Source organism: Delphinus delphis, chromosome 14 (genome assembly GCF_949987515.2).
Source record: "Delphinus delphis chromosome 14, mDelDel1.2, whole genome shotgun sequence".
Lineage (NCBI taxonomy): Eukaryota > Metazoa > Chordata > Mammalia > Artiodactyla > Delphinidae > Delphinus > Delphinus delphis.
In genome coordinates, this window is record NC_082696.1 from 40,103,003 (window position 1) to 40,679,718 (window position 576,716).

At 35.7% G+C, this 576,716-nt stretch overlaps 1 long non-coding RNA gene across 2 annotated transcripts; it reads right to left on the bottom strand.

Annotated features, from left to right (window-relative positions):
* Positions 1–17,481: 17,481 nt before the first annotated feature.
* On the bottom strand, positions 17,482–481,866 carry LOC132437291 (uncharacterized). 2 transcript variants are annotated; one of them, XR_009521997.1, is made up of 4 exons: positions 481,765–481,866; positions 355,778–355,875; positions 81,416–81,507; positions 17,482–17,867 (listed from the first exon to the last, which is right to left on the bottom strand). It is a non-coding gene; the product is annotated as an uncharacterized lncRNA (long non-coding RNA). The 2 variants fall into 2 exon arrangements; XR_009521996.1 differs by lacking the exon at positions 17,482–17,867 and having other exon boundaries at positions 81,016–81,507.
* Positions 481,867–576,716: the final 94,850 nt, after the last annotated feature.

The window sequence follows — 576,716 nt, forward strand, 5'->3', positions numbered from 1 at the left end:
TTTCACATAGGCAGACACATATGAGATCATTGTTGAAATTATTGCAGATAAATCTCAAACTGATATTTGAAGAGTAATACCAATATTTAATCAATCCTAGAAAAAGAGGAATCTATATTGTTGTCTTTCTTAGTCTTTCTTCCTCATATCCTGATGTATAAGCCTGAAGCTGAGTTACAGATGCATTATCAGTAGCTTTCACAATTTGATTCTACCTCTTACTACTACTTACCAAGCCCATGGAGCATATTCATATGATCCTTTCTCAAAGGGATGCATGAATAAGCATCATTTAAAGAGTTGGTTGGGACATATAAGAATGGCAAAATGTGAGGTTTATTCCTATGATAGAGTTTATTTTATATTATATTAATTACTCAGTTGTATCAATGTGAAGCTTTTCATTTGTCTAAGTCTTGATCCTGATCTTAATTTTAATTATTTTTAGAACAGGAATTATGTACACATTTCTGTTCTAACAACACAATTATATGCCCTGTAGACACTCATAAACTTATTGAAAGTAAATAAAGGTAAGATGCCCTTTCTGAACTATCAGAGGGGAATTCAATGTGTTTCTTATGCTGAGATCAATATAATGTGGGAATTTCCAGCACAGGGATCTGTGCAGTTGTTTCCTGTTTTCATTGCTGTTTAACACTTAAGGATAAAAGATAAATAAAATAACAGTTGAATTGCTCATTTTTATGACCATCATAGTAAGGAATTACGAAGTGAATAAAAGTTCCAGTCTGATTCTTTGATATGAAGCCAACTTGTGTTACTCCAAGATCTCTAAGAAGTAAGACTATATAATTAATGTGCCAGGGGGCTAAAATCAAGACGGCAGTCTCTGTTCATAATTATCAGAGGACATCTTAGTATCAGTAATGTGAAAAGGAAATAAAATAATGTGATTATTAACATAATAATTTCATTTAAATAGCAAGAATAGCTTAAATGTTTAATACCTTTTTCCATAAAACTATTTTTTTTCTTCAACCTATTCTCATCTTGGCAGACCTCTGTTTCCAGACTTCTATTCCTAAAGTGTCAAGGGTTCTGATAAAAAGTATGTGTGTTGAAATACAGGGTTCAGTTTCAAAGAAGACCAAAATATATGGGTACTGGTTTTGCTTCATTTTCCCACAGATAATCTTCTATTCTTTTCTGCCCTCTTTTGAGGTCAGAAATTCTAATTTTTAATGCTATCTTTCACTCTTGCTTCCCATTTGGTCTAGGCAATGGGAGGTACCATTAGGAGATCATAGGGAGAAAGGGAAGAATATTTGGTCCTTACTTCCCCCCCTTTCCCACCTGTTCACAGGCCACGGTTTGGCAGAGGTTGTGTTCTTTACTTGTAGCCAGAGCTCCTATGGCTATAGCTTTTGCCTAGTTCTAGTTATATTATTTTGTGTCCTTATCCATATAAAGTTACAGATGATCATGGTTTCCCACTCTTCTTTGTCACTGTTCTTCACAGTATCTTATTGATTCTTCTATTCTTAGCCACACCATGGTAAATAGTTCTTTCTTTGTATACACTTCAATTAACACTTCAAGAGTGCTTTTTTTAATGCCTGAATCTAGACTGGAACAGAGTGTCATCTCTACCTTGTTTAATGATTTCTTCTTTCATACTTCAAAACTACATTACTGTAAATGAAATGTATTTTACTTTGAATTACATATATAGGTATATACCACATACCTATGCTATTATTTGGTGTTTTGAATCTATTTGATGGGTAAATTATTGCAACAAAACTTGAGGATATTTCTAAGCAGCAGTAAGTGGCTTTATGTGAATTGCCAGCATTTTCTTTTACACTGGGATAAATCTGACCTTTCCTCAAACTTTTCTCTAATCGATGACATTATGAAGAAAGGCATCTTCAACCTCAAAAGGGCACTGTTTGGTCTGGTCCTCATTCAAAGAACAGAGTCCAGGATGAAAGTAAACCTGGCACTTTTACCTGAGTCAGTTGGGGGGGAAGATGTCATTTAACCTATTGGATAATAATGGGAAGAAGTCCCGGAGTCATTTCCTAGAATTAATGAGAAAAAGGCATGCGGGCACAAGAAGTTCCTCTCTATTTTATATTGCTTAATTGGCATACATGTTTATCTGGGGGACTTTAAAAAGAAACTTGGCAATAGATATATGACCACATCAAAAGACTGGAGTCGAGATTGCTTACTCTTTTATGAGCGTTAAAGCTGGCAAAAGTACTAGGTTTATTTTAATGCAATTAGTTGGAGCCCAACAAAGAAAATAAACCTTCCTTTATATCTTTCTAGTTTTGTGTGTTCTCCTGCTAATGAGCCTCAAAGATTACCACTACCCTCAGGGAAATAACAAAAATGTTTAATTCTGCATGAAGCACACACTAATATTTTTGAGAGTGTGACCTTAATGTGATTTTTTTCAATGTGTTTTCTTATGTAAGTGGCATCCATTTACTAAGGAAAATATATAACATATCACTGATGCTCAGCTGGTCAGTAAAAATCAGGTGTAAAGTTGCAGAGAAATACACAATATATAATATAAATTTATATTCTTATACATGTACAAATATTCAAGGTGGGTGGTTAAAATTATTCTCTTAGCATAAGTATAATTATTTAATTATAAGCATATTCCGGTATAGTCTTAAGAATAAGGCAAGAAGTTAAACAGTTATCAACAAAGTCTCTTTATTGGCCGGAGTTTCTCTGCTATTTATCTAACCAAGCTAATTAAACTCATAAATACGAGACTGGAATAGTAATACTACTGGTTGAGTTCTGTGCTGGTGTGATTAAAAGGTTCTGTCAGAGACTAACCTTCACATATTAAGCTGAGGACAGCCTTTCAAAGAAATGATAGCAATAAGGCTTTGAGAGAGAGAGACAACACTAGAATAAAAGTTCAACATGCCCCAGAGGGTTTTGCAGTGCATGATGACTGGAAGCCTAAAAGCTAATAAAAGATAAACTTTCTACAAAAGTGCTGTCAAAAAGAAAAAGGCGACTAGGAAATAGCCCCAAGAATTAAACTTGGGCAAGCTCTTTTTACAGCAATACAGAAAAAAAAGATTAGAATGAAGATACATTCGACTATCATACAATTTTCTGCCTTTTTAAATGTATTTCCTAGAACTGACCTTTATAAAGTTTATTTCTAGTTTCTGGCAAATGTGGAAGTATGAAAGATCACTGATAGAGCTATCTTAATCCTTCAATCTTTTGTGAAGGAGGGAATAATGAGGAAAGTTTTCTATATCATATTTGGAAAACAAGCTTTTATGAAACCATAGAGAACAGTCAGAGGGTTGATTTTTCTCTCTTTCAGTACCTCTGGGACCAGTCAGGCCTGAGACTAGGAAGGAATGGGCTGCTGGCCTGTCTCCTTTATGTACACCTGATAGAAAATCAACTTCTAGCTCGGTGTGCAGGAGACTTGAATGGGCTGGAGAACATCTCCCTGATTGCGAGTCTTGGACATATGAGTTCCATGGAGAAGGATGTGTACTGTGCTGTTAGAATGGAGGAACAGACAGGACCTCAGGAAAAGTTGTATTTGAGTTAAGTGAGGAAGGCTGGCCTGCCACTCTCAGATTAGTGAGAACGCACATTGAGAAATGGTGGGGAGTCAGGACAGCTTCACGGGTGTGTGTCCTGTGCAGTCACACGAAGTCCCATGCTTAGAGGATCCCATGCTTGGTTTCATGTTCTGCTCTCACTGTCTTGAAATTCTTAAAACTTTTTAAACAAAAGGCTCTGTGTTTTTACTCTATACTTGGCTCTGCAAATTGTGAGGCTGTCCTGTGAGGGAGGGGTTATAAGCTTTTGGTAGTTTATCATATCCTAAGCATCTCTAACAGTTTAAGAGGCCGTTCCTTCCTGCTCTCAGATACAAGCTGCTCTGAACCCCAGAAAACTGGGAGAATGTGGCCCCAAACACCTACTTATGTCTCTTCTTCCATACTTCACTCAAAGCTCCAGCTTCTACTTAGTTCTGCATTGGTCAGGGATACATCAGAAATTATAATCTTTAGGCACTTCCAACTACACTGTAGGACCTATGCCATTTGCCTTTATCACATTGCAGTGGGCAGCTGATGAGAATCTGATAAATTGCAACATCTTCAGTAGAAAGTCATTCCTTTTAAAGCTAAATGAGAGAAGAGGCAGTCAGTAAGAAATTATTGATCCCCATGGGCTGTTCAGTAGTGTAGTAAGTGCTATCTCTCCATGTTTATTCTCCCTTTTACTATGGCCCTTTTCCCATAAAGTTTTTATAGTTCCATAAAGATCCCAATAGGCAATGAGGCCATATAGCACATTGGGTAAGAGGATGAACTCTAAGCTAGATGACTTGAGTACAATTCCTCAAGCCAGCACTTCCTGTGTAACTTTGAGGAAATACTCAGTCTCTATGCCTCAGTTTCTGCAGATATCAAAGATAATGAATGCATTAATAAATTAACTGCATTAAAAAATGGGGTTTTTACCTGCTCTTATTATTCTCCCTATTATGGCAATTCTCCCTGCTCTTATTACTCTACCTAGGAGCTTTGCATGCTCTTGACGCCCAAGAACATGTGAAAATATGCCTACCCATAAAAAAAAATCAACCTCTGATGATGAGAATTAAAATTAGGAAGCATCACAATTCTTAGAAGCTTATTACAATATTAAGGACAACCATATATCTTGAACTTATTAGTAGCTTCAGGCCCAGAAACTGAAGAGTTATAGCTTGACTGTAAAGTTAATTCATAGGCCTCTGTAAGAGAAAAAAAAAAAAAGTGTCTCTTTCACCACTCTGTGGCCTATAATTAATTGTAATTACCAGTTTGCATAGGACTGTATTGGTAGGAGGGTCAAAGATTACAAAGAACTTTCCCATTGCTCAGTGGCTACTGGGACACAGCTGCAAGGGAAATAAAACAGTATAATTAAACTTTAGTCTTTTTTGTTCCTTTCTTTAAGCAACATAGTTACAATTTTCATGTCATCAAAGAACTAAAGAAGAAATCTTCATATGCTATAGGGAGCAAGGGTCTTCTGTATGATGAAATCTTATTGATCTTGGATGCTGACTAGTTTCTACCATCGCTTTATCGATTAAAATCTGACCTAAGCTAACAGTTGCTTGATTGGGAGATGTTCTTTAAATACATTCATATTAAAGAGACTACGAAAAAGGTAAAGAAGGAAAGGAAAATCTTAATATTTTAGCATATCCTCCCTTTTCTTCACTGTTCATTATGCAAATTGCATCTAGCTTACACATTCTTATGATTTACAGAATGAAGGGCAAAGCCCTTATTCAGTTTCTAAGTGTTACTCTGTTATTCAGTTTCTAAGTGTTATTTTAAAATTGCATTCTAAGTGTTATTCAGTGTTATTCAGCTTCTAAGCATTGTCTTATTCTTATTTTTCTTAGCTCCTCTCACATCACGAAAACATTTTTTTCAGAAAATAATGTATTTCCTCACATTCATTGTTAGTTAAAACACCTATAATCAAACAAGCAAATTATACAACTCACCAGTGATCTTTTCAGGTATATCTTATCCTCATAATCAAACATGAGATTACAGAAAAAAATCAGTTAATATCTAAACTGTGTTATGTCCTACAGAGTTGGCTAGTTGAGAACAAATATTCTCTGTAATAAATTACAGGTTTTATTGAATGTTCATTTTATAACTCTTTTTTCTGATTTTAACAGTAAAATATATCCATTGTAGTAAATCAGTTCTCTGCCTCAAAAAAAGAAAAGGGTTAGAAAAATCATTTATAATGTGTTTACCCAGAGAAAACCATTTTTATTGTTGAATATATTTCCTTACATACACACATATATTGGGAAAGAATTAATAATACTAATTATGCATCACATGAAAATGTATAGAAAAGAAATATCTAATATTTGTCTATGAAGCTATGCAAACAAGAATAGAGGTTACAGAATTTTTCATTCTTGGAGTAGAACATCATGAATTGTTAACTCAGTCTCAATAGAGCCTCAATAGGTATAAATATCTTCACTTTACACTTCTAGCTGTTACAGGCAGGCTGATCCTCTGAAGAACAAGACAACACTTTGGTGAAATTTAAGTGGCTTTTGTGACATTTTTATCTGCTGTTGTAGCCTATTCTCTTTCTTTTTGATTCAGCCTTAATCTCCATTCCTTAGGAACACATGGGTTTTATTCTTGCTTTCTTAAAGTCCCGATAAGGTCATCTCTGGTTTTCCATCAACTTGCATTTTTTTTTAACATCTTTATTGGGGTATAATTGCTTTACAATGGTGTGTTAGTTTCTGCTTTATAACAAAGTGAATCAGTCATACATAAACATATGTTCCCATATGTCTTCCCTCTTGCGTCTCCCTCCCTCCCACCCTCCCTATCCCACCCCTCCAGGCTGTCACAAAGCACCGAGCCAATATCCCTGTGCCATGCGGCTGCTTCCCACTAGCTAACTACCTTACTACGTTTGTTAGTGTGTATATGCCCATGACTCTCTCTCGCCCTGTCACAGCTCACCCTTCCCCCTCCTCATAACCTCAAGTCCGTTCTCTAGGAGGTCTGCGTCTTTATTCCTGCCTTACCCCTAGGTTCTTCATGACATTTTTTTTTCTTAAATTCCATATATATGTGTTAGCATACTGTATTTGTCTTTTTCTTTCTGACTTCACTCTGTATGACAGACTCTAGGTCTACCCACCTCATTACAAATAGCTCAATTTCGTTTCTTTTTATGGCTGAGTAATATTCCATTGTATATATGTGCCACGTCTTCTTTAGCCATTCATCTGTCGATGGACACTTAAGTTGCTTCCATGTCCTGGCTATTGTAAATAGAGCTGCAATGAACATTGTGGTACATGACTCTTTTAGAATTATGGTTTTCTCAGGGTATATGCCCAGTAGTGGGATTCCTGGGTGGTACGATAGTTCTATTTTTAGTTTTTTGAGGAACCTCCATACTGTTCTCCATAGTGGCTGTATCAATTTACATTCCCACAAACATTACAAGAGGGTTCCTTTTTCTCCACATCTTCTCCAGCATTTATTGTTTGTAGATTTTTTGATGATGGCCATTCTGACTGGTGTGAGGTGATACCTCATTGTAGTTTTGATTTGCCTTTCTCTAATGACTAATGATGTTGAGCATTCTTTCATGTGTTTGTTGGCAATCTGTATATCTTCTTTGGAGAAATGTCTGTTTAGGTCTTCTGCCCATTTTTGGATTGGGTTGCTTGTTTTTTGTTATTGAGCTGCATGAGCTGCTTGTAAATTTTGGAGATTAATCCTTTGTCGGTTGCTTCATTTGCAAATATTTTCTCCCATTCTGAGGGTTGTCTTTTGGTCTTGTTTATGGTTTCCTTTTCTGTGCAAAAGCTTTGAAGTTTCATTAGGTCCCATTTGTTTATTTTTGTTTTTATTTCCATTACTCTAGGAGGTGGGTCAGAAAGGATCTTGCTGTGATTTATGTCATAGAGTGTTCTGCCTATGTTTTCCTCTAAGAGTTTGATAGTTTCTGGCCTTACATTTAGGTCTTTAATCCATTTTGAGCTTATTTTTGTGTATGGTGTTAGGGAGTGATCTAATCTCATACTTTTATATGTATCTGTCCAGTTTTCCCAGCACCACTTATTGAAGAGGCTGTCCTTTCTCCACTGTATATTCTTGCCTCCTTTATCAAAGATAAGGTGACCATATGTGTGTGGGTTTATCTCTGGGCTTTCTATCCTGTTCCATTGATCTATCTTTCTGTTTTTGTGCCAGTACCATACCGTCTTGATAACTGTAGCTTTGTAGTATAGTCTGAAGTCAGGGAGCCTGATTCCTCCAGTTCCTTCTTTCGTTCTCAAGATTGCTTTGGCTATTCAGGGTCTTCTGTGTTTCCATACAAATTGCAAAATTTTTTGTTCTAGTTCTGTGAAAAATGCCAGTGGTAGTTTGATAGGGATTGCATTGAATCTGTAGATTGCTTTGGGTCGTAGAGTCATTTTCACAATGTTGATTCTTCCAATCCAAGCACATGGTATATCTCTCCATCTATTTGTATCATCTTTAATTTCTTTCATCAGTGTCTTATAATTTTCTGCATACAGGTCTTTTGTCTCCTTAGGTAGGTTTATTCCTAGATATTTTATTCTTTTTGTTGCAATGGTAAATGGGAGTGTTTTCTTGATTTCACTTTCAGATTTTTCATTATTAGTATATAGGAATGCGAGAGATTTCTGTGCATTAATTTTGTATCCTGCCACTTTACCAAATTCATTGATTAGCTCTAGTAGTTTTCTGGTAGCATCTTTAGGATTCTCTATGTATAGGATCATGTCATCTGCAAACAGTGACAGCTTTACTTCTTCTTTTCCAATTTGGATTCCTTTTATTTCCTTTTCTTCTCTGATTGCTGTGGCTAAAAATTCCAAACTATGTTGAATAAGAGTGGTGAGAGTGGGCAACCTTGTCTTGTTCCTGATCTTAGTGGAAATGCTTTCAGTTTTTCACCATTGAGGATGATGTTGGCTGTGGGTTTGTCATATATGGCCTTTATTATGTTGAGGAAAGTTCCCTCTATGCCTACTTTCTGCAGGGTTTTTATCATAAATGGGTGTTGAATTTTGTCAAAAGCTTTCTCTGCATCTATTGAGATGATCATGTGGTTTTTCTTCTTCAATTTGTTAATATGGTTTATCACATTGATAGATTTGCGTATATTGAAGAATCCTTGCATTCCTGGAATAAACCCCACTTGATCATGGTGTATGATCCTTTTAATGTGCTGTTGGATTCTGTTTGCTAGTATTTTGTTGAGGATTTTTGCATCTATGTTCATCAGTGATATTGGCCTGTAGTTTTCTTTCTTTGTGACATCCTTGTCTGGTTTTGGTATCAAGGTGATGGTGGCCTCGTAGAAGGAGTTTGGGAGTGTTCCTCCCTCTGCTATATTTTGGAAGAGTTTGAGAAGGATAGGTGTTAGCTCTTCTCTAAATGTTTGATAGAATTCGCCTGTGAAGCCATCTGGTCCTGGGCTTTTGTTTGTTGGGAGATTTTTAATCACAGTTTCAATTTCAGTGCTTGTGATTTGTCTGTTCATATTTTCTATTTCTTCCTGATTCAGTCTTGGCAGGTTGTGCATTTCTAAGAATTTGTCCATTTCTTCCAGATTGTCCATTTTATTGGCATAGAGTTGCTTGTAGTAATCTCTCATGATCTTTTGTATTTCTGCAGTGTCATTTGTTACCTCTCCTTTTTCATTTCTAATTCTATTGATTTGAGTCTTCTCCCTTTTTTTCTTGATGAGTCTGGCTAGTGGTTTATCAATTTTGTTTATCTTCTCAAAGAACCAGCTTTTAGTTTTATTGATCTTTGCTATTGTTTCCTTCATTTCTTTTTCATTTATTTCTGATCTGATTTTTATGATTTCTTTCCTTCTGCTAGCTTTGGGGTTTTTTTGTTCTTCTTTCTCTAATTGCTTGAGGTGCAAGGTTAGGTTGTTTATTCGAGATGTTTCCTGCTTCTTAAGGTGGGCTTGTATTGCTATAAACTTCCCCCTTAGAACTGCTTTTGCTGCATCCCACAGGTTTTGGGTCGTTTTGTCTCCATTGTCATTTGTTTCTAGGTATTTTTTGATTTCCTTTTTGATTTCTTCAGTGATCACTTCATTATTAAGTAGTGTATTGTTTAGCCTCCATGTGTTTGTATTTTTTACAGATCTTTTCCTGTAATTGATATCTAGTCTCATGGCGTTGTGGTCAGAAAAGATACTTGATACAATTTCAATTTTCTTAAATTTACCAAGGCTTGGTTTGTGACCTAAGATATGATCTATCCTGGAGAATGTTCCATGAGCACTTGAGAAAAATGTGTATTCTGTTGTTTTTGGATGGAGTGTCCTATAAATATCAATTAAGTCCATCTTGTTTAATGTATCATTTAAAGCTTGTGTTTCCTTATTTATTTTCATTTTGGATGATCTGTCCATGGGTGAAAGTGGGGTGTTTAAGTCCCCTACTATGAATGTGTTACTGTCGATTTCCCCTTTTATGGCTGTTAGTATTTGTTTTATGTATTGAGGTGCTCCTATGTTGGGTGCATAAATATTTACAATTGTTATATCTTCTTCATGGATCGATCCCTTGATCATTATGTAGTGTCCTTCTTTGTCTCTTTCAATAGTCCTTATTTTAAAGTCTATTTTGTCTGATATGAGAATTGCTACTCCAGCTTTCTTTTGGTTTCCATTTGCATGGAATATCTTTTTTCATCCCCTTACTTTCAGTCTGTATGTGTCCCTAGGTCTGAAGTGGGTCTCTTGTAGACAGCATTTATAAGGGTCTTGTTTTTGTATCCATTCAGCTAATCTGTGTCTTTTGGTGGGAGCATTTAGTCCATTTACATTTAAGGTAATTATCGATATGTATGTTCCTATTACCATTTTCTAAATTGTTTTGGGTTCGTTATTATAGGTCTTTTCCTTCTCTTGTGTTTCTTCCCTAGAGAAGATCCTTTAGCATTTGTTGTAAAGCTGGTTTGGTGGTGCTGAACTCTCTCAGCTTTTGCTTGTCTGTAAAGGTTTTAATTTCTCCATCAAATCTGAATGAGATCCTTGCTGGGTAGAGTAGTCTTGGCTGCAGGTTTTTCTCCTTCATCACTTTCAGTATGTTCTGCCACTCCCTTCTGACTTGCAGAGTTTCTGCTGAAAGATCAGCTGTTAACCTTATGGGGATTCCCTTATGTGTTATTTGTTGTTTTTCCCTTGCTGCTCTTAATATGCTTTCTTTGTATTTAATTTTTGACAGTTTGATTAATATGTGTCTTGGCGTATTTCTCCTTGGATTTATCCTGTATGGAACTCTCTGTGCTTCCTGGACTTGATTAACTATTTCCTTTCGCATATTAGGGAAGTTTTCAACTATAATCTCTTCAAATATTTTCTCAGTCCCTTTCTTTTTCTCTTCTTCTTCTGGAACCCCTATAATTCGAATGTTGGTGCGTTTAATGTTGTCCCAGAGGTCTCTGAGACTGTCCTCAGTTCTTTTCATTCATAACTACTGCTCTGCAGTAGTTATTTCCACTATTTTATCTTCCAGGTCACTTATCCGTTCTTCTGCCTCAGTTATTCTGCTATTGATCCCATCTAGAGTACTTTTAATTTCATTTATTGTGTTGTTCATTGTTGCTTGTTTCATCTTTATTTCTTCTAGGTCCTTGTTAACTGTTTCTTGCATTTTGTCTATTCTGTTTCCAAGATTTCGGATCATCCTTACTATCATTATTCTGAATTCTTTTTCAGGTAGACTGGCTATTTCCTCTTGATTTGTTAGGTCTGGTGCATTTTTATCTTGCTCCTTTATCTGCTGTGTGTTTTTCTGTCTTCTCATTTTGCTTATCTTATGTGTTTGGGGTCTCCTTTTTGCAGACTGCAGGTTCGTAGTTCACGCTGTTTTTGATGTCTGCCTCCAGTGGCTAAGGTTGGTTCAGTGGGTTGTGTAGGCTTCCTGGTGGAGGGGACTAGTGCCTGTGTTGTGGTGGATGAGGCTGGATCTTGTCTCTCTAGTGGGCAGGTTCACTTCTGGTGGTGTGTTTTGGGGTGTCTGTGGCCTTATTATGATTTTAGGCAGCCTCTCTGCTAATGGGTGGGGTTGTGTTCCTGTCTTGCTAGTTGTTTGGCATAGGTTGTCCAGCACTGTGGCTTGCTGGTCGTTGAGTGAAGCTGGGTGCTGGTGTTAAGATGGAGGTCTCTGGGAGATTTTCACCGTTTGATATTATGTGGAGCTGGGAGTTCTCTTGTGGACCAGTGTCCTGAAGTTGGCTCTCCTACCTCAGAGACCGAGGCCTGACTTCTGGCTGGAGCACCAAGAGCCTTTCATCCACACGGCTCAGAATAAAAGGGAGAAAAAGTAGAGGGAATTAGTAGAAGTATGGGGAAAGAAAGAAGGAAAGGAGGGAAGGAAGGGAGGAAGGAAGAAAGAAAGAAGCAAAGAAGGAAAGAAGGCAAGAAGGAAAGAAAGGAGGGCGGGAGGGAGGGAGGAAGGAAGGAAGGAGGGAAAGAAGGAAAAAGACAGAAAGAAAGAAGATAGAGTAAAAATAAAATAAAGTATAATGAAGTTATTGAATTAAAAAATTCTTATTTGGAAAAAAAAAAGGACGGATAGAACCTTAGGACAAATGTTGGAAGCAAAGCTATACAGACAAAATCTTACACAGAAGCATACACATACACCCTCACTAAAAGAGGTAAAGAGGGAAAAATCATAAATCTTGCTGTCAAAGACCACCTCCTCAATTTGGGATGATTCGTTGTCTAAAGGAGGGAAGGAAGGAAGGAAAAAAAGAAAGAAAGAACGAAGGTAAAGTATAATAACGTTATTATAATTAAAATTGATTATTAAGAAAAAAATTGTAAGAAAAAACCATGGACGGATAGAACCCTAGGACAAATGGTGGAAGCAAGACTATACAGACAAGATCTCACACAGAAGCATACACATACACACTCACAAAAAGAGGAATAGGGAAAAAAATCATAGCTCTTGCTCCTAAAGTCCACTTCCTTAATTTGGGATGATTGGTTGTCTATTCAGGTATTCCACAGATGCAGGGTACATCAAGTTGATTGTGGAGCTTTAATCCGCTGCTTCTGAGGCTGCTGGGAGAGATTTACCTTTCTCTTCTTTGTTCTCACAGCTCACAGGGGCTCAGCTTTGGATTTGGCCCTGCCTCTGCGTGTAGGTCGCTGGAGGGCGTCTGTTTTTTGCTCAGACAGGACGGGGTTAAAGGAGCCGCTGATTCGGGGGCTCTGGCGCACTCAGGCCGGGGGGAGGGAGGGGCACGGTGTGCAAGGCGGGCCTGCGGCGGCAAAGTCCGGCGTGACTTTGCACCAGCCTGAGGCCCGCCGTGCGTTCTCCCAGGGAAGTTGTCCCTGGATCCCGGGAACCTGGCAGTGGCGGGCTGCACAGGCTCCGCGGAAGAGGGGTGTGGAGAGTGACCTGTGCTGGCACACAGGCCCCTTGGTGGCGGCAGCAGCAGCCTTAACGTCTCCTGCCCGCCTCTGGGGTCCGCGCTTTTAGCCGCGGCTTGCGCCCGTCTCTGGGGTCCGCGCTTTTAGCCGCGGCTCGCGCCCGTCTCTGGAGTTCCTTTAAGCAGCATTCTTAAACCCCTCTCCTGGCGCACCAGGAAACAAAGAGGGAAGAAAAAGTCTCCTGCCTCTTCGGCAGGTGCAGACTTTTCCCGGGACTCCCTCCCGGCTAGCCGTGGTGCACTAACCCCTTCAGGCTATGTTCAAGCTGCCAACCCCAGTTCTCTCCCTGCGCTCCGTCCGAAACCGAAACCCGAGCCTCAGAGCCTCAACTCGCAGCCCCGCCCGCCCCGGCGGGTGAGCAGACAAGCCTCTCGGGCTGGTGAGTGCTGGTCGGCACCGATCCTCTGTGCGGGAATCTCCCCGCTTTGCCCTCCGCACCCGTTGCTGTGCACTCCTCCGCGGCTTCGAAGCTCCCCCCTCCGCCTCCCGCAGTCTCCGCCCGCGAAGGGGCTTCCTAGTGTGTGGAAACTTTTCCTCCTTCACAGCTCCCTCCCACTGGTGCAGGTGCCGTCCCTATTCTTTTGTCTCTGTTTTTTCTTTTTTTCTTTTGCCCTACCCAGGTACGTAGGGAGTTTCTTGCCTTTTGGGAGGTCTGAGGTCTTCTGACAGCCTTCAGTAGGTGTTCTGTAGGAGTTGTTCCACGTGTAGCTGTATTTCTGGTGTATCTGTGGGGAGGAAGGTGATCTCCGCGTCTTACTCTTCCGCCATCTTCAAGGTCCCCTATCAACTTGCTTTTTTAATACTGTGCAAATTTTCCTCTACCTTTTCTAAATCAAAATTTATGTGATCATTTTCTCAGTCAGTTGTCCATTGGTACATAATCACATTAGCAAATATGCATCTCTTAAGAGAATTAACAAGGTGCTTGGTCAAATGACATGGGGGTTTCAGAAGTGCAATAGGCACAGTCCTCTCTCAATAAGCATAGATAACCACTATAGAAGAAAGATGCGATCAGAATACTAAAGAGGGACAAATACACTTCTGTGAGAGTTCATGCCAGAGGTTAACTTTGGTTTGGTGAATAATGATGGGAGGAAGTTTCCATGAAAGATGTACCATTTCAGTGAGCTGCATTTGGAAGAAGTCAAACAAGGTACTGCATCTCTCTCTGGGCTTCAGATTATTTTTTAAAAAAATAAAGGAGTTAGACTAAGGGAAACTCTACTTTTAATATCTAATAACTCTCAGTACCAATTAGTGCAAAATATCAAGACATTCTATGGTGACTATAAGGATGAACAAATCAAGTAACAGATCTTCTCAGTCACTTCATTGGCTCTGGGGATTCTAATGCCCATTTGACTCTGTGTGTCACCTTGATAACACTTTCCTCTATGTCTCCACGGGTCCTGAAGCCCTACTCTATGCTTTCTGAATTCACTGTCAGTCATCAATAATCTACCCACTCCCCCATATGTGCCACTGTATCTCTGAAAGTTCCCCTCAGCTTCTTCCAGTTATTCTTCCCTGTGGACACTGCTTTCCCTGGAGCCTTCTCAAAAAGAGGTAGTTTGCTTCTCATACTCTGCATCCTTTGGCCAGGAGGCAGGTGAAGGTTCTTCCTGATTTTCATTGTTGCTCCCTCCCAGTCATTCTTCTCTTTTCCATAAAACTCCCAGCTGCTAATCTCATGTCATCCGACTGTGCTGGCACTACTCTGCCTTGTTGCATTGATCTCCCAAGTCCCTCACTCCTTTGGCTCCTGGTCACTGCCATTCTCTTCATTCATCTTGCTATCTTAATTCTTAGTGATTAATACCCATGGGGCAATAGCTCCAGTACTCCAGGCCTGCACTCCCTCAACCTCCTCTCTTCAATGAGCATGTTCTCCACCCTCATGCAACTACTTATTCCATGGTCATCCCTTAAATGTTGTCATTTCCTGTAGTGGCAAACCCTTCATAATTTCAGTTTTCCAGCTTCCAACTCTTCTACCACTTCCAAACTTTATCTCTCATGCTCTCTTATACTCCCATGCCAGCAATCCTTCTTACTAGGCCCTACCTGTCATTGTTCCTATCACTATCTTCATCTCCCTCCTGTCTTTAATTCCTCCTTACTCTGCTATGCCAGCTTAAATTCCATGGTCAATCACTGTAATCACACCCTTCTGTCTTGTTTCCTTGTACTTGCTTGCCAAAACAAAAATGGCATTGAAATAAAACTCTCCTCCTATTCCATACCTAAATTTAGCAGCTCATTTTGGGGGGAAGAATACACAGCCACATTGCCTGATCTCACTCTAAATCTGTGACTATTCATCTCAAGTGGACCTTTAATACGACTTAGCATTAGACTACATTTCCCTGGTTAGCTCATTATACGTCTCCCTTGACTGCATATACCCTACTCACTCTTCAAATGTCAAATTCTTCCCCTGTATATAAATATGGTTGCCCTTAAATTGAGAAAATACAGAAGAGAATTTCCTCATGCTGTAGGGACTACCAAAACTACCTCTCTACCTAAATCTTATGTTGTAAACTTTGCTTTCTCTCATTAATATGAATTAAATGAATTAATTTATTAATATGAATTAAATGTTTGTGGTCCTAGCTGTAGCGAAGTACTTCACTTATTTACAAGATCCCATTTCTTCTCTCAAGACATAGCTCCTTTAATTCTACCCTCTCTTTTCCATATCATAAATTTTTACCTCTGATGAATCATCCTTATTTAGTATGCAAATATATTTCTCCCATCTTAAAAACAAACAAACAAAATAACCCCAAATACCTCTCCTCATTCCAAAGCTCCTCATATTTCACTTCTTTCTTTCACAGCAAAACTCCTAAAAAATTTGCCTGGACTTGCCCTCTTTAGATTCAGTCCTCAAATTGTGTTTTCCACCTACTAAAATCAGGACTTAGACTCCACTACTCCATCAAAACTGTTTAATAAGGATACTTATGTCCATGTTGCTAAATCCTGCAGTTGTTAATCATTCCTCATCTTGTTGGTCTTTAAGCGGCTTTTGCCTTAAATCAATGCTTTTTTCTTCTTCATCTACATACTCATTCTCTTGGTGATCTCATCCAGTCTAAGGCTTTAAATATAATTTATGTAGTCACATCTCCCAAATTCACATATCTAGCCTGGATTTCTATGCTGAATTACAGATTAGCGTTTTAACTTCTTATTCTACTTTCATCTGAAGGTCTATTAGAAATCTCGCATGTAACACATTCAAAACTAACTTTCAGATATCTCCCTTCATGCCGGTTCTATTTACTATCTTCTCATGTTAATGGAAATTCTGTCCTTCCCATTGTAAGCCCCAAATTCTTCTCTTTCATGCTTCTCTTTATTCACAAATCATATCTGATATGACTAAAAACTTACTGGTTTTAGATTCAACATCTATGCAGAATCTGATCAGCTTTCAACAACTCTGTCATCCATGTCACTATTCTCTCTCACTTGGATCACTGCAATAGACAAGTTCTCTGACATCTGCCCTTGCTCTTGTAGATCAACGGCCAGGGCAGTGGCCAGAATGACCTTGTTGGAACTTGAAACAGATTACGTCATTCTGTTCAAAACCCTGCAAGGCCTTCTATCTCATTTGAAGTGAAAGCAAATTCTTTACAGTGTCCTCCAAGTTCTACATTACCTGTCCATCATCTCTCTGATCTCATCTCCTAGCAGTGTCCCCTATGCTCATTCCATCTCAAATCATAAACACAGAAGGCTGGTGCTTGCCTCAGAGTCTTTCCAATTTGTACTAATTCCTCCTGGCATGTTCTTCTCCCATGTAAACATATGGCCCACTCTCTCACAATCTCAAATTTTTACTCAAATGCCATTTACTCCAACATGTTTCCCTTATCACTATAATTAAAATTGCAATCTTTCACTTTCTTTTCGCCTTCCTGGAATTATTTTCCCTGATAGTAATTCATATCACTTAACATGCTACAGTAAGTGGAAATTATTTGAAAAATTTTCATATATACAAAAGAAAATGTATACTTTAGAATGTAAATTATAATCTCAGAACTATGTCTGACTTGAATCTAGAACTAATACATATAGAAAGATGGTTGGACATGGAAGGTGGTTGAATATAAACTGGCACAAAGGAGTTAAACTTGGATCAAGGGAAGCTAAAAGGATTTGAATTCATTTAGTAGTCACCGAGGCACAATTATATTTTGGAGGACAGAGATAAAGAAGAAAACCTTCACTAACATGCTACTTTAGGAATATGAACACTTATCTTCACTAATATATCAATAGCTACAAAGTGATGTAGTATGTCATCCTTCCAGAAGTGATTTACAGAAAATATTGGAAATGGACTAGTGGTGATATTTGAGCTATTTTTATTAGCTAGTGTGAAAGAGACAGTTTGAGGAAGAGCCTTTTTGACATCCTTCAAGTCATACCCCAGTTGAAGAAAATGACAGAATAATTTAATTCTGATGGTGGCAGAGACAGGGAACAGGGTATTCACTTCAGAGTGTAGAACAGCCCCACAGAATCATCTACAGTTCATCTTTGCACTTTGTTCCTTACACATGAGTTACTTCACATGTTGGGCTGATCAGGCTCTACTGCTCAGAGGAAGGGAAAGCACATCACAGATTTTGTAAGTATAGTGCCGTGTTTAGTACCACCCATTTTTGATGTGGTTTGTTCTGTAGATGTTAGCAGAACTAGTTTGCATAACTTACCTGTACATTTCTTCATGTTCATACAGAATGGAAACTTGTTCTTTCTTACCAACCTTCCTGTGTTATTCTGACGAATTGCAGCCATGACTTCTGCAAAGGGTAAACATCTCTGAGTAGTTGATATATATGTATTCACCTATGTTTCACTAAAGTGAAATTGAGGGAATGGAATAGGTGGTGAGGGGACTGTGTCTCCCACAGTTAGCATCATGCCCTGGGACTTGGACTCCATGTTATTCATATAGCAGGTCTTAACAAAAATCATAATGCAATTAATCATAGAATATTGAAACTGAAGGAATTTTACAGGTCATCTTCTCCAGCATTTCGTTTTGAGTTCCAGAGATGTGGAATGATGTTCAAGGTCAATGATGACCTTTTTGTTTTATTCAGGTTCTTCTTAAACCTGAATAACACAAAAACAATGATTTATTTTCATTTAGACCTCATTTTTTCTGACCCTAACAGATCTGCCCTTGAGATCCATAAAGCTTTTTCTGGAAATATTTGATATAATTTTGTAGTATCAGAATATATAGTGGGTATAAAAAAGGCAGAATATTCATATGTAAGGGACTGGTTTATTGTATTAGTCTGCTATTGGAATAGCAAACCATCCCAAATCTTAGTGGCTTGCCACAGCAACCATTTATTTTTATTATCTGTGCATCTATGGGTCAATTGGGGCAAATCTACTTCAGCTCGGGGCCCAGCTAGGCTTTTTGGGAGATAGATATACTCATCTGTTCCATATATTTCCTCATTTTTTTTAGACCAGAAAGTATGAGGTGAAACCGAGTAGGGCCCTATGGGGCCTACCAGGACAAAAAGGCTTTCCATGTCCCCCATTTCTTATTTGTAGGAAAAAGATTTCAGCCACCTAGACCTTCCCTGAGCTCCAAAGGGCAGATTAGAACAGTTACTAATTAGAGGAGTGAGGGAATGCAGAAACAAAGGAAAGGCTGCCAAGAAACAATAGTGCAGGGATGGGGCAGGGTCCTTGTTCCTCCTCAGGATGTGCATAGCAATCTGATATGCATCTGAGTCTGAGTTCTTCTACAGGAACTAAGGCCCCACCCAGGTGGAGGATTGTAACTTCAGGCTGAGCACAAGCATGTGGACCCCAGACTAGCTGGAACCAGAAGGGTGATGACTGAGATTCCTGGAACACCACCCTGTTACCTTACCACCAGCCAATCAGAGGAAGGTCACACACCCTGCAGACCTTCCCTCAAATTTTGCCTATAAAAACTCTTCCTCCCAAAACATTGGGGAGTTCAGGCTTTTGAGCACAAGCCACTCATTCTCATTCTCCTTGCTTGGTCCTTACAATAAACCTTTCTCTTCTTCAAATTTCGATGTTTCAGTTTGTTTGGCCTCACTGTGCATCAGGCACATGAATTTGGTTCAGACAACAGAAGTACACAGTCTTCCCGTGGCCATTCTTACTTCATTCCTATTTTTTCTCTTTCCCCTATTATACAAGTTAAGTTAATCTGATAGCTAAAATAAATGGATCTATAATGTAATTTTCGAAAATGCATGCCTATCATGTGGTCTACTGGAGACTAGTGATTGGGTGTAAATTTTTGGAAATCTACAAAAGTTTTCACATCATGTTGAAAGGATAGTTTAATTTTCTACTAAATGTGTCTTTTGTTTAGTATTTAACAAGGAATGGTGCCTATTCTCTAAGCCTCATAGCTTCCAATTTGATTACTTCATTCATCTTTTTTTTTTTCTGAAGAAATTTACCCGTGGCTTTGTCTATCCTCACTCCTCATCTAGTCTTCTCAGAAACCCTTTTACTAAATAGGTTAGTGCATAGAATTAATGAGGCCATAATTGTTTTAAACCTTCACATTGAAGAACAAAAAAATCTATTCCACAGCTGCAGTTTGCATACCAAGACCCAATTTTTTGTGCTAATCACCCACACTTTTGCTTGTAAATCATGAATGGCTTAATTTTAACACAAACTCATCAAAACAATTGCAAAAGCACACATTTCACTGAAAATAGATTAAAACTGTCACCTATAGAACCAGTTGACAGTGTACTTATTATTCCTTTGATCATCCCTTGCAACTTGTAATGGAAATTTACCTCACTCTAAATGAAGGAGTAATTTTCTATATGAACCATGTAGCATAATAAAAAGGGTTTTCTGGCTGATACTGTCAATGTTCTGCGCATATACACTTGAATCCATAGAAAATTTTTTATGCACAATGCAAAATAGAGCTTCTATTTTAAAAGCCAACATCAGTATTTTTTGGTCAGGCTGCTAGAAATCACTTTACCTTTGCCCACAGAGAGCCAGATTTGCCTGGAGATTTACATATTCCTTTTGATTAAAAGGGACAGCTTTTAACCAATACCTAAGGCACATAGGGATATAAATAATCCATACATTTCCCCTCTGAACAGACAATTTGGAGGTGAAATCCTCAGTGTTTCCACAGCTCTTCTCTCAAATTGAGCCAGAGTTAACTTGAGCATGACTTTGTTTGATAATGCAACTTTACTTGCCCCCCTCCCTCCCTGGTCCTACTTCCCTATTTCTCTATGAGAAATACACCCTCAAAATCCATTCTCAGGCATGCTCCGCCATTCTTTCTGTCACATATTAGTCAGGTCCTGTAGCTCTTTCATCGGTAATTCCTTTATTCCTTTATAGCAAGGCTATCTTTCCCAACTGGCCTTGCTGCAGCTTGACCTACTTATTGAGTTTAGTAGCCAGAAGAGGTGGATGTCAGATCTTAAGAAAATTATCAGTTTGCAAGGCATCCACCACAGTTGAATCTTTTGTATGGTCCTCAGACCTACCCTATCCTTGACATCCTATAGCAATTTATTTTAGCAGACCAAGAGGGTTCTGGAGTTCAATGTTCTTTAGGGAATCTTCTCAGATGTCCCTAGCCCAAGTCTCAGAGTCCTACTCTTTCCCTATCATCTGTGACTTTAGCATTGGAGACTTTGCTGAGGCTCCAAATTTGGCCTTTTTTGTAGTTCTGTCACTCTTACCACCCACCAAGCCTTGACATTACTGATCCAGTTATAATAGTTGACTATAATTAGAATGACTCTTCAAGGCTTAGAAAAAGTAATGGTTCATATTAAGAGTGAAACACTGTTAGGTGAGGGAAATTAAGTGGTACAAACTTCAGGTTACAAAATAAATGAGACACAGGTATTAAATGTACAGGGTGGGGAATAGTTAATAATAATTTAATACCTTTGTATGGTGACAGATGGTAAATAGACTTATCATGATCATTTTGTAATGTACAGAAATATCAAATTGCTATGTTATGCACCAGGAATTAATATAGTGTTGTAGGTATATTATACTTAACAAACAAACAAACTCATAGAAAAATAGATCAATTTGTTGTTATCAGAAGGGGGGTGGGGGAGGGGGAATTGGATGAAGGCAGTCAAAAAGTACAAATTTCCAGTTATGATGAATAAGTACTAGGGATATAATGTACAACATAATTAATATAATTAACACTGCTACATGTTATATATGAAGTTGTTAAGAGAGGAAATCCTAAGAGTTCTCATCACAATGAAAAATATTTTTTCTTTTTTTAAAAATTTTGTATCTATAGGAGATGATGGATATTCACTAAACTTACTGTGGTATCATTTTGTGATGTATGCAAGTCAAATCATCATGCTGTACACCTTAAACTTATACAATGCTGTATGTCAATTATATCTCAGTAAAAGTGGAAGAAAAAATAATAATAATTAAGCAGAATTGCCAGAAATGCCCTAGCAGAATGTTATGGAAGAGATATACAGGTAGCCTAAGAAAGGCAGCTATTCTAATGCGTCAACTATGAAAAACCCAATAACCTCAACCTCTTCCCCCAGTTGTCTTCTTTCTCTAACAGAGCTCAGAAGACACTACCTTCACTAAGGCTATAAGGATCACTTTGATAGGGGAGGGGAACACTGACATTGTAAAGAAGCTCAGTGTGAGCTATCCTATACACAGGGGTTAATGACAGAGGTTACATTTATGAAAATGGGCTCTCCAGTGATAACGAGTATAACAAGATTTGAGACTAAGCATTAAACTTTTAGGATAAAAGGGGCTCTGAATGACTGTAATACAAACATAGGACACTAACTTCTAGGAAGTTCCAAGAAACAGAGCCCATACATTAAGAGAGAATGTGAATGTGGATTAGGAAGGACCCTATAATACAATGTTGAGTGTGTATGGTAGTGATTCCTCCAATCTTTCCCCCAAAGGACTCTATGGCCATTTACTCACACTGCTGTTTTAGATGTAGTGTCTTTACCAGAACATATCAACAGGCCCTCTGGCACTTGGTATGCACATTGATCTACAAATGTATGTTCTCTTTAATACTCATTAGGAAAGAGAATCAGAAGTAGTTTGAATTCATATGGAATGGAGAACTACACATATTTATAGATTTTATTTGGCCTCGTTCTTTTCCAAGTCCCAATTTCCCTCTTTCCTACTGTTTTTTTTCTTGAGAACACTTTCTAATATTTCACTTTAATATGAATATTCATCTCAAAATCTGTTTCTGAGGAACCCAACTTAAGACATGTGCCGCTCCATTTGGGTCATTTTACAAATTGACCTGAATCATTTTTGAAAGAAGTTGGGGCAATGACGAATAAGTGAAAAATGAGAGAGAATAAACATTTCCCTGTACGTCATGGGATATTTCTGCTCACACAAAATGTATTTGTTGTCTTTTTTAATGGAACACTCATGCCTTGGCTCTTCTCCCATATAAAATGTCGCTAAATTCAGTCCCAGGGAACCAAGGAAATATCTCCTAGTATACTGTACCTTAGAATTGAAGGAGGCTTTCTTTTCCTGAATGTATGCAAACAAACAAACAAACAAAAATTTTAATTGTCTGTGAGTTATTTTCAGAAGAACAAAGTTCCCTAATTTAAAAGCAAGGCCACCATTGCTTAATGAGTGAACTGATAGTGCACCCTTGGGCACTGCAGAGACCTTCCAGCTTCAATTGTCAGTGCAGATACTAGCTCTCTGAGGATTGTTCATTCTAAGGTCAAAGACAAAGGCAAAAACACAGAGGGGGGAAATGGCAATGGCACCCCTGTGGACCACAGTCATCATTACTTTATTTGAGTAGGACTTCAACTGTCCATTAGGAGTCAGATGAGTGCTTAGAAACAGCCTGAATGCCTCCAGCAGAATCTTAAGCAATGGCTACTGGCTAAGAGCCCAGGAAGTGTAAATGAGGCCACTTTTCCTTCTTCTTCATTTCCTTCCTTTGCATTCCCTTCATAGATACCCTAATTCCTTTCATCTGCCCTAGCAAAAGAGATTGCAAAGGAAGATGAAGGACTGTGTGAATGGGCTTGCTGAGGAAAGTTGTTTGTTGTCTTATTTAGAGGCCTTTATAAAAAGATAATTATACTGAGCTTTCTATATAAAGATATTTAGTTCTCTTCCTACATCCCTCAAAATACTAATATTCTCTATATTTTAACTGCTATTTACTGAAATCATTTAGCTGGGTGGCTGGTATTAAAATAAGGGAGAAGTTTTACTGTTTTCTGGAAGTTCCAGGAACAAAATGGGGTTGCAGTCATTTTTATAAACTAAAGCAAGTTGTGAAGATTGGGCATTATACTGTGCCTGAATGTACTCCGGGTGTTTTGTAATGACTTTGCTAGAATCCAAAGAATGTTGTTCAAAGAGGAGGCATACTTCTTTCTTTCTTTGCCTTTTGCTTTACTAGTTTCTTATGAACCTGCAGATCCGGTGTACTCAGACCTTCATGTTTCTGTTCATAGAATTTGTGGATATATTTCTACTGAATCAATCAGACCTCAAGCTTGTACGAAAGGGCTCACTCGCTACTTCTGTGACTTGATGGTTTCTTTTTGGTTCAAAAGTAAAATGTTAAGCTTTAGCTAGACAGCAATGGCAGTAGTAAATCCACATTAAAGCCATTTCATCCTTTTTCTTATAAAGAATCATTTTTTCACAGAAGAGAAAATCCCAGTGTATTTCCAGCCTTGATGCACAAATGAATTTGGATCATACCTCATATTTACTTGTGTCCAGAAATATGAAATACTGGTAATTGGGCATGCGGTTTTCTTTTGACAGTAGTAATTCTGACTTCCTGGGAACTATTTGTGACTATTTTATTCCACTGTAAAACTTAGAAAGGAGAGATTTCATGATTTTCTCTATTAGTTTTGAGGATAATGGCCAGCAGAGGAAAAGTAAAAAACAAACAGGAAACCCTTTACTGGTTGCTGATACAACTTCAGCTACTGCCTTTGTCTGACTAAGTGTTCATTGTGTTGGAACACAAGAAAGAAAGCACCTTCTAATATTTAATCAAGATATATTAAAATATTTTGGTTTTGTATCATGAAGTGTTTACATTCATAGTTCAGTTTTTGCTTATGGTAAAGAATAGCCTTTGCATGCATTACCTCATTCTTATAACCTTGTATGGAAAGTAGTTACATCCATATATCAGAAGTGTTTGGGGAAGGCATGCTAATCAGTCATGAAGCACAAACAAGGAAGAAGAAAAGCATGTGACTGGCTCAGCATCCCTCTCCCCAGAGCAATGCCCTGATTCTCTATGGAGTAGAGCATCTGCCTCCAACACCAAATGAGTAAAAATATCCAAGCAAAAACTCATCTTTGTTTTCCTTGCAGATTGCACAATTTATCTCCAATAACATACACATTCATCATCACCAAAGCTCAGTGGAATAATTATGAATATTTACTGAATCGACCATGCAAAGCCATATGCTATGGTAGAAAGAATGTGGAAGAGATACTGAAAACTGGCACAAATAATAAGACTGCAAAATCAGCCACTTACAGTTAAGCAGCATTTGGAAATCATATATGCAATGAGAGTGGCCTACAGCTGTAAATAGAGTCCTGGATTTTCATGTGGCAGAATTAGTTTGATAGAGGATAGGAACTCAAAATTTCTGTTACAAGTCATAGGATTTTTAAAAAAGAAGTTATCATAGGGAAGTGTTTTTTGTTTGGTTTTTTTATTAGGGTGTATTTGCTTTACAATGTTGTGTTAGTTTCTTCTGTACAACGAAGTGAATCAGCTGTATGTATACATACATCCCCTCCCTCTTGGACTTCTCTCCCATCCCCCCAACCCCCATCCCACCCATCTAGGTCACCACAGAGCACCAAGCTGAGCTCCCTGAGCTATACAGCAAGTTCCCACTAGCTATCTGTTTTACACATGGGAAGTGTTAATATAAGCTCTGGAACTTTTTATATTACTCTAACTCCTTTAATCTGTGATGCTGAAGAATTTCTAAAAATCAGGAGTCTGAGGGTACAGTGGAGAAAAGCGAAATGAATCGCAATTGCATTAGTGTTAAGAAGTGCTGTCAAGCCACTGCAGGGTAACATCGTAAAAAAAAATAATAATAATCAATTATATGTGCTTTGAATTTTGCAGTTACAAAACACTTTTCTGCATACATTCTCATTTGATTTTTTCATAGTTGTTGTTAGATGCTATTATACACTTTTTACACATTATAAAATAGATTCACAATGTTTACATGATTTGTTCAAGGTTGCAAATATGTAAGTGGCAAAAATTGGGCCAGACTCGTATCTCCCGACTTTTATGCAGATTTAGCAAATGCACAGTGGATGAAATATAAAAAGAAATGAAGACTGTCAGAATCACAGACCTGTATTCAGTACAAATCAAAACTCTTTGAGGAACCAAGCTAAAAGGAGATTATTGAGGGTGCTACCTAACAAGCTAGAGAGAAAACACAAATTTCCAAGGTATAATGTTGGGATTAGTGGCCCAGAGAATCTGATATAATGGAAGGGAACGTCCAAAGCCTGAAGCAATAAACATTGTTAAGAGGCTCATTTTCCAGGTTAATTCATTTAAAAATTACAGTTCTTAATTGCCATTGATATTTCTTAATTTTAAACAATTCCGAAGGAGACCTTCAAGATGGCGGAGGAGTAAGACGTGGAGATCACCTTCCTCCCCACAAGTACATCAGAAATACATCTACATGTGGAACAACGCCTACAGAACACCTACTGAACGCTGGCAGAGCCTCAGACTTCCCAAAAGGCAAGAAACTCCCCATGTACCTGGGTAGGGCAAAAGAAAAAAGAAAAAACAGAGACAAAAGAATATGGATGGGACCTGTCCCTCTGGGAGGGAGCTGTGAAGGAGGAAAAGTTTCCACACACTAGGAAGCCCCTTCACTGGCAGAGACGGAGGGTGGCGGAGGGGAAGATTTGGAGCCATGGAGGAGAGCGCAGCAATAGGGGTACAGAGGGCAAAGCCCAAAGATTCCTGCACAGAGGATCCGTGCCAACCAGCACTCACCAGCCCAAGAGGCTTGTCTGTTCACCCATGGTGGGGGGGTGGGGGCTGGGAGCTGAGGCTTGGGCATTGGAGGTCAGATCCCAGGGAGAGGACTGGGGTGGGCTGTGTGAACACAGCCTGAAGGGGGCTAGTGCGCCACAGCTACCCGGGAGCGAGTCCAGGAAAAAGTCTGGAACTGCCTAAGAGGCAAGAGACCATTGTTTTGGGGTGCTTGAGCAGAGGGGATTCAGAGTACCGCTTAAATGAGCTCCGGAGATGGGCGCGAGCTGCGGCTATCAGTGTGGACACCAGAGATGGGCATGCAATGCCAGGGCTGCTTTTTCAGCCACCAAGAAGCCTGTGTGAAAGCACAGGTCACTATCCACACCTCCCCTACCAGGAGCCTGTGCAGCCCGCCACTGCCAGGGTCTCATGATCCAGGGACAGTTTCCCCTGGAGAACACATGGCATACCTCAGGCTGTTGCAATGTCATGCTGGCCTCTGCCGCCGCAGGCTCACCCGCATTCCGTAACCCTCCGTCCCCTAGGCCTGAGCGAGCCACAGCCTCCTAATCAGCTGCTACTTTAACCCCGTCCTGTCTGGGTGGGAACAGACGCCCTCAGGCCACCTACACGTAGAGGCGGGGCCAAATCCAAAGCTGAGCCCCTGGGAGCTGTGAGAACAAAGAATAGAAAGGGAAATCTCTCCCAGCAGCCTCAGGAGCAGTGGATTAAATCTCCACAATCAACTTGATGTACCCTGAATCTGTGGAATACCTGAATAGACAATAAATCATCCCAAAATTGAGGCGGTGGACTTTGGGAGCAACTGTAGACTTGGGGTTCGCTTTCTGCATCTAATTTGTTTCTGGTTTTATGTTTATCTTAGTTTAGAATTTAGAGTTTATTATCACTGGTAGATTTGTTTATTGATTTGATTGCTCTCTTTCTCCTTTTTCTTTTTTAATATATAGATATATAAATGTCTTTCCTTTTTCTCTTTTTGTGTGTATGTATATGCTTCTTTGTGTGATTTTGTCTGTATAGCTTTGCTTTTACCATTTGCCCTAGGGTTTTTTCTGGCCATTTTTTTTTTTTTTTTAGTATAGTTTTTAGCACTTTTTATCATTGGTGGATTTGTTTTTTGCTTTGGTTGCTCTCTTCTTTCTCTATTTCATTCTTTATTTTTCTTTTCTTCATTTTTTATTACTTTCTAATTTATCTTTTAATTTTAATAAATTTTATTTTATTTATTTTTTCTTTCTTTTTTTGCTCCATTTTCTTCTGAGCCATGTGGCTGACAGGGTCTTGGTGTTCCAGCTTGGTGTCAGGCCTTTGCCTCTCAGGTGGGAGAGCCAAGTTCAGGACATTGGTACACCAGAGACCTCCCAGCTCCACATAATATCAAATGGTGAAAGCTCTCCCAGATATCTCCATCTCAACGCTAAGACCCAGCTCCACTCAATGACCGCCTAGCTACAGGGCTGGACACCCTATGCCAAACAACTAGCAAGGCAGGAACACAACCCCACCCATTAGCAGAGAGGCTGCCTAAAATCATAAGGTCGCAGACACTGCAAAACGCACCACATGACATGGCCCTGCCCACTAGAAAGACAAGACCCAGCCTCATTCACCAGAACACAGGGACTAGTCCCCTTAACCAAGAAGCCTACACAACCCACTGAACCATCCTTAGCCACTGGGGGAAGACACCAAAAACAATGGGAACTACAAACTTGTAGCCTGTGATAAGGAGACACCAAACACAGTAAGTTAAGCAAAATGAGTAGATAGATAGATAGGGAAACACACAGCAGATGAAGGAACAAGGTAAAAACCCACCAGACCAAACAAATGAAGAGGAAATAGGCAGCCTACCTGGAAAAGAATTCAAAGTAATGATTGATAGTAAAGATGATCTGAACTCTTGGAAAAAGAATGGAGAAACAAAAGAAACGTTTAACAAGCACCTAGAAGAACTAAACAGCAAATAAACAATGATGAACAACACAATAAATGAAACTAAAAATTCTGTAGAAGGACTCAGTAGCAGAATAACTGAGGCAGGAAAACAGATAAGTGACCTGGAAGATAAAACAGTGGAAATAACTACTGCAGAGAAGAATAAAGAAAAAAGAATGAAAAGAATTCAGGACAGTCTCAGAGGCCTCTGGGACAACATCAAACTCACCAACATTCGAATTACAGGGGTCCCAGAGAAGAAGAGAAAAAGAAAGGGACTGAGAAAATATTTGAAGAGTTTATAGTTGAAACTGGGAAAAGAAATTGTCAATCAAGTCCAGGAAGCGCAGAGAGTCCCATACAGGAAAAATCCAAGAAGAAACACACCAAGATACATATTAATCAAACTATCAAAAGTTAAATACGAAGAAAAAATATTAAAAGCAGCAAGGGAAAAACAACAAATAACATACAAGGGAATCCCCATAAGGTTAACAGCTGATCTTTCAGCAGAAACTCTGCAAGCCAGAAAGGAGTGGCAGGACATATTTAAAGTGATGAAAGGGAAAATCCTACAACGAAGATTACTCTACCCAGGAAGGATCTCATTCAGGTTCGATGGAGAAATTAAAACCTTTACAGACAAGCAAAAGCTAAGAGAATTCAGCACCACCAAACCAGCTTTACAACAAATGCTAAAGGAACTTCTCTAGGCAGGAAACACAAGAGAAGGAAAAGACCTACAATAATAAACCCAAAACAATTAAGAAAAGGGTAACAGGAACCAACATATTGATAATTACCTTAAATGTAAATGGATTAAATGCTCTAACCAAAAGACATAGACTGGCTGAATGGATACAAAAACAAGACCCGTATATCTGCTGTCTAGAAGAGACCCACTTCAGACCTAGGGACACATACAGACTGAAAGTGAGGGGATGGAAAAAGATATTCCATGCAAATGGAAATCAAAAGAAAGCTGGAGTAGCAATTCTCATATCAGACAAAATAGATTTTAAAATAAAGACTACTACAGGAGACAAAGAAGGACTCTACATAATGATCAAGGGATCAAACTTAGAAGAAGATTTCACAATTGTAAATATTTATGCACCCAACATAGGAGAACCTCAATACATAAGGCAAATGCTAACAACCATAAAATGGGAAATCGACAGTAACACAATCATAGTAGGGGACTTTAACACCCCACTTTCACCAATAGACAGATCATCCATAATGAAAATAAATAAGGAAACACAAGCTTTAAATGATACATTAAACAAGATAGACTTAATTGATATTTATAGGACACTCCATCCAAAAACAACAAAATACACTTTCTTCTCAAGAGCTCATGGAACATTCTCCAGGATAATCACACCTTGGGTCACAAAACAAGCCTTGGTAAATTTAAGAAAATTGAAATCACATCAAGTACCTTTTCCGACCACAACGCTCTGAGGCTACATATCAATTACAGGAAAAATTCTGTAAAAAATACAAACACATGGAGGCTAAGTAATACACTACTAAATAACCAAGACATCACTGAAGAAATCAAAGAGGAATTGAAAAAATAGCTAGATACAAATGACAATGAAAACACGATGTCCCAAAACCTATGCGATGCAGCAAAAGTAGTTTTATGAGGGAAGTTTATAGCAATACAATCCTATCTCAAGAATCAAGAAACATCTCAAATAAACCACCTGACCTTACACCTAAAGCAATTAGAGAAAGAAGAACAAAAATGCCCCAAAGTTAGCAGAAGGACAGAAATCATAAAGATCAGAGCAGAAATAAATTTAAAAAATTGAAGGAAACAATAACAAACATCAATAAAAGTAAAAGCTGCTTCTTTGAGAAGATAAACAAAACTGATAAACCATTAGCCAGAGTCATTAAGACAAAAAGGGAGAAGACTCAAATCAATAGAATTAGCAATGAAAAAGGAGAAGTAAAAACTGACACTGGAGAAATACAAAGCATCATGAGAGATTACTACAAGCAACTATATGCCAATAAAATGGACAACCTGGAAGAAATGGACAAATTCTTAGAAAAGCACAACCTTCTAAGACTGGACCAGGAAGAAACAGAAAATATAAACAGACCAATCACAAGGACTGAAATTGAGATTGTGATTAAAAATCTTCCAACAAACAAAAGCCCACTAACAGATGGCTTCACATGCGAATTCTATCAAACATTTAGAGAAGAGCTAACACCTATCCTTCTCAAACTCTTCAAAAATATAGCAGAGGGAGGAACACTCCCAAACTCAGTCTATGAGGTCACCATCACCCTGATACCAAAACCAGACAAAGATGTCACAAAGAAAGAAAATTACACGCCAATATCACTGATGAACTTAGATGCAAAAATCCTGAACAAAATACTAGCAAACAGAATCCAACAGCACATTAAAAGGATCATACACCATGATCAACTGGGGTTTATCCCAGGAATGCAAGGATTCCTCAATATACACAAATCAATCAATGTGATACACCATATTAAAAATAGATGGACCATGTGATCATCTCAATAGATGCAGAAAAAGCATTCAACAAAATTCCACACTTATTTATGATAAAAATCCTCCAGAGAGTAGGCATAGAGAGAACCTACCTCAACATAATAAAGGCCATATATGACAAATCCACAGCCAACATCATTCTCAATGGTGAAAAACTGAAACCATTTCCTCTAAGATCAGTAACAAGACAAAGTTGTCCACTCTCACCACTCTTATTCAACATAATTTTGGAAGTTTTAGCCACAGCAATCAGAGAATAAAAAGACATAAAAGGAATCTAAATTGGAAAAGAAGTGAAGTTTTCACTGTTTGCTGATGACATGATACTATACATAGAGAATCCTAAAGACTCTACCAGAAAACTACTAGAGCTAATCAATGACTTTAGTAAAGTAGCAAGATACAAAATTAATGCACAGAAATCTCTCGCATTCCTATACACTAATGATGAAAAATCTGAAAGAAAAATTAAGAAAACACTCCCATGTACCATTGCAACAGAAAAGAATAAAACACCTAGGAATAAAATGAACTAAGGAGACGAAAGACCTGTATGCAGAAAACTGCAAGTCACTGATGAAAGAAATTAAAGATGATACAAATAGATGGAGAGATATACCATGTTCTTGGATTGGAAGACTCAACATTGTGAAAATGACTCTACTACCCAAAGCAATCTACAGATTCAATGCAATCCCTATCAAACTACCAATGGACTTTTTCACAGAACTCGAGCAAAAATTTTCACAATTTGTATGAAAACGCAAAAGACCCCAAACAGCCAAAGCAATCTTGAGAAATAAAAACAGAGCTGGAGGAATTGGACTCCTGGACTTCAGACTGTACTACAAAACTACATTAATCAAGACAGTATTGTACTGGTACAAAAACAGAAATACAGATCAATGGAACAGGATAGAAAGCCCAGAGATAAACCCACACACATATGGTCACCTTATTTTTTATAAAAGAGGTAAGAATATACAATGGAGAAAAGACAGCCTCTTCAATAAGTGGTGCTGGGAAAACTGGACTGCTACATGTAAAAGAATGAAATTAGAACACTCCCTAACACCATACACAAAAATAAGCTCAAAATGGATTAAGACCTAAATGTAAGGCCAGACACTATAAAGCTCTTAGAGGAAATATAGGCAGAACACTCTATGACATGAACCACAGCAAGATCCTTTTTGACCCACCTCCTAGAGAAATGGAAATAAAACCAAAAATAAACAAATGGTACCTAAGGAAACTTAAAAGCTTTTGCACAGCAAAGGAAACCATAAAAGAGACGAAAATACAACCCTCAGAATGGGAGAAAATATTTACCAATGAAGCAACTGACAATGGATTAATCTACTAGCAGCTAATGCAGCTCAATATCAAAAAAAAACCAAACAACCCAATCCAAAAATGAGCAGAAGATCTAAATAGACATTTCTCCAAAGAAGATATACAGATTGCCAACAAACACATGAAAGAATGCTCAACATCACTAATCATTAGAGAAATGCAAATCAAAACTACAGTGAGGTTATCACCTCATACCAGTCAGAATTGCCATCATCAAAAAATCTACAAACATTAAATGCTGGAGAGGGTGTGGAGAAAAGGGAACCCTCTTGCACTCTTGGTGGGAATGTAAATTGATACAGCCACTATGGAGAACAGTATGGAGGTTCCTCAAAAAACTAAAAATAGAACTACATTTTTTCTTCACCAGCAATCCCACTACTGGGCATGTACCACAATGTTCATTGCAGCTCTATTTACAATAGCCAGGACGTGGAAGCTACCTAAGTGTCCACTGACAGATGTATGGATAAAGAAGATGTGGCACATATATACAACGGAATATTACTCAGTCATAAAAAGAAACAAAATTGAGTTATTTGTAGTGAGGTGGATGGACCTAGAGTCTGTCATACAGAGTGAAGTAAGTCAGAAACAGGAGAACAAATACCATATGCTAACACATATATATGGAATCTAAAAAAAAAAAAAAGTTTCTGAAGAACTTAGGGGCCGGAGAGGAATAAAGACGCAGATACAGAGAATGGACTTGAGGACACGGGGAGGGGGAAGGGTATGCTCGGACAAAGTGAGAGAGTGGTATGGAATTATATATACTACCAAATGTATAATAACTAGAGGGAAGCAGCTGCATAATACAGGAGGATCAGCTCGGTGCTTTGTGACCACCCAGAGGGGTGGGATAGGGAGGGTGGGAAGGAGACGCAAGAGGAAACTGATATGGGGATATATGTATACATATAGCTGATTCACTTTGTTATAAAGCAGATAACACACCATTGTAAAGCAATTATACTCCAATAAAGATGTTAAAAAAACAAAAAAATAACATATATCCAAGCAGGAAATGTGCTAGACTTGGGAAATACCCAGCAAGGAGTTGTCTGCAGGCAGGTAGGGCCCTATTCTCCAATCAGGCTAAACAGTGGCTTTCAGCAATCCATTTGCCAATTCTGATTGAGATGAGTCTGCAAGGGGTCAAGACAACTTAAAGCCTAGCTACCATGATTACAAAAAGGCTAAAAGGCAGGGACAAAGTGCAGGAAATTTGTATAGAATAAGAAAACTTGATAGCCAAGGATGGTAAAAGGTAAAATGTGGTTGAGAACAAATTATTAGCTGTCGGGCTTAGATTCTTGGTTTGAATTGGAAACAACTGCAAAGAAGACTGCCCTATACAAATACAAGGCATCAGAGGCACTCCACACAGGCTGTTGTTGTGTTTTGTTCTGTAATTCCAAGTGGAAGCTCTGTTTAAGCATATTTGCTATAGGATAGGATCAGAGTGTTTGAGCTGGGAGGACACGGGAGATCACCTTGGACTCCTCCTGCCCCTCTCACCCCCAACAGGGCCACTCACATTTTACATTCAAAGAGTGATGGGCTTGCCCTCTGGCTGAGTAATTTTGCAGTTGAGATAAAGTATGTCGAAACCTGTAAGCTCAGTTCCTCTAGAGCTAGGCTACTATGGTTATTAAATGATCCAACTATGGAGCCAAAAAGGGCTGCCTGGTAATTCTGACACTGCCACTCATTATCTGTGTGAACTTGAATAAGTCATTTAGCCTCAGTTACCTCACATGTAAGACGGAATTAATAATATTTGCCTCACAGATAGCTTTGGGTATTAAGTAAAATGTTATTCTAAAATTATTATTGTAAAATGTTTAGGACATTGCTTAGCACATAATATATTATTACTGTTAATCTTCTAACAACATAACAAATGTATGATGACCCAACTCACTGGTTCATCTGGGTTCCCAACACTCAGCCGGGTTCATTTGTCCTTAGTCAACTCCCTTTCTCGTTCCCCACAGAGGCACTTCCAAACCCTCATTATTCATCTTTTGAATCCCCCTATGTTCCTTCCACCTTATTCAAAGTTAAACTGACTTGAGATAAGACTGAATAAAATGATGCAAAATAATAAAACAAAACAAACAAAAAAAGGTCATGAAGAACCTAGGAGTAAGACAGAAATAAAGACACAGACCTACTAGAGAATGGACTTGAGGATATGGGGAGGGAGAAGGGTAAGCTGTGACAAAGCGAGAGAGAGGCAAGGACATATATACACTACCAAACCTAAGGTAGATAGCTAGTGGGAAGCAGCCACATAGCACAGGGAGATCAGCTCGGTGCTTTGTGACCGCCTGGAGGGGTGGGATAGGGAGGGTGGGAGGGAGGGAGATGCAAGAGGGAAGAGATATGGGAACATATGTATATGTATAACTGATTCACTTTGTTATAAAGCAGAAACTAACACACCACTGTAAAGCAATTATACTCCAATAAAGATGTAAAAAAAAACCACCCAAAATTTTAAAAAGTATATACTCACATTTTTAACTTTCTTAATGAACACTAACATGCCTATGTGGCAGGAAAGTAAGGGAAATCCTTAGAGACCAAAAACGGACAAGAAGGTACAAATGCAAAGCACTAAATGAAGTTCAAAGTGCACTGTAGCCTTTTGTCTCTATGATCCTGGGGGCTCAGAGCAGAGGTCTTCAAACCTCAGTGTATGCTTCCAGATTACACTAGGACTTTCTAGGTGATGTGGGCACAGACGGCAGCTTTAAACAAATCATTTTCACATTAACGTCCATCTGTACTTTTTCCTAAAATTCATCTGTCTGAGAATATGTCTGTGGTCAAAGTTTGCAGCAGCGTTGCTATTTCTAGTTTCCACTCCTATCCTTCCTAATATAATTTTCCCACTCCCCCATCCCCCAAAAACGTTAAAAATCAAAATTTTAACCTAAATTTTATTGAATTACATTGTCTATGTATAAAAAAATCTGAAGTGGTTAAAAAAAAGGAAGATAAAAGAAATAGAAGAAAGAAAAAGAAAATAAAAGATTCAAAAAACAAACATTTTAAAAGAACAATTAAAAATAATCTTCTCTGCATAGTCTCTGTAATCAAAGAACTGCCTCAGCTACTTTTTTCACATGATTTTAAATAGAAGTCATTTTTTGACATATCAAAGTTATATCTTTGATTCCAAAAACAGATATCAGAGATAAGTTAGGTTAAACAATTATTGAAGCTTATACAAGGGTCATTTTCATTAAATTTTGGCAGTAGGTTAGTGGACACTGAAATATACACGTTATTTATACTTGGATGCTTATCCGCTCACTATCACTAGGCAACTAATTATATGCCTAATTATTTGTGCATTTCATGTACTTATTTGTTTTATATTAATCTACTTGGAATATGTTGAGAATTCTACTGTTAATAATGTACTCACCAACAATCATTAATGGCTGTTTTGTAAGCCCCAAATTTATTGGTAGACCATCTACTCGCTCTTCTTTGCTGTTAATTTCCATTGAAGCTTGCTTTATTCTAGCAAAACGTGTCATTCATCTATGGGTACATGAATTAATTTTTAAGAGACCTATCCATCTCATTAAGTAATACATTTCCAGTAAAATTTATTTTTCATGTTTTAATCAATTATGTACTATTAATAATTATATAGTAATTTAATACAAAGAAACCTTGTTAACATTTAGAGCTTTATAGGAATTGAAAAATCCACTTCCATTTATAAATATAATTTACTTGAGAAATATGATAGAGCCACAAAAAAGTTCATGCATAAAATATAGCATAATAGAATAAATTTCTTGTGTAGGAGATGCCATGCAAATATGAGTTGATGAAGGCACCTGGTTGACTGAAAATAATCCAAGGTACTTCATGCAGGATTGCTTGGTTCATGAGCTAAACTGGATTCTTTCCTTCTTTTCTCAGAAGGAGAGGCTATATTAAAAATGAGCTTCCAATGGGACCAGTGGCTTTTCCACCACTAGAGGGGTCTACAATTTCCCACTGACCTCAAGGCTTCCCGGTGATGAGCACCTGGTATTCCAAATAGTTTCTGTAAAATGCTGTCATTCAAATCCAGACTTGTAGGTGTGCAGGATATTCATGTGACTCTTCACTTATAAGATTGCTCTCACATTTTCCATAGCTTTAAGGAGAAAAATGGAGGAGAACGACCATCCACTGGAGTACAATCCATACTGCATGTCCAGCAGGGCACCCTGCCCTCTCATGGGACAATGGGAGCATAGGGGTTCATGCCTTCTCTTTGGCTGGCTTTAGCCTTGCTGGCTTCCCCCCAATAAAGTCTGTTGCTAACTTACACCATGGCTTGTAGAATCTTTGTACAACATGTGGGGCTACACATGGGACCATGTTAGCATAGAAAACAATGTAAGATTTATGAATGTTGAAATACAACATTACAATATATTTTATGTTGATAATAGTGGGTATTAACTTACTTAGGTTCTATTGAAAACATTTAAAAGAGTGAAGTAGGGCTTCCGCCTGCCGATGCTGGGCACGCGGGTTTGTGCCCCAGTCCAGGAAGATCCCACATGCCACAGAGCAGCTGGGCCCGTGAGCCATGGCCGCTGAGCCTGCACGTCCGGAGCCTGTGCTCCGTAACGGGAAAGGCCACAACAGTGAGAGGCCCACATACCGAAAAAAAAAAAAAGAGTGAAGTAACAGTTTTATTCTGAAATTTCAATATTAATACACAAGAGGTTGTGTATTTCAAAACAATTTAAAATTTAGGTTGAAAAATTTTAGACATAATAGATCTACAACTTATCAAAATTCTTTTAGGTGCTATGAAAACAAAAATAACTCCTGATGACCAATAATCCAAATATTTAATTTTAACTGATCATGCAAGGCAGGAGGTATGGATATGAGAAGTTTATAAACAGAAACCTGCAGAAAGACAGAAAAGATTAAGGACCACACCTTCATTGAAAAGATGAATCAGAACAAACATGTGCCAAAAAGAAGACTCTAAGGTAACTTGCCTGACTTAGTTTTAATGGTGTGTGTAAAGAGTGTATCTTCTCTTGAATTTGTAACCACAGGCTACCTCTCATGTAATTTTGGGACTGAAATAATGCTACCAATGAAATCCCCAAATCCCCAAGCTGAGTACATTGCTGACAGTGGTTCCAGGTTGGCAGTACTCTAGACACCCAGCAGAAGCAAACAGAAATACTCTCTAGAGGAGCATACTTTAAAACCAGTCTCAAAGAATTTTCTCTTATAAATCTCTAAGGAATGTGAGCTTCAATATGAAAACAGTGTGAGATTTACATCATTATAATTGGAGTTTCAGAAAGAGATAAGAAGCATGAAAAAGTGGTAATATCCAAAGAGATAACTCTAAGAATGTTCCAGAATTGACAAGAGGCATCTATTGTCAAATTCAGGAAGCCCAAGATGCAAACTTTCAGTTACAAAATAAATGAGTCGCGGGTATGAAATGTACAGTGTAGGGAATATAGTCAATAATAATGTAATATCTTTGTATGGTGACAGATAGTAACTAGACATCATGGTGATCATTTTGTAATGTATAGAAATATCGAATCACTATGTTGTGCCCCATGAACTAACATAGTATTATAGGTCAATTATACTTCAAAAACAAACAAACTCACAGATAAAGATATCAGAGTTTTGGTTATCAGAGGCATGCATGTTATATATGAATGTTAAAGAGAGTAAATCCTAAGAGTTCTTACCACAAGGAAAAAATATTTTTTCTATTTCTTTTATTTTGTATTGATATGAGGTGAGGGATGCTCACTAAACTTATTTATCATTGTATTAATCACATTATGATGTATGTAAGTGAAATCATCATGCTGTACACCTTAAACTTATACAGTGCTGTATGTCAATTATATCTCAGTAAAAGTGGAAGACAAAAACACATATCTCAGGAATATACTGTATGGGAAAGTGGGAAAAGAAAGAGATCCTAATAGAAAGCCTTAGATATGAAAAGGAATGGTGAGCAAATAAAATAACAGGGCTGTGACAAATTTAAACACACAATGGTTGAGTAAAACAATGATCATTTCTGATAACATAACAATAACCTAACCTAACCTAACCTAACCTAACATAACAATCTTAGGTTAGATTCTCTCATAAAAAGACGCTGGACACAATTTGAGTGCAAATTGGGAGGCAATCTCAGGAATCACTGGTAGTTTAACGGGGAACTGAGAAAGGGAAGAATATAAAGCTAATATACAGTTTGAGCAAGTAACTCGTGTGGTAACTGTGGTTCAATCCCTCTGGGGACCTTTGGGAGACTCCACAAAGCATGACTCAAAATCTATGCACCTGAGGTATAATTTAGATGAAGCATTTATCCAGTACTTGAGAGTCACCCTCAACTATTCAGCTGAGTACTGAGGTACATATATATGTGAGGAGAACTCTGAGGCTGGAGAAAGTACTACCTAAAGGTGATCACAAAGTGGTGGAACTAATTCCTTTTACCACCAGCCTGACAGGAAAAATCCGTGATTCACAGGGCATTTAGTAGACTACTAAGAATTGTCTTGACTCAGTACTAGGGAATATACAGTCCTAGACTGAGCACTGCCCTGGTCCCACCCAACAAATCATAAAAGCAAGACCCAGAAGTATCAAGCTTTTTCTAAGAAACTTAACAGCAACTCAAGAACAAATCCCAAGAATATTCACAGGAATACCCCATCAGAAAAGGTCAATTTCACATAGTCTGCCATGAAAACTTAATTATCTATTACTGCCTAAACAGTGTGACAAATTCAGTGGCTAAAAATGGTTTCTGTGCATCAGGAATCTGAGCGTGGATTGGCTAGGGACTCTATTTCAGGATCTTTCATAGGCTAAGAAGTTATCTGCCAGGTTCTGGTTATATTAAGGCTCAACTAAGAAACAACAGATTTCCAACCTCACATAGTTATTGGCATGATTCAATACAGTGCCCTGCAGGCAAATGTTGAACTGGTCGCCTTAGTTCCTCACTGTCTGTTGACCAGACGCTGCCCTCAATTTCTTGTCATATGGGCCTCTACAACATTGCAGTTTGCTTCTTCAAAGCATGCAAGCTAGCAAGGCAATATAGTCGGCTCGCAAGGTGGATGCTGCAACCTCTCATAACTTAAGTGACATTCTATCGCTTTTTCCATATTCTGTTTGTCAGAAGCTAGTCACATGGCCAGCACACACTCAGTGGGAGGGAAATATGAAAGAATGTGAGTTATGGAGGCAGAGATCTTTGGGAGTCATTTTAAGATCTGCCTACCACACAACCTAGACTTACCAAACATATAAAGGAGGAGGGAAGCATGATCAAATAAGAGGAAAGAAATCAGTCCATCAAAACCAACCCAGAACAGATGCAGTAGCAGAGAATGATGTTAAAACAGTTATTATAAAGGTACTACATATGTTCAGACATTTAGGTAGAGTGAAGAAAGATATTTGAAAAGACCAAATCTAAACTTCAAGAGAAGAAAACTGCAAGGTCTAAGATGAAAAATACATTGAGTGTATCAATGACAGACTAGGCAATGCAAAAGAAAAGTTTAGTTACTTTTAAGACATGACAGTAAGCAGTATCCAGAATGAAGCATAGACACAAAAAAATTTGAAAAAAGTGAATAGAGTACCAGTGAGCTGTGAGACAGAAAAAAAATGGATGGAATTTTTTGAAATGTGACAAAAACTCTATATCCACAGATCTGAGAATCTCAGCAAACTTCAACCAAGCAAATGACAAATTGTCAAAAAACAGTAAAGATACTGTATGTACAGACTAACAAAGATAAATATGACAACAGATGTCTTGTCAAAATCAAGAAATGCGAGGAAAAGACAGTAAAGCAGCATCTTTAAATTACTGAGAGATAAAACCTATCAATCTTGAATTTTATAACAGAAATTTTTCATAAATTATGCTGGTATAAATATTTTTACAGATATACAAAATCTGGACTTTCTAATATATATATCTAATAGTAAAATGTATGGCAAAATTGATGGGAGAAGAGAAAGGAAAGTATACTTTTTGAGATTCTCATACTACATATGAAGTGATATATGATCACTTAAAGGTAGACTGTGGTTAAGATCAAGATGTATGGTATAATCCAGATGTTGGCATATCCAGTCCATCACCTGATTTTACAAATAAAGTTTTATCAAATTACAGTTATGCCCATTCTTTACTATCTACGACTTCATTCGTGCTATAGCAGCAGAGCTAAGTAGTTACGACAGAGTCTATAGGAGTGGAAAATGAGCATTTATGTACTATTTGGTCCTTTACAGAAAAAGTCTGCAATCACAGATATAAACACCAAATCAACCACTATAATAAAAAAGCCAAAGAGTTAAAACTGATAAATCAACAGAGGAGATAAACGGAATTATTTAAAATGCACTTATTTAAAGTCAGAAAAATACTAAAAAGGAAACAAAGAATAAATTGTGCAAACAGAAAACAAGAACAAGATGAGAGACTTAAATATTAAATCAATAATTCTATTAAATGTAAATGTTGTAGACTCATGATTCCAACCAAGGTGGAGCTCCAGAGATCATGTTTAGTTTCCTGCCTGAAACAAACAAAAAATGATCAAAATTCATGAAACAATGGATTGTTAGACACTGGATATTAAACAAAGGGCAAGAAACAAAGGAGGTGAGCCCTATGATTGCTACAGCTTATTGCTTAGAGAGACTTTCCACGTGCTGGCCCAAGGAAGGAAAACTAAAACAGAGCCTGGCAGATTCCAGAGCTAAGCATCCCAAGAGACCAAAATGAAAAGAGTTAGGCAGAACAAGAGTATTAGCTCCTAGAATTAACTGAGTTTGGTAAGGCTGCAGCATCTAAGATCAATTTACAAAGTCAATCATATTTCTATCTTATACTAATGAACAATCAGAAATTAAATTAAAAAATACTTATAAGAAATTAAATTAAAAATACTCAGAAATTAAATTTAAAAATACTTAAATTAAAATAATACATATTTTCATACATACAAAATATGAAATACATGGGAATAAATTTGACAAAAGATGTGCAAGGCTTGTTTACTGAAAAGTACAGGCATCACAGAGAGAAATTAAATAAGACCTAAATAAAGGGAGAGATGCATGCTCAGAGGTCAAAAACCTCAATATTATTAAGATGTTAATTCTCCAACTATCGACCTATAGATTCAATGCAATTCTAATCAAAATTACAGAGGACATTTTTGAAAAATAAATTGACAAGCTTCTTTTAAATTTTACTTTGAAACGCAAAAGTCATAGACAACTAACCCAACTTTGAAAAAAACGAAAAATGTTGGAGCACTTAAAAAAAAGCTACCTTAGGAGGCTTCCGGGAAGATGGTGGAAGAGTAAGACGCGGAGATCACCTTCCTCCCCACAGATACACCAGAAATACATCTACACGAGGAACAACTCCTACAGAACACCTACTGAACGCTGACAGAAGACCTCAGACCTCCCAAAAGGCAAGAAACCCCCCATGTACCTGGGTAGGGCAAAAAAAAAAAAAAGAATAAACAGAGACACAAGGATAGGGACGGGGCCTGCACCAGTGGGAGGGAGCTGTGAAGGACGAAAGGTTTCCACACACTAGGAAGCGCCTTCGCGGGCAGAGACTGCGGGTGGCGGAGGGGGAAGCTTCGGAGCCGCGGAGGAGAGCGCAGCAACAGAGGTGTGGAGGGCAAAGTGGAGAGATTCCCGCACAGAGGATCAGGGCCAACCCGCACTCACCAGCCAGAGAGGCTTGTCTGCTCACCCGCCGGGGTAGGTGGGGCTGGAAGTTGCGTCTCAGGCTTCGGTGGGAGTGCCGGGAGAGGACTGCGGTTGGCAGCGTGAACACAGTCTGCAGGGGGTTAGTGCGCCATGGCTAGCCGGGAGGGAGTCCGGGGAAAAGTCTGGACCTGCCGAAGAGGCAAGAGACTTTTTCTTCCCACTTTCTTTCCTGGTGCGTGAGGAGAGGGGCATGAGATGCTAAAGCTGCTGCTGCCGCCACCAAGAAGCCTGTGTGCGAGCACAGGTCACTATCCACACCCCCCTTCCGGGGAGCCTGTGCAACCCGCCACTGCCAGGGTCCCGGGATCCAGGGACAACTCCCCCAGGAGAATGCACGGCGCACCTCAGGCTGGTGCAACGTCACGCCAGCCTCTGCCGCTGCAGGCTTGACCCGCACTCCGTGCCCCTCCCTCGCCCCGGCCTGAGTGAGCCAGAGCCCCTGAATCAGCGTCTCCCTTAACCCCGTCCTGTCTGAGTGAAGAACGGACGACCTCCGGCGACCTACACGCAGAGGCGGGGCCAAATCCAAAGCTGAGCCCTGGGAGCTGTGAGACCAGAGAAGAGAAAGGGAAATCTCTCCCAGCAGCCTCAGAAGCAGTGGATTAAAGCTCCACAATCAGCTTGATGTACCCTGCATCTGTGGAATACATGAATAGATAACGAATCATCCCAAATTAAGGAGGTGGACTTTGAGAGCAAAATTTATGATTTTTTCCCCTTTTCCTCTTTTTGTGAGTGTGTATGTGTATGCTTCTGTGTGAGATTTTGTCTGTATAGCTTTGCTTCCACCATTTGTCCTAGGGTTATATCTGTCCGTTTTTTTAAAATTATTTTTTTCTTGATTATTTTTTATTTTAATAACTTTATTATATTTTATCTTAATTTATTTTATTTTACTTTATCTTCTTTCTTTTTTTTCCTTCCTGCCCTCCTTCCTTCCTCCCTCCGTCCCTCCTCTTTCTTTCTTTCTTTCTCTTTCTTCTTTTTCTCCTTTTTATTCTGAGCCGTGTGGATGAAAGGCTCTTGGTGCTACAGCCAGGAGTCAGTGCTGTGCCTCTGAGGTGGGAGAGCCAACTTCAGGACACTGGTCCACAAGAGACCTCCCAGCTCCACATAATATCAAGCGATGAAAATCTCCCAGAGATCTCCATCTCAACACCAGCACCCAGCTTCACTCAATGATCAGCAAGCTACAGTGCTGGACATCCTATGCCAAACAAATAGCAAGACAGGAACACAACCCCACCCATTAGCAGAGAGGCTGCCTAAAATCATAATAAGGCCACAGACACCCCAAAACACACCACCAGAGGTGGACCTGCCCACCAGAAAGACAAGATCCAGCCTCATCCACCACAACACAGGCACTAGTCCCCTCCACCAGGAAGGCTACACAACCCACTTAACCAAACTTAGCCACTGGGGACAGACACCAAAAACAACGGGAACTATGAACCTGCAGCCTGCAGAAAGGAGACCCCAAACACAGTAAGATAAGCAAAATGATAAGACAGAGAAACACACAGCAGATGAAGGAGCAAGATAAAAACCCACCAGACCTAACAAATGAAGAGGAAATAGGCAGTCCACCTGAAAAAGAATGCAGAATAATGATAGTAAAGATGATCCAAAATCTTGGAAACAGAATAGACAAAATGCAACAAACATTTAACAAGGACCTAGAAGAACTAAAGATGAAACAAACAACGATGAACAACACAATAAATGAAATTAAAAATACTCTAGATGGGATCAATAGCAGAATAACTGAGGCAGAAGAACGGATAAGTGACCTGGAAGATAAAATAGTGGAAATAACTACTGCAGAGAAGAATAAAGAAAAAAGAATGAAAAGAACTGAGGACAGTCTCAGAGACCTCTGGGACAACATTAAATGCACCAACATTCAAATTATAGGGGTTCCAGAAGAAGAAGAGAAAAAGAAAGGGACTGAGAAAATATTTGAAGAGATTATAGTTGAAAACTTCCCTAATATGGGAAAGGAAATAGTTAATCAAGTCCATGAAGCACAGAGAGTCCCATACAGGATAAATCCAAGGAGAAATACATCAAGACACATACTAATCAAACTGTCAAAAATTAAATACAACGAAAACATATTAAAAGCAGCAAGGGAAAAACAAGTAACACACAAGGGAATCCCCATAAAGTTAACAGCTGATCTTTCAGCAGAAACTCTGCAAGCCAGAAGGGACTGGCAGGACATATTTAAAGTGATGAAGGAGACAAAACTACAACCAAGACTACTCTACCCAGCAAGGATCTCATTCAGATTCGATGGAGAAATTAAAACCTTTACAGAGAAGCAAAAGCTGAGAGAGGTCAGCACCACCAAACCAACTTTACAACAACTGCTAAAGGAACTTCTCTAGGCAAGAAACACAAGAGAAGGAAAAGACCTACAATAACGAACCCAAAACAATTAAGAAAATGGTAATAGGAACATACATATCGATAATTACCTTACATGTAAATGGACTAAATGCTCCCACCAAAAGACATAGATTGGCTGAATGGATACAAAAACAAGACCCATATATTGGCTGTCTACAAGAGACCCACTTCAGACCTAGAGAAACATACAGACTGAAAGTAAAGGGATGGAAAAAGATATTTTAGGCAAATGGAAACCAAAGAAAGCTGGAGTAGCAATTCTCATATCAGACATAACAGACTTTAAAATGAAGACTATTAGAAGACACAAAGAAGGACACTACATAATGTTCAAGGAATCGATCCAACAAGAAGATATAACAATTGTAAATATTTATGCACCCAACATAGGAGCACCTCAATACATAAGGCAAATACTAAAAGCCATAAAAGGGGAAACTGACAGTAACACATTCATAGTAGGGGACTTTAACACCCACTCTCACCAATGGACAGATCCAAAATGAAAATAAATAAGGAAACACAAGCTTTAAATGATACATTAAACACAATGGACTTAATTGATATTTATAGGATATTCCACCCAAAAACAACAGAATACACATTTTTCTCAAGTGCTCATGGGACATTCTCCAGGATAGATCACATCTTGGGTCACAAATCAAGCCTTGGTAAATTTAAGAAAATTGAAATTGTATCAAGTATCTTTTCTAACCACAACGCTATGAGACTAGATATCAATTACAGGAAATGATCTGTAAAAAATACAAACACATGGAGGCTAAACAATACACTACTTAATAACGAAGTGATCACTGAAGAAATCAAAGAGAAAATCTAAAAATACCTAGAAACAAATGACAATGGAGAAACGACAACCCAAAATCTATGGGATGCGGCAAAAGCAGTTCTAAGAGGGAAGTTTATAGCAATACAATCCTACCTTAAGAAACAGGAAACATCTTGAATAAACAACCTAACCTTGCACCTAAAGCAATTAGAGAAAGAAGAACAAAAAAACCCCAAAGTTAGTAGAAGGAAAGAAGTCATAAAAATCAGATCAGAAATAAATGAAAAAGAGATGAAGGAAATGATAGCAAAGATCAATAAAACTAAAAGCTGGTTCTTTTGAGAAGATAAACAAAATTGATAAACCATTAGCCTGACTCAGCAAGAAAAAAAGGGAGAAGACTCAAATCAATAGAATTAGAAATGAAAAAGGAGAAGTAACAACTGACACTGCAGAAATACAAAAGATCATGAGAGATTACTACAAGCAACTCTATGCCAATAATATGGACAATCTGGAAGAAATGGACAAATTGTTAGAAATGCACAATCTGCCAAGACTGAATCAGGAAGAAATAGAAAATATGAACAGACCAATCACAAGCACTGAAATAGAAACTGTGATTAAAACTCTTCCAACAAACAAAAGCCCAGGACCAGATGGCTTCACAGGCGAATTCTATCAAACATTTAGAGAAGAGCTAACACCTATCCTTCTTAAACTCTTCCAAAATATAGCAGAGGGAGGAACACTGCCAAACTCCTTCTACGAGGCCACCATCACCCTGATACCAAAACCGGACAAAGACGTCACAAAGAAAGAAAACTACAGGCCAATATCACTGATGAACATAGATGCAAAAATCCTCAACAAAATACTAGCAAACAGAATCCAACAGCACATTAAACGGATCATACATCATGATCAAGTGGGGTTTATTCCAGGAATGCAAGGATTCTTCAATATACGCAAATCAATCAACGTGATACACCATATTAACAAATTGAAGGAGAAAAACCATACAATCATCTCAATAGATGCAGAGAAAGCTTTCGACAAAATTCAACACCCATTTATGATAAAAACCCTGCAGAAAGTAGGCATCGAGGGAACTTTCCTCAACATAATAAAGGCCATATATGACAAACCCACAGCCAACATCATCCTCAATGGTGAAAAACTGAAAGCATTTCCACGAAGATCAGGAAAAACGACAAGGTTGCCCACTCTCACCACTCTTATTCAACATAGTTTTGCAAGTTTAGCTACAGCAATCAGAGAAGAAAAGGAAATAAAAGGAATCCAAATTGGAAAAGAAGTAAATCTGTCACTGTTTGCAGATGACATGATACTATACATAGAGAATCCTAAAGATGCTACCAGAAAACTACTAGAGCTAATCAATGAATTTGGTGAACAGAAATCTCTCGCACTTCTATACACTAATGATGAAAAATCTGAAAGTGAAATCAAGAAAACACTCCCATTTACCATTGCAACAAAAAGAATAAAATACCTAGGAATAAACATACCTAAGGAGACAAAAGACCTGTATGCAGAAAATTATAAGACACTGATGAAAGAAATTAAAGATGATACAAATAGATGGAGAGATACAATGTTTCTGGATTGGAAGAATCAACATTGTGAAAATGACTCTACTACCCAAAGCAATCTACAGATTCAATGCAATCCCTATCAAACTACCACTGGCAGTTTTCACAGAACTAGAACAAAAAATTTCACAATTTGTATGGAAACACAAAAGACCCCGAATAGCCAAAGCAATCTTGAGAACGAAAAACGGAGGTGGAGGTATCAGGCTCCCTAACTTCAGACTATACTACAAAGCTACAGTAATCAAGACAGTATGGTACTGGCACAAAAACAGAAAGATAGATCAATGGAACAGGATAGAGAGCCCAGAGATAAACGCACGCACATATGGTCACCTTATCTTTGATAAAGGAGGCAGAAATGTACAGTGGAGAAAGGACAGCCTCTTCAATAAGTGGTGCTGGGAAAACTGGACAGATACATGTAAAAGTATGAGATTAGATCACTCCCTAACACCATACACAAAAATAAGCTCAAAATGGATTAAAGACCTAAATTTAAGGCCAGAAACTATCAAACTCTTATAGGAAAACACAGGCAGAACACTCTATGACATAAATCACAGCAAGATCTTTTTTGACCCACCTCCTAGAGAAATGGAAATAAAAACAAAACAAATGGGACCTAATGATACTTCAAAGCTTTTGCACAGCAAAGGAAACCATAAACAAGACCAAAAGACAACCTTCAGAATGGGAGAAAACATTTGCAAATGAAGCAACTGACAAAGTATTAAAATCCAAAATTTATAAGCAGCTCATGCAGCTCAATAACAAAAAAACAAACAACCCAATCCAAAAATGGGCAGAAGACCTAAATAGACAGTTCTCCAAAGAAGATATACAGACTGCTAACAAACACATGAAAGAATGCTCATCATTAATCATTAGTGAAATGCAAATCAAAACTACAATGAGTATCATTTCACACCAGTCAGAATGGCCATCATCAAAAACTCTAGAAACAATAAATGCTGTAGAGGGTGTGGAGAAAAGGGAACCCTCCTGCACTGTTGGTGGGAATGTAAATTGATACAGCCACTGTAGAGAACAGTATAGAGGTTCCTTGAAAAACTACAAATAGAACTACCATAAGACCCAGCAATCCCACTACTGGGCATACACCCTGAGAAAACCATAATTCAAAAAGAGTCATGTACAAAAATGTTCATCGCAGCTCTATTTACAATAGCCCGGAGATGGAAACAACCTAAGTGTCCATCATCGGATGAATGGATAAAGAAAATATGCCACAAATATACAATGGAATATTACTCAGCCATAAAAAGAAATGACATTGAGCTATTTGTAATGAGGTGGATAGACCTAGAGTCTGTCATACAGAGTGAAGTAAGTCATAAAGAGAAAGACAAATACCATATGCTAACACATATATGGAATTTAAGAAAAAAAATGTCATGAAGAACCTAGGGGTAAGACAGGAATAAAGACACAGACCTACTAGAGAATGGACTTAAGGATATGGGGAGTGGGAAGGGTAAGCTGTGACAAAGCGAGAGAGAGGCATGGACATATATACACTACCAAACATAAGGTAGACAGCTAGTGGGAAGCAGCCGCATAGCACAGGGAGATCAGCTCGGTGCTTTGTGACCGCCTGGAGGGGTGGGGTAGGGAGGGTGGGAGGGAGGGAGATGCAAGAGGGAAGAGATATGGGAACATATGTATATGTATAACTGATTCACTTTGTTATAAAGCAGAAACTAACACACCATTGTAAAGCACATACTTTATACTCCAATAAAGATGTAAAAAATAAATAAATAAAGGCTATTCCCATCCAAAAAAAAAAAAAAAGCTACCGTATCTCAACAGTTATAAAGCTATGGTAATAAAAATTGTGTGGGTCACATATTAAAAGAAACATCAATGGAACAGAATAGAACTATATATAAAAGTCAGCTGATTGTTGAGAAAGATGTGAAATTGATTCAATGGGAAAGATAATCCAATCAAATTATTTTGACCTGTGCAAAACAAAACTTCCATAATTACCTCTTTCACACAAATACAGAAACTGACTCATAATCAATCACAGGACTCTATATAAGATTTTAAAACTACAAAATTTCTACGAGAGAATACAAGAACAAATCTTAGAAACCTTAGGTTTGGAAAAGATTTCTTAAATATATACCAAAAAGATTGGATTTATAAAAGAAAAATTCAGTAGATTGTTAATCAAAAAAAAATTTTTTTTGCTCTTCAAAAGAGACCACTAAGAAAATAAGAAGACAAGCCACAACCTCAAAGAAAATATTTGCAAAACTCATATATGACATAGGATTTGTATCAAGAATATATGAAGAGGTCTTATAATTGAGTAATTAGAAAATAAACACAATAAAAATAAATAGGCACAGAATTTGAGTAGGTATTTCACCAAGGAAATTATATGGAAGGTGCTATGGACTGAACTGTGTCCCCTACAAAATTCATATGTTGAAGCCTTAACTCCCAATGTGGCTCTATTTGGAATAAGGAAATAACTAAGGTTAAATTAGATCATAAAATGGAACCCTGATCTATTAGAATTAGTGTTCTTTTTGTAAGAGGAGAACAGAGAGCTCACTCCCTCTCTCCCTGCCATGTGAGGACACAGCAAAAGGTAATTTTCTGCACCCCAAGAAGAGAGCTCTCACTGGACACCAAATCAGCTGGCACCTTGATCTTGGACTTCCCAATTTCCAGAACTATGAAAAATAAATTCCTGTTGTTTAAGCCACCTGGTCTATGATGTCTTGTTATGACTGCCGAAGCAGACTAAGACAGAGGGAAAATAAGCACAACAAGACATATTTAACATCATTTGTCATTAAGGAAATAAAACTGCAAGAGATATGAGTACACACACCAAAATGGCTCAAATTAAAAACACTGACCTGACCAAGTGTAAAAAATGTTGTGGAGTAACTAGTAACTAGTCTCAAGCCTGCTAGGTTAACTCTTTCCTGCACATAGCCCAAACCAAAGAACTTGAAAAATCAATGACTTAGTGAATTTTACCTATAAGGGCTTGCATGTATTAATGTGTTTCTACTGTAAGTCAATGTTATTACTTCATAAAATTTTGACTTTAAGTATGTTAATTTACCTTAATTTATCACACTCAAAATTTTACTCTTTCGACCAACAGAGATAAAAGCAAATTAAAAATGACAGATATTCAAAAGTGCATTTATCTTTTTATGGGAATTTGATATTATTTTTGTATTTATAGTGGAATTTTTAGTATTCATTCTAGAATTTGCAGTTCCCAAACAAACTCAGAAATCTTCAAGGACTTCTGAGTCATACAAAGCTTTTTTTCCTTTTTTTAAAAAAAAAATGTATTTTATTGAAGTATAGTTGATTTACAATGTTGTGTTAATTTCTACTGTACAGCAAAGTGACTCTGGTATGTATGTATGTATGTATGTGTGTATATATATATATATATATATATATACACACACACACACACACATTCTTTTTTATATTCTTTTCCATTATGGGTTATCTCAGGATATTGGATATAGTTCCCTGTGCTATACAGTAGGACCTTGTTTATCCATTCTATATATAATATTGCAGTTTGCATCTGCTAATCCCAAACTCCCAGTTCATCCCTCCCCCCCTCACCCTCTGCCTTGGCAACCACGAGTCTGTTCTCTATGTCTGTGTGACTCACACAAATCTTGACAGTACTCAACATCCATATCCTGTCCTTCCCAAAACTTTTCTCTCATTTATCTTATGATACAGAACAAATATTTTTGAATATGAGGCAATTTATATCTACCTATTAGAGTGTACCATATGCTTCTTGAAATATTTCTTTGCATATGATTTTTATTTTTTCCCTAGCAGTTACTAAAATTCCAGAAATTTTAATGTATTTCCCTCCCCAATCTTAAGAATCACCCCAAGTAAGAAATGTTTCCATTTTGTTTCTCCAAAGTATGGGTTCATAGTAAAGCCTTAGGATGCTTAAATGTCTTCACATGTAATCCTGCTCACACTTCCCAATCCAGATGGTCATATCTTCACATTTAATGAGAAAAATGGTGATGTTTAAGTATTGGGTATGTCAGAGAATTACTTTGTGGAGAGAAATACAATTTCTCTTAAAGTGGCAGGTAAAAATAGAAAGCATGGCATTTATCAATCACAATAACAATCACTGAACTTTAGAAAATGAAACAAGGGGACAGACAAAGCTCTTAAAATAAATAAAAATATATAAACTATTTAGAAGTAATTGAACAAACTACGTATGCAGGTGCTTTTGGAATTCAATCAAATACTATTTTTTTAAACAGTTGTTAAGTATTTGAATAACTAGAATTAGGTGGATGTTGGGGCAACCTCATAGAAGTGTATAATGGTTAAGCATCTTCTTAAGGTAATTTATTTTTTGAGAAAATTTTGCATTGTGGAAGCATAGAAATATTTATAGTCTTTTAAATCAGGGACTGCTCACTTACTGACAGTGAGTCAACTTCAAAGATTTTTTTTCTTTGTCATTAACGACTTTGGGGATGGCTGAAGGCCATTAAAATAGTCACATTTTAAATCCCTGGTAGGCTTTCTAATTACCTCTGCTCTCTCAATTGCTGCAGTTTTAAAACATATTGTATTTCCTTCACTTTTACAGAGCTGTCATAAAACAATGTGTCCATGTCTAAAATGCAGTAATGAAGGGGTAGATCAGTGGCCATAAGCAATTTGGAATTCCACTGTATTTACAGTCATATAACTGAGCCATTTGAATTGGATCTTTCGAACTAATGCTATAGCTATCTTATTATATGGTTCCAAATAATGTGACAGGCTATCATTTGTCTCAATAAATTGTTGGCAATTATGACTGACAAGCAGATTAGAATAAAGCCAGAAGCAGAAATATCTAATAAACAAGGACTACTACTTATGAATATAATTGTGCAGTTTTCAGTTTCCAGTAACCCAAGGACTAGAATAACAGACCCAGGAGTGTGGTAAGAAGTTCATCATAAAAGCTGTCATTTTGTTATTGCATCTGGAGGTACAACCCAATTTTTTCAAAGATAATATCTCTATGCAGTATGAAATGTTGTATAATAAAAATAATAAATCGCACTGTTATCTTTGTATCACTGGGTCACTTAGCAAGAAATAAACCAGAGAAGCCTAAGTAAAGAGTAGAAACCGTATTGTTCCAAAAGTCAGAATAATTTCCTTCATTCTGTTTAAATTGCTCATATAAAAATAAAGTTGATTTGTATTATGATCATAAACTTCCCTTAAAGAAGAGATTAAAGCTATGCTGAGGCTGCTTGTTTGAGCATATGCAATGCCTTGCTTAATATACAAATATTTCATTTCTTGACTAAATTCACATTTTTTCATCATTACCTGTGATGTTTTCTCCTTCTGAAGATGACTTTGAAAAGGCTAGTAAACTCAAAAATCAATGTAGCACTTTCACTAATAACTCCTCAAAACATGCTTAGAGCTATTAATCATTTACAGAAAAACTTCTGAAGCCTAAGTATCATGTATTCCAAATTTCATAATACATTAAATAATATGAATACATGTCATGTACATATTGTGTGTAGCCTAGAAAAGATTAAAAATTCACTTTCAATGATTATTGGTAATGAAAATGAGCATAATAATAAATGTAATATGTTTGTGGCACTTTTTACAATAGTTCTCAAATAATATGTTGTTTAATATCTACTCTCCCATTAGACTGCAAGTTTTATGAGTGCGTTCGAACTGTGTGCCCTTCTTCACCGCAATACCCTCATTGCATGACACTGTATGACAGTGTCTGTTATCAATGTTCTCAATAATATTTATTGAATTACCTAAGAAAGAAATAGTTACTCTTCCATAAGGAAGCCTCATTTATGAGTAAGCTGATCACTCGGTTTCACCTCTTGGTTCTCAGACCATACTCTACACTATTTGTGAACAGAGCATAATACGGTTGTTAACTTACAATGTGCAGAAATTATACAGGGTCAGATAATTGCTGAGAATTCACAAGGTATACTCACATAGGCTTCACTAACGGTAAAAGATGTGCTACAACATAAGAAAGAAAGTGCAGGCAAACACAGAAAAGCTGAAAAACTTCCAGGCATTGTTCCCTGGGTCCTTTGCACAGAATGCACTTCAGTCTTGCGAGTTTGAACTACCTAGATACGTACAAGTGATTTTGTTCTCAGGAAACTCAAGGTATGAGTTTACCAAGGGGTATTGTACTGCACTGGTCTGTGTAACAAGTTAAATCAGGTGCAAACTACCCTTCAGTAAAATTTTATAAACAATGTAAGTAATCTAGTACAGGATGCCTCAGGGGACTTTCAGATTTTAAACAAATCATTATAAATCACTAACTGCTACATTTCATCCTTATTTTGGCCAACAAATGCCATGGCTCCAGGCATCCTTGGAGATAAGCATAGATCCAACAAGGACTAGCTTCCTTGCACCAGGTGTACACCACATCCTGAAGGATAGCTTCCCATGCTGGCAGTGTCGTCTTCAAGCTGATACTTCAAAGGCACCTTCAAAAGTCTGTTTCATTACTCAAATAGTCTGGCAGCTCCTGGACTGTGTAGTATTTAATAGGACAATTGGGTCCCATGGTCATAGATGCACACTCTACTTTATTTGCTGTAAAACAAATGTGTGCTCCCTTGGTCCACATGGTTTTATATGGTGCTCCATTTCAGTGAATAAGATACTCTGTAAGTTCTCAAATAGTGTGCCTATTTAACATCCTTTAAATTCTTCTCAGATAAATTTGACTTGAGTTTTTCTTGTTTTCAAAGTCTGTAGTCACATATGTAGAGAATTTTTTGGTTTTGTCTTACTGGCCATTAATCTTATACTATATGGATCTTATTCATTTCATGCCAAGAGAAAAACTTTATTTCTCTTATTTATATAATTTCATTACAATGTCCCTTATTGAAAGACGTTTTCAAATTCATTCGGAGAGAAAAGTTTCATTTCCAATATATGGCCTACCTTTCTCAACGGAAATCATCTAAATATATTCTTTGATTTCTTAATTAATTATCAGGAAGTAAGATACTGTAAGTTTTTCTTTGACTTGTCTGTGCCAGAACTCTCTCTCTAATCTGTATCACACATCTTTCCGCCTCACTCCTTTAGCTTTAGCCACAGTGGAAACACCAAGCTATTCCGTGGGCTTTGCACTTGCTCTTGCCTCTAGTTGGAACGTTCTTTCTCACATATTTGCCTAACTTGGTCCCTGATTTCATTCAGGCCTCTGCTGGAAGGCTCCCTCCTTAGAAAGAGACTTCCTGATAATCCTGTCTGAAATATAATATTGCTATCATTCCTCAAGCCCTTACTTTGCTACTTTTTAAAATTGACAGTGTTTTGAACAGGGTTCCCATGACCAACAATTCATTCAGTAATTTGCTGCAAGGCCTTGCAGGACTGGAAGTAGTCATTCTCAAGGTTATAGTTTATTACATTAAAAGTTTACAGAGCAGGTTCAACAAGGAAAAATGATGAATCAGGTGGTGTCTGGAGGAGATCAGGTGCAGGCTTCTGAAGTTTGCTCCCTTAGAGGTCATACAAGATACACTTATTCCTCTAGCAATGAACTGAAACAACACACATGAGACGTATCTGTCCAGGGATGCCAGCTTGAGCCTCAGAATCCAGGCTTCATATAGAGGGCTGCTCACACAGGCACATAGCACTTGTGCAAGCAGCCAGCCATAATTACTGAAATTCCAGACCCAGGAGGAAAGCAAGAGTCCACCATATATCATATTGCTTCCACAAAAAAAGCTGGTACAGTACGGTTCAGTGCCACAGGCACTGAAAACAACCTTACCAATTGGTAGCACAGACACTTTTCCAAAGGTTAAGTTCCCAGGGCCAGCCAGGGGTCACCCACACAAGCAAGCTCTCGTGAAGTTAGAAGAGGGGAGCAACATCAGGTCCACTACATTAACTCTTCTCTGGTGAGGAACTTTATCACCACTTGACCTATTATATGTGTATTAGTTTATTAGTTTAAATGTCTACCTCTCCTGCTAGACTCTAAACTCCGTGAGGACAGGGACTTTGTCTCTTTTGTTCAACACCATTATCTCTTATGTTTAGGACAGTGAGTGGTATAGAGGAGTCATTTCAAAGTACTTATTAAATGCAAAAAAGGAATGAACACTCATTGACCTCAGCTTGGTAGGATATATAATATGAAAGACGAAAAAGGGATAAAGATATTGCAGAAGAAGGGGATGTTGGGAGTGATGATTTTATACGTATTGGAAAAGAGATGTGAGTACTTGTGCCTCATTTTGCTCCAAAAAAATAAAGTGAAAATTCAATGCCAGGAAGTAACCTAAACAAAGTAGGTAACAATAATGAAATGTTAGGAAATGGGAGGTGATTATTAGAAGAAAAGGGAACAGCTGTTCACCATATTTTCTGAAATGAGAAAATGGGCTTTAATTTCAAGTTAAATTCATATATGACAAAAGAAAAATGGTTAGGGATGTCAGGGAGCTAAAGTACTTACAGTGAGAGGCTTGAAATCTTTATAGAAACCATTACAGAAAGAAAATATCACTTTTTATCCTGGGGTCTTTAGCTCTGATTTTACCACATTATGGAGTAGACTAACTGATGCTTTTCAAGACCTCTTCAGATCAGAGATTACTGAAATATTCCCATTCCGTCTTCCAACAGTGGCTGTATATATGATAAATATTATTCAGGAATGCATAAGGCATAAAGAAGCATAAAATGCATAGTTCCTCATAGTTTGAGATAAAAAGCAATTTTGAAATTTTGCACAGATATTTCTTTGCTTTTTCAAACTCTGATGTTAATTTATGCTTACTGAAACAAAATACGATGTCTTTGCTGAATCTTGAGTTTAAGGATGTGAGGTGTAAATGATGGAAGAAACTAAATGAAGTAAAATAAGGGATAAAGAAAACTGATGTGCATCTCACAAAAAGTCACATAATTAAAAAAATAAAAAATGATAAATTGCAAATATTGGAAGAAAATAACCTTTATAATTATTGTAGTTGAAAAATAGGACACATGCTATTATATGGATAATTTAGATGTGTTCCATAAATATTATTGATATTGCTATATTTTTTTTTGTAAAAGTAATCTCAGTGAATTTTACCAAGAACTGTTTGATATAACCTACATTTAAAGAAGATAACAATAAAAAGCAGTTTTTAAGGCATCTTAAGAATGTCGAGATTTTATCTACCTGTGTGGATTCTTCTAAAAGTTATTAAAAAACAAAAGAAAAACTGTAAACCTTTCACAAAAGTGCACATTAGAGGTGGGTGATAAAAAGCAAAAATCCCTGAGCTGTTTTGAAGACATCCCTCATACCTAAACACAATGAAGCAGAACAAATGAACTTTCAGCCTTTCCTTGGAAAGAATGAATGATCAGCGATAAGCAACATTTCACAGGAAATACCTTAGTAAGAGAACAGAGAATGCAAGTCTCCTATAGCCCTCAAACATTCACTCCTCAACACCTTTCATCCATTATGCCTCCTGTTTCACTCCCTTTAATTGCAAGCACAAGTTAAACTCTTTTCCTTAAAAAATAGTCCAGAGTCTAGGAACACACAAAGAGAATAAATATAGATTCCTCAAATTAACAGAATAAAAACTTCCCTTTATCCTGTCCAAAGTTGAATATTTTATAAAGACAGTGGTAATTAGGATTGGTGGTGTGTACTTTGTGGGTATGGGCTGTCTCTTAAATGTCAATCTGATTGAAAGTGCTGATTTATAAATACACGAAAAGGTATAATGCACATTTTATGCTGTCAAACTAATTAAACCTTGTGGCCACAAGGACTGGTCCTGGTCAGTCTGGGGATAAAACGTGGTCAAGAAAAATAACTTGACTAATTAGAAAAAATCATTACACGTATTTGCATGCTCCTGGAACAAAAGATGCTGTTCTAGGAAAGAAGTTGTATAGAGATGATGTGGAAAACCCACATTCCCTTCATTTTGATCATTAATAAACACTATTGGGCATCTCATGAGAATAAAGATTTGCCTACTGGCCTGATTCTGAGGATAATTAAATTCTGCATACCTAAAATTGCTCTCTGATTCCAGCTTGGAGAAGTCATTTCTTTTCTATTATGTACTGCTGTTCTAGGCTCTGTAACTCTAGTCGTTCAGCTCAGAGATAATTGCCTTTCAGTGGTGGGCAAAGTATTATTATGCTTCATATGCTACATAGTAAAACACTTTTATATGAAAATTTTTATCATTAATATAGATATTTTGTTCTATTTTCTAGAATGATATAGTTGAGAATATGTATTTACTACATCTTGAGGAAACAAAAATCAGCTAAATTTGCAACATGGTAAATATTTTATAACTCTCATATATATTTGATATAACCAAAATAAGTTATGTGAACAACCACATCAAATATAAATCATTTCCCTAAGAATTTAATATATTAATCAATTGCATTACACTTTTTGATAGGAGTGTTTAATATCAGATTCTCATCCTTCAAACATCACTGGTGTAGAATCTAGTTCACAGCAGCATCCTTGTTTTCTTCCTTAATTCAAACCAAGACTGATTTGAAGAGAGAAACCAGTTTTTCCTCCCAACAGCCCTCTTTCTCATTTCTATTTAAAGCAGAAACTATTACTCTCAGCAAAGTTAAAGCAAATGAGTAATGAGAAGAGTCTGGAAAGGCTGTTTCTTTGTGCTTGCAGTTCGTTATTAGCGCCTTGTCTGCCATTCCACCTTGTCTGGCATATGTTGCTATATGCCAGTATCTAGTTATGATGCTCCCCTGCCTGAAGTCTTTGGCATTATTGAGAGTGAAGTGTAAGTCTGAACATTCTAGCATCACGCAGTTAATTGACCAGGTGCATCTCATTAGAATGATTGGCAGATACATGATGGAGCATTGGTGGGAACAGTGGTAACTGAGAAGTCCAGCCACCTAAACAACAGAGCAAGTTCTCCTATCTTCACCACTTTTCTCTTATCATCCAAGAGCTGTGCTGAGCAGACCACTGACATGTCTGCCTCCTGATGGAAGCATATACTGAATATCCGGGTTTAAAATCCAAAAATGGTATAAAGTTTGGTTTATATAAGTATAATTAAATGGAAGCTTTGTGATTATACTTGCTATTCTCCCCAAGAGTATTACCCCCATGCTATTGAAAGTCTGATAAAGTACCACGGCATGAAATTACACTATGTTCTTAATTCCACAAATGTATGTGTTGCCTAGTTTCAATTCCATTTTGCTTTGAAATTCAGTTTCATCTAAATCATAGGTTAAAGGGGACATTGAAAAGCAGTTTTATTATATTTCTAAGTTTCCAACAAAGTTAATGAAGCTCGATACTTCAGTTTGAAAATGAAGGAAAAAAAGTATGCTATTGTAGTTTCATTTTTAAACTGCTGCATAGAGCCAGGAGAAATTATTATAATATCCACATCCTATACACAAACACATACTAATTTTATGAAATTCCTTCCTTTAAAAAATTTTTAATATACATTTTGTTAGTACCTACCATCTAGGGACAAAGCAGTCTTGAATGCAAAATGCCTTGTAGAATAAGATGCATGTTCTTAAAAAATTTATTCAGAATAGCAAATAATTTTACTCTGCTACTTTTATTCAAATTTCTAATGAGGTTTCTGGGGATATCTACTTTCTTACATTTATGGTAAAAACATATTTGCACTTAATGTAACCATGATTTTTTAAAAATCAGAAAATTCGGGCTTCCCTGGTGGCGCAGTGGTTGAGAGTCCGCCTGCCGATGCAGGGGACACGGGTTCGTGCCCCGGTCTGGGAAGATCCCACATGCCGCGGAGCGGCTGGCCCCGTGAGCCATGGCCGCTGAGCCTGCGCGTCCCGAGCCTCTGCTCTGCAACGGGAGAGGCCACGACAGTGAGAGGCCCGTGTACCACAAATAAAGGGAGAAAAAAAAAATCAGAAAATTCATGTACATAATTGTTAGTGTTTCACAATATGAATTGGAAATAAGTAAGAGCAGCTTATACTCAAATTTCACCACCTCTTTATGGACAACTTTGAAGACAGTAGGATTCAGAAGGGTATTCATTAAAACTATCCATCACATTCAAAACCCTTGATTTACACAGTGCTAGTTTCCAGAACAAAGAAATCACAAAGGGGATGAACATTTCACATGCTCTATTTATCAGCTGAGTGAGGGCCTTAAATATCATGATTTTGTCAGTAAAACACGAGAAGGTGCTCTCCTGAGTTCTGTTCCTGCTCATCTAGATGTCAACAAAATACTAGAATTATCATTATGAGTCTCTGACAACTATTATAAATGAACCAGAATTTGGAATCACAATGGTAAAGTTTTTTCACAGGATCTACTCAAGTTGATGCCCAAATCAACATATATACCTTATTTTATTCTCACTGGTATAAGACAGCAGAATGAGACAGGTATCCAAAAGGTCAACCATATTGTTTCTTGAGTTTTAGAAACTATACTGAGTTTTTGAGTAATTTTGGATGCCCAGTAGGTTTTTAAACTTAGGTGATTTAACCAATAAAACATTGGTGGTCAGGTTTGTTCATGTGAACTTGGACAGATATTATTTTTGCTGAAACATATTACCATTTTATTTCCCTAAAGAAACCTCTAACATAGTCTGAATTACAAATGATATGATGTGATGTTGGTGATCAGCCTCTAAACAATACAGGATGGGAGCAGTGGATGGCATGTAGATGGGACACAGCTAGCCAGAGACAGATATTTTATACTCTTCTGTCCCCTTTCATATGTGTCTGAAATCCTCCTGAATAAACATTTTTTAAAAACAATCTTCTACCTTAGGGGTTGCAAACTGGTGGTCGCATGCTGGCTCTGGTCAGCCAACATTTGACCCACACAGTGCTTGAAAACTGGGAAAACCCACATAATAATCAGAGTTTCCAGATTTTCTTAAAAACTAAGATGTGGCAACGAGACAGTATTCCCTCATAATAAACACTTGGATAGTGCAGATAGCAGCCACTTCCTGTAAGAAAGGACATGCATTTGCTGTAGCCCTGGAGCTCCCTAAGCCCTGGAGCTCCCTAAGTGTTATGTCTGACTGACATCACTTATGTGCATTGTCTCCCTGGCTCTTGAAACCACTTGAAAGTTTAAGTCGGGGAAAGATTTTTCACTTTCTTGTTGAAAGATGCTGCTACTGAGAACCATTCAGTTTTTTATTATGAAGAATACAGGCTCAATGTTACAATCTTTTAATTTTCAAGGAAATCTAGAAACTCAGGTTATATGATATTTCCCAGTTTACAAATAGTGTCCGGGTCAAATATCAGTCACAAAAGTGACGAGTAAATGAGAATATTTTCCAGTGTTCTTAGAGGCATACCCAAATCAATTTGATTGTCTATGAAAGGGCTAAAAATCAAATGCAATGGAGAATACCAAGAAGTTATTTTAGGTCCTGAAATACAGAAGAGAACAACCTTCCTCCTTACCATCCAAGATTTACATGGTGTGCATGAGAGCTTTTATATCAGTTATTTACTCATTGAGGATTTGTGGTAATTGAAGTGGTTTATTCCTGAGCTTAAATGTTAATCTTGCTATGCTTCAGTCAAAATTTAATCAGCTACTCTGACTGCAGTGACATAATCACATACATATACACACAACACGCACACACCTTACTGCATATTAAAATATATTTTCCATATCAAGAAACTGTAAATCAAGAATATAAAAGTGACAGGAAAAGAAAGAAATATACCAGTGTTGCAGGGAACAGAAGTAAAACAAGAAAAATGAGTTATAGATGTCATTATATATCATTTATGTTTAAAAGAACTTTTTGTAACATGAATATTCAACTACAAAGCCTTGTTATAAATCAGCCATCATCAGTGAGAGATTTATCTTGCTTGCCTGTGTAATATCATAACTCATTGCTTTATGGGAAGAAAACCATAGAGTAAATTGCTGAATTCATTAAAAACTTATATATTACTGTCTAGGAAAAGACCAATTGATTGAAAACTGCTAAACCAGCTAATAGTCAATTCTTTCACATAGAAATATTTTAATGAGCCTTTATTAAAATAGGTATTTCAGATGCAGTTACAAGAGATAAAATTATGCCATGTCAGGTTAACAATCTGTTATAGTTCACAGCATAATTTTTTGGGAGTTCAACATAAATACAGTGTTTTCTAAAATTTGGTGGTGAAGATTTTTATGCCATCCAGGCTGAGGGACTTTTCTCACTGAAGGAGTATGTATAGACAGGGAATTTCAGTACCAACACTGAACTCCATGCTTACGTTTGGATTAGGCCTACTCACTGTGTACTTTAAGTTTTATTCTCTGGCCATTGGGTCCAGGGAAACCCATTAGTATTTTTTTTTTAAGATGTTGGAGGTAGGAGTTTATTTATTAATTAATTTATTTTTGCTGTGTTGGGTCTTCGTTTCTGTGTGAGGGCTTTCTCTAGTTGTGGCAAGCGGGGGCCACTCTTCATCACGGTGCGTGGGCCTCTATCGCGGCCTCTCTTGTTGCGGAGCACAGGCTCCAGACCGCAGGCTCAGTAGTTGTGGCTCACGGGCCTAGCTGCTCCGCGGCATGTGGGATCCTCCCAGACCAGGGCTCAAACCCGTGTCCCCTGCATTAGCAGGCGGATCCTCAACCACTGCACCACCAGGGAAGCCCCCCATTAGTATTTTGATTAGAAGGAGAGTGAAAGAGCTACAGGGTAGGTTTCTATGTATCCACTCAAGGAAATGAAAGAAATGCCAACCATGAAAACTTCCCCTCCCAGTTCACATAGTTCAAATGGCATTTATAGGGAGATATGTAACTCTTTTTGAATGTCATGCAGCTCCCTGAACAGACTTTTTAAAAAATAGTCATTCACTTCATACAAGCTAGTCTCTTTTTCTAGACTACTAAAGAAAATATTAAAAATTTACTTAGACTGTAGTACAAATAATTGTTTATGTTTAGTTGGAATTAAATCACTAATACATATGTGCTATGACTACTTTTGCCTCTGCTGAAACCTAGAAATTGGGAAAAGACAACTGAAAAGGTAACTTCCAGGGTTAAATTAATAAAATACGGCTTTGATGTAGCAAAGATTTTAAGCTAAGCCGTCACTTGCTCTTTTCCATAACAAGGGAAGGTTACCTTAGTAGATGTATACAAATCTGTTAGGTACATCTTATAGGAGCAATTGGGAAGCAATTAAACTTTCAGTATGATGTACTAGTTTCAAAGCTGGATTTTTTTCTCCCAGAAGTTCCACTTTCTTTCTTCACCAATGCCAATCCTCACACTTTGAAAATGGTTTTTTAATTATCAGAATCATTAAGAAATGAGCTGCTACTTCAATCTTCTTAACAATGCTTATGAATTTTCTCATAGAGTGTACCTACAAAAGCCAAGGATAGGTACCTGAAATATCTTCAGTGGCTATCGGGATCAGATGTATTCATGGTTTTTAACTTAGCTAGAGACATAGCATGTTTAATTCTCCTGACTTTCTATCCATCCTCAGAAAAGACCAGCAGGCAATTTCCATGAGCTAAAGATAAGGATCATATTACACTGTTTATAGTCCTCATACATTTTCTGTTACTTTGTTTTACAATTTTGCCCCAAATAATGGTTATATAATTTTTTGGCCCCATCTATCATGGAAGATACTGTTTTGAAGGGATTTTGTTTTTCTAAATTCAGGGCTGATAATACTACTGACAGTAACCTCGCTGGGCTGCCCACAAGCACTGAATTGGGAAGACATTAATTCTGCCACTTACATTTAAAATGGACCAGAAAGTTCACTGTGTCACTGAGTGTCTGGAACAGGGTATGTCAGGCTGTGGGCATTTGAGTCACCTCATATTACCTCTGCTTTAAAGTATTCCATCTATTCTTATGATTCATTAATCAGAATATCTTTTGATAACTTTTGATAACAATGTGAATCAGCTATACATATACATATATCCCCATATCCCTTCACTCTTGCATGTCCCTCCCACCCTCCCTATCCCACCCCTCTAGGTGGTCACAAAGCACCGAGCTGATCTCCCTGTGCTATGCGGCTGCTTCCCACTAACTATTTTACATTAGGTAGTGTATAGTTGTCAATGCTACTCTCTCACTTCATCCCAGATTACCCACCCCCCTCCCCGCATCCTCAAGTACATTCTCTACGTCTGCGTCTTTAATCCTGTTCTGCCCCTAGGTTCTTCAGAACCTTTTTTTTTTTTTTAGATTCCATATATATGTGTTAGCATATGGTATTTGTTTTCTTCTTTCTGACTTACTTCACTCTGTATGACAGTCTCTAGGTCCATCCACCTCACTACAAATAACTAAATTTTCTTTCTTTTTATGGCTGAGTAATATTCCATTGTATATATGTGCCACTTCTTCTTTATCCATTCATCTGTCGATGGACACTTAGGTTGCCTCCATGTCCTGGCTATTGTAAACAGAGCTGCAGTGAACACTGTGGTACATGACTCTTTTTGAATTATGGTTTTCTCAGGGTATATGCCCAGTAGTGGGATTGCTGGGTGGTATGGTAGTGCTATTTTTAGTTTTTTGAGGAACCTCCATACTGTTCTCCACAGTGGCTGTATCAATTTACATTCCCACAAACAGTGCAAGAGGATTCCCTTTTCTCCACACCCTCTCCAGCATTCACCGTTTGTAGATTTTTTGATGATGGCCATTCTGACTGGTGTGGGGTGATACCACATTGTAGTTTTGATTTCAATTTCTCTAATAATTAGTGATGTTGAGCATCTTTTCATGTGTTTGTTCCCAATATGTATACCTTCTTTGGAGAAATGTCTATTTAGGTCTTCTCTCCATTGCTTGTTTCTTGACATTGAGCTTCATGAGTTCCCTCTATATTCTGGAGATTAATCCATTGTCAGTTGCTTCATTTGCAAATATTTTCTCCCATTCTGAGGGCTGTCTTTTCGTATTGTTTATGGTTTCCTTCCTTTGCTGTGCAAAAGCTTTTAAGTTTCATTAGGTCCCATTTGTTTATTTTTGTACTTTATTTCCATTTCTCTAGAAGGTGGGTCAAAAAAGATCTTGCTGTGATTTATGTCAGAGGGGGTTATGCCTCTTTTCCTGTAAGAGTTTTATACTGTCTAGCCTTACATTTAGGTCTTTAATCCATTTTGAGTTTATTTTTGTGTATGGTGTTAGGGAGTGCTCTAATTTCATTCTTTTACATGTAGCTGTCCAATTTTCCCAGCCACTTATTGAAGAGACTGTCTTTTCTCCATTGTATATTCTTGCCTCCTTTATCAAAGATAAGGTGACCATATGTGTGTGGGTTTATCTCTGAGCTTTCTATCCTGTTCCATTGATCTATATTCCTATTTTTGTGCCAGTACCATATTGTCTTGATTACTGTAGCTTTGTAGTATGGTCTGAAATCAGGGAGCCTGATTTCTCCAGCTCCGTTTTTCTTTCTCAAGATTGTCTTGGTTATTGGGGGTCGTTTGTGTTTCTGTACAAATTGTGAAATATTTTGTTTTAGTCCTGTGAAAAATGCCATTGGTAGTTTGACAGGGATTGCACTGAATCTGTAGATTGCTTTGGGTAGTATAATCATTTTCACAATGTCGATACTTCCAATCCAAGAACATGGTATATCTCTCCATCTGTTGTATCATCTTTAATTTCTTTCATCAGAGTCTTATAGTTTTCTGCATACAGGTCTTTTGTCTCCCTAGCTAGGTTTATTCCTAGGTATTTTATGCTTTTTGTTACAGTGGTAAATGGGAGTGTTTCCTTAATTTCTCTTTCAGATTTTTCATCATTAGTGTATAGGAATGCAAGAGATTTCTGTGCATTAATTTTGTATCCTGCTACTTTACCAAATTCATTGATTAGCTCTAGTAGTTTTCTGGTAGCATATTTAGGATTCTCCATGTATAGTATCATGTCATCTGCAAAGAGCGACGGCTTTACTTCTTCTTTTCCGATTTGGATTCCTTTTATATCTTTTTCTTCTCTGATTGCTTTGGCTAAAACTTCCAAAAACTATGTTGAATACAAGCGGTGAGAGTGGGCACCTTGTCTTGTTACTGATCTTAGTGGAAATGCTTTCAGTTTTTCACCATTGAGAATGATGTTGGCTGTGGGTTTGTCATATATGGCCTTTATTATGTTGAGGTAGGGTCCCTCTATGCCTATTTTCTGGAGAGTTTTGTTTCATAAATGGGTGTTGAATTTTGTCAAAATCTTTTCTGCATATATTGAGATGATCACATGTCCCTCTCCTTCTATTTGTTAATATGGTTTGGGTATAATGAAGAATCCTTGCATTCTTGGGATAAACCCCACTTGATCATGCGGTATGATCCTTTCAATGTGCTGCTGGATTCTGTTTGCTAGTATTTTGTTGAGGATTTTGGCATCTACATTCATCAGTGATATTGGCCTGTAGTTTTCTTTCTTTGTGACATCTTTGTCTGGTTTTGGTATCAGGGTGATGGAGGCCTTGTAGAATGACTTTGTTAGTGTTCCTCCCTCTGCTATATTTTGGAAGACTTTGAGAAGGATAGGTGTTAGCTCTTCTCTAAATGTTTGATAGAATTTGCCTGTGAAGCCATCTGGTCCTGGACTTTTTTCTGTTGGAAGATTTTTAATCAGTTTCAATTTCAGTGCTTGTGATCGGTCTGTTTATATTTTCTATTTCTTCCTGGTTAAGTCTCAGAAGGTTGTGCTTTTCTAAGAATTTGTCCAGTTCGTCCAGGTTGTCCATTTTATTGGCATATAGTTGCTTGTAGTAATCTCTCATAATGCTTTGTATTTCTGCAGTGCCTGTTGTTACTTCTCCTTTTTCATTTCTAATTCTATTGAGTCTTCTCCCTTTTTTCCTTGATGAGTCTGGCTAATGGTTTATCAATTTTGTTTATCTTCTCAAAGAACCAGCTTTTGTTTTATCAGATCTTTGCTATTGTTTTCTTTGTTTCTATTTCATTTATTTCTGATCTGATCTATATGATTTCTTTCCTTCTGCTAACTTTGTTTTTTTTTGTTGCTGTTGTTCTTCTTTCTCTAATTGCTTTAAGTGTAAGGTTAAGTGGTTTATTTGAGATGTTTCTTGTTTCTTGAGGTAGGATTGTATTACTATAAACTTCCCTCTTAGAACTGCTTTTGCTGCATCCCATAGGTTTTGGGTCATCTTGTTTTCATGGTCATTTGTTTCTAAGTATTTTTTGATTTTCTCTTTGATTTCTTCAGCGATCTCTTGGTTTTTTAGTAGCATATTGTTTAGCCTCTATGTGTTTGTATTTTTTACAGTTTTTTTCCTGTAATTGATATCTAGTCTCATAGCATTGTGGTCGAAAAAGGTACTTGATGTGATTTCAATTTTCTTAAATTTACCAAGGCTTGATTTGTGACCCAAGATATGATCTATCCTGGAGAACGTTCCATAAGCATTTGAGAAGAAAGTGTAGTCTGTTGTTTTTGGATGGAATGTCCTATAAATATCAAGTCCATCTTGTTTAATGTGTCATTTAAAGCTTCTGTTTCCTTATTTATTTTCATTTTGGATGATCTGTCTGTCGGTGAAAGTGGAGTTTTAACTTCCCCTACTCTGATTGTGTTACTGTCGATTTCCCCTTTACGGCTGTTAGCATTTGCCTTATGTATTGAGGTGCTCCTATGTTGGGTGCATAAATATTTACAATTGTTATATCTTCTTCTTGGATTGATCCCTTGATCATTATGTAGTGTCCTTCTTTGTGTCTTGTAATAGGCTTTATTGTAAAGTCTATTTTGTCTCATATGAGAATTGCTACTCCAGCTTTAGTTTGATTTCCATTTGCATGACATATCTTTTTCCAACCCCTCACTTTCAGTCTGTATGTGTCCCTAGGTCTGAAGTGGGTCTCTTGTAGATAGCAGATATATGTGTCTTATTTTTGTATCCATTCAGCCAGTCTACGTCTTTTGGTTGGAGCATTTAATCCATTTACATTTCAGGTAATTATCAATATGGTGGTTCCTATTACCATTTTCTTAATTGTTTTGGTTTTGTTATTGTAGGTCTTTTCCTTCTCTTGTGTTTCCTGCCTACAGAAGTTCCTTTAGCATTTGTTGTAAAGCTGGTTTGGTGGTGCTGCATTCTCTTAGCTTTTGCTTCTCTGTAAAGGTTTTAATTTCTCCATCGAATCTGAATGAGAGCCTTGCTGGGTAGAGTAGTCTTGGTTGTATGTTTTTCCCTTTCATCACTTTAAATATGCCCTGCCACTCCCTCCTGGCTTGCAGAATTTCTGCGGAAAGATAAGCTGTTAACCTTATGGGGATTCCCTTGTATGTTATTTGTTGTTTTTCCCTTGCTGTTTTTAATATTTTTTCTTTGTATTTAAATTTTGATAGTTTGATTAATATGTGTCTTGGCGTGTTTCTCCTTGCATATATCCTGTATGGGACTCTACACTTCCTGGACTTCATTGACTATTTCCTTTCCCATATTAGAGAAGTTTTCAACTATAATCTCTTCAAGTGTTTTCTCAGTCCCTTTCTTTTTCTCGTCTTCTTCTGAGACCCTTATAATTCAAATGTTGGTGTGTTTAACGTTTTCCAGAGTTCTCTGAGACTGTCCTCAATTCTTTTCATTCTTTTTTCATTATTCTGCTCTGCCATAGGTATTTCCCCTATTTTGTCTTCCAGGTCACTTATCCGTTCTTTGACTCAGTTATTGTGCTATTGATTCTAGAGAATTTAAAATTTCATTTATTGTGTTTTTCAGCATTTTTTGTTTGCTCTTTAGTAGTTTCTGGGTTCCTGTTAAACGTTTCTTGTATTTTCTCCATTGTAGTTCGAAGATTTTGGGTCACCTTTACTATCATTACTCTGAATTCTTTTTCAGGTAGACTGCCTATTTCCTCTTCAGTTGTTGGGTCTGGTGGGTTTTTACCTTGCTCCTTCATCTGCTGTGTATTTCTCTGTCTTCTCATTTTGTTTAACTTACTGTGTTTGGGATCTACTTTTTGCCACCTGCAGGATTATAGTTCCCATTGTTTTTGGTGTCTGCACCCAGTGGGTGAGCTTGGTTCAGTGGCTTGTGTAGGCTTCCTGGTGGAAGTGACTGGTGCCTGTGTTCTGGTGGGTGGGGCTGGATCTTGTTTTTCTTGTGGGCAGGACCGTGTCCTGTTGTGTTTTGACATGTCTGTGAATTTAGTATGATTTTAGGCAGCCTCTCTGCTAATGGGTGGGGTTGTGTTCCTGTCTTGCTAGTTGTTTGGCATGGGGCGTCCAGCAGTGGAGCTTGGTAGCTGTTGGGTGGAGCTGGGTCTTAGCGTTGAGATGGAGATCTCTGTGAGAGCTCCCACCAATTGATTTTACGTGGGGCCAGGAGGTCTCTGGTGGACCAATGTCCTGAACTCGGCTCTCCCATATCAGAGGCTCAAGCCTGACACCAGGCCGGAGCACCAAGACCCTGTCAGGTACACAGCTCAGAAGAAAAGGAAGAAAGAAAGAAAGAAAAATAAACTAAAAAAGTATATATATTATTTTGTTAAAAAAATAATAAAAAAAGAAAAGAGCACCCAAACCAATAAGCAAATCCACTAATGATAACAAGGGCTAAAAACTATGCTAAGAGCAATATAATAATCAGAAACAAATCAGTCACAGATAGCAAACCCCACATCTACAGTTGTTCCCAAAGTCTACCGCTCAATTTTTGGATGATTCATTGTCTATTCAGGTATTCCACAGATGCAGGGTAGATCAGGTTGATTTTAGGGATTTAATCTGTGGCTCCTAAGGCTGCTGGGAGAAAATTCCCTTTCTCTTCTTTGTTCGCACAGCTCCTGGGGTTCAGCTTTGGATTTTGCCCTGCCTCTGAGTATAGGTCACCCTCAGGCATCAGTTTCTGCCCAGACAGGACAGGGTTAAAGCAGTGGCTAATTAGGGGGCTCTGGCTCACTCCGGCTGGGTGGAGGGAGGGGTATGGAATGTGTGGCAATCCTGCGGTGGCAGAGGCCGGTGTGACATTGCAACAGCATGATGCGTGCCATGTGTTCTCCCAGAGAAATTGTCTCTGGATCACGGGACCCTGGCAGTGGCGGGCTGCACAGGCTCCTGGGTGTGTGTTGATAGTGACCTGTGCTTGCACACAGGATTCTTGGTGGCTGCAGCAGCGATGTTAGTGTTTCATGCCCATCCCTGGGGTCCAACTTGATAGTTGCAGCTCACGCCCATCTCTGGAGCTTGTTTAGGCAGTGTTCTGCCTTTTGTGGGCAGACAGGGAAGGAATCCCCTCTCCTTGTGCACCCTAAAACAATGGTCTCTTGCCTCTTAGGCAAGTCCAGACTTTTCCCCAAACTCCCTCCTGGCTAGCTGTGGTGCACTAGCCCCCTTCAGGCTGTGTTCACACAGCCAACCCTGGTCCTCTCCCTGGAATCTGACCTCCGAAGCCGGAGCCTCAGCTCCCAGCCCCCACCCGCCCTGCTGGGTTAGCAGACAAGCCTCTCGGGCTAGTGAGTGCTGGTTGGCACTGATCCTCTGTGCGGGAATCTCTCTGCTTTGCTCTCTGCACCCCTATTGCTATGCTCTCCTTTGTGGCTCTGAAGCTTCCCCCCAACCACCTCTGCCAGTGAAGGCTCTTCCTAGTGTGTGGAAACTTTTCCTCCTTCACAGCTCCCTCCCAGAGGTGCAGGTCCCATCCCTCTTCTTTTGTCTCTCTTTTTTCTTTTTTCATTTGCCCTACTGTGGTATGTGGGGATTTTCTTGCCTTTTGGGAAGTCAGAGGTCTTCTGCCAGTGTTCTGTAGGTGTTCTGTAGGAGTTGTCCCACATGTAGATGTATTTTTGATGTATTTGTGGGGAGGAAGGTGATCTCCACATCTTATTCCTCCACCATCTTGAAGGTCCCCCCCGAATTTGGTGTTTGTGATGTCTATCAAGACATGGATATATAATGGTTGTCCAAGTATTGCCATTTCAGTACTTTACTTTAAAAATATAGTTTTATGTTTTACATCAAGGATATGCTTCTAATAAACTCTTTTACTCCCATATACTCTGATTTATTATTTTTTACTTAAAAAAAATTATTTATTTGGTTGCGCCAGGTCTTAGTTGTGGCTCGCCTGCTCCTTAGTTGCAGCACGTGGGCTCCTTAGTTGTAGAATGCAGCCTCCTTCATTGTGGCATGCGAGCTCTTAGTTGTAGCATGCATGCGGGATCTAGTTCCCTGGCCAGGGATCAAACCCATGGTGCGGAGTCTTAACCACTGTGCCACCAGGGAAGTCCCCACTCTGATCTATTCTTGAGATAAATAGAAAGGGCTAGAATTCCAGCTAGTAAAGAATGTCTAGTTATGTGTCAGACATGGTCATCTGCTGTCCTGGGTATCTCACTGCAGACCTTCAGAATCCCTGCCTAGGGGATTAGCTCTTAGAATAAAACACTCACTCACCCCTAAATAAGTGATGGTATAGTGACTTAGAGAGGCTGCTGACAGCAAGAGAGGGGAGGAAAGAAGGGAGAGAATGAAGTCCCCACCAGTGGGTGCTAGACATATTCCTGAGTCTCACATTATATACCATTAGCTAAAACCCTCCCCTTCCATCCTGTAAGACTAATCAAAGCAGTTGGGGATACTATTCTAAAGAATAAACAATGATCCTGTTGATGAGCCACATTTTACCTTTTTATTTTCAGAGTGAATTTCAAGGCAGTAATGGCACACAGCTCATTTAACTGTGGAATTCTCTTACTACTGCTTTACTTTCTTTAGCTTGATTAACTTTTACTCTTTGTTATGGTTGGATTGTGTTTGTTGCAAAAAGATATGCTGAAGACCTAACCTCAAGTACTTCAGCATATGATCTAATTGGTAACTAGGGTCTTTACAGAAGTAATCAAGGAAAAATGAGACCATTAAGATGAGCCTAATTCAGTATGGCCAGTGTTTTTATAAAAAGTGGAAATTTGGACCCAGACACTCACAGAGGGAAGCCAGCATGAAGAAGCACAGGGAGAAGATGGCCGTGTGACTGAAGTGATGCATTCACAGGCCAAGAAATGCCAAGGATTGCCTGCAGACACCAGAAGCCAGAAGAGGCAAGGAAGGATTCTCATGGCCTTGTTGACACCTTGATTTCAGACTTCTAGCCTCCAGACTGTGAACAGTAAGTTCCTGTTATTGTAAGCCATCTGTTATTTTTGGTACTTTGTTACAGCAGCCCTGAGAAACTAATATTTTCCAGTCTTACCCTAAATGCCACATCTTCTGGTAAATATTCCCTGACAACATTCCCCCAAATAATGTCCTCTAGGGCACCAAACTTATATGTGGCATGTAGTAGACAATCAATAAATGTGAATCAAATGAATGAATAAATTGTTTAAAAAATGGATAGCTGTTTAATTCTTAAAGAAGCTGGGAATCCTTGTGGAAAACATTTGTGTGTTAAGGCTTATCCCTACCAATCATTTCCAAGAAGGTAAGGACTGTAGCACTTGAAGTAAAATGTACAGCTCCATTAAATTAAACTATCATTTTAATAGTTACTTCTTATCAGCTATATTTTAATTAAAACTAGAAGTAATTACATTGCTGTCATTGAGTCTGAAGCCTAATTTTAAGAGGAGGAATTTTGATGGGAATTGTTGCAAGTTTCACTCTAAAATATTTCAAAGAAATGAATCACAAAATGTGGCAAAGATGTTGCCTGAAAACCAAAAATGAAGATATTATTCATATTTTATGGTAGCATATCAAGTGGAATTTCTGGAAATTTTATTTGAGTATCAAGTCTTAAAGTTGGTTTTCTAAATCATAATCAAATAGCACTGCAGATCCACCAAGCCTTTCCAGAAAAATTAAGAAATAGTCTCATACTGTGAAACCATACCAGAACTTGGATTTCCTCAAGACTGTTCCAATTTTCCTTATGATGAATTGAGGAACAAAGAGCTTGAGAGATTTACTTAAGGGACAAGTTGATGGGAAACTCAGAGCCAGAGCATGAGCTCTCTGAATCCAAAGCATTCATGTTTTCCATTTCAAGTTATTGCCTCTTCTAAGAGTGCAATGCCCTGTACACATCCTAATAATGTTTAGGCACCTTGTGTCCTAAACCCTCTACTACATGAGGCAAACCAGTTATCCCATTCTAAAGACATTAGGAAACAAATTTATTTTTGAGGGACCAAAAAGCACTCCTTAATTCCTGATGTCTTGACAAAGTCCACTTGTCTCTGCCTCTGGCTGCCACTGTGGCCAAGCTATCATCACTACTCCACTGGATTTTTATACCAAACTTCTACTGACCTGCCTGCTCTCACTGTTGTCCCCAATTACAGCCACCCTCCACCCAAGCCCACTGAGTTTTCACACAGAAGTTGGCGTTCTTTTAAAATCTAAGTTTCATCATGTGAATGTCTTGCTTAAACCTTTAAAATCCTTCCTATTATTTTTAAAATGACGATCAAAATCCTTAACCTGGCTTCCAGACTGAATGATTCCTCACCCCTCCTCATACACACTCTAAACTTACCCTGCACAAATCTCCATTGATCCAGTCACAAGGGTTTCTGGATTTCTCAAAGTGGCAAGCTCTGTCTCACTTCCTCAGAGTGTAGAAGAATTCCCTTCTACCTGAAATGATTTTTGTCACCTAATTTCTTCCTGTGCCTTCTTTACATAATTAGCTTCCATTCATTTTTATATGGTCTTTCCTTAAATGCCATTTTTCCGAAAAGCTTTCCTTGCTCTTTGAAAACGTTGGTTAGGACTCATTTTCTTTCATAGTACTTATCACTCCCAATTATAATTATATTTGTATTGATACGATACTTGGAATCTCTTACTGCCACAAGACGGTCATCTCCCTGAGGGTAAGCACAGGGCTCTTTTGTTCACCAATTAAACCCCCTAACACCTTGCAAGTGCCAGACTCAATAAGTATATAATGAATCAACAAATGAAAGGGAAGACAGCATGAATTAATTGGTGGTTTTCATATCAGCATTCTCAACCATTGTTCCTGAAGGTCACTGCATGAGAATTTCCACATATCTGTGTTGAAATACAGATTCCTAGGCCCGTGGATAGTCTACTGACTCAGACTCTCTAGGCACAGGGCCTTATATCAAAGAAGTGATTCCAGTGTGCTGCTTAGTTTGTGGAATCACTCAGCTAAACAATGTTTCCAACAGTAACCATATGTGAAACTGTGTAAACTCCGAATTCAATCTCTTTACAGAAGAGGGAGTATGTATGTAATTATCCAAGTAACTTGTATAAATATATGAAGAATTACTAGGCTTGGTTTACATGATGTAAAAATGAATAATATAGAACTTATTTGCTTGGAGGAGATCACAAATTATTACATTAGATAGATTTATAGATTACAATAAATTAAAATATATTTTTCAGTATGTTGAGATGCAACATTAAGTCCAGATTAGAAAGTATGAAGGAAAAACTATGGGGTGTTAAGACCCCAATTTGAATTGAGTCTTAAGAGATGAGTAGGAATAGAGGAAGGAGATTTCTGGAAGATAAAGTAACTAGAAGTTATGGAATCATGAAAGAGCATGGCTGCTTCAAACACTGAGTCAGAATACATGAGAGGCTAGTGTGTAAAGGGCATTTGTAAGCCAAACCAAAGAACTTAGATGAAAATTTTAATCAATATAGTAACATTTACAAAGACAATGACACTGCCTTTCAGGACTTTGTGATGAACAAACTGATCTCTTAGCTGATTTTACAAGCTTAGGTTTTTTTTCCTGCCAACTATGAGACTAGTTGCCTTTGAATTGAAAAATATTATATTTGCCAACAAGAATATTTTTTATTACTATGTATACTAAAATGAAATCTTCAGTCTTCTAATTCTCTGTATAAAATGTCATGTTGGAATTTAAATTGGTATTTAAAGACATCTTCCATCAACAGATGAATGGATAAAGAAGATGTGGCACATATATACAATGGAATATTACTCAGCCATAAAAGAAATGAAATTGAGTTATTTGTAGTGAGGTGGATGGACCTAGAGTCTGTCATACAGAGTGAAGTAAGTCATAAAGAGAAAAACAAATACCATATGCTAATACATATATAAGGAATCTAAGAAAAAAAAAGGTCATGAAGAACCTAGGGGCAAGACGGGAATAAAGACACAGACCTACTAGAGAATGGACTAGAGGATATGGGGAGGGGGAAGGGTAAGCTGTGACAAAGTGAGAGAGTGGCATGGACATATACACACTACCAAAGGTAAGGTAGATAGCTATTGGGAAGCAGCCGCATAGCACAGGGAGATCAGCTAGGTGCTTTGTGACCACCTAGAGGGGTGGGATAGGGAGGGTGGGAGGGAGACACAAGACGGAGGAGATATGGTGATGTATGTATATGTATAGCTGATTCACTTTGTTATAAAGCAGAAACTAACACACCATTATAAAGCAATTATATTCCAATAAAGATGTTAAAAAAAATAAAGACATCTATACATTTACCAGTAATAAATTAACAAGAAGTACCTGATTAAAAAAAAAGACATCTATACAAAAGTATGCCTTGTATTCTTCAAAATTATAATATATTTAATTTTATATGGACTGCTATCTAGCTATAGAAAATGCACATTTTGTATCGTTGATGTGGAAATGTATCACAATTGTTAACTGAAAAAGGTTATGTAAACAACAGAATGGGCATTCTCTAATTCAATAGTTCTCAGCCCTAGCTGTACTTTAAACCACCTAGAAAGCTTTCTAATTGATAGTAGGCACTCAGTATATGCACCTTGTGTTGATTTAGAGTTCCCTTATTAGTTTAAAAGACTAACAATAAATATTAAAATCTGTATTAATGATAATCTGCTAACATCAGGGGAGAGAGAAAGACCAGAAAAAAATTATATTAACATTTTTTGAAACTTAAGCTCTAAAAGCACACTCCTTGCATATTCTCAACTGACTAAAAGAAATGCTTTAGTTACCTCCATGATAATGTCTGAATTTCTAGTTGTTCTCTTTTAGGGACAAATATTTGTGATTATTTTAAGGATTGTAAAGAAAATTATTTTATACATCATATTTTGCTCTTGCCAAATTACATTAATTGTTGGACTAATCTCCAACATTTTTCTTTTTCTTTATAGTTTTCTGCACAAATGTCAGCATTTAGTATTACAATGAAAAAGTAAAAAAGAGTATTGTCTGAACGAATTTTTTTCTGTGAGAACCCTGAAATTCAAGCTTGCCACACATTAGTGGCTCTGCCTTGATGTGATGTGTGAGCAAACTACTGTGTGCTGGATTAATATCCATCCCTGAAGAACAGTCTAGAGAAGCTTTCCTACTCAACTGAGCTGCATTCTAAAAATGATTATAATTTATATTTAATCCTTTGAGCTTTATCTCTTTCCAAAATGGCAAGGAGTTTTCCTGTCTCTGACAGTGCTTGGGCATATGAATTAGAGCATTTAAAAAACATAGTTGTGATGAGAAACACATATTTCTTGGTGTAGAAAGAAAGCATGGAATGAATTAGGAAGTTTATTTAAATTCTAAGTGATAAATAATAGCTGTATATTTCTATATACTTCAGCTCTTGATTTTCCTCTTCTGTCTAATGGGAATAATAAGTTTTGCCTTAATTCACAGAGTTACAGTAAGAATACAGGGTTCTACACATATACTGCTATATTAAATAATATGGTACCTTCAGTCCGAAGTCACTTGATATCTGCTCATTCAGTAAATATTTTTTGAAGACATACAATGCGGGTATATTTAATGAATAAAATCTTGACTTCAAAGTCAAACCTTGCTACCTCTTCCTACTTATATGACCTTTTGAAATTAATTTTCTCTCTCTGATTCTCAGTTTTCTCATCAGAAAAGTAGAAGGGGAATAACAATATGTGTCTCAGTAAATTATTGGGAGAATGTAATCGGACAACATGCATTAAAGACAGACTCAAATAGGAATTGAGTAATGACAGCATGTTAGGACGTTCAGGACAGAGTTAACACAGCAGGACTGGTCCTTAGAAGGGCTTGTTTGCAGAGCTGGCCCTTGGCTGGCTTCAGGAAGTTTGGCTTTGAAATGTTCTGTAAACTGATCAAGTCTCTGTACTGCTCTGTGTAGACTGTTTGTATAGGCAATGTGATTTATGGTGAACAAATGCTTTCCTTCTGGGAATATCGAATTTTGGTAGCTGTGGCTAGGCAGAGTGCCTATGTGACCAGCCCCTAATAAAACCTTGGACTCTGAGTCTCAAACAGACTTTCCTGTGCGGAAGTCGTGTACATTTCACTGGTGGAGGAAGGTGTGTGTTCTGTCGCCCCTTTGAGGAGCACATAGGAAACCTGTGGTGGGATTCATTCAGTCTCTGCGAGATGTGTCTTTTTCCCCTTGCTAATCCTGTTGTGTATTCGTTCTCTGTAGTATTTCACAGCCATAAGTATAATAGCCTTCGAGTCCCCTGAGTCCGTCTAACAAATCGCCAAATATGTGAGTGGCCTTGGGACTCCCAATCCAAGTAGTAGCAATGATGGAATTTGTTAAAACGACCTCCCTTCACAGAAACATGACTAAAGCGTTGTTTGGGGAAAAGAAAGAGGTGGGGTTGCTGAAGCCCTGATGCCTGGATGGCTTTGGAATCACCCATATGTGAAATAGAAGGTGAGCTGTCATCTGTTATGAGAGGTAAAATATACCAACAAAATTGAAAAATGACAAATCTAATCCTAGCTCAATGGATCCCTTGGTTTCTTTTTGCTGTGGTAGCTAAGGTGGCAAAAGATGAAACAAGAAAGAACAGAAAGGGCCTGAAATCCCCAAGATTACACTTTTTAAGGTGGGAAGGAGTAACTTACATTTTCTGAATGGCTACAATGCCTTTACATTTACCAGAATTAAGTTAGTACTAATCTGACCCAGAATTATGATGAATAAATGCATGTTATAATTCCCACAGCAGCCAGGAAGAAAAAAAAAAGAAGAATTAAAATGATGTATTAGACGTCTATTTACTCATATATATATTAAATTATACATACATATATATATATATATCTACCTTGCAGGAGATATCACTGAATATGATTGTTCTTCTAGGGCTTTGAAATTATGAAAATATTAATACAAAACTGAGTTATATGAATATAGACAATTCAAATTAGAATTCAAGTATAATATAAAAGAAATTATTTATTCAACAGTGTCTTCAAAGTTTACATCACATTTAAACAAGATTTAAATTTAATATCTATTTATAACATTCAATATTCTTATGAATTAAGAATATTGAAATTTCTATTTAAAAAATAAAATTGTAATTTTATGACTGGAAGAGACCTTAGCAACAAGTTCTTCATTTATAAATAAGGACTGTCAGAGACTATCAGGACATCCATAATTTGCCAAAAATCAATTTGTCCCATTCCACTGCTTTTTCCAGAAAAATATGTACCTCTTGTTTCACAATAAACAGCTCCCTTAAAAGTGTGTATATCTAATTTATTTTTGAAATATTTTAATAGTTTCATGAAGTTAATACTTCAGTATTAAAATTCTCCTTGCTTTAGGCTTTTTGCCAAATGGTTAATCATGTGCCATTGCAACCAAAAACCATAACAAACAACGTTAACAGCCATTTTGCTGCTCAAACACCTCCCCTACTGAAAATCCGTTTTCAAATAATTTAGAAAATTTTTTATATTGAAAATAATAAAACTTTAATTTACTTGGTTTATAAAGTTCCTATTTTATGAGTTAGAGTGAAATTATCTATATTTAGAACTAAGCAAATGTTAAACACTAGCTGCAATTCGTTAATAACATTAATGTACAATAGAACCCAACAAATTATCTCCAACAACTTACAGCATTTTTTCACCTTTAAGACTTTATTGAGAACATTAATTAAATAAATCGCCCTTTTGCACTATAGCTACATGAGCATTCATGACTTGAAGTTCATGAAGCAGTATAATTTGGGGTGGGTGTGAGAGGAACAGTATGTGTGAAGATGTCCTTGGGCTTGGACTCACAGTGAAACACTTCAGAATGTGACAATTTCCTTCCTTAACAAATCATGCAATTTCCAGTGTCATCCTTCCGGTGGATGACACTGCTCAGTTGGATTATCACTCATGCAGCTTTCTGCCATAAAAAGATTGGTTCCTGAGAGTTGTAAAGTTCAAGAGGCTGAACAAAATAGAAAGGAGGAAAAGAGGAGGAAAAAAAAAGTTTTAGAGTGTTCGTGAAGCCCTCTTCAGGCTGTGGGATGTACTGGGAGTGAGAAGCATACCTTTGTTGTGCGTCAAGGTGAAAGGACTTCCCGGTGATCACTAGAAAATGTGTGCATGGGTAAGCTGGAGTGCCTCTCAGCCACGCTCTGAGTACTAGTTCTTTAGCTTGTCTAGTCTTAATTTTTATTTTTAACTGTAAACAGAGATTGTTCAGTTATATTTGTATCAAACAGATTAACTAATAGAAGCCATGTTTGAAATCTTTAGAATCTGGTAACATTTCAAAATACCACATAGATAAAGCCATACATAGAGAGAAACTTGAAGCTTTTAAATACTTACATTAGAAAATAAATAATCTTAAATCAGTAACCTAAAATTCTCTATTAAAAATGAGAATAAGATATAAAAATCACCAAAATCTATGTAGTAGCCAAGTGATAGAGAAAAAAGATAAGGGTAAAATTAAACACTAAGTTTTCCCAAGGGTTCTTTAAAACTTTGTATTCAACTGCATGTGTTTCACTATGCAGTGTGTTACTGTACAATAATGTAAATTTCCTCTGTAAAGAGCACAATAATGTAAACTTCCTCTCCTACATACTGGATAAATGGAAAGGCATTGCTGAGAAATAAACAAGCCACAGCTACACTACTTGAATTTTATGCCCAGGGTCACGACTGGCTCAAAATCCAAAGTTCTTATCCGCCACCAAGAACTTACTCTCTAAATTTAAAGACATTCCTGATTTCATTATTTGAAAGTATACTTGCCACTAGCCCAAGGTTTGATGAATATTATGAGCAACTCAAAGCTCGGCTTAACATTATGTTGATTTTTGCAACTCAGCACTCATTAAATATTGCTTGACTGAAAGAATAAATGGACGAGTATATACATTAATAAATTTAAAGGAAGGATCATTTTTAGGGAGTATGATTTTATTTCCTTCTCATTTATATTCAAATGCTTTTAACAGAAGTTTGAAATTATCTTTCTCTGATTTCATCTCATTAGTTTTGAGTGATCTTAATGCCACTCTAAATACATATACATATACATATATACATATGTTTCTAATAAGCGTGCCTCATAATTATTTCTCTATACATGCATTTGTACATTTTTGATTGTACTGGATATTCATATGAAAATGAAAAATTCTTTCAAAAACTATCAACTTCAAGCATCTGCTTGGATTGTTCAATATTAAAATTTGGGTCTTAACCCATGGCCTAGAACTCTATTTAGTAGCTTTGACTCAGTCAACTGAACAAGTTCTTGCTGCACATTTTGTGGCTTCTTAGGTCAGCTTCAAATGCCTGTTTGCTTTGATATTGGTCTCTTAGAGTTGGTACCTTCTAAATATCACAAAATTGGCACGGATAAGGAAAAAATAGCCCAGTCTTTTAAAATATATGTACATGAGATCCATTATGATGCTCATTTGGGAATTTTGTCTGCACTTTAGTTAAATTTAATAGATCTGAGGCTTCCTTATTCCTGGTTCCTAAAATGAATCTGCAAGTCAGATCCACAATCATTAAATGTAATTTAATCAATCTTCAAAAGTCATAAAAGCTCTAAAACCAAATTTTAAAAGAATTTGTGGCAAATGTGACCTCAACTTATATATGAGTATTAGTGTGAGGAGTTGAATATTCATATATTAAAACTATGGACCATATAACAGCTTTTATTTTGCTCACTGATTTGCAAAGAAGGACCCATTTTGATTAATCTGGAAGCCTAACCATAGATTTGGATTTCTGGGATCATTATGATTGACTTTTTAAAAGTCAGATCTGATGTATTTCGATTATATAGACATGGCTTGAAATATATGTATCAAGACAAGCAGATGGTCATAAGAGACCCCAATATATTTACTGGACATTTGTAGTTTTTATTTCTCTAAAGGTCCAAGGGGAGAATCTGCAGCTAAGATCAACTTTCTAGGAGACTGGGTAGTGTGTAAGAGGTGGGAAAGCTCTTTTACAGGCTTGTTTCCAGCTTCACCGAAGGTCATTGTATATAAGCTCAAATTCATCTAAGCCCTGACATCTTCATGTATACTTGGCCTTCATACTCAGATACCTTGGTGTCTAAACCTTGCTCTGTTTAAACCATATGTATTAAGTATTTCTAACATATATTGTAAGAAAATAGAATAGGAGGAAGAAAGAGTCCCCCTCACTTAGGGCTCTAAGCTCTAAGCAGCTCCACGTTTGGCAGCATAGAGCTGGCCCAGTTTAATCCTGGAAACTAGGAATGAGAGCAGCTGGATCCTTTCACCTCATCTAGAGTGTTCACAGGAGTCCTGATTGAGCATCACAATGGATCAATTGATCAGATTTTTTTTACTTCCTTGTGCTGTTTTTTTCCTTATCAATACTGTCCTATTTAGAGATTTAGAGGGAAGTGACAGTAAATATTCGTATCAGTGCCAACATGTGCTCATAGCTGGCCTAGGGACCTAGTTACAAAATGAACCACAAGAACTTCTTTTCAGATGACCTAGTCAAAGATACTAAATACCTAGTAACCATGTGCTTCTCTTTCCACTATGTGATTTTTTTCCCAATAAAACCTGTATATTTACAGGATATATACTATGACTTGTTAGACCTGTGTGGGCTTAATTATACCAAACCAAGATATTTAGTCCCTTCAGTATTATTCAGTAAATCATAATTAAGTTAATAAATGTACAATTGATGAACAAATCTACATAATTATGTATGTAAATTTTATTTTAATGAAACTACCATCATATCATCATATCATCATACCCATATTTTCAAGCAATTGATAACTTTTAAAGAGATCAGGTTTGGAATTAATTCTGCTCATATATACTTAAAAAAAACTTTTTAAAAGAAATGCCTACAGTATTATTTTATGAACTACAGAACTCTAGTACCATTACTTCATAGTTATTCTTACTTTTGTAATGGTATTACCAAGTATAATTATCCATGTTGTGATTCAGTCATTAATTTTGATGAAAAATCAAATTTCCTGCTAGGCGAAGAATTTGTACACACTAAGAATATGTCTAAGAAGATTTTACAGACTTAAGGCATTTTCAAAACTAGATCACTACCGATAATTCCGTAGTAATTTTGTGAATATTCTCCTTATGAACCAACTAAATTCAGTAAGAGACAATTCCTCATTATTGCCAATCAGAGTTTCTGCTGCCACTGCTTTGGGAATTATTGCCATGGAAGACAGAACCAAGAGCCTACCCACCACCGTTGCAACAGAAAGAGGGGTCCTCACTTCTCACTCATTGCAGTCTCCTTCCAGAAACTGTGAGAGCAACATTGCAGGTAGGCCAGGCCTGAACTTACCCATCCTTGTCCTTACTTGCACTTACCTCTGTCAGTCTTAGGTTTTCCAGGCTATTTTTGCTGATATAAGACACAGTCCATGCTTCGTCCCAGTTGAGATTCTTTCCTTCAGATATTCCTGTGAATTTGTAGATACACATAAAGTCAGGGAAAAGAAGACAGTTCATTTAACTATACATCAAGTATATTTGAATCTTAGATCTAATCCAATTAATCCTAAAGCACTCACATACATTGACATGAAATACATAAATCCTATCTACAATGACAATGAGAAGTGATTTTACAGCATTATATTGAGCTCATACGCCAACATTTTAACAGTTTCTATGCCAGTCACTGTTCTAAGTGTTTTACACATATTACCATATTTAACATTTAGAATGACACTTTATGGAAGATACCAACATACCCAGATGAGAAAACTAAAGAACAAAGAATCTAAGTAATTGCTCAACTTATAGCTAATTAAAAGGCAGAGCCAGGATTTAAAATTGAGCATTCCAGGTCTAGAATATGCACTTTTAGCCACTATACTATACTCAATTACAATATATATAAAATGTCGTTGCAACCAAAAACCGTAACAAACAATGTAACAGCCATTTTGCTGCTCAAAAAGTTAATTACAGCTCTATATCTTCCATGAAACATGGTAGGATTGCTTTTTCATTCTCCTTTGTAAGTGTTTGGTATTTCCATGTAGTTCTGGTAAATAAATCTTGTATCTCATTTTCAGGCTTGATATTTATTATTTTTTTTAACATCTTTATTGGAGTAATAAGGGCTTTACAATGCTGTGTTAGTTTCTGATTTTAACAAACTGAATCAGCTATACATATATCGCCATATCTCTTCCCTTTTGCGTCTCCCTCCCATCCTCCCTATCCCACGCCTCTAGGTGGTCACAAAGCACTGAGCTGATCTCCCTGTGCTATGTGGCTGCTTCCCACTAGCTATCAGTTTTACATTTGGTAGTTTATATATGTCTGTGCAACTCTCCCACTTCTTCCCAGCTTACCATTCCCCCTCCCTGTGTCCTCAAGTTCATTCTCTACGTCTGCATCTTTATTCCTGCCCTGCCCCTAGGTTCTTCAGAACGCCCCCCTTTTTTTTTAGATTCCATATATATGTGTTAGCATAAGGTATTTCTTTTTCTCTTACTGACTTACTTCACTCTGTAGGACAGATTCTAGTCCATCCACCTGACTAAAAATAACTCAATTTCGTATCTTTTTACGGCTGAGTAATATTCCATTGTATATATGTGCCACATCTTCTTTACCATTCATCTGTCAGTGGACACTTAGGTTGCTTCCATGTCCTGGCTATTGTAAATACTGCTGCAAAAGAGTCATGTACCACAGTGTTCAGGCCTGATATTTAATTGCCTGTGTGAGACCCTTTGACACAGAGAGGGAAACATCCAAGATGGTGGATACTCCATCTGTCTGTATTTTTTTTAGTAATTAATCAGGAACTGTTCCTCTCAATTTGTGAGGAAATATAGTTGAACAAAAATCAAAATTGTATTACTTTAAGGCATACAAATTTAGGGATTGCTTGTTAGAAACAGTAAAATCTAAATACACTTCATGTTTCTGATATGAGTATAACAAAAAATGTAAACAAAACATGCTAAGCAATAAATTTAATAATTCTAAAACTTTCATCAGAATTAAAAGATGACAAATATTTTCTATCAAATATAATTTTATATTTATTAAATAATTTCATGTCTCTGTACGTTGCTAGTAAATGATTTCTTGCTTCTATTACCATCGTTGAAGTAAAATTTAAAGTGTCTAATGTCAAAAGACTAAGAACATAAAATAGGTAAATGGTTTATTATCAGAAGACTAGCTCACTTAAAGCACAATAAAATTTTTGGACTGTAATGATCTAACTTAATCCATCGACAAGTAGGTATTAGCTTCCTGATGTATGCTCATTACTGCTGATCTAGGAATTAAGACAGATAAAAAAGAAGTTTTAGAAAAGTAGCCAGATATCCATAAGATTTTTCAAGTTCTATTTTATAGATAAAGATTGGATATGATGCATCGAAGACTGGAATAACAGTTTCTGGAGCCAAGAAATTTATCACTAATAACTCAAAATGTCATTTTCTTTTGAAATATGTTATCAATTGGTTTTAAGTAATTTTAAAATGCTATATGTGTTTGTTTAATTTTAAAATGTTAGTTCTATATAAATTATAGAACAAATAATTTTTCCATAGTTAACTAAAAAAGGTGGATTTTCCCTCCCAAAAGAACTGTAATTAACAAATGTTTATATTTTATCATTAGGAATGAATTAGAAATATACCAACTTTCCTTTGGCTACTTAAACACTTATTTCATGGGGAAATATCTATGCAGAGGTTTTAAAAATACTGTTGAAAAAAGATAAATTTCCTCATAACACAGTTTATGTAAAGTTATATATCACACCTTCTGAAGGTATCTGTCAACTAATGGTTTTTATGGACAGAGATAATTCAAGTCATGTCACTGGTACAATTCTGGACAACATATTCACCCAAATAAAATAAGTTTAGTTTGTCAAGGAAAACAGTTGGGAAATAAACATGATAGCAAGATTTCCAATCTCACAGAAAAAACAATTACTGTGTTTGTTGTACAAATAATACCTCTCCAATTTTCCTACAGCTCTCTTGTCGTTTAGGAGTGAAAGCTTTATGTGTTGCTACCAAAGTCATTTCCTTAAATTCTTTTGTAACATTTGCTTTTATAGGAAGTGAAATATATTCTACTTTTTAGTTTTTTAATGGGAACCATATGGTAACAAGAGTAAAGCTGATGAAGCTAGAATTAGTGGAATTAGAGAGGACAGAAGGTAGACCTGAACTAAGTTATAGAAATGTGACTATTGAGTATCTCTTATTAGTGGAAATGTATTTATGTTTAGATAATCATACAATGAAAAAGAAATTATTTATGAACAATTTTTACACTGAAATTTGAGAGAGATGAAATATCTTCCCAAGCCCTCGTTTTTGGAAGGTTTTATTTTTATTCTCTTTGTTATTAGTTAAGTGTAAACATCATTTCCCTTTTTGTCCCTTGTCTTCCTCTGATCTAATTTCTTTTTTGTACAAAGTCACTGTAGGGAAGAAGGGGCAGAAAACTATGTTAAAAGGTAAAATGAGGCACATCAAAATATTCAACAGTTTATTGGAGCTTACATGGATTGGAATCTGGCAGCATGAAACCAAAGGTGAAGGAGTGTTCCACTAAGAGGAGATAGAGGCAAGGTTTTTATAGAGAAGTCAGTGAAGCAAAGCAAATCAATTCTTTGATTAGTTATAGCTTAAGCAGTTGCCTTATGTTGTAAAGCCTAGTTCGTTGTTTATGACTGGTTGTTCTTGAGTTTCACTTTCTTACATTCTAGTGCATGGACTCTGGCTCAAGTTTTGGTTTGCTTATGGGCTACCAAGGCATTAGAGCCCCTTCAGTCTAATGGCCTCCTTATTTAATTATTTTAACAATTCATACTTGAATTGTGAACAGAGCTTGTTTAGGAACAAAAACAGGAGGAAAAAAATAATTTCACTATCCATCCTCTTCCTCAATCTTGAAGAAATATTATTTTGAAAATTGCTGTTTGTACAGTCAGTGTTTTCATCCACTTCACTTGGATTCTCACACAGCTACATTTTTTTAAATGTTGTGGGAGTACTTATAAATCAAATATTAGAAAATAAAATTTACCAATGGAACAACCAAAACATGTTGCTCCCCAACATGTTGTGCTAGCCCTTTGGCGAGATAAAGGGAAGGACTCACACTTTTCTGCCCTAGAGGAGTTTTGTAATTTTGGAGAGATAAAACACCCAAATACAATGAATCAGGGACTACAGTGTAGCCAACAGCACAGCCTGTGATCCTAGAAGGCTTATTCTCTTCCACCTTTCTGACACAGTTTCAATCTAATATTCAAACAATATACTATATTGATTAAAAAAATTGGCTTTGGACCACCCAGACCTGCCTGATGGTCCAGTGGTTAAGATTCCGTGCTCCCAGTGCAGGGGGCCGGGTTTGATAGTTGGTCAGGGAACTAGATCCCACATGCATGCCACAAATAAGAATCCACATGCTGCAACTAAAAGATACTGCATGCCCCAACAAAGGTGCTGCACATGGCAACAAAGATCCCATGTGCTGCAACTAGACCCAGCACAGCCAAATAAATCGATATTAAAAAAATAAAAAAGGAACCACTGATACCACTTCCTGGATATATAAACTTGGATAAATTACTTATAATCCTTAAATTTTAGTTGCCTTATCTGAAAAATGGAGATAATGATAGTACTAACCACACTGGAGTTTTGAAGAATAAAATAGGATAATTACAAAAATTTTTTAGCTCATAGCCTCACACATAGTAAATGTTCAAATAATTATTAATTTGTTGTCATAATTAATAATAGGATGACTCTTTCATTTACTGCCAGAATTAAGTCCATTCTAGATAAGCCTGCACTGTGTGTGAGAGGAAATCAATATATGTATATTGGATCACCAGCAATTGCATAATGATTTAGCTATCTATGCTCAAGTCAACAATAGCTCCTCAAGGCACAATTGTCCATTTTCAGTTTTCTTGTTATCTCCAGAGATACACTTTCACTTAGCTATGGTGGTCAATCCATCAGATATACGGTAACCAGAAAGCCTAGATTTCCTGTTATTTTCATTATTTTTCCTGCTTTCTATAATATGGACTTGTTTTTAATAAGAAATAAGTGAGTTCAAGAGAATTACAGTCATGTTTATTCCTCTTCTGCTATGCATGTTAAATCCTTCGTAATGTTCTACCTGGTATTTCTGTGGGATCTAAACTGTGGGCCAGTTATTTTGTGAAGCAACATTGAGTTGGATGTATATTTGGACAGATTTTTTTTTTCAGTGAAACAACACATCAGAGATAAAAATGTTAACACGGTAGAAAAAACAGAGATTTTAGTTATTCTGATAATCTGCAAAGTATTTCATCTTCGGATAGTTCTGAAAAAAATGATGTGTGCCTAACACTTAGCTTTTGAGTTATCAGATATAAAGATTTTTAAAGTTGGCGTTACAAATGTGCTCAAGGGCCTTCCCTGTTGGTGCAGTGGATAAGACTCTGCATTCCAAATGCAGGGGGCCCAGGTTCAATCCCTGGTCAGGGAACTAGATCTCACGTGCATGCCACAACTAAGAGTTCACATGCCACAACTAAGGAAGCTGCCTGCCACAACTAAGACCAAGTGCAACCAAATAAATAAACATTAAAAAAAAAAAGAAATGTGCTCGCAATGGATATCAATGGGCAAAAATGTAGCTGATTCAAGATTCATGGATTAAATTCAAATATTTACTTATTTGCAAAATAATAGCAGTAGTTTCCTTCAATTCAAAGTACATATGTTTTTCACCTATCCTTCTCAAACTCTTCCAAAGTACAGCAGAGGGAGAAACACTCCGAAACTTATTCTACGAAGCCACCATCATGCTGATACCAAAACAAGACGAAGATGCCACAAGAAAAGAAAACTACAGGCCAATAACACTGATGAACATAGATGCAAAAATCCTCAACAAAATACTAGCAAACAGAATCCAACAGCACATTAAAAGGATCATACACCATGATCAAGTGGGGTTTATCCCAGGAATGCAAGTATTCTTCAATATACACAAATCAATCAACGTGATACACCATATTAACAAACTGAAGGAGAAAAACCATATGATCATCTCAATAGATGCAGAGAAAGCTTTCAACAAAATTCAATACCCATTTATGATAAAAACCCTCCAGAAAATAGGCATAGAGGGAACTTACCTCAATGTAATAAAGGCCATGTATGACAAACCCACAGCCAACATTGTCCTCAATGGTGAAAAACAGAAACCATTTCCACTAAGATCAGTAACAAGACAAGGTTGCCCACTCTCAACACTATTATTCAACATAGTTTTGGAAGTTTTAGCCAAAGCAATCATAGAAGAAAAAGAAATAAAAGGAATCCAAATCAGAAAAGAAGTAAAGCTGTCACTGTCACTGTTTACAGATGACATGATACTATACATGGAGAATCCTAGATATGCTACTACAGAAAACTACTAGAGCTGATCAATGAATTTGGTAAAGTAGCAGGATCCAAATTAATGCACAGAAATCTCTTGCATTCCTACACACTAATGATGAAAAATCTGAAAGAGAAATAAAGGAAACACTCCCATTTACCATTGCAACAAAAAGAATAAAATACCTAGGAATAAACCTACCTAAGGAGACAAAAGACCATTATTCAGAAAACTATAAGACACTGATGAAAGAAATTAAAGATGATACAACAGATGGAGAGATATACCGTGTTCTTGGATTGGAAGAATCAACATTGTGAAAATGACTATACTACCCAAAGCAATCTACAGATTCAATGCAATCTCTATCAAACTATCACTGGCATTTTTCACAGAACTAGAAGAAAAAATTTCACAATTTGTATGGAAACACAAAAGACCCTGAATAGCCAAAGCAATATTGAGAAAGAAAAACATAGCTGGAGGAATCAGGCTCCCTGACTTCAGACTATACTACAGAAGTTACAGTAATCAAGATAGTATGGTACTGGCACAAAAACAGAAATAGAGATCAATGGAACAGGATAGAAGGTCCAAAGATAAACCCATGCACATATGGTCACTGTATTTTTGATAAAGAAGGCAAGAATATACAAGGAAGAAAAGACAGCCTCTTCAATAAGTGGTGCTGGGAAAACTGGACAGCTACACATAAAAGAATGAAATTAGAACATCCCCTAACACCATACACAAAAATAAACTCAAAATGGATTCTTTAATATAAGGCTAGACACTATAAAACTCTTAGAGGAAAACATAGGCAGAACACTCCATGACATAAATCACAGCAAGCTCTTTTTTGACCCACCTCCTAGAGAAATGGAAATAAAAACAGAAATAAACAAATGGGACCTAATGAAACTTCAAAGCTTTTGCACAGCAAAGCAAGGAACAAGACGAAAATACAACCCTCAGAAGGGGAGAAAACATTTGCAAGTGAAGCAACTGATAAAGGATTAATTTCCAAAATATACAAGCAGCTCATGCAGCTCAATAACAAAAAACAAGCAACCCAATCCAAAAATGGGCAGAAGACCTAAATAGACATTTCTCCAGAGAAGATATACAGATTGCCAACAAACACATGAAAGAATGCTCAACATCATTAGTCATTAGAGAAAGGCAAATCAAAACTACAATGAGGTATCACCTCACACCAGTCAGAATGGCCATCATCAAAAAATCTACAAACAATAAATGCTGGAGAAGATGTGGAGAAAAAGGAACCCTCTTGTAATGTTTGTGGGAATGTAAATTGATACAGCCACTATGGAGAACAGTATGGAGGTTCCTCAAAAAACTAAAAATAGAACTATCGTACCACCCAGGAATCCCACTACTGGGCATATACCCTGAGAAAACCATAATTCTAAAAGAGTCATGTACCACAATGTTCATTGCAGCTCTATTTACAATAGCCAGGACATGGAAGCAACTTAAGTGTCCATCGATAGATGAATGGATAAAGAAGATGTGGCACATATATACAATGGAATATTACTCAGCCATAAAAATAATGAAATTGAGTTATTTGTAGTTAGGTGGATGGACCTAGAGACTGTCATACAGAGTGAAGTAAGTCAGAAAGAGAAAAACAAATACCGTATGCTAACACATATATATGGAATCTAAAAAAGAAAAAAAAAAGGTCCCAAAGAACCTAAGGGAAGGACAGGAATAAAGAGGCAGTCATAGAGAATGGACTTGAGGACACGGGGAGGGCGAAGGGTAAGCTGGGATGAAGTGAAAGAGTGGCATGGACATATATACACTACCAAATGTAAAACAGATAGCTAGTGGGAAGCAGCCGCATAGCACAGGGAGATCAGCTTGGTGCTTTCTGTCCACCTTGAGAGGCGCGATAGGGAGGGTGGGAGGGAGACGCAAGAGGGAGGAGATATGGGGATATATGTATATGTATGCTTGATTAACTTTGTTATGCAGCAGAAATTAACACACCATTTTAAAGCAATTATACTGCAATAAAGATGTTAAAAAAAAGAATGAATATATTCAAAGGAGAATTTATAAAGTAGCCATTTTACAAAGCAAAGCAATAAATGACAAGTTCCCACAGATGGATGACCTAAAGCAGGCACCTAAGTGGGCAGCGAAACTATTAACTCCCTGCTGTGTGACAAGCAGTCGTTCAAGTGAATTCTTTTTTATCTACTATGAAGAGAGGGAGTTTTCAAGACTGAAGGGATTCTCCCAGGGCAGCAGGTGGTAGAGCAGATTTTGGTCCACCTCCCCACCCTCTTCTTGGGCACAGACAAAGAAAGACATCATTTTCCTATCATAGAGGCAACATGAAAGCAGGAATTTTCTGTATACTGAGAGCTTGGATCATCTTTTATCTATTCCACTCTAAGGCCAGTTCATGATCAAAGAACCATTTCCAACCTCCCTTCTACCCGTCATCTCCAATCAGCAGTGGAAGTAGAGCGACCTGAGTGACTGAATATAGAAGCAGAAAATAGAGCCAGACAAAGATTCTCAGTGGGACAGAAAACCATTTAAGGGGGCTGAGAGTTAATAGGGCAAGAGAAGAGAAAGGAATCTAGAAAAAAAAAGTTTTGCTTGCTAAGAAGGTATAGCCAAATAGGTTCGAAGGTAGAGAATTAATGTCCTAAGTTTTATGGAGAAAAGGAGCCTGGTGGGGATGTGAGTGTGGGACTGTTTTATGGTGTAAGAAACTGTTCCCACATCTCCAACACTCTGTGGACTTTATGGATAATATTTTCTCATTTGAACCCAACATAAAGGAATTTTTTTCCTTCCCCATTCCAAAAGAAACCCAAAAAACAAAGTACATATGTTTTTTATATATTAACAGATGTTTTTAGAGTCACAGAATTGTAGAGCTGGCCTATAAGGAACTTTAACAGCAATCTAATTTAACCCCTTCATTTTGCAATAAAATAGGTAAACTCAAGAGATTTATGAGAGATGCCCAAGGTCACACAACCAGCTTGAGGCAGGGCCTGAACTGTAATCTAGATCACCTGATTTCCAATTCTGTGATACTCAAATGAGAGGACAAAGATGGATGCTCCAAATGTTTCAGAAAGGCCAGTGATTTCAAGACAGTTTTGTAGTTCTCAGTCATCAATCTCACTTACTGCCAAACTTTTCAGGGGAGCTGGTATTATAGACGCAGCATTTATACTCAAAAATGCCAACTGTAACCACAATTGCTTTATGGAAGGAATGGAAACAGAGAGCACTCCTTACATTATGCAGCCATTATCTAAGATTATTCATTATACTTGCAGTGTTACCAGAACATTTCATGGGTTACCAGTAAAGCCTGAGATTTAAGTAATTTAAGTTTTCTGTTAATCATATTATTCATCATCTTTTCCTATTGAAACATTTACCTGAAAGAGTCAAAGCTGTCAATATGCGAGGCAACAGCTAATGAGAACGTGATCACTCAAACAGCCAGAAACTATAAGTTTTCTCTGTGTTCACTAGTCGTGAACTGAAAATGGTCCACATTTTATATCCATTATTTTAGAAAGTCAAAATTCAAGTATTTGCTTTTTTTGATGCAAAATATTTATTATTATTCTTTCTGAGGATCTATTTTGGGTTTATATATGGCTTTATAAAGAATACACATTAGAAATTCTCATTTTTAATTAATTTAAATTGATAGTTAAAATATAAGTTTTCATCAGCCAAGTACAGTGCTTTTCTAATCCTCATCGTGCAACAAAATACTCCATTAATGTAAATACAATTGTCAAAATATCATTAATTTAAAAGCAAGTATTTTTCTGCCCTGTAGTGTTTGTGGAGGAAGAGTCTGATACCTAGAATACTCATCTCTCAAGATTCTTCATATCAGCCAGCCCTTCTGCACTGAATATAGACATAGACACACAGATACATACAGAGGCTTGTTTTTTTCTACAACTGTTAGCCTACTTCATTCAAATTATCTTAAAAAAACTATTCCCTGATATTAAAGCAGGAAAGGGAATAGAAGGAATAAATGAAAACTGATTTATAGTGGAGTGGTCAAACTTAATGTTAAATGGTAAGAGAGAAATGAAAAATGGCCCCAGTTGAGCAGAATGAACAAAACAGAGAGAGGCTGCAGCTCAGAAAGAAATCACAGATTATTTGTATCTCAGAAAAAGCCCACTCAAGATCTCAAGGCATCCCAGTAGCACAATTCAGGACAGGTGATCGTCAATCCTCTTCCATGTATCTATTGTTAGGAAACCTTCTTTCTTTATTATTTTTTTAAACATCTTTATTGGAGTATAATTGCTTTACAATGGTGTGTTAGTTTCTGCTTTATAACAAAGCGAATCAGTTATACATATACATATGTTCCCATATCTCTTCCCTCTTGCGTCTCCCTCCCTTCCACCCTTCCTATCCCAAAATCTTTATTTCTAATGTTTATCAACCTTTATTATAAGGAAATATGTTATTATTAACCTAACTCATGAATTTATGATATTCTCCTTTTTGGGCATTAAATGAAAATCTAATCACATTATTCATGTGGTAACAGATAACTAAAAAATCTTCCTATATTTAACTTGCTTAGAGTAAAGAAAACTTTATTAATCCGTATTTATCTCAAACTGACTAAATACAAACATCTTTGTGGAGGATGCTTTTTAGTTATTATAACTAAGCAAATTTTACTACAGCTCATGAGAGCCAATGGTGTTTTTACCTGAAAGTATTAAAATGCTAAGCCTTCCAATAAATCAAATATTTAGACAAGAGCCTAGTTTATGGCTGGGAATAATTGTAGACCTTTATCTGGGTTCATTCATTCACTGTTTTATATAAAAAATGTTTACTGAGGGTCTACTGTACACAGAACACTGGAAAAATATAGAGGTTGAAAATATAAATAAGAAATGTTTCTTTGTATAATAAACTAACAAAGTAAGAAAATAATTTAAAAATATACACAAAGAAGGGGCCAGAGGTGATTACAAAAGGGAAAGTAATCCTCCTTGAGATGACCAATGAATATTTTAAATATAGTGGAAGGTTAGAATTTCAAAAAGTGAAAGTAAAGCTTCCAGTAATATTATGAAAAAAATGCATAAATTTAAACATATAGACAGAAATGATTAAAGTTTATATAGAAAATAACAGAGGACATAGGTTATAAGAAAAAGAAAGTAGTCTGTTTGATTTCTATAAAACAGTAAAGGGTTTTCATTGACTATGATCTGTCTAAATGTGATTTTTTTTGTTCAGTTAGTTCAGTCTTGATGAATTTTTCAATACAAATACTCAGATCTTTCTTCAATTCTTGAAAAATTTCAAGCATTATATCTGAATATTTTCTTTCCTCAGTTTTCTATAATTATTCCTCCTGAAAATCCTCTTGAATAAAATTGAAGCTTCTCAATCTGTTCTTCATCTTTCAACTCTTAATACTTATCATCTCTTTATTTCTCTCTGATATGTTCTGTGGTATGTCTTCATTTCTAAATTCTAGTAATTATTTTCTCTTCATGACTGTCTACTAGTCTATTTATTTCCTACACTGATTTTTTTCAGAATTTATTTTCATTTTCAAGCTTCCAAAGAAAAGATTGTGTGTGCTTTGTCTCTACTCTCTTGACTGGAAGTTCTCCTTGACATTTAAAATAAATTGTAACTTTGCTCTAGAGTGCTACTGCTCCTAGTCGGTCATTTCAAAATTTATAAAAGTCATCTGGTTTGTCAAGTCACTATGGATTATTGCCTTGTCTTCTGATTTGTCCCCAAATATCTTCCACAGTAGTCTCCTTCATATATTGATGAGCTATGTTCTTTGTTTTAATTTATGAAAAACAAAGCAACACATAATAAGCTGATTATATTAAGTTATTCAGCATATCCTTATCATGTTGAGGCTCACGTGTTTATTTTTGGTTTCTTAAACATTTTTTTTAAACATTTTCTTAAACATTATGCCCATATGTCTTTATTCAGCTTATACAGAAAATCAAATTGGAAAAGAAAAAAATCCAGACATCTTAACAAAGATCCTTAATTTTCCAAAAATATTTAAAAATTATATAATAGACACTGAACTTACAAGCAGAGTTAAAAGAAAATGACATTCTATAAAACTTGCTTCAGTACAATCATATTCAGTGACTCATACTGTTGTGCCTTCTAACCTCTGCTCTTAAAAACAAGCCCTTAGAAGGTCATTGCAACCTTAAATGATGTTGATTTTCTTCAGATCATGCTGTAACTTGACAGGAGTCATAAAAAGGCCACACTGTAAATGATATATCTTGGTTACTAATGTCCTTTTCTGCTGGCATTCAGACAACTCTTGTCACAGCTCTTAGACCAGATAATGCTTTCTTACCCTTAAAGAATAATCTGAAAACGCTACCCAGAGTGTTGTCAAAATCCCAGAAATGTTTTTCTGTAGGTTGGTCATGTCTTGAAAGGAGAAAAAAACTATAGAAAGGCTTCTTTTATGCTCTTTTGGTAATGCAATGTATATATACACACATATAAAAGTTAAGAAATTTTAATCTCATAATATTATATTTTTGGTTGAGGAGTTTTTCTTTGTTTGCTTATTTTTACTTATGTAATTTAAACTAATGTAAGTGCACCAGGAGATGTGGTTCTGGTTATCTTCTTGAAAATTAAGATACAGCTCAAAAAACAGGCAGGGAGGGAGGAAGGTTAAGATTTCTCTCTAATCCATGTAATGCATTTAAAAACACTCACATATATATTTATGTGTTGGGTTGATCATCTGTGCTTATTCTTGGTAACTGAACTAATTATTCATAGATTTTAACATTTATACCTCCAAACTTTAACAAGCAAAATGGTTGGAAAGAACAATAATTAATTTTTAAATAAATGATTATTAAAAATTTCTTATTACAAAAAATCCTTATCTCCTAAGTTGACAGAACACATCTTTGAGAAATTTTTCATAATATCAAAGGTGAGAGTTTATGTTATTCAACACTGCAAGTTTTTATAATATCTTTAGCCTTAAGAGTAGAAAATCTTTTATGATAGTGATATTCATTTTATATACACAGAACAGAGCTAAGTAGAATTGGTGCTAAATAAATGTTGTTTCATGAATTGAATAAGGGAAATAAGCTTCCCGTTTACTCCATTATTCAAGGAGTAAATTAAAGGTGTTTCACACTAATACGATATTTTTTAAAAAGGCAGAAGAACATGTCTGTATCATTTTAAGAGGGAGTTAAGAAAACAGTAATAAAATTAATTGCCATTGAACAGATACAAGCTGAGCTTTTCAGAAGGAATAATTCATAGAAATCTTACAGACATTTTAAAAGTACATGCTACAGGGGCTTCTCTGGTGGCGCAGTGGTTGCGAGTCTGCCTGCTGAGGCAGGGGACACGGGTTCGTGCCCCAGTCCGGGAGGATCCCACATGCCGCGCAGTGGCTGGGCCCGTGAGCCATGGCCGCTGAGCCTGCGCGTCCGGAGCCTGTGCTCCGCAACAGGAGAGGCCACAACAGTGAGAGGCCCGCGTACCGCAAAAAAAAAAAAAAAATAGTACATGCTACAAAACTGCATGTCATAGGATTATAAAAAATTAACATCAACATTTTATAGACAAATGAGTCTATAAGGAACTTTAGATACCTTCTAGCCCTGTTTCAAGCACCTGGAAGATTTATCTTTAATTTGAACTGGCACATAAATTGAACATTGCTGAGAGGTCAAATTACACTTTGGTGAAGACAGAAGGAGTGATGAATAATAATAATGACTGCACTTTACATTTATATAGCAATATATGCCATTTAATCTCCTTTTATATCCATAGCTCTAGAGCAGAATGCAAAGATTTCATAATATCAAAATTATGATCCAGCTTTATCTTCCATACATTTACACCATGCAGCTTACACACTTTCCATACTGAGTATATTTTTTCCTGGAAATGCCAGGAATTCTCAATACTCAGATTAGTGTATGACTCAAAAATCAGATGTACAGTTATAGACAGTACCATCTCTGTAACTAAAGATCATTTATTAATATAAGCAGTGATCTTCAGATCGAATAGACACTTTTGTATTGATTTTTATAATGATGGAAAACCAAAGCAAAGGCCATTCAAAATTTCACATCAAATGTATTTCCTAATGTAGCCCAAGAGTATATATGATAATATAAAGATAATATTTTGAGGTCCTTCTCTGAAACTAGAAACATAACAGCAACTATGCTAATGCCTCTTTGCTTCTGCCATTGTCAATATTCAAGCAATGTCTGAATAGTTACTGCTCTGGATGCTGTGGTAAAAATTCCAGGAATAAAAAGGATGGGAGTTGGAAAAAATGACCTTTATACAGTACTCTCCAATGTTAAAAATTGTATGATTCCAGTCATTTTACTTTGCTGATAGGTAGAAAACCACTCCATATTCTTCACCATGGATAACGTTTCATAATCACAAAGCATCTACTATTTTGTTTTCACTAGACTTTTCTGAATATCTAAAGCTCTTGGATACAAGTTTATTACACAAATTCTAAGCCTTCATGAAATTATTTCCAATATTGTTATTACTAATAACTACATTAAATCTTTTAAAATTATATTTTTATAAAATATTTTCTTCATCAATTTCCAGGATATTCGATAATCTGGATCAATGTTGTTTAAGAAAATTTTGGTGAAAACAGAAAGAAGTTCTAAAATAATAAAAGCAACAGGGAGTCTTGGGGTCACAAGTAGGAGGATCTCATGAAAAACACCCAGTCAAGGAAGCCTTTTTGTCTCCACAGGCCAGAGACTCTCCTCCCCTAATAGAAGACACCAAGGTAGGCGGGTGGCACAGACACTAGCACCCTCTTCATTACTCTGCATCTAAGTCTCCATCCCCCCTCCTTTCCCCCAGGCAATACCAGCAGAGACCAGTGGGAGCCACAAGAGCACTGCATAAATAAACCAGCAGGCCAAAATAATACTTTAAGTGTCTGAAAATTAAATGGTAATTGGAACCACAATCTACAAAAGAAGTCCAGGACCACGTGCTAAATCCAACCAGGGTAACTTCTCGCTAAAATAAAAGAGGTAATGTTGACCCAGAGCCTCCTAACAAAAAAGACAAAATGTTAAGATTAAAAATCACTTATACCGAAGTCGAGACAATCACGACTTTAGTGAGGAAAGACAGTCAACTGACACCAACACCAAGATGAACCAGATGTTGGAATTATCTGCCAAAGATTTTAAAGCAGCTGCCATAAAATGTTTCAACAATAAATTTAAATTTTTTTTAAATAACTGAAAATTTTAAAACATCTTAGCAAAGAAGCAGAAATTATTTTAAAAAGGAACCAAACGAAAATTGTAGAACAGAGAAATATAATAAGTGAAATTTTAAAAACTTGTTGAATGGACTTAGTAGGTGAAGATGACAGGAGAGAATCAGTGAACTTGAGAATAGATCCAGTATGGCAGTTTTTTACAAAGTTAAACATACACCTACCAGATGACTAAGCAAGCCCACTCCTTGGTATTTATCCTAAAAACTGGAAGTTTATGTGTGACAGTAAAACATGTACACAAATGTTCACAGCAGCTTTCTTTGTGATAGAAATAACTAAAATGTCCTTCAACAGGTTAATGGACAAACAGATTATGGCACAGCCATACAATGGGATACTATTAGAAGTAAAAAGGGAAACTGTTGATAAAAGCAAATGTCTTGAATGAATTTCAAAGACGTTATGTTGAATGATTACATGTCTCAAGATTACCTACTGTGTGATTCCATTTATTCAACAGTCTTTAAAATACAAAACCATAGTCATGGAAAACAGATCAGTGGTTAATCAGCGGGTATGGGTGGGGGTGATGGGATCACTCAGAAAGGATAGCCTAAGGAGATCTTTGAGTCATGCAGCAGCTTTGCATCTTCATTGTGGTGGTGACTATCCAAATGTATACATGTATTAAAATGCCTACAACTGTGTGACAAGAGAAAAGCATCAATTTTGATGCATGGTAGTTACAAAATATAAAGTATTAATAGAATACATACAAGAATAAAAAACAAAGAAACTATTATCACAAAAGTCAGAATAGTAATTACTTCTGGGAAAGTACGGGAATGAGATCAGTATGGAGCCCAAAGGAGCTCCTGAGATCCTGATAACATTCTGCTTCTTAACCTGGGCATTTGGCATGTTTTAAATTTTTGATTTACAGTCATCCTTTGGTTTCTGCATAAGACTGCTTGCATAAGACTGCTTGCATAAGACTGCATCCTTTGGTTTCTGCATAAGACTGCATAAGACTCCCCCTGCCCCAGATACCAAAATCAGAGGAAGCTCAAGTCCCTGATATAAAATGGCATATGTAGAACAGTCGACCCTCCACAACCATGGGAAAGGAGTGCAGACTGTATGTATACAGCAACAATTTTGGATGATATCTGGAGACAACTAGTAAGATTGAAGATGCATATATCCTATGCCTCAATCATTTCATATATTCTTTTAAATAAATTTTCATGCATTTCTCCAAGGAACTATACATTGAAGCATTTTATGGTAAAGAAAATATGTAAACATGACCTGTCCATAAAGTAGAAAATTGATTAATTAAAGGGTGGTTTATTTATATGATAAAATAGTATATACATACCACTGAAAATAAATAAGCATGTCCTACGTATCAACATGAATATATCTCAAAAACCTAATACAAGCAATTAAAGTAGGTTGTGAGATGATACATACCATCTATTATTATTATTCAAAAATTAACTGAGTATATAAGACATACACAAAAATAATAAATATCAAATACATGATTGTGCTTATCTCTTGGGGAAGAAGAAAAATAAAATGCAGACAGGAATAGAGGAGATTATAACTTCATCTGTAATGTTTTGTTTAAAAGAAGAAAATAACAATCAAATACGGCAACATTTGATAAAGTTAGCTGGCGTGTGTAAAGGTACTGATTATAGTATTATTGTCTATATCTTTGAAAAATTTCATAACTTAATGGCATGTTGATTATATTTCCACGTGCAGAAACTGATTTTTCTTAAGTGTGCACTGCTTCAGTCATTTATGTTACTTTCCTGGCCTCTGTGTGCATCTGGATTTGTAATCTCTGCATTTGGCTGTGAGGCTAAAACTATCTCTTAGGCCTCTGACAACTGACAACCTTTATAAACACCTGGTGCTTGGCCCTTGACCCCTTTTGCTTCTGTTTTTAGCACACTGTGTTTACCACCACCATGGTCACCAACACTGCTCCTGTTCTATCACCCCTATGACCTACAGTTCTGGTCATCCATACGCTGGACAGAGCAACTCTTTTCTTTGGGGCTGCTTTACCTGAGATACTGCTTCTCTACTCCTTTTCAAAGTCCCTGAGAAGGAGACTAGGAATGCCATTACTAGAGCAGGTTAAGGAGGTAAATAGTCTCATCTCTTGTTGCTCTAAATGTTTTCCTACAGATTAGAAAGCTCCATCTCTAGGTGGAGGAAGCTGGAGTTGTTTCTCACATTTGTGCAAGTGAGGCTGTTCCTGCTGAACACTGGAAGCCCTACAGGCTCCCCGTCCATCAAACTATTATTTTTCTCCAGCTGTCCCTAGGAAATCTTATCATGATATGCAAAGCTTGATTTTTCTAAAATCATTTCTAAAAAAAAAAAAATCAAAGCAAATTTCTTCTCTGTGGAAAGGAGGTTGGATCTTTACCAAACAAAGTGCTAGGATTCTGTCGACATACCCACGTCTGTAACATCTCTCTTTTTAACATTTATGCAAAACACAAATATATAAAATCTCTACCACTGAAGGGCTCAAGGTAAAGTAATCGGTTGTTTAAACAAAGTGAATCATACTTCTTGGCTTATGAATCTGAAATGATCAGTTTTTTAAATTACCCTTCACATTATACAAAGTAGGTAGATTTAATGAGTTCATCAATATGACGTTCACTTAAGTTCACGGTTATTAAAACAACTAAGTAATAGGTCCTAAGATTTAGTTATTAGAGTATCAACGTATGTTGGTAAAATGGGAATCTATTTCACTTATGCCAGAAACACTTATGAAAATGTGTTTGAAAGATATTTCAGAGCTTGGATGAAGTTAATTAGCATATAAGAACCACTTAAGGAAATACTTCCTTACAAGAGGCTACTTCTGTATGAGAGCTAGAAGAGATTTATAACATGGAAAGATTGTGCCTAACTTTTACCTCATCAAGTCTAAAAGAAATAGACTTCTCTCTTTTTCCAAAAAGGGAGATGGTTTACCACTTAAAAACACTTTCTTTTTTAAACTCCTTTGATAAAAACTATTTTGTTTCTAAGGTATTTTTAAATAGAGCACGCAAATGCTAGTAGTTTCTCTAGTAAAATATAAACTGTGTACGCTGTAAAATATAAAATTCTGGGGGAAAAGGGGGGTTTGCTTTTTGCTTGTCATGTACTTATGCCTTTATGTGTTCATTATATGGTTCTTCTATGTTGTATAGATGTGTGTGTGTGTGTGTGTAAAGCCTTTGTGTTATCACATTACTGTTACTGACTGAAGAAATGTGATTTGTGCTAGATGCATAAAGAACCTTTAATAAGACTTAAGGAAAAATTTTTTCTCAATGAGTATGATTAAAAAAAATACTTTACATGTGCCTGGGGGATTTGTGGTATAGAAAGCCTTTTCCACAGGCATTAGCTCAAAGAACATTATTATACTGATGGAACAATGTCTAATAATGCAAACTGATTTGAAGCCAGGGAGACTTGCCTTCCAATCTCTTCCTCTATTATGCTAGTTCTGTGGCCTCAAAGGACTCACAAAACTTCTGTTTGTTTGTTTGTTTTGTTTTTTAATCATTACTTGAGAACAAGGAAACTTGCAAGATGGCTATAATAATTAAGGGCAATGATCCTAAGTTTCTTGTATAGTGGCTAGAGTAGTACCTAGCATATATTAATAATTAATATTTAACAGTGCACTGCTATGTAATTTATAAAACATGTTTACCCTTTTAAAGTGTACAATCAGTGGTTTTGAGTTGTGCATTCAGCACCATGATCTAATTTTAGAATGAGCCGCTAACCATTAGCAGTAACTCTCAATTCCCCCACACTACACTCAAGCTGTAGGTAACCATTAATCTACCATCTATTTATACAGATCTGCCTATTCTGGATGTTTCATATAAATAGAATTATGAAATGATTGGCATAGCATGTTTTTGAGGTTCACCCAAGTTATATACATCAGTACTTTGTTCCATTTTATTAACAACTACGTTTCATTGTATGGATACTCTACATTTTGATTTATCAGTTGAAGGACATTTGAGTTGTTTCTACTTTTTGGTTATTATGAACAATGATGATATGAACATTCATATAGAAACACTTTGTGTTGTGTGTGTACATATCTTTCATTTCTTTGAAGCTCTTTCTTTCTTTAAGAGTGGAGTTGCTGAGTAAAATGACAACTCTATATTAACATTCTGAGGAACTGCCAAATTGTTTTCCAAAGTATCTGCGCCATCATACATTCTGAGTGGCCATGTATGAGAGTTCCAATTTCGACACATCCTTACCAACTCATTATTTTCTACATTTTTTATTATAGTCTTTCTAGTTTTTTTTATTACGGTCATCTGTTTTTTAATTATTATTATAATTATTCTAGTGAGTGTGAAGTAATTTTGAGTTTTATTTCCCTAATTATGGTGAACATCCTTTCACATGCTTATTTACAGTTTGAATTTCTTTTTTGCAGAGTTGCCTATACAAAGTCTTTGACCATGTTTTAATTGGATTATTTGTCTTTCTATTATTGAGTTCTAAGAATTCTTTATGTATGATTGATAAAAGTCCCTTGTCATATATGATTAGAACCCAATGGCCATAGGTCCCAGAATGCACCAAAAAAAGTACATTGACTGAAGTCATCTTTAGGTACACAATTTGAAGTGACAAATACAAAACCCATGCTTGCAACAATTGAAATAAAACTATTTTGTTCAGAGAAGTAAAGGGGGCATGAATACACCAAGACTCACACTGACAAAGCTAAATAAAATAAGAAAACTAACTTAGCAATAGAGAAAAGAACCTCTGAGTTTTGAAAACAGCTAGTTGGGAACATTGCTAGAGCCTCTTCCTCAACATACTCACTTATACTTCCTCAACATACTCACTTACAGGAAATGTGGAGATAATTGGTTCAGGAAAACCAATTCATGCAATGATAAAAATTAATTAGTAGAGCAATTATATAAAGATACTTAGAATTACATAATAAATTTCAGTCATTTTATTTATTGAAATCTTTCACAAGAACACTTTAGTTATGTGATAGGTAATAATTTTGACAAAAGAGTAAGAGCTGAAAATAATGCAACTGACAAAGGGTTAATTTCCAAAATATACAAACAGCTCATATAACGCAATATCAAAAAACAAACAACCCAATCAAGAAATGGGCAGAAGACCTAAATAGAAATTTGTCCAAAGAAGACATACAGATGACCAACAGGCACATGAAAAGATACTCAACATCACTAATTATTAGAGAAGCGCAAATCAAAACCACAATGAGGTATCACCTCACACCAGTCAGGATGGCCATCATCAAAAAGCCTACAAGTAATAAATGCTGGAGAGGGTGTGGAGAAAAGGGAACGCTCCTACACTGTTGGTGGGAATGTAAGTTGGTATAGCTACTATGGAGAACAGTATGGAGGTTCCTTAAAAAACTGAAAATAGAGCTACCATATGATCCAGCAAACCCACTCCTGGCATATACCCAGAAAAGACAAAAACTTTAATTTGAAAAGATAGATGCACCTCAATGTTTACAATAGCCAAGACATGGAAACAACCCAAGTGCCCATGAACAGATGATTGGCTTAAGAAGATGTGGTGTATAGATACAATGGAATATTACTCAGCCATAAAAAGAATGAAATATTGCCATTTGTAGCAACACAAAAGGACCTAGAGAATATCATAGTAAGTGAAGTGAGTCAGACAAAGACAAATATTATATGATATCAATTATATGTAGAATCTAAAAAATAATACAAATGAATTTGTTTACAAAACAGAGGCAGATTCGCAGACATGGAAAACAAACTTATGGTTATCAAAGGGAAAAGGGAGTGAAGGCAGGGATAAATTAGGAATGTGGGATTAACAGATACACACTACTATATATAAAATAGATAAGCAACAAGGATTTACTGTATAGCACAGAGAACTATATTCAATATCTCATAATAACCTATAATGGAAAATAATCTGAAAAAAAAATATATATAACTGAGTCACTTTGTTGTATACCTGAAACCAAAAAAAAAAAATATTTGGCAAGAAGAAGAGGAGGAAAAAAAAGAATAATAGCTGAAGCTGAACATGCTCACATCTTATAATTCAGAAATTTTATTTGTAAGAATATACCCAACAGAATATACCCAACAGAATATACCCAACAGAAATGTGAACATACATTTACCAAAATTCATGTGTGTGTGCATATATATGTATATATATACGCACACACACATATATATACACACGTATACACACACGTATACACACACGTATACACACACATATATATCAGAATGTTTATGGCTTCACAATTTTTAATGCCTAAAACTGGAGAAAAACCACATGCCCTTCAACAGTAGAAGAGATAAGTAAATTATGGTATGTATACATATACTATACAGCAATGAGAATGAATAAATTCAGAAAGAGACACTAATATGTATAAACCTGATAAATAGAATGTTGAGTTATATAATCCTGATTTTAAAAATACATAATAAATCATTCCATTTCTTGAATTTCAAAAGCAGGCAAGATTAATCTACATTAATCTTGGGAAGGTGTGACTCAAGGACTGTATATCCATCTCACCTGCCCATGAAATATGAAGGACACGCACAAACTGAACTAGTGGCAGCATTGTTACCACCAGTACTTTTTGAGAAGATTAAAAATGTTGATTGGACTTACTATTATCCTTGTTGCACTATTGAACTGGAAATAAAACAAATCTTATTCATAACTAATAAGATTCACCTAAAAGTGATGCAGAAACGCATGGAAAATTCAGAGAATACATATTTTTATTATCTTCTCAAATGTAAAGATGTCAAAAACTGGAAGGGAACTAGAGTAATTGGCTGATTGATTTATTTGTAGTAAAACACTTGAAGCTGCCACTGACATGTTGCTTGGGATGAAGATCCCAAACAGCCAAAACAATCTTGAGAAAAAAGAACACAGCTGGTGATATGCTTCCTGATTTCAAATTATCATACAAAGCTGCAGTAATCAAAAGAGTATGATATTGGCGGAAAAACAGACACAGATTAATGGAACAGAATTGAGAGCCCAGAAATAAACCCACACATATATGGACAATTAATTTACAACAAAGGAGCAAAAAAACATGTAATGGAGGAAGAATAGTCTCTTCAATAAATAGTGTTGAGAAAACTGGGCAGCCACACACAAAAGAATGAAACTAGACCACTATCTTTTCACCATACACAAAAACTAACTTATTAAAAACTTGAACGTAAGACCTGAAACTATAACATTTCTAGAAGAAAACAGAGGCAGTAACTCATTGCTGTCAGTCTTTTAGCGATGTTTTTGTGAAGTTGACTCAAAGACAAGGGAAATAAAAGCAAAAATGAAGAAATGGGATTACACCAAACTAAAAAGCTTCTGCATACAGAAGGAAATCATCATCAAGATAGAGATTTTTAAAGATCAACTTGTGTGAAAGAAATGGGGAGGAAGAGTATTGAATAAAAGATCTGAAAATCCTCAGCCTACTTGGTAAAGATACCTGGAGTGGATATCATCCATTAGAGTTGTCTTGTATCAGGATGGTATGGTCTGGACTTTATACCTCACCTTGCTCAGTAACAGGATTCAGGCTGCCTTGGAAAGGTTGACTTCAGGCAGTGCAGTTCTCTACAGCTAAGACAGATGCTGAAGAGCTTCTGACTGCTGACTGCATTTTCTACAAGTGGGCAGCAAGACCCATGTCTGCATATCATGTACCCAAGCCCATATAAATCTGCTCTAGTGAGTCCAACATATCTGGCACAGCAGCTATGATTGGAAGTACCACTTGTTTGAGGGTTCAGTAGTCTAATGACAATTATCCTTCAGGAACTACCTGGTTTTTGCAGGGACCAGAATGGTAAGTGTAACAGAACTATAATGAGAATCACCAATCTGGCATGTTTTATATTTTTAATAATTTCACTAATCTCTGTCATCACAACCCTACCCTCCCTTAAACCCTACCCAGCACACACATGGGATGCAGTGTTATTTGATTTACTAACACTGTGGGGTACTGTGGGATAGTTTCAAAGACCTGCACTCAGCCTTCCGCTGTATGAAAGCTCTTACCTCACAGACCAAGGATTCCATGAGGAGGCTGCATCAAGTGTTAAGCACCTAGATCCAAATTATGAATACAGACCAGGAAAATGATCACCTGGTCGGTCTGCAGACCCAGTAGACCACTGTATGGACAACTTTGGCCAGGATTCCAATCATTACTTGGCCCGATATATGTTCACACTCTAACAGGAGTACCATGGTCTCTAGGTAACAACATCAACTCAGAATTTTTATTCAAAGGTCCTCAAAAGTTCTCGGTGTTCCCCTTTTCTTAGTGTGCTGTAGCCCAAGTAAATGGTCATAGACCTCTTTGGGGGAAGAACTGGGGTAATCATTACCATATATAATCATAGTTTTCCAGACCAGCTCTTCTGTTAAGTAGATTCCAGGTCTAAACTTTAGCCCACATTCAGAAATTGACAAAGGATCCATGAACTTTTTTTTGAGACATTTGCCTTCAGATTCCTTGTTATACATCCTGGATTTATCCTTCTTGTACAAGGCAAGTAACATTCTGCTTTTGTCTATCCACTTGTCTTTTTCTCATGGGAATACTATGTTCTAGGATCCTTCTGCATAACTCTATACAGTTCAGATCCCCTTGATTGAAACTATGACCTGTCCAGTTATACTAAGTGTCTCTCCTAGCTTCTGGAACTTAGATTCTGCCACTTGTCCTCTACTGTTTTAGTGTCATCATCCTTATGCAATCAATGAACTAAGTTCTGTAACAGTCTCTTCTACCATTACCTAGGACCTGCAGAGGAAAGCCATCACCAATTTTTTAGTGATGCTGGGGCTCTCTCACCATCCATTCCTTATTTGTTTGGTAAATGGTATATACTTTGGGATATACCACAGAACAGAGTCATCTGGAGACTTTCCTGACTTCAAGCTGCTCACTTCTCTGAACCATATAGTCCCTACCTTTATCATTGGCCACAATAATTCTGACTTTTCAACTTCTCTCAACATGGACACTTTTCCTGACTTCTAGGAACCATTCTAGTAGTGAGTTTGCATTAAAACATACTTTTTAAAAATAAATTTATTTTATTTATTTATTTATTTTTGGCTGCTTTGGATCTTTGTTGCGGTGAGCATGCTTCTCATTGCGGTGGCTTCTCTTGTTGTGGGGCACGGGCTCTAAGCACACAGGCTTCAGTAGTTGTGGCACGCCGGCTCAGTAGTTGTGGTTCAAGGGCTGTAGAGCACAGCCTGAGTAGTTGTGATGCACAGGCTTTGCTGCTCCGCGGCATGTGGGATCTTCCCGGACTAGGGATTGAACTGCTATCCCCTGCATTGCCAGGTGGACTCCTAACCACTGCACCACCAGGGAAGTCCTAAAACATACTCTTGAAATTACATTAACTTCTTTTGTTATATTAGAACACTAAGTTTTCTGATAGTTCTATTTTTCTTCAAACAGAGAGACTAATGACAAGCCTGGTAGATTTAAAGATGTTTCCTCCTTTAGATTTGTCTATTTTCTATGAAAAAAAGAAACCTGTTAGCGTTCTAACTTACCTTAAATTTCACTGACATATCTTTTATATGTCTTTCAGGATTCTCTGTCACTGTTTTCTCAGTATCTGAGAATAATTCCCTGACAATTTCATTTGCTTAATCATAGTTTGAGATTACCTATATTTCTTTTGAATAAAGTTGTTCAAATTGTCCATCCTTTTCTACCATTTATTCTCTCAGATATACAAAAGAGATTATGTATATATGTATATATACTTCTTGAAAAATAAGCAAAAAATAAAAACAAATCTTGAAAGAAATATGATGATTTAAATTTTCAACAGTCTTCCTTCATGTTTATATTACATTTTGTTTTCCTGATTATTTAAAAGATAATAAATATCTTAATAAGACAAAGAAAAAGTGCTGAATAGTTTCTATTAACTTTTAAAATAGATTAAGAACCACCTCGACAAACTCTAAATATGGACAATTTTAAAAAGCATGGTTAGCCTTTCATTTTCTAAGACTGATATTTTTTCAGAAGATACTCAATAACTATTTGCTGTTATTAGTACTTATTACTTATAGTATGTTGTTCTAATTTGTACTCAATAACTATTGGTTGAAGAGAAGTTACTTGAATTACGTATTTTAAAAATAAACCAAAGGGCTTCCCTGGTGGCGCAGTGGTTGAGAGTCTGCCTGCCGATGCAGGGGACACGGGTTCGTGCCCCAGTCCGGGAAGATCCCACATGCCGCGGAGCGGCTGAGCCTGTGAGCCATGGCTGCTGAGCCTGCGCGTCCGGAGCTTGTGCTCCGCAACGGGAGAGGCCACAACAGTGAGAGGCCCGCTTATCGCAATAAATAAATAGATAGATAGATAAATAAATAAATAAACAAACCAAGGACTTCCCTGGTGGTCAAGTGGTTAAGACTTAGCCTTCCAATGCAGGGTGTGTGGGTTTGATCCCTTTGGGAGCTAAGATCCCACATGCCTTGCGGCCAAAAAACCAAAACATAAAACAGAAGCAATATAGTAACAAATTCAGTAAAAATTTTAAAAATGGTCCACGTCGAAAAAAATTTTTTAAATAATTTAGAAAAGTAAACCAAACTGTTTTGCTGTTTTTCCTATCCTTTATTTCTCTCATTCTTTACATTTATATTTTTCAGAAGTCTTCTATAATTTACCTACCAGATTTTTAAAATTCTTCATACCCGTTGAAGAAAAAAAATTATGTTTCAAGTCATAAGAAGGCAATTATGTATCAGAGTTTGCTTTTCTCTATTTCTCTATCTCTTTTCTCTATTTCTCATAGTATGCTTTTCTCTATCCTAAGAATACAGTTCAATAGAGTTTTGGAAAATTCTCATTACTCTTCCTCGCAATCATTCTGGTGATTCTTTGTATTTGCTGACTTAATTTTCTCAGTCTTTTCATTGAGTTTATGGTTTTGGCTGCTATGATGAGATGCAAAAGGAACAGGCAAGGACTCAAAAACAGATTTTATAAAGGTTAAAGAAGTCCAGCATTCATTTCAACTTCCAGTAATGCACTGTACTCTATCAGGCATGCCAATTCGGAAATCCTTACCCTAGTGCCAGACAGTTAAAATGAATATGTTATCATGAATATTCATGATTGTATTGAGAATGGAAAACTGTATGATGTTTAACTTTTTCTAGTTGTTTTCCAAAATTTGTACTTGCATGGCCCTCCTTAGCTGTTCTTACTTGAAAGAAAAAATTTAATGGTCCATCATCATTTTTTTAAAGGTTTATACACGGAGTTTAGCAGAATGTAGGTGATTTAATATTTCCACTTACAAAAGATAGTTTCCTCTCATTTTAACCTTTCAGGATGAAGTCAAAACATACCTTTGTATAGACAGACAATAAGCACCTGACAATTTTGTAAGTGAAATGAATTAGCCCACTTTGCTTTATTCTCAGTATTTGCTTTAGGATAGAGCATGTAAGAAAAACTCTTGTGGTAAAGTAAAAATAAATCACTGCTCTTTGAAAGTTTTAAGGAGGTAGAAAAGATTTCATTCTTTTTCCTCCTTACTTTTTTAGGCCAATGGTTGTCAACCATGTAGATTCAAAGTGATATCATTGAATAACAGGAAGGGAAACACGAAAAGGATTTTAATTGCACCATTTACTTGCTTCCACATGACTCATCCCCATTATTTGAAGATAATTGTTTATTTGTTTTCTATGTAGCATAGAATCCATATGCTTCATATGGCAACAAATAAACAAAAAACAATTATGTCTTATGCTATATGGCCTTCTTACTGAATGCCATTTAACTTAAGAACAAATGTTACTTCTCAGTGTATGTGCAGTTAGCTTTCCAAAGGAATGTACAAAAAAGGACAAAATAATCTGTTTATCATATTCTGCTGTTAGACAGATATTCAGTAGTGATTAGGCCAACTTCGATGGGGTATTGCTAAGGCTATTTATGACAGCTTTATATATTCCAAATTTTTGCAATAATGACAGATAGAAAAAAAATTTATCTGGATAGCTTACTGTTTCCTCAATTTGGTTAAAATACACTATCTGTGAGATAAATTATTAGTAGAATGGGCAAAGACAAACTCAAGTATAGACTTATTGACTAATAGTTTTAAAAGTAAATTTTAGATATTCAGAACTATAATAACATAGAGAAAATCATACTAGATTCAGTCAATACATTTAAAATAAAATGAAGTAGCAGTTGATAATATACTCTGCACTGTTATTGGCTGTACAATTTGGAATACCCAAAATGAAAATTAAAAGGGCTTAATTAAATTTGGATATTAATCATGGATTTCTACCTTAAAACTTGTAAAACCTAATCAACAAGTCTCCTATCTTAGAACTATATTTGACTATTAAAATTTAAAATTTTTTGAAAACTGAGTTTCATATAAATATTTAGCACATCATTTCCTTCTAGATATTCCTTAATCCTTTCTTCCCAATTCAATATAAGCTACTCTGCTTAAATTGGTTTAAGTCCACTTCCACAGTCATTAATTAACTAAATATAAAGGCTATAATGTATGAGTCAGAAGCATTTTCATTTCTACTGTCTGTCTAGGAAATAGGTTTTGTATCTATTGTTTTGAGATTGATTGGATGATTAGATGACATTTGGAAGTTAACAAGAAACTATTTCTTAACAGCAACTTCTTTTTGACACTAAGCACCGCAAAATATTACATTAAAACTTGTGAGACTAGCAAAATAAGAAAGGAAATTTATGAGAGCACACTTCTGGTAACACCTAAAACTCTAAATCTGATTTACACAAACACCTTGTTTTTCTATTGGCTGAGCACCAGTACATTTTCAGAAGGGGTCTAACTATAGTTTTCTTCATTGCTATATATGTTTACATAAAATTGGGAGTCAGGTGTCTCTTCCAATAGTCAGGTACCTAAAGAGGCGATTAACTTCTTATTTTCTTGATTCTCGTTAAACTCAAACATTTCAGTCTCTTTAGCAAGGAGAGCTCCAAACATTATGTGAAGTTTGGAGATTAGAACTGTAGTACATTTTCTTATGTAATGCATCTATTTGGTAAATATTCAATAGCAGAAAATCAGAATTAGGACCTATGTAACAGAAAAATCCTTTTGACATTATTAGGGCATCTCTAGTTACATAGGTTGTATATGGTGTTAATTTTTTTGTTCTGGTTGTGGGCAGCTTCAAAAAATAAAGCAATATTTATCACACAAAGGGAAAAAGGATGAATTTTGTGCTGTTTCTCTATACTGTTTCTTAAATAAGGGCTCCAGCACACTTTGACTCCTCCTAGTTTTTCTTCCTCTATTCTCACTGTTGCCATCCTTTTTATCCACACACTCTATAGGTTTATTTTCCTATTTCTCACCAATGCTTATCATTTCCTTTCCACAAGTATGTCTTTATTCATGTGCTTTCAACTATTTTAGCTTCCCTTGGGGATCCAATGGTTGATTATAACTCCCCAGAAAAAGCTTACACTCATTGTCAATATTAATGAGAATAATATGATTTTGATTCTCTGTTTTGATCACTGATTTTTCTTAAATTCTCATCTACTCACTAGCCCACAGTTGCAAGCCAATGACTCAGTGTGGAAAGAAGAGGTTTTAAGAGTTTTTAAATGAGTAGCTGGACCTTGATTTCTCATCTATTCAGAGATTCTCCTATTGCTTCTCTGATATCTTTGATTGTGGTAGGCAGCTGCATCTCATGAGTATTGAGTTCTCTAGGAGCCCTCAGTCAGCTCTTACCAAGTGGGACTCCATTGCCAAGAGTAATCTTTTTTCCTTCAAAGTTTTGTGGTTGTTCCCAATGTAGAGCTATATGGGTGTTCTGGAGCAGGAGAAGGAAGATGCAGGAGACAGACTGAAAGATGAGTGTGTGGAGAAGTACAGGGTAGCAATAAATAGCAGAGAATGAAATCACGGGATTTATATTCTCTGACTGGTAACAACAGGCAACAAAGAATGCCAAATAAATGCTAAGTAAATATATTAATTTTTTTCTTAATTTCTTTTTTGTCAACACATTGGTCTTAAAATACAATGGAATTAGACATATCTCTACCACAGATTTATGATTATTTGCTATCTCCTAAATTTATGTCAATAATGTTTATATTGAACACTTTACATATGTATTGAATATGTCCACAGTGCAATTGGGCTGTCCATGGTATGCTTTATGATGCTTCTTTATACATTGCCACTCTCCCTATCCCCAGAACTCAACCCAGCACCAGCAAATGAGTAGATAAAAACATCATGTCTGATAAAAGACTGAATTTGTTTTGATAATTAGTGAAATATAAACACAGCTTGTAATTTTTTCTCTTATTTTGCTTATTTTATATTATGTAGTTTCAACTTAAGTCTATATAATAGCAGATTTTTTAAAACCCTGATATTATGCTCGATACTATTGAAAAATGAGTCTTTGTTTTAACTTTATCTTAAATTAGGCAGTTAGCATGTTGACCTCAGCCATTTTTGGCACACAATGTGCAAAATAGGTGGCAAAAATTTAATAATTTAGTAACTTTAATCTTGAAGACAAGATGCTAACAATAATAAAATAATGCATATAGTTTTTAAAACTATAGCTCCTTAATTGCTGCCAAGTGATTTACTATTGTCTCAAAGGTTAGTGGAGAGCACTCTCCACTTAAGCAACACTTGGCAACAAGAATGCAAGTCGCTTCAGTATATGAGATTCATGCTTATTGATATCTCTGGCATCAAAAGGGATTTTAAAATGTTTTATTGATGCTCAAAAACAGCATGATATGCAAATTAAGTTTTGATCAAATGTTTACTGTAACTGAATATTATATATCAGAGTGTATTGAAAAGTTATTTTAGAATAAATATTATCTTTATTTTAATTTAGAAATAATCTGCAATACATCAAGAAAACATTAATTCAATCAATGTAGTAGGCAAAACAGAAAGAAGAAATAGCTATTAAAGTAATATAGATGTGATTTTAAACTCCTAAATATGTATTTTAAGCATGTGTACTCCAGTAGAAAAAGAAGTGAAGAATCTTCCTAAGTATTACAATAACTCCTAAAATTTATCTCAACAAAATAAAGCATACAACCCAGTTATCTCCCTATTTAAATTACATACTAAGCTTTCAGTAAAAAAGATTGGTATGAAATGAAGCAACCAACTTTCTGATCCAAGGTAAATCATCTACAATCTGGGAAGGAATTTCTTTTATTTCTTCCTTACAAAATCACTATCTTTTGAATTATATTTAAAAATATGATGTATCCTGCAACTAGAGATTATCATACTAAGTGAAGTAAGTCAGAAAGACAAATACCATATGATATCACTTACATGTGGAATCTAAAATATGATGCAAATAAACCTATCTAAAACAGAAACAGACTCGCAGACATAGAGAACAGACTTGTGGTTGCCAAGGAAGTTAGCAGGGGGTGGGAGGGGTATGGATGGACTGGGAGTTTGGGGTTAGTAGATGAAAACTATTACATAGAGAATGGATAAACAACAAGGTCCTACTGTATTGCACAGGAAACTATATTCAGTATCCTGGAATAAACCATAATGGAAAAGAATATAAAAAGAATGTATATATATGTATAATTGTGTCACTTTGCTGTACAGCAGAAATTAACACAATTTGTAAATCAACTATACATCAATAAAAGTTAAAAAATAAAGTTTTATTAGAATACACAAAAAAAATGATGTATCTGTATAAAAAAGCCTACATGAAAAACCACATCAGCTACAGTGTTACAGGACATATTTAAGAACTTTAAAATATAATCGTGTCCTACAAATTTTTAATCTACTAGTATCTTTATAGATTTTTATTCTACCTCCAAGGTAATTTTATAGTTAGTTCTTAACTTTAGAGGCCATCCTAAGTTGAAGTTAGTGCTAACCACATCCATAACCAAATAGAGACGCCCGTGTGTAAAAATCAATGATATAGTTTATGAAGTGTCCAGATGCCTTCCCTAAGAATTCATTTCTCATACAATTTTATTTAAAATTGCATCACAGTGATTTCACCCCAATTTTTTCTCAAATGCTTGGATCATTAAAATGGATTTAGTCCATTAAAAAAAAGTCCAGCAATTTTTTTTATTCTTATGAATCTTAATTACAGTTGTGTTATTGTTAGTATAAAGAAAAGCAAGCCTAATTTATTATGATGAATAGACTACATATGGGTAATATATTTTGATTCATACAATTAAAGTGCTCTATGTAAATAGTGCAGAGACGTAAAGAAAGTTTTTACAAAGGGACAAATTCAGCCTTTTAAAAGTGAAGCAGAAAAACTTTAAATTGTTTACAATTTGGGTTTTGGAGCAATTACAGAATGTTCAGTTTGAATAACCAATCATAAGTCACTATACATCTTCACTGAATACAATAGGTGCTGACATTTTTAGATATTGTATTTTAACAATTAGTCATTCAAGTTGGAGAACATTTTTTCAAAACATTAAGAAAATTCTATATCTTTCCATTTCTAACTTTTTTTTTTTTTGCGGTACACAGGCCTCTCACTGTTGTGGCCTCTCCCCTTGCGGAGCACAGGCTCTGGACACGCAGGCTCAGCGGCCATGGCTCACGGGCCCAGCCGCTCCGCGGCATGTGGGATCTTCCCAGACCGGGACACGAACCCGTGTCCCCTGCATCGGCAGGCGGACTCTCAACCACGGCGCCACCAGGGAAGCCCCATTTCTAACTTATTTTGATGTTGTCTTTTTGTTTAGTTGATTGTGTGATCAGGTCACTCCTTTCATTTTTTACTGTTAAACATGTTTATTTTTTAATTTATTTTATATCTATTCTAATTAGATCATTCTTATTTATGTAAGATTATATAATCTTAAATAAAATTACTCTCAGACATATATATCTGCTATAAATAAATATAATAGTAAGTTTAATGATAATTTTCAGAATATACCATAGTTAAAATGAATAGGTGAGTATAGACTGGGAGAAAATATCTATGAAGTATCTTTCAAATAAAAGACTGAAACGGAGTGGGACCCTATGGTCCTTTCCCTCCCACCATGTCCTCAGCCTGCCTTTTGTCTGTAGAAAAACTTTAGCCAAAGAATAAGTTTAATCAGAGAAGCGAGAAAATGCAGAAACAAAGGAAAAGAGTCAAATGAGACCAAATGATAATAGTTTAGTCATTAAGAAAGTCAAGGACCTTTAGTTCCTATTCAAGGGCTATAGATCATATCCTGAGCCCTATGCTTTGAGTTGTCTTATAGATACTGAGATCTCCACCAGGTGGAAGAAGCTAACTACATGGTGACCAGACTGAAAAGCTTCCACAATTCTGAGAACTGGCCTTAAAGAAATGGGAACAAACCGACCCTGGAACTAAAGACTAACTGTACTTAAAACAGTAAAGATGATGCTGACCAGACCACTGTATGACCAATTTCAAGATGAAAGTCAGAGCTGAAAGTGCTGTTTCTACATGTAGCCCCCTCCCGCCATCTATAAAAGCTCTTGCCCACTGATTTTCAGTGAGAGGAGTCAGCCTTTGGACATGAGTCCACGCTCCCCTCCCCCCCAGGTTGCTGGCCTCTGAAATAAAGCAAATTTTCCTTTCCACCAACTTGCCTCTTTATTGGCTTTAAAGTGTCCAGTAGCCGGACCCCTACTTTCAGTAACAGTATCCCACATACATAAAGAACTCTTACAGCTCAATAAACGTCAAACAATCCAATTTAAAGCATGAACAGAAGACTGGAAAAACTTATAAAAGTAGATATGCAAGTGGTCAGTAAATGCATGAAAAATTGTTCATGGTTTTTAGTCATCAGGGAAATGCAAAGCTGAACTACACACTTACCAATATAACTGATATTGTAAATAAAGTCTGGTAACAGTAAATAGTCACAAGGGTATGGAACCACTGGAAGCAGGTCTACATGTTCATCTAAAGACATGTACATAAATATTCATAAAAGTGTTATTTATAATTGCCTTGAACTGAAAACAGTTCATATGTACATCAACAGTATATTGGGTGAATAAATTGGAGCATATTCATACAATGGCATTCTATATAGTACAGAGAGTGAATAAGCTATAATTACTAACGATATGGATGACTGTTATAAATGTAATAATGGAGTGAAAACAGTCAGATAAAAAAGAGTGCACACTATACAATTTCATTTATATAGAATTCAAAATCAGGAGAATAAATCTATGGTATAAAAATATCAGAATCCTGGTGACAGTGGAAGGTTAGTGACTAGAAATAATCCAAGAGGGTGAGCAAATATGTAAAAGTTTCTTATGGTGATGGCATGTATCTTTTGATGTCTTTTAAAAAATTATCTGTCAGGAGAACAAAGATGTTTTCTTTTTAGCTGTGCTACATGTTACATTGCAAACCATACAGTATACTTTAGTGAGGAAATAGATGTTGACAATTATGTCTTATGTAGGAGAAAAAGCTTTGTAACAAGAATAAACTGATTCAATGTCTAAAATCTCTAGGATTTTATAGATGTTTAAAAATAATTTTATATAGAAATAGACATTTTGCCCAATGTTGAAAAATTGGTCAACTTTCAAAATTAGTCTTTTTTCTGACAGTGCTATAAAACCCAAATTTTCACAATGACATTTATCATGATTTGTAGGAGGGTATAGTTTTCCCTAAACTAAGCTCCACTTATTTCTAAGTCAATATTTATTATAATTATTTTATTTATTTTCCTATTGTGTATAAGTAACTTCGCTAGTTGCAATATATACACCATTTCCCATTCATTTTCCTCTCATGATTGAGTGCCATGTTATTTTTGATCAGATTTCTCAAAGATAAGATTGGTAGGACGTCAGAGGAAAAATGCAAACATTTTGATTGCCTTTTTTATCACTCTTGGGATAATTCAGAATTGAGAAAACCGTAATTTTGTTTCCAGGAAAATTCAATAGACAGTCCTGAATATCATTTTAACCACTCTTTATGGATTCACTTAGGAAGAATATATATATTTGTTCCCTTTCATCATATTTTTTGTTTATTTCTTTATTGTTGCTCATGATCAAAATGGTATTTTTCCACTAAACGTCTTCTATAATGAATTAGATATTGGTCAAAAGAAGAGAGTCATGATGCTGGTAGGCAGAGAGCTCTTTTGAAGACATTATTGTCCTAAAGATGGTAATAGTTATAAAGCTGAATATGGTGGCCTTAGTTTTTACTTCAAGTAGACAGGCACATGAGAGCTTGCTGCTGCACACAGCAAGACCAACACCTGAAATAGACAAATTGGTCTGTTTCCTTTTTGAAAAGGAAAAAAATAACAAAAACATTTAAGTGTACCTTTTTGAATTAATTTAATATGCCTGTTATGTGGAAATACCTCACACTGTTCACATGGACTTTATATGACTGTAAAACTGTCAGAATTTATTTGAAGAAAATGTGTACTAGCAAATAACAGGTTTAGAATAATTACAGCCAAGTGCTAATTATACACAATATTGAAGGTTTTTAAAGTTGCTTTTAAAATCAGTACTACAGAAACCCAGCTCTCTATAGTCATAAGTATGTGCTCATAGAGGAGAATAAAATTTGCTCGGTTTTATAGAGGATAAATGTACTACATGAGAAACATCTGAGAAATTATATTCATCCTCCTAACTACAGTTGGCCCTTGAACAACACAGGTTTGAAATGCATGGGTCCACTTATATGTCACTTTTTTCAATAGTAAGTACTACAGTACTACATGATCCTGTTTGGTTGAATCCACAGACGCAAAACTGCAGATCTGGAGGAACCACACATGTGGAGGGATGACTATAAATTATACGTGGATTTTTGACTGTGCACAGGGTCAGCTCCCCTAACCCCTGCGTTGTTCAAGGGTCAAATATACTTAATTTTCAGCATTATTCAAAATATACTCCTATCATAATATATATTCTTCAGTTGTTAAAAGTTAGAAGCTTTCCTTGATATCAACTTGAATTATTTGCTAGTAAAAAGGCAGCATATAGTAGTATCTATGTTCTCCCCACAAGAAGTTATTCAAATGTCTAAAGCTAATACAGTGTGTTAGAATAAGGTATTCAAATGGTCTGTTTCCTCTATTAGTTTTCATATATTAATTTGCAAATCACTTATTCCAAGATTTTAGTTACATACATAATAGGTTATTACCATTGATTCTTTTTTCAATTATGAGAGTTTCAAAGGTAGATTCTGGTGCAGATACAGGTATAAACTCTTTCCAAGATATTCAGTGAAATGAATGAAAGAAACCAGAAATAGAGATATATAAACTTCATCCATGTTAAGGCTAGCAAATAGATACAGCATCATTTTACAAACTCTGAGAAGTAACTCCAAGATCTAGGGAAATTAAAAACAAATGGAAAAAAGAAATGGTGAATTGACAATTTCCCTACTCAAAAGAGGTGTGCTGTGATATAAGTTAAGTGTATGCATTTCTAAAGCACCCATTGTCCTCTTGTCACAAGACGTCAAGTTAGAGGACTTCTCAAAACAAAAGGATACGGAAACAGCCCCACATGTACCCCATTCCCAAATTTTGAATCAGCATTAGCATCTAGGATAAAAAAAAATTATGCAATTATATATTTTCTGCCCATGCCTTCTTGTAGAACTGAAGGGTGAAGATGAGGGAAGATGAGAGGAAACTCAAAGAATGAACTATGACCCAGTTTTATAGTTGTAGAGCAACTATCAAACATAAATAGATATGCACAGAAAAATATATTCTGACCCACAAAATAAGAACACCTGATGAGGTACTTCACCCTAATCCAATTACTCAATTAAATAGTTCACTTAAAACTAGGGAAAAAAACAAACTCAAATGGGGTATGAATTATTGGGACAGAGTAGGACACAGCAAGCAGAAAAATCCAGGGGAAGTGTTTTCAGAATACAGAGAAATCAAATAGGAACATAGTACACTGAATGCAGTGGCCTGTACACAGTAATATATCTCCTTCTTCTAGGAAGACTGAATGACAGAAAGGATGACTTAAACCTCTAATACCAGAAAAATAGGATTCATTCTAAAGAATAAGCTAATGGGCAAATGAGACCTGAACACATTCTCCCCCATCCAAATATCATGAAAAATATACAGAAAAAATTAAGCAAACATGGATTATGTAGAAATTAATAGTGAGCAGGCTTTTACATTGTACATCTGAATAAGTACTTCTACATTTCAATTTTTTACTCATTTATTTCATTCAGTTATTTTATACAAAGAATTTAGCTTTTTTGGGGATAAGAGAAAGATTCCCTATAGTTGAGTTTCAAGTTGCAGAATGAGTGAGACTTAGTTATACAAGTGGAGGAAGAAAAGAAAATTCCAGGTACAAGCAAAACCATAAAGTAGAGAGAGTATGGGAGCCATGAGTAAAAAGAACAGTATAGCTGAAGCTAATTCTGGAAGTCAGCTACAGGTAAGCACAATTAAACAGCAGCTTCAGACTCTTAAAGTACTGACAACATGAATTCTAATTTTCAGTAAATGGTGGGCTAGTTCATATAGAAGCATTTTCCTGTGGGAAAAACAAAACATATTTAATTCAAGATTCTAGATAAAACATGAAAATATGATTTTCAAAAATTAATCAAGGTCTGAAAGTCAAATTAGTAGGACAAAAAAGAGAGAGGGAAAATCCTGAGATGTAAACAAAACACTCAAAGTACGTGCTTCATTAGATTAAATTAAGCTGTGAAATTGAAGTGTGGCTTTGATGGACTTGAAAAGAAGAGAATGGGGCTCAGCATCAAATTTATGTTTATCTACATTGACTCTATCTTCAGAATAGGAATGAATCAAAAGTAAACCACCAGCAGTCCCACCTTCTTCAGGGAACTATAGGAGACTTGCCTTGAGACTAAACAGAATAGTGGGGAATAAATTTTTTAGAAGCCTAAGAGATATAACAATTTTTAAACTTGTGTCCTAAAACATAACCTCCATATATTTAACAAAAAAGTTACAGCCATACAAAAAGTAATATGTAAATTAAATCATAGAGTGAGTTTTTATCACACCTCTAGTCATTAATGAAATATTAAAAAGACAAAACAGGAGGGTGGGAGGTAGGGAGATGCAAGAGGGAGGAGATATGGGAACATATGTATATGTATAACTGATTCACTTTGTTATAAAGTAGAAACTAACACACCATTGTAAAGCAATTATACTCCAATAAAGATGTAAAAAAAAAGACAAAACATATTAGCAAAGATTAAAAAAATCTGAAGATTATCTAAATTGACGTGTCTGTCTCTCTCTCTCCCTCTCTCTCTCTCTCTCTCTCTCTCTATATATATATATATATATAAAACTCTCTTCCCAAGAATTATGGGCATATTTCTTTTTTCAAACACAAATTGTAAAATAGCTAGCTAGTGGGAAGCAGCCACATCGCACAGGGAGACCAGCTCTGTGCTTTGTGACCACTTAGAGAGGTGGAATAGGGAGGGTGGGAGTGAGAAGGCAAGAGGGAGGGAATATGGGGATATATGTATACATATAGTTGATTCATTTTGTTATAAAGCAGAAACTAACACACCACTGTAAAGCAATTATACGCCAATAAAGATGTTAAAAGAAAAACTTATACTATGCTGTCTGGTCATAAGCAAATGCTAACACATTTGAAATGACTAAAGTCATATAGAGCTTGTTCTCTGACCACAATGCAATTAAGCTAGAAGTCAACTGGACAATAAATAGCTAGAACACTTTAAAGGACTTCAGAAAATTGAGATTGGGGAACATGAGCAAGATGGTGAAATAGGAAGCCCCAGCCCTCCTATATCTCCCACAGACACAATGATTCAACCATACAGGAACGAATTCCTTTTGTGAGAAATCCAGAGACCCGTTGGGAGGCACACTGAAGCGGGGAGGAAAATTTGTGGCATACTTTCTCTGTAATTCCTCTCCCAAGCACAGTACCACACAATCACGTATCAGGAGGAAACTCGGAATGCCCAGATTCTCCCAAGGGAAGGAGAGGACTAGGTAGTACGTCCAACATTCTGACTTTTCAAGGGACTGGCTTCTGTCATGCCTGAATCTAAGCACTGTTAGGGAAGAGCCTCTTAGCTGGGAGCTGCTAAGAACAAAGGAGAAAGTTTGGACTTGGACACCCTCATTGGCTGTAGCCTGTCCCTCCAGCTCACAGCAGAAACAGCAGGCAAACGCCCATCCAACATTTTGGCTCTTCAGGGGACTGCCAAAGGGACAGGATTCGGAACCACCTGTGTTAGCACACTGAGGGGACCCTGGCAGACTTTTGCTGCCTGGGGGCCACTGAGAACAAAGGTGAAGGCTTAGAATAGTATGCAATCACCATCAGAGCTCCTGTGATAAGGTCAGGAAAACTCACAGCCTCTGGCATATCTCTGGGCATGGAAAGAGAACACTGAAACATATATCCAAACATTCAGAATTTTCAGAAGCTGCCCAAGAGACTAGTTTCTGTTTCAACTGTCTCAAAGTGCTGGTGGGAAATGAAGAAATCTAGATGCCTGGGGCCTGCTGATAACCAAAAAATGAGTGGAGTGGTATGCTGCAGCTCCAGAGAACCCACAGTACAGCAGACAGATATGAGAGGCAACAAGAAATGATGTACTCCTGAACAAGAAACCAGAAAATCCTTCTAATTATGAATTTACACAGTCTAGTGAACACATACCCACAGAAAAGTTGTGAGAAGCTGCCAGAAGCTCTAGCAGGGCTGATGGGCAAAGATCTTCCCTTATATGAAGCCAATCCAGAAAAACTGGGAAAAGTGACTGTTTTTTCAAATACACGAACAACCACACAAAGTCTCAAGGAAAATGAAGAAACAGGAAAATGTAGCCCAAACAGAGGAACAAAAAAATAATCTCCAAAAATTGACCCTAAAGTTATGGAGGTATGAATTATCTGACAGAGAATTTTTAAAACTGCCATAAAATACTCAATGAGATCAGAAAAATGATGTATGAACAAAATGAGTATTTCAACAAAGAGATAGAGAACATTTTTAAAAAGGCCAAAGAGAAATTATGGAGGTTGAGAATACAATAATAGAACTGAAAAATTCACTAGAAGGGTTAAAGAGCAGACAAGATCAAGCAAGAATTGGTAAACGCAAATACAGGTCATTTGAAACTGTCCTTCCTGCTCTCTTCAATGCATCTTTCCTCATTTCTGTGCTTCACCTGATGACTGCTGTAATCTCTCATCTGGGTTCTGGGGCACCCATAAAGGTGTTTTTGTCCGTTGAAATGTATTAAATTGATGTTTCTGTTGCGGGGGGATGAGAGCCGAAACCTCCTATTTGGCAACTCGTTGAAGTCATTCCTTACTATACTTATCTTTGTCTACATAATGAAGATGGCAGATAAAGAATCAATGCACTTGAAGGAAGATCAGTAAAAATTATCCAGTTGTTCCAAAAAAGAGAGAGGAAGTAAAGAGAAATGAACAGAGCCTCAGGGGTTTGTTGGAACAATATCAAGAGGCACAATATTTTTATAATTAGAAAATCAGAAGGAGAAATGGGCAGAATATATATTTGATGAAATAATGTCTATAAGCTTCCCACATTTGATGGAAACCTTTAAAAAATTTTATTCCTTATGATTCTATTTAAAATTCTAAAATATGCTAACTAATCAATAATATAAAAAAGCAGAATCAGGGATGCAGGGATGCACTGCAAAGGGGAATGAAAATTATTTGTGGGGAGTAATAAGATTGTTCTTCATTGTGGTGGTGGTTTCACAGGTACTTCTGTCAAAATTTATTGACATGTATATTTTAAATGTGTATAACCTGTTGTATATAAATTATAGTTCAATAAATTGCTGAAAACAAAAGTGAATAATTATCAAGAGCATGAGTAGTTTAATAAACAATAGAATTAAACATGCAAAGAAAACTAATAAGATTTCCAATTTCACAAATAAAGAATTCAGTTACATAAAATAATCACAATTTTTTTATCTGGCAGAAAGTCAAAATTTTTAAAATAATATTTCGTTATAGAGTCTGATAGGTGGTACAAAAAATTATTATTTACATTTAATAATTTCACAATACTCTTCTTTAAACTTAAGTTAAAAATATATGCAAACAACACACGGCACGCCTCAGGCTAGTGCAACGTCCCGCGGGCCTCTGCCGCTGCAGGCTCGCCCCACATTCCGAACCCCTCCCTTCCCCCGGCCTGAGTGAGCCAGAGCCCTCGAATCAGCTGTTACTTTAACCCTGTCCTGTCTGAGCAAAGAACGGACGCCCTCAGGCGACCTACACGCAGAGGCAGGGCCAAATCCAAAGCTGAACCCCAGGAGCTGTGTGAACAAAGAAGAGAAAGGGAAGTGTCTCCCACAGCCTCAGGAGCAGCGTATTAAATCTCCACAATCAACTTGATGTACCCTGCATCTGTGGAATACCTGAATAGACAAAGAATCATCCCAAATTGAGGAGGTGGACACTGGGAGCAATGATATATATATATTTTTCCCTTTTTCTCTTTTCGTGAATGTGTATGTGTATGCTTCTCTGTGTGATTTTGTCTGTATAGCTTTGCTTTCACCATTTGTCCCAAGGTTATGTCTGTCCTTTTTTTTCTTTTTTTAGTATAGTTTTTACCACTTGTTATCATTGCTGGATTTGTTTACTGGTTTGGTTGCTCTCTTCATTCTTTCCTTCTTTTTATTACTGAAAAATATTTTTAATAACTATTTTTTATTTTAATAACTTTATTTTACTTTATTCCTCCCTCCCTCCCTCCCTCCCTCCCTTCCTTCCTTCCTTTCTCTCCATTTTACTCTGAGCCATGTGGATGGCAGGCTCTTGGTACTACAGCCAGGCGTCAGGGCTATGCTTCTGAGGTGGGAGAGCCAAGTTCAGGACACTGGTCCACAAGAGACCTCCCACCTCCATGTAATATCAAGTGGCGAAAATCTCCCAGAGATTTCCATCTCAACGCCAAGACCCAGCTCCACTCAATGACTAGCAAGCTACAGTGCTAGACACCCTATGCCAATCAACTAGCAAGACAGGAACACAACCCCATCCATTAGCAGAGAGGTTGCCTAAAATCATAAGGCCACAGACACCCCAAAACACACCACCAAACGTGGACCTGCCCACCAGAAAGACAAGATCCAGCCTCATCCACCAGAACACAGGCACTAGTCCCCTCCACCAGGAAGCCTACACCACCCACTGAACAAACCTTAGCCACTGGGGAGAGACACCAAAAACAACAGGAACTATGAACCTGCAGCCTGCAAAAAGGAGACCACAAGCAAAGTAAGTTAAGCAAAATGAGAAGACAGAGAAACTAACAGCAAATGAAGGAGCAAGGCAAAAACCCACCAGACCTAACAAATGAAGAGGAAATAGGCAGTCTACCTGAAAAAGAATTCAGAATAATGATAGTAAAGATGATCCAAAATCTTGGAAGTAGAATGGAGAAAATACATGGAACATTTAACAAGGACCTAGAAGAACTAAAGAGCAAACAAACAGTGATGAACAACATAATAAATGAAATTAAAAATTCTCTAGAAGGGATCAATAGCAGATTAACTGAGGCAAGAGAACGGATAAGTGACCTGGGAGATAAAATAATGGAAATAACTACTGCAGAGCAAAGTAAAGAAAAAAGAATGAAAAGAATTGAGGACAGTCTCAGAGACCTCTGGGACAACATTAAATGCACCAACATTCAAATTATAGGGGTCCCAGAAAAAGAAGAGAAAAAGAAAGGGACTGAGAAAATATTTGAAGAGATTATACTTGAAAACTTCCCTAATATGGGAAATGAAGTAGTTAATCAAGTCCAGGAAGCACAAAGAATCCCATACATGATAAATCTAAGGAGAAAAATGTGAAGACACATATTAAGCGAACTATCAAAAATTTAATACAAAGAAAAAGCGTTAAAAGCATCGGGGAGAAACAACAAATAAAACACAAGGGAATGCCCATAAAGTTAACAGCTGATCTTTCAGCAGAAACTCTGCAAGCCAGAAGGGAGTGGCAGGACGTATTTAAAGTGATGAAGGAGACAAACCTACAACCAAGATTACTCTACCCAGCAAGGATCTCATTCAGATTTGACTGAGAAATTAAAACCTTTACAGACAGGGAAAAGCTAAGAGAATTCAGCACCACCAAAGCAGATTTACAACAAATGCTAAAGGATCTTCTCTAGGCAGGAAACACAAGAGAAGGAAAAGACCTACAAAAACAAACCCAAAACAATTAAGAAAATGGGAATAGGAACATACATATCGATAACTACCTTAAATGTAAATGGATTAAATGCTCCAACCAAAAGACATAGACTGGCTGAATGGATACAAAAAGAAGACCCATATATATGCTGTCTACAAGAGACCCACTTCAGACCTATGGACACATACAGACTGAAAGTGAGGGGATGGAAAAAGCCATGCAAATGGAAATCAAAAGAAAGCTGGAGTAACAATTCTCATATCAGACAAAATAGACTTTAAAACAAAGACGATTACAAGAGACAAAGAAGGACACTACATAATGATAAAGGGAACAATCCAAGAGGAAGATATAACAATTGTAAATATTTATGCATCCAACATAGGCACACCTCAATACATAGGGCAAAAGCTAACAGCCATAAAAGGGGAAATCGACAATAACATAATCATAGTAGGGGACTTTAACACCGCACTTTCACCAAGGGACAGATCATCCAAAATGAAAATAAATAAAGAAACACAAGCTTTAAATGATACATTAAACAAGATGGACTTAATTGATATTTATAGAACATTCCATCCAAAAGCAACAATACACTTTCTTCTCACGTGCTCATGGAACATTCTCCAGGATAGATCATATCTTGGGTCACAAATCAAGCCTGGGTGAATGTAAGAAAATTGAAATAATATTAAGTATCTTTTTCAAACACAACACTATGAGACTAGATATCAATTACAGGAAAAAAATCTGCGAAAAATGCAAACACATGGAGGATAAGGAATGAACTACTTAATAACCAAGAGATCACTGAAGAAATCAAAGAGGAAATCTAAAAATACCTAGAAACGAATGACAATGAAATCACAAAGATCCAAAACCTAGGGGATGCAGTTCTAAGAGGGAAGTTTATATCAATACAATCCTACCTTAAGAAACAAGAAGCATCTCAAGAAAACAACCTAGCCTTGCACCTAAAGCAATTAGAGAAAGAAGAACAAAAACCCCCAAAGTTAGCAGAAGGAAAGAAATCATAAAGATCAGATCAGAAATAAATGAAAAAGAAATGAAGTATACGATAGCAAAGATCAATAAAACTAAAAGCTTGTTCTTTGAGAAGATAAAACAGAATTGATAAACCATTAACCAGACTCATCAAGAAAAAAAGGGAGAAGACTCAAATGAATAGAATTAGAAATGAAAAAGGAGAAGTAACAACTGACACTGCAGAAATACAAAGGATCATGAGAGATTACTACAAGCAACTCTGTGCCAATAAAATGGACAACCTGGAAGAAATGGACAAATTCTTAGAAATGCACAACCTGCCGAAAATTAACCGGGAAGAAATAGAACATATGAACGGACCAATCACAAGCACTGAAATTGAAACTGTGATTAAAAATCTTCCAACAAACAAAAGCCCAGGACCAGATGGCTTCACAGGTGAATTCTATCAAACGTTTATAGAAGAGCTAACACCTATCCTTCTCAAACTCTTCCAAAATACAGCAGAGGGAGGAACACTCCCATACTCATTCTACTAGGCCACCATCACCCTGATACCAAAACCAGACAAAGGTGTCACAAAGAAAGAAAACTACAGGCCAATATCAAAATACTAGCAACAGAATCCAACAGCACATTAAAAGGATCATACACCATGATCAAGTGGAGTTTATCCCAGGAATGCAAGGATTCTTCAATATATGCAAATCAATGAATGTGATACACCATATTAACAAATTCAAGGAGAAAAACCTTATGATCATCTCAATAGATGCAGAAAAAGCTTTCAACAAAATTCAACACCAATTTATGACAAAAAACCTCCAGAAAGTAGGCTTAGAGGGAACTTCCTCAACATAATAAAGGCCATATATGACAAACCCACAGCCAACATGGTCCTCAATGGTGAAAAACTAAAACCATTTTCCACTAAGATCAGTAACAAGACAAGGTTGCCCACTCTCCACACTATTATTCAACATAGTTTTGGAAGTTTTAGCCACAGCAATCAGAGAAGAAAAAGATATAAAAGGAATCCAAATCGGAAAAGAAGAAGTAAAACTGTCACTGTTTGCAGATGACATGATACTATACATAGAGAATCCTAAAGATGCTACCAGAAAACTACTAGAGCTAATCAATGAATTTGGTAAAGTAGCAGGATACAAAATTAATGCTCAGAAATTTCTTGCATTCCTATACACTAATGATGACAAATCTGAAAGTGAAATTAAGGAAACGCTCCCATTTACCACTGCAACAAAAAGAATAAAATACCTAGGAATAATCGTACATAAGGAGACAAAAGACCTGTATGCAGAAAACTGTAAGACACTGATGAAAGAAACTGAAGATGATACAAATAGATGGAGAGATATACCATGTTCTTGGATTGGAAGAATCAACATTGTGAAAATGATTATACTACCCAAAGCAAACTACAGATTCAATGCAATCCCTATCAAACTACCACTGGCATTTTTCACAGAACTAGAACAAAAGATTTCACAACTTGTATGGAAACACAAAAGACCCTGAATAGCCAAAGCAATCTTGAGAAAGAAAAATGGAGCTGGAGTAATCAGCCCCCCTGACATCAGACTATACAATAAAGCTACAGTAATCAAGACATTATGGTACAGGCACAAAAACAGAAATATCTATCAATGGAACAGGATAGAAAGCCCAGAGAAAGACCCACGCACATATGGTCACCTTATCTTTGATAAAAGGGGCAAGAATAGACAGTGGAGAAAAGACACCTACTTCAATAAGTGGTGCTGGGAAAACTGGACAGCTACATGCAGAAGAATGAAATTAGAACACTCCCTAACACCATACACAAAAATAAACTTAAAATTAAAGACCTAAATGTAAGGCCAGACAGTATAAAACTCTTAGAGGAAAACATAGGCAGAACACTCTTGACATAAATCACAGCAAGATCCTTTTTGACCCACCTCCTAGAGGAATGGAAATAAAAACAAAAATAAACAAATGGGTCCTAAAGAAACTGAAAATCTTTTGCACAGCAAACAAAACCATAAACAAGACAAAAAGACAGCCCTCTGAATGGGAGAAAATATTTGTAAATGAAGCAACTGACAAGGGATTAATTGCCAAAATTTACAAGCAGTTCATGCAGCTCAATATCAAGAAAACAAACAACTAAATGCAAAAATCGGCAGAAGACCTAAATAGACATTTCTCCAAAGAATATATACGGAGTGCCAACAAGCACATGAAAGAATGCTCAACAACATTAATCATTAGAGAAATGCAAATGAAAACTACAATGAGATATCCTCTCACACCGGTCAGGATGGCCATCATCAAAAAATCTACAAATAATAAATGCTGGAGAGAGTGTGGAGAAAAGGGAACCCTCTTGCACTGTTGGTGGGAATGTAAATTGATATAGCCACTGTGGAGAACAGTACGAAGGTTCCTTAAGAAACTAAAAATAGAACTACTGTACGACCCAGCAATCCCACTGCTGGGCATATACCCTGAGAAAACCATAATTCAAAAAGAGTCATGTACCAAAATGTTCATTGCAGCTCTATTTACAATAGCCAGGACATGGAAGCAACCTAAGTGTCCATCGAAAGATGAATGGATAAAGAAGATGTGGCACATACATACAATGCAATATTACTCAGCCATTAAAAGAAACAAAATTAAGTTATTTGTAGTGAGGTGGATGGACCTAGAGTCTGTCATACAGAGTGAATAAGTCAGAAAAAGAAAAAAAAAATACCTTATGCTAACACATATATATGGAATCTAACAACAAAAAAAAAGTGGTCATGAAGAACCTTGAGTCAAGATGGGAATAAAGAGGCAGACCTACTGGAGAATGGACTTGAGGACCCAGGGAGGGGGAAGGGTAAGCTGGGACTAAGTGAGACAGTGGCATGGACATATATACACTACCAAATGTAAAACAGATAGCTAGTGGGAAGCAGCCACATAGCACAAGGAGATCAGCTCGGTGCTTTGTCACCACCTAGAGGGGTGGGATAGGGAGGGTGGGAGGGAGGGAGACTCAAGAGGGAAGAGATATGGGGACATATGTATATGTATAACTGATTCACTTTGCTATAAAGGAGAAACAAACACACCATTGTGAAGCAATTATACTCCAATAAAATGTTAAAAATATATATGCAAAGATATATATATAAAGTTATACACTGTGTTCTTTGTAACAGAAGAAGAAAAAAAGACAGACCTAAACCCACTCAAATAGGACATTGATGAAATACATTTTAGTTTATAAAACATGGAACAGTGAAAGCATGGGTATGACATTTACATTGCTTGTGTTTGGTTTCCCATTGGAAGGTATGTAACATAAGTAAATTATATAAACTTTGTTTCCTCTTCTGTAAAATATGAAGGACATTAGTACCTACTTATAGAATAGCTGTACAAATACTCAGTGTTAAGATTCTATTCTCTTCCTCTTACGCTTTCTTCTTCTTATTGTTATCACCGTCATCATCATCATCATTCTTGTTATATGGCACGACTTGACCCTACTGAGTTCAAAATATATTTAGATATGTAAATCATTTGTCAAACAATTATCGTACCATATAAGAATGTAAAAATAGAGATGTATTCACACATACAATGACATAAAGAGTTATCTCCAATAGGAATATCAAGTTAAAATATTGAGATAAATAATAAGCAATTTTTGCAAAAGTGTCTGTGTGCATGACACATAATGTATTACATACAGTGCATAATATATAATATGCACAATTTTACATCATTATTAGGAGAGAAAAAGATTGGATGTGTACGAAACTAGCAGAAATGCCTGCCTTTGAGAACTTAATTCCAGGAAATATTAAAATTTTTCTTGTTCATAATTTCTAATTATATAAATGATGATGTATTAATATCTGTAATAAGAAAAATGTTTTAAATATTATATGAATGAGGTCCTGCATAATTGGTTGGAGTTTGGAGGATAAAGAAAACAATTAATGGATAAGAAAGGAGAAAGCATTTTAAAGCAAGTTTAGTACCAAGACAGAGGTTTAATCTGCAGTAATTTGATGTTTCCCTAGTTCAGGTTGCTCTGAATTTGCACACTGCTTAAAACAAATGATTAACATTTGGAATGAAAGGGAGATAATCTAGAAAAATGACAAAATTGGGGCTGAAACCTCAGAAATCAAGCCAAAGTTAAGAAAATGCTATAGCTTCTTTTATTTGTTCCCTTTTTAAGACATGGGCTGCCCCATTCAGACCAGTGCATAAGCAATGATACACATTGATTCAATTTATGCTCTCACAGAAAATTTTCATCACTTTAACAGTGTTTATCTATAGAAATCTCAATTTCACAATTATCAGCTAGCATTTATTGAGCAGTGTTGTCCTGTTATAAGAGGACATTTGTACCGCTTACTGAGTTGTTACCAATTTGAATGCCAGGCATCAAAGACACAGTGAGGGAACATAAGACCCAATATCTGCCCTTAAAAAATGATAATCCTATTTAGAGTATTAACATTTGAAAAAATAATTTTGGTAAACAACTTAAGAGTAAAATAGAGACATGTATACACATTACTACCAGAAAACTCTGGGAGCAAACAGACCTATGCCAATAATGGTGGAAGCGAGAGATTTTAAAAATTTATAAAAATATGGCTTTTAAGTTGTCTCTTGAAAATGGTAAGGCTGAACAAGAAATTTCTTTGTGGGAGAAGAAAGCACCTATACAAAATATAGATATAGAAAAGATGATTTTTCAGGACTTGCAAATTATTGATATATGCAAATAATTTTGAAGTTGTATAAGCCAAGATTAACAATAAGTTATTTACTAAGATCTTTAGTTATGTATTTGCATCAATAATGGTCCTATAAATAACTTGTTCTAAATTTCTTTTCCCAGTGTTAGTTGGCGCCATAACATAATGGAGAATTTTTAAATGGCCATTTGAAGCCTTGCAGATGGAAGAAATTAAACTCAAAATGAGAGCATATTTAGTTTTGTTGTCTGACTTAATCTTGATTTCCAGGTGTCATCATGACTTCAATGACAAATGAAGTGACAAATAAGCTTGATTAATGGACTAATCATTGAACTTGATTTCCTTTTCTGTGATTTCTATTTAATTTCTTTTCTAAATGGTCACAGGTGCATTAAGCCCTCCCCCCATTTATAAAGAGTTGAATATAGAAGAATAGCAAAATTTTCCATTAAAATTCTGATATACATGTGTGGATTTGAGGTCCAGAACATCGTTAAACAACTTTACTGAGACTATCTATCCTGAGGGGATATTTTGCCTGATCAAGAATATTAAGTAAGTTCAGCTATAAATATATCAGTAAAGTAGGATAAAGTTCAATTATTGCTTGAATATATAATTCCTCATCAATAAAGTAACTCATTAGTAAATGACAGCTCTTGTCTGTCTCCTTGATTCCTGACACCCATTCTGACAGCATTTAGAATAACAAATGAACAGATATGTTTTACATAACTATTTCATTAAAATAGGAGGAGGGAGTGATTTAAATAAGACACTTTAAATATGGAAACTGTACTCACAACGATGAGTGAGGAGATTTAAAGGACCCCAGAGGCTATCAAGTCAAATCTCCTTATTGTAAAGATGAGGAAAGTAAAGTTCAAGACTTTAAGGGATTTCAACTAGGTAAATCACACTGGACTTCTGGTCCAGTGCTGCTTCAATTGCATCAATCTGCTTCCATATTAGGTTATAAAATATCTTTCATAATTTAAAATAGCACCAGATAAAAATTCACACTCTAATTTGATATATAATGTAAGCACACAGAAGTATTACAACAGTATTTTTGGAGTCCATGACGTTAAAGTATCTAAAGAACAACCAGTTTTTATCCATCAGTCATCATTGTCTTTGGATGAGATCAAAGGCAGTTCTACTTCATAGTATCTAACAATTCTTAAGTTTACTTTAGCATAAATTATTACATAGCACATCTTGAGTTAGACGGTTACTAGTATGATTTCTATTTTCAGATAAAGGAAGCAAGACACAGAGGTTAAATAACTTGCCCAACATTACATAACTTGGAAATGGTAGAGGCAGGATTAGAACAAAGGTAGTACTCTTAATCATTACATTTTGACAAGTCTCTGAAAAAGCCTTCCTAAGCCTAGCTACATATTGAGGATGGGTGCCTAAGCCAACCTATTTCATCCTTTTCTCTAATATCTCTTGGTTTCAGACTATACTGTAATTATATCAAGTGCTTCCTTTTTGATAAACCTAGGATAGGTATAATTAAAAAGACACATATATGTAGAATCTAGAAAAGTGGTACAGATGAACCTGTTTGCAAGGCAGAAATACAGACACAGATGTAGAGAACAAACGTATGGACACAAAGTGGGGGAAGGTGGGGGTGGTGGTGGTGGTGGGATGAATTGGGAGATTGGGATTGACATATATACACTAATATGTATAAAATAGATAACTAATAAGAACTGGCTGTATTAAAAAAATAAAATTCAAAAATAAATAAATAAAAATGAACATAACGAATATAAATATGTGAATGAACATAACAGGTATTTATATATACATATATAAATATGTATGTGTGTCTCTATATGTGTGTGTATATATGTACATAATATATAGCAAAAAGAAAAAGACCCATGTATATAGCACATGTCTTAATAAATAAAAGAAAAAAAAAGATCTAAAAAAAGAATGAGCGATTAATCAGTATCAACAACATAAAACCCTAAAACATTTGGCAAAAAATTGGAGGGCAGAAAAATGTTTAAAAGAAAAGGCTATATTCTATAGCTCTCAAAAGAAGACTTGTTAGTCAGTGAAAACAAACTTCCTGTTGATGTGTGATTATTTTGGTAAAGTAGATCCAATAGACCACCCAGATCATCATACATGTGCAAAATAATTGTTTTGCAAAATAAAGATAAATAATCCCAATAACTGAACTTGGAAGAAACAAAATAATTCCCAAAAAAGCCCCTAATTAACATACCTAGAGAAATTCAATTAATGTGACTCATAAAACATAAACAGCATAATATGAATAAGAAACATTCAGAGAGAAAAACATTGAAAATGTTGAAAAAGAGCTAATGTTGGTAATTCCTTTATGTGTAAAATGTAAAAATAAGTGAACAAACAGATAGACAGATAACCTGGAGAAATTTCCCCTAATTTTTGCTTCTTCAAAGTGCTAATGCAGAGAAAAAACTGTAAAAGACTGTTGACTAAAGGAAAAACTCAGACACTAGAACAGTGTTTCTCAAAGTGTGATGTATGGGCTACTTGTACCAGAAACAATGGGGATGTTTAATAAATGGATACGATTTCCCAGACCCAGAAAACACCCATTAAATCAGAATTTCTGTTAGTATAACTAAGACAGATGCATTTTAATAAGGCTCCCTGAGTGATCTTAAGGTTACTACAGTTACTACTATATTAAAGTCATTGAGAAGATTCAAAAAACTTTAAATAACTTTCAGGTATTTTTAACACTTCTTTTTAACCTTTTCTGTTCTGAATTTGAGAAACCTTTCAAAAACAAATATATACCTATCTCGTCACTGTAAAGGAAAGTGTCTATATGATCCCATGTCTCCAAATTACACTTAAACTCTGTGGAATTATCTGTTTTATATGGACTATTTGTTAACCTTCCTACGTCACCAAATTCTAAAATTCAGGAAACTGATTTATTTAATTAGGCGTTAGCTCAGCATATGGCTTATAGCATGCTCATTAAATGTTTGAATTAAGAGTCTAGAGGTTCATTTTCTAACATAGCGTCTACTAGTCACTTGTGGTTATTGAGCACTTGAAATGTGGCTAGTCAGAATTTCTAAGTAAAAAAAAAAAAAAGGTAAAATATCTCACTAATATTTTTAAAAATAATTACATATTGAAATGAGTTGTTTAAAGATGGCAAACCAATAAAAACAATAAAAACTATTTTTAGATGCTAATTATTCTAAATATTTTTAATGGATTTTTCCCATTCTTGGTAGACTTTTTAACGTGTATTAGAGCATACCAAAAGTCATAGATTATATGTTTTTGTTTCCTAATCAAAAAAACCATTCTCATTAAGCATTAAATCCCTTGAGTTTTAAGCAGCAGAGTTGCCAAGAAACATGTGAAATGATTAGGGAATGAGGAGCATCTAAAAGTTTACCTTGCATTCACCCTTTCTTGTCTCAAAAGTACAAACAACAAATGGGGAATCTATTAAGATTCTAATTATTTCCTATTTCTAACCAAGAAAACTGGGACAAGACTTTCTGCTTAATAGGTTTTTGTTTGTTTGTTTTTAGAACTAGGTAAAATTAGGAAGTATTGGGCCCACGTTATCACATGAAAGCATCAGTATTTTTTAAATTATTTCAGGTAAAAAGAGGAAGAGATGATTTGCTCAGGAAAATAACATACTAGGAAAAATATGTATGATGATGATTTGTTTCATCACTATACATTTACTTGTACTCTTAATACTAACATAGATATTTTTATTTTTCCAATGAAATATAGTTTCATAAATTTTAGGTGGAAAATATAGAAATACTTTTTCATTATAATGATAAAATATCAAGTAATTACTCTGTTTTTGGTCCCTTTAAGTTTACCATATCCATTTAATTAATTTTACTATAATATAAATGCAATCAGCAAACACTGTGAATACATTTTAAAATCACATATGCATGAACAAACATGATTCCTGTGTGTCCAAGATTCAGATTGGTACTGACAGATTTTCACAATGGCATTAATTGTCATCATATATCAGAATAGAAAACATGGATCTAAAGGCAGTCTTAATCTATTAATATCAGACACCAATACTGAATTTTATTCATGGTCATATCCTTAATGGACAGGAATATATCACCAGGTAACTGAATGAAATTTGCCTTTTCTGTGTAGCCATTGCAACAGTTTTCAATTTATCACTAGAAAATAATTTTATTATACATTCGATCCCTCTCTCTCTCTCTCTCTCTCTCTGTTTGGGTGTTTGTTTATTTTTAATCAATAAGTATGGTGGACAAATTAAGTTCTTCCTTATCGGTACTCTGCAAGATCTTTCATCACTGCTCTTTTCTGTACTTTCGTATTTTTGGAAGAAAGTCTATTTTAATTAAAAACAAAAGACTTAAGGAAAAACAATTTAAAGTGTCACTGTTATAATTAGAGCAGAACTTAGAGAAAATGTGGTTGAAGAAACAGAGACGATGTATGTGGTCCATATATAACCACAGTATTTTTGGAAATCTTTGTAAAAAATGGAGATATGAATCAAAGTATAATAATGCCACAGTATTTGAAAAGTTGGTTAAAAAATAAATGTGGTTATCACTGAAAATTTCCAAGAGTACAAGTGGGCCTTATTTCTATGAGAAATGTCTTGTGTGATTTGTAATTTTTCTTTTGTTTTGTTTCAATGTTTAAGGGAAAACTCCAAACTCTGTCTTTCTAACTGTCTAGATTTCATTTTTTAAGCTAATGCGTAATGTTTGATGTGATTCATTTTACAGTAAATATCAACAATTATATGGAGACACAATGGAAAGTGGATGCCCAATAGTTATTTGACTAAAGAAAAGTTGTTAAAAAGTTGAAGAAATTTAAAGAACACCTTAAGATGCCGTTATTCATATAACAGTCAAAAGAAACCAGTTTTTATTTTAAAGCCAATGTCTACCTTGTGATTATGTTTTCAGTAAAAACAAAAACAAAACTTGATTTTGCTTCTTAATAGGATATAGGAAGTCTCATGACTTTTATTCCCAACCTTAAATACAAAAACAAAGCAAACTATAATGTTATTCCCTCATGAGAGAGCTGAAGACTCTAATAAACCTAAATTCATTAAAGTATAGAGAATGCCAAGAAATTCTTAGGAAAAAGATACCTAAAGCTATATTCATACCTGACAAAGAGGCATGAGGAGGAGGGATTTGCATTAAATATGGGTAAGAAAAAGTCACATTTTAAATAAACTTTAGCATGCATGTGGGAGCTGGTTTAACACATGGAAATTACCAGGAGCTCCTGTTATAGAGAGTTTGTACCCACCATCTGCACTTTCCCAAAGAACATCTCTGAAGAGAATACTGAAAGCCAGGGTCAAAAGGGGTACTGAGAAACTAACCAATGAATCATGTAAGATGGAAGCAGGACCAGAGAGTTGAAAAACATTTCTCCCAGGGCCTCCCTGGTGGCGCAGTGGTTGAGAGTCCGCCTGCTGATGCAGGGGACGCGGGTTCGTGCCCCGGTCCAGGAGGATTCCACATGCCGCGGAGCGGCTAGGCCCGTAAGCCATGGCCACTGAGACTGTGCGTCCAGAGCCTGTGCTCCGTAGTGGGAGATGTCACAACATTAAGAGGCCCAAATATTGCAAACAAACAAACAAACAAACATTTCTCCCACAGATTCTTGGACTTTGTTGAGAGCAAGCCAATGGATGTTGGCTTCTGGCCCTTGAAGGCTGGGTGCACAAGAGGAGATCTGAAAGAAATCACTTTGAAGCTCTCTGAATCTTTGCTAAGTGTGTTGATACAACAGAGATCTTTCAAATGCTGGAGACAGAGAATTAAGGTAGAGAGATTCAGTGCCAGGATTGAAATTAGAGTCTACAAAAACTCCATTATAACACCAAAAAAACTGGCAGCCATGTGGTAAAGCAGAGTAAAATTCCCCATGATTCAGAAAGCTAGGTGCTAGGCTGGAGAGGAGCAAAATATCCTGAATACGTGTTGCTGGTATTCAGATATCAAGCCAAGCTAAACATTTAATACAAATCCCATTTTAAAACATTGAACCAAGTAAGAAACTGGGACTAACTTCAATGCAGCATACATTCTGCTCAATTCAGATTAGTGGGCTTAGAGAAGAAGAGGTATCCCTGTTCTGGGTGTAAATATTGTTTATCTTCACTTGTACTATTTACTAGCATACACTGTCTGGCAGGTGAAGAAGCAGGATAAGGTGACTCATGATTAAGAGAAGAAAAGTTCAATAAAAGCAGACTAAGAGATGGATAAAATGTAGGAATTACCAAAAACCTTCAAAATAACTATAATAAATATGATAAAAGATTAGTGTAAAGAATGGAAAATGTGCATAAATCATGAGTAATATCAATATAGAGATGAAATTATAAAAATTGAGCCAACTGAAAATGCTAGAAATTTAAAAAATGTGATATCTGAGGTGACAAATTCAACTTAATATCTTAAAAATTGATTGCATAGCCAATAATTATTAACACAAAGGTAGATCAACAGAAATTATCATTAAGTTAATCAAAGAGAAAAAATAGTCAAAAATGGAGCAGGGTACCTATGATCCATAGAAAAATGCCAAATAGTCTATAATACTATCAAGAAAGAGAATGAAAATGGAGAAGACGAAATACTTGAATAGATAATATCTGAGAATTTTACAAATAGACATCAACCCAAAGATATGGAAATATTAATGTGTCCAAGCTAGATTTAAAAAAAAAGAAAAAATAGAAATACACTTAAGCACGTCAGAGGTGAATTGCTGAAAATAAAAAATAAACTATTTAAAAAACACATTCCATATAGTGGGTAAAGGAATAAAAAAAAAACACATTTCATACAGTGGGTAAAGGTTAAGAATGACAGCTGTCTTCTCATCACAGACAATGAAGGCAGAAGATAATGGGACATTATTTTTAAAGTGCTGAAAGAATAAAACTGTCAACCAAGAATTGCTTTGACAGGAAAAATAACTGTCAAAAATGAAGCACTCCTTAGAGAGAAATTTATAGATTTAAATGCTTCTGTCATACAAAAGGATAAAATCAATCATTTTAGCTTCCACCTTAGAACAGTAGGTAACAAGGAGCACATTAAACCTAGTTAGGTAGAAGAAATGAGTGAATAAGAATAATGGTGGATATCAATGAAATGTACAAGAAATAGAGAAAAACATGGTGATAAGTAGGTTCCTGAAAAGATTAATAAAATTAATTATCTCCTAGCCAAAGTAGTCAAGAATAAAAATAACAGGAAACAGATCGATAGAAATTAAAAAGGAAGGAGAGAAAATTACTACAAATAATACAGACATTAAATAGGTAAGAATATATTATGAAAACTTTTTGGCAATAAACTTTCTGATTTTGATGAAATTTATAAATTTCTGCAGAAACACAACTTATAAAAACTGACACAAAAAAGGAGTAGAAAATTTAAATAACCTACTAGGTAATTTAAATATTACTGTTAGAGAATTATTATTAGGAAAAAAGTTATTACAAAGAAAATTCCAGCCATATGACCTCACTAGTAAATTCAATAAGAGATTCAGGAAATAAATAGAATCATTTTTTTATATAAATTGTTTTATGAGACTCATGGAAACCTGGTACTCAAACTGATATGCAAACTATAAACATAGATGGAAAAATACTTCACATAATATTAACAAATTGAGTCATGCAATATGTAAAAAGGATAACATTTTACAACTAATTGAATTAAAAGTCAGTTTAACATTCAAGAATCATTCAATATAATTCAACATGTTAACTGTATAATAAATAAATAATATGACTATCTAAATAGTTGCAGATAAAAAAGATTTGGAAAAACTCCTCATACTCTCAGTAATCTGAATGAAAAAGAAACCCCAACAATGTGATGAAAGGCATCTTGAAAAAAACTACATGTAATATCACACTTAATCATAAAACTTCTGAGTATTTTAAACCTAAGTTTGAAACAAGGCACAGACGTTCTTTTCCCAAATGCCAGCTAATTCACTTGTAATTTATCTGGATTATTTACATTTAGATATTTAATTCCTGGTAACTAAATAGATTCTCTGCTTTATATCTGATATGTGTAAGAAGATCAATTTATTCTTCATGTCAAAAGTATACTGAGCTTTATTTTCTTACATGATTTTTTTTCTGGTTAAATGCATAACTTTAACCAAGCCCTAGCAAGCCAATATTTAGAGATCTAGCAGAAAAACAGAATCAGACAATAAAGAATAAAACGTAGAAAGAGAGCCAGTAGGGTGGTTCAGTTTAGACCTTATCAAATAGATTCTGAAAGGTCCATCTAGTAAATCTTGTGTACAATAAAAGAGAAATTTAATATCAGTTATTTACATAAGTAGTAAATAACACTACAAGAACTTGCAAGATTTAATATCTATTTGAAACTGGAGAATAATTTCATTCCTAGAAAATGACATTATTATTTTGCATAAAACTGACTTTCAGTTATTAATTTTCAGATTATTTCTTTAACCAGTAAAGTTTTTCTTAATAGAATGTTCTTGTTTTTGACTTTCTTGTGACCCTAGAACTAGGGTCAGCAAACTTCGCTCATTATGACAGTCATGCATATTCAAAATACTCATGCATATTCAAGTGCCAGAGATCTTTTTGCTTACACTAAAGAATTTCCAAAATGATAAAGATTGATCTTTCTCCTGTCACCTTCTTTGAATGTCACTTGGTTTAGCTTATGTTTACATAAACCCTATCAGTTATATAATAAACTTGCAAAGCATGTTCATCACAGGTCAATTATGACAGGTTTTATGACTAAAAATATACAACTAAAACTTCCTTTTATAATGCCGAGGAATAAGTGTTAGCAGAGAAAAGACATTTGGCGGGCTTTAGTTCTGCATTTTAATTTGTGATTGGTTTAAAAGATACTTTGTTTTATTCTTTCAGAACTATCTGTTATTTTCTGCTATATTTTCAACTTCAGACCGTAGAAGTTAGTTTTGAAGATGGAAATTAATACCCCCTCATCTGTACTTTTTCCCTAAAATGTTTGAGTAAAGCTTTCCTCAATGTAAGTATACTTGCCTCCTTTCCTGATCCTACATTTATCAGATCTGGTTTTAGGGTATGATATTTGCTGAGAAGATGTTATGGACTGAATTGTGCCCACCCTCCACACAAAATTCACTTGCTGAAATCCTAATCCCCCATGTGACAGTATTTTGAGACAGGGCCTTTAAACAGATAATTACAGTTAACTGAAGTCATAAGGGTGGGGCCTTAATCCAACAGAACTGGTGTCCTTATAGGAAGAGGGAAAGACACTAGCGATCTCACTCTCTCTCTGTCTGATGTGCACACAGAGAAGAAGCCATGTAAAGACACAGCATGAAGGTAACTGTCTGCAAGCCAAAAAGAGAGGCCTCACCAGAAACAGAATCTACTGGCACCTCAATCTGGAACTTCTAGCCTCCAGAACTGTGAAAAAATAAATTTCTGTTGTTTAAGCTACCCAGTCCGTGGTATTTTGTTATGGCAGCCCAGGAAAACTAATACATGAGAACACATTGTGACCAGATGACTGGGATCAAGCATATCCAAGTTTGGGAGAGCAGGTGCTTTGTTTGTTTCAATATTTTTCCATCATATTCTTTCTCATTCTTAAATTCAAACTTTAAAACTATACTGAAAAAATATTTAATTTCAGTTTAAATTATAAAAATACACTGAAAAAATGTGATTGATATTTTGTGATTCTTTGTGTTTTTGATGCCAGCCTCTTACATGTTTATTTATTTTTGTCTTATACTTTTTAGACATCTATGTGGTATTTTCATGAATAAATTAGTGATGTTACTTTATATGAACTTTGTGTACTTGGTCAAAACTGTTTTATCCAATCTTCTAATTCACCTTACTTGGTAGATTTGATTCTAAATGATTTTTAGTAACTTCAAATACAATTAGTGTTTTAGGAGAAATATTTGCAGTTGTTGAGAATATGTAAAGCTGTTATTTCTTTGGCTCTGAAAGTAAATCTAAATGAGAATTTGCATATATGTTTGGGCAATAAGAACATGTTAGAAAAATGATAAAATTCATGACTTGGAAATAAGTCAATATTGATAAATTGAGCAACACATGGGAGTTAGAGAAAAGAAAGTATAAAGTACTTTAGCTAGAGGTCAATGAATCAGGACAGGAGAAAGATAAAGAGTTATTTACCTGATTACAAGAAACTAGCCAGGTAGTGTTGCCACATCAGTCAGGGGCCAGCATTATACTAGTGGAAGTAATGATTTGTTACTTCTTAGCTCCACGGAGTCCAATCCCATCATATGTTGGGGACTCTTCAGGTCTAAACATTCAAATGAGTGATCTTTATTCAGGAATATATCTTTTAAAGATCCAAACATTCATTCATTATTCATTAAATATTCTTTTCATATCTACAATGTTTCAGATACTTTGTTGGATACTGGAGCTGTAAACCTCAAAACATAAATAAGACTCAGTCTTACAGTCAAGTATCTCAGACTAGTGGAAAAGTAGATACTTATAATACTGTATGACAGAGGCAAGCAAAGTAATTATGGGGGCAGAGAGTAACAATTCAGAAAAAAAAGTAAGAGAAGATTCTTGAAGGGAATGGACACTTTAACTAAGTTTGGAGATAGATAAATTCAGAAGAATGAATTGAAATAGTATTCCATATTGAAGAAACAGATATCCGAAGAACCATAAACATTGCTGTATCATTAGTTACTTATAAAATGAAGGAGAATTAGCTTCATACACAGGGAGGGACCAGATCATGAAGGTTGTATGCCAATATGAGAACAGTCATAAATGACTTTTAGGTCACTGCTATCAAGATTTGTGTTTTGTACAGATCACTGAGACAGCACTCCAGAAGGAAGGACAGATCTATGGGCAAAGTGATGAGTTAGGAAGCTACTGAAGCAATGCAGTTGTAAATTGAGAAAGGCAGACATTTAGCTGTACATTAGTGAATCAGGCAAAAGGACTGATTGAGAAATATTTAGATGGTCAAATTAACAGGATATTGACACTAACTGGAAGTAGGTTAAAGTGCATAAAGTCAGTGCTAACTCAAGGATATCTGATGCTTGCAACTAAAAGAAAAGCAGTCCCTTTCACTAGGATGGAGAATGCACAGAGGAACAGATTCGAATGGTGTGATTTACGATGAATTCAAATTTAGATGTGTAGTCTTCTTTTCTTTCTCTCTTTCTTCCCCCTTCCCTCCCTCCCTCCCTCTTTTCCTCTCTCCCCTTCCTTCCTTCCTTCCTTCCTTCTCCCTCTCCCTCCCTCCCTTTCTTTCTTCCTTCCTTCTCTCCCTTTCTTTCTTTCTACCTTTCTTTCTTTCTTTCTTTCCTTCCTTCCTTCCTCCCTCCCTCCCTCCCTCCCTTCCTTCCTTCTTTCACCTTGAGTTACAGAGAAATGAATATATCCAGTTGGCCTCAGATAAGTTATCTGAACTCAACCAAAAAAAAAAAATCTCTTGAGACTCAATAGGAAATAGGGGCAGTGGTGGATTCCACTTTATGGATAGGACATGGTGAGTAGCTGTTGAGAGGCCCATAGTTCTAAACAGAGGAATGCAATAGCAAAAGTCCAGTCTTATGAACATAACCAAGAAATCTATAGAAGAGGGTGACAAAGGTGTGGAGTTACTACTCTTTGAGGCCACAGAAATTCCTGGAATTATGTCAATGGATATAGCAGTTCTCAATCTGGTAAACTAAGAGGAAAACAGTGGGAACACAATTATTATTTTAGGCCAATGACGTTTGATAGACTGGGAAGTTTATTCTGTATTTATCACTTCTGAAACACTCCCTATCCTTCTTTGCCCTTCTCTGTGCTCTATGAGGATAATTTATTTTATTGCATTAGTTGGGATTCCTTTCCTCTTGATTTCTAGTTGGGTTCAGATAATGTAAAGTATTGGCAGGAGATTGTGGGTTGGAAGGAAGTTTGGGGGCAATTATATTCTTGGTTCTCTCCCACCAGTCTGTGGCTGAATTAGTGGCATCAATTTTCTACCTGTAGCCATAGCTCCTTTTTGGCCATCCTCTGCCAAATTGAAATTTTCCTCAGGTTCAATTTACCAAAGTTCTTCTCCATTTAGACCTATGAATAGTAATTCACATGGTTGCTAGTTACTGGGTTCCTAATCTTCCTTTGTTAGTTCCCTTAATTCTACCCATACTTTTATACATGACCTCCTTATTAAATTCTCTTTAATTTTCTCTTTGAGAAGCCATCCTTCTGGGACCAGAACTGATACAGTAATTAGTACCATGAGTAGGCCCAGGAAAAGGACCCTCAAAATAGGATTCTGGAATTTGGTATGTCATATATTTAATTAATTTATAGACAGTTTCCTTGCTAGAGAAAAAAATGAAACAGTAATAATCCAAGGCAGTGGTACTATGATCGCTTTAGTTATAAACAATAGCAGCATAGAGTTAAAGAGAGATGGAGAGTTGAACATTGGTAGAAAAAGTGGACTTAGCACCAGACATACGGCATCAATGACAATTACAAAGCTTATTGGGCATTCTGAAATCTTCTGCTGCCCTAGAGAGTATATACAGTAAAGTACAAATTTAATGTCCTAAATTCATAAATTCAATAAACCTGATTAAAAAATTAGAAAGATTAGAGAGCCTCCTTGATATTTTTAAAGTAATCCCTTATCTGAAGTATGTAAAGAGCAGACATGGCTGAAGTTAATCCTAGAACATGAATGCGATGTTTGTAGATTAGAAGAACCTAATAAATACACAGCTCTACCAGGCATCTTATGTTCAAAACAGGGCAGTGATAGTGAAGCACTGGAACAATTCTCACTAAACGGAACTTTTGAATAAACACACATAAATTTGGTACTGTTGGACTCCCTAATAGATCAGGAAATTTTTTGAAAGTAGAAACAACATGTCCCTATTCCCATTCTTACAAGTACTTGAAACGTCTTTTCAGGAACAAAACGTCTTTTTCTTTTTAAATTTTTCAATACAATGCATTTTTGTTGAGAATCTATTATGTACATGGAACTGTACCATAGGTTACAAGAGTACAATTTGATCTGATTCTTTTTTCTAAAATTTTTATTGGGGTATAATTGATTTAAAACGTTGTGTTAGTTTCAGGTGTACAGCAAAGTGAATCTGTTATACAAATACATGTATCCACTCCTTTTTAGATTCTTTTCTCCTGTAGGCCATTATGGAGTATTGAGTTGAGTCCTCTGTGTTATACAGTAGATGCTTATTAGTTAGGAACAAAAAGTCTTAAGGACTTTACGTGCTTCATTGTCTAACAGAGGATGCTTATTTTCCTTGGAATGGTTCATCACCCCTCTTTGCTGCCGATTCATTTTAGCTCTCCTCAGCTAAATCCCTATATACTCCTGTATAAGAATTTATCTGGGAGCAGACAGATTACACACCAAGGATTTGCAGGGTTTGCCAGTTTCCCTGGCAGGAATCCCAAGAGCATGAAAGCAAATGGAATCTAAGGGTGAAAGACAAAGAAGAACTGAGTATAAGATGATTATTAACATGAGTATATTCCTCCAGGACTCAGAATTTATTATATTGATTAGTTGTGTGGTTATAAAAGTCTACAGGATTCTTCAAAAGATAGATGATGAACAAGTTGAAAACCAACACAACGAAGAGAGGTTCCTCATGAATTTATAATCGCCTTCAGATAAAGCATATGATCATAAAGTTAAATCTCCATGCTACTGTGTATGGAACATGTACACAGTTCATCATTCAAATAAACTTCAGAGGATCATTAAGCTTTCCAAAGTTTATTTTAATATATTAATATATGTTGACATCAATCAGATATCTAAATTAAATGTTCTGATTGAATTAATGTCTTGATGAATTGAAAGGGAAAAAAGTGATGTGCTCTTTAAATATCATGGTTCCTTAGGCACAGATGTGTCAAATTTCCTCTTTAATTGTAAATACCACATAATAGATACTTGCCAACTGTGAGGATGACTCCCTTCTAGGCTTGGTGTACTGTTTAATTAATCAAAGAGCTGGAAAACCTAGTATACTTGGAACCTATTACATAGGCGGACAACTATTATTCTGCTGCATCATATCCACTAATTTTAAACAGTTAAAGACAAAACAAAACATTCAAAACATTCCAGTATTATCATAGAGTTTTTGACCTTTGTTTGTAGGATGAATAGTCTATGTAGATATGGACTTCCTACATTTTATGGAGTTCGATACAAATTTTTTGGCTCTAAGGAAAGGAATTTTGAGTCCTTTTATAACCTTTTTTGAGGGGAAATATAATTAGTATTGATGACAGCCAGTAACAACTCCATTTACCTGATTTAAGATGAGTGCAAAGTATACATCTTTCTTCATCCATTATTAGCAATATTAATGAGCCCACTGGAAAAATTCTGGACCAAGTTTTCTCAATTGGAGCTTTGCAATCATAACATCTTCAGTTTATGACAATGAGGTGTAATATCTTTCTGGTTAAGGTAAATATGCATTTTGTTGCAACTCCCATGAACAAATTAATTTACATTAAAATCTTGTTTCCAAATTTCCCCCCATAAGTAACACTGATAATAAATGATTTAATTATACTCCAATAAAAATTTAAAAATACTTATGAAAAATCATATAACAATGATTTGGATTCCTTTAAAAATATTCTGTATAAAATGCAAATTTAAAAAGTCCTGTCGGAATCAAAGCACAAGTTTCATTAATGCAAACAAAAAAACCCCTCTGTTCATTCACATAACTTATTACTCTCTGAACTCTAGAGATTATTATATGCTATAAGATAAATAATAAAGGAAGTTGTTAAAGTTACAAATAGAATTTACATAAGTTGTTATAAATTGAGTAAAACTTATTTATATACGTCAGCAATATTTTGAATTGTAGGACTATTTTTGTTGAATATATTAAATATTTTCTTACTTGATATTTATTACTGTAAATTCCATTCACATTTCTGAATTTCGTAAGACTTATTTACATCTCCAGGTTTTTCCTTAATAATAAGTAAGATATAGACTACTTGTGTAACACAGTTTTCCCTTCTGAGCTTTGTAAGCATTATTCCATTTTCAGAAAGCCAACGCTGCCGAGTGAAAGCCATGCCAGGTTGATGTTTTCCTACATCTTTTACTAGTATTACTGTAGGATTTCTTCTCTAACCTTGAATTTGAGTATGAGTCTTGGTGTTGATTGTAATTTATCAATTTTCCTTGGGCAAAACGAGCTATTTTTAGTTTTTATGAGTCCTTGAAAAAAAATGGGTCTTTCCTTTTTATCTCCAATCCACTCTCTTAAAACACTGTTCTCCACGGCATCATTTCATCTCTTTAGTGATGAAATCATAAATTGAAAAGGAAGTGATGAGGTAGGAGTTTACAACTGAGGACAAACAAGGGGCTTCCAAGATATTGGTAGAATTCTATTTTTTGATGTGAAGTGAGATGGTTATTATTATTATTTAAATACACATCATACATACATTCTCATCTATTGTATGTATTCACAATAAAGAATGCAAATATAAAAAGAGATATGTATGTACTCTTCAGTATGTTTCCTGGAAAAATTTAAACTTTGAACTATTTCTTCCTTCCATATGTAATTGGGAGTTAAAAGAATATAATTTTTAGTATACCAGCTCTGACCTTTGCTGTGTGACTTAGACAAATCACTTTTATCTCCAAGTTTCATGTCCTTTCTATATATAATTAAAAGATTAGAGTACGTGATGTTAAAATCTCTTATAGCCTTTATATCATTGACTTCAGATGTGAGCTGTTGACAGCCAGGGTTTCTGTGTCATAACCAGCATGTAGCATTTCTCACTGACTGCCTCAGTGATGAAGTAGTTTTTATTCTTTAATAAAAATTACAGGAATAGTGGGAATTACAGGCAAAGATTATAAAGCCTCTTGATTTTCTGCAAAAAAATTACTTTAGTGTGAAATATTATTGAATGAAAGAAAGTAAGAAGTACCAAGAAGTAGTCAAAGATATCCTTGGATACAAAAACAGTGGCCATGTACAATTAAGTCTGTACAATTGGATTTAGGTAGCATCAATGGATAAATCCTTCATTTTAAAATTATAATTTACTGAAATATATACATAATAGATCTTTCTTAACATGATATATTTCTATTGTTATCATGATGAGTATTTTTGACTCTTTTAGGACTTAAGATTCTTTAGAATTATGTAATTCTAAATTTGATCTCTATATTTCATTTACTCCATTATTTTCTGTTGCTGATGTTACTAACACTGAGAGCTTATTTTATTCCAGGTGATGTATGTATTGGGAATATAAATCTGAATAATTCAAAGGTTTTGGTAATATTCTTTACTTAGGTAAAAACAAAAATTAAAGAGAAATAGGAGTAATATTCTGAGAGTGAATGTCTAAAATTGGACTAAACATTTGGGAAGAAGTCTAAATACAGTAAAAATAATATAATTTTGAATGCTATTTTGCACATACACTCCATATACCATGAAATAGGAGATAAATGACCAAATATAACAAAACAATGACTATAAAATAAAATCTTTAGGAGGGAAATACTGCTATAAGAGAACTTTAAAAGAGAAGTAATAAGCAAAATAATTAACACAGAAAGTCTATAAAAGGTACGGTAAAAGTTTGAAAGAATAACACAAATAATCCACGAAAGAGGAAAAATCGAGATGACTCAATCAGAGAGAAGTTCATTAGGAATAACAGGCATCAGCTGTCCTACATAAATCAGCTGCTGTACCAGAAACATATAACAGGAAAAAATAGAATAGAGAAATCTACCTATATAGATTGATAGGAGAGGGGTCCAACAGCATCCTCATAAACTTTTGTGATGTGATGTTTTCCAACTATAGTCTGGAAATAGTAGTAAAACACGCTTCAGAGCTATTGGGCTCCTGATTTCAATGGAAATGAGATCCCAGACAGAGGTGAATGAGACTGCTAAACCTTGGGCATAAGTTGGGAATGACTGGCATAATAAGCTATACTGATGTTGGTGTTCAGGTTGCTTTTTTCTTCAGAGATCTGTGAGGAGGGCTAACTCAGAGTCTCAAGGAATTAAACAGATGGGCAGTCTATTAAGGGCTACGTGAATCATGTAAATAGAAGAATTCTGAGTCTGCTAGACATAAAACTGATTTCAATTCTTGTAAGAGGCATTCATATTTGTATACCTAGTTCCCAGATGCAGGGCTGTTAACAAATCCAGAGCCTCTTTTTTGCAGACATTATGTCAAGGGAAAAAAGTGAAACATTTTAAAAGGGGCAAAAAGATAAATGGGTATCCTTTCAGTAAAATGCTAGGCACTGTTTACATCCAGACGCACATTCCAGATTTATCTGATATTGTAGGGATCTGAATCTTTCACTGTCTTTGATTATTTTGTAACTTTGTAGAGAAAAAAGTTACTTGTAGAGGGCTGATGGTGGTGCAAATAAGTCTGTTCAAAATAATTCAAATGTACATTTCCCAGTGAAGGTGCAGTTGACATCCACCCATGAAAGACACCAGCTTTGCATTTAGTTGCAGGTTCATTTCAGCCCTTCTGATTACCTGTACATGTATGTATTCATTGAATTCTCCCTTGAACCAATATTTACATTTTACTGCTTCCCTCTTAAAGGCAAAATTAAAGTCCTTGACACACATTTATACTTGTATGCAAGTTACCTTAAAAAAAATTGTTTCAACAGTTTTAGAGTTTATCCACTGATATCCCCAAAGAGATTCACCTGATAGACAGAGGTAAACCACACTGTCATAAAAGTGTTACTTATGATAGATTAAGCCTCGGTATATGTATATATATATCATATATATGGGTCCCAGACAGAATATCAAGCAACAGTAGAACTTCAACTTTTGTAACTGCTTCTTTAGAACTTTTTATTTACTGATTTCACATAGTGTTTCGTTTTGGTTTTGGTTCATGCATGGATCATGACTGATAACTTATTCCCCTTGCTGTCAGTGATGACTGGAATTTTGGTTTATCGTCTGAGTATCTGATGTGAGATGGATGATACAGATACATTATCTGTTGGGTGAGAGACAGTAAAGAGCTGGTTTGTTAGCCCTTTGTATTTGTTTGTCTATTTGTTTGTTTTAAAATCAAATCGATGAGGAATTTTATGTCTACTGAGAAGGAGAAAGGCTCTTTGAAGTCTGGAAGGAATGCTTGTGTTTGTTTGTACTCTTGACCTGTTGCTGAAATTGTAAAATGAAGTTATAAGTTCTCTGTGTATTTATATATCTATGTGTCTGTAATTCAGAGAGGTCTTGACCACTTGTGTGATGATAAAATATTTTCCCTTCTCCAGAGAGTATTAATAAATTGGATTATAAAGTCCCTTAAATTAAAAGAGGTCTATTCTGATTAGTTTAAAAAGTAATTAAGCACTTATTTAAATAGAATTTTCCTAAAATTTCCAGGAAAGAAGGAAACTAAATCTCTAATACTTTAAATGCTATGGACTAAAAAAAGTACATTCTTTCAGTAAATGCAAACTCTCAAAATATTTTAAATAACTTAAGTTCAAATAATTAAGGTAAATCTTTGGTGAATAAGACTAGTGTGTGTTCAAACACAGATAGTTGGCTAAAAGGCTTATGCTGTAAACAGTTCTCAATTATCCATGTCTCAGTTTTCTCTGTGAAACAGAAATCAGTTAATGTGGGTAAAGGCAGCAGTTAATATGAATAGTTGAGACTATACTAGCATCAATAGTGGCACAACAATAAAACTCTGAAAGTGTGTGTGTGTGTGTGTGTGTGTGTGTGTGTGTGTGTCTAAGGTCAAAGAGTAGTTTTGTCCTTAAAGCAGCTGATCTCAAATTGTTTGACTCAGGATCACTTTACTGAGGTCTTAAAATCACTGAGGACACAAATTTTCCTTCTTTTTTGTTTTTCAAGGATACAAATTTTCTTCATTATTTTACTATATTAGAAACAAAAACTGAAAATGTTAAAAATATTTAATGATTTATTTTAAAAACTGAATGCTTTTTAAAAATTGCTGCCTTGGGCTTCCCTGGTGGCGCAGTGGTTGAGAGTCCGCCTGCCGATGCAGGAGACACAGGTTCGTGCCCTGGTCCGGGAAGATCCCACATGCTGCGGAGCGGCTGGGCCTGTGAGCCATGGCCGCTAAGCCTGCGCATCTGGAGCCTGTGCTCCGCAGTGGAGAGACCACAGCAGTGAGAGGCTGGTGTACCGCAAAAAAAAAAAAAAAAACGAAAAAACCATATGATCATCTCAATAGATGCAGAAAAAGCTTTTGACAAAATTCAACACTGATTTATGATAAAAACTCCCAGCAAGTGGGCATAGAGGGAACCTATCTCAACATAATAAAGGCCATATATGACAAACCCACCGCCAACATCGTTCTCAATGGTGAAAACTGAAACCATTTCCACTAAGATCAGTAACAAGACAAGGTTGCCCACTCTCACCACTATCATTCAACATAGATATGGAAGTCCTACCCATGGCAATCAGAGAAGAAAGAGAAATAAAAAGAATACAAATTGGAAAAGAGAGGTAAAACTGTCACTGTTTGCAGATGACATGATACTATACATAGAGACCCCTATAGATGCCACCAGAAAACTACTAGAGCTAATCAATGGATTTGGTAAAGTTGCAGAATACAAAATTAATGCACAGAAATCTCTTGCATTCCTATACACTAATGAAAAATCTGAAAGAGAAATTAAGGAAACACTCCCATTTACCTTTGCAACAAAAAGAATAAAATATCTAGGACTACACCTAGCTAAGGAGGTGAAAGACCTGTACTCAGAAAACTATAAGACCAATGAGAGAAATCAAAGATGACACAAACAGATGGAGAGATATACCATGCTCTTGGATTGGAAGAATCAATATTGTGAAAACGACTATACTACCCAAAGCAATCTACAGATTCAATGCAATCCCTATCAAACTACCAATGGCATTTTTTACAGAACTAGAAGAAAAAATCTTAAAATTTGTATGGAGACACAAAAGACCCCAAATAGCCAAAGCAATCTTGAGAAAGAAAAATGGAGCTGGAGGAATCAGGCTCCCTGAATTTAGACTATACTACAAATCTACAGTAATCAAGACAATATGGCACAAATTGTCTATGGTGCTGGCACAAAACCAGAAATATAAATCAATGGAACAGGATAGGAAGCCCAGAGATAAACCCACGCACCTATGGTCAACTAATAAATGACAAAGGATATACAATGGAGAAAAGACAGCTTCTTCAATAAGTGGTGCTGGGAAAACTGGACAGCTACATGTACAAGAATGAAATTAGAACACTACCTACCACCATACATAAAAATAAACTCAAAATGGATTAAAGACCTAAATGTAAGACCGGACACTATAAAACTCTTAGAGGAAAACATGGGAAGAACACTCTTTGACATAAACCACAGCAAAATGTTTTTTGACCCACCTCCTAGAGTAATGGAAATTTAAAAAATAAATAGACAAATGAGACCTAATGAAACTTAAAAGCTTTTGCACAGCAAAGAAACTATAAACAAGATGAGAAGACAACCCTCAGAATGGGAGAAAATATTTGCAAACAAATCAACGGACAAAGGATTAATCTCCAAAATATATATACAGCTCATGCAGTTCAATATTCAAAAAACAAACAATCCAATCCAAAAATGGGCAGGAGACCTAAATAGACATTTCTCCAAAGAAGACATACAGATGGCCAAGAGGCACATGAAAAGCTGCTCAACATCACTAATTATTAGAGAAATGCAAATCAAAACTACAATGAGGTATCACCTCACACCAGTTAGAATGGACATCATCAGAAAATCTACAAACAACAAATGCTGGAGAGGGTGTAGAGTAAAGGGAACCCTCTTGCACTGTTGGTGGGAATGTAAATTGATACAGCCACTATGGAGAACAGTATGGAGGTTCCTTAAAAAACTAAAAATAGAATTACCATATGACCCAGCAATCCCACTACTGGGCATATGCCCAGAGAAAACCATAATTCAAAAAGAAACCTGCATCCCAATGTTCATTGCAGCACTATTTACAGTAGCCAGGTCATGGAAGCAACCTAAATGCCCATCGACAGATGAATGGATAAAGAAGATGTGGTGTATATATACAATGGAGTATTACTCAGCCATAAAAAGGAACAAAATTGGGTCATTTGTAGAGACGTGGATGGACCTAGAGACTGTCACACTGAGTGAAGTAAGTCAGAAAGAGAGAAACAAATATTGTATATTAACGCATATATGTGGAATCTAGAAAAATGGTACAGATGAACCAGTTTGCAAGGCAGAAATAGAGACACAGATGTAGAGTACAAATGTATGGACAGCAAGGGGGGAAAGTGGGGGTGGGATGAATTGGGAGATTGGGATTGACATATATACACTAATATGTATAAAATAGATAACTAATAAAAACCTATTGTATAAAAAAATAAATTAAATTAAATTAAAAAACATCTGCTGCTAAATAAAACAAAAGCTTTCCTACCTCACAATTATATTCACAGCTATAATTCTGGTTAAATTTACATTTCCATTTTTTTTCCCAATAAACACATTGCTTCTATAAATGTGTGAGCGGTCATTATAATTGCTCATCTTTCTAGATGAATTTCAAATTATAGCTGGAGATATAAATGTAAAGAACAGGAAATAGAAATAACTGGAAATTCTGATGTAAGAATGAAAATGATATATTATTTCTATATACGTAAATAGTTAATAAAATATGTAAAACATTACTTAATGACTTCATTTACCCAATAAATTGTTTATCTATTATTCCAATAAATGTAGAGAAAATTATGGTCATGATAAGTAAATGAATAGTATTGATATTCTTCCCTGGGGTTAATAAATATTGCCAGCAGCATTGCTTTCTTAAATAAACAATTTGTAACTATCACAGTGAATGTAAAAATCCAAATTTTAATGTGAGAAGGAAAAAAAAAAAAAACTTCCAGGCCTTCTACTTTGTTCTCTCATAAAACAAAATAAAGAATAAAGTTTCAGAAATTATATTCTGTACTATTTATATATGTGTATACATAAATACTTACTAGGAGTTCCCTGAAGGTCTCTCACACTCAGAAAAAAAGAATTCAAAATGGTATATGTATTAACTTGTCAAAAAGTTGATATAATAAAATTCACAAATGTAAGAAATATTCTGAAATACGTTAACATTTTTAATAACATTTAAAATCTCTGCCTGAAAAAAGTTAAACTGGTTCTAATCCCCAAGAATATACTACATATATGTATGAAAAATATTTCTACTATCTAAGATTGTTAAAGAAAAGCAGCATGCTACCCATAAGATAAATTTAGTTTATAAAAAATTCTAAAATGGTAGGGATTTGAAAAGAAATATTTATTTACTTTAGTATGAATGCAAAAATATATGACAGAATCTACTAGTTCAAGAAGAACCTTTCATTTCATCAGTATTATTTCAGATTGTAATTTTACATTTAACTGGGTAATAATTAACTTCTCTCTCTTCTACTGGATAATAAGCTAGTAAATGAATGGTGAATACATCAAAGAACTGTTTGTCTTTCCTAAGACTCTATTTTCAAGGCATTGAGTCAGCTGAATGTTTAAATTCTGCCACTGCAATATGAATGCTATTATAAATATATATCAGGACATTTTATCAGTTTTCTCCCAAAACAGCTTATTGCTACTAAGGGTGATTTTTAACTTGATTCACTCAAATTTGAGGATAATATACTTTTAATTTTAAATGAAAACTGAAGGGAAAATATGATTAATTACATCCAAATTACCTTTAAGTCTTTTTAAGATGAACTTTTCATTTTGGAAGAGGTTAAAAGAAGGGTACACTAGTATTTCAGTTTACTTATAACTTTAGGTTATATGTAATATACATGAAACTAGCTTCAGTGAAGGCAGAACAAGCAGAAAGGAGGAATAGGCTCTCCAGAGGGAAGAGTTGCTGATGTGGAGGTGGGGTTGACAGAGAGAAAAGAACAAAGACAAATCTTTCAATTTAATGTCTCATTTAAGCTCTGTAATAAAAATAATTCAGCAAAGACTACATCACGTTGATTGGATTATTACTGAACATATTTTTAATAATGAAAGTGTATTCAACCTTCCAAAGTTACAAAAATTGTTACCAGCCAAAAAGATCTTAGAGGTAACTGAAAAACACATATTATTTTAAGAAGTATTTTTTATGAATATAAATAATTACTTAAAATTTATGTTAAAATTCCCTTTTTGTGGCTTTATTTTTGGCCTGGGCCAGTTGGGTTGAATGTTTGATTAACTATGCACATATTTTTTGATCATGTTTTAAAGTGTGATTTCATTCCTTGGTTTTTGATTCTATCTTAGGATCATGTTTAATTAAAACCTGAAGAAAAAAAATACTACATTACATTATTTCTCAACAGTAAATGCATGAAATCAAAGTTATTCACATATAATAATGAAGTCCTACCTGTTCAAGAAGGCTTATTAATTTATATTCCAATCAAATACATTTGAAGTACACAAATGTAATTATTTTCTTTGGTTCCATCTCCCTTCACTTATTACCTTCTTATCTCTGACATGGTAGCTTTTCTTTGATCATACCAATTACACCTGAAGCAGCTGGCATGATCATTGGCAGATCACTATAAAGAAGTTCAAGGGCACTTTATAAACAGTGTTCAGCTGGGTTTTTTTGTTGTTGTTATAGGCATTGATGCATTGTGCCATTTTCCTGCCCACTTACCTAAATTCAAATAGCCTGGTATAGCATAAGCTAGGCAAATGCAAATCACCTAGAATATGCAAATTACAAGTTTGTTTAAAAACGTGGGTGTTTAGTTAAGGATGCTAAATCATCTTTCCATCTAAAGCTATTTTGCTTAATTACAAACTTGAAATGAACGTAGAAAACAATCCTACTCCCAAATCACTCAGAACCAACATACACTTCTTTGGCACCCTCTTAATTAAATCTGGCTTCTGAACATTAATTATGAACTCTACAGAGGTAGAAATGAAATGAATGAATTAAGAAAATTTGAAATATATGCATAATGCTGACCATATAATGAGAAAGTTGTTTTTGCAGAAAAGAAATCTCAACTCCTAAGTAACTGTTGCAAGAAAATCATATAAATTTGGTATTATATGATACAAGGACTTAAAGTGAAGACTGAGCTGACAAGATTATATAATTGTATATAGGAAATAACTAGCTTCAAGCTGAATTTATTATAAAAAATCACTCTTAAGCATTATCTAAATGTAATATATTACTAACTCAAGAAAATACTTTTATTAATTGCTATATATTTAAGTTTATGTACTTTGAGCATACTAATGCATCATGTTAAGAAAGATAACTAGATAGTATTGACATCATTGTCAAATCTGACCAAGTTTAAAGAGTCTCCATCAAGCATATCAAGTCAATATTTCATTTTATTTGAAGAAATAAAATACATTGTGACATGTTTGCCAACAGGGCCACTACTAGCCTCTATAGTGCTTTTACACAAATTATCAAGACAAGATCCTTCCGCAAAATACTTTACTTCCATATGTCAGAAATTTGTCAGAATATACTACATTATAAAAAGAAGATAGTTTATAGCTATGTTAGAAAGATAGCTATGATAGAAGATAGTTATAGCTAATGTTAGAAAATGTTCACAGTATATACGCAAATTGACTGCCTCTGATGCAGATGATGCATCACAAGGTGACTCAACCACGTTAGAGGTTTTCAGTTTGTTTCCTTGAGAAATATGCTCTAAAACACTCCATTCACAGTGTATGTGTGGGGACTGTCTTCAGATATTAACTACAGGTTGTGGAAATTATAAATAGATTTGCATTGATGGACGAAAATTGACAACACCAAGAGAAATGTCAGTGTGCAATCTAAAGGTAATTTGTAAGAAATGTAAACATCTCCATCATAATAATTTTTTTATGGATATCAGGAAACTTGTCTGCCTATCACACTTTAAAATATACTACACCTGCAAAAGAACAAACAAAATAACCAAAAGAATAGACTCTTCAAGTATACAGATTAAAATAATAAATAATCATCAATAATGGCTACAAGGGATTATGCATTATTCATTTTTTGTGCACATATTAATGCAGTCATTCATTTATTCAAAATATTCTCTGAGTATTTTCTATTGCACTACTTACTGTAATACCAGTTGAAGGTATTAACACTGCAAAAGTCTAGTGAGGAGACAGCAAATAAAGAATTCTGATACAATGTGGTAAGTTCTGTAAAGGAAATAAGGCAAGATCGACTTGAATTTGATATTATTTTCCCCAACTTATTTCCCTGTAGGAATAATATAAGTTTAAATTTTAAATAGCACTGAGAATTTTGGATACATTAACTGATGTTGAATAATAATATGCTATGAGAATTTTCTGAAGTGAAGATTCTTAATTAACACCATATCAAAAATAAAATTACAGATAAAATTGGGATTTATATGTTTAAAAACATGAAATTATGCACATAAGAACAAAATAATTTTTTGTGCACATATTAATACAGTCATTAATACTACTCTCACTGTGAAGTAAATTTCTCAATATATACATAACTAAAAGCAATAGACATGAATAAAAAATTATAAAAGAACTTCCATAAACAGGATTGTGAATTCACCTACAAAAGCAATAGAAAACGTGAAAATATTTCAAAACTTACTGAAGCCAAATAAATGCAATTTAAATTTAGAGGCCATTTTTAACTCAAAAGATACAAAATTTTTCTTTTTCTTTTTAATGGTAATCTTATAAAGGCCTGAGTTTTTCAGCAGTGAGCTCTATTTTATACTAGTGGGGCAATGGTAAATTAGTGCCAAATTCCTAGAAAGAAATTTGGCAAAATTTAACCAAAGGCAAATAGGAATTGGGAGAGGAATGCTTGAGAGAAGAGAGAAACTAATCAGAGACAACTCTTCTCTCATTTGTGCTTTCAGAGTATGTCTAACAGACCCATCATTAGGGCTAACCACTCCAAAGTGGCCCTTTTGATAAACTGTAGCCATTTTAGTCTTCTTAAATGAATTTTCATTCATATAAAAGTTTCACTCAAATATCTGGACATGACTTATTAGGCTCCAAAGTATTTAGTCCCACGTAGTCATACATGGGCACATTAGCTTTTACAGCATCATTGTCATGTTTATAACACTTCTTTCTGTTACTTGTACTTAAAAAACCTTATTTGCATACATGGGTATATTGAGATAAATATGCAAATTAAAATGTATTTTAAAAATGAGTCTTCTAAAATCTTTCTTTTTGCATGTTATTTTCCAACTGTCATGGTTTTGATGAATTTCTCAGGGAACATGTAGAATCAAACAAGAGCCAGCTAAACTATTACTGCTTTTACTTATCAAATTAAAAACAGGCCACAAGACTACTAAAAAAAATGCCTAATAATTCATCTTTTTGGAATGTACTCTAAAGAGCAGACCAAATATGCAAGAAGCTACCTGTTTTTTTCTTTTTTCTTTTTTTTTTCCCTGACAAAATGGCCGCTGTATTTCTGCTAAAGTGACACTGACACAATGCAAAGAGCTTAAGAGCAGGACACTTTAGATGGGAAAGGGGTAGACCGTGCAAAAGGTATACTATAAAAATTCATTTTGGTTACAGTATCCTTTTTTCTTCATGCCTAATACAGTATGTGATAAAAATACATGTGTAAATAGGTACAAATAAATTCTTTCTATAAGTTCTTTCTGGAAGTATGTAAAACAAAAATTTTATACTAAGATAGCATTTTGTCATAACAATTATGAGATAAACTTTTGTCCAAATGACATATAAAATACATATTTTATATATCACTGCACTTAAAATTGACAATATTTTTTGCTTTGCTGAAATTCTGTAATATGTAATAATTTTTCATTTTAAAAAGTCAAATAATTTTTACACATGGTAGCAAAATAAACATCTTCCTTAACGTTCCCCATATTTATTCTTCCTTTGTTAGGCAAAAACGTTTAACTGTTACTGTTTTAAAATCTTCTGATAGTTTTTACCATATCTATAAATAAATCTCTAAATATATACTATTGTTGATTAACTTCAGACATTATATAGCATGTAAATCTGATTAATAAGTATTAACACATTTAAAGCATTTGTGCTTGTTCTTCTATTTCTACATCTTCCTCCAAATATAGCTCTAGAGTGATTTTAATCCCTTATTTACATTTATAAATTTAAACAATACTTTAAAATAATACTTTAGGCTCTCTCTATAATTCAATCACTTTTTGGCATTTTCACTCAATGCTATTTACTCCCTGTGTAATCATGGTCAAATCCTTTGATATCTGTGTGCCTCCAGGTTTTTCATGTAAAGAAACCTGGCTCATGAATTTGAGTTTTTAAATGAATTATTGGATGTGAAGCATTTAGCACAATGTCTTTCTATGGTAAGTGCTCAAAAATTACAATACACTATTTATAATATGAAGATATAACTTCATCTAACCTCTCTTTTTCCTTTCTTCTCCATTCTCTATTAACTATGCTTTACATTGTCAAAGATTGTAACATTCACATTCTGTCTTATAACTATCCTAAGATTATAAGAGATAGTAAGTTTAAACAGATCTATAACTAGTATGGAGAAATAGTAAGTTTAAACAGATCTATAACTAGTATGGAGATGGAACCAGTAATCAAAAGCCTCCCAACAAAGGAAGTCCAGGACCAGATGACTTCACTGGTGAATTCTACAGGACATTTAAAGACAAATTATTGCAATACTTCTCAAACTCTTCCAAAAAATTTGAGTTTGGATCACTTCCAAACTTATGTTATGAAGCCAACATTGCCCTAATACCAAAGCTAGACAAAGATACCATGAAAAAGAAAAACTACAGGCCAATATCCCTGATGAATATAGATGTAAAAATTACCAACAAAATACTAGCAAACTGAATCCAACAATACATTAAAAGGAACATACACCATGGATAAATTTCAAGTATGTATCCTTGGAATTCAAGGGTGGTTCAAAATAGAAAAATCAATTTATGTGATACACCACATTAACATAATGAAAGATAAAAATCACATGATTGTCAATAGATGCGAAAAAAAAGTGTTTGGTAAAATTCCATACTCTTTCATGATAAAAATCTCAACAAACTAGGAATAGAAGGAAAGTACCTCCACACAATAAAGGCCATATATAAAAAGCCCACAGCTAACATTAGACTCACTGCTGATAAAATAAGTTTCAAAAAAAAAAATCTAAGATCAGTAACAAGGCAAAGATGCAACTTTTTCCTCTTTAACATAGTACTGGAAAGCTTAGCCTGAGCAATTAGGCAAGAAAAAGAACTAAAAAGCATCCAAATCTAATAAGAAGTCCCTCTTCCAGATGATATAATCTTATATGTAGAAAACCATAAATACTCTGCAAAAAACTGTTAGAACTAATAAACAAATTCCTCAAAGTTGCAATATACAAAATCAACATACAAAAATCATTTGCATTTCTATACACTACCAATGAACTATGTGAAGAGAAAAACCCCATTTACAATAGCACACAAAAAATATTTAGTATAAATAACTAAAAAAGTGAAAGATTTATGTACTGATAATTCCAAAAAAATTAATGAAAGAAATTAAAGAAGACACAAATGGGAAGGCATTCTGTGATAATGAATTGGAAGAAATAATATTAAAAGTTCCATGATACCCAGTAATCTACAGATTCAGTGCAATCTCTATCAAATTCCCATTGATAATTCTTACAGAAGTACAAAAAAAAATCTAAAATTCATATGGAACCACGAAAGAACATGAACAGCCAAATCATACTTGAGAGAGAACAAAACTGGAGGCATCACACTTCCTGATTTCAAAATATAGTACAAAGTTACAGCAATCAAAACAGGATGGTACTGGCATAAAAACAGACATATAGACAAACAAAACAGAATAGAGAGTACAGAAATAAATCCATGCATATAAGGTCAATTAATCTTCAATGAGAGTGGCAAGAATGCACAGTATGGAAAGGATAAGTCTTTTTCATAAATGGTGTTGGGAAAACTGGATATCCACATGCAAAAGAATGAAATCAGACACTTATACCATACACAACAATCAACTCAGAATGGATTAAACATTAAACATTAAACATTAAATACTTAAACATTACACCTGAAACTGTAAAACCCCTGGAAGAAAACACAGGGGAAATGCTTTATGACATTAGTCTTGACAATGATTTCACAACTATGATACCAAAAGCAAAGACCACAAAAGCAAAAATAGACACGTGGGACTATATCAAACCAAAAAGCTTCTGAATAGCAAAGGAAATAATCAACAGAATGAAAAGACACTCTACAGAATGGGAGAAAATATTTGCAAACCATATATCTGATAAATGGTTGAGCTCAAAATATATAAGGAACTCCACAACTCAATACCATAAAAACAAATAACCCGATTTAAAAATGGGCAGAGGAACTTAATAGACATTTCTCCAAAGAAGACATACAAATGGCCAACAGGTATATGAAAAACTGCTCAACATCACTAATCATCAGGGAAATACAAATCAAAACCACAATGAAATCACCTCACAGGATGTCAGGATGGCTGTTATAAGAAAAAAAAAGACAAAACGTTGGCAAAAATATAGAAAATTGGGACCCTTATACCCTTCCCATTGGTGGGAAGGCAAAATAGTGAAACTATGTAAAACAGTATCAAGTTTCCTTAAACATATAAAAATAGAAATACCATATGATCCAGGATTCTCACTTCTTGGTATAAATCCAAAAGAGTTGAAATCAGGATCTTGAGGATACACTAGCAGGCTCACATTCATTGCAGCATTATTGAAAATAGCCATGAAGTGGAAAAAACCTAAATGTTCATTGAAGGCTGAGTGGATGAAGACAATGTGGTATATACATACAATGGAAAACTATTCAGCCTTAAAAAAAGAAAGGAATTCTCAATATGTGAAAACACGGATGAAACTTGAAGACATAATGCTAAGTGGAATAAGCCAGTCACAGAAAGACAAATAGTGCATGACTCCACTTCTAAATGATACTAAAATAGCCAAATTTATAGAAACAAAGAATGGTGGTTGCCAGGGGGAGGAAAGAGGAGAAAATGGGGAGCTACTGATGAACAGGTTTAAAGCTTCAGTAATACAAGATGAATAAGTTCTATATAACTACTATACAACATTGTGCCTACAATTAATATTGTATCGTACACTTAAGACTCAGTTAAAAGGGTAAATGTCAGATTAAGTTTTTTTTACCACATTAAAACAATAATTTTTTAAAAAGAAATTAGGATTCACTGTAGAACAGTCATAATGACCTATTTTTCCAGAAAGATCTATTTCATTTATTCTTTTAAATGTTTAACCTAAATATTAAACTAGAAATACAAATAGCAAATGCTTCTTAAGGAAAAAACAAACAAAACCTTATAATTCTAAAATTCAGAAAAATTACTCTTGATTGAAGTTCAAATTTACCTTAAGTTTCCTGAGAATCATGACACAAAAGAAAAAAACTGTCAATTATACAGTGAAGCTTATCAGACAGGAAGTAAATCTCAGGGTAAAAAGTAACAAAAATTAAACTTTCCTTGATTTTATAATCTAAAATAAGTCTTAATGTGGATCTTACATAGTAGACTCTAACTTTTATAAAAAAAATTCTTAGTACTATATGTATAACAACTATACATATAACAAATATTCTTAGTAATATATGTATAACAAATATATGTATAACATGGTGAAAAAGACCATGTAAAAATATTTTTTAATATTTGTTTATGGTATTTATGTATGTGTTGATTATATATTCTACTCCCTGGATATTTCAAATTCTCATTCTTCTAGACAGAGATGACAGCTGCACTTCTTTGCTCACTGTGGTTGTCCAGCCATATGAATGGCTTAGTTAATGGTTCCTAAGTGTAAGTGCCATGTGTTACTTAATTGCCCATGTGGGCTCTCCACCCCACTCTTTTCCTTCTGTCATGGTACAGTGATGATGTTCATGATAGCAGCCATTCCTTAGCCTGTGTACCAGAGTGAGAATAATTCAGAGTGGGGCATCTGAGACTAGAAATGAACATAAGGCATGGACAAGAAATAAAACCTATCTGAAGTCTCTGAGATTAGGGAGTTACTATTCAGCATAACCTTGCTTCACATTGTGAGTTTCAAAACTGAATTCATTCAAAGTCGTTTTATGTTGTACTAAAATCTTTAGACCAAGTTATATTTTGTATGGTATCTTTTAACACAAAGATATTTTTGAGTAGCACAAATGACATAAACATAAAATTTTCTCCAAGCATCACTTCGCCTTAGACAGGAGCTAGATAGAAGACCATTCCAATTTGCTCTCTTACTACTCTTTACTCTCTTACTACTAGAAGTATAGGGTTACTATAAAATAACGGACAATTCAAATGTTCTAAAACCCAGAATGAGACTGTAGCTGCATTATGAAAATTAAAGTTTAACGAATCTTCTAAAAAAGAATGTACCACTTCTCCTCTTGTACACAGAAATTATTGCAAGAAAAAGTAGAAATGTTCTCAGAAAGTAACTTGGAGTTTCCCCTTCCAAATATGAATTATCAACTGACTAGTATATTAAAATTTGTTCTATAATATTCACTACCCAATTTTAAGGAGGAAAATTTAGATCTATAATTTTTAAAGGAAATTTGCTATGAAGTTTTAATTTCAGCACCCTAAAGTCAGGAACACTGCCTTCACATCTCCTGTCTATGTGCTTTTTCAATTCCTTTTTACATTTCCTTCTCTTCTCATGCTGTCCTCTGGCTTTGCAAAATCCAACTTGCCCTGACATTACAGGTGGGTCACCTTCCCTCAGAAATTCCTTGATACTTAACTCCTTCGCAAATATTTCTTCTTTTCTTTTCCTATAGTATAAGGTGTAGATCAGAACTCTCACACTTGAAAACCCAAACCCATTGTAAGTATAAATTAATAACTGAAAGACAGTGGACTTCCCATTCATGGTTGTGTGTCTCCTGGAATATAGGAGCAATCCTTAGTAATCCACAGGAACTGCATAGCATAGAAAGTATTTTTGAAATGTGGTGTTTTCAGTACACTTCAAACCATACTACATACATCAAAGTTCTCTCCATCTATTAGTTAGAAATGGACACTACCTTCTAAAAACAATATACAGGAAATTGGCTCGATTTCTTTACCATCAGGGCATTTATTTGTTACATTAATGTATATGATTGTTATTAGGAGTATTAGTAGTACTGTGTTACCTTAATAGAAGGTCAGAATCCCCCCAAACGCTAAGTACTTTGATTTATGAAGTTTACATAAAGAAAAATCTTAAAATTGCAAGTCACCTTTTCCAAAAATAAAACTCATTAAAACTGACAATAATTTCTAGAAAATCAGTAGACATATAATTAAAATGTGAGTTTAAGCTAAACAAACACATACAGACACATGCACTACATACAGACACAATCTTTTTTTGTGTGTGTTACGCGGGCCTCTCACTGCTGTGGCCTCTCCCGTTGCGGAGCACAGGCTCTGGACGCGCAGGCTCAGCGGCCATGGCTCACGGGCCCAGCCGCTCCGCGGCATGTGGGATCCTCCCAGACCGGGGCACGAACCCGTGTCCCCTGCATCGGCAGGCGGACTCCCAACCACTGCGCCACCAGGGAAGCCCCAGACACAATCTTAAAGACCGACTTTGTCAGGTCTATAGCTGACACAATATGCTCATTAAATTGGGAAAATTAATTAGATCATCCAGTTTGTGATGCTCAGAGTCTAAGCGTCATTATGGAGTAAAAAAAAGTACACATCATATTTGTCTCTGAACCAAAAGTTTTGCTAATACACATGCTGCGCATTTACATTTGTGCTACTCCAACTCCTATATTTGTGCTCAGATTAAAAATAAAAAAGTAAAGGAAATATATAAAGACACAGGAGACAAAAGAATTACAACTAGGAATTATAAGACATGGAATTCAAAAAGAAGATTTATTGATGTTTGAGTAGGTAGGGAATTGAGAGAATGAAGTGTGAAGTTGTAGTAGAGAAATGAGAATCAGAAGTTACTGGAGAAGTGGTAATGTTGGAATGGGGCAAATTCAGATAGGCGAGAAATAGGAACACTCACTTATGGAAGGAATTTATCCCAGACTATCCTGTTAGCCATTTTATTCCCAAATACTCTTCATAAACCTATATTATTTTAGAGATTGAAAGGATCTAATAGTCATTAGTTAAAACCTCTAATTCAACCTACTGAATTGCTTTGGGCCACCAAGCTGATTAAAGGTAGAGCCAAAGAGAACCCAAGTATTTTAATACCACTCCAATCTGATTTTCCTCCTGCATCAAGTAAACATGAACAAAACAAAATAAAAATATGATATAAATGATAGGATTTACTGGTGATCAAACATCTATTCAATGCATTTTTCAATAAGAAACCTATTTCAAATTGTCAACCACTGCTATTCCTAAATTGCACACTACTGTTTTAGCATAAAAATTGTGTACCTAACATACCCAAATTTGAATTAATCAATGCAACTATTCTTTTATAACCCACTCAGCTTTCTAGAAAATTTATTACCACCTTACACATCCTATTGCTGCAGATGTATTTTGAGTTATAAATAGTTATAAATAGTATTAGCATTTCCAGTCTAATACTATTTTGTTCAATTTTATGAGTGAATTGGGTTTGCTGGAGTACATAGCTAATTAGACTCAATAACCTAATTTTTAGAAATATAAAATATTATTTTATATTAAGTATGTGAATTAGTATCAATAATGCATACTTCTACTCTTAAATTAGTAATATCTCTCTTAAATTTTGGTTGAAATGCAGGAACTCCTAATTTGCTCCCTGTTTTTAGACATAAATTATTATACAGATATAAAGGTTTTCAAATAATCAGAGCTAACCCCCTTTAATCACTAATGCTTTTTTATACTTTATGCATTTTAATGGAGTTTTTTAAGAATCCTTTCCGCATGACATTGTCCCCTTAAACAAACAGTAAATCTATCTTACATGTTTCCTGAGGAATCCAGCTCATAATTATTTATATAATAGATCTTTAGTGATGAAAGAATCTAGTCTGGTTTGGCCCCTTCATTTTGTAAAAGAATAAACTGAGGCTCAGTAAGAGAATCATCTTCGCAAGGGACTGGAAAGCCTAGGGCTCTAACCCAGGTCTAGGGGCTCCTTCTACCCACCTCATTTGCCAGATTCCTTTCTTCCCTCTACAGTTGAGGTGAATGGAAACTTTTGTCCATCAGTCTACACTATAGTGTTGAATTCTTTAGTACATTTCAGCCTTTATGATTGTATTTTACCTTGGCATCATTTCCTATGTTTGATTGCATTTAAAACACTGTAGCCTAGAAGCCTCCTTTTGATGCTAATAGTAGGTTAGAAATGACAAACTAGGTAAGCAAGCATTTTATAATTGAGTATAAGCTAAATATAAGAAAATAGGACTTCAATGAGTGACTAAGAGTATCCTGTACAATAAAATACATGTTTTCTTCTCTGCTTACTTTGGGGAATACATATTAGCAGATTAAGTATATTATGTTTAATTTCTCAATTCTGACATGGTCATTTTAGAGACTTGCGGTGAAGTTTTGTCATGATGTTTTAAGTCAAATGTTAGAATAGATTTTCTGTAATTCCTAATGCCTTTCCTAAATTCAAATTTATTCTGAAAATTATTAGTGGCTGAAAAAAAAATATATATACATATAAATTTATTCAAAATGTGTAAGTCTAGAAGTTGTGTTAAAGTAAAAGAAAAAGTAGAGTTTGAATAAACACACACACACACACACATACACACGTATAATAATGTTTCTGTGTATATAAAGTCCGAGGGGCAGAGTACACCCACCAAATATCTTAAATTTTAAAGATAATCTTTAAAAGAAAACTGAAACACAAGGCATTCATCTTTGTTTCTTTCTGTTCTGAGTGGTTCCAGACTGAGTTTTGTTTGTGTTCCAGAATGTTTCCAGACTGGTTGAATTGAGTTGTACAAAAGGCTAGGGGCATATTTCAGCTCACCTGATGTCTATTTTTATGATCTTTATATAATCTACACCATTCAAACCTGTACCATTTCCAAAAGACTTTGGAACTAATTGGCTCCTAAAGGTTCAGGAAAAAAGGAAAATATTTTTACCTCCTGTGCATCACAGAAGGCTCACACTTCTAAGCATCTCTGTTCGTCATGTTTTCCTCCAGGCTTGCTTTCCAGAGGACCCTGAGATGGAGGGACCAGGGAGGTTTCCTTTCCAGAAAGCAAATGTCATTGGGTTGCTTTGTTTCAGGGTTATTTGAAAGCTGAATACCTTCCTGAGGAATTGTTTCTACAGTGATTGCCAATTTTCTGCTTGAAAGGTTTAGGATCAAATCATCTCTGGTAGGAGTTTTTAGTTGAGATTCTTTCTACTGCTGATGTTTGAGGATATTTGCTAGCACATGTTAAAATTTCTTTTTCTACTGTAGTTAACATTTATAATTTTTAGCACTCACTAAAAATGAATTATCCAAAGCATATGGCTTAGAAACTGACAGATTTAATTTCAAGGAGGAATAGATGCATATAAGATTATAAAATTGAAGGTGGGAAGACTGGGTAAAACATTAAAAAAATTTAGACAATAATCTTCAAATAAGCTTTAAGATGTAAAGATTTTGCTAAAGAATCAACAATGTTTCCTGGAACTTAACAAACACACAAGAAAAGGTCTAATATAAGTTGATATAGCAACTACAATTAAACACTTCAATAAACAAAGTAACTTAGATAAAAATACCCTTATTTTCTTTCGTTTCTGCTTTTCAAGTATCATCTAAAACAAAACTAACTTTCTTAAACTATTCTCATTGTCTGTCTATAGATCATGGCTTCAGTATTCTCAGGGAGTAAACTTTAAGTGAAATAATGAGTGACATTCTTTATGAAGACAATGTAATAATAACAATAATTCCTGCGTGGAATTAACAGATCTAATGTGTTGCCCAAGAACACATTGCCCAAGAATAACTCTATAACTCAAGTATTGCCCAAGAATAACTCTATAAATTAAAAGTGCTTCATGCACCAGAATTCTGTATAATAAAAAAAGGAACATTTACATCTTTTTCAGAAGCTATAATCACTAATTCTCTCCATTATATCTGATCTTCCAATTGTTCTAGGATTCAGTAAATTAAATATAGAATAAGTTAATTTTAAAATATCAGAGCCATGTAAAATTTTGGCTCAATATGTTCCATGTCAGAAATAAATGCTCCTACTTTGACCACCTAAAAGAGAAATATATATGGAGAAGATGTATAAATATATACATGTAAATCCCTTCCAGAGAATTAATTTCAGTCTAATGCACCTAAAATTAAAAATTGCTAAGAATATTAGTGGAATCATTGTTTAAATATTATAATTTATGGATCATTACCAAAAGTAAGAAACATTAAATAGGTGATGACAATAATGGTAGTGAATTTCACAGTAACTTGAAACATTTTTAAATACCTCTCAATTATTTATACTAAACAAGAAAACATTATGATTTCATGTTTTGTATATTTTGTGTACTGAGTAGCTTATAATGTTTTGTGTGTGCCCAGGCAATTGTTTTGTTGAGCCCACATAAAAAAGAGAGATGAGAGAAACCTCAAATTTAATGTCATAATTTTAGAAAGCCATGAATTCCCTTTCCTAAATCTAGAATCAACCTCTGACTCTCTCCATTGCATTCCTAACCTTGTATTTCATAAATCTGACCACCACGTGGTAATGAAATATTGAGATCTGAGTTTGTTAACTTTTCCATTATAGCCAAAACATCCAGTAGAAACTAAATTAAAGAGTTGTGATAGTCACCTCCAACTTTCCCAAGCCAATTAAATGAACTTCACAGAACACAATTTACTAGGCTACATATAACTTCTAGGTAGAGTAATGAATATATATGTAGGAGCATAAACATTTTCTGAGAAAAAGAGGTCATTTAATGAATGGCCACGGCATACAAAAAATAGAACATGACTCATCTGGAAAAGTTAAAAACTTTCCTCTACGTTACCTTGTATCCATAGAAAGCACATTTTAGATTTCCTTTTTTAAAATTTTTTATTGTTTGGTCACACCCTGTGGCCTGCGGGATCTCAGTTCCCCCACCAGGTATCGAACCCACCCTTCCTGCACTGGAAGCCCAGTCTTAACCACTGGACCACCAGGGAAGTTTTGAAAGCATAAAGCAAGCACCCAAATGGAAAGAAAATAGTGAATTTTAAACAGTAAGAACCACAGATGTTAGTGTACAATGTGCATACTGAGAAACCAGAATATACCTCCTAAGAAAGAAGTTTTGATGGGACACAGATTCTGGTTTGATTCACTCATTCATTCAAAATCATTAAGGAGTTGTATTCTGTCAAGAATTGGGTTGCACAAATGCTAAATCATTCTTACCTCAAGTAGTTTCAATATAATTGGGTATTGGAAAGGGCAGGTAAAAACAGAGATGATACAATATAATGTAATAATTTCTATGGTAGAACTACAACAGATGATATTGGAACATATAAAGGGTTCCCCAAAGCTGAACCCCAGAGGCAGAACAACCTTAGAGGAAGCTTCTTGGAGGAGGTGATGTTTCAGTTCTGGAGGATAAATAGAAGTCATCCAAGAGGGGAAAGGAAGCACATGCAACCACTGGAGAGGAGACTGGTATAGAGTACATTCTGGGACTGGGAATAGTTCCCATGCCTTGTGCTATAACAAAGAAGAAATTAGTGGTGAGATGGGGTGATGGAGAAACCAGTCACCAATTAGGCAAGAGTCTAAGAACTGAATCTCATTACCTTTTATTACAGATAATGAGAAATAGCTAAAGGATTTTAAACAGGCATGGCATATCTTTTTTTATTTGAAGGGAGTAAGGACTAGAGGTATGGGATTGATTAGGAGATTGTTTTTATAATCTCAGTGAGAATTGAGAATGATAGTCCTTAACATTTTGGAGGAGATAAAAAGAATTGGGCAGATTAAGGAGGTCTAAATGGATTGAATAGGATTTGGTAGCTGATTACATGAGTACAAAGGAGAACTAAATGATGCTTTCTGATTTTGTGATGTTGAAAGCTGAGTGAAAGGCTGGGACATTCACTGACAAAGGGAACATAGAATTAAAACAGATTTAAAGTAGAGAAGGAGGTTATTAATTGATAAAATGTTTGGTTTTATACATATTACACTTATCGTATTATACTTTGGATTATCTGGTTGGAGATATCTAGTGGGGAGATGGACATATAGTTTTGGAAAATTAGGTTGAAGATTACTGTCTTGAGATTCATCACCATGTCGAAGGGTATTGAAACTTTGGCATACTTTTGGTGAGACTAAATGAGAAGAGGATTGGAAGTGGAACTCTGTAGAACATGAACATGATCAGCATGTTCAGAGAAAGAGGGGAAGAAGATAAAGGATTATTGAAAAATGAGAGATAGAAAATCAAAGTATCATTATGTAAATCAAAGAAATAAAAATTTCAAGGCAGACGCCCTCAACACACTTTCAAACCATTTTAATTAAGGTAAGATAACTTAGAACCTTAAAAATGTCCCTTGGATTTAGAAAAACGACCATGGCAAGAATACTTTTAATGGTATTACGGACTAGGGAAGCACACTGCACAGAGTTACAGAGTAAATGAGAAGTAAACAAACAGAATCGATTCACTGGTTAATTAGTGAATTCCTGCTAGGCATAATGCCCTATACAAGAAGTCTGAGGTAAAATTATGAAGACAATAGGCATGGTTTCTATCCCATACATTTTCCATACACAAGGTAAGCCTCAATTACATGCACTCTGATAAATCCTGTGATTGTAATTAACACTTCCCTCATTTTTAAATGAAAATTATCTCAGACAAGAGAATTTTAGAGATTATACACATATACACACAATATTTAGAATATAAATCCTATAGTTATGTCCTTCAGGTAGGGAAGTAAAAACAGCACTAGAAATTAATACCCTGTTAGTGAATACTATAGGACAAGATGAGAAAAGCTCAGAATCTTAATTTGAAGGTGTGTGGCAGAGGCTTGAGAGGTAGAGATTAGGTAGGGAGAAGAAAAATCTTTAATTAGTAATAACTACTAGTATTAAGTGTAAATAGTACCCAAATTAGCTCTTTATTACAAGTGGAATTGTCAACAGGTAAACTCCTTAAGGGTAAGGGCTGTAATTTTAATTTTATATTAGCTATACTTAATCCTATTACTAGCACATTTAATTAGACAATTAGAAGACAATTAGAAGCTCAATGCACTCTCTATTCGTGTCATTAATTACAAATGAAGCCAAGCACCAGAACAAAATCCAAATTATTAACCATCTTTTTCAGAAATAACCTGAAGTAAGCAATTATTTATAAATAATATTTTAGTAGTGTTAAGATACTTTAAAATATTATCAATGACAATGACAAGTTCAAAAAAGGATCTCAAAATTGAATGTGACTTCAGAGATCATCTAGTCCAGGAAAGCTCAAAACGAATTAATGCCAGCTTGGCTCAAGCTGAGTCAGCCTCTAGGCCTGCTGCTCTTTAGCCTGGAGGAGGAGGCTTGTTTTGATACAATTCAGTTGCATGATGACTAGATAGCTTGGCTCCATTCTCATGGCCTTAGGACCATTCTAGTGAGAGTCAACAAGAATTGAGTGCAAATTCTTCACTACTCTTAGAACACATGAGTCCTACTTAATGAGACTTAAACTTCATCTTCACATAGAATTAAAAAAAAAAACCTAAGAATTTCTGACACCCAATCCAGGGATTTAATGGATAACTACTGAAAAATTACAGAATCTAGTAGGAAAAAATGACTTTCAGAATGAATAGAAATATTATTTCACAGCCTAAGGAAAGACTCCCCTATCCCATTACACTAATATGATAATCTAAAAGAATTCATCCATAAAGGAATGAGTGGTCAACTATGTACAGTGCTTGTATTTAAGTTTCTGGAAACAGAAAGATAAATGAGATATCATAGAGGAAAAAATGCTTCCTTAAAATTATCACAGTTTTCACTAGGAAATCAAGGAATAAAGAGAGAAAAATATAAAGAAGCAAAAAAAAAAAAAAATTAGAAAGACAATCACATCAACTATCCACTAAAAAAACATTAAAATTAGAGATCATTGGATATGTCAGTTCTTGGTAAATTAAACTTCTTTAATTTCCATGAATCATGGTAATTTTATAGACAAAAAAATCTGCAAACACAAAATTTGTCAAAGGCTTAGGGTATTTTATTTCTCAGAAGTTTATTTTTTACTTATCAAAATTAGTGTAATGTTGTAGACCACTACAAAACCAAAAATTTAAAGAAAGAAAGTATATGCTGGAAAAATCCTGATCTTCATAAAATCCTGGCAGAGAGAATATAAAATGACCATGAAAATATATTACAAACAAAGAAAATGTCAACATTTTTATTCATATTAAAGAATATCTTCTGATAACCACTGGATTAATCTTCTGATTATAATGCAGTTTTTCCCCTAAGAATCCAATTACAGAAAGTAGTAGAAAAGATTCCATTTATACCAATATTGTGAAGGTTCTGCTAATGGAAAAAATATGTAAACATATGACCAAAGTTTTCTTTAAAATATATCTGTAGCAGAAAACCTGACCCACAGAAAAGTGGGAAAGCAAAAAGGACTGAGACCTCTCTGATCACAGGATGAAAACTTCAATACTATTAACAGGTCCTCAAATTTTGAAACTGGAGAGGATATTTGAAATAATTTATTCCATCTTGCTGGTTAATTGTGTCTCTGATGGAAAGAGAGTTGGCAGGACAACAAATCAACCACTTCCTGCCAATTTATTTCCCAGGGTGTGTACTGTACATGTGTGCATTTGTTTGTACCCACGCACAGACACAAAATGCACACAAAGGGCGGTCCAGGCCAAAGAACTCTTTATTATAAGTGGAGGCTTTGGCTCCATTTTCTTAGCCAATCTCTTATCCTGCATCATTCGTTTTTACACTCAGAACAAATGTGTGGTAGATAATATATCATTTTCATCAAAACTGCTTTTTATTATAACCTAAGATCTCAAGGTAAACAAAGTTACCCTCCAAACTTTACCTTGGACATCTTAAGAACAAACATGGAAAGAAAATTTCAGGGGAATTCCCTGGCAGTCCAGTGGTTAGGACTCTGCGCTTTCACTGCCGAGGGCATGGGTTTAATCCCTGGTGGGGGAACTAAGATCCCACAAGCCACGTGAGAACCCTGAAACACAGCCAGTCTGACACACTCCTTATCTTTTCAAAAGACCTTCTCTTGTATGCTGAGATCATTAGTTCTCAAATTTTAAGATCAGCAGGATCACTTGGAGAGTTGTTTAAACACAGAAAGGTAAGTGCCCCTGCCCTCAAATCTCTGCTCCAATAGGTCTGGGGTGGAACTCAAGAAATTGCATTTCTAAGTTCCCAGGTGGTGCTGATGCTGCTGGACCACACCTTAAAACCACTGCGCTTTGATAAGATGCTCATCATCACTAATCACTAGAGAAATGCAAATCAAAACTACAATAAGGTATCACTTCACACTGGTCAGAATGACCATCATTTAAAAGTCTACAAATAACAAATGTTGGAGAGGGTGTGGAGAAAAGGAAACCCTACTACATTGTTGGTGGGAATGTAAGTTGGTGCAGCCACTATGGAAAACAGTATGGAGGTTCCTCAAAAAACTAAAAATAGAATTACCATATGACCCAGCAATCCCACTCCTGGGCATATACCTGACAAAACTGTAATTCAAAAAGATACATGCACCCCTAGGTTGATAGTAGCACTAATCACAATAGCCCAGACATGGAAACTACTTAAGATCCATCAACAGGTGAATGGATAAAGATGTGGTACGTATACACAATGGAATATTAGCCTTAAGAAAAGAACAAAATAATGCTATTTGCAGCAACATGGATGGAACTAGGGATTATCATACTAAGTGAAGTAAGTCAGAAAAAGACAAATGCTATGATATCATTTATCTTTGGAGTCTAAACTATGACATAAATGAACCTATCTACGCAACAGAAACAGACTCACAGACATAAAGAACGTACTTGTTGTTGCCAAGGGCAGGGGTTGGGGGATGGACTGGGAGTTTGGGGTTAGTAGATGAAAACAATTACATATTGAATGAATAAACAAGGTCTTACTTTATAGCACAGGGAACTATATTCAGTATCCTGAGAAAAACCATAATGGAAAAGAATATAAAAAAGATTGTATATATGTATAACTGAATCGCTTTGCTGTAGAGCAGAAATTAACAGAACATTGTAAATCAACTATACTTCAATTAAAAAAAATGCTGTTCTATGTCTTCCACTAATGGGGTTGAGGTGGGATAGGGAAAACAGCAGAAAAGACAAGGGCAGTAAAGAAAGAATCAGTCTAAATCTTCTTCCTGAAACAGAAGAATGGAAAGGAAAAGAGAAAAGAGGAGTAAAGTAAAACAATGTAAAAAGCAACCAAACATTCCCTTTCCAACAAAGTACACTTTATGAAAATGATATTATTTATCCTCTTGTGATTAGCCCAAAGAAGTGAGATGGACTCTCCACTCAAAATTTCGTTTGCAAGTTGCATACACACCCAGAGGGTATGAAAAGGTTTGTTACATAACCAGGCTTTCTTGGGAGAGCTCAGCTGACTTCCAAGTTGATCCCAAAATGGCTTGAGAAAAAAAAAAAAATCAAGGAAGGGCTACTGGCTTGGGGTTTTATAGTGGTGAGGAAGTGGGCTGGGATAAATTCACATGTGCAAACTCATATCGTATAGTTTGAACTTCCCACTGATGCCAAAAGAGAGCACACTGAGGCTTTCTTATCAGCTTGCCCAGATATGGTACAGCAGGGAAGGAGAAGTGACAGGCTTGAAACCTGTCAAGAGTTAAACATCAAAACTGGAGTCAGATTCTTTATTACAATTAACTGCTGAAGATTTACTGATAAATGAAATATGTCATGTTTAATTTAATTAAATTTGAATTTGTTTACAAAAGCATTATGGCACTCTATGACTCCTGTAGCCTGAGGCCAATAAATTATTTTTTTATGAATCTAACATTGTGCATTTTAACAAGTGAAATGAGTGCCTTGGTCACTATCAAGAAAGTCTGGGACTTCCTAAAGGAGATAATATATGAGAAATATAGATAAGTTTTATTTTGCTCATAATTAAACATAATTAAAGAGAAATACATATATACATACATATGAAATATATATGAGTCTGGAATGAAACGTTTAACCCAATGCCACTTTAAAGTGGACTCTCATCTCATATTCTTGTTTCTAAATGTTTGAAAATTTTGTCTTGGGTTGGTTAATCTGTAACAGATGCTCCGTACAACTCAGCAAATGCAGCACAAAGTAGCACAGCAAAAAGCACACGCTTTTCAGCATGCAGCATCTCAGAGTACATGCTGACCAGCAGGCAGCAAAGCCAGACCAACAAGCCAAGGCAAGAGAAGAAAGACCCATGGTGAAGTTTTATCATCACACAGACACTCTGCTCACAATGTCCATTGTTGTGGCCATCCCATGAACATGGGATGGGTCCCTCCATCCAGTTTGGTTTAGAATGTAGGGATTGATAAAGCCACATGCACAACAAGAGGGTATGAAAAGATTTATGACTCATACACTGAGGCTTTCTGGGCAAAGCAGAGTGTGTTCCCAGGCTGGTACAAAAATGGCTTGAGAGAGAAAGAGTAAGGAGGAGCAGCTGGCTTAGAGTTTTATGGTGGTTAGGGGTTGGGGCTGGAATAAGGGTTTCCCACAAGTATGGGTTGAGCTTATGTGGTATAAACGTCCTTATGGTGCCAAAGCAGGAAACAGCTAGGCTTTACTTTGTCCAGATCTGGATGGAGGAAGTGGAAGTTGAATCTTGAAAGTTATTAGCAATCAAATATCAAAAGTGGACACCTTATTTCACTCTTTTCTTGTCTCTTCAATTCTCTTACCATGTTTTATATTATTTTGTTGGGTGGAGCAGGATAAAGGAAACTTCAGCCCGCTCAAATTACTGATTGAAAAAGAAAATAGAAGAATTAGAAAGGAAGAGGAGAGAGGACTTATATTGATTTTGAGTCTTCTTTTTGGAATTTTTTTTGTGGTAAATATTATTTTGCTCATAATTAAACATAATTAAAGAGAATGAGTGACTGTAAGTGATTTTCCCATTGTCACAGTTGTAAAAGAGTAGAAATGGGTTAGAGACAGGCTTTGTGCCTGTGTCTAACCACAGATCACTTTTTCCCCCATTACTCCATGATATCTTTCAGTTCAGATTTGTTTTTTTTTTTTTTTCCCAATGTGGTTTCTCAAATATATAAAAAAACAAAAGTTACAAAAATCAAATGAAAAACTGAATACAGTTTGCATGTTAGAGCCAATTTTTGTGTGTAGTCTGTCTACGTGTCAAAGTATCCATGTACCTAGCTAGCTAGCTATCCTCCATCTGTATTTTCAAAGAATCTTAAAGGTTAGCATTTTTGGATTCAGTTTTCAAAGGTTAATGGTATTTCACTGGTGCCCTAGGAAAGGAGAAACTGGCATTTCATCAAATAAACTTTTATCACTTGAAAATTATTTGCATATATTCTCATTAGATTCTTTTTCTTGGGGACTGAATAACTTACTTCGTTAGACTGTATAGCTCTTTTAATATAATCACACTAAAATGCATCTTCTGTCACAGTGGAGGAGAAAGTTGGAGGTAAATTTTAGTACTAGTTATTCTACTTCTCTAATTTCTTTGGTAAGGACCCTGCATGTTGTGACTTTAAATATATTATAGGGTTTTTGTAATTATTTCTTATATTCTAGCTATTTAAGTTGTCAAACTAAGACAAATTTGCAAAAATTCTATTTGACTTAGCATAACAAGAGTTATCGGTTTATATTTCTTCAACATCACAATTTCTACTCTTTCTCATATAACTACAGCTTCAAAAACCAACATCAAATACTCACCTAAACAAGTACACTTATGGCTTAGTATATGTTTCAGAAATGGTGAACAGACACTGCAAGTGAAAAATCTAAGAACTAAATATGTCTGTCCTTCTCCTTAGCTTTGAATATTATCCTCTTGGTAATATTCAAGAGAATGGGACCCTAGAAGAATACAAATCATGAGCTTAAAAATGTCTCCTTCACTAGTCTCCACAGTATTCATATTCAGACAGAGAGATGGGAGATGACAGAGGCAGGAAAATATCTTTGCTAAGTGCTCAAATTATTCACGTAGTCACTGTAGAGACTGGCAGCAGTTGCATTCTATAATTTTAGTTGCTAGTTATAACATCTTTATTCATTCAACAAATATTCATGAAAATTATATCTAGAATAACTTGAAGTTTAGAAATGAAATAAAAGATAGTTCTCAGGGTCTTCCAGTTCAGATGGTAAGGTGAAAAGTATAATGTAGTATGGTAATTCTAAAATGTATCAAAAGCATTGTGAATTAAATGTGTGGAGTCGGAACAATGAAATGCTTCTTAGAAGGGGGAAGAACTTTTATTAGTTATGAAAGATGAGTAGGAGTCCGTTATTTAAGGAGGTGTTTAAGTAGAGGGAAGAACTGAATGTGTATTTGCAAAGGTGTTAGAGTGAAAGAGAATATTCCACATTTGATGAACCTCTGGTAGTTTGACTTTCATAGGCACCTTAGCTCTGGGAAGGGAATGGGTTGGAAATGAGACTGAAGAGATAGGCATGGTAAAATTATAAAGAGCTGTAAATATGATTCTAAGGAATTTGAACTGTATCTTATATTTACGGTGAACTTAATGACTGACATTTAATAGGAGAATGTGTCCAATGCCATGTATTATTCAAATTCAGTCTGAAAGCAGAGTGGAATATAAGAGAAACATTAGATCTTTATGGAAACAGAAAGGCCAATTAAAAGGCAAAAGATATCACATAGATAAAAACAATTTGAAGGGCCTGAGATATGGCAGTAGCTGAGAGAATTTGGCCAAGGGAGTAGACTTAGGAGATAATAAGGACATAGAGTTATCATAATTTGACAATGAATTAGATTTGGAAGAAGCAGAGGCAGAAGGGAAGATGGCGGAAGAGTAAGACGCGGAGATCACCTTCCTCTCCACAGATACACCAGAAATACATCTACACGTGGAACAACTCCTGCAGAACACCTACTGAAGGCTGGCAGAAGACCTCAGACCTCCCAAAAGGCAAGAAACTCCCCACGTACCTGGGTAGGGCAAAAGGAAAAAAGAATAAACAGAGACAAAAGAATAGGGACGGCACCTGCACCAGTGGGAGGGAGCTGTGAAGGAGGAAAAGTTTCCACACACTAGGAAGCCCCTTCGCGGGCGGAGACTGCGGGAGGCGGAGGGGGGAGCTTCGAAGCCGCGGAGGAGTGCACAGCAACGGGTGCGGAGGGCAAAGCGGGGAGATTCCCGCACAGAGGATCGGTGCCGACCGGCACTCACCAGCCCGAGAGGCTTGTCTGCTCACCCGCCGGGACGGGCGGGGCTGCGAGCTGAGGCTCTGAGGCTAGGGTTTCGGTTTCGGACGGAGCGCAGGGAGAGGACTGGGGTTGGCGGCTTGAACATAGCCTGAAGGGGTTAGTGCACCACAGCTAGCCGGGAGGGAGTCCGGGGAAAAGCCGGCACCTGCCGAAGAGGCAAGAGACTTTTTCTTCCCTCTTTGTTTCCTGGTGCGTGAGGAGAGGGGTTTAAGAACGCTGCCTAAAGGAACTCCAGAGACGGGCGCGAGCCGCGGCTAAAAGCGCGAACCCCAGTGACGGGCGCGAGCCGCGCTGAGACGGGCGCGAAACGCGGCTGAAAGCGCGGACTCCAGAGACGGGCGCGAGCCGCGGCTGAAAGCGCGGACCCCAGAGACGGGCGCGAGCCGCGGCTGAGGGCGCGGACCCCAGAGACGGGCGCGAGCCGCGGCTGAGGGCGCGGACCCCAGAGACGGGCGCGAGCCGCGGCTGAGGGCGCGGACCCCAGAGACGGGCGCGAGCCGCGGCTGAGGGCGCTGACTCCAGAGACGGGCGCAAGCCGCGGCTGGAGGCGCGGACCCCAAGGCGGGCGGGAGACGTTGGGGCTGCTGCTGCCGCCACCAAGGGGCCTGTGCGCGAGCGCAGGTCGCTCTCCACTCCCCTCTTCCGCGGAGCCTGTGCAGCCCGCCACTGCCGGGTTCCCGGGATCCGGAGACGACTTCCCCGGGAGAGCGCACGGCGGGCCTCGGGCTGGTGCAGAGTCACGCCGGACTTTGCCGCCGCAGGCCCGTCCCGCATTCCGTGCCCCTCCCTCCCCGCCGCCGGCCTCCGTACGCCAGAACCCCCGAATCAGCGGCTCCTTTAACCCCGTCCTGTCTGAGCAAAAAACAGACGCCCTCCAGCGACCTACACGCAGAGGCAGGGCCAAATCCAAAGCTGAGCCCCTGGGAGCTGTGAGAACAAAGAAGAGAAAGGGAAATCTCTCCCAGCAGCCTCAGAAGCAGCGGATTAAAGCTCCACAATCAACTTGATGTACCCTGCATCTGTGGAATACATGAATAGACAGCCAATCATCCCAAATTAAGGAGGTGGACTTTGGGAGCAAGATCTATGATTTTTCTCCCTATTCCTCTTTTTGTGAATGTGTATGTGTATGCTTCTGTGTGAGATCTTGTCTGTATAGTCTTGCTTCCACCATTTGTCCTAGGTTCTATCCGTCCATGGTTTTTTCTTAAAATTTTTTTTCTTAATAATCAATTTTAATTTTAAGAACGTTATTATACTTTACCTTCGTCCTTTCTTTCTTTCTTTCTTTCCTTCCTTCCTTCCCTCCTTTAGACAACGAATCATCCCAAATTGAGGAGGTGGTCTCTGACAGCAAGATTTATGATTTTTCCCCCTTTACCTCTTTTTGTGAGGGTGTATGTGTACGCTTCTGTGTAAGACTTTGTCTGTATAGCTTTGCTTCCAACATTTGTCCTAAGGTTCTATCCGTCCCTTTTTTTTTTTTTTCTAATTAAGAATTTTTTAATTCAATAACTTTATTATACTCTATTTTATTTTTACTGTATCTTCTTTCTGTTTTCCCTTCTTTCCCTCCTTCCTTCCTTCCTCCCTCCCTCCTTTCGTTCCTTCTTGCCTTCTTTCCTTCCTTGCTTCTTTCTTTCTTCCTTCCTTCCTTCCTTCCCTCCTTCCTTCCCTCCTTTAGACAACGAATTATCCCAAATTGAGGAGGTGGTCTCTGACAGCAAGATTTATGATTTTTCCCCTTTACCTCTTTTTGTGAGGGTGTATGTGTACGCTTCTGTGTAAGACTTTGTCTGTACAGCTTTGCTTCCAACATTTGTCCTAAGGTTCTATCCGTCCTTTTTTTTTTTTTCTAATTAAGAATTTTTTAATTCAATAACTTTATTATACTCTATTTTATTTTTACTGTATCTTCTTTCTGTTTTCCCTTCTTTCCCTCCTTCCTTCCTTCCTCCCTCCCTCCTTTCGTTCCTTCTTGCCTTCTTTCCTTCCTTGCTTCTTTCTTTCTTCCTTCCTTCCTTCCCTCCTTCCTTCCCTCCTTTAGACAACGAATTATCCCAAATTGAGGAGGTGGTCTCTGACAGCAAGATTTATGATTTTTCCCCCTTTACCTCTTTTTGTGAGGGTGTATGTGTACGCTTCTGTGTAAGACTTTGTCTGTACAGCTTTGCTTCCAACATTTGTCCTAAGGTTCTATCCGTCCTTTTTTTTTTTTTTTTCTAATTAAGAATTTTTTAATTCAATAACTTTATTACACTTTATTTTATTTTTACTGTATCTTCTTTCTTTTTGTTTTTACTTCTTTCCCTCCTTCCTTCCTCCCTCCCTCCCTCCTTTCGTTCCTTCTTGCCTTCTTTCCTTCTTTGCTTCTTTCTTTCTTCCTTCCTTCCTTCCTTCCTTCCCTCCTTTCCTTCTTTCTTTCCTCATACGTCTACTAATTCCCTCTACTTTTTCTCCCTTTTATTCTGAGCCGTGTGGATGAAAGGCTCTTGGTGGTCCAGCCAGGAGGCAGGGCTCTCCCTCTGAGGTAGGAGAGCCAACTTCAAGACACTGGTTCACAAGAGACCTCCCAGCTCCAGATAATATCAAACGGCGAAAATCTCCCAGAGACCTCCATCTTAACACCAGCACCCAGCTTCACTCAACGACCAGCAAGCCACAGTGCTGGACAACCTGTGCCAAACAACTAGCAAAACAGGAACACAACCCCACCCATTAGCAGAGAGGCTGCCTAAAATCATAATAAGTCCACAGACACCCCAAAACACACCACCAGAGATGGACCTGCCCACCAGAAAGACAAGATCCAGCCTCATCCACCACAACACAGGCACTAGTCCCCTCCACCAGGAAGGCTACACAACCCACTTAACCAACCTTAGCCACTGGAGACAGACATCAAAAACAGGAGGAACTACGAACCTGCAGCCTGCAAAAAGGAGACCCCAAACACAGTAAGATAAGCAAAATGAGAAAACAGAAAAACACACAGCAGATAAAGGAGCAAGATAAAAATGCACCAGACCTAACAAATGAAGAGGAAATAGGCAGTCTACCTGAAAAAGAATTCAGAATAATGATAGTAAGGTTGATCCGAAATCTTGGAGATAGAATGGACAATAGAATGGACAAAATGCAAGAATCAGTTAACAAGGACCTAGAAGAACTAAAGATGAAACAAGCAATGATGAACAACACAATAAATGAAATTAAAAATACTCTAGATGGGATCAATAGCAGAATAACTGAGGCAGAAGAACGGATAAGTGACCTGGAAGATAAAATAGTGGAAATAACTACTGCAGAGCAGAATAAAGAAAAAAGAATGAAAAGAACTGAGGACAGTCTCAGAGACCTCTGGGACAACATTAAACGCACCAACATTCGAATTATAGGGGTTCCAGAAGAAGAAGAGAAAAAGAAAGGGACTGAGAAAATATTTGAAGAGATTATAGTTGAAAACTTCCCTAATATGGGAAAGGAAATAGTTAATCAAGTCCAGGAAGCACAGAGAGTCCCATACAGGATAAATACAAGGAGAAATACGCCAAGACACATATTAATCAAACTGTCAAAAATTAAATACAAAGAAAGCATATTAAAAGCAGCAAGGGAAAAACAACAAATAACACATAAGGGAATCCCCATAAGGTTAACAGCTGATCTTTCAGCAGAAACCCTACAAGCCAGAAGGGAGTGGCAGGACATACTGAAAGTGATGAAGGAGAAAAACCTGCAACCAAGACTACTCTACCCAGCAAGGATCTCATTCAGATTTGATGGAGAAATAAAAACCTTTACAGACAAGCAAAAGCTGAGAGAGTTCAGCACCACCAAACCAGCTTTACAACAAATGCTAAAGGATCTTCTCTAGGCAAGAAACACAAGAGAAGGAAAAGACCTATAATAACGAACCCAAAACAATATAGAAAATGGGAATAGGAACATACATATCGATAATTACCTTAAATGTAAATGGACTAAATGCTCCCACCAAAAGACACAGATTAGCTGAATGGATACAAAAACAAGACCCTTACATATGCTGTCTACAAGAGACCCACTTCAGACCTAGAGACACATACAGACTAAAAGTAAGGGGATGGAAAAAGATATTCCATGCAAATGGAAACCAAAAGAAAGCTGGAGTAGCAATTCTCATATCAGACAAAATAGACTTTAAAATAAGGACTATTAAAAGAGACAAAGAAGGACACTACATAATGATCAAGGGATCGATCCAAGAAGAAGATATAACAATTGTAAATATTTATGCACCCAACATAGGAGCACCTCAATACATAAGGCAAATACTAACAGCCATAAAAGGGGAAATTGACAGTAACACATTCATAGTAGGGGACTTAAACACCCCACTTTCACCCATGGACAGATCATCCAAAATGAAAATAAATAAGGAAACACAAGCTTTAAATGATACATTAAACAAGATGGACTTAATTGATATTTATAGGACACTCCATCCAAAAACAACAGAATACACATTTTTCTCAAGTGCTCACGGAACATTCTCCAGGATAGATCATATCTTGGGTCACAAATCAAGCCTTGGCAAATTTAAGAAAATTGAAATTGTATCAAGTATCTTTTCTGACCACAACGCCATGAGACTAGATATCAATTACAGGAAAAGATCTGTAAAAAATACAAACACATGGAGGCTAAACAATACACTACTTAATAATGAAGTGATCACTGAAGAAATCAAAGAGGAAATCAAAAAATACCTAGAAACAAATGACAATGGAGACACAACGACCCAAAACCTGTGGGATGCAGCAAAAGCAGTTCTAAGGGGGAAGTTTATAGCAATACAAGCCCACCTTAAGAAGCAGGAGACATCTAGAATAAACAACCTAACCTTGCACCTCAAGCAATTAGAGAAAGAAGAACAAAAAAACCCCAAAGCTAGCAGAAGGAAAGAAATCATAAAAATCAGATCAGAAATAAATGAAAAAGAAATGAAGGAAACAATAGCAAAGATCAATGAAACTAAAAGCTGGTTCTTTGAGAAGATAAACAAAATAGATAAACCACTAGCCAGACTTATCAAGAAAAAAAGGGAGAAGACTCAAATCAATAGAATTAGAAATGAAAAAGGAGAGGTAACAACTGACACTGCAGAAATAAAAGAGATCATGAGAGATTACTACAAGCAACTCTATGCCAATAAAATGGACAATCTGGAAGAAATGGACAAATTCTTAGAAATGCACAACCTGCCAAGACTGAATCAGGAAGAAATAGAAAATATGAACAGACCAATCACAAGCACTGAAATTGAAACTGTGATTAAAAATCTTCCAACAAAGAAAAGCCCAGGACCAGATGGCTTCACAGGCGAATTCTATCAAACATTTAGAGAAGAGCTAACACCTATCCTTCTCAAACTCTTCCAAAATATAGCAGAGGGAGGAACACTCCCAAACTCATTCTACGAGGCCACCATCACCTTGATACCAAAACCAGGCAAGGATGTCACAAAGAAAGAAAACTACAGACCAATATCACTGATGAACATAGATGCAAAAATCCTCAACAAAATACTAGCAAACAGAATCCAACAGCACATTAAAAGGATCATACACCATGATCAGGTGGGGTTTGTTCCAGAAATGCAAGGATTCTTCAATATACGCAAATCTATCAATGTGATAAACCATATTAACAAACTGAAGGAGAAAAACCATATGATCATCTCAATAGATGCAGAGAAAGCTTTTGACAAAATTCAACACCCATTTATGATAAAAACCCTGCAGAAAGTAGGCATAGAGGGAACTTTCCTCAACATAATAAAGGCCATATACGACAAGCCCACAGCAAACATCATCCTCAATGGTGAAAAACTGAAAGCATTTCCACTAAGATCAGGAACAAGACAAGGGTGCCCACTCTCACCACTCTTATTCAACATAGTTATGGAAGTTTTAGCCACAGCAATCAGAGAAGAGAAGGAAATAAAAGGAATACAAATCGGAAAAGAAGAAGTAAAGCTGTCACTGTTTGCAGATGACATGATCCTATACATAGAGAAGCCTAAAGATGCTACCAGAAAACTACTAGAGCTAATCAATGAATTTGGTAAAGTAGCAGGATACAAAATTAATGCACAGAAATCTCTGGCATTCCTATATACTAATGATGAAAAATCTGAAAGTGAAATCAAGAAAACACTCCCATTTACCAATGCAACAAAAAGAATAAAATATCTAGGAATAAACCTACCTAAGGAGACAAAAGACCTGTATGCAGAAAACTATAAGACACTGATGAAAGAAATTAAAGATGATACAAATAGATGGAGACATATACCATGTTCTTGGATTGGAAGAATCAACATTGTGAAAATGACTCTACTACCCAAAGCAATCTATAGATTCAATGCAATCCCTATCAAACTACCACTGGCATTTTTCACAGAACTAGAACAAAAAATTTCGCAATTTGTATGGAAACACAAAAGACCCCGAATAGCCAAAGCAATCTTGAGAACAAAAAAAGGAACTGGAGGAATCAGGCTCCCTGACTTCAGACTATACTACAAAGCTACAGTTATCAAGACAGTATGGTACTGGCACAAAAACAGAAAGATAGATCAATGGAACAGGATAGAAAGCCCAGAGATAAACCCATGCACATATGGACACCTTATCTTTGATAAAGGTGGCAGGAATGTACAGTGGAAAAAGGACAGCCTCTTCAATAAATGGTGCTGGGAAAACTGGACAGGTACATGTAAAAGAATGAAATTAGAACACTCCCTAACACCATACACAAAAATAAGCTCAAAATGGATTAAAGACCTAAATATAAGGCCAGAAACTATCAAACTATTAGAGGAAAACATAGGCAGAACACTCTATGACATAAATCACAGCAAGATTCTTTCTGACCCACCCCCTAGAGTAATGGAAATAAAAACAAAAATAAACAAATGGGACCTAATGAAACTTCAAAGCTTTTGCACAGCAAAGGAAACCATAAACAAGACCAAAAGACAACCCTCAGAATGGGAGAAAATATTTGCAAATGAAGCAACTGACAAAGGATTAATCTCCAAAATTTACAAGCAGCTCATGCAGCTCAACAACAAAAAAACAAACAACCCAATCCAAAAATGGGCAGAAGACCTAAATAGACATTTCTCCAAAGAAGATATACAGACTGCCAACAAACACATGAAAGAATGCTCAACATCATTAATCATTAGAGAAATGCAAATCAAAACTACAATGAGATATCATCTCACACCAGTCAGAATGGCCATCATCAATAAATCTAGAAACAATAAATGCTGGAGAGGGTGTGGAGAAAAGGGAACCCTCTTGCACTGCTGGTGGGAATGTGAATTGGTTCAGCCACTATGGAGAACAGTATGGAGGTTCCTTAAAAAACTACAAATAGAACTACCATATGACCCAGCAATCCCACTACTGGGCATATACCCTGAGAAAACCGAAATTCAAAAAGAGTCATGTACCAAAATGTTCATCGCAGCTCTATTTACAATAGCCCGGAGATGGAAACAACCTAAGTGCCCATCATCGGATGAATGGATAAAGAAGATGTGGCACATATATACAATGGAATATTACTCAGCCATAAAAAGAAACGAAATTGAGCTATTTGTAATGAGGTGGATAGACCTAGAGTCTGTCATACACAGTGAAGTAAGTCAGAACGAAAAAGACAAATACAGTATGCTAACACATATATATGGAATTTAAGAAAAAAAAAAATGTCATGAAGAACCTAGGGGTAAGGCAGGAATAAAGACGCAGACCTCCTAGAGAACGGACTTGAGGTTATGGGGAGGGGGAAGGGTGAGCTGTGACGGGGCGAGAGAGAGTCATGGACATATACACACTAACAAACGTAGTAAGGTAGATAGCTAGAGGGAAGCAGCCGCATGGCACGGGGATATTGGCTCGGTGCTCTGTGACAGCCTAGAGGGGTGGGATAGGGAGGGTGGGAGGGAGGGAGACGCAAGAGGGAAGAGATATGGGAACATATGTATATGTATAACTGATTCACTTTGTTATAAAGCAGAAACTAACACACCATTGTAAAGTAATTATACCCCAATAAAGATGTTAATAAAAAAAAAAAAAAAAGAAGCAGAGGTTGAAATAAAAGGAGTCTGTTATTTGTCAAGGTTTGTGGTTAACTCTATGATAGTGTATTTCACTGTAATGGAAAATATTGAAAAAAAGGAAGCATAAGAGCAAAGTTGAGAAGTATTGTTTTGTAAATGGTGAGTTGAGAGTGGCTTAGGATATCCAAACAGAAGTGCTCCAGGTGCAGTTGGATATGCAGGGCATCTGACTGTGCTCAGACTCAAGTAGAGCTGGAACAGTTCCCTTGATGTATCCAGGTGAAGTGATGAGCACATTCTATATGATTGAGTTGGACTAAGTTCTCCTTCCCACTATTTAGGAATTTCTATCCCTTGTTTGCATAAAAGAAGAGGGCTTCCATTCCTAAAAAGGACTTGGAAACCCAACTTCTGCCTTGTGTTCCAAGTTAGTAAACCAGGACAGATGAGTCCAAGAACAGGGCTGAGCAATGAGATTCCTGCAAAACATTTCCTCATTTGGAGGTGATGGACTAGTTGGGTGAACTAGTATACAACGGATAAAGATAAAAAGACAACATTGGTTGTAGCCTGTCATATCACTGATATGAATCATGAACTTATACGTGGCACATGAATCAACACATGGAATAAATTAAACTATACATAGAATAAAATTGCATAGATCTACACACACACATATATACACATATAAATGTTTAAAATGTGTAAAATGTTTTATACACATATAAAAACATGAATGCAGATTTTTAAATGTTTAAAACTGAATAGGTCTAAAGCCTTGTTAATGGTAATGTTTAATTTCTTGATTTTGATGTTGTACTACATCTGTATGAAGTGTCACCATTGGGAGAAACTGGATGAAGGATATATGAGAATCTTTAAACTATTTTTGTAACTTTCTTTAACTCTACAATTATTTCAAAGAATAAAACCAGCATGAGCTAATTTTGCTGTCTGCTGAACAAAAGAGGTTATCCTTATTTCAGATATATGAGTTTTGAGATGGTCATTATTTACACCATTTCCAGTCACATTTGAATAAGTTAAGAGGGAAGCAATCTACCTAATAATAAGGCTGCTTTAATTTCTTTATATAATCTTAGTACATCTGTTGTATAAACTTAAGAAAGTCACTTAATCTTTCTGTTCCTTATTCCCCATAAGTAATGGAAATAATGGTTGCTAATGGTTGTAAAGAGGACAAAATGAGTTAGCATAACAAAACACTTGGACCATGTTTCTAGAAGGTATTATCTTTATGATCAGTGTTTGCTAGTTGTTTCTAGCAAACTACCTTTCACATATTTAAAGAATATTTCCAATTACATTTACGGCAACTATTTTTTAAAATCATATCATTTAACTGCTTACTTCACTATGCAGTACTAAGCAAAAATGTTTTAGTTACTTTTGTTGACATTAAAGCTCTTAATGTTTCTAAATTAATAGACATTCTTAGAATCACAGATCTCAAGGGTCCATCACAAAGAGCAATTTAATGAAGACAGTGTACTGCAGCAATACCTTAAGTATTTATTAGATGGTGATTCATCTACGTTTTGTGAAGGAGGTCTAATTTACTAAGAAGACATTGACCTTGCAGGAAGGTATAGAATTTGACCAAATCACACTGTTTTGTTTTTGTTTTTGTTTTTTTTGCAGTACGCGGGCCTCTCACTGCCGCGGCCTCTCCAGTTGCGGAGAACAGGCTCCGGACGCGCAGGCTCAGCGGCCATGGCTCACAGGCCCAGAAGCTCTGCGGCATGTGGGATCTTCCCGGATCGGGGCACGAACCCATGTCCCCTGCATCGGCAGGTGGACTCTCAACCACTGTGCCACCAGGGAAGCCCAACTCACACTGTTTTTAATTGATTCATCTTTTCCTAAAGTATACACATGGTAAATAATATTTGATTTATGATATTATTAACCAGTCAATAAGTAAAAGGATGAAACATATAGTTAACAAAGTCTGAGTTAAAGAAGAGGAGGAGGAGGAGGAAGTGGGAGTGGATATAGAAGTGGAAGAGGAAGGGGAAAGGTGGAGGAAGGAGAAAAAAGAAGGATGGCTTTCATGATTGACTTACCAGAAGGAAATGTGTTCTAAAGCACAACTGGCCAACCTGACCAGCATTCATAAAACATAATAAAAAAAAATTGTGAAATTGCTTTTGAAAATATTTGTACTTAATTCAAAATTAAGCAGACACATGATTTTATTACTTATTAATTCTATATAATCATTTCTATATTGATAATTTTAGTAAAAAGGAAAGTCCTTACCCCGTTCACACTTGTTTTAAATTTCTACACATTACATTCTCAAGTGGACTGGAAGAGTGACCTTTCATCATCTATAATTTTTTCTCCCTACTATACTTTTGGTATCTCCTGAAAAAATTTCAGTCATTAATTATGTGTTTAGTTTCCAACAATTCTTTACAACAGTGCCAAACTGTCTTGATTATCGTGATAATAACTCTTGAAATCAGGTAATGCTCTTGCCACATTTTCCTTAGCCTTCTCATTGTATTAACTATTATAAATTTGATGCATTTCCATATGAATTTTAAAATCACTTTCACAGTTTCTATATTTAAAAAAGTCTGCTGCAGTTTTATCTGGATTGCATTGAATCTATAGATCAATTTGGAGAAAATTAACATCTTAACTGTATATGTCTTCCAACCCATTAATGAGGTGTTTTTCTCCATTTATTAAGATCTACTTTAATTTCTATGTAATCCTTCTTAGTTTTTAGTGCACAGGTCTTACATATCTTCTCAGATTTACCCTAATTATTTCATGTTTGATGTTATTGTAAATGATATTTAAATTTTTTTCAATTTATAGTTGTTTGTTTTTCATATAGAAATACAGTCATTAAACCCTGCATCCATTAGCAATTACCCTCACTTCCCCACTAACCTACTCTCTTTTCTCTATGTGTTTGCCTTCTTGACATTTCATATGAATAGATTCATAAAACTTGTGACCTTTTGTCTGTGGCTTCTTTCACTTAGCATGATGCTTTTCAAGGTTCACGCAAGTGGTCCTGTATCAACACCTATTCATATTTATGGCTGAATGATAGTCTATTATTTGGACACATCAAATTTTGTTTATACATTCATCCACTGATGAAGATTTTGGTTGTTTTCACTTTGGGCTGCTATGAAAATACTTCTATAAATATTCATTTATGAATTTTCATGTGAACATGTCTTTAATTCTCTTGGATATATAACTAGGAGAGAAATTGCTAAGTCATATAATAACTCTTCATTGAGGAACTGCTGAACTGTTTTCCAAAGTGGCTGCATCATTTTACATTCTGACCAGCAATGTATGAGGGTTTCATTTTATCCACAATCTCACTAACACTTGTCATCATCACTTTTTGATTATAGCCACCTTACTGGGTATGAAGTAGTATATCATTGTAGTTTTTATTTACATTTCTCTAATTAATAACACTCTTGAGCATCTTTTCATGAGCTTACTTGCCATTTGCATATTTTCTTTGGAGAAATATCTATTCAAATCCTTTGCTCATTAATTATATTTCTTTGTCTTTTTAATGTTGAGTTATCACAGTTGTTTATATATTTTGGATACTAAGCCTTTATGAGATATATGATTTGAAAATATTTTCTCCAATTCTCTGGACTTTCTTTTCACTTTCTTGATACTAACCTTTGAGGCACATACATTTTTAATTTTGATGAAGTAGAATTTATCTGTTTCTTTTGGATGTGTGTACTTTAGGTGTCATGTCTAAGAAACCACTGCCTAATTCAAGTTCACAAAAATTTACATCTATATTTTCCTTAAAAAGTTTTATAGTTTTAGCTTTTACATCTAGGTCTTTAAGGGCATTTTGAGCTAATTTTTGCATATGGTGTGAGGTAAATTTTCAACTTCATTATTTTGCACATAGATAGCTAGTGGTCCCAGCACCATTCCTTGAAAAAAATATTCTTTCCCCATTGAAATGGTCTTGGCACTCTTATCAAAAATCAATTGATGATAAATATAATAACTTATTCCTGGACTTTCCATATGATTCTATTGATCTGTATATCTATCATTGAGTCACTACCACACGGTCTTGACTAGTGCAGCTTTGTAGTAAGTTTTGAAATTGGAAAGTATGAGCCTTACAATTTTGTTCTTTATTTTCAAGATTGTTTTGGCTGTTCTGGGTCCCTTGCATTTCCATATGAATTTTAAAATCAGTTTGTCAGTTTCTACAACAACAACAACAAAAACTTAGATGGAATTTTGATAGAAATTGGGTGGAATCTATAGAACAACTTGGGAAATACTGCTGTATCTTAACAATATTAATTTTTCCCATCTGTGAACATGTGATTTCTTTCTATTTATTTAGGTCTTCTTTAATTACTTTTATTGACATTTTGTAGTTTTTACTGTACAAGTCTTGAATCTCTCTTGCTAAATATATTCCTAAACATTTAATGCCTTTTTGATGTTGTTATAAGTGGAATTGATTTCTTAATTTTACTTTTAGATTATTCATTGCCAGTGTATAGAGATACAGTTGATTTTTATATATTGATTTTGTGTCCTGCAACCTTACTGAATTTGTCTGTAAGCTCTAATGATTTAGATGTGCATGTGTGTGTACACGTTCCTCAGGATTCTATATAGGCAAGTTCATGTCATCTGCAAATAGAGACAGTTTTACTTCTTCCTTTCCTATTTGGATGTCTTTTATTTCTTTTTATAGCCTAACTGCCTTAGCTAGGACTTCCAGTACAAAGTTGTATAGAAGTGGTTAGAGAAGTTATCTTTGATTTGCTTTTGATCTTAGAAGAAAAGTTTTCATTCTTTTACCATTCAATGTGTTGTCAGTTGTGGGTATTTTGTAGATGTCCTTTTTCAGATCGAGAAGGTGCCTTATCCCTAGTGTGTTATCATGAAAGTGTGTTGGATTTTGCCAAGTGCTGTTTCTGCATCTACTGAGATGATCCACGGGTTGTCCTTTACTCTGTTGATATGCTGTATTAGCAATACATTGATTTTCATGTGATTTTCATTAGTCTTGTATCCTACAACATTGCTAGATACACTTGTCAGTCCTAGTAACTATTTCTTTAGACTTTCTATAAAAAGGTTTAATCATCTGTGAATAAAGGAAGTTATACTTCAACTCTTCGATCTAGAAGTTTTTTTAAAAAATTCATTTGACTTGCTTTATTGCATGGCTGTCAACACTATTGCATTGTGTTGACAGTGGATATCTTTGCCTTATTCATGCATTAGGAAGAAGCATTCAATCTGTAAGCATTAAGCATGATGTAAGTTTTACGTATAGATGCTCTTTATCAAGTTGAATGAATTACTTCTACTTACAGTTTGCAGAGAGGATTTTTTAAAATCGGAATGAACGTTGAATTGTGTCAGATAATAGGTTCTATATCCATGAAGATGATCATATGACCTTTATTTTTTAATTTGTTAATATGATGAATTATATTGATTGATCTTCAAATATTTACATTCCTGAGGTAAACCCTACTGAATTATGATGTGTTACCATTTTTATTTAATGTTGGATTTGATTTGTTAAATTTTTGTTGAAAAATTTTACACTTATACACATGATAGATACTCATCTATAGTTTACTTTTCTTGTAATGTCTTTATTTGGTTTTGGTATCAAGATAATGCAGACTCCATAGAATAAGCTGTGAAAAAGTAGTCCTCCCTTTTCAATTTTCTGGAAGAACTTATGTAACACTTTGTATTATTTCTCCCTTAAGATTTGTTTGAATTCACCAATAGAGCCATGTGGTCTGGTGGTTTCATTACAGAAAACTTTTTAACTATAAATTCAGTTTTTAAAAAAAGATCAATATAGAACTATTGAGGTTATCTTGGTTTTTCTTTAGAGAGTTTCAGTTCATCTCTTTCAAGGAATTTGTCCATTTAACCTAAGTTGTTAAATTTATTGGCTAAATTTGCTTTATTCCATTATTATATGTAGAATGTCTATGGATGCCAGACTTCTGATTCCTTATACTGGAAGTTTGTACCTTCTTTCTTCTTTCCTAATCAGTCTGGCTAGAGATTATTCAATTTTACTAATCTTCTCAAAAAATGAGTTTGTGGTTTCAATGATTTTCTCTATTTTTTTCTGTTTTATTGATTTCCACTCTGATATTTATCATTTCTATGCTTTTGCTTATGTTGGATTCAATGAGCTCTCCTTTTCCTAGTTTTTTTGTTTATTTTTTTTGTTTGTATTTTGGGTTTTGTTTTTGAAGCTGACATTGATTTCAGAACTTTCTTCCTTTGAACAAATGATTTCATTTTCACTCAGTTCAAATTATTTTCTAATTTCCCTTTTTACATCTTACTTGATCTATGGGTTATTTAGAAGTGTGGTATTTGGTTTTCATAAATGTGGAGATTTTTCAGATAGTTTTTTGTTATTTTTACTTTAATTTCTTTATTATTAGAGAACATACTTTGTACTACTTAAGTCTTTTTAAAAGACTTGTTTATTATTTAGTGCATTTGTTAAAATCACTGGCTTTGAGCAGTTATTTTGTGATTTTCTTTCATGAAGTTTTCTTCATATTTTTTAATGTTGAGCCATTATTTCTTCAAGTAATCTTCCTCCACCTCACCTGAGTCTCTGCAGAATAACCTGTCCCACATTTCACTGATGCTGTGTTCAGTTTGTCTTTTTAGTAGGTGTGTTTCATTTTGAATAGTTTTTACTGTTATGTATTCAAATTCACTAAAATTTTATTTTGCTATATATAATCCTCCTTTAATTCCATCCACAGCATTTTCACCTTAAATATTGAAATTTACATCTGCAGAGGGTTAATTTTAAAAAAAATTAATAGGCTTTAATTTAGAGCAGTTTTAGGTTCACAGAAAAATTGAGAGGAAAGTACAAAGTCCTCATATACTTCTCCTCCACACCCAACATTGTCTCCTTCACCATCGAATTCCATATCACTGTGGTACATCTGTTACAACTGATGAACCAACATTGACACACCATTACCTACCAAAGCCCATAGTTTACATTCAAGCTAACACAGTGTTGTCCATTCTGTGGGTTTGGACAAATGTAGAATGACACGTAGCCACCATTGTAGAACTATATAGAATAGTTTCACTGCCCTAAAAATCCTCTGTTCTCTGCCTATTTATCCCTCTCTCCCCCTACACCTCTGACAGTCATTTGAAAGAAAATAAAATTTTCTTTTCTGAAAAATTCTTCAGATTAGCATATTCAGCAAGAAAACTCAGATCTTATCAGTTCGCAATAGGAATTCTATATGTGTACTACTACTTTCTGAAAATACAGCTTTGGAGATAGCAACACACCCCTGTAGCTAGCATAATATAAGACATATACTTATTTTCTGCAATAAATATCCCTTTAAAAAACAGAACATTGAAGCTATTCACTATGTGTCAGTTTAAATATGACTGAAAAACTGGAAGTATCATTAGTACAAATGAATATGAAAGAAATTGAAAAAATCACAACCATTACAGTTGATTTGTTACAAAGTACTATCAGTGTGACATTAGGGCCTAAGATGAACTAACATAATTGATGACAGTCAGCATTTATACATACTTATGTAATGATGTTTACGTGACTGTTTATGCAGCTCAATAGCATGCTATTAAAAACTTCAGAAGGGATTTCCCATGGAGTCATATGTAAAATCTACAGCCTCTGGGTGCTAAATTCTTTCTAAAGCATTCCTATATTGACTATATTTCATTTTAAAGTGATTAATTAACTCTAAGATTCTCCTGAATCAGTTAGTCTTTCTCACTTTCTATTTCATATCTTTTCAAATATTGCTAATTCTCACTAAAATTTTCTTACTTCCCCTTTAGTCTAGAGAATTCAGTTATCACTTTTACCAGAGAATCTTGCCTCTTCTGGTCCCAAACCCCACACCAGTTTATCAACCATGCTTCTCCTGTATGTCTCCATAGCCCCTTGGGCACATCCCACTCATAACACTTAATACACTAAATTGTGCTCACTTGTTCATGTATCTGTTTCTCTTACTAGAGCAGGAGCTTTAAGAGATCAAGGATGATTACACCTTTCTAATATATGCCTTCTGGAATATTCCCTTTGATACACACAGCTTCCCTATTTTTAGGTAATTGTTATCAGTCAAAGTGTAGTCGTCAAATACTTTGAAAATAATATATACACTAGATGTGACTAAGTATGTGTATGTGTGTATGTGTGTGTGTATACTGAGTGTAGGCGAGACTGTAATAATAAATCTCAAAAATCTCCCCAAAGCTCATGCAACTCAATAACAAAAAAATACATAATAATAAACAAATCGAAAAATGGGCAGAAAACCTAAATAGACATTTCTCCAAAGAAGACATACAGATGGTCAACAGGCACATGAAGAGATGCTCAACATCCCTAATTATCAGAGAAATGAAAATCAAAACTACAATGAGGTATCACCTCACACCAGTCAGAATGGCCATCATCAAAAAATCTACAAACAGTAAATGCTGGAGAGGGTGTGGAGAAAAGGGAATCCTCCTACACTGTTGGAGGGAACGTAAATTGGTGCAGGCACTGTGGAGAACAGTATGGAGGTTCCTTAAAAAATTAAAAATAGAGTTACCACATGAAACAGCAATCCCAATCCTGGGCATATACCTGGAGAAAACTCTAATTTGAAAAGATACACGTGCCCTGATGTTCACAGCAGCACTATTACAATACCTAAGACATGGAAGTAACTTAAATATTGATCTACAGATGAACTGATAAAGAAGATGTGTTATATATATATATATATATATATATAAAATGGAATATTACTCAGCCATAAAAAGAATGAAATAATGCCATTTGCAGCAACATGGATGGACCAATAGATTATCATACTAAGTAAATCAGACACAGAAGGACAAATATAATATGATACAATTTTTATGTGGAATCTAAAAAAAAATGATACAAATGAACTTATTTATAAAACAGAAACACACTCACAAACATAGAAAACAAACTTATGGTAACAAAAGTGAAAGGGAGGGAGGAGGGATAAATTAGGAGTTTGGGATTAGCAGATACAAACTACTATATATAAAATAGATAAACAACAAGGTCCTACTGTATAGCACAGGGAAGTATATTTAATACCTTGTAATTAAACTATAGTGGAAAAGAAAAAAACTCCCCCCAAATATTTAAGGTAAAATGCCAATTTAATTGACCCACGCAAAACCACAAACTGTATAAAAAATGCAAATATATAGAAAATCTTACATCAACACAGAACCAAAAGTAAGTATGTAATCATCATCCCATAACTATTAAGAAAAATTTAACTTGTGTTGCAAAATTTACCACATGAAGAAAGATATCGAAGTCCAGTTCAAAACTTGAGAAATGCATGCCACATAGCTGAGGGAATCTGAGTAGGTACTTAAATTTTGTGCCCATTAAAAGAATATTTATAGCTGCATTATATACAACAGCCTTAAATTAGAACAATCCATATGACAACCAGCAGTATGATGGATAAAAGGTATTTAAATAATGGAATGAATTAAATTATTGCTACACATAATGACATGAGTCATTTCAAAAAATAATGTTGAATAAAAGAAGTCATGAACACAAAAATATATAAATAATTTCATTTACATTTGTGAAAGCTGATTTCCTAACTTAGATGGGTTTTCTTTTTTTTTGGAAATTAGATAAGAAAATTTATTTGCAAATGTGGTCTCCATTATGTTGCAGAGTTGAAAATTTCTGGTACAGGAGGTAGAAAACAGCCAAAGACAAATGTCACTTACTTGAAAACTTTACTTAGTTGTGCTCAAAGTACTCCCCCAAATGCAGTCAATCTTAAGCAGGATAGCATTCTTATACTATCCTATATCTTATACTGTTTTGACCATTTACTGTTTTGACATTATTTTTATTAAAAAATACTTTTTTGAAGGAAAGTATTTTTTTCCTAAAAGTAATTTCTACTCTATGTATTTCTTAATCTAAATACAAATGTTTGACAATTAATTCAACATATTTTTGATATGTAGACTTCTTCGGATCCATGTTATTCCTATAAATGAAATCATGAACCATTTTATATTACCACATAGCAAGCTTTTGTTTTATTGTTTAACATTTTAGAAATTTGTTTATAACTTCATTTTATGGTTAATTAAGAATATGAGGTGTACATAACATACAAAGATAGGCAATTTATTATTAATACCCTGTCATATTTTACAACCTCCATAACGAGTTATAATAAATAATTGCCTGTTACGTCAGGGTTACCAAAAAAAGTTATCAATTTATTTCTCTGAACATATACAATAATATGACACTAAGTGGTCTCATTGGCCTTTGTTTTAGTAATAATGTTTCTGAAACAGTTTTAGAAGAGCTTAAAACTATGCATGTTTTACAATAACAATGCCTTATGAAAAAGTAATTCTTATTAGGTATACTCTTAAAGTTCTTGCTCTGCTTGGTGATTCTGCTATGGCTATTCACTTAAGATGTTTCCTGAGCTCTTTATTATGTTTTCTTATGACATAAAAATCAAAATAAAAATACATGTTGCTATAATAGCGTATGGCAAGACATTTTTCCCAGGCAGTTTGAACCATTTCTAAATGCCATTATGTGGTTAAGCAGTGAGGCACAACAAGTTATACTACATTGTGAAGTTCTATAATAGGTGTGGAAATTGCTTCTCAGCATCACACCCAGGCATATCTTTGAGATTTTACATGACAATTTCACAGGGTTATAAAAAAAAATAAATGAAGTCATTAAAAAACATTTTTCTTACGTAAATTTTAAAGCTTTCAATCACCCCGTGTTCAGTCATTAAAGTCTAATGCCTTTTCCTGGGAAAATATTTCATATAGATTTTTTAGCTTCCTTTACTGGTAACTCAAAATTTGTTAAATTTGACTTATTTAAATTTTGTCCCTATCTTGAAAAATAATGGAAGCTATTACCTTCAACTCAATTTCCGAAGTGACAGTTTATCAATCACAGTGATAAGTGCTAGGGCTTGTTCATAACTTATTTGACTCCCTGACTTTTCCATCTTTCCTCAACCCTCAGACTGCCTCCAATACTTTGTGGAATCTTCTATCTCAGATGAGAGTGAGAATGCCCTCCCGGGGGAGTGACTGGAGGTTTAGGAAACAGAGGAGTATTCTTGTGGTAAGAGAGCCCAAGGGTATGCAAAATTGAGGACTTTAGTCCCTCTGTTCAGTTATTGTATATAAGAGCACCAGAATCAAATATTTTAATTTACTCTTTGGTTACACAAAGTAACTCATAAGGTTATTGCTTATTTATGAAATGGCAAGAAGCTATGTCCACATTCATAAAGTTTTTCTAAATCAACTAGAAGTTAGAGCAACAAAAGCTCTTGGATTGATTCCAGGAGTCCTCGCAGATACCAAAACCCTCAGACGCTCAAATCCCTTGTCTAAAATGGCACATAGTGCAGTGAATAAAGTGGGCTCTCCATATCGGCAGATGCCAAACTCGCAGACAGGGAGGGCTAACTGTATTTGTTCCTGGAGAAACGGACCTTGAGGCAAGTGTATTCAAGGGCAGAGAGATTATTTAAAAGGGCAAAGGGCAATGGTAGGAGAGATTTGAAACAGACAAGGAAATTCAGCCAACAAAGTGTGTGCTATCAAGCCAGTACCACAGTAGTCAAATGGAGCTTAACTCCATGGTGAAACTCTTGGAAACAATCTAAAACACACACGTTAGAATTATCCTGAACCAAAGTAAGGGAGCTAGAGGTTAATATAGCAATTCTAGAGAGCACTGGGTGATGGTACTGGACTGAGAAAATGGGTATTAATTCCACAGCACTTCCAGACTCCCAAGAGCATGTGAGCTGAGTAACCATCCATAACTGGAGAAACAAAGCACTAAGGCACAAAGACACAGACAGTAGCAGTTGAAAGTTCAGTGGAGCATAAGGCAAAGTCCAAGGAATGTGAATGGGCATCTCCTGTATCTATTAAATCCACAAAACATTGCAATATTTCTGCTAACTTCATTATATTTCCAGGTTTTCTATTATTTACAATTGGACAATCATGTTCTCTACAGTTTCACTAAGAAACTGAAAATGTTTATCAGTAAAGATTAGAAGACAGAACATAAATCTTCATGTAAAAGGAATAGATATACTTATAACCCTCTTTGTTCACTGTTGGTTATCATCTATGCATTCTCCAGTGCATCCTTTCATGACTTCATACAAATTATGGGGCCCACTTCCATTTAAATGATGAGGACCCTTAAATTCAACCACATCCTGGATATCTCTCTTGAGCTGGAAGCATTTGTCCAACTATTTTTTGTAGGTCTCATTTTAAGTAATAATGTTCTAATAAATTAGCTAGCATTGATCAGGTATGTACTTTGTGCTAAGTATTATATTATGCAATAAGCTTTGTTATGGATTATCTTAATCTTCAAAGCAATGTTAGAAGCAGATACTGTTTCTATTAGAATTTAAAACATGGGGAAATAGGCTTTGAGAGTTTAATTAGCTTTGACATTAGCTAGTGGGTGGTAGATTATGAATTTGAATCAATATTCTGATTCTGAAGCCCCTGTATCAAAGTTTAACTAGGGAAATAGAACCAGTAGGTGATGTATAAGAGATTTATTGTTTGTGCAATTATGAGGGCTAGCTGGACAAGTATGAAATTTGTCAGGCAGGCTGTCCAGAAGCAGGCTATAATTCTTGGGCATGAGCTGAAGCTGTTGTCCACAGGTGGAATTTAACTTCAGAAAAACTTCAACTTTTTTCATAAGGCATTGCTCCTGATTATATCAGACCCACACAGATTTTGTTCAATAATCTCCCTTATTTAAAGTCAACTGATTATGGAGCTCCCTCTGGCAAGAGCACCAGAATCACAACTAACTACTGAACAATCACTGACAGGAAGACACTGGAACACACCAAAAAAATATTCCACATCCAAAGACAAAGCACAAGCTGCAATGAGATTGACTTGAACAGGACTGGGGGAAACAGAGACTCCACTCTTGGAGGGCAGTAGTGTGCACATCAGGACACAGGGGACACAGGGGAAGGAGCAGTGATCCCGTAGGAGAATGAACCAGACCTACTTGCTAGCATTGGAGGGTCTCCTTCGGAGGCGGGGGATGGCTGTGACACACTGCCAGGAAAAGGACACTGGCAGCAGAAGTTCTGGGAAGTTTCCATTGGTGTGAGCCCTCCCACAGTCCACCATCAGCCCCACCAAAGAGCCTGTAGACTCCAGTGCTGGGTCGCCTCAGGCCAATCAACCAACAGGGAGGGAACTCAGCCTCACCCATCAACAGGCAAGCAGATTAAAGTTTCACTGAGCTCAGTGCAGCAGAGCAACACCCAGCTATACCCACCACCAGTCCCTCCCATCAGGAAGCTTGCACAAGCCTCTCAGATAGGCTCATAAACCAGAGGGCAGACAGCAAAAGCAAGAAGAGCTACAATCCTGCAGCCTGTGGATCGAAAAACACATTCATGGAAAGGTACACAAAATGAAAAGGCAGAGGTCTATAAACCAGATGAAGGAAAAAGATAAAACCCCAGAAAAACAACTAAATGAAGTGGAGATAGGCAACCTTCCAGAAAAAGAATTCAGAATAATGACAGTGAAGATGATCCAGGACTTTGGAAAAAGTATGAAGGCAAAGATTGAGAACATGCAAGAAATGATTAACAAAGACATAGAAGAATTAAAGAAACAACATCTAGAACAATTAAAGAGCAAACAAACAGAGAGGAACAATACAATAACTAAAATGAAAAATACCCTTGAAGGAATCAATAACAGAATAACTGAGGCAGAAGAACGGATAAGTGACCTGGAAGACAGAATGGTGGCATTCACTGTGGTGGAACAGAATAAAGAAAAAAGAATGAAAATAAATGAAGACAGCCTAAGAGACTTCTGGGACAACAACAAATACACCATCATTCTCATTATAGGGGTCCCAGAGGAGAAGAGAGAGAGAAAGGACCCCAGAAAATATTTGAAGAGATTATAGTTGAAAACTTCCCTAACATGGGAAGGGAAATAGCCACCCAAGTCCAGGAAGTGCAGAGAGTCCCAGTCAGGATAAAACCAAGCAGAAACATGCCAAGACAAATAGTAATCAAATGGACAAAAATTAAAGACAAAGAAAAGTTATTGAAAGCAAGAAGGGAAAAACGACAAATAACATACAAGGGAACTCCCATAAGGTTAAAAGATGATTTCTCAGTACAAAGTCTACAAACCAGAAGGGAGTGGCACAATATATTTAAAGTGATGAAAGGGAAGAAGCTACAGCCAAGATTACTCTACCTGGCAAAGATCACATTCAGATTCGACGGAGAAATCAAGCTTTACAGACAAGCAAAAACTAAGAGAATTCAGCACAAGCAAACCAGCTCTACAACAAATGCTAAAGTAACTTCTCTAAATGGGAAACAAAAGAGAAGAAAAGGATCTACAAAAACAAACCCAAAACAATTAAGAAAACTGTAATAGGAACATACATATCAATAAATACCTTAAATGTGAATGGATTAAATGCTCCAACCAAAAGACACAGACTTACTGAATAGATACAAAAACAAGACCCATATATATGCTGTCTACAAGAAACACACTTCAGACCTAGGGACACATACAGACTGAAAGTGAGCAGATGGAAAAAGATATTCCATGCAAATGGAAATCAAAAGAAAGCAGGAGTAGCAATATTCATATCAGATAAAATAGACTTTAAAATAAAGCATGTTACAAGAGACAAGGAAGAAAACTACATAACGATCAAGGGATCAATCCACAAATAAGATATAACAATTATAATTATATATGCACCAAACATAGGAACACCTCAATACATAAGGAAAATGCTAACAGCTATAAAATAGGAAATCAAAAGTAACATAATAACAGTGGAGGACTTTAACACATCACTTACACCTATGGACAGATAATCCAGAAAGAAAATTAATAAGAAAACACAAGCTTTAAATGACACAATACACCAGATAGATTTAACTGATACTTATAGGACATTCCATACAAAAACAGCAGAGTACACTTTCTTCTCAAGTGCACACAGCACATTCTCCAGGATAGATCACATCCTAGGTCACAAATCAAACCTCAGTAAATTTAAGAAAATTGAAATCATATCAAGCATCTTTCCCAACCACAACGCTATGAGATTAGAAAACAATTACAGTTAAAAAAACGTAAAAAACACAAACACATGGAGGCTAAACAATATGTTACTAAATAACCAAGACGTCATTGAAGAAATCAAAGAGGTAATCAAAAAATACGTAGAGACAAATGACAACGAAAACATGGTGATCCAAAACCTATGGGATGCAGCAACAGCAGTTCTAAGAGAGAAGTCTATAGCAATACAATCCTACCTTAAGAAACAAGAAAATTTCAAATAAACAATCTAACCTTACACCTAAAGGAACTAGAGAAAGAAGAATAAACAAAACCCAAAGTTAGTACAAGGAAAGAGATTATAAAGATTAGAGCAGAAATAAGTGAAATAGCAACAAAGAAAACAAAAGTAAAGTTCAATAAAACTAAAAGCTGGTTCTTTGAGAAGATAAACAGAATTGATAAACCATTAGCCAGACTCATCAAGAAAAAGAGGGAGAGGACGCAAATCAATAAAATTAGAAATGAAAAAAGAGAAGTTACAATGGACACCACAGAAATATAAAGCATCATCAGAGACTACTACAAGCAAGCCTATGCCAATAAAATGGACAACTTGGAAGAAATGGACAAATTTTTAGAAAGGTATAACCTTCCAACACTGAACCAGGAAGAAACAGAAAATATAAACAGAACAATCACAAGTAATGAAATTGAAACTGTGACTAAAAATCTTCCAACAAACAAAAGTCCAGGACCAGATGACTTCACAGGTGAATTCTATCAATCATTTAGAGAAGAGCTAACATTCATCCTTCTCAAACTCTTCCAAAAAATTGCAGAGGAAGGAACACTCCCTAACTCATTCTATAAGGCCACCATCACCCTGATACCAAAACCAGACACAGATACTACAAAAAGAGAAATTTACAGACCAATATCACTGATGAACATACATGAAAAAAGTCCTCAAACAAATAATAGCAAAAAATCCAACAATACACTAAAAGGAACATAACACCATGATCAAGTGGGATTTATCCCAGGGATGCAAGGATTCTTCAATATATGCAAATCAATCAATGTGATATACCATATCAACAAACAAGAATAAAAAGCATATGATCATCTCAATAGATGCAGAAAAAGCTTTTGACAAAATTCAACACCCATTTATGATAAAAAAAAAATCTCCAGAAAGTAGGCATAGAGGGAATTTACCTCAGCATAATAAATACCATATATGAAATACCCACAGCCAACATTGTTCTCAATGGTGAAAAACTGAAACCATTTCCACTAAGATCAGGAACAAGACAAGGTTGCCCACTCTCACCACTAATATTCTACATAGTTTTGGAAGTCCTAGCCACAGCAATCAGAGAAGAAAAATAAATAAAAGGAATACAAATTGGAAAAGAATAAGTAAAACTGTCACTGTTTGCAGATGACATGATACTATACATCGAGAATCCTAAAGATGCTACCAGAAAACTACTAGAGCTAATCAATGAATTTGGTAAAGTTGCAGGATATAAAATTAATGCACAGAAATCCCTTGTATTCCTGTACACTAACAATGAAAGATCAGAAAGAGAAATTAAGGAAACAATTCCATTCACCACTGCAACAAAAAGAACAAAATATCTAGGAATTAAACCTACCTAAAGAGGTAAAAGACCTGTACTTAGAAAACTATAAGACACCTATGAAAGAAATCAAAGATGACACAAACAGATGGATAGATATACCATGTTCTTGGATTGGAAGAATCAATATTGTGAAAATGACTATACTACCCAAAGCAATCTACAGTTTCAATGCAATCCCTATCAAATTACCAAAGGCTTTTTTAAAGAAGTAGAAAAAAAAAATCTTAAAATTTGTATGGAGACACAAAAGACCCCAAATAGCCAAAGTAATCTTGTGGGAAAAAAATGGAGCTGGAGGAATCAGACTCCGTGATTTCAAACTATACTACACAGCTACAGTAATCAAGACAATGTGGTACTGGCACAAAAACAGAAATATAGATCAATGGAACAGGATAGAAAGCCCAGAGATAAACCACCCACATATGGTCACCGTATCTTTGATAAAGGAGTCAAGGATATACAATGGAGAAAAGACAGCTTCTTCAATAAGTGGTGCTGGGAAAACTGGACAGCTACATATAAAAGAATGGAATTAGAGCAGTCCCAACCACCATACACAAAAATAAACTCAAAATGGATTAAAGACCTAAATGTAAGCTCAGACACTATAAAACTCTTAGAGAAAATCATAGGAAGAACACTCTTTGACATAAACCACCGCAAGATTTTTTTTGACCCACCTCCTAGAGTAATGGATATAAAAACAAAAATAAACAAATGGGACCTAATGAAACTTAAAAGCTTTTACACAGCAAAGGAAACTATAAACAAGATGAAAAGACAAGCTTCAGAATGGGAGAAAATATTTGCAAATGAATCAACGGACAAAGGATTAATCTGCAAAATATATAAACAGCTCATGCAGCTCAATATTAAAAAAACAAACCGCCCATTCCAAAAATGGGCAGAAGACCTAAATAGACATTTCCCCATAGAAGACATACAGATGGCCAAGAGGCACATGAAAAGCTGCTCAACATCACTAACAGAGAAATGAAAATCAAAACTACAATGAGGTATCACCTCACACCAGTTAGAATGGACATCATCAGAAAATCTACAAATAATAAGAGCTTGAGAGGGTGTGGAGAAAGGGGAACTCTCTTGCACCATTGATGGGAATATAAATTGATACAGCCTCTGTGGAGAACAGTATGGAGGTTCCTTAAAAAACTAAAAATAGAATTACCATATGACCCAGCAATCCCACCACTGGGCATATACCCAGGGAAAACCATAATTCAAAAAGACACATGCATCCCAATGTTCATTGCAGCAGTATTTATAATAACCAGGTCATGGAAGCAACCTAAATGCCCATTGACAGACGAATGGATAAAGAAGATGTGGTGCATATATCCAATGGGTATTACTCAGCCATAAAAAGGAACGAAACTGGGTCATTTGTAGAGACGTGGATGGATCTAGAGACTGTCATACAGAGTGAAGTAAGTCAGAAAGAGAAAAACAAATATAGTATATTAATGCATATATGTGGAATCTAGAAAAATGGTACAGATGAACTGGGTTGCAAGGTAGAAATAGAGACACAGATGTAGAGAAGAAACGTATGGACAGCAACGGGAGAAAGTGGGAGTGGGTGTGGTGGTGGGATGAATCTGGAGATTGGGATTGATATATATACACTAATATGGATAAAATAGATAACTAATAAGAACCTGCTGTAAAAAAAATAACTAAAAAAATTCAAAAAACAAACACTAAAATTTCCAAAAAAAACTAAAGTCAACTGATTATGGACTTTAATCACATCTACAAAATACCTTCTCAGCAACACCTATATTAGGTGTTTGATCAAATAACTAGAGCCTAGCCAAATAGACATATAAAACTAATTATCACCGTGCTAACCATTAAACTGTATGACTTCATCTGAATAATCCACAACATCTCAAACTCAGCATGATTGCAATGTTTCCTAAAATAAATGCTCTTTTTCCTATCTAGATTTCCTACCAGCCTTATCTAGATTCTCCTATGGAAAAAGAAACGTCTTTGATTTCATCTACACATCTCTACATGATTTTAAAAATCATTTTTATGTTCAGTACCTAGCTAATGAACACATATGAAGTACTCAATAAATGCCTGTAGAGTAAATAAATACAACTTTACCCAGCACACATCTGTTTGGTTCAAAAACTATAATATCTTTATAAATATATTTTTGCAATCTATATATTTAAATGATATATCACTCCTTTCATCCATCCTTACACAGGCTCTATTTAAAAATAAAATAAAATAAAATTAGTTTTCCTTGTTTCTTTTTATGGGTATTTTAAATATTAAAATGTGAAACAAATATTAACATGTATCTACCATAGTCTGAAATTCTTTTTCCAAATTAGCCACTGAGGTTTGCATTTACTGAGCTTCTATTTAGTATCAAGGACAAGATAGATTTAAATGAACGTATTTTGATAAAATTGATTCAATATTATAAAGCTTTCATGAAGTCATTTTTATATTTCCTTTTATTCATTAAATGTCCATTGATTGAGCATTTTAAAACAGATTCACAAGGTGTAGAAATGATTATGAGATAAATTTTGCCATAAAGAAGTCAAGATTAATTTCAAATCGTCTAAGGAATCTTGTTGCATTTTACATGACAATTTTTAACCTATTATATATAGAGAAAATAATATGACAATTTAGGAAAGAAAAAAATGGATAGCGAGAAATATGTGTTTATATTGTAGTTTACATGGAATGATTCCTTTGGTCAAACTGAACAGACATGGAACAGAAAATTTCATGTTTTGAAAAACAACTGATCAAAAAGTTGAAAGTATGAATGTTATAACATGATACTATTACAATTTCACACACATAGACACACACACACACACAAATAAATCTCAGAATATTTTAAATTACAAAGAAATTTGTCAGTTCATATTTATTTATTTATTTTTTTTTTTTTTATTTTTTTTTTTTTTGCGTTATGTGGGCCTCTCACTGTCGTGGCCCCTCTCGTTGCGGAGCACAGGCTCCGGACATGTTGGCTCAGCGGCCATGGCTTATGGGCCCAGCCGCTCTGCGGCATGTGGGATCTTCCCGGACCAGGGCACGAACCCGTGTCCCCTGCATCGGCAGGTGGACTCTCAACCACTGCGCCACCAGGGAAGCCCTGTCAGTTCATATTTAAAACAAAAATCCTATCAAAGTAATGTGGGAATTGCCAAACTATTTCTTCCTGAATAATGAATGATTTTAAATTTTCAATGAAAAAAATCAAGGCAATTGAATGGTTACTGTCTATAAATTGTGTATTTTCAGCACAATTTATCTTAACTCACTGGGTAGAACCACAGTAATAGTGTGACACAATGAACTGAAGAGCTGATTCTGTGCAGTGGCTTGCTCCGAGTCCAGCAGGTTAAATGAAGAATAACTAATACTCCAGAAGAGATCAGGAATTTAATGGTACCCACCATCACACTTTTTAAGCATTTTGCTATTTGGAACTAACAGAAAAGAGAGACAATAGTTGAAATTGTTTTAATAACTCAAAAGAAAATGTGCTCCTCCCATATTTCACTTTCTGAACAGGAACAAAAAACTTAAAATTAGAAATCAAGAAGTTACCAGGATAAGGATTGCCTATAAATAGGACTTATAAACCAGAACATATTTTTCTCTCAGAAATTTTAGCAGCTTTTAAAAAATAGACATATCTTTGTACTCCTACACCCATTTTATTAATTAGTTTTGTAAAACTGTTTGTAGGAATTCAGAAGATATGCATAGGGGATACTGTCCACTTCTTCAGGTAATTGCTGATGTGGCTCTCTAGTCCCTTAATCTTGGTTAGTGAAGGAGTATCGAGTTCAATTTCCCCACTATGACAAAGTCCTGATACAGTGTCAGTATTGCTTTTGCCCAAAGGATATCGCCAGCTACCATTTTCTTACTATTCACTGCTCATAGCTCTAGAGTTTCAGTTTAAGTCATATTGTGGGGGTAGGGAGTCTCAGAGTAGTCTTTTATTTCCTGAAAGTCTAGGTATAAAAAATGAGTAGAGTTGGCCCTCTGAATCTGTGCACTCCGCCTCTGTGGATTCAACTAATCTTGGATCAAAAAAAAAATTCCAGAATGCTCCAAAAATCAAAACTTGAATTTGCCTCGCACCAGTAACTATTTACTACTATTTACATTGTGTTCACAACTATTTACATAGCATTTACATTGTATTAGGTATTATAAATAACCTAGAGAGGATTTAAAGTATATCGGAGGATTTGTGTGATTATATGAAAATACTACACCATTTTACATGAGGGATTTCAGCTTCCTCGGATTTTGATATCTGTAAGGACCTGGAAGCAATTCCCTGTGGATACCTAGGGATGACTGTAAATACTTTTTCAAGATTTAGTTGTTTTTCAGTGGGAAGACATTTTAGAAAATCTAATCTGCCATACAACTGGGGCAGAACATATTTTTAGGCTTTGAATGCTAAATATTTTATCTATATAAAACTTAAACTAATTAAAAATTAGACTAAAACAAAACAAATGTAACATGAATATTCAGCATGACTGATGTGAAAAACCGCCAACTATTTTTGACATCGCAAACTAAGTTATTTGGGAGAATGAATGTGTTTATCAGGCACTAGGAAACACAAAAAGGAAACGAATAGGTAAAAGTTAATACTCTCGACAGCATGACCACAGGGAACAGACCATTTAGTTGACACTAATTTTGTAGCATATACAACTAAAAGGGGCTTCTATGATTTAAAAAGTTACAGTACGTATTCTTATTTGACCCTTTTCTGAAAGACATCATTATGAAAATTCTGAAAATGACATTAAAATTAGGATTCTAAAAGCATGAAGTCATGTTCTCATTTTATGTATTGCCTTTTCAGTTATTTTGTTATTACTTGTCAAAATATTCTTTATGTAATTGGTTGAATTGCCATGCATTGCCTGAGAGTTTTGAGTTTAATTTTAAGACCTGAAGCCCTAAAACTCCTAGAAGAAAACAGGTAATGTCACCGTAACTCACTCAACTGCTTAAACCAGGCATTGTAAACTATGACCCTTTAAAAAAATGTTTGAGGACCTCCGGCTTAAACTAATCTTCAGTTTTCTCTCTCATTCATCTTATATGTTTAGTCAATTGCTAATTTCCATTGAAACTTCCAGCTATATAACATACATCCATCAAATTTGTTTTTCCTCTATCCGCACTCCCACTATTGTTCCATAATTCCTCCTCTTGATTGCTGTAAACTTCCCTAAATGTTTTTTGGCTTCTATCCATTTGCTCCTTTCTTTTTTTTTTTTTTTTGGTTTTTTTTTGCGGTACGTGGGCCTCTCACTGTTGTGGCCTCTCCAGTTGTGGAGCACAGGCTCAGGACGTGCAAGCTCAGCGGCCATGGCCCACAGGCCTAGCCGCTCCGCGGCATGTGGGATCTTCCCGGACCAGGGCACGAACCCGCGTCCCCTGCATCGGCAGGCGGACTCTCAACCACTGCGCCACCAGGGAAGCCCCATTCTCTCCTATTCTTGATTCCAGCTGCTGCACTGATATTTCCAAATGCAAACAAAATTATGGCTGCTTAGAATCCTTCATTGCCTTTGCATTACTAAATTATTTTATTTTCCATTGTTAAGTTACACGGCTCTTAGTATGATACCTAAGATCCTTCACAAACTGGCCCTCTGACACAATCTCTTTTGCTGCTCACTTCACCTATATGCACTCAACCTCTGCCATTTTTCACCCTTACAGAACTATTTGGTGGAGCAAATGTTCTGTGATACATACTTTTCTTGACTTTGCACATGATGCTTTTTTTGTTTTTTTGCCTACAACACAGTGAAGACATACAAAAAATGGCTAAGACATAAACTGAGAAAGACAAAGCTGAAAATAGAAATAAAGGAAGCCCATATTTATGTAGAAGACTAGACTAGAAAAAATATAGAAAATAAATAAAATATATCAACCCCAAGACAAAGAGAATAGGAGAAAAAAATGGCAACAGACGAAAGATGAACACAATAACATAACACGTTGTTAACTAGCTTATTTTCAGACTTAATGAAATCCCATCTCAAGAAAAATCCACTTCAGAGAATTGAGGAGGAAAAAAAAGTAATATTCACCATTTGCATCTGCTTATATCATCTTAACACTCAATGTTTTAATGTTTCTTTGAAGTTAGGCTTTCTCACATACTTGACTAATAAGAAATGGAGAATAGAAGAAAATAATATGCTTTGATTTCTCTTTATTATATCAATTCTACCCTTTTCTCAAGCCTTCTCTAGAGGTCAGCACAGAGTGGATCCTTATTAATTATTCCTGAAATTAACTGCTTTTTGCAGGGATAGCAATGTCTGATTCTGATCTCGCTAGAATTTAGATGCTTCCACAGAACAATCACTGTATTTATACTGGCTCACATAAAGAGTGTCCCTCCAAAAATATCCACCAAGAGAACCGTTCTAATATTTCTTGACAATTTTCATTGTTCCGTCTCAGCTACATGTAAACCTTTATTAAATAATTTCCCCTTTCGGAATAATTCCACATATTGATGGCAATTAGATTAGAAAAACACAAAGGTTTATTACTTTCAATGGACCTTTTATTTCTTGTAAAATATAGAAAAACTGCCTTAGTGTCCTCACTTTGCAGTTTTTCAGGGTAAATGAGTATGGCAGGGACAAAGGCTTTAGATAATATTCCCTCCCATTTTCATCTTTTACAGAATTACATTTAGAGGAATGGCTTTTGGAGTTAATGTATTACTAAGTACTTTTATGATAAATTCTAAATGTGTTTATGCTGATTTGTACTCTAGCTTATAATTGTATTACATAGGCAACACTGCATTTTCTGGAAACTGCCTGTAGCAATGGCAATGGGCTATAAAAACACTAATGGAAAGATCAAGATATTAACTTTGAGGGACATTTGTCACTAATATGCAAAACTGTGTGGTAGAAGAATAAATGTTTTCATTTTATTAATTGTTTGTTACACCCTTTCTTTTTAGTGGTTGCACTCAATTTAAAAAAACAATAGCTTCTATTGTGAATTTATGTGGCAGTTTAGAAACAAAACTCACAATTTCCAAATTTGTAGGTATAGGTGGAATCATAAATGTAGTTAAATAATATGTCAAAGTTTTTGTTTTGAAAGTCTCAAAAGAGAAAAAATAAAATCTTAATATTAATAGTGAGATGTTTTAAAGACTAATAAGATAACTTGAGAGATTAGATTTAGATTTTAATTAGATAACTTATCTCTCTAACTTGAGAGACAGGAGCATTGGAACTCTAGAAGGAGCAGTTATTTCAAGTGTACAAGAAGTCAGGATATAAAATATAAAGTGCAAGATAAAAAATGAGAACAATGAGAATTAGCAAAAATATTAAGAGGAAAAACAGAGTTTTAAGTAATCTTAGCCACATAGAACTTTCAGGTTGTTTATTCTTGAGGAAAAAAAAAAAGACAGGAAAAAAAGACAATTATGTAGTCACGTTCAGTAAGTATTTAGTTTTAATGACATTTATCTTTTTTATTATAAATTTATTTTTATTATCCAAATGTTAAAACAAAGTTTAAACTTTAGTAAAGGGTGAATCTAACTAAATATATATTTAAAATACACTATTTCTTTAACTAAGAAAGATAAGCAAATGTGGTTTTTAAAAGTAATTAGTGGGAGTTCCCTGGTGGCCTAGTGGTCAGGGTTTTGCTCATTCACTGCTGTAGCCCGGGTTCAATCCCTGGTTGGGGAACTGACATCCTGCAAGCCACAAGGTGTGGCCAAAAATAATAATAATAATAGTAAAGGTATATACCCTAATAATTTATTATATTTAATGAGAAGACTATCTGGAGATACATATGAAAATGATGAGCTGAATATAACATTTTAATGTTTCATATACTAAAGCATTCAGGTTCCTTGGTATATAACACAGTTTAAGAAACTATAGGACCTAAAGTTGTACATTCTGGAGAAATAAAGTTTACTTTTCAATTTTGCCTGATTTTATCATTGAATCACTAAGCCGGAGATGGTAAAGTTCTAAACATTCATTCTCTCCTTCTTCCAAGCCAGTATTTAGGAGTTAGGTGTAGCCTAACTTTCTTGAGTGTTATTGAAAACAAATGTATGTAAGTGGAGAGATATGCCATATTAATGGTTGGAAGATTCACTATCGTAAATACCTCACCTCAAAGAAAATTTTATGTACGGATTCAATGCAATCTCAATCAAAATCCCAAGAATGTTTTGTGAAAATTTTGTAACAAACTTCATACCAGTGAAATGTTATAAACCATTTCCAGGACCGGGTCTTAAGAATGTGTCCCTCTAAGCCCATGTTCCTCTTTCCACTGCCTGGAATCTGGACACGGTAATTCAGTTTTAATTATGTAGATGGTGACAATACTCTAGTTACATAACTAAATAGAATAAACCTGGGGGACCCTAATTTACCATGGGATACAGAACCATCCAACATATCGCAATTGCTTAACTTGGAACTATTATGTAAGGAAGTGTTCTTTTCTTTAAGTTATTTTTGTTTTAGATTACTTTGTTACATTAGTTTGAATTGTAATTCCATGGTCCATTGAAGTCAATGTGGCTTGCTCTGGCCAAAGAAAAGTGAGCTGAGATAAAATACTTTCAGGAAGGATGCTTTAAGACTCAGCTTATTGTCTATTATGTCACTTTTTCTGTGTCACAATAATGTCAATGATTCAAATAGAGGTTTCTCTGTCAAATTAGTTTCTGGACCAAAGACAACATGGAGTGAAGCCTAAGCCAATCTATTCTGGATAATGTGTAAGCAAGAAATAAACCTTTGTTATTACAAGCCACTGAGGTTTAGAGGTTGTTTGTTCCTGTAGCATATTGTACCCTATTTTGGCTAATTTAAGAAGTTTAGCCTGAATCTTGATACAATCTCACTCAGTCATTTCATGGTTTAATCAGGCTATAATAAGGGAGTACTGTGGTAAAATATGAAGTGGAAAATATAGCTACAGCTCATACATGATGTATAAAAGAAGATACAATACAAAATACAAATTCTTTTTCTTTTCTCTTTTTTTTTTTTGCAGGTACAGAAGAATACATTTTCTACAGATTTAATGGAGAAAAGGAAATAAGTAGTACAAATCATTCTTATTGATAAAATCCAAAGGTACATTAACTAAAGGAGTAGGTGTAGTGAAGAGAGCTGAGATTTTAAGATAGAACACTGGTGAGCTTCTCATTTTAATTTAAAAGTACAGAGGAAGAATTATTAAAAAGTACAGAGGAACAGTTATATTTAAATCCAAAATTATGTCAGAAAGAACACTGAGTAAATACTGAACCTAGAGAGAAAGGTTAAAAGTTGGGAAGAATGACTCACCATGATGTTTACAGCATGAATATTAAGCCAGTTTAGAAGAGGGTTTGGAGATGGTTTTGAAGAGGTCACTGAACGTGTAACATGTATGGCCTCAGACAAAACCAATTTAGAGTGGGCCCAGGGAAATACTAAGGGAATAGCAGGAAAAGCCTACACACTCTAAGTATTTAGTATTGAAAAGAAAACCAAATGAGAACAACAAGTGAGAAGGGTAAATAAATCAAACAGAAGCATTTCAAGGATCACTGGAAATGCTTGAGAGCAGATAGGTAATGACAGAAGTTGATTAAATAAAGGAAAGTGAAAAAGTTTGAAATAGCCATGCCACAGGTGAAAAAAGATGGAAAACCAAAAGATGAGTGAAGCAGGGAAAACTAGAATTTCTGCATAAAAAGTGTCAACAGACAAAAGAGAGCATGAGATTATACAGAATCAAGGAGCAGCCACCTATTTAGAAAACAGTGGAAATGAAACTGATTTCATAAGAAAGACCTCTTGTTATCCTTTAAATCACTTGAGTTGACTACTAATACCTACACATCCAGTTTTCTCTTCATGAAATAATGTTATAAACACTTTCATATCATTATAGTTTGATTGCAAGTCAACTAGTTTTACAAACTTGTTTTTCTGCTTCATTTTTAACAACTTTATTGTGAAATTGCAACATACACAGAAAAAACACATCTGCTTAAAATATTTATGTACAGATTAACAAATAGTTTTAAATTGATCTTCCAGGTAACCACCAGAATGGTTAAAAATAGAACACTGGAAGCTACCCTGAAACCTCTTTGTGTCCCTTCCTGCTCATAACCTCCTCCAACTCCTCCATACATGGAGGCTAAACAATGTGTTACTAAAGAACCAGTGGATCACTGATGAAATCAAAGAGGAAATCAAAAATACCTAGAGACAAATGAAAATGAAACGTGACAGTCCAAAACCTACGGTGCGGAGCAAAAGGAATTCTAAGAGGGGGCTTTACAGCGATACAATCTTACCTCAGGAAACAAGAAAAATCTCATATATGAAAGGAAGATCTGGGAATAAGATATTCATGAGGGACTTTGAAAAACTGTGACATATCATTTAAATGCAGATCACTACATATATATGCAGGGCTCAGCATATACCTAAGAAAAATCTGTAAAGGCCCTAATCTCTCATCTTTGGCTGATTCTGAATCCCTTTATAAGCAGGAAATAAAGAATAAGGAAGAGTTTTAAGCCACTGGAGGAGAGAAGGTGTACTAAAATCACACACAGTCCATCTGTTCAAAGGCGGAAGCCTTATTTGTTCAAGGCATTTAAAGAAATATCTGTTCAGATGACTGCGAGACTTCAGTGCCTGCACATGCAGGGAATACAAACATTTAATAATTAGTCCAAGACAGTCACTAAACAGACAAGAAAACAACAATGCAACAACAACAATCCCTGGGGAAACGGGGTATTTTATTTCCACATTTTTTCCAATATATCATTTTCAATGTCCACTTTTCAATGAAAAAATTAAGACAATATAAGTAAACAAGAAAGTATGATCCATACACAGGAGACAAAGCAGTCATTAAAAACTGTTTTCAAGGACCACTGGATTTACGACACAAATACATTAATTGTATTTATCTATATTGTATTGTCTACTCAAAAAATGCACAACATAAAAGTTGAGAATTATGTTTTATTAGGTAGCCTTACTGAGGACGATAGCCCGGGAAGACAGTCTCTCAAATAGCTCTGAGGGATTGTTCCAAAGAGGTAAGGGAGGAACCAGGATGTAAAGGAGTTTTTGCAAAAAGCAAACAAACAAACCAAAAAGGTAGTCGAACATCAAAAGATTACTGCTAATCACAAAAAAATTCAGACAACTCAAGTTAAGATTTTAGCGCTTTTCTATTTTAGGAAGGTACAAGAGTCTGAGCTTATTGAAATTATTCCTCAGATATACACCTTAATTATGTAGGCCCAGTATCCTGTTTTTCTCTATCTTAATCCCCTCTGGGCACACTGCAGGGGGTGGATGCAGTGGCTGATAGCTTAATGGCTGCAACATCCTATGTTTACTGAAATAACAAGCAACATCTTTTGTCACAGTATATTATAAATATATTTAAAGAACCAAAAGAAACATGTCTAAAAAGTAAAAGAATGTATGATATTCTATGAAATTAAGAGGTACAAGCTTCCAGTCAGAAAATGAATGAGTCATGGAGATGAAGGGTATAGCATAGGGAGTATAGCCAATAAAAATGTAGTATCTTTATATAGTGACAGATGGTAACTAGACTTATTGTGGTGATCATTTTGCAATGTACAGAAATAATGAGTCTATATGCTGTCTACCAGGAACTAACTTAGTGTTATACATAGGTCAATTATACTTCAACAATTGAACAAGCAAACAAACTCACAGAAAAACAGATCAGATTTGTGGTTACCAAAGGTGGGAGGTGGGAGGAGGCAGAACTGGATGAAAGTCAAAAAGTACAAACTTCCAGTTATGATAAATAAGTACTAAGGATGTAAGGTACAACATGATTAATATAAATAACACAGTTGTATGTTATGTATAAAAGTTGTTAAGAGAGTAAATCCTACAAGTTCTCATCACAAGGAAAAAAAATTTTTTTCTTTTTCTTTTATTTTCTATCTGTATGAGATGGTGGATGTTCACTAAACTTACTGTGGTAATCATTTCATGATGTTTGAATGTTGAATCATTATGCTGTACACTGTAAACATATATAGTGCTGTATGTCAATTATATCTCAATAAAACTAGGAGAAAAAAAAGAATGTATGATAACAATGTCTCACCAAATAGAGAATATCAATTAAAAGATAGATATTTAAAAATAGAACCTAATAGAAATTCTGGTTAAAAAGTACAATAACTAAATAAAAAAATTCACTAAAGGGGCTCAACAGCAGATCTGAGCAGGCAGGAGAAAGAATCATTAACTTGAAAGTTAACTTGAACAGTTAGTTCAATTGATATTCCATCTGAGAAATGAGATAAAAGGCAATAAAAATAATCCATTATTTTCCAAAAATTGTCAATAAAATTAATAGTTTGTGTTTCATCAGAAACCATGGAGGCCAGAAAGCAGTACATGTGACATATTCAAAGAGCTGTAAGAAAAAGACTGCTGCCCATGTGCTCCATATTCAACAAAACTATCCTTTAAAAAGTTAAGGAGAAATTAAGGTAATCTAGGACAAAAAGAGAGAGTTCATTTTTAGCAGATTTGCCTTACAAGAGATACTAAAGTACTAGACAGTAACTGAAATCCACATGAAGAAATAAAGAGCTCTGGTAAATGGAACTACATAAGCAAATACAGAAGACAGCATAACTATTTTTTTGGCAACTCTTTTCTTCTGTTATCTAATTTAAGACAACTGCAAAAAGCAATTGTTATAAAATTGTGATGATGGGCTTATTGTCATTTGTGATATGATTGACAATAATAGCACAAAGATGTGGGGAGAGAACAAAGCTATATTAGTATAAAGTTTCTGAACACTACTGAAATTGAGTTGGTATTATTCCAAACAAGATTATTTTAAGATGTTAATTATAATCACAGAGCAGTCACTAAGAAAAAACTACAAAATACAGTAAAAGGAAAAATAATAGAATTAAAATAGTACACTAGAAGGGGTCTATTTAACACAAAAGAAGAAGGAGGAATAGAGAAAAAGACATGGCATATAGAAAACAGAGAGCATGAAATCAAACTTAAATTCTACCTTATCAGTAACTACATTTAATGTAAAAAGATTAGGCACTATAATCAAAAAGCATAAATTGGAAGACTGAATTAAAAAGAAAAATGATCCAGCTATATCTACAAGACAGTTTAGATTCAAAGACACAAATTGAAAGTAAAAAAGTAAAAGAATGAAAAATATGTATCATGTCAATAGTAACCAAAAGATAACTGAAGTAGCCATATCAAAAAAAAAAAAGTTAAAGAAAGTGTTATTAGAGGTTAAGAAGGACATTTTGTACGGACAAAATTATCTTGTCTTCAGTCTTACAACAAAATGGCCATATAAACTGCTAGTTCATGAATTTTCTTGAATCTATCAGAGAGCTAAGGTCACAGGGCAACCAACTAAACTATAATCTACAGAGAGGCAGATACCTGCAGATCGGAGAACTGCACATTTGCTCAACTTGAGCAGACACAGATAGACATTTGTTAGAACTCAGCTAGAGTTGTGAAATAATTCAGTCTAAGCATGCACTAGCAAGAGCTGTGGAGGCCTTGAGACCAACGGATATAGAGAGAGTTTGCAGCCACTTGATGTTTCTTCTCTGTAGACCCCGTTGTGCTGTAGAACACTCACAAAAGATTATTAAGAGCAGAAAAAGCATTCCTTGTGGTGCAGACTTAAGAGGACACAGTAGCTTCTAAAAGAGGGACAAATATCAACTAAACCATGGTAATTCCATATCCTTTTTCTTGGAGCGCATTTTTGAGGCTTCCTTATAATCACTAACAGCCATAAAATAAGTTATGGTCAATGAAATGGAAGACAAAAGCATCCTGGAAGCTTTCTAGAAAAATTTTCTTCTCCAATAAAAGGAGTCAGACACTGGAAGAAATATTTACTCCCTTGCTCTCAGACTTCTTATAATGTGAGATCATCTACTATCTTTGCTATATAGGCTATTGTAATTATATGAATTTGGAAGTATTTATAAATGATACAATGATCTCCACTTTCCTAAGTGTACTGAGACTTTGCAATGGTAAAAGTCCATGAATAACAACAATTCATCTAATCATTGGAAGATACTAACTGAACAACTACTTTGTATGAGGAATCCTACATTTGTGAAGCCTAAGTAAAAAAAGCAGACTAAAGAACTCAGAACCCCTCCCCCTTTGTATTCAGTCTGTATCCATATCTTCATTTTAAGAATGTGCTTAGGTTTATTGCACTACAATTAAAATGAAACTTAAATAAATAAAATAATTACGTATGTGTGCCTCTAAAAATAAGTGTAAGACTAAAGTAATGACCCATAGTTTATGTCTCAGGTATATGCAGAATTTCCAAAATAACTGCAATGAGTATTCTTTGCTCAATTTTAGACAAGTAACATATGCCAATTACAAAATTGTGTCCTTTTTATAAGCCAGAGACACTTTTATTTTCATCTTTTAAATGAAAACCAATCAGTGAGTAAGGATGAAATTCCTGCTCCTGTACAAATTAAAAACAAGAACTCTTAGAGGACCCTATTTTTTGGTTGTTGCCAGATTAAATCTCTACTGATACCCAGTTTATAGGGATCAATTCCATCAAGCTCAATTCTGTCTAATTTGACTACAGGCTCCCTTTTGGGTTCCACTGAGTTCTGATAAAAAATACAGTGCCCATGGGGATGTTTGTGGGGATTCAATGAATAGCATATTTCTTCCTCTTCTAAGAGCTAAGTCAGTTGAGAAATAAGAAAAAAGAGTAAGTAGTTATAGGTCAAGATATCATCTTTATTACTGATAAAACTTATTTGGAGAACATGGCTTATACCTGTGGGAGAGTGAGCTTCATAATTCTGAAGCTCATAGTTAAACTCACCAAGCAGGCATTGTCCCTATAAATTAGTATAATAAAGTGTTAGGAACAACATATGCTTTATTAAGATAGCTCACTTGCTTGGGGGAAAGATTTTTTGAATAACACTTAACTGGATTTCATTCCAAAGTCAATAATCAGAGAAAGTTACTTTTTGTACCTGAGGGAGAAGTAACTCAGAGTGTATGATAAACCAGGAGTTAGTTGTTTAGTGTACAATAAATGATCTCAGTGTATAATGATCAAATGAATTTTATTCAAGAGACAGATATTTAGTCTAACATTTAAAAATTAATCAAGGTAATTCAAAACATTAATAGAATAAAGGAGAAAATTATGATCATATCACCAGATACAGAAAAAGCCTTTAACAAAGTCCAGCAAACATTTATGATAAAAAATAATTTCAGCAATAAAAACAATATATAATGAAAAGGCAGTCCATCAATTTGAAAAAGGGATCTGATAAAAACTGCAGTTAGTATCATAAATAATGATGAATGTGTTCTCCTTAAAATTGGGAACAAGACTGGGATATATGCTCACACTACCTATATTTGACCTTGTACTGTTTTAGCTAGCTCAATAAGGCAAGAAAAAGAGGTTAAAAAGAAAAGAATTGGTAAATTAAAATCAGAAGTATCTGTTTTCACAAGTGGCATAACACAGAAGATCCTGATGAAAATAGAAAAAAAAAAAACCTCATATGAATCAAAAGTGAATTTATTAAGGGTCAACTGCATTTCTAAATTCTAAAAACTGTAAAAAACAATCAAAAAATAAAATGCTAGAATACCGTTTACAGGAACTTCCAAAATAAAAAATATATAACAATAAACTTAAGAAACATGAAGTATATTTTCTATGTCTAACTCTACACACAAAAAAACAAGCTATAAAACATTGCCAAAGGAAATTAAAGAAAACCAAAATAAATGTAGATAGAACAGGTTCATGAATTAGAAGAAATAATACCGTTAATATGCCTATTCTACACAAATTGGTCAATAGAATCAAAATAATCCCTATCAAATTCCCAAAGTGCTTTTGCTGAAATATAACAAGTGTAGTTATAGGACTCACATGACCCTGCTTGATTCCAAGACTTTCTATAATGCTACAGTAATCAAAATAGTATGTTCATTTGAGTTGACATAAGCATTGTCAAATAGTGAATATTGTAGAACCAAATAGACAATCTAGAATAGACATACCTTGTATGGTCAATTGATTTTCAACAAATGCATCAGGGCAATGCAAAGGTGGAAACTATAGTCTTTTCACTAACATCATTAGCAAGTGAATAAATACATGAAAAAAATAGTAACTGATAACTATTTAAGACCAATTGTAGAAGTTAAAACTACAAAGCTTCTAGAAGAAAACATCTGATGATATTTTCATGACCATGTAGCAAGCAAAGATTTCCTCATTAGGACAAAAACAGAAGATCATAAAAGGAAAAGAAAGTAATAGATTAACCGTACTTCATCAAAATTAAAAACTGCTTCACAAAAGACACTATCAAGAAAATGAAATATAAGTCATGGAGTACCAGAACATTCTTATTTTCTACAAATCAATGACAAAAACATCCACAACTTAATAAAAAAGTGTACAAGATACATAAAGCAACACTCAATAAAGAAGACATATGAATGCCCATTAAGCATGTGAAAAGATACTCCACATCAATAGTTATTAGAGAGAAGTAAGTTAAAATCCCAATGAGATATGAATTCAGTTTCACTAGAATGGATAAAATTTTTAAAACTGAAAACTTGCATTACAAAAATTTGGTGAGGATGTGGAACAACCTTTATTCTTAATAATCAAAATGGGAAAAGGCAAAATGCCCATCAGTGATAAAATTGGGCAAATTACTTCTTTATTTAATATGATGGATTACTACTCAGCAATAAAGAGAAAACATGTAATATGTATATGAATCTCACAGAAATAAAAAGAGTACCTAATATATGATCCCATTTATATGCAGTTCAAGAACAAGCAAAGCTATTATGGTAGAAATCAGAAATTTGATTGTCAAGGGGTGAGGATTTCCTGGAAATGCACAAGAGAAACTTATGGTATGATAGAATCTTCTATAACATGTTTGAAGTGTGGATTCAACAGTTTTATATATTTATTAGAACTCATTAATTAATGTCACCATTTAACTGTATGTAAAGTGTGACTGAAAATTCATTTAAAATTTTAAAACAAGTACTTTTTATCAATTATTATTTAAAAGTATCTCCTCTCACAGTAAAACCATTTCTAATCTCACAATTTTCTACAAAATTTTCTATTTTACCAGGTTTAGTTTTCCCTGGCAGTTCCTGAAAAACAAAATATTCTCTTTGGATTTCTTATTTTGATTTATCATACTGTTATCTGGGAACACCTTTGGTTAATATTCTTGTGAAGCATATTTTGTGGTTTTAGTTTCTGACCACTAAAGATGTCTGAGGACATCTTTTTCTTGCTCTCATAAATGGAAACTTATGTGGAAATAAATTTCTTATGTTAGAAACTTTTTGTCTATAAAAACTGTATCACTGTCTTCTGATATTTATTGTTCAAACGGGAAAATCTGAAAGTTGGTAATTCCTAATTATTTTTTTCAATATGAATGCTTGTAGGATAATTTCTGTAGAATTTGAATTTCAAAATTGTGTCAACATGCATAATGTTGTGGGTTTTCTTTAATTTATTCCACGGATAATTATGCTCCACATTCTCAGTTCCATTTTAAACACAACTAGCTTATTATTTTATCTATTATCTTCCGTCTCATACTTTCAAATTCATAGTCTAGCTCCTCTGAATGCTGGGAAATGTTTCAACATTTTTCTACACATCACTGGTTTGCTTTTGTGCAGTCAGTTCTGGTCATTCTACTACCTACTCTTGATTTTAATTATCTTAGTAAGTTTTAGGTGGCAAAGAGTAGAGACAGAAACAGGTTTATTTTAGTCTAGACTTTTGCTCTGTTCTCACATGTGTGGGCAGCCAATTTTATTTCTCAGGACATTTCTATTAAAATTGTAGTTTATGCTGATTTCTCTCAGGGTCTGATTATAAGCTACCCAACAGGTATAAAATAATAGGACAATAATACATGTTATTATTATTTTAAAGTTTTTAAGATGTTTCCACAGGACAGAGTAGAGTTTGCTGCTGAGAGTGAAGGGGATATTGGAATAGACCTTTATGTTCTCTCTGTTCACCCATTCCCATTCACTGAATAGCTATTCTAATTTGACTGGGGAGAGTCTGATGTCCTCTGAGATACATTTCCCACATGATCCCATACAATAGTAAAGCCTATTTCTGGACGTTTTGTATTTGTCCTCTCTGTGCTTCTGGCCACTGGATTTCTGAGGCACACAGGATGTACATGTGAACTCTGAATCTACTCTGCAAGCAAGCTCAACTCTCTCCACAGTTTAATTCCAAAGTTTGGACCAGAGCAAAATTTTCACTTTAGTCTCTATACTCCTGCCGAGCAAACAGGGAGCTCCTTTTCTTTGGGGAATATCAAACCACCCAGAACAATGTTTAATGCCCATTTGACTTAGGGGAGAGCTGAGTAATTGACATCTCTAACATCCATGCTGACAGAACTGATCTGGGAAAATTATCATTCCCCAACATTGTTAAGGATATTTTATGGAAGTTATTAAAGGTTTAACCAAAAAAAAAAAAATTTGAGTGTTATGACACTTCCTCCAATGCTACTTAGCAAGATACTTTTCATTCTGCCTGTTATAAAACTAACCCAACTACTTAACCATTACTGAACTGAATGCAGACTGCAGAGTTCCCTCTTATAAAGGACTCAGATCACCTAAAAGTTCAAAAGTCAACATTTATATTTTGTAATCAGAGGCATCTGCATTATGAACTATTTTATTTCAATATTACTAAAAGCTCATAGACCAAAGTTAAGAATGTCTGACTTAGAATGCATGGGAAGTCTAAAATTTTATAACATGCCTAGCACTTGAATAAATACAAGAAAATCCTTTAAAAATAAAAATACATCTGAAAATGATTATCTTAGGAATACCAAAATCTAATTTTAGATCTTTGTCAAGTTGATCTTTCATCTAGGACAAGCCATTTAACTTCAAGTTACTTCAACTGCAAAAAAAGAATTATATAACTAAAAATAATTGTGATAGTGAATGGCTATACATTAAAAGACTAAAGAGTCAGCACTTGTAGGAAATTTATAGCATAAAATTTGCGCATTAGGCAAGGACCTCCCTTACAAACAAAAGCCTTCCTTCTCTGTAAAATATTTAGCTCAGGAAATGCTAAGTGATGATAATTGGCCTATGATTTTTGCTATGCCAATATCATATTACTTTCAAAAGGAGTTAAGAAGGTTATTCAAATTTCTTAATTAAAGTATTTCCAGGAACAATAAAGTTGCCTTAATATAAAAACCACCCACAGAAGGAAACCGTCATATTTTTACTGTGACCTGTTATGTCAAACCTGAATAAGGTCTTTTATGTGTGTGATCTATCATAGGAAACCTTTATCCTCTTGTTTTTAGAAGACCCTCATTGATGAAAGAGCCCTTGAATACCCATTCAAGTAGGGTACTTAATTTGTGACCCTATTTTTTGAAAATAGGGCAAATATAGGACATAATAGTTTCTAATAATATTCTTTAAAAAGTATTAATTTAAAAGTATAATTGATCAGTTTTCATGAATAGCATAAGAAATCCTGCAAGGGAAATCCAAACTTCTTGCTCCTATTCCTTGTAGAAACAATCTGTTTTTGTCCAGAAATAGCTACATTATAGACCAAAGACACATAAGAGAAATATGTGAAAGTGGACTATATATTCTTTATAATAACTCAGATTTATAGATTTATGAAATTTAAAGGAAAAAGTTATGCTGATAAAAAACTGACCTAAGTTGTGTTCTATAGGTTTATTATGGAAAAGGGAGAAGTTTATAGTAGGATAAGATAAAAATAAATTGAATTAGTAACTGAAAATCAAAGATAAACATATATGTTAATACATTCAGAAACTATTTCTTAATTACATATATTATATACAAAACTCAGCGATCTATAGCAAATTATGACTGTATGTATAGGGAAGATATTGTTGACAATAATGAAGATTTATACCTGAAAGACAGAACATTATTTTTCTCCTGCTTTATTTGGAGCTCATAATTTCAAAAGGTGATGTGTTTTAGATACTTCATTATAGACCAGATTTCACTCACCTTGTAGCATCAAGTTCTGCTCTAGGGATGTTTCTTAGAAACCAAGTCAGAATTATTGCTCTCGCATATTTTTAAAATTAAGAAAATAAAAAAGTGTACAGAACAAGTATCTAGTGGATTAAATACCAACATGGTCATTTTACCTATGTCTATCTTCTGTGTAGATCAAGCCGCATACAATTTATGAGAACTTTTAATATGAGAGCTAAAGATCAGAATCTATTGAACCAAATCCCTGCCTAAATTGACAGAACTACACATATGAATATGACAAGCGAATCTCATTTTTCTAACTCTTGAATAAATAGGAATTATGAAGTTGTACAATAACTTGAAGTAGAAATCTACAGTCTTGTGAAATTCACAGAAACATAATACAGGGGATATTGTGACAGACTGCAAACCACCAGTCCACTCATTCCTTTTTGGTCTCATATTTGTCCATCCATTTTTACTCTTGCTTGCTTATTCAGTTGGCCTCCCATTTGTCTATGGTATTAGTTATGATGCTTTTGGAAATATCAGAAATCCCACATTAAATTGGTTTAAAATTAAGAAGAATCATTGTGATGATTAATTTTATGTGTCAACTTGGCTAGGCTAAGATACCCAGCTGTTTAGTCAAACATCAGTGTAGATGTTATGGCAAAGGTATTTTTTAAATGTGATTAACATTCAAATCAGTACACTTTGAGTAAAGCTGATTACCCGAAGGAGTTGAGGAAAATGGTGGAAGAGTAAGACGTGGAGATCACCTTCCTCCCCACGGATACATCAGAAATACATCTACACGTGGAACTGCTCCTATAGAAAACCCACTGAACGCTGGTAGAAGACCTCAGACCTCCCAAAAGGCAAGAAACTCCCCACGTACCGGGGTAGGGCAAAAGAAAAAAGACAGACAAAAGAATAGGGATGGGACCTGCACCTGTGGGAGGGAGCTGTGAAGGAGGAACGGTTTCCACACACTAGGAAGCCTCTTCGCGGGCGGAGACTGCGGGTGAAAGAGGGGGGTAAGCTTCGGAGCCACGGAGGAGAGCGCAGCAAAACGGGTGCGGAGGGAAAAGTGGAGAGATTCCTGCATAGAGGATCGGTGCCGATCGGCAATCACCAGCCCGAGAGGTTTGTCTGCTCAACCGCCGGGGCAGACGGGGGCTGGGAGCTGAGCCTCAGGCTTCGCTGGGATCGCAGGGAGAGGACACGGGTGGGCGGCGTGAACAGAGCCTGAAGGGGTTAGTGCACCACGGCTAGCCGGGAGGGAGTCCGGGAAAAAGTCTGGACCTGCCGAAGAGGCAAGGGACTTTTTCTTCCCTCTTTGTTTCCTGGTGCACGAGGAGAGGGGATTAAGAGTGCTCCAGAGACAAGCGTGAGCCGCAGCTAACAGAGTGGACCCCAGAGATGGGCATGAGACACTAAGGTTGCTGCTGACACCACCAAGAAGCCTGTGAGCAAGTACAGGGCACTATCCACACCCCCCTTCCGGGGAGCCTGTGCAGCCACTGCCAGGGTGCCGTGATCCAGGGAAAGCTTCCCCGGGAGAATGCACGGCGTGCCTCAGGCTGGTGCAACGTCACGCCGGACTCTGCTGCTGCAGGCGCGCCCTGCATCCATATCCCTCCGTCCCACTGGCCTGAGTGAGCCAGAGCCCCCGAATCACCTGCTCCTTTAACCCCGTCCTGTTTGAGCAAAGAACAGACACCCTCAGGTGACCTACACGGAGAGGCGGGGCCAAATCCAAATCTGAACCCCGGGAGCGGTGCGAACAAAGAAGAGAAAGGGAAATTACTCCCAAAAGCCTCAGGAGCACCGGATTAAATCTCCACGATCAAATTGATGTACCCTGCGTCTCTGGAATACATGAATAGACAACGAATCATCCCAAATTGAGGAGGTGGACTTTGAGAGCAAGATATATTATTTTTTCCCCTTTTCCTCTTTTTCTGAGTGTCTATGTGTATGCTTCTGTGTGAAATTTTGTCTGTAAAGCTTTGCTTTCACCATGTGTCCTAGGGTTCTGTCCGTCCGTTTTTTTTCGTTTATTTTTTACTTAAAAATTTTTTTTTCTTAATAATTATTATTTTTTATTTTAATAACTCTAGTTTATTTTATCTTACTTTATTTTATTTTATCTTCTTTACTTCTACGTTTTCTCCCTTTTATTCTGAGCCATGTGGATGAAAGGCTCTTGGTGCTACAGCCAGGAGTCTCTGCTGTGCCTCTGAGGTGGGAGAGCCAACTTCAGGACACTGGTCCACAAGAGACCTCCCAGCTCCACATAATATCAAACGGTGAAAATCTCCCAGAGATCTCCATCTCAACACCAGCACCCAGCTTCACTCTACGACCAGCAAGCTACAGTGTTGGACATCCTATGCCAAACAACTAGCAAGACAGGAACACAACCCCACCCATTAGCAGAGAGGCTGCCTAAAATCATAATAAGTCCACAGACACCCCAAAACACACCACCAGACGTGGACCTGGCCACCAGAAAGACAAGATCCAGCCTCATCCACCAGAACACGGGCACTAGTCCCCTCCACCAGTAAGCCTACACAACCCACTGAACCAACCTTAGCCACTGGGGACAGACGCCAAAAACAATGGGAATTACGAACCTGCAGCCTGCAAAAAGGAGACCCCAAACACAGTAAGATAAGCAAAATGAGAAGACAGAAAAACACACAGCAGATGAAGGAGCAAGATAAAAACCCACCAGACCTAAAAAATGAAGAGGAAATAGGCAGTCTACCTGAAAAAGAATTCAGAATAATGATAGTAAAGATGATCCAAAATCTTGGAAATAGAAGGGAGAAAATGCAAGAAACATTTAAAAAGGACCTAGAAGGACTAAAGAGGAAACAAACAAGAAAATGCAAGAAACATTTAACAAGGACCTAGAAGAACTAAAGAGGAAACAAGCAACGATGAGCAACACAATAAATGAAATTAAAAATATTCTAGAAGGGATCAATAGCAGAATAACTGAGGCAGAAGAACAGAGAAGTGACCTGGAAGGTAAAATAGTAGAAATAACTACTGCAGAGCAGAATAAAGAAAAAATAATGAAAAGAACTGAGGACAGTCTCAAAGACCTCTGGAACAATATGAAATGCACCAACATTCAAATTTTAGGGGTTCCAGAAGAAGAAGAGAAAAAGAAAGGGACTTGAGAAAATATTTGAAGAGATTATAGTTGAAAACTTCCCTAATATGGGAAAGGAAATAGTTAATCAAGTCCAGGAAGCACAGAGAGTCCCATACAGGATAACTCCAAGGAGAAACACGCCAAGACACATATTAATCAAACTATCAAAAATTAAATACAAAGAAAATAAATTAAAAGCAGTAAGGGAAAAACAACAAATAACACACAAGGGAATGCACATAAGGTTAACAGCTGATCTTTCAGCAGAAACTCTGCAAGCCAGAAGGGAGTGGAAGGACATATTGAAAGTGATGAAGGAGAAAAACCTACAACCAAGATTACTCTACCCAGCAAGGATCTCATTCAGATTTGATGGAGAAATTAAAACCTTTACAGACAAGCAAAAGCTGAGAGAGTTCAGCACCACCAAACCAGCTTTACAACAAATACTAAAGGAACTTCTCTAGGCAAGAAACACAAGAGTAGGAAAAAGCCTACAATAACAAACCCAAAACAATTAAGAAAATGGGAATAGGAACATACATATCGATAACTACCTTAAATGTAAATGGATTAAATGCTCCCACCAAAAGACACAGACTGGCTGAATGGATACAAAAACAAGACCCATATATATGCTCTCTACAAGAGACCCACTTCACACCTACCAACACATACAGACTGAAAGTGAGGGGATGGAAAAAGATATTCCACGCAAATGGAAATCAAAAGAAAGCTGGAATAGCAATTCTCATATCAGACAAAATAGACTTTAAAATAAAGACTATCACAAGAGACAAAGAAGGACACTACATAATGATCAAGGGATTGAACCAAGAAGAAGATATAAAAATTGTAAATATTTATGCACCCAACATAGGAGCACATCAATACATAAGGCAAATGCTAACAGCCATAAAAGGGGAAATCAACAGTAACACATTCATAGTAGGAGACGTTAACACCCCACTTTTACCAATGGACAGATCATCCAAAATGAAAATAAATAAGGAAACACAAGCTTTAAATGATACATTAAACAAGATGGACTTAATTGATATTTATAGGACATTCCATCCAAAAACAACAGGATACACATTTTTCTCAAGTGCTCATGGAACATTCTCCAGGATAGATCATATCTTGGGTCACAAATCAAGCCTTGTGAAATTTAAGAAAACTGAAATGGTATCAAGTATCTTTTCCGACCACAATACTTTGAGACTACATATCAATTACAGGAAAAGATCTGGAAAAAATACAAACACATGGAGACTAAACAATACACTACTTAACAACGAAGTGGTTAAAATATTCTTTTCTTAGAAATGCACAACCTGCTGAAGATGAACCAGGAAGAAATAGAACATATGAACGGACCAATCACAAGCATTGAAATTGAAACTGTGATTAAAAATCTTCCAACAAACAAAAGCCCAGGACCAGATGGCTTCAGAGGTGAATTCTATCAAACATTTATAGAAGAGCTAACACCTATCCTTCTCAAACTCTTCCAAAATACAGCAGAGAGAGGAACACTCCTAAACTCATTCTACTAAGCCACCATCACCCTATACCAAAACCAGAAAAGATGTCACAAAGAAAGAAAAGTACAGGCCAATATCACTGATGAACATAGATGCAAAAATCCTCAACAAAATACTAGCAAACAGAATCCGACAGCACATTAAAAGGATCATACACCATGATCAAGTGGGGTTTATTCCAGGAATGCAAGGATTCTTCAATATACGCAAATCAATCAACGTGATACACCATATTAACAAACTGAAGAAGAAAAACCATATGATCGTCTCAATAGATGCAGAGAAAGCTTTCAACAAAATTCAACACCCATTTATGATAAAAACCCTGCAGAAAGTAGGCATAGAGGGAACTTTCCTCAACATAATAATGGCCATATATGACAAACCCACAGCCAACATGGTCCTCAATGGTGAAAATCTGAAGCCATTTCTTCTAAGATCAGGAACAAGACAAGGTTGCCAACTCTCACCACTCTTATTCAACATAGTTTTGGAAGTTTTAGCCACAGCAATCAGAGAAGAAAAAGAAATAAAAGAATCCAAATAGGAAAAGAAAAGTAAAGCTGTCACTGTTTGCAAATGACATGATAGTATACATAGAGAATCCTAAAGATGCTACTGGAAAACTACTAGAGCAAATCACTTAATTTGGTAAAGTAGCAGGATACAAATTAATGCATAGAAATCTCTGGTATTTTTATACACTAATGATGAAAATTCTGAAAGTGAAATTAAGAAAATGCTCCCATTTACTACTGCAACAAAAAAATAAAATATCTAGTAATAAACCTACCTAAGGAGACAAAAGACCGGTGTGCAGAAAATTATAAGACACTGATGAAAGAAATTAAAGATGATACAAATACATGGAGAGATATACCATGGTCTTGGATTTGAAGAATCAACATTGTGAAAATGACTCTACTACCCAAAGCAATTTACAGATTCAATGCAATCCCTATAAAACTACCAATGGCATTTTTCACAGAACTAAAAGAAAAAAATTCACAATTTGTATGGAAACACAAAAGACCCCGAATAGCCAAAGCAATCTTGAGAAAGAAAAAGGGAGCTGGAGGAATCAGGCTCCCTGACTTCAGACTATAAAACAAAGCTCCAGTAATCAAGACAGTATGGTACTGGCACAAATACAGAAACATAGATCAATGGAACAGGATAGAAAGCCCAGAGATAAACCCAGGCACATATGGTCACCTTATCTTTGATAAAGAAGTCAAGGATATACAATGGAGAAAAGACAGCCTCTTCAGTAAGTGGTGCTGGGAAAACTGGACAGGTACATGTAAAAGAATGAAATTAGAACACTTCCTAACACCATACACAAAAATAAACTCAAAATGGATTAAAGACCTAAATGTAAGGCCAGACACTATCAAACTCTTAGGGCAATACATAGGCAGAACGCTGTATGACATAAATCACATCAAGATCCTTTTTGTCCCACCTCCTAGAGAAATGGAAATAAAAACAAAAATAAACAAATCTGACCTAATGAAACTTAAAAGCTTTTGCACAGCAAAGGAAACCATAAACAAGACCAAAAGATAACCCTCAGAATGGGAGAAAATATTTGCAAGTGAAACAGCTGACAAAGGATTAGTCTCCAAAATTTACAAGCAGCTTATGCAGCTCAATAACAAAAAAACAAACAACCCATTCCAAACATGAGCAGAAGACCTAAATAGACATTTCTCCAAAGAAGATATACAGATTGCCAACAAATATATGAAAGAATGCTCAACATCATTAATCATTAGAGAAATGCAAACCAAAACTACAATGAGATATCATCTCACACCAGTCAGAATTGCCATCATCAAAAAATCTAGAAACAATATATGCTGGAGAGGGTGTGGAGAAAAGGCAACACTCTTGCACTGTTGGTGGGAATGTATATTGATACAGCCACTATGGAGAACAGTATGGAGGTTCCTTAAAAAACTACAAATAGAACTACCATATGACCCAGGAATCCCACTACTGGGCATATACCCTGAGAAAACCATAATTCAGAAAGAGTCATGTACCACAATGTTCATTTCAGCTCTATTTACAATAGCCAGGACATGGAAGCAACCTAAGTGTCCATCAACATTTGAATGGATAAATAAGATGCGGCACATATATACAATGGAATACTACTCAGCTATAAAAAGAAACGAAATTGAGTTATTTGTAGTGAGGTGGATGGACCTAGCGTCTGTCATACAGAGTGAAGTAAGTCAGAAAGAGAAAAACAAATACTGTATGCTAACACATATATATGGAATCTAAGGGAAAAAAAAGGTTCTGATAAACCTAGGGGCAAGACAGGAATAAAGATTTAGACGTAGGGCATGGACTTGAGGACACAGGGAGGGGTAAGGGTAAGCTGGGACGAAGTGAGAGAGTGGCATGGTCATATATACACTACCAAATGTAAAACAGATAGCTAGTGGGAAGCAGCCGCATAGCACAGGGATATCAGCTCTGTGCTTTGTGACCACCTAGAGGAGTGGGATAGGGAGGGTGGGAGAGAGACACAAGATGGAGGAGGTATGGGGATATATGTATATGTATAGCTGATTCACTTTGTTATAAAGCAGAAACTAACACACCATTGTAAAGCAATTTTACTCCAATAAAGATGTTAAAAAATAAAAATATAAAAGTCATCCTATCCAGGATATATCCCAGATCAATTAAATCATGTCCTCTGTGGGTAGGAAAAAAAAAACAAACTTCACATTAAAGGAAGTAGAAAAAGAGGCAGCATACAGAATGGGAGAATATATTTGTATACCACGTTTCTGATAAGGGTTAATATCGATAATACATAAGAAACTCATACAAGTCAATAACAAAAAACCAAGTAACCCTTCGAATTTAAGCAAAGGACTTGTACAGCCATTTCTCTTAAGAAGACATACAAATAACCAGTAGGTACATGAAAAGATGTTTAACATCATTAATTATCAGAGGAATGAAAGTGAAAACTATATGAGTTATTAACTCACATTTGTTAGGTTGGCCATTATCCAAAAAAAACACGAAAATGTTGGCTAGGATTTAGAGAAATTCAAACCCTTGTACACTGTTGGTGTGACTGTAAAGTGGCAGTGCAACTATGGAAAACAGTATGGATATTCCTCAAAAAGTTAAAAAGAACTACCCAGGACCCAGCAATTCTACTCCTGAGTACAGGTATACCATGGAGATATTTGGAGTTTGTTGTAGACCACCCCAGTAAAGCAAATATTGCAATAAGTGAGTCACACAAATATTTTTATTTCCCAGTGCATATAGAAGTTATTTTTGCACTATATTGTAGTCTATTTAGTGTACAATAGCACTGTACCTTAAAAAATGCCCATATCTGAATTAAAAGTGCTTTATTGCTAAAAAATGTTAACCATCATTTGTAATAGTAAACATCAAAGATCACTGATCACAGATAACATAACAAATATAATAATGAAAAAGTTTGAAATATTGTGAGAATTACTAAAATGTGACACAGAAACCCTAAGCGAGCAAATTCTGTTGGAAAAATGAAGCTGATCGACTTGTTTGATTCAGGGTTGCCACAAACCTTCCATTTGTAAAAAAGTACAGTATCTATGAAGTGCAATAAAACTAGGTATGTCTGTATATTTCCAAGGGAAAACAGAATCAGTATCTTGAAGTATCTGCACTCCCATGTTCACTGCAACACTATTCATAATAGACAAGATACAGAAACAGCCCAAACGTTCATAGACAGATGTATGAATAGAAAATTGTGGTATATATCTATAACAATAGAATATGATACAGCCTTAAAAAATAAGAAAATCTTGCCATTTGCAACAACATGATGAATCTGCAGGACATTATGCTAAGTGAAATAAGCCAGTCACAGAAGGACAAATATTGCATGGTTCCACTAGTGTGAGATATCTAAAACAAACTCATAGAAACACAGGACACAATAGCAGTTGCCAGGTGCCAGGGAGTGGGTAAAACAAGGAATTGTCATTCAATGGGCATACATTTTCAGTTATGTTAGATGAATACGTTTTAGAGATCTACTCTACAACATAGTGCCTATACAGATCTTCCTCCACTTACGATGCATTTATGCCCAGATAAAGCCATCCTAAGTTGAAAATATTGTAAATCGAAAATGCTCTTAAGACACTTAATCTACTGAATATCATAGCTTAGCCTGGCCTGGCTTAAACATGCTCAGAACACTTAACATTAGCCTACAGTTGGGAAAATCATCTAACACAAAGCCTACTTTATAATAAAGTGTTGGATATCTCATGACATCTATTGAATACTGTACTGAAAAGTCAAAAACAGCATGGTTGTGTGGGTGCAGAATGGTTGTTAAGTGTATCGGTTGTTTACTCTAGTGATCCTGTGGCTGACTGGAGCTGTGGCTTACTGCTGCTGCCCACCATCATGGGAGAGTACTACTGCATATCACTAGCCTGCGGAAAGATCACAATTCAAAATTGGAAGTAAAAAAATTGGTTTTTACTGAATGTGTATCACTTTCCCACCATGGAAAAATTGAAAACTCCTAAGTCGAAATATTTTAAGTTGGGGACTGTAGTTAACAATACAGTGTTGTACACTTGAAAATCTAAGAGGTAGGTCTCATGTTCAGTGTTCTTACAACAAACACAAAAAAACACTGAAATGATGTAAGAAACTCTCAGAGGTGTTGGATATGTCTATGACTTTCAATAACTTCAAATGAATGAGAGCGGAAAGGGCATAATCATAGATAATGCTAAATTTCCAGCTCTCCCCTATAACACATAATATGACTTATGAGAGACAAGGCAATGAGTTTCTAATTTTAGACTTGTCATTTAAATCCAAATTTTAAAAAAAAAATTTATTCTACTGTAGCTTTTAAATCTTAACAGACATATGTAGAGTGTATCAAAATTCTTCGAAGCTTACTTAAGCTTTAAACTAAGCAGAATATAACTTGTCATAAAATATCCAGATACATGCAGATGATCCCTGATACTATTTTCATACCCTTGAACTGCATGACATGAGATTTGGTTTAAAATTGCTTCATGTAGGGTTTTGAAAAGTAGGCACACTGTACATGATGTAACTCTTGGCCACTTCTCAGCCAATATCCATACCGATATAGAACCAAAATGAAGTGATGCATAAATGTGCAAGTATTTAATTCAAGTTTATCATCTACATTAAATATGCTCATTAGATTGGCATCCAGTACTACCCATCATGTTGCTAATTAACTTTCCATAACCTTAGGCAACTTCATGTGGTATACTTTTACAAGTTCAGAGAACTAGCTGATCTCAAATTGGCGAGACATATCTGTAAGGCATTTCTAGGATGGCACTAACATATGGGATGATGTAAGAAATACCACCACATCTTCAATACCTTCTCTCTCTGTCTCAACATACATATCGAAGAATTTAGCAAGGATATTTTCAGACTCAATGGCAGATGTTTCTAATGGCTTATTTCCTACAAATTTGATTATTTTGGCCTAAGTCTGGTCAAAACTTAGCAGCCTGTGGTTAGAAATAGTTTCTCTGAGCATCCTATTCAATATCAGAAACTGTCTTGGCCACTTTTGATGAAGGTGTAATTTCTGTGTAAGACACTGACCACTTTTTTACTGTCAGTTTCCTACTGAAGACTTGTATATCTTCTTTACGCCTCATTCAGTTGTCCTAGTAGTTGCTATTCATGGTTACTACTTAATAAAAACAGGTAAGAGATAGGAATGTGACAAATGTAACATTGTGGGGTAGTTACAAGAGCCAGTATTTTGGATACAATATCTTCAGAAGGATTGGGAAATCACAGCTATTTATGGAATAGGGAAGAAGATAACCTTTTCTGAAGGGGTGGACACTCAGTAGAGAAATTGAAAATAATAATGCAGAAAAATATACAGTCATAGTTTTTTACTCTTCCAGTCCTCAATCGTAACATTTTAAATTAAAAATAGATAATCATGTATAAAATCATATAGAAAATAAGTACAGAATATGAAAATATCACATAGAATCTTAAAATGTTACAAAGAACATATGATTCTATTAGATGTTATGAGGAGAGTGGAATTTATGTTATGTTATGAAGAGGGTAGAAACTAATAAGTTCAGATAGTAAATAAGATCACAAATTTAAAATTTCTTGAGCTGTTCAGAAAAAGAAAATCAGAGTACCATTTCATTAATGCAATAAGCCCCAACACCAGAAAAGAAGAATGCACGTACAGACTGTTAAGTTCTGTTCATAACTCATTAATTTGTTTTAACTTTCACAAATTATATATCCCATTCATTTTCCATGCCCCTGTTCCTTGAGCAGATGTCATTATCATTGTCCTCTGTTACATTCCTCTTAGTGAGGACACTGACAAGAGAAATGAGATCTTAACTGTCTCTGGCAGTGAATCCAATTGACAAACAGATTGAATAATACTTTGAATGGCTAGAATACCCTTACCAAGAGTGCTGTGAAAATTAAGTATGACAGTGTACAATTGAATGTAGTGGCTGTTGTGGAGATAACTCTTTAACATAAATCTATAAACCCAATGAAAAGCTCTGATAAAAAATGTACCAGGAACACTACATTTTAAATTTCATATAAACATTTTGCCTCATACAAAGTATCCACAGTGAAAAGTTTTTTAAAAGTATAGACTTAAGACATGTCAGTAGAATTCAAAGTAAATAGGGCTAGCAACCACCAATGGTTGTAATATTTCAGGAAATGGGCTAGGGTTGAGGAATATTCTGAGTGATAAAAAAAATAACCATGAATATAAGTTGTTACACGCTTCCAAAAGCATAAGATTGAACAGGGAAAAATCGAGTAAATGTAAGAGTGAACCAGAAGAAGATGATAAAGAAAAAAAACAAAACAAAACTAATATGGTGGCTATCGGATTCCTCCTAAGCTTTTCTATTTTATGAGACAATTTGATGGTAATAAAAAAAAGGTTGAATAAACCTTTCTTAGCTTACCAACTAATTAGAAGCAGAAGAAAATATGTTACTGTTATCCTCATGTTTTCTTATTATAACAATCTATTTTGAAAATGTTTTTTATGATCTTAACCAGAAAACACTGAAGAAAATATTTGATGTTTTTCATCAGGCTTTATTTCTTACCACCTGTGAAATAAAGTCCGCATATTAGAAAGATAAATTTCAAAATATTCATTGTCATAGTTTAAAAACGTGTACAACCAGGTAGTAGCATGGAAAACAGCACAATGTGCATGCTTTCAGATGTTATCAATTAGAGGTTTCATATATAATTCCCTGCAATCACTTAACATATAGAACTGGAATGCATTTAACACTGATGGCATCGCCATACCATTTTGGCAGCTTTGATCAACCTTGTCATTTCAGACATCTAGTAGTTTTAATATTTATTCATGCATTAATCAGACACTTTATTTCAGAATTGGCATACCAAAACTGTTCTGAGTTATAGTGCTAATATGTCCTATTAAAGACTAAATTAACATTTTACTACTGTTAACCAGAGGCAACACCGCATAAAAAAAAACAGTTGCCAAAACTTCACAATACAAGCTGTTTAAATTTCAGGATTTCTATACCTACAGATGAAAAGGAGGAAGCACATCTCCTTCTTTTCCTGCTGACAAAATTAAATGCCAGGTTTCAAATGTCTAATGAAAGTTTTGATTTCCCATTAATCTAACTATGTGTTTACTAGCAATTAAAAAAAGGCTAACAAGACCATTTAACATCCATAATAAAAATTTATATAATTAGTGAAGTCATAATTTTAAAGATAAGCAAATGTAAAACTGTCTATGAATATTATATTTCTAATTCTCTTCTAGCATTACTGATTATTTTATGTAACAAGGAAAGTTCATTTCAAATACTTTCTAATTTCATCACTGAAAGATGATAAATTGGCAGAAAAGAAAAGCAAAACTTTATTCATTTCTGTGAGTGTAAGTTGGTAAACTTTTTACTTAGCAACTCTTCTCAGGCAATAGTTATGGATTAGTGTTCATCCCAGAGAAATTATGGCTCCCAGCCCTTAGGGGTTTACACAGCAAATGTCACATTTTCCATGTGCAGATAAATTCATAAATCAATGTGTACAGCTCATATTGCCTGATTCTTTACAGCAAAGTTTGATCAGTTAAACACATACAAATTTTGCCTCACTTCATCCACTGCTATGATGAGATCAGAATACAGCAGATGTAGCTGCATGACAAAGAAACACTGCAATTAATGTCAAGTAGATTCTGGGTAAAATATCTTACGAAAATGTAACTAACGTTTACTTTCAGGGATTCAATCATGTCTTCACAGTGTAAAACAGAGTGAGGAGATAATCTTGCTATTCATAGGAGAACAGTTTCAGATATAATAAACAGATATTTTGGCAAGTTTTCCACAAAGTCAAACTGCTTTAGGAACCTGAGGAAGGACATGTATACAGGCCATAGGGTTGGAAGAAGAGAACAGAAGGAAGGAGAGACATTAGCGTATGCTTCATCTTGTCTTGTGACTTTAAGTATATATATATCTGGTTGTATTCTTTGAGTAAAAGAAATAGTTGAGAAAATATTCCACACTGGTCAGGGTAATGGATAAAATGAAATAAAATTTGCTCACAAGGCAGTTTAAGAGAGAGAGATGAGGATGGACATCTCAGAATTGTCACAGAGTGTAAAGACAGTCTGTGTTCACAGAAGGGGCCAACGCTGAACCCTGCATGACACTCTTCGCTGTGGGGAAGCGGAGCAAAACACCACTCTGTGACAAGCTGATTACACAAAAGGATTTTTGACTTGGAGGGGGCAGATGTTGTACTCAAGGAAATATATAATTGGAACATGAATTTGACGTTTTGCTTAAGTGCATATAAAATCACCATTTGTGGATCTACAGAATGCCTGAGTCTTCACCACACGATACTGTTGCTGACTAAAGGACATATTTTATATAAAAGAAGTACATGCATGAGTTGACACTCAAAGTATTCAACTGTCTTACCATGTGTCCTTTAAAGTCATTAGCTTGATAGAATGATGAGACAGACTAATGCAGGCTCAACTGCATAATATACTAGAAGAAAAGCCATTAGAAGCCTGTAGCACTGTGCTATAGGATATGTTTCATGCCTTAAATCAGTGGTCAACATGTGATGCCATTTCCCACATAGCCAAATTGCCCAGGTCCAGGGACCAAGCGGTAGAAGCAGGGATGGCCCTGTCACAATTATAAATAATAATAATAATTCACATAGGATTTTTTTTCTCACAATCATTGGGTACTTAAGATATAAATGCTTCTATCAGGGCAAAGAGTTGTTTCCAATAAATGGAAAATTGAGAGAGCCACCTGACAATTTTTTAGATCATTACAGCACTGAACCAAAGAGAAGTGAGTGAGTGATCCTAACTACCAGTCATGATATAAAATGGGGGCAAGAAGGAATAATGTTAAGAATTAGAATATTGACTGCATTGCCACCTAGTATTCCCATGCCTAATAATACTATCAATGGAAAACTGTGGAAACTCAATAAATACATGACTACTAAGGACTTGTGTTTTCCTATATGGAGGGCTCAGTTTTCCTCAGCCAAACAAAGGGCTACAGTGGTTACTAAGGGGCATAATTTGTGTATTGTACTGTGTATTCTATGTTTGTACCTCTAGATCTAGTCTTCATCCTTCTCTGCCCTTCTCTGTATACAAGATGGCCTGACCTCTGGGGCTTCCATTTGAGTTCAATTAATGGAGACTCTGGTGGGAGAGAGAGGTTGGGTATTCATTCTCTTTGCTTCTTGCCTTTCAGTCTACACTCTGGTCTTTGCTGCATTCTTCTCCCCAAGCCATAGCTTCTGTCTGGGTCCCACTTCCAAGAAAACAGCCTTCACTGTGTTGCAGCAAATGTCCCTTTCCTTCCCCTTCCAGGCCTATGGAGGGTGATCATTCCCCACTGTTGCTGGGTCCCAGAGGCACCATCATCTTTTTATTTTTGTTGCCCACACTGCTATAAATTTTCAAATACTCCTTTGAATGTCTCATCTGTTCCAGTCAGGTTTCTGACTAATATGTCATCATATTAAATGACTTAAGGTAAGTGGTTCATTTTAGATAACTAAGAGTAGTTCAAGAAAAGGGAGGAAAATTCTGGGAGAAATGTAGAGAAAGAAGGCACAAAATTAAATAGTGCAGAGTTTAATAAATGAAAAAGGATCTTGCATAGCTAATGCATAACTCAAAATGGATCACAGATCTAAATGTAAGACGCTAAACTATAAAACTCCTAGAAGATGATGTAGCAGAAAACCTAGATAACCTTGAGTATGGCAATGAGTTTTCAGTTGGAACACCACAGGCAAGATGCATGAAAGAAATAATTGATAAGCTGGATTTTACTAAAATTAAAGCCTGCTCTGCAAAAGACAATGTTTTTTAGGACAGTGAAAATATTCTGTATGTTATTATAATGATGGATACATGTCATTATACATTTGTCCAAATCCTTAGAGTGCACAGCACCAAAAGTGAACCCTAAGGTAAACTGCGGACTTTGGGTGATTATGATTCATCAATATCGATTCAACCTTTTTAGAGAATGTATCATTCTGGTGAGTGATGTTGATAATGGGGGAAGTTATGCACATGTAGGGACAGAGGTATCTGGAAAATCTCTGTACCTTCTTCTCAATTTTGATGTAAACCACAAACTGCTCTAAAAAATAGTCTTAAAAAAAGATGGTAATAAAACTTCCTCATGGAGTGATGAAGTTAAAAGGGGATGATGTATTTTGTGAACAAGGATAATATCTAGCTCATAATAAAATAGCATTCATAATTGTTAATTCCTTTCCCCAGCTTTTCTCTCCAAATAGGATGAACAAGCATTGGACAAGTTCTCTTTTCTAGTTTACTGATTTTATATTCCAGGTATAATGAAATGTATAAATGATGAACATTAATGTTCACATATTTCAAAAAATGAGTGCAAATTATTTTATAATTAGCATGGTATAAAGTAGATTAATGGAAGAATACTATAAATAATAAAGCTTCCTCTAATTTCACTACCTAAAAAAAAAGACAATGTCAAGATAATGAGAAGACAAGCCACAAAGTGTTAGAAAATATTTGCAAAGGACACATCTGATAAAGGACTACTACTCAAAATACACAAAGAGCTCTTAAAACTCAATGATAAGAAAACAAACAACCCAATTTAAAAGTGGGCCAAAGACTTTAACAGACACCTCAGCAAAGAGGATACACAGATGGCAAATTAAGCATATGAAAAATCTGTTTTACATCATATGTTATCAGAGATATGCAAATTAAAACAACAGTGAGATGCCACTACACACCTATTAAAATGTCCAAAGTCCTGGACACTGACAACACCAAATGCTGGCAGGGATGTGAAACAACAGGCATTCTCATCTGTTGCTGATGGGAATGCACAATGATACAGCCACTTTGGAAGATAGTCTGATAATCTGGTTTCTTACAAAATCTAACACACTGTTACCATACGATCTAGCAATCACACTCCTTGGGATTTGCCCAAAGTAGTTGAAATCATGTCCAAACAAAACATTAAGCACAGATGTTTATGGCAGATTTATTCATAATTGCCAATAAACTTATTATTAAATTAATAAATTTATTGAGTGTTCAAAAAATGTCTGTGGCTTATGATAAGTATTGCGGTGATCACTAAAACATACAAATAAAAGACCTTTTCTTTGATCATTAATTATAAAGAAAGTAAACATTATTAAAATAACATGAGGTGATAAAAAATCACTGAATTATTTATGGATTAATTTTAAGGCAAGTGGATCTCAAATTTGGAAGAACTTAGAGAAAAATTATTAATTTATATATCAGGTTTCTTTGTTTTGTTTTCTTATTCTATATTAAACTGGGCAGTTCAAAGCAAATAATGAATAACAACATTAATGTTCAAGTTCTGAAGTCCTTGCAAATGCCAAATATAAGTAGCATATACAGTTTTATTTCTCTTCCATTAACTTGTAGAATAAAAGATTATTAATGTTATTTTTAAGTCAAATGGTTCACAGAAATGTTTATTTTTGTCATTATTGCTGTTATTATTAATATAATAATTACTTGTCTTAGGTACATTCCCAGAGATTTACAGGAAACACAGGTACGAGGTGCATTCATCTGTTATGACCAGAAACAAGGAATAACAAGAAATATAGAAGTTGTTTGTTTATTCTCTTTACCTGAATAAAAAATGCCTCCACATAGGCAGGCCAGTATTCAAGTGGGGTCCCACTATTATTGGGTCCCATTTATCTTTCTGCTCTTCCATCTTCGCCTTTTATATTTACAGCCTCCCACCCACCCCGTATCACACAGCTATGGGAGTTCTAGCCACCATGTATGCATTTAATATAAGAAAGGTTAAGAAAAAAGACATTCACAAACTTTCTGCCCCAGTTTCCCAATTTGAGGAGTTAAGTTCCACCAAATAATTTCTGCTTGCATGATCAGCCAAAACTTTCTCACATGGGCACAGAGAGCTACAAGAGAGACAGGGGTATGGAAACTTTAACTGCGTTTTTTTTTTGTTTGTTTTGTTTTTTTAATTTGCTCACAGGAATGAAATTGAGACTGCAATTAGCAATCTCTACTACAACAATTCTACTGATTTCCAGTGTTTAGCAACTGAAACAAGTCCAGGACACTCTCTAACACTGAGATAAGCATTTTTCTGGATGCTAAACTATGATTAGGTCCATTGAAGACATATTTAGAGAGGCTATTCATAATATATATTCTTCCTAACCTTACTTGTACCAATTTTAAAGAATTCTCCTATTTCACCACGGGGAAAAATGAAAAACAATCTCTAATTATTCTGAATTATGCTACTCATGAATCAATTCAATGAGAAATCAAATGTTTATTCAGATAATATTGGCCATAATCCAATTCAAAGGGCTCTTTTGAATATTTACTTCTCCTTTAAAATAAACCTGAATTAACTAAGAAAGAGAAAATACAAGAAGTTGGTATCTTCCAAAATTCTAGATTATCTATTCAGACAATATTGACTATATACTACAGCAGGCAATTCTGGCTGTATGCATTACTATCATTCCTCTTCTTCCTTCCTTACGGAATTTCCATTGCATTTGGCTTTAGAATCCATAAACTTCAAGAGAGATTGGTCACTTTCAGACTTTAGGGGATGAGTCTTGATTAGTCTAAGCCAGTCATGTTATGTTAATCCTAATCTATTTGCTGTGGTTAGGTTAACATTAGACAGTGACAAAATTCTGGTCAATTAGCTGTTAGTGAGCATTTTTGTTAAGATTTAATAATCTTTAAAAACGGAGAGAAGTAACTGATGCACTTTCTTTTCCTCTTCTGGTTTTCTCTCCCCTCCTCGCAAGGGTAAAATGCTTGGAGTTTCATGGAGCCAACCTGTGATCAAGTTTGAGAACAATCCTCAACAGAATAAAGATGATAACGTTGAAAAACCGGGAACACTGATGTTGCTGGGCCACTGAAATAAACAGTCCTGGAAGTGCTCTGTTTGGATTTATTATTTATAATGGATAATTCCTGTTTTTATTTTTAAATGATTAGTCCACTGAATGTTGGGCTTTCTGTTAAATACAGTTGAAAATTTCCAAGATGATGCAGATGTCGCTTACTTACAGGACACTGGGCTTCTGTTTCAAGTATCTTACCCTCCAGAACTTCAATAACCAGACAATGATTTGGCATTCAGCAAGGAAAAAACTGTGTATCACCTTTCTTCTCTCAAAATGATCATACTCATTTCTGGACACTTAGTTAAAGAACAGCCATGTTTTTATTTCTTTAAAATCGGAGTCTCTTTTACAAGTCTTGACGTTGTTAAACACAAAAATCATAGCATACTGTTTGTTCTGGAAATTAAATAGAGAGCTCTCTGAATTTTTCCCAGCAACTTGGTTAGAGAGTGAAGTACAGATAATTATCTCTAAAACTGTTTTTCTAACCAATATTATAAAAAGATACCAAGTAAAAAAATATATACATTTATTATGATCTCATGAAAGTCTCATTTATTAGTCTTAAAAATTCTGCAAGAGCCTATTTTAACTGATTCTAATTTTGAAAACAAGCTTTTAAATTTAATATTTAATTGATAACAAGCGACTGCGCTTTCCTGAGTTTCTTGCTAACAATAGAGTTTTGGGTCACATTGGACAGCTTTAATCACATGGTATAGCTGAGGAAAATCTAATTCCATTATTTTCTAAGTTTCAGTTTAGCAAAAATTCATCACTTTACAATTCATTAAACAAGTAATATTTTTAACAAAATTTGTAAATACATCAATAACCTGAAATGTGAAGCTAGTGAGGTCAGATATATGAATCATAAAATTGAATTTCATAAAAATGTTACACCTTATAGTTCCTTAAAATTACCTTTATGACACTTCTCTCAGTATTTTTGTTACCATTGTAAAGGTCAATCACATTTAGATCCAGAAAGAGTTTTGTGCTTTGATTCATAATGTGCAGGATTTATCTAAGTGACATTTTAGAAATGCTTTGTGAATAGACCTTTAATAATTCATTACAGTTTAATAAATGCCCTTTTCCTTGTTGTTAGTGGAATTTACACATGAAAATTAAGCATTGATTAATGAGCTTTCTTTTATTAAAGGAAAGATTACCAAAAATTCTTCTTTACAAGCATTCCTCAAAAAGTTATCAGATTGGCAGATAATCGTTATTTAATTGACCACAAACCCAATGATAAAGCAATGGTTATGATTACTCAAATTTCTAGTGACTTAGCTTCTCAGAACTTTAGTTTCCTCCTATTAGTTAGTTAACAAACTTAGCTGCTATAACACATAAAGCCCAAAGATTGTTACTTTTATTTAGAAATAAAAATTTACCTCTTATTTACCTAAGTGCCTTGTTGCAGGTTGATATTGTGTGTGTGTGTGTGTGTGTGTGTGTGTGTGTGTGAGAGAGAGAGAGAGAGAGAGAGAGAGAGAGAGAGAGAGAGAGAGAGAGAGAGAGAGAGAGAGAGAGGGAGGGAAAAGAGAGAGAGGAGCAGGGAGAGAGTCAGGTCAGGGACATTCTGGTTCTGCAGTCATTCAAAGGCCCAGGTTCCACTGAACTTTAATAAGTGGCTTGAAGGTTTCCTGAGCATTATCCAGCCAGAAGAAGAGCAGAGTAAGGATAAACAGAGAAAGGATAAAGGAAGCACATCTGCTCTCTACTGTTCTAAAATTAAAGTGACTCAAATCACTTTGCTTAAATGTGTTTGGAGGGAACTATTCATGTGGCACTATCTAGATGCAAAAGAACTAGAACATGTAATTTAGCTTTGTGCTCTAAAGAAAAGGAAAGGGATTTAGTGATAATCTTACCAGTTTTGCCATACCCGTTATCCAAACATTATAGTAATGATATCCTTCACTTGTCAAATGATATTTGGCACATCACAGATAATCTATTAATGTTAGTTCCCATCTCTGTCTCAGTCCAAAGTAATGTTTTCCAAATAGCCTTTATTATTGTATTTTCTATATTAGAGTAAATTGAAATCCATGAAAAACATTTTTTAATGAAAGAAATTAGTAATGATTTACATTTATTGGAATAGTTGGTATTGACCAAATATGAAATTTTATAGCTTAGTTAATAAAAATGGTTTGAATAAATCGGTATCTTAAAGGGATATCATATATATATATAAATATACATAAATAAATTTATAAGTTATTTATATATATAATCAAGTTCCTCTAACCCCATTATAATGTCACCTACAGAGGTGTCACCTACAGAGGACATAAGGTAACTTATGCTTACAGCTAATACGATAAATTGTAATTTTCACTATTTTGTTGCAAACTTTTTTTTCTCAGATTAATTTTTATAGTTGGTAATTTATGTTAGCATCTAAGCCTAAACTGAAAAACTGAAAAAAGGCACTCTAAACCATTTGAGTATATGAAACAATTTGAGAAATGATGATATCTAAAGCACTATTTCTCAAATTGTAGGTCTCAAATCCTTCAGTGCATCCTTAAATGAATTTAGTGGACCCCATAACAAGCATGCCTGTGTAAATAAAATAGCACAATAGAATTGAAAATAACAGAATATATTATAAGAGTAAGAATTTTCACTTGAAACTTTTATTTAGGGATGCTTGCTTGGACATGTGTATGTGCAATGTATTTCTTTGCTGAGATCATTGTAAAAATGTTTCAAAACTATTTGTATTCCACAGAAATACATTTTTACATGTAAGAAAAGTTCCTAGATGACCTCATTCAAATAGCAATTGAATCCATTCTAATAATTTTACTGGAAATTAATACTCTATTAAGTTTTAAGGAAAAATCCCTATTATGTTATTATATAACAATTCATCTTCTAGGATTGAAAGTAAATCTTAAGAACATCTGTTCCTACTAGTTATATATTATTATTTAGCTTTGTGATCTTGAACAACGTATTTGACCTTTTTGGCCTCAAGTGAGGGAAAGTGAATTGCTAATCCTAAAGTCGATCCAAAACTCATTTTCTAAGATGCCCTGTTTTGCAATATATTAATACCCTATGGAGCTGTTGAGCTTCAAAGGCCAGCCCTGCTAAGTTAGCCTTTCAAAGCTTCATCTTCCAACAATATTCCACTGTTGGTATTCTACTATACCATAACTAGGGCTGTTAATTCAGAAAACTAATATTTCAAATAATTAAAAATGAATTCCTATATTAATAGGTTTCAAGACTCTTACAGCAAGAAAAGTTCATGAATATATAATAGCTGTGACATCCACATCAGGATTACCATTGTTATTTTTAAGTCAGATAGTATATTTTAAGAGTTGGTAGACTTCATGAAGACATAGACAAGTTGAATACATGGTATGTAGATTTGTATCTACTCTTTAACAGGTTTTTTTTCTATTTGTCCTCATTTTATGCTCTTTTCTCTCCTCATTTGCAATATTCAGATATTTTTAGCATTTTTTTGCTATAAGCTTATGAAGAAATCATTATCTTGTCCTTCTTCTATTTGTTACCCTTGAGATTATGTTACGCATGCTTAATATATTAGAAACAATGTTAGGAATACAGAAAATCTGTGCCTTTTACACCCTCTTGCTTCTTGTGATATTATTTCTTTGCACTTAAAATGTATTTCATGTGTATGTTCATGTCAACACTGTTGTTTATTTTGATATATTTTATTCAGTTAGTTGTCATCAAGATATATCCACATAATGAATAGTTTCACTGCTCTTCAGCTATTCATTCTTTCATTTACTTTTATATTTCTTTCTAGGATAAAATTGTCTCTGAGGTTAAAAACAAACCAGAAAAACCAACAACCACAACAAAACTTTTCTTTGTTATTTGTTCTAATGCTAGTATGCTAGCAATGAAACCTCTCAATTTTTGTCTGAAATTATCTTGTTTCATCTTCACTTCTGGGGAACATTATCATTTGGTTTGCAATTCTAGTTTGGCAGTTATTTTTATTTAGCATTTTAAATTTCCTATGCAATTACCTTCTGCTTTTATTTGTTGTTTTTGTTGGGAAGCCAGCTGTCTTACTGGTGCGGCCCAGTTGATCTTTATATATTTCCTTTGTATTTTGATTTTAGAAGTTTTACTACAGTTTGTCAAATTAGGATCTCTTTATATTTATTCTACTAGAGTTCATATTACTTTTTATATCTGTGGGTTGTTATCTCTCATCAGTTTTGAAAATTCTCAGTCACTAGCTCTTCAAATATTGTTTCCTCATCTTTTTCTAGAGCTTCAATTGTACATATTGTAGACATTTTATGTGTCTTATGTGTCTCTTTGCTTTATTCTGTATTATTTTTCTTTCATCTCTCTGTTTCAGCCAGAATAGTTTCTAATGACTTCTAGTTTACTAGTCTCATGCTGTGTCCAAGCTGATCTTTAACCATATATTTAGTGATTATTTCTGTTATTGGCTTGAACCAATTCCAAGATATATATTAATTGATCTCCTGGTGTCTCAACTGAGAGGCTAGGGTTTCCAGCAGGATCAGACTATTCTTTCTCTATTATACATAGTTCTTTCTCCATTGAATGACATACATTTGCACTTTTATGAAAGTGAAAAGCCCACACATGTGTTAGTCTATTTCTGACTTCGATTCTTTCCCATTTTCTATCCCTTTATTGGTATCACACTGCTTGATTACTGAAGTTTTATAATAAGTTTTGGAATTAGGTTGAGTAAGTCTTCCATCTTTGTTATTTTTCAATATTTTTGGAGAATATAGATTATACCTTTTCATTGTGCCTTCCATGTGTATTAATATATCCTTCATAATTTCTATCTCATTGTCTATCTGAATGCTCTTTACTCTGAATCCATGTTAATTTGGACTTTATTTGTAGACATTCTATGAGACCTAAAGTGTGTTTCTACAGGGAGATTGGGTTTTTGCTTCTTCCAAGTACTTCACAAGATAACAATCTATAACTACTTTAATTTAACTCTTGGCCAGCATTTGCTGTACCATACAGGGAGTGTATATTTAAACCCTCAAGATTTGTGAGGTAGGAAATTTTGCTGAGTTCACAAAGAAGTGATTTGTCTCCTACTTGGATCTGAGATCAACATCAGACAAGTTTCTTTGAAATAGTCAGCTGGTGAAATTTACACACACACACACACACACACATACATACATACTCTGTACTAAAGGCATATTTCTGCAAAATCCTATATGTTTGCTATGCTTTCATTTCAACACCTACCTCACATGATATCACAAAAGCCCCAGGCCACCCACAGCTTTAACATCACAGCAATCCCTTTTATTTCAACTCCTTATAAACTGGTTGTTGAGAATTTTAAAAAAAATTTAATTCAAATTTAGCTATGAATTCAAAAGTGTGTTTAGTATTAATTTATTATTTCTAGATTTCTTTTAAAGAGGGATTTTTAATGCTACATAGCATCCCTGTCCTATTGCTCAGGACGAATTACTTGATTACAGGGGATTTGCCTGATGGATAAGAAAGTGGAGAAACAATCCTCCTGAAGAGATTAGAGAAAACAAAAAGAGGAGGGTATAAATGGTATGAAGGAGATTCCAGATGACATGATAATTTCTAAATTTGTTGAGTCCCTCCCTATAGCTCAGATTTGTTATTAAAGACGGCTCTATGTCCATATAATGCTCCTTGTTCTTAATGTAGGCAAGTGGACTTATGCTTTCAAAGAACATTGCTAGTACCAGTTCTGAGCAGTCTTTGCTTGGCTCCCAGATCCCAGCTCCAGATATTAGCTACAGCATTACTGATTTTGGTTTTACTCGTTTTTCTGGCTTGCCTCTGTCTTCCCTAGGACAAATTAAGTCTGGAGAAATCTGGAACATTAGAAACTTAGTTTACCTTCTCATTTGCAGGAATCTGTTATTCCACACAGTCCTTCATTTTCCCTCACTGATGGCTAAAACTGGACTCTGAACCACCTGTAAAATATCAGACTGAGACATCCTTCTCTCCGTCCACACTTATTTTTCTTTCAGATTTCTTACCCAATTACTTGCACTACAGCTGTTTTCCTTTTCTTCTTTTACTTTCTCCCCATCTCCTTCTTTTACTCTTCCTCCTCCTCTCTTCCCTCCGCCTCTTCCTCCTCTCCGTAACCCTCTTCTGCACCTTCTCTTTCTTTTCCTTCTCCTTCTCCTCCTCCTCCGCCTTCTTCATCTTCTTTGCTCTCTTGTAAGTAGTGGAGTCTCCACTCTTTTGACTCCTCCATTTGCTCTCTATTGAATATAACTCTTTGTCTTTACTTTGTTCCCTTAGGTTAAAAGAACCATCATTTTAAACCCCATCTGGCCAAACACATCTCATTGCAAACAGTGACAGCTTTACTTCTTCTTTTCCAATTTGAATTCCTTTTGTTTTTCTTCTCTGATTACTGTGGCTAAAACTTCCAAAACTATGGTGAATAGTAGTGGTGAGAGTGGGCAACCTTGTCTTGTTGCTGATCTTAGAAGAAATGGTTTCAGTTTTTCATCATTGAGAACGATGTTGGCTGTGGGTTTGTCATATATGCTCTTTATTATGTTGAGGTAAGCTCTCTATTTGTCTACTTTCTGGTGGGTTTTTATCATAAATGGGTGTTGAATTTTGTCAAAAGCTTTTTCTGCATCTATTGAAATGATCATATGGTTTTTATCCTTCAATTCGTTAATATGGTGTATCACATTGATTGATTTAAGTACATTGAAGAATTCTTGCAGCCCTGGGATAAATCCCACTTGATCATGGTGTATGATCCTTTTAATGTGCTGTTGGATTCTGTTTGCTAGTATTTTGTGGAGGATTTTTGCATCTATGCTCATCAGTGATATTGGCCTGTAGTTTTCTTTCTTTGTGACATATTTGTCTAGTTTTGGTATCAGGTTGATGGTGGTCTCATAGAATGAGTTTGGGAGTGTTCCTCCCTCTGCTATATTTTGGAAGAGTTTGAGAAGGACAGTGTTAGCTCTTCTCTAAATGTTTGACAGAATTCATCTGTGAAGCCATCTGGTCTTGGGCTTTTGTTTGTTGGAAGTTTTTTTAATCCCAGTCTCAATTTCATTACTTGTGATTGGTCTGTTTGTATTTTCTATTTCTTCCTGGTTCAGTCTCGGAAGGTTGTGCTTTTCCAAGAATTTGTCCATTTCTTCCAGGTTGCCCATTTTATTGGCATATAGTTGCTTGTAGTAATCCCTCATGATCCTTTGTATTTCTGCAGCGTCACTTGTTACTTCTCCTTTTTCATTTCTAATTCTATTAATTTGAGTCTTCTCCCTTTTTTCCTTGATGAGTCTTGCTAATGGTTTATCAATTTTGTTTATCTTCTCAGAGAACGAGCTTTTAGTTTTATTGATCTTTGCTATTGTTTCCTTCATTTTTTTTCATTTATTTCTGATCTGATCTGTATGATTTCTTTCCTTCTACTAACTTTGCGGGTTTTTTGTTCTTCTTTCTCTAATTGCTTTAGGGTAAGGTTAGGTTGTTTATTTGATTTATTTCTTGTTTCTTGAGATAGGATTGTATTGCTATAAACTTCCCTCTTAGAACTGCTTTTGCTGCATCCCATAGGTTTTGGGTCATCGTGTTTTTTGCTACAACCCTTTCTAAGCACTTCTCTGGATGCTGCTTTTCTCAGAATTAAGGGCTTTTTAAGTTAAATCTAAGTGCTCCTTCATTCAGATTACAATCATGAAGTGTAGAAATTTTTTTAAACTTTGGCTTATGAAAAACTCCTTTCCTAAATTTTCAGGGTCGCTTGAAGTGTTTGACAAGTGTATCACCTGGGCCATTTCCCTCATGGTATTCGAGTTGCATATATTATGGGTGCATGGCTGGGGTTCTCTGGGTGATAGTAAAGGAAATTGCCTTTGAGTCCTATGCTGAGTGTTCTTTGCCTTTGTTACTGAAAAGAGAATATAATTTGCTTAGGAAATCAAAAACAAGCAAAAGAAAAAAATCAAGGATGCAGTAGACTAATATAGAAATTTTAAGTCAAGAGGATTTTGGAAGAGGTTTGTTTTATAGATATTTAGTTCTTTGACATTTCACCATTTGTTTGGATGGGTTACAGCCAATTGATGCCACTTGGTTAACATTTCTCCTTAATATCACTTGGTTATTATTGACACATTTATCACCATCTAAATTATAAGAGAAGATCTATCACTTGGTATTATTGACACATTTATCACCATCTAAATTATGAGAGAAGATCTTAACATAAAACAGCAGTATACCCACTGTAGAACAGCTTTGATACAATAATGATATTCCTTGTCTTTACAAATTAGTGCTTATCTCATCCATATCATTGTAGACTATGGACCTTAAGCTCTCTTCTACTTACAGAAAATATGTTTTGTCAATCTGATCTCACATAAGTTATGATGCTTTACAGAATAAATGAATTTATTTGGTTACCAGTTTCAAGTGACAGGTTAAATTAAGAATGTTTATTCTTGTATATCATATTTGCCACTGTCTGTCTTCTTTCAGACTAATTTTCCCTGTAAAATCTTATCAAAAAGGAGGAAATCCATCCAGACGTTGCATAAGGCTATTACAGAGATGAGGAATATTTTTGTGTTCTTTGCTTTACTAAATTTATGACTGAAAACATTTAATAAATTTAGTATGATTATATAATTACAGATTGCCAGAGAATCATAATAGAAAAGTAGACAAGATGTCTTCTAATAACTCCTGATACAATTCAGATAAAAATATAAATTCATAAAAGGAATTAGATCAATTTTAAACATATTAACCTATAGAATAAAATAGTGGTGATCCAGCTTTTATGCAATTTTGTTTCTAAATTAATTTTCCATCTCATCTACTAAAGAAATGACACATGAAAATGGTTCTAATTTCCGTGTGACCATCTTAAGCAGAGAATGCACAGTCAGAGCTGGCTTCACCGATAATATTGTTCCAAGGTTAACTTTATCTGCATCCCAGGAAGATGAAAGAAAAAATGTAGCGTTTATGATGAGTCTCACTTTGTCTTGAATAAATGAGCACTTAATCCAGTAAACTAGAATTGAGTATTTTAGTATTCTTTGCCTTGTTCTCTTCTATACCCTCAGCCCAGAAGTGATGCTTGCTATAAACACCTCTAAAAACTACATCAATTGTGACCTTCTTTGAATTTCAATTAAGACTACAGCATTATCTTGCTTTTGTTTTTCCTTCCGGAAAATTTTGCCAAAATGTTTTCTAATTTCCCTTGTATTCCAAGATAAAATTTATTGCTCATCTACCTATTTACCAGCAAGAATAATAAACCTGAGGTAACACTAAAATTGAGTTATTTCATTACTTGCAATTCTACATACTAGCAACATTTGATAAATTATTGTGAATTCCTAAAGTTGATACTTTTGTATACTTTAATTTTGTAGCATATTAATTTTTCACTCCCTTAAAATGTCTTACTGTCAAGATACAATATTGTACTGTTCATCTGTAAAATGTGAACCTATATAAACAATAAAATATCTTGAATAAAAAAGCAATTTTTATCACTTCTTGAAACTTAAACCACACAAGTTGCCAGCAAGAATTTGCTTGTTTTACAAAAGGAGGTGCATAAAAAAATGTATCCAGTTAACCTAACTTACTTTGTCGTAAATTATGTTTAATATCTTAAAATATATATATATCAATTTTTAAAGAATTCCACCAAAAATTTATGTTTTCAAAGTATTTTTTTTCCAGGAGATTATCTGTACTGTTTCTTTTTCTAGGCTGTGTCATACAGGAAAGGAGACACTAATACTTTATAAAAGGAAAAAAATGCACTAATTAAGCTCCAATCCACAGGGACACTGAAGAAAATTGATTGGGAAAAATGAAAAAGAACTGGAGTCTTACAAATAGAAAAACACACTAGAAACTTATGAACAGGGAATAAAGCATTCAAATACCTTTAAAGTTTCCCTGGAATGCTATAGTATGCAAAGTTAGTTGCATTCTGCCAAAAATTCTCAACAAGTTCACATGGACTGAATTAAATACCTCTAAACTTTGTCCAAATACAATGATTTACTTACAACTCCTTGTATGTAAACAATGTGAATTTTGTTATCAGGAAATACCCACTGAGAATACCTCTGAGCAACATACTATGCTACTTTTCAAAGAAAGCAAGGATACTTAGACACTGGCTAATTCATTTTCAATTTGCTAATTCCTACCTGTCTAAAATGACTTTCCAGAAAACTTTAGGGAACCAGAAGAGTGCACGTGTAACAAGGATTTATAAATGCCCAGGCCTGTCTGGTAAGGGATTCTTCGAAGGAGTAGGCTGAATGAAGTTGTTGAGTAGCTCTGGGGCAGAGTATAACTTCAGTCAGTATGATATTATCAAAGCGAGACCTTAACTAAATAGCAATAAAAATACTCCCTCTCTGCACATTATCCTTTTCCTTTAATCTTCATTTCCTTGCCTTGCCACCTGTGTGGTAAAGTCATGACTTCTGTGCTTGCTTGGATCTGCTTAGCCTATTTTACCGATATAGATTGCTTAGGTCTGCCCACAGAAAAGGCTGAATGGTCCTCTCTGTGATCTAGCCAGGTAAACAAGAGGCTTCAACAGCTTCTGAAACATTATACACACACACACACATATTTATTTATTTATTTATTTATTTTTTCCCTGAATGAGGAGGACAGGGTGTGGAATGAGTAAACAAGGTCAAGGATTCTAGGTCCTAACCAAATACCACTCTTTCAAAAATAGCTTACAGGAACTCAGGCACTCTCATAGTTGGCTTGGGCTGCCACAACAAAATACACCAGATTGTGTGGCTTAAACAGCAGAAATTTATTTCCTCACAGTTCTGGAGGCTAAAAATCTGATATCAGTGTGCCAGCATGATTGGTTTCTGGTGAGACCCCTTTTTCTGGCTTGTAGATGACCAGCTTCCAGATGCATGCTCACAGGGCCTTTCCTTGGTGCAGGGAGGGGAAGGGAGAGGGTGAAGGAGAGAGAGGGAGAGTGAGAGAGGGCTCTTAGGTGTCTGTTATAAGGGCACAAGTCCTATTATATCAGAGTCCTACCCTTATGATATCATTTAACCTTACGTACTCTTAGATGACGCATCTCCAAGTACAGCCACACTGGGGGTTAGGGCTTTAGTATATGAATTTGCTGGGGGAGCACAAACATACAGTCCATTATAGGTATTGTTTTCATTTATGCCAGAAGGAGAAAGTGAACTGTATAAAATACCTTTTAAAATCCTACCATTCCTTAAGAGATGAAGCAGAAATACATCTAGAAGTAGTGCAAGAGTACACATTTCCAGCCTACTTTCTGTTGAATAAAGATGAGAAAGGGCTGAAGGGAGAGAAAAGGGACAAATGGAAAAAAAGAAAGTCACACCCAATTAATTAGAATATTGTCTTTAAAATTAAATATACACTGAAAAGCAAAATAAAATCAGAACTGAAAGTTTATAAGTGATTTAATTGTTCTGTCTTATATCAGCAAGTCTTAATGAAGGAATTTTTTCCAACTACTTCCAATTTTCTTCCAGATTGAACTGTAAATCGCTACTTCTACTTTTCCCAGGCTGCACAAAGTTTGGATTTCTGTCAGAGCTGCCATGAAAAGCCAAAACCTGAACATATCAAATCTGTCAGTTCACTGTGGCCACAGTATGAGGAATTAGTCCAAATGAAGAATGACTTCACGAAGAAGATGACACAGATGGATGAGGAGACAGCTCATGAGTACTCACCTTGAAAGGAAGCTTCATGCTGAGTTGTGTATAAAGTAGGACTTTTAAAAGTCAAATATGGAATAGGATATAAAATATAAGAGTGCAGAAGGTTCTTGACATTTACTGACAGAAGACTGCATGTAATCTCAATGGTAATAATTTGTCATTGATGGGATTTCAGGAAGAAAAATAATTGGGCCCAAACAGTGAGCATAGAAAATAACTGTGAATAAAGCTAAGGGCAAACTTTAGACAGAAATGACCTAACAAGGGGAATTTTGAGAGCTAATTATGTGAAGGTAAGGGAACTATGAGTGCTTTACTGATGATAAGAAAGGAAAGGGCAAAATTAAGATATGTGAAATGAAAACAACAGGATTTAGAAAATAACACGTGGTTTAAACTGAAGTTAGTAAAATGGTAAGCGAATGACAATACTGATGATAAGGACAAAATTAGGCAATGAAGAGGTTTCAGGAAGAAAGATCAGTTGATACATGCATTGTTTTCCACTGAATTTTGGGTACTAGAGGAAAGGTTTAGGAAACACATATACCAGCAAAGAAAAAAAGTTTTCTTTGGGAGTTATTAGCATAAAAATCCTGTGACATATTAGTATTGTTAACATAGATTTGTTTTTATTAATTTAGAAATCAATTTTATTTGTCTTACTGCAGACATGTCATTTCAGTTTATCTTAAATAGAATTATTTTAATGGTTTTATGCATTTAAGAATCTACTGTAATTTCTACCTGACAGAACCTACTAATATAAACTATTGGTCAATAGAAATCAGACTATTTCAATAGAAATTAAGACGGAAGTTGCTTTTCACATATAATCTGCAATATTCCCCAAACTTTAGTTTTATAGTAGAAACTTACTTTAAGATATTAATATGGAGTTAGAGTATTAGAATGTGAAGGTTGTTGCAATAAAAATCTCTCTCTCTTCTTTAAAAGAGTAAATCAATTCTGTGTGCTAAGGCTTTCCTCTGTGCTTCTTTGCTCACAGTCGTTTTATAAGAATTCTTCTTCCTACTAGGTGGTAGATTTCCTTGCTCCCTAATGCTTACTCAGAGCAATGTTCAAGCTGTCCTGGGATACTTCTCTTAAGTAAAACACTGTTATGTAACTATGTCAATGGTGTTCCAATTTGAACTTAAGGTGCATTCACTGCTGGAATTTAAATTTATCTAAGATGTGTCTAGAGAGCTTGTAGGACAGATTAATGCAAATCGAGGAGCCTCCTGAGTGGGTGACTTCTTCTAAAGGAGCCTGGCAGATAATGTCAGTCCAATAAGAAGACTGGCATCATATCAAGGAAGGCAGAATCTCTTGCTATTTCTCTTGCCCCACCCACTCCTCTGTCTTATTTGTCCTAGGCAACTACCAATCTACTTCCTCTAACAATAGATTAGTCTTTTGTAGTTTGTATAAATGCATGCTCTGCTTCTGGCTTCTTTCAGTTAGTATAATGTATTCTGTATCATTCTTTTTTATTGCTGAATATTGTTTCTCTCTTTTACTCAGTGTAGAGAGATTCTTTTCTTTTGTTATTATTATGAATAAGCTGGATATGAATATTTGTGTACAGGTCTTTTAGATACGTATTTTATTTTTGGATAAATACTTAGGAATGGAGCTGCTGGGTCATATGGTCCATAGCCATTGTCACACCCTCCTTTATTGTGCCTTGGCTCCCTATCTCTAGGTTGCTCAAACTTCCAGAAGAAAATTACCAAATGAAAAGGGAAGCATACAAACTCCAACACTGGGGGCAAGTTGGAGAAGAGAGACTCTTGTGAAAATACAGAAGCAGTGAAATGTCTTCCCACATGATAAGATAATTTAGACATTTGATAAGAAAATCTATAAATGTGTACCTCTGATGCCTTTCACTCATAAGTTTCATGTATTATCTGTACTAATTCAATTAGAAAAGGAATCAAGAACAAAGGCAGCATATTGAACTATATAATACATGCTAAGCGCATTAAGAAACACTTTTAAATTATTTTAAATAGCTTAAACACATACTATACTTTTATGATGTTCATGCAATTATAGCATTTGATTTTTCAATCCCATTTAATGAAAACCAGAAAATGAAAATTTCTAGTCAAATAATAATTATTATCTTTTCGAGTTAAGTGAAATAGAAAAAGGGATTGGAGCTGACTACCAGATAAAACAGGACATCTTTCATATCTTGTCTCCAGGATATTTCTCCACATTTCTATTCTCCTAAGTAATGCAAAGGTAGATATGGTTTTACACTGCATATGTTTATTACTTTTTTTTCCACCTCAAGGACCATGCTGAGACTTACTCATATTAGAGCTCTAAATTTGTAAGGAATGCAGGTAACCAGTAATAAGGTACTTGCAAAGTTTACCTGGCTCAGCCATGGCTCATCAAGGTCTATTTGAAATAAAAGAATGTGAATTCTGCTGTTTGACTTTGCAGTACAAATAGAGACAGCACTTTCAAAAGAGTTTCAGGCAAACTCATAAATAAGATATTGCCCATTGGGGCTTCCCTGGTGGCGCAGTGGTTAAGAGTCCGCCTGCCGCTGCAGGGGACACGGGTTCGTGCCCCGGTCTGGGAAGATCCCACATGCCGCGGAACGGCTGGGCCCGTGAGCCATGGCCTGCGTGTCCAGAGCCTGTGCTCCGCAAGGGGAGAGGCCACAGCAGTGAGAGGCCCGCGTACCGCAAAAAAAAAAAAAAAAAAACTTTAAAAAAGATATTGTCTATTAAAGAACACCACTAAATAACAATTCCATTTATTGGATGCCTGCTCGCTCTGTGCCAAAAATGGAACGTACATGTATTATCCCACAGAATTATCAGAAGACAACATAACAGGATAAGTACTATTTACAGAGAAGGAAACAAGTTTAGAGCAGTTAAGTAATCACTCATGGTCACATTGCTTCTTAGTGTGGGGGTTTAAATTGAGTTTCCTTGAACTCAAGCTTGTGTACTTAATGAAATACTTGTCTCTATTCATAACGGAAAATGGAAGTTTAGAAATCTAATAAGCTAAATATTGGGAAGCACTAGCGAAAAAGACACAATTCTTATCTTTGCAATCTATTTGAAGGAACAATTGTTGCATGTATAAACATCTATTACCTATAGGAAGAAAGAATGCATTTATACAAAAAACAAAACGAGAATAACAAGTACATGTTGATATAATTAGGGTTGCTGTTCATAACAGGAAACATACCAAATCAAGTACTCAGGGATAGAATTAAGAAGCACCTCCCAAAGCAGGATAGTTCAAGATAAAGAAAACAGTTTATAAATATTATACATCAAAATTAAAATATCTTCAATAGTAATATATTATTAAATTAAGCCATTTATAACTATTTTCAAAGTATAATAAAAATATATATCCTTAACCTAGTAAAGATTATTACTCTAGTAACTTCAGTAAATATATTCCTTGCCTTTAGAGCTGGAGGTTCAGACATTAAAACGTAATTTGAATGAGACGAATTCTATAGTGAAGAAATTCAGGGAAACATGCATAGATAGCATAATTCAGTCTGATCTGATCAGGAAAGATGTTTGAAGCTAAAGGATGGATAAGAATAAGCTATGTGAATAGGGGAGAAATGAGCCCTCTATGCAAAGGGACCAACACTTCCAAAGGACCTGAGAGAGACAAGCGTATGGCATATTCAGGAAACCAAAAAGTCCAGTGGGTTTTGTTTTGTTTTGTTTTGCTGTTTTGGGTTTTGGAATAAAAGTAACAGGAATGAAGGGTGACAGAATAATTTTGAAGAAGAATTAAGACCTTCCCTGGTGGTGCAGTGGTTGAGAGTCCACTATAAGACAGAGAAGGGTCACTTGAAGACTTTATTCAGGAATATTTTCATTCATTCTTTCTTTCTCCCAGTTACTTTATTATTCAGTCCCTACTAAGGAACAGACTATACTACATATTGGGATACATATTGGGATATGGCAGGGAACATAACAAAGCTCTCGTCCTAGTAAGCTTACGTTCTTGTAAAGGATGATAGTCAACAAACAAAATTGCAAACTAATACATAAAATATGAAGAAGTCATACGTATTATTAAAACGAATGAAAAAGTAAAGAGATAGAATACCACTCAACTTAAGTGTCCATAAGAATCATCTGGCAAGAGTATTAAAATGCAGTATTAAAATGCAGCAGTTCTAGAGTGAGGGCTATGATTTCCATTTCTAATAGCCTCCCAGGGGATGCTGATGTTGCTGGACTGCTCACCACATTTTGACTAATGGGGAACAAAGGGTAAGGAGTTGTCTGTTCAGCGAAGAACTCTTCCGTGGATTACATTTAAATACATTCATAAATAGAGACCTAACAACGGAGCCTCCAAAAATACATGAAGAGAAAAATAGACAGTTCTACAATAATACTGGAGACATCAACACACTATTTTTAATAATGGATAGAACAACCAGACAAAAAATCAATTAAAAAAACTGAGGGTTTGAGCAACACTATATGCCAATTGGAGCTAAGATATATATTGAGAGCATTCCTCCTGCACAATACACATTCTTCTCAAGAGCACATGGAACATTCTATAGGTAGACCATATTTCAGGCATAGAAAAGCAGTAATACGTTTTAAAAAATTGAAATCATATAAAGAATCTCTTCTGACCACAATGGAATTAAGCTAGAAATGAATTACAAAGAGAAAACAGGAAATGTGTAGAAATTACACAACATCCTTAAAACAATGAATGAGTCAAGGAAGAAATCACAAGGGAAAATTTAAAAGACCTTGATGTATGAAACAAAACATACCAAAATTTGTGGGATGCAGTGAAAGCAGTGTTCAGAGGGAAATTTATAGCTGTAAAAGCCTACATTAAAAAAGAAGAAAGATCTCAAATGGATAAACTCATTGTATATCTTAAAGAACTAACTTATGAAGAGGAAATTAAACATAGCAGAAGGAAGAAAATAATAAAGGTTAGAACAGAGATAAATCAAATAGAGAATAGAAAATTAGGCATTCACTTCTATCAGTATCAAAAATAATGAAATTTCATTAAAAACTCCAGGATAAAAGGCCTCTATATGAGGCAAAAAAAAAAAAAATAATGGCATGATTTTCAGCTAATTGTGGAATTCAAGTAAAGGTCATTCATTTAACCTGCATCACTGTTGTCCAAGTGGAACAGATAACTTGGAACAGATACTGTGACATTAAATTATGAAGAAGGAAACATAATTGTGAAACACTAATTGTCTCTGCAATAAAGAATTATTGTAATATAAATGTAAATTAATTTTCAGTGTTTAGAATGAATCCATAGACAGAAGTGAAAGACACCATTATTTAAGAAAAGCCAGACAGAGAGAGAATGTAAATTGGACAAGCTTGACAATATAAAAGTAAAAGTACCATTCTTAGAAGTAGGTAGCAGAGGTGGAGAAAGAGAGGCTAGGAAAGAGTAGATAAACTACCAGACTTGTATCATAATGGAGAGGCAAGAAAGCTGTATGTAACTGAAGGAAAAAGATATTGAGCATATTAATGTATAAGTATAAGCAGTGGAAAAACAAAATAAATATACAATATAGCTCAACATAGATGAAATGAAGGAAGTGGTTGGGGGTGATAATGTCTAAATAAGATTATACTTCTATTTTTTATATCAGGGATTTATTTAAAGTCAAAAATAATAGTGAAACCATAGTATTTAGGATGATAAACCCAAGCACAAATTTAAAGAAAAGCAAAAATGCTTAGTAGGAATAGCTTCTAGACAGAAATTCTATGGCTGGAGATATGTGGAGCAAGGAATGACTGATTTTTATTATTAATTCTTTAGTACTACTGAATTTCTCAAAAAATAAATTGATTTATAAAATTAATAAAAGAGAAAAATAATGTTTCAATAAGTAAAGGAAGAATGTTATCTCAAGAGAGTGTCCAGATTATTATTTAAAGTCTCCTGAAATAACAGGTTGTCAGTAACTTCTCAATGTAGGGAGCAGGTAACCAGACAACGCTCTGAAAAGGAAGAACTATATTATGTCAAAGGCTTGTAAGACTTATGACTGTAATCAGGAAGTTCAATAATTTCCCTTCCTCCCAGGGCAGACAATCAATCAGCCAGTGAACCAGTTGTCTTGGAGAAACCATCTCTCACTGGCATTCCATATTGTTTTTGAAGTCATAATCAATGCAGTACTTTATGAAATGAAACTAAGAAGAGCAACTATTAAAATGAAAGAGTCCATAAAGTCATTTTTCTCAGATGGCATGATACATACCTGAAAAAGTGAAAGGAATTAGAATTGATAAATTAGTTTAATAGTCAAAACCAGTACAAATATACCAAATTCAATAGTGCTCATTCATATCAGCCATATCTAGTTAATATACATAATGAAGAAAAGCATCTGACATTGTAAGTATATGAATTATATAGAAAACAAACTACATGTCAAACTTTTTAAAACAGTTGCCTATATGAGCTTTCCCAACTTTTATATTTGTTTCCTCCATCATCCGCTGACATTGAATTCCTCTTCAGTTTCAAAATCCAAGTGTACATTTCTCATGGATTATTTTGCTTAGCCTCTTAGCTAACCATATCTCTTTTTTGAAGATGTTTTTATTTTTATTGCTATTATACTACATCTTCCACAATTTCTTCCTGCTTCTCTGTCTGATCTTTCTCCATGTATTTGCTTTCTCTCTTTCATCTACTCTGTTTTAAATATTAAACTTATTAAGCTTCTGTTCTTCGCCCCTTTTTCTTATCACTCTACAAACTCATCTCATGTCTTTCTATAGCATAAGTTTCTACCTTCATCTAGATGACTACCAAAATATGAATGCCAGCCTACATCATTCTCCTAAAGTTTAGGACAACTTCACTTGGGTCTTTCTTACATATTCCAAATGTTGGATATTTCTCACCTAATTCAAATGCCCTGATTCACACCTGGAATTTATAATCCCCCCAACTTCATGTATCAGTGAGTGACTCCAGCATTAATCCACCTATGCAAGTCAGGATTCTGAGTGTGATGTTGATTCATCCTTCTTTTTCCCTCATTCATCTAATCTGTGAACTGTTCTTCCTAAATGTACCTAGAATTTATCAGTTCTTACCTTCACTTCTATTATTTTATTTACTTTACCATTACCTTTCACATGGATTAGTGCCCTGGGCTCCATATTGTTCTCCTCTCTCCTCTTTAACGCTTTTCCACAAGCAACAAGGGCCACCATTTAATATGTTAATCCTACCATGTTACTCTCCTACTTAAAACATATCAATGGTTCATCATCTCTCCTTAGAATAAAGTCTAAACAAAGTAGCTGCTAAGACTGTCTGGTCATTGTTTTTTCACTTTAGCATTATTTACCTCTCAACTTATCCCATATAGTTAGCAGTTCAGCCACACTGAGTTTCTTTCAATCCCTTGAAACTGCCATATAATTTTTCTCCTGGGTTTAAGCATGCTGTTTCCTATGTTTAGAATACACTTCCCTATATACATGGGAATAATTTGACAATTATTCCTATTCATTCTTTAGGTCTCAGTTTAAATCATCACTGATTATGTAAAACTGCATCTGATTTTCTATGTATTTCTGCAGCATACCCCACTTTCCTTATCTCCTTTATTATCATATCTCCCATTAAATTGTAAATTTGTACATGGTAAGAGCTATGTCTATTTTGTTCATTCTTGTCTGCCTCGAGCCACATCAAACTTGGCACATATTAAGCACTCAACCTTGATTTCTACTTTACAGAAACATAGTTCTCTCAATTTCTCCGGGCCTTACCTATAAAAATTCACATCTGCAGTAACCCTCTGTCATTTTCTTCATTCTCAAAAAACAGATTGTCCTGTTTGCTTTGCAGTCTACGTCAACCATGTGGCTTCTTGTTTTGATATGCTTCTGACTAAACATTGGTTATTCACTTTGTCATGTATTTCAACTTTTTTTTCTTTCTAGCAGATTCTATACCTCAGAATATAAACTGTTTAAGTTCTCTCGATTACAAAAAATATCTGCCCTTGAGCCTGTATTTTTGTTGAGGTACTGCCCTCTCTTTTCCTTCACCATCAAGACCTCCAACAAAGTTTCTAAATTGCTTGCTAAAAAGGAATAAGTTTACTAAAACAAGCTTCAACCCTTGTCTCCACTGATTAGAAACCATTCGATGGCTTTGTGTTACCTTCAAGAAAATCAAATCGTTTACAGTAAAACGCAAAAATACATCTTACTTTTGCCTCATTATAACCATCTTACACCCTTGATTCCTTAAATAATCCAGAATTCCGAGTGAGTCACTTGAACCAAAATGTATTCCTAGTGTATGCTGCGCAAAGCCAATATGGCAGCAGCTTTTGAGAAAAGAAAAAGTATTATTGCCAGGAGGCAATAATAATATAATATTATTATACAATATATACAAAAAGCATTACTATTGAAAGGAGGCAGGGCTCAAATCTGTCTCCCCAATCTGGGGTTTAGTCAAACTTTTATGAGTTAGGGGAGGAGGGTTGGTATATGCAGAAGCAGTGGTGGGGCAGGTTTCTATTGGAGGGTTTGGAACTAGACCATTTATGGTAAGCTATGGTAAAGGGGCCTCAGCACCAGATCTTCCTGGATAATGGACCCTTGCTTTCTGAAAGGGTTCTGCATTCATGTCCCTGTCCTTTGGTTCTGTGGGTAGGGGGGAAACAGGTGTTGTTTGAGGTTAAAATTTTCTCCTCTGTGTATGCTTTAGCTGCACGACCTGCTGTTTTGTTCTGCTGTCTCTGAAAAACAATTCACTATCTTTTTAGAAACAGGATAGGGTCAGTGTGGAGCTCGTTCTGTGGTACACGAGTAGCTTTACTGTTTCCTCCTCCTACATAGCCTGTGCCTTGGGTTGAAGAGTGTCCCCAAAAAACTCATGAACCTGAAAATGTGACCTTATGCAGATATAGGGTCTTGGCAGATATAATCAATTTAAGGTGAGGTCATACTTGATTAGGATAAACCCTAATCCAAGACTGATACCCTCATAAGAAGGGGGAAATTGGAACACAGAGACATAAACAGGAGAAACACAATGTGAAGACATAGAGGAGAATGCCATGTGAAGATGGAAGCAGAGTTTGGAGTGATGCCTCTACAAGTCAAGAAATGCCAAGGATTGCAGGCAACTAACCAAACAATAGAAAGGATCCAAGGAAGGATCCTCCCCTAGAACCTTCAGAGAGACTACAGCCCTGCTGACACCTTGATTTCAGACTTTTAGCTTCCAAAACTGAGACAAATTTGTGTCGTTCTAAAGCTGCCTGGCTTGTGGTGATTTGTATGGTAGCCCTGGAAAATTAATATACCCCAGAATTCAGGCCACTATATCTTGATAGTTGCTGGTTAAACACAACTCAAATCTCACTGGATAATCATTTATAAATTTCAGGGTTTTTTAAAGTATATTGGGTCTGGTTTTGCCATTTTCTTCATAAATCAGAAGGTCTTCTTTATTGTGATATTATCTAAATCACAGGATAATAAAAAACTACATTTGGGATTGTGCACAGTCAACCAAAGTTTAGCAACTGTAATTAAAGGAACTGAGAATAATTGAGGTAACCAATTGAGATACATTCTCTCTGTGTAAATAAGGTTTCTGGTGCAGGATTTTTATCTTGAGACAGTTTCTTGGAAATCATAGAAAGTGGTGCCTTGAAACAAAAATATTAATCTCAATTGATTCTGGTGCTCTTTCAGTCACTTTTGGCAAGAACCCTGCCACGTTTAGAGGCATTAACAAGGAGATGGCTAGGTAGTGTGTTAAAAAATCTCCTCAGTCAAGGGAGCCCATATTTGTCAAATCAGGGCTAACATTTGTTTCAGTTGCTACAGAACCTTAGAAATCAGCTGATACTCATAAATTTATTTCACTTACATGGTCTATTGGGAGGGCCAATGGATCCGTTTAGCTTTAAGGTCACGACTTTCTAATTTCTTTGCTTGTAGATATTCCTACACCTGTCACTTTTGAATAAAAGCATGTACATTTTTACATGCACACACACATACAAACACATTTTATCTCATAATTCAAAGAGAACCACCCAGCCAACTATTTCACTGTATCTATATCTGCCAACATTGTGAGTTACTTTAATTTGCATTCAAAAGAGAAGACAGAAAATTCCCAGTGAAATAAAAATGCTTAGTTTTGCTGGTTCAATATAGCAGAACAATGAGTTAAACACTGCCTTTTCTTAAAACAGTATTTGTACTTCTGAAGGTTAGTGGAATTTGTGGGGAAAAAACATCTCTCAGTGATATTTTGGTTTGGAGACTTAAAGCTAAAAATCAAGAAAACTTGGTGAGAACTGGGAGACTTCCTGGCAGATTAAAAAGGTCACCATTCATGCTTCATCTTCTTCTACACACACAGAGACCTCTGGAGTGCACTTTAGGAAAATCCTGTCAGAAGAAACAGCACCAGAAGCAACACTTAATCAGAGCTGTAACTGTAATCATAATAATTGTTCTACTAAAACTAATGAAAATTTATATTGGAATTCATCCTTGAAACATTCATGTAAAGTACCTATTCCTTCTGTGCTGTTAGTCATTAGTCTCTGAAAAAGTATTGGGGGAGTAAATGTCAACTTAACTCCTTTTTCATTCGATGTATCTGCTAACTTAACAGAGGAAAAAAAAAAATCCAGACAGAGCAATTACATAGATGGGCAAATGAGAGAGAAAACAAGTCTGTCTGATGAAGAGATATTTCAGGGAATATGTTATTCTAATGCAAATGCTACATTTTCTTGATGATTTTGTTTAAGGAGGAAACTGCCTCTTTGCCGTTGCCACTGGAAGGCTAAATATTGTTGGTGTGCTGGACATCTTGAGCTACCAAGTTCATTTCCACTTTGAAGCTGACTCCTCCAGGGAATAGGTAATAAATCTGACACTTTACCTGGATCCCTGAAGAAGACCACTGTCTTCTTCAGCTGGTGCACAGTGTATATTAATCCAGGCATGTCTATGAGAAGATGATGACCTTAAAGCAGCCAATGTCTTTCAAATAACAGACAGATAGCAAAAACAAGACTGACAACACCAAGATGAGGAATAAAAACATCAAGGGTAAACAAAATTATTTTAGTCTGGTTCACAGTGAGATGTACTTTGTCATTGAGCTTTGGAGCTTTGGTTTCAAAGAACTCTAAAAGAGATAAAGTTGGCAAGATAATTTATAGGTTGTGCCTAGCACATTTCATGGCATTTTGAAAATTTAACATGTTGTTCATATCAGGAACTTCTGAAATTATCATTAGCAGCTATGGGACGCTTGACACTGATTCCATCACCTGTATTTCTCCCTTTCCAAAGACAGAGCAGGCTTCTCCTCACATCAAAGTTTATTTGCCTGTTCTCTCTTCTTTCCAGACTTAAATAGTTACTAAGAAGGTGGAGAGATTTTTCCTTTCCCAAGGAAAATTCAGTCAGTGAAGTGGCCTGAATTTCTCATGAGAAGAATAACTAAATAAATGTTGTAAACTCACAGCGCCGGTCCTAAAATGGGTGAAACTTTCCCTACTTATTTTTCAGAATATTCTTCTGAAATATATTGAGAGCTATTTATCATTATGAAAAATTATTACCCTAGAAGTAAAACCATCTCTTTATTATTTTCTGACTTATTAATATTTTATTTCCACTGTGTCTTTTGGATACTCATATTCTCTTTTCTACAGTGTTCATTTTCCATCTGATTTTTTTTTTAAAAATCCATTCACCTTGTATAACTTTCAGAAAATGAGATTTCTTTTAGTTACAGTGTGTCCTTCCTCACTTTATCTCTTTGGTCTTCTTCAGCTAGGGGAGAGATCCATAACAAGAGTTCCAAACTAACTTTCTCACTGGCTTATCTCTTTTGAATTCCATCTGATATTGAAGCTCCAGGAAATGCTCTTTTCACAAAGTTCAACACTTAGCTCAGATTTTCTTATAATCCCCCCTCCATACAATCATCCTCAAAGACTTGTATTGAAGATCAATAATTTCTCAGCCTTACAGTTGTTTGATCCTCTCAATTATTATATTTGGATAAACTTTAACATCATCTATGTATCAGGCATTGTGATAAGCCCTTTGAAAGAAAGCAAGTAAAATATGGTAATATGAAAATAAATAAAGGAAACCTCATTTAAAGTGGAGTGGTGAAGCTCTGAAGTGATACACGCTCTCATGCACTCACCACAGCTTACAAACATATCACTCACCACAGCTTACAAACCCAACAGGAAGAAAGATTTCCTTCTGTTCCATAAACAACAAGCTGCCCACCACCTGCAGCCAATGAAGAAACATCACATACCTTCCCAATGTCCTCCTAAAACCTAATAAAAGCTGGCCTTCCCTTTATCTCCTGGGACTTTCCTATGGCTTGTCATAGTTTGCATGTCTCTAATTGCTATTCTCTGCTATTCCCAAATACACTCATTTTGCTGGTAAAATAACTGGCTCTTTTGTTGTTTAAGGTTAATAGTAATTTTCTCAAGGCTATTCCAACGAGGAAGGTATAGGAGTTATACCTCCTATAACTCAGCTGTCTTTCCCATTCCATAGCCGACTGGCTTGATTTACAGAGGTCAGCACCTGCATTTATTTTCCTGCGTGCTTTCTCTTGCAGCAAGGTCCCTGTCTGCCTTGCCCAAAGCAAGCTGGACAAGCCAGAGATGTTTCCTAGAAGTGGCACTCAACCAATGACTGGTAGGAGTTAATGTATCAATATGCTGACTCCCTTGATTCCTTTGGCTGGGATGATTCTGAGGCTCATGTTCGGGCTCCCAAAATTCCTCAGTGGGAATAAGATCTTATTGCTTAGAATGATTTCTCAGGATAAACTGCTTTATAGCATCCATTTCACTGGCAATTTTCCTTTCACATTCTTACTTGCTGTCTTAGCTTAGATCCTTTAGAAGCAGAACTCAGTACAAGTATCAAACACAAGTCACTTATTTGGGAGGTATAAAGGAACATAGGCAAAGAAAGAGGGAAGTGATTAAAGGAAGAAACCAATCCATTTTAGTGTGCATTACTAAGCTAGCAACGAATGAGTTTGCTTAACTATGGGATAAAAGGAAAATTCATACTCAGAGTTGTGTCAGCCAAAGGAAGGGAGACCTGGGTTTACACACTGACTACTATAAGTTATTGTTTGAGTGCTCCGGGGTTTAGTTCCCTGGTACTCCTGCCTTGCTGATTGAACCAGCAGAGTCACCTACACATTGGGGAAAGCCCTTATACCTGGAGATGCAGATACAGTCCTTTGTGAAGCAGCATAATAAATATTTTGAAATAAGAAGATTTGAGGATATTGAATAGGATACTGACATTGTTGGCTACCCTTCCCCACTTGTCTGCCAATGTAGCCTGGGATCATTTCCAACAAATTACTTAACACTAGAATTTTTATCTCAAGAGTCACTTTTGGAGGATCTCACATGAAGAAGACTATGTTCACTTTTGAAAATAGGTAAGTTGCCATAACCTGATAAATACTAAAACAAATGTAAAAGCAACATGCTTTGGAGGAAAGGCAAGGGAAGAATCAGGAAATGTCTCTTGGAGAAGATGAAGATTGAGATTAAAAATTTAGGACCAGTAGGAGCTGGGTAAATGAAGACAGGGAGGAGAATGCAGATGCTAAGAACATTTTATCAAGTGGTAGGAGAGCATCAAGGGTGGGATTGTGGGAGTTATACAGCCCAAATGCAGGCAATAAGGTTGTGTGTTTGCTGGTACAGAATTTAAAGCAATAATAATGCTAATTATAAATTAGTCCAATTTGATTATTATATGCATTCTCAGTTCTTAAAAATATCAGTGATAATATATTTTATCTATGCTCTTAAATATTTCTGCAGTTATGTAATACATATGTATGCTACACATATGTACTTTTTATTATGTATTCATTAATAAACATTACACTTTACCCATAATTTAGTTTGAAGAACCCAGAATCATCTAATGTTCAGGTACCTATGTTTGTTTCAAGAGTTTATCACAGTTCAGAATGATTTGAGCTTTCTTCTTGTTCAATTTGTGTCTTCAACCCATACAGTGCTTTAAATTCCTGCATTTAAACAGTAGACTTGAAATAATGAATGAGAGCCCAGAGGCTGTAAGATGAAGAAACAGAAACTGAGTTACATCTATTCTGTCATTTGTGAATGCCAGGAGAAATGACAAAAGATGCTGTTCTTATGTTGCCAGCAAATATAAAAAAGCTAATATTTGAATGACTTGATTGTTTTATCATAAATTGGACACTACAGCAAATAATGTCAATGTTTGCTATCTTTAAGCCTTTTTTTGCGGGGGGTAGGGCTTTTTTAGCAGAAAGAAAATCTTTGGAAGTTTTAAACAAATATATTAGAAATTCTGGGAAGTTTCTCTGATGAATAAAATTCATGGAAACATTTTGACTGCAGAGATATTTGAAGCCTTTGGAATGTATTTGAAGAAACATAGGTGTGGTATTATACATTTTGAAGTTATTATGAAATGGGATGTTTAATTTCTTCCAAACTTATACTTACATTTAAGGTAAATCTTCCTATTAACACACACACACGCACAATTTTTTTTTGAATTTTCAATATCAAAAGGAAACTTTTTGATACTAAAAGGTTTAAAAGTTGTTAATTGATAAATTAAGAAGAAAGGTTGATATGATAATGTGGCTATACTGTGTGTTGAACTTATATGTAAAAAACTCTATGTATTTTTATTTACTATAAATTAAAATTGACGTGTTTGGTGTACAGTGTTATGAAGTTGAATACTTGTATACAGTCATAGAATCATGACCACAAATAGGATACAGAAAAGTACAACCACCCCTCAAAATTTTCTCATGCTACTCATTTGTATTCATACTGAGTGAAGTAAGTCAGACAGAGAAGGACAAATATCATATGATAAGTCTTTTATGTGGAATCTAAAAAACTGATACAAATGAACTTATTTACAAGACAGAAACAGACTCACAGACATAGAAAACAAACTTATGGTTACCTAGGGGGAAAGTAAGGGGAGGGATAAATTAGAAGTTTGGAATTAACATATACAAACTACTATATATGAAATAGATAAACAACAAGATCCTACTGTATAGCACAAGGAACTATATTCAATACCTTGTAATAATCTATAATGAAAAAGAATATATATATACATATATATATCTGAATCACTTTGCTGTACAGCAGAAACTAACACATTGTAAATCAACTATACTTCAATTTTTAAAAGTATCTTTTACAAAGCAAAACAGAATTTTGATGAAGTCTAGTTTATTCATGTTTATTCATTTTTTAATGGATTGTACATTTTATATCACATCAGAACTCTAATCTCAGGGCAAAAATAATTTCTCCTATGTTTTCTTCTACAGTTTTATATTGTTTTACACTTAGATCTATGATTTGTTTTGAGTTAATTTTTATAGGATGTGAGATTTAAAATGAGGTTTTATTTTTGGTTTTTTTGTATGTAATTTTTCCAGCAGTCTTTTTGCTGAAGACTACCCCTTCTCCATTGAATTGCTTTTGCATCTTTGTCAAAAATCCAATAGCCATATTTGTGTGGATCTATCTTTTTTTTACATGAGACATTCAACTCTTTTTTATAAAATAAGCTTTGTGTTAGATGATTTTGCCCAACTATAGGCTAATGTAAGTGTTCTGAACACGTTTAAGGTAGGCTAAGCTGAACTATGATGTTTGGTAGGTTAAGGGTATTAAATGCATTTTCAACTTATATTTTCAATTTACAGTTGGTTTATTGGAACATAACTCCATCTTAAGACTGTATAGCATTAAAGTTTCAAGTGACCAAAAGATTTCAGAAACTATTTTCAAGTTGACATGCCATGAAGCATAATTATTGTTGAAAAGTTTATTTATAAACTTTTACCTTATTTACATCTATTTAATTTACTGATTCTCAACAATTGTGTTTAGATTACTAATGAAAATTTCATGAGACATTAAACAGCTAACCATCGTCTGTGTGGATCTATTTCTGGACCTCTCTTCTGTTCCACCGGTATATGTGTTTATAACTTCACCAACAGAACACTATCTTAATTACTATATCAAATTTATTCTATTTAATCAAAATTATTGAGCCTACTATAATTCATATTTTTTCCTTATAAATTTTAGCAGCAGCTTTGTTTTCTCAAAAATCCAGCTTGGATTTTAATTGGAATTGCATTAAACACATAAATCAATTTGGGAAAGTTTGACATCTTTACTATATTGATTCTTCCAATTCATTCCCATGGTATGTTTCTCCATTTATTTATTTAACTCTTCGATTTCTTTTATCAGTATTTTGTGGTTAACAGCATTCAAATCCTATCCATATTGTACTAGATTTATACCTAATTTTTGTAATTTTATAAATGGTAATTTTCATTTCTAATTCCATTTATTTAATACTAATATGTAGTAATTCAATTAAAATATGTATGCTGAAATTATATTCCAAATAAAGTTCTAGAAAGTGTTAATTTTTCTTTATAGATTTGTGGGGAGGGGTTTTACAAAGAGATTCATGTCACCTGTAAATATGAAAAGTTTTATTTCTTCCTTTCCAATTTGTTTGTCTTTTATTTCAATTTCTCGCCATATTGCACTGACTAGGACATCCAGTTTTAGGATGAGTAGGAACAGAGAACAGACATTCTTATCTTCTCACAGATCTTAGAAGGAAAGCATTCACTATTTCACCATTAACTTGATATTAACTGTAAATTTATCATACTTGCCCTTTATCATGTTGAGTAAATTCCCTCTAATTTCAGCTGGTTGCAAGTTTTTATTCATGGGGATAGAGTTCTGTCACATAATTTTCAGCATCAATTGACATTATCGTATGCTTTTTTTCCCCCGTTAGTATGATAGGTTGCATTGATTGATTGCCAAATACTAAACCACCTTGTCATTCTCAGGATAAAACCAACTTGGTAATAACGTATTATTATTTTTGTATATTTCTGGATTTTATTTACTAATATTTTTGAGGATTTTGTGTCTATATCTATGAGGATTGGGGGTCTGTAATTTTACTTTTCCTATACTGTCTTTGTTTGGTTTAGGTATCAGGGTGTATTAGTTTTCTATCGCTGCATAACAAATTACCACAAACTTAGTGGCTTAAATTGATAGCCATTTAATATCTCATGAATTTGGGGTGGAAGATTAAAAGACTGGGCAGAGTATAATTGGTTTCTCTGCTCAGGGTCTCACAAGGCTAAAATCAGGGTATCAGCTGGGCTGCATTCTCATCTGGAACATGAACTCCTCTTTCAAACTCAAATGATTGTTGGCAAATTCAATTTCCTTTCAGCCACAGAACTCATAAAGGTTGCATCTTTAAGACCAGCAGAAAAATATCTCTTTGGCACTACACCTTCTTTTAAAGGCACATTTGATTAAGTCAGGACCACACTGGCTAAACTCCCTTTTGAATAACTCAAAGTTAAGAGATTAGTAACCTAATCATGGGAATGGTCTTCCATCATATTTACAGACCCCACTCACACTCTAGAGGAGGGGATTATATAGGTTATGTACATAAGGGATCAATAATCATAGAAACCAACTTAGAATTCTGCTTAGCACATGGCTTTGTCCTCATAAATGAACCAGGAGTTTTTCACTCATCTTTTCTTTTCTGGAATAGATTGCGTAGAATTGGTATTACTTTTTATGTGACTCCTTTGTAGAGTTTGCCAGTGAAAACATCTGAGTTTGAAAATTTCTTATTCAGAAGCTTTTTAGTATAAATTCAATTTCATTAATAGTTATATATTCCTTATGGTTATCTATTTTATTTTGAATGAATTTTGTAGTTTGTGGTTTTTAAGAAATTGGATAATTTTATTATTTTTCAGAATTTATGTTCATGGAGTTTGTAAAATGGCCTCATTATAAGCCTGAAGTCTGGGGAAACAGACAGGGGTCTAGAGTGGTATTACCTATTTTATTCCTGATATTGGTAATTTGTATCTTTTCCCTTTTTCATTTATCAGTGTGGGTCAAAGTTTATAAATTTTATTGACCTCTTCAAAGAAATAGGTTTAGGTTTCAATATTTTTCTCTATTGTTTTCTGTTTTCAATTTTATATATTACTATTCTTTATAGTTTTCTTTAGTCTCTTGTGTTTTACTCTTTTTGTTTGTTTCTTAAGGTAGAATCTTAGATTACTGTTTTGAGAATTCTCCTCTGCTATAAGCATTTAATACATTCCCCCTTTGATCTGATTTGGCAGCATCCTGCAACTTTTGATATGCAGTATTTTTACATTCTACCAATTCAAAAATATTCTATATGTCCTTGCAATTTCCTCATTGATCATTAAGTTATTTCTGTGTATAATTTCCAAGTGTTTGATTTTCCTGTTATAATTCTTTTAATTTGTAGTTTAATTCTATTAATCAATATATTTTGCATAATAACAATTATTTTAAATTTGTCAAGATATGTGTTATTGCTCAGAATACTTTGAGAACATTGTTTGAGAATGTTCCATATTCATTTAAAAGGATGCATACTTGTTAAAGAACAGAATACTCTGTAAATATCAACTAGATTTTCTTGGTTAATGGTGTTATTCAGGTCTTCTATAAATTTGTTTATTTTTTGTCTATTCTATTTATTACTGAGAGAAAGTTCTGACATCTCCAAATATAATTACGGATTTTTCTATTTCTCATCTCAGTTTGTCAGTTTTTGTTTCAGATATTTTAAAGCTCTATTAGGCACTGTATTAGTTTTCTATTGCTGCTGTAACATTTTACCAAAAACTTAATGAATTAAACAACAGAATTTTTTTCACAGTTCTGTAGGTTAGTTTGGTTTAGCTAGTTTCTCTGATCCAGGTTTTACATGGCCAAAATTAAGATGTTATTCAGCTGAGATCTTACTGGAGGCTCTGGGAAGAATCTACTTCCAAACTCAATCATGGTGTTGACAGAATTCAGTCTCTTGAGCTATAAAACAGAGGTTCCCATTGCCTTGCTGGCTGTCAGCTTGAGGATGCCCTTATGTATGAGAAACCTCTTTCCAGTTCTTGCACATGGTCCTCTACATCTCAGGGCCAGCAACATCAGCTAAAATCTTTCTTCTGTTTGGATTATCTCTAAATTCTTCTGTCACATCTCTTGACTCCAGCCAGAGAAAGTTTGTTCTTTTAAGTGTTCATGTGATTAGATTAAGTCCACCTGGCTAATTCAGGATAATTTCCCTATTCAAAGGTCCATAACCTTAATTACATCTGCAAAATCCCTTTTGCAATGTAATGTAATATATTCACAGAGGGATTTGGGCATGGACATCATTGGGAGGGGCTATTCTGCTTACTACAGGTGTATATAGATGTATGATAATTACATCTTGGTGATGAATTGGCCTATTAATCATTAGACAATGTTCCTCTTTATCCCTTTTAATTTTTTCCCCTAGGACTACTTTAATAATAATAATAATCAAGTCTGCATTTCTTTCTTTTGATAGTTTACTTTTCCCATTTTCTTACTTTTAACCTATATATATTACATTATTTGAAGTGAGTTTCCTATAGACAAAATATAGTTAAATCACTGGTTGTATCCATTCTGCCAATATCTCTTATTTAACTGGTATGTTTAGATCATTTACATTTGGTTTAGTTATCAATATATTTTGATTTAGGTCTATCATTTTATTTGTTTTGTTTGTTCTTCCTATTTTTTACACCTCTACTGAAAATATTTTAATATTCCATTTTACTTATCATGTTTTTGATTATATCTCTTTGTATAGTTTTTGGCAGGGGCCAAGTGGCAGGAAGATGGAGAGAAAAACAAAAGCAATGTGGATTGCTCTGCCACTAGGGATCATAGGTCACCTGATAAGAAAAGAAGGTTGCCCTGCCTCAGAGTTTTAGGCTCTTGTAGGTCTGCAGTGCTGCTATGGTCAATATTACTACTGCTGCAGCAATGACATTGCCTGTGGGTTGGGGCATGAGAAAACAGAAAAGATATAGAGGAGAATTCCCTTAATTTCTCTGAGCATTATTATTTCTTTTTCCCTTTCCTCAAACCTGAAACAGAACTCTCTCTCTCTCTCTCTCTCTCTCTCTCTCTCTCTCTCTCTCAGATTGCAACCACCTATCTCATTTCCCCATTCACTACCCCTTAATCATCAGCAAAACTGCCAATCACTCATTCCTCCAAGGTCTTTAATCACAAAATTAATTTTTTAAAAAAACTAAGGCTACGTTTTTTATAAAACCCTCATCTTCTTCTCTTGCTAATTCAACACTTGTATTCATTTTCCTCCCTTTAAATTCAGTCTCCTAATTATTGTTGGATATATTTTAAAGATTTTTTATTAATGAGATTCAATAAAAAGTCATGCTGCTTAACTTCATCCATTTCATCCTCCTATGCAAACTTTATTTAACTTGCACAACATTTTACCAATATTGCTGTAATATTATCAGTGACTGTCTTGTGACTGAGTCGTAGTCTTTCCTCTGCCTCCATATTTGCAAGATTTTATTATGTGTACCACAGTCTTCTTGAAAAAAACCCAACTCTTGGTTTTATTACTCATTATTTTTTCTGTTTCCCCTAACTTCAAAGATGAATCAAAATATCGCTCAAAGTTTGGTTTCTTTTCTCAAAGTCTACATTTTTTAAAGGAAATGTTCTTTTTTCTACTCACAGTTACACATGGAGACTGTGGGGGGGGAAGTTAATGGCTTTTTATCTTGACCAAACCAACACCTACAAGGCTTTAGAAGTGAATATTTTTCCAAAAAATGTTATTTTTGTTAGTTAGCTCAGGACATTTAGAATCACTTGGAAATAGTATTATAGCAAGCATTAATCAGTAAAAACGAAAGGACTGTACTGTTTTGATACATAATGAAGAAAATATAACTGATCACCTAAGAAGCCAGAAGTTAACATCTAGAACTAGTGAGTAGAGTTGCATGTGTGCAGGTGGACTTGAAATTAAAGATTTGTAAACGATAGGTAGTACTACTATTGTTATCAGCAAAAAGAAGAGCATTTTACTAAATTAAAGTTATCAAAGATGGGCAGCAAGGAGACTGACCATAACAACTGTCATACTTATAAAAGTTTATCTTAAGAAAGAATAATAAACTAAGCTTAAATCACAAAGTAAGGATTCAGTCTCAAAATAAATTAAAAATTCTTCTTCTCTGTAAAGGTTATTAACTACTGGGAAGAATTAATTAAGAAATTTTTAAAAACCTGAAAAGTCTTATTTCTTCAAGGTTTTTAATAACAGGATTGGCATCAATCTATAAGACCAGGTATAAGCACAGGGCAAGCGTTTGAACTAAGCAGGTTCTTGAGAAATTTATACTGCTATAGATTAAGAGCCAGGATGATTATAATAAACTCATAAACAACACAGGGTAAACCAAGAAAATAAGAATAATTAGAATAGATATAGAGCATTATTTAAAGGAAATATTTTCTTTCCTTTTTATATTTTTTAGATATATAAAGAATACATAAAAATTTCTATACAGGTGTCTGAGTTACATAAACACTTGTAAACCTCACAAAAGAAAACACAATTTCCTTATAAAATTCTTCAATTCTTTTATTGGTGAATTTATACCAATTTCCTTAGTCAACTTTCATTTTTCAGTTATTTTTAGATTATAACCAATAATCTAATTGGAGAGGTAATGTATGAGTATCTGCATATTTATGTGTGTCAATGTGTGATTGGAACCAGTATTATTAGTATGTTATTTTTACATCAGTAATATTGTTTTTCCACTGGGAAATATACAGAGAAAGAAATCTACTTCTCCGTCTTTACAAGCGGTTAGAGAATCATGTCACTGACCTAGAGGTGAAAAAATCTGCCTCATGTGAGCTTAAAATTTTGATCTGTCCAGCTGACTAACAGTATTATTTTTGACAGAGATCCAATAAATTTCAAATCTGGTCTCTATAAACTACGTATAGCCGTAAGCAATCCTCACAGGCAGCCTCATTCTGTATTTATAAAGCTTTTGGGGGCAGATTTCTTACTGTATCTCAATTTCACCAGAATAGGAGAGAGGCTGAATAATAATTTCTTTCAAAATTTTTTGTCTCTATAACTATATTCAAAGAAGAATTTGCTAGAAAAAGTAAAACTCATTCCCAATCAACTGCCCCTTTCATACCAAGCAAATTCACTTGGGATTGCACAAATGGACCTTTGTAGGATGAGGCAGCAAATGTACTGGCTGAATATTTTGGCTTTTAGGTGAGTATACCTTCTTAGAGAATACAGAGTGCTAGAATGCTGAGCAATACAACACTATGAATACATTTCAGAGACTTTTACAAGGAGGAAAATATGCCATTATGAAGAACAAGTTCTTTTGTTTTTGACATTCCCAGAATCCAGTAACGTTAGCAGGAAGAGCTTACTCTGAGGATAAAACATTCTGGCTAAGGAAATAATAGCTGTAATAGCTCAATGCAGCAGTTTCAGGGAGGGGGAGGAAAATTATCATGGCATACACACACACACTTTTATTCTTGGTTCTTTCATTTAATCACAGATATGCCTACAGAAGCTTGTAGCAAAGTAAAAAATCCATGGCCCAATCAGAAAAGAAATTATTCTCTTGGTGAGAATTGCTATAGTAATATTATTATTATTTCTAACTTCAGGGTAGAAGTACCAGTTTAAAGGCTGCATCTTCAAATATTGTGTCCAAAGTTTAGATGATGGCCTTCAACATTTTCCCTGCATCCAACTGTCATTTTAGTTTTTTATGCTAATAATTATTGAAAAACATACTGATGAGTCATCATATGTAAAACTGTCCTAGAGATCAACAGGTAGAGCAAAGTATCACCTGAAAGAACTTCAGAAAACAAGAAAGGATTTTAAGAAAACTGAACAAAGAAAAGGGTTGAATTATAATAAAGTAAAATGTGGAGAATTTCCCCTATGCTGTACTCAGAAAAGGTATAGATTCAAGTTCACTAGTAATTTAACTGCAGATTTTAAAAAATACTGTAGTTTTTCCTGTGGGTATGGAGATATACAATGAACTATTTTTGATACAACAGCAAAAAAATAACTTGAATCACTTGTAGTACTTCAAGTATCTGTATCATTGCATTAACACGTTTATACCATTCTCATATTTTAATCACTGTACTCCACACTACAAAAAAAAAATCCTTTCCTTCACTATGGAGAGCTATGATGTTTAATTTTATGTGTTAATTTGGCTAAGCTACTATTGCTGTAAAAATATTTTTTAAATGTGATTAAGCCTTTAAATCTATAGTCTCTGAATAAAGCAGATTATCCTCCATAATGTGCGTGGGCCTCATCCATTCAGTTGAAGGCCTTAAAAGACCAAGATCTCCCAAACAAGAAGGAATTCTGCCTCCAGACTGCTTTCAGATTCAAGATTGGTGCACCAACTCTGTCCCAGGTTTTTAGCCTGATGGGTTCTGATCTGCAGATTTTGGACTTACTAACCCCACAATCACATGAGCCAATTCCTTAAAAACAAACAAACAAAAACTCTCCCTCTCTCTCTCTCTCTCTCTCTCTCTCTATATATATGTATATATACACGCATGTGTGTGTGTATACAGACAGAAAGACAGACATACACATCCCTTTGGTCCTGGAGGACACTAATACAGGAGTTCATTCATACTCACTTAGAATCTTCTAAAATTAAAATATTGACTCTTTTATTCCTATCCCTAATATTATGGTCATTTATTTGCTTTTATATAATTATTAATATTCAAAATTAAGAGCTTTCAGGATATGACATTTCTAGAGATCTTTGTCTTATTCATTTACTCAAGAATTATTCATTAAAACTAAACTCATTGCAGACATTGTTCTAGCAGCCAAAGATGTAACAGTGAATAAGATAGCCATGCCTCTGCTCTCAAGGAGCTTCCATTCTCATATAGACCAGTCAGGAACTCTTGAAAAGTCACTAAACTTTTAAACCAATTTATGTTACATATTAACTAATATTAATAACTGCTGATACCACAAGCTTCTATATAAGAAGATGGCAAAGTAGAAAGATCCTGGGCTTACCTTACCTCCTCTCGTGAGAACACCAAAATTACAACTATTTGCAGACCAAGTATTGATGACAAAAATCAGAAGACTAGAAGAAAAGTTCTAAAACTAAAGATACAAAGAAGGACCACAATGAGAAGGGTAAGAGGGGTAGAGATGCTGTACAGCCAAGACTCATACCCCTAGGTGAGCGACCCACAAACTGGAGGTTAATTACAATTGCAGAGGTTCTCCCCAAGGAGCAAGGGATCCAAGCCCCAAATTCGGCTCTTCAGCTGGGGAAGATGAGACTCCAGAACACTGGCTTTGAAGCCAGTGGGGCCTATGTTAGGGGAAGCCAGAGGGCTGTAGGAAATAGAGACTCCACTTTTAAAGGGCACACATAAAATCTCACGTGCTCTCAGACCCAAGAAAAGTAATTTGAAAGGAGCCTGGACCAGACCCACCTGCTGATCTTGGAAAGCCTTCTGGAGAGGCAGGAGGTAACTGGACCTCACCCTGCGGAACTAGACACTGGAAGCAGCCATTTTGGGGAGCTCATTCTACCATGTGGACACTGCTTCTGGCAAGTGCCATTTTGGAATCCTCTCACTAGCTTATTAGCTATTAACACTGGGACACAGTCCTATCCACCAGCTTAGAGGCACCAGTACTGAAACACCTCAGGCCAAGCAACTAGTCAGGCAGAGACCCAGCCCCACCCACCAGCAGGCCCACTGTCTTAAGACTTCCTGAGCCTACAGCTGCCCTGGGACCTGTCACTGTTCATCAGAGGGCCTAAGACCTGGCCCCAAACACCTGTGTACCTGCACTAGTCCTGGGACCCCCAGGCCCTGCAGCCAGAGACCCTGGGGCCCAGCTTTGCACGCCAGTGAGCCGGCACTAGCTGCAGGACCCCTTGGGCATCAGCCTTGCCCATGAGCGGGTCAAGCTCCAGGACCCACAGGCCCTGCAGCCAGAAATCTCAGGACTCAGTCCCACCCACCAGTGAGTAGGAATTTTAAAAGGCAAAGTATTAAAATCATCTATACCCACAATAAGTAGTTAAGGGATACACAAAACAAAAAAGATGTAAAATATGATGTCAAAAACAGTAAACATTGGGGGGGTCTAGAAAAATGCAGGGTTGTTGTAATTCTGCATTTGAACCTTTTTGACCAACTTAAAATAATTACATATATATTGCTATGTACAGGGTGGGAATACAGTTGATAACTATGTAATACCTTCGTATGGTAAGATATTGTAAGTAGACTTATCATGGTGATTATGTTGAAATGTACAGAAATACCAAATCACTATTTTGTATAACAGGTACTAGCACAGTATTGTAGGTCAATTATACTTTAAAAACAAACTAGCTAACTAACTCATAGGAAAAGAGAACAGACTTGTGGTAACCAGAGATGATGGGTAGGGGAGTAGAACGAATTGGATGAAGGTGGTCACAAGATACCAACTTCCAGTTAAAAGATAAATAAGTACTAGGGATGTAATGTGCAATATGATAAATTTAATTAGCACTGCTCTATGTTATATATGAAAGCTGTTAAGAGTTAAGTCCTAAGAGTTCTCATCACAAAAAAAAAATTTTTTTCTATTTCTTTAGCTTTGTATCTATATGAGATAATGGATTTCACCAAACCTGTGATAATTATTTCATGATGTATGTAAGTCAGATCTTTATGCTATACACCTTAAACTTATACAGTGCTATATCTCAACTATATCTCAATAAAACTGCAAGAAAACATTTTTAAAGTTTCTGTATAAAATTAAGATGCTTCTGGTTTAAATAGATCTATTTCATGACAATATTTAATGATTTGAAAGCTTTCATCTAATATTTAGTGTACATTTGAAATTGTGAATATATAAGGCTTGTTTGAGTAATTCTTTTATTCCTTAACTCATTCTTTTTTTTTTTTTTTTTTTTTTTTTTTTTTTTTTTTTGTGGTACGCGGGCCTCTCACTGTTGTGGTCTCTCCCTTTGCAGAGCTCCGGACGCGCAGGCTCAGCGACCATGGCTCACGGGCCCAGCCACTCCGCGGCATGTGGGATCCTCCCAGATGGGGACACGAACCCATGTCCCCTGCATCAGCAGGCAGACTCTCAACCACTGCGCCACCAGAGAAGCCCCCTATCTATTTGGTTTTGAGCATTTACTTATTGCCACCTAGCTTCTGTTGCTTCAGGGTTCTATCATTCTTCTCATTGAGCCTAGTTCTATAATGGTCTCTCCTACTATTCACTCTGATCTACAGAGCAGAATGAGATTCTGGTACTTTTCTCATAACTGCATTCCTTATGGCTTTGGTAACTGATATGGAACTTGGACCTGCCTTTGGAACACAATCCTCTTTGAGCCTCTGGCCTTACATAGTATATTTACCCTCACCTGCACACTTTCCTGAACCTTTCAATCCCTTCTTTCACCGTCTGCCCTGACAGTTACGGTATTTTGACCTTACGTACAATGGGTCATTGCTTGTTTTATGCTTCTAGGAAACAGCATCATAGCAAATATGCACCATCTCTTGGAAATTTTGTTAGACATTAAATCTTACATCTCGGGAGATCACTCACATAGCAATAAATCTTTCTTATAGCCTGGTTCCCTTGAACAAGCAATCTTGCTATTTAAATTCCTGACACATTGCTTGGGATTTCTGCATGCATGTCAAGTAAAAGTTCTTGGTGTGTAACTTTCCTGATTTGTAAGATCCTTCTTGGGTTTTGAGACTAAGATAATGTTGGAATTTCAGAAGTGCATCTTATTTTTATACTTCTTGAAAAAGTCTGTATAATATTTGTGTTAATTTTCCTTAAATAGTTGTATAATTCAAAAGCAAAAGCCATATTGATCCAGAGTTATCTTTGTGGGAAGGGTTTTAATCACAAATTAATTTAATTGCCATTGGCCTGTTTAAATTGTATTTCTCTTTTTGTATAAATTTCCATAAATTATATTTTTCGAGAAATGAGTCGATTCGATCTAAATTATCAAATTTATTGATTAAGGTATTTATAATATCCTTCTATTACTTTCTAGTCTCTGTTAAAACTATAGTGATATCACATTTTAAATCCTGATATTAGTAATTTGTATTTTCTTTATTTTTCTTTAGTGATTTATTGACTTTGTTAAACTTGTAAAGAAATTGAATCAAAACTTGATTTCGCCCCTATTGTCTATTCATTTTCTATTTCACTGAACTCTGTCTTTATCTTTACTATTCACTTCCACCCACTTTCTTCAGGTTTGATTTTTTTCTAGCATCTTGAGATGAAAACATTAATTTTCAGCTCTTCTTATATTTTAATATAGGAATTTAAGGTTAAGTAAAACTAAGCATTATTTTAGCAACACTGTACAAGTTTTGATATATTTTTCTTACATTAGAGCAGCATTTTCTAATTTCCATTGTTATTTTTCTTTGAACCATGTAGTTTTTAGCATTGTAGTTGCTTAATTTCAAGCAGTTGAAAATTTTCTGTTTTCTTTTTTTTTTTCTGTTATCAATTTCTGAATTATTTCCTCTCTGGAAATACAGCAGACTCTTAATGATTTCAGTATCTTATAATAAGATATCTTCAATATCTCATAATACTGAAATCATTATTCCTTTACAACCCAGAATGCCATCAGTACTCATACTCTCACTCTTGTAGGACTCTGTCTATATATATCCATTTGGTTGAATTTGTTAATTACATTTTTAGACCTTCTGTAATATTTCTGGGTTTTTGTTTTGATTTTGTTGTTACCTGCTACTTCTTTTACTATTGTAAAATGTGGGCATAATTTCTTACTAAAATACTGGACCTACTCTCTTTGTTTCTTGTTATATCAAACTTTCTAAACAGATACCACTTCTAACTTCTTGAAATGAATATGTAGACAACTAATTTTTTCTAGCCATTTTTCTAATATTTAAGGCTCTAAATTTTATTATAAGCAGATTTGGATGCACCCATCAAATACTGTTGCCTCATATTTCTATTATTATACAGCACAATTCATTTTCTAATTTTCAGTGTGTTTTTATTTGACCCATATGTTGTTATAATTATTGTGTAATTTGTAAATATTTTGGATTCCTTAGTTGTCATATTGTTATTGATTTCTAACTTTATTCCAGTGTGTCCAGAGATCATACTGTATATAATTTCAATTCCTTGACCTTTGTTTAAACTTGCTTATGTGGCCAGTATATGGTTAATTTTGATAACTAATCCAATGTGTACTTGTAAAGAACTGAATTATTCTGTTAGTGGAGATACCTATATATCTACTTATATCTATATCTACCTGGATATCTAACTATAGATACACATCTTTATATCTATATCTCTATATACATACAAGCATACTTATAGATTCATACATACATATTTGATTTTGCCAATCACCATATTTAAAGCATTATTGTTAGGTTTATATTTTGTTTTGTTTCTGGGGAGCTGGGATTTTTTTAGTCTGTGCACTTAATTGATTTCTATTTGTCCTGAACTTGGAGCTATTGAGCGTTTTGTCTAAAATCTTCTACCATGAATATGGAATTGCTATATCTCCTTTAAAATCTGTCAATTTTTTATTTATCTATTTTGAATCTACATTACATCTTCCTGGTGGATTCACTACATAATCTATGATATGTCTACTATTAAATGTGTTTAAAAGTCCATTTTGTCAGATATTGAATAGTCACTTTCACTTTCCATTGATTTGTGTTTTTATGGTATATATTTTTGCATTCTTTTTTCCCCAATATTTCTCTATACTTAATATTTAAGTTGTGCTGATTACTATTACCAGCATATGAATGAACTGTATTTCATCCATTCCAACAATCACTTTTTTTAATTGGAGTATTTGGTTCTCTATATTTACTGTCAGAACTCATATTTGTTTCAAAGTTTTCATCTTCTACTTATATACATCCCTTATTTTTCCTTTCCGTTCCTTTCTTTTATTTTTTTTTTATCTTTCTTTGTTCTGTACCTTGTTTGCTTTTGAATTTTAAAAAGTTATCTTTTCCAATTCTCTTTTTTCTCTCTGTTAAATCTCTATTTATAGATGTTTCTTGTTTTCAAGAGTTACCATAGAATGTATACTACGAATTCTCAGTTTATTACAGTTTAATGCAAATAATCACTTTTAGCATTTCCGAGTAAATACCAGATCTTAGATCATTGTAACTACATTTACAACTCTTTGATGGTTTTGATTACTCTGTCATTTATTTTAATTTTACATTTAAAAATTCCAAAACATATTAGTAATTATAATAATTATTATTAATTATATTTAATCAATATTAATTTATATTTATTCATGTTTTAATATTTTGTTTTTCTCAGTTTTGTTCTGCATTTTCAGAGGCAATACATAACACCCTTTTTCCTGGATCTCTATTAGTGGCAGTCTGCTTGGGACAAATTTCTGGTTACCATTTGTTTGCAAACTACTTTATTTTAACTTCATGTTTGAAGAGTAATTCCATTGCAGATAGAATTATACATTTTCAGTTACTTACTGTCGGCACTTTTAATGCCACCTGAATATTATTCAGCCATAAAAAAGAAGGAATTACTGATGCATGCTACAATATGGGTTGATTTTGAAAATAGCATTGTGAGAGAAAACAGACACAAAAGGCTACATATTATATGATCCCATTATATGAAATATGCATAATAGGCAAATAGATGCAGAAAACAGAATAGTGGTTTTCTGGGGTTGGGAGGAAGGGGGAAATGGAAAGTGACTGCTTAATGGATACAGGTTTTCCTTTTGGGGGTGACAAAATGTTCTGGAGTTAGATAACAGTGATGATTGCACAAAATTATGGATGTATTAAATGCCACTAAATTGTAAATTTTAAGACGGTTAAAATGACAGATTTTATGTTATGTGTGTTTTCTCACAATAAAAAAAATGCCAAATAAAAAATTGTATTAAACTTTTTTTCCTGTTAAAATAGTAGCTGTCGAATTATTGTTGTTGCTTTACAATTAATATTACTTTTTTCTTTGCTGTTTATAAGACTTTCCCTTTACATTTGGTTTACAAAATCTTACCATTATTTGCTTAGGAGTGGGTTTCTTTGGATTTATGTTGTTTAAAGCTTTTGAAGCTTCCTAAATTTGTGGCTTCATTTATTTCAACTCTTGGAAATTTGTTGGTTATTTACTCTTCAAATATAACTTCTGCCTTATAATTTTCTCCTCTTCAGTGGGTCCATTTATACATAGTTTGGATATTTAACCATATCTCTTATAGTCCATATATCTTTGCTTTAGTCTGTATTTTCTAATTATTTTTCTTCTACTTCTTAACTCCTGTTTTGAATTATTAATATCAAGTATTTTGTGTTTCATTTTTGAAATTTTTATTCGATTCTTTTTTATAGATATTATAGATTTGTTTTGGGTGAAATTCTCCATCAATGTATCTATTCTCTTGAGCATATTCAATAAAATTATTTCTAATTCTATGTTTAATTTCTTCAGAATCTGAATCACATGTTGGTCTGTGTCTCTTTTTTATTTTTTCTTAATTTTTAGACATTTATTTCTGTCTTCATTAATTTTTATGCTAGCTATTATATACAAAGTAAGGTAGATATTCTACATGATATAATACTCCTTGCTTTTGCCAAGCAGTTAGAATAGAAGCAGTTCTTGTTCCAATCAGAGACTGAGATTATTAGGCCATGTTTCCATCTCTGTGAGGACTGATCTATTTCTGGTATACTTTACTAATCAGGTATTTCAACTAAAAGCCTTCCAGGTTTTTCAACTGCAAGCCAAGTATAAATACTATGTCTCTTCCTTAGTGGCCCCTAAACACTAATTTTTGTGTCTCCAGCTCAATAAAACTGGTGAAAGCTCTGCTTAGTCTTTTATCTTCTTGTTACAACTTTCTGCTTGGGTTTTTTGACCTTTTGTTCTCTTCAGCTTAAATATCAGCTAATGCCTTAAGGGCTGGGGAGCACCACATAAAGTCAGCTCACTTCCCTTTAGTTTCTTTTCCCTCAGTGATATTGTCTCAATTCCTGCCTGCTTGGGTCGTGCTACCTTCCAGTGTTTGCCTGTCTAGGACCGTGAGACTGCTGGAAGCTCGGGGGTGCCTGTTTTGGCTCGGTCACTTGGCCCAGAACCACAATGTAATGAGTGAATACATCAAAGTGGAAAAGTGGCAGAGAATGTTATTTTCTTTACAATGCATTTTCCTTTGGCATCTTTTATACTCAAATCCTGGGTACCTTGGATGTTCTCTGACACATTCTGACAACTGGGGTTTTAGTTTCATAAAAGTTGATCCTTGATAGCCAAAAACAGTGTTTTAAAAAATCGTTGTTTTAATACGGAAATTTTTTGAGAAAAATTGAGAATGTATTCTTTTTGAAAGGACTTATTTTAGATTCTATCATGTGCAATAACACAATTTTCAGTTAATTTCTCAGATTGGAATTACCCACAACAAGCAAATGGTGTAAATTTGAAATCCAAACTCACAAAGAGCCACTCTTCTTTTCCTTTGATAGTTTTTTTTTTTTCCCCAGTCTGTAATTTCATTAAAGCAATGGTTCTTCTATTCTGGCTTCATATGAGGTTCTAAGTTCTTAATACCTGCTTTACATGGGCCCAGTGCCTCATATATAGACCCCGATGTTAACCTTAAATTCCCACATCTAAGTTACCAAAGACCATCAGTGTAGGCATGTCTTCATTGGCATGTTCAGCCTTCGTTACTTAAAAGTACTTTTGGTTTGCCAAGTCTCATTCTATTGTTCCTGGGCTCTTGAAAAAGTCCTTTTAATCCGAGTTGTATGTCATCCTGAATTATGTATCATATCTTTTTTCCTTTCAGAATATGTTTATAAACTCAATGTAATTTTCTGAGAGACACTTCAATCAATTTTATATATTTTCTAGAACAGTGTTGTAAGCCATAACCTCCCAAAAATGAAAAGTTTCGGTTTTGTAAGTCCAGAAATAATACCAAATACCAGATACTCAGCCTTGTATGTGGTTGTCCAAATCTATCCCTGTAATGTTTTATTAACTCCTAGAACCAGAACCCAAATCCACTTTCTTTTGGTACAGATATACCTTCCAGTTGGTCTTTTCTAGTTTCCAGTGGTAAAGAGACTATATCAGTGGTTCCAAAAAAACTTTTAATACTTTTTTTGTCTCTGCCAGCCAAACCTTCAGGGACCCTTATCAGCCAGGGAAGCAGGGCAATGACTTTAACGTATAAAAGCTTAACAACTGCTTAGTATCTTCATTCAGAAAGTTCTCTAACTTCTTAATAATTGAAATATTTATAAATGTTGAATAAAATTGATCTCTAGTTTGTAACTTTATGAAAAAGAGTTTTTGAAAATTGATTTTCTCATGTTAGAGAAAGCACATAGTCTTGCCTACCTCTGTTTTTCTATTAAGTCCCTGATAATTTCCTCTTTCAAACATTATGATTCTGGTCACGAGGCAGTCTCTACTGGATGCCTCTGACTTTGCAAGTGTGTTCCAAAGCCCATCGTGGTTTCATTGGTTAAGTTGTTTTCCTTTGTAAAATAGTCTCGCTATTTTGGAAAAAGTGTGATATTTGCTGTTTTAGGATAAGAATTTTAATAATAGTTGTCACCAGTACTTTCACAGTACTCTGGTATTAAAAAATTAAATAAAAAGCCATTTAGAAAAGATTCACTTCTGCAAAGAGACAGAATTTTTATAAGTATTCTCAGGAAAATTCACTACAATTATATTTTTATTATTCCTTTCACGTATAGCACGACTCCTCCCCAAGCACCTCCTTTTTTGCAAGTCCCTAAATTACTTCACATCCAAATGACCCTCACCTCACCTTTTCTTCTGGACATATTTTATTCTTTTTAGAGAGCATTCCTTTGTAGGTTTCCAGTGTAAATCAATCTAGCATTTCTGGCTTCAATTTCTTAGTTTTATTCATTATTGTGATCTACTTTAAAAAAAAAACAAAAACAAGAGACATGTCTAGCAAAAACAAGTGTTGCTTTAGTGTGTTGGGAAGCACAAGAGACTCTATATAATCACCAAATAATTTATAGTATGATACACACAATCACACACACACACAACATAAACATCCTGATTTTTAAACTCTGATCAACATTTTGCTAGATTTATTCTTATATGTTGTAGAAAAAATTTTCATTCCCAAATTAACTGCTAAAATCATGCCAGTAAAAATGTTTGTCTGGACTTTTGTACTTCTTATATTTTTAAATCAATATCATGGTTACAAAAGGCATTTGTTAATAAAATTCTTAGATAATTACTTGGTCACCAAGTGTTTATGAGCAAGTCATTAGTATAATAACTTTAGGAATCAAAACGAATTAATTTGCAAAAACATTAACACCTTCTTCTTGGTCCAGCTACAAGGTTAAAAATGAGGTTAATATCATTCTTTCAACCAGATGGTCAAGTATGAATTTGGGGGACATTAAAATGTGTTTTTAAGAGCATATATTTCATTTTCAGCTTAATTTTAACTTCCTTATTGAAAACAGTTTGGAACACAACTACTTTGTAGATTCCCCAATATGTTTACCTATCATGAAGGCCTCTCTATCCACAGTAATTCTAGGGGAATAGAAGATTCAGGTATTTGGCATGTTTTACTTCCTTGTTTTACTGTGATTGTTATACTTATGCTCAACTCAAACAATTTACCAATTAAAAATTATTTTTCTTCAAAATGTTCCTAATTTGGTTTTAAAGATCTGTATTATGCTTATAGCCTTCATGCTATACTTACACTTTTCTTTCCAAAGATACACCATGTTTAGTCTCACTTCTAATTAATCAGTAATAAAGCACATATTTGACTATCTGACAACTTTTAGATTGACTTCACTTACTCTGTAACACAAAATAGTAGGTTTTAATTGGAGTGTTATTTTTAAAGAAAATGAAAAATGAGAGTTTATTATACCATGTAGTATACAGTAATTCATAGCAGGCCAAGAATCTCATTGCCAACAAATAGAAAAACTTGGGTAGAGCATCAGAGAACTGGAAAATAACTTGGACTAGACAGTCTAGAATACCAGAACGGGGACAAGCATTTGGAGTATGGACAGTCATTTCCCCTTTTGGACCCTGAAGGTGGTTTGTTTTGACAGGTTCATATCAAGAAGGGATTCTTGCAGGCGAGGGAGCACTTTTGCTTGAGTTCAGTTTGCAGAGTGTTCTGTTTCATGATCTAGGTGTCTATTACATGCTTCAGTTTATGAAAATTCATTGAGCTCTACACTTATGTGTTTGCATTTTTTGTATGCATATAATACTTCAATTAAAGAATTTTAAAAGTAAATGAAGAACAGCATCAAAATATACAAACTAGAAAATTTTGTAATTTTATGATATCTGCAAACTCACTGAGTTGAGAAATGGAATGAACCATAATTTAACGGTGTTTGTAAATAACATTTGATTGAGTATAATTGTGACATGATTTGAATGCATTCATGAGTGTCACCATTTAATTTTCTGTAACCAAAAACAAATTTTTTAAATACTGTTTGCACAGTGACAAGTTCAATAATTTATAAAGCTAGCTGCTTGGACCTTTTCAGATTTACTGATGAATCTAACTAACATTGCAGTTTGCTCAATCCGGCAGACTAGCACCTCTCACTAAACGTGTGACATTACACAAAGAGTAATTTGCCCTCTTCTCTCTGATTGTGCTCTCTGTTTAACACAGGTATACTTCCTCCTAGATAGAGTTCCTGTTTCTTAATAATACATTGTCCTTTCCTCACTAGACTTTTACCACACAATACAAAATTGAAGATATTGGATTTATTTATTTACTTTGTGTGCATTTGGAAATAAAACCTTTCAAAGCCTATAATTACATAGAGGAGATGGCATTTCACAGAAAAAACCGTAAGAAAGTAACCCAGTCACATGATGCCTAGAGAGTATAAGGAATGTACACAGTGTGTTGATACATGGGGCTTCTAGAACAAATCTTGGGAAAAATAGGTACTCAATAAATACTTTTTGAATTGAATGGATAAATTTTTAAAAATGAAAATTTTTTTCCTAGATCATTGAGTTAAATTAAACTTCACAAAAACTCAACACATGTATCCTGTATCTTTGAGATAATCTTGGCACATCACTGCGTTCCCACAAATACTCATCCCAAATTGAGAGGCCCAGACATAAAGACATAATTAGGAATATGTTAAAAGCTTAAGTGACAAATTGTTCATCACAACATTCATTATAAAATAGAAGCAACCTACACATCAACAAATGGTAGTTAATTAAATCTATTCATTGAAATATGTATAATCTAATGAATGATATATGAGAATTTAATTTCTGGGAAGTGAGTACTTTTAACTTCTAATATATTCACTTATTAACACTATCTAGAAACATTGCAGCACAGTAGCTAAAAGCTTAGGATTTTTAAAAATAATTAGATAAACAAATAAAGCACTTATATCTGGCACAAAGGAAGTGCAATGTAAATATTACTATTTTAAGTGTTTTATATTTTATTACAACACATTGATACTGTTTTAGGAAAACATAATGCCTTATTATAATAAAACTCATTTTGTGTAGGTTTTTATGGACATGAAAGTGTTTCCGATATGATGTTTAGTGAAAATGTATGTTTAGAAAAGTATTCATTATATGATTTTAACTGCATATAAAATGTAGAAATAGATATTAAGGATAAAGAAAATGTTCATCCTGGATTTTTGTAAATTACAGACTATTTACTTTTTTCTCCTTCTCTTTTTGATATTTTACCAATGAATGCCATATTAATGAATTGAATTTATCAAAAAACATGGGTAACACTCTTTTCAAAAAACATGTAAATATTGAGGCAGATTATGACAGAATAGTGTGAGAACAGCTCTCACATTTTATCATCTAGGCCCAGATCTTAGCTTTACCACTTTAATTCTTTTTTCACATCCTTTTAAGGCTAAGGTCTACAATTTTGAACATGAGGAAATTTTGTTTTGCAAACTGATGATCTTCAACCCACTTTAAAAAATGAGCCCTCCAATTGGGACAAGTAGGAAAAATATATTTTAGGTGATATAATCTGTAAACCAAGTTATTTTTCTCATACTTATTCTGATTTACAGAGCGCAAGTTTCAAATCAGAAGCTCTAGTTTTCCAAGAAACACATTCTTTTCTGCTCAAAGAAGGCTGGAAACGGCCCATATCAAGTCACCTCCCTTTCTTCAAACCCAGAATAAAATCCTCCCTGAGGCCCAATCCAATTTAAACAAGCCTGAATTGTCAATCATGGCCATGAAGGCCACTGACAAAGGCTTAGCTGATTCATGAAAACAAGAGCTGGAATAAACTCTCCATGTTCTTGTTCTTCATGATTCAAGAAATCCTTAAAAAACAATATTTAATTGAGTTCTTCTCAAATTAATTTACCATTACAATTAATTAAAATAATCTAAAGGAAATATTCATATGGAGAGACTGAAGCAGGGAGAATTACATACTATCAAAATCTTCATGCAATCCCAGGAAGAACACAGATCAAGAGACACCTGCCAGGCAGGGTGATATAAAATAAAATGGCTCCAGAAGTCTAACCAAGAACCCCTTCATCTGACTTCTCCCATGCAATCAGAACCAGCTTAATTCTCAGTAAAATCATGCCAGGTACAAGAAATGGCACATCCTACTTCAACCTCTTCTGTAATGTACAGCATGTGTGGTTTGCCAAATATGTAACTTCTGCCTAGAGATGATCAGAACTTTGCTTGCTTCTGGTTGTGACTGACTACTATTGTACCTGGAGTATGGCTGCATCCTTCAGATAGTCCTGAAAAGAACTAGCTCACCTGCCTCGAATTTGAAAAATAGCGGTGGCAGTGGGCTTGACTTGCAATTTACTGAAGTGTCAACTTCTTATTGAAGAGGTGCCTATGAGTGAATGGACTATGCAGGTTTTTTTTTTTTTTTTTCACCTCTTCTGCTTTAGCTGCTTGTTTTGGGACAATACATTTATTAATTTAGGGGTAATTCATTTCTCCTTAAGGAAAAACTGAAGAAAGGAGAATAAAAAATGGACAAAGCATGAAACCATTCCTTTTCACATCATTAAAATAAAAAATACCCTGAAATAGGTTGACACAATTTATAAAAACAACACTTTTAGATTACTGATAAATTTTCTTTACCTATGTCATTCTTCTTTCCCAATAATGCAGGTAATTAAAATATTTATCTCTGCTCCCCACTTCTGCTCTTACAGAATTTTTTACCCATAAGTTGTCTTTTGGAATAGGAGAATGGCCTCTGCGTGCATTTTATCTGGACAGACACAGCTGCTCTCATAGCCTCAATTAAAGTAGCAAAGGTGATGGTAAAAGAATCAGGACAAAGAGCCATGTGGTTTTTATGCAACTACAAGAATTTGAAGACATGTTAATAATTTTTAAGGTTTTTACATAATTTATACATAAAAACACAGGTATATATAATCATATTAGAATCAGTTGCATATTCAATAATTGTAACATATATTAAAGGTTTTGGACCTCTTGGTTAAAATAAGCAATAGTCATTAACAATACTATTTTTAGTTTTAAATATTTGTTTTATTTGGAAAAGTTAATTATCTCTAGGCTAGTCTTCTGAAAGAATCTGACCAATCCATTAAGTTTACTCCAATGTTATCATATAACCTCGCTTTGGTGAACTACAGTGTGGCTGGTTTATTTTGGGAAGCAAATGTGACACTGCTAATAAGAGGTGTTAGAAACAATGAAACTGCAATCAAACATTAGCAAGTCTTTATTACTAAAACATTATTCATGCTCATTCTGGATCTCTTGTGAGTAGGAGAAATAGGCAGACTGTCCCCGTTACGAAGCCATATATGTGCACATCTAGTACTGCTAAAAAAAATCACACAAAGATTTTTGTGAGTAATAGAATTGCTTTGATCTGATGTATATTGTTTGCGTATCATAAGAGAAACTGACATCTGAAAGAAAATCTGTCTAAACTCATCCTGACTTAGGCCCTGAATGTGCTCATTCAATCCTTGGTCTTCATTTACATTCTAATGAGCTATGGCAATAACTGAAATGTTTAAGTAATAATGTAACAGTGAGTGAGTAATTGAAAGTTTCAGTCAGGAGAAAAGTTCATTAGGTTTAAGATTATTGAATTGTGTCAGCTTCACAGAATACACAGGTACATAATTAGCCCAGTATTCATCTTTTCTCCTGTGTGCCCATTTACTTTTGCTTTAAATCAGAGGCCATAGAAGAAAGGAAACTCTAAAAGAAAAGAAAATATACCTGAGAAAATGTTCCCAAACAACAGAAACAAGCTCTAAAGAGTTTCCAGAGGCTTAAAACCTTAACTGAGTGTGAAAGATAAGCAAAAGAAAAGCAGTAATGAAGAAAATTAATAATTCAAATAGACCCTTAGGAGAATCATTTCATTAAAAAAAGACACTTCTCCTTTCTAATGAGATAAAACTCTTATCTATGTATCATATCCTTTTTAGTTTTTTTCAAACTTTGGTTTTGAAAGTATTGAAGTTGAAACTTTTTTGATCGTTTACTCAGCCACATATCTTTTCAATGAAGATAAGTTATGATTTGTGCACCAAGAAATGTCCACTATACTTTTTATATTATCTTAAATAGACACTGCATATCACTTTCTGTGATAGGAAATAATTTAAGACATGCACAGCACTAAGGGTAGGAAATTCTCCTTCAAAAAAATTCCACATTAAGTTAGGGTAATTCAGTAATTTAGAAAATATATATGCATTTGTCTATTTCTGCCAGATTTACCTGTATTCATTAGCAATAACACTTGCAACAAATGAGCAGAACTAGAACTTCCATTTTACTTCCATTAACTCTGGACAAACTAATGAATTAACTCCGCATAAACTACACATTAAATCACCTGCAGTAACGAGCCACCGGAACTCAAAATATCCATAACTCTATGTGAGCCTCAGATCATATATCATTTATTGGAAGAATTGAGTTAAGTTCTCACATCAGGTGAAATAAGATTGGGGGCATTACAGGGGCCCAGGGAGAAGACCTATCGCATTTGTTGGTGGGTAAAATAGCACATAAATATGGGCAAACCTTTAACAATCTTTACAAGCATCCCAAAGACTGACCATGCATTTCAGTTAAATTTTAAACAGACTACTGATTTTACACTGTTTCCTACTATGCAGGAATAATAGGAATTAACTAGAAAGTTAATATGTAATACTAACTCCTAAGTCTTCACCTGCAGAGATTTTCATTTAATTGACCTGGAGTAAGGCCCAAGAAACAATATTTTTACTAGTTCTCCAGGTGATTCTAAAACTCACTATGCCAACAATTTGCCTTTAAAAAATACATTGACCAAATCATAAATCTAGAGCATATGCCCAAGGAGAGAAGCAGCAACTGCTTCTGTTCCTCATCTGGTTATTCCCACTTCCTCTTCCTCAGGTTTTTAAGAATGTTAAAAATATGAGTCACATAATTTGATATAGACACACCACTCTATAAAAGAATAATGTCATTTCAGTAGTTGAAGCCACAGTGTTCTGGAGAAGAGTCTTGTGAAACTTCATAAAGATTAGAGAAGCCCATTGATACATAAACACCCTCAACCTTGTAAATTTTGACTGTATGATTCTAAGAGTAGTAAAACTCTACCTTGATCTTGTTTTATAGGCACCAACGAAAAACCAACTCCTGTAGAAAAGAAGTAATGAGTAGGTGCTGATAGTGGCACCCAGAATATAATTTTGTTTAATTTGTAAGTCTTAGTATAAGCCTCTGTGGTCACAGTTAAGCATGTTTTAGAACATTTTCTATATTCATAATTCAACATGATTGGAGCTTCTAGTAGTAACTATCATGAAAATATAGACATGCAAGTTTGCAATTGCTGAAATATAGGTTTGGGATGAGTTTGCAAATGAACTTTCCAGAATCCAGGTAATATTTCCCCAAAACAGTCCTCCAAAATTAAAGTCATGGGACTAATGAAAGCAGTATTTAGAGGAAAATTTATAGCATTGAATGTATGTATTAGAAAAGAAGAAAACTCTAAAATCAATAAGCAAAGCTTCCACATTAGGAAACTAAACCCAAAGTAAACAGAAGAAAAGTAACAACAATAGTTATGGTAGAAATCAATGAAATTTAAAACATAAAATCAGTAGAGAAAAATCAACAAAACCAAAAACTGATTCTTTGAAAACATCCATAAAATCAATAAGACTATAGCCAGAATAACTAAGAAACTAAGACATAAATGACTAATATCAGAAATGATAGAAGACGCATCACCACAGATTCCCATGATTCCCATGATTAATTAAAAGGATAATAAACGACTGCTATGAACAATTCAGTTACATGAAATGGACCAACTCCTTGAAAGATAAAATCTGCCAAAACTTACGTAAGAAGAAATAATCTGAATAGGTCTATATCTAGTAAATTGACTCAATAAATAATAACCTTCCATCCTGGGCATATATCTGGAGAAAACCATAATTCGAAAAGATACATGCACCCCAATGTTCATTGCAGCACTATTTACAATAGCCAGGACATGGAAACAACCTAAATGTCCATCAACAGAGGAATGGTTAAAGAAGATGTGGTACATATATACAACGGAATATTACTCAGCCATAAAAAGAATGAAATTATGCCATTTGCAGTCACATGGATGGACCTAGAGATTGTCATACTGAGTGAAGTAAGTCAGACAGAGAAAGACAAATATATGATATCGCTTATATGTGGAATCTAAAAAACAGGCTACAAATGAACTTATTTACAAAACAGAAATAGAGTCACAGATGTAGAAAACAAAATTATGGTTACCAAGGGGGAAAGGAGGGGGAGGTATAAATAGGGAGATTGGGAATGACATATACACACTACTACATATAAAATAGATAACTAATAAGAATCTACTGTATAGCACAGGGAAATCTACTCCATACTCTGTAATGAGCTATATGGGAAAAGAATCTTAAAAAGAATGGATATGTGTATATGTATAAATGATCCACTTTGCTGTACAGCAAAAACTAACACAACATTGTAAATCAACTATACTCCAATAAATATTAATTTGAAAATGTAAATTTAAAAAAACTTAAAACAACAACAAAAATAATAATAACCTTCCAAAACAGAAAACACCAGGTCCGGATGGGTTAACTGGTGAATTCTACCAAATTTGTAAGAAAAAAAATTATACAAATTTCTACAATCTCTTTCAGAGGATAGAAGCAGTGGTAATACTTCTTAACTCATTTACAAGGCTAGCATTGTTCCAATACCTAAAATAGACAAACATGTTACAAGGAAAGAAAGCTACAGACCAATATCTCTCATAAACAAAGATGAAGGAATCTTCAACAAAATGTTAGCAAATCAAATCCGAAAAAGTATAAAAAGAATCATACACCATGATTAACTGAGCTTTATCCCAGGTATGCAAGGCTGGTTCAACATTCAAAATTCAATTGATGTACTCCATCATATCAACAGGGCAGAAAAAAAAATCACATAATCGTATGAATAGATTCCGAAAAAGCATTCAACAAAACTCAGTACTTATACAGGATAAAAATTCTCCATAAACTAGTAACAGAGGGGAAATTCTGCAATTTGAGAAAGAATATCTCCAAAAAAAGCCTACTGCTAACGTCATACTTAATGGTGAGAAATCAGAAGCTTTCCCATGAAGATTAAGAACAAGGCAAGGATGTCCCTTATCACCACTCCTTGTCAACATCATACTGGGACGTCTAGCTAATACAATAAGACAAGGAAAGTAAATAAAAGATATACAGATTGAAAAGAAATAAAACTGCCTTTGTTCACAGATGAAATAATTGTATACGTAGAAAATCCAAATGAATCAACAAAATATTTTTTTAAAAAATTTATTTATTTTAATTTATTTTTGGCTGTGTTGGGTCTTCGTTGCTGCATGCGGGCTTTCTCTAGCTGCAGCGAGCAGGGGCTACTCTTCGTTGTGGTGTGTGGGCTTCTCATTGGGGTGGCTTTGCTTGTTGTGGAGCACGGGCTTTAGGCATGCAGGCTTCAGTAGTTGTGGCACATGGGCTCAGTAGTTGTGGCTCATGGGCTCTAGAGCGCAGGCTCAGTAGTTGTGGTGCATGGGCTTAGTTGCTCCATGTCATGTGGGATCTTCCCAGACCAGGGCTCAAACCCATGTCCCCTGCATTGGCAGGCAGATTCTTAACCACTGCACCACCAGGGAAGCCCCAACAAAATATTTCTGAAACTAATAAGCAATTAGAACAAGATTGTCGGATACAAGGTTAATATACAAAAGTCAACTGTTTTCTTTTATACCAGCAACGCACAAGTGAAATTTAGAACTGAAAGTACAATACCATTTACATTAGCACCACAAAAATGAAATAGTTATAAATTTAAAATAAGATCTGTATGAGAAAAAATCTACAAAATTATAATGAGCAAAATCAAAGAAGAACTAAACAAATGGAAATATATTCCATGTTCATGGATAGAAACTAAATGTTGTGAAGATGTCAGTTCTTCCCAACTTGGGCTATAGATTCCGATACAATCCCAGAAAGTTATTTTATGGATATTCACAAAGTGATTTTAAAGTTTATATGGAGAGGAAAAAGACCCAGAATAACCAACACAATATTGAAAGAGAAGAACAAAGTCAGAAGACAGACAGTACCCAACTTAAAGATTTACTATAAAACTGTGGTAATCAAAGAGAGTGTGGTACTGGTGAGAGAACAGAAAAAGAGATTAATGGAACAGAATAGATGGCCCAGAAATAGACCCACATAAGTATAGTGAACTGATCTTTGACAAAGGAGCAAAGGCAACACAATGGAGCAAAGGTAGTCCTTTCAACAAATAGGGCTGGAACAAATGGACATCCACGTGCAAAAATAAATCTAGCTACATAACTTAGACTTTTCACAAAGGTTAACTCAAAATACATCACCAACCCATACATAAAACACAAAACCATAAAAATCCTAGAATATAACATAGGAGAAAACCTAGATGACCATGAGTATAACAATGACCTTTTCAACACAACACAAAAGGTGTGATCTGTGAAAGAAATAATTGGACTGGTCTTCATTAAATTTAAAAACTTCTGCTCTGTAAAAGACAATTTCAAGAGAATAAGAACACAGACTGGAGAAAGTACTTGCAAAAAACACATCTGATGAAGTATTGGGTTGGCCAAAAAGTTTGTTCAGGTTTTTCTGTAACATTTTATGGATGTTATCCAAATCTAAATTTTGTTTTCCAAAATTTAGAAACAACTCCTGAAACTCAACAATAAGGAAGTAAACAATCCTATTTTAAATGGACCACAAAACTGAACAGATACCTCACAAGGATCATATACAGATGGCAAATTATCATGAAAATTATTCTACATCATAAGCTGTTGGAGAATTGCAAGCTAAAACAATTGAGGGCTTCCCTGGTGGCTCGGTGGTTAAGAATCTGCCTGCCAATGCAGGGGACATGGGTTCGAGCCCTTGTCCGGGAATATTCCACATGCTGCAAAGCACCTAAGCCCGTGAGCCACAACTACTGGGCCTGTGCGTCTGGAGCCTGTGCTCCGTAACGGGAGAGGGCGCGAAAGTGAGAGGCCCGCGCACCACGATGAAGAGTGGCCCCTGCTCGCCGCAACTGGAGAAAGCCCTCACACAGAAACGAAGACCCAACACAGCCAAAAAAATAAATACATAAATAAATTAAAAAAAAATACATAAATAAAAATAAAACAATTGATATCACTATATACCTATTAGAATGGCCAAATCTGGAACACTGACATCAAATGCTGGTGAGAATGCAGAGCAAAAGTAATGCTCATTAGTTGTTGCTGGGAATGTGAAATGGTTACAGACACTTTGGAAGACAGTTTGGCTATTCCTTACAAAACTAAACAATCCAAGCAATCTCTTACCATACAATTGAGCAATCACACTCCTTGGTATTTACCATGCAGAAACCTTCACATGGATGTTTAAAGCAGTTTCATTCATAATTGCCAAAACTTGAAGTCAACCAAGATGTCCTTGGTGATTGAATAAATAAACTATAGTACATCCAGGTGACAGAATATTATTCAGTGCTAAAAAAGAAATGAGCTATCAAGCAATGAAAAGACATGTAGAAATCCTAAATCCATGTTACTAAGTAAAAGAAGCCAATCTGAAAAGACTACACACTATCTGATTCCAAATATATTACTTTCTAGAAACAGAAAATCTATAGAGACAGTAAAACATCAGTAGTTGCCAAGAAGGAGGGAAGGATTTTTAGCAGCACAGAGGACTTTTAGGGCAGTGAAACTATTCTGTTTGATCCTACAGTGGTGGATAATGCATGTCAATAAACATGTGTCAAAACTCATAGAATGTACACTAAGAGTGAACCCTAATGTAAGCTATGGCCTTTGAGTGATAATGGCGTGTCAGAAGTCATCATCTGTAACAAATATACCACCATGTACAGTATGTTCATGGTGAGGGAGGTTGTAAATGTGTGAAAGCAAAGAATATATGGAAACTCTAGTTTCTGCTCAATTTTGCTTTGAAAATTAAAACTTATCTAAAAAATAAAATCTATAAAAAAGACAAACCATGTTACATCATAATCATTGATGGCAAAACAAACAAACTAAAAACAAAAAAAAATTATATTAAGGTAGATTCTGTATTACATATACTACATAATTTATAAACACAAGAGTGATTCATATGACTCACAACATTCTTTTAAAAAAATAAAGGCAAATTCTAACCAAAGCTTCTTAGTCAATGCTCCTAAAAAATGTAGCTTTGGCAGAGAGACTCATGCTATCCTTTTCTTGGTAAGTATAATAGCAAAAACTATTCCAGGCCACTAGACACAGACTCTAGCCAAGAAGTTCATATGAACAAAATTTTGACTTGCTGCAGATGAAGTAACTACTATAACATGATACTCACTTTGGAGTAAAATAAGATTATTTCATAAAAAGCAATGATTTATACTCATCACATTTCACCAGTTCTCACTCAGAAATAAATACAGACTTGTATTAGGAAAATATCTCCACAATGGAAAATACAACTTCAAGTAAATATACCTCCAATCATTGCACCTTGTGAAGTAAAAATATTGAAACTGTTATTAGTTGGCCTGGAATATATTTTTAAAAGCCTTCTAAATTAAAAAATAACAGAAAAAGTAATAATTTCCTGGAATATCTTAGGTTCTGGTGCATTCATTTATGATTGCAGACTATCCCTTTTTGGAGAAAAAATACATAACAATTAACACACCCCAGGGACACAGTGTAGTAAGACCAACTGTAGATCCATGTGAGAGTAGTAAAGCAGTTTGGTTAATTACTATTATTCTAACAATAGAGGAAGAGATTTTATTAAGTATTACTTATTTAACCACATGTATTGCAAAGAATCAAATTTTCTTTTCAAGATATAGTGTATCTCTTCCTATAAAGCTTACAAAGTTTATAAAGCTGTTTCAACTGCCAGATGGACCACTTGTAAGGACACAGACAGATGTGATACTCAAGAGCTTTCTAACCTGATAACTAACAGTGTGAAACAACAAATCAAAGCACATGGAATCGATGGAGCGAAAAAAAAGCACTGGAACAACAACAAAAATATATTGTTTTACCCTAGTAATAAATGTTACCATGAAGTTCAAGCAAAAGAGATCAGGAAAATACTGTAAGGAATAATTAGCAGTCCTGGAGAATTGTTAAGACAAGAAAACCCCAAAACCCCACTTTATTTCTTTATAATTTTCTAAAATTTTGTTAGCCATTTTTCCCCATTCCATTTCCAAGGTTGTTTACGTTTGCAAAGTTGTTTGTAACATTTAAAAATAAGGAGAATGGAATGTGACTGCATCTATGAAGTAAACCATTCAACCCTACTTTACTTCAGAAATACTGATTGATTTTTCGTCATAACTATAAAAGCTGCATTCATCATCTACAGATGCCAAGAAATTGTTAAACGGTTGTGACCAGCATCTTGGTTAACTGGGTGCTCTGTGTGCCCTTCCAATACAGATATGGGCAAAACATACTGTTCAAGCCCTCATAAGAAGTAGAGGAAGACCCTCAATGATCTCGCCATCACATCACCACCAGATGCAAAGCTAACCAAGCACACACACATGTATGATTTGAAATAAGAGCTTTAAGCCAGGAGCAACAGGCAAATGGGAGGAGCATGGTACCTTTGGGTGGGTGCCAATAGGAAAGCTGCTCTAATATCTGATCCATAGCACAGTGTGAACCAGGCTGCTTGCATTAAGGCAGAAATCTTAAGGGGGCTGAGATTGTTTCTAGTCGGTTGCTTCCCCTAAGCCAAAGAAGAAACAATCCTGTCTGGAGAAAAGCTTACTGAATTTCGGCCTGCAAGACTCCTACAGATGATCAAGTAGTGAGCTACTCACAAACACATTTATTATTTGACTTGCTTTTCATTCTTTCTGGCAACACAGACCTTATTCTGGGATGACTTTTCTTTTTGAAATATATCCTAGAAAATTACCTTACCATAGGCTTTTTTTGGTGGAATTTTAATTCATAATTTTTCTTGAATGATAATATTTCTGAGAATTTAAAGGTAGGTTAACAATCAATTTTTCATAACAATTGGCAGAATAAAGGTATTATTATTTCTTCTGGCTCTCCTTTCTTCTGGCTGCATAAAATATTTTATTTTTTTCCTTTGTGTTCTACAGTTTTACTTTGATGTGTTTCGACTCAGATTGATTTTTGTTTCTTCTGCTTGTGATATGTTACAAATCCTGGATCTGTGAATTTTTAGTTTCTTTGGTCTTGTAAAACTGTAGCCATTTTCTTTCAAATATTACTTCTTCATTTTCTCTCTCCCTCTGTGATTCTATGCTGACACATGTTAAACCTTTGCATTCTCTCACATAGCTCTTACCTTCTCTTTCATGTATATATTTTCTGTCTCTCTGTGCAGCACACTGAGTGATTTGTTTAGATATATCTACCAGCTTATAACACTCCTTTCAGCTGTGTTTTTTTTTATTTAAGCCATCCAATACATTTTTATTTTATATTTTCAATTTCTAGAACTTCAACTACCCTTTATTTCTTTTTCAAACTTATTTGTTCATTCCTGGCATTTCCTTTATCTATAGTTCTTGGAAGACTTATGCATTGTTTGCCTTGCCTTCTACTCTGATTAAGAACTCTTGCTATGAATCCAGACAAATAATTGTATTAAAAAGACTGATGGTGACACTGATTAAGGTGATGATGAAGTAGGAATATTTGCTCTATCAAGTTATATTTTCAAGCTGTGGTAATTATAATGTGTGGAATTGGACAGAACTAAACAAATAGACTGAAGAGAATAGAGGTCCTAGAAAATGAGCCATATATAAATGGAAACTTGATACATGGACAAAGGTGATGCTACAGAGCAGTGGGAAAAGGAGAAACTATCAAATGACCCTGGAATGGTTGGTTATATTTGTGGCCAGCAGGAATGTGACAGCGTTACTAGTTTGCTAGGGCTACCATAGCAAATTGCCAGAGACAGGGTAGCTTAAAAAACAGAAATTACTTTTGTCAGTTTTGGAAGATAGCAATCCAAAACCAAGGTGTTGGCCAGCTTGATTTCACCTGAGGCTCCTCTCCTCGGTTTGCAGATAAGCCACCTTCTCATTGTGTTTTCACATGTTTTTTCCTCTGCTGCATGTGCATCGCTGGTGTCTCTGTTCACATTTTCTCTTCTTATAGGACACTAATCATGTTGGATTAAGGCCCATCCTAATGAACTCATTTTCAATTTAATTACCTCTTTAAAGACCCTATCTCCAAATATAGTCACATTTTCAGGTACTGGGGGTTATGGATTCAACTTATGAATTTGGAGGAACACATTTCAGCTCAAAACATATCTTACATAAAAATGAATTACAAATGGATGAGGAACTTAAGTGTGAAAACCAAAATTTTATCTGGCTAAAAATGTAAAAAATATCTTTCACCATGGAGTAGGGAAGTATATATTAAATGAGACTCAAACATACACGCACACATCGATCAAAATGACTGCATTGACATTTTTCAAATTCTCTTTTTCAAAAGGTACTGTAAAGAAATTAAAAATAAGCCACAAACTGGGAGAAGATATTTGTAATACTTATAACCTATAAAAGGCTAAGATAAAGAATATATCTAGTGGAAATTAAAATAAACTACCTAGGAAGTATAATGAAATTTCTCCATTGCACTGATATCTGCAATTTCTTTTAGAACAAGAATAGAGATTTCAAGGGTAGAATATATATGCAATTGATATGCCTGAAGAGTTTGCAGCTTTAAGATTACAGAAACATTCTGTAATTAGCATTTCAATCAATCCAGAAAGACTTACAGAATTAATTACTGAGGATTAGAGACATATCATGAAGATGATTAAAGAGGAAGGTGTCTCTGGAGTTCATTGTAATACACTAGTCCCTTTCGGTTGATGAGCCGATCAATATGCCATCTCAACCCCTCCATGCCCATTAACATAAGTCAGTAACTCTTGATTTTCATTATAATAATAATATACTATTATAATATCTGAATTTAATTTTAAAATGTTTTGGATAACCATTACTTACTATGCAATTTCAATGCTTAATATTATATTCTCATTTATATTTGTCTTGGTGCCTTTACCACTTTAATTGTAGTAGGCTAATAAGGGCAAAAGAGAATAATGTGCATATGCCCACCACTGTTATGTGGGAACTGAATGATATCAGAATATTATGTATGAATAAATGTCCTCCAATAGCTTAACTAGACGAAAATGGTGGACTAAATTACTTATCAGATTTTACATGGCAACATAGATATGCCAAACTCACAAGCACCTGTGCAATAGTATCAGTACACAAGTCACACTGTGAAAAACAATTTAGTTTTTCAACAAAATGTCCACTCATACAACAAATTAATCCTTATGATTAAAATGTTATTGATTTTCTAGTCTTGCTTGTATTAGCTTACAAATTTGCTTTTTGGTTTGTCATTTATGGTTGTAAGAATTTATTGTTTATATTTGTACATATTTAAGAAAAGTACAATAAAAATAATTTAAATAACCTTAGGGATATATTAACAGGTTTTTTTTAGTGCTATCCATACATTACCTTCGAGAAATACAGTTTTATATTTTTTCTTTCCTTTTACATCCTCATTTTCCCCCTAAGAATTGAAGATATCTAAGAAATAAAATGTTTCTTTTACAGAGAGGCAAAATTAATAAGAAATATCTCTAGACTTCTTTGTACTTCATGGTTTTGACTCTGATAATGGACCAAGAAGGATCCAGATGTTCAGACATTCTATTCTACCACCATTTTAAACTTAGAAGAAATTTTAATGTACCAGTTATTTTTCTATTTTTAATTTTTTAGACTTAATCTTGGATTTCAGATGACCATATATTTATCACAACTTTATTAATTATGAATGAATTAATAAATTTATGTTACATGAGACATAAACATACACCAAAGATATTTTAGGAATGATATCTCTCCAGAAGAATTAATCTCTGTAACTATAAGGCCTCATGATTGCTGCAGGATCTCATCTAAAATAACATTTCCAAAACGGATAGCTAGTGGGAAGCTGCTGCATAGCACAGGGAGATCAGCTCAATGTTTTATGAAGACCTAGAGGGGTGAGATAGGGAGAGTAGGAGGGAGGCTTAAGAGGGAGGGGATATGGGGATATATGTATAGATATAGCTGATTCACTTTGTTGTACAGCAGAAACTAACACAACACTGTAAAGCAATTATACTCCAATAAAGATGTAGAGAAAAAAACCCACTAAACTGAATACTTTAAATGGGCAAATTTTATGTGAATTACTCAATAAAGTTATTTAAAAAAAGAAAGAAAACTTACTAGACAATATATAATGAAGAAATAATCCTTTAAAAATGCTTACAGTGAACACCTAGATAAATTTCTTAATTCTGCTGTGAAAGAAAGTTGTGGCATCAAGGTAATTAGATTTATTCTTTCAATATCTATTTCTTCAAATTCTGAAGCTAAATATGAAAAGCTCTAGAAACAGAAAAATAAATATATAATTTATAATGTAATTCATTGCTTAGAACAATTATTCTTAAAATTAAACTTTTATTTCTTATATTTGTCAGTTTGTTGGGTAACTGTTACAAATACCAAGATTTCCTACTCTACCAAATATATTGTAACTAGTTAAGATGAGTTGAATGTTATTTTGTAATATAAATACCTCCTGTTTCTCACCCCTCAAAATAAAATAAAATAAAATAAATAACATAACATTTCCCACTAGGGGTATAATTTCCCTTTAGACAAACTTTGAATTTCTTGAGCCCTTAAGGTAAATTGAAAGATTTACTGACCACCGCAAATAAATGGAGTCTGAAATAAATTCACTTTAATCTAACAAGTGATTCTCATTTTTCAAGTCCTAACATTGCCATTAGAAATAGTTGGAATTTATTTGATTTGGCTATAAATTGTTCATGTATAACTAGAAATAAGAAAAAGTATTGTTCTTGGAAAAATGCACTAGCACGTTTTAGTACAGAATGGAAATATGTAGCTAAAAACAAAATTATTGTTTTGACTATTGAATAATATGCTGTAAGATACTACTTAATTAAGGATTTACTAAGATATAATAGCCATATTAATTTTTTAAAGATACTAACATTTTCTGAGTCCCAAATGCATGGATATTTATATGACAATCTTTGAATTTAGAAAACTGACTCCCAATTAGAGATTCATTATATACTTACACAGCACTATCACGTAAGTACATTTAAATTTATTTAACAAGCCATATGGTATATAATGGAAAGATCTTGGGCATTAAAGTAAGAAAAGCAGAGATTCCAATTTCAGCCCAGCCCCTGGACTTACTGTATGCTTAACTTTTCGTTGGCCACAAAAATTATCTGAGCATCAATTTTTTTATCTATAAAATACATAAAATAAACTTTTCATCACAGGTGACTATAAGAATTAAGTGATATACTATAGGTAAGAATCCTAACCTATGCTCATAGTAGTATAGTAATTACTGTTCCTTCCATGTCCACAATTATCCTCCCATAACTAAAATGCAAGTTATCATGTCTTATTTATGTCTGAATTTTAAATATAATCTCTGGCATGGGAAAACTGTTCAAAAATATTTGTTGAATGAATATGCACTGTCAACATACTGCCTAGGTTTCATTTCTTACTAGATGCCACAGAGAGGCAATAGAATTTTGATCAGGCAACTGTTTCAACAGATGCTAATTTGGTATTGAATGTTTTACATATAGGGAAATTATACTTGGAAATCTTAATTTTTCCAATTAAGGAAAATTGTTACATAGAGATGCATACCGGCTACATTGAGTTAGCTTATTTGCATTAAATCAACTTATAATCAGCTATACTTAAAATGTAGCTATAATAACATTTAATATTTATATACATATTTACAGTGTACAAAATATTTTCACATATAATAACTCACAAGGTCAGAGAAAAGTGTTATATTAAATATTGTTGGAAAAGAGAGAAACAAATTTTATTTTTGCCACTGGTTTTATAGTAATTGCTGTTTATTGCTAAGAATAGAGAAGTTTCCTAGTTGATGTTATAAATTCATATTTTACCTAACAGATTAATATGATAATAATAGAGCTTCATTAATTGAATCTTCCAGTAAGTTTCATGGCTACAAGAGATCCAATTTAAGTCAAATTAAATAGTTTGACATAATTTTGTAAGCATTTCAACCTCACACATACAATAAGCTGTGTTTTATAAAACAACATTGTTTGGAGGAATAACCATTAACTTCAGTCCATATTAGAAAAAAATCTTCTTTGTGGTCAGTACAAGTTGAAATGACTAGAGTAATTTAAGTGATGCACATTTTATCATTTACTTTATCTTATAATCTCTTTAACAATGTAGACGTTTTTATAGTTTACTTCAATAAAAGTAATATTTCAAGTAAAAAAAAGCATATCAAAAATAAACTATAAACAGTAAAAATAGAATGAAGAGGTAGACATGCCAAGATATAATAATTTGAAATTTTACATTTTAAAACTCTTAAAAGGGAAATTGCCTCAGTGTTCACATAGAAATTACATCTTTGTAGAACAAAAAAGGAGACACACTTGAAATAAGCTGTTAAAAGTCATAATTATGGTTAACCAGGTGGGCAGTAGAGACTGGCAAGGGACAGGTAAAGTTTGCCAGTGTGTTGCTAATGTTCTGTTTTTTCACCCACACGTTGTTACATGGGTATGTTCAGTTTATGACAATTTAACTAGCTCCACATTTATGTTTTCTATTCTATATATTTATTATAGTTTAATAAAAACTTTAAAAAATAAAGGAAGGAAGAAACTTTTAAAAAATTCAAAGGAAAGTGAAGAATTAGATGGTAAACAAAAGATCCATCATATGCATAATAGGAATCTTTAAGGAAGAAAATCAAAGTAAGAATAAAGGGAAAAGTACTAAAAACTATAACTCAAGAAAATGTCCTTGAGTGGCAAAACTAATTGAAATGACATACTGGATGGGCATATCATGTTCCTGAGAAAATAAATCCAGAATTACCAACACTGAAACATACTCTCAAAAAATCAATAAAAGTTAAATAAATAAATAAAAACCTTGAGGCAAACAAGTAAAAATACGAAGTTAAAGAACAGAGTAGGGGATTAGACAAAAGCAAATTTTCATCACTTTTCAACCTCAGTTCTTTAGGCCAGAAGAATGTGGATTAAAATAGCTAAGATCCCCAAGGAAAGAAAATATGAACTAAGAATATTTTATCTGTCAGCAGATTTTCAAAAGTAAAGGCTACAGAAAAGAGTTATCAATATGAATGAAGTCAGGAAATAGTGTTCCCATGAGTCTTTCTTGAAGAATTTATTAGTGTACAAGCTTCAGGCAACCAAATGATTGGAGAGAAATCAAGATAAAGGCTAATGGTGAGCATTATATATAAGACTAAATATGACTAAGAAAAGTATATAGTATTTAATTCTAGTATTGCTGATACAAGTAATTGGAGGAGTTACTGTGACATTTCCAAGGATAATTGCTTTGGGATTCAATCAACACTTTGATTAGTGTATCCCCCTACTTGCCCAACACACTTGAGTTTGACAGTACTATCTATCAGCAAATTAAATAAGTGTTGACCATGGAGTAGGAGAAGCAAGATGGCTGGCTGGTTGTTATTTATTGAGATAGCTTATCATTAAAAACAACTGGTAGGCAAATAGGTTCTCTCAAATAAAATGTGACCAGAAAACTAAAAAATACCAAAATAGTGGGGCAACAAATTCAACAAGAAGAATTAACATCCTACCAGCAGAATACAGTTATTATTCTGACAGAAAATTCAGAATAGTTGCACGCAAAAACTCATACAGATTTTTTAAAAGAAAACACTTGATCAATGATATATAAATAAAAGCAATATATAGGTTGCATTGCTAAGTAAACATTACAGAAGGGTTAGAGAACCAGAAGACCATACAAAGAAGTTCAATTCTATCACAAAGAAAAAAGGATGGACAAAAATTAAAATATATGGAATATAGTTAGCATTTCTAATATTAATCTAAAAGAAGTTTCATAGAGAAGTTGGTGGGGAAATTAATGAAAGAAATAAAACAAGAATATTTTCCAGAACTGTAGATGGATAGGAATTTATAAATTGTAAGTGCTCTTTAATTGCTGAGCAGGATGCAATCTTATAACAGGGATAACTAAGAACTACAAAATCATCCAGATAAAGACAGAAAAATTAAAAGTATGGTTACAAAAGAACAAATGAAAATTTGGTATGGAATAGCCATAATGGATTCTGAAAGAAAATGAAGCAAGAGCTTGAAAATATAATTTCAATACAAGATAACATTCAAGCAGAAAGAAAACACAATGACCTTTCCAGTCATATGATATATGACTGGAAAGATACATCTAGTCATATGATATATACTATAGGTAAGAATCCTAAAGGAAAGTATACTAAGAGACTATTAATGGCAGTAATAAAATCTCATGTAATTTCAACTTTAAGTATTCTGGAAAGATTGCAGGTGTTAGTGTCTATGTGAAATATCAATCATGAATGTTCAAAGAAATTTCAAAGTTAACATGCTACACACAAATCTCAGTGTGTTGCCTGTCAAAATAATTCTAAGAATTATTCCTCAATATAAATGTATTCTTTAAAAACACCCATGCAGTTGTTCAAACTATGAATCCAATACCAATACTATAAAAATACCAATACAAAATTATGTTCATATTAATACAAAAGTAATAGCCAAAAAGGAGTGCATCCCTTTCTGTTTTATTCTTCACATCCTCTCGATCAGTGCAACTGAAAGTGTGGTCTACAAACTGCTAGCACTCTGGGATGAGATATGTACAGAAATAGAGACAATATTTAGAAATTCTCATAGCAATTTAACACAATAATTTATGTCAGTTGAATCTAATAATCAAATTGGGATTACATCTTCGTGTCTGTCAGTTTATTTCTTTGTAATTTATTTTTAGTTTATTTTACAAAATGTTGGCCTGTGATTACTGATCTTTACACAAATGTCCTTCACCACCAATATTTTTTTTTCTGTATATAAATGTTTGTTTATTGCAAATTTATTCTTGTGTGTTTGGATATAATCTATTTCTTTTTTTTAACCCTTTATTGGAGTATAATTGCTTCACAATGGTGTGTTAGTTTCTGCTTTACAACGAAGTGAATCAGCTATACATATACACACGTCCCCGTATCTCCTCCCTCTTGCGTCTCCCTCCCACCCTCCCTATCCCACCCCTCTAGGTGGTCCCAAAGCACCGAGCTGATCTCCCTGTGCTATGCGGCTGCTTCCCACTAACTATTTTACATTTGGTAGTGTATATATGTCCATGCCACTCTCTAGAAACAGTTATAGGTCATATCTGCCATTACATCTTAGTAACATCTACTACTCCATCTCCACCCCACAACTGCCACACGTACAGAAAAATGATAAGATTATCATAGCTCTTCTGTCTGCTTCTCCTCTTTCCTTCTTTATGTTTTCTCCTAAATAGTTATAAGGGTGATGATTATAGATAAATTGTAAATAGATACATGCTATAGATATGCTACATGCTACAGATGTATTATACACTGTAGATTATTTCCTTGCAGAAAAATTAAAGTTGTAGAATTTTGCTTTTAAAATAATTCATTTAACGTATCTTTTCTAACATAAACGTAAGATATATTATAGCAGTCTCCTCAAAATGATTATATTTTGAATGAGAGATAAATAGCTATGTCAAATTTCCATTCTCACTGCGTGCAATAAGAAGAGGCATGCAGTAAAATCAGCTGAAAAAACATATTTCTTAGTCTCTTTTACCAATTAGTGTGGCTGTGCCCCCAGTTATGACCAATTTGATACAAGCAGAAATGACTGGGTTCCACTTTTGAGAAAATTCTTTGGAAGAAGGCAGAGAAACAAAGAATGTTTACCTTATTATTTAGCAAGTACAAATTAGAATGACAGCTGATTTTCAAAAGAAACACTAGGTACTTGCAAATATTGAAATATCTTTAAATTGTTTAAAGAAAATAACTTTGAACATATAAATTTATATATTATCTAATAAAAATGAAAGTAGATGTGCACCTTGGAGTATGATGAAGTACTGTACAGAAAACCAATGCTCCATCTAATAACTAGAAAATAAACATAGTAAGTAACCACCACAATAGTAATAAACATTTATTGAAAGTTACCAGACAGTGGGAGGTAGATGCAAGAGGGAAGGGATATGGGGATATAGGTATACATATAGCTGATTCACTTTATTATACAGAAGAAACTAACACAACACTGTAAAGCAATTATACTCCAATAAAGATGTTAAAAGATAAAAAAATTTAAAAAATAATAAAGTTACCAGATAACTAATGAAGCAATCAATAATAGAAGAGCAAACTCCCAGAGAAGTAGTAACTGTGAAGAGATGAGCTGACATTTGGCAGCTGCATTTTCCCTTTCTCTTACTAAGTATAAGACAAGAAGTTTAGAACCTTGGCATTTTCGAGACAGAGGAACACTTCTAGGGGACAGAGAAATCAGGAGAAATTTTGTAGTTTTTCAGGAGTTGAGGGAAAAAAATTAGAAGCTGGGGAGATTAAGATCCTGATGAGTAAAAAATGACCAGAGAACTGAGCCTAAATGAAACAAGTTTTCTACTCAACACATTGAAAACTTTGGAGGCCACAGGAGTAGAAGAGATAGAAAGGCAATACAAAAACTTCTTTGAATATCTTGATGTGTTAAACAGAAGAAAATTTCAGTTCAGGACATAGCAATAGAATGTATACCCATGAGGACTGGCACCTCAATAACACACTTAGATATTTTTCTCTAAGGATAGCAGGGAAACAGAAGTAGGTGGAGTAATACCAAATGTGCAGAAGAGTTTGACTCATCTGTTTCTGATTGAATTAAGGTAAAGAACCCCATTCTATCTCCCTAATAGAGGAAAGGGTGAACTGTATTTAAAGGAGAAATATACCATGTGGAACACCTAAAATTTTTATCCACAATGTCCATAATTTAACCAACAAGTATTAGAATGGCCAAGATATGGGAAAATATAACTGAAAATCAAGAAAATAGAAGACTTATATGTGATTCAGATATTGGAGTATAATCACAAAGACTAAAATATCATGATTAAAATTTTAAAGAAATAGTATAAGATGGAGAAAAAAATTGTTAAACCTGGAGAACTTTACCAAAAAAATGGAACTGAAGAAAGAGCTAAATAGGAAATAAAGTGAAAAATTCAATAACAGAAATAATTAATTGGCATAATAAGAAATTAGACAATGGCAGGAGACAGAATTAATGAACAATTAAGCCAAGAGAAAATATACAAACTAAAGCATAGAGGAAAAAAAGAGCAAGAGTCATATACTACCCAATGAAAAGATTTCATATTTATATGGAGTTTCAGAAAAAGAGGAGAGAAAATTTGACAGAGTTCATAAAATATATCAAAATATATTTCAAGATGGTCTGAAAACTCTAAGGAGAAAAAAAAAAAACACAAAGAAAGCCAAACCTAGTTTATTTAGTAAAATGGCTGAACCCCCATGACAGAGAAAATCTTAAAAGCAGCTAAGGAATAAAGATACATTACCTTCACCAGAGCAGCAATAGAATAAAATAGACAGGTGGCTTCCCAACATAAACAAAGACATCTTGAATGTGCTCAAAAATTATTAGCAACCTAAATTTGATCTAAAGGAAATCAAATAATATTCTTCATGCAGAATGATAATTTCAGATGGAAATAAGGAAAAGAAAAGGAAGTTATGAAGAACAGAAGAGGTAGCCATGTGGGAGTGTTTGTGTGTGCAAAAGTGAGAGGGGGAGAGAGACGCAGAGACAGAGAGGGAGAGAGAGAGGGAAGGAGGGCTCAAAATGATACTGTCTATGGGGTTTCAAATATATATAAATTAAAATTAAAATGCATGAAACAGTAAAACAAAAGGCAACAGTGAGGTACATGAATGGGAATTAATTGTATTAAAGTCTTAACTTTATTAAAGTTATTAGGGGAGAGATAAAAAGTGTTCACTGTATTACACTGCAATAAATCAAAGATACATGTAAATCCTATGGCAGCCATTAAAAAATAAGGAAATAATAAATAACTATATTATACATGTTAATAAATGATAAAATTCAATGATAAATACACTAGATTAATCAACATCGTCAAGTAAAGACTGATAAAAAGATATAATACAGGTGGTTTGAATAGAAAACACATAGTAAAACATAGACATAAACCAAAAAATATGAAATAATTACATTAAGCCTAAATGGAATAAATACCCTTATTAACACAGATACAAAAATTCTTACAAAATATCAGAATATCAAATCCAGATAATATATTGCAGCCAATTGTCATAACCAAATTTTATTCCAGGAATTCAGAGATGGGTTAACATTTGAAAATAAATCAATTCACCAATTAACCAAAATAGACCTCAACATGATTTTTAAAAAATGATTAATTGAAAAACAAAATGTTTGTTTTGTTTCAAGCAAAATAAGATTGCCAAAAGGCCACGTTGATTTCTTATGTATGAAGGTCAACAATAAGGAAAACTAATCTATGAAGCTAGAATAGTAGATACTCTTGGATAGTTGGGGGAATTGGCTGTGAACAGGCACAAGGGTGTTAATTTACTACTTTTATCTGGGTGCTAGTTATATGCATACATTTACTTTCGAAAATTCTTGGATCTCTCCATTTGTATTTGTGCAATTTTCTATTTGTATGTTATGCTTTAACAAAAAGAGTTTCCTTAAAATGATGGGAGACTTTTCTAAAGGGCTATGATAAAATAATTGCAACAGTCAAATCTACCATGGAGAAATATGGAAATAGCCAGATAGAATATAAAAAACAAACAAATAGCAACCACCACAACAAAATCATTAGAAGGCAACAGAGAATTCCCAGAGGAAACAGTACTCAAGAAGCCAATATCCTAAAGAGAAAGGGAACTACAGATAAAGGAACAAATTCTGCAGACTCTTCATCCCTCAGGCCATTTGATAATTCTTGGTATGTATCTTGAGAGATAGTCCAAGTAGGGACTACTACTACTAAAGGCAGAGAAGCCAGGAGATATTCTGTTAATTTCATGGGGCCAGAGGAAACAAAGTAAGGATTATGACTACAAAAACAGTCAGAACTTGGGAGAGAGGGAGTTAGCAGATATATTCCTGTGAGAATGTGCCACAGGAAAGTAAACCTAACATTATACTGGTTTTGTCCTTGAGGCAACTGCCAAATCCTTGAACTGCACAGGGCAGAATATAAGAAACTAGACAGAAAGTTCCTGGTGGTCAAATAGGCATTTTCTGCAGTTTTCAGTGCTGAGAAGACAAAAATTAAAGTTCAAGACCTCATCAAGGAGAGGCACCCTTGGTAGACACCTCATCATCTCAGTTGGGAACCTTACAGGACTAAGTAGATGCAGAAGTAGAGAGAAATTTAAAAAAACATGTTATAGTCACATAATTGAACACTAAATAGCAATAAGAATGAATGACCCACTGCTACATGCAACAAAGTGGAAGTTTCTCACAAGCACATATTGAGGAAAAGAAGCCACAGAAATAAGTACTTAACATAAGATTCATTTACATGAAGTTCAAAAGTAGGCAAAGCTAATCTCTATAATGTTAGAAATCAGGATAATAGTCACTTTGAGGGGAAGCAGTGAATAAGAGGGAGAGGGAGATTTCTCGATTGCTGGTCTTTTTCTATTTATTGATCTGTGAACATAATTTTACATTGTGAAAATGCTGCCAATATATATTTATTATTTGTGACTAGTTACACATGTATTTTATATTTCAGTGAAAATTTAGTTAATAAAAAGTAAAATATCCAGTGAATATTTTAATACTTATATCTTTAATATCATAGAAAATAAAATACAAGATAAAATGTCACTTTTACACATTTTATTAAAGACAAATAGGACAATAAATAAATAACTTTCAAGCATAAAATACACTAAATTGGGAGAAAAATTCTACAAGGAAAGTGGAATGAAAATATGAGTTCAAAGTAGAAAAAGGGAAGATATAAAGTTTCAGAAAGTTAAAAAGAGCATGTTCATTAATTTTTAAGTGGATGTTGGTAGATATTTATATTCCATTGAATATATTTCACAAACTATTCAAATACATAATAATCTTATTACAGTTTTCATTAAAATGTCAATATTTAATTATACAGCAGTTACAAATTTTACAAATTAGAATAAAAAAATGTGTAAAGATTAGATTTTAAAAACGTATTTGAGGGGATATGCAAACAAAGAATTTTGATGCCCTCTGTGTCATACAGACCACTTTTTCTTATTAAAAACTAATGGATGTGCTTCCCTGGTGGTGCAGTGGTTGAGAGTCCACCTGCCGATGCAGGGGACACGGGTTTGTGCCCCAGTCCAGGAAGATCCCACATGCCGCGGAGCGGCTGGGCCCGTGAGCCATGGCCGCTGAGCCTGCGTGTCCGGAGCCTGTGCTCCACAGCGGGAGAGGCCACAACAGTGAGAGGCCCACGTACCGCAAAAAAAAAAAACCCAAAAACAAACAAACAAAAAAAAACTAATGGAATATTTATCATACAGTAAGTTTCCACAACTACAGGGAAATGTTCTTGTGATTTTTAGACTAATCCCTTGTACATTGCTGAATCAGTGCTACAACATTTTAAAGTCCATGCCCTCAAGACAAATCTTTATAATTGTTATAGCATATTCTCCTAACATTTTACCTCACAATTTTCTTGTCCATTTTATTCGTTTACATCTTCACCCTTATGTAAGGATCAGCTTGTGAAGTTCTATGAAACATTTGATAAGGATTTGGGAGTAAATATTTGTTGTATTTTAATAAGGGATAAGTGATATTTCTAACAATACTCAATCTTTCTATACATGAACAGGGTCCACTTTCCAATAACTTCCTGAGAGAAATGATTGGGAGTTAAAAATAGTGAGATTTTGCACGTCTGAAAAAGTATTTTATTCTATCCTAAATTAATAATTTGCCTTGATAGTATTCTAGATTCTAGATGGACAATATTTTACCCTCAGAACATGGCAGGTATTTCTCCTCTCCCTTGTAGATTCTAATGTTACTGTCATCATCCTGGCCTCCAAGTCTTTGTATGCAATGTGTTTTTCTCCTTCTCCTCCTCCTTCTCTCTGGAAACATTATCTTATATTTGTCCCTCAAAAACTAAGAAAATTACACCATCGTGTCTCAGTTTATTTTTTATGGAATCATTGTGTAGGGTCCTTTGTAGCACTTTGAATGTGAAAACACATTTCCTTTAGTTTGGGGAAATTTTCTTGTATTATTTTGATCATTCTGTAACTCATTCAAAAGTTGCATCAGTTAAACTGTATTTCTATTTTTTCTCCCTTTTGAGTTTTGTAGTTGTTGTTATTGCTGTTTTGTCTAAAAAACTTTCTTCAACCTAGACCCTATATATTTTAATTAATATTTATTTCTACTACCATTTTTATTTCCAAGAGTATGCATTCTTTTAAAATATCTGTTTTCCATATGTAATATCTTTTCTTATTTCTCTGAAGATATTAACTAGGTTGTTGTTAGTTAGCTTCATTTTTCTATTGATTCTTCTGTTTCCTCTGAGTTCCTTTAGTTTTCTGTATGATTTTTGTATCTATTTTTGATATTAAAAAACCTTCCTCAACTGTATTTGTCCATTCATATTTGAGATGGAGGCACTGAAATTTACTTAGATGTTCTGGTTATAGAAACAGTGCTTTCCCAGTGCTAAGCTTTACTGTAGGCTAATTGTATAAGAGACTTAGCAGCTGAAGGTCTCAATTATCCATATTATTATCTTTTTTTTTGTGGTACACGGGCCTCTCACTGTTGTGGCCTCTCCCGTTGCGGGTTAACAGGCTCCGGACGCACAGGCTCAGCGTCCATGGCTCACGGGCCTAGCCGCTCCGCGGCATGTGGGATCTTCCCGGACCGGGGCACGAACCCATATCCCCTGCATTGGCAGGCAGACTCTCAACCACTGCGCCACCAGGGAAGCCCTGTCTTTGTTTGTTTGAGGCAGTTGGTGTGATCCAGTTTAGTGTGATCCTTCTGGGTGAAGAGTATAAGCCTCATTGCTGGCATTCTAGATGCAGAGCTAGAGAAAAGTATTGGTTATCTATCAATAGCACTGTTTTCTGTATGGGCAGGTTGAGGAGGGGAATTTGAGGATTGAAATGCTTTTCACGAAGTCTCTCACCCGCACTTTCACTTTTCATGCTATACCACACCCTTTCATTTTCTAAGGTAACTGACATTTCCCATTCATCTTCTGGGAAAATGGCTCCCACTATTTCATGCATGGGTTTTGGCACTGTGGAAATAAATGAAGACTAACTGAAAGAGAAAAGCAAAGGCTATTTATTCTGGGCTTGCTTTAGCTAGGGAGTCAGGTTGGTGGTAAGTTGAAAGCAAGGACAAAAATTAGGTAAGCTGTCAATTATTAATCAAGTCCTTGTCCTTTTTAGCCAATTGTTACAGAAATTATTGTTTAGCTCCCTGAATTGTTACCAGTGATAGCAATCTGGCTTCCTGTAAGTCTGACTTACAGCAGGCTGGCTTCCAGAGTTGTTTACTATAGATAAGGGAGTTTGTTTCTTCGGTAGTTGCCTGCAGGTTGTGAGTCAGAGTTCTATACGGTCCACCTATTGTTTGTTTTTATATCAGTCCCTTAACAGTCTCTCTCTGACAGTTAACACTATTTCATCATTATCGAAATTATATAATTTTGTTGTTATTCTTGGTATATTCTTGCCACCTTCCTTGATTGTTTTTCATTCGACTGTTTTTATTTCTCCACTCTTCTTTTGAAAAATACAAATAATACTGCAATGAATAACCTTGTGTGTATGTGTATACATTTATATACGTATTTTTTTGAATTGTTGGAAGTATGTCTTCCGGATAAATTCCAAGAAGTGGGATTGCTGGGCTGAAAGATAAACACATAGGAATATTTTTGGTTTTGAGGTTATCAAATACTCCTACATAAGAACTGTATCAGTTTATTATCAGTTTGTACTGACAGTAGCAATTGTGCAGAATGTCTGCTTAATCCAGTCAACAGAGTACACTGTCAAGAGTTTTAATAGTTGCTAAACTCTGTCTTATGAGTGGCAGACATGTTTATATGTTTAAAACAATTTTTATATCTTATTAAATGAATTGCTTGCTTCTGTCTTTTACCCATTTCTTTTGAGTGGGCTGTGGTCTATTTTTCCTCAATTTTAAAATATTTTTTATATCATAGGGGATTTCAGCCTTTTATCTATGACAAATGTTGCAAATACTTTCTTTCAGTTTATTATTTGACTGATTTTACTTATAGTGTTTTATGTATTTGTTGTTGTCATATACGTGTGTGTGTGTGTGTGTCTGTGTGTGTGTATGCATGTGTGTATAGCTGAATTTGTCAATCTTTTCTTTGATTGCAACTAGATTTTCAGCCATTGTTAAAAATCCTTGTCCTACATCTAGGTTATAGAATAATTCATTCATTTTCTTTTAATGTTTATATAGTTTCACTCATTGTGTTCATAGCTCTGATTCATTTGGAATTAATTCTTGTGAGATACAGATCAAATTTTACCTTTGTCCAATAGTTATTCACTTAGTCATCCAAAAACAATATTTATTACTCAATCTTTGCCCCAGTGATTTGAGATGCTTCTTTTATGATATACTAAACATGTGCTAAAGAGTATTGCTATTGCTTGCCTGTCAAGCACCTGTATCAAGAAGTTTTAATTCTGAATTTGTACAATTGTCTCCTTACATCTTTTTTCAGCGTTTACTGATGACTCTTAAAGACTTATTTTACTGTGTGAAATGAGATATCAACTGGTTCCTCACAGAAGCTGTGGATAATTTTTGTGGACTAGCATTAAATATTAAATATTTAGAGAGAACTAAAATCTATATGATGTTGAGTCATGTTACCTAAGAACAAGGGATGTCTTTACAATTCTTCAAGTCTATATCAGTGTCTTTCAGGAGTGTTTTAAAGTTTTCTTATATTGATTTAAAATAGTTCTTTTAACTTTCTTCCTAAATATATTACCTTTGTTTTACTATAGTAAATAGGGTTTCTCAAACATTATATTTTCTACTAACTGGTTATTGATCGTGTATATAAAGACTATTGATTCTTCCTATTAAGTTGATATTCTATACTCTCACTGAATTCTCTTATTGTTTGAGGTAATTTTGTCGATGATTCTCTAAGCATTTTAAGTTTACTAACATATTTTCTGAAAATAGTATTTTACTTCTTCCTTGCTAATTCTTATACTTCTAATTTATTTCTTTTGTTTGATTACATTAGCTAATACTTCTAGTATACTGTTGAATAAGTAACTGTGAGGATTTCACAAGCGTGAGTGTTTAAAGGACTCACAAGCACCCATGACTCTCCTCACGACACTCCTGCATACCTGTGGCCTGCTGTCTATTATGTTAATTCCTGAACAAGGTCTTCACATATATTTTTCCCTGTGGATAGAATTGTCTTCCACCCATTATTCATCTGGTGAAGTCCTATTACAATGCTAGGTTTCAGTTCTAATGTTAGTTCCTTAAAACAGTCTCCCATGACTTCTGTATCCATGCACATCTTTAATGAACTGTATCCTTTTCACATCACCATGGGCTCCTTCCATTTATAACAATTTTATTCTACTTTGTATACATATGTTATGTATTTATTAATGTCAATCTCTATTTTATTCTTTACTCATGAAAACAGGATCCTCTATCACACAGCTGACTCACCAGTGCCTAATACATGTTTGTATACTTTGATGGTATATAACACTTTTAAGCTGCTGAAGTGTCCACACTAGACCCAAGCTAGAGTCTCTTAGGCTAAGCCCCATGTCAGCAAACCAAAACTTAACTAAGTTTCTATGCTCAGCCTTCCAAGAAAAGGAAGGCCTAGGTCAACCAATCAGTGCTTGCCTGCTCAGCACAAGTTACCTAGCCTGGGTCCAACACTTCCCTTTGTTCCATAAAAGGAAAATGACCTGCTTTAATCAGTCAGCAAATGCCCAGTATAATTTCCTTGTTTCTACTTACTTCCATCTATAAAACCTTCTCTCTTGTACAACTCTTTGGAGCTTCTTTCTGTCTGCTAGAATAGATGCTGCTCAATTCATGAATCACTGAATAAAGCCCATCAGAGCTTTTCAAAATTTATGATTTGGGGATTTTTCCTTTAAAAAAGTAAATGAACAGATTAAAAGTATAATTTATATGATCATGTTTGATACATGCCAAAGTCCAACTCAAAATTCAACAATATTCCTTTAAAAATTTGTAAACTTATTCGCAGACAAAAGTTATGAGAGTACAGTAAGTCCCCTACATATGAACTTTCAAGTTGCAAACTTTCGAAGACGGCGAACATGCCCAGAGAAAGGACGAAGAGAGACAAGAGGAAGGAGAAGTAACTGAAGAACCAAAGAGATTCATGACACAGGAAATGGCAAGAGGAGGCACTGTTAGTTTTTGAGGCACAGGACCTGAATGTAGAATAGTACACGAAGGTTGCAGCAGCCGTTCCGAATGCAATCCAGTGCTAGTGTGTCATCTATGATGACAAAAAAAGAGCTACTACCCAGACATCACTGTATTGTTTTTTCAAAAGGAAACACAGAATTGAATCCAGCAAGGAACCAGAACCTGTGCCATCAACATCAGGTGTGAGTGAAATTGCAGCTTGCCCTCTGACCCCTATTGCTGACAATCCTTTAGCTCTACCATCTCCCACCTCCTTCATCTCCTTCCTCCAGTCAGTAACTCTTCTTGCCTGTTCATCCGATGCCAGCCCCTGTATCCCAGCTGTTGTACTGTACTACTGTACTTTTCAAGGTACTGTACTGTAAGATTAAAAATGTTTTATTGTTTGTTTTTTATTTATTATTTGTGTGAAAAGTATTATAAACCTATATGGTACAATATTATATAGCCGATTGTGTTAGTTGGGTACCTAGGCTAACTTTGTTGGACTTACGAACAAATTGGACTTATGTATGTGCTCTTGGAACAGAACTCGTTTGTACGTAGGGGAGTTACTGTACGGAATTTAAAAGACGGGACTCTGGAAGTAAAACATTTGAGTTTGAATCCTGTCACTTAGTAGTTATATAAATATAGCCAAGTTACATATCATTTTTCTTCCCTCATTTTTAAATAGCAGTATCTGTTTCGTGTAGTTTGTATAATAATTGAAAGTGTTAATACATGTAAACACTCAGAATCCAATGCAGAAAGAGCTTTCAAATCTGTTGAATTTCTTCCATTACAAGCTAAAACGTTCTCAGACTGATTCAAAGCAATAACTCTAGATTTAGCTTTCTACTTTCTGAATAGGAAGATATGGATAAATATATTGTTTTAAAAAGCATGCAGTTGCCAACCTTAAGCTTTAGACTAAACTTTAATTCTACTTATCTGTAGTTTCCTCTGCTATATAGGAAAAAAGGATATGGCAAGGTTAATAAGGTAGTTAGATAAAGCAGAATAAACTGAGACCTCACCAGATTAAAAGGCAATGGATGTGAGGCTAACCAGGTGTGGATGATTCATTTCTAGTATGGATTTGAAAATGCATACTAATAAATAAAGTTGGATATGAAGTTCATTGATGTTTTGCCAACTATCCATCATTCTTATTAATATTTTATATATATAATCATTCTCCTGTTTTCAGTGATAAATACATCAGATACAATAACATCAGATTGTTTTTTCAGCAAAACTTATCAGAACCTTCAATTTAAATAATATTTACATGGATTGTAAATGTCATAAATAAGATGTGAACCACTAGGGAATATATAATTTTATAAAGTTGAATTAAACTCAAATATTTCAAATTATGAACCAGCTTTAAAGACCTTTCTCTTTAGAAGACAACATAACAGAATAAAAACTTTCTCTCTTATTTTACTTCTAGTAAACGTAACTCCTGCTACTAGTGCCTACCCAAGTTCACTCTTCCTTCATCATTTACTAACAGACCTCTAATTTTTTCTTTTTTCTTTTTTTTTTTTTTTGCGGTACATGGGCCTCTCACTGTTGTGGCCTCTCCCGTTGCGGAGCACAGGCTCTGGACGCGCAGGCTCAGCGGCCATGGTTCACGGGCCCAGCCGCTCCGCGGCACGTGGGATCTTCCCGGACCAGGGCACGAACCCGTGTTCCCTGCATCAGCAGGCGGACTCTCAACCACTGGGCCACCAGGGAAGCCCCGTTTGTACTCTTAATAATACAAACATATTTGCAATCCAAGATTCCACTGAGCCTATCTTGCCATGATAAGCATACTTTCTGCCACTGCTTCCACTTTCTGAAGACCCAATAATGATCCCATTTGAGTGAGTTGGCTTGTACGGAAAGCTGATTCCTCTCAGGACCCATAGAGCCATCTACTCTAAATACTTATAGATCTATAATTAGTGTCATATCCTAGCAACCCAGGAAGACAAATTAAAGTCTGTCCCAGGAGAAGGTACATAAATACCAGACAAATTGCAAACTTTTTCCAATATATACTGACAGAAACATTTGGAGTATGCAAAAGGATGCATTCTAAGGATATTAGATCAAGGAGGAAGAATATAATTTTGGATTGTCCAAATTTACTAGTTTTGAGTATACTTTCTAGAGATTCTCAATTTAACCTATAAGCTTGAACACAGAATAGCACTCACAATTTGCTTGGTTGCTTAATGAAATGTCAGCAACACTGGAAAATAATCTGAGAAACCAGAACTTCTTCGGTATGTTGTAGAAGACTTCTAATGGCTCAGACATGCACTGGTGTTAGGAGGGTGCATAAGTAGGTTTTTGCCAGCAATTTCTGGACAACTTCCTGAGAAGAACCCGCTCTGCTTAGGGGAAGTAGGAAGCAGAAAAACATAGATACCAGCTTTTATGTGATTCTGACCCTTCTGGTATTCTTGAAAGTTACCTTTCTAATCTGTTCTGGCTTGCAAAGATTTTATAAACCTCTACCTCCCTAAAATAAACTTCTTCCCATATTGACTGTCTAGGGTAGCTTCTGCTTTCCTTATCTAATTCTGATGATTTCTCCTTCCAATATCCATTCCTATTTTGGACCAGAGACACCATATTCCTATCAGATGGTTAGCATTCAGATATTTGAGTATCTGGTAATGCTTCCTGCCTAAGTAAAAGAAAGTCTCGGTAGTACTGGAAAATGACCTGAACACTATTAACCACAGAATTTCTTTAAGGCACTAAAACCTCTGGTTTTAGACATCCCCGCAGCCCTGCCCTTGACACAGGTTACATGAGCCTATGCAATCTCATTTCTCCCTAAGGTGTGTTGAGTCAGGTTGCTATCACTTGTAAAGAAAAGCTCCAATAAAAACAAACATACACACACATAAACCAGACTTCTGGCAAGAAGCTGTATGATTCAATATGCATAGGAGTAAGGATGAAATTGAATTAATTTGTATCGAGTTTTATAAGCAGTTGATTCTTACCCTTTGCTCTATAAACTGTCAAAAATGAGAAATACCACTATTAAATAATCTTATAACATAGAAGGTAGAAAAAGTCCATAAGATATCATGATGTTGATGAATCTGCAGTATAGAAATCTCACAATTTTTATGAGTTTCTGCTAAGGACATGTGTACATAAAACATGTCATAAATATAATACAAATGTATTTATAAATTAGTACATATTTATAAATCACATTATATAGGTGTGCAGATATTTATAAATTCTATTATATATTATGCTATTAGCTGATCCCTGAGCTATACTTTAGAGATCAACAATTGATATATTATTATAAGTACTCTAAGTGTGCTGATCATAAACCATTTGAGGTTACAAAATTTTCTGGGAGATAAATAGGAAAAAATTCATGTATAATAGACTATTCTGATTTGTTATACCAAGCGATTCTTGGTACTTATTATACCAAGCATTCTTATTTTACACTATTCAGTAACCTTTAAGCTCTGCATTCATTACCCAAAGGAGAAAGCAAATAACATCAGCATTTCTAATAACTAAAAGTATGCTTTCAGTATAACTTTAAGGAGAAAGAAGAAGGAGCAGTTTACTCTGTATTATTTCCTTTATTAAAAGAAAAAAGTAATAAAGAAATAAGTGAAGCAAACTTGCCAGTGCACAATCCTGTCTTATCTTTTAGGAACATATATATTTATACAATTTATCATTAATTATGCATTACATGGACAATAGCTATCTCTGCCAGTTTAGCACCTTTGCACTTAGATTTCCTGCCCAGGGGATAATGAATGAGCAGGGACTGAATTTCAATAGTGAAATTCAAATCTATATTCAAATATAAAATTGAAGCCAATTAATTCAGAGTGCTTAACAGTCTCTTTAATTTTGAATCAGTCTGTGCTACTAAAAGTAGATCACCTTATCTAGATGCCACAGAAGACCAAATTAGTCTTTCAGGCCATTAATGCATTCTCTTTAATATTACAGCTACATCCATTCAATGTTCTTCCAGTGACCTGAAAAGTAGATATACTTCCAAATGACTTAATTTACATTCCATAAATTTAGCAATTTGTTATCTCTTTACTATATTATAAAAGGTCCCTTTTTACCCAGCTCCAAGCTATCTTGCCCTCTGTATCTATCATGATTGCTCTCATCAAACTTTATGCTTTATGCTCCTGGAACACTGCTTACAGTTGCTTGAATGAAACTTGCTGCTTTGATTTTTTACTTGCTCTTTTCTCATCACCCAATCAAATATTAGTCAGGTATTTACTCTCTCTTCTGTGATATATTGCTATGCAAACATTCACACAGACATAGACACAGAATGCAGTAAACCTTCAACGAATGTTGACTATGTGATAAAAGGGATAATTAAATATATGTGTGAAATGGATTTTCATATATATATACTCACATATATGACGTTTCATTAAATACACACTATATGCAAAGATATATATTAGGTCCATGGGGAATATAAAAATGAGTAAGAAAATATGGCACTGCCCTTAAAAGAGTTAAAAACTCAAACTGGGGCAGATTCTTAAGTAACTATAATGTGAGACAAAATGAAATAACCTCCACAAAGCAGGTACATATGTCCATGGATAGATCATGGAAGGCACAATTAATTCAACTGAGGAAATAGGAGTGACATCATGGGTGAATCATTTAATCTAAACCACAAAGGAAATAAAACTTTAATGGGCATATAAAGAAAGAAAGGACAAGCAGTGTAACCAAATAGTCAGAGGCATACTAGAACACAGGGTGGTGTGAGAAGGCTTTTGCGGTTGGAATTCAGATGCACAAAAAAGATGGGTATGTTAGTTAGCACTGATTGTTTTCAAGTGAAAGAAGCATATTGGAGCTATTTTACAAAATAAAATTGGGATAGGACTAGGATAAATTTGTCCTAAGAAAATAGAACTATCTCACAGAACTCAAGGGTGGGGATCTGTCATGGAAAAGAGAGATTGTAACCAGGATGTGGAAAACCATCAAGATAATTTTTCAATCTCTTACATTTTCTTCTCTTTACATATCTGATTATTCTATTTCTCTCTCTTCTTCCTCAACATTATGGAAGATCTAATATGATAATAACATAGTTCCCAAGTTTCCAGTTAAAGTTCTTGCCAGAAGCAGAAAAAAAATGGCATGTCACAGATATCCAGGTCTAATATTCTGGAAGATTCTGATAATTCTCCCATCATGGGTCAATTGTCCACTTGTCTTATGGACAAAGTGCAGTGCATACACAGTCATACCTCATCCTCAGAATGAAGCCTATTACTTTACACATGTTAAGAACTGGTGATTGAGATGCCTAATGAGGTTCAGGAACTTCTACAAGTTCATAAATCAAGTAATTGGGTCATTGGTACTATCAGGATTTCAACACAGTCTGATAATCAGACTTGGGAGACTTTTCAACCATTATATTGTACTGTTACTACTTCACACACTTAGCCCCTTGCCTACCTGAGCAAAGACTGTTTAAAAACTGATTTCTAGTATAGCTAGAGCAAGCCCATACCCCTACTCTTTTCATTAATATATTTTTTAAGACTTCATTTGTCAGCCATCTCACGTGAACGAAGACACATGTCCACTGGTAAGAATCACAGCAGTTACATAGTGTAGTTTAAGGTGGTAGTTTTTACTGTTTCTTCCAGGAAGAACATTATAACAATTTTTAATGAAATAAATACCAAACTCAGACTGTTTCAGGCTATTACAGAAAAAAGTCAATTTATTCCAGGGAGTAGTTAATGAGATATCTCACTAGATAAAGAGGCTTACCCAGTATATAAAAAATTTATATTGCAGAAATAGGGTTAGAGACTCTACATATTAATTACTACTCCAGGTGGTTAAGATTAGCAGAGAAATTCCAGCACCCACATGGAGTGAGAAAATGAGTCTTCTCTTTATGGACAAAAATTAGGCTTAGTTAGATTTCCCAATGCTCAAGGATGAAAAACAGAATAGATGTGAGGCCTCCCCAAAATTTCTGCATCATGAAAGACAAACAACATAGGATACAAGAGGGTGTAGAAAGACAAACTTCAGAAGCAAAATATTGCAGTAACCATAGGAAAAAATGGTTCACAACATTTGTTTGGTAGTTTTAATGAAATTCAGGAAAAATATATAGATATTGCCTAAAATAATATATGCCTACCCATTTCCATTTATATCTGTTTGTATTTAAAGAGGTGTGATGTGTCTTTCTGCCTTTTTTCAGTTGGCATTTTCTTTATGAGGTAAAAGCCAGATTTGCCCAGAAGTGTGGGTGGGTGGAGTATTCTCAATTCAGATCTCATTTATGATAAATTCTATCTCCTCTCATCTACGGCAATGTTTGTCTCTACCAGCCTTGGGTTTTAGTATTATTTTCTAAACTTCCACTTCAGTTTTTATAAGTAACTGAGTAATTGAAAAATTGCAATCTAAACACTATTTAAGAAGTCCTATGTATGCTATATTTTATGATTTCAAAGTTGATAAAAGCCTAGATGATGTCAAAGACCAAGGTGTGAACATGGGTATAGGAGGCAGAATGGAAGTAGTTCATGAAAGTGAAAAAAGTCAAAGATATGTAGCATAAATATTAGAAGAATCAACTCTGTAGATGCTGAAGCCCCATAAATCATTTGACATTCATAGGCACGAGCCATTGATGAATATAATTGATGAAATAATTACTAAGTAACATTTCAAGAAGGTACAGTTATAATCAGACAGCATGGCTGCAAAGAAAGAAATTTTACACGTGAATGAGTATGTAATGTGCTATAGCAGGAGTAGAAGGTGAGAATATGCATTTTCAGAGTGATAGTGGTACCTGAAATGGGAAAAATGAGCACCATTCACTTAAGGAAGCTTTTTCAAGAGAAAAGCTTTCCTTATGGTAGAGTCCAGTTAAGACAACAAATTAGTTACTTCAGTGAAAAGTTCATTCGTATTGATGCTGGACAGAGCCTCCAAAAGACATGACAAAAGAGTTTGAGACAGTGAATACATTTCTTAATATTTAATGAATACCAACTCTATATCAGAAAACCAGAAGTTGGCATATTACATTGAGTTCAAAACATTGGTTTCAATGGTAAACACAAGAGGCAAAGTACCTGCACACTCATGAAGCTTACTGTAAGTCATACATATACCTAAAATTTTGCTTGCTTAGAGAGCATAAAATGAGATGTATTCATCATCTGTATTATCTCCTTATGACAGCATTTTGAAAGGACTATGTTAATCTTAGTGATATCTACATCCTTAGCTCCTTTTTCCCCCCCAAATTGAACCTAAAAAATGTTGAAATCAGTTTAGATAAGACAATGCACATAGATACCAGGTAAACACTAACAACATTAAAGAGCCATCAACAATAGATATTAAAAGTCTAAATTCATGAGCTCTTGGTGAGTTCTAATTTTTTCTTAAAAAACGTGCTTCCATAAGCAATTGCAAAAGAGAATATACACTCACATTTCTGGATTATACTTTTCCTGATTACCACATTGTAGGCACTATATCCCAAAGGACGGTGAGATAATTATATTATCCTCAGAAGTGGTATAGTCCAAGGCACCATGTTGAGAACTGCATACAGCAAAGAGCAGAGCAGTCTCTCATGACCAGCAATGGGAATATGGGCAGTTCACTTGGCCTATTTTGCAGGTCAGATGTCGAACTTTGCATCATACTTGTATACCAATTATATACTCCTGGAAATGGCTATACTTTTTTTTTTTTTTTTTTGTGGTATGCGGGTCTCTCACTGTTGTGGCCTCTCCCGTTGCGGAGCACAGGCTCCGGACGCACAGGCGTAGCGGCCATGGCTCACCGGCCCAGCCGCTCCGCGGCATGTGGAATCTTCCCGGACCGGGGCATGAACCCGTGTCCCCTGCATCGGCAGGCGGACTCTCAACCACTGCGCCACCAGGGAAGCCCTATACTATTTTTTATATATATACTGGGTATTTAGGAAAAGAGTATATTTGGGGATATAAAAAAACCTGAATTTTGGCAGGGTTTTTTCCTCAACTGTCACTGAATATTTTACAGCCATGAAAAACCACCATTAACCTTTTTTAGGCTGAAGAAAGCATTATAAAAATCAGCTTTACACAGATAATTTCTTTATCATCCCATTTTCTTTCCTTTTTAATTTATTTTTCATTAGCACTTGTTTATAAGAAATTTGTGTAGTTGCTTGTTTTGTGCCAGTCTCAGGCTATCAGTAATCAATCATGTGGCTGGAATGGCCCTTGTGGTTCTTATGATTGCAAGACACCCTCAGCAATAACCATCAGGAAACTTAGAGGGAAAAAGAAGTTTTATCACATACATGTCCTAAAAATTACATGGCACACCAGGGGCCACACAGCAAGCTGGATGGCGGAGAGTGGAAGTGTGAGCATGAGCCTGGGGTTCTGCTTTTATGGGGATTAGAGGTGGGCGCTTATGGTTGCTGGAGCTCACTCTTTATTGATGAATTTAAAACTTAAGAGTGGGAATTCAAAGCCCAAAAAGAGAAAAAACAAAAACAACAACAACAAAAAGCAAGCAGTTCGAACAGTCAAAATAATCAGTTATTGAAATCACCCAAGATTTCTAAAACAAAGGAGCCTGGGCTGGGGGGTCTGGCTCTTTCACATGGCTGGTGATGTGTTTATTCTAGATAACCATCCTTGAAATCGATACCTGGCAATCAAAGCTTAAGTCAGGCACTTGCATTAAAAAACAAGAAAAACCAACTGTCAGGTTTTATACTACACATTGCTACAGAAAGAAGTTTCTATTTCTTAGTTCATTTAGATGAGAATCTGTTGGAGAGGACAAACATGATTAGGAAAGGATGGAATGGTAAATGGGGACAGGAGAAGGAACTTAAGCCCAAACCTGGGTATGAAGATGTTTCTCACCAACTATGTCATACATGTCAGGACTATAGGTAGACAAGTCTGACTACTGGGGGAAAGCATAATTTTTTTTTCTTGAAAAAATCTGTGAAGTGTGATTGTGTTGTTTCTTTTGCCAAGATTTTCTCAGTGAACTCACTGACTTTTTTTGTTAATGTTTCTTATTATTAACCACTGCGTTCATTAATAATTTCTTTATACTTCTATGTTACATGGAAATCTGGTAAGTTCCAGAGAGTGGCACTAATGCTTAGCAAATTCATTTGCAAAGCATTCAGTATAAATTCTGCACACCAAACAGAATACCTCTGGGTTTGAACTACTACAAAACTTACTTGCAACACTGGCAATGCCCATTTATGGAAAATATGAATTCTAACAACTTGTGTATAATTGTACTTGTCAGCAGCACCTATAACTTGAATATAAGTTTTGAAGGACTGCATTTATTATGTCAAAGGAAAATTAGCAGCTGCTCAAATGGGGATGGTAGAATTTTAATATAACATCTGCAAAACAGCTTTATATATCTAGAATCAGCTTTTTCTCATGCAGAGCTTTCAGTGAGTTTCACTGATAAACTCACTCCGTATGTCTCCTGCAGTGTTTCATACTCTCTAGAGTAACAGCTATTTTAACTGGTATGCCTAGGCTCAAAAACCTTTATGTCACTGAGGCTTATCCATCTCCTTTACATTCCCTTCAAATTAACCTCCAATGTAAGTGCTATGTTTCTCTAATTCATAACACTGTCCTACATTTCTACATTAGCCCCTTATCAGTATAGGCCTAGATGCTTGAATAGGCTACGTCTAGTTTTATGGTCTCTATTTAACATATTTTAAAATATCATTTTGTTATGTTACATTCTCTTCTCAGTGACTCTCCCTTGGAATTTGAAGAAAATGATAGCCTAGTAATAGAAGGTGTCTAAACTCTGTGACAATAAAACAAAATAAAACAAAAACAAAATGAGAAGAGAAAACTTTCACAATAAAGAAACTCTAGTATGAACATGAATAGAGAAAAGCATTATCCATACCTCAAGAAAATACAGGGTTTTTTTCTTATATACAAAGCAAAGATGGTCATATTGAGAGACGTCAGCAAAGGACACAAGCCTCAGACTGAGATAACTGTGAAAAATTTATAATTTGTCTATTTTGTGGCAAATTATAAAGACATTTTAAAAAAACTGAATGGAAATAGAGGATAGATGAGATGCCTGGCCAAGAAATAGGCAGCAAGTATGGAGCTATACCTAAAGGACGTTTGCAGGCCATGAGCATTTTTGTTTATTTGGATTTTCAAAATGTGACAAGGTCCTATCAGACAAAATTTACCATTCTCCTGAACTGAAAGGTAATCTTCTTAATGTAGTGGGGAAAATACTGGAATTAATAGATATGGGGGATTTCCGTTTGTAGCAACCATTGCCTTAGCAGAAGAGCGAGGCTTTAGGAGTTACACAGTGTTGAACCACCATGTGCAGGAACAGGACTAAGAAAAGCTGTGGAATGTGCACCTCCCTCCTGACTCTACTTTCCCCTGGCATTTCTGAATCTCATCTTGACTTAAACAAGCACTTTTCTGACTCTGAAGGACAAGCCCCAGTAGGGGTAGAGCATTCCTTTGACTACACCAGGAAAGAAGCCAGAGATGAAATAAGATATAGTTCCACTCCATGAGTTGAATAGGGAGCTGCCAACCCTGAGAACACAAACCTGGTCTAAGAAACAGGGGATCCCAAAGATGTAGAGAACATACAGTTTTCAGAATGAAGGGCAAAAGAACAAAATCATGGAAAAGAGAGCATATAATGGATAGAAAGGAAATGGTGATCAAAAATACAGATCAAACAATCATTCTTCTTCTTTAACCCTTCAGCTGCCAGAAGACTGTGAAGAAGTATCCACGTTGGGCAATCTCAAAATGCCCTTCCCTTCCATGGTTGAGAGTCATTGAGTACCAGCCCAATTAATAAAGGGAGAATAATGTGTTCCTCAGGTGGTGATATTGAGGTATCCCAGAATTACAGAAGGAGTTAGAGTGAAGAGAAAACTCTACCAGTTTCTATGATTGAAATAAATTGAAGGAATAACTCATAAATTAACATAAGATAGAAAAAGGGGAGAGAAAAAGAGACAAAAAGCCACTTGGTATGTTACAGAATTTGAAGGATTAAGTGCATGAAAGGAAATAAAAGAAATGAAAATCTAAAACAGAAAAAATGTTTTTGAAAAATTTTCAAATAAAGAAAAATAGACATCAAAGACATCTCAACAGCTGGATCAGGTAAGGCAAACTTGTATATCCTCCTCACCATAACATTTCCTCTACATTCATTAAGTATCTAGTTAGGTAAATAGTTAAAATTTATCTTCCCACTCTTCCTCTCCCTACCCCATCCCTTCATTGTTCCTGTTAGATAATTTACTAGTTAAAAACCCTAACAGAAATCCGAGGGAAATTCTATGAAAGTAAATTTTAAAAGCTAGAAATATCTCGGAAAAGGAGAGATAAAAATCTAAATGAACTTGCACTTAGATTTCTTAACTTGAAAACAGAGGTAAGTTAAAACTGTAAATCTTGAAATATGATATTTAGAACTCAAGGCAAAAGCAACATGACATGAAAAAAGGTAAAGAGAAAATCAAATGCAAAGACACTGATTCCACTGTCTTATTCAAAAATGGTAAGAAATAATCATTTGAAAGTAAGATTTGTGTCAACACATGCATATTCTATGATATGTTGACATTCAGAGATCAGGGATTGAGATCTGAGAGCTTTTCAAGGATACTGCTAATTGCTTAAACTTTATACTAGTTATATGATAAATATTATCTTTGGCAATTACTTTTCTGCTTTATATGGTATCCTCAGCTCTATTTGTGCTAGCACCTCGGTTCACTCTAGTGATGGGTCATGTATGTATAAGCTTTAAATATGTAGGCTTTCTTTAGCAAGCTGCTGAGTTCCAGTTCATACTGCTCTGGTTATTTATAATATTTATTATTTAATGTTAATGCCACTGTCACATTTTCAGTGTTTGTCTAAAGAACTCTTAGTGTCAACATGCAGAATGTCACTTCTTGTCAGGATGCACCTGCCCTGAGCAGCATAATTCTTAGATAGATCACAACCTAATCTGTGCAGTCTTTAGAACAAAACAAACTATCATCTTGCCAAAGGGGATGAGTATTCAGTACATAAAGTGTTTGACTAGACAAGGAGAAAGCAAGGAATTAAGGAAAGGATAAAGGAAGAGAGTCCCATGTTTTTTGATTTCTTTAAAGAACATAAAAATAAGTTATACTAAATAAATACAACTAAAGAGAAAATGCATATTTTAAAAAAATCTTTATTGAATGTATTATATCAAAAAACTACCTTTATCCTTGCCATACTTGAGGATATAACTGCCCATAAAAAAAGGAATTAATCACTTTTTTCTGTGGATGCTTGCTAGAACTCAATCTTTAGTAGGAAAAAAACTCAGACTCTAAACTAAACTAGGACTATCTCTTCTGAGTAATATGAGGATCCCTGGATGTTTATTATAAGAATAAATATTACAACTCTAAATGGATCTTTAGGAAGGTCTATTCCTTTGTATTCTGGGAGACATATAGTGTAGACTCTGGAGTCAGCCTACCAAGCTTTAAACTCTGGCACCACCACTAGCTGATATGAGACAAATTACATAAATTCTCATGTACAAACTGGAAGTAATAACAATATCTACTGCAAAGGGATTAAATGGAACAATACACATAAAATGCTTAGAACAATACCAGTCACAAAATAAATACTCAGGTAATTATTACTACCTGAATTTAAGATCCAGCACATAACATCCACATACAGTGGAGATTTTTAAAAATTGTTAATAGTCATACATTTATACTTGTAAGTTTAGTTTCTTTGCCCTGAATTCTTTGTTCTAATAGCCATCAATTAGTAACCATTAACTTAATCAGTGATTTCAATTTTTATATTGCACAAGGACAATGTACAAGTATGTTGCCATCAAATTCAAGTTTCAAGTGGAATGTTCCCCTTTTAAGAAGTAAATCAATTAACTAGATAATTATTATACCCTGTTGTAAAACTTGGGTGATCACTGTAATATAGCTGTATTTTTGAAGAGTGCAAACACCAAAAAAGTTATATTCTGTTTGAAGTACTTTGTCAACATTTTTTTTCTCTTGATTTACTGGATCAACCTCACTTAATTGTTAGAAAGCCATAAGGCCACAAATCAGCTGACTTTGAGTTACTCAGAGATAAATTTTCCTGGGTGGGCATGATCTAATTGGGTGAGCCATTAAAAGGCGCTGGGTCCTTCTTGAAAAGAGAAATTCAAAGCAAGACAGGCTGTCCCATTAGCTTAAGTCTTCTCAAAAATTGCTCCATGAAACTTCTATACTCATCCAAAATCCTATCTGACTAACTTTTAGCCACAGAGAACACATACCACTAGGATCCAATCTCAAAAATCTCCCTGTTATTTTTTCCACATAAGAACGTGAAACTGCATGTAGTCTCTGGCCTTCCAGAATCCCAAGCACCCAAAGCCTACAGAGTCCTCTTCCCAGCAGAGTGGAGCATTTCCAACCAATAATCTTCCATCACACTGCAGCACTTCGCAAGAAAAGTGAAATTGTTCTTTACTCTCAGAACAAAAGTCTGTGTCTACTCAAAGTAGACACAACCCCTTGAAGTGAAACTCTGACAAGGAGAAAGACAACATTTTACATTGGTATGTAAAGCGGGTTTACCTCCTCACTTATTTAAACACTTTCATTTCATAAGAGGATTTTGACTCAACTTCTATTGAATACATAATCAAAAGATCATTACAATATCTTTCCCCAAAATAAACATTAGCCTTCTCCAAAGATGAATTAGAAAATAGCTGTAGCCTATTTAAAATAATAATTTTTACCCCTTTTTACTCTTCCAGATTGCAAATACTGAAATATAATCTTGTCGACAGCATTCATTAAAAGTCTGATATAACTAAAGAGGTATTTGAGCTCAAAAATTGAGACTAAAGTATTGCAAAAATATTCTTAATTACAATGCACCATAATTTCATAACTCTCAAGGATAAAACAAATCTTCATTTATATTAAATAGGTATGTGTCTGTCTCTGTTGTTTGGATTACTGCAGTAAAGACTCTGTGTGTGGGTGATTATATTTAATGAGTTCAACTGGATTTGATATATAGCATCAGCAAACACCCAAAAGATTAGCAGAGGTTAGTGCTGATAGTTAACAGTGGCTAAACTAGATTGGAGTGTGTAATTACAATTATGACTTCTTAGTTGCCTCATTTCACCAGTTGATTCATCCTTCTGCCTTAAAACTGTTATCTCCCTTAGCATGATTCCCTATTCCTATAAAGAGCATTTCTTTGACCTCTCATTCTCATAACGGCAAATTGCCCAGCAGTTGCAAATCAAATGCCTCTTGAATGAGGCAGGGAACTTTAATGTATATAGCATACTGGATGTTGAAGGCTGGGTGCTGAAGGCCAAGGACTGGGTTAAATTGGAGAATGCATATCCAAACTAAAGGCATGTAAATGCAAACTCCTTGGAATACTGTATAACCAAGTAAAACATATCTGCAGAATGAATTTGGCCAAAGGATGTTAATTTGTCTACTGTCTTAGATCAATAGTTTATAAATTTGTGGGATGAGATTAAAATAATCCTTTCAGATTGTAATGAAAGATTTTCCCCATGGATTTTTTTCTCTGTTTTTATACTATATCTTGGATAATTTCATTCAAATTACTGAAGTAACCAATGCACATGGTTTATAAGTCAAATAGTACCAAAAATATTATACTGAAAATCACCACTTCTCAGATCCCACTTTCCCCACCCCTCCCTCCCTCTCCTCAGAAGCCACCAGTTTTGACTCAGATTCTTGTTTAAATTAGCACTATTTTTTAAAATACTTGCATTGCTAATTAAAATGATAAAATCTATACATTTTATTTACTTTATGCTATGATGGATGAGGATTAAGTAATCTTATAACAAGCCCAACTGTCCTTCTCCATCTTCTCAAAGTATTATGTCACTACTTTCCATTAAATCTTACAAGAACGTTTATGGCAATATGTCTTCATAAGTGTGTTCACAGCCAAGACAAGCAGAGGACTCTCATTACATTTCTCTTCTTTGAATGATAGTACTTTATCTTTCCTTGTGATTCTAATTGTCCCTTTTTTGGCAATATACTGTACTTTAAAATTCCATTATATCAGGCTCATTTTTCATCATTTTTAGTAGAGATATTTTAATAGGTTGTGCTTGTTTCCATAATTTAAAAAACAAAAGAAATATACAAATACAAAGATACAGGAGTGAAAGTCTCTGTGTATTTCAATCCCCTGTTTATGTTCTATAACAAGCCATCTGCTCCATGTACACATATCAGTAACAAGTGTTAATATATTGTTGTGTAACCTTTCAGAGTCAGCTATACATGTAAAAAAGCAAATATATATTCTTATTCCATCTTTTTGTATAACAGTAGGATACCACATATATTTTCTGAACCTTATTTTTTCACTTTATATTACTTTTATTTACATACAAAAAAATTAACATTTTTTTGCATTTCTTGAGTTTTGAGAAAGACACACAGTTGTGTTGCTACCACTATAATCGATGTACAGATTAATTCCCTTGTGCTGCTCCTTTCTAGTCCCACCAGAGTTGGAAACTACTAATCTATTTTCTTTCCTTATTATGTTGCTTTTTCCAAAATGTCAAAGAAATGGACTCATACAATATGTAGCATTTTAAGCCTGATTTTTAAAATTTAGTGTAATGTGTTTGAGACTCATCCATATTGTTGTAGGTATCACATTTCATTCTTTTTATTTGAGTTGTAGTCCATTGTAAGGATGGACCACAGTACGGTTCTGCATTCACCAGAAACAGTTTGATTTTTTTCTGTCTTTGTGATTATGAATAAACACTCGCTTGCTTTAAAAATACATTGTGCATAAGGATCATAGCAAAGCAAGTGAACACAATTTTCATTGAATATTTTTGGGAAATGAGGTAAAATAACAACTATCTGAAGATGTTCCTCAAGAAAATGGCATCTAGGTATTAGGTAGAAGCATGAATAATTTATGTGTGGTAGCCAGAGAGAATGCCAAATGTGTGAATGCAGAAGGATATATGGATGTAAAGTATGTGGTAATGGGAATGTTCTGTTATTATGGCTTCAATTTTCTCAGTGATACAGGGAACAAAGTTATCAGCTGATATAGTAAAGAAGGGAAGGTAGGAGTTGAAAGTTTTAGGGAAGAAGAGAAGATGCAAATAGAAGTAGACTGTAATGACTTGGAAGCATCATTTGAGGCTAATGATCATTAAGTGAGAATGAGACCAGTCAGCATGGCTGAGTTTTTCTCCAGCCACATTCAGTTGCCTGGGTGAAGTACAGAGGAGACGCAGAGTCAGACTAAATCAGGGTGGTATTTTGCATAATTTACATGGTGAAACAAGTGAGGAGCAAGGTTAATTTTTAAATACTTTACAATAGACTTTAAGCTGGTAGAGTAATAAGGGAGGATATAAAAGCAAAGAGCTACAAAGCAACTTTGGTAGTTTCATTATTTTCTTAATTATTTTATTTTCCTTTCTTTCTTTCACCCTTGTATTTTACACATTTAAATATTCTCTTATCTTATTTGATCAGCTTATCTATTTTATTGATTTTTCCCAAAGGTCTAAAGTTTGGATTTATTGATGATTACTCGTATGTTTTCTGTTTTCAATTAAATAATATCTGTTTTATCTTTATTTCATCCTTTTGCTTCAATTCAGTTTATCTAGTGCTCTTACTAATTTTGGGAGTCAGTGCTGAATGTATTTTTCTTATCTCCTTATTTGTTGATGCATGCAATAAAGGCTATGAATTTCCATGTGAACTGAGTAGCTGTACAGAAAACATTCTCATATCTAATATTTCATTATTATTTTTGCTAGAGTTAGTACTATTTGATTTGTATTCTTCTTTGACCAAATAATTAATGATTTTCTAAAGATAATGTATTAAGAGAGAAGCACTTAATTTCCAGGTGAAACAGCCTATTTTCTAAGTGTATTGAATTTTGAGCAGACAGTGCTCTCAGTACTACTTCTATTGCTTGGGATTCATGGAGGTTGTCTTCATAACTTAAGGTAACATCAATATTTTCAAATACTCTTTAGCTACCTGCAAAGAAGTTGTGGGCTCTATTTTCGCATAACACATTTCAACGTATACCAATAAGTTATACCTTCAATGTATATCAACTGTATATTCATGCATATCAATGTGTATCAAAAATACTTCAGTGTATATCAGTAACATCTGTCTTATTAGTCACACTAATGACTAATAAAAGTCACACTAATAAAAGTCACATTCTTTTTTTATTTATTAAAGAGGTCAAATAAAATATCAATTTAGTATGTTTCTTCAACTTTCCCCTTAATTATTTTTAAGAATATTACTGCTGTTGTCAGTAGACATTCCTAAATGTTACATCTTTATTGTGAATGATGACAATATTTGACATTAAAGTGTCTGCACATTTGTCTGAATCCCACGTTTAGTAAGATCACTACCCCTACTAGCCTTATTTTCAATCATCTGCTATATCATTGCCCATTCTTTAATATTCAGCCCTTTTTAATGCTTTAAGGTGTGTTTCTTGTAAATAGTAAAATCTTAGGCTTTGTTTTGTTATCCTGTCTACTGAAAACACTTTTGTTTAAATAGATGAACTTAAATGTTACTATCCTGACAGATATGTTTGTCCTTAGTTGTATCATACTATTTTCTATTGCATTTTTGTTTCCTGTTTACATTTATTTTTCAACCTTTCAATACCTGATTTGCTTTCTTTGGTGGGTATATGTGTGTATCTATGCATGTGTAATTTTCCTGATATTTTAGAGGGTTCAACTTTTTGTTCTAATGATGATAATCTAATGATTACTTTTATAATTATTTATGTATAATTATTTATGTATTACCCTCTTTGGTGTAAGGCCTAAATTTCATATTTTGTGCTGCCTTCATATCTAGATAGGAAGGGCCTGGCATGGCCAACTGCAGGTCACCCCCACCCCACTCTGCTCCTATGTATAAGGTCCCCTAAACAACCCTCCTTACCAAACAGACCAAATGCAGTTCAGTGCCACTTATCATACACTTAAAGATTTTTGTTCAGGACTTGCTTCTCCCCTTTTTCACCCTGCTGGCTGGAAATGGTTTTAACCAAAGCAATCTTACAAGTCAAGTGTTAAAGACTGCAGAGCCACTTTGTAGCCTGGATCCCCAGGTGTCTACTTAGAACACACACACACACATACACACCTGCCCTAAACTGTTAAAATGAGTGATAAATAAACTACTTCTTGTTGAGCCACTATATTTTTGGATGTTTGTTAAAGCAGATTAGCCTTCATCCTAACTAATAATGTATGTTTTATTTAAATTCTTATTTTGAGATAATTACATACTCACAAAGAAGTTCCAAAACAACACAAGGAACTCCCATTTACTCTCAACCCAAATTCATCAGTTGCTTACATTTTGTCCCATTTTTCTATCGTAATAATAAATAAAAGGAAACATTTACTATTATTTAATAAATATTGATTATGTATTCATATATCTGTGATTTTTATTAAACCATTTTGAAGTAATTGTTTTTTAGCTGCGCATTGTAAGTTAAAATTTGTGACTGCTAACAGAGAAAGTTTTATTCCTTCATTTCAAATATTTATTGTTTTGGGGGCTTCCCTGGTGGTGCAGTGGTTGAGAGTCTGCCGGCTGATGCAGGGGACACAGGTTCATGCCCCGGTCCGGGAAGATCTCACATGCCGCGGAGCGGCTGGGCCCGTGAGCTATGGCCGCTGAGCCCGTGCGTCCGGAGCCTGTGCTCCGCAACGGGAAAGGTCACAACAGTGAGAGGCCCGCGTACCGGAAAAAAAAAAAATATATTGTTTTTGCCACATTACACTGGCTAAGACTTGTATTAGAAAGATGAATAGGAGAGATGACAGAGAAAATTCTTGTCTTTTCATGATCATAACAAGGAATCATGTGATACGTTACCATTATTTATGAGCTTAGCTGTATGATCTTGTAGCTATGCTATCAAACAGAGGAAGTTTTCTGCTTTGTTCTTAGGTTTTTTCGTAAATAGCCATTACGTTTCATTAATTTTTTGGTATCCATTGAAATGATCATATGATTTTTCTCCTTTACTTATGTGGTGAATGGTATAAATTGATTTTTGAATGTTGAACCAAACCTACATACTTGTGATAAACCCACATAAGTGTGATACAAGTCTTTAAATGTATGCAGGCAACATAGACTTTTTCTATGAAGGAAAAGATAAATATTTTCACTTAATGGGATCTAACTGCTTAACTCTTCTCGCCTAATGTAAATGCAGCCATGGACAATATATGAATGAATGGGTGTGGCTGGATTTAGCCTGTAGGTTGTAGTTTCTTTCTCACAATGATATCAGTCTGTGGCTTTCTTTTCTTATAATGTCTTTGTCATGATTATGTAAGAGGGATATATTGCCTCATGAAACTGATTGTAAAATACTTCCTCTTCCTCATTTTTCTGAAGAATATTGTTCATTAGATAATGTCTTCCTTAAAGTTTGAATAAATTCAAAAGTGAAATTATCTGGGACTAGAATGTTCTTTATGAGAAAGTTTTATAATTAGAAATTTAATTACTTTAATAAATAAAAAGCTTAGCAATATGTAGAATGTATATTGATTTTAGCAAGTTTTGTTTCTTTGGAATTTTTTCCTTTTCATTTATGTTGTCAAGTTTATTGTCATGTAACTCTGCACACCATCATCACCTTAGAATCCCTTAAATGTCTATTGGATCTATGGTGATATTCTCTTTGATTTCTGACCTGTTTCTCTCTCTCATTTTTTAAATTGATTAATGTATTTAAAATTTTGCCAATTTTATTAATCTTTTTAAAGAAAAAACTTCTCACTGTTAATTTTCTCTTTTGTTTCTCTATTTTATATTTCATTGTCTCTGCTGTTACATTCATCATATTCATGTCCCTATTTATTTTTGGTTTAACTTGCTCTTTTCCTAGATTTTTGAGATAGAATCCAAATAACTGTTTTAATTAATATAAGCATTTAATGTCATAAATTGCCTTCTAAGCACAGCCTTTATTGCATTCCTCAAATGTTTATATTGTTTTTCCATTATCATTCAGTTTGGACTATTTTTAACTTCGTTTTTTTCTTTCTTTCTTGAACCATGGACCCCACAAAGTTAGTTTTAGTTGCCAAATCTTGTGGATTTTCTAAACATCTTTCTGTTATTAATTTCTAAGGTAACTTAATGATCAGAAAGCATAATCTCTAAGATTTCAATTTTTTCAAATTTATGCAGACCTGTTTTGTTTCTATATGTAAAAATAATATTTACTGCAATCGTTAGATACGGTATTTTTAAACATCAGTAAAGTCAAATTGGTTGATAGTGATTGTTCAAATCTTTGTTATTCTTGCTAATACTTTTATACTTAAAAAATAAATTACTGAGAAAAGTCTTTCAATCACAAACCATGATTTTGAATTGTTTCTTTCATACTTTAACAACTGTATTTGGTAATTCCAAATTTAACTAGTGTTTTATTTCTACTTGTACCATACTTATTTTTACCAATTTTTGATGTGAGATCAGGCCTTTTCTTTTAGTGTGGGTCCACACTTTGGATTTGCAGATTAGCTTTATTGCATAAGCCAGAAAATAACACTTTACATTCAATTTCTATGTTCTCTTCCTTTAAAGAGGAATGATAAAGTTATTACTGAGTACATATTTCCTCTGAATTTTTATAATCTACATCCAGTCTTCTATAGTTTTTGTTACCCACACATCACTAATAGCATTTTTCCACTGACTTCTATTTATTATATTTTACCAAAGCATTCAAATCATATTTTTAATAAAAAATGTTAGCTCTTTTTCTTTCAAACTCATATTTTGTCCTTTAATTAGTAAATATCAATAGCAAATACAATCGATATAAACATATTTTGGAGCACCTGGCTGATTCTTGCTATCATAATTTGACTTATGGTTTCAAAAGCAGACAGCACATTAGAATTAGCCTTTTGGGGGAACTCTGTATAACATTTAAAATATTTAGTATGTTTTAGAGGGAGAAGGAAATTGCTGCTTAATTTAGCCAGTTAAGAAGAGATCAGTTAAGAGAACTTCTGGAATACTTCTTAAAAATATTTATAAGAAGAATGGAGATTTAACTACTTTTCTTAAAGTCTGTGAGAAAAATAATAACCAACATTTAGTGACCTCATAATTTGAAGCAAGATCTATTCTAAGTACGAAACAAAATTAAGATTTATTTCTCACAATAGCATTCACAGAAAGTTTAACTTACTTAAGTTCATTCAGCTAGTAGTTGGTAGAAGTAAAATTTTAATTTAGAGTCTGATTCCAGAGTTAGTTCCTTAAGCCTCTAAAGTAATACTGAAACTTATTTATTTATTTATTATTCTATTTTATTTTTTTTGCTGTACACGGGCCTCTCACTGTTGTGGCCTCTCCCGTTGCAGAGCACACGCCCCGGACGCGCAGGCTCAGTGGCCACGGCTCACGGGCCCAGGTGGTCCATGGCATGTGAGATCTTCCCGGTCCGGGGCACGAACCTGTGTCCCCTGCATCAGCAGGCGGACTCTCAACCACTGCGCCACCAGGGAAGCCCGAAATTTATTTTTTTAATCACCTTTAGGAAAATTTATTTAGAGTAAGTTAAAAAAATAGATGGAGTAAGTAAAATTAAAATTAAGCTAAGCACTGTATTTATACTGGAAGCTTGAGGAATGTTTCCTAAACAATAAAAATAAATCTAGGGGATGGCACAAGCAATAATTTAAATTGGACCACCAATATCAGCTAAGAGCCTTCAGGAATCAATGGTAGAGCTTGAGCTATTAGCACTCAGACAGTTGCAATGTCCTCAAAGTGTAGGGGATGCTGGTGGGCACTGATGATCTCATTAACAGGGCTAGCAATGAGGAAATCGGATCTAGGAAATGGAGAGGCAATTTTAAAATATTTAAACCTTGGATAGGATAACTACCATAAAAGGTAAATATTTATTCCAAAGCTACAATACACAACCTGCAATATCCAAGCATTTCTCACTCCAACAGCAGACAAGCTTTATAAGATTCAAAGCAAGCTCTATGAAATCAAGTTTACATATTTAAAAAATCAGTTGTATACAAGTGGGCAATCAAGTACTATCTTGGCCAAAATTCCTGCTTCTAAATGTTTTCAAGTATATCTCTCTATAGTTGTTCAATTTATGAAGGAAATTTATGAAGGAAAAATACTGTTATACTTTCATATGTTTGAAAAAGTATTCTATAAATGGCACTGTGATACTCATAAGAAAGACTCAATCAGTGCCTTTGAGGCAGTCAAGTGAGACTTCAAAAAAGGATTTGGTTATTTTTAATTTGTAAATGGATAAGAGAACACACACAAAGGCATAACATGTGAGTGGCTTGATGTGGTCAAGAATGATAAGCTTAGTGTGGTTAGAAAATATTTTATATGAAAAAATTGATATGAATAGAATTGTCAAGGTGAATTGAAATCAGACCAAATGCCATGATATGAAGTAGTAAAGAAATTTTAACTTTACCTTGAGTTCTATTTTAAGATTTATCACATACTAATTATAAAATTGGTATGAATTACTTAAATTTTATAATTTCTATAATTAGCAAAATTATATGATGGAACTTTGTAACTATTTCTCAATCATTTCTGTACATTAGGATAATCTGGGGAAATTTAAAAAAATAATACCAGTACCCAGGTTCATATCCAGAATGTCTGATTTAATTAGACTCAGACAGGGTTTCTCAACTCTGGAACTGGATAATTCTTAGTTGTACGAGACTGTCCTTTGCATTGTAATATGTTGAGTACCATCCTTGGCCTCTACTCATTAGATGCCAGTAGGATCCACCTAATTACCCCCTCACTTGTGACAACCAAAAATATCTCCAGACATTCCTTAGAAGTCATAATTCTCCCCTTTCCCTCATTGAGAACCATTGGTTCAAGTTATAACTTGGATTGGGTTTTGTTGTTTTGGCATGTAATAATTTGAAGTTATACGTGCTGTGTCAACTTTTAAAACTTTTCTTCATCCTACTGAAGAAAAATTTACATACAATTAAATAATATGCTTATACATTTTTATGAATTTAACAGTTGCATACCATATCAGTAATATAATCACATCAATCAAAATGTAAAATCTTTCAGATTCTGAAATTTACAAGGAAACTCCATCGGGACCTATGCTCCTACAGATGATAGTTATAGACTCTGGACAAAATAGAAAAACAATGATTTAAAAACACTAGAAAATGATTTAAATTAAGAAGACTGTAGAGTGTAGTAAAAGCTTGGAAGAAAGTACTAGCACAACATGTTTCCCATTTTCACAGTATTTAGACTGAAAGCAAGACAAAGTCAGTCCCACGTGGAGAAACGAAACTCAGAAAACCCAGAATCATTTTTTGCCTAATGATTGAAAGAACAGAATTCAGGTAATAAGAACCACTAGAAAGTAGAAAGAAATGCTGGAAAGCAGGGGTTCAGAGAGAAGGGGCCACTGATTTGACGTATAAAGTTGGCACAATACTCTGGTGACCATTAAATAAACAATCATTTAATGGAGATCTGAGCTGTCGCCCAAGACCTAAAATTTAATATTTGAATTCAACCAAGTAAATTGCTCACTAAAACAAAAACATTGATATACTTTGGAAAAGTAGAATGATCCAGAGTTTCCAAAACATAACTTTCACAACATTCAAGATTCAACCCAAAATTATTCATCACACAAAACAATCATGAAAACACATCTAACTCACAGGTAAAGATAGTCTAATGAGATCAAATCTAAGATGATATAGATGCTGGAATTTGCAGACACAGATTTCAAAGCAACCCCTATGACCATAAACTGAAGGAAAGTATACCTGTAATAACTGAAAAGATAGAAACTATTAGCAAAGAAGTAAAAACTAAACAACAACAATAACAAAAATACAAAGTAATCACAGAACTGATAATTATATTACCTGAAATTTAAAACCTGCTGGTTTAGTGGAACAGCAGAATGGGGAAAGAAGAGAAAAACATCAGAGAACTTGAAGACAGACATTATCCAACATGATGATAGAAGAGAAAAAGATTAAAAAAAAAAAAAAAGAGCTTCAGATACCATTTTGGTACAATAACAAAAAGTCTACTATATGGATGTAGTTTGAATTCCAGAAGAAAAAATAAAGAGCAAGTGGGGCAAAAAAAAAAAAAAGTGAAGATGTATGTCCTAAGAAATGTCACAAATTTGGTTAAATATATGTATATACATATTCAAGAAGATCATGAATCAGAGTAGGATTTTTTAAATGCCTGGGTACGTCACAGTCAAATTTCCTAAATGTAAAGTTAATGAGAAATTTCCAAAAGCAATCAGAAAAAAAAAAAAATGACAGTACATACAGGGAAACAACAATGAGAAAATTGCTGACTTCTCATAATATAAGACACTATGGAAATCAAAGACAGTTTCACAACATCTTTAATGTGTTGAGAAAAATAAATAAATGAATGAAGTACAAATCCAGAACTCTGTGCCTAACAGTGAAGGCAAAATAAAGACATTTTTATATAAAAGAACATCAAAACTATTTGTCACCAAAAGACCTGCTGTATAAGAAAGATTAAAGGAATACAAGTAAAAATATACATCTTCAAGTAGACATGAAGAGTATGATAATATATATATGAGTCATTGTTGTGCAGGGATTATAATGTATTTAGATGCAATACATATGAAAACTATAGCACAAATGACCTGAACAGTTGCAAGTTTTCTATATTTGATGGAAAGCAGAAAAATTAATTATAAGTAGACTTTAAAAATATAAGAATATATATTGCAATTATCAAAGCAACCAATGTAAAGAAGGTATAGCAAAGGAGCCAAAGACAAATTGAAATAAAATATAATTTTGATTTTTAAAATTAATATACACTTTTGAGTATAAAATATAGAAATTTCAAGAAAGAGTAAGAGAGAAACAAACTAGCAATATGGACAAAAAATAATACTATGGTGGAGCTATATCCAACTACATAAATTAACACATTAAATGTTAAAGGATTGAACACTCAAGTAAAATTCAGAGATTGTTTTCTACCAAAAAGAGATGTAATTTAAATAAAAAAGACACAGGGAGATTAAAAAAATGAATGGAAAAGATATAGCATGCAAACAATAAGCATAAGAATACCAGAGTAGCTAGATCAGTATCAGACAAACCAGACTTTCAGATAAAAACATTCCCAGAAAAAAAGAGACATTCCATAATGATAAAAGGGTCAGTGCATCAAGCAGATGTAAAATGATAAATGTGCTAATAAATCATAAGGGTTTTGGAATTTATAGAGCATAACTTGACTGACTCAACGGGAAAATTAAACCATTTTACAATCCCAGTTGGTGGTTTTAACACTCAGGAACAGCAAGTAATAGAAAAATCAGAAGAAAGTTAATGAAGTTCCAGATGATTTGAACAAGTTAACCAACAACTTTGACCTAACAGATATTTTTAGAACACTAAGCCCTGTAACTGTAGAATACATATTTCTTTCAAGAGCAAATGCTGCATTCATCAAGATAGACCATATACTGTGCTATAAAACAAGTCTTAATATACATAAAATGACTGAAATCATATCTGTTCATAACAGTGGTAGGCTAAACAATGGCCCCCAAAGATATCCAGGTCCTAATCCAAGGAACCTGTAAATGTTATATCAAAAAAGTGACTTTTCACATGTAAGTAAATTAAGAATATTGAGATGAAGAGATTATGCTGGACCACATACATCCTTATAGGAGGGAAGCAGTGGAAGACTTGACTATAGAAGTGGAAAAAGGCAATGTGACAGTGGAAGCAGGGGAAGAAAAGGTGATGTGATGCAAGGAAGAAGTCATGAGCCCAGAAATGCAGGTGGCTTCTAGAAACTAAAAAAAGACAAGGAAACAGATTCTCCCCTTGGAGTCTCCACAGGAACTAGCCTCACCAACCCCTTGACTTTAGCCCATAGGACATTTTTAGACATCTGGCCTCCAGAAATGTAAGAAAATTAATTTGTGCTGTTTTAACACATCAGGTTAATCATAATTTGTTACAGCAGTCATTGGAAACTAATTCAGTGATGGAATTATATTTGAAATTAATAATAATAAAATGCAGAGGAAAACACAGGGTATTGGGAAATTCAACAGTATAATTCTAAATAGTGCATGTGTTAAAAAATCACAAGGGAAATTTTAAAATATTTCAAAGTGAATAATATGGAAATATAATATATAAAAACTTGTAATATTCAGCTAAAGAACTGTTTCAAGGGAAAGTTGCAACTTTAAATGCTTATGTAAACTCAAAGATCTAAGGTTTAACCTTAAGAAGCTAAAAGAAATAAGACAAAGTTAAACCCAAGTTAGTAAAAGGAAAGAAATAATAAAGAAATGAGCAGAAATCAATCAAGTAGAAAACAGAAAAACAATCAAGAAAATTAACAAAGCCAAAAGTTTGGTTACTGAAAAAGTTCAAAATAATATATAAATACTTAGCTAGATTGATCAAGAAAAAAGGAGAAGAGCAAAAATGATCAGTATCAGAAATAAAAGAGGGCTTATCAATATAGATGCTACAGACATAAGGCAGATAATAACATAGCATGAATAATTTTATGCCAATAAAATAAACAGCATAGATAAAATGAACAAATCCACTGAAATATACTACTTACCACAATAAAAGTGACATAATATGAAACAGTACATCAGAATATTCCTTTATATACACAGGCATACCATATTTCTTACATGTTGAAGGTTTATGGCAACCTGTGTTAAACAAGTCTATCAGCACCATTTTTCCAACAGCATTGTTTTTAATTAAAGTTATTTTTAAATTTAAAAAAATTTTTTAGACATAATGCTATTGCACACTTAATAGACTACAATATAGTGTAAACATAACTTTCATATGCACTGAGAAGCCAAAAAATTTCACATGGCTCACTTTATTGTGTTATTTGCTTTATTGTAGTGTCCTGGAATAAAACCTGCACTATCTTGGAGATTATATATATATATCCTTCCCACAAAGAAAACAGAAGGCATAGATGGTTTCACTTGTGAATTCTATTGAATAAAATATCTGAGGAAGAAAAAATAGCCATCTTACACACAATATTTTAGAAAATAGGAGGAGTGTAAACTTTCCAACTCATGGTATAAAGCTATCATGGTCCTACTACAAAACTTGGCAAAAATACAAAAAAGTGTATCATAGGCATGTCCCTTAGAACATAAACAAAAAATACCAAGATATAAGCAAACCAAAGTCAGAAATATAAAAAAGATATATTATCATGATAAAGTAGTGTGTATGCCATTGGGCATGACTTTATATGCATGGCTCAGATGATAATATTCAATTATTCAGACAAGAATTTGAAAATAATCTAAAACAGAGGCTCCACCTTGTGAACATGATGTTTAGCTTACCAATAATATCCCCTGGGTTGCTGAAAAAAGCAAGCATGAGTAGTGCTGAATAAAGAGGCAAGCATGGTTCAAGAAAAGGCCAGGGGTTCTTTTTATCCTTAGGCCAGTAGGATTTATTCAAGAGTTAACTATTTTTGCACATTAGTAAAGGCAGCCACCAGAGAATATTAGCTGTAAGATTTTTAGCAAAGGAAAAAAGATAAATGAAAATGTGCTATCACTGCTCCTAGCTTAAATAAGCTCTTTCAATTTGGAGGTCATAAAATGATCAGTCCCCCATGATTTTCCTACTTATGACTCAAAGATAAATTGTTAGATGTTTTCTTTGATGGAAGCAGGATCCAAAGTAGATTAATTTTCACCAAGCTTCGAAGAGATGAAGTGGATGTATTTTGAGTCAATCTAAGTGAAATTCAACTGGTTTAGTAAATATAAAATAAGTAAGCTCAATTGGGCTAAACAAACTCTTACCACAGTAATCCTGACTTTGCAATTTGAACTAAAAATAACTAACCAACCACCAGTTTTCACTTTGTTTCCCATGCAAGAGCACTGCCCTAATACTGCTTCTAACTCATTTTGGATTTTACAAAAATCAGATTTTTCAAATGGCTGAATGATCCACATTAGAGTTGTCAGTCCTCGGGTAAAATAGGGTCTTTGAAGAGTCAAAGATATACTGGAGTCACTAGAATGTATGCAGAGTGATGATAAAAACAAGAGGGTTCCCAGTTACATTAAGAAAAATTTTTAAATGTAGAAAATATTAATAAGATTCACCTCTGAAAAGACATATAGAATAAGAAACTCTCAAGAAATAGAAGGAAATAAAAATACAATAACCATAACAACATCTGTACTACACTTCAAAGTTTACAACATTTTTATTACATGATTTTTGCCCATCCTTACAGAAACCTTGTAAAGTACATATTATTATACTTGTGTTATAGTTGAAATAACTAAAAGACTTAGGAAGTATCTTGCCCAAGGTAACAAGGTAAAGACTTAGGAAGTATCTTGCCCAAGGTATACTTGTGTTATAGTTGAAATAACTAAAAGACTTAGGAAGTATCTTGCCCAAGGTAACAGATGTGCCTGGAGTGAACGAACCAAACCCAGGTATTCATTTTTCATTTACTCTGTTAGGTCCTGGGTTTTCACGGACCTCCTGGTACAATAAGGATCCTACTGCTTATCATGCAAAAAAGCTTTCATTCTATCTCTTGTAGAGACTCACAGTCTACAGTACAGCGTGATACTCTTGTATATGATTGACTCAGGTTCTCTACTTAGATTTTAGCTACTTACTATCCTAGGAAAAGCTTCTCTATATTCTCATTACTTCCATCTTATCACCACTACTCCCCTCAGCTATTATACACTGTCCTGGCTAAGGGTATTGCTATAACCTGGACCACTCTCCCACCCCGCCACATACATTGTTAAAACACTTAACTACTGACAACACAGATAAAGTGTGAGTTGCTCACATTCTCATAGACATTTTCATTTGGATTTATAGTCATTCTCAAAGGAGCCATACCTGAATCCAGGCAAATGCATCTATCTGTCTCACACTTGCCATTCCCCAGTTTATACAAGGTTCTATTTGCTTGTTGCTGCAGTTCCAGTTGGTTTTGCAATTAAATAATAAGAACTTAATGTTTATTGAGTGCTGGCAAAGTACCAGGCATTGTACTCTTCCAATGTTTAACTCATTCCATAAAACAGAATACTACAACATAGGCATTAGTATTGTCCCCATTTTACAGATGAGGGAACAGAGGCAAAAAGAGGCTGAATTTGTTGCCAAAAGACAACAGATAAAGCCCGGATTTCAATCCTGGCATTCTGACTTCAAAGTCTTGTAAACTTATAAACTCTACATTATATTCCACAGAGTAAGACTATTTGAATTTGACAAAAGTTATCAACAGTAAAGTTATTTCTTTAAGGGAAGAGTGGTCACCTCTGCAACAATAATTACAACTGTTAGACTAAGTTTTGAATTGAGACAGAGTGAAAAGGTTAGATCTGGCAAAAACAGAAAACAAAAATCAAAAAACTTGACTATGTGCCATTTGATTGTCCTTTCCTTCTGTTCAATTTAAAGCAAAAACCAAACTCGGCAAGTCTATCTGTATTCATATGATTGCCTTATCCTTGCACTCATCATAAGAAGATTAGGAGTGACAGCAACATTAGGTCACCACTGGATGGCACCGTCCACCTCCCTGCTCTAACTTACACTCTTCTTAACACTGTCTTCACAGCCTTCAACACTCAGCTCACGTATCATTGTCCCCAGGAGGCCTCACCTGAGCCCATGGGCCTGCCTAAGTACCTTTCCCATACGTAATTATGACGCCTCTATTTTAGCACTGGTTGTTCCACCTTGCTCTGAAATCTTCAATCTATGTCTCTCTGGCCTGAAACTGAGAACTATTTGGAATATTTCTCTACTTGAGAATGTCACAGCACATAGTGCCTAGTACTTTTTAGGAACGTAAAGAATTATGTGTGATGATGGATGCTAACTTTCATAATATATAAAAATATTGAATCATTATGTTGTACATCTGAACTAATATTATATGTCTGTACCTCAAAAAATAAACAGAACATAAAAAAGAAAAAAACACTCAAACTTCTGAATTTATGTAGTAGAGGATGAGGTAGTTGTATTTATTTGACATAATTCCCTTTGTGAAACCAGAAACATAAAAGCCTGCAACTTAATAAATTTATAGTTGCAATTACAATGATAGCTTTTAATCATGGAAAGATTATGCATCCTCTACAATCCTCAATTTTCTCATCTGTAAAATGTGATAATTCATGGGATTTAAATGAGGATTGATTCAGTTCCTTGTAGAACTGTGTAAACTTTAAATAAGCATTTAAATATTATTATTAAGACCTACGAGGTTATAAGTTGCTTTCCAAAATGGAGCAAGGAGTGCCTTTTCTGGCTATGTTTTGGCAATGTAACACTGGAAAAGATGGAGTATATCACACCTTCTTTAATGTTCCCCTCTATTCATTCTGAAACCAAGCCAAAATAAGCCAGTAGAAATCATGTAGAACAGAAGTAGGAGAAAATGAAGAGGAAAAAATGACACAACTTCCTCTGTTCTGTTAAAGTGGGTTTTCCTGATTCTTCAATAAACAATTAATTCCCTTATTCAAGTTTGATATAGTGCTACAGTTTCATAATTTTAAGTTTCAGTTTGAACACTGAAAATGTCTGATTTGTAATACTTCAGGTGAATCTGTTCTTTTCTGTGACCATTAGCCACAAATTTTGCAATGACTTACAAAGACAAGATACTTCACAATCATTCTGATGTGCCTGCCACTGCAACAAAATTTGAACTACCAAAAGGGATCCCAAGTGTTCCCTGGAGACAGATCTTTCCCATAAACAAAAGAAGCTACTTTATATGATTCATTGTGTTGAATTATGAGGGAGCCAGAGGTGAGCAGTCATATGAAATAATCAATTTATCCATAAAATTGCCCTTAATTTAAAATTTAATAATTTTGTTATCTCAAGTAAGATCAATTTTAGTCAAATCATTTATTACATAACAATTTTGAGTTCCATTAGTTTACAGCTATTTTTCTTCCCTTTTATCAAAATAAAATATAAAAAACATGGTATAAATTTCTTGATGTTAACTTCTTTTGTCACAAACAATAAAGCTTTCTTCTATAGACCATCAGAAAAAACGTACAATGTATCTTCCAATATCATTTTCAAATGAAATAAAGCTGAACTCAAAGTAAGTAGGAGTTATGCCAGACATAGTGGAGACTGATCTGGATCCAGAGCTCTGGGTGAAGCAGAGAAGACCCCTGTGGCTACATATTTGGGAATGAGCCAGAAAAGTTCATTTTCCCGCATGCAAAAGCAAAAACTGATTTGCAAACAATTGCATAGGGGTACTCTACTGGCAATACTTCCCTGGACCCATCTGGTTCTGTATGAAGCAGAAAAATTAGGAGTAAACATGAAATCACACAGAAAATATATATTTACAGGAAGCAAGCTTTCCTTATGGCAGCAGGATCAGAGGGCAGGAGAGATGAGAAACTCTGTATTACTTTGATTGTCTGTATCAAAATTTAATTTTAGTGAATCCAGACACAAAATCCTGCTAGCCCAGAATATGTCCCTGGCTTCTCTCTTGCAGTGAGCTCACCAAATTAAAGAATTAAAAAAAAAAAAAGCTTTCAAAAGTAAGATCCTACCCAAGCTTATTAGCAGTGTTTGATACATCTATGTCTTTTGACCCAGGAGAAAACTCCCTCTTTGAAACATTATATTCACTTGACTCCCAGGATAACATCTTCTGGTTCTCCTCCTTTATCACTGGTTGCTAACTTTCTTAGTTTCCTTGGTTGTACTATTCAAGGATTTAGTCCTTAGACATATTTTCATATCTAGGGTTACCCACTCCCCACATTCTATTATCCGCTCTTAAAAGGGTTTAAATACTACATATATGCTGATGAGCTTCAAATTTACATATTCAGCTTACACTTCTGACTATATTTCATATCTAACATGTTTAACAAGTTAAAACTTCGTATTTAACATGTCCAAAACCAAGTTATTTTATTCTCTCCAAACAGCTTCCTCCCTTGGTCTTCTTCATTAAATAAATGGAAACACCAAATTTCTGTTGACTCAAAACAGAAACTTAAACATCACCTTGACTCTTCCCTTCAGACTCCATATACAATCCATAAACAAATCCTGACAATGCACTTTCCAGATATATTAAAAACGTAACAATTTTGTGCTGTTTTAACCACTGCCACCCTGGTTCAAGCCAGCATTATGCTTCACCTTTCACAGTTTTGCTTCTATCTTTTCCCTGCTTTTCTTCGTTCTCAAAATAGAGCCAGAGTCACAAAGTAAAACTCTTCTATTCAGAGTTCTCCAACAGCATGTAAAGAAAGCACAGCCTTTTCAGTGGTCTACCTATATTAGATTCCTTGCTGTTCTTTGAACACACTGAACTGCTACTGTAACTCCTTCTGCAGGTAATGATTTAATCTCAGATATCCATGGAGGTTCTCCTCTTCACTTTCTTTAGATCTTTCCTTAAATATCACTGTATCACAGAGACTTCAGATTACCTTAAAATAGCATCCCACTTTCATTCTCCACCCACTCATCCTGCTTAATATCCCCTTACACTTTTCAACACCCAGTATATTACACATCAATTTTTTCCTATTTTTAATCCCCTATGCCGTTCCCCCTAAAACATAAGGACTTTTAGGGCAGGGAAAGTATGTTTGCCGTCATATTCCTTGTACCTAGAACAACACCTGACATTTGCTAGATTCTCAAAAAAATATTTAATGAATACTAGATACAAGAAAATATGATAAACAAAATTATTTCAAATGAGTATGTCAAAAAGAAAGAACTATATATACAGTCAACATTAAGTGCGCTTTAATTGCAAGTCAGTTTTGTGGATAAGTTAACATACCAGGTACCTGACTAGACTGACTCTTAAGTGGGAAGAATGATATGAGGATAACCCAAGTTAGCATTCAGTGTGTGATATCAATGAACTAGCATATATACAGTTCTAGAGATATTCCTCTAAATCTTATTCCAATGGATAACAATAATATGAATCACTAAGTGGAAGCTTATCATTCTTCAGCAACAACAAAAAATTATATACATTTTGGGGTTACAGAAAGGTAAAAATAAGATAATAGTTTGTATTTTAAATTATTTCAACTAAAATACACTAATAATTTCCAGATATGGGGAAAATTCCGCACACTCTGATTTGCAGAAGTGGAAAAGTAAATAGGGCCATTTATAGACATACATAAACTTTAGTAGCAAATATTTCAATCATTGATTTAAATTGTGCATGAGTATTTGCTTTGTCAATTGATTAAATAGTTAAAGAACTTTTATCTGAGCCTTACCTATGTGTCCTGCACCTAAAAATGGAAAGGCATGTCCTCCCCTTAAACCATAGGAAAATGTAAATTAGTACTTTGAAAGAAGCCTGCGGAAATCAATTAATGTAATCCACCACATCAACAGGATAAAGAAGAAAAGCCACAGATGATTTCAATTAATACAGAAAAGCCATTTGACAAAATCCACACCCATTCATTACAAAAACTCTCAGTAAATTAGGCATAGAGAAGAATTTTCTCAACTTGATAAAGAATATCTACAAAAAACTTACAACTAACATTATGCTTAACAGTGAAAAACTAAAAGCTCTCCCACTAAGATCAGGAAATAGGCAAGGGTGTTCTCTTTTACCATTGCTTTTCAACTTCATACTGGACATCCTAGCTAATGTAATAAAATAAGAAAATAAAATAAAAGGTATACTGCTTGAGAAGAAAGAAATAAAACTGTCTTTATTCATAGATGACATGATCATCTACGTAGAAAATCCGAAAGAAGAAGAACAAGGAAAAGAATCCCTGGAACTGAAAAACAATTAAAACAAGGTTGCAGGATATAACGTTAATATACAAAAGTCAGTCACTTCCCATATACCAACAATGAACAAGTGGAATTTGAAATTAAAAACACAATACTATTTACACTAGCATCCAAAAAATAAAATATTTAGGTATAAATCTAACAAAATGAAAATTACAAAACTCTTGAGGAAAGAAGTCAAAGAAAAGTTAAATAAATGGAAAGATATTCCATGTTCATGTTTAGGAGTACTCAATGTTGTCAAGATGTCAGTCTTCCCAACTTGATCTATAGATTCAATGAAATCCCAGTCAAAATGCCAGCAAGTTATTTTATGAGTATCAACAAAACGATTCTGAAGTTTATATGGAGAGTCAAATGACCCAGAATAATCAACACAATATTGAAGGAGAAGAAAAAAAATAGAGCTAACACTACTTGACTTCAAGACTTATTATAAAGATACAATAATTAAGAGTGAGGTATTGGCAAAAGAATAAACAAACAGATCAATGAAACAGAACAGAGCCCAGAAACAGACCGCATAAATACACTCAACTGATCTTTGACAAAGACGGAAAGGCAATACAATAAAGAAAATGGTGATGGGGTTTCCCTGGTGGCGCAGTGGTTGAGAGTCCACCTGCCGATGCAGGGGACACGGGTTCGTGCCCTGGTCCAGGAAGATCCCACATGCCGCAGAGCGGCTAGGCCCATAAGCCATGGCTGCTGAGCCAGCATGTCCGGAGCCTGTGCTCCGCAACGAGAGAGGCCACGACAGTGAGAGGCCCACATAACGCAAAAAAAAAAAAAAAAAAGAAAAAAAAAAAAAAGAAAATGGTGATGGAACAACTGGACATCCACATGCAAAAAATTTAATCTATAAACAGATTTTACACCCTTCACAAAAATTAACTCAAAATGGAACTTTGACCAAAATGTAAGACTCAAAACTCTAATGCTCTTAGAAGATAACATAGGAGAAAATCTAGATGACCTTGGATTTGGTGATGACTTTTTAGGTATGACACCAAAGACATGATCGATGGAAGAAAGAATTGATTAGCTGGGACTTCATTAAAATTAAAAACTTCTGCTCTGTGAAGACACTGTTAGGAGAATAAAAACACACGCTACAGAGTGGTAGAAAATATTTGCAAAAGACAAATCTGATCAAGGTCCGTTATTCAAAGTATTTTAAAAAACTCTTACAACTCAACAATAATTAACCAACCAATTAAAAAATGGGCCAAAGACCTTAACTGACACTTCACAAAGAAAATATACTGATGGCAAATAATCATATGAAAAGACGTTCCTTGTCATATGTCATCAGGAAAATGCAAAGTTAAACAATGAGATACCACAACACACTTAGAAGGGTCAAAATCCAGAACACTGACAACACCAAATGCTGGTGAGGTTGGGGGACAACAGAAACTCTCATTGATTGCTGCTGGGAACAGAAAGTGGTACAGCTGCTTTGGAAGGAAGTTTGGCTGTTTCAACGAAACAAAACATTCTCTTGCCATATAATCCAGTAATTGTGCTCCTTGGTATTTATCCAAAGGAGTTGAAAACTTATGCCTACACAAAAATCTGTACACAGAAGTTTATAGCAGCTTTATTCTTAATTACCAAAACTTGGAAGCAACCACAAGTCCTTCAGTAGGTGAATGAATAAATAAACTGTGGTACATCCAGATAATGGAATATTATTCAGCCCTAAAAAGAAATGAGCTATCAAGCCATGAAAAAACAGGGAGGAAATTTAAATGCATATTACTAAATGAAAGAAGCCAATTTGGAAAGGCTACATCATGTATGATTTCAACTATACAGTGTTCTAGAAAAGGCAAAACTATGGAGACACTAAAAAGATCAGAGATTTCCAATGATTAGGGGTTAAGAAGGGATGCAGAGGTGGAGCACAGAGGATTTTTGTTTTCACAGAATAGTGAAACTATTCTGCATGATATATAAATATGATATATATTATCATATATACATATAAAGTGGGGAAATTTGTTTGAGTTTGGAAAATGATGACCAGTAATTTGTGGCTCAGTAATAAAAATAGCACTGAATGATATTAACCATGCATATATGGAATTAGAATTTAATTGATAAGTCATGATAGATTCACCATCTAAACATGTTTTCTTCTTCCTTGGTTACTTTAATAAGGCACTTTGTTTATTAGTACAGAGTCAATTGTTTCAAAGCCCCAGTCATTGAAAGAAATAAATGATTATCCCCTTAGTAGCAAAAAAAAGTGCAAGAATCATTTAATGAGTTTGGACTAGAAACTGTAAATTTTTTATATTCCCAGAGTTTAGTTTACCTAATTGCAATTGGTAATTTCTCTTAAATTTTATAATATAAATCAATCATTACACAGCAATCTAACATACAAAGTCCTGATAAATCTTAAAATTTTTCCTCAATATTGACCGTATCTTCTTCTAAAACAATCTCCAGCAAGGAATCTGCACTACCTGAAATTATTTTTGATTGAACATATGTTTCTTAATAAAAGCAGCTCTATTGGTACATACTTTGGAGACCATAATATATAAAATGAAAAAAATGCTTAAACAGACTTATGTAAAGTAATATAAAAACAGATTTTGAAAAGTTATGATTTTTTTCCCTTAAAGTTTTGGAAGTACTAATGGGATTGTTCCTAATCACACAAAAATGTCACATATGTATTATTTCTTACTTTGAATATCTGTTAAATTTTACCTAAAAACATGACACAATATAGGTTTCTGTCTTTTGGGTTTTTTTTTTTTGGTCATAAACTGTTTTTTTTGAGGTTTTAGTAAATACAATAATCATCAAAATGAACTTGTGAGGGATATTTGGTAAGAAAACCAAATTGACAATTTTCATATTAATATGCCTGCACTATGGCTACAAGTCTACTGAAAGACACTGAATTTAAGTCAGAATATGCACCTTACCAATCTCCTGTCTTATTTACAAAATGACTTTATAACCACTTTCACTTACTCCTTAATTCAGAAAAGCAGACCACAACCGAACAGTTTAAGTGTTGCATAAATTGGCAACAGTGGAGATCATTTAATCCCAAATTATTATGGCAACATGCATTCCCAGGTAAATTACCTTATGCCAAATTCCACTCATTAATATTTTAGAAGTTCAAGAAGATATCTAGAATAGTACAGGGACAAACTCACAATAGTACCCTGCAACCTAGAAAGCAAGTTGTCAAAGACAAGACTATAACTACTGTAGATAAACTAAACGCAATACGCTAAAAAACAACTTCTATAGTTGATTGATACAGAATGTTATCAGCAATGTTGTTTCATTTGTATTATTACAGAAGGTTTCACAGAGATGAATGGGATATTGAATACCTATAATTCTGCCAAAAACAGACTATTATATAACTCTTATGTGCAAAAATAAACATGTACTTTAGACCCATGGAAATTTCTTAGTAACAGCAACTAATTTAGAATAAATGCCTACATTTATTGAATGAAAGAGGAAAGAGTTCTAAGGAAAAGGAAAAACAAAAAGAGTGCAAAGTGAGAAGAATAAGGAGGATGTCTCTAGCTATAATTTCCATGTTTTAACAACCTTTTTCATCTATAAAACATAGATCCACGACAACATGCCCAAGTAAATGATAAAAAAAAAAAGTATCATTCCTACCTCTCTTTTGTACTGGTTAAAAGGGAGCATCATCTAGGGATGTTTTTCTGTAATCCATTACTCTTTTCTTCCTAGTTTTCTAATTCATGGAGATAAACCTGTGGAGAAACCAGCAAACAAAAATACATTATCCGAGTGGCCCCTTTAATTGAGAATCCCTTAGAGATTTTCTATTCTTCAATAGAGAATGTCCAAGTATATTTATATTCTGGCAAGTCACACACAGTACAGCCAATAAGTTTCCATGATTGTTATATTATTATTATGAAATTCACAGTAATTGAGATTATTTTATAAAAGTGATCAACTAACAAATTATAGAGAAAATAAAGGGCATATATTAAACATACTTTTTAAAAAACACTCATTTAGAAATAGTAATTGTAAACTAAAAAGGATTTAAAGTCCCTCTTCATATAATATTAGGAAAGTATATTCTACAAGTTAGTATAATTCAATTATTTTCATAAAAGGTATTTTGAATGTGTGTTATAACATGCTAGAGAATGTACAAAGAGCAGCTAAACAGACAAATCCCTTATAAACGTGCACCTATTAGCATAAACACATATATGAAAATCATGTACAAATATCAAAGCTTTGCTTTAACATTAGTGAGTAGTTTGTGTAGTCAGAAAAAAGGAGTGCACTGTGAGTTACAAGTTCAGGCAAGGCCAAAGGCAGCAAAGTTATTTTCCAGATCCAAAGAAATCTATAACACTTGAAGATTACTTTTTCACAAGATGAATAATTTGTTTGATTTTTGTAATTTCTCCAACACTTCAGAGGATTCGTGGGTCCATATTCCCTCAAGGACATTCTGATTTAGACACTTCACGTTTTTTAGCTCTTTCACAGAAATACACATGCAGAGAAAATGTCTAAAGGCCTGTTAGAATATACCCATTTTATTTCAATCCATAATGTCATCAAAAGGTTAATTTGAAAAGAAGGTTAATTTGAAAAGTGACTTCATTTTAATTGCTTTACATATTAGGGCAACCAATGTTTTGGAGAGTTTTTCTTAGACGACTAATTTATGAAAAATCTTAATTTAAAAGTTATGTAAAAGGTAAAACTCAAATGTCTCAATTGTTTTTCTGTACTCTTTTTTATGATATTTAAACTTATTAAAATATTATTCACTTATAAAAATGTCAAACAGTACAAGGGTATATTAGGTAAAGCTTACATGTCCTGTTTCACCAGTCCTCAATACATTATTTTCTGTGTATCACAGGTAATATTTGAATAACCATCCAGGGCTTTTTTCTATGCAGTTGCAGAGACTTTTATACACACAGCCATATGGATATTGTTAAATAAAAATGAGATCATACTATAGATATTTTTTGTAAATTAAAAAATTCCCTCATGGAACAAAAAATCATGAGTATATTATTCTCACATTATCACAAATCTACCTCATTCTTTTTTAAAGGGGGCAGATGTACTAATATTTATCCAAATATTTCCTAGAGATGGATATATACGTTGCTTCTGAAAATTCCTCTTAAAATATGTTACCTGGATATTCTTATAGAGAAGGAGCTGAGCACATGTACAAACATTTCTTTAGTTTGAATATTTCTAAAAGGGTTGCTAAGCCAAGGTATGCACATTTAAAATTTTGTTAGTTATTCATAAACAGACCTTAAAAGAATTTATTGTTTATATTTATTTCAGAAATGTATGAAAATATACATTACCACTCATGTACAATTGACTAGATATCATCAATCCTTTATTTTTTTCCAATATGAGATGTAAGAAATCGTATTCGTTGATGTGAAACATTTCGCCTTCAATGATTTTCAGTGAGTCCGAACATTTTATATAGGTTTCTATAAGCTATTTATATATAATGGATGATATTTTATTTAGCAAGTGTTTTTCATGTATTTATTCTCAACCTGTATTTTACATTGTACCTTTTATATTTCACCGTGCTGATGTGAAATTTTGCATTGCAAAACCCACCAATCTTTTGCTTTACAGTTAAAACTTAAGTAGAAATAGAAAGCCTACCTTGTCACTAATTATGAAACAATTTTCTTATATTCCAATCTAGTGTGTGCACATTTTTTCCACATTTAAGTTATTTGAACATCTTCAACTTTTGGTATAGTATTATCCAGGGGGTTAACATTATTTTTTGACCCAAACAGATAGCTAACTTTTCCAAAAGCATTTATTTAATAGTTTATATTTTGCCTTCTGTTATAATCCCTTTAAAATCTCAGTTTTCTTTAGCCTGCTTTGAATCCATCCTTAATAATGTATTTATACTTCCTCCTTAATTGTACCCTTATTTTGCCTTTATTTATTAACCAAGCTATAAAAATAAAATGTTTGTCTACAATTAAGTAACACTTGTAGTAAAGAAAAGACAGGCAGACACAACTACACAATCCATTGTTTTCAATTCAATCTCTGTGATAAAATGTCCAGGAGTTTACATGGCCTAAAACTAGAATGTGACTTACAGCCAATTATATAAATGCGAGATATTTAAAATAACATAAAATATGTTCAGTCAATATTGCTCTGTAGAACTCTAAAAATAGCTGTTGATATTTTCCAAAAAGTCAGAGTTAATATTTGTCACTACAGGTCTTTAAACAACAAATTTTTAAAGGAAATGGGGAAAGCAATCCAGCAATCAATTCAATATGCTTGTGCATCCCCCTGCTATGCAGAGATATTCATCATTCAGCAGTGAATAAACTCCTCATCCTGCTTCTACCAGGGGGCATTATTGGGCCTGACAGTGAACATTAAAGGAAAAGCGAATTGCAGCCTAGAGAATTAACAAGAGGAAATGAGACAGAAGGAAAACATTGTTCTAATCATTCTTTGAGTCCTTATAATTATGAAGTTAAATCATTCCTTGAGGGTTATTATGGTGATAGCCATATAATGGAGAGGAGACTGACGGATTAGGATAAAATATGTTGTGTCTGGGCTTGTATAAAAGGTAAATTTTTTAAAAAGTAGCAAGAAAATGATTTCTTTTACAGAGAAACATCATTTTGACTTTAGTAATTTAACAGTTGTTTATTAAGAGAAAATTTAGAACTAGAAGCCCTTTCCAAAGCAATTTTGAGGAGATGTGTAGGAAATAGGAACAAACTTATTGTTTTGGTAATTGTTAATGGAATTGGACCCTTGACGATGTATTCTCCAGATGTTTATTACTATTATTTTTATTATTATTGAAATTAAATGCCTTTGGCATTGTTCTTTATATTTAGAGTGGTTTAATCTCATTTTCAAATCCTAAATTCCTAAATTCCTAAGACTCAGCAATTAGTTCAAAAAGAAACCAACTTAGTCTTAAAAATAAGTTTAAGATCTCATCCAAATTCTGCCATCATCCCACTCCTTAAACTCATTTGCATATATAAATATTTGTCAACATTTATATTTTTTAAATAACGTGGAAGTGAAAGTCACATAACACAAAATTAACCATTTTAGAGCGATTCGGTGGCATTTAGTACATTTATAATGTTGTACAACTACCATCTTTATTTAGTTCCAAAACATTTCATCATTCCAAAGTAAAATCCATCATCCATTAGCCCTCTTCCCCTTTTCCTGGGCAACCACAAACCTGTATTCTGTCTCTATTAACTTACCTATTTCTGGGTATTTCATATACATGGAATCATAAAATACGGGACCTTTTGTGTCAAGTTTTTTCATTTTGGAGGTTCTTCTATATTGTAGCTTATATAAGTACTTCATTGACTTTTATGTCTGAACAATATTCCATTGTGTGTGTGTGTGTCTGTGTGTGTGTCTGTGTGTGTGTGTGTGTGTGTGTGTGTGTGTGTATATATATATATATATATATATATATATATACCGCAATTCACTCATCCATTCATTTGTTGATGGACATTGTGCTGTTTCCACCTCTTAGCTCTTGTAAATACTTCTGCTACGAACATATGTATACATGTACTTGTTTGAATGACTGTTTTCAAAATTCTTTTTGGTATATACCTAGGAATGGAATTGTAGGGTGATATGATAATTCTATGTTCAACATTTTGAGGAGTCACCAAACTCTTTTACACAGAGGCTGAACCCTTCCCACCAGCAATATATGAGGATTCTAATTCTTCCACATTCTCACCAGCATTTGTTGTTTTTTATTCTTTGTTGTTGTTATTGCTCTTTGGTGTGTGCTTTTTTTAATACATAACCTAATTCTTAGTGGGTATGAAATGGTACCTGACTGAGGATTTGACTTGCATTTCTCTAATAACTAATGATGTAGACGATCTTTTCATGTGTTCATTGGCCATTTGTTATGTCTTTGAAGAAATGTCTATCTAACATTTGTATTCATAAGCCCCATGGAATGGAAAATAAAGTTTTAAAATTTAGTTTCTTTAGTTTCTTTGCTGTAATTCTTCAAATGGCCATTCTATTCCTTTATCCTAAGAGCAAAAAAAGGTTCCCACTGTTTTATTTTCCATGATCTTTTATTTCAATTCAGAAGATGTAGGCAAAATGCCTCAGGAACACATAATTTGGAAAGCTGGATAGGCCTCACATATTGAAAAAGCACTCAACTAAGTCTTTGGAGGCTAAACAGAAAATTGTGTGCACTAAAAATGGTTTTACCCTATATGCCCATGTGGTGAAATGGAGATGTAATGAAAGGAATTTAAGTCATAAGTGAATGGTAACAACAGCTGAGTGACAACAAATGTGGCATAGATCTAGCAAATAGCCTTTTCTTTTCCCTAAATTTTCATTTCCCTAAGGCATGTCTCACTTCACAGAGCAGAACACTGGAAAACCAAATCTTGGTTGAGGTCCACCCCCACATATTCCTAGAAACTTAATACTTACTAGATACATGAAGTTTCTTTCCATTAATGAAGTAAATACATTAAACATATATTAAGTCACAACACAGGTCTAAAATGCCTATCAATATAACAAGGAGAAGCCCTTTCTAATGTCTCTTTTCCTCCAAAATTCTATTTCTATTATCTGAAAACATCCTGGCTTCCAAGTTGACTTAATGACTCTTCTAAAGAAACAATCTTATTGGTTTTTAAAATAACCTTTAATTGACTTATTTTTCCTTACTAAAAATGTAGTTACACTCACTAGCCTAGATGACAAAGAAGCTTTTAGAATTTTAGTTCATCCATTTACTTATTCACCCAAAAATATTTTTAAATGTCTCATACGGGCTAGACACCATTCTAGCTTTGGATATTTGAAATGAATCCAACACAATCCTGTCCCTTAGGAAGCTCACAGTCTAGTCAAATAAACAAAACAAGAAAATGGAGAGTTATAATATAGTATGTTAAGTGCTAAGATCATTATAAACTCAAGGTGCTGTAAAAGAAGAGGAAGAACAAGTATTCTAGGTAGGTGAACTCATGAAAGTTTTCCAGGAAAAGGGGACCTTGAACTAAATCTTATAGAAGAGGTAAATCAGGGAAATGCAACAGAAATTCGCTTCATGAATACAATGCCTTTGCTGCCCAAGGATGTTTGATATGCTCTCTCTCATCAGCTACCACAATGCATTGACTTTTATTTACTGCATATCCTGTCTTCGGCCTTGAGATTCCCACTGATGGCAGCCGTAGGACCACATTTTCACCCAAAGCATACAGGGTGATAAAATCTATGGTCACAGCTGTTTTTATTCTTACCAAATTCAAACTCATTAATTGAGTGAAAGCTTTCAGAATACATAAACTGCCACCAAAGTAAACACACATGTTGAAAATATAGTATTTTGTCACTGTTAACATATTACTAATGGATGGAAATATTAAGACTAACTATGGACCCTTAAAGCAGGTATATTTAAGATAAAACATATTATGCAGAGCAATTTCTTATGGATAAATTTCAAACTTTTATAGCAAGTCAGTATTATTATTAAAAAGTTATTTGCTTCTAATATTAAAATTATTTGATTAAAATCAAAATTTTTGAGTATAAAGTATATTTTTTCCAAGAAATTTAACATTGTCATTACTTTTACCTGAATTTGGTCCCTATTGTGTCTGAAATCCTTTACAGAAATCTTTGAGTTTTCTAAATGTTATTTTCTAGATATTAGTGGATCCTTGTTTAATCAATATGGGTGCTATATCCACACAATTTTACCCTGCTGGGAAACATTTCTTTCTCTTAAGAGAAGGATAGGAATTTATTTGCCTGCTTAAAAATCCACAATGCTAACACAAATGGATTCACACAAAATAATAGCATCTCTTTCTTTCACTCATCTATTGCAAAATCTAATTGTACTACTAACCATTAGTAGCCTTCAGAGTAAATAATAATTTGTTCTGTACTATTATTTTCCTGAAAACATTAAGTAACTAATACCTATAGCCAAGCTTGGGGAGTTCATGTATGTTTGTGATTTTTTACTTCAAATTAATGTCATAAATTTATAACTTCTACTTGCCCTGCAGCACATTCAGCGATGATATTTGTTTTTTATTCAGTGGGAAAATCTGATCGCTGTCAAAGTATTCCATGTTGTAAATTAAGAGTCAGAACAGATATCTTCTTTGAAAGGAAGATTAACCCCACCCAGAAAACTGAAGCAAACTCATAATGGTTTATAAACTCATATGGTTTACTTTACACATCTCAAGCTGCCTAAGGCAACTGTAAATGGCAAATGAAATACAAAAGTCTTGAGGTAAAAGATAAGCGAAAATAAAAGGTAATAGGACAAATAGGGAATATATGAATAACATATTTGTTTTTCTTGTCTTGTATAGAACCAAAAAGTAATCAATGGATTGGAGTAAATACGGTCTATAGATTGTATATGAGAAGCATTAAGCAGAAATATAGTGTTATTTTATAAAGGCTGATTTTTTACTCAGTGATACAATGATAATGACAATATCCACCTAGAAGTGTTTTTTTGTTACCAATAATGATATGATGTGGATAAACCACTTGTAAAAGGGTATGCACATAGATCGATAAATATTTTTTATAAAAATCATTGATAAATAACTCTTAATGAAGTACTTAAACTATAATTTTCATTAAAATGTCTGTTAATTATAAAAGAGTTATTACAATGACTCATAGATTATCTGACCAGAGTTTGAAGACCTAGTATGAAATATGAATGGTTAAAATTCTTATTTATAGCCACAGATAAACTGTGAGAAAGAGCTGATAAAGTGAGCAGAAAAGAGGAAAGCGAATTTGTATAACCGAAAGGAAAAAGTAAGATGTTTACATTTCATGGGAAATAAAATCTTGGTCTTTTGGGGAAAAATTAAGAAGATATTTGTATTCCTACTTTCGAAAAGATAAGTATTATTTTAATGGTGGATGGTTACTGTTGATTTAGAAAGTCAACACAGTGAAGGTGGGTGATATTTAAACGTCACTGCTCAATTGGCCTGGATAAAACATTAACAGGACTTTAGACACTTCTATTAGCAGTTCATGGGGAAAAAATGGAAAAAGTATATGGCATGGGAGGAAAAAATCTCTCAGAGTAAAGTAAGGCTTGAAAAGTAGCAAGTATAATGTCTTAGAGCAAGAATAACCAATGATTTGGTAGGTATGACCAAGAAGGTAGAGTTCACTGTTCCCCCAAATTCCAGTCAAGGGCTACAGTATCTCTCGGGGAGAAGCAGGCCACCAGCATTTCACATCAGCCTGTATTTCACAGGCTGAATTCCAGAGAAGTGCTGCTGAGAAGCTGAAGGTTCCTTTCCCTAACCCAGCACTCTCCTGTATGGTAGAGTTTCTGCCTCAGACACAGCAAACTAAGAATACTGGGTCCTGATTGCCTAGGTCACTTGCAGGATGGAACATCCATGCTGGGAGAAGTAGCTGAGAAGACTATAAACTAATGCCTCTGCCTAGGCTCCGCTCATAAAACAAGAGTATCACTCCCAGAGATGTGGGCCGGTATCCCTGCCACCAACTCTGGGGTAGTAACTAAGAGATTTTGCCTAATGATAGAGGCAAATCATAAGACGAGAGAGATCCAAAGTTCTCTCCAAAGTAACCAAATTTATTTGGAACAGAGTGTTGAGAAGTTCACGTATAGGATACTTTTAAAAACTACGTAAATTTTAGCAGTAAGCAATTAAGAGGAAGCTAGTAGATCCATTAAAAAATTAAGCTTATTTGCAGGTCAAACAGTTTACCAAAGACAACCAAGAAAAGAAAAAGAGATAACTAAGAGTTCTTCTAGGGTGAGAACAAACCACAAAGACCAGCCTCAAGAAATACTCCTGCAAAGGGGCAAATATAGGATATATATCCTATTGGTTCTGTTTCTCTGAGGAACCCTCACAAATATAGAGGCTATCTATAAACCAATGAAAGAGGCCTCAGAAGAAAAACAAAACAAAACAAAACACTGCCACCTTAACCTTGGACTACCAACTTTCAGAACTTTAAAAAATATATACTTTTGTTGTTCAAGCAACAAGTTTTTTGGTATTTTATTATGGCATCCCAGAAAAATTAATACAGGGGATTACCCAAAACCACCCTCAAGTTCAATAATTCACTAAAAAGACTCACAGAAGATAAATGCACAAATTATATAAATAGTTATATCAATGCAATGCTTTGTTTGCAATATATATGGATGTAATATGTGTTATAATAATGACACAAAAAGAAGGAAAAGGAAACAGAGTTATGTAAGAATAATGTTTCTATATATTACCAGAATTAGTATTTCTGAACTAGATTCAATTAAGATGTATATGGTAAGCCCTAAAGCAACCAGTACTAATAATTACTCTAAAATATAGTGTAAAAATCCTTAAAGTATTTAAAATGTTATTCACCTAATGAAAGAGAAAGAAAGAAAGGATGAATAGAGGAACATAAAACAAATGAGTTACATAGAAAACAAAATGTAATATGGCAGAGATAAAACCAAACCTATTGATAATAAAATTAAATGTTAATGGATTAAACAATCCAATCATAAGCAGAGATTGTCAGATTGAATATTAAAAAGATAAGATTCAACTACATGCCATTTACAAGACACACAGTGCATTTTTTTCAACTTCATTAAGTTGAAAATCAATGAATAAATATCGTATATATTTAAAGTGTACAATGTGATGTTTTGCTATATATTGTGGAATGATTACCACAATCCAGCTAATTTACATATCCAACACCTCATACAGTTACTTTTGTTTGTTTTTAATGAGAAAATTTGAGATCTACTCTCTTAGCAAATTTCAGTATAAAATACATTATTATTAAGTACCGTCACCATACCATATATTAGACCTCCAGAACTTCTGCATCATATAACTGAAAATTTGTACCCATTAACCAACATCTCCACATTTCCCCTAACCTTCAGGCTCTGGTAAACACCATTCTATTCTATGTTACTATGAGTTTGACTTTTTAAGATTGCACGTATAAGTGAGATCATACAGTGATTGCCTTTCTGTGGCTTATTTCACTTGGCTTAATTCCTCTAGGTGTATTCATGTTGTAGTAAATGTCAGGATTTCCTTCTAAGGCTTAATAGCATTACATCGTGTGTGTGTGTGTGTGTGTGTGTGTGTGTGTCACATTTTCTTTACTCATTCATTCATGAATACTTAGGCTGTTTCCTTATTTTGCATACTGTGAATAATGCTGCAATATACCTGCAAGTGTAGATATCTCTTTCAGATAGTAATTTTATTTTGTTCAAATATTTACCCAGAAGTGGGACTGCTGGGTCACACAACAGTTTCCCTTTATGTGGTTTCCTTTCACGTGGTGAGTCCCTTTTTCTCTCACTGTTTTCAAAATTCACTTTGTCTTTGACTTTTGACAGGTTGATTATGTGTCATGTGAAATCTTCTTTGGGTTGAACGAATTTGGGATCCTTTGAGTTTTGTGTACCTGGATGCCCATATCTCTCCCAGATTTGGAAAGTTTTCAGCCATTATTTCTTTAAATAAGCTTTCTGTCACTTCTCCCTCTTCTCCTTCTGGAACTCCTATAATGTGTATATTATTATTTGTATGGTGTCCCATAAATTCCATAGGCTTTCTTCATTTCTTTACTTTCTTTTTTTCTTTTGTCTCCTCTGACTGGATCATTTCAAATGACTTTTCTTTGCATTCACATATTCTATCTTCTGCTTGATCAACTCTGTTCTTGATGCTATTACATTTTTCATTATATTCACTCTATCCTTCAGTTCCAGAATTTCTGTTTGGTTCTTTTTTTATTATTATTTCTATCTCTTTGTTAACCTTGTTTTGTACATGTGTTCTCTTCCTAATTTCACTGAGTTGTCTATCTGTAATTTCTTGTAACTCATTGAGGGTCTTTAAAACAATTATTTTGAATTCATTGTTAGGCAGTTTGTAGATCTCCATTTCTTTAGGGCCAGTTCCTAGATAATTATGGTGCTTCTTTGGTGTTATAATGTTTCATTGATTTTTCACATTTCTTGATGTCTTGCAGTGCTGTCTTCACATATAGAGAAGCAGTCACTTCCTTCAGTCTTTACTGACTGGCTTTGGGAAAGAAACATCTTCATCAGTCAGTCTGACTAGGGATTATGAGGCTCTCTCAGGTGTTTTCTATGAATGATCCCACCTACAAGAGGGAACTCCTGTTCCTGCTTAGGGGGTAATTTTTAAGATTGTATGCCTTCTCTCAATTCCACAAAGCCAGACCAAGTGCTGAGAGCATCCCATTTATTTTCCTTAGGGCAGGACCCTGAAATGCTCAAGATTGTGTGTTTTCTCCCAATCCCACAAAATTGGGCCAGCTTTCTGCACATGCTCTCAAACTATCTGCAAAGGTTTACATGCACCATCCACAGGGTCTGGTACATGGCGGATTCAGCCACTGGGTTGCGGGTGAGGTGTGCCGAATGTCAGAGATGCCCATGGGCCAACCTATGGGGTCTGAAGATGAGGTGTCCCAAGAGGCTCATGGGTCTGATGGAGTCTATAAAGTGACTTGTGGGATACATGGACCTTTGATGAGTTCCAATCCTTGGCTGCTGTGCTCCCTGCCTTTCCCAACCCCTCAGCCCTGATGATAACCTCAGTATTCTGAGTGTGGTTAGAAAGAAGTAGCCCTCTTGGGCAGCATCCTGCACAGATAGGGAAGCCAGACACTCACTCACTCTGCTCTCATTTTTCCAATGGGAGAAACTGCAGACTAAGTGGGGGGAGGTCTCTCTTCATATTGAGCTGCGCCACCTTAGGGGAGGGCTGACACTAGTTAAGTGAAACTGTTTTTCTTACCCTCTTCAATTCATTTATTTATGGATTTTTCACTCTCACGATGTACTGAAACTTTTCTGTTAAGACTCCTGGATTCCTACAAAAGTATTCTCATTTGTGGGTAATGGTCAAAATCAATGTTCTTTGGGTGGATAATAATAGAAAACTTCTATACCACCATACTGCTCACAGGAGACACAGTATAGAAAATAAAAGGTTAGAAAAATAATATACTATGCAAACAAAAACCATAACTGAACTGGAATGACTAGACTAACAGACAAAATAGACTTTAAAACAAAAAACTTACTAGAGATAAAGCTGTATTATAAAGAAAAAATGTTTAATTATCAGGAAAATGTAAAATATTACATTTGCAGCTAGTAGAAGATCATATATAGAGATATATAGATATAGATATGTTCTATACAAACAGAATAAAGGACAAAAAACACAAAATTATCTCAACAGATACAGAGAAAACATTTCACAAATCCAACCTCACTCAGTGATCAAAAAAACTCAAAAAACTGGTAATAGATGGACTTTTTCAATATGATAAAGGACATCTGCAAAATCCACAACTAAGATCATACTTAATGGTGAAGAACTAAATGCTTTCTGCCTAAAATCAGAGACAAGGCAAGGATGTCTGCCTTCACTACTTCTATTCAAGATTGTAGTAAAGGTTCTAGCCAGTGCAATTAGTCAAAAAGAAAAATCATCTACATTGAACAGGGGAAATCAGCTATCTTTATTTTTAGGTGATAAGATCTTATATACAGAAAATCCTGATAAATCCATTAAAAATATATTTAAACTAATAGGCCAATTCAGCAAGTTTGAAGGGTTAAAGAGAAATATGCATTAATCAACTGTACCCACAAAAATAAAATTCAGAGAACAATTCCATTTATAATATCAAAAAGAATAAAATATATAGGAATCAATTTCACAAAAGAAATGCAAAATCTGTACTCTGCAAATTACAAAATATTCTTGAAAGAAATGAGAGAAGACATAAATAAATATAAAGGCATCTCATGTTCATGGATCAGAAGACTTAATATGACCAAGAGGGCAATACACTCCAAATTGATCTCTAATTCAATACAATCCCTTTCAAAGTCCCAAAGCTATTTTTTACATAAATGAAAACGCCGATCATATAATTCATATGAAATTGCAAAGGAGCCCATAAAGCTAAAATAATTCTGAAAAAGAGGAACAAAGTTGGAGGATTCACATTCCCTCCTTTCAAAACTGACTGCAAAGTTATATTAGTCAAGAAACTGTGGTAGTACTCCCATAAAAATAGACATATTTTCAGTAGAATTAAGAATTCATTTATATACTTTCACATCTATGGTCAATTCATTTTGAACAAGAGTGCTAAGACTATTCAATGATGGGAAGGGGGAATAGTCTTTTCAATAAATGGTGCCGGGACAACTGAATATTCTGTAAAAGAATCAAGTTGGACCTCTTCCTCATACCACACACAAAAATTAACTCAAACTGTATCACAGACCTAAATGTAAGAGATAAAACTATAGAAATCTTAGAAAAAAGTACAGAAGTACATCCTCATGACCTTAAATTAATCAAAGGACTTCTCTTATGACACCAAAACCAAAAGTGACAAATGAAAAAAGTATAAAAGTGGGACTTTTTTAAAATGAAAAACTTGTGTTTCAAAGGGTACCATCAAGAAAGTGAAAAGACGACTCATAAATGGGAGAAATGTCTTTAAATTATGTACCTAGTAAGGGATTTGCATGTAGATTAAGTAAAGAAATCTTAAATTCAACGAAAAAGACAAATTGTCCAATTTTAAATTGGGAAAAGTATTTAAATAGACATTTCTCCATGAATATATACAAATAGCCCAAAAGCACATGAAGGTATGCTCAAAATTATTGGCCATCAGGGAAATGCAAATCAAAACTGAATTGAGATACCACTTCATACTCACTGGCATGGCTGTTATCAAAAAAAGAGATAACAAAATGTATGGGCAAGAATGTGAAGCAACTGGAACTCTCATACTCTGCTGTGGAATGTAAAATGTTACAGCCACTTTAAAAAACAGCCCAACAATTTCCCTGAAGTTTGATATAGAGCTATTGCACAATTCAGCAATTTCATACCTAGGCACATTCCAAAAAAATAAAAAATATATATGTCCATGCAAAAATGTGTACAGGAATGTTCATAGAAGCATTATTGATAATATCCAAATTGTGGAAACAAGACAAAACCTAAGAATGAACAAACATAATTTGATATATTCACACAATGGATTATTATTTAGCAATAGCAAATCTGAAGTACTGCTACATGCTACATGGTTATCTGTGCATAACCATACAGTGCATGATTCCATTCAGATGAAATTTCCAGAATAAGGAAATATCAGTTAGAGACACAAATAGATTAATAGATGCCTAGAACTTAGGGAGGGGGGACTTTGGGAGAAAATGGGAAATGACTTCTAAAGGTTGTAGGTTTTACTTTGTGGTGGTGGTGAAAATGCTCTAAATCTGATGATGGTAGCAGTTACATAACTCTGTAAATATAGTAAAAACTACAGAATTGCACACTTTAAGTGGGTTAATTGTATGGTGTGTTAATTGAATCTCAATAACACTGTTCTAAACAGATTTTTTTGAAGAGTGAGTCAGGAGACACCATTGAGGAAACTTTGATATAGATTTATCTATGTTATATTTCTCCTGGAATGAGCTGAGTCCAGTAAAAATACAAACCCTTAGATATCATTAAAACAACAAGATAAATCAAAGGAAAACTTTCTTCTTCTATTTTAAAAAGTCTACCTCTGGGAAGGAATTTTTACTATAGTCTGAGATGGAAATAATTCATGAAAATATTAATAAAGACTTCCAGAAATAGTAGTGAGAATTGAAAAGAGTAGTTTCATCTTATGAGAAGAGAATGAAAAGATCTAAACTTTTGCATTTGGAAAACAAAAACTGGGGTAGGTATTACTGAACTCCATGAATTCTTGAATGGCACAACTAAAGTCAACAGTATGTCTAATGTTACTAGAAAGGGACACATTTTTAACTTAATCTAGTAATTTAAAGACATATTGTACTAACAAATGAACAGTATCCATTAACCCAAATATGATAGCAGTAGAAAAATAATTTCATTCAAAAAGAGTTAAGACTAAATTAATAACTATAAGTCCTCAGCAAACTTTTAAAAACTCAGTGATCTCTAGAGTTTCTTTTGGGGTGGCAATGAACTTCTCCTCTGTTGACAAAAGCCAGCTGGATAAGTCAGGTTTCAGATTCAGAAAGTTAGTTCTAATTTTCAACTGGATAAATCAAGTACACCATTAGATATACAGGTCTGGGTTTCAAAGAACAGCTCTGGGCTGGAGGTATACATTTTGGAGGCAATAGAATATAGATGGAATTTAAAGCCAAGAGGATGGATGAAATTATGACAGGAATGTATATAAATATATAAGTGTAGTGGATGGAGTATAAATAGATATAGGTAGTGTAAGTGGCAAGTAATACGACCAATCTAATCTATGATGTACTATAATTATATATTTGAGTGGGTATTTCTTACTACTGAGTTCCACAGGAATCAAGTAAAGTTCATGGTATTTTACTTCAGGCCCAGAGTGGTACTGACAATTTACGAGACAGAAAAATGAAGGGGAAGCATTACAATAAAAAATAATATCAAAGCAGACTCTGAGAGATAAGAGTTAACCAATTCAAGATTTATACCTTGCAGGCTGGCCTCCCCCTAAGAACTTGGGAGATGCAAGTTTCCCTGGTAATTGGCTATAGCCCAGTTACAAAGGGAATCTGTTCTGGTGAACTGCAAGTCTTAACATCACGCCTAAAACGCAAGGGGAGGGTTTCTACTTCCCTAACACCAAACACTGGTATGAAAAATCCTGATTCCACTCTCAAATATCACATAGCTGAAATTATAAGCCTTGGACCCCAGGCTCAGTATTATGCCAGAGGAGGAGCTAAAGGGTATCCTTTAGTTTGTGAAGCAAAACTAGAACCAGGTTTCCTTTGGGAGTAAATGGGTACATGCGGTTATGAAGAGATTTGCATTGCATTGTTTACTTTGGGCACATTTTAAAAATTTTAGGCAGACAATTTTTTTCTAAAAGCGATAATTTCTACATCCTTAACAATAAAAAGCATTGCTACCACCTTATGTTTAGATAAGGATATTTTCGCAAGAGATAAGAGTAATGTGAAACATCAGTTTGTTCACTAATTAAGTAGAGAACACTTAGTATACATTATTAATCTGCTTCTCTCCAACATCTCAACAACTAATTCCTTTAGACACTCAAGTAACTGTATCCATTTCTCCTGACAGTTACAAAATCACAGCTTAAACTCTTCTTAGATTAATTTGGAAACTTTGAGCCTGAGTTGAAAAATGAAACCTAATTCGTTATAAGGTTAATATCATCTTTGCAGAGATGGATTTTGTGCCTGATTTAGAAGCATTACACCTTCTCAAAAATATAAATGAATTTTAATGAATGAACAATAAAATGGAAATGTTCATGTTTCATATTATTTTCTCTTTACAGCATTTTCATTTTTAGCTTAATTTTTATTTTATATTAAAGTATAGTTGATGTGTTAGTTTCAGATGTACAGCAAAGTAATTGTCATATATATTCATTCTTTTTCAGATTCTTTGCTCATATAGGTTATTACAGAGTATCGAGTAGAGTTCCCTGTGCTCTACAGTAAGTCCTTGTTGATTATTTTTAATATAGTAATGTGTGTATGTTAATCCCAAACTCCTAATTTATCTCCCCCCCCTTTCCCCTTTGGTAACCATAAATTTGTCTTCAAAGTCTGTGAGTCTGGTTCTGTTTTCTAAAGTTTATTTCTATCATTTAAGATTCCACATGTAAGTGATATCATATGATATTTCTCCTTCTAACTTACTTCAACTAGTATGATGATCTCTAGATCCACCCATGTTGTGGCAAATGGCTTTCTTTTTTTACAGTATTTTCTAACAATTTATTTCAATTATCTGCATACTTTTTTTTTAACATCTTTATTGGAGTGTAACTGCGTCACAATGGTGTGTTAGTTTCTGCTTTGTAACAAAGTAAATCAGCTATACATATACATATGTCCCCATATCTCCTCCCTCTTGCATCTCCCTCCCACCCTCCCTGTCCCACCCCTGTAGGTGGACCCAAAGCACCTAGCTGAGCTCCCTGTGCTACGCAGGTGCTTCCCACTAGCTATCTATTTTACATTTGTTATTATATATAAGTCCATGCCACTCTCTCACTTCGTCCAGCTTAGCCTTCCCCCTGCCCGTGTCCTCAAGTCCATTCTCTACATCTGCGTCTTTATTCCTGTCCTGACCCTAGGTTCTTCAGAACCTTTCTTTTTTTTTACATTCCATATATATGTGCTCGCTTACAGTATTAGTTTTTCTCTTTCTGACTTACTTTACTCTATATGACAGACTCTAGGTCCATCCACCACACTACAAATAACTCAAGTTCACTTGTTATATGGCTGAGTAATATTCCATTGTATATATGTGCCACATCTTCTTTATCTATTCATCTGCCAATGGACACTTAGGTTGCTTCCTTGTCTTGGCTATTGTAAACAAAGCTGCAATGAACATTGTGGTATATGACTCTTTAGAGTTATGGTTTTGTCTGGATATATGCCCAGTAGTGGGATCGCTGGGTGAAACGGTAGTTCTATTTTTAGTTTTTTAAAGAAACTGCATACTGTTCTCCACAGTGGCTGTATCAATTTACATTCCCACCAACAGTGCAAGACGGTACCCTTTTCTCCACACCCTCTCTAGCATTTATTGTTTGTAGATTTTTTGATGATGGCCATTCTGGCTGGTGTGAGGTGATACCTCATTGTAGTTTTGATTTGCATTTCTCTAATGATTAGTGATACTGAGCATCCTTTCATGTGTTTGTAGGCAATCGGTATATCTTCTTTGGAGAAATGTCTATAAGTCGTCTGCCCATTTTTGGATTGGGTTGTTTGTTTTTTGATATTGAGCTACATGAGCTGCTTGTAAATTGTGGAGATTAATCCTTAGTCAGTTGCTTCATTTGCAAATATTTTCTGCCATTATAAGGGTTGTCTTTTCATCTTGTTGATGTTTCCCTTTGTTGTGCAAAAGCCTTTAACTTTCATTAGGTCGCATTTGTTTATTTTGGGTTTTATTTCCATTTCTCCAGGAGGTGGGTCAAAAAGGAGGATCTTGCTGTGATTTATGTCATAGACTGTTCTGCCTATGTTTTCCTCTAAGAGTTTGATGATATCTAGCCTTACATTTAGGTCTTAATCCATTTTGAGTTTATTTTTGTGTATGGTGTTAGGGAGTGTTCTAATTTCATTCTTTTACATGTAGCTATCCAGTTTTCACAGTACCGCTTACTGAAGAGGCTGTTTTTTCTCCACTGTATATTCTTGCCTCCTTTATGAAAAATAAGGTGACAATATGTGCGTGGGTTTATCTCTGGGTTTTCTATCCTGTTCCATTAATCTATATTTCTGTTTTTGTGCCAGTACCATACTGTATTGATTATTGTAGATTTGTAGTATAGTCTGAAATCCAGGAGCCTGATTCCTCCAGCTCTGTTTTTCTTTCTCAAGATTGCTTTGGCTATTCAGGCTCTTTTGTGTTTCCATACAAATTGTAAATTTTTTGTTATAGTTCTGTGAAAAATGTCATTGGCAGTTTGACAAGGATTGCACTGAATCTGTAGATTGCTTTGGGTAGTAGAGTCATTTTCACAATGTCGATTCTTCCAATCCAAGAACATGGTATATCTCTCCAACTGTTTCTATCTTTAATTTCTTTCATCAGTGTCTTATAGTTTTTGGCATATTTTGTCTCCTTAATTAGGTTTATTAATAGGTATTTTATTCTTTTTGTTGCAGTGGTAAATGGGAGTGTTTCCTTAATCTTTCAGATTTTTCATCATTAGTGTCTAGGAATGCAAGAGATTTCTGTGCATTAATTTGTATCCTGCTACTTTACCAAATTCATTGATTAGCTCTAGTAGTTTTCTGGTAGCATATTTAGGATTCTCTATGTATAGTATCATTTCATCTGCAAACAGGGACAGTTTTACTTTTCTGATTTGGATTTTTTAAATTTCTTTTTCTTCTCTGATTGCTGTGGCTAAAACTTTCAAAGCTATGTTGAATAATAGTGGTGAGAGAGGACAACCTTGTCTTGTTCCTGATCTTAGAGGAAATGGTTTCAGTATTTCACCATTGAGAATGATATTGGCAGTGGGTTTATCATATATGGGCTTTTTATGTTGAGGTAAGTTCCGTCTATGCCTACTTTCAGTAGGGTTTTTATCATAAATTCAAAGGTATTGAATTTTGGCAAAAGCTTTTATGCATCTATTGAAATGATTATATGGTTTTTATTCTTGAATTTGTTAATATGGTTTATCACATTGATTGATATTTGTACACTGAAGAATACTTGCATTCCTGGGATAAACCCCAGCTGATCATGGTGTATGATCCTTTTAATGTGCTGTTGGATTCTGTTTGCTAGTATTTTGTTGAGGATTTTTGCATCTATGTTCATTAGTGATATTGACCTGTAGTTTTCTTTCTTTGTGACATCTTTGTCTGGTTTTGTATCAGGGTGATGATGGCCTCATAGAATGAGTTTGGGAGTGTTCCTCCCTCTGCTATATTGTGGAAGAGTTTGAGCAGGATAGGTGTTAGCTCTTCTCTAAATGTTTGATAGAATTTGCCAGTGAAGCCATCTAGTCCTGGGCTTTTGTTTGTTGGAAAATTTTTAATCACAGTCTCAATTTCAGTGCTTGTGATTGGTCTCTTTATATTTTCTATTTCTTCTTGGTTAAGTCTCCTAAGGTTGTGCTTTTCTAAGAATTTGTCCATTTCTTCCAGGTTGTCCATTTTATTTGCATAGAGTTGCTTGTAGTAGTCTCTCATGATCCTTTGTATTTATGCAGTGTCAGTTGTTACTTCTTCTTCAATTCTAATTCTATTGATGTGATTCTCCCCCCTTTTTTTCTTGATGAGTCTGGCTAATGGTTTATAAATTTTGTTTATCTTCTCAAAGAACAAGCTTTTAGTTTTATTGAAGTTTACTATTGTTTCATTTCTTTTTCATTTATTTCTGATCTGATCTTTATGATTTCTTTCCTATGATAACTTTGGGGTTTTTCTGTTCTTCTTTCTCTAATTGCTTTAGGTGTGAGGTTAGGTTGTTTATTTGAGATGTCTCTTGTTTCTTGAGGTAGGATTGTATTGCTATAAACTTCCCTTTTAGAACTGCCTTTGCTGCATCCGATAGGTTTTGGGTCGTAGTGTTTTCACTGTCATTTGTTTCTAGGTATTTTCTGATTTCCTCTTTGATTTCTTTAGTGATCTCTTGGTTATTTAGTAGTGTATTGTTTAGCCTCCATGTGTCTGTATTTTTTACAGATTTTTTCCTGTAATTGATATCTAGTCGCATAGCGTTGTGGTCAGAAAAGATACTTAATATGATTTCAATTTTTAAAAGGCTTGATTTGTGACCCAAGATATGATCTATCCTGGAGAATGTTCCATGAGCACTTGAGAAGAAACTGTATTCTGTTGTTTTTGGATAGAATGTCCTATAAATAGCAATTAAGTCCATCTTGTTTAATGTATCATTTAAAGTTTGTGTTTCCTTATTTACTTTAATTTTGGATGCTCTGTCCATTGGTGAAAATGGGGTGTTAAAGTCCGCTAGTATGATTGTGTTACTGTCGGTTTCCCCTTTTATGGCTGTTAGCATTTGCCCTATGTATTGAGGTGCTCCTATGTAGAGCGCATAAATATTTACAATTGTTATATGTTCTCCTTTGACTGATCCCTTGATCATTATGTAGTGTCTCTTTGTCTCTTGTAATAGTCTTTATTTTAAAGTCTATTTTTATCTGATATGAGAAATGCTACTCCAGTTTTCTTTTGATTTCCATTTGCATGGAATATATTTTTCCAACCCCTCACTTTCAGTCTGTATGTGTCCCTAGGTCTGAAGTGGGTCTCTTGTAGACATCATATATACGGGGGTCTTGTTTTTGTATCCATTCAGCCAGCCTATGGTTTTTGGTTGGAGCATTTAGTCCATTTACATTTAAGGTAATTATCGATATGTATGTTCCTATTACCATTTTATTAATTGGTTTGGGTTTGTTATTCTAGGTCTTTCTCTTCTCTTGTGTTTCCTGCCTAGAGAATTTCCTTTAGCATTTGTTGTAAAGCTGGTTTGGTGGTGCTGAATTCTCTTAGCTTTTGCTTGTCTGTAAAGGTTTTAATTTCTCCATCATACCTGAATGAGATCCTTGCTGGGTAGAGAAATCTTCATTGTAGATTTTTCCCTTTCATCACTTTAAATATCTCCTTTCATTCCCTTCTGGTTTACAGAGTTTCTACTGAAAGATCAGCTGTTAACCTTATGGGGATTCCTTTGTATGTTATTTGTTGCTTTTCCCATGCTGCTTTTCATGTTTTCCTTTGTATTTAATTTTTTATAGTTTGATTAGTATGTGTCTTGGCATGTTTCTTCTTGGATTTATCCTGTATGGGACTCTCTGTGCTTCCTGAACTTCACTATTTTCTTTCCCATATTAGGGAGGTTTTCAACTATAATGTCTTCAAATATTTTCTCAGTCCCTTTCTCTCTTCTTCTTCTGGGACCCCTATAATTCGAATGTGGGTGCGTTTAATGTTGTCCACAAGTCTCTGAGACGGTCCTCAATTCTCTTCATTCTTTTTTTTTATTCTGCACTGTGGTAGTTATTTCCATTATTTTATCTTCCAGGTCACTTATCCATTCTTCTGCCTCAGTTATTCTGCTACTGATTCCTTATAGAGAATTTTAAATTTCATTAATTGTGTTGTTCATTATTGTTTGTTTGCTCTTTAGTTCCTCTAGCTCCCTGTTAAATACTTCTTGTATTTTCTCCATTCTATTTTCAAGATTTTGGATCATCTTTACTACTATTACTCTGAATTCTTTTTCAGGTAGACTGCCTATTTCCTCCATATTTGATTGGTCTGGTGGGTTTTTACCTTGCTCCTTAATCTGCTGTGTGTTTCTCTGTCTTCTCATTTTGCTTAACTTACTTTGTTTGGGGTCTCCATTTCACAGGCTGCAGGTTTGTAGTTCCTGTTGATATTGTTGTCTGCCTGCAGTAGTTAAGGTTGGTTCAGTGGGTTGTGTAAGCTTCCTGGTAGAGGGAACTAGTGCCTGTGTTGGTAGGTGAGGCTGGATCTTGTCTTTCTGGTGGGCAGGACCTCATCCGGTGGTGTGTTTTGGGGTGTCTGTGACCTTATTATGATTTTAGGCAGCCTCTCTGCTAATGGGTGGGGTTGTGTTCCTGTCTTGCTAGTTGTTTGGCATAGGGTGTCCAGCACTGTAGTTTGCTGGTCGTTGAGTGGAGCTGGGTCTTAGCACTGGAATGGAGATCTCTGGGAGAGCTTTCACTCTTTGATATTACATGGAGCCTGACTTGGCTTTCCCACCTCAGAGGCACAGGCCTGACACCCAGCGGAGCACTAAGACCCTGTCAGCCACACGTCTCAGAAGAAAAGGGAGAACAAAAAGTAAGAAAGAAAGAAAAAAAATAAAATAAAGTTATTAAAAAGTAAAAAATTTATTAAAAATAAAAAAATTAAAATGTAATAAAAACAAAAGAGTAACTAAACCAAAATTCAAATCCACCAATGATAACAAGTGCTAAAAACTGTACCAAAAAGAACAAATACGGACAGACAGAACCCTAGGACAAATGGTAAAAGGAAAGCTATACAGACAAAATCACACAAAGTCCACCGCCTCAATTTTGGGATGATTTGTTGTCTATTCATGTATTCCACAGATGCAGGGTACGTCAAGTTGATTGTGGAGATTTAATCCATTGCTCCTGAGGCTGCTGGGAGAGATTTCCCTTTCTCTTCTTTGTTCGCACAGCTCCTGGGGTTCAGCTTTGGATTTGGCCCCGCCTCTACATGTAGGTCGCCTGAGGGCATCTGTTCTTTGCTCAGACAGGATGGGGTTAAAGAATAGCTGATTCGGGGGATCTGGCTCACTCAGGCTGGGGGGAAGGAGGGGTACGGATGCAGGGCCAGCCTGCAGCAGCAGAGGCCGGCGTGATGTTGCACCAGTCTGAGGCACGCCGTGCATTCTCCCAGGGAAGTTGTCCCTGCATCCCAGGAAACTGGCAGTGGCAGGCCGCACAGGCTCCCGGGAGGGGAGGTGTGGATAGTGTCCTGTGCTCGCACACAGGCTTCTTGGTGGTGGCAGCAGCAGCCTTAGCGTCTCATGCCCGTCTCTGGTGTCCGCGCTGATAGCCATGACTCACGTGGGTCTCTGGAGCTCATTTAGGTGGTGCTCTTAATCCCCTCTCCTCACGCACCCTGTAACAACGGTCTCTTGCCTCTTAGGCAGTTCTGGAGTTTTCCCCGGACACCCTCCTGGCTAGCTGTGGTGCACTAGCCGCCTTCAGGCTGCGTTCACACAGCCAACCGTAGTCCTCTCCCTGGGATCCGAACTTCGAAGTCCAAACCTCAGCTCGCAGCCCCCGCCCGCCCCGGCGGGTGAGCAGACAAGCCTCTCTGGCCGGTGACAGCTGGTCGGCACCGACCCTCTGTGCAGGAATCTCTCCGCTTTGCCCTCCGCACCCCTGTTGCTGTGCTCTCCTCGGCGGCTCCGAACCTTCCCCCCTCTGCCACCCACAGTCTCTGCCCGCGAAGGGGCTTCCTAGTGTGTGGAAACCTTTCCTCCTTCACAGCTCCCTCCCACTGGTGCAGGTCCCGTCCCTATTCTTTTGTCTCTGTTTATTCTTTTTTCTTTTGCCCTACCCAGGTACGTGGGGACTTTCTTGCCTTTTGGGAGGTCTGAGGTCTTCTGCCACCGTTCAGTAGGTGTTCTGCAGGAGTTGTTCCACATGTAGATGTATTTCTGATGCATTTGTGGGGAGGAAGGTTATCTCCACATCTTACTCCTCTGCCATTTTGAAGGTCTCTTCCCAATTATCTGCATTCTGCTTTGATTCAACATTTTAATTTTAAAAATTCATGTTTCAAATGATTATAGGAGATCACACTATTCATTATTTTTAATCATGCTTCTCTATCCCTAGATATGTAGTGATTTTTTCCTTTTCTAAAGTTCATGAAATATTTTTTTAATCAATATATAATTAATGCCTAATGGTAGCAATTCTGAAAGGTACATAGGCCTTGAGTTTTGTAAATATTGGGTCACCAGTCTCTTGACCAACAAATAGAGGGAGCCCACACTGGCTACACGCAAAGCAAATATGCCCAAATGTATAAAGGAAGTAATATTCTTCTGCCGATGGTATTTCAGTAGGTCTGGTTGTGCACTAGGGTGCAAGGGAAGCAGCAGTGTGTTGCTTTACTAGATAGGCAACATCACTGTAACCATTTTCTAGGTACCATCATGCCTCCTCTAACATGGGCTAAATGCTTTACACAACTCCTATGAGACAGGTATCATTTTTATTCCCATTCTCTTCTGATAAAACTCCCAAGGTCATACATAGCCAAGGTGTTTGACAGAGCCAATATTTATTTATTTATTCACTTATTTATTTTTAATTTATTCATTTATTTTTGGCTGTGTTGGGTCTTTGTTGCTGCATGAGAGCTTTCTCTAGTTGCAGTGAGCAGGGGCTACTCTTCATTGTGGTGCGTAGGCTTCTTATTGCAGTGGCTTCTCTTGTTGCAGAGCAAGGGCTCTAGGCGCATGTGCTTCATTAGTTGTGACATGCAGGCTCAGTAGTTGTGGCTCATGGGCTCTAGAGCACAGGCTCAGTAGTGGTGGCACGCGGGCTTAGTTGCTCCATGGCATGTGGGATCTTCCAGAACCGGGGCTCGAACCCGTGTCCCCTGCATTGGCAGGCGGATTCTTAACTACTGCGCCACCAGGGAAGTCCAGAGCCAATATTTAAACCCTCAGCTGTCTGACCTCAGAGGATATGCTCTTAAACACTGTCCTAGGTAGCCTCCTAGCAAATAGGGTTAAAGAAGGTACTCAGGAATATTCTAGTTCAGTATACTCTGATTTGGAATAGTTCTCTAAACATCCTAATTTATAAAAATACTTAAGGCAAAAAGAGGTGAATGGACATTTTTCCAGTCAGCAGCACAATGGCAAGCAGGTCTGCACCACAGTTCTCACTGATCATAAACACAACTGCAGATTCAAAAAATAAAAAATCTATACTGTGCTGTTTTGGTGTATTAGGTGTGTGTTCACTATGGTGAGGAATCCAAATTCATTTTGTTTCCTCTTCAATGATCTTTGGCCTACCTATATCTTCAGCCATGAGCAAACAGCTGCATATGAATTTTTATCAGATAATGTGTTCATACCCGTAAGACATTTCCCCAGCACTTTTATTGACATATCTTGGCTTAATCCACATATTTGCTTAGGAAAAATAATGTGTTCAAATCTGTAAAATAAAATTGTCTAGAAAATAATATTTGTAAACATAACTTGAAGCTCCACATTCACATCCCATTAAGGTGTGCGTGGTGCAATACATTTTAAGATAGCCTTCAGGTTTATCTTTACATTTACAAAATGAAAATTCTGGGAGTTCACTAGTGCACGAAAGCTATGAATGTGTAATATTTCTCTTTCTGTGGAATTTTCTCACAAGCCATATTGGTTAGTGGGTCTATCTATATCTCTTTCATTTGCTGTACTGAGTAAACCACTACCCAAGACAGTTAACTGCTGAATTAAAGTCTGAGGAGGTAAAGAAATAAATTTGTGAAGCATTTGTTCGACAGTAGTGTACTGTAAGACATTATGAGTTAAAGTACTGTTGTAGAATGCTAGCAACAAAGAATTTAGAGCAGACTCAGAGGGAACTCATAATCATAAAGTCATCCTTAGACAAGAATAATAAAAACACAGTTACTGTAAATAGACCGAGTGCTCAGTAACACAGGATAAATCACATGGTGAAAAACGGAAAAAGCACACTACAAGACATCATATGAGCAAGGTAGAGAGAAATTATCAAACAATGAGTTAACAGAAATGTCACAACACTGGAGCCAGTGTTCATTACAACTTCTCTCAATGCCATTCATTTCCCTTAAAGGTCAAAAAAAACTTCAAGAATGATGAAACACCAGTTTCATTTCCTTCTATTTTTAATTTTTTCTGTAAAAGTCTTACCTGAGATCAGACTTGAAAGCTGAAATAGCAGCCCCTAGTTTGGAAAAGAAAGTGAATATATTTTCTCCTAAGCTGATGATAAGACCCATTATTCTTTTTTTTCTTTAATTGAGGTATAAATGACATACAACATTATATTAGTTTCAGGTATATAACACAATGATTCAATATTTGTATATGACCCACTATTCTTAAAAATAATTTTATTGTGGTTAGGAAAGGGAAAGAAGCATCAATATAAGAATAAATAGGTTCATAGAAATTGAGGAATTATCATGAGAAATAAATTCTGTAGTAATTCAAAGGCAGAATTCTCACTCTTAGACCCCATGGAAGGTAGAAAATGGAATGCTGGGACATTGACTTTGTTTAGAAACCATGGATGACCTTCCCTAGCTAATGCATAAAATCAGATGTCTCTGGCTTTTTCAAACTACTGCATATTTCTTATTTTAAGGAATCCCCATTTGTTTGCCACTTTTATGAGTGTCCTGTATTACGAACAACAACTAATAAACCACATGCCCAATAATGAGAAAGTCTAGGAAAATTAGATCTGAGGTCAAGAGCCTTTTTTAGAGGCAAAACTGATCAATCTGAACCACCAAGGATGTGGCTAAAAGTTGAAGAAATTAATTCAAGTTTCCATTTTATAATTAAAGAAATGTAATCTTTGACTTGGGAAATTATTTCATTTTGAGAAAATTTGATTAAATCTGTGTATGATTCTTTTAACCTGGGTTAAACTAACAAGAAAGAGACCATCAAAAAAGCATACAGACCCAATGAAACTGCTAGGAAAGGTCAAATAGGCAGTCAGTTGCCGAGATCCACTGCTACAAGCTCTTGACCATCTGGTAGATTCTATCCAAGTAACCAGTTTTAAGCCTCATGTATATTATCAGATCCCACATCTGTCTATGAATTAGTTATGTATAAACTAAGCTACTATAAAAGAGACCCCAAAATATGGCAGTTCAACCAAGACAGGTTTTTTTTTTTTCAATCACACAAAATAACCAGAGGAAGTGAGGAGTCCAGGGCAGGTAGGCAAGTCTGCTCCACAAGAACACCCAGGGACTCTGGTTAGCATAAAGCCCCTGTCATCCTTATTAGGTGTGCCTTTCTGTTTTTTCTCTCTAGGCCTAATTCACTGACTGATCAAATCTTTATCATTTTCTGCACAATGAGAAGGCCAAAAGAGGGAACTGAAGGAAAACCAGCATTCATTGGCCTGACAATAGTACGTATCACTTCTACTAGCATTCCATAGTTAAAGGGCCATACCTAGCTGCAAAGGAAGCTGGAAAATTAAATGTCAAGATATGGAACTCTAAAACTGCCTGTGTGTATATTTGTGTATGTGTATATCTGAGTGTTTGAAGAATTCTGTTGCTCTAAAGGGAAAAAGGTGGAAAGTAGTATAGGAAAATAATGAGCTGTCTCTGTCACATATTATTTTCTGACTATGGAAGTGGAATGTTAAAATTTGAAGCTAATTTAGTCATGTCTTACAAGAAGACCTCATATAAAATTTTCCAACAGATTCCAGTCTGTATATATTCTAGGGATAAAGCTAGTAAGGTAGACTTAACCCAGATAAACTAGATGTAGTGATACTTTGTTTCCATTATTAAGTGGCTGTGGTACTACAGTTAATAAAGTCTCTATCTTTTCACCAGAATTAGAGGCAAAACAGTCAGTTTCACAGAAAATTTCCCTGTGCCAGCTGAGATAAGAAAACTAAGTAGTACAATATTTATTAATAATTAATCATATAAAATGGCAGTAAAAATAAATCAAGAACCATATTTTTGTACCTCTTATGATTTTATTTCATGTTCTAAACGATGCTATGATTTTTTGCCAATTTTTTGCCAATTTTTGCCAAATTACTTTTTGGTCAACTTATTGTGTCGTTTATTATTTCAGCTCTTTGTCAAAGTCACAAAGTTAATAAAGATCACTTAATGCTAAAGTATTTCTCTATTTTAGATTTGAAAATTATACAACAGTTTGATCTTACTGAATCCTTGAGGATAATTTGATGGAATATAGTCCCCAGTTTCCCTGCCCCCCATAAGATGATTATTTCTCAGCATTCATTTTCATGTGAGTTATGGTATATTCCTGTGGTTTAAGTATACTTTCCCACTGATTTACATTGGTTTAATAGGCCATGGAGTGCTGAGATATTTGGTGAAACATTATTCTAGGTGTGAGTGTGATGGTGTTTGGAGACGAGACTAACATTTGTATCAGCAGACTGACTAAAGTGCATTGCCCTTCCTAACGTGTACGGCCCCATACAATCTGCTGAAGATCTGAATAGAATGAAGAGACTCCATGTCCCCCAATTAAAAATGAATTTCCTCCTGCCTCACTGCATTTGGACTTGAACTGAAACATCAATTCTTGCATGTCTTGAGCCTGCAGGCCTTCAGCTCTCCTAAGTCTCCAGCTTGCTGACTGTAGATCTTGTATGTCACCCGCCATGATCACACAAGCTAATTCCTTATAATAAATTTTCATATTGGTTCTGTTTCACTGGAGAACTCTAATACACCATGTATCTGATATGTGAAATGAGCTAAAAAGTAACTTTAACTGTATTAATCCATTGAAATATGGGTGTCGTTTGTTATAACAGCAACACCAATTAGCAAAAGTTGATTTCTAAGAGTTCTTTATATGTTCCAGATACAAGACCTTTGTCCAAAAAATGTATTGCAAATATTTTCTGACAGACTGCAGTTGAAGTTAGCTTTTGAAGAAGTTTTTCATTTTTATGAAATCCGATTTATCATTTTTTTTCTTTTACAGTTAGTGTTTTTATGTCTGTCTAGGACATTTTTCATGGCCATTAATGTTTAATGTTTTTATACATATGTTTGCATTGTCTGCTGTCTTGCCAATTGTTTTCTATTTGTCCCATCTGTTTTCTCCTGCTATTTTTGTTCTTTTCTCTTCTTTTACAACTTTTTTGTAGGTTATCTACCTTAAGATTCCATTTTCTACTATTGGCTTCTTAGCTATACAACTTTTATTTTTTAAATGGTTGCTCTGCTCTAGGGTTTACAATTTGCCTCTTTAACTATCACAGTCTACTTTAAAATAATATGTTAATTCACAGAGACTATGAGACCCTTACAAGAGTACATTTCCATTTCTCCTCTTGCATCCTTTTTTTTTTTAAAACATCTTTATTGGCGTATAATTGCTTTACAATGGTGTGTTAGTTTCTGCTTTATAACAAAGTGAATCAGTTATATATGTGTATATATATATATATATATATGTTCCCATATCTCTTCCCTCTTGCATCTCCCTTCCTCCCACCCTCCCTATCCCACCCCTCTAGGTGGTCACAAAGCACCGAGCTGATCTCCTTGTGCTACTGCATCCTTTTTGATAGTGTTGACATATATTTAACTTCCATATATAAGTCCAAATTACTTTATTCATTTTTTTAAAGTCTATATGTTATTCTTTAACAGACTTTTTTTTTTTTTTACAGAAGTTTTAGGTCACAGCAAAACTGAGCAGAATGTACAGAGAATTCTCACATATCCTGTCTCCTGACACATACAACCTCCACACATCAACATCCTGCACCAGAGTGGCACATTTGTTACAAATGATGTATCTACACTGACACATTATTATCACCCAATGTCCACAGTTTACATTAGGGTTCACTCCTGGTTTTCTACAATCATGGATTTGAAAAATGTATAATGACATGTATCCACCATTGTAGTACTAGGGAGAATAATTTCACTGCCCCCCAAATTCTCTGTGCTCTACCTATTCATCCCTCTATCACTCCAAACCGCTAACAACCAGTAATCTTTTTACTGCCTCCATAGTTTCACCTATCCCAGAATGCCATACCGTTGGAATCACACAGTACATAGTCTTTTCAGATTGGCTTCTTTTACTTAGTAAATATGCATTTAAGGTTCCTCCATGTCTTTTCATGGCTTGTTAGCTTATTTCTTTTCAGTATTGAATAATATTCTATTGTCCAGATTTACCAGTATTTATCCATTCACCAGTGAAGTTACTTCCAAGTGTTGACAATTGTGAATCTTGGTTGTTTCAGAATTTAGGCAATTATGAACAAAGCTGATATAAACATCCATGTGCAGGTTTCTGTTTGGACATAAGATTTCAGCTAATTGGGGAAAATACCAAAGAGTATGATTGCTGGATCATGTGGCAAGAGTATTTTTAGTTTTATAAGAAAGAGCTAAACTGTTCTCCAAAGTGGTTGTACCATCTTGCATTCCTACCAACAATGAATGAGAGTTCCTGTTGCTTCACATCCTTTCCAGCATTTGGTATTGTCAGTGTTTTGGATTTTTGCCATTCCAATAGATTTGCAATGGCATCACATTGTTGTTTTAACATATGAGTTGAGTATATTTTCATATGCTTATTTGTCATCTATATATCTTCTTTAGTAAGGTGTCTATTAAGGTCTTTGGCCTGTTTTTTAATTGGGTTGTTCATCTGCCTATTGTTCAACTTTAAGAGTTCTTTGTATATTTTGAACAACTGTCTTTTATCAGATATGTGTCTTACAAATATTTTCTCCTAGTTTGTGGCTTGTCTTCTCATTCCCTTGACAGCATCTTTCACAGAGCAGAAGTTTTTAATTTTAGTGAATTCCATATACTCAGTTATTTCTTTCACAGATCATGCCTTCAATGCCATATCTAAAAAGTCATAGTCAAACCCCAGGTCATCTAGATTGTCTTCTATATGTTATTTTCTAGGAGTTTTATAGTTTTGCATTTTATATCTAGGACTGTGACCCATTTTGAGTTAATTTCTGTTAAGGGTATAAGCACTGTGTCTAGATCCATTTGTTTTGTTTTGGGTTTGTTTTGCACTTGGATACGTGAATTATATTTTTAGTCAGCTTTATTGAGGTATAATTTACATATAATAAAAACCAATGATTCAATATATCACTTTAATGATTCTTAACAAATATAAACGGTTTCTTAAATGCTCTAACACACCCCCAAATTTCTGTGTCTACCTGCAAGAATCCCTTCCCCTTAACTCTGGACCCTGGCAAAAACTGATCCGCTTTCTGTAATGATAGTTTTGCTATTCTGGAATTTCATGTAAATGGAATAATGCAGCATAGAATCTATGCTGAATGGCTTCTCTTACTTAGCATGAAGTTTTTGAGGTTCATCTATGTTGCTACATGTATCAATAATTTATTCCTTCTGATTATTGAGTAATAATCTATTATGTGGTAAATATTATTTTAATTTCCCAGTTGACAAATATTTCAGCTGTTTTCAGATTTTTATATTATGGATCAATCTGCTAAACAAAATTACGTACTAGTCTTTGTGTGGATATGTTTTCCTTTTCCTTGGATAAATAAGCAAGAATGTAATAACCATATCATATAACGAGTACATGGTTAATTTTATAGGAAACTGCTGCTTTATTTTCCGAAGTGGCTACACCATTCCACATCTCCACCAGAAATATATAATGAGATTTCCACTTGCTCTACCAGCTCAATAATACCTGTTCATAGCCATATTTTAAACTGTGGCTAGTCTAGTGATTATGTACAATATTTCATTGTGGTTTAATTGACATCCTCAGTAAATAATGGTGCTAAGTGTATTTTTATTTGTCAGTGTGACGCAAATACATTATTTTTTTTTCCTTCAGATAAATACCCGGAAGTGTAATTGTTGGATCATATGGTAGTTTTTTTTTTTAACATCTTTATTGGAGTATAATTGCTTTACAATGGTGTGTTAGTTTCTGCTTTATAACAAAGTGAATCAGTTATACATATACATATATTCCCATATCTCTTCCCTCTTGCATCTCCCTCCCTCCCACCCTCCCTATCCCACCCCTCTAGGTGGTCACAAAGCACCGAGCTGATCTCCCTGTGCTATGTGGCTGCTCCCCACTAGCTATCTGTTTTATGTTTGGTAGTGTATATATGTCCATGTCACTCTCTCACTTTGTCCCAGCTTACCCTTCCCCCTCCCCGTATCCTCAAGTCCATGCTCCAGTAGGTCTGTGTCTTTATTCCTCTCTTGCCCCTAGGTTCTTCATGACCACTTTTTTTTTTTTTTTTAGATTCAATATATATGTGTTAGCATACAGTACTTGTTTTTCTCTTTCTGACTTACACACTGTATGACAGACTCTAGGTCTATCCACCTCACTGCAAATAACTCAATTTCATTTCTTTTTATGGATGAGTAATATTCCATTGTATATATGTGCCACATCTTCTTTATTCATTCATCTGTCGATGGACACTTAGGTTGTTTCCATGTCCTGGCTATTGTAAAGGGAGCTGCAGTGAACATTTTGGTACATGACTCTTTTTGAATTATGGTTTTCTCAGGGTATATGCCCAGTAGTGGGACTGCTGGGTCATATGGTAGTTCTATTTTTAGTTTTTTAAGGAACCTCCATACTGTTCTCCATAGTGGCTGTATCAATTCACATTCCCACCGACAGTGCAAGAGGGTTCCCTTTACTCCACACCCTCTCCACCATTTTTTTTTTTTTTTTTTTTTTTGCAGTACGCGGGCCTCTCACTATTTTGGCCTCTCCTGTTGCGGAGCACAGGCTCCGGACGCGCAGGCTCAGCGGCCATGGCTCACGGGCCCAGACGCTCCGCGGCATGTGGGATCTTCCCAGACTGGGGCACGAACCCGTGTCCCCTGCATCGGCAGGCAGACTCTCAACCACTGTGCCACCAAGGAAGCCCTCCAGCATTTATTGTTTGTAGATTTTTTGATGATGGCCATTCTGACTGGTGTGAGACGATATCTCATCGTGGTTTTGATTTGCATTTCTCTAATGATTAATGATGTTGAGCATTCTTTCATGTGTTTATTGACAATCTGTATATCTTCTTTGGAGAAAGTCTATTTAGGTCTTCTGCCCATTTTTGGATTGGGTTGTCTGTTTTTTTTGATATTGAGCTGCATGAGCTGCTTGTAAATTTTGGAGATTAAGCCTTTGTCAGTTGCTTCATTTGCAAATATTTTCTCCCATTCTGACGGTTGTCTTTTCGTCTTGTTTATGGTTTCCTTTGCTGTGCCAAAGTTTTTAAATACATTCTTCCAACCTGTATATTACATTTTCATTTTTCTAACCATGACTTCAGAAGAGCAGTTTTAAAAATTTTTTTGATTAATTAAAATTATTCTATTTTCTTTTATGGTTTATGTTTCTGTGCTCTGTATAAAAATATTTTTCTAAAATAAAATCACAAAGATTTTCTCCTTTTTAAAAAATATTTGTAGTTTTAGCTCTTATATTTATATCTCTGATTAGTTTCAAAGTGACTTTTGTGTATGGAATGAGATACAGGTTGAAAAATTGTTTTTATCATGAACCAGAGTTCCAAATATTATAGCATCATTTGTTGGAAAGACTACCTTTTCCCTATGATATCTCCATGGCACTTTATTCAAAATCAATTACCATTTGTTTGTTGGCTCTTTTTATGAACTTTATTCTGTTTCATTGATGTTTGGCTACAAAACAGTCAGCTGAAATATTTATTAGAAATGCATTAAATCTGTACATCAGTTTGGATCAATTTTGAGTGTTCCAATCCATAAACATGGAATATTTCTCCACTTTATTTTAATTTTTATGAGCAACTTTTTATACTTTTTACTGCACTGGTATTGCATATTTGTTTATACTTATCCCTAAATATATCTTGCTTGATACTTTTATAAATGATACTTAATTTCAATTTCCGACTATTTATACACAGTATATAATATTATAATAAATTATTGTATATTGAACAAGTATTGCACAATGTTACTAAATGTACTAGTCTGAGTAGTTTTAAATAGATTCTTTCACATAGTCTATATAGATTAGCATGTTATCACTAATCTGTTTTTACTATTTATTTTTCTTGCATTACCTTATTGCCCTGGCTGGAACTTACAGTAAAATGTTGGCTATGACTAGTAAGATCAATATGATTGCCTAGGTTCTGATCTTAGAGGAAAAACATTCAGCTTTCAGTGTTTAGTATGATGCTGGCTGTAGATTTTTATTAGATGAAATGTGTCAGGTTGAGAAAATGCCCTGTTATTCATTTTTTACCAAGAGATTTTATTATGAGTGCTTTTTAAAATCTGTCCAGTGCCTTTTCTACATCTATTGAAATGATCATGTCATTTTCTATTTTAATCTACTGATGAGGTAAATTACATTAATTAAAATTTTGAATGTTAAACCAACATTACATTTTGGGGATAAACTTTACTTGGTCATGATGCATTATATTTTTTGTATATTTTTGGATTTGACATGCTAGTATTTTAATAAGGATTATTACATCTCTGTTTATGATGGAAATCTGTTATATCAATAGCATTCTTAGCTTGTAATATCTTTGTCTGCTTTTGGTTAAGTTTTGCTCCTTGCTTTGTTACCTAAATATAGAGTACTGTATCTTAATTGAGCCTAATATCTATCATGCAATCATACTCAAAATACACCAGGTAGATAAATGTCATACCCCTTTTTTCCCCCAGGATCCCATCCAAAATACCACATTACATTTAGTCATCATACCTTCTTGACTGTGACAGTTTCTCTGATTTTACTTTATTTTTGATGACCTTGATAGTTTTAAGGATTACTAGTTAGGTATTTTGTAAAAAACAAACAAACAAAAATCCCTCAATAGGTATTTTTCTGATATTTTACACATGATTCACCTGGGGTTATTTATGGGTTTTGTGAGAAAGACCACAGAAGTAAAGTACCATTTTTCTCCCATATCAAGGGTACACACTATCAACATGACTTATCCTTGCTAGTATTGACCTTAATCACTTGGCTGATGCAGGGTTTGCCAGATTTCTCCACTGTAAAGTTATTTCTCTCTCTCTTTTTTTTCCCTTCTCCCTTTCCATACTGAACTCTTTGGAAGGAATGCACTTTGTGCACCCAACACTTAAGAAATGAGGAGTTATGTTCCATCTTCTTGAGGTGAAGTAACTACATAAGTTATTTTGAATTCTTCTACAAGGGAGATATGACATTTATTTACTTAACTTATTCAGTCATTTATTTGTATCAATATGAACTCACGGATATTTATTTTGTATTTTGGATTATAATCTTATTTTATTTATTCATTGCTCTCACTGTTCCAGCTTTGGCCATTGGAATTGCTTTTGGTTGGTCTGAGTATCTGTTTATTATAACCACATAATTGCTGAATTTTTGTTTTTACCACTTTCTTACCTTTTGACACTATAAAATCCTCTAGGCTCACTGTATATTTCCTGCCCCAGTCCTAGATTAGTCATTTCACCAAAGAGCCTTATGCTTGTATTTAAATGTAGCATTCATTTATTTATAGAGCTTGGTGGACCTTGATCTTTTCAATAAAAACCAATAATAATGTATATAAACTATACAGTATCACTTATTATCTAATTTCAAGCATAATAAATTAAAAAGTATTTCTAACATAACTTTCCAAAATTCTTCTTCTTTCAAAGTTCATATTTATGCACTAGTGCCTTGATGAACTAAAGGCAGTTAAGACTTCATTTATAAAATGAAGACCACCTGTGAAAATTCAGGATGCCAAACACCTACATTGTTACTTAATACTTCCCATTCCCTATTTATTAAAGTTTATGGCTCTATCCATTAATTTTATTAAAAAGAAAGCAAATTCTTTATACATGTTATTGTTATACCTTTTCAGAAGTATATTTTAAATAAATTTATAGGTTTCTAGGATCATTTACATAACACGTTATGACATAATGTGTATCATTTTTGAAATTTAAAATTCCATACTATGTTCTCCTCATACCAACAGAAAATCATGATGTACAAGTTGAAAGATTAAACATGAAAACAATGCATTTCAAAGTGAACATTTCTAGAGAAAAGTTGTCCATGTAATATCCCATAAGTGCAGTCCCTCAAACAGTCACTACACTGTCCAAATATATTTGACTTTCAGATTTTATTTTCTAGTAGTCTCATCAGCATCTTGGTCATTACTGAGTAAGACATGTCATTCTTTGAGCTCTTTTGTCAACAAAGCCAGTAAAAGAATCTAAGTAAATATGTCAAATTAAAGCTAAGTACCTGAAATTTATCATTAGTAAATGGCCTGTTACAGTTTCTATCATTTTTGGGCAACCAGAAAGTATTGAGACTAAATAAAATATATCTGTGATGAATCCTGGAAAGAGTTTAATGCTTATCAATATAAAAGTTATAAAATATATAGGCCAGGAAACTGAATAAGGTGTTTTATATTTCTCAGATTAGCATTATGGCATAAAGAAATGCAACTCTGTGCCTATTTGCAGAACAATCACAAATATTTTCCTCCCATTTAGGAGAAGTAAAACTCTTGGGGTCCACCCCTGTAAGCCTTTCCCCTTCACCTTTAACTCAAATACTTTTCATCCCTAAACCTAGGCATCACATTCAAAACTATTTCATAAGGATAAACTATAAGGGTTTTTACCCTGACAACAAAGGTGGTTTACTGAGGAATTTTCAATGTAATTTGGCTCTTTCATTAAAAAGACAATCTCTTAAATTCCTATCTCGCCAGATTAAAATACTTTCATTCAACTCTCCATTATGTATTTGTTCTTTAAAACTCAAATTCTGCAACAGGGCTTCTTCACTAGTCCTTGACCAAGCCTCTCATGAAAGTATTTTATTGATCACATTTCAGAATCCTGGTGAAGCTAGTCTGTCAATCTCGGTTTACACAAAGTATAATTAGACACATTTGGATTTCACTTCTTACTGAGATTGGGATACTGCTTATCTTGCCAAAACAAGAGTTATTTTTCAGATCTACTTTCCTCTGAGCATTTAGCCAGTGGTTATTCTCTTCTTGTGGTATAATTTATACATAATTTTATTTCAGAATGCCTTGTTCTTGATTTGAAACACAAGTTTGGCCCCTGCTACTTTTTTATCTGAACGTAAAGAGTGTATGTATCTTAATTGAGCCTAATATCTATCATGAAAATATACTTAAAGCTCATGTCAAAACACGCAATACAGGCTTTTTTGCAATGTGAAAACCGTGTGACACAGGCTTTAAAAAATAAAAAAAAAAAAGCTGAATTTGTGAATGGTTTGATACAGTGGCACCAGAGTCTCCCAATGCATAAACTACTCTCTTGGATTACACCTCTCAATTTTGGAATCTGTATTAACATATTCCATAAGTCATTTAGTGAATAGAAGCAATGGTACTTATTAAGTAATCCAGCAGTAATCAGTAAAATAAAGAATAATACAGTATCTTAAAGAGATCTCAGAAGACTACTTAAACATTGAGAGCATCTGATTAATGCAGTGAATAATCCCAAGGTCATTGTTCAGCTATGTCTTCCATTGTGAAGGACGTGACATGACCTTCTTAGTAGACTTGCATTCAATTATATACCTCTAGGTATTTCTAGTGGAAATTCAAAAATGAAATGAAAAGTGAAATTAAATAGTCATGTTCTTATCCAAGGCCCACCTTGTCATTTTTAGATTCACAATAAAAGTGCATATATAAACTACAAACCATAATTATCAATGTTTTACAAAACTTCCATATGCCTAATAATATATACCATAATGCCTATACTTTAAAGTCATAGAGAAAAATATAAATTTAAAGAGGAAAAAAGGAAGGCCATTAAATAGTTAAACAATAGGCTTTACAAGGGAAACCTAATTGAACTGGAATTATTTAAACTAGAGAATAATGGACTGCAAGGTGACTTACTGTTGAATATAGAAAGTATAATTATGAGGAGAATGCCAACTTGTTCTGTATTCACCAAGGAAGAAAATTAGATATGTATTAAATTTGACAATCCCTTCTTCCACCCTAGGCCTCACCCCTGTCCCCATCTTCTCTGTATGGATAAATAATTTAAATTGTAAATAGGACAACATCTTTTCAGGGTATGCATATCTAATCTTTCCAACACTGTAGTGAAAATGTTTGTCTTCCATGTTAATACAAGATAGCATGTAGTAAGTTTCTCATGCTGTGTTTCAAAAGAAAAAGGTGGCTATTGTACTTATTCTTCAAATAAAGTCCTACACTTTGAAATACAGAATATAAAATGGCAGCTGAAAAATCACAACAGTTTTTGGGAGGTGTGAAATGAATAAATTATGTTAAACAAATGGAAAGAGATAATGAGGGAGAGAGAGTTTTTGAGGTAGATACTTTTTAGCTGTACTTCATTGAGCGGAGGAAGAGGGACACATTGGCATGGCAGTTTACTGGGCTTACAGGAAAAAGAAAAGAAAACATTGCAGGGGTGGCAAAGGCAGTATATTTTTCTATCATTTTTTTCTTTCTACTTCCTGCCAACAACTATTCAGTAACGAAGATAATGAAAATAGAATTTGAAACTTGAAGGGTGACTAACTGTAGAAGTCACAGTTTATGTCCAATGGGAGTCATAGAACTTGGCAGGCCTCCTAGAGTGCTATGAGTTTGCATCTAGGTGAAACAAGATAGGCGGGAAGGTTGACCCTGACTGCAATTTAAGCTTTTCTCTGTCAGTGCCTACATATAGGGCGTGATGGATTCCAAGGCAGATTTACAGGTAGTATTTTATTAAGATTATTTACGTTTCTCTTCCAAATACACCCTGAAAATATGTTAAAATATTGTTATCTCTAATAAATGTCTTCTTAGACAATGTAAAATAGACGTCCTGCCATTTGATGCCAGTAATGGGTTGGCAAAGGCTACAACACCAAATATAAGATATAATACATTCCTACCCAAATGCCTGACTCCACTTGAAGGTAGTTGACAGAAACTCTTGACAATGATGAATCTGAGCAAAATGCGTTGCCTTAAAATTCTTTTACAGAATGTAATTCTTTAATTTTCTGCCAGACTACCCTTAATCCACCCCTTTTCTCTTACAAATCAATTTTTTCTCATCCCCCCTAATCTGCCAACAGATTACTGACATTTTTAAGTGCCCTGTGAACCTAGTCAATTCTAGTTAATTATCAATAGTGCCTGTCAGCAAATATTTGGCCTTAGCTGTTTTAATTATGGAAACCTACATAAAAGCTTAATTGGATATTATTATTTCTGCAATTTTTGATCAATGGATTGTTGCACTTATGACAAGACTATGTGAGAAAGGGAAGTAAAGAGAGGATTCCTGATTATATTATAGAAAAGCATTAGAAACCACATAATGGTCACTTAGAAAAGCCATGAACAATCCCACAGTGAAACTCATGGAGCATGTCATATTTGCTCAACCCAAAAAACGGAGGAGAGTTTCATAGGTTCAAAATAACAACTTCCACACAAGACACTTTGCTGTGGAAAAGTCCTACATATATTCATCATATACTTAGATGCTGTAAAATAAGTGCTTTCCTGACTCAAAATGAGTGACAGTCTTGCTAGAATTTCAGCAGAAATTATTTTCTCCTATCTTTATGAACAACTTCTGCATTATATCAGTTCTCTTAATGAGTAGTGCAACATGTCAAACACTGAAAGGTAAAGAAACACATTTATGTATCGTTAGCTTGGCAATGAATTCAGATCCACGTGGCAAAAATATTACAACTTAAATCCATCTTACAAAAGCCAAACTAGATTTTTCAGAAAAGGAATCGAAATATCTGATTGCACATTCACGCAAGCAATCAGCTAGCCAAAGAAAGACAGTAAAAAAGACATTTCCTAAAGTCCAACAGCATTCTGTCTGTTTCCAGGGATGTGTTCCAGGCCTTAGGTAGTGATAATCATGCTGCCTGTCTAGTCCCTGACCTCCTACTCCATCTTACCTCTTCCCTGTTAGTATTTAAGTTGAAAACACACCTGCCTAAATGCCTAAAGCTTAGAGCTAAATGCCTGCACAATACAGCTAAATGGGCTGAATGCAACCCAGCACAGAACCTTCCAAACATGTGCGTGAAATGCACTGAGAGAAGCATTTTTATGCAAAAATGACAGAAAATGTAATCGGAAAGAAAACCTCTAACAAAGCTGTAGCCAGATGGTGTCCTTTATTGGGGGCCAGCTCATATTTCTGAGCTTTTGAAAATGTCACAGCTTATTGCTGCTCAATTCTAGATTTACATCCTAAATTTGGCAAAAACCCTTCTCATGTGAATATTACAATCTCTTTCACATTTGTCTTGTAATTTACCATTTGGAAAATGCTTTCAATTTTTTGAAACAATTTTTTGTACAATTTTGTACAGACAATACATGTTCATCATAGAAAAACAGGAAGCAATGTGAAAAAATATAAGTAAAAATTAGAAGTAAAATAGTATTAAGCATCCTATTGTTTATATTTTGCTTTGCAAGTTTTTTTTACTATGTATCTAGATAAGTATGTTAGAGTGTACAAAAGTTAAGTTCAACTATATGGAGATTTGCAAATTTTCATGTAAACTGAAAGTTGCATTGTGACAATTTATCTATCCATCTATCTTCAAATTAACATTTAAAATAGTTGATTGCTGTTTCACTTTAACGTTATTACATATTAACCAGGACAATACTGTGGGTTGTTTTTTGGCTTGTTTTGTTTTGCTATTTCTAATAATGCTGCAGTTAAGTATTCTTAACCTATAACTTTGTATTATTGTTAAAATGTTTGCTTAAATTCCTAGAAGTAGATCCATCAGGTCAAAGTGTATTTATAAGTCTAATAGTCTAATGACATGTTACCAATCATCTGTTATATTCTTCATTCAAAGATCCAAAGAGGTTGTAAGACTCCTAACTGCCACAAAACCTCAAAAACATATGACCCACCACTTCCACTAATGGGTATATATCTAAAGATAGTGAAAACATTCATTCAAAAAGAGGCATGCACCCCAATGTTCATAAAAGCATTATTTGCAATAGCCAAGGTATGGAAGCAACCTAACTGTCCATCAATAGATAAATGAATAATGAAAATGTGGCTCATATATATATATATACACATATATAAACACACACACACATATACACACACAATGGAACATTAGCCATAAATAAGAATGAAATTCTGCCATTTGCAACAATGCTGATGTACTTAGAGGGTACTATGCTTAGTGGAATAAGTCAGAAAGACAAATACTGTATGTTATCACTTATATGTGGAACCTATAAAATAAAACAAAAAAATGTATGTAACTAAAAGGAAACAGATTCACAGATGTAGAGAACTAGTGGTTACCAGTGGGGAGAGGGTAGGAGGGAGGAACAAAACAGGGGTATGGGATTAAGAGATACAAACTATTGATACTATGTATAAAATAATTAAGCAACAAGAACATATATTGTATAGCACAGAGAAATAGAGCCATTATTTTGTAATAACTTTAATTGGAGTATAATCTATAAAAATACTGAATCACTATGTTGTACACCTGAAACTAATATAATATTGCAAATCAAAATAATTTTTTAATTGAGACAAAAAGCCTCTAGGAACTCTCAATATAGGCAAGTTAAAAACAAGACAACAGGCCCAAAATGAAGTTGCTTATGCTAAGCCCCACATCACCAAACCAAGACTTAATTACAGTTTTGGCTCTCTCAGAAATGGAATCTTAAACTATGAATCACCTGAACAGCATTAGTTAGGTAATTTGCCTGATAGACCCCGCCATTCCCTAAAGAGAAGTAACCATGGAATAACCAATCTGCTTTTTAGACTATTATAACTTCCTTGTTCCTGCTCCCCTCTGTTTACACATCTCATATTGTACACCTCCTCAGAGCTTCTTTCTACCTGCTGGATTGGATGCTGCCTGATTCATGAATAAAGTCAATAAGATCTTTAAAACCTATTCAGTTCAGTTTTGTTGTTTAACAGGCAGAAAGTGGTAACTGTTGTTTCTTATTCTATTTATTTGTTAACGTGATTAAATATATTCACATATTTTGACTAAACATATGCATATATTGATGATTCATATCTTTTGGTCTTTATTAGAGTATTTGTCTTTTACATATTGACTTATATGATTTTTTATATGTACATTTTATATGCACTGCTTGCTTGTCATATGTAGTACATTTTTACACTTAGCTTTTAATATTTTTATTTTGCTTATAGTAAGTTCTACTGCATTTTACATATTATAGTTTTTCTTTTATGGTTTCTTGTAGATCTATTTGTAACTTCAAATCTTTCCACAAGCCAAATTTATAAAATTTTAAATTGTATTTTCTTCTATGATAGAATTCATTTTGGTAAATCAGTTATTATAACGCCTTTCCTCAGTGACTTAAAAGTCATCTTCATGATATACTGTCTATACTTATTTGAATGGATTCATAGACTTAGTGGCTGATTTTCTATCGTAAGATTTTTAAATTGAGACTTAACTTTTCTTAGCTAGTCAGTTATGATCCCTCTCATTAATCTTATTTTTCAAACAACTAATAATGGAGACGTTTAAAGATAGGTATTTTTCCCCTGCCTTCATGGGTAGCACGAAATATTTGCTTGGTCCTTTGCAATACAAAATTTTTGTCCATATGTATTCAATACTGGCACTTCAGATTAATTTGTACTAGTGTATAGTTTTAATTTTTCAGTTTTCATATACAGTGTTTATTCTTTATATAGAGCATTTCCACCCATTACATTACAGATTATCCCATCACTTTCATTTGTGTTGATCTCCAGTTTTGAAAAAAAGTTATATATATATAGCATATCTTTTCTCTATTCCTCATATAATCTTTTTTCCACGTTCTTTTTCAGGACTATTTCACTAAAATGATGAAGTGCATCTTTCATATTCATGTTTCAATTTTTTGACAGCTTTAGGTTTTATATTGACTGCCTCTATGACTGTGTTTTTTTTAAAAATTGTTTGTTTCCTTTCACTTATCTTTTTATTGAGCTTATAGTGCTGCTTTCCCTTTTCTCTGACCAATTTTTCTTTTTTAGGATCTTCTAGTCTGTGGATCCATAAGTAAAAAGAACTCTTCCCTACATAAAAAGATTTGAAACACAGGAAGGTTTACAGCAAATAACAGGTGGCTTGACTTGAGGAGAAAAAAAAACACATGATCTTAGGTATTGAGCATGTTTTGGCAAAATTACCCACTGGTCAACCTATTACTCAAAATTTATGATATGATTAAAGTAGTTTACCAAAAAAGAAATTGTGAATGCAGAGTAATTCTATGATATAGATGAAATAGCTCTGAATCATATTATTTCTACCTACTAAAGTGACACAGAAAGTACAGTATGCATAACAAGATAGGAAAAAAATTAATGAAAGAAACACACAAGCTGCCTGGGACAATACAACAGAAATTCAAAAATTGTTGCTTTTTTGATTGGCCAGCTAAGAAATTCTAAAATGTTATAAAATAGACATTATTCATCACCAACATACTAATAACCATAAAAATTAACATGAATGGATTCTAATTTAGTCAAAGATTCTTTTTTTTAAAAAAAAAAAAGAACATTATGAATAGAAACACTTAAAGAATATTTTAACTGAAAAGGCTTCTAGTAATATGGCTCCCTAAACCTATTTTGAGGATCATAAAGGATATGTTTATAAGCCCTGATGTAGCCTAACTGAAAAAAGTTTGGAATAAAGAAATGACTTAGGCAAAGGTTTGCCTTGTGTTTTGGGAAACACAAACTTAAAAGTCTGGATCCTAAAGAATCATGAGAATTCCTCTCCAACAAAAACAGTTTATAGTTCAGTATTAGTATAAAATCACTTTTCCAAGAAAAACTTGGTGTACTGATTATCATCAAGAAGACACAATCAGGGACTTCTCTAGTGGCACCGTGGTTAAGAATCTGCCTGTCAATGCAGGGGACATGGGTTTGATCCCTGGTCTGGGAAGATCCCACATGCCGTGGAGCAACTAAGCCCGTGCACCACGACTACTGAGCCTGCGCTCTAGAGCCCACGAGTCACAACTACTGAGCCCATGTGCTGCAACTATTGAAGCCCATGCTCCTAGAGCCCGTGCTCCACAAAAAGAGAAGCCACCGCAATGAGAAGCCCGTGCACCACAAGGAAGAGTAGCCCCCGCTCACCGCAACTAGAGAAAGCCCACCCAGCAACAAAGACCCAAGGCAGCCAAAAAATAAATTAAATAAAAAAAAAAAGACACAAATTCAGAGTAATATGTAGAGGCCAAAATTAGGTATATAGAAAACTGGACACGTATGTAGAAATGTATATGTAGAAAGACACATTTCACATATTTTATTGTTATACTGAAAAGATTAAATCAGTAGTCACTGACTTTATGATAAGTAGAAGGGCTATAATGCAAAAACTATGTGTCTTCTTTTAAACAAAGGAATGTTACTGCTTTCATTAAACATATATTCAAGTATACATTTATTATAGTTAATTAGAACAAAATATTTAAATTTGTTTATGACTATGAATACTGGACATTTGCCATGAGAGTAGATTTCAGGTGCTCTCATCACACACACAAAAAAAGGTAAATACGTGAGGAGAAAATTAACTTGACTATAGTAATCATTTCACTATGTATATGTATATCAAACCATTGTGTTGTACCTCTTAATTATACACACTTTTTATTTTAAAAATAAGTAAATTTTTAAAAATTTAAAATAAAACAAATAAAATTCTTAACCAGCCAATCAGTAGGTCCCATTATAATTATTAGATAAGCATGCTTAAGCTATAATTCTAAATAAGCATTGCTATGAAAGTGTTAGCCATCTGCCCACAACACTTGACTTATGAAATCATGGCTCCCTGAATCTACTGCACCTCTGTAAATCTGCTATTTCCTTCAGCCCATGGTTTCCTGGGAATTGTAATTTTTGTCTAGGATCAAAACATGATGCAGGAGAGAGGTAGTAACAGCATTACACCATACAGATTAATATCCAAAGAGGTACACAATGATGATATTTCTTTTTCAGTTTGGTAGAGTCCTGCATCTTTGAATCAGAGTGCTGACTCAGTACAAGTATGAAGCTTTATTCTAATTTTTCTGTTGTGGAAAGTAAGGTCAAACTAAAGTCTGGTAATGATTTTCTCAGTCCAAAACTCTATTCCATACTTTTTTTTCTCTTTCTTTTAGCAATTATATTTCCTTTGATCTTGATTATGCCATTTTGAAATTTTCTCTTTTAATGCATCTTCAAGAAACTTTTATTGGGAAAGCCTTCATAGTATAAGCTGTAGTCTAAAAATTATTTTGAATTGGAAGTCCTGTTGCTTCATTATGAAGCTATCAAAACTTATTTGGTACATGGAGCAGTGATACACCCTTACTACACAGGTGTGAAAACTGAGGGCCAAAGTGGTTCAGTGGGTTGTGCCAGATGAAACAAATGGAAACAGGTGGAGGTGTGATTACAGATCAGATATTTAGTTTTCATTATAATTGTTTTCTAATTTTACAAGTGATAAAAATATGATACAATGAAGATTGTTAGTAACAACAGTAATATCGTAACAGCAAGAGGACAGTGGTAAGGGTTTATCAGAATTAAGTGACAATGTAAGATTCTCTAGTTCTTCACTGTAAAGAAATCGACAAAAATCTATTATGTAACTGAGACTGAAATTTGAGATATACAGTCAAAATATAAGAAGCAAATTATCCCACACTTGCCATTAAAAGGGATAGGGAGTATGCAAATGAGTAGTTCCAGAAAGTAGTGCAATTAAATAAAAATTATCTTTCCAGGTTAGAGTGGCAACAAGTTTACAGTCTGATATATTTTCTCTGCAGATTAAAATAAAAGTTAAACACTTTATACCAAAACCAGCATCTTTGAGTAAGAACACCAGCCACCTTTTTGCCAAAGAAGTAAACTTAAGTAATTGTAGCACTGATAAAGGTAGATTAAGGAAGAGAGCCGGGTTGCAGAGTTTTCTACTAATACAAAACAGGGAAATATTCAATCAGGCGGTATCAAAAAATGAGGACCATCTATATATATCTTAAAGGTCTCTGGTCTACATCAAGCAAGAAACAGTTTCTTCCATACTCGTCACCACACTACACTCAGCTCCCCAATTAAAGAGAGTAACATTCTGAAGCTATCAGAGTCACAGACCACTACAGACTGAATTGTGAATTCCAAAAGTTCATATGTTGAAGCCCTAACTTTAAATTTGATGGTGTTTGGAGATGGGGCTTTGAGAGATAATTACTTTTAGATAAGGTCATGAGGATGGAGCCCTCATGATGAGATTAGTGCCCTTATAGGAAAAGAAAGAGCCACCAGAGCTCTCACTCTCTACCATGTGAGGACATAGTGAGTAGGTGGCCATCCGGAAGCCAAAAAGAGGACTCCACTGGAACCATAACATCTAACACTTTTCTTGGACTTCTCAGCCTCCAAAACTGTGAGAAAGAAATGTCTGTTATTTAAGCCAGCCAAGTCTGTGCTATTTTGAGCAGATTAATAAACCAGAGAAGATTAATACACATATCTATTCTATCAGTTTCTCATTTCTATCATCCATTTAGATACTTTCTGGTATATCAGGCAGAAATAAAAATTAGGATAGCATATGGTAGTACTTACAGAAAGGATCTGGAGCTTGTGAGAAGAAACTGTTAAAACTCTAGATTGATTTTCAGTGAAAGAATGACATACTCTTTGATTCTCTAGGATGAAAATTATCATTCAGCAGTTCTTAATGGGGATGGGATGGGCAGTAGGGCTGGAGATAGGAGTGGAAGGAAGTGATAGCATTCCCTGTAGTCCTTTATTCAAAATGAGTAGGTTCAAAGTAGAATCCAGACATGTATATTTTGAATAAAGTTCTTCAGCTCAGGGCTAGAACTAGGGTAAGGTGTGTGAGATACACACTTCAAGCACATTTAAGGAGGCACCAAAAAGTTCAGTAATCAAGATATATAATGTTTTACTGAAATATTTTTAAATGCAATAAATCAATGTTGGAAAAAAAATCAAAACTTAAAATAAAGCCAGGATGTGACCCTGCATCTGCATGACCCTGTCTCACTCACCTCATCCTAATCCAATATTTGTTCCAATAAAACTTTATCTATAAATAGAGGCCACCCATGGGTACTCCTTCCCAATTTGATTTTATAAAATATTTAAAAATTTTGCATTACTTAAATATAACATGTTTATGCACAAGTATTATTTGTCTTGATTACTGAGATTTTCTTGGCATCCCTTTAAATTCTGCACCCAAGACAAAGTGTCTCACTTACTTTAACCTAGTCCCAAACCTGGACAGAATCTAAAAGCACTGTCTTTTTTGAGAATCAATTCCTAAAACATTAAAAAAAAAAAAAAAAAAAGAAGAAGTAAGTTAGGCATAGAGAAAAAAAAATCACAACTTCAGCATGGAACAATATAAGATCAAGCCTGTAGTTACCAGAAATTGGACTGCACACTATATTCATCAACTCAGGTTTAGATCTGAGAGTCTTTAGCACCCAAACACATGAAGAGGGCTCTAAAAACAATCAAAGCACCCTATTTTTAGCAAGTGCTTGACATGAAAAAAATGTATCCTCTTTCATACATGAATGATTAAACTAGGGTGGAAACTATTAAGAGTCCAGTGCAAAAGAAAAGAGTGACATTATTATTTCAGAAGAGAATTAATATCTTGAAAATAATTTAACACAGGAAATATATAAGCACTTTAAAAGTAACAGCTCCATGTCTTAAAAAATTCAGATATAAATGCCTGTATGAACAAATATTAAAATACCATAAAGAGAAGTAGCTCAGATTAAGGCAATTAGCTAAGATGAAGGCTGAGATGAAGGAGCAAGTTAAGAAAATAATTTTAAGGACACAAAAATGTATGAGATTAACTTAAAATCCTGTAAAAAAAATTTAAAGAGCAGAAATGACTCAGAAAATTAACTTTTTAATATGTGATACAAAGACCAACTTCAAAAGTTATTCCAGATTTCAGAGGAAGAAAATAAAGGAACACAGAAATACCTATAATAAGAAAATATAATAAATATGGAAAAAAGAGAAATTTTTCTTCAAATATAGAGATTCAAGTTGAAAATATAATCCCAATAAATTTAGTTAAACCAATAAATAAAATTATGAAAAGAAAACTTTCCATAGTTAAAAAAAACAAAAGGAACTAAACATACAGCTCAAAATAGTTCATAATATAAAAAACAGGTGAAAACTAAAACATAGATATAACTTGGTACAATTTTTGAATTTCAAGAAAAATGTGTCTGTATATGTAATTCATGTATATGGAACAAAAAGAAGAGTGGCTTAATCACAAATGTTTAGGAGTTGCTTCAAGAGAGCTATAACATTTTAACTGTGAGATGAAAGAAAAAAGGAAAAGGCAATATGTCTAAAATGGAAGATAAGTAACACTATTTTCCCTAAGTTACTATGTGAATTTAATAAAATTACAAACAATATCTTAAACGGGACATTCTGAAATTGATAAATTTGAATTTCCATAAGAAAGTATAAATACACGAGAATGGCTGTGAGATTATATAAAGAGTAAAATAATAAGGATACTCTTGACAGATATTCAATATATTTTGAAAATATAATATTTTATATAGGAATAAACATTCAGACCAATGATAAAATCAAAGATAATGGGAAACAAATATAATGGTATATGCCAAAGTTTAACATAGGGTGTGTAAAGGAATCACGAGTTTATGTTAAATGCTACTTAAAGTTACTTGTTTTAAGTAACATATACTTGTTAAGTGTTACTTAAAAATTAGTTAATGTAAACAAATATATCATGTTTAATCTCATCTTACATAATGTCCCAAAATCAATTGATTAAAAAACTTGAGTTGGGGCTTCCCTGGTGGCGCAGTGGTTGAGCATCCACCTGATGATGCAGGGGACACGGGTTCGTGCCCCGGTCCGGGAAGATCCCACGTGCCGCAGAGCGGCTAGGCCCGTGAGCCATGGCCCCTGAGCCTGTGCTCTGCAACGGGAGAGGTCTCAACAGTGAGAGGCCCGCGTACCACAAAGAAAAAAAAAAAAAATTGACTTAAGAGCATGTAAAAACTAGATGGAAATGAAATAACTAGATTTAAAACAAGACCACACAACTTCAAAGCAATTAGCAAAAAAGGGAAAAAAGCAAAAAACAGTGTCATGAAACTATAAAACAAAGTATAAAGAGTAAGAAAATATTTGCAAAAATAAAAAGCATAAATTAAAAAGGCAAAAGTGAGATAAAGTACAAGAGTTATAATAAATGTAAATGGATTAAAAGTATAGGCTATCATATTTCGAGTTGAATAAGGCCAGTTAAGGGAAGATATGATTTTCCCTTCAAAACCCCGGGGAAAAGGAAGGGTTGAGAAAAAGGTAACTCATTTAAAGTCCATATATAGAAAACTTGATTCACAATCCCACCTTCAAACCTATGCACACAGTCTTTTAACCATGCAGGGAAAAGAGAAAAAAAGAAGAAAAAGAAAACCTAGAGAATTTTTCTCCTAAGAAATCATAGGATCTTTTTGGAAAGAACTAGAAAGGCTAAAAGAGGCATTGTTTCTCCAGGGCAAAGTCCTCCACTTTATATAATGTAGGACGTTCTATGTGCACTTCCCATACCTCCCTTAGGAAAACCAAGCTCTGCTGCCCACAGCCCTAAGGCAGGAATAAAATAAATACGACAAACTGGGCATTTTTCACAATAGAAACATGTATGAGACTGGGTATTATTTAAATTTGTAACTTCAAACATAGAGATTAAAAATAAAGTATTTAAATATTATATTTTTGCAGTGTGTTTTTCCTTCTATATAAACAGGAGAGCTGGAATTATTTTCTCTGCCCAAAAATGTCAATAACAAGGTTTGTTTTTGGAGAGTAAATATGTAATAGTGAATTGGGGCTTGAATCCTCACCTAGGAGCAGTATTTTCATGTCACTAATTAACAAAAACATGAATAGAATTTTTGCAATAATCTTACAGTCACTAATTCTCAAATACTTGCCTAATTATGATATTCTGATGCTATCATATTTGGTTTACACTACTATATGGCACCACAATTCAATAACTTCTATTCTTGTCTTTATTGAAACTGCCAGGTATAATTAAGAAAGGCAAACCCAACAATGATAGTTCTAGTCATAATGGCTTAAATCAGAGATTCATTTTGGAATTCAGAATTCAAAAATAGTCCAATTTTGGAAAAATATATCAGAAAGTCATGTCCTGAGAAAATAAACATCAACACAGAAAAAAGGACCAAATGAGTTTCTCAAATATACATTTGGGACAAACAAATCAATATATACACTTAGGTAAATACATGTGCATACATTTGCAGAGGAATCACATTTGGAAGAATATTTAACTATGTGTGTTAATGTCAACCAAAAAGATCAGTTACATAATTCAACATCTGCTGGTGAACTGAGGTGGGGATTTTGCTCTGGGTGGCATAAATATGTTGATTTCTTCCAATAGTTCAAACATTTCTAGGCCTCCACATCCTTGCCCAGTCAAATAACTTCCAGACTATATTGTATATCCAGTCAATTAAGCAAGATCTTGAGTTGACTAAGGTTTAAGGTCAAAAAAAATATCCAATTTACTTGGTTCATTTAGTAATCCAAAAAATAGTTACTGAGCACCTTTTATGTTCCAGCCACTTTTCTAACCTCTGGGAATGAAAAACAAAAAATCAAAACAAACAAACAAATGAGACCAAAACTTAAAAACAATATACCCTGTCCTTTTGGAGTTTACTTTCTAAGCATGCATGTGGGTGTAAGTGTGTTGGGGGCAGGGGGACAGAAAATAAAATATACAGGCCATAAGAATGTATGGCTATGGAGAAAAATCAGAAGAGCAATATGACATGTGTGTGCTGGCAGGTGGCAGAAGGTAGGAGGTTCAGTGTTAAATTCTCTGACCAGGCAAGACATTACAGAGAAGGCGACACTTTGGGGAATAGCCAGATAAGGTAGAGGAACAAGCCTGTAGCTATTTATAGGGGAATTCTGCAGGCAGAAGGAGGAGCAGGTACAAAGGCTCTGAGGCAGAGGTACTCCTGGCCCTTAAGATGCCTGAAGTGGATTAAGCAAGGCAAAAAGCACTGGGATATGGGGTCTGAGAGGTTAGTGTGTGTGAGAACGGTACACACAATTGTGAAGCCTACAGGCCATGGTGAGGTCTTGGCTTTTATTCTGAAATGAGAAGATATTTTAAAGAAAAGGAATTTACATATATTATATGCTCTGTTCTTTTTTTTGACAAAACTATTTCTGAATAATAATGGAATCCAAAGACATAAGCTCTATGTCTCTGCAAAATGTTAGTGCTTTTAATTAAGTTTATTTAAAAATCTAACATAGATCACCACTTAAGCACCATCTATATATACACTTACTTATTTGACCAATTTACATTAAACTTTTCTTAACACAGTAATTCTGTGACTCTCAAAGTCATCATCTCCAAATGTTATTCAGTCATATGAAGTTTTTACTGATGATGAATATATACATCTAAATAGTTGGCATTATATATAGTTGTGTTATCATCAGCTAGAGGAAACAAAGCCATAAATGACTTAACTTTTTTTCTTCCAACACAGACTGTAAATTTTTAGCCCTATCTCCTGTTTGCCTTATGTTTTCAACGATGGCTTCTGTTCAGGACATATAATTTCTATTGCCTTCAATAGACACTCTTTTATAAAACTACCAACTGTAATAAAAATGCCATCTAGGCAATTTTTAACCTAATTCATAGCAACATATCATAGCAAAATAACTTGCTTTATATCTATGCATTTGTATTCAAAAAATAAGCCTGTGGGAAGTTTAGTCCATGTTTCAGTTCATTAAGTTTTTCATCATGAATCTTTCCGTAAGTCTATCATAATCCTTAGTTTTTAGAGATATATATATAATGGCATTTTCCATTCTATTTGTTCAACAGACATTTAGTAACATTATCAACATATAGGAAAACTGTTTACTTCCACTAAGGAATAATCTTTCATTATTTTTGAAACTAATTGTACTTTCTTTCTTATGTCTACTTTGAAAAATGTACAAATCAAGAATCTCTCTCCAGTTAAAAAAAAAATGGCACAAGGATGATGATGCATAGCAGCTGATACTTGAGCTTAAAATCAGGAGGACAAACAGGAGCAGAAATGACATGGAGAACCTGGAATGTGTGCATCCCATCTAAGAGTAGAGGCTCTTATTTCTTGCCAATTACTTTCATTTAGGAATGAAAGTTCAATTTGTCAGATCTTCCAATTTGCCAAAAATACCAGAAATTTATATACTTAGGTGAAATCTACTAATTTTAAAATATCTGAATCAATTATTTTCAAAACATTGTGCAGATTAGACAAACTAAGTCTGCAAGCTGTGTTTATCTTTTTAGTCACTAGTTTGTTATGTCTGCCTTAAAATCAAAGTTTCAATATCCACTTGATAAGATTTACAGGACAAGAAAGTAGAGAGAAGATGGGAGAGACAAGCTTTAAAAAAAAAAAAAAAAGAAAGAAAGAAAAAAACCCCAGGAGAAAATTTCTTAGTAGTGAAGAAAGATATAACTCTTAAAACTAAAAAGGCCTGCATTTTGGGAGCAAAAAGAAAAATAATAGCAAAAACAAAACTCACACCTAAAAATAGAACAAGTATGAAGACAGAATACTAAAAAGCTTCCAGAGAGAATGGGGGAATAAAAGATTACATTTAAAAAAGTACAATTATATGGACCACAAAGTTGCTATTGACAGCACTGGAAACAGGAAGACAAGGAGCCAAAGCTTAAAATTCTAAGAGAAAACAGCTTTTAAATTAGAATTGTAAAAAAAAAAAAAAATTAGAATTGTATACCCAGAAAAACCATTATTTTTAGACAAGAGGACATAGCACAAATTTACTAATTCTAAAAAGCAAAGCTAGTGGACGTTTTTCAAGAAGACAAAGAAGTGAGTCATAGAAGGACAGTAAGAGAATTTGGTAAAGATTCTTAACCAATAATCTGATGTGTAAGAATTGATGTAAAAAAGAAAATTATTTTAATCACAATCTAGTACTTAAATTACATTAAAACCTGAGATTGACAGAAACTAAGAAAGCAAACAGTTCTTCACATGTTTGGAAAAGAATATAGGCAAGTTTTCCATAATATTGGTACAAATGTAAAATTTAGCATGTGTATTAAATATTGAAAAATTATTCAAACAAGTGATGAAAAATAAAATACAAAATTTCTTCCAACTCAAAGGATCATAGTTTTGAATTTAAAAAAATGATAGAGCAGAATAGAACCCTAAATCAGAATGTAAGAAATAAACAGATTTCGTATCAGTAGAAAAGGACGATTATTTAATAACAAGAAAAGGACTTTAAAATATAATAAGTACAAAAGAGGTATGCAAGCAGATACTTGTACACAAAGGCTCATAGCAGCAATATTCATGGTAGCCAAAAAATGGAAACAATCCAAATGTCCATCAATGGATGAAATGAAAAATAAAATGTGATATATACATGCAATGGAATATTTTTTTGGCCATAAAAAATTGTGAAGCACTGATATATGCTATAACACTTACGAATCTCAAAAACATCATGCTAAGTGAAAGAAGCCAGCCACAAAAGACAATTACCTTATGATTACATTATATAAAATAGGTAGAAGAGGTAAATCCAAGAGACAGCGAATTGGTGGTTGCGAGGCACTAGCAGTGGGGAGAGAAAGGAGAGTAACTGCTTAGAGGGCATAGGATTTTCTTTTAGGGTAATGAAAATGTTTTGGAACAAGATAGAAGTGTTAGTTGCACATTATAAATATACTAAGTAACACTGAATTGTACAGTATGAAATGGATAATTTTATCTTATGTAAATTTCACCTCAGTAAAGAAAAGAAAAACACACACAACTAGCAAAAATAAAATTTTTTTTATGATAGTATAAAATTATAAATTATTTAATATGGTTTTGGAGTTTCAGAGCATAACAATGAGAAAATCTAAACAGAATAATTAGTAGTAAAGAGTTTGAATCAGTAATCAAAACCTCCCAATTAAAAAAAAACGTCTAGGAACAGATGGCTTTACTGGTGAATACCATTCTACCAAATATTTAAAAAAGAATATCAGTCCTTCTCAAACTCTTCCAAAAAAAGAGGAGGGAACACTTCCAAACTTATTTTACAAGGCCAGAATTACCTTGATACCATAATCAGACAAGGACACTGTAAGAAAATTAAAGGCCAATATCTCAAAGAAACATAGATGCAAAAACCCTCAACCAAATATCCAAAAATACAGTTGAAGGATTATACATCATGATCAAGAACATTCCTGACGTCTTCCAACAGTGGTCCCTTTGCTTTTGCACATAATTCTAGATGAAAATCCTTCTCTAACATGTGGAGTATTACCTCATCTACAAGACTCAGCTCAAATGCCATCGCCTCCTTGAAGCCTAGGATGCCAGTATACTTAGAAGACTCGTCTTCAATGCCTCTCTCAGCATATTGGATGCATTTCAATAGCATTCACTTTAGGAATGTACCTCTCATTCTCCCTCTCACACATATACACCACTACTCCCCACAATACCCTCCCCCAAAGTCCTTGCTCATTTCTTTCTTCAGTGTAAGTTATCCCAATAGTTACAAAGTCCCATGCAAGTTTTTTTAAAGACTTAAACATAATTATTTTACTACAAGCAATGAGACAAATGTGTGTACAAAATCAACACACAGATGTGGGCTAGATAGAGCGTAGTTACGCTTCTCAATCATTAATTCATTTATTCAATAAACTTAAACTATTGAGTGACTACTAGATGTCACTTTTCTAGGTTCTAGGGATACAGCAATAGTTTATTTATTCAATAAACTCAAACTATTGAGTGACTACTAGATGTCACTTTTCTAGGTTCTAGGGATACAGCAATAAAGTTAGTGGGAGGGAGAAAATAAACCTGTGTGTATAACAAATTTTCACGTGATAGTGAGTGTTATGAAGTGTAAGAGGACAGAGCATTACAGGAGTTACTATTTGGGTTAAAAGGTCATTGATGCCCTTTCCAAGGAGGTGACAAATGAGCAAAGATCTGATTTCTTCAGGCTGGTACCTCTGCCCGGCTTCCAAATCTAGTCTATTTCTAGTCAATGCTCCTTTGGTTTAGTTCTTTGAAACACTTTATACTTAAATGTTCTAGTTAAAATCAGGCTTACTATTCAATCCTTAGCTATTCAATTCTTGTGAAAGGAAAGCTTCCATAAAATCCAGTATCTTCAGCACTTTCAAACCAGATGCCAAATTTTTTTTAAGTATTTTATTCTTTATATGCAGATTTACCTAGTGTGAACTTTTTGCATCTATTTTTCTATCTCTGAAATCTGAAGCATCTTGGAATCACTCTCAGCCACAATATATTCATTGCTAGACACATATAAGCTCATCATAGGTGTTCATGTTGTCACCATTTTGAGTTATGTGTACTGTTAATAGTTCATGTATTGAATTTAATTGCCTTTTCTACAGCTTCAGAAAGATTACATTCTGTTTCTGCTTTAAAATGAAATATTCTTTTTACTCAGAAATGAAACAACCGCGGCATAAATGTGAAGCAAATATCTGTCACTAAAGGAATAAAATCTTCTGGTCCCCATTAGTCTTCCTTCTTCCAGCAGACTAGGCGGGGCTAGTTCACATGGTAGTAGCAGATGTCCAAAGAGAGAAAGGAGAGATGCACAGGTCCTCTTGAGAACAAGGCTGCCCACTGGTTCCGTGGTACTTCACCACATTCTGTTAAACCAAGCAAGTGACAAGGCCAAGGTGGGTACAAGGGGTGGGGAAGTAGACACTTTCCCTTGGAGGCAGGAGCTGCAACATCACACAGGAAGGAATGTGTATATGGGGAGTAGTGGAGGATTGAGGCTACTTTATAAGAAACCTACCCAGTATTACATACCACTATCACAACAAAATGCAAAAAAAAAATAAACCTGGAAAAGCCCTTGAATAAATGAAAGAAATTTCAAAATCCTGAGAATTTGGAGTGACTAAGTTCTGTGATTCTGGTATTAAGTAGGGCTGTTATTCAATTATCAAATATTGATTTGTGAGACTTCTAACTTTGAACCAAACCTGCATAACTTCCAATGACACTTTTTTTTTTGAAACTTACATAATTTCCAAAAAGTAGCAGTTACTAAAACCTCATTTTATTAGGTGGAACTATATGATATTGCCAAGAATTAATCATTTCGGACCTACAAAAACAGCAATTTCATGAGTTTCAACCCAGTATATACGAGAGAAAAATTCATCCTAGCCAGTAAAGTTTCCTGATATCCTATATATTTAATATCTTCCTCATCTGGGCTTGAAACAAGACAAAAAGAATTTGCTCAAAATCCACTTAATCATATGTTATCTCCAACCCTGTAGTAAACTTAATATCTAAACAAACATTACAACTTAATGTAAATATAGTGTACAGTTTTCATTCAACACTCAAGACTCATTTTTCCTTATACAGAGAGCAGGTAAATATTGTCTGGACAGGCACCTATGGGCCAGAGTCTCAATGCTGTAAGCTTGATTGTTGGCATTTAATTTCTTGCCTATGTATTATAAAGAACAGACTTTTAGCATTCTTTAATGTCTCGTTATTATTATATTACTAGTCCTGGGAAGTTTGATTACATTCTTTCCCTATTTTTAAATTTTTTTCTGTATTTTTAAAATCCCTTGTTTGTTCTTATTCCTGGAGTTCATAAGCATTTACTCATGGCACCTACTACGTACCAGCCACTGTGCTAGGCACTGGGGCTACAAAGTTGAACAACACAGACATCCGAGCTTTCACAGAGCTGATGTGATGTCTGCCTGTGCTGCTAGTCCTTCCTCCTTCACCTTAACTGGGCTCCATGCTGGACTTGGGGTAGTACTACTGCTGGTCTAAGCTCCCAGGACGGGGTACTTCCCCAGGAGTCACCATGTTTACCCTCTCTGTACTGTCCATTCAGAGGACTTTCTGCAAATCCTTTGGACATTTCCCCTTAAAACTCACTCTGTACATACCCAGTGTTCCCACAGTGGCCATCCAGGTTGTCAGAATGTGACTTTACAAAACTCATTAACAGGGACTATTTAACACATGGACTGCATCTATCCCTACCCTGTAGGAAATGCTAAAAACTGAGAAGGAAGGGTGGACCTCCTGGTAAAGTAATCCAGGAAAAAAGCACATGCTGTCTCTATGAGCATCCTGGGAGCCAATCACTTTGAAGCACTGGCTCGCCAACTTCAGTGCCCCTCAGAATCACCTGGAGGTTCTTACAGCATGGATCACAGGGAGTTTCTGATTCAGTGGGTTTGGGATGGGACTGAGAATTTGCATTTCTGCTCATCCTTGTCTGAGAACCACATGCTGAGAACCTTTGTCATAAAACCTCCTGAAACTGTGGAGAAAAAGAAGGAAATGGCTACTTTTGCACTAAAATTTGAAGATTTTTTGCTTTTAATTTTCATTTCTAGTATGAGTGGTTTTTACTTACTGTTTCAGTTACTTACTCACTTACTGTTTCGTCTAAATCATTTTTTTCTACAAGTATCTAAATAACTGAAAAATTCACCCAATACAATAAAATAAAATCACTACAGTTCATTTTTTATATCAATAAAATATGAATTTGGTGTTTGCTTTGTCTGTTTATTATGAACTTTTCCAAAGACTGTGCTCTCTTATAGTCTCAATCCAAGACTTTTGGATTCCTTTTATGTAAAAATTAGAAAAACATGTGAAATGATACAAATGACAAACAATAACTGAATTTTACTGTTTTACTTCTGTCTTGGGTAAACAATAAGTTAACATTATATGATTCTTTTAGACTTCGTGGATATGAGAGAATTACATCACCCTAGAACAAGGCTAAAATTCTCCAAAATGGAAAGATGACTGATACACTGTTGACACTAGAATACAAGATTAGTGTTCAATTGACCAATAATCTATTACTTTGTCATAGAAATTTGCTCTTAGGTTAAGGACAGATCAAGATTATTTGAAACTTTAGAGTTCATGAGCATTTTTGAATGCTCAAAGGAGTAAAATATTTACATTAAAATATGGTTTAAAATTTTAAATATTTCTTAGGAGTCATGTTTTTCAGAATAAACATTTTATTTTTTAAAATATTTAACCTATACGGTATACATTGGGAAGGTCATTTCCAACGTGGTTTTTGACGTTGAACATCACAATAATAATGTTGGCAAATGGGACTATGCAGAGCTCTCCCAGTTCTTCAGAACAGACCACTTCAGGGACTATAGCAGGGATGACGGAGGACCAACTTGCTGTGCTCTTGTCATGTAGGGTATAAGGAATTTTTGATTCCTGAGTAGTCACGGGGGCACAACATTCCATGATATGCTGTTAGTTACTGAAGGTAAAATTTACCAATGGAATTTAGAAATGCTGGATCTAACTTCCAGGGAGTTAGTTCACTAGGTACATAAGGAAATGCAAAGTAACTAAAAATTTAAAATATGCAATTCCCTGGTTGTTATTATTATCAGCTATTATAATGGTTAAAACAGAATTAAGAGACAGATCAAGTTTAGATTCTGGCTGTTTCAAACTACAGCCTCTATCTCAGGCACCCTACCGAAGGAATGTGTTGGAGTAGAACCCTGACACCAGGTCAAGTTTAGATTTTAGATAGCCTGAGGTAGAACTGCTAGCCTCAGAGCCACTGCCAAAGAGAAAAGTTATGCTAAAACAAGGACAGCAAAGAAGGCTAGACTGATTTCCAAGACAATGGAGAAAAGCAAAGAGAAAAGTCAGTGGATTCATCCCAGCAGAGTGGAAATCTTTAAATGGTTATTAAGAGACAGAGTGAGTAAATTAAGCATTGATGTGGTAAAACAAAGGGGAAAGAGAAGGGGGAGAACCAAGGGGCTCATCCCAACAGAGTAGAAAGAAGTTATTTAAAAGTCAGATGAATAAAGCAGACTTTGATGGAGTCAAACAGAGATCTTAAAGCAGCACTCTCAGAGGTTGGGTGGACCAGTAGTAGCCCCTGTTGGTCCCTCAACATTAAACCACTCTCAACAGATCTGCTTTATTCAACCTACTTTGGGCAAGGATCCCATAAGCAATCTAATCAGAACAAGGACTGACCCTTCCACTGCTGACTCAAAGTCTTATGCATATGAATGGGTAAAAGGATCAGCGAGTGGAGAAAAGACATTTCTGGGACTCCTTTACATGGGAGCCCTATGCATTTTGGTATCAAAACCCACTGGTGAAACCCTAACACGGGCTGCAATTAAATTGAAAAGATATAGAAATTTAACAGTTGAGAGATTAAGGTGGAAGTTTGGATGAAAATTGCAATATTTGAACAAACTTTATGTGAAGTAGTAGCACTTCCTTTACTTGAATGTATTATGGGGATGGGATGAATGTATTATATTACTGGGGAACATTCCCAACATTTCTCCTACCTAGTATAAAACTGAAGGTATGTAAATCTACCCTACAGGCAATATTAATTAGACACACTAAATGGCAACCAATAAGATAGCCTGAGCCATGCAAATTATTATTTTGAAAGAGAGTCGAATAGAAGCTGGAGTGTTGGTATGAACAAATTATTTGTACAACTGTCTACTGAACATAGATAGGTGCTTATTACAAAAGCCTGTGAACAACATCTAGCAATAACTACTGGGATTTCAGACCAGAAAATGTCCTTTTGAGAAACAATCAGCTAGATATTGGGTTTTTAATGAGACTGCCCCTATGCCTGAAGGGCATAAAATAATCCTGAAGACTGAAATACCTCTAATATCTTGAATGATGTCCTAGAGATGCTCTAATAGGAAGGCAATGCCCAGAAGAGTTCCAAAAGAAAACTGAAATGGTTTATATAAGAACATGCTATTGGGGGAATGCAAGAAGATATTAATGAGCAGGAAGGCTCTTTTCCCATAGCGTCAACTTTGGAAATGCTTGACCCTATTGCTACTTGGGTGGTGCCCATGAACGGCTCTTGCTGGACTAACAAAGAGCTGTCTGGTTTATGCATGGTAGTTCCAAGGGAAATGGACAGCATCTTATTTGGAAGGCCACCACTCTGAAGAAGGTAGATCTAATCAGGTTGTTGGGCTGAATTGCACCATTTTTATCCTTACATTTGGGATTTTACCACTCATGGGCAGAAGCCAATATCCTGGCCATATGTTCAGGCAAAAGGACAATGGAAAACTAGCCTGTTAGGGGATGCCAACTTGCTGCATGGCCCTACGGGAATCATTTATGAAAATCTGAGGAATGCATTAAAAAGTAGGACATGTTGATGCTCATGAGAATAATCCCCTTGCAGGACTGGAAGCTGATCAGAATTGATGAGCAGATATTCTGGTGTACTCAACTGAGGTGGCCACCTGGATTCATGAAATAAGTGGTCATGGGAATACTACAGCTATGCAGAGATGGACTGTATCTAGACATATTCCTCTTATACCCTCTGAGGCATAAAATGTTTACCAAAACTGTTCTGTTTGCCAAAAACAGACAGAGACTGCAGATGGCTGTGGGGAAGATTTCCTGGGGGTAAGGCAAACTTGCAAATAACTGGCAAGTTGAACTGATGCCATTAGCCCCAGGAGGCTACAAATGAGCACTAACAGGAATAGGTACTTACTCTAGACTGAATCCAGTGGTAGATGTAAATACTCAAAGTATTATAAAGGAAACAGAACAGAAGATATTGCACCAATTTAAAAAACTGAGTCACATTTCTTCAGACCAAGAAATACTCTACAGTCCATAATGTCCAACAATGGGCAGAGATACAACATACTGAGAGTAATGATTTGATAGAGAATTGAAATGGGCAATTGAAACATGGGTTGTCTAAAATGGGGCAATATATCAGCCTGAAGGGCTAGCTTGCACACCATAACAAGTGTGTGCTTATACTCAGCATGGGCGGGGGGCAAGGGAGTGTCCCCATTAGATAGATTCCTCAACTTTTAATTTTTCAGAAAAGAGAACTTTCTTTTCCGGTGAATTGGGGAAGAAGGGGTTAGGGAGGATGCTGGTATGACTATACAATTCTTCCCAAATAACCTCGACTATTTTATTTTTCTTCATGTCACCTCAACTCCCTCGCCTACACACAAATCTGATACAGTGGTGACAGGACTAGGACTTCCACTGCAGGTACCATAAGAATGATCCTTGATAAAAGCAGAAACTGTGACTATACTTTTAAAGATTTGTATCAAATTCCTAAGGTCCTGATTGACTAAATGCTGCCTTTCCCCCCTATGGCAAAATTAGGGTTGCCAGTGAATACAGCTATAAGCCTAGGGGTTGAGATAGTCCACACATTCTCCACCTGAGTAATCCTACCTGATGTGGATGGAAATGAATAAAGGGAGAAGCACTTGCTAGACTATCATTGCTGCCTCCAATCTACACTAGGATGGCCAAGCCTAACATTCCTTCCAAAAAGGAAACGTTTGACTTTAAGTTAAAAGAAAGAGGGATAGTACCTGAAGGTCAAGGAATGAATAAATGAATTATACAATAAGGGTAATCCAATGTAACAAAAGAGTCTTAGAGCAAGAGACAATATGGTCTCTTAGGTCAATTCTGCCAGATACCAGAAATATTCCTGAGGCCAGACTTGCTTTTGGAACCTGACAAGATCAAATGGAAACCTGAAACCTTAGTGGCCTCACACTGGGAGATAGTTTGGTCATATGACATGATGATGGAGTGGACTAATTGCTAGTGACAGAAAGGACTTCGGTAATATGCCAGTATCTTTCGACCCTTATTCTTCAGGTTACATCTACCATACTGCATTATGGTAGAATTCTGGCATTGTTGGTAAAATTATAGTATTGATATTCATGGTCAAGTTTGGACTAAATATGGTTGCAATGCTATGAGAAAAATAAATCAGGGAAAATAGATAGGCAGTGCTGGTGGTGACGAAGTACGTGAGTCCAATTTTAAATAGAGTTCAAGAAAGGCCTCACTGAGAATGTGACTTTAAAGTGGAAAACTGAAGAAAGCAGGAGAGGGAGTTGTGAAGCTGTCTGGGAGAAGACCATTTCAAGTGCAAACAATACAGTGCAAAATCCCTGAGGCAAGAACTTGACCTAGGTGGTTCAAGGGCAGAGAGCTAGGGGAAGAGTTGTAGGAGCGAATATGGAGAAGAGGAGAATGTTGGAAATTCAGATTGTGTGTAGTTAGAGGCCAGTGTGATACCCTTGGTTTTTACTCTGAGTATGATGAGGATTTTGAGCATGGGAGTGACATGACCTCGCATATCTATAAATAATCACTCTGGCTGCTGTCCTCAGGAGGAAGCAGGGAGGCTAGTTAGGAGGTTATTACCATAATTCAAGTGAGAAATATTGGTAGTTTGGAATAGGGTGATAGTGGAAGCTGACATAAATAGTTAGATGGCAAAAATGAGGCGACAAGATTTGTTGACAGAGGTGATGAGAATGCATGGAGCAGAAAGGAGTCAAGGCTAACTTCAAGGAATTTGGTCCAAGGAACTAAAAGGATGGAGTTGCCATTCCCAGGGTTGCAAGGGACAACACTGCTGGAAGAGCAAGAGTCAGGGTGGAAATCTGGGCTAAGTTTGGGACATATTAGATTTAAGGACATTTTTAGACATCCAAGTGGAGATGCTGACTAAGCAGTTGGATACACAAAACTGGGGTCAGGGAAGAAGTTTAGACTGGAAGAAGAAATGTAGGTATCTTCAATATAAAGATGTTTTTTAAAGCCAAGAAACTAGAGGAGATTAAGAGAGTCAGTGTAAATAGAAAAGGTAAGAAATCTAGATGGCCAAGCCCTGGGGCATTTAGTGTTTAGATGAGGAAAGAGGAAGCAAAAGAAAAAGAAAGTGTAGCTTTGAGGTAAAAGGGTAACCAGGAAATGTAGGTGTCCTGGGATCTCTGAGAAGGCCATGTTTCAATGTGGAGGGAGTGATCAACTGTGAAAAATGCTGCTCTAAGTCTAGTAAGACAAGCACCAATTTAGTCACCAGGAGATCAATAATGTCCTCAGCAAGTAATTATTAAAAAACAATTTTCTAAACCAAAGGCTAAAACTTAAAAATACCAAACATTACTATAAAACTGACAGCTTCAAAGCAACTGTCATAGGCATAACTTTATGATGCTAATTATTCACTAAAATATTTGACAGAATTTCTCAAATACTATACAGATGTTCAGCATCACAAATAAGCCATAATTCAAAAATCTCCCTTTGAAATTTATTTTGTCTCTTTCTTAAGGTACTATTTCTTATTCTATTTTCTTTGAATAAATTTGCATTTTAAAATATTTTTTAGTTAGGGTCCTCCAGAGTTCCTTTATCATTATATTCTGTAAAAATTTTTCTTTAAAAATGTAACATTGCTTTTTAAAGACTGAAATGGAGGATCGGTATAGGAGAGTTTTGTTGATTTTATCATTTTATTAACTCCTAAAATTTTGCCGTTCCAAATGTATTTCTTTTAATTAAAATATGAGAGTGATTTATATCTCTTTACCTCTAAAACAAACCATTTTATGTCAAGATAGCACAATGCAGAATACATTTTTGTAAAGTGGTCATTAAATATTTTCTCAGCCTCAAAGGATAGACCCACTTCAATGTATTCTGTTATTATCACTCTAAATAATTAAGGGTCTTTTCTCCCCAGTTTGCCCAGAACTGAGTGGTATCCCAGGATATAAGACTGTCAGTGCCAATACAGGGGCAGCCCTGGGCAAATGAGAATGGTTGGTCACTCACTCCCAAAATATCACCTCCTCTGGGTGTCTTTTCCACCTGATTATACGACAACGGTTAAAAGCATAGGCTCTAGATTTAGAGGACCTGGGTTTGAATATTGACTTCAACCTTTGTTTATTAAATGACTTGGGCAAATTACTTTATCCCTAGGATTAAATGAAAAACTGGTTATAAATGCCGGGCCCCAGGCATGGCACAGAGTAGGTGCTCAAGAAATGTTAGCTATTTTTATTATGTGTTTCAGTGACATAACTTCTTTTTCATAAGAAAGTTAAGGCTGCTCCTACTCCAAAGCCTTAAACAAATAATGATGACCAACCACTGAAGAAATCAAAGTAAATAAAATATAAAAAGTATGGAATTTAAATATGTGAACAATATTCCTATTGTAAAGCCTGAATATATCATTAACGTAAGTCTTAAACTCTCTTTGGAAATGCAGGGACTGGGAGTGAGAGGTTGCTGTAGGAACAGAAGTTTATTAAAATAAAAAAATCATATTTTAGGTTTGAGTTGGTCATACCAGGGTGTAATATCTAATCAAGACCTGTAATCACAGAAAGCAGATCATTTAATAACCTTTCCATTTATATGTGAAGAAACTGAAGTCCAGAGAGATTGATTAATTTTTTCTTTCAAAGGCATCTAACCAGTTAGCACCAAAGGCAAACTTTAAGCTTCTCAGGGGCAGTGACCAGTTCTGCCTTTTTCATCTCTGCATCTTTTGTGCCTTTAACAGTTCCCGACACATCATAAGCCCCAACCAAATAAACACATTGAGTGAGTTGGTTGACTCACTCGATGACTGACAGAATGAAAGAACGAATAAATGAATGAATAAATGAATGATACAAACCAGGGGAAAACGGGTTTCTTGATTCTCAGCCGAGACTTTCTCATTTTATCCTTACTCTGTACCCAACAATGACCCAAAGACTCTTTCTCAATATACCTCTGCCTTCATTCTCTCCAAACTTCTCTTGAGTCAGGGTGCATAACACAAACAGTAAAAATAAACACATTTAGTAGATGGGCTTTGTACTATGAACAGACAGTAACACTGAAAAATATATTTGATAAAATTTTGATGTGTGGAAGAAAAAAATGTTCAAATAAGTTCAGAATCCCTGGAAAAGAGGGAACTGCCACTGTGTTGATTTACTTTACCAAATGTCTCGTGTAGCTCCTGGATTCACTCCATTTATCTAGTCCTATATAGCTGTGCTCGACTTAAGACTTTTCTGCAAGAAAAAAATACTTCTGTACAAACCCCTGCATAATTTTCCTGGTGTGAAAGGACTTATTAATGGAAAAGTAAATTCTAGAATCAGTTATCGACACTGGATAGACGCCTACACTATAAGCCAAAAGCAGCTTTATTCCTCAGTATGCCTAAATATACCTGTGTGGATTGAAAAAGTTGTCACTGAATTACTGCTCATGCAGAAGAGAGAAAATTAAATGGGAGGCTATTTAATGAAAATTACAACTAATAGAAACATCAGATTTACAGAGTCATTGCTCTGCTGCAGAAATCCTTTAGTGTCTCTTAAGTCTTAAAGCACAGACCCCTAATGGATTCAGATATGTTTCAGTTTCAGTTTATACACCCTTGCTGCTCTGTTGGAAGGTTAGAGCAATGTTTATCTATAAGCGTTGTTTTATTCTTTCCTCGTTTTCCCCCCATAAATATAGACCCTAATGTCCAGTTTTATGAAACTATGCAGAATAAGGTACTATACAAATAGTTCTTGCCATTGTCACAAAAAAAGGAAAAGCTTTATACTCAAACCTGATATCTCAGAGTAAGAAAATCAATGAGGGCTTTTTTTTTTTTTTCAATTTCATGAAGCATCCTGAGACCCAATAGGTTACTCTGCTACAACTTACATTTTGTGTATAAAATGCTTAGTCTTTCCTCTAGATGAATCATTGCCAAGATGAATGCAATCATTTTTTTTTCTCTATCATCCTAAGACAAAGCTTTCTATGAAGGAATTGTATTCTACCAAATGGCATGGAAATGCCTATGTACAAAAATGCCATGAACATCATGAAATACCTCAGTGGCACATACATTTGCAGTCAGAGCTATTGCGGGAGGTCAAGTGAGAACCAAGCCAGTCAATTGGAAACATAAATAATTGTTTGAAAATTATCATGAATTTGGGCGATTTCTATAATAAACCCAGAGAAGCAAGCAAGGTGATAAATGGGAACTGATAAGATACCAACACTTGCTGGCTGTGTCACCTTAAACAAGTGTCATAATTTCTCTGAATTTCACTTTCCTCATCTGATAATTGTGAAGAGGAAAAAAGATAATGAATGTAAAAACACTCAATATGGTGCTGCCATATAGAATACATTCAAAAACTATTAATTGTTATGTTCATGTTAATGCTGGTGGTGGTAGTGGTGTCTTTTCCAGATTAAATGCTTAAAATATCCTCTATTAGCCCTGGAAAAGAAAAATATTGTCTGAAATTCCCAGATTAATGGGTTAAACACTAAAGTCAGTGATCAAAATATGTCTTTGCTAGAATATCTCTGAAGGATTCTCAGGGACTCAAGGGGAATTAAGTCATATCTTCAAAAGGGTACTGGCCAGTAGGGCAAGAAGGAGTTTGGAAGTCCCAAATGACTAGAGTCCATTATAAAAATTAATAAATAGAAACCTCAATTAAAATAGAGTTGGGAGGACAGAGGGGAAGCTCTCATGTCCTACCATGATAGCAGAGCCCAACAGGAAGGAAAGACTTCCTCTACTTGCCTGGCAAGAGCTCAGTCAATGACAAGCCACTATACTTTGAACTCTCAATTTCTCCATTGGACTTTTTGTTTACCATAGCTTTCCCAGCTTCCTTTCCCCCTTTTTGAAAGAGTTCTTCTCTCCTTTCTGTGGGGGAACTTGCATGTGGCTCACCATGCTTGTAGACCCTAAACTGCAATTCTTTGTTGATCCCAAATAAACCAATTTTTGCTGGAGAAATAACTGGCAGTCTGTTTGTTTTAGGTCAACACCATCATGCTATCACTGGTTAAGTGAAAGATAAGAGTGTGTGATGACAGACGGAGGAACAAAGAAGACAACCACTGTCCTAGAGAAAGGTTAGCCTAAGTTTATCTGAATACAGCTAGCTATTCATTGCTAATGCTGTCAAGATTCAGGGATTCAACAAATAAAGTTATACTGAAAGCTTACTCTGTCCCAGGCACTATACCAGTTTCTAAGAAAATGACATACCCCTTGTTCCCCAAGAAGTCACCAGATATCAATACCATCTGCCTCAGCCTCCATGAACTTTAGGAGGGTATGAATGAGGTAACAGATCAAAAGAAATGAGTTGTCCTGAAAATGAGGCCTAGCAGGGGTTGATGATGGATCTCAACATGGGTATAATTATAAAAAATAAAAAAAGATAGGCCTGCTCTAGCACTTCTTACAATACCAACAATACCAGCACACATTTTAATTGCCAGCTTACTTGTCCATCTACCCCACTGGATTCTGAGCCCCTTCAGGGCCCAGTCTGTGCTTCTTCATCATGGCTTCCCAGAACCTAGAATGGTGTGTGACTATAAGAAAATGTTTGTGAAACTGAATTATTCTGTAGCTTTCTTGGCTTAGCTCAATCTGATTAGACATGATTTAATTTTCTTAATTAGGATTAGAAACATCATAGGCTTTTAAATGACAGTGGCCAGTAGTAGGATCATGAATGGTATCAATAAAGAAGTGAGAATTAATAAATATTTTGTCAACATAAGCTGAAAGAAATCTATGGGTAAGTAAGGAAACAGGAAACCAACCAAATCTGAAAACAGAACTATTATCACCTTGTAATTGAAATATGAGAGTGTCTGTATAGGACGTGTGTGCTCATTTAGAATGCAAAGTAATACAGGAGAACATGTTAGAACTTCTTTCGCACTGGCTGTGTAACTAAAACAAATGAGTTTCCTTTCACACAAATCCTGCCTACGTTACTTCAGAAGGTTCTATTTAGAAGAGAAATGGATACGTTAATATATTCCCAGCACTAAAAGATATGAAATGAGCATGTCATGATTTTCCCCAGTGATGATTATTTTCTTAATAAAGGACCAAGGTTAAAGTAAACAAAAGCAAAAAGAAGATGACAGAGAGAAGACAAAGAATTAGACAAATGCAGATTTTTATTTTAAAAATCATTTGGGTAGTATACTGTCTTTTCAACACCAATTTGCATACAGGTTAGTTATTGACCAATACAAAGAAAAGAGAAAAAAAAATTTTTCCCTCCTCAACCAGCTGAAACTACACTACGGTGGCTGTGCCCTTTTCCACCAAACTTATCTCTAGGGACTTAGATTTTTGCGGAGATCTTGTCCAAACAGCAAAAGCAAAGGAGTCCAAGAGGGGTCTGTGACTTCTTAGGAAAGAATACCAAAAGAATGTGATGAAAGAAATAAAGCCACAGACCATAAAATCCAAAAGCACTAACCAGACCTCTGAGGAATCAAAAGATGTAAGAAATTTATTAAGAGGATTAATCTGATTGAAAGCCAAGTGTGTAGTTGGTCATGCTTTTCTTTAATTCATGCAACACATAAAAAGAAAAATCTACCTAAACAACAAGCAATTGCAAGTCTTAATCACTGAACACACAGAATATAAGGGATTTGAGAGATAACAAAAATCATAAAATTCCAAAGGAATTTTACAGTATAGAAGGCAAGGTGTTGGAGGAAATTTAGATTAAGGCCCTGACCTGATCCATCATGGGAGCTTACACTATTTTTCATTCACTTCACTCCAGAGGTGAAGACTATATTTATCTGTAATGGAATGCTAACAAATGCAAATGTTGCAAGACCATAAAATAATGCTTTGCTAAGACATCACAAGATAACTCCTGAAGGAGAAAGCAAATAAGGAAGATAAATTAATTCTAGTTCAGGAAAACCTGTACTTTAGCACTTGTTTCATTCTTAAGATATATGAAGTAAAAGGAATAGGGTTGATACTGAAACAAGGGATTTAGGTTAGACATCAGGAAAAATTCTCAAATGATAAAGCGGTGTAAATCAAGAAAGTGGTTACCAAATTCTAAGGTTGAAGCTGGGTTCCTAAGGAATGATACTGTTTGTTTATATATAACAATCATATTTTAACACAAGAATGGCAAAGTGCAATCTGCTTCTTAGAATAACTGTTTTTAAAAAAACTATGCATCTATTCCTAAGAGATTTTCTTTTTTTGTTTTTTTGAGGGGTTTATATATATTTTAGGACATAAAATGGGAGGAAGGGTGGCATTTTTTTTTAATCAAGAAAGGTTGGACCTACCTCTTCCTGGGGATCTGCTGTTATATTGTTATATTATCTATCTATGTTATATTGTTTAAATGACACGATTACCCTCTGGAGTATATCTTACTATTTATGGGTTTTATTATTAATACCTTATAGACAAGAAAACTGAGACTAACAACATTTAAGGTAATGGCTCAAAGCCACACAGCTAGGAAATAGCAGAGCAGGGAGACAATCTGGCTACATGTCTCAAAAGCTTACACTATTCCCCCTGTATTTTATTTTTTGATATGATCCTCAAAGCTGTTCCTAGTCCTAGAATTATGTGATTTATTCTAATTTATTCTTTATTTACTCTGATTTATTCTTTATTCCTATAAATCTGTAAAATTCATTATTTCCCCTCATCCCCCTATAATCAAAGAAAAGAGAAATATCCACTGTAGGAATGGTCTAGGTGAGAGATGCCTCAGTCCTGAACTAAGAAAATAATATACTAGGGAAGAGAATAGATAAGATTTAGCAATTAACTGGCATGTGTGGGTCAGGAGATGGAAATCCTTGATAATGAAAAAATAATAGAAATAAAGAAGAAGGAGTAGGCTCAGGGAAAAAGATAATGCTTTCAATGCTGGACATGAGCACTTAATATTAAGATATTTTGCTATGTCAATAATTAAATCTACCTGGGGCTTCCCTGGTGGTGCAGTGGTTGAGAATCTGCCTGCTAATGCAAGGGACACGGGTTCGAGCCCTGGTCTGGGAGGATCCCACATGCCGTGGAGCAACTAGGCGCATGAGCCACAACTACTGAGCCTGCGTGTCTGGAGCCTGTGCTCCGCAACAAGAGAGGCCACGATAGTGAGAAGCCCGCACACCACGATGAAGAGTGGCCGCTGCTTGCCACAACTAGAGAAAGCCCTCACACAGAAACGAAGACCCAACACAGCAAAAATAAATAAATAAATTACTAAACTCCTACCCCTTCTTTAAAAAAAAAAAAAAAAACTACCTGGATATGGTCCAAGACGGACCTTCCTTTCAGTTGTTCTTAATAGCATAATGAAACAAGAGTGAATTATTTTTGTGGACCAATAAGATGTTTAATTCAGGCAAATATTTGACATTTAAAATTTGTTCTTTATAAACAGTAGTATGTGTCATACTGCGGTTACATGTATTAAATATAAAAATAGCTCACAGCAGATACTAAGTTAATAAATTCACCGTGGCACTGAAAATGTGCCTCCCACTACCAGAAAAATCTCATACCGAGTATTGAATACTCCCTGTGAGAGAAAACATAGCTAATCACAACAAGGAGGTAATAACTCCAGTTCTACTAAGAAAGTTCCTGAATTTTAACTTCTCTGTAGCAGCAGACTGAGGACGCTTCAAGTAACACCTCATGAAAAACTGTAGTACATACAATGACTACACTGAGATGCTTATAAGACTTGAAAATCCAACATCTAACCACGGATATGATACTTCATTTGTTATATACAGAATTCTATGCATCCCATGAATGCAGCGATATTATAATGAAAAGCAATTTTAGGAAAATCCAAGATAGTCCACTGGTTTTAAAATTCAGCACAATCTAGCTGCTACTTACTTGGTAATATCATAGATATTATAGACTTTATAGCCTCAAAAGTATGATTCCTTAACTGCTTATGATATTTCGGCCCTTTGATGATAAATGCTATTAAAGTGCCTAGTGTCTGACTCTCTCTTTCCACTACCTCTTCTCTCAAATAAATGGTGTGAAACTCCTGAATGAAGTGCTACTCTTTTAATTGTGCCTGCCAATGGGGTGATTTTCATCTTAAATAATTCAGGTAATAATTTCATACTTGTTATGCAAACAGGATATAAGCCTCTTTTTGCCTTACATTTCTCACTTCAATGATGTGTCATGTAGAGCTAAGTTGGACTAAAAATATGTACAATGATATTTAAAATTGGACATTCAATTTCCTGTATGGTGGAAAAGAAAATATTTCTAGAAATGTGGTAGCAATAGCATTTTCTAAAATGGCAAAGGCTGAAGAGGCTATGTTTTACTCTTAAAAGATGAGAGGTGTCATAAGAATTTACTTCGTGGGTACAATTAAAAGAGCTGATCAGACAAAATAAGGATATATTTTGTTCTTCTCCCAAGTATTGTATTTCTGAAAGAGGAGTGAGAGAGCAGAACGTAGACTGCCCTAGAATTTAGCACTTTAAAATACCCCCACTCAAAAATTTCTAATGCTCACTTTCCAATAAAACGCATTTTGATGGATGGGGAAGGAGAGGTGAGAACGCACAAATATTTTGTTCAATGTTTGTGGGGAAAAGGCTTTAGAGAAGTACCAATAAGACATTTGGAGAACTTTTTTTTTCCTTTGGAGTAGTGCTTTTTCCCCCAGAGTACATATTACTCAGTGATATTACTCTTTAAGCAGATAAAAATGAATACTAACTTTAGATCAGTAAATTTAATCTAGAATAATTCATTCATCTGGCTGCAAGGCCCACTATCCAGACAAATTTCTCTGTATCTTCAGAATCTCAATCCAGCAACTGTCAGTGCACTAGATGTGGAAAATTTTTCTCCCTTAAAGTATGTAGTAAAGAGAAATCCAGTTGTAAGCATGCTATAGTATAGAGGTTTAGAGCACAGGCTCTACATTCAGTCATGTGATGCTCTGAGTCTGCCTACTTCCTGTTCCCTCAGCTGTCTAGCTTCTCGTTTAGTGTTTAAGAGCTTGGGTGCTGGGTTTGGATCCTTGTTCTGTCACTCATTACCAGGGCCATTAGTATATACTATATGGAAGTGCAAGTGTGTGTATCAAATTGTTTTGTTTACTCCAGGTTTATGTAGGAATGGAAATAATAAAAATTTGCACATAGATGGCAAAACCAAAGTACATATTCCTCTTACCTAAGCACTGATGACACAAACTATTGCATCTATACAATCATATGAATACTTAGGCAAATAATCTAGTGAGTCAAATCAGATTCCCATGCATAGCTAAAATATTTGAGAACCCAAATGTAGTGTTTATATCTTGAAAAAGCCCCATATTGTGAGACAAGTTTTCCGTTTCCAATTTTCATAAAACTGAGAACTTATCAAGGTGTTTGCCTTGCATAACATGTGCAGATGTGAAGCACATTTTTGGTTTGAGGCCTTTCAACACTACATAGCATCTAGCATCCCTGTAGGGCAGCAGATCCCAAGTCATTTTGCTGAAATCATACACATTGGCCATGCAGATGCAACTTGATGAATGTGATATCACCACATCTAACCAGACTATCCTCCAGTTATCAAACCAAGTGGCCTGGATGAAGAAAGATGAATCTTCCAATTGATTTGTTAATTTTTTTTGCCCTTTTGTGCAATGGTATTACACAAAACACAGTTCTGAACATAAGGTACTAAATATTTGTGAAACTTCCGTCCATCATACCTTGCTATTGAGGTTTTACTTTACTCACCAAGAACAGTCATTTCTGCAGCCCTTGGATCTGGCCTAGAAATGGCCTTTAAGGACCACTCTAACTTTTAAATCCTTCTGCCCATAATATATGCTTATTCAACTATTTAAGGTTGAGATGGTTAACCACATTGACAGAAGAGTTTTGGAAGAGTTAATATATCATAAAGATTAACAAAAATATCAGTGTAAACTGAACCAAAGTGGCATGTTAGTATCTAAGTTGGTTTTATAGGCATAGTTCGGTATAATATTCATCATAGCATTCAAATGATATTATCAGGCTAATGTCGTGTATTTTTAGGCAAATAATGCAGGGGATGAAAGATGCTACTCCAAATAGATGCTTAAAAGTTATACCTGAGTGATAATGTTTCATGATAAAAAAATGTGTCTCAGTTCAGGCTGCTATAACAAGAATACCACAGATTAAGTGGCTTAAACAACAAACATTTATTTCTCACAGTTCTGGAGGCTGGAAATTCCAAGATCAGGATGGTAGCATGGTTGGGTTCTGGTGAGAGCCCTCTTTCTGGTTTCCTCACATGGCAAAAATAGAAAAGCAAGCTCTCTCATGCCTTTTCTTATAAGGACACTAATTCTATTTATGAGGGCCACATTCTTACGACCTAATTACCACCTAAAAGCCCCACCTTCTAATACTATCACATTGGACATTAGGATTTCAACATACCAGTTTTAGGAGGACCCAAACACTCAGTCTATAACAATATGTATGATAATGAGGCTACACTTTAGAATTTACAAAGAATTTTCGAACACATATTCTCTCAATAATTTCTCATGCAGCCGAGAAGGTATTACTGTCTCTCATTTTAAACTTTAGGAATGGAAATTGAGGTGTTGAATGACTGGCATACATCCAGCAAGTATCAGAGAAAGATGCTGAGTTTAGCTGTCTGACTCCTGGTTCAGTGTCTGTCGATGTTCTCCAAGCTTTGATCTACGTATGAACAAAACTGCACATTAAAATGCATCACATTATGCTTCTAACAGTCTTTGTGTAGATCATCTGAGAGGCTCTGTGACAGACAGAAAGCAGTAGTTTTTTATCCAGTGATGTGAAAGCCTTCAGTAAATATTTGTGCTGAAATGAATGAGTCCCAGACTGTTGGCCAGCACCTTTGCAATGTGGAGGACCAAGTGGACAGCAATGGCTGTGGTTCAGTGTTATACACAGCTGTGATATTTTGCCTTACTGTATGCACAGTCTATGGATATTAATGTTCATATTAGTTTAATTGACATTTAATTTTATTTTCCATAGAGTAAAGCTGTTTGTGAAAGACTAGGATCCATAATTAAATCTTTCTTCCCCTATGTAATAGGAGGAACAGTCTAGCTTTATTTTAAGAGTAATTAGGACAGAGTACCAACATAATTGGAAGTATCCGTATTTAGGATAATAAAAACTTATTTAAATTACACATTTACATGATACACCTGGCTAAATGATAGGCAATGGATTTTACTTTGTAATGATTTATGTTTCTAAATTATATATTTAAACTGAAATAAGAATCTCTGCATTGTGTCCCCCATGGGAGTATTATCATTAACAAATGCTATTTTTTGTCCCAGTGAAAAAGTATTTCATTCTTAGCCAACAAATGTGTAGAACTATTACTGTTATAAAAAGCCTAAAGGGGTGTTCCTCCCCCACAGACATCAATGGTATTGTAGTATACAAAACTGTGTCATCAAAAATCATAAGTTTTAAAAGGAGAGATTATGTTCTAGTCTGTGATAAGTTTGTTTTGTTTTGTCTTTTTGCGGTACGCGGGCCTCTCACCGCTGTGGCCTCTCCCACCGCAGAGCACGGGCTCCAGACGCGCAGGCTCAGCGGCCATGGCTCATGGGCCCAGCCTCTCCGCGGCATGTGGGATCCTCCCGGACCAGGGCACGAACCCATGTCCCCTGCATCGGCAGGCGGACTCTCAACCACTGTGCCACCAGGGAAGCCCTGTGATAAGTTTTGATAAGTAAATATGGTCATTGAAAGCTAAAGCAAGAAATTACTAGTTGAAACATGCTGGGGAAAAAATCCTCAATTACAGGAGGCTTTTTAGTAGTTTGAGTCCTGTGCATAACATGCAAGATAAAAAGCTGACATTTAAAAATCATTATATTTAATATTTGCTTCCACAGGCCTGAAGCTTGATCATGCGTGTTTTTTATGGTTTACAGTTTCTGGAGTAGCTAACCCATAGATGGAAACACATGCTGACCAATTTGATGATGTCCTAATGAAAATTTTGTCAGGAATTTTCTTCAACGTTTCCCACTGAGATCAAATCACCATCAGACTTTCTTCTGCACGGTATCTTCTATTTCATCTCTTAATGTTCCACTGTGCTTTTCATTTTACTTAATTAATCTTACAGAGGGCCACATTTAGTGCTGCCACCTGAGAGAGAAGGTATGAAGAGACAGGCTTTTGCAGTCATTCTTGGCTCAGAATCCTCCTTTCAACTTTAGGAACATATGTGCGCCGCTGGCTGCTTAAGATCACACCCATCTGCTCTGATGATGAGAAATCTGCAGGGAAGTTGGTTGCTTCTGTGCCTTAGGGTTTAAGTGTCATAAAGTGATGGGTGTATATGAACAAGCTGTAGGACCTCTGCCAGTGCCCCTGTTTCACCTGAACCAAAATAGGGGCTCAAACTCCTCTTTACATGCTGCTTTGTTGCTCTTCAACGCTTGCTAAAATATACTGGAAAGGGGAGCAAAATTGAGTGTTTTAGCTGCCAGGAACAACAGTGTTACAGGGGCCTTGGAAACTTAGTAAATCCTGAAGCTAAGTCCAGGTGAAAATAAACACCTGATGCGGAGAAGAGAATTCAAGCCAAAGATCCACTAAGAATATTGTAATACTAAAAGGGCATCTCTCTGATGTGAGACTAGAAATGCATGCACAGTTCTCCACCCATGATAGAAAATCGCCATAAAAAATTGATAAAGAGACAATGGCACACTGACTTCTTAAGTCATTGAGAAAGTGTACCCAACCCCCTAGTCATTGGGAAAATAATGCCAAAGATTCTGTATATTTCCCATACAGTCAATGAAAAATTTATATATGCAAACACATTCAACCAGAATATAATATGAATTAGACACTGTGCTAGACATAAAAGATACATGGTTGTGCAATGACAGACCTTTAAGCTAGCCCACCTAGGCATCATGCCCTGCAAACCCTGCCAGCCTCACACCCCACCATTTAAGCTGGTGACCCATCCTCACAACACTTCTAATATCTACTCACCAATTCTTTTAACATTAACTGACTTTCTACCATGAGTCAAGTACTAAACAAGGAGCTCTTTCCATATATGTATAACTTCATTTAATCTTCATAGTGCTATTTTGCTTATGTCTGTCTACTCAGAACTCATGGCTATATTCATTTTGATGCATGCCTTAGTCCCCTCTTAATTCCACATCTGTACTGATATTCCTCCAGCAGAATAGCAGGCAGGCACCTAAGCAGAGAAGTGACTCACCAAGATGTAAAGTTACTCAGAGCCAGTGCTGGAAGGCACCAAAATGCAGAGAGTCTTGCTCTATCAAAGTCCCTTTTAAATATATACGATTACTTTTTTATTATTTTGTACAGTCTATGCACAATTCAGATGAGCCACCACAGTGCTGGGGAGGTATGCAAGAGAGCTGGGGGAATAAAGATCTGAACTTAGTATAATAGGACTGTCCACAATATGGTATTTTTAAATTCTATCTTCATGAAAAAAATTAGTGCTTACATTGTCACAAGACAAATTCAACAATTCAAGTAACAATTCATGTATAATGGTACACTTCTACCACTGTATTAGTCAGGGTTCTCCAGAGCAACAGAACCAGTAGGAGATACATACATACACACACACACACACACACACACACACACACACACACACACACACACACACACACACACACGGGGTGGGGGGAGAAGTAGAGGGAGGTAGAGAGAGAGAGAGAGAGAGAAGTCATGACGTATCTGGCTTACACAATTATAGAATCTGAGAAGTCCACGATTTGGTGTCTGCAAGCTGGAGACCCACAAAAGCCTGTGATGTAATTCAGTTCAAGTCTGAAGGCCTAATGATGAGTCAATGGCTTAAATCCCAGCCCAAAGGCTGTAGAAAATAAGGTGAGACGTCCCAACTCAAGCAAGCAGGCAGGAAGCAAAAAAGGGAGAATTCTTCCTTTCTCTGCCTTTTGCTCTTTTCAAGCCCTCAGTGGATTGGATAATGACCACCCATTTGGGGGATGGTGATCTACTTTATTGAGTCTCATCCAGAAAGACCCTCACAGACAAACCCAAAATAATGTTTCATATGGGCACCTCCTGGCCAGTCAAGTTGACACAGGAAATTAACCATAATAGCCACATTTCCTACATTCTTATTTTATTCTGGAATGTCTAGAAGTTATGTGATGATGTTGCTGGGAATGGTGGGAGATGTTGGATTACGGGGCTTACAAGGCTAATCTTCCACCTCCAACAATATACATATACCCAACCCATCAAATATCCTAATAATGGCTCTTTTCAAATAGACCATAAGCTCAGAGAAGAGAGAAAACAACTAATAAGGCATCTGAGTAATCCAACTAAGAAAGGATGGGCATTTGAACTAAGGCTATGAACACGGGTATAGGGAGCAGCTGATGGGAGATATATTATGGCGGTAAAATCAATAAGATATAGTTACTAACTGGATATGGAAGAAAGAAAGAGAAAAGGATTCCTAAATTTGGGAAACTAGAGAAATGTTCGTGTCATTAATTAAAATGGAGGTTTCAAAAGGAGAAACAGTTATAAGAATTTATATATATATATATATAAAGTTTCATATGACCCTCTTAAATTAAAGATACTTTAAAACATTCACATGAAAATGTTCACTGCCTAGACCAGTGACTTGGACTGAGTGATGCTCTTTGAGATACTCTTTTGTTCTGAGAGAGACAAAACCCTTCTCCTGACAGACATTGGCCTGGGTCCCAGAAGTCTTTAAAAATGTAGACTAGCAGAAGTCCATGGGCCTCTTAACTTGTCAGCAGACAGATCACTACTTCTAATTGGGCAGTTTTATAAAAGGAGATGCTTCAAAATCTCACTTAAGTTGCATTGTAATATAGAGTCTACTTCTGTTTGCAGCAGTTACTTCCTGCCTCCTCTGCCAGTGGTCACTACAAAGAGTACCACACATAAGACAGCATTTCCCACTGCTTGCACAAATACTACGTGCACTGTCAGTCAGAGACCATGGAGACGAATTTTGGAAACCAAAAATATGGCCCTAGTTGATAAGATGCATCAGTTGCAAAAGAATGATTCTGTAGATTTGTGGAGTAGATTACAGGGTAATATGAATAAAGTGGTCTGAGTGGCAAAACTTGCCTTATGGGATCCAGGATCTCTATTTAAATGCCTCAATGCCTATTTTTAATGCTAATAACCAGAAATGATTTAACCCATTAAAAATAATCTTACTCTGGGAAGTTAAAGGTTAAGTGTTGGTTTATGTGAGACAGAGGTAAGGAAAGTAGCATGCGCTCCTTGAGGGACTAGTGTGTTTGATGCCAAAATGACAAGCTCACTTGGTCATTCAGCCCGTCGATTTAAAAAGGAGGGTGTGATTTTACATCCCCCATATAAGTGATATCGTACAGTATTTATCTTTCTCTGACTTATTTCACTTAGAATAATGCCCTCAAGATCTATCATATTGTCTCAAAGGACAGGATTTCCTTCTTATGGCTGAATAATATTTTTATATTATATAATAATATTTCAATATATTATACATACAGTACACACACATACATATTCTTTATTCATCTACTGACAGACACTTAGGTTGTTACCATACCTTGGCTATTGTGAATAATGCTGCAATGAACATGGGAATGCAGATATCTCTTTGATATCCTGTTTTCATTTCCTTTGGATACATATCCAGAAGTGGGATTGCTGGATAACATGGTAGCTCTATTTTTAATTCTTTGAAGAACCTCCATACTGTTTTCATAAGTGGCTACAACAATTTACATTCCCACCAAAAATGCACAAGTGTTTCCTTTTCTCTACATACTTAACAAGACTTGCTGCTTGTCTTTTTGATGATAGTCATTCTAACAGGTGTGAGGTGATCCCATTATGGCTTTGATTCACAATTCCCTGATGCTTAGTGCTGCTGAGCACTTTTTTATGTACCTGTGGGCTATTTGTATGTTTTTTTATAGAAAAATGTCTATTCAGTTTTTCTGACCATTTTGTAATTGTATTATTTATTTTTTTGCTATTGAGTTGTAGGATTTCCTTGTATATTTTGGATATTAACCCCTTATCAGATATATGATTTGCAAATGTTTTCACCCTTTATAAAGGTTGCCATTTCATTCTATTGACTATTTCTTTTGCTGCGCAGAAGGTTTTGGTTTGATGTAGTCCCACTTTTGCTTTTGTTGCTTGTGCTTTTGGTGTCATATCCAAACAAAACAAAACAAAAGTCATTGTCAATACCAATGCCAAGGAGCTTTTCCCCTATGCATTCTCATAAAACTCATGGATTCAGGTCTATGTTTAAAACTTTAATCCATTTCAAGTTAATTTCTGTGAGTGGTGTAAAACAGATTAACAGGGGTTATCAGGGTGGGGGAAATGTGGAGATGTTAGTCAAAGGGTACAAACTTCCACTTATAAGATGAATAATTCTAGGGATCTAGTAAAGTACAGCATAATGATTATGGTTAATAATACTGTAGTATGTACTTGAAAGTTGCTAAGAGAGTAAGATCTTCAATGTTCTCACCCAGAAAATGAAATAGTAGTTATGTGATGAAGGTGTTAACTAAACTATGGTGGTAATGGTTTTGCAATACATAAGTATACAAAAATCAACATATTGTACATCTTAAACTTACACAATGTTATATGTCAATTTTATCTCGATAAAGCTGGAATTTTTTTAATTTTCAAAAAAAGAAATAGAGGAAGAAGGATAAATACATTAACTAAATTTTAAAGAAGAGGGAGTAGTTGAGGGTATTGTGTTATAGTGATGTCCATTAAAATTCATAATGGTTTTGATAAAAGCAGCCCCAGAACCACCGTGAGGCCTGAAGCAGCTTACAACATAAAGTAAAATATAGAGGAAGCACTTCCATTTTTATTTCCTCTTCCTTTTATCTTCCTTTATTAGTCTTCTAAGGCTGCCATTATGAAATATCATAGACTGGGTGGTTTAAACAATGGAAGTCTATTTCTCGTAGTTCTGAGAGGCTAGAAGTTGAAGAACATGGTGTTGTTGTCAGATCTGGTTTTTCCTGAGGTCTCTCTCCTGGACTTGTAGAAGGCTACCTTCTTGCTGTGTCCTCACATGGCCTCTTCTCTGTGTATGAACATCCCTGATGTCTCTTTATCGTACAAAGACGCCAGTCCTATTGGATTAGGGCCCCATCCTTATGACCTCATGTAACCTTAATTACTTAAGGGCCCAATCTCCACATACAGTCACACTGGAGGTTAGGAATGCAAACTACAAATTTGCCAGTGGGTTGGGGAGGACGATGAAGTTCATAATACTTCCTTTTTATTCCCTTCCTCTCCTGAACAATTCCCTTCCTCTCCTGAACAATTCAATCCAAAAGGCTTGTGTTGGGGTCAAGCCAGATAGGCGTCAGACTAAGGTTTGGATGAGGACAGATTACAGTGGCAATATGCAGTGTGTCAGAGCCCATGTGGGGTGAGGAGAGTGACAGAAAGGCAACCACAAGTGTGGGGTGTGAGGAGCAGAGAGGTGCAGGTGTCAAAGACCACACAAGGGGAGAAAAGACATCCCCACTGGCGGAGCTGGAGAAGATGGCCCATCACGGGTTTCTGGTACCCATGCAAAGTGAGGCAGTGCTCCACCCAGCAAAGAAGCTTGGTGTAAGTGTCAGACGAGAGGCAGAATGAGGACAGCATCCATGTGGGAGGGGTGGCAGCAGCCAGCACAGAATATTGGAGCCCAAGTGGTGTGAGAAGGAGAAACATGCAAGTGGAGGGGGTGCCTGAACGGGGCCTCAGAGCTCTACAGGTAGAGGAGGGTATGGTAGTGGCAGCATAGCACACATTGTCTGAGTATGAGTGGCATTAAGGAGAATTTCCACATGGGGAGAAGGCAGTATCAAGAATGAGATGGGTTACATAGAGGAGAATTCATCAAATAAGTAAAAATGTTAAGAATAATGAGATCCTATTTCTCATTATCAGAGAAAAGAGTTACAAATACGGAAAAGGAAAAAACTAGAATGAACCTTGTGGTGTTGGATTGTAATTGGAAGTTTCAGTGTGAACTCATGGTTTTCAATATATAGGAGAAATACAAATAAATATAAATGAATGTGTGTGTGCATGTACACAAATTACCTCCTCATGAAATGTTCATTAATTACAAAGGGAACAAGAGTAATTTATGGTAGAAAAGCCTGGAAATTAGCACCTTAATCAAGTGACCAAAGTGATCATCAATAATGGGACAAATTAAAGCCATGAGCCACTGATATGATGCAATGAGAAGAACACAGAATCATGACAAACAAAACTGAGAGACATCTTACAAAACAATTGGCCTATACTTTTTGAAGTTGCCAAAGCAATGAACGTCAAGGGAAGACTGAGGAACAGCTCCAGATTAAAGGTTACTAAAGAGATATAAAACTAAATGCAACGCATGATTCTGAACTGGATTCTTTTTCTCCCGTGCACTTTTATAGGTGAAACTTGAATGGATCCTGACGATTAGATGTTAGTGATACTTCAACACTAATTCCTAATTCTAATGGTTGCACTGTGGTCCTGAAGGATATGGTCTTTGTTGGAGGAAAAAACACACTAAAATATTCAGACTTGATGGGGAAACAAGTTGGCAATTTAATTTCAAATGGTTCAGGAAAAAAATGTTTTTATACTGTGTTTACAAAAGTTTTGTAAGTTTTGAGGCTGTTTTAAAAATTAAAGGAAAAGAGACAGGAGATATATAATCTACATTTAAAGAAACCAGACAAGTGATTGTAGGAAAGGGTAGGGCAGGGATTTCCTGAGAAAGGGCATGAGGAAACTTTCAGGGTTGGTGAAAATTTCTATAACTTGAATGGAGTGGTGGTTACTTCAGTGTCTATATTAATCAAAACTTATCAGACTGTATATTTAAGAACTGTGAACCTTGCTGCATTATACCTTAATGAAGTAATAAACATAGAAAAAACAGGGTCAGTGAGTTCAGACAATTCATTCAAACTGCTTGGTTTGGAAAAAGAGAAGAGAAATAAGGCCTAGCTAGAGGGGGATCTAGAGGTTAAAAAAATAGCTTTCCTTTTGTTTATTTTTCTTTTGTTTTATCTCTAGATGTGCATTTGTAACATGTGACTATATCATATGAATTATCTGAGCATGTGAAAGGGAAAAGATGGCCCAGGGAGAGAGAGAGAGGCTGGAACTAGAGCAGAGAAAGATCTAAGAAAGTAAGGGTGAAGCCACCAGAGCACAGTCCTGGAGGAGATGGGAAAATATGATCTGGTCAGAGGTATACATCATTCCCAGGACCAAATGAAAGTGACCTTAGGATGTGGGGAGCTAGACAGCTGAGGATCCTCCACCTGAATGTCTCTGTTTTTTTGTGAAGTAAGATTTGGGGTTATCTTTTGAATATGAAGGGCTTAAAATGGCTAACTAGGGTTTAAAACGTAGTACAAGCTTGAAATTGGAATACCAGGACCAAGATAAGGATCTGACTAGGCATACTAACTGTGTAATGACAACGCGGTGGCTTTACCCACTAATCTAGACTTCAGCTAGGAGAAAAGATAATTTCCTTAAATCTGTCCTTAGTCTAATTATGCAGTCTCAATCATCTTAATTCCTTAACTCTTACAGAATAGCAATTTGCTCGAATATACAGAATCTGAAGGAAATAAAGCAATAGGCCTGAAAGAAATGCATCATATCCTGGACCCATTCAGCAAACTGCTCAATTTTATGTGATTAATCTTTAAGTGGACATGATGATGATATGCATTTTGTTCTTTTAGCCCAGCAATGTGAGGAAGTGTAGGAGGTATGGAAAATTACTCCTGAAAAAGCTAAGGGAGAAAACTTTGGTAATTGTGTATAGACTACTTCTGTGCTTTTCTAGCTGGTGACAAATTGTGCTTTCAAAGCATAGCTTTTTTTTTTTTTTTTTGGTAAAAAATTTATCAGGAAGCTGTACATTAGGTAAATTTTTTATTGACAGCTTCACTGGTTTCATTAGGATTCAAAGTTCAGAACTCTTCTTAAAGAGAAAGTCAGAATGTCAACAGTGCAAATGAGATTTTTCCAAGACTCTATCAAAAATGTAGCTGGGCAGCCTAAGCTTTTAGCCCTTCTCTGTATGTCTCTCACCTCCGAAGAGGCTCTAATCCACTGGGTCTTCCACACAAGTAGGTCCCATCCTGTTAAAAGTCTATAGTATCAATGAGATGGCTTAAGTATTCCATTTGACCAAAATTCAGAATATCATACGCAAATAGCATAGATTTATGACAATTTTAAACAAAATGATTTTTCTTTCTGAAACTAAGCTACATTATTTCCTTCATTCAAGCAATGTGTTTTCCTAAAAGAAAACAAAAACAAAAAACTGGTGAGTACATTTAATTTCATTATTGTTATGAGAATTACGTAATGGGAATAAGGAAGGGGTGGGTTTGCTTCTGATGTGTAGTCAAGCACACTACTCAATTATTTCACTGGAAAAGAGGTGTATTAAAGCTACATTAAGAGCTAATTTAAGTAATGGAAATTGAATCCTTTCCTTCAGGTGCAAATTTCTCCATAAAGGCAATTTACAAAATTGTTTTATTTGTGGGCTTTTTCATTTTTGTTGCATGATTTGTTTGAACTGGAGGACATCAGGCAATCACTTTTATGGAGCCAGCTTGGAAACCAAACATTCTTGTTCCAATTTTTGAAAACACACGGAATTGAGAAAAACATACTTTTTCACTATCATTGGATCCAGATTCTCATAGTGATAGTCATCCTACAACCCTCAGACCATATGTGACTCACAGAATATTGCATGCTGCTTTCTACTAAGTCACATTATGGAGCCAGACAACTTCCTTTGGATTGTGATATAACAGTTGACCTGGAAGATGAGAGATTTAAAACAGTCATCTCAAAAGACACAGATGGACTCATACCAAGGCGAGTGGGAGGAATTCATGAAGCCAGCTGATAAGAAATGAATGACAGACTTTCCTTGACTGATCTCTCCTTCAACCTAAAATAATACTCCTCACATGATAACCCTTATTTAGCTGTTTTGATAAGCTTGCTTTTAAATGATATCATGAAAAACTATACTTGTGCATTATACTAATTAGGCTGAATTCTTCAATGATTTCTCAGGGCCTCTGACTGTCATGGGGGGAGGGGGCGGTGGGGAAATGATCTTCAGAAATTAAGGAGAGGTAATATGTTTTAGTAAACACAGTGCAGTGGGTCCACGTAACTGCGTGCTGCTAGCGCTGCTCAAGGCTCCAGATCACATTGCTGGGTGCAGTGTCTCTGCACACAGCCCCACTGAGCCAAGGTGTCATGCGCAGAATGGCACGGCCTGCACTCAGGCCACCAGGATCAAGTATCAGGTGCAGCCATTTCAGGCTACAAACTCTTGTCTGAATTGCCAGGAGGAGTGCCATTGCACGCAGTACCCTATAAGCAAGTGAAAAGAGACTAAGCACGAAGGAAAAAAGTGCCAGGCACCTGTGCTGTCTATTGATTAATTTTAAAAGATAGAAGTGAATACACGTAACTTGAATTGAGTGTCCTGTGAGGAGCTTCAGCACATGTCCAAGCTGAGGTGTCGGCTCAGCCATTTCACGAGGAACTCTGGTCTGAAGGGCCAGGAGCAAGGCCTCTGCACAGAGCTCACTATGAGCAAGGGAAACAGACTAAGCACAAAGGGAAAAAAGGTGGATGGGGTAGGCCTGAAGTGAGATGGCCCGATTTAGGTCCTTTCCAGACGAAATGTGGATCCTCTAGCAACAAGAGTATGGAAGATTTCCCTAAATCTGCCCTCAAGCTTTTCCTCGATTGATCTGTGAGTAGGGAACACTTCAAAACTGAACAGTGTGAAGAGAGAGGACCTTCAAGATGGCAGAGGAGTAAGACGACGAGATCACCTTCCTCGCAACAATTACATCAAAAATACACCTACAGGGCTTCCCTGGTGGCGCAGTGGTTAAGAGTCCGCCTGCCGATGCAGGGGACACGGGTTCGTGCCCCAGTCTGGGAAGGTCCCACATGCCGCGGAACGGCTGGGCCCGTGAGCCATGGCCGTTAAGCCTGCGCGTCTGGAGCCTGCGCTCCACAACGGGAGAGGCCACAACAGTGAGAGGCCAACATACTGCAAAAAAAATCTACATGTGCAACAACTCCTACAGAACACCTACTGAACGCTGGCAGAAAAAACTTCCCAAAAGCCATGTGGCTGATAAGGTCTTGGTGCTCCGGCCTGGTGTCAGGCCTGAGCCTCCAAGGCGGGAGAGCCGAGTTCAGGACTTTGGACCACCAGACACCTCCCGGCCCCACGTAATATTAATTGGCAAGAGCGCTCCCAGGGATCTCCATCTCAACGCCAAGACCCAACTCCACTCAACGAACAGCAAGCTCCAGTGCTGGACACCCCATGCCAAACAACTAGCAAGACAGGAACACAACCCCACCCATTAGCAGAGAGGCTGCCTAAAATCATAATAAGTTCACAGACACCCCAGAACACACCTCCGGACACGGTCCTGCACACCAGAAAGAAAAGATCCCGCTTCATCCAACAGAACACAGGCACCAGTCCCCGCCATCAGGAGGCCTACACAACCCACTGAACCAACCTTACCCACTGGGGACAGACACCAAAAACAACGGGAACTACAAACCTGCAGCTTGCGAAAAGGAGACCACAAACACAGTAACTTAAGCAAAATGAGAAGACAGATAAATACACAGCAGATGAAGGAGCAAGGTAAAAACCCAGCAGGCCAAATAAATGAAGAGGAATAGGGAATCTACTGGAAAAAGAATTCAGAGTAATGAGACTAAAGATGATCCAAAATCTTCTAAATAGAAAGGAGAAAATACAAAAACCATTTAATTAGGACCTAGAAGAACTAAAGACCAAACAAACAATGATGAACAACACAATAAAGGAAATTAAATATTCTCTGGAAGGAATCAATAGAAGAATTACTGAGGCAGAAGAACAGTTAAGTGACCTGGAAGATAAAATAGTGAAAATAACTACCACAGAGCAGACCAAAGAAAAAAGAATGAAGAAAATTGAGGACAGTTTCAGAGACCTCTGGGACAACATTAAACGTACCAACATTTGAATTACAGGGGTCCCAGAAGAAGAAGAGAAAAAGAAAGGGACTGAGAAAATACTTGAAGAGATTATAGTTGAAAACTTCCCTAACATAGGAGAGGAAATAGTCAATCAAGTCCAGGAAGTGCAGAGAGTCCCATACAGGATAAATCCAAGAAGAAACACACCAATACATATACTAATCAAACTATCAAAAATAAAACACAAAGAAAAGATATTGAAAGCAGCAAGGGAAAAACAACAAATAAAACACAAGGGAATCCCCATAAGGTTAACAGCTGACCTTTCAACAGAAACTTTACAAGCCAGAAGGGACTGGCAGAACATATTTAAAGTGATGAAAGGGAAGAACCAACAACCAAGATTACTCTAGCCAGCAAGGATCTCATTCAGATTTAATGGAGAAATTAAAACCTTTACAGACAAGCAAAAGCTAAGAGAATTCATCACCACCAAACCAGCTTTACAACAAATGCTAAAGGAACTTCTCTAGGCAGTAAATACAAGATAAGGAAAAGACCTACAACAACAAACCCAAAACAATTAAGAAAATGGTAATAGGAGCACACATATTGATAACTACCTTAAACATAAATGATTGAAATGCTCCAACCAAAAGATATACACTGGCTGAATTGGTACAAAAAGAAGACCCATATATATGCTGTCTACAAGAGACCCACTTCAGACCTAGGAACACATACAGACTAAAAGTGAGGGGATAGAAAAAGATATTCCATGCAAATGGAAATCAAAAGAAAGCTGGAGTACCAATTCTCCTATCAGAAAAAATGTACTTTAAAATAAAGACTATTAAAAGAGACAAAGAAGGACACTACATAATGATCAAGGGATCAATCCAAGAAGAAGATATAACAATTGTAAATATTTATGCACCCAACACTGGAACACCTCAATACATAAGGCAAATGCTAACAGTCATAAACGGGGAAATCGACAGTAACACAAAAATAGTAGGGGATTTTAACACTCCACTTCCACAAATGGACAGATCATCCAAAATGAAAATAAATAAGGAAACATAAGCTTTAAATGACACATTAAACATGATGGATTTAATTGACATTTATACGACATTCCATCCAAAAACAACAGAATACACTTTTTTCTCAAGTGCTCATGGAACATTCTCCACGATAGATCATATCTTGGGTCACAAATCAAGCCCTGGTAAATTTAAGAAAACTGAAATCACATCAAGTATCTTTTCTGACCACAACACTATGAGATTACATATCAGTTACTGGAAAAAAAACTGTAAAAAAGTACAAACACATGAAGGTTAAACAATACACTACTAAATAACCAAGGGATCACTGAAAAAATCAAAGGGGAAATCCAAAAAAAATCTAGAAACAAAAGACAATGAAAACACGATGACCCAAAACCTATGGAATGCAGCAAAAGCAGTTCTAAGAGGGAAGTGTATAGCAATACAATCCTACCTCAAGAAACAAGAAAAATCTCAAATAAACAACCTAACCTTACACCGAAAGCAATTAGAGAAAGAAGAACAAAAAAAAACCCAAAGTGAGCAAAAGGAAAGAAATCATAAAGATCAGAAATAAATGAAAAAGAAATAAAGGGAATGATAGCAAAGAACAATAAAACTAAAAGCTGGTTCTTTGAGAAGATAAACGTAACTGATAAACCATTAGCCAGACTCAACAAGAAAAAAAGGGAGAAGACTCAAATCAATAGAATTAGAAATGAAAAAGGAGAAGTAACAACTGACACTGCAGAAGTACAAAGGATCATGAGAGATTACTACAAGCACCTATATGGCAATAAAATGGACAATCTGGAAGAAGCAGACAAATTCTTAGAAAAGCACAACCTTCCAAGACTGAATCAGGAAGAAATAGAAAACATAAACAGACCAATCACAAGCACTGAAATTTAAAATGTGATGAAAAATCTTCCAACAAACAAAAGCCCAGGACCAGAGGGCTTCACAGGTGAATTCTATCAAACATTTAGAGAAGAGCTAACACTATCCGTCTCAAACTCTTCCAAAATATAGCAGAGGGAGGAACACTCCCAAACTCATTCTACGAGGCCACCATCACCCTGATGCCAAAACCAGACAAAGATGTCACAAAAAAATAAAACTACAGGCCAGTATCACTCATGAACATAGATGCAAAAATCCTCAACAAAATACTAGCAAACAGAATCCAACAGCACATTAAAAGGATCATACACCATGATCAAGTGGGGTTTATCCCAGGAATGCAAGGTTTCTTCAATATACGCAAATCAATCAATGTCATAAACCATATTAAAAAATTGAAGGAGAAAAACCCTATGATCATCTCAATAGATGCAGAAAAAGCATCTGACAAAATTCAACACCCATTTATGAAAAAAATCCCTCCAGAAAGTAGGCATAGAGGGAACTTACCTCAACATAATAAAGGCCATATATGACAAACCCACAGCCAACATCATCCTCAATGGTGAAAAACTGAAAGCATTTCCACTAAGATCAGGAACAAGCCAAGTTTGTCCACTCTCACTGCTATTATTCAACATAGTTTGGGAAGTGTTAGCCACAGCAATCAGAGAAAAAACAGAAATAAAAGGAATCCAAATCAGAAAAGAAGAAAAACTGTCCCTGTTTGCGGATGACATGATACTATACATACAGAATCCTAAACATGCTACCAGAAAACTACTAGAGCCAATCAATGAATTTAGTAAAGTAGCAGGATACAAAATTAATGCACAAAAATCTCTTGCATTCCTATATGCTAATGATGAAAAATCTGAAAGAGAAATTAAGGAAACACTCCCATTTACCACTACAACAAAAAGAATAAAGTATCTAAGAATAAACCTACCTATGGAGACAAAAGACCTGTATGCAGAAAACTGTAAGACACTGATGAAAGAAGTTAAAGATGATACAAATAGATGGAGAGATATACCATGTTCTTGGGTTGGAAGAATCAACATTGTGAAAATGACTCTACCACCCAAAGCAATCTACAGATTCAGTGCAATCCCTATCAAACTACCAATGGCATTTTTCACAGAACTAGAGCAAAAAAAATTCACAGTGTGTATGGAAACACAAAATATCCCAAACAGCCAAAGCAATCCTGAGAAAGAGAAACGGAGCTGGAGCAATCAGGCTCCCAGACTTCCGACTATACTACAGAGCTACAGTAATCAAGACAGTATGGTACTGGCACAAAAACAGAAATATAGATCAATGGAACAGGATAGAAAGCTCAGAGATAAACTCACACACATATGGTCACCTTATCTTTGATAAAGGAGGCAAGAATATACAATGGAGAAAAGACAGCCTCTCCAATAAGTGGTGCTGGGAAAACTGAACAGCTACATGTAAAAGACTGAAATTAGAACACTCCCTAATACCGTACACAAAAATAAACTCAAAATGGATTAAAGACCTAAATGTAAGGTCAGAAACTATCAAACTCTTAGAGGAAAATATAGGCAGAACACTCTATGGCATAAATCAAAGCAAGATCCTTTTTGACCCACCTCCTAGAGAAAGGGAAATAAAAACAAAAATAAACAAATGGGACCTAATGAAACTTAAAAGCTTTTGCACAGCAAAGGAAACCATAAACAAGACCAAAAGACAACCCTCAGAATGGGAGAAAATATTTGCAAACGAATCAATGGACAAAGGATTAATCTCCAAAATATATAAACAGCTCATGGAGCTCAATATTAAAGAAGAAACAAAGAACCCAGTCCAAAAATGGGCAGAAGACCTAACTACACATTTCTCCAAAGAAGACATACAGATGGCCAAGAAGCACATGAAAAGCTGCTCAACATCACTAATCATTAGAGAAATGCAAATCAAAACTACAATGAGGTATCACCTCACACCGGTCAGAATGGCCGTCATTAAAAAAATCTACAAACAATAAATGCTGGAGGGGGTGTGGAGAAATGGGAACCCTCTTGCACTGTTGATGGAAATGTAAATTGATACAGCCACTATGCAGAACAGTATGGAGGTTCGTTAAAACACTAAAAATAGAACTACCATATGACCCAGCAATCCCACTACTGAGCATATATCCTAAGAAAACCATAACTCAAAAGGACTCATGTACCACAATGTTCACTGCAGCACTATTTACAATAGCCAGGACATGGAAGCAACCTAAGTGTCCATCAACAGGGAAATGGATAAAGAAGATGTGGCACATATATACAATGGAATATTACTCAGCCATGAAAAGAAACGAATTTGAGTTATTTGTAGTGAGGTGGATGGACCTAGAATCTGTCATACAGGGTGAAGTAAGTTAGAAAAACAAATACCATATGCTAACACATATATATGGAATCTACAAAAAAAAAAAGGTTCTGAAGCACCTAGGTGTAGGACAGGAATACAAATGTAGATGTAGAGAGTGGACTTAAGGACACAGGGAGGGGGAAGGGTAAGCTGGGATGTAGTGAGAGTGTGGCATTGACATATCTGCACTACCAAATGTAAAATAGATAGCTAATGGGAAGCAGCCACATAGCACAGGGAGATCAGCTCGGTGCTTTGTGACCACCTAGAGGGGTGGGATGGGGAGGGTGGGAGGGAAGTGCAAGAGGGAAGGGATATGGGGATGTATATGTATATGTTTAGCTGATTCACTCTGTTATACAGCAGCAACTAACACAACAATGTAAAGCAGTTATACTCCAATAAAGATGTTTAAAAAATTACAATAAAATAAAATAAAAAATTGAAAAATAAATAGTGCAATATTCAGAGACAGACATGAGTTCCATTCTCGATTTTGTCACTTACAAACTCTATAATCTCAGTTTACTTATTCTCTAAGGCCAATATAAATTGTGCAGAGATCCTGCTGAGAATCAGTGATGTGATGCAGGCAAAATAACTGGCATGTCAGTGTTGTCCAATAATTGATAGTTATTATTCATTTATAAGATTCCTGATTCATTTTGTTATAACTCAGCACCTATTATTGTGTCTTACCTACTCAATAAATGAAAGATTAAATCAGTGATTTTTAGTGATTTCTTGTTAATCAACAATAATAAGTGCTTTATACTGAAAGCATTTAATAGCTGAATCCATAAAGTAAAAATAAAAGTCTTAACCTGGTTCATTCACAATAAAACTGACAGAACTGAAACATTCCAAATAAAACATTACTGGTTGTTCTGATACTTTCAAAGCAATTTCAGTCCTATGTAATTGGGTAGAAAGTCATGGAAGATAAGCCTCTTTTAATTTTTCACTGCCTTCTCTTTTGCATCAGAAGAGGAATCATGGAGTCACAGCATTTTAGAGCTGGAGATGGACCATAGGGCTTTCTAATCAACCTCTTCATTTTACAGATGACTAAACTAAGACCCAGGGAGGCAAAGTGACTTGTGCATGATCATAACAGCAGAGCCAAGAATAGAAATCAGGTCACAGAAATCTCAATGCAGTTTTCTTTATCTTACATTATACTGCATAAATCAAACCTAAGATGTAGTGGTATGCTTTGGTGCTCTAAAACAGAACTCTGTGGCGAGTTCCTATGGAGCAAAAGACCTCTAGGATTAATACAGCTCAAGATGAGAGAAAAGTAACACCTCATTCAATCAAGATTTTTATGGAAAATAATAAATTTAACATCACCTTTCTTTAGCCCCTTGGCACAGCATCTATACTCGGGTCTTACAAAATTACTGGTATGATCAAAAAGCATGTTAGTCTTTTCTAGGCAATGGTAAATGGTTCTCTTGAAAGAGACAGGAAAACTATTCTTCAGAACGAGTTTTGCTCTTTGAGGATTTGCTGGTTGTGTGGAAACATTCAACCACATCCTTCTCCCTCAAGGGCAGAGTGGTTTAGCCTCAGCACACTTACTGGATAATCTTTGGAGGGTACTTAATTGGTTTGTGCCTAAGTTTGCACCTCCAATCATATTATGATACTGGTAGTAGTTATATAGTTTGTATCGGGATTAGTTGAGATAAAGGATTTAGATGATAGAATATGTAAAGGATTTAGAATGATAGAATAAAATAAAAATGTAACAATTACTACATACCACTATTATTATTTTCATCATTACCACTACTATATATTGTCAAAAACAGATAATACTCATATATAGCAATATTAGATTCTATCCTCTCCCCTCCTTATACTTCATGAAGGTGGCTTTCCTATCTCAAATCCCTCTATCATCTTAAATGGTGACAGAAAATGTTTTCATCTTAGTCAGCCTCTATGGTTCTTGCTATTGTACTTCAAAGCTTCAAAAGAAAATGACAGTTAATAAATATTCACACTTGCTTCAATGGACTCATAATGTTCTTTGAAAGTCCTCTTACTCTTCTTAGTAGCTTTCCAAATCTGCTAAGCTCCCCTTCACTTGGAAATCAAGATGAACAAAAGAAAAAGACTTTTTTTTAGAGATGTGAATAAAATCAAAAATAAATTTAATATAGGACGTTTCTAAGCATGTGCAGAAATATGATTTCACTTGCTTTAAATGACTGCATATAACTTTTTAGTTTGTTATAAGAAAAACAACAGAAAGAGTTAGGGAAGAGCTTTTTTTGCATTTTCCATCAACTTAGTTCAGGGCCTAGCCTAGAGCTGAACTAAATATAAATATAAACTAAGTATAAATAGACCTCAGTAAATATTGTTGAATTAATAGATAAAATAAACCAGTGTTGTGGAAAATTTAAGTTGTCAAATATTTGCAGCTGTAACACTTCTTCAGTATAGGTTTGTTTGTTTGTTTTTCTTCTCTTTTCTTTATATGTCTTCATTGGCAAAATATGGATGGATAAGTCTCGTCTCCTTGCCAAGACTTACAATGTGTATACAACTCTCTGTCACCTCTAAGGGAACAGTTATTAGCTATTCACTATCCACATGCCTGTAGCTGATTACCCTGGAGGCCATGCTAAAGAAAGTTCACTGCAAATTGTACTAACAACAGATTCCAGAACACTGGAGAAATAATGCATTTCTCAAACACAGTACACTTTTTCTCCTGATAAAGCATATTTTCAAAAGTTAGTCCAAAGTCAACAGGCCAAGATCATGACTAAAATTACCTCAAAAAACATGTCGTCTGTGACAGGGCGAGAGAGAGTCATGGGCATATACATAGTAACAAACGCAGTAAGGTAGATAGCTAGTGGGAAGCAGCCGCATGGCACAGGGATATTGGCTCGGTGCTTTGTGACAGCCTGGAGGGGTGGGATGGGGAGGGTGGGAGGGAGGGAGACGCAACAGGGAAGACATATGGGAACATATGTTTATGTATGACTGATTCACTTTGTTATAAAGCAGAAACTAACACACCATTGTAAAGCAATTATACCCCAATAAAGATGTTAAAAAAAAAAAAAAAAAGAGTAATAGCAAAAAAAAAAAAAAAAAAAAAAAAAAATGTCGTAACAGAATATACATCATCCACCATTTTTAATTTTATGTACTCATTTGATAGCCAACTCTGTACTTCTTTGCTAAAAACTGGAATTAGTTGATTATGTCAGATAAGCATTGTCTAAATTAAACTACCAGACAAAAACATAAAAAAAAAAAAGAATAGTGAATACTGGAAAATTTTTAGAGCAAATATAATTAATATAAATATGAATTAAATTTGATTTAGGATGGATATAAATTAGGTTTGACTCCAGATAGATTAAAAAATTAATTTACAAATACAATTTAGGTGGTAAAAGTGGAAGAAAACTACTTTAATAAATAGACCTAAACAGTAGGTTAAATGAAACTTACTTTAAAAAATGTCTATGAAGTAATACTGAATGCTTTTTCCCCCCTGGGATATAGGAAAATAAATTTTAGACTTCCCATGAAAGAAAAATTATAGAATTTTCACCAACTCTAACTGACAAAATGTCTCTTGAATCATTTAAATACTTAAAATCTACTGCCATAAAAATGCTTTCTCTGATAAACCAAGATCAGTGTCTTCACTTTCCATTTATCTTAAGATAGCTGCCTGAAGACAATTACCACAAAGACAATCTCTCTGTGTGTTCTTTCCTCCTTGATTTCAAAACGCTTGAGGCCAGGAAAGAGAAGAATCAGGGTTGATGAGCTGAAAAACACATCCTACACAAAACCAACCCATCTTTATGATTTTTCCCTTGTTTGGTAGTATCACCTACAGAATAATGTTGCAACTCCTTATCATGACTCTTAAGGCTTTCATTAAGCTAAGATCTCACTGCATTCCTCTGCATATTTCACAGCCTGGCCACATGAAGTTGTTTGCCGTTTCTCAAACACACCACAGGCCTCTTGCTTCCAAATCTTTGAGCACAATGTTTATTCAACCTTTTTCTACCCTCCAAAACTTTACTCATCCTTCAAGTCAAGATAAAACGTTATATTATTTGTAAACCTTCCTGGATATCCCCAGTCTGAATCTATATTATCTCACAGCATAATATAATCTTCTTCGCTAGGTAGTGTAGGGTGGTTAAAAGGGAAGACTGTTAGAGATTGACTCATCTTGATTAGAATCCTACCTCTGACATTTGTTTAAAATGTGGGGGGCTTTGGTAAGTCATTTGACTAGAGAGAATATCCACTTTCCTGGGCTGTTGTAAGGATTAGGGATGGTATGATATATAGTTGCACATACACTGTAGAGTCAAAATATTAGATCTCATATTATTGCACCCTCCAGCCCTGAGGGTCCTTCTTCATTTTGAATGGTGCACAGACACCTGATTATAGCATATGCTCAAAATAGATGTCCACAGAATTCAACTAATAAAGGAATATAGGTGTGAGAAACTGCTGTTCCTCTCATTCCTTGGAAAATATAGGTTTATTTTAGGCTAATCAAGAATTGCCAGATAGCCTTCTAAGGGAAGGCTAAAATGCCAAGATGGGGCCCAAACCAGCCAAATGCAGAAGGAGCCGCTGTGATACATCAGTCACTCTGAGTATCAGGCTCCCACTATCTTCATGGACTCACTGAGGTTTAATAACAATTTAACGAGTTACAGTACTAACCCAGAAACTTCTGTAAAACTTATTGATCATGTCTCTATAATCCCCAGGGAATCACAGATCAAATGAAAGAGAATGTTTCAGTATCAGAGCATGAAGAGTCTCAAGGTCAAAGATTTTTTCCAATTAAATAACAGAAGGAAGTAGTCATCTTACTATTCCTATCACACATGCCCTGAAATAGAAAAGAACAGTTTTTTTTAAGCAATCAAAAATAAAAGGAAGCATAATCAGAGCTGGATATGTAACTTCTAAATAAAAACTGATCCTTGAACCAAAGCTATGTCTTGATTCTCAGAACAATAACAACATGATCTGTATTTATCATGGAACGAGGAGAGATATGTTTAGTTTTAATAAGAGAGAACGAAATACATGTTGCCTTTTTAAAGACATCAATGTAAGGTACATATTAAGTAAATGCATAAAAAATCTCAGCAATGAATTGTAAAAATGTATGTTTTAGGGTCTTTAATAATTAATTTAAATTAGGAGGAAATTTCTCTTTTGATATCTCCTAAGTGAGACATAAGGTCCTTTTGAAAGGGTGCTGGTGACACACAAGCCTTTACACTGACTCTGGGCACTGCTCTCTGCTCCCAAACACTCAGCCCAGAGAAACTGCAGGCTTCTGTTCACCTGTGAAATTGAGTGTGCACCCAATTCAACCTCTGTAGACAGAATGAAACACTGTGAACGATAAGAGAGTGATGTGAATTTGTAAGAAATACACGTATGCTGTTGGAATCTAATAGAAATATTTTAACCACTGGCCTGAATCCAATCTGCACAGTAATTTAATAGACTATCAACCACAAATGCAATCCATAAGGTCAGTAAATGGGTACCAAATGCAGTAGGTGATTTTCTTGGAATGGGACTGGTAGAATCAAACTAATCTATGTGAAAAAGGAAGCTGCCTGGCAACATCGTAGAGGCAAAATCTTCAATAAGAAAGTGTAACCAATCATATGATATATTGCTTTAGAAGGAATTTGATCAACACCATAGGCCTTAAAAAGTCTGGAAGATTTTTTTTTGGTCACAAGAGTTTCTTTTTTTCTAGCATACTGTATCTCATTAAATGTACAGGAATTCCATGGGATTTCCGGTGTTTTCGAACTACCATGTAAGCATACATGTTTAAATGACGACATGATAATTTTTTTTCTTTCAAAGCAACTTATTGCAACTTGTACCATTTTGACACCATTTTAGAATTCCACTTTAGGGAATTATTTCCAGAGTCACTTAAGGAGCCCTAAAGGAAATTAATCTCATCACTTTATAATCATAATTCAGAGAAGATGAATCCAGAGGGTTGTGATTAGCTCCATTCTAGCTCTACTAAATAGAAATATTTCGATTAGGTATAAAAATATTTTATAAGGGAAAAATACAAGTAAAACTTTTGTAGAAGGAAGCCATTTTTTTAAATTAATGAAAAGACTTTAAGACCAAAATGAACTGCCTTATCTAGATAGTTTGGAATTGTCTAAAAGGTCAGAAGTAAACCAGATGTTCTGAATGTCCGTTCTAGCTGAAGATTAGATTCTTCTGAGTCACATTATGCATTATGTCATACATATAGTATATGACAAAAATATTGCCCACCAGATATACTGCAGTTTTCTCTTACCACTGTCTGATTGACGTTGTCCATATAAATCCCCACTAATACTCTCTCTCCTTGGATGCTCAGTTGAAAATAAAATAAATATTAATTCATTAATTAAATAACCAAGAGATTTTGTTTATATAAGAAAGTTAATTTTACCATTAGGGACTAGATTGTTGACAGAACTTAAAAAATTGGAAGATAACTTGAAAAATCCAACACCATATTTTATTCATTTATTCAGAAACAAGCAGGTATTTATAACTCATTATGTGACTGTGCTCTAAATATTGACATACAGAAGTTAATAAAAGAGAAAATGGCCTCTGACCTCACAGAATTTGCATTCTTATATGGAAGGCAAACTTTAAGTTACACAAATAAATGTTCAATTAAATATTCTGATTAGGTCTATGATGAAAAAGCAAAGTACTTTGATAGAGAAGAAAGGATGATCTAATTTAGGTTTGAGAAAAAAACATTTAATCTGACTTCTGCAAGAATATTAGGATTTCCCAGGTGGATGTTCACTTCAGCAGAGAAAGCAATGTGTAGAAAAGTCTGCAATGTGAGAAACATCTTGATATTTTCAAGGGATTGGAAGGTAGACAGTGAGGTAAGAGCTTCATTAGTGATGGAGAGTAAGGTGAGGCTGGAGAAATAAGTATGGGCCAGGTCATGCAGGGCTCAATAGGATATAGCAATGATGTAGGTTTTTCTTCCCAAATGCAATGGAAAACCATTAAAGAGTCTTAAGCAAGGGAAGGACATGGCCAAACTTAATTCATAAAAGGTTCACTCCAGCATGGGGAGTGGTAGGGATAAATTATAGGGAAACAAGAGAGGTCATGAGGCTACTGCACCTCTGACATAATGCACATAGGACTTGGGGAGTGACAATGGAGATGGAAAGAAGATAGCTCTGAAATATACCTTGTGTGATATTACAGTATAAATTTAATGTCAGGAAATAAACACCAAGTGCTTCTTCTTGACTCAAGATAAAACTTTGCCAATAACCTTACAAAAAGTACTCTAATGAAAGCCTTTATAGATACAGTTTACAGAAAACAGAATAGGGCAGTTGAGTTTATAAAACTAATCACATATTTACCTACCAGGAGAGCTCTCTAATCCCTAGAATACCATCTGATGAATACAGATTCATGTCAAAGGTTTCTATTGTGATTAGTATCCCACTAGGCGGGATTAAGTTCAGAATTTGCCAATTCACAGCGAATTTACTTTTATGTGGTTACTGTAATCTGAACATTTAGGCAAAGAGAATATGCTTAGTTGGAAGAAAGGTAAAACAAAACAAAGTATTTGCTCGTAAGCAAATATACATAAATATGAAAGGAAATCATTAAACAGGATTTCTAATGTGTTCTAACGCACTTGTCCTTGAATGTGACTTAGGGATTTGGATACATTAAACTGAGAACAATTATGTGCAAATGTCCATATCAATAAAAGTTTGAGCGATGTTAAACGTAGTCCTTGGAGGTAAACTAATTAGTAAACTAGAGAGTCTTAAAACTCTCAAGTGCCATCTTTGAACTGAAGAAGACATCTACTAATGAAGTCCCCACTGGGCTAAAGGCCTGTATCTGGCAGTACGCGTATTTCTGTAGCTGAATTTCAACTATGTTGATGTATTAAAAGCAGTATCAGATGTTACTCCATAAAGAAAAAGCAGGGTAAAAATGTTTACAGAACCCTAAGCTGAAAGCTTTTTATTTTTAATTTCTTGGTTATATATAATGCATCTAGAATAATCAGATGCAACCAAAGTACCCTATAGACAGAGTGGAAAAAGGTAAAAAAACCTTGATATAATAAGGAAGAGGGTAGCTATTTGAGAGGAAAAATAATTAAACCCACTCTCTGACTCATTTACATATTACAAAAATAAAAGAGGTAAATTTGGCTCTTCTAAGAAGTTTTGTAGATGAAAATATCAAGCTTTATGACCAAATATACTATTATTTCAAATGGAATGTTTTGAAGTAGTGTACTCAGAACAGATATTTAATTTGGAAATCTATATAGATCACCTAATTGTCTTAAACTTGACAAGAGGAAAGGATTGTGCCAGCAGCTGGCTAACACTTACTGTTTATTACCAATCTATGATTTATTATACTTCATAGAAAAGTCACTTGCTATGAAACTTGTGTTTTCTAATAAGCATTCCACTATGATATATTTCTGAGTGTTTCCTCTCTTTTAGCAGGGAGCCTAGAGAAACTGAGTAGGTTTCAGAGACCAGAAAACCTTGCAAACAATATTGGCCTAGTCTTTAAAACAGGGTCACGACATACGGGAGCATATCCAGGTGAGACAGCTGAACATACAGACAGCATGTCTTCTTCCTTCCCTAAGGACACAACGAAGATCCAATACCTATACCTCTATAATTTGACAAACTAAAAATAGATGAACATGGCAGACACACAATTTAAAAAAAAAGTTTCATCAAATTAAACGAGTTCAATTAAAGTAGCACAGCACACACATCCTTATTTTACCCACACCCTATCTCAGTCAGGAAGATTTTGATGACCCTCTTTCAAACTAATTCAACTTCTGAATCAAAACCTGACATTATCCTCCTCTCTTTTTTCACTTTTATCTTTATAAAAGCAGAGGAAGGAAGGAAAGAAGGAAGGGAGGGAGGGAGGGAGGGAGGAGGGAAGGAAGGGAGGAGGAGAGGGAGAAAAGAAGGAAGGAGGAGATGGAGGAAGAAAGGGAGGGAGGGTGAGAGAAAGGAAGCAACAACAAAACTCTTGTAGCCTGCTCGAAATCATCAGATGACTCTGACATAGATTTCACAGGAAAATAATTCAGAGACGCTGAAAAAGGAGAAAGCTGTGGGAAACAATGTGGGATGGTCAATTAGACCTGGGGGGATGGCAGGCGTTAGATATGTGTGTCTGCGGCCCAGTATACATGTATCTTACATATTTATCTTGCTTCTATTCTAACCTTTTTTGTCTTCCCCCCAAATTGCAACATATTTATAGACCTGTTTTTACTTCTGCTGCAAACTCTTTGTAGCTCTACATTGGCATTCAATATTTTGCTGCTATTGTTATTTGGGATTTCTACATCCTCAGTCTTATTCATCAAAAGAAAGGTGGTAGGTAAAATGATTCAGGAGCAACAGAAAGTCCTTTTAGTTTTCTATTAACTAATATTTTTTCTTAATAATTATAACTTAAGCCTATAATTCCACCTGAAAATAAGCCAACTAGAGAGTGGTATAGGTTCTAATGTTTCTGTCTTTTAAAATGAAAACATTCCTAGGACCTTAAGCTGGGCTATCCATCATTGACACTTCAATGTAAAATTGTTAAACTATTAGATTGTTACCTCCTAACACTTTGCCCATGCCATTTAAACTCAAGGGGCCAGAGTTTCAGGGAAGAAGCCAGGGGTGAGATATATAAACAAGTGACATATACCAGGCATGTAGGGTGACTTCATTAAATAAGAATCCTGTGGCATGATTTTGATTCTGGGGGCAAGAAATGGTGGAGGCACAGAGAAATATTAAGGTTTATACACTTTGCAATTTTTTCTCTAACAGACCTGGGCTCCACAGTATTTATTATTAAGACCTTCCTTTAAATTGCCTGGTTCTTTTCCATCATCACAGGTACTTCTTAAGGTCATAAGTTGGTTCTAACTGCAGTTCTCTGATATTTTATCAGTGCTTAAAGAGTTGTTTAATCTTGCCATGAAGTGCAAATATTGATAAAAAATAGAATCATTGGGGATAAAGAAGTTTTCAAATAATACTTTTTTCAGAATTGATAGAATGAAGAAAAATGCTGACTAATGGCTCAAATACTGAAGGAGGATGAGGGGAAGAAGAAAAAAGGAATATATGGGAGACAAGGGAAATAGCTGATGGGTTGTAAGAATCAAAAGCAAGATAGTAAACACAGCAGTTTGTTCTTGGATGAGAAATGATACTTATTATAGCAAGGGTGTGGATTAATATAATTGGTGGATAGTGGTACAGAGACAGAAAGCAGGAAAACATAGACAACAAAAGGCACAAATATTTATGAGACAGAAAGGAAACTTTGTGGATCTATTTTGTTAAGTAAGAGAAAGACTTGGGATGTTCTTGAGGAAAGATGATGGGTCGAAAAAGATATATGAATAGAGCAGCCTTTAAATATGTCTTTGATCCCTCTTCCTTAAAGAAAATATTAAAAAATTTTAATTGAGATTGTTCTGCATAATTTCAGGTTTCCTGTTTGTTTAGTTGGTCACCATTGTTTTTTCTCATTTCTCTGTGTCATTTGCAACAATTAGATTCAGACAGAGGTGAAACTGCTATTATCTTAAAGGGCCAGCCCTATCTCACTTTGAGGAAAACTTAAGAAAAATCTCATTTGTTTCAAACAGGGTTGATTCTAATGGGAAAAGAAAAAGGTAATTTAAGAATGTTTTGCTCTAGATGATACTATATTGCAGTAGACAAATAAAACATGGAGGAAAAAGGTATAAGGTATGTAATAAGATATAAGGTATACAGTAAGCAAGTGTTATGGGCATATTGCCCCAAAGTGAGGAAATCTTGCTGCATAAACTTCACACACGTTCACAACCCAACATTACTCCATTAGCCTATGACATACTTTAAAAATTAAACAGTATTTTCAAAATGCATCCTTGTTTTCATTTATTATTTCTCTAGCCCAATTCTCTTATACTCTGCTCTTTCATTATCTTTCTATCTGTATCCTTCAAAATGTAGGCTTTTTTCTCTTCTCTTCCCTTCTTTTTATTTTAGACCTCTCTCATTACCTTTCTGAAACCAGTGTATTTTTTTTTCCTGCATAGACTTTAGATCCAAATCGCTTTCCAGCCTCAAGAAAAACCATGCTCCTCAAAGTTATCTGACTCACACCTTCCATTGGTAAATATTTCCAGGTCGTCGGTGCATGAAAAACTGATCAATCTTTACCACAATTCCAGGGCCTCAGCCAACATGCAGTGTTCCACCAGTGTATCCTAGTTCTTATTCTTTTCCCCCTTTCTGTCCTTGCTTATAATGCTTTCTGAGTGATTATATTACTTCAAGCTGCTTCTTTATCTTTCTGAACTCATACTGGTTTCCTTAAACCACTTTCTCTAAATAGTCCCATCTTTTTCCAAGATCACCAAACACCACTTGTTTCTTCACAAGAGCCCTTCCTTAGAAGGATGCCTCAACCCCTTTCACCTGAGTCCCTCACCAAGTCTTCATTCCAGAGCATTTTACCTTCCAGCATTTATTACCTTAAGCATCACATTAGGACAAGTCAGAGGGAGAGCACTGTGGAGCAACAGAAGGGAGCTGTAAGAGTAAAATATTAGGAAATTATCACGGACCCAACAAAGAAAAAAGCTTAGGTACACATTCAGACTACAAAACAGGAAAAACCTCTAGGTTATAGAAACTAAGAAACTGATAGAGAGGAACTGAATATATGCCAGGGAGAACAGAGAAAAAGAGAAGGGAGGGGAAAAGGGAGAGAGGGAGGAAGAGGGAGAGGAAAGGGAAGAGGGAGAAGGAGAGGGAGAGGGAGGGAAAGAGAGATGCAAAATCACATATACTTTAGGTAGGTAGGTTGTTAGAAAAGGGACAGAGGCTATTGTTGAGGACCCTCAATAAAAGGATTCATGTGAGCCAAATTTATTCTTCCAGTGCCAGTCAGTAATTTGTCTTTTCACATAATTTCTGATTTTTCTCCCTTATCACATTCTCTTCTCCTATTCATAAATATTTTAGGAAGGGTATACAAATATTTTATTATTGGTCAGTAGCCATTATGGTAATTCACTGTTCCATATGATCTATTTTATACATTAATTAGAATAACCTGATATGGGGCTTCCCTGGTGGTGCAGTGGTTAAGAATCCGCCTGCCAATGCTGGGGTGACAGGTTTGAGCCCTGGTCCAGGAAGATCCCACATGCCGCGGAGCAACTAAGCCCATGTGCCACAACTACTGTGCCTGCGCTCTAGAGCCCGTGAGCCACAACTACCAAGCACGCGTGCTGCAACTACTGGAGCCTGCGCGCTTAGAGCCTGTGCTCCGCAACAAGGGAAGCCACCGCAATGAGGAGCCTGCGCACCACAAGGAAGAGTAACCCCCACTCGCCGCAACCAGAGAAAAGCCCGCGCACAGCAATGAAGACCCAACGCAGCCAAATATAAGATAAATAAAATAAATATTTTTTAAAAAAGAATATCCTGATACTGCAAATAACAAAACAGATAACATTTATTTCGTGTTGACTTTGTGTTAGGAACTTCACTAAGCAGTGTACATACCTTTTTGGCATCTTATCCTCACAACATCCCTATGGAACAGGTAATAATACCTTCATTTAACATATGAGCCAAACCAAGCTGCGGGAAGTTGAGTAACTTATCTAAGGTTACAAAGCTGCTAAGGAGGCAGGCTGGGATTCACACCCAGGAGTACCTGGCACCAATGTTCATCTTTTCATTACATTCTACAACCTATTGACTAAGTTTTATTAGTTGGCATTAACAAAACAGTTTTTTGGCGAATCATTTTGCTCTAGTTTAAATGGAGATTGCAGGAGTAATATCCCAAATCATATTACCGCATTAAAAAATGGCTGGAAATATAATTATATTAAATAAATAATGTAAATTTCAATTGTACTAGAATACGTTTATTTATAATAGTTAAATATCTGAATTTACTTATTTTAACAGAGTGTTGCTTATTGGGTTCTAGCTGGTGACTTAGTAAGGCCCTATATATTGTATAAAATGAAAATCACCAAGTTTAAGTGCAAAATTCAATGAATTGTGACAAATGTATACATTTATAAAACTATCAGCTAATTCAAATTTTACATCATTCAAATTTCCCTCTTATCTTTTCGTCATCATTTCTCACCCCACTTTGGCACAGTGACATGCTTTCAGTTACTATAATTTTATATCTTTAAGAATTGCATATAAATGAATCATACAGTATGTAGCTTTGGTGACTATGTCATTCCTGTAGATCCATGTTGCCATCTAGTATTATTTATACTCAAATGTGGAAAGAAATTTCTTTCCACATTTATATATATACAAATATATTTATATATATATATATAAGGGAGGCCTGTTGGCAATGAATTCTTTAAGATTTAAAAAATCTAGATATATTATTTCATCTTCATTTTGAAGGATAGCGCCACCAGATATAGATTATTGGTTGATTTTATTTTCCTTCAACACTTTAAATATAATGTCTCCAGGCTTTCATAATCTGATGAAAAGTCAGGCATTAATCTCATTATGGTTCCCCCATATGTAATGTGTCATTTTTCTCTGGTTGCTTTCTATATTGTCTCTTTTCTTAGCTTTCAGCAGCTTTACCATGATGTGTCTAGGAGTGTATTTCTTTGTGTTTAACTTGTATGAAATTCCTTGAGTAGGTTGTTTTCCATCAAACTTAGAATGTTTTGGGCCTTTATTCCTTAAATTTCTTTCTGCTTTTTCCTGTCTCCTTTCTCTTTTGGGGATTTCATTTACATATGTGTTAGACCACTTCATATTTTCCTTCAGATCTTTAAGATTCAGTTCATTTTTCCTCATGCCTTTTTCTATTTCTTCTTCAATTGGATAATTTCTATTAATCTTAAATTTATTGATTCTTTCTTCTGTCATCTGCAATCTGCTGTTGAGCCCATCTAGTGACTACTTTTATTACTTCTACTTTTTCTACACTATAATTTACAGTTTTTACTAATTGCAACTTTTATGTTCATATTTCTTATCTGTTTATGCATTGATGCCATATTTTTATTCAGTACTTTGAAAATATTTTTCTTTGATTTTCTTAATCATTTTTTAAAAATTGAAGTATAGTTAATTTATACTGTTGTGTTAGTTTCAGGTATACAGCAAGGTGATTCAGATATATATATATATATATATGTATATATATATCTTCTCAGATTATTTTCCATGATAGGTTATTACAAGATATTGATATAGTTCCATGTGCTATACAGTAGGTCCCTGTTGTTTATTTCATATATAGCAGAGTGTATATGTTAATCCTAAACTCCTAATTTATCTCCCCCCACCCCCACTATACCCTTTAATAACCGTAAGTTTGTTTTCTATGTCTATGAGTCTATTTCTGTTTTGTAAATAAGTTCATTTGTATCTTTTTTTTTTAGATTCCATGTATAAGCAATATCATATAATATTTGTCTTTCTCTGTCTAGCTTACTTCACTTAATATGATCATCTCTAGGTCCATCCATGTTGCAGAAGATGGCATTATTTTATTCTTTCTTATGGCTGAGTGATATTCCATTATATAAATATACCACATCTTCTTTATCCATTCATCTGTCAATGGACATTTAGGTTGCTTCCCTGTCTTGGCCATTGTAAATAGTGCTGCAGTGAACACAGGTACATGTATCTTTTTGAATTATGGTTTTCTTCCGATATTTGCCCAGGAGTGGGACTGCAGGATCATATGGTAGCTCTATGCTTAGTTTTTTAAGGAAACTCCATGCTGTTCTTCATAGTGGATGTACCAACTTACATTCCCACCAACAGTACAGGAGGATTCCTTTTTCTCCACACCCTCCCCAGCATTTATTATCTGTAGATTTTTTAAGTTTTAAGGTCCCATTTGTTTATTTTTGTTTTTATTTCCATTACTCTAGGAGACCAATTAAAAAAACTATTGCTGCAATTTATGTCAAAGAGTGTTCTGCCTATGTTTTCCTCTAGGAGTTTTATAGTATCTGATCTTACATTTAGGTCTTTAATCCATTTTGAGTTTATTTTTGTATATGGTGTTAGAGAATGTGCTAATTTCATTCTTTTACATGTAACTGTCCAGTTTTCCCAGCACCACTTATTGAGGAGACTGTATTTTCTCTATAATATATTCTTGCCTGCTTTGCCATAGATCAGTTGACGATAAGTGCATGGGTTTATTTCTGGGCTTTCTATCCCATTCCCTTGATCTATATGTCTGGTTTCGTGCCCATACCATACTGTATTAATTACTGTAGCTTTGTAGTATAGTCTAAAGCCAGGGAGCATGGTTCCTCCATCTCTATTCTTCTTTCTCATGATTGTTATGGCTATTTGGTGTCTTTTGTGTTTACATACAAATTAAAAATTTTTTGTTCTAGTTCTGTGAAAAATGCCATTGGGAGTTTGATAGGGATTGCATTGACTCTGTAGATTGCCTTGGGTAGTATAGTCATTTTAACAATATTGATTGTTCCAATCCAAGAACACAGTATATCTTTCCATCTGTTTGTGTTGTCTTCAATTTCTTTTATCAACATCTTATAGTTTTCAGAGTACAGGTCTTTTGCCTCCTTAGGTACGTTTATTCCTAGGTATTTTATTCTTTTTGATGCAGTGATAAATGGGATTGTTTCCTTAATTTTTCTAATATTTCATTGTTAGTGTATAGAAAGGCAACAGATTTTCTGTAGAGTAATTTTGTATCCAGCAACTTTACTGAACTCATTGATGAGCTCTAATAGTTTTCTGGTAGCATCTTCAGAATTTTCTATATATAGCATAGTTTTTTAATTACTGATTCAATTTCAGTACTGGCAACTGGTGTGTTCATGTTTTCTATTTCTTCCTGTTTCAGTCTTGGGAGATCGGCCCTCTGGTGGTCAGGGCCATCCATGTCTAGCATCATGTCTAGAGGCAGCTGTGGGCTCAGGAAGTCTTTAGGCAGCCTATGTGCTGATGGGTGGGGATGTGTCCCCACCCAGTTAGCTCTTTGGCCTGAGGAGTCCCAACACGGGAACCTACAGGCTGTTGGGTGGAGCCAGGTCTTGGTGCCAGTGACCCAAGCAAGATGTCAGCCTCTACGACAGTTCATGCAGATGAATACCCCCCGATATGTCCACCACTGGTGTCTATGTTCCCAGGGTGAGCCACAGTCACCCCTCCTCCTCAGGAGACCCTCTAAGACTAGCAGGTAGGTCTACCCCAGGCTTCTATAAAATTACTCCTTTTGCCCTTGGTCCTAGCACACATGAGATTTTGTGTGAGCCCTTTAAGAGTGAAATCTCTATTTCCCCCAATCCTGTGGAGCTCCTGCAATCAAGCCTCACTGGCCTTCAAAGCCAAATGCTCTGGGGGCTCCTCTTTGCAGTGCCAGACCCCCTGGGTGGGGGACCTGATGTGGATGACAGAACTTTCATTCCTGTGGGAGAACCTCTGTAATATAATTATTCTCCAGTTTGTGTGTCACCCACCCATGGGGTATGGGATTTGAGTATATCGTTGAGTCTGCTCCTTCTACTGGTCTCGTTTAGGTTCCTTCTTTATGTCTTTAGCTGTAGAAGATCTTTTCTGGTAGGTTTCAGACTTTTTTAATGATGGCTGTTCTGCAGATTATTGTGATTTTGGTGTGGTCGTGAGAGGAGGTGAGCATACCTATGTCTGCCAAATCCAACATGTGAGTCAATCTACACTGACTGTCTTTATTTTCCTGCTTATTTGTCAAATCTAGCTGTTTCTTTGGATGCCTGATTTTTGGTTGAAAATGCAGACTTTGCAAATAATATGTTGTAGTGACTCCAAATTCTATCCTGTTCTGGGAATTATTCTGGTTTTGTTTTCTTAGGCAGTTACCTTGCCTGGAGACAAACTGCAAACTCTGTTGCCAACTGCCTGTCTTCTGCTCTCACAATCACCTACCCTCCAAGTTCAGCAATATATAGCTGCTACAATATCTGCTTTGTTCTTATGCCTTCCTACTGCTGCATTTTTAGCCAGGTTTCCTATCGTCACCCATACCTGCCAAATTTGTCAAAAAACTGTAAATTTAGGTGGATTATGGGGCTCATGCTTTCTGCTTTACCTTGTTTCCAGGGAATCCCCTAATTTCCAGTTGCTCTGCTGGTTTTGGGCGCTGTACTCTGACACTTTCATCTTTTTGCTAACTGAATTGAGCATGACTGAGGAATGCAGTTCATTTTTAAAAACATCAAACTCAGAGGTTTGAATCTGGGACATCCTATGTTTCACCCCTGGTCTCTGGCTTCTTCTCTATCATGCCTCCTGAGGTCTCCCCTGTACACAAATCGTTTAGCTGTAAGCCAAATATTTGGACAGTTTATGCTCAGAATTTGAGACTCCTTCCTTCTCATACTACTTAGTATTTTCCCTCTGAACATCTAGTCTTGAACTCTGATCTCTAGCACACTTGGTGAACAGCTGTAGCCTTAGGGAAGAATGGCATACTCAGGTCAAGAATAAACAAACTTGAAGTTCTTACTCATTCTAGTTGTGGTTTTATGAGTTTAAACTATCCCTGGTTTCTGTTTGTTTTTTGTTATACAGTTATTCATTGATTTTAAATGTTATCCAATATTTATAACTCTTAACTGATGGGTGTTCACATAGCCACCTAACTCCCTGCTTTTCTGAGATTCTATAATTTTGTTTAGCAAAACCAAGCCTAAAAAGTCTTTCAAAATATTATGATTATCTGTGGTACAACTTGATTTTAAAATAGTTAACTATTTTAAAATAATTTATCCTGTTAAATTATCTTTAACATATTTATCTTTCTATATTTGACTAACTGCTTTATGTCTTGGGTGTGATGTCTTTTTATAAATCATAATTCTTAAGATGTTCTTTCTTGTAGGTATATCATCATTAAAATAACAATGTAGGTAAAACAACCAACCACTGAGAAGTCATTTTTTAGGTTATCCTGTGTCAATATGTGTTCAATGGTCCTGTACTAACCAAACAAAATGGGAGAGAGGAGTATATCAGTATAGGTATAATGGGAGGATCCATAAAACAATCTTAAGCAGAAAAATATCCTGCAGGTAGAGAATCAAAGTATTTACATATTGTCTGGTATGGGATCTTTTCCAATCTCTGACATTATAAAGATGGGCACCAGATCATAAGGCATCAGTGCTCTGTGAAGCAATTAGGAACAATATATAGAAGGACTTCTGTTCATCATACTGATATCTGACCTTGTTCATCCACAGGAATAATTACCAATCAGCCCCTGGTCCAACCTCAAGCCACATATCTAAAACTAGAGTAGGACAAACTCTCTGGCCTCTACCGTCTCTTACATCCAGTGAATCCACTAAGCTACTGTGATTTTTTTTTTTTTTTTTTTTTTGAGAAACAGTATATCCATAAGACCCTGATGCAGGGGTTGATGGGAAGGCAGGATGCATCTGTGGGTTTTTTTTTCTTTCTTTTTTGCTTATTCTGAGTGAAGTGTAAATTGGCTTCTTATTTTGTTTTAAGAGTCTAAATGTCAAGAGTGCTTAATTTGATCTGCTTTACATATGTTAAGAAGGAAATCAGAAACCTTATTAAGGGTTGAATGCTAAGAATTTTCATCAGTAACAAATCTATCTTGGTGCCATTTTTTTTACATGTTTGTAAGTTGTTTGAGAGTTATGAAATTTGTATTAATGTGATAAAGACAAAAACTATCAAATTGAAAGGATGTAAAGATATTTACCTTTATCCTAAGGTAGTACTTTGCTTTTATCCTTTGTGTACACTTCAGACAGGAGGCCATCATTGTGCTGAGGTATAATAGTCTTAGAAAGGAGGATAGAAAAATGAGAAAATGGTTAAGTGGATTGGAATAAGAAAGTGCATGGAAATATGGACAAGAGATTCTTAGTGGTAGCTAAAAGAGGTGAGAAAGTAGAGACACAATATTGGAGGAGCTGAGCTAAAGGAAGGAAGGAAGTGGTTGTAAGGAAAAAGACCAGTGAACCAGCAATGTTCGTTTATCAGGAAAAGGAAGACAAACAAGGAAGTTGAGATTTGACCAGCTGCAATGAGAAATAGGACTGATGACAAAGAGATGTTTAATTATGCCACATAATATGCAATACAACGTCCTTATCTGAAACCTTCTGAAATCCCCCAAAATACAGTATCTCTTTTCAGTTTTTTTAATGTTACAATATGCTGTGACTGTTCTTAAAGTCAATAGGAAAAAAAGACTTTATTTTATTCAAGTAACATTTCAGGGACTCATGGAATTTCAGATATAAGGTGACTGCCCAGCAGTACTTCCAGGGGACCAAGAATGCCCTATCATCATGAGAGTCAGGTTGCTGAATTTGGGGGACAAGCTGAATAGACACAATCCATGATTGGACTGCCCTTATAGTACCATATTAAGGTGAGAAGCGAACTGTAAGAATTACTCTAAGATAGGGAGAATGCCTGGTCTGTAACTAGACATACCAAATGGAATAGAGAGCCTTAGAACTATGTGAGATTGCTAGACTGTAAAAATCTAAGACTCCCTCATGAGGCTGCAGGAAGAAAATTAGTATTTAAGCCACATCTATAGACACATGATTTATTGAAACATCTGAGTCTTAGAAGACAGGCGATCTGTGACAGGTACAACTGAATAGTCTCAGGACGTCTGTCTGGCCCACAGGCTAAGACCTGATTCACTGGTGCTTGGAAACCTCAGAGGACTGAAAAATCCTTCCTTTAAGGAACTAGAGAAGTTTTCAGAAATTACATTCCAGGTCTGAAAAAGAGATGTTCTACTGAAATACTACAGTAATGGCAGGTCTCAGAGATTGAGAATCAACAGAAATTAAGAGGAATATTATGGGTCTTGCATTAAGAATAATTTGAGGACTTGGAGACGCAGACTTCCATTTCCACGACTGAATGCCTAGAAGCCCTAGAAAGAATGCAGAGCAAGTCAGGGAGTTGAGGGTATCAATTTATAAAAATGCATCAGAGGAAAGGGAGAAGTTTTCTGTATAGTGATGAGATTCAGGAGTCTTTGATAATAGATCACACAGTGCTAGAGCATAGTTTGGAGAGGTAAAATGGCTGGGGCAAGTCAATGCAAAAGAAAGTAATGCCAAAGGATACTGAACAAACAGACTTTTTTCCAGAATCATCAATGTTAATAAATTTAATTAAAGATGAGAAAAAAGAGGTTACCATGCCAGTCCTCACGGATAGGGTCAAACAATGGACTTCAGTCTACAGGTTCCAGGATAGTCATGGGGACCAGAAAAGTTAATGTAAGAAAGCATATACAAGGAATGAATCTTTAAATATATAGATTTTCATGGGCATGGAGAGAAACATTTCTCCTCTTTCTATCAAAAGACCCTCAGAACTAGCCTGGGGACAATATTATGGATTATGCCTTCAAATTTACCTTTTGTTCATAAGAGTTGGTCATTGACAGCAACTCTCTGGCCACTTAGCACTAATCTCCTGGAATGTATCAGAACCCAGATGTGGGGACAGGTATTTTAACAGTCCTCAGATAAGGACTTTGGGACAGAGCAACACCCTGTGTTTATTTCACTTACGGTAAAGTCAAGCATTTGTTGGCAGATTATACTTAAGAAGAAAAGTAATCAATAAAAACACCAACCCTCCTTTCTGATTGAATAGAAAATACTTCGGTGAGCACAGTAAGCTTGATTCAGAAAGAACAAGAACAAAAGTAAGAGTAACAGAAAGATGTGACACTCAACCCAGTGGAAGGAGTAGGGGACCAAAGGATTGAGATTTGGATGGAAAGGGACACTGGATGCCAAAGTACATATTATAGCCTTTTTCATAAAGGATAAATTACAGCACTGTCAGCAACTTTATTAAAATCTGTCTTACATACTTTCCCTCATCCTGACATCTGAATATATCCCTTTAGTTTCTTACTGAGTTGTTCAGCTGCAGGTCCTTTGCCAAGCTGGGTTGAACTGTAGGAAACATAAAGACAGGGAAGTAGCAGAAGACACTAAGGTGAGCTACACTAGAAAGGATAAGGCAGTAATTGGAGAATACATCTGTAAATAGGCAGAAAAGAGTAATTCAAGGACATTTCTAGATGGGGCAGAGTTGTATGTTGAGGAGCTTCATCATGGGTTGATTGAGGGAGGGATGATTTTATATTTGTGTTTATTTTTGCTTGGAAGAGAGAAGGAAAATTATGGTAAGATAGGAAATTGTTTTCAGTTTCCATGAAGAGCAGAAGTCTGGGGAGAGAGATATGGTTCCTTCTCATCTCTCAAGTCTCACTTATTTTCAGAGACCTTCCCTGTCCATTGTGTATAAAGTCGCCACACACACCACTCCACGTTTCAGGTACTCTCCATCATATCATTTATTAAACTGCACAGCATTTGTTATCACACTCTATAATTACTCTTATTTATGTATTTTTTAAAATTTATGTCTGTCTCTCCTATTAGGATTGACGTTTCATAAAGTGAGGATCCTTTGCTCTCATGTTCACACTATTAACAAGCCTACCACAGACCTACCTGTCTTAGTTCACAGGAGATATTCAATAAATATTTCATGAATGAATGACTGATTGAAAGAGTGAATAAGTGAAGAATGAATGAATGAATCAGGGTTTTATAGAAAATGTAGCTCTGTTATATACAGGATAACTTCCCAAGCCTTGTTTTTCTCTAATTAGATTAGTATACTTTTTTTTTCAAGCGTGGTTTTAAAATACTCATACTCCCTTGATTTCATAAGAAGTAAGAAACAATCCTCCATGTTTTGACAGAGGAGTATGACAAAATCAAAGAATACCTCTATATTGACAAGACTGAGGATAACATATATTACTGTCATTTTACAAAACAAATATGTGTCCTTTATTCATATTTGATTTTGATTCATGAAAAACTTTACTTCCTTGCTCATTTTAGCAGTTTGTGACTCAGCAAACTTTGATTCCTTCAGACACAGTAAGTGCACTTCTCAAAATTAACCATAACCTATTGACTCTGTATCAATAAAGCACACAACTTTGTTCTCCATAAAATCATGTAGTTAATTAATACTTTAATCATTTTAATTGAGTTATCACCACTCAATTCATGTAACGAGGTAGAAAATTCTGCTCTAATCAACTCTTCCTCACAAAACCACATCTATACTGAAAACTGAATACACATTATTATCCTTCTTTTACTTCTTATTTATCAGCTGAATTCTGTAATTCAATTAGGCAACCTGGTATCAAATAACTTAAATTTGACTTTAAAAATGACCCAAGTGTAGAATGTATTTTCTACAATCTCTCAGCTGATCTCTGACTACTCTCCTTCAAATCCTTGATAAGCAAAGATATCCACAGTGATAGTACGGCTTTCAAGTCTTGATGATGAATTTATTTTTCAGTCTTTCAGATACAGTCCCTTTCTCAATTCCAGTGTTACCAACCTAGGTCAAGTTCTCATTAAAACTCATCAGGACCACTGAAACTCTACACTAACTAGCTTGCTTTCTTTTATTTCAGAAGTTCTCATATCTGAACTAGCACTTCTGAAGTGGAGATCTCAAAACATTTTGCATCACTCACCTCTCAGTAAAAAAATTTTGTCTGTGCACTCACAGCATATGTGCATTTATTTATTCATAAATTATGTGCCTGTTTTATTTTGCCAATGCTTACTGTATATTTTTAAATATACAAAAATAATTTTTAAAAGTGAAGTATAAATAAATAAAAGTCTTCCTGAAGTCCAGTGAATCATATCCTTCTGCCCCAGGGTAGTGATTAGATGACTTTTAAAAGTCTATAATCCCTATATTTTGTATGTGCATATATAGCTTTCAAGTCATCTAAGACCTCTTAGGTTAAGATCCGGCAAACACATCACTTACACTGACCCCAGATTGATTTTAGTAAAACACAGATCCTATCCTAACACTTCCCCTTTCCAAAAATCTGTGTTTAAAGATTACATCCTCTCTTCTTTAGTTAGCATACAGTTCCACAGAATCTGAGGACAAACTTTGCAGCCTTAATCTCCTGACAAGCTTGCTGACTACACAGAAAAACATCCTTTTCTCTAGCACACTATATATGTCACAATTTTGTGTCATTTTCTACTTCTCTATGAAAGGAACTACCAGTCACATTTAAATAACACTACTAGTAAGAGCTACCATTTATCAAACATTTACTTCAGGTTACATATGTCCATTATCTTATTCAATCCTCACAGCATTACAGGATAGGTATTATTAACCCCAATTTACAGAAGAGTAAACTGTGGACCAGATATTTATTGCATTTTACCAAAGATCACAAAATTGAATTCAGAAACAAGCCTGGGTAACTAAAACCTGAGCATGTTACCAACACACTGAACTGTTTCCACACCTCAACTGCCATCTCAAATGTAAAGCCTGTCCTGACACCCTAGCCCCCAAACCACTCCTCGCCAGGCAGCAAGAGAAGTTATCTGCTCTACGTTTTTTAACACTTTGTTCACACATCTAAGCACTTGCAATTCTATATTTGAGTACTTTGGGTATTTGTGTGTATTTGTCTTCTCTCGCACCTTATTCTAAAACTACTAGAATGTTAGGAGTATTTTGATTATTATTTCTGTCTCATCTATCTAGCATTTAATAAATGTCTACAGACACTCTTATAGTGATATAATAAATTATCATTTGACTGTAAATTGATTCACATTTTATTTTTAAACAAGAAATGGCCAATGTTCTGGTTTCATATTTTTATATCCAAGTTCTTGTAACCGAGGGAACAAAATGTTATCAATACTTAGGACCATCTATCATCCAAAAGTAGTGTTAGAGAGTGGACTATTTCTGGAAAAAATCTGAAATCTGAGAATTTCCTCAAAGCCAAAGACAAAAATAATGAGTTGGCACACCATACAACATTTTTTCTAAAACCACTCCTATTTTTATGGAAACAATAACATAAGTGCTTTAGAAAGACTGTAGAAATGATACCATATATCATAGCAGAGATTATATAAGCTTATCACATATTAAGAATAGATATGGTGACAAACAAATCCAAATTGAAGGATATTCTACAGAACAACTGGCCTGAACTCTGTAAAAATGTTAATGCCATGAAAGATACCAAAGCCTGGTGAACTGTTCTAGATTCAATGAGACTAAAAAGATACGGATAAATTTAACATATGGGGAGAGGGAGCTACACAGGACATTACTGGAACAATTAGGAAAAATTCCTAAATTTTCGTAGGGTGATAATTGAATCATAGTTATTTAGGAGAATGTCTGCTCTTAGGAAACATATATATTGAAGTATGTTAGTTAATAAGTTAGCTGACTTTTAAGACAAATTTTTAATGGTTGTAAAAAAAAAATAAAAGCAAAAAATAGAACAGAGAGGACAAAATGGAGAGAAGAAAGGAAGAAAAGGAGAATGGAGGGAGAGATGGAGGAAGGAACTATAGATGTAACAAAGGAAGGAAGAAAGAAAAAGATGAAGAAAGGAGGAATATGGGAGAGATTAATAACAGGGGGCAGAGGAATGTTTAGAGAGAGATTATGAAGAAAATATGGCAAAATGTTAGCAACTGGTGAATCAAGGTGAAGTGTACATGAACTGTCATTGTACTATTATTACAACTTTTATGTAGGTAAAGATTTTTCAAAGTAAAATCTCCAGAAGCAAAAGAGAAGATGCTATTACTCATCTGTATCAACCATAAGAGAAACTCAGTATTACATATGTATATTATGCAGTTTTGAGCAGCATGCCCTCCAGTGGTCTCTCCAAGATGAATCAGCAGCAAAATGTACAGGATACTGAATAAATTCATCTGATGGACAGGGTTTTTAATATTTAAGATTCAAACACTGGAAAAGTCTGCCAAAAGCAAACATTTCTGACTAGACATTATTAATACTGAATTCAATTTTCCAATGATAACTTCATAAGTTATGATTCTTTTTGCACCCATTCCCAGTGTTCAACAGAACAATATCATCAGTGAAAAATATGATGTCCATGCCATTTTTACAGCAGATGGACGTGATTTAATTTTTAAAAACAGTCACAATGATTATTTGAATATATTAAAGTGAATTGAAACATTTCAATTTTACACCAGATTCAAATGTAAGCCAGTTTATCAGGGAAATACTACTATACATTTAGACTGCTACTACCATGTTTATGTTTCAGGCTTTGCAAAAATCCTGAAATCTATGCTTAATCTTACAGATTGGTTTATACTAATTTTTATTTTAATTTACTATTATACTAATAGTATTAAAAGCTAATAATACTTCAATGAACTTTGCAGAGTCCTAGGTTTTTCTTGGCGACATGGTTGCTTAAACATCAGATATTAGCCTAAGAAATTTAGAACTTCCATGTAATGCAGTATTCTGGTATATGCTTTATAACAGAATTAAATGTCACCCAGGTTGGATTATAATCTGGAGCCAAGTTGATGAAGAAATTGAGCAATCTGGACTGATCAGAATGGACTGATGATAGTATCAGTGCATAATATCTGGGGCAGATACTGTAGATGCAGTACTTGGTGGTTGTATCCTCGAGAGTAGAGCCTCCTTAAGAGTTAATAATCTACTGGTGTATCATTAACGTCAGTTTTCTAATGAAGTTAGAAATCTCATTATCTCAGCTTCTTAAAATTCTGATTCGGTACAAATAGACTTTGAATAGCTATACCAAAGAAAAGAGGTAGCTTTCAACATAATCCACATCATACATTTCAAATAAGCAAAAATGTGTACTAACAGGTAAGTGGTTAATAACACTGCCACCACTGCTTAAGGCAAAATTTAAATTCAGTCCAGACCTGTCCCACAAGTCGTCAGCTAACAATATGAAGTGTGCTTATAGGTAAGTTTAGCTATGGTCTTGGCAACTATTTCTAGAGAAATATTCCATGAGGAATCTGTCTTCCAGTGATGTCCTAATGATAAAATATCAGTAGAAGATTGCAAATTATATCAGTTGAAACCCCTGTAAAGTAAATTAAATAGCTATGACATGTTGAAGACAAGAATCTAAAAACATTTTGACAGGATAAATAGAAAGTTTAAGTCCAGTTTGGCTGTATAAAGTGTCTAAATCATGAATACCACAAGTATTATTTTATTATATATGCCTTGTAATTGTGAAAACATTCTTCTAAAATTACCAGTTAAACCTCTTTTATTTCTAACAAAATTATGTCTTATTGCCAGTAAAGAAAAGGCTTAAACTTGGGAGCAATAGAAAATGCATTTTGCAAAATGCAGTTTTCTCAGAGATAAACATTCAACTAAAAGAACTTAAAAATACAATTATTTTTCATTGCTATACCAACATTTAACAATCCAGGAGAGAAAATCTTTACACAGAGGGATCTTCCAACAGTCAACATGGAAACAGAATGTATAGCTATTTATCTGCCTTTCAGAATTTTGGAAAATTAATCTTAGAAAAGATTGGATTACACTCTGAGGACATACCAATGAACTTGCATTTAAAGAATTAATTTCAGTAATAAAGTGGAAATACGGGGTAATTAGGATGACCAGATGTCAATTTTGATTTATATGCCTGAAAGGCCTGGACTTCGGATTCTGACCTATCTGGGTTGAAATCATGTTCCTGCTCTGACTAGCTCCACAATTTGCTCTGGTCACCTCCTGCTTAGGCCCCCCTGCGTTTTTCCTCTTGGATCTATGAGTGATGGAATATGGTCACATCTCCCTGGTGATATAAAGAAGATACCTCAGCTTTAGCACACGTCTCCTGAGTAATCTGAGGACAGAAAGAGGTTTGAGAAGACTTCAAACTTAGGAGGTCTTTCTAAAACCTTGCCCTGCAAAAAGATGATTCAACTTGGTTATGCTTATCCTGGGACAGAAAATTTGGCCTATTAGTTTTTAGGCATAAAATAATATTTTTCAGAAATATAAAAGAACAAAGGAAGTTGTATTCAACAAGTATCATGAGGAGCCAGCAGAGAAGTTTTCTATTTCACCTTTATTTTTAAATAAGCATGTGCAAGGCTGACTTCTCCATAATGAGATTAGTTTGGGAAATTGTTAAATGTTTTCATTTCCTTGCCAAAGAGCCTTAGAAATTCACAGCTCATTAGAACCTTCAGAGTAGTTAATAAACAAAGCTTGGTATTATTACCTAATTAAAATATATCTCATTTCAACATTTTATTACCCACCATTAAGATTCTTCTGCTACAGAGATTACATAAAAATTATTATTCTGCTTTCTTTTAATTGCAAATTTCACAGGGTAGTTCTTTCACATCAAAATACATAGAAATTGCAGATGGAAAGCCATGTCAGCCAATCTTAATTCATTTCAATAAGCTCTGAAACAATATTCTGAATGCAAGATCACCTAGGAAATCTACCTCAGAATTTGTACTTTAATAGTTTCTTCCATCACATGCTACTGAATCATAAACACAAATAAGAATTTGAATTAAAAACTTATTTATGAGGGCAATTTCTATACCCTTATTCTTTCACTAACACGTCTTGGCACAGTGGAAGGAGCATCAGAAGGGGATTTACATGCTAGTTTTGGCTTCTGCCACCTTGTGCAACTCGGAGGAAAACTACTTATTCTCTTCGTGCCCCATTTTCTCTCCTTTAATATGTGTTTGCAACACTACTTTTCCTGCACACCTCACATGATACTTGGGAGGATAAAATGGAATTAACTCACAAAAATTAATAAATCTCTTTTATTTTATAGACTTTTCTTCTTATGGCTGAGAGGTAGCATAATGGGCCTATGGAACCCATTACTACCCCACCGCCCCACACACTGGGAGAGGCCAAGGGGAGATGGGGGTCCTAGTCTTTGGGTGAGAGTACATGATTCGGGGAGGTCAAATAAGTGAAGACTAAAAAGTTTGCGTTGGATTTGGTAAGTCTTGACCTTCATAAAAGGAGTTTGGTGGTGAGAATTAAGGTAAGGGAAAGAGGCTACGAGCCAGCTGCCAGCAGGTGCCAGCATTCACTGTGAATGTGTGAAAGTGACCTTGACAAGCCAAGGTATAGGATAGATGCTCTGATGGCCTGAGTGTCAAAATAGAAAGAACTCTTACAGTAGAATGTAGAAGGTGAAAGCACTGGGGAGCAAGGGGAATGCTGCTCTTACCTCCAGACCTATGTATGCAGGTTGGGGACTACATGAGCAGCCTCAGTGTAGGATTACTATCAAAGGTGTAGTTCTCTGGTTCCATTTGAAGCAAAGAGGAGGAATAAGGACTCTCCCAACAGCCTGAGAATATTGTAGAGGTTTCTAATGAAAGGAAGGAATGAATAGGCAAATTGTGGGAAAGGAAAAAGTACATGTAAGAGAGAAAAACAGATAGCCTGCACTTTGAGTGGTAGAAATAAACAGTGGGATGAAATGGACTCAAATTTCAGAACTGGATGTATCAGCTTTGAGGTGTAACCATTTGAAGCCAAAGTTTCTATAAGAAATGATTCTGTCTTGTCAATAAGGTGACTGACCATCCTTGTTTGTCTACCACTGTCCTCATTTTAGCCCTGAGAGCCTTGCTTCCCTGGAAACCCCTCAATACTGAGAATACTAGAAGTGTTAGTCACCTTACTCAAATGTATGGTTGCACTCAACAGCTAGGTTTTGGTCACACACAAACAAAACTGGCCATGGTAGCACATAAGAGCTGTTAACCAAAGTACCTGCTAGGATCACCACTGTCAGAAATCTGTGCTGTGTAGCATGGCTTGAAACTGAAGGATTCAAAGTACACCCCCACTGACAGAAATTGCCTTTAGATCCACTTCTGCTTTTATCCAGACAATTCAATTATTCAATTCAGGTCAGCATTTATTGACATTGAATATAAATTTAATGAAGGCATTCTCCTGCTAAATCCCTCCAAGAACTACTCACTGGCCTTAGTATAAAGTTTAGGATCATTACTAAGGCATCTAAGAAAGGTACTGCACCTTCTGGCCCTTGATTCCCTCTGCAGTCTCACCCACTGGCACACTGTTAGTTTGCTGTAATCCAGTAAACTTGGCAATTTCTCAATTCATCTGATATACTGAACCTTCTATTTCAGGGTCTCAATGATGTTGCTTTCCCCATTTATTAGCTTCAATAACTCCCACTTTTCCTGTGGGTTCCACGTCTTCATGGACACCTCTCTTGACCAGTCCAAACTGTGACAATATTAAGATGTTCCTTACCTGCTTACCTAGCATCCTGTCCTTTCCCTTCGTAATACTTGTTTGCATGGTAATAATTTTTGTATCATATGTTAATGGTGTGTCTCCCCCATTATATACAAAGTCCTATCAGAGCAGTTTATCTTATTCTTTGCTGTATTCTGAGCATCAAGCTGGGATTTTGAGCACACAGTTCACTGGCTTAGGGATCTCACACTGTAGAGTGTTTGCTCCTCAACATCACATGCTTTCAGGACCAACTCAGAAAAATCAAGGCATACGGTCACTGGAGCTTTAAGAATCCTGTGATTTAGAGTTGGTAATTCTCATTCTCACTGCAATAAAGCAAGATGTGCTCCTCAAATGCCAAAATGCTTAACGCACACTCCCAGTGAAAAAACGTCATAATATTTAGTACTCTACTTCCTCCAGAAGTCACTTCCATTTCCTGGTCTGGGAATCCAACTACATAATGGAAGCTTAATTGTTGTGTTCTCAAAGTCCCATTCAATGAACATGCAAAGGAACCTGAGGAAAATAACTCATCTGTAAATTGAAAATTGTGTATATACTGCCTTCTGAATTCATTATGCCTTATTTTTAATTTAATGTGATAACATCAACATAAATTACTCCAATTAGGGAGGGTGGGAGGGAGATGCAAGAGGGAAGAGATATGGGGATAAATGTGTATGTATAGCTGATTCACTTTGTTATAAAGCAGAAACTAACACACCATTGTAAAGCAATTATACTCCAATAAAGATGTTAAAATAAAATAGAGGTAATTTCAAATATTTTTTTATGATTATTAATACTAGCACCAAATACCCCTATTTTAACAAGTGTAAGAAGCCAAATTGACTTCTTGTAAATCCCTACTTGTAAGCTCTGAATGCTTACAGTTTTATGGTTTCAAACGTTTATGGTGTTCTTTCAAATTTTTTTTGGCCTTAAACCATTTATTCAATTTACTGATGATGTGCTTTATTAAAAACTCAATAACTGAATTTCAGCATCAGAGATTGTGAAATGCTATATTATATTTCTGGTAAGGGCATAAACTTGTTTGAGTCCTTTTTCGGTAATATTGCCATGTAGAAAATTATTTTTTTATTATTGCAGAATTTTTAAGTTTTTTCAAATAATGTGGTCATTGGGTCAAATTTGACCATGGGAAATTCTGCTTCTAATAAAGGCTTTAAAACCACATTTACTTAATACAGATAAAGACTTTACCTACTGAATAACACAGCCTCTAGCACTTGTTTGCATTTTCACAAATAAACTAAGCACTACGGGAAAAATTTTTATGAAGAAAAACAATATTGAATTATTTAAACAATGTTCACACACATATGAATTTAAAGCCTCTTTTCATAGAAATTCAGTTGACTTTAGTCAGCTTTTTCTTCACTACTACTATATTATATAATGTGGCTATCATTTCATATGTAAATATGTATTAGGCAATCTTATTTATTTCTTACAGGGGATAAGAAAGGGAGAGAATGTAGGATCCTGAGAATCTTATAGAATGAAATGAGATTATTGAAATATCAGCATTTCAGATATCTGAGATCTATTCTTAGGACATTTTTGAGTACAAATAAGTAAACCTGCTATTTCTACAGCCTACAGGAGGGGCAGTTTCAAACCATTAAATACTTTCTACAACTCAATACAAATATAAATGCATGCCAGAAACATCTGAGAATCCCAAACCCTTTTTTTCACATACTTCATAAGTTATGATCTTAGAAATAACCTGTGCCACAACTACTGAAGCCTACACACCTCGAGCCCATGCTCCGCAACAAGAGAAGCCACTTCAGTGAGAAGCCTGCGCACTACAACGAAGAGTAGCCCCTGCTCGCCGCAACTAGAGAAAGCCTGCACGCAGCAACAAAGACCCAATGTGGTCAAAAATAAATAAAAATAAATAAATTTATAAAATAAAAAAAAAAAAGAGTCTGTCCCCAGCAGAAATGTTGGAGTGGCCCAGGCAAATAACCTTTTCTTCTATCATTTCAAGTTGGATTCTCAGATGAGACACAGAGAAATTTCAAATATTTTACTGGAAACAGAATACAGCAGAGGTTCAACCTTAAGCTTAAGTCTTGTTTGCCTTAGGATGCAGCTGTATCTGGGTTTGTCTAAAAGACAGGTTGCCATAGTTGGCCAAGAGTCTAATTAAACAAATAATCAGGAAATATCATAAAGAAGAAAAATAATTTAGGAGACTGCTGGTTCAACAATCACCAGGCATGCATTAGCAGTCACAGACAGCAACAGCAGTAACAGCAGGAATCATGGTATCCCCAGTGTCCTGGAGATCAGCATTTTTAGTTTTTAGTTTCCACAGCCTTAATGCAAATGAACATCAGAAGCAGGAGAAACGTTTTTGTAAGGCAGCAGCAGTGGCCCTCGGGACTTCTGTTAGTATGATACTGGGGCATAAATTACTGCTGATCTCAGAAGCAACTGAAGATATAAGGTAAAGAGACTAAATAACAGATCTCAGAGGAGTGACACGTTCTTGAAACAAATGAGATACCCACTGCAAAAGTTTTGGAAGCTCTTGAGGGAAACTAGAATTTCCAAAGATTAGACAGGTCCAGAGTCAAAGAAATATTGTTTTATGACTTACAATGTAGCCTCAGAAACATATTTTATTTAGGAAGTAAAAACTGTACGGCTGACTGGATATGGAGAATAAGTGATAGAGAATTTCTAAAATGACTCCAACTCTTTTTTGCTTAGGCTATATAGGCAGATGATAATGCTAGCCACCAAGATAACAACAGAAGGAGCAAATTTGGGGCAGGATAAATGGGTGGCTGGTTTCAGAGATGATGACCTTAGCTTTTAACTTGACCTCTGTAGACTATACAAGTGGAGATGTTCATCATGTAGTATGTAACAGTCTTGATATCAGCAGAGCAATCAGTGAGTTCAAACAGAATAAAAACAAAAAGTGATGATTGGATTTACCAGTATATTTTTGGTGAATATGACAAGAACATTCTCAGTGAAGTGGTGGAGGTGGAAGCCAGATTTTTTGTGTGTTTAGGTGTGACTGCATGGTGAGGAAGTGTAAACTACTTTTTTTTTTTTTTTTCCAAAATTCTTAACTAAGAAGGAATAAAGAAAGATAGGACATAGGAAAGGTCAAAAATGCTTCTTGGTTGATTTATTACAAGCAAAATGAAGGAGAACTGGAAAATGAAAGAAACGCTATTTAAAGAAATAGGCACTGACATCAGACAACTTGAATTTGGGGTGGAAATAAAGAGGATTTTCAAAGGTATGAGCCAAAACTCTATCTCTATTAGGCCACCCTCAGAATGAGGCTGCTTACAGTAGCACAATTCTCTTCCAAATTTCAAGCCTGTTTCTGCCTCAATATTTCTTCTTTCCAAGGAGAAATTGACATCACAATTAACCTTCAATGTAGAAGGGCCTCTGTGCCTTGGTTGCTTAAGTGAACTTTGACACAGAGATTGAGAAAAGCCTTGGAGGCATATTTTATTTCAGATACCTAGAAACCTTGTGATTGCTAGATGGCAGAAAGCAAAGGAATGACAACCCTAAATATGTAGATAGCACATAATCACAAGAACAGTGTACTGAAATGGAAAGAGACTTGGTAAGCTCAGTGTGGCAGATGCTGTCAGTGTCCCATCCTTTACCCCTTGGTCCACTTGAAAGCTTTGGCAGTGGCAGTGTACAATTTTCAGCCTGATGACAACTTTACGCCTCTAGTACCCACATCTTTCTTCTTATCATCCTGTTCTGCTGCAAGGAGGCATTTCCTGGAGGTATGGAAATGGCCTGCTTGCTGCTTTCTGTGGGCTGGTTTCTCAAAAGGTCCCCAGTGGGATCAAGCCCCAGTTGCCCACATGGATAACCCACTCATTACAGCACCCTTTATTGGCTTTTCTTTTTTTCTCACCTAATTTTTTCCAATTCCTCACTTGGGCATTCTGGGATCTTCCAAATAAACTCTTTGCACACAAATACTTGTATCAGGGTTTGTTTAGGGACAAACTCAAACTGAAAAATCTGGTAAGTTATCATCTGGGAATCCATCTTTAAGAAAACAATTGGGAATGTGGGACAGGGAGACCCTTATGAACAAAGATTGAATACTGTGGTTTTAGTCATGCGACCCAAATCTCCCCAAGTCTACCAGTAAGTTTATATTAACATTGGTATTTGAATCCCAATACTTAAACCTAACTGGCTCTTAGCTCTTCTAAATACTTTTTGAAAGTCCACAAGTAGTAGCTTATGTTTGCCTCCAAATCACTCCGGGAGGTCACCACCTGAAGCCTCTGCCTTTACCACTTCACTGGCCTCTACTGCCCTGGGCTGAAGTCTCTGAACTTGCCCCATCACCGATGCTCATAATGATGATGCTGTTTCTTTTCCATAGCCTCTTTTTTTGTTTGTTTGTTTACCTGTATTTTATTTTATTTTACTTTAATTTTTAATTTATATTAGAGTATAGTTGATTTACAATGTTGTTTTAGTTTCAGTTGTACAGCAAAGTGATTCAGTTATTCATATACATATCCATTCTTTTCCAGATTCTTTTCCCATTTAGTTTATTACAGAATATTGAGTAGAGTTCCCTGTGCTATACAGTATATCCTTGTTGATTATCTATTTTATATATAGTGGTGTGTATAAGTTAATTCCAAACTCCGAATTTATCCCTCCCTCCACCTTTCCCCTTTGGTAACCATAAGTTTGTTTTTTCAGTCTGTGAGTCCATAGCCTCTTAAAACTTAGAAATTAATGTTCTACCCCTTCCTCTTGAAACTAGGAAGTTATGTTCAATGTGGGGTTCCACAGTAGGTTTTTGTGGGCATTACCTGGCTATCAAAGAACTACCAATAGTTAAGCTTCAGCTTAAACACATGGCTCTTCCTCACCTCTCCTTCAAGGCACACAGGTATCATTATTAGAGCATCTAGACTGAAAAAGGCATCCACACCACAATCATTTTGCAATACACACATGTATCAAATCATCACATTGCAGACCTTAAACAATGTTATATGTCAATTATACTTCAATAAAGCTGAGAAAAAACAGGTGTCCACACCAACTGTCACATTAAACCCAAAACTATGAGGCCACGTTGCCAAACCTGCTGATTTGCAAGTGCATTTTAGGAATTCTGTTTGATGGAGCTGCTCTTCTCCCTCTGAAGCCTAACTTATTGACTGGCTGACATACCTATACCTCAATCTATTACACAGGTGTGGACACATGCATACATACATACTTACACACACATACACATGCACACAGGTACAAATGCATACATACATACAAACTCACATGCACACCCATATACACTCATATGCAAACATTATTTAAGGTTTTCTTTTGGAGAGTTGCACTGCCATCACATTTTTTTTCCAGTTATGAGGTTCCTCAACATCCGAAGTTAATGGATATAAATATTTCTCTGAAGCAAAGACTGTCATCCATTTTAAAATGCCAGCCATATCTCAAAGTTCTGGCAGAGTCCCTATTAAAATGAGAAGAAATAAGAGAGAACGAGAGAAAGAAGAGGGAAATGCGAAAAAAAAAGGTTTTTTTAATGTAAGAGAGCTAGAAAGAGAGAGAGAAATCAAAAGCACCAAATATGGGAAATGGTTAAATAAACCATGGAATTACCCATACTCTATAGACTCTTAAAATATATTTAAAATGATGTCTATAAAGGCTTTACAGAGGTATATGAAATGATCATTATCATCTTAAATTTCAGAAAAAAACAAGATACAAAACACAGGACAATCACAACTACATTAAATAAAGGCCTGGGGGAAAAAAACCAAAAGGATATTAGCAGTAACTTTCCAATTACCTTTGGGTTATAGAAATATTATTCATTCTTCCAACTTTATGGTTTTTTCTACCATTGTCAGTTTTATAAATAAACTACATATGTATGCATGTGTGTGTACATACTATGTGTACATACACACACTTGTATGTGTGCATGCATGTGCATGTATGATAAGCAAACGTACACATTAAACTTCGTTTTACAAAAGAGAGGGACTGAGAACTGACACCCCTTGACATTTAATTCCTGGGTCAGCACCTTGATACAGTACACTCTCAGGCACTGTTCTTCATTTCCTGTTTAACTACTGCTGTTCTTAGATCCAAGTTTCCATTTCATTTAGAGATTTACTAAGAAAGATATGTGATCATGTTGTGATTGTAATATAAATGGGCCCCTTTTAATTCCACACCTCTCAGCCCCATCATCACAGCACTAGCAAGGTAAGACAGTTAGGTCAAGAGCTATTCTCCTATTTCCAAACTAAAAATGGTAAGTCAGGATTGAGTAACAATGGTGAGCTCTCTTACCAAGCCCAAGCAGTACTAAGCAAAAGTTTAAAGACACACGTTTAACCTACTTACTTCTTTTGAACTGGACTAGAATCAAGAGACAGGAGGTACCTGCGCAGGTCACAGAAGATTTTTTTTCTAAAACGAGGAACAACTGATTCTCTCTCAGGATATTATCCTATAACCAGGCTCTAGAGGACTTAGAGGTACACAGTACTCTCTTCAGAGGATTTATATCACGTACAAGCATAGATCAAGTGGTACTCACCACAGCAAGCAAGAGGAAGCTCTGGCTATCACTGTGAACACACGCTCCTCGTCTCCAATCGCAGAAGAGGCCACAGGCATTGTCTGTGTGTCAGGCACATCCCCTGAAGAAAAGAAAAGCCAATCCCTCACTTTTCTTATGACTCATCTAGGCTACATTTCAATCAGTCAAAACAACTTAATGTCTTGCTTCTAATAACATTAATTGAAGCAGAAAAGAGAAAAGGGGAGGAAAAGGGAGAGGAAGGAAGAAGAAACGAAGAATTTCTCTAGATGTAAATTTAATATTTTTCCAAAGCATATGAACAATTAAAATATATTTCTTTATTGTTTGTAGTTGTGGCATGAGTTCTCCCACATTACCCTTCAGACATCCTGCAAATGTCACTGGATTTTGCAAAAAACATGGAATATTTTAATTCTTGATTAAGAGAACATTCCTCCTAAGGGCACTAAATTGCTATGAACAGAGGCATCAGTAAAGGTACTTCAGCCTTCCTTGAGTACTGATGCCTGCACTGCTCTAATGTGCATATTCTTTGGAGACCTATTTCTATGTCCCACTGAGGATGATGGCGTTTGGTTTCCCAAAGCATCTTTCCACTTCTGCTCCTTACAGATGGTTCTTGATAAAGCTCAGATGATAAGACTTTACAGAAGTGATGTCACTCTTTTAAGAGAAGGCAGCTATTCCATAGGAAAGGAATACTGTCCTCCAATTTACATTCCCCTGGGACTTCTTATATATTTTGCTACATTTCATTGCATTCATAACTCAAAGCCAAGCCTGTTTAAAGTTCCATTAAAATTTGGTAGCTAGGAAGCACTGAATGCTGTGATATAACATTTTAAATGAGTTACCAATAGCCATACATTTTTATACCTTTTATTAGAATACTGAGAAATTCTGGTTACAGAAATACATGCTATAGTACTTGGAAATATCATATCCCCATGGACTAAAGGAAGGCAAATTTGTGAGGAAAAGGTTGTTTCCAGTGCTGGCAAAAGGACTGTTAGCTCAAGCTGAAACATAAATTTTAAAAGATAGTGTATTTAAGCAGGCAGGAATCCACAGATGGTCCATAAAATGTATTGACACAAAGGAACACAGAACTTACGGTTCAAATGAGAGGGATAAAATTTGTAAGGAGGAAAGGTAATAAAGGGGGAAAAAGAACATCTGAGATCCACAGAAATGTTCAGAATCATAGAAGCTAAAACTGCACACTATAAATCTGGGCTGTGTTTCTAAGCACAGTCCTGTCAGTGTTCAGGTGGGTCTTATGACTGCTGCTCCAATCCCCCTTTTGCTAATCTCACTACATTTCTTCTAATTATAGCCCTTACTACCATGCCAAATAATTGACATGTCTTTCTCTTTAGGGTTAACATTCTCCATGTGATTGGAAACACTCGCACCCTCTCAGTTACCCCTTACCAAGCTATTTAATTCTTCTAATCATCTCTTCTAGAAGTAATCCTAGCAGTTCCCTATCCACTATTATTACTCTTCTCTGTATTTCTTGCATTTTGACTATAATTTTCTGGTAATGAGATCCCCCAAACAGAAGTATCATTGATTATTCCAATTACGATTGTGTCTCTGCCCCGTAAAGAGGTACAGCTCCCTCCTGCTACGTAATGGGGTGCATCCATAGACGGCTCTAAAATCATAATAATGCTCCTGTGCACCATCACGTTTCAGCCTCATTTCCCATTTGTTTTTCTCTATTACCATAGGTCTTTTTGACAATACTGTTACCAAGGTAGTCTTTCCCTCTGAGGATCTTGTTTTTAATTATGTTTTCAACACATGTGAGCCTCCTCCTTTCCACACAGGATCCATTTTCTTGTTCTTTGTCCAAATTTATTTTTTCATAAGAATAACAAGTTCAGATTTGTTTTGTACCCAGCATTGCAAACCCCTGAAGACTGTACCTAAATGATATAATACCATTTCACCACTTCTGTTTAATAGCAAACATAACTATAAAGGCTTTAAGTGGTTTCAAATCCTTCCTAATTTCCATTTGAAAGTTTCTTCCTTAATCAGAGAAACTATTAAGATGAATAAACAGAGTTAAACAACAAATCAAGATATTACAAAATACAAGGCTCAAGAATGAATATTTATTGCTTATTGGTTTGCAAACTGGAGCGCATGTACAGAGGGGAAGGAGAGACCAAAGAAAGAGGCAGAACACTCCAGATTAGTAGGTGGCAGTTTTAATACGTAAGGGAATTTACATACAATGCTTGTGTCTTGGGGGAAGCAAGATGAGCAGCTCTCTGCACCCACCAACGAGAATCTTAAAACTTTATACAGAGATCTTAACCGGGTTCAGTCACGTATACCATCCAGATGGTCTCGACAACACATTGCTCTGTCAAGGCTGCATCCTTGGAACAGCTCCCACTGTGGGAACAGTGGGCAAAAGGTGTACATCCTAAGGACAGGGGAGCGAATGCAAAGCCTCTAATACCTGGGTCCAGTTTGTGGGTCAACCAGCGGTCGTGTTCTCTCCAAGATCTCCTACAACACTCCACCCCCTCGAGACCCAGCTCTTGGCTCTTACAATCTCACACACACCCCACCTTCCGCAATGTGCCCTGAGTTACCAGCAAGGGGTTTCACTAGCGTGGAAGCGGCTCATTTGGTGGCTATCTGGCTGCATTGGAGGCAGATGCCACAGCAGCAATAGAGGCACACGCCAAGAGAAAACACAGATCAAAATAATGATTCCCAAAATAAATAACAATTTTTTCCACCCAGAGCCCCATGATCCGAACCACTGATTTATGAAGTCCCTTAGACTGGGGTTCTGATCCCTCAGAGAATTCACTAGTGTCCTCATGTGATTTAATAAAGACAGTACATCAGTTATGAACATACAAAACTCTGTTTGGATAATGGCACAGGTGTCTCCTTTTAAGGCAGTAATAATGTCAAAGGCCATCCTATTTTGAAAGACAGTTTTTCTCATTAGAGGCATTTTAGTGTTCAGTAAAGACAGGTTTTGCCAGCTATTAGTTAAACTTGCTGGTGAATTTAGTAAAGGCTTCTATGTGTGCTACAAATGTCCTCCAGGCCAATGGAGGGAAAAAAGACAGCAGCCAAATGATTGTATCAGTGCAAAACAGAACATGCCTACCTGACCTTGAAGTGGGCAGCTTTAGGAACTTGAGCGGGTTGTACACACTATACATACTGTCCAGGGGAAGCAGCACCGTCAGGTGTGAGGTGATGGACTAGGGCACAGGACATGCCAGACCAGGATTTCCACCTTTCCCTCCTTTCAGTGGTGCATGTTCCATTCCAAGTATAGTGTTTCAACAGGTCTGACTTGCAGCAAGACAATGGTATCCCAGTGGAGACTGAGTTGTTCCCCCTCACCCAGGGGTGCAAAGTAACTCACCCATCCTGGTGTGACATCCCATTAAAACTTTCAGTACAAAATGCCTTTCCAGGCATGACTTAGTGTTCTCAGCAGCATAGAACGTTGATCTACCATGAGAGTTGGGGCAGTGGCTATCTCCTGTGACTTTCGTATCTTTACAGTGTTGGGTGTCTCGGCAGGGGTTCCCAGTCTGGCATACGGGGTAACAGGCCTTACAGGTTGATCATTCAAATGAGTTAAAGCCTAGGACAGTACTTTAGTATACCTGGCCAACACTGTTTTACCTGTTAGTAATTTAATCGCTGCTTTAATATTTCATTCTTCCTTTCTACCAACACTTGTGCATAAAGTTTACAGGGGAGTTGGAAGCCCCATTAAGGTCATGTTTTTTGGGTTTTTGTTTTGTTTTGTTTTGCTTTGCCCCATCTTGCATATCATGACCTTTGAAATGTGACCACCCCCCCAGTCACTATCTTTTAGATGAGGGTATGGTAGTTAGCTTTTCTAATCCCCTAAGGGTGGCCAGCCTGGTTTCCATGGTAATAGGGGAGAGGTTGGGTTAAGCCAGATGCAGTGTCCACACAAACTAGGACATATTTAGAACACTCACTCAGAGGGAGGGGGCCAACATAATCCATTTGCCAATCCCTTACTAGCTGGGAACTCTGGTGCTTGGCCCCAGAGTCCTTTGGCAGCTTCCTTGGGCATTGTTTAGAACACACAGGACATGCTGTTATTGCATTAACTAAGTCACTGTATTTCAAGGGCAATCCAGCATCCTTGACAATATGCATTCCCACCTGGGTGGTAATGGTGACTGCTCTTCCTATGTATCCAATCTGCTATACCATCTACTGACAGGTCATGTGTTAGGGCCCATACCTGAGCTAGGGCATCAGCTTCCTGATTGCCAGGGGGTGCCAGTGCCAGCTGGGAGGGGGAAAACAGTGAGAACTGCCTCAGGCTCTTACAAGTGAACCCAAATGTCTACAAATCCTGACCTCACAAGTACTTATTCATGATTATTCACCCCTCAGCTTCCCATTGTCCAAGCTATAGGGTTAATCCCTTTAGAACAGCCTGACTCTCAGTGCAAAGGGTTAACAGCCAGGGCTCAGGAGTGATCACCAGTCAGTGGGCTCTAAGTTCAGTCCATTGGCTACAGTGGTCCATTCCTGTTTCCATCCAGATGGTGTCAGTGTTGGGCAGAACAGCCACTGTAGTCTTTGTGGATTTGTTGCCCCAACTCTCCATCTATCTACCAGGCCTCAGGGGGAATCTCCTCCACTCCCTTTCTACAGGCTGAAGGGGCTGCTACAGGAACAGGGGTGGGGGCATTTAGAGCTCTATATTCTCTGCAGGGCCTAGCTGCACCTACATATCTAGAGACAGCGGGCTGGTGGACAACGTAATCCTCTGCTGCAAATAGGCATGCCACAGAGTGTGGGAGTTTGAAGTGGGTTAATGGAACATACTTTCAACCCACCCCTTAATTCGAAGGGAAGTTCTTACTATGATATGCTGTTCCTTCATGAGAGGCTCTACCTGGAGGAGTGCTGTGTACACGACTAGGAGCTCTTGCTCTGTTGGAGGATATCAGGTTTCTGCCCCCTTCCAGAGCCGGGACCAAAATCCTAAGGGTACTCTCTCCTTCTGTTGTCTCTGCCACAGTGTCCAACTCATACCTTCTAGAGTCACAGAGAAATACAATTCGAACAGTATTCCAGCTTGACAGATGCCCAGAGCTTTAATCTGCTTCACTAGCATATTTGCCTTCTCAAAGGTGTCTTGTTGCTCTGATCCCCAGTCCCACATCTGCCTTTTCTTTACAAGGTAGTATAAGGAACAGAAGCACTGTGCCAGGTGAGGAATAAAAGTCCTCCCAAACTCCCAAACCCCTCCAAAGCCTGCACCTCTTTCACGTTCTTAGGGGTTGAATAGGTTTGCACCTTATCAGTCACAGCTCCGGGACAATATACATTTTACCTGACCAAACAACTCCCCAAAACTTTACAGCAATGCCTGGACCTTGAATTTCTTGCCAGTTCACTGCCCGTTCTCCCTTACAAGTATTCCAGCAAAATCTGCAGAGTGTCCTGCAGCAGAGGCAAGGCTTCACATGTTAACATTATAGCATCAATGTCATGGGCCCATTTTACTGATGTGGGAAAGGAGAAAAGGGACAGATCTCAGGCTACCATCCCATGACACACTGTGGGGCTGTGCAGGTAGCCTTAGGGAAGCATGTGAAAAGTCCATTACTGCCCCTTCCACATGAAGGCAAATTGATCTTGTGACTCAGTGGCCAGGGGTATACTGAAAAAAGCATTTGTTTAAATCCAGCAGAGCATGGTATACTCCTGTGACTGTGGCCCAGTTATGTAAGATGGTGGCAGTGTTGAGCACAGACACATGGATGGGGAGCACTGCCCTGTTCAATTCTCAGCAATCCATGGTCATCTGCCAGGAGCCATCTGGCTGTTTTACTGGCCATACTGGGCTGTTGAAAGTGGGCATACAGGACTTCCCTGGTGGTGCAGTGGTTAAGAATCTGCCTGCCAATGCAGGGGACACGGGTTCGAGCCCTGGTCTGGGAAGACCCCACGTGCCATGGAGCAACTTAAGCCCGTGCGCCACAACTACTGAGCCTGTGCCCTAGAGCCCGTGTAGCGCAACTACTGAGCCCACACGCCGCAACTACTGAAGCCCGCGCACCTAGAGCCCATGCTCCGCAACAAGAGAAGCCACCACAATGAGAAGCCTGCGCACCGTGACAAAGAGTAGCCCCCGCTTGCTGCAACTAGAGAAAACCCGTGTGCAGCAATGAAGACCCAACACAGCCAAAAAATAAATTTAAAAAAAAAAAAAAAGAAAGTGGGCATACAACACCCACTTGGCACAGCTCTTAGGTAGTTTTTCCTATTTCCTTATGCCACCCAGGCAATTTATATTGTTTGACAGTTACCACTCTTCATGGAGCAGTAGGCTTACTGGTTCCCATTTGGCCTTTTCCTTCAGCAACGATTTCATTACTCTAACTCTGAGGAGAAATTCACCAATACAGGTTTGCAGAGTTTGACACTGTGTGATATCAATGCCCAATATGTTCTCTGGTTTTGAAGAGATAAAACTTTGTATCCCCAAAACTTTGTATTCTCGTGGGGGAGAACAACCAATTTATAGTGTCAAAGAGACTTTTCTGATCATAACTGTTTGCCTCCATAACCACTGACGGCACTGAAGGAGCCAGGAAACTTCAGGGGGTGACTGTGTATTAGAGTACACTCAGTTCCAAAGTAAACCAGAGTCATCTTTTATTTCTGAGGGACCAGTGAATAGTGGACTCAACATGTGGTCTCTGATCACCTCCAATGGCTCTCACCTAGAGGCCATCTTGGCCTGCATTCCACACATGGGACAAGGAAGGCACCCATCCTAAATAAGACTATATCCCTGAGGCCTCTGCTAGAGCAGGAGGGACATCATCAGGGATGGTTTAGATTGCCCCAAATCATAAATGTCTTGTCCCAAGACTGGGGCCAGCCTGAGTATCAGCATCCCATACCAGGTGCCAGGAGCAAACTACAGTATCTTGATTTTCATTCCTGCAGTGAATGTAGCCTGATCAGGGCTTTCAAAGACAGGGGAGTAGATTGCCTGTGTCACTCCCAACTCTCTAAGAACTTGTACCTCTTTAGAGACTTCCAGGGTTCATGTACCCAGGGAGATCCTCCTCATTGGGTTCAGCCTCCCTGCAGACTGGAAAAATCCATTGTACAAGGGAGTAAGTTCTTTGAACCCCCTTCATGCCACGCAGGTGCTGCCTGCAGGCAGGTGTGTGGTGATGCTGCTCACTTCCCATGAATCCTACCTGGTGAGAGAAATCCCATCACCCCCTCCCTTGGTGTGCACTAACCATGCCTGAATTATTTTCCCTGGCCTTTTGCTGGAACTTGGCAGCTCCTACAATAAGCTCAGCAGGAGTATATTCTCTCATCAGAAATGTTTCCTGAATCGGGGGCTGACCCGCTGGCTGAGGTTGCTGTTGCTGTGCTTTTGTTTTCCTTTGTATTAAGAGTCAGACAGATGGGACACTCCATTCATTTCATTGTCAATCACCATAACATCTTCCTCTTCATTCTCCTCACTTTCCCAGCAACTCCACCTCTTAGCATCCCAATCAGGCTTCATAATAAGCTCTCAGACCTTAATCCACAGCAGCCTGTGCCCTCCTAGCTTTGCAAAACAGCACATTAAAGTCTCCGACTTACTATCCTACTCTCCCACCTGTCCTCCAGCCCCGAAGCTAGCGAAGCAGTAGATACCTGCATGTCTGTCTCTAACCTCAACTCTTCTTCCAACTTTCTAACTTGACCTTTAGCCTCCAGTTTGGCATCGCTAACCAGATGAATTGCTCACAGTAGAGGCCACCCTGTTGCAGCAGCCATCCATTTCCCTTCTTTGTCACAGTGTACTCTGCACAGCTCCTCAAACAAGCACATTAGACCAGCTGACGTTTTGGGGGCATCCCCATACCCACACAGTGGTCCACAAGCATCTAACATATAGGCCATCACCCCTACATAGAAGCCAATGTCCAACTCAGGATTTCCCCGCAAATGCCTCTTTCCCAAGGCCCATTTCTTCAGTGTCCAGACTGACTTGTCAATTGTTGGTTTGCAAACTGAGAGGGAGAGACCAAAGAAATCGGCAAATCACTTCAGATTGGCGTGTGGCAGGCTTAATAGGCAAGGGAACTTACTTAAGAAGCTTGTCTTGGGCAGCTGCAGGATGAGCAGATCTCCGTATCCACCAGCCAGAATCTTAAGTTTATATAGTGGCCTTAACTGGGCTCAGTCACATATACCATCCAGAGGTCTCATCAACACCTTACTCTTTCAAGGCTACATCCTTGGAACAGCTCCCACAGTGGGAATGGTGGGTAGAATGTAGAATGTGGGTCCAAGGACAGGAGAACAGATGAGGTGTCTTCGATTGCCCAGGTCCAGCTTGCAGGTCAACCAGTGGTTACACCATCTCAATGACCTCCTCCAAAAATGCTTCATACCTGGAAGGTAAGTAATCACTATTTAAGAAGAACAATCTTTTACCTCCCTTTTATTTACGCAATGTTTCACAAAAGAAGTGGAATTGTAAACAGTCTGTACAAACGAGAAGGGATATATTTATATGATAATGGAGAGCAATTTTTTAAATAATCAGAAAACAATATAGAGGAATGCCAATGTTTCCTTAAAGCTAGGTGAAGTAAAGCAACATAAAAGTCACAGAAACCCAACTTAACTTCCAATTCTGTGGATAATTGAATGTGAATCTTTGATGAGCTAACCTTTGAGTTTTAGTTTCCTCATGGATAAAATGGATATATGACCACCTTTACATGACGTTGTGAGGTGCAGTAAATTATGCAAATAAAGCAATTTATACAGTACATAGCATACATCAGTAAGGTATTATATGTTTGATTAATTCAAAAAAATACCTACTGCATTGGCACTCATATCATCACCATTTGCTTTTGCTGCTATGGTCTACTAAGATGATTCTAGGATACCTAATTCTATAGTCTTAATTTGCCCTATTACTTTGTTTCAAAAGTTTGTCTAATATCAGTAGCCACAATTTTAGAAGTAAAATTCTGGAGGTTAAAGAGTTTTAGTTGTACTCGTAGCCTCTAATTTATATTGTATCAATTTATATCAAATTATATATCATATAATGTCACATTATCCATTGTATATTTTTACCAGCAAAACTTCTTAATGCTCAAGTGTCATGTTTAAATTATTTAATTCTTATCCTGGAAGATTTTGATAGTACGTGCGTATCTCACAGTAACTATTTCTAATTGCTCATATTCTTTCAATTCATGTCTACAGTCCAGAAAAATCTTAATTATAACACAACTTGGTTATTATTCCAATCTTAGCCATGTGATCTTGGATAAATAAGTCCATTTCTCTTAGCCTATGGAATATAAAGATAGACAGATAGACAAAATCAGTCCTATAATAAATGTTCATTAAATGCCATCCATACTAAATTTTTCATTTGAACTTTCTACGGCATAATCTGGGTCACCAACATTTTAAAAATAAAGCATCATCTGATGATTTTTGTCCTTCACATGCTCTCTTGCATCTACATATTCATTTTGATTCCCACTGTCATCCTTCATCTGGACCCTCATCCCCAAATGTCTAAGTGATGATATTAACAGGCTCCCATCTGTTCTTTAGGCCTCCAGCCTCCTTCTCAACAAATCAAAGTCCTGCCAAAATAACTCTTCTAAAATATTTTATACCATGTAACTCTACTTAAAACATTCACTGGCTTCCCTCTGCCCAGAGTGAAATTACCAAAATACATTCCACGGAATAATCACTCCACACGATGCTTCTGAGAAACAAGGTTCTGAGAACATACTGGAAAACACGGCACACTTACCTTCTACTTGAAAAATCACAGTGAAAGTCAATATAACAAAGTCTCCAAAAATATTAACTCCTTACTTTCCAAAAATTTTGATGTCGGGTTCCATCTTTATATAAGACCTCTAACTTGCATATCCAATTTGGATTTCTGGTAGGCTCACTGAGATTAATCTGTCCAAAAAGAGAACTCTTGACTCTCCTACGTCCCTTAATCCTGCTCCTACTCACACATCCCCACTCTCCCAGTTACTCATGACAAGAACTTAAACATCATTCTTGATTCCTCTTCTATTCCTCCCTAACATATCCAAACCATCAGCAAACTATCCGTCTCCTCTCATGAATAAATACTAAAACCGACCAATCGCTTCTTACAAAATACACTGAAAACATGGAAGCCCATTACACTCTTGCACAACTATATGAACTTTCTAAAGGATCTCTCTGCATCCACCCTGATCCTCAAAAGTCCGTTCTCCACAAAGAAGCTAGAATGACACTTTAAAAATATAGAACACATCATGTTACTTCCCTGTACAAAAGCATTCCGTGGATTCCTGCCACTTTCCATCATGGACTAACTGGGACCAGGCTAAACTTCCCACCATAAACAGATAAAAACTGCTCAAAAAAAGGTGAAACAACCATGTTTAGACAATGGATGTTGTTTGTACAGGGGACACAAAATTGAGATTTGTAAGAGAATAATACAAATGTCTTTTCTATCAGAGGGTACTTTCTAAACAAGCAGAGGAAGCAGTCATATTGGGTTGAAGACACAAAGATCAGAATTTGAGGAGATAGAGACTCACATTGCAGAGCAAGTTTCTAGAACAGTGTGGTATACCCAGAAAAAGGGCTCCAGAAATCTGCTTAGGGTTGCTCTTAAGTCTAGTGTTAAATATTAATTCATGCATGCACAGGATAAAATTTAACAAGACTGAGCAAATAATAACTAGAAGCCGCAGGCTGAACAGAGCCCAGAGCTCACAAAGGGCCAGGAGACATTTGAGTTTCCATTAGCCATAATAGAGTTGTATTAACTCCTGAGGTGGAGAGAAAAAAGTAGAGATACAGAAGGTCCACATCTTCACAGTAGGACTGAACTATCTCTAGACCAAAGCCTATTCAAAATATATCTTTAAACTCTTTAAAATAAGCCCAGTGAATGAAACTCATATGCACACGACATAACCGTCTGTCAGAACAAAATACAACAGTCTTTAAAAGAAAACAACAAAATTAAGCAATTAGCAATGTAATATTCAAAAGGTATAGTATCTAATAAAACTTCTATGTATGAAGAAAAGCAAGAAAATTGAAAACTGATATTCATAATTAGAAGTCAATAGAATCAGACCCAGAAATAAAAGAAATGATGGAATTTAAAGGAAATCATGAATAAAATAAAGAGCAAAGTGGAAGATATATAAACAATCACATAGAATTTCTGGATATGAAAAATGTATTATCTGAAACCAAAAAATCATTGAATGAGATTAATAGCCAATTAGGCATTACAGAAACAACAGTGAACTTGAAGATCTAGTGAAGAAAATTTTCCAAAATAAAGTAGGGAATAAATACAGAAACAGAAAATGAAACAGAGCCTCAACAACCTATGAGGGAAATTATCAATTGATGTGTAAGTCCCAAAATTTAAAGAGAGGACACCAGAAAAAAAATTAGAAGACACAATGACTGAAATGTTTCCAATTCCATAAAAACTATATATTCTCAGATTTAAAAGACTAAACAAACCCCAAGCAGGATGAACACAAAGAAAACTACAGGAAATATATCATAATTATTTTGCTAGGAACCAGTGATAAAGAGAAATTCTTAAAGCATCCTGAGGAAAAAGACACATTATATAAGAGGAACAAGGCAATAGTAATCACACACTTCATGCTGAAAAGAAACATGAAAGCCAGAAAACATCGTTAAAGGACTGAAATAAAAATCTGTCAACCTAGAATTCAATATAAAATAAAAAAAAATCCTTTAAAAATCCTTCAGAAGAACAAAACTGAGAGAATTTATCACTAACAGATCTGTACTATAAGAAATGGTAAAGGAAGATTTTCAGGCAGAAAGGATATCAAGTAGAAATCTGTACCTATACAAAGGAATAAATAACATCCAAAACAGCCAATATGTGGGCAAACATTAAGAGTCTTTTTTTTCTTGTTTTGAATTTTTCTAAAACAGTTAAAATTCTAATAAGATCTGTAGTTAATAGTATCATGCCAATGTTAAGTTCCTAGTCTTGAAAAATGTGCTATGTCATGTAAGATGTTAACATTTGGGAGGCTGAGGGAGGAATACACAAAATCACTGTACCATTTTTGCAACATTTCTATAAGTCTAAAATTAGATCAAAATGAAAAATTAATCAAAAACATAAGTTTACTCTTTAAAGCAAAAATAATGACAATGTGGGCCTTCACTGGTGGGGCAGTGGTGATAGTGGTGGGGCAGTAAGAATCCGCCTGCCAACGCAGGGGACACAGGTTCGACCCCTGGGCTGGGAAGATCCCATATGCCGTGGAGCAACTAAGCCCGTGTGCCATAACTACTGAGCCTGCGCTCTAGAGCCTGTGAGCCACAACTACTGAGCTCATGCAACATGACTACTGAAGCCCACATGCCTAGAGCCCGTGCTCCACAACAAGAGAAGCCACCGCAATGCGAAGCCCATGCACCACAATGAAGAGCAGCCCCCACTCACTGCAACTAGAGAAAGCCTGCGCGCAGCAATGAAGACCCAACACAGCCAAAAAATTACAAAAAAAAAAAAAGCCATCCGTAAGAGACAAAAAAAAAAAAAAAGACAATGTATTTTGGGGTTTAACATGTAGAAGTAAATTATTTGACAACAATAAAATAAAGAATTGGAGCATGAAATGGATCTGTGCTGTTGTAAGATTCTTACATTAGATATAAGTGACATAACATTATTTGAAAGTAGACTTTGATAAATTAAAATGCATATTGTAAACCACTGAGCAATTTCTAAAACAATATAAATAAATAAAACAAAAAGCAATAGCTATAAGCCAATAATAGAGATAAGATGGAATACTAAAAAAAAAAATACTAAATTAATCCAGAAGAGAGTTCAGGACAACAGGAAAAAGAGAAAAAAAACAGACAGAACAAATTTTAAAAAACAAATAGCAACACAGCAGATTTAAACCCAACCACTTACATTAAATATAAAAGATTTCAACACTCCAAATAAAATAAAGTCATAAAACAAGGATGAAAAAATGTAAATGGACTGAAACCACAGAAAGTATATTCTGTGGCCCAAACGTAATTAAGTTAGAAATCAGTAACAGAAAAGTCTTGCTTGTCTTACTACACATGCATATTGTGATATGTCACTGGCTTCCTCTGGTTGTTAAAGTACCTAAAGCTGTCTTTCTTGAAGTATGTGGTAGATACTGGAGTTCCACTAGTTTAGTACTTGCACCAACCATCTTTTTTGAGTATCCTTCCTATACTTACCAGCTTAGAACATCAACAGCTGTATTACCATTAGCTTATGGTTAGGGTCATAGACAGGCCCTAATTTCTGTGTCAGCCAGAGAAAGAGAGTAACAGGAGGCAGCAGCCATGGATGAGGAGATGGACTCTTCTTGCAAGCAGAGGCCTTTGATTCTTCAGGATAATTCTAGCAGAGGTTCTAGCATTTGGTCTGATATTCTAAGTTTCTGTCTGTGTGTGAAGCAGCAGTAGTAATTTTCCTGATTCAAAAGCCAGTTCTGTGATGAGGTTGGTTATTTCTTCTGGTTACTGATGTTCCTAGTTTTATATTTTTAAAACTGGTTTCCTGGCACTCCCAAGATTGTGTAGGTTATGAAAATAACCTGTAATAAATTCTTGTTTGCTTATTCCTGAAATGAAGAATTCTGACAAATATATGGAGCTCTGAGTATTCTTCAGAGACCTCCCTCTCCATCATCGCTGGAATTGCACAACTGAATTTCTGTTTATGAAGTGAAAGCAGCTCCTCAGAATAACTATTTCAGTCTTCCCTTCGCTCCTGGGAATTTGTCAGTACAAAGTCCACCTGCTTCTGCTGAGGTCTCTTCACCTACTCATGCAGGCTTCTTGGAAAGGATCTAAGGGAATGCCAGGTTGGAAATCTAGTTCATTTTTGGTCCTTAGTAAATAAATTTCATAACTATCAAATTGTGGGAGTTCAGGTTAAACAAGTATAATCACCAAATTCTGTCCTACTGTCAGAGAAAGAAACTCCAGAATTCGCCTCTCACCTTTTACTTCTCAAGTGTTTATAATACCTGTCCTCTGTGGCCCCCAATCAGCTCACAGAATCTCTGAGAGGGACAAAGAATCTTGTCTGAATACTACACAGCTTGAATGATAGCATCTAAGGTAGGCCTAACCTCATATCCAGCTCTCTGGTTGACTGAAGCCCTGTAACGGGAAGAGAAGAGAAAGCAGCATGCTTCCTCATCCCCATGAGGGCAAGGGTGAGATTAAGAGCACCTCATCAATTCTCTCCAACTCTTAGCCTCTCTAAGCTCTTTTAAAGACTGTGTGTGAAAGGAGAGCTAAGGTTCTCAAAACCAGTTCTCAGGTACCTTAATTTGGTATATGGGAATACCTGTCATGTAATATTGTGTTCTCAGTCTCTGGGCCTAAGCAGAAATTTAGATGAAAGACTATTTAACCTATTTTGAACAGTTCATCACATTATATTTTGTACCCTAGCCTAATAATCTGCTTAAAATCCCCAAAATGTCATGCTCATTGCCATTTTCTCAACACTGCTTATCCATTTTCTACTCACTAAAAGCAACCTTCAGCTAACTTTAGGGCTTCTTTTTCCAAGGGCCAGCTCAATATTACCTTTTCTATGATGACTACTCATTTGAGTTTATCACTTTTTACTTCTGTGCCTGTACCACTTACTAGGCTCTTAGACAATGAAAGACACTCCAAACACAATACTAGTGCTTCATACCTTCCTGTTGTGCTCATGACAGACTCACTAGTCATTCTTGGTAGTCTTTCTGGCTAAGGCATTGGGTGGAGTCTTCATAACACAGCTCTGCAGACAACTATGATCAACCAATCAGTGTTGAAGCATGGCGGGAAACCTATTTCACATACTTGAATTTTTAATAGAATTTCTACAGGTATATCCCATCAATAAATTAAAAGAGGCCAGAGAGCATATACCAATTCTTTTACATCCCCAGTGCTGAAGACAAACTAAGGTCTCAGTAATATTTGATGACTTTTACTACAATGGCTTTTAAGAGTGGACTGACTTTTAGTGCTTGTTCTCCTGCTGTTTTGTCAGTTAGTTTCTTGTAGCAAACACGTAGGAAGATCCTAATGTATTTTTAATGTTTTAATTCATAAGTTGGCAGTTGATGATTATATCAATTTAAAATATTTTGCATGTTTGAAATATTTCATATTTTTTTAAATGATATGATGAAGGACAGAATCCCAAGGAGTAGAAACTCTTATCACAGTACATTGAATCATGAAGAAGATCTGCAGGCATGTGTGAAACACAAACGATCAAATAAAACAAATGGGAGCCCAGGTGCACTTTGCTTAAGAAAAGAATATAAGAAGCACATATCTGGATCATGCAAAATGATATCCAGAGAGGCAGAATTAAACTCCTTATCCTTTCTTGATACACTTTCACTGTGATATAAATTAGAAGGCTCCATGTTTAGGCCATCCAAAATTTAGTTAACTGCCCCTGTTGAAGTAATAAGATTGATAAAAAGTATTAACTCAACAGAAATTCAATGAAAATATGTTATGAAAACAAACGTAAAGCCTCATCATTTTGTTTGGGAATTAGAATGTAATCTATTTGATTTCTTGCAGTAGTTTTCTTGTATGTCTTATGTATATCCCAGCACCTAGCAGAGTGCCTTTTATACACACAAAGAAGTACTTACTATTTGTTGATTTGTATTAAAAAGAAAGAATTTTATTGCAAGATTTTTCCATTAAGATCATACTCAAGGTTGGGGCTTGTTCTGTGTACTTTTATGTACCCATCAACAGTAGCTCTAAAAGATTCTTTATTCGCAGAATGAAAAGGTTGAATGAGAAATCAGGTTTTATTCAAGCTCTAATATTCATGAGTCTATGAAAATTGTCCCCCCAAATGAGCCAATCAGAAAGCTGAGAGCCCCAAGGATAACTGAATTGGTCCTGCAGTTAGTTTTTCTGAATGATAAGCACTTTTGTAAACATACAGAAAGAATCACTTAATCTGTTCCTTTATTTATTCAAAGCATATTTATTGAATGCCTACTAAGTAAACTGCTGGTGCTGGGTGGTTCGTGGCAGCCAAAACTGTGACCTAAAATTCACTAAAAATTAGCTTTAGAAAGAAATATTAAAAGCTGAGGCTGTCTTAGACAATCTCTCCTTGGACTTTTGACAGCTACACCGACATCCTCCTTCAAATCCTACTGATCTTACGGTTATTTACATATACTTTGAAATTACTGCCTCGGTTTTCTTCGTGTGTGTGTGTGTGTGTGTGTGTGTGTGTGTGTGTGTGTGTGTGTGTGTGTGTGTGTGTGAGTGAGAGGGCGAGGGCGAGGGCGAGGGCGAGGGCGAGAGAGAGGATTTGTTTGCTTATCCAGTCTTCCCTCCATATTTTATGGACACTCAGTTTCTGGTCTTAGTCCGCAACCTTCTTCCTTAGCCTGATGCTTCTTAAGACCCAGATTAACAACTGATGAGTAATCCAGACATTAAATTTTATGAGATCAGAGAAAAGAGAGGGAAGTCAGTATGGAGGTAGTGGTAAAGGGAGGTCCTCAAGGGAAGATATAGATACAGAGAGTGGGTGTTTGCAGGGTGAATAGGGTTTTAAAAGCTGCAATTAAAAGTTAAAGATACCTCAGACATACAAGAGTGCCAGGCTAAGACAGGCAGACAGTCTGATCAATGAGGTAAGTTAGGGAATTTGAAGAGACCAATCTACTGGAGGGATATATTTACGTATTTGAGAGATAAGTGACAAAGGCCTGAAACAGCTCACTCCCACCCTCATTAATACAGCCAAAGGTAGGCAAATACTGGAAACTACATAGGATGGCAAAATAGGCTCAGAATCCTTCTATTTTTGCATAGACCTCTCTTTTCTTCAAATAGCGAAAATAATAGCCAGCCTCTTACTACTATACCCAGTCCTTTCCCAAGCTCCCAGAAGTAGCAGGAGAACAGGGAAAAATAAAAAAAAAAACCTGTCAGGAAAAATAGTCCACAAAATCAATACAAGAATTCAACTCAGGGCTTCCCTGGTGGCGCAGTGCTTGAGAGTCCTCCTGCCGATGCAGGGGACGCGGGTTCGTGCCCTGGTCTGGGAGGAAGATCCCACATGCCGGGGAGCGGCTGGGCCCGTGAGCCATGGCCACTGAGCCTGCGCTTCCGGAGCCTGTGCTCTGCAACGGGAGAGGCCACACCAGTGAGAGGCCCACATACGGCAAAAAAAAAAAAAAAAAAGAATTCAACTCCATATAAGAATATCTGGGTAGAACTTACTTTTCTTTGCTTACAGGGCTTATTCAAACTACTTTCTCCTTTTGCATATTTCAAAAAGACTCTCAATTGCTTCATAAATGTTTCTGGCACAAACTGCCACCCTTCCTTCCTTTTATTCTCTCCCACACAGACCGCATCTATTAATTTTGACATTTATTATAAGAACCATCCCACTGCATTTCAGTTATGTGCATTAAAGTACAATGTATTTTCTCCATTACTCTTCCTTGTTATGTTCCTTTTTTTTTTTAATAGTGCAGAAAAACCTGTTCAAGACAGATCATTTTCCTACCTTACCTCATTATTCTAATTTTCAAGTAAAAATCACCAGCCAGTACTGGTGAATTCTGCTTTATAAATAAATTATATGCATATTACATATGTATAATTCTACACATATGCATTTATTGTACTTAGTATATAATATTACATAGCATTATATGCCTTAGTGTTACTTAATATGTCCTTAAAATTTTTCCTTTAATATTTAAAAGCCACTCAAAATATGCTCTGTATGACTTTTATAATAACACTAGAAGAAAATATTTGTCTGAACTAATAAATAACTTTTCTAGATTTGGAAAACAAGGTGTCTTTTTTTATGCCTTTGAAAAATCATCAGTTTACTCACTTCCTAAATCAGACAATTGGTTATGCAAAAGCTTGTTGAAACACTAATGATACTTCTATCTATAAGAATTTCAGAAACTTCTGAGGAAGTACAAACCAATGAATCTCACTTTCATACTAAAAAGCTGGTTGGATTCAAATACATGTTAATTCAATGTATGCTGAAGCAGGCATAATCTCTAAAGGAAAAGAAACTTGGCCAGAAATCAGGTCTGACTACTTTGAGACACAAAAATAAGGAAGTTGAAAACAAGTAGATGATTTATTTAGTTCCAAAACTTCTTTAACACTTGACTTTGATTTTATTATTTCTATTTATCCCTGTATACTCAATGGGTACCTCAGTAATCAGCATTGGTTGGGTGCTCAAAAGATGACTGTAAAATTGAATGACCACACCAATAAAAATGTACATCAGAAATGTAGATATGGTTGTTTTTGTCATAGACAAAGTACTGAGTTGTAAAGAGATAGTAATGTGGAGAAAACAGTGGCTCCTTCAGAGTAAAGTACAAACCACTGGGTCCACAGGGATCAGAATTTCATAAATAACCAGGATGAAACAACATACAGTAAATTGCTTTAGTTTGCAGAAGATGGGCTTTTGGGGATAGTAAAATGCTAACCCAATGCAGAAAAGGTACAAAAATATTCTGCTTTGTGCCTGTGAAATAAAAGTGGCAGACGAGCTTCAATATAAGTGAAAATCATATAAACCACACACAGTGAAAATTTATGAGTTATCCATTATGATCCAGTGTCCATTAAACGCATGATTTGTTGCATTGTACCTATCTTAGGACTGTTGGAGAACTTTATTGTTCTTTAAAATACTTCAGTGTGGGCCACTGAGGATAATTAATTAGTCAGTAAGAAAAATAAAATAAGCACCAACTGCTAGGCACAGCTTGGACAATGTTATCATCAATTATACCCTAAGAAAGTTACTAAAAATTTACTATAGACTGTTCCTCAAAGAGGATGACTCAATGTAGTGTTATCACCAAAAGGTCCAAAAATGTAAGTTATCCTCAAGAAATTTATTAAAAACCAACAGAGAAAACATTCACCCTTATAGAAATCTACATGTGTCCCTCCCTGAAAACAGAAGTCCAAGCTGACACAGATGCCTGGTGAGATCCACACAAGGGTAGTGTGTCAGAGTTCTCCAGGGAAACAGAGGCAGTAAGGTACACACATATACACACACACACACACACATTTATTTTAAGGAATCAACTCATGCAATTGTAGGGGCTAGCAAGTCTGAAATCTGCAGGGCGGTCTGGCAGGTTGGAAACTCAAGCTGTTACAGTCTTAATGCAAACTCCTTCTTCTCTGGGAAACCTGTTTTTGCTCTTGAGGCCTTCAACTGATTGGATGAAGCCTGCTCACATTTTGGAGGGCAATCTTTACTTAAAGTCAACTAACTGTAAATGATAATCACATCTCCAAACTACTTTCACAGCAACATCTAGACTAGCATTTAACTAAACAACTGGGCATCACAGCTCCACCAAGCTGACACAGAAAACTAACCAATACAAGCAGCAAAAATAGTTAACGGTCTACTTTATGAAGACAAACAAAAGGGGAAGGGAAACTTTGAAAAGATAAAGTGGTTTTGTGTTCATTTCTATGATTTTGCAGAACTTTATACCTATAATTTTAGGAACTTACTACTATATGAGAAATGCATCAGCTAGGAAAGATACCCTAAAACACTGATTGATGATGAGATTGGAATCAATGACTCCCAATCAGTTTTGCTTTTGCTACACAAAAGTAATTACCAAAACAACAGAATAAATAAGAAACATTCTTAAGAAAATTTGCTGCAAAGATGGTATTCACTTAAAGTAAAACAAATATATTGATATTCTCAAGACCACTGTGCTGTTTTCTCCTAATAGCTGTGAATGAAAGGAATAATTTTGTATCCCTGTTACTAATCTATCAGGATCTTTTGATACCTGGGGCTCTATCTGCCATCTCGGGCAAACCAGGGTTCTCAAAACAGGCAAAATCCCTCTGCCAAAGGATACGAGGTCACAGCTCTATTTTCTTTTTTTTTTTTTTAAGCATGAGTAATGTTCATCTTATTCAAAGTAGGCATAGTACATTATATTTTTTTTACTGTGACATCATGTGACTGACATCATGAAAACTGCACCTGCCCCAGAATAAAATGCAAAGGTAGAAAATGGCATTTTCATTGCTGTCATGGAGCACCTTCAGTCAGAAATGCACAAATCACCATAGATTCCAACAGATCAAGGATAACCATGGACCACCACAGAACCACCAATAATGGGTTGCAATCGACCACCAACATGAATCATTATGAAATCATGTTGGATTCCCATGACTCATCTAAAGATTCAGGGATCACCATATGCACCACTGAGCCAGAGTTTTTATAAATAGTGCTTGAAAAGGTCACGAAACATGGGGGAAATATCTCTTCCAACCTCAATTTTTTTCTCCTTTCTTTCCTTCCTATCAACATACAAACCAACATTACCTATAGGTTAAAAGTGTGACCTGTGGATCCAGGAAGAATCGGTCGCAGTGCCAGCTCCCTAACCAACCCCCCTCAATGTTACTAGCTATATGACCTTGGACAAGTGACTTCATCTCTGTGAATCTGTTTACTCATCTGTAAAATGGGGCAAATGTCATCCTCATAGATATCTGAGAATTCAATAAAAGCATAAAGCTCTTAAAGCTTTGGGAATTATTGTTACAAATATGCTTAAATTTTCCTATGTTAAAAAGAAACTTTCCTGTCATACTACAGGAGAACTGTGTGTACCTCTACCAGACTATGGATACCTCTGAGGCAGAGATCAGATCTTATTCATCTTCTTATGCCTATCACACAGGACAGGCCTGCTAATATATATTTTTTGGAGGAGGAAAGAATAGAAATAGGGATGGAGATGTTCAGAAATCTCACTAAGATTTTGGGTGATGGCCTTGGCCGAGGGGCTTCAACATGAGGTGTTGTGAAGATTAGATTGCTGTGGGTGGGAAGGACATGATTTTCCTTCCTGGATGGGGACAAGTGTGGAGTGGGGATCAAGGATAGATACATAGGCAGTTTTCTGAGTCCGGAATGGGAGATACCATAATGCCCAAAGAGGTGTAAAGGCTAAAATCTTTGTTTGTACCTCACATTAAGCCAGTTTCACTCTTGTATGCCTCAGGTAAAGATTCAAGGCCTCATCACTAGCCCTTAAATATCTCCCGGTTTGTCCTCCACTATGCCTCTGCTCACACTCAGGATCCCAGCCTCTCCCACTGCATCTCCAAATGCTCTCCATCTACAAGGGGAGGCAGAGGAATATGGTAGGTAAGACAGCTCTATTTTCTATTACCAACTTTATTATATTCACTTAATTTACATAGCCTAAATTCATATTTGAAATTATTTGGTTCACTTAATTTTCTAAATCAGCTATTGGGGTACCAGAGCTTTCTTTCTCCAGAGCTTCAGGAACATCTTGATTCTAAACTCTGATTTACTGCTTGGATTTATAAGTTTCTGGATTGTCCCTGCTTATAATAATTTTTGGCTCTTGAGTACCCGACAGGTTCTCTTAAGTTCACTTTACTCTCAGTCCTGGCCAAGGATGAGAGTAATGGCCTTGTCTTTCCTATTTCTATCCTCACAACCTCATAACATACCTGATTGTCACTTACCTTAATGCAGTTATCAAGCTATCCCCTATAGATCCCCTTATTGTTTCCTACAGAGCTTGCCATTGCTGGAAGATATACAAGCTGTTTGTAAGTACCACGCATAACCCTCCACGCCTCATCCAAAAAGGGATTATATTTTTCTTCATTATTCCATGTGTCTAAAGGAAAAATTTTTCTATCTTTTCCCTAATCATCTTCCTGTGAAAAACAACTACTGGATGGTCCTGCAAGGTCTTAACACGATTTCCCTGAACTATTCTGGGAATTGTATCATCCAACACAGTTCAAAAGAAATAGCCTTTGACTCCTGGAAATCTGGGTCAATCATGGCCCAGTTATCTATCGTTGGGTAAGTGATCTAATTTCACTAAGCCTAAATTTTTAAATAGATACAAATAAAACTTTTGTGACTATCTAACAATGTCATTTATGCACTCAACAAATATTTAAATATTTGGTGAAGAGCTGTCCTAGATGCTATCCTAGGAGTTAAAAATAGAATGTAAACAAGATAATGCCCCTACCCTCATGGATCTTACCCAGTGACAGAAGATATACACGTAAACGAACAAAAAATCCATGACGTTTATATTACTAAGAGATTGTGATAAAAGCCATGAAGGGAATAGTCACTGTTCTGTAGCAATCTGTGGAGAGGAAGAGTTCTCTTTTAGACTGGTTGGGCGGAAATGCCTCTCGGGGGAAGTGTTTTTCAGGCTTACAGGTGAAGGAGAAGAGGTATCCAGGAACGTTGAGAGGGAAATAATATTTTAAGCAAAGAGTACAGAAGGTCAAAAGTAGGAAGGAACTTGGAAAGAGACCAGCAAGGAGGCAGTGGCCAAGATGAAGTCTGATAGGTAGACAGGGACCAAATCATATGGAAATTTGCAAGAAGTTTTTCAATTAAATTAAAGCATTTAATCAAGGAAGCAACATGATGAAATTAATATTTTAAAAATATTATACTGACAATTGCATATAAAATCAAGTAAAGCAAAACACAGTAGGACCAGCTGAGAAGCTGCAGGCAGTAGTCCAAGTGTAAAATCATGGTGGTTTTCTCTGGTATGGTGGCAGTAAAGGCAAGAGAGAAATCTATTTTTAGATATAACTTGGTGAGTAGAATAAGGACCATCATGCATGATTATGCAGGTTGTAAACTACACAAGGGTGCCACATCTAAAAGGACACCACTGATGCTGTAAATACAAAAGTGCTATATTTTTCCATCAATAAGAATTGCTGATGAACTGGATAAAGAGAATACACTAAACAGTGGGATCAAAGAAGAATCACATGTTTCTGTTTGAAATACTGTACGAAAGGTATTGCCTGTAGTTATCACTGTGAACATCACAGAGAAATAATTTTAGGGGTGGGGCAGACATGAAGTAACATTTCTGATAAGTTTGGGATGCCTATTAGACATCCAAGGGAAAATGTCAAGTTGGTGGTTGAATATTTGAGTCTGCAGGTCAGGTCAGAAACCAAGGTTTAAGATACAAATGTGAAAGGTATCAGTTTAGAGATTTGTATTCAAACTATGAAACTGGTTTAGTTCACTTAAGGAGAGCACAGGAAGAAAACTGGGCCCAAAAGTGGAGTGCTCAAACATCTAGTGGTAGGGATAAGTGGAGGAGGACACAATTAAAGAGAGATGGAAAATGTTGCCAGTACGAAAAGAAGCCAAATTGGAGTGGGATGAAGAGTAAATAGGAGTAGAAGTCAGGTATACAGTTTTGCCTTGAAAAACAGCAGAGAAATAGGATGTCAGCTAAGAAAGGACCTGAGGTCAAAGGAGGGGTTTTGAAATTAAAATGGGAAATATTAGGGCATGAAAATACACGTGAAGGAAATGGACCTCGAATAGAGGCAAGGATCTCTTCAATTACAAAAGGAGAAAATACAAAAGAGGATCGGTGAAGATGAAGATAAGTTTGTTGACTTGGTGATGGGAGAACAAAGCATTTGCAGTCTGCTTTTATTTGTTTAATGAGGTATGAGGTAGGCTATCAGCTTAGAATGTGGGGAGTATATAATGTGCAGGAAGGTTAAGGGAAAAGGAAATATTTTAAAACAGTTCTTCCAATGAATAGTAAAGCAAATCTACGAGGGAAACCTAAAGGTATTGCTAGGCATTACTAAGTGTAGTTCAGGTTTGTAGTAACTAAAGTAAAACCAGTTATTCAAGGTGGGTGATTTTTTCCCCCAGAAGTTTCCATTGTTCTCTCATGGGCATGGAAAAGATAGATGATCGGAACAAATAAAGTTAGTGTTTTTACAAGTGCCTATGATGGGAAGAGAGAGGGGAAAAGTTGTTGTGAGTATCCATAAGGAGGTAATCATAAAAATTAAATACAGAAACTAAATTGAATATGGAAGGAAATGAGAGCAAGAGGGAGGTGATGATTTTGTGTAACTAGAATCTGCATGCAGCATCATTTCAAGAGATGATATTTTGAATTGAAAAAGGAATGTAGGTTACACAAAGTTCAGAATGAAGGAGAAAAGAATAGAAGGAAAGTGGAGACAAAATCTTAAGCAGCAGAGCTGAAATTCCTGGTCCTGACTTAGAAAGCAATTTTCTGAGAGTGGGGGTAGTGAGGTAGCAAGATTGCAGAGAGAAATGGGAGCAGAGCTCACTGTAGATGGTAGAAAAGCAGTTGGGTAGCACTGAGGGCCCAACCAAGGTTGGACGTCATCAGTTTAAGGTGGCAAAAATACTCAAAATGGGGCATTTTCTCAAGAAGTGTTCAATGTTAGAGATATTAGAATAAACAGGTCAATTGGATAAAATGTTGAAGATTTGTAGGGCAGGTGTGGTGAGAGAACAAACACTAAGTAAATATAAATGATTAGCACTATTCTTTCTCTCATTACTACTTTTGATAACTTAATTCCTTGACAGAGCACAGGATAGTGTCTCTTGCTTCCAACTGCATGTCATAGTCACCTCTTCCAGCTCTCCTCTCTTTGATCCTGCTTCTCTCAGGCACTGAGTTCAGTTACATGCATTTCACAGTTGAAACAGCTCTGCTTCTTCCATAGCCATCAGCCTAATTTGCTTTTGGTTAGCAAAAGTGGATATTTTCTGGCAGAAAATACAAACTTCAAAGTAGTCATACTTTTTTCCAACAGTTTAAATACAGACTTAAATGCAATATAATAATGTTTTTGAAACAGTTATATGGCAGTTTCCTCACATAGTCAAAGTCTAAAAAATCACGTTTATCCACTACAACCTTGTTCACCAAATTCCGTAAGAGCAGAACTAAAAGGCACCCTAGGTAGCCTAAAAGCTGTAGTTATAAAACAACAAAAGTAAAGTACTAATTTACACAGCAGGCAGTAAACTCATGAAACTTACTCCCCCCAACAGGTGGAATAAGCTAAAAACACAGCTTCCTATAAATTTTTAGATGATAAATTCATAATAGATTATTAAAGAAACTAGAATGTTGGGTATATAATCCTAACTTTTCTGAAGTTGAAATTATGAGGAAAAAATCAATTTCTGCCCCCCCCAATTATTATACCTATAAAAGAAAAAGTGGTGGACTAAATAAACCATGGACCTAAAGAATTTGTTCAGTTCCCTCTTTTCTGATAATACTTTACGAGTACATGAGAAGAAAACTATGCAGCATGAATATTATTTATACTATGGAAAACACCACCACTTTGTCATTGATTTTTTGAGATAGTTTAAATTACATGCCTAGCATATCTAAAAGAAAATGACACTTATCTTTAATAAAATAAAAGTTGTTGACAAAAAATGCAGTTTAGTGAACTTGGCATAGATCAGAAGCAATAAATTATAATCTTTATGATTTTTTTCGCTCCTGAGAAAATAGTGTTATCTAGACTTTTAAAAAGAGAAAGAGGAAGTTACAGCATATGTCAAAAATGTGACTGCTGAAGCTTGTTGGCAATACGGTAGACTGAGTGGATGCAATTCTATATCCTACTTCAAAAGTATGCTGGATACAATGTAATGAGAAAAGTTAATACATAGCCAAGATAAGAAATAAAGAACAACACAAATGTGCCATAAATTAAAACGAAACTTAAACCAAGAGCCTACGAGTGTGAACAGGCCCCACAGTGGTCCACTGGCTTCCTGGAAACTTATACATGCACAATTCACTAGAGCTGAGTTTCAATGCCCATGCAGGGGCAGAATATGATTTTAGGCTCTACAAAGCAAGAAATAGAATGGATATCTTTTTATATTCCTGATGACCATCTACATTTCCTCTTTGAAAAAATGTCTATTCAGTTCTGCCCATTTTTTAATCAGGTTGTTTGTTTTTCTGATGTAGATTTGTGTGAGCTCTTTACATATGTTGGATATTAATCCCTGATCGGTTATATCATTTGCAAATATTTTCTCCCATTCAGTTGGTTGCGTTTTTGTTTTGTCAATGGTTTCCTTTGCCGTACAAAAGCTTTTAAGTTTAATTAGGTCTCGTTTGTTTATTTTTGCTTTTATTTCCTTTACTTTAGGAGACAGATCCAAAAAACATACTGCTGCCTATGTTTTCCTCTAGGAGTTTTATAGAAGCTGCTCTTATGTTTAGGTCTTTAACCCATTTTGAGTTCATTTTTGTATATGGTGTTAGAGAATGTTCCAATTTCATTCTTTTATATGCAGCTATCCAATTTTGCCAGCACTACTTGAAGAGATGGTCTTTTCTCCATTGTACATTCTTGTCTCCTTTGTCATAGATTAACTGACCATTAAGTGTGTGGGTTTATTTCTGGTCTCTCTATCCTGTTCCATTGATCTATGTGTCAGTTTTTGCGCCAGTACGATACTGTTTTGGGGAAATGCAAATCAAAACCACAATGAGATATCACCTCACACCTGTCAGAATGGCTATCATCAAAGACCACAAATAACAAACGTTGGAAAGGATGTGAAGAAAAGGAAACCCTCATATACTGTTGGTGGGAATATAAGTTTGTGCTGCCACTTTGGAAAACACTGTGGCGGTTTCTCAAAAAACTAAAACTAGAACTACCATATGACCCAGCAATTCCACTCCTCAGTATACACCCAGAAAAAACCACCAAAAAAACTAATTCGAAAAGATACAGGCACCCCAATGTTCATAGCAGCATTATTTACAATTGCCAAGATATGGTAGTAACCTAAGTGTCCATTAACAGATGAATGGATAAAAAAGATGTGATATACACACACACACACACACACACACACACACACACACACACACACACAGAGGAATATTACTCAGCCATAAAAAAGAACAAATTTGCAGCAACATGGATGGACTTGGAGGGCATTATGCTAAGTGAAATAAGTCAGGCAGAGAAATACAAATAGTATATCACTTATATGTGGAATCTAAAAAATACAACAAACTAGTGAATATAACAGAAAAAGAAGGAGACTCACACATATAGAGGACAAATTAGTGGTTACCAGTGGGGAGGAGGAAAGGGGCAACATAGGGGTGGGGAGTGGGAAGTACAAACTATTGGGTGTAAGACAGGCTACAAGGATATATTGTACATCACAGGGAATATAGCCAATATTTTGCAATAACTGTAAATGGAGTATAACTTTTAAAAATTGTATAAAAAATTTAAAAAATAGATATAATTGCAAAATAAATGAGTAAATAAATTTTAAATATAAAAACAAAGCTCTGTAAATGCTGTTTTTAAAATCTGAACACTCAAACTAATATATACCATGGCCAGCGTTTCTTCAATAATTATTAATAATTGGATCAAGAGCGACAAAATACACATTTTATAACTACATATAATGCATTACATTTATATTTTCCATACACATCAGCAAATAGAAAAATTAAATTTGTGAAAAAGAAAGACACCATTTCATTGCATAAAAAACATCAAATTACAAGTAATAAAACACACTGAAAAATCCACAAAATATAAGTTTATCAGTAGAAATGAAAGACCTAAATAAAGTAGTAACACACATGTTCTTTATTAGGTAACTCAATGTCATAAACAACTCAGATTTCCCCAAATGGATCTATAAATTTAACATAATCCAATCAAAATATCAAGAGCTTTGTTATGGGAAATGAATGGATTATAAAATGGATATGAAAATACAAGATGAATTTACCCTAGTAGTTATCAAGAAAATTTAAAATCTTCAGCAATTCATATCTTTGGTGTTGGAGTAAAAAAAGATAAATAGACTGATTAAATAGAACAGAAGGCATAGGCAGTATCCAGTCTGGAATCTCTCCAATGTAGATATAAACCCCTCATTCATGGAAAAGATGACTCCTCAGTGCTGTGTGCTAAGACTGGTCTTTTCAGTAAACAGTGTTGGGTTGCTAGATTTATATATAAAAAAGAAATTTGACACTTCCTTATACCATACACAAAAATTAATTATGGATGGGTTGTAAGTGTTAATGTGACATGTAATATAGTGATAGTTCTAAATGATAAAGTTGGAGGACATTTTTATGACTTTGAAATATATAAATATTTCTTAAACAGGACATAAATGTACTAATTATAAAAGGAAAGATTGGCACTTTGGTCTATATTAAAATTTAAATGAACTCCTGTTCCTGAAATGATAATATTAAGAGAGTAAGAAGACAAGCATTAGGGTAGGCAAGATATTTGCAACATCCATAATCAATAAAAAGTTTATATCCAGAATATTATAAAGAACTTATATAAATTAGTAAGGAAAATAAAGATAATGCAAATTTGTAAATTAGGCAAGGTATCTGAATAAGTTTTTCATGAAAAGGACATTCAAACTGTGAATAGATATACTGAAAGGCACTATAACTCATGGATGGTCAGGGAAATGCAAATCAAAACCACCATGGGATAACACTACACAAACCAAACTGGCCATATTTATACAGATTGACAATACCAAATATTGTTAATGGTTTGAAGAAATGGAAAAATAATACATAATGGAAGTTTAAATTAAAAAAAACACTTTGAAAACCACTTATTTTTTTTTGTTAACATCTTTATTGGAGTATAATTGCTTTAGAGTAGTATGGTAGTTTCTGCTGTAATATAGAGTGAGTCAGCTATATATAAACATATATTCCCATATCCCCTCCCTCTTGCGTCTCCCTCCCACCCTCCCTATCCCACTCCTTTAAGTGGTCACAAAGCACCAAGCTAATCTCCCAGTGCTATGTGGCTGCTTTGCACTAGCTAACTATTTTACAGTTGGTAGCGTACATATGTCAATGCTACTCTCTTAGTCCCAGCTTACCCTTCCCCCTCCGGTGTCCCTAAGTACATCCTCTACGTCTTCGTATTTATTCCTGTCCTGCCCCTAGGTCCTTCAGAACCTTTTTTTTTTTTTTTTTTTTAAGATTCCATATATATGTGTTAACACATACGGTATTTGTTATTCTCTTTCTGACTTACTTCACACTGTATGACAGACTCTAGGTCCCTCCACCTCACTACAAATAACTCAATTTTGTTTCTTTCTATGGCTGAGTAATATTCCATTGTATATATTGCCACATCTTCTTTATCCATTCATCTGTCGATGGACACTTAGGTTGCTTCTATGTCCTGGCTATTGTAAAAAGTGCTGCAATGAACACAGTGGTACAGGACTCCTCAAATTATGGTTTTCTCCAGGTATATACCCAATAGTGGGATTGCTTCATTGTATGGTAGTTCTATTTTTAGGTTTTTAAGGAACGTGCATAATGTTCTCGATAGTGGCTGTATCAATTTACATTCCCACCAACAGTGCAAGAGGGTTCCCTTTTCTCCACACCCTCTCCAGCATTTATTGTTTGTAGACTTTTTGATGATGACCATTCTGATTGGTGTGAGGTGATACCTCACTGTAGTTTTGATTTGCTTTCCTCTAATGATTAGTGATGCTGAGCATCCCTTCAGGTGTATGTTGCCAATCTGTATATCTTCTTTGGAGAAATGTCTGTTTAGCTCTTCTGTCAATTTTTGGATTGGGTTGTTTGATATATTGATATTAAGCTGCATGAGCTCCTTGTATAATTTGCAGATTAATTCTTCGTCATTTGCTTTGTTTGCAAATACTTTCTCCCATTCTGAGGTCTCTCTTTTAGTCTTGTTTATGGTTTCCTTTGCTGTGCAAAAGCTTTGAAGTTTCATTAGGTCCCATCTGTTAATTTTGTTTTTATTTCCCTTTCTCTAGGAGGAGGGTCAAAAAGGATCTTGCTGTGATTTATGTCATGGAGTGTTCTGCCTATGTTTTCCTCTAACAGTTTTATAGTGTCTGGCCTTACATTTTGGTCTTTAATCCACTATGAGTTTACTTTTGTGTATGGTGTTAGGGAGTGTTCTAACTTCATTCTTTTCCATGTAGCTGTCCAGTTTTCCCAGCACCACTTATTGAAGAGGCTGTCTTTTCTCCATTGTATATTATGCACCCCTTATCAAAGATAAGGTGACCATATGTGTGTGGGTTTATCTCTGGGCTTTCTATCCTGTTCCATTGATCTATATTTCTGTTTTTTATGCTGGTACCATACTGTCTTGATTACTGTAGCTTTGTAGTATAGTCTGAAGTCAGGGAGCCTGATTCCTCCAGCTCCATTTTCCTTTCTCAAGATTGCTTTGGTTATTCAGGGTCTCCTGTGTTTCCATACAAATTGTGACATTTTTTGCTCTACTTCTGTGAAAAATGCCATTGGTAGTTTGATAGGGATAGCCTTTAACCTGTAGATTGCTTTGGGTAGTATAGTCATTTTCACAATGTTGATTTTTCCAATCTAAGAACATGGTATATCTCTCCATTGTTTGTATCATCTTTAATTTCCTTCATCAGTGTCTTATACTTTTCTGCATACAGGTCTTTTGTCTCCTTAGGTAGGTTTATTCCTCGGTATTTTATTCTTTTTGTTGCAATGGTAAATGGGAGTGTTTCATTAATTTCTCTTTCAGATTTTTCATCATTAGTTTATAGAAATGCAAGAGATTTCTGTGCATTAATTTTGTATCCTGCTACTTTACAAAATTCATTGATTAGCTCTAGTAGTTTTCTGGTAGCATCTTTAGGATTCTCTATGTATAGTATCATGTCATCTGCAAACAGGGACAGTTTTACTTCCTCTTTTCTGATTTGGATTCCTTTTATTTCTTTTTCTTCTCTGACTGCTGTGGCTCAAACTTTCAAAACTATGTTGAATAACAGCAGTGAGATCAGACAACCTTCTGTGTTCCTGATGTTAGTGGAAATTGTTTCAGTTTTTCACGACTGAGGATGATGGTGGCCGTGGGTTTTTCATATATGGCCTTTATTATGTTGAGGTAAGTTCCCTCTATGCCTACTTTCTGGAGGGTTTTTATCATAAATGGGTGTTGAATTTTGTCTAAAGCTTTTTCTGCATCTATTGAGATGATCATATGGTTTTTCTCCTTCAGTTTGTTAATATGGTGTATCACGTTGATTGATTTGCATATACTGAAGAATCCTTGCATTCCTGGGATAAACCCCACTTGATCATGGTGTATGATCCTTTTAATGTGCTGTTGGATTCTGTTTGCTAGTATTTTGTTGAGGAGTTTTGCATCTATGTTCATCAGTGATATTGGCCTGTAGTTTTATTTTTTTGTGACATCTTCATCTGGTTTTGGTATCAGGGTGATGGTAGCCTCATAGAATGTGTTTGGGGGTGTTCCTCCCTCTGCTATATTTTGGAAGAGTTTGAGAAGGACAGGTGTTAGCTCTTCTCTAAATGTTTGACAGAATTCGCCTGTGAAGCCATCTGGTCCTGGGCTTTGGTTTGTTGGAAGATTTTTAATCACAGATTCAATTCCAGGGCTTGTGATTGGTCTGTTATATTTTCTATTTCTTCCTGGTTCAGTCTTGGAAGGTGTGCTTTTCTAAGAATTTGTCCACTTCTTCCAGGTTGTCCAATTTATTGGCATATAGTTGCTTGTAGTAATCTCTCATGATCCTTTGTATTTCTGCAGTGTCAGTTGTTACGTCTCCTTTTTCAATTCTAGTTCCATTAATTTGAGTCTTCTCCCTTTTTTTCTTGATGAGTCTGGCTAATGGTTTATCAATTTGGTTCATCTTCTCAAAGAACCAGCTTTTAGTTTTCTTGATATTTGCTATCGTTTCCTTAATTTCTTTTCCATTTATTTCTGATCTGATCTTTATGATTCCTTTCCTTTGGCTAATTTTGAGGTTTTCTTGTTCTTCTTTCTCTAATTGCTTTTGGTGTAACGTTAGGTAGTTTATTTGAGATTCTTCTTGTTTCTTGAGGTAGGACTGTGTTGCTATAAACTTCCCTCTTACATCTACTTTTGCTGCATCCCATAAATTTTGGGTCGTGTTTTCATTGTCATTTGTTTTTAGGTATTTTTTGATCTTCTCTTTGATTCCTTCAGTGATCTCTTGGTTATTTAGTAGTGTATTGTTTAGCCTCCATATGTCTTATATTTTTTACAGATTTTTTCCTGTAACTGATATCTAGACTCATAGCCTTCTGGTTGGAAAAGACACTTGATACGATTACAATTTTCTTAAATTTACCAAGGCTTTATTTGTGACCCAACATATGATCTATCCTGGAGAATGTTCCGTGAGCAGTTGAGAAGTGTATTCTGTTGTTTTTGGATCGAATGGCCTATAAAAATCAATTAAGTCCATCTTGTTTAATGTGTCATTTAAAGCTTGTGTTTCCTTATTTATTTTCATTTTTGTTGATCTGTTCATTGGTGAAAGTGGGGTGTTAGAGTCTCCTACTATTTTGTGTAACTGTCGATTTCCCCTTGTATGGATGTCAGCATTTGCCTTATGTATTGAGGTGCTCCTATGTTGGGTGCATGAATATTTACAACTGTTATATCTTCTTCTTGGATCAATCCCTTGATCATTATGTAGTGTCCTTCTTTGTCTCTTTTAATAGTCTTTAAAGTCTTGGTATGAGAATTGCTACTCCAACTTTCTTTTGATTTCCATTTTCATAAAATATCTTCTTCCATCCCCTTTCAGTCTGTATGTGTCCCTAGGTCTGAAGTGGGTCTCTTGTAGATAGCATATATACAGGTCTTGTTTTTGGATCCATTCAGCCAGTCTATGTCTTTCAGTTGGAGCACTTAATCCATTTACATTTAAGGTGTTATCCATATGTATGTTCCTATTACCATTTTCTTAATGGTTTGGGGTTTGTTATTGTAGGTCTTTTTCTTCTCTTGAGTTTCCTGCCTAGAGAAGTTCCTTAGCATTTGTTGTAAAGCTGGTTTTGTGGTGCTGAATTCTCTTAGCTTTTGCTTGTCTGTGAATGTTTTGATTTCTGCATGGACTCTGAACGAGATCCTTGCTGGGTAGAGTAATCTTGGTTGTAGGTGTTTCCCTTCCATCACTTTCAATATGTCCTGCCACACCCTTCTGGCTTGCAGAGTTTCTGCTGAAAGATCAGCTGTTAAACTTATGGGGATTCCCTTGTATGTTATTTGTTGCTTTTCCCTGCTGCTTTTAATATTTTTTCTTTGTATTTAATTTTTGATAGCTTGATTAATATGTGTCTTGGCATGTTTCTGCTTGATTTTATCCTGTATGGGACTCTCTGTGCTTCCTGGACTTGATTGACTCTTTCCTTTCCCATACTAGGGAAGTTTTCAACTATAACCTATTCAAATATTTTCTCAGTCCCTTTCTTTTGCTCTTCTTCTTCTGGGACCCCTATGATATGAGTGTTGGTGTGTTTAATGTTGTCCCCAAGGTCTCTGACACTGTCCTCAATTGTCTTCTTTTTTCTTTATTCTGCTCTGCTGTAGTTATTTCCATTATTTTATCTTCCAGGTCACTTATCCATTCTTCTGCCTCAGCAATTCTGCTATTGATTCCCTCTTGAGAATTTTTAACTTCATTTATTTTGTTGTTCATCATTGTTTGCTTGTTCTTTAGTTCTTCTAGGTCCTTGTTAAACATTTCTTGTATTTTCTCCATTTTATTTCCAAGATTTTGGATCATCTTTACTATCATTACTCTGAATTCTTTTTCAGGTAGACTGCCTATTTCCTCTTCATTTGTTAGGTCTGGTGGGTTTTTACCTTGCTCCTTCCTCTGCTGCGTATTTCTCTGTCTTTTCATTTTTCTTACCTTACTGTGTTTGGGGTCTCCTTTTTGCAGGCTGCAGGTTTGTAGTTCCTGTTGTTTTTGGTGTCTGCCCTCAGTGGGTAAGGTTGGTTCAGTGGGTTGTGTAGGCTTTCTGGTGGAGGGGACTGCTGCCTGTGTTCTGGTGGATGAGGCTGGATACTGTCTTTCTTGTGGGCAGGATCGTGTCCGGAGGTGTGTTTTGGGGTGTATGTGAACTTATTATGATTTTAGGCAGCCTCTCTGGTAATGGGTGGGGTTGTGTTCCTGTCTTGCTAGTTTTTTGGCATGGGGTGTCCAGCACTGGAGCTTGCTGGTCATTGAGTGGTGCTGGGTCTTAGCATTGAGATGGAGATCTCTGGGAGAGCTCTCACCAACTGATATTACGAGGGGCCGGGAGGTCTCTGTTTGACCAATACCCTGAACTCAGCTCTCCCACCTCAGAGGCTCAGCCCTGACACCCGGCCAGAGCACCCAGACACTGACAGCTTTTGGGAAGTCTGAGGTCTTCTGCCAGCGTTCAGTAGGTGTTCTGTAGGAGTTGTTCCACGTGTAGATGTATTCTTGATGTATCTGTGGGGAGGAAGGTGACCTCCACGTCTTACTCCTCTGCCATCTTGAAGGTCCTCTCCAAACCACTTATATTTTTAGAGTAGTTTTACGTTTACAGAAAAAAAAATGAGCAGAAAGTACAGAAAGGTAACTAAATTTTTTTTTAGGTAACTAAATTTTTTAGTTCATTTTGTAGTCATACCATTAGCTAAGCCCAATGTATGCTGAATACTAATTATAATAAATGGCATCTTTGTCTTGTTCTTGACTTTAAAGGAAGTGTTTCCAACCTCTCACAATCATATTTTCTGTGGGTTTCTGATGGGTATACTTACACTAAGGCCATCCTTTATCAGACTAAGGGCGTACCAGGTTTAGTCCTATTTTGCTAGAAATTCACATTAAGAATTGGTGTCTTTTTTTTTTTCTATTGATACTTTTTCCAGGGTGATCATATGCACAATCGGAGGAAAAAGAAAGAATCAACACAACTGCTGCAAACGCAATTCCACAGTCATTCATCATAAAGATTCTTCGCACATCCACTTCTGCACCTCATATTTACACTGAGAAGGTTGTTCCCCTGACAGCAATCCCTCCTTTGGTGCAGTTTCCTCCTCAAGTACCTTTAGCCATTTTATTCTCCTTTGCTCTAATTCAGGCTAATTTCTGCCTTTCAAAAATTTCTAAGAATATCTGCTATAATAAAGGAATCAATTTTTTTATCAGCATAATGAAGTATTAGTATTTTCTTTTCAGCTCAAGGAATTTGGGGCAAGAGTAGACGTAGATAAAAGCACTCAGTCTACCATCTTATTTCAAGTCTTACTAAATTTTTGGTTGTTTAACTGATATGGATCCAACAGTTTTTTATTTCTCAGTGACACTCAAAACTGCCCATACTATCTGTAAACATCATTTGTTTATTGCTACCATCCCTTTTATTCTTTGATCTTGCATTCTGTCAGTTGACCACTGTGAATTATTGTGTGTGTGTGTGTTTTTAATAAATGAGGGATGATAGCATGTAGGATGGTGGTATCCAGACATCTCTCATGTATTTTTTTTTTGATGTGGACCATTTTTAAAGTCTTTATTGAATTTGTTACAATACTGCTTCTGTTTTATGTTTTGGTTTTTTGGCCGTGAGGCATATGTAATCTTAGCTCCCCGACCAGGGATCAAACCCTCACCCCCTGCACTGGAATGCGAAGTCTTAACCACTGGACCACCCGGGGAGTTCCTGTGTGCTTTAATAATCATGTAGAAACTATTGGTCACAAGACTCTTGTAAGCTCTAAATAAAATCCTAATTGCTAAACAAAACAAAACAAAAACAACTTTCAAACACTGAAGGAAATATGACTCCCTTTTCAAGGACAGTCACCTTAAAAAAACTATATAGCCTTTGGATAAATCTTAGACACTCTTGCTGGAATCCTGAGACACTGAAAATTCTCAAATACGTGTCTCTATTGAGAGTACATATACAAGGTATGCAATCGTGCAAAATACCTACTTCTCAATATGTATGAGAAAAAAAGTTAGTTCCTGTGTCTGACAGACATTGTCACGTGTGTGCATCCTCTACAAGTGGTTGTGCTTTTCTGTACTTTATTGTACAGTACTGTATAGAGTACAGTAATACAGTATCTTTATTTCAAGCCCAGGATGTCTGGAAGCAAACATAAAAGCAGCAGTGATGTAGCTGATACTGTTAAGAAGCACCAGCTGTTGTACTGTACTACTCTACTTTTCAAGGTACTGTACTGTAAGATTAAAAATGTTTTATTTTTTGTTTGTTTTTTATGTATTATTTGTGTGAAAAGTAGTATAAATCTATTACAGTACAGTCCTATATGGCCGATTGTGTTAGCTGGGTACCTAGGCTAACTTTGTTGGACTTACGAACAAACTGGACTTAACGAATGTGCTCTGTGGGAGGGAATTCGTTCATATGTAGGGGACTTCCAGTATATATACAACATTACATTTTAGATTAGAAATGTTTTCCTAAAACAACAGTTTATTATGTTTTGGTGTATTTCTAAATCAAATCTCTATATTGTAAGTAGTAAATAGAGTTTATACCATAAACTTCTGCATACAACAAAGATTATGTTGAATTTTTAATGTTTTTAAATTAAGAATTATTTTAAATTTAGAATAAAAATGGAGACAGTTTGAAGGTATCAAGTCAAAGAGATTTTAATTAAATGTAGATTCACTCAGGAAATCAAGAGGTTTTTTTAATTTGTAAAATCCTGAATGTATGCTGAGGCAGTGTTTCATTGCCTTTGGTATCCTACATCATTGTTCTACTTACTAGCTATATAGCCTCAGGAACATTACGTATCTTAAACAGTATATGCTTCATATGTCACATCATGTGAATTAAATCAGGTAAAACTTGTCAGGCACTTAGAACCATGCCTGACATGCGGTAAGTCCTAAATAAATATTAGTTATAATAATTTGTGTTTATTATTATTTCCCATTATCCCATCAAAGAATCCCAGGTTATAGAAAAGTAATTTCTTCTGAGATAAATATTGTGAGTTTGGAATTATTTTCTGGCAAGACTTAAGTAAATAAAAACATGTAGTATTATTACTAAAACATATTTTATGGTAATGACACTAAAACACACACACAATATCAATTCCTTTTGTGTCACGAGTTGTACTGAAGTTACTTGCAAGACCTCACTTGAAGATCTATGAAGTTTTACCATCAGTAGCTTTACAATAAAGATACTGCTTCAGTCAGACACGCAGCATCAAATTCTCCCCGCACTAACTTGTAGTTGTGTGACATTAAACTGGGACCAGTAGGAGATGATATGTCAAGTTCCAGAAAACTGGGACAAGGGAAAGGTAATGCACAATGCATAATTCAGACCATGAGTAAACCACTGGAGAAACTGGAGTCACGGGGTGGGGGTGGGTAGGGAAGAAGAAGTAACAGGAGAAATGTTGAATGTTCTTTAAACATAGCTTGCCCACTAATACATCATGCTACAAAGATCTGGAGCAAGATCAGGATTAGATTTTTACCTGCAGTCTGCATATGTGGGTGTGCATGCATGTGCATACATGCCTGTATATTAGCATTCAGTACCTACTCTTATTCCCTGCTTCTATTAACCTGAGTTTTCCATCACATACGAAAAGCATCTGTCCTGAACCTTCATCCTTAGTTTAAAACTGATGGTTCTTAGTCCCTGCTGGGGTTTAGAACAACCTGGGAGGTTTTTCAGAAATGCCAAAGCCCACGTCCCATCCAGACCTATTATATCAAAATCTCTGAATATGTGGCCCAAGCCTCAGTGTTTTTTCAAAGGACTATAAATGACTGTAAGCAGGGTTTAAGAACCACTGCTTTTCTGGCTTTTCTTTCCTCCCTTGTCATGTCCTACACATGACTTGTCCCCAAATCTGCCCTAGTTTGCCCTCACAATACTTAACATTTCCCTTGAGTGTGTCTAACATCCAATGCACTGGGCAAGGGTAAATTCTTCTAGAACCTCAAAGAGCAAGACCAACTTGACCCATTTTAACCTTCCCAGATAACAAAGAGTATCAAAGAGAGAAAAGAAAAAAAAGCAAAAACAAAAACTCAGGAAATAAACAGCTCTAGTGGAGAGGGTTGGAAGTCACACTTCACCTGACTTTACCACTCTCTGTACCACTGTTGTCTTTTGTCCCCTCCATTTACCCATTTTTCATCCAGATAGCTGATCTGCCCCCCCATAACTGTCCTCTAAAACCACTTCACTCTCTGGTTCTGATAGCAAATTATTTTTCTCCTTAGTTTCCACTAAGAATGGACTCATTTTTTTCATCATACCCTTATTAGAAAAGTGGGAGCAATGGAAAAAAGACAAAATATTAAAAAGCAAAAATGTCAAAATGCAAAATATTAAAACACAAAAAGTTTAATTCAAGACTGCCTTGCAATGACAACTCTAGAATACACAGGATCCTGTTCCTTTTACCTGAACTACAACAAGAACTATAGCCACCATTCAGTGAATATCTTCTATGTTCCTGGAATCCTATCAGGAGGTCTAATCCTTATAGCATTACTGCACAGTTATCATCCCAGTTTCACAACTGAGAAAAACGGGTCAGGGTCACATAGCTGAGAAGTGGCTGAGCATGACAAAAACTCAGGTCTCTACTGCCAAGGCATATTCTGTTTCCAATGCAACACTTAAATTACACTGAACAAGCTGGCCTTGAATTTGGTTTGGATCTATTCCCAGGGTTATGAGACCCATCCAGGATATACTATCTAATCTTCTCTTGTAGAATCTCCACCCTCACTCTACCCTCCCCATCTCTACCTTTGTCTCTTCTGGTATTCTTCAACTCTACAGCCATTCTAGTCTCTGGGGTCACTTCTGGTCCCAAGCTTTTTCTGACTTTGAATTCTTAGTTATCACTCTTTCTCCTCCCACAGGTCAACTGGAATTTATAATCATTACAGTTTTATAAGCTCAAAATAGCTTAACTATAATCTCACTTATCACATGATTGTAAGGGCAGAGCTACTCTTACACACTATATTTGGTACATGTGAGAGTTCTCCTATGTCATGACTCTTTTAAAATTGAGTTGCATTGGTGTTATTAGTTTTTTCAAAGTCCTTATTTTTTTCACCCAACTAGACGGAGAGATTCCTTTTAGGCAAGAATTTGGGTCATATGCTTCAGTTCTTTAATGCTAGATGTGTATAATTAAAGGTACAATAAAATATGCCAAGTGAACTTAATCTACCTTTCAGTAAATATTACAGAAAAGGGCAACATAACTCAAAATAAAGAGACTTGAATTTACTTGCAAAAGCATAGTTTTTGAAGTCTCTTACTGAAGACAAAACTACATAGCTACATGATAGGATGCAACTAGAAAACAACAACTCATCTGCCACAGAACTCAGTTGCCGAGAATAACACAGCTAAAATGCATGCTGTGACCACTCTTGAAAGAGAATAAAGGAAAGTAAGTGTGAGGCCACCTCCTCTTTATAAGGTTGAGAATTCAATCTCAGAAATAAAACAAACCTTAACAAAAGAAGATGAAACATTAAGAATAGCTACTGCAGACAAGGAAATACAGAGGGAAAATGAATCAAGACTCCTTAATGTATCACAACAATAGACACAAAATATGGGCGCTTTGAACAGAGCAAGGAAGGAAATTTAAATGTTTGGGATTCAAGACGTTGCAATGTTTGAATTCATTATTTTGTTTTCAAAGACAATGTCGGAACTCTAAAGAGGGTTGGCCTACCTATGGAAATTCAAGGGAGCCTTTCTCATTCCCTTTGCTTATTGATGGCCAATCAAAAAGACTGAAGAGAGGCCAAGAAATGTGGAGTTTGGTAGCACAGTGTACTGAGTGATATATTATGATGACATGAAAATTGCCCACTTAGATGCCCAAGAAATATGTGCCTTATATCTCTGCAGTTCCTTAGTCCCATTTGGGACTTTCAATTCCTTGAGAGTGAAAGGCAGTGCAGTTATCTCCTCATTTTCTCCAGGAATTCTTACAAAGGTTAAGACAATAGAATCCAAGTCAGCTGGAGAAGCTCGTAGGCTCTTTGCTCTGATTGCAAGGCTTATATCCAACTCTAACTTCCTTTTGGCTCAGGAAGGAGCTGTTAACACAGAATTCCTTGACAGGCAAAAACTCACTATCTATAAAAATGCAGACATATAGGAATACAAACACACACACACTGGCGCTGTTTTGTAAAGAGCAAGAGCTACCTTGTATAAATACAGGAAGAAGCCTTGAGAGACATCATGACCAAAAAAAGAAGGCAAAAAAGAAGAAAAATTAAAATATAGCTAATAAAACATAAAAATATATGTCAAAATAGTCCTAATGTTTATTTTTCAAAATGTAAAGTTACCAGAGATAACTTTCCAGTTGACCAGAAATGCTGTATGTGGAATCATGTAACCACAAGGACATTATGTTCTTACTTGGTGGTTGTTTCTTGTTGCATGTGAAAACATCTCACTTGGGAAAAAAAAAAAAAAAAAAAAGCTGTTGAGAGCCTCAAAACAGAATTCAGGAAAGAAAAATGGTGAGGGGCAGGGGTGGGGGTAGGAAAAAGTCCATCTCTAGATATGGCAGTTGCCATTAAAAGTGGGAAAATAATAGTATTTTGGCCCCTATTAGGAACTTGTATTATTATAAACAAATCAAGATTCTCTTTTTAGTAATGACTATATACGTTTGTTCACTGTCAGCATAGGAAATCCCATTAAAGGGGGAAAATACTGTCCATGATTCTCTATAAATGTACAAATTTGCAGGCTTAAATAACTGTAAGAATACCCATATACAGAATCTGCTCCTCATCTATACAGAACCATGAAGACTCAGTTTACTTTCCAGAGGTAACAAATCAGTTTGATCCACATCAGGTCCTGGATGACCTATGAAGCTGGACCTGGCCAAGATTTTGAGGCAAAACCTGTACATTTATTAAACACACAATATTTATTTTGTTCACATTTGCCAACTTATCCACCTAAGTTAACTCGCTACAGAAATAAATGCAAATATATAATGCCACAGACTACAGCTGTCTACTTGTAAAATTGCTTAATGTGAAATAAAAAGCATGTTATCATTTGTCAAAAATATAAGAGCAAAAGTAGGAAATAATTCCCATTGCTATGTGCAAAATCATAGAGAATACGTACTATCGTTAACATAGCTCCCATAAATAATGAGGAATACTTGCATATTTCTTACTACTTACAAGTTCAAATGGTAAGATAATACAAAATAATCAATAGGCTGACACTAAGAGGTTACTATGGTGATATGAGCAAAGGGAAAACCGCAATAATAAATTTAAATAATAAATCAATGATTCAAATGGCTTTTTGTTCATTATACAAACTTACTATATTCAGAGTAATAGAAAAGGTTAGAAATAATCACATTTAGCTCGTGTCATTATGATACTAATCTGCAAATATACAAAATGGTAGAAAAAGGGACATTAGGTAATATGCCAATTTTTATTTCAATTTAAAACCACAGGCAAACTAGACCTCAAAATATTTAATGACTACTTCTGCCACATTATTACTTGATTAGGCTACATATTCTATATTATAGATACATTGATGGAGGAATAAGTTTATGATGAATTTCCAATATACAACTTATAAAAACTTTTCTTAGAAGTCATGAAAAAAATAAAAGCCCCTATTTGCATTACCCTAACAGCTTCTGGAAAGTAATTAAAGGAATTTAGATTCAAATGAAATAATAAAAAATGAATTGATGTATGGAAACCTAAGAAAAATGTAATAATTCCCTATCAATCACTATATCATTTGTCTGGAGAAAAAATATATTTTCAAAATCCTGAGAGTACTCTGAGACTTTTTTTCTAATTTGAGTTTCTTATTTATGATAACCTAAAATAATTAAAATAAACATGTTTAAGTTATCTGGATTCTGCTGCTGGGTAATATGTGTGCCCTCATTAGTGCCTGTATTTACAATTCAAATGGCAAGAAAATGCACAATTTGGGTTGAAGGACAGGAGAAAATGATGAACTTAGTAAAAAAGGAAGCATTTGAACCATGAGATGTCACAGCACAAAAGGGGAGAGCCTGGTTACACGGAGCTTAACAAAACCTGCACCATGCCTGTCACTTCTACAACCACACAGTGGTTTCAGCAGAGTGATAATTTCAGGCTTCATCATATTAAAATTCTGTTGTTAATTTTTATTGGTTTGTTATTGGCATTGATACTGTTTGCACTTGGTTTTCAAAGTTCTTTTGTTTTAGTTATGTTTAGGTTTAAGCATAATGTCATCTAGGTTTTCTCCTATCTTATCTTCTAGGAGTTTCATATTTTTGCATTTTACATTAAGGTCTATGAACCATTTTGAGTTAATTTTTTTGAAAGGTCTAAGGTCTGTGTCTTGATTCATTTATTTACATGTAGATATCCAGTTGTTCCAGCATCACCTGCTTAAATGACTATCTTTGCTCCATTAAAAAATGAATAAATGAATGCAACTCTATTTTACAAGCGATCAGGGCCAAGAAAAATTTGAGCAATTATACATTAACAAAATTAATGACACTATCTCCTCTTTACAATGATGCTCAGAGAACACAATATTTTCCCATATTATTTTGCCCTTTTAGGACAAAATTCACACTCACTTCTGGTGCCGGTAACATGGTCAACAATCTCAAAAACATTTAGCCAGTACAAACAGTCAATCGAACCTTGAAGAATTTGACTCCAGTATTTGCCGAAGACTCAAAGATGACACTCTAGCTAAGGCTGGTGAAATTTCACACATAAACATGAAAAAGCTAGAATAAAGTGAAGTTTTCAACAATTTGGTAACTTGATGACAAAGCATAAAAATGGAAACAAAGAGTCTGAGAACTATGCCAACAAAATTAATTATGGAAGGTATACCAGATACTACAAATGTTAATTTCAGAACATCATAGAGACAGGATATGAACAGGGAACCAGAAGTATAATTTTAATAATTTATATGTATATTCCCAATGTAAACAATGATTAAATAGAATGATTAACAGTCAAGCTTGATAATAGGGAAAGAAAAAAATAGATGAATGATGAAGAAAATAAAGCTTTACCCACGTGGAAGTAATACAGAATTCTAAACCCAATCTTGAAAGAGAAATCTGCTTTTGTTTTGAGAGGTGTTATCAATATTAGTCATCATGTGATATAAAGTTAGCATAATAATAATGGTTGAGAAGAAAACATTTATTGGATGCATATTTTGTAGTAAGGTACTTTACTTTACTCACAAAACACTGTAGTGTAGGAACTCCGTAACACAAATGAGGAAACCAAGTTCAACTGGAATCATAAGAGCATGATCTAGTGCAAGCTCTTCCAGTTAAGAGCTCTGTGGCTCTGGGGGAAATCACAGCGTCTTAGAGCTTTAGTTTCTTCACCTGTAATATAAAGATAACACTTGCCCTGCTGGCCTTCCACAGTTGTTTTGTGATGGCAGATAACACACAGAGCCCCTTTGCTGTAGAAACCACCTCACAAATATAGGGGGTACAAAAATTTGTAAATTACAGTTACAAAAATTACGTTGACAGAATTAACATAAGCAACAGCAAAGTGGTTAAGAGCTCAGACCCTGGTAATATGCTAATTATACATTATGGCTATGTTATTTCCTACCTGTGTATCCTTAGGAAGGCTGCTTACTTTCTTTGGACCTTAGTTTCTATACTGGTATAATGGGAATAATGATAATGTCTATCTAATAAAACCATTATTAAATGATACAACACATTAAAATTTCTTAGAACATACTGATCATATTAATTTCTATATGGAGAACCATTCTCTGGGCATCTTTGCCAAATTTCACCAATGACTAAATAATTTGTATATTTAATTCTAATTATGCCGACAAACATTTATTAAAAATCACCATTCTGAAAAATACCATGCTAGATATTTCTGGGGATGTAAAAATAAACAGGATAGAATCTCTGCACTCTGAGGACTCAGGCTGCTGAGAGAAATAAACACATAAATAATCATAATAAAAGTAGTGTGATATATGAAATATCAGAGAGAAATTCCTACTTTACTTCAGGTATGGAAAAATTTGTTCTTTCCTTCGTTCATTTAAGTCTGCCCAGCCCCTTAGTCCATGGTAACTGCAGGACAACATATAGGGAAGTATTTTCAAAATTAATGGGCACAATAAAAATTCATACTCATAATCTGTGTCTTGAGTTCCAATATGAGATGAAGATGTAGCTTTTATACTGAGAGTACTGGTCACTGGGCTGGGCTGTCCTCTGGAAACTGCAATAACTGGTCCATGGACTTGGAATTATTTTTCCCAGAGTGCAGAAAGATATGTGCTGATCCTTTCATGTTCTCTTATTACTGTTGCAATCCACGTTAAAGATAGGTGCCTATCCCCAGGAATCAGTCTTTAAGCATGGAACCAATCAAGGATAAAAATACATGTAAAGAGATTGAAGCTGAAACCTCATTTCTCTAGGTTGCTACTAGGCAATCAGTCTGTTGAATTCAGTATGCCCAGTTACCAGACCAAAAACTTTGCTCTTTTTCCTTTTCCTGAGCAAGGTCAGCCAGTATCTACTCTGGATCCATGAGACTCAGATTGTATACTTCATCAAAATTCAATTAAATCATCAATGACATCAATTCAATACAATCCCATTTACACTGCAAAGATAAACTTTTCCTGGTTTTTTGTTAGAATTTTTCATTGAGAGATACTACTTGAAACAAAATTTAAGCATCTCACCCAGACTGTTGCAATAACTAACCACTTAATTGGTCCTAGTCCTACAGTTTCTCTTCTTTTGGGACAAATTTTTATAGTGCTCCTCAGCTGTCAAAGTATTTTATGTGATCATTCGATTACCGAGGGGCTGGAGAGGCTCAAATGAGTGAAAATAAGAAAATGTTTGATTCATATCTGAAATACAGTCGGAATTTCTCTCTGATACTCCCATATATCACACTGTCTTAAATTGTCATTTTGTCTGTTTTTATTTCCCTTACAAGACTATGAGTCTTTAGAGTATAGGAATTCTATCTTATTTACCTTTGAATCACCTAATGTGCAAGATTATCATAATTGCAAGTATATTACAATCCAGATCAGGAAATTTCAGCAGTTACTTATTAATAGTTTATTGAAAAAAATTATTAATAGTTTATTGAGACAATACCATATGTGTCCCATCTACCTAAATTCCAATCTTATCTCCTGATATTCTCTCATATGTAACCTACACTCAAGTTGATTTCAAACCAGGAGAGTTGAAGGTGAGAGAGACTGTTTCGTTTCATCTTCAGACATTCTATGTTAGTAAGTTGTAGGTAGAGTTCAGAAACATATATATATATATATATATATATAAAAAATACATGTCATATCCCAACTCTAGAACAAGTAAACTATTTATTCTCCAAGACTACTCTGCAATGTCCTACACCCAGGTCTTCTATTATTATCAGACTAGAATAGTAAGTTTCTTCTCAGATTACTACTTCTCAATGCCCATTTTAAATAACACCCTCCTACATGAAGCTTTTCCTGATTCATTGCTTTTCTGAGAGATTCTATGACATTTTGCTTATCTCTCTCTCTTTATACTTATTATAGTCTGCCTTGTAATATGGGCATCAGCTTATCTGTTATTCCCACTAACAAATATAATCTCTTTAAAAGCAGGAATTGTCTTACACATTTTTAAATCTCTCTGATAGACTCTGTATAATGGTTTACATAGAAGCTCATTTTTAAAAATTATGTGTTACATTACCTTATACTATTTAATTCCTAGAGTTGGCCCTGTAATTTCCAAGTTGGAGTCAGCCTCTACACAGTTAACACATCACATAAGAACCTTAACAGTCAAACCTGTAAGCAAGCACCCAAACTCAATTTAAATATCGCTTTCTTCTAAAACAAATGCATTACACCACTAAAGCCAGCAGGCTTACTTTGTTCCACTGGGCCACATAAAGTTGGAAGTTTCCAATTATCAGCACAGCAGCATACAGCTTTTACATAATAACTCAGTGTTATGCAGCATCATTGCTCTGAACAAGGGAGAAATGTTAATAGGCAGAGTGAAATGAACTATGCAGACGGATATGACAGGAAGTGGGCCCTTTCAGCACTACAGTTGTTTGAGCTGTGCAGGGTCCTATGCACAAGGCCTAGAAATAAAGTTCCTGGGCCACCCCATGCAGTGATGCTTTAGTGCTACAGGAAAGGGGCAGCTTGCTTAACCAAGTTCGATTTCGACACCTATTCCTCATTCAATGCAGCAGGAGAAATGAGCCTTAAGGCTAAAGGGAGGCTATCCATGAACCTCTACTCCAGTTCCTTTATAAACCGATCTCCCTGACACCCTGAACTCCTTATGGCAATGGCTTCATCCTTCCTCCTTATACCAACCTGCTCCCTTATACCATTATAGCCTTACACCATTTCTGAAATGTTAATCTTTTATATTCCTTTTTTCTTTTTTTTTTGAAATGGAATGATTCTAGCAATTCCGTAATTTGCATAAGGAATTGCACCAGAACTTCATCTACCTGGACCTGATCTGGAGGATGAGATTCTGGAATTTGAGCTATTTCTTTAGTGACATGAGAATTTCAGGGACCTTGGGAGGAGATCAGAGTACTTTGCCTATGAAAGTGTTATGAATTTTAGGTGTCAGAGGGTAAATTGCAGCAAATAGCCTCTAATATGTCCTCCAATTATTCTGCCTATTGGTATTCATACTTTTGTGTAAACCTTTCCATTTAAGTGTGTACTGCATTTAATGACTCAGTTCTGAGGCACAGAATATGGCAGAGTGATGGGAGCCTTTTTATGTTCCTTTTTCTTCATTCTTTATTCTTCAGCACCCCTTTCCTTCATCTTCCCAAATGTCTGTCTCCTGTGACAAATGATTTTTGTACAGCTAATAGAGACCCCTCCAGTGTCACACAAGCTTTCATGTAATATCACTGATGGCTTGAGGCATGCTGTAATCATGGAAACATGCAATAAAATTTTCAAAACCTAGTTCCTAAAGGAATATATTTTTCCAAGGTTGATAAATCACCTAAACGCCCCTTCCCCAAAACGCCTTTCTTAATGCCCGATGCTTTTCTCTCTGAGCTCCCATAGGCTTCTTAGTGGCAATTTATACCTTAAAATATGGTCAATTACATAATTCTTATTTCCACTATAAGATTATAAGTTTCTTGAGAGGACGGTTTCCTACCTTATTCTTTTCATGCCTTTCGCTGGACTTAGAACTTTATCTTGGGTATATCAGGTGTTCAAGAAATGATTTGCCAATTACTAATTAATACATCCCCATAAATGCTTCTTAGCTAATAAGATAAAAAAGGTATTTATTTTCTGTTTCTTTCTGTCCCTATTGCCCTAAATCTCCTCTGATAATCCATGTTTACCAACCAACTTGACAACACATACAAGTCCCAGTGTGTCCTTCTACATCTGCCTCCCTGGCCAGGGCAGCTGGGAAATGTGACAGCACCAGGCAGCTCAATCAGATCTCTGACAGGTGCTGCCCCACTCTGCACAGCCTGAGACCCAAAAAGGAAACGTACATCAAGGACAGGGATTGTCAGGGAAACTCCAGGGCGCCATGACAGAGCCACGGGAGCCATGTCTGACTAATGCTAATGGGAGACCAGTCCTCAGCGGTCAGCAAACCTCGCTTTCAAACATCAGGAAAATGACAACAGAAAACCTGTTATTGAGAGCAGGGAGATAAATGGTAGTCAAACTCACTGAAATTAAGTTGGAAATTAACTCAAGTGTTACCTTTAAATGTTTACAAACTCATCATTGATTTTTGTTTAACAGAATCGGGGGAATGCTTTTATTTTTTTCCATCTCTTCCTCCTCAACACAGGCAAAGAACTGCTTGCACTTTATCAACGAGAACACACAGGAAAGGCACAGAAGGAAGCCACACACAGTCATGGTGTGCTTGCTCACCCAAGCAAAGCGACTTGTTTTGCTGCCTGCTTTTTCCTCTTGGCTGTCACAAAAGATTTAAATATCTAAGAGCACCTCGTAAACATTCTTTCTCTTTATAACGCCTAAATTTCTGTAATGGAAAGAAAACATAACTATTTTTTTTTCTGGGAAATACAAAATACGTTTGGGTAAATGCACAGTCTGACAAATTATAATATATTGGGAAACAAATTAGTGAGTGCATGCTCTGCGGCCCTTCACACACGTACACACACAGCTGTTTTCAAAACACTCTCCTCTCTTCAAAGATTTCACTCTAGTTGCGTCACAGGCAAAGTCCATTAACAATTCCCAGGAAATAAAAACAGAATCTGGGTAATAAAATAAAGTCTAACCTTTTTTTCTTTTCCTTTGTGCGCAGTCTACTTTCGCAGAGGCCTTGGCCTGGCCCTTCAGGCCCGAGCTCCTTGGGCGCAAAAGCTGCGCTGACTCACCTTGGCGAGCCGTGCGCAGAAGCGCTGCGCACACCACTATTCAAGATGGCGGCGGCGGGCTGTGTGCAGACGCTGCGCCGGGAGAGGCGTGAGCAGCACAGCTGCGCCAGACTTGTGAGAATGCCGCGGCCGCCCCCGTGCTAATGAGAACCCTATAAAGCAGCCCCGCCCACAGCCCTGCGGGAAGATCATGCACTCTAAAGCGCCAGTTTGCACCGCTTCACACTCTAGTGGAAGACTAAAGCTTTCTTTTGCTTCTAAACCAATCTCGGTCTCGTTCTATTGGCTCACATGACACCGGGCAGAAGGACCCTTGTTGGGAACTGACTAGGGAGGGGTGGTAGCAGCTGTAGTGATCCTCCCTGAAATAAGGGGACTCATAGCTTGATATATCACACCAGAACTTCATCTACCTGGACCTGATCTGGAGGATGAGGTTCTGGAATTTTGAGCTATTTCTTTAGTGACATGAGAATTTGAGGGACCTTGGGAGGAGATCAGAGTACTTTGCCTGTGAAAGTGTTATGAATTTTAGGTGTCAGAGGGTGAATTGCAGCAAATAGCCTCTAATATGTCCTCCAATTATTCTGCCTATTGGTATTCATACTTTTGTGTAAACCTTTCCATTTAAGTGTGTACTGCACTTAATGACTCAGTTCTGAGGCATAAAATATGGCAGAGTGATGGGAGCCTTTTTATGTTCCTTTTCCTTCATTCTTTATTCTTCAGCACCCCTTTCCTTCATCTTCCCAAATGTCTGTCTCCTGTGACAAATGATTTTTGTACAGCTAATAGAGACCCCTCCAGTGTCACACAAGCTTTCATGTAATATCACTGATGGCTTGAGGCATGCTGTAATCATGGAAACATGCAATAAAATTTTCAAAACCTAGTTCTAAAAGGAATATATTTTTCCAAGGTTGATAAATCACCTAAACGCCCCTTCCCCAAAACGCCTTTCTAAATGCCCCTGATGCTTTTCTCTCTGAGCTCCCATAGGCTTCTTAGTGGCAATTTATACCTTAAAATATGGTCAATTACATAATTCTTATTTCCACTATAAGATTATAAGTTTCTTGAGAGGACGGTTTCCTACCTTATTCTTTTCATGCCTTTCGCTGGACCTAGAACTTTATCTTGGGTATATCAGGTGTTCAAGAAATGATTTGCCAATTACTAATTAATACATCCCCATGCATGCTTCTTAGCTGATAGGATAAAAAAGGTATTTATTTTGTTTCTTTCTGTCCCTATTGCCCTAAATCTCCTCTGATAATCCATGTTTACCAACCAACTTGACAACACATACAAGTCCCAGTGTGTGCAGTTCCTTCTACATCTGCCTCCCTGGCCAGGGCAGCTGGGAAATGTGACAGCACCAGGCAGCTCAATCAGACCTCTGACAGGTGCTGCCCCACTCTGCACAGCCTGAGACCCAAAAGGGAAACGTACATCAAGGACAGGGATTGTCAGGGAAACTCCAGGGCGCCATGACAGAGCCACGGGAGCCATGTCTGACTAATGCTAATGGGAGACCAGTCCTCAGCGGTCAGCAAACCTCGCTTTCAAACATCAGGAAAATGACAACAGAAAACCTGTTATTGAGAGCAGGGAGATAAATGGTAGTCAAACTCACTGAAATTAAGTTGGAAATTAACTCAAGTGTTACCTTTAAATGTTTACAAACTCATCATTGATTTTTGTTTAACAGAATCGGGGGAATGCTTTTATTTTTTTCCATCTCTTCCTCCTCAACACAGGCAAAGAACTGCTTGCACTTTATCAACGAGAACACACAGGAAAGGCACAGAAGGAAGCCACACACAGTCATGGTGTGCTTGCTCACCCAAGCAAAGCGACTTGTTTTGCTGCCTGCTTTTTCCTCTTGGCTGTCACAAAAGATTTAAATATCTAAGAGCACCTCGTAAACATTCTTTCTCTTTATAACGCCTAAATTTCTGTAATGGAAAGAAAACATAACTATTTTTTTTTCTGGGAAATACAAAATACGTTTGGGTAAATGCACAGTCTGACAAATTATAATATATTGGGAAACAAATTAGTGAGTGCATGCTCTGCGGCCCTTCACACACGTACACACACAGCTGTTTTCAAAACACTCTCCTCTCTTCAAAGATTTCACTCTAGTTGCGTCACAGGCAAAGTCCATTAACAATTCCCAGGAAATAAAAACAGAATCTGGGTAATAAAATAAAGTCTAACCTTTTTTTCTTTTCCTTTGTGCGCAGTCTACTTTCGCAGAGGCCTTGGCCTGGCCCTTCAGGCCCGAGCTCCTTGGGCGCAAAAGCTGCGCTGACTCACCTTGGCGAGCCGTGCGCAGAAGCGCTGCGCACACCACTATTCAAGATGGCGGCGGCGGGCTGTGTGCAGACGCTGCGCCGGGAGAGGCGTGAGCAGCACAGCTGCGCCAGACTTGTGAGAATGCCGCGGCCGCCCCCGTGCTAATGAGAACCCTATAAAGCAGCCCCGCCCACAGCCCTGCGGGAAGATCATGCACTCTAAAGCGCCAGTTTGCACCGCTTCACACTCTAGTGGAAGACTAAAGCTTTCTTTTGCTTCTAAACCAATCTCGGTCTCGTTCTATTGGCTCACATGACACCGGGCAGAAGGACCCTTGTTGGGAACTGACTAGGGAGGGGTGGTAGCAGCTGTAGTGATCCTCCCTGAAATAAGGGGACTCATAGCTTGATATATTTCATTTCCCCACTTCACCTTTCACACTCTCAAAACACATAATACTTAAAATCACAAATTAAAGCAAAGTAGTAATTTTGTCCCTACATTTATAATGGATAGAGGGCCCTAAAGGTAGAATTCTCTTTTGCTTTGAAGACCGTAAAGCAGGAAAGCATCTGCCTCAAGATGGTCTCTCTCTGAACTTATTTTTCTAGTAACATCCTTACAGTACTATTTAAGGGAGATCTTAATTAATAGACATATACCCTGGATTGAATATAATTGATGTCAATGGAAAATCTGGTCAGCGTTTGCCCATGTAACACATTTCTAACTGAATGAATGTAAGCCCAATGCTATCTTTAAAAATGAAGGCTAATTTACTAAAGAAATTTGAAATACATTAAGAGGTCTTAGTGCAGACAGCCCTGTCTATGTTTATCTAGGTAGCATTGAGGTAAATTAATCTTCACCAACTGTCTAGATTGGTTAAAATTTTACAGATATTTCTTTTAAATGCTAATCTTTCAATTTGTCCTTACAAATCCACAACATACTCAAGCAGCTTGCTTATGAACACAATTGCCTGTTGCTCCATAGACAAAAGAGGCAAACAAAGGTCAGAAAGGTGTTTTTTGACTAGTATAGATATCCTCCAGAAGTCACTACAATAAGGAAAGAAAATCAAATTATAGAATAGATTAGGGCTTCCCTGGTGGTGCAGTGGTTGAGAATCCGCCTGCCGATGCAGGGAACACGTGTTCGTGCCCTGGTCAGGGAAGATCCCACATGCTGTGGAGCGGCTGGGCCCGTGAGCCAAGGCCGCTGAGCCTGCGCGGCTGCCACAACAGTGAGAGGTCCGCGTACCGCAAAAAAAAAAAAAAAAAAAAAATATATATATATATATATATAGAGAGAGAGAGAGAGAGAATAGATTAAAGAAAATGAGATTTAAAAATATTCAAAACTTATAAGAAAGAAAGAAAAAGAAAGGGAGGGAGGGAGGGAGGGGAGAGAGAGAGAGAGAGAGGAAGGAAGGAAGGAAGGAAGAAAGAAAAGAAAAAGAATTCCTATTTTCCTGTTTCTGGTTCCACATATAAGGAGCATGGAAGCTACCATTCCATCCTAACAAGTGAAAAGCTGAACAGACTGAAAGGCCAACAAACTCTTCTTGGATCCGTAAGAAAGGAAAAGACACAGGAAAAAAATCACTACCCTCAAGTTTGGAAAGAGACAGGTGAACACAAGGAGTCACCGATTGCTAAAACAAAGACACATGAGCGGAAACTATTGCAGGAGCAAGTGCCAGAGTGGAAATCCTAAATTGTAATTGATGAGTTGCTGGAGGTTCAGTGTGGACAGCTCTGAGAGTTAGAAACTCCATGGGAGCCCAGTCATTGGGAAGTAGAGGGTTACAATTTTGTGAGATTTACCTTCAGGGACTCAAGGAGGTTCTCACAATAAATATCAAGAAAAATCTCCTTGTACTTCTAGCAGAAGGAAGGAAAAGGAACCGTTTTGAAATAAACCAGATTGCTATGATCTTCATAGCAAGGACTGCCTTCAGGAGAAACTAGTTAACTAGAGCCTAACCTGCTGGGGTATTATCAGAGTTTAACTGACCTGGGAGAAGGGAAATATCTAACTCCAGTCCACTCCAGCCTTACACATGGAAGAAGGGAAAACCCAACACCAGCCTATTCTGTTTATGATGTCTCAGCTAATGGAGGAGAAAAACACTGAGAAGCGTTTGTGAAGTTCACAGTCCAGAGGCATAGGCTCATTAAAAGACTGAGACATAATGATAGGACAACAGAGCTCTTCCTCTTCCCCCATACCTTACCATCACATTACCAAACTATTTATAGCAGTTCCTTTTACCTGGTACATCATGCCTAGATATCAGGAAAAATTGCAAGGCATACTAAAAAACAAAAACACAATGTGAAGAGACAGAGCAAGCATCAGAACCAGACGTGGGATGTGGGAATTATTAAAACAACTATGATTAATATGTTAATGGCTCTAATGGATGAAGTAGACAGCATGCAAGAACAGATGGGTGATGTAAACAGAGAGATGGAAATTATAAGAAAGGACCAAAAAGAAATGCTAGAGATCAGAAAGATTGCAACATAAATGAAGAATACCTTTGATGGGCTTATTATTGGGCTGGACACAGCTGAGGAAAGAATCTCTGACTTAAAGGATATATCAATGAAACCCTCCATAACTGAAAAGCAAAGAGAACAAGGGCTAAAAAAAAGAGACAGAATATCCAAGGACTCTGGTACAACTACAAAAGTGTAACATAAATGTTATGAGAATTCTAGGAGAACAAAGAAAGGAATAAAAATATTTGAAACAATAGTGACTGAGAATTTTCCCCCAGTTAATGTCAAACACCAAACCATAGATCCAGAAAGCTCATAAAATACCAAGCAGAATAAATACCAGAAAAACTAAACCATGGCATATCATTTCAAACTACAGAAAATCAAAGATAAAGAAAAAATCCTGAAAGAAGCCAGAAGAAATAAATACCTTACCTAGAGAGGAACAAAGATAAGAATAACATCCAATTTCTCTTCAACAACCATGCAGGCAAGAAGAGAGTGCATATTTAAGGTGTTGGGGGGAAAAGCAGCAAGCTATAATTCTGCACCCTGCAAAATTATTCTTCAACAGAGAAAGAGAAAGACTTTCTCAGACTAACAAAATTGAGAGAACTTGTTGCCAGTACACTTGCCTTGTAAGAAATGTTAAAAGAAGTGCTTTAGAAAAAAAGAAAAATAACATACATCAGAAACTTGCATCTACATAAAGGAAAGAAGAGCACTGAGGAAGGAATAAGGAATACTGACAGTAAAATACAGACTTTTATTTTTAATTTTCTTATTCTTAATTGATCCAACAGACACTAATTTGTTCAAAATAATAATAGAAACGATGTTTTTGATATATATAAACATACGTAATTAGCATAAATTCATACGTTTATGTATGCTTATATATAAGTGAAATAAATGGTAAAAATAATATAAGGGATGGGAGGGAGGAATTAAGATTCTGTTATTGTAAGTACTTATACTACCTATGAAGTGCTATACTGTTATTTTAAAACAAATTTGGATTAGTTGTAACTGTATATTGAAAACTCTAGGGCAACCACTTTAAGAAGTAAAAAGAGAAGTATAACTTATATCCTAAGAAAGGAAAAAAATGTGTCAGTGTAGGTTCATCAATTTTAACAAAGGTACCACTCTGATGGGTGATGTTGATAACAGAGGGAGGCTATGCGTGTGAAGGTTTAGGGGGTTAAATGAGAAATCTGTGTACCTTCCTCTCAATTTTGCTGTGAACCTAAAACTGCTATAAAAAATAAAGTCTTTTTTTTTTAAAGAGCGTTTTAGTCAAAACCTTAAATTCTTTATTTGTCTCTATTGCTGTTCCTTAATACTATGCTGTGACACTAAGTTTCTATGACTTCCAGTGTTCCTTTAGCTGGAAATGGAGATATCTTTGTCTCATCGCTCATTTGGTGCTCAGGTCATCCTGACAAGGATGAAGCCAGCTCCAAGACGCTTGAGTAAAAGATGAAAATGCCAGGGAGGTGGGAGTGGACTTCTAAATTTAGGGATAACACTGTAATCGGACACCTTCTTAATATGATAATGTAATGTAGCTTTGGGAAAAAGAAAGGTCATCTCAGCAGTATGGGTAGGAGGGAGACGTGAGCGGGAGGGGATATGGGGATATACGTGTACTTGTAGCTGATTCACTTTGTTATACAGCAGAAACTAACACAACAAAGTACAGCAATTATACTCCAATAATGATATTAAAAAAAAACATTTAACAGTCAAGTAATAAATTCTCAATAAAGGCAATTATGTTAAAACTGTTATCAACTCTGTTAAAAAAATAAAGAGTTGAATTCAAAATATCAATTCAAACTTACATTTATTTTTTTAAAAAAAGGTTATATTCTGGCCAGACAAAAATGAATCTAGTTGCTTCTGTGTCATCCTGTCCTATCTCACAGGCTCCTGTAAAGAAATGTATCCAGGATTCAATTAGTCGCATCCAGATTCAATCCTATGGCTACTCTCCACTAAAAGGAGCCACGTCTTCTTGGAGAATAATTGATTCAATCTATGTAGACAGGTTGACTCCCAAGGCACCTTGTTGTCAAAGCAAGTACACTTTCAGAGTAATGTAGAGGCAGTGTTAGGGGGAAAAAGAGGTGAAGTCTGAAAAGAGAGCTACTAGCATCCAAGTTGTATCAATAATCTCTTCAAGACAATACATTTTCTACTGTCCCCTTGGACAGTATCCTGAAGAATCTTAGAAGCCCTACTGTTTAATTAGAAGGATCTGTGCAGCATGCCCTTAAGCTACTTAGAGGTCGTTGTGTCTGTCTGAAGGTTTCTAAAGTAGCTCTATCTTAAATCAATTCTAAGGTCTTAACAAAAGTTTGTATAATTCCACCCTGGATTTGATCTTTGTGTCGAGGTCCTTTCTTACCTTGAAAACACTTGGTTGTCTGAAAAACACCCTCTGGAATCTACATTTCTTCTGAATTCCACTTTAAAACTGAATAACTTTTTCTTCAATCCATCTCTCGCCTCTCTTTTTATTATTGGTAGCTAGGAGAAGGTAGGTGGCACTTTCAGGACTATGCCTGGAAACACCCTTAGCTACGTCATAAAGTGGTAAATATACATACAATGGGATATTACCCAGCACTAAAAAAGAATGAAATCTTGCCATTTGCACTGTGTTTTTTTGATGTAGCCTCAGAAGTCATGCAGTCATTTCGACTGCATTCCTTCAGTTGCAAGCAAATCGCAAATACACTTAGATTCAAGATTCCAGTCTTAGAATTAGACTCTAGTTATAGTGGAAAGGTTCTAGAAATCCATATGGAGTAACAGATACCTCTTGCAACCACCTTTGGAAGATAAAATCTGAGACAGTGTCTGACTGTGGAGACCTGTGGCCCATTTGCTGGGCCAACAAGTTCAAAAACTTTTTTGTTTAGACAAGTTCTAAATTTCAGTGTTCAGGCTAGTTAAGAAATATGTTATAAGTAATTTATTCAAATAATAGTTTAAACTATCAAAACTGAAATATATTTTTTACAAAAATAAAATAGAGCTCGTATAAGGTTATCCCTTTATAATACCCCACTCATTCACTTAGATACTTAGGAGAAAGGGTTGGGTTTACAGCTAACTAATAGGCAATTTTACAATTCTAAAGCCAGTTTTGTCTATGCCAAAGCCTAATAAGATAATACTTAAGATGTGGATATTGCCCCTCTTATATTTCAGGTTAGGAAAATATTGAAGGCTGCTGTTGCAACCAGTGAGGAGCCATTGAAAACTTGAATGTCAATTCCTGTTTTCCAACCTTAGCTGTGACCTCATGGAGGCTAAATATGATTCTTATTCATCCTTTTTGCTACCATTTCTTTTACTATTCCAAACCTTTGCCACTTTCCTCAACCCCTTAATTCACTCTAACCCACTTCATTTTCCAACAGATGGTTTCAGCTCAGTCATTTCTTCCTACTCAAGTTACCAGTATTACCATTAACCAGTCACCCAAGCTAGGCACTTCAGAGTTTTCCTCATCATCTCCAACTCCTCAACCCCTAACAATCTGTTCTCAAGTCTTACACATTCTAAATCTAAAATGCTTCTTCAATTCTCATTGCCCTACATCAGTCCTTCAACATCCTTTACTTGAATTACTTCAGTGAACATCTAACTTGTCCTCTTAACTCAAGTCTCTGTTCCTCAATCAATTCTCCTTGCTTCCCTGCAAACAATTTACATTGGTACCTCGAATTTTTTTCTAATCATGGACTGGATAAAGAAGATTTCCCTTTACATGATACCAATAAGATTTAAAAACCACTCACTTCATCTCAGACTTCTCAAACTATAAATTTCAGAATTCCAATTGTTGAGTACAAACGAGTACAGGTTCTGTTCCAAGGACCAAAGAAAATGTGTTCGTTGTGGAGGAGGGGAATAGGAATCGAAATCATCACATTACATCTAAGTCAAAAATATTCATCTTAAGTATGGCAGAAAGCACAGAGGGACTAAATATAAATATTTTATGAGGCCGTTGACAAGTCTAAAATTTCCCCACTACCAGTAAACTCTACTACCAGTCTTTTTATAAATGTATTTTTAAGAAATTTTATGTTCAAATGAATAGTGACTAGTTCTCCCATTTTAATACTCCATCATAATTTTGCTAATAGTTGTGTTTATGTATCAAAAACTCATCTTTGTTAGTTAGCACAGTTAATAAACAAAACAAAATATCATCATAATATTAAACTTTCAAAATCAAAGCAAGCAGATACCTTCCAGATAATTTGTTTTCCCTCAACACAGAAGGAATGCTATGCACTTATCGCCATGGACTTTTCACCATTTCCTACACCAAAAACTCCATAGAAAATCCTGGTCTCTGTATATTTGCTTATACTATTCTCTCTTCTTAGAATTTACTTTTACTCCGGCTGTGACTGACATAATCCTACCTACCTAGTAAAGCTAGCTATAATTTGGAGCCCTTGCTGATGGACCAGACATAATTAATTTTATCTTCCTGGGGCTGCCAAGATATTTTAGTCATTCCACCAGTATGACATTTAGACCTAGAACACAAGATATTAATCCAGTGTTCAGAGACTGTCCTTGGGATATTTTAAATTTGAAGTGAAAACCTCCTAGGTCTGGGGAACCTACTGCTCCTGAGGATTGGTACTCATAGCATGGATAAGTTCTCTAAGGCCAACTGGTAACTCAGGGGCAGTGACAATTCACACAAGGGAGGGTTAAGGTCCTTGCCTATGTTTTGATAGCAAAAAAGAGAATGATTTCCAAAACTAAAAAAGACAAAGGTGTGAATACACTGACTTATGTGGGATAAATCACATCAACTTTGAAATGAAACTAAAAGGAGAAACAAAATAATATATCACACACAAAATATGCACACTTAATATGTATTGTGTAATATGTAATATCTAATTCATAACATGCAATTAAAATTATATTTATATATAATTGTTTATAACTGTATAATATTATATATAACATACAACATATATGATATAAACATCCTAAAAATTATTGTTTTAATAAACTGCACTTTATCATTGAAGCTGCTGAAGCACAGAGAGGATCAGCAACATGCCCAACATCAAATGTCTAATAACTGGCAGAGCCACCATTGAAGTCAGACTTTCTGACACTAAAGTTTTAACGTCCCCTTCGTCATACTACGCTGTCACCAATACGCAGTTTATGCCCATGAATTAGGCACAGACAGATGTGGATATGTTTTCAAGAGCAATCAAAGTAAGATGGACAGTTGCAGCAACTCACTGCAAAGCAAGAAACAGTTTGGGCATCACATGACACTAAGATTAAAGCACATGACTGATCCCTGATCAGGGAAATGTGCAAGACTGAGATAATTGGTTTTCCCAGCTCTTCATCCAAAACCAAGTAAAATTCACCAGTGGGCACTAAGTGGTAAAGAGGTAGATGCTTGTCAAAAGAAGTCACTGAAGTAAATAGCTTATACGGCATGGAGGTTACCTCTAATACACAAAGCACTAGAGTTTTGAGGTAAAAAACAATTTACATTGACACCTATGCTACCAACTTGATCAAAAAAGAGGTTTGGAAGGCTGCTACTGTCAAAGAGAAAAATATGCTTTTTTTGTTTCCTAAAGAAAACATTAGATGTTATTATGGCATAAAAAATAGTTAATTTAAAACAGCACAAAAGCTGAAATTGTTATGCAAGACATGGCTGATTTTGATCCTACTCTAGTTCTGCATCTATGCACAATTTGACACAGCAAACAAGATAACAAGAAGCTCAGAATGATAATAATAATAATAATAATAATAATAATAGTGAATATTCTGACCTTTTGGGTTTAACCCAAACTTTAAGGCACAATAATCATAATTAAACTGTCAACACATCATACAACTAATTTGTAAACTACAATAGTAAAAGTAAGAGAGTAAAGGCAAGATGCATGCAATTTAGGGAGATGCAATAGTGCAGAGTAAAAATATAGCAAAATACATAAATCGGGTGAAAAAAATCAAAAGAAGAGAAGAATCTCCGTGAATGTCAAATCTGCTAGAGTATTCCTAGATTGTAAAATCAGAAATGTCATATAAGTTTGGGATACCTATTGAGGTATTCTAAAATAAAGAGCTAAATCCCTGCTTGGCAATGGCTAGAAACAAATTTAAAATAAAGAATTCTGATATTTACTTTCCCAAACTTTTCTGTGAGGAAGATGACATTATTCTATACTCATTTACATAGCAGCTCTAAACATTTTAGCCTACAAGAAATAGTTTTACCTATAAGAAATGATGTAAGATATACACACCCTGTCTGACAAACATGGTCCTTAGCTTCTGGAAGTCCTATAATCCCTCTGCTGAAGAAGAGTACATGAGAGAATAGCAGGATAGGTAAGTCACACAAATGGAAAATCTACTCCCTGCTCCAGGCAGAGAACAGGGTGAGCTTCTGCTGCACCTTGAAATAAGCACCATGAGAAACCATTTTTAGAATAGAATCTCCATGCTCTCTAATAGGCTGCTAAGAACTAGTCACACTCAGTTTTATAAAGAGGAGAGAAAGTCTGTGAAAGAGAATGAGTCTAAGCATATAAATCTATACATTTTAATATTGCGCATGTCACTTAGGTTATGGCTAAGTGGAATCATCTGCCCTCTCATACCACACGTCACTTCTTAGCACACTCCATTCATTTCTGTGGTCAGAAAATGGCTTTTGAAAATGGCATGAAACATTTAGAAAGCAACTTACCTACTACACAGATATTTTGTTAGGGCACATTGCCAGCTACCAGACACAGACACAATTTTCAGGGTCATTTCCATGGTCAAGGGAGTTAGCAACTACATGGAGACCCAAGAGGAAGTTGGCTAATTAAACTGATATCTAACAAGCCATCTTCTGTAAAATGAAGACATCCAGCTGTCATGGCAAAATGTCCCACCAATGTGTATTGTCTTTCTTGAAGTCAGGTCTTTCCTTAACTTACCTTTTTGACGGCTATTACCACAACTTTGGAACATCATGTGGCAAGGCAGAATAGCGCACTTGTTGGTTAAGAGTGAGCTCTGGAGTTAAGAATGCCTCGGTTCAAATCAGGGCTCAAGCATTCCAATTTAGAGCTGCAATATCGTTCAATACCTCTAACTCTCAGCTTCTTTGTTTTTTTTGTTTTTGCTTTAATCTCTGGAAGAGGGATAATAATATCTGTCTCTTAAGGTTGGTCTAACAATGAATTTTTAAAAATCTATGTGGAATGCTTAGCATCTTGCCTGAAATAAGTGCTTAATAAAGGTTCATTGTTTTTATTACTCTTGTTCACAAAAAGACTCCAGCTCTCAAAATATACTTGGCCTAAAATCCATCATCATTACCAAATATTAACCCAACTTCTATCATATACTAAGCACTCTATCAGGCTCAGGGTCTTCTCATGCATTTCCACAGGGAACAAACAAAAAACTGCCCTTAGGGATATTTAGAGTCTAGTGCACTACCTGTCCAGGGTCTCTTCAATGACCTTAGAAACAAAGCAGAACAAAACAGAGTTCCAAAAATATCAGCTGACCCATTTCTGTGCATGAATATCAACATTAATACATTCACCTGGTTTTCTTTAAAAAGGAAAAAGAAAACTGTGCTTAAAATAAGACATCAGTTGATTCAAACATACCACAAGTCTTCATTTCCCTTCTTGCTGATTTTCTGGTGACTGAAAGCTTGTACACAGTGCTCCCAGGATGTGAGATATGTCCTAAGCCGTATAATTTTTTTTTAATTTTTATTTTATATTGGAGTACAGTTGATTAACAGTGTTGTGTTAGTTTCAAGTATACAGCAAAGTGATTCAGTTGTACATATACAAAGCCGTAGAATTTTGATGTTTGCTGCTCTTGCTGAGTTGATCATTGAGTTATCTGAAAAAATTATTTAGAAGATATTTAATATTTAACATGTCTTAACAAGTCCGCTATTCTAAGGATTTCATGGGTTACTGAGCTACAAGTCTTTCATTGTCTTTCTCCTTTTACCATACATATCAAATACATGGCAACATCTGATAATTTTAAGTTATCATTACTAAACAGTCACTTGGTACTCTATGCATCCAACCACAATATAAAGTTTCATCATACAATGTTACCTTGGTGGAAATTAGTTGAAATAAACTGGTCTCTCTCAGACTTTATTACCTAGATTATAACATTCATTTCTCTGACCAGAGAAAAATAGGTCCAGCAATTCAACCCCCAGAGTCATCACTTAGTTTTTATTGTCTGATAATCATATGGAGAAAGAACACAAATATACAAGAAAGATCATTAGGATGAATGGAAATATAATGAAAATCCCAAATGAGAAGTAAGGCAATAAATCCTATAGAGATTTCAAGGACAGCAAGATCTCAAGTAATGTTTGAAAAGGAAAAAAATCTTATGTTTGCTAGGAGGCAAACTCAATCTCTTCTTAGCTTGTTTGGTCAGCAAGTTTAGTCAAGTATCATAGACACTCTATGAGTTAGTATGATTTAAGAAAACCCATAGAAATGTTATCTGGCATCTAAAGCTACAACAGATGGCACACCTAACTATATGAGCATTAATGTGAGCTGATATATGCTTGCAGGAAATCAGTGTTATAAAGTGGTTTACCCACAGGAGGCCTTCCAACGTTGTAATGCTTCACGTAGGCTTATTTCTTTTGGAAGTAAAACATGATTTTTCTATACTTTCTATGAAGCAGCAACACCCTTTCCTTAAAAGTTAAGGACTTAGTTTTTGACTATATATATATATATATATATATATATATATATATATATATTTACTTAGCAAAAAATACAAATATTATACCTTGGATCTTTATTTTCTGCCTCAAATATCCCCTTAAACCTAGCTCTTCATTCTACCACTCTTCAACTGATCATTCACAAAAGGAAAAGTCTCCTTTCCCAAAAAGCAGTTTGACATTTATATTCATATCTTTTCATCTCCCTTAAGGACCCAGATCTGTTTACAGGCATCTCATTTAAGAAGCATTCTGATATGATGTGGAAGGAATTAAGAATGAAGGAAATTGATCTGATCTAATCTGATGCAACATAAGCCAAGTGGTTTATTATAGACAAATTCCCTCAACTGTGAGTTGTTGCCCACTAAAGGAAGTTTCATATACATGATTACATGGATGGGGAGACGTGAAAGTCTGGCAGACATAGCCACCACAACATTAATTTTCTTTTTCCATAAACAGTATTTCATACCCTTCCAACCAGGTTCATTCAGAAGAAGTCATTCAAACGCAAATTACAAAAATATCCTAATATGTATGTGATGAAGTTAACCACCCGCATTTGGAGATTTGTGGGAGGTTAAGAAGTCAGACTTTAAAGATATCAACCACAGGGACCCATCAATCTCCAACCCTTCACTCCTCAGATGGAAATAGCTTCGACCATAAATATTGAGACATAGTCTCTAAAATGTCTCAGTTAAATGGTACAAGAGATGAAAAAAGTGAAGACATTTCTAGCCAAAGACATGGCTTCTCTAGTTTTTACCTATTTGCATATGGATTAATGAGTTGTCATTGTGAATTCTTTGCAAGTCACATTATATATTGATTTATTTCAATAGCAAATTATGGGAACATGGCAGTCAGGAGTCCTGAGTAAATGGGAGAGCTCCAGACATTAGGTTAGACCAGAACTACTTAAAGTAGGAGCTGTGGACCTGTGTGGTCCATGTAAAGAAAGTTTAGAAAGAGAGAGTTAATGCCTATAACTTTTTTTTTTTTTTTTGCGGTACGCGGGCCTCTCAATGTTGTGGCCTCTCCCGTTGCAGAGCACAGGCTCCAGATGCGCAGGCTCAGCAGCCACAGCTCAGGGGCCCAGCCGCTCCGCGGCATGTGGGATCTTCCCGGACCGGGGCACGAACCCGTGTCCCCTGCATCAGCAGGCGGACCCTCAACCACTGCGCCACCAGGGAAGCCCTTAAGTGTTAATTTAATATTTATATTAGGTGCTATGTCAGTTTTCATCAACATATACAACATATACATATTCATTCAGTCTTCAGCAAACATTTAATGATCATCTTCCATGTGCCAGACATTGTGTCAAGGTCCTCATCTGTCAAGTTATTTTACAGTGTGAAATATTAACAATGAAAAAGGGCATTATGATTTATGTAGTAGTAGATTATTATTATTCCCATTTTGTAGATGAGGAAACTAATTCTTCAAGAGGACTGTGCGAGGTCACTCAGGTAGGAATTAGTGGAGTACGGATTAAAATCCAAGTCCTATGACAAAAAACAAGCAGATCTCACAGTTTAGAAACAAGCCTGTGTGCAATTAAGCCTCCCCCATCCCCATAGAAGTGATATTCCTCAATACATGCTGGCTTTTCAAGTTAGAGAGAGCAGAATAAAACTTATTGTTGCAATATAAGGTTCAGGTGAGCATGGCTGCAAACTTCTCAGCGCATAGTCTGCAGAGCAGCAACATGGACATTACCTGGGAGCTTGTTAGGCTTCAACCCAGGTGCTCTGCATCGGAATTTGTGTTTTAACATGATACCCAGGGGATTCAGAGGCATATTAAGTCTTAAGAGGCATTGGCCTGCAACCCTGATAGCAACCCTCATTTTCAATCTGTTTTGATTCTCAAGTCTCAGTTTACCAATTCTCTCATCTCTTTTAGAGATTTGAAGTTAGAGTTACATAGGCCTGAGTTCTCTACAAACTTGCATAACCTCCCTCATTTAAACTTTGTCCATGTATAAATGAGGATAGTAACTCTTACTTTCAAGGGTTATTATGAAAATTAACAGAAAGTGTGTATACATTTCTTTATACACATAGTAGGTACCCAGTAAGTATGAATTCACTCACGTCACCATCAACCACAATCCTCACACCCTCCGTTATAACACACCTCAGCTCAGTCCTCGCTTCCATCTTTGTTCTAGCCCTAGTTCTAGCTCTCCCTTGCTGATACTTCCTGCCTCCTTTCCCATCTTCAGTGGAGTTCCCTATGTGTCTCGGTGTGGTCCCGCGTTCTTAATCCTCTTCAGGTGACATCCTAGGGTCACAGATTTGCAGCTCGTGTGCAAAGGTGCTGCAAGACGATTAGCTAGCAAAACTCACTTCGTTTATTTGGTGAATTTTCATGCCTCCTGGTGAAGCACTGTACGCTCAATTTGACCACAAACCTTTAAACACCCTTTGTCTTAACACTGGTCACATTCTCAGCAGTATATTTCTTGTCATACCCCTGCATGCTTTTGAGTTTGTGAGTTTTTACACCCCAACTCCTTTAGCTTTTATCCTTATTTACTATTGAAGAAGAGAAGGGCAAACAGTTTAACCTATTAACTAGTGACAGACAGAGGCCCCTTTACTTAGACAGACACATACCCTATTCCCCAACCCATGAGTCTCTTGGTATGTGGTCCTCTGCTGCCCCCTAAGGGCCTCTGCTCACTTTACCCACTGGCCTTGATTCACAGCCATTCAAAACCATTAAGAATACCTGTTCTGATTTTAGTACATGGAGTGCATTGTATGGAGTGTACACAAGTATAATTATAAAGTTTCACATTGTAAAGGATGTATTTGAAGTATAAAATATACTCCTCAACTGAAAGTGCTCCTTTTATGAGGTCCTTCCCATAGTACTAATCCTACTCTTGAAACATCATTACCTGTCCATTTATGGTCCCCATTGAATGGACAACACAGTCAGAGTAACATAATTCAGCCTGGGAATGAGCTAAGGCCTCCAAGAAGAATGGTACCACAATAAGATAACACTACATGCCCATTACAGTGGTAAATTTTTAAAAGAAACTGACAAGGCCAAGTCTTGGAGAGGGTAAAGAACAACTGGAAATCTCATATATTGCTATAAGAAATGGTACAGTTTCTTTGGGAAATAGTTTGGCACTTTCTAATGAAGCTAAATATGCAGTTATCATATTCCATATCTAGGTGTTAACCCAAGAGAAATAAAAACATATGCCGACACAAAGATCTGTAAACAAATGTCCAAACAGCTTTATTCAGAACTTGCCAAAGCAACTCAGTATCCTACAATAGGTAATTTGTGGCATATGCATGCAGTGAAATACTAGTCATCAAGAGAAAGGAGTGAACTATTGAAACAGATAAGTTAAATGCATGTGAAAAGCACTTAGCTAAGCCAAGGGAGCTACAAACAAAAGCGTACGTGCTGTTTGAGTCCATTTAATGAGATCCTAAAAATGGCAAATCTAATATATAGGACACAGATCAGTGGTTACATGGTCCAAGGTGGAATGGATTGAGTGGGAAGGAACATAAGAGACTTTTGGAAGGTGATAGATATGTTCTATATCCTGACTGTGATGGTGTTTACGCAGGGGTTTAAATGTGTCAAAATTCCATTAATGTACACTTAAAGAGGGGTGCATTTTATTAAGTCAATAAAATTGACTTAAAACAAGCAAACAAATATGTAGATAAGTACTTAGTGATTTAAAATGTCATAATCGACAATGCATGAGCTACATACACATGATGAAGTTGCTTTGGCTTGCTTACCTCTCTGGAGCCCCTTTTAATTGAATTCTAATAGCAAAACACATTGACATGTCTCAACAGCATTACGAAGGACTAAAAATCAATTTTCAATTTTTTTTCACTCATGTGTGATACAGAGCATTAGTGTCCTATCTAAAAAATATTTAGTTCAGTCTAATTATTTCAGAATATTTTGTGAACCTTTAGGCAGATATCACTCCATCTAATAAAGAGCCTAGTTGAGTCATCACAAAAGTGAAACAATAACAAATTAATGTGACAGAATGCAAAAGAGGCTGTACTAATGATCAGTGTTAACACAACCACCAAACAGCTGCTCAGCTCTTCCCAGAATCAGCCTTACCCTTGACTACATCTTCTTAAGCCTTTCTCTTCTGGCTTTGGACCATCTGTCATTTGGCAGATAAGCCATATTCTGAGACATCTATATAGAACCACCATTCTCAAACTCTGTGAATACACACTAATTCTAGGCAAGACCATGCTGGTCTATTTTAACATTTTTGTTTTCCTTAGTTTCATTTAAAACCCTGTCACACAAGGGAGAAACTTAGAAAATTTCAGTGGCAAAATGCAGCATAATTGCCTCTGGGAAGTTCCCCTTACCTTCTGCAAGCTTTTGGTAGCAATTCTATAAATTGTCAAGCCTTGCAAAGAAAGAAAATACAATTTCCTCTAGTCAATAATGAAGATTCACTGGGGATTCAGCTAATTCTGAAGTCTCACAGATTTTGAGCATCTGTAGGATTTTTCTCCTTAGCTGCCTTTCAATCTCAGTCCTGAATATAATATTTTAATTAGTTCTGACCATATTCAGTTATCATTCTCTTACTTTCCAGACTTCATGTATCACTTATGAGAAATGAAAACAAAAAATTGTCTTTCTTGGTCTTTGAAATAGCCCAGAGCACCTAGTCAATTTCTAAAGCTATTTTTCTCAGCTGAGTAGGGGAAGAAAACGAAATGGAACCAGCTTGCTGAGCTAAATAGAAAAAGTTCAGAACTGAGGTGAAGAGCTAAATTATCATTTCCAGTACATCACAACAACAAGTTCATACACAGCCCAGGAAATTCTACACTCTAAACCCTTCTACTGAACACCCACTGAATACATCATCTAAGGTGAGGTAAGAAATACGGAGGCAATGTTATGTTCATATCTGACTATTCCCAGGAGTCTATTTTGTTTAAACCATGTTTATCAGCTTATTACTCTCTTGACAAGCTATCTGGTTTGTACTTAGATCAGTCAAAATACTTGATTTAAAATATAAAATGAGAAGCACTCTTATATATCATAAAACCAATTTAGTTTTAATTTAGAAATAAAAATAGACCCTAGTGCAACCCACTGTTTATTCTTCTACTTGAACATGTTTTTATATTTCAGGAGAGAAAGACTACTTTTCTCTCTGTACAAAAGCAAACATTTGAAAGGACCACAGGGTAGTATGCAGGAGGTTCTCAAAACAGGAAAATTCCTTTCTTTCCTCTGCTGTTTCATCCCTTCCCGTTTTCAGTTTGGAGCATTGACTGGTGACTTATCCTTATGCCTAAGAATCAGTAGATATAAAACTAAGGGATAAGAGTTGTGCTGTAAAAATGAACACTTAGGCAGAGTGTGGTGCTCCCATCACTGGAGATCAGTCACAGCTTTGATTTATTTGCAGCTCCTGGCACACTAACCACCTGCACAGCTAGTAAACAGGACAGCTAGCCAAAGATCAGGCAGTTCACGTGTTAGAATGCTTTGCTTACCAAGAAAGCACCTACTATATTTGCAAGAACCTTTACACAAAAACAAACAAACACAGTGCAACCGAAGGCAGTGCATTTTTTTTTTTTTTTTTTTTTTTTTTTTTTTTTTTTTTGCGGTACGCGGGCCTCTCACTGCCGTGGCCTCCCCAGTTGCGGAGCACAGGCTCCGGACGCGCAGGCTCAGCGGCCATGGCTCACGGGCCTAGCCGCTCTGTGGCATGTGGGATCTTCCCGGACTGGGGCAAGAACCCGTGTCCCCTGCATCGGCAGGAGGACTCTCAACCACTGCGCCACCAGGGAAGGCCGGCAGTGTATATTTTAACTACAGCTCCTCCGAAGAACACTATTTCCACTAAACATCCAAACAGATTCATATTGCTGCAAGCAAGCACTTGGCAGAACTGTAATGGTAGGCACTGGTGGCCTCACCATCAGAAAAATATAAAGACTAGCATAGCCTAACCCTGTTGCCTCCTGCTAGTCCTTCTCTTGCTCCTTTCTTTTCTAAAGACCAAGTAAGGAAAAGTCAAAATAAGAGTAATATTTTTCTTTACTGATGGAAATAGAGTTTTATGAATACAGTTTCACACCATGCCCCCCAAATCTGTATTTGGGATCCTCTTATAAATAGAACAAGTCTCCATTCCAGTTTTCAACATTGCCCCAATTAAACACACACGCGCATACTCATACACACCGAAAATGTATACACAATTTTCAGGGAACCTTAGATATCCACAGCATATACTTAGATCAATTCAAATCCACGTGCAACCATGTATTTGGCCTGTCAAGGTATGTTCACATTTGGAAACAGTTATGATAAGCAAAGATTATATTTACCTTTGAGCTTTTGACCCTGTCATCACAAACGTGACAGATGAGGCACAGAGGACTCCCCCCTTCCTTACTGCCCACAGTGAGTACTAAATACTTAGAATGAAACTAGAGAATCCCCAGCCCTAAGTTAGCAAGCAAACAAAGCAATTACAAACAAAAATCAAGAAACCTCAGCTGACTCTAATCCTACAGTTCAGAGATGACTTCTGGTGCCATTTTCAACCCATACAGGAGCAAGATCACAGTAAAGTGAGTGCTGTTAATTCTCTTTAGTAAAGCTATTTCCTTATTTCTTATGAGAATAAGTTTTAGGGAACAAAATTTGATAAAGAGCCCAAAACTAGTCAGAGTCAAATGATAAGTTTCACCTACAAAGTTACAGAGTATATCTTTCGGTGGTGGTGGTGGTGGTGGTGGTGGTGGTGGTGGTGGTGGTGGTGGTGGTGGTGGTGGTGGTGGTGGTGGTGTGTGTGTGTGTGTGTGTGTGTGTGTGTATACATGCAGTTCTGTACCTGTTTTTCTAAGCTATGACTAAAAGAACAATAACTAAATATGCTTTTCAAGGAATAATTACAAATGATAACTCCATTTCCTTCACTGAGTAGGAACGGGACAAAATTCCAAAGCCATTGTTGGTACTGAAATTGTTCGATTTTGCTTTCTGTTAAGGTTTCCATTATTGTATAATGTTATTAAGTATGAAGAAAAGAATTAAGAAGTGACAGAAGATGAAAATCTCAATCCCTCAAATGAGAGTACCACTCTCTTCATTTCTCCACTGGCACACATGGCTCAAGCCCCTAGTCCCCAGCCTGCTGCTACCCAGGACAAGGACCTTCCCCTGATCTCTGTCCCACCACCCTCAGTTTATTCCCTAAGAGACCACTTCATCATGCAACCTGACTTCTTTATTCTGCCTACTCTAGATTTGCAGGTCCTCTACTTGCAAAGCTTTTCCCACTGTTGATAGCATTTAATCCACGTTTGGAGAAAAGCAGCCTCTTCACGTCCCTCAGTCCGTGTGCAGTTACAGTTTGCAACAGAATATGTCCAGGTGCCTGACATGGATTCAAAAGTGCCCTGGCAGTAGCATCGCTGCACAGAGACGACGATTATATGTCTATTCCCTCTCAGGCACACAAAGAGAGGAGACCACCCACCCCAAACCAGTGCCAGCAGCTAGCTGTCCCTCTGCTTCTTTTCAGACCGCACACAGCTGTCACAGTGCTGCGAGGGAAAGCACAGCTGCCTCAGTTTGACCCACACCTACAGGCTTTTCTTCATTCCCGCTCTCATTTCCATGAGCCCCAACTGCTTGCATCTCTCCTCCGCTTCTATCTGTATTAGAGGAAGTACAAGGCTGTGGGCAGAGTCCCCACTGTCTTCCTGTTTAGATCAGACACGTAAATAAACACATCTGTTTGGCTAGGACACAAGCAAAGCCTTAAATAGTAGCATTGCCTAAAAGATATCACTAAGTTCTGTGAAAGAATTATTACAATCATTCTCACGACGAGGCAGCTCTCATACAGCTAAACAAGACACCATTTCACAAACCCACTTGCCTCATTTTTTGCGTATATGAAAAATGCCGGTACTAGAGAACCACAGAAGGCAAGCAATTGCACGTAACAGCCAAGTAAATCCATGTTCTCAAAACGGGGCACCATGGAGAAAATCACAGTCTTATGAAATAACAACTCTCTCTAAAGCAGATAAAATCCTTTTTAAACATCTGCCTTAGGAAATTCAAGTTGTTTTCATGAATCTCTCTCCTCCCAATCTACTCTGAATTTGTTCATAAAAATGGATGTCAATACTAGATGTATATTTTGTTGTTTGTGAAAAAATATCTCTTGAGGATTGCCTACTATTTTTAGCGACAGATTATTAACCGTTTTCTTAACTACCTTCCTTAAAGGGAAAATTAATGGCCCCTGTTTATTTCTCATGTTTAAAATAAAAGAAACCCTAATCTACACTTATAAAATACCAGCATAATCTACATTTATGTGACACAATTTGTTTATTTAGGTACTTCCCAAATACTGTGAAAAGCTTTTAGCTCTACTTCTCTGTTTTCATGTCCAGGACCCAAGTGCTGTGCTGTCTAGAATAACAAAGACCATTCTCTCTCCTGTAACTGTGCCCATTTTTCAGCCAGCAAGGCAAACAGGCAAGTGCTAATGGCTGGTCTGCAGCGACGGCACTTTGTCACGCCAGGAGTTAGCCACAGGCAGCTCTGGAGCCAGATCAGCCCAGGACATTGCCTTGTACCCTTTCTCAAGTATTAATCACCTTTCTAAAGGTCACAGTGCCTGACATGTGGACAGAAAGGCAGGACTCCACCAGCCAAGCTCCCTAGAGCAGTTCACACTACTGGTGCACTTTGCTTGAGGCTTACATCACTTGCTTACCTTCTCGTACGATGTTACAATCTTCAAATGTTGTACAAGCTGAATCCTACCCCCTTATCCATCTGGAAAACCCACACTCCTGAAGCCCAAGTATCTCTTCCAGGGCAAGCCTTTATTGATGCCACAAGGCTCTGCTTATCTTCCCTTTTTCAATGCAGCCAGCAGATTCTGTATTCACTTCCTTACTTCTGCTAAAGCCCTGACTGATTACACTGCCCTATGGTGACCTATACGCATGTCTAGCCCTGCCTTTGCCCTTAGATTTCTTCTTGGAGTCTAATCTTAATGTGACTCCTCAGGCTGACCTTCCCTGATGGCTCAAAGTTGGTTTTCTCTGTTATACGCTCCCATTCTGTTGTGTTCTCTTCCTTTATATAAAATCACATGTCAGCATTGTACGGTTTCTATTTCCCGGAACCTTACATTCTGTGACTGTAGGGACCTTAACAATCCTGTTCGCAATTGCATCCCTAATGCCTGGGACAGTGCCTGAAATCTATTAGTTCTCAACTGTCTGAAAACATCAGGTGAATAAATAAATGCATAGTAGCTTCTTGAAAGTTGGAACCATATCTTATTCAAATTACTATGCCCAGTCTATCCAAGTCAGTGAGCAGCAATTTTTTGACTCAATGATGAACTCAGTAAATTGTGTGTTATTCATTTATAACTCTACAAATATAGTCAAGTTAAACAAACTTGATTCTCAAGGAAAGTGTGTAACCTAATTTCCTAAAATTTATAAGGATCAGAGAAATGGAAGAGTAGAAGAAAACATTGAGAATTTAGATTTTTAAATACAATTTATTTTTGACTAGTGGTATCTTGAAAATATTGTACTATGCCATAAAAAATTGCTTTGATGTATGTCCAGCAGCTAAACAAAAGTCAATACATATTTATCTATGTTTATTATCATGCATGGAAAAATTAAATCACAGGTAATTCAGAGCAATTCAAACCTTCACTTTAGTTTTGCCTTCAATATTACTTTCTACTCATATTTGCATATTTAAAAAAATAATCAATTAGTCATAGTCAACCTTTATGTGCAGACACCATATTAGGCAATATGTAGAAATGCAAAAGTAACAGGAGGGAGACAGATGGCTCCATGTAATATACATAATAAAGTGTCCTGCTTTGCTCTGCCTTACTTAGATATTATGCATTCAATCTGTAATGCTTTATATTCTTTTGCATAGGTGTGGGGTTTTTCCTCTGATTAGACCTGAATTTCCTTGGCTACAAACACCTTGACTTTTGGTTAACTCCTTTTTATCATCATTTGTCCTTCTTTCTTACTGTATCAACTCATACATTCACTCATCAAATATTTATTGAATGTCTGCTATGTGTCAGTTACTCTGCTAGACCCATGATATAGAGAACAAGATAAAGTCCCCACTCCCGTGAAGCTGTATTGAATGTGTATGTGGGAGGCGGGGTGGAGCAAAGATTAAACAAGTAAACAAACAAATATGAAATACGTTAGCTAGAAAAAAGTGCCATAAAGACTTATATAACAGGTAAAGGGTTACGAACTGGTAAGTATGAGGGTTATTTAAGATGAAATGGCCAAGGAACAATTAAGCAAAAACCTTAATGTACTGAGGAAAGCATTGAAAGATCTGGGTAGAAGAATGTTTTAGGCAGAGAGAACAAAAAGTACTAAGGCTCTGAGGTGGTAATGAGCCCTGTGTGTTCCAACAACATCAGAAAGATGGTGTGGCTGGAGTTGAGTGAGAGTGGGGCAGAGGGGTATAAGATAGGGGTAGCATGAGCCAGATCATGTAAGGCCAGCATAGGCTATGGTAAGCAGTTTAGATTTTATATTTATGCAATGAGAGGCTTATGGAAGGTTTTGAGCAAAGGAGTGACATAATCTGATTTGTCTTTTAAGATTACTCTAGCTGCTCTGTGGCAAATAGGCTATAGGGTTGCAAAAATGGAAGCTAGACCAGTTGGGAGGTATTGCAATGGGCCAGGCAAGACGTGGTAGTGCCTTGGATTGGCACTACCTGGAGGTAATAAGAAGTGATCACATTTTGAACATACTTTGAAAGTAGAGATGGAAGACAAGACTTTCTAAAGGTTTTCATGTTAATTGCGAGGAAATAAGAATTGAGGATGCCTTCTAGGTTATTAGTCTGAAAAGAGGTGAATAGTGATGCAGTTATGAGATGCGGAAGACTAGGGGAGAAGCCTAGAATAGGGCTCCCAAGAGCAGATGCTCCACAAATGCTAATTCGGTAATTAAAAAACAAAAAAGTACAAATTAATACCATTGCAAGCTGTTTATATAAGTGATAATAAGTACATAACTTCAAATTCCAAATCTGTAGCATTTTTAAAAGTAGCAATAGTAATCAGAGCAGGAACAAGGAGAAAATAACATCCCAAGAAAAATCATCTTTAGAACGCATAATTGAAAATCATTTCAGACTACTGCAGGACTTCAGCTTCAAATTTCACAAATTCTAAGAGCTCTAACATTAATTAAAATTGGTTTAAAGTTATTTGTTGAATGATTAACAGTGATTCAATTCATTTATCTCTCACTTATTTAGCAGAAGACATTACTGTTTAGCATAAAAGACTCTCCTACCTCTAGATACTCATGTTTTCAAAGAAGTTAGAACAGACAAGCTACATCATCTTTATTCATTGTCACGATAGTAATCAGCTGAGAACTTTCAACTTGACCTCTGTGTAGCACTCAGAATAGATAAAGATTGGTTGCTACGATATCTTAATAACATAAATATCCATTCCATCAAGCCAGGCTCTTGAAATTCATCTTAGAGTTTAATAGTGAAGTACCCACTCCTTAATTGGTAAGGTTTGATTAATATGTCCTTTCTTACATCCACATGGCCCATTTGCAGTAGGTTAAACTTGTTTCATTTTTCAAGTTACAACAGTTTAGGGATTTCTGCTTCCCTTTTATCTCTGATGTAAAGTATTACACCTAAGGAATGTGCACTAAATCTGTTTTTACTAATATTCTAGCTGCTTAAATTCAAGGCTCTAGACATGTAATAAAGAGTTATTTCTTGATGGTTTTATAAAGATCCAAAGACTAGACACTAGGGCAAGAAGCATCATTCCATTTGTATAGAATTTTTGAGGAAGGGAAATAGGGGGAGTGTTCTTTTGTTATTTATCACCTAAAATTTGAAATTTTTGCCATTACACCACTCAGTAAGCCCTAAGGATAGCTTCCAGTTGGTCTGAGTTACAATAATCTTGTGAAGATTTACTGCTGAGTTTCATGTTATTATAAATGAAGGAAATTCTACTCACAGTCCAAATGTCAAATGCAGCTTCACACAGGGTCAGGCAACAACACTGTGCCACGGGCTTTTATCATAAATCAGACACTCTGGAACAAATTCGGAGCTCTGACTTCCCAAGTTTCCATGTAATATTCTGCACTGTTTTTTCATTTGAACACATGGAGGCCAGCTGTAAATCATACACTAACCTAAAAACTAGGAGACTATTTTTTTTTTTCTCCCTGGAATAAAAACTAAGTAAATGGCTGATTCAGGAAAATACTACTATTGGCAGGAAGTGGAGCACCCTTAGAGGACAGGCAGAAGCACATTCAATCCCTGGCCATTTAACAAGATCTGCCAATTCTATGTCATATCTGTTCCCACAAGACTCCTGTCCCAAATTGCACCATGTATTTGCTTTCGTTTTATTCCAAGTGGAGAGTTCGTTTTCTTTTCTATAACTACTGACTGGCCATTCCATATGTAACTTGCATAATCATCTCTATAGGCCATGGAGAAATATTGTTTGTATCAGTAAGAATCCCTATTATTTTTTTTAGTCTTTCCCTATCAAACCAGCATTCCTCTTCTGCTGGGATTGTCTCACCCTTTATAGATAGTCCTATGTAATGGATTTCAAAATGTCTTTAACTTGGTTCTCTTCTGCAGTGTCTCTTTAGCCCTGATAAACCCTTGGCATGTTTGCCCAACGTGGCCACGGAACACCGTGCACTGTATTCCCCACGCAGTGATGTACACAAAGGAGGGACCCTCATTCTTGACCTCAAATGGTGCATCCTGGAATGGGGTTGTGCGTGCCTGTAGCAAGGAGTGTTTTTTCCTTATTCACACAACGGGCTAGCAACACCTCTGTTTTTGCCCCACAAAAGTCACGTGCCCTTGACTCTGCCACAGCAGGCAATTCTAACCAGCTTCTGCTCCGTAGACTCTTTCAGGCTAAAGTCTGGTACCTGCATCTGTGCGTCAAAACCTCCGGGGTACACAGTCAAGTTCTCCCAATATCTTTGAAACCATATCCAACTCTGAAACCATGAAAAACTGGGTCCTACCTTAATGTGAATGGTGAATATAATGCATCAAAATCTTAAATAAAATATAGTATTAACCAATCAAATCCAGCTGTATATTTAAAATTAATATTCTTTGCGTTTGTTCCAGGAATATATAGGTTACATATAGGTATGTATCAATAAAGTTCATAACATAAACAGATCAACTAAGAAAAAAACAACTCAATTTATAGTACATTGAAAAAAGGCATTTGATAAAATTTACCATCCACTCTTAAAGGAAAAATCTCTTAAAAACATGAATAGAAAGATGTATATTAAAATCAATCACAGTTTTTCCAGCCAGCCTCATACTTGAGCATTGCATGCTTGCCCATTAATGCCAGATAATAGTATTAGTATGCCCAAAATAATAATCATTCTCTCTACAAATAATGCACATATGATTACTCTGAATCAGCCAGTCAGTGCAATTAAATAAGAAAATGAAATATAACTGAAAAGTACTGAAATAGAGGAAAACACTTAAATATATTTGTCTATCTAGAAAAAAAAATAAATGAATCAACTAAGAAGCCATTGGAAATAGAAAGTAAAGTCAGTAAAATGGACAACTAAGCTAAAAAATTAATGTTTCCAAAATTTTAACATGCAAAGAAAAATATTTCACATAAAATAGTAACAAGAAATGCAAAGGAACTACCGAGGAAATTAACTTCACAAGACGTTAGATCGCTTACTTGAATAAAATTATAAAATTTTAGTCAGAAGCATAGGAGCAAAATGAATATGTGGAAAACATACAGATTATGAGATAGAAAGGAACTTTTAAAGAAAAATAGAAATTCTCCAAATTAAGCTATAGATTTATTTCAGTTTCAGTCAGAATACTGAACATTTTTTCAGTGAATTGATAAAAATTATGCTAAAGTTCACTGGATATCCAGGAAAATTATGAAAAAGAAGAATGAGAGAGGACTTGCCCTTTCAGAATCTAAAATGTAGTGAAAATTTGTCATAATTGAGTAATTTTGGTGTTTTTGAAATAATCAATAACACAAATACATAAAAATTGGTGGATAAAGATGGCTTTTCAAGTTGACACAGGAAAGATAAATAATTTAATAAATGGAATTGGGACAATGGTTGAGTAATATGGGGAAAAAAAATTAGGTAGATTCCTGCTTCATCCTTACCTTAAAATTGGCTGGAAATAAAGATTAAATTTAAAAGCAAAATCATAAAGTGCTATAAGCATATAGAGATGATATTTATACGTCTGGTATAATGCATTATATAATTTTATATTATATTACATTATAAATGCAAAAATATAAACATGACATAAAAATTAATAATCATAAAAAATATATTTGACCTCACATAAATTTAAAACGTTTGTTTTAGACACCTATTGAAAATTACAGCGTTGATATATACACAAGCAAAGATGATGTGCATCTATAGCATGATCTCATTTTGGAAAAAAGTCAATAATTATATGTTTGAATAACATGACTACATTATACACTCACAAAGTTGGATGTTTAAAAACATAATGCTTTTTTGTCTTGAAGTGAATTTATTTTCTAAATCTGGATCGCCAACTCACCAGCCTTATATCAGGCAATTTAATTTAGTTCTTGCATTCTAGTTCTGCCCCATCCAGTGATTTAATAGTCCACTTAGACTGTGTAAACCAGTTACAGTGTGGTTCTCTAGTGCCTCCTAGACATTTCTTTCTCACCTCATCGAGCTGTCAGTGTTCCAGGGTATCAAGCACCTGCCTTCCACGGGCAGCAGCTGGCTGCCTCTCTGTAGCGGGGAGAGGTTGTGAAGAAGAGTGACAAAATCTACTTTCTGTGTGGTATTCCACTGCTTCTGTCAGCGTAGTCTCTTGTCTCTGAACCACATCAAGAGGGGTGCTGGTAGGGGTCACATTTGATTTCTGGCAGCAAACTGGAAGGGTGACATCTCAGAGATGCAGCAGCTCTGCTCTTCTCTCCTCAGCCTGCACATGAGCTGCCCCTCCCAGGTTAAGTCATGAGGTCCATCCATGTTCAACTCACTGTTGTGAGCAACTCCCTGACACGTCACTCTTGGACCATGTAATACCCTGGAGACTCAGTGGAGGGCAGGGTGTGGTTGGAGGCCCCTCTCATATATAAATGAACCATGTATCCATCTCCCTTGCGTTACCAGTGCAGGATGGTGCAGTGCACATCTGCCTGGCTGCCACATTTAAACTGCAGCCAGAAGACAGTGCATGCATCTCCTTTTCTCAAGTTTCTGCCTACTCCCTGGGGGCTTCTAATATTTGTGTCCTGCTTTTCCATTTGATATTCAGCACAAGGAGTCAAGGAATAAAACAACACCAGGCCAGTTTTTCCTCTCTCTTCTTCATCTAAAACTCGATTCCTCTCTACGCTCAACGTGGTTCAAAGTACTTTATTATGTAAAGGGGAGTAAAAAGAGCTGAGGTCCCTCAGCTCTTTATCTCAGCAGATGTGTTTGGTCTCTGCAGCCCTCCCTGCTCTATAAGAACTCATGATCTAAATTGGAGATGGTCATGAGGAAGAGAGAAGTAAATGTTCTTTGATACTGCAAGTAATTATAAGGCATTATAATTATAACATTATATATAACATTATAACTCAGAAATCTTGAGACCCAGAGTGCTGATTTAGCAGGTGTAACTTTCCTGTTATGTTTCAAGAATCATCATATTTTCTAACTGAATAATTTGATTTCTTGCAGGAAATATACTAGGATGGCATCTTGGAATAACCAGTGATGTTAGGAATTGGCTCAATCCTTTACAATTTTAAACCTTTACCCTTAAATTTCTCAAGGAACATTACTTATAAGAAAAAGAGGAAAACAAGAAATAGTCCAGTACTCAGACTTCCAGGAACTTCAAATTCACAAGTGCTGCAGAAAACTCTAGTCAAAGGCAGTGGAGATCAGGAATAGAGCATGGAAGCAAGTTAACCACTCAGGACCAAGTGCTCCTGCACTGCCAGACCCCAAGTTACTCAAGAAGTATTAGGCCATCCTCCTGCACCCTCAACTCACTCAGCCCTGACCCCACTACCAAGGCGTAATCAGAAAACTTAATGTAACTTGATTACACAGTTATTCCTTTCCCTATGTGAAGAGTTACCCACTTCGATCTAATTCCTTAAAGCCTCAGGGAGCATATCATAGGGTACGTTTAAGTTAAATTCCACTAGTCAAATAATGTGGCAAATCTTCTGTGTGTGTTAATTGTAATAATTTCTACGTCTATATATAGCGTTTTAACAAAGCACCTTAAAATACATGATTAATTCCACATGATATTCACAAGACTTTAGGCCAAGTAACAGAGTTCAATATAATAAATAGAAACACTTTAGATGTTTTAAGAGAAATGGGTTTAAATCAAGAAATGAGAGGCTTACAAAATAACTAGAAGTTTGGAAGGAATGGGCTCTAGACTGGGCCTCCAGGAATAACCCCCAAACACTGCATAACCAAAACACCAGGAGGGCTGCTGATTCTGCCACAGTCAGAGGTAAAAATCAAGAGGCCACTACTGGAACTATTAAGTCAAGAACATTCTGTTATGGACTAAGATATAGAGGCCAAACTAGTGGTTACCAGTGGCTGGGGTAGCAGGGTTCGGGCAATGTAGGAGTTAGGGAGTGAGAGGTACGAACTACTGGGTATAAAATAGGCTCAAGGACGTACTGTACCACACGGGGAATACAACCAATATTTTGTAATAACTGTAAATGAAAAGTAACCTTAGAAAATTGTATACAAATTTTTTTTTAATTTTTAAGTAAAATAAAACAAAACATAAAAAAGACATTATGCTATGGCTGTGACCTGGAAATGAGAAAGTAACTGCTGTTGTCACCTTAGCTACTACGTAAAGCTGGACACTGGAACACTGCTGAAGAAAAACCCTACATCTTTGCAACCTGTTTTCTGAAAGAAAAAAACAAACAAAGGTGCAGGAAGATGGCTCCCTTATTACTCCCACCTTATAAATCTTGAATCAATACTTCTAAATGATAGAATCAAATTTGCTTCCAAATCTTAGCAGCAAGGGAGCCTGGGAAATATGGATTTTTAGCTTTCCAGCTTCTACAGGCCAAGAAGGCAAAGCAGAAGGAGTTAGAAATGGATGTTGGGACTTCCCTGGTAGCGTGGTGGTTAAGAATCCGCCTGCCAATGCAGGGGATACGGGTTTGTGCCCTGGTCCGGGAAGATCCCACATGTCGCAGAGCAACTAAGCCCGTGCACCACAACTACTGAGCGTGCGTTCTAGAGCCCACGAGCCACAACTACTGAGCCTGTGTGCTGCAACTACTGAAGCCCACGTGCCTAGAGCCTGTGCTCCACAACAAGAGAAGCCACCGCAATGAGAAGCCCACGCACTGCAAAAAAGAGTAGCCCTCACTCACCAGAACTAGAGAAAGCCCGTGTGTAGCAACAAAGACCTGACACAGTCAAAAAATAAATAAAATTTTTAAAAAAGAAATGGATGCTGAGAACAGACCAATCAGCCATACCACCACAGGGAGCTTGTTGGAACTTCCATTTCACAGATGAGGAAACTGAGATTCAAAAAATTTAAGTGATTTGCACAAGACTTCAGTGCTAAATAAATTGTATTACCAGGAATGAAACCCAGGGATTTCTATGCCGTGACCAGAATACTTTCCAATTTGCCATTCTGTATTAATTGATTATGAGGGATTATTAATCCAGAAGAAGAAACAATTTATTACACCTGTAAGAGGACCTAACATTTCCTGACATATATTTGCCCATCTATCAGGCTATTATTATGTTTCAAAGAGATCAACTTAGAAAAATCTCCAGATATACAGCACTCCTTCTCAATGGATATTAAGTAGTTGATAGAGTTTAGGGTATAGATGAAGTAAACTTGAAAACTTCAAGCTCTTGTCTTCCTTCAAACATTCAAAAATTACTCAAAGCCTAAAGACAGAAAAAGGCAGCTGAACAGGCAAAAATGTTCTTGATTTTTATCCCCATTCCCTCCCCAAATTAAAAGATTATTTGCAAAGATTTATAAAAACTCAAAGAGTAAAAGAAAAACTTACTTACGTTATCTGAATTAAATTCAGAAATGCTATTCGAGACAAATGTAATATATAAATGTAAGTTAACTAAATACTGGTGAAGTTATCTCTTAAAGAGATACTGGCCTTAAAGATGTAACTATACAGCTATTGAATATAATCTGGCTTGCTTACCAGCTTTCTAATACATATCTCTTTTTAGTAATTGGTTCACTTTTAAAAAATGAATTATTATCCATGTGTTCATATGTGGATCATAATTTAATCAAATGTGAAATTTTAGATTAATTTTTAGCATATTCAAACTCATCCCAAATCCACTAACAGACATTCAGAAAATGGTTTTGCTGTCATTCTACAAATCTCCATGGCAATGTTCAGTGCTCATTTTTGTGACTACCTCTTTAAAGGGAAGCATTTTGGAAGAGGTCTCCTGAGGGCGTTTATAATAAATCTTTCCTGAGTTTCTTTTAGGCAGAAAAGAAAAATCCACTTAAGACAATGCTTTAAGGCAAAGTGTTACCTGACTTCAGATTCAAACGTTTTATTTATTAGGGAAGAAGTTAAAATCTCCAGGGGATGCTGAATCAGTCTATTCTGAGAGGTAGAAATGGAGAAGCTACTTCAGGTAAATGGTGTCTAACTCTGGTAACAGAGACAAGTCCTAGCCCTGCCAACATTCTCTCTCCTGGAAATACCACCACTCTACTCCACAGGGAAGGTATATTAATTGCTTAATTGAGAAATGAGAAGACAACAGTGAAGAATTACAGCAGCTTTTATTTACTGAATCCCCACTATATACCAGCCATGTTAGATGCTTCAAAACATTACTATGAGCATTAATCCCACATTGCAGAAAAGAAAGCTGAGGCTCATAGGAGCTAGAAATGTGCCTAATGTCACACAGCTAGTAAGCAGAAGAAGCAAGACTCAAACCATGACCGACTGGCCTCAAAGTTTGCATGCTCTCCCCTACAGCATAGCGATGAGAAACCCAATATCTCGAGCAAAGGTCACTGTCTACTCCAATAGAGATGGTATGAGGCAAGCAATGTAAATTGACCCAACGAGGAAAAACCTACACCATGTAAAACTGCAACGCCACAGAAGCTTCGCAATCTTACCTGAATGTCTCTAGCAATCAATGTAAAGGTTATTCAAGTTCAGCAAACTTGCCTCTAGCAAAATACAGCTAAATTTGTTCTACTTATGGGAATGGAAGGAGAGTAAAAAGATGCCTGTTTCCTCGTTTGCAGATCTATCCCCAGTGTGAATTTTCACCTTCACGAGTTAAAAGATGCAGCATAGAAAGGGATGCATAGTTCTGAATAAACAAGTTATACTTGAAATGACAATCAACACCCCTGACACACTTCTATGTACGTCTGATTTTTTTTTTCTCAAGAAAAGATTATGTTTCTGATACAGGAGTGATCATTTCTAGCCATGTTTCTCATGCCCAAGGTATATATTCCCTATAGTCTCTATGTAATATACCTTCAACATATTATACTTTTTATGATTATTAAGGTAAAACTTCATTTTCCAGCTATAGAGTCAAGCCAATTAATCTATTTCACTTTGGGTTTTTGGTGGGGAGGAGGATATTTCTGACTAGTAAGGCTTTTTTCCTTTATTTAATTGTACATTTTCCCTTTCTACTGCCATTTCTTCCACCAAATGTCTGCAACTGATTGTAACTCCGACATTCCAAATCAGATGTGATGTCTGAAGCATTGTAACTGAATTGTGCAGGAAGAAACACTCAGGACTGTGATTATTCTTCATATAGTTCTTCAAAAAACATTCAGCTTTTCTGCTGCCACATCACATTATAAATTAATTTTGTTTCCAAGTAATGCTCACCTTAATTTTCTTTTACTTCACTTCTCTAACAAGTTATCTTGGCTCAGGCTAAGATGAGCTAGGCAACAATCTCTCTGGAGGCTTGCACGTGCCACGACTGCATAAAATCACCTTAAATGGGAATTCTTAAGGACACTTAAAGAGTTTCTAGCCATATTCCTGATTTGCCTGGGGAGCATTAGGCCTGTAAGAAAGAGTTTCTGACATACTGGGGTGGGATGTGGTATGAAGAGTGATTGCTATGTTGGCACAATGAGCCTGAAAAAATATTATACATCTTCTACCAGGAGCAATACTAAAAGGGAATAGTATTTCTGAATACAGTAGGAGACGTTCCTTGAATTCACCACGACTGCACAGACAGCTCCCACTGCCACCAGCACGCAGTGATTATTTTCCATTCAGCCATTCTCCAGTCTCCTACTACCCAGATCTATGTTCTGTAGTGTTCTGTGTATGGCAAAAAGGCTGACACCTGCAAAACTGCGTCACCTGGGCTAATGGCAGCCCAGCAGGAAATCAGAAAGTGAGAAAAGAAAGAGGGCAGGGGGCTTCCCTGGTGGCGCAGTGGTTGAGAGTCCGCCTGCCGATGCAGGGGACACGGGTTCGTGACCCGGTCCGGGAAGATCCCACATGTCGCAGAGCGGCTGGGCCTGTGAGCCATGGCTGCTGAGCCTGCGCGTCCGGAGCCTGTGCTCCACAATGGGAGAGGCCACAACAGTGAGAGGCGCGCGTACCGCAAAAAAAAAAAAAAAAGGAAGAGGGCAGGGTTCTTCTTGGCTTGCTCATGCCTGGATTCAATGCTAGGATTCTAACAGTGGATGCGGCTCCCTCTGACCACAGCTCTGGACAGGCGGTCTCTCCTCAGAGCTCTGTCTCTCACAGGGCTTTAATGTGTGTTCCTCTCCTCGGGTTTAGGGACGGCAACACCTTCCAAATGTTGCTAGTCAGGGGTGCCTCAACTTCTCTTGTTTGTTATCTTCCCCAACCTCACACTTCTCTAACAAGTACTTTCATTAAATTCTCCTCACAATTCCATCAGTGTGCATTCTGTCTGTCTCTCGCTGGGCCCCTGGCTGATGCAGTAATTGGTTCCAGGAACAGACCCTCAGGTTGGAATTCCAGTATTGATTCCACACATATTATTTGATAACATACAGATGACTTACCTACTCAAGTGGGAGGAGGAGTGGAGGGTAAAGAGCAGAGGGCAAGATTGTGGGAGATTAAGTATCTGTTTCATTTGAGCTTTGTGGTGATAAAGATTATAGGTGGCCTCTCACGTGCTGGAGAGATTATAAGAATAAAAATATAAGCTTAGTGCCTGAACTTTCAACTCAAGGCATGGTGGAGAACCGGAAAGTTTCTAGTTAACTTTAAATGTTATCTCTTATCTCGCATATTGTACAACAGACATAGTTGATGATCAGAATCATGACATGATGATATGAGCTGCAGAGCTGCAATACCAACTAAATATATACATCCAGTGGGCTTTGAAAGTCCAAGTTAAAATTAAGCTTAGCAGCCCTTCTCAAGTCTCAGGATCCCACTTCTTTGTAACCAGGGTTCTAACCGTAATCTAAGAGACTTGTAATAAAGCACTGGTTGAAAAAAGGGGAACCCTGACACCTGAAATGAGGTCCTTAACTTGAATTCTCAAATCCCCCTGCATCGTCGTTGCTAGTTGATACAGTCTCTCCAGACTAAAAAAATTACTTTCAGTAGCTTCATCTGGAACGCTTACCTAGCCAGGACGTTCCCATTATTCTCAAGGTTAACCCACACCACCATCCATAGCTTCCATGGCCACAAGGAGAATTGCAAAGTACTCTCAAATATAAGATAGGTTCAGTATCAAAGGGGTGATAGGAAGGTGCCAATTTTTATAGTCAAGAAATGGGAGTAGGGGAAGCATGTTTACAAATAGATTCTGACAGGATTAAATCAAGGAGCTAAAAATATAAGGTTGTTTCAAGAAGAATTTGTCAATATGGGAAAGCTTATCTAAGATTCTAGATATATTATGTCAGCTGAAGCTCTAATTAGTTTGCTTGAAGCCTGAACTCAGTGGTGACCTACAGTAATAAGGTTGAGATGCTGGGACTTCTCTGCAACAAAGAGGAAAGAAATTAAAGGCATAGGGAGGTGGGAATGCTGGAGTGGACCTATTATCTGTAACCTACTCAGCCACTCTTACCATACCTCTAGGAAGGACCAAAGGACACTTCCTTCCCCAAAGCAAAAAGAATACCTTGGTAGTGAGCACCAGTACCCCCCAAAAGTTCTGTCATGGCTGCCCTGTGTAGGCTAGAGATGCTACTGAAGAATCAGGCTCCCTAATCTCAATGAGAATGATGGGGTCTTGGAGTGGTAGAGGCCAGGCGGCAGTGCCCAGTTTCAGGGGTGAGGGTGGCACAACTACTGAAATAGACCACAAAGACAGAACAGCAATACAAGTGTGTTGACCTACATGGATATATGATTGTGGTTAATTTTGTGTGTGTGAGAATTTTAGGAATGAAATAGATTATCAACCTTCTAAAATATTATTTAGTTTACGTTATCACACCAATTCTTCCCCTGGTAGGCAATACCCAAATAAAAATACTATAGTGGGAATTCATGGCCTCTTACCCAGTTCACAAACCCAGCGCCTTTTCAGATAGAGGCTAGTTTTGTTTTGTTTTGTTTTTTAAAGGAATCATCCTGAAAGGCAGACACAAAGATACACTGCAAATCTTCCTCCAAACCTTCCCTCACAAGATCCATGGCTGTTTAACAGAGTGACAGTGAATTGGGAAAGAGAAATAACCATACTACCCAGGAGTTATTACCTCAGTTTAGCACTAATCAGTGTAGGCACAAAGTCAGGAAATAAACGGAGTCTTGGCCCAAATCTACTTTAGAGTGGTCAGTGGGCTATATCCCTTCTGATTGTTATTTCCCATGCTTCTTATTGTATACTTGGAATAATCATAACTTAACAACTGGAAACATCCTTACATTGGTTCTCTGACCTATGAAGTAAATGCTATATGGTGGGAAGAGCCAAGTAGAGTTTCTGGAATTTCCCCTGTCAAGTAGTAAACAAAAAGCAATACCCTGAAAACACTGCAGAAATATGTACTACTATCAAAGATTAAAAGCAGCGTGGATGCTAATTCCTGTCCCTTCCTCATTTTATACTGGCCTTTTCAGTTTGGAGGTCACAAAAGGATGCTTAAGAATGACCCTGAGTTACTGTGATCAGCCACAGCTGCTGATCCAGATGTAGTGCCCTAACTGGAGCAAATCAACACAGCTGCTGGCTCCTGGAATGTAGTTATTGATCTAAGAAGTGGTTTGTTTTCTTGTGGGGTTTTTCCCATTTGCATTAGTAAAGACAATCAGAAACTGTTCATCTTTATCTAAATAGTAGGAACATAATTATACCTTCAATGTCTCAACTCAGGACTATGTCAACTCTCCTGAAAAAATCTTGACCATTTTGAAATCCCAGAAAACATCACCCTGATCTAGTATATTGAAGACATTATGCTAACTGGACCTGATGACCAGGAGGTCACAAGTTCCAAGATGCCTTAACAAAACCATGTGTGCTAGTGAGTAGAAGACAAACCACACAAAGCTTTGGGATACTGTCAAACTGCAAAATTTCTAGTAATCCTTTACGGTAGAGCATGTGCGGATATTCCCTCTAAAGCAAGCTACAATTAATTGCACCTTGAATTTACTACTATGAAGAAAGAGGCAGCAAATTTAGCTTAAGTCTTTGGGGTTTGGAGGAAGACTACACTACATTTGGCAACACTGTTGTAACCCATTTCCTGAATAATCCACAATGTTACCAATTTTATTGCTGCCCACAGCATAAAAGGCTTAGCAATAGGACCAGGTTATGGTGCAGGCTTCCCCATCTTTTGCATTTCATAAGCTAGAATATTTAAATGGTACTTGAACTCTCTGGTACAACTTGAAAGGCTCCCTTTGAGCCCTCTACTGTGCCGCAATAGGAGAAACACAGTATAGACCCTAATATGATAGAGCAATCTAAACTCCCTCCTGCAAAAAACTATCCCATTTGTAAAACTATTTCTGGTTTGCTACTGGCCCTGGTACAACAAAACAACACCTGAGCACAACAACCAGGAGACCATATGACCTGAGCTGCTCATCATGAATTGGGTATTATTTGGTAGATGTGTGCATTGAATGATTAAATTTGGAATGGAATATATCTAACATGCCCAAGGAAGTCCAGAAAACTCAAATAACCCAGCTGGGCAGAATCAGACTTCAAAGTACATACACCTAGGACCTAGAGATTAACATACTGAGTGAAGTAAGTCAGACAGAGAAAGACAAATATCATATGATATCGCTTATATGTGGAATCTAAAACAATGGTACAAATGAACTTATCTACAAAACAGAAATAGAGTCACAGATGTAGAAAACAAACTTATGGTTACCAGAGGAGAATGGGGGAGGGATAAAGTGGGAGATTGGGATTGACATATATACACTACTATATATAAAATAGATTTAATAAGGACCTACTGTATAGCATAGGAAACTCTACTCAATACTCTGTAATGACCTATACGGGAAAAGAATCTTAAAAAGATTGGATATATGTATATGTATAACTGATTCACTTTGCTGTACACCTGAAACTAACACAACATTGTAAATTAACTATACTCCAGTAAAATTTTTTAAAAAACAAAAATTAAAAAATTTTAAAAAATAAATCAATTAAGAAGAAGTCAAAAGATTTCTTTCAGCTCAAATAAAATCAATTCCATAACAAAAAAATTGCATAAAGCAAGATTAATTTTTCATATTTCTCGGTATTATGTGGACAGGATTCTTAGTTCAAAAACACCTTTCTGTCAGTATTGTGCAGTTTTAAAATGGATGTTGGGGGCTTCCCTGGTGGCGCAGTGGTTGAGAGTCCGCCTGCCGATGCAGGGGACACGGGTTCGTGCCCCGGTCTGGGAAGATCCCACATGCCACGTAGCGGCTGGGCCCGTGAGCCATGGCCACTGAGCCTGCGCGTCCGGAGCCTGTGCTCCGCAACAGGAGAGGCCACAACAGTGAGAGGCCCATGTACTGAAAAAGAAAAAAAAAAACAACAGAACAATGGATGTTGGTAGTGGGGTGGGAGAAGGAATAGGGGTTGGCACATCTCGTTTCTCTTTAGTTTCTATAAGATCCTTAATTTCCCCTCTGTATAAGTTTGCTCAGGCTGCCATAACAGAGTACAGGCAGACCTTGGAGATATTGTGCACTCAGTTCCAGACCACTGCAATAAAGCAAATATTGCAATAAATCAAGTCACACACACACACACAAGTACATACTCCTATTGCTGTCATCAGTTCCTCAAACCACACTTGTGGCCTCCTGGGAAGTTATCTATGACTGTTAGCCAAGAAGGAAAAATTACCTGTCTTTCTGATGGATGTTGACCACATCCAGAAATGGACAGCTGCTACACTCCAGCCCCATCTGTGACGGTCTGAAACTCCTAAAGGGAAATATTTCCATTTGGCAGAATTTTGTGTTGTACATCTGTACACTTTGTGTGGAGGGAGAGATGGTCCACTGTATGGATCCACAATGACTCCTGGGAGGAGCTAATGGGATGCCTTTCCCACCAGGGATTTGAAAAACAAGATTAGAGGATTGGTGACAAGGAGTTCTGGGGAAAAGTTATGTGAATAGATGTCTTGGTATAGTCATGGACTGTTGGCTATTTATGTCCTATAGAAAAGTCTACCAGAGGGTATCTATTGCTGAGGAATCTCTTAATGATCAGAAAGATTACTATTACAGATGCCATTCAGCCTCTTTACCCAGCCAATCCAGCATGTGTGTTCAAAATGGCCATGGTGGCAAGGTGGAAGGATACACATGGAACTCAGCAACATGGACTTGCTCTTCCCAAGGCTAATCTATTACAATGCCTATGTACCCAGCCTTTCAGTCATAGAGACCAATGATGTGCTCTGATATGACACCATTCTCCAAAAGGACTAGCAAGCTCCCTGACGGAAAGTTGATTATCCTTTCTACTTGTGAGTGGGGTAGATATTTGTCCTCAGGAACCCAAATACCTGTCCCAGATATGCATTTGGCATCCCAGTCTACAGTGTTTCTTCTAACACCCTACTATAAGCTGAATTGTGTCCCTAGTTGAAGTCCTAACCCCCAGTACCTCAGAATGTAAACTTATTTGGAAATAGAGCCATTGAAGATGTAATTAGTTAAGATGAGGTCATACTGGAGCAAGGTGGGCCCTTATTCCAACATGACTGATGTCCTTATAAGATGATGTGAAGACACAGGGGAAAAGCGTAACATGATGTTGGAGGCAGAGATTATAGTTATAGAACTGTAAGTCGAGGAATGCCAGCAACACCAGGAGCTCATAGCATAGAACTGATTCTCCCCTAGTCCCTTGAGAGATCACAGCTATACTGACACGTGGATTTCAGACTTCTAGCCTCCATCCAGAACTGTACAAGAATAAAATTCTGTTGTTTTAGGCCAGCCCATTTGTAGTATTTTGTCACAGTAGTCCCAGGTATCTAATACACATCCTTATTCATACCTTATTCAGTCAAAAGTTATATCACAAAGCATCAACCTCAATCAAGCCACTCACTTTATAATGAAACAAAGACAGTGATGGGCTCACGCCTATGGAATTCATGGGTTTTACCACATGTCCTATCATCTAGAAGTGGACAGCTATGGTACCAGCTGAGGAGGGTGGGGTTAGGGTACTTTAAACCAGTGATCAATGTACAGTAATGTCCCCCCTACTTACCCCATAGCCAAGTTCCAGAACAAATTGGTAGCGGTCCCTCAATATTAAACCTGAAATCTCCATGTTAAAAATTTTGCTTCTTGTTCCTGCACCCTTGGGTTCCACAAATTTGGAAATATGAGTTCCTAAGAGAATAACACCTTCAAATGGGAATGAAGTCACGATTTCAGTATATTGGAGACTAATTCCACCTCCTGTTAATTTAGGGCTCTTAAGCCACTGAATTGAAAGCAGAGGAAGAGTGTGTAACATTGTTGGAGTCATCCATTCCAATTGTCAAGGGGTGATTTTACTGCTGCTACAGAAAGGGAATAAGGAGGGAGATGTGGGGAGTTTGGTAGATTCACTGGAGTACCTCATTATTCTCACAATAATTTTTAAGAGAATCTGTAGAAACGCAATAAAGGTAAAGCCACAAAGGGTTCAAATCCTCTGGTGATAGAGGTTAGGGCCACCGCACTGGGTAAAGAACCCAACCAGCTAAAGCACTGGCAGAGGTAAGAGAACTCAGAATGGGTGGTGGGGAAAGGAGTTTTCAAAGATCAAGGATTCATCAGCACCACTGGAAGGGCAGCCTGAGCAGAAGGTCTAGAATTTCATAAAGCACCAGATGTTTGAAGACAGCTGCAGTATGGAGGCTGAAAGTCACCGAGATGAGAAGAACAGCTTGGTACTAAATGTGAATCAGATCTTCCCCCTCTTGGGGATTCTGAGGACATTTTACAGGAGAAAAGCTGAGATCCTACCAGTCTGCACATGTAAGATTCTGATCAGATTTGGAGACTATGATGGTTAGTTTTTTGTGTCAACTTGGCTATGCCAAGGGATTCAGGTACCCAAACAAACACTAATTTAGGTGTTCCTGTAGAGGCGCTTTTTTAGATCTCGTTAAGATCTACAATCAGTTGACTTTAAGTAAAGAAGATTATCCCTGATTATGTGGGTGGACCTCATTCAATCAGTGGAAAGGACTTAAGAGCAAAACAAATTTCCCTGTAGGAGAAATTCTTCCTCAAGACTGCAGCATCAGATGCTGTGGCCTGCCGTACAAATTTTAGACTTGCCGGGCCACAGTCATATAGCCAATTCCTTGAAATATATATATCTAGATATATATCTTTATATATCTAGATATATATATATATCTGTATGACGATCTCTCATTTTATTTGTGCTACTTGCATCAGTTTTCTGTAAGTCACAGTGGCATGCTGAACTGCAGCTTTGGGTCCAATAATATGAGTTGTTTTACCTGTAGCTGGGATGGATTATTTGTACCTGGTGCTCCTATGAATCATAGTGCAACATGTCCAGGAGGGGGGGCCAGCTGCTGTGCGCAGCAAGTAATCACAAATGGAAACCACTTAACTTCCTATCTTCACCCCATAAACTTGGCCTCGCTGATACAGTGTCCAAACCAGAAGAACTGACCAACTGCCTCCTGGTTTTCAGACAAAAGATTGAAATTACTGAAGAAAATGCAGAGAGAGAGTGAGAAATTCCACATAACTGTTCAAAACAAACTTATTTGACCCTTAAGAAAGACCACTACAGGGTATGTAAATATTGAGTGCACATGGATAAATTTAGGAATTTTACCTTAAAAAATTGAAAAAGTAAAGTGAATCAAGAAAAACTTTCATTTAGAAAACAACTACTTAATTCAAAATTTCTTAAATTTGAATAATGCATGGAACTTCTTTGAAGGGAAAAATATTAGACAACCCACTATTACATACATTATTTTCCTAATATTATATGTATATGTACAAACATAAAAGTAGGTATAAAGTTCTTATGCTTATGCTCTTACAGAGCTAAAATAAACAATTTTATGTTAAATGATAGCAAAATTACAAAGCCAATGAAATTGTAATTTAAAACATTAAATTAGTATGACAATATGACAAATAATTATTTGCTTACTTGGTTTAATTAAATTTAAAACAAATCACTGTTTAGTTTCATGGAAAAAATACATGGTTTACATAGATGCTTTAGAACACGATGGACCACCATTTGGGTTTTTGTCATTGTTAACGTTACTTATTTTTAGATAATTCTTTTTAAACACTGATTAATTATTTTGATCAACCAATGAATTTAATAAAGAACCCAAAATTACAAAAGTTGGCAGTAATGTTTCAATATCATTCAGCAAAAAAATCCTCATTGTGGATTTACTAGGATAATGACTGCTAATGAGCTTTAGCAACTTATTAAATACCAAGACAGAACTCATGAACCTTAATTCACAGCAGGAACATGCAACTGTTACGACACAAGTTGTTCTGAGTTAGACATGTGTAGATTAAAGGAAGGCTCTATCTTGTGTTAGAATCTCTTGGATACATAGAATAGAACCAATTCAACCTGGCTTCAGCACAAGGGTTCTGCCTCTGTCCTCAGCAGGGAGGGGGAGTTTGGGGCGGTGGCTGTGGAATCAGGAACTGGTGAGTTGTTGGGATCTGAGGCTATTCCATGTGTGTGTCTCTCCTTCCCTCTAACCCTCCTCTCTCTCTTTCCCTCCCTCCCTCCCTCTTTCTCTTTCCCCCTACTGGCTGACCCGTCTCCCTCTATCTCTGTATTTCTGTATATGTGTGTCTGTCCCTCACGCCATGAGGTCTTATCTCTACTTCTGTCTTTTGTGTCTCTATTATCTTCCTTCTGTGTTGTCCAGATTTATCTACCCATTTACATGTGAGGCAAAGACTACTACTCCCAGTTTGGGCTTAACATCCTTTACAAATTTAAATGCTGATTAGGGAGAAGACCTGTGTCCCACCTCCATATTTCTAGGAGAGGGAACAGTTTAACAGACCACTGATGTTAAGCTGTGGCTAGTTTGGAGTGAGTGTCACATGGGTGGCTGTCCACTCAACAGTGGCTATTAGAACATACTTTCTGAGAAGGACATGGGTATTATAGGAAACATGTCTATTTACATGTCTATTAAGGACCCAAAACATCAGTTTCTCCTAGCAACTATTCATTAAAGTACTTGAAATATCCAGTTGATTCTGACATTAACGATAGTGTCTAAAAACCAATCCAGGAAATTATACCAGAGGACAAAAACAAAAGCCTTTTAAAAACATGAAAAGAGCCCCTGACACCACCTAGAAAGAGGTGAATGGCCCAAACCACAAGGGCTATTGGACTGTTCCACCAACAGACCGCTCTTGAAGGCACTCATTTGAAGCATGTGAAAGGACTTGACTTCAAGACTTTGGATGAACAACCTAAGTGTCCATCATCGGATGAATGGATAAAGAAGATGTGGCACATATATACAATGGAATATTACTCAGCCATAAAAAGAAACGAAATTGAGCTATTTGTAATGAGGTGGATAGACCTAGAGTCTGTCATACAGAGTGAAGTAAGTCAGAAAGAGAAAGACAAATACCGTCTGCTAACACATATATATGGAATTTAAGGAAAAAAAATGTCATGAAGAACCTAGGGGTAAGACAGGAATAAAGACACAGACCTACTAGAGAATGGACTTGAGGATATGGGGAAGGGGAAGGGGAAGCTGTGACAAAGCAAGAGAGAGGCATGGACATATATACACTACCAAACGTAAGGTAGATAGCTAGTGGGAAGCAGCCGCATAGCACAGGGAGATCATCTCGGTGCTTTGTGACCGCCTGGAGGGGTGGGATAGCGAGGGTGGGAGGGAGATGCAAGAGGGAAGAGATATGGGAACATATGTATATGTATAACTGATTCACTTTGTTATAAAGCAGAAACTAACACACCATTGTAAAGCAATTACACTCCAATAAAGATGTAAAAAAAAAAGACTTTGGATGGAGACCCTGGCCAGCAAAGAATGTATTTTTTACCAGCACTTTTTCTGGTAAAGGAGCATGGGTAAGAATATTTAATCCTTAAAAATTAAACATAATATTATAAAATCCTACCAAATCACTGCCTTCTATAAGTACTTTTACTTATACACAACAGTAGAAACACTAAGATTGCTTTAATCACAAAAATTTTTTTAAGTGAAATTATATCCTCATCAAAAGTGAAATTATATCCTTTAATATTTATTAGATATAGGCAGGATAGGTGCAAAGTGTATTCACAGAGCTTACAATTTGAGAAAAAAGGGAAGATGGGATTAAAATTAATATGTAGGAAAAGCACAATGATGAGCTTTTACAAGCGTGCTGAAGATTTGGGGATTGTGGATGGTGCTGCTTAAGTGCAACAAATCCTCCGAAAAAAAGCTGGCCTGAGTCTCTCAAAAAATGAGAAGGACACTTTGAGAGAAAAGGTCAAATAAATATATGCAAAGAGTATAAGTGAAAGAAGGAAGAAAATTTGGTGTGGGGAGTGCAGAGGGAAGACACGGCTTCCATGTGGTGTGGTGGCAGGCAAGGTGCTAAAGAGTAGAGGCTTGCACAAAGCAGTAACTGGAGTTTCTGAACCAGGTTCAAGAGAGGGGAGATTAAAGCAGCAAAAGTGGTCAATTCTTTTGGCAATGATATGTGGCATAAATTGAATGATGGAGCAGACAGGGATTATCACTTTGCCTGTTATAGTCAGCATGATGCCCTTCAGCACTGAAACACACCTAGTCACCCCAGGACCTGCAGATCTGTAGGGTGCAATCCCTGTCGCCTCACCTACCACAGCTGGCCTCACACATCACCCTGGCCCCTGCAACCGAAATTCACTTTTCCAGAACATTGACTGATTCCTGACACTGGCAAGAAGCCAGATCTCAGCTAAGCCAGACACTAGAGACACTCACTGTACCTCATGTCCCCTGCTCTAAATAAAACTCTCTTCTGCTGCTAATACCAGACAAATCTAAATGAGCCTTGTCTCAGTGTACACACGGATGAAAGTGTCAAATTGGCTCCATGGGGATCAAAAGAAAGAGAGGTGATGGAACAGAAAAGAAACAATAATGTGTGGAGGGGGACTACTAGGCACTTCTGTGAGGGGATGATGAGAAAACAGGACCTGGAGGGTGATGTCGGGGGAAAAAAGAATCACGGTGAAAAAGAGAAATAAGGAAGTAAGAAGGACACAAGAGAAACACTTGAGAAAATAAAAAGAAAAGGAGTGGAGGGGTCCAAGGAGAACAAAAATTAATCAAAGACAGAGGGGAAAAAAGGAGATAGAACGAAAGCAACAGAAAAGCAAAGCCAGCGAGCTAAGGAAGAGAACAAGAGGAGAATCTGTATAGACTGTGCATCCTTTTGGTCATCTCTGACCAGGGTTACTGGTGCAAATCCACATTTCATCTGGCTAGTCAGCAAAAAACAAACAAAAATAAAAAGAGAATGTGAGGGATAGAAATGTCTGCATAAAGTCAAGCCTAAGACAAGGTTTTAAATAATATTGGATTTTTAGTTCCCCTTTGATAATCAATAAAAAGACATCAAAGTATCTGTTTTTTAAAATTATGTATTCATATAATTTGTTTGCATATGGAAACTACCTACCTTTTGGAATATGTGGCTTTAAGTGTGTATAGACTGTCCTTCCACTTATGACCAGTAATTAGCCTACTAGCCCTAAGGCTTCATACCAGTGTAGCATAAAAAATTCATTAATTTCCTAAGTGCAACAAATCACAAAAACCTTAAATGAATTAACAATCTGACAGTGATATAAACCCAAGAGCCTTCCTCTACCTCCTCATCATTAAATATAAACACAATGACCAACAGCAGGGTGCTCTGTAGGAGTTACAGGAAAGTAACTTTTAGCCTATGATTTTGTTCTCTCTGACAAAGGAGAGCTTGAATAAAGGAGAATGATCGAAGTTTCTTAAGAACTATATACATTATTGGTTATGTCATTTATCTCTTACCTGGAGTTAAGTGCTATCTCAGATGAATTATATTCATGGGTTATGCTCTCAGGACTGTCTCACTCAGGTGATATTTGATGAGTCC